At 43.1% G+C, this 576,716-nt stretch overlaps 2 protein-coding genes across 2 annotated transcripts; both read right to left on the bottom strand.

Annotated features, from left to right (window-relative positions):
* Window positions 1-16,937: 16,937 nt before the first annotated feature.
* On the bottom strand, window positions 16,938-18,470 carry NOG (noggin). Its single transcript, XM_024573455.3, has one exon. It carries the CDS (start codon window positions 17,889-17,891, stop codon window positions 17,193-17,195), a length of 699 nt encoding a protein of 232 aa, XP_024429223.1. The 5' UTR covers window positions 17,892-18,470; the 3' UTR covers window positions 16,938-17,192.
* A 62,570-nt stretch (window positions 18,471-81,040) lies between these two features.
* Window positions 81,041-378,625, bottom strand: ANKFN1 (ankyrin repeat and fibronectin type III domain containing 1). Its single transcript, XM_024573255.3, has 20 exons — window positions 378,586-378,625; window positions 291,443-291,483; window positions 223,485-223,619; window positions 208,908-209,109; window positions 205,864-206,074; window positions 192,365-192,559; window positions 190,518-190,631; window positions 149,886-149,983; window positions 147,444-147,534; window positions 142,063-142,170; window positions 134,653-134,752; window positions 133,811-133,943; window positions 133,225-133,341; window positions 125,733-125,948; window positions 116,436-116,602; window positions 113,665-113,815; window positions 111,938-112,106; window positions 102,184-102,350; window positions 95,144-95,357; window positions 81,041-81,837 (listed from the first exon to the last, which is right to left on the bottom strand). The coding sequence occupies exons 4-20, from the start codon at window positions 209,091-209,093 to the stop codon at window positions 81,041-81,043; spliced, it is 3,234 nt and encodes a 1,077-aa protein (XP_024429023.2). The 5' UTR covers window positions 209,094-209,109; window positions 223,485-223,619; window positions 291,443-291,483; window positions 378,586-378,625.
* Window positions 378,626-576,716: the final 198,091 nt, after the last annotated feature.

A 576,716-nucleotide genomic window follows, 5' to 3' on the forward strand; every position in this document is an offset into this window, starting at 1 on the left:
AGAACTTTTGCAAACATGGCCGTATGGGATTTGCTCAGATGCCCAATGAGTTGCAAGGGAGAGATTTTTATCTCCCTTCCATAGATGAGGAACGTGAGTGGAGAGGGAAAGAGGGGTGATGGGAGCTCTTTTACATTCTTCCTTTATTTAACAAACATCAGCGCAGCCACTGCTGTGTTCCAACATCACATTATCTTGAGGGGTACAAGGATTGTCTCTGTTTTCCTGGATGAGGAACTGAGGCTCACAGAAACCCTGTAACTTGCTCCTGGTTACAGAACAAATCATAAGCAGTGCTAGCATTCAAATCAGTATGTGTGGACCCCAGACGTGCCCATGGTAGAGTGATTTACTCCAGGGTCACCAGGCACAGCCAAGGAAGCCTGCAACCCTAGTTTTCCAGGTCCAGATCCAGTTCTCTTTCACCCAACGTGTGAGTTAGGCCTTCACATAATAAGCTGGATTCCAAACTCTAAGCAAGCAATGACTTATGCAGAAGGTTAAAGTCAGACAACCTCAGAGCCAGGAAATACCACCTTCCTTGATTAAACGTGGGAAATCTTCCCATTATAACACTTGCTGTCTATAGGAAACCTTCCCAGACAGAAACGGATCCTATCTCCTAGCCAAAGTGATTGGGAATTGGCTTAACGAAGAAAGGTAATCAATGGAAAGAGATCGCTGACTGGCAAGTGCAGTCAGTCTACCAGGAGAGTCTGTGAGACCGACGGGTGTGGTCGCGTGATAAGTGCGGTCAGAAGGTCTGTTTGGGTTTTGCAAAAGAGACGCTGACCCGAAGCCGGAGGCCTGGGATTCAGGTCTTGGTTTCTCCACTGTTGGCTGAGTCACTCAGCCCCTTTGTGTCTGGCCTCCTTCCCCTATCAAATGGCGGCAACAGCGCCTTTTTTTTTTTTATTGCCACCACAGGATTGCTTGAGACTCTAAAGACATAAAAGGATGATTAAACTGTATGGTACAATGTATCTGATATTTTTTAAAAAGAAGAAGTCATGGAGAATAGTAAAATGAACCGGTGAGTGAAAAATATGTTTCTGTACCACCAGAGAATGTAATCCAGAGGAGAGAAGTACAGAATCTGGTGGGTATGGACCACCTGGTCATTAGAAATTTCAGTGAATGCTGCTTGCGATGTATTTCACTAGGTTCTACCTTATGAACACGACGACGACGATGATGATGATGATATCAATAATAACAATAAAGTATGCTGCTATTTATAACTCACTCCCACACACGGCTCTCATTTTCGATTCTCTGAGCTGATCACGCATGCTCTACCTTCTGACCCTTGCACGACGTCGTTACTGTTGCCTGGAACAACTCTCCTCTCTTTTTTCAGATCAGCTATTTAACCTTCTATATCAATTTAAGTATCTTGTTCTCAGGAAAACAGTTCCTGCCCTACTCTACTCCCAACCGAGGTGAAGAGCCTTTCTGAGTGTTTTCTGATTCTATTTAACTCTTGTAACTGCCTGCTATTTGCATCTTCCTGTCCCTTTTTCATAAGAGCTAGTGTTAGCTCTTGTTTATCTTTGGACTCCCAGAGCCTAGAACAGGGCTAAGCCCATTGACTGTGCTCAGTGGGTATTGCTGTATGTATGAATGATGAATGAATTTGGCTTTCATGATAATTGCATGAGGAAAATAGATAGGGCTGGAAGACACCTGAGGGATGGTCCAAACCAACTCTCCCCCTCAGATGAAGGAATCAAAGGTCCCAAATTAAGTAACAGGCCTGAAGTCACCCCACCTATTGGTGGCAGATTCACACTGGACACGGCCCTCTGACTGGTTCAAGACTGTTCTTTCTATTTGTTCCGAGTCTGTGGTCTCCAAGTAACCTCAGGATGATGTTCCATATTTAGGTACACTGGTCTTAGGCTGGGAATGCTCCAGACAGTAGTCGAGGCTACCTGATGGAAAGGACACTGGGGCTATCCCGACTCCTCCCCTCTCTTTACTCTCTATGTCCAATCAATCACCGAGACCCATCAGTTTCACCTCCCAAGGAGTTCTTGCATCAGTTCCCTCTTCTCCATCTCTAATTCTTCCATGATGGAAGACCACTCAATTTGGAGCACAGGCATTGCAAAATTTCTAACTGATCTCTTTTTCTGATCTATTCTCTATATGATATACAACACCCTTCAGTGGCTTTGTGTGAACCCTGCAATGATTTTACATAAGAGTCCTGTCCAGACAAACCCTTCAATAGCCCCCAATGACCTTGGTGATAGAGTCTAAATTCCCGAATGCCAATGATGAGGCCCTCCTCGCATGGCCCTGAACTTCAACCATAGTTTTTATTTTCCCACCATCCTCAGACTCATGCTCTATGTCACAGGAACCCTGAACTGCAAAGAGTTCCCAGTTCACACCAGGCTATTTCAGACCTCCATGCTTGTGGTCATACCATCCCCCCTACCAGGAATGCCTCTGCTCCTCTCCTCTGCCTCCCCATTTTTCCTGACTCACTTTTACTCATCCTTCAGCTTGTCGAAGCTCCCAGGCTGGACCAAGAGTTCACATAGCAACACTCACCCACTTCGAGGTCAGTTCTACGGCATCTGTGTAGTTCCAGCACTCGGCTTAGCGGGTGTTTAGCAGATGTGTGTTGAATTAGACTCTACAAGAGGTTACGATAGGAGTCTTCGTCCTACCCTGTGACTAGCTGTGTCTCGAGCAGATCACTGCCCCTTTCGGACTCCAATAGATGTATATTGTGTAACTACTATGTGGCTACATGACATAAGGTTCAATTCATTTTACAATGGAGGACGATGGAGAATTACTTTACATAATCTTTCAGGTCCCCTCATATTCTAAGTGACACAGTTCCCAAATCAGTTCCACTGGCATAGTATTGCCCCATGGTGATATGGTGTTATAGGCAAACGGTGGCTTTGGGGAAGGATCAAGTGTAGCATGGGAGTCAAGAAATCAGACTTTACCTCATGAAGAGGTTGGGAATAACTGATTGGGTTTTCTCAGAGACTCAGTTTCCTTGCATCAAAAAAAAATGGCGGTAATAATAAGGGTTGATGGGACGCCCACACGAGATGCTGTGTGTGATGTGGTGTGGGCACCCTCGTGCTCAGGGTGACTGTGGAGAATGGCTATTGGTGGCCTGTCTCATAGGAGAGGGATGCATGTGAGCTGTGAGGTGTGGCATCTGATAGGTGATGCACAGTATGGGGTCTGTGACTCCAGAGTGATGGGAACCAGGCTTGACTTTTCCATCCAGGGAGGGAGGCCCACCAGTCAAATAGGCTGGAAGTAGCCAGCTGCCCTTGTCACAGTATACCGCAGGGGCTGAAGTCCCAAGCCAGCCTCGCCAGTGCCCATGCCTAAGAAAGGCTCGTCTGGCACACCCAGAGACTGCAGTTCTTTTACTCTGTCACCATCCTAAACAGGGAGTTGTTTTGTTTGCCTGTTTTTAACTGGAGTTTCTTGACCCTCTTCCCTTTTGGCTCCCTTTCTGGGGAAAATGTCTCCTGGACAAGGCCGGCCTGACCCTCAGAGTGATACCTCAGAGTTAGAGGGACAGTCTTGATTGGCAAGGCAAGGTGCTGGGAAAATGGCACCTATGCTACCTCACTATGGCTGGGATGTGTTGCCATGGCTACTCCATGAAGGGAAGCAAAAGAAGCAGAAGGAAAAGAAAAGCCTCAGTATGTGTATATCGATGTGTCCGTGTGTATGAGAGCTAGCGAAGGAGGGGCGATGGTGGTTTCTCAGAGGCTGACATGGTAACAATAAGATTGAAATTGTCCAAGGTGACATTTCCATTCATTATATTAGGTGACTCTCTACATGGTGCTGGATGGTCAGAACAGACCCCAGAAGCTGGCCCCTGTCCCTTTCCTTCTTGTTCCTTACTATTTGCCTCAGTCCCATGGGTAACAGAGAATATTTTTATTTTTTTAAAATCCTCACCCAAGCACATGCTTATTGACTTTTAGAGAGAGAGAAGAAACATCAATGTGAGAGAGAAACATCAATCAGTTGCTTCTCCTACATGCCCCCACAATGGCCAAACCCACAATCTAGGCATGTACCCTGACTGGGAATCGAACCCGCAGCCTTTTGGTTTACAGGACGATGCCCAACCAACTGAGCCACACTGGCCAGGGTGAGAATACTTTTCTTAAGTGCTCACTGTGGCAGGCATTGTGCTCACCTGCTCTCATCCCTGCAATAATAACTGTGCAGGGTAGATACTGCTACCTTTATTGCACAGATGGAGGGGGGTGTTGTGCTAAGGAGGTTAAAGGTACAGGCGGCGAAGTCTCAATGCCTGCGTGAATCCCAGAGCTGCCATTTCCTAGCTGTGCAGCCTCAGTCAGTTTCCTGTAAATAGTAGTGCCACCTCCCAGCATTGTGAGGGGCGAGTTGAGACACACTGAATGCTTGCTACAGTGCCTGGCATGTGCAAAGTGCCCAAGAAACAATCACCGCTATCACTGACCTTCCCCAGGGATGAACAGTGGGAAAGGATGAGTTCATAATTCATGGTCACTGCATAGGACCTGCCACGGGGTACGAGCTCAAGCCACGTGTGGAAGGGCACGATTACCGTGGTCTGGCCACTGTCAGGAACTGAGAAGGACTGGCGGGATTATGGTGAGGTTCTTAGAGGGGGCTGCCAGTCCAGGTCTTTCTGCTCTAAAACTTGAGGTCTTCTTACTGGCCCTTTTCACCTGACTTTTCCAGCCTGAGGGAGGTCACATCCCTGGAAAAGTTTCGGGGTAGGATTGGTGGTGGCTTGTCTCTGAGAGCCTGGCGGGGAGGAGCTGGCCAGGCTGGGAATGTGCGCAGGGCACTCACTGGTCCTTCCCTGATGCCTGGCCCCCTCTCCTGCACCTCTTCCATAGGGCTTCGGAGACTGTGGCAGTGACACTGTGGGATAATAGGTCTAACTGGGCACGTTCTTTAAATAAGTGCTGCACTGAGGGACAGACAGAAAAGAAAATCCCATCGAGTAGGTTTAAAAAGTGATTTTACTCTTGAGGAGATGGTGACCTGGTATTTCGTGGGTGTTGCTAGGATCTAGTCCCAGCTCCAGTGCTCACCAGCTTTGTTACTTTGGGCAAGTCTCTGCTCCCCTCTGGGCTTTGATTTCCTCACCTGTAATGTGAGAGGGCAGGAAAAAAAATAGCCATCACGTTGCTCTAATGTCCCTACTATGCTGGTCTTCTCTGAATCCGCCCCCAATTCCTCTTGGTTTAAATAGGCCACAATCCCTCACTGTCCCGCCCTTTGTCCAACCTGCTCCTCACAGGACAGCAGTATCCACAGACGAGCGTCCCTCCCTGCTGTTCACTGCTCTCACCGGCAAGACTGCAGTGATCTGCAGTTTTCTCTCTCTGTTTCCCCCTCTGTCTGGGTGGGGAGGGCCTGGGTGTTGTTTGGAGGAGTCCATGTTATTAATAACAGTGACTCCTGTTTGTGCAGGGTTTTGGAGCTTACAAAGGCATTAATATTATCAGTCACACAGCTGGAATGGGGTAAAGCAAAGAGCTCAGGTTCAACTTCAAAGTCTATACTTTTAACAGCCCCACATTACCTATGTCTTCAAAAGGTCTCCTTAAATTGAAGTTGGAATTAACGGATGTTCATGAAACAAAACAACAAATTCTTTTGGATTTGGTTTTAAAAAAAAAACCTAGTCACACAGTCACTCATGCGCCACATATTTATTAAATGCCTACTAGGTATTAGGCACTATTTTGAATAATATGACAGGAAATCAGAATCAAATACAGTAGTTGCCCTCAAGGGGCTTTGAAATTCAGAAACAGGCAGACATGGGTTCATACAAATTTAGCTCAATGTCGTAAGTGCTGGACCAGGGTGCAGTACACAAGATTGGAAAGAGTGTGGGGGTTTGCTGGAGGAGTGTGCTCCTGAAACCTGTATTATTTTGTTAACCAGTGTCACCCCAATACATTCAGTAAATAGGAAACAAAGAGTGTAGGCTTTGGAATTTGAACCCTGTTTTTGAGTTCTGGTTTTGCCACTAAGAGCCCTTGGGTAAGTCACCAAATCTCTCTGAACCTACTGCATAGCAGTTGTAGTACCACATGGGTTCCTGTTGGAGTTGAAATGATATAATGCTCCTAAAGTACCCGGGACAGTGCCTGTCACATATGGGCAGTTAAAATCTATCATTTATTATTGTTATTATTATTATTTATCAGCACTGTGGGAGGACAAATATGGCTTAATTAATTCCACCCTGGCCAAGGGCTAAGGGGGTACCATGCGAACTGGACCCTGAAGTACGAGTAGGTTGACCCCAGGTAGAATCTGATTTGGGGTATTGGGGCAAGGGTGGGGTGGGGGGCATTTCAGGTAGAGCAAATGTGTAAGCAAAAGCTCCAAAGGGCTGGCAAGTTTAGGCAGCCGTGAGCAAGCTGTGGTGGCTGGTTGGTGGGGGTGGGGTGGAGCACAGTGTTGGCAGATTATAGCGGGAGGTCAGCTGGGGTCATAGATGATGAAGGACCCTGGGAGCCATGCTGAGGAGGTTAGTCATGGTTCTGTGGTAAAGGGGGGACAGTGGAAGTTTGGAGTATGTGCTGGGGACATGGGAATGCAAGTGGTGAAGATGGGACAAGGCTAGAGGTGAAGAAACTGCCCCTGAGGCTATTCTCAGGCCAAGGCAAGAGCTGACAATGGCCTGAGCTGCGTAGCACATGGTCATGATGGGGCAGAGGGATGAACTGACAGTTAATTGAGGAGGTGTGGGTAGCTACTTTGTTAGTAAGGAGAGGATGCTCCCAAGAGGTAAACCAGATATTTTGGGGGGGGGGGGTCTATATACCTCGGTGAATGGTCGGGCCATTACTTACGAATGAGAAAACAGAAAACAGTCAGATTAGAATGTTTAGGAATAGGGTTAGGATTCAACTTTGAACTTGTGTTTGGTGTGGTGAAGTCCAGGAGGCAGTTGGCTCTGCAGGTAGGGAGCTCAGGACAGACGTCTGGCCCAGGGCAAAGACCTGGGTGCTCACTATTCAGGCATGATAGCTCCCACTGTGGGGGTCCCAGAGTGTCCCCTCAGGCAGAGGACGTGACATAAAAAGAGGAGAGCTGACCAGAATCCTGTGGAGCATCAACCTCCAAGCGTCCAGCAGAAAGAGGAATCACACTGAACATGTCCCCAAGGGTCTGAGTGGACAGGAGACACAGCACAGGGTCTACCCATGGTGCTTGCTTTTGAAGGCAAGAAGGAAGACAGTAGCAGAGGCCTGGGCACTCAGGCAACCTGCCTTGGAATGTGGCTTTGGAGGAAGCTGTTCAGCTTTGGGGTGAGAAGCACTTGAGGCCACAGGTTAGTTAGCAGCAGCCCTATACTGTCATCAAAATTTCTATATTAGTCTTGGCCTCTCACTTGAGGTTTGACACTGCCCAGGTCACTTCACCTCTCTGGGCCTCAGTTTTCTCATTTTTCATGGGGGTGGCCTGGGGTAGATAGAGGCCCTCCAGAGCTCTCCATTGCCGATGGTGCGTGTTGGAACTCATGGGGGCCTGAGACAGTCCTCGACGGGACTGTCTCTCTCATAACCAGGTCTCTGCCCCTGATGTGATCAGAGTGACACCAGTCCAGGCTGTTTCTGGGAGGTAGTCACTTCTGGGTGATTCCTGCTAATGGACCGACAACTAGAAATGAGAAATTTCTAGAATTAGAACAAACTGGGGCTAATTCCTTGGGCCAGATTCCAGCCTCCGTTCACATAGAACAAACTCCCTGGTTTCCCAGTTTCTCTCCATCCTGACTGAACCTTTTTCCTCTCAGCTTTGCCTTTGGTTATTCGTTTTCCCACTCTCATCCATTTTTGGGCCTATAATTTAAACAGTAGCAACAATAACTCCCCCCCCCAAAAAAAAACCCCAACAAAAACAACTGGCACTAAATACAAAAAACCCCCTTTGTCAGGAAGACCATCACAATATCAAACTCCATTCTGCGGTAGAAAGGTTTTTGTCTCCAGAGCAAATTATTCTTCAAGCCTCAGTTTCCTTATCTTATCTTTAAAATGGTCTTCAAAATTTGGGCTATGGGCTCTTGTGTGGGTTTGAAAGAGATAATGGATGTGAAAGTGGTTTGAGATTATAGAGCATTAGGCCTGAGTTAGTCATTGTTTAATTTTATTATTCCCTGGACAGGAAAGATCACGTCTTAACTGTTCAGCAGATAAGATGTCTCCTATTTTTTAAGGGTTTCAGGGGTGGGAAAGGAGAATCTTTCACACACACGTGGGATGTCTTCTCAGAATTTTCTCCGTGGGTTTATTCAATGCTGTCTAGCTTTTGATGGAAAACCTTCTCTAGGTGGTCAATTCCCTCCCTTGATTTGCTAAAAGAGTTAATCTCAGTTTAAATCAGTCACCGCCTGCCCCCTTTCCCCCACTCAAGCAGACAGGCACCTTCGAAGTCAGTAACCCAAAAGTCACTGTAATCCCCAGAGCTGATAGAGTCACTTTAGGGTCATCTCAGCAGCCCTGGCTCTGTGTGCTGTGTCACATATTTGGGCACATTCCTAAATTTCCCCTGGATCACTGTTTAACAGGAGCTGGACTCTGAACTCCTGCCATCCTCTGAGCCCAAGAGAGAACCTGGTTGATCCTGGAAAGGTGATCAATTAATATGTCTTCATTTATGCAGTCACCTCTCATGTATACTGAGTGTCTACATGTGCCCCAAACTGTACCAGTGCCCAGGGATACCATGGTGAGCAAAACGGAGGGAGGTGACCATTCATTGGAAGAGACAGAGAACAGAAATAATGGAAAATTATAATTACCAGCTACAAACTGTAATACATCCTGGGAAGAAAGGTCCTGAGAGCCAAGAGAGCATCAATCAGAGAGGGCCTGACCTGCTTTTCCTAGGAGCCATATCTACCAGATGGGAAGGCATGGAGGGGTGCTTGGTGGCAGAAAAAATATTCCAGCCTGAAGGTGCAGACGTGCAAAGGCCCTGAGGCAAGGAGAGGAAGCTCAGTGTGTGAGGGAACCTTAACTTGAATCTGCCGTATGCTTGCCTGGGTGTGGCTTGAACCCAGAGGCAGGCGGAGAGGGGCCTCAGTCTGGTAAGGATTCCGGCCTTTATCCTCAGAGCTATGGGAAGCCATTGAGAAGTGTCATGCAGAGGAGTGACAAGACCACATGTGTGTCTTAAGGTCACTCAGGCTATAGCGTGGAGAATGGATTGGAGCTGGGGCGAGCACGGAATCGAGGAGGCTGGCTGGGATTATACATTCAGGGAGCACTCAACCCTCCTGCTTTTCCCAGCAATTCTACTGGGCTCTTCTGCTGTCCCTACCATCCGTCTATCCATCCATCCATCCATCCATCTCAATGATAAACTGAAATCTTCTCCAGACCTTTTTGAATCTTGTCTCCACCACCAATTAGCTGTGAGGTCTTGGGTAAATCACTTACGCTTTCTATTTCCACATCTGTAACATGGGGGAAGAATTGTTTACCTACCCTGACTAATTCCCCCCCCCCCCCCCTTAATTCAATAAATTGAACACCATTCAGGAGTCCTATGCAACATGGGCTGGGAAGAGGCTGCCAAAACCAGCAACTGTAAGGCCTACGTCACTTGGCTGATGCGGACTACCACTATTTTCCTCATTCTTATTCCATTGACCCACTGAGCAGTCTCTGGGTGTGTGGTGGGTTCCCTGAGTCCAGTTCTGACCCTAGAGAAATAATAGCAACTGGATTTGTCATTACTGATGGCACCAGCCACTCCTGCCTCCAGTGCCTGGAATGAGCTCTGTGACATTGTCCTTAATTCAACTTCTGTGAGCTTCAGTTTTCCTAGCTGTGAAACATACCTACATACCCTTCTTCTTCTAGTTGATATTTGTTAAGTGCTCCTAAGGGTCAGACACTGTGCTAGTCTCTGGGGACATAAGACTGACCTATTTCCTTCCCTTGGGAGTTTTCACATCTCATTGCATATAAAATTATGTTCATGAAGTGGTTTTTAAATTTTAACACTGCTTATGCTTATTCCAAATGTAAATGGGGGCTGGGCAAAGTTTGAACTGAAAACCTGGAAATGTTACTTTTGGTGCCATTTCTGTTCCAAAGTAACTAGAACTGAGACAAGTCATTTGACCTTGACAAGCCTTAGTTTCTGCAGTGAAACGTGAAGAGCTTTAAGGCCATCCCTGTTTAAATGTTGTAATTCTATCATCTTTCCCTCAAAATCAGCATCCCCTTACCAAATTCTGTACATGGTTTCCCTTAGGACTTCCTTTTTTTCTCATTTTAAAGAATCAAAAGTTGCTGTTTACTTTCAGTCCCCTCCTTATATCTAATCCCAGGGTTCCAACTGCAAATGCCTGGAAGGTAATATAATGAGTGAGGCGTGCAACAGTGAGAGGTGGGGCGGCGGCAGAAGAAAGGGGGGCATGTTTGACTTAAAGGAGACAGCTTCTTCTCAGCTCCAGCAAGGGATTGCTTTACACAAGAGTGCAGGCTGGATGTGAGTTCTGTTTTCCTTTGAAACATCTCTTAGTTGTGTCCTTCTCTCTCCCTTCTCCCTGACCACACTGTTCTTTGGAACTGGGTGACAGTTACAGTCTTTTTCTTATGTGGCCTTCCAGCCTGCAGTTTTACCATTCTGATTTCTTTTTCTTTTTTTTTACACAAATCCAATCCAGAAGAATCTTCCCGCCTCATCCCTTCCTCAAGAACCAACAGTGGCTCCCTGCGGACCTCCAAGTCGCTTCACTTCCCTGAACCTCGCTCGCATTTACTGAACAATGACCGTGTCAAGCATTATACTGTGTGCTGTGAAGACTTCCAAAGGAGTGACCATAAATGACTCTGTCACTTAAAAACTCTTGCAGCCTAGGACAGGGGTTAACCTTTGTGTTCCAGACCTTAGAATCTGATGAGTACGGCAGACTCTCTTCCCAGGAAAAAAGCCCATGCCAATACATTTTATACACACTCTGCAGAACCAGCCTTGACACCCCCGTCTAAGTGCTGCAGGTTAAGAATTCCCTTCCTAGAGCAAGTGCAACCCACAGAGGGCTTGGTGTGATGAGGGAGCACAGAGAAGGCAGGTGATTCATCCCTGGTTATGGAGCAGGTCTGATGTAACTTGGACATCCCACAGGCCTGGGTCTGAATCCAGGTGCCTCGACGTACCCGATGTATGTCCTTAGGTTAGTCACTTGACCTCTCTGGGCCTCATTTTCCTCATCTGTACAAGGGTGACGGGGCTCCTCATTTTACAGTGTGGTCACAAACATGAAGCACCAGGTTGGTAGCATCACCCAGGCAGCGTCAGCACCTTTCTTTGCCCCTCGGCCTCTCCCACGTTCCCCTGCGCTGCTTTCTTCAGACCCTCCCCATGCAAGTACAGCGGGGCCGTCAGGATCCGTCCATGCTGCTGGGGAAAGTCTTACTGCTCCCCAAGCTCAGGGTGCTTGATTATCCCCGTCCCTACCTTCTTTTGCTGTCCCTGCCATGCATCCATCCGTCTGTCCATCCATCCATCCATCTATCCAACTCAATTATAAACTAAAATCATCTTCAGGATTCTCAGATTCCTCCCTCTTCTGGACAAGCCTAGATCCTCTGTGAGTGTGTGTGTGTGTGTGTGCATGTGCACATGTCTGTCAGGAAGGGGTGGTGGGTGGTGAAGGGAGCTCTTTTTTATGGGATTCCTCTTCTGTGCATGGTCCCTTGCAGGCCCAAAACCTCAGGGGCCTTTCTGACCTCTCCCTCCGCCCCCACGTCCAATCAGCCACCAAGTCCTTTCTAGTTTTCTGGCAAATGATCTTTGTGTCCCTCAAATGTCCACTCTTACTCTTTCTGGATATCCTTACCTAATATTCCCTGCAGCCACTATCCTGCTTCCAGTCCATCCTGGACACTGGCACCAGACTAAAGTTGAAAAAGACTCTATCTTCTCATTTTTGTGTCCTGGGCATAAGATACAGAGTCTGGCCTATAGACAGTGCTTGTGGTCGATTAGAGATGACCCCTGATTCATGGCTCCTGCTCCTATTGAGAGGTGATGCCTAATTCCCTCCCCTTGAGTCTGGACTGTCTTAGAGATTTGTTTAACCCATAGACTTCAGTGGAGACAATATTTGGGACTTCTGAATCAATGTCACAAGAAGCCTTGCAGTTTCCACCCAGGTCTCTTGGAACGCTTTTGCTCAGAGTCATTAGCTGCCATTAGGAAGTCCGGCTATTCTGAAGCCACAAGACCACGAGAAAACCCAAGCCACGTGGGGAAGTCACTTGAAAGGGGTTCTAGTCAACAGGTCAGCTGGGCTCTTAAAATGGCTAGAAACCATTTTGGAAGCGGATCCTTCAGCCCTTACCTGATACCATGAGTATCAGAGATGGATTGTCCAGCTGAGTCCTTCCCAATTCCTGACCCACAGAATCATGAAGAAAATGAAATGGTTGCTTTGAGATAGCTTGTTTGGGTGTAGCTCGGTGCACAATAAGAGAGAGCAGAACAGTGCTCAAAACCTGGGGAGTGCATGATTTCCTTGCGTAGTGCTCCAATGGTGCTCCCGCCCTACCAGGAGCTCTCAGCGGCTCCCTATGGCCTGAGATATAGACGTTAGAGCCCTGAGTTAGCATTCACGGCCCTCCACAACGGGGCTTCAGCCTGCTTTTCAGGCCTTATCACCTGCTGTCCTCCGCACGGATCCACCCTATGCTAAGGTTTGTTTGAGCGGTTTCCCACGCACTTGTAGTGTTTTCCAACAGCAAGTCTTTATTTCTATACACTGCCTTTTCCATCTAAATGCCCTTACCTCTATACCATTTTCACCTCAGTAGGCTGACATTCAACTTGTCCTTTGAGACTTTAGTCAAATGCTTTCCCTGGCTGCCCCGTCCAACAGTGAGCCCTCCACTGTCTGGCCCAGGTTTGCTTGATGGTTTGTTTATTTCCTCTTTCATCACTTAATCTGTTCTTCATTTCTTACCTCCTCTATTGGATCATAAGCTGCTGTGTGTGTGTGTGTGTGTGTGTGTGTGTGGCAGGGGGTGGGGGAGTCAGAGGGAAATGAGGGAGAGGGGTCCTGGCACATACTGGAGTATACAAAAATGTCCTGTGTGGCTTACCAGGCACGAATCCCTACAGAAGAAGCATAGGCTTTAGCATCAGCTCAGATTTTAAACCATAGCTGTATCAGTTACTGTGTGGCTTCAGGTAAGATGCTTAAACTCTCTGAGCTCCAGTTTCCTTATGTGGAAACTGGAGACCTTGGATGAGAATGCATGTAAAGGGCCTACCTCAGTGCTTGACGTGCCATTAATATCTGGCTTGTGAATAGATATAGCAGAATGATTGATCAGCTTTCTGAATCGGTGTGATCTTCAGCACGTCCCTGCTTCGGTCTCAGTATTCTCATCTGTAAATTGAGTGGTGGGCATTGGAATCTAAGCTCCCTTCCAGCTCTGACATTCCAAAAGCATTAAAGAAAAAGGATGAATCACTCCTTCAAAATACCAATAGGGGCTGGGCCCTCCCCCTGCTGTCCCCATCCAGCAGAGCTAAGAGCTCTTAATACACAGCCACCCCCCTCCTGCAGCTGCCACCAAACTTCAACCCCCTTTCCCAGGAGTCTCTCCAGCAAGACTGATAATGGACCCCCTGGCCTCCTCCATCTCAACAGGGAACCAGATCCCATTCCCAGACTCCCCTCCCCCGAGGGGGCTGGCCTTCCGTGGACATTTGGCCTCAGTATGCTCGGGCATGAAGTGAGGCGTGTGTTGGAAGAACCGAAGGAAGGAGCAGAAAGCAGCGTCGATGAGTGAATTCTTGCAATCACGGCGGGAGGGCAGGGAAGATAGAAGCCTTGCCGTTCTCTTCCAGGATTTTGAAAAAGTTGGTGTGTCTGTCTCAGCCATAGTTATAAATCTCCATCCTGAGGAGGTGTGGTCCTCAGCAGCTGTGCACATTCATAGACACAGGCTGTGAAAGCCTCAGAAGACACCAAGATCCGTTTTCCTCCTTACAGGAGACAGGCACTCGGTGACCGCAAAGGACGCTTCTCTTGCTTCTCTGCCCAGCGCTCTCCACTCCTTTCCGTGTTGATGCTATTATTAGTATTATCAACATTAATAATAATAGAGACGTAGCCCGCCTTGCATTAGTCACAATGCTCCCGGAGCCAGCACCTCCTTCGCTCTCTTCTGGGACTGCCCGGGCCCCGCGGGGTCCTCTCTCCGCGTCCGGAGGGGCTCGGGTCCTGCCCTTTCAGCCTGTCTGTCTGGCGGTCTGTCTACTGCAGGTCACCTCTGCCGCCGGTCCTCCTAGCTCACCCCGGCTCCCGCTCTGAAAGCCGAGAAGCTGGCCGGCTGCGAGCGGGTTTTCCAAGTGGGCAGGGGTGGGGAGGAGGGGCGCGGGCGGGCGCGCGGGCGGAGGGAGGAGGGGGCGTCGCGGAGGGGAAGACCTCGCATTGTAATCCAATGACATTGCCGACGTGGGGGTGGGGGCGCTGGCCTCGGCGCGCTCTCCGAGTTTTGGCTGCCCGCCCAGCTGGGAATAACTCTCTTCGCATAATTCGCGTGTTTACCAGGCATGAAAATTCTTGCTTTCGGGGGGCCCCCCCACCCCCCACTCCAAGCCCCCTCCCACTCCCCCTCCTCACCACCTCCGCCTCTCGCAAGTGAAACTCTGTCTAAAAAAATATTGGCCCGGGGCACAGAAAGTTTTGCATAAATTCATAAGTGATGAATGGCTGATTTTAACGTTATTTGGGTATTTGTCAGACCTTAACAAATATACATGGGGACGGCGGTTCATAAACTTAAACATCTCAATATCCCCTTTCTTCTGGAAATAAATTACGTTTGTTTGCCCGGCTTGGAGTCTTAAGGTAGCCGACATTAGGAATATTTTAAAAGCCATCATCCATCGAGCATGTCTCCCAGGCGCCAGGAAGATTAAATGAAAGAATCATAAGATGGAGGTCTTTAACTTTTAATCCTTTTACAATGAAGCCTCAGATAGTCGCGGGGGCAGGGTGCCCTCTCTGGGGGGAATAATGCCGTTATTCCTCGGCTCTCAGTTAATGAATACCCTAACGTCTGTCCCACGGCGGACGGAGGCAGCGCCGGGGAGGGGGCTCGGGCTCCCGGGCCAGGCTATTGAAATGAGGAGCCACCGAGGCTGCGTCGGGAGGGAAGAAAGCGCCCGGCTGGAGGGACGGGGAGGGCGGGGCCGGGGGCATTGAAACTGCGCCGGGTCCCGGGCGCAGGTTTGAAATAATTAGCATAGATTCGCCGAGACTCCGCACGGGTGGGGGGGAGCGGGGTGGTGGGAACGACGCCGGGAGGGAGGTGCGGGGAGGTGGCAGGGGGGCGGGGAGGTAGCCGAGGAGAGCGACTTCGCGAGTCCAAGATAAATAAAGGGAGCGCGGAGCAGTGTCAGGAAGCGGGCCCACGTGGAGCCGCGCGGAGGGGCGCCACCGCGGACGCGCGCGGAGGGACGCGCGCCAGTCCAGCGCCCGCCCCGAGAAGTTGGCTTTTTAAGGGGGGGGGGGGGTGATGTTTTGCACGTCCCTTTAAGGGCTATAACATGTCTTTTGCCTGTAACTCAAATACACAAAGATCTGGATTCTGGTTTCTCCTCCTTCCCCACCCCCAAGTGGAATAAGTGTCGGCGGGGGGCGATGGGGGGGGCGCACCCGGTTCCCAATGGCAGACCCTAGTGGCGGCACTTTTCAACCCGATTCGGACCCCTCCAAACTCTGACCCTCAGAGTCCTCCTTAGGTCTTGAGGGAGGAGGGAGGTGAGTGTCAAATCCCCCAGCTATCCCGGGCTTTACGGCCGAGGCACTGGGATTTCGGGGGCTCGGACTGGTGAGGTCCCGGAGGCTGTGAGTCTTGGTTCCAGGAGATCCCCTCAGCTCGCACCATCGCAGCCTCCGGGCGTGCAAAGGGTTAACGCGAGCTGGATATTGAGGTGGTGAGGGCGGCGAGGCGGGAGGGGTAGCGGGATCTGGGTGGGCGCGCTCTGACCACCCCCCCATTCCTCGGGGGTCAAGTTTCAGCGGCACTCCGCCCCCAGGGTAGGTGTGAAAGACACGTGTCCCCATTGTGAAGGGCCTGTCAGGCAGGACAAAGCGGCCGCCCACCCCACCCCCCCCCCACCTCGCCCCTCGGCCCGGCCTGGGGTCAGCTCCAGGGGGCCGGCTGGGTGTTGAGGTCTGGACCGGCCAAGCTCTGGTGACATAGGGAGAAAGAGCTGGGAGACTGGGCGGAGGCCACGTGATGCTCCAATGAAGGGGTTGAGAACAGCCCCCCACCATGAAAAAACTGAGTGGTCACCTCCATCACGCCAGAAGAGGGGATGAGCCCGAGCCCCTTCTCCCAACAGGCTAGTAAGCACGGCGTCAAACCCTGCTCCCCCCGCCCTCCCTCCGTCCCCCCACCGCCACCCCTCCCATCAATCACCAACACAGAATCGCAGTGTCGAGCGCAGTTGATTTTAGTGGTTTTCTTTAATCCTGCTCTGCACTTCTTTCTCATTTTGCTACACGGGATATTATAAAGAATAAATAGCAGATACTCTTAATTTACAATGATTAGTCATTCCATTTGTTCTCTATATTTACAATAACTGTAAAATAACATTGAACTCTATAGCTTCTTCGAGGTCCAAGGAAAATCAAAACACTTTCCGCAGAATGGAAAATAGCTTTTTAAAAGTCGCTCTACAAAAGATCTCCCCTCTCTTTGTACTTTAAGAAAAAATAACTTTTCCCCCTTGCTTCCCCATGCGAAGGGCACTGGAATATAAATAGCAGGTTAACATTATTAGCAACAACCAGAATAAGTATCTCTTTTCTCTGTTCTTTTTTTTTTCTTTTTCCTTATTTTTTTTTTTTAAATACAGTAGAAGCCGGTAACTTTTAACATAGATTACGGACCTTTTAATAAGTAAATTAAAACTGGGACCGATTAGACACACAGATATAGATTCCTACACAGTGCATTACATGAACCAGAAAGCTAGATCTCCGTAGCCCAAAAAAAAAAAAAAAAAAAAAGTTCATTGAATCTTCAATCCCGTCGCGAGAGGGTGGTGGAACTGATTGGAGACGGTGCAGGGGAGTCGGTGAGGATCGATCAAGTGTCCGGGTGCGGGCAGGGGGTTCCCGAGGTCTAGCAGGAGCACTTGCACTCGGAAATGATGGGGTACTGGATGGGAATCCAGCCGCAGCGCTGGCCCCCGCGCCGCTGACAGCGCCACCGCAGCACGGTGAGGTGCACAGACTTGGACGGCTTGCACACCATGCCCTCCGGCACGGAGCACGAGCGTTTGCTGAAGCAGCTGCCCACCTTCACGTAGCGCGGCCAAAAGCGGCTGCCCAGGTCGTTCCAAGCGTAGAGCACCGGGCAGAAGGTCTGCGACCACAGCCACATCTGTAACTTCCTCCGCAGCTTCTTGCTCAGGCGTTGCTTCTTGCCCGGCGCCAAGCCCTCGGAGAACTCCAGCCCTTTGATCTCGCTCGGCATGGCCCCCGACGGCCGCTGCCGCAGCAGCTGGTCCAGCTCCGCCAGATCCTCTGCGCTGCCGGCCGATCCTCCGCCTCCGCCGGGCCGGTCCTCAGGGGGAGAGGTAGCCATGAAGCCCGGGTCGTAGTGGCCTCCAAGCAGCGAGCGCAGCAGCGTCTCGTTCAGATCCTTCTCCTTGGGGTCAAAGATAGGGTCCGGGTGTTCGATGAGGTCCACCAGGGGCAGGTTGTCGCTGGGGGCCGGGCGGATGTGGAGATAGTGCTGGCCTCCGGCCGGTGCAGCTCGCAGCCCCAGGACCACCACCAGGGCGTAGAGGGTGACCCCCAGACTGGGGCAGCGATCCATGCCTTCCGTGCGCGCCCCGGACTGCTGCTTCGTTCCGCGTCCCGCAGGAGAACACGCCGAGCCCGCCGCGCTGCCGCACTCCTCCGGCTCTTCGGCTGCTCACCCGAGGCTGGGCAGGCGCAGGGCCGGCAGCATGTGTCGCCGGGAGAGCCCTTGCGCAGCGCCGGCTCCCACCGGGGCAGAGAGAAGGCACACAAAGTTGTCCGCAACTCCTCTCGCGGATCTGTTCGGGAAGGCGGTTGCGGAGGGGTATCCGAAATTACTCCAGAGCGACCGCAGGCGCGGGGGACGCCGGCTCCTCGCTGCCTTCCCCGGCTGGTGGCGGCGCAGGGCGCGTGGACGAGCCGCTCTCCCCTCCTCCTCTGCTCGCAGCTCTTAGTCCTGCTGCTCTGTGCTGCTCCGCGGGCCGAGCGGGTCCTGGGGGTGCTTTCCTCCGGCTGCTCGGGCTCCGCGGCCGGCTCTGTCCGCAGGACTCCAGCAGCGGTAGTGGCGTCCGCGCACGTTGGCACCGGTTTGTCTGTCTCGCAAGGTCCAAGCCTTTAAATTTCCTGCACTTTCAGCTCCATCACCATGGAAACCACTGACTCTCTCAGCGTTGCCCCCTCCCCTTTCCCCCCCCCAACAACAACCCCACCCCCCACTTCTCCACCCCCAAAGATCTGGAGCGGGGAACAGGCTCCGGGGGAAGCCGCCTGCACTCGCCGTGGAGGCGGCAGCGGCGGCTCCGCAGAGCCCAGGGCTGTGCCCAGCCGGACCCAGATGCCCCGGGAAGCCGACAGTCCGGCTGCCCGCCGGAGCTCACAGGCGGCGGCGGCGGCGGTGGTGGCGGCGGCGGTGGCGCTTGGCAGGTCTCAGCGTAATTTTCTCTCTTCCCCACCACCCACCCCCCTTCTCCTCCTCCAGCAAAATGCACCGCCCCCCTCCTTTCTCCTGGAGCAATGCAACTGGGGCTCTAGGCGCCCCGCCAGGGCCAGTCCTAGGGAAAGCTTGCGGCCGCGATGGAGCCGGGTTGGAGGGTGCAGGGTCGTTTTAGCGGGCGATCTCGAGGTGCTGCTGGGAGGGTTCTCACTAGCTGGGTGCTTTGGGCTGGGAGGGGAGGTGCTGGGCACTCGTTTCTCCTTGCAATTAGGCGCAAGGAATTTCTCCATGTGCATGGAGCTTTTTACACGGGCGCGTCTCTCCTCTCTCCAGGGCTCAGTCTAAGTCCCCTCCCCCAGCACACACACACACCGGGCACACACACTTTGCGCTGGAGGAGTCTGGGAGCCGCAGCGTTGCGCAGCGTGATGTAATTCCTAGGAAAGCACTCTTGCCCGTCTGCTACCCGGGCCCACGAGGGGGGTCCGCTCCCCACCCTCCTCCTCTTCCCCCTTGGCCGGGTCCTGCACCCTGAATGGCCGAGCTGCGGGGGCGCGTCCCGCTCGCCTGCAGCTCCCCTAGCCCGCGGGGCTCAGCACGGTCGCGGCTCGGCTCCCTAGGGGCGGCGCGCCCTCTGCTGGCTCGCCGCAAGTCCTGCACCTGGCGCTGGCGGCGGCGGCCCTGCCAGGTGGGTTTGTCCGCTGGCTGTCCACTCTGACCAGCTCAGTTTCTGCTTCTGTGTCCGTGTCAGTGCGCGCGCGCGTCGTGACGGGTCCATCCTAGTTGCGTCTGTTCACTCTAAGCTCTCCAGTCCCTCAGGGTAAACAAACTTTCTGAGATCCCTCCGGGAGCCCCTCAAATGTCCCAAGAATAGAACTGCACCTTCTGCCTCCACATAAATCGGCCTCAGTGGACAAGAGTGTGAGCCAGAAACTTAAAAGATGAACGGGTAGTAAGGGCGCCCGAGTCCTGGCTGGGCTGCGCCCTGATACAACTCTGTTAACCTTGGGCAGGTCACTTTTGTGGCATCATATACTTTACTTTCTGCATTAGTGACATAACTGCATTGCTCTAATCAGCCTGCCTTTCTGTAATTCTAAATAAACCTGCATGATGCTTTCCCTTCCTGCCGTAGTTTCTCTCCGATGGGAGATGAATAGTGAAATGGCACTTCTGGTTAATTTCCCTTGGATGAAGAACTGAATCTAAGTTTCAAAACGCAAACTCAGTTTTCTTTGTGGTGGATGTGACTGGAGTCTGGAAAAAGCTAGAGAAGAGAGATTTGGAAAATCTCTCAAAAGTATTCACCAGCATTCCATGGGGTGGAGTTAGGAGTTCTGATTGTGACAGCCCAAATCACTCTACTTTCTTTCTCCCAAGATGTAGGTTTTCCTTTCAACCTGTGCTGCCCTCCACCGTCCAGAAGTGTATCATCCAGTCTGTGGAAGAAAACACATTGTTTCACCGTCTTTCTGCAAAACCTCAGCAGTTGGGAGGTCTCACCAGTTTCTGCTGAAAACATTCCCTTAAACTTTCGAGTCTAGACAATATCTAGAATTAGGCTAGGAAGGCACTGCCTAAAAGGTAATCTTGCTTTGGTGAAAAAAAGAACAACCCATTATTGGTGGTCTGAATTGAGTTGATTCTGAAATAACATACGACTGCAACCTGGGACATAGTAGGCTCCTTACACAATACTCCTTTCTTTTTGATGTGCTTTAGGGGGCCGGACACTCGTTTGTTTTCGCAGCAAGATTAAATGTTCCAGAGCAATTTTGTCACTGCTGTGAATTAACTAAAGAAAATAATTTTTCAGTGAAGAGTTCAAAGGCTGAATTCTAGCCCAGCCCTGGTGAGATGGTAGGTTCCAATTAGGGATGTTTTATTGTTGTTCTCTGTTCTATCAAGCCCCTCTCTCCTCCTTCAAATCATCTATTTTTGTGTGAAAACCAACCCACGTCCTTCAGCCCTTTATTTAGGCTGGGTAGATTTGACTGACCAGCCAGAAAGGTCCCTGGGGAGTGAAAAACAAACCGTGTTAGACGACAGCTTGGGTGACCTGTTTATAGAGTGTCCACTGGGTGAAGACCACAGAGAAGACACAGAGGAGAAAGAACGCAGCGTCAATCACCACCCACCGCGACTTTTTTGGTCTAGTCAAGGGGGGTAGGACACTCATATGAAGGAAACATTTTAAAAAGGGCAAAGAAACACTGTAAATTCCCATAACAGGGTAGACGAGTGTTTCACAACCTTTAAAAACCCAAGCCCATTTTTGATGAATATTACAGTTTCGTGCTATGCTTTGAATGTGGCTCAGAATTTTGTAAAACATTATGATGAGCCCCCAAAGTCAAAATAATTATAATACAAACTATACTGTTTTCAAACCACACTTACCCTTCTTCACTGTGGGGTTCTGAAATAGCCCACTTGGGGAGCTTGCAGCCAGCCCCCCACTCTACGCCCATACACTTAGTTACCGAGTGAATCTGGGGGTGCTATTTGCAGAGACTAAGCAATACTAATTCTGATATTACTAATACTAGTAGTAATACTCATGGTAGAGCTGAACTTTGGCTGGGCTTAAAGAAAAGGATGTATTTATCTGAGTAGGGAGAGCAGGAGATTTGAGACATACAATTTAGCCTGCACAAAGAGGGGAAGCCCACTGTGTCAAGGACAACCAGAAGATCTGGAGGAAACGTCATACACAGGAAAACTCAACAAAGACGATCTCCGGATCAGGCGGGGCCCCCTGGGAACTCTGGCCCTGCCACTCACCAGCTGGGTTCCCTTTTAGCACCTTAACGCCAAACTTCCGTGTTCTCATCTGTACAATGAGAAGGACATACACGTCTCCTATAAATTGTGCTGTTTATAAAGGAGCTAGGGAATGTGTGGCTTAGCACAGTACTCAGAACGGTGTACAGAGTGGGCAACAAAAGTTAGTTCTTCAGGAGACCCTGCTGCCCTCAACTGGCCAACCCTCTCAGCTTTGGGCCAGAGAGGCTTGAAGGGGCTGGGATGCTGCTGAAATCAACTCCAACACCTTTGGGCCTGCTTTCCGTCCACTCAGCACGTGCAACCGAGCCATTCTCCACTGCTCTTGGCCCTCGGAGTTTGGGGGAGGGGCACTGGAATTTCTTGGGGCCTCAACAGCCAACCCATTTCAATGCTTCTGCGGCTCTCTTGAAGAGGGAGCTTGACAAGTAGGACAAAGAGGGTTGTATTTTTTCAAAAGGAAACCATGGGGTGGAGACGGGCCATGGGGAGGATGGCTATCTGCTCAGCGTTCTGATGGGGCCCCCTCTGTGGGGGGTGATGCACTTTAGCGGAGATGGCCTAGGGGTGTGGACCTTGGCAGCCTACGCAGGAAGAGTCTAGTGAACCAGGTGAGTGCGGGTCCAACCATGGCTGCTCACATCCCAGGGCTTTTGTCCCTGCAAAATGCTCTGGGCGAGGGGAACTGAAGCACTCCTCTGAACAACTGCTTTGGCAGCTCCAGGTCCAGGCAAGAGGGCTCTGAAAGTGCTTTTATACATCTTTTCTTATCTCCAGCTGATATTAAGGACAATTTACCACGCTTGCTTCCCCCCCCCCCCCCCCCCGGAAATGTAAACCTGAGGCAGCTGTGGGTGCTGTACGGAGGGCATGAGGCTTGATGTTGGAAAACCTGCATCCTACGAGCTGTGTGACCTTGGGCGAGTCACTTTACCTCTCTGGTGTTCCCCTGACACCGAGAGATCAGGGGACCTTGAAGCACCATAACAGAGAAGACGGGGCAGCTGCCATTTGTTAGGCCAGGCATCAACCCAGGCCTCTCATCACCCTCTCATGCCGACTGTCTCTTGGGTCTCATAAATGTCAAATTTGATGATTTTTTTCGTAGTGAGACCCAAAATAGCATTTTTGGACTTGACCTAACTTACCAAAGTGAGGAAAAGTCAGCCACCAGTCTTGTCACTTTCCTCTCCTGACGGGTGGAAGAAGGGGAGACTGGGGGTGACTCCCAAGGCCAGACAGAGGGTGGTGGATGCGCTGCCTGCTAGGGGGTGGGGGCAGGGGGCCTAGAACCCTGGCTGGGTCAGGGCTCACAGCCAGGCTGACACCCAGTTTGGTTTCACAATTCATTCTAATTTTGTGCACGCGTGTGTCCCGTTGGTGATGAGTTTCTAGTTATAACACTGACGTTATTATAAGTAGCATAGGCATTTGGGGTGGGGGGTGGACTGAAGGAGAGAAAGAGGGGAGAAAGGGAGGCCGATCACTCCAAATCTTGGGCTGGGGTGGGAAAATGGGGAAATAAATGTGAAATGCATTTCCAGGAACAGAGACAAAGCTAAAGGCCAAAGGAGGCAGGGGGCTGGTTCCAGCTCGGCAGCCCCTTCCCTTCCCCAGTCTGGCTCCCGCTCTGCCTGTGGGCCCCCTCCCCGCCCGGCTCCACGCTGGGGAAGGGGAGACGACTCTGGAGCCCAGTGGCTCATTCATCTCCTGATAAACTGTTTATCTGAGTTTTAACGAGGGCGCCTCTCTTCCAGCCCTGGAGACAGAAGCCTCCTCGTGTTTAGCCTGCCCTAATGTGGGGGGCCTGGGGATGGGGGGGGCGACGCCAGTGGGCCCAGCGGCTGCCCTTGCTGAGTTGCACACCCTGCCTCTGCGCTTTGCCCTCTGCTCCTCTGGCCGCACGTGGTGTTTCTTCCACAGGAGTCTGGGGCTGGGATGGACTCAAGGTTTTCCTCTGGAAAGGAAACCTTTCTCAGTCCCTTTCTCTCCAGCCACTGTACACACACACACGCACACGCACACACACACAGAGGGATTTTAAAGAAATTTAAAAATCAAACAAATCTTCGTTCCGGGTTGTGGACTGTGTGACCCAGGATTTCAAGAGGAAAACGAACATAACGATGCGGCTACAGCGTTGCTGGCCTGGGGAAAGGTTCTCCCAAAGGATGGTGGGGGTGTTTAGTGAAAAGACAACTGTCACCAAATAAATAGAGATGGAAACTCTAGGGGCTCCAGGACCTGCGTCCTACCTCCCCTTCCTCACCCTCACGGATCCACACGAGCAAGCACCCACTTGCACAGACACTGATGACTTTGTTGAAGGGCCTAGCTTCCTCCCACCCACACACATACACCAGCACCGTGCACACTCCCTATGCTCCCCTCCCGCCCCCCATGGGTTGCCCTTCTGCCCCTCCCTTTGTCACCTGGGCTATGCAAGTTTCTGGAGACAGTCCCCCTTGGCTACTTGCCATGAGGAATTACTCACAGCCTCCCACCCCCAAATACCCAAGCACCCATCTCAACCTAGGCTCACATTTCCCCCACATCCTCTCATCCTGTTGCCTCAGATAGATGTTTATTGAGATCACACGGTCTAGTCTCCTTTATCCTCTCCAAGACGCAAGATAACACGGAGATAGGAGCTCAGTGGAGTGAAAAATAAAGTGAAAAACCGCCCCGACTTCAAGTGGTTGGGGCGGTTAACAGGCTCCAGCCACTGGATCCTCCTCATGCTGCATTCTTCCCTCGCTGGGTTTTTTCCCAGTTCCTGTCTCCCCACCACCCGACTATCGGTGCAGGCTGGGGAATTATACACTGTGACCACCTGCTGTCATCCGTGAGTCTTACTCACCCATCTATTCACCAGGCAGGTACCCTGACTCCCGATACTCTGCTTGCTAAGGAATACAGGAAGTCCTTTCTCTCTTTGAGGGGCTCAAAAACCACTGGGGAAAACAGGGGGGCATAAAGATTACAATTCAGGAGGGCAGTTGCCATGATAAAGCTACGTATGAATGTTGGGGTGGGGTGGAGGATCCCAGAAGGCTCCCCAGGGAGTTAGATGTCCAGGTTGGGTTTTGAAAGATTACTAGGATGTCACTGGGTAGAGGGGGGCGGAGGGCTGGGTCACATCTTGGGCAGTGAAGGGGGCTGGCCACACAATCCAAACCCTAGGGACAAGTTGGCAATGCTAAGTGTTGGGGCCAGAGGACAAGAGCCTGGAACACCAGGGCCCTTGTCTGGGGAGCCATCGAGAGCTTAAGCAGTTCAAAATCCAATTCAAATTTAGACTCGAGTTTAGAAATACTTGAAAGAAACCTTGGAAACTGTATTAATATGGTGATTATAGGTCTTAAATATTTTATGACGGCCACTATTAAAAAACAAAAACAAACTTGATTTTGATTGAAATCTCGGCTGCTCAGTCCTGGAACACTTGCTTCCGATCTCTATGCAAGGATTATCTTATGCATGCAGAAGAATCCCTGAAAATATGTTGATAAATTATTCCTTGTAACAATTACCCCTGAGAAACGGGATAAGTGAGTGGGGTGAGGAAGGGAGAGAAACTCACGTTTCTCTTTATATTTTTATATAAATATGCTCTTTAAAAAGAGAGGGTGTGTGATCATTACTTTTTTGTTTAAGGAAAAATTGACAAAAGATTAAAGTCTGTGAATTTAGAGAAAATACCTTGCCCCAAAGTAACTATCAGGCATTCGTAAAGCTGGGAGTGGTATTTAAAATCTATGTGTCGAAAGAGTTTTGAAGCCAGCCCTAGGCTGCGGGGCAGGGTCAACTGGTATTCTTGGATGATCTCTGTTTCAGGCTTAAATGGGTCAGTGCCGGTGCCTGATGGTGAAGTGAGGGAGGAGCCTGTTCCAGGAGCTTCTGTGTGCAGGGGTGTGCATTTGTGCCCGTGCATGTGACAGAATGCCTCAGAATGTGGCAGACACTGTCCCGTCTCCGTCATCAACAGTGTAGTCAGATTGCTTTCAAAACACAGGGGTACCTCCATCAAAAGCCACCACTGGGCTGACAAACAAAACAAAACTAAAATGCACCAAGAACCAATCTCATGCTTGATCAAAACTCTGCCGTCTGGCTCCAGTTTGGGGTTGGGGGCTGGATACCAAGAGTCAGTCACTGAAGCTGAGGTCTCCCTCTCCCAGTTGCCAGTCTCAGAAACAAGAACACAAGTCTACCACTTAGGATTTACCACCTGCCCTACAAACATCTTCTCCACATCATACAGGAGGAACTCCTGGAGCAGGGGCAGCTGTCTCCCCATTTGATAGACGGGGAACTTGAGGCCCAGAGAGGTGAGGGAGCTTCCCACAGCCGTAGCACACTTTGCTTCAAAGATCGTCTCAGGAGGCAGGGCAAGGGTTCTTACCCCAGAGGGCTTCCTAAGGCACTGATCTCTCTTGGCCGAATCCACATTTGCCTCCGTCTAGGGAGACTTACTTTGGCAACCTGGTCAAGTCAGGGCGGGGGTTCATTTCATCGTCCCCGCCCCCAGCCGGCCCGGGTCCCACCCCCCATAATGGAGCACGACTGTAGTGAAACGGAGCTTTTGATCAAGCTTCTGCACGTCACTTTCAAGGCAAACAATGTCTCTGAAACCCCCAACTGCTTTTATTTTTCTTGTATATAAGGTTTCACCTTACTGCCTTTACTCAGCTTCATTAAAAAAATGCCCTCAATTAGGAAAAAAAAAATCATGGCATTTCATTACGGTAATTCACAAAACAAACCTACAGGAAGTGAAAGAGAGGCTTCAAAGTTATATAAACCTCCTTAAATTTCTAAAAAGAGAGCCACGGACGAAAAAAATTTCATTGGTTTCTATATAGAAAAAAAATCTTTACAATGAACAAAGGCTATTTATCCTGTATGAAAAATAAATAAATAAACAAATAAATAAACAAACAAATAAATAAAAGGGGTTCCTATTGCCTCTCTCACTCATCGGGCATCCTCCACCTACCACACAGTTGTCCAATCTTTCTCTAGCCTAGTAAATTAAGATCCTAAGTAACTGTATTAGTTAAGATACAAATAAAAGTAAATAAAGCAGCGACTTCTTCTTCACCAGCAGGAGTTATGGGTACACTCATGTGTCAACACAGGATTCTTTCCAAGATATGATTCCTTATATATAGGATTTTGGAAAAAACACAGTGTTATAAATTATTTGTGTACACATAAATTAAAAAAACCCCACCTGTTTTCCCCCCTATGGTAGAGAGAATGAGGTTAGAGAAGAGTCCACTGTTGGAGCCCGTTGGTCTAGTCGGCACAAAATGAATCCAGTAGACTACAGTTTCAGACAAGTGATTCTTTCCTCGCACAAAGGCGTAACCATGTTAACTAGTTAATGTAAAGCTTGATTAAACTCACAGAGATAAGCCCTAAAATGCCGGGAGAAGAGCCTTGAAGTGCCTGGAGGTGGCAGGGAGGGGGTGAGCCGGGCCTGAGGCGAGGCTGTGGTCCCAACCTCGTTGTCACTGTGCACTGTTTCAAACGTGAATTACTGCAGCGGTTCAGCAAAATACATTGAGAAAAACGCAAAGCCGCTTGCCTCGCCTCCTTGAGGATTGGAGTCACTGCAGATGAGCCTTTACGTGTAGTAAGAGGCATCGTAATTATCACGCCACAGGGGTAAGAAAATCATGGTGGATCACATCTTATAGAACTTTGCTCTCCTTTCAGGCCCTGGCCCAGGAGGATGGGCAGCTCCATTGGAGACCATATATTTATGGCTCAGGCTTCCTCAACAGCAGGACCGTTCACTTCTGGGGTCGTCCTGTTGTCGTGTGTGATTTCAAAATGCTTCTAGATATTCTCACAGGCAGGGAAGCCTTGGGGGACTTGTCCTCTCTTAGGGACTACAGGGTCACGACAGCTTGTGGGGTGGGGGTTTGGGGAGGTCTCGGATTTGCCCCTGATAGCAGCTCATTTTCATCCTGCAGCTATTAGGGCCCTGAGAGAGGTCCTCATATCTCATCAACATCTCTCTCAGTTCACCACTGAGCAGTAGGGCTTGCAGACAGTACGAGCCTGCCCAAGGCAAGCCAGCTTCCTGCTGAACACGCTGAGGTGCCCCTCTCATTTCCCCCAAAGCCTTGGTATTCCTGAAGGAGAAACAGGCTCAAATACACTCATATGTAGAAAGAGAATTCCTTATGATTGTTCCCAAACCTCTAAGGACTCTCCTGGTTGCTCTCAAGACAAGATTACAACATTGGATGCCTTTTCCAATCTGACCGCAATGTACCTTTCCACCATCACCTCTTTCCGCTCTGCTGTTCACCTTATACTTAGCTCGTCTGGAATCCTGGGGGGGTCTCTACACATAGTCTGTGTTCCTCACTGTTCTACGCCTGTCTACTCACTCTCTCCCTTGTGCAACATCATCTGCAGCCTTCTAGATTCCACTTAAACATCGTTTCCTCCATTCTTGGTTCCCTCTGGGTGAAATTAGTCACGCCCTCCCCTCAGACCCTACACCATTCTACCTACACCGTCCGCTAGTTTACTGATGACCAGTTTGCATGCTCGGAGGGTGCCTGTCTTGCCTGCTAGACAGGGAGCTCTTTACATGGGAGTTCATCTCTGTAGCTCCACTACCCAGCATTGTGTTTGCTATAGAGTAGGTGCCTAGGGAATGAATGAATCTCTGCACTTGTTTAATTGCTTTTGGGGATGATCATGGATCCTGATAGTGGGTGGAAGGAACTCACTGTGGAGAAAACTATGCCCATTTCTCAGTTAATGCAGCAAATCCAGACAGTGACAGCTTATGATGTTCGATCGTTTCTTAGAAATCAAATCCCTTCTAGGTCTCTGGAAGATAAAAAGACCAATCTGGCTAAAACAGATGCGTTGCTGTTTAACTGGTACACACCAATGACTTGCCCAAGCTGAACTGGACACGGCCTGGTTGTTGTACTAATGCTCTTGGCAGCCTGAATGCTCACACATTAGCAGCTCTGAATCCTGAAGTTCACTGCCTTTGGCAGCAGAAGCAAGCCAGGGCCGGGGGGGGGGGGGTGAGGAGTGGTTGGCTCTGTCCCAGGGAGCTGCAGCTTGGGGTGGGGGTCGGAGAGCAGTTGAATGATCCCAGCTCATTCTGGGGAGGCACAGCTGCTGTGACATGTCAGGCTAAACACAGCCCACGTCTTTGGAAAGAAAGATGATGGAGTCCCCACCCCCATCCCTGAGACCCCAGGACCCAGTCCTTGTTGTGATCTCTTTTCTCTCCCTTCCACTCTGCTGCTCCCAGTCCCTGCTGTCTTCCTGGAGAGGTGGCTTCAGAAACTGCTTCCAAAGGGCCGAAGACAACTAATCTTTCTGAAGACGAGGCTCCTCTTGGTGTCCGATTCCTCTTCATGTAGCCAAAGAGCCTTGCACGTGTCACGTGGCACAGTCAGCACTCACTGGGGGTGACTGATCAATGGTTAGGTTCACTGTCAACACCGACGAGGTGCAGCTCCCTAAACATCCTTTAGGTCCTCTGGGCTGTCATTCTGTAGCTGCAACTGTCCAGATAACCAGGTCAAAGGTGCCCCTCTGGGTATTCTTTTCCCAGCCGGAATGACGCAGCCCAATGCAAGAGCTTCTCAGGGGCAGCGAGACATCACCGGGGTTCTGTCCACCTGGCACGAATGGCAACGCTTTGAAGAAGAAATGGATTAAGGTATTGGATTACAGTTTCTGTAGCCAGGCTCAGGGCCTGAGCTGCCTGTCCTCCCCCGAGTAGGGTGACTTGGCGGAACAGTTCAGGCATCCTTCCATCCTTCCTCACTGTCTTCCACTCTCCACATCCCTCTGGGCTGGGGGCGGGCGGTATAACGGGGACCCTCTCTCCCCGTGATCCAAATCAACATTTTAGTAAAGAGTAAATGGGGCCACATGTCTATCTTATGTTTCTGCACATGTTCTGTGCTACCCCGAGGGGACGGGAAGATGTGGGCAAAGAAGTGAGTGGGTATTATGAGCGAGTGACAGCTGGGTGGTGGCAACAGCTCAGCAAGAAAATTGATGTTAATCTCTTTCTTCTCTTCCTCTTCCTTCCTACCAATTACTGAGTTCTTGCTATGTGACTAGTCTAGTGCATTATGTTTGTCATCTCATTCAGATGCTTGGAGCAAAACATCTCGGTTTGTAAGTGAGGACACTAAAGTTCAGGGAGGTCAAGGGACTTGGCCAAGGTCACCCACATAGAAAGTGGCATAGCTGTGGCTGAACTCTCTGCCTAACTTCAAAGCTGTGGTCTCTTCTTGTTGGCCTCTTTTTGTCTCATCTGGGATTCTGCTTCTGGTGTTCCTTATACAACTAACAAACACAGAAGGTGGGCGTGGGAGAGGCACGAAAGTGGACCCCAGTGTGACTTACCAAACGAGAGTATAAATTATTAATAGATGTAAATGTATGTGGTAAAGCTTATAATGAGTGGGAATCACACACACTCATTTGGATACTGTGATTATCTCTGGACAGAGGGGGTGAAATGCTTGGTGGGCATTTATGTGTATTTATAACATTTTTTAAAAAGAAAAAGAACTACCAAAGCAAACACGAAACAAAAATCTTTGGCATCCAAAACCACAAAGAGGTACCGCTTCACACCCATCAGGATGGCGATAGGTATGGAAAATAAGTGTTGACAAGAACGCGGAGAAGTCGGAACCCTCGTGCACTGCCGGTGGGGACGTTGCTATACGAACCAGTACAGCATGACAGTTTCTTAAAAAACTAAAAAATAAAATTCCCATATGATCCAGCCATTTCATCTCTGGCTATCTACCCAACGGATGGAAAGCAGGGACTCACGCTGATCTTCGCACACCCACGTCGTGGCAGCACTACTCACAGCAGCCAGAAGGCGGAAACGCTGGAAGTGTTCACTGGCAGGGGAGTGGATGGGTGGGCAGAATGCACCCACGGGAATGCGATTCAGGCTTAAAAAGCAGGGAAATCCAGGCACATGTCACAGCATGGATGGACCTTGAGAACATCTGCGAAGTGAAATGAGCCAGATACAGAAGGACAAATACTGTATGGTTCTACATACACGAGGTACCCAAAGTGATTGAATTCACAGAGACGAGAAGTGGGGTCGTGGTTGCCATGGGGGAGGCGGAGGGGGAATGGGGAGTTGGTGCTCACGGAGGACGGAATTTGGGTTGGGGAAGATGAAGCATTTTGGAGATGGATGTTGCTGCTGGTGGTATAACAATGGAAATGCATTAATGACTCTGGTTAAAGTGGTAAATTTTACACTATGTATATTTTACCACACACACAAGCCCTTTGGTGTCCAGTGAGGAGCAGTCCCCCTCATGTGCCCCTCATCTTTCCGGGGCTTGGTCCCCATCAGGGCCATCAGACACAGAGTGAAGGGAGAGGCTCCCCTCCCCTGGGCATGCTCGGCTGGCAGCTCTCCTGACTCAGGTGGGGCCGTGGCTCCGTGCAAAGCGCATTCCTCCGTCCTTTCTGCTGTCGCTCAGCCAAGCACTGCATGCTTTCAGGCTCCCACGAAGTTCATCTGAAAATCAAAGCAGGCCTTCAAGGCGCTACACGGATGGAAAGACTCTCTCCTGGTCGGCTCTGAGGCAGAAGCCTGACTGCGGCCAGCCCCTTGGGTATAGTAACAGCCCTGTCAGCCAAGGCCAATCTGGCGACCTCAGAATCCCAAATTAGCACCTGGCCCTTGATAGGGCAACGCTGGTTTAAAGTTTAAGTGAAACCTTGACAGGCCGAGGGACTGGAGGGGAGCCCCGGGCCGCGCTCATAGGATGCTCTTTCTTCAGAGGAATGCCATGGTGTGTGCAGTGTGGTGTCTGCAGTCAAATCCTGCAACTGCAATTAGGGCCTTTCAATGGAGGTGTCAGCCACATTCAGAGTCTGAACGGTCTCACCCATGACATTCATAATGGGATAAAAGTTCCATTCCGGGACCCACGACTTCAAATGGAATTTGGTGTAATCTTTTATTTATTTACAGGGTTGTGGGAGTGGGGGTGGGGGTTGTAAAAATCCCATCTCACCGGGCCCTCCCCCTACCCCCCTCCTCCGACCAAGCTTCCAAGGATAAAAATGAGGGTTGGGATTACATTTGGAGGGAAGCAAGGCTATATTTAAATATGCTTTGGAAAGTGTGGCTCCCTGTCGGAGGCCGTCAGTTCAGAGCGACAGCTTCATGCAGCCCGGGCCTGGGACATTCCAAAGAATCATAGTGAGACCTTGTGCTAATTGCTTCCAATTTATCAGTTCCAATTTCTCATGTAGCAGGGCCAGGTCTGAGTTCTTGCTGCTCACTCTCAGAGAGAAGCAACACCCTGGATTTACTCCAGCAGCCAAAGAAACCTTCCACACTTTGCCTGGTTTTCACTGATGACGATGGCTGTTTAATTAATTCTCAAATGACCCTTCCTTTTAACCTGAGCTTACCCAAGTCATTATTTCATTAGCTGCCTCTGGTAGGTCTTTCAGTAAGTTCAGTTCATCTTATTTGCACAAAAGCAGAGGCTTTTTTTTTTTTTTCATGGTATTAAGGGAGCCAGGAGAATCAGGGGGTGGAGGTAGGGGGCAGGGGGACGGATTTATTTGTAATTACAGTAGGGTTCTCGCTCCCAACTGGTCCCACTGTTCTGTCCATTCACAGGCTCTGGCCAGAGCTGGCGCCAAGATCTCCGAGTTGCCCTGTGTTTATGTCATTGAGACGAGGACAATATTTCAGTGTGGAGCCAAGCCACAGGGATCCACTCTATAAAACCCTCACTAAAAATAGACGCTCCAACCCCTGCCCAGCCCCCTCCCCGCCTCCACGACTCCCCCATGCCTGCCCCCAGCGCTCCAGCACCCAACTTCAATTCGCAGGGAGACAGGCATGCCAAATCGGCCGGACTCTCCCAGCTCTGGGGGCCTGGCGAGCTCCTTTCTTCCCCAGGAGTTTTAAAGCAGAATAAAAGGCGTCAATTAGCAGCCTTTAGAGCTGACAGGGCAATTAAAGCTAAATTGCAAGACAGAGGGAGAGCTAGAAAAAGAAGAGAGGGAAAGAGAGAGAGAGGGAGAGAGAGAGAAAGAGATTTCAAATGTATTTTTGGTGACAGCTGCATTTTTGAGGAGGGTGAGCCTCTCAAACTACAACTGGCTGTTTGGATATACTTTCACTTGTGAAGTGATATTTTCAGTGAACACTGATATGCTCAGTTTATTGCACTTTTCATGTTCGATCTGAGCTCCTTGGGAAAATTAAAACAAACACGAGGCCAAAAGCTCTCGCTTTTGCAAACTCTCCCCACTGGCCTGGGTCCCAACACACCCGTTTCTTTGCAGGGTAAGTTACATGCAACCTGCAATTGTAAATGTGGATGCATTGTGGGGGAGGGGGAGCACTGCAACAGTCGATGATGAATCCGGTTTGGGGGTTGCCTCCCAGAGCTTAGAGATGGTGACTTGGTCATAACACCTCTGTGTACTTCCTGTTGTCAGCCCAGGACCCCAAACTTATAAAACTATTGGGACGGAGTTGTTGTGGGTTTTTGTTTTTTTTTTTCCTTTCCTCCCCAGTGACCTCCCTTCACAGTCAGGCTTTGGTTGGGGATTTGGGAGGGCCTGAAGCTGTCTTATGCCAATGGGACTTGTAACAAGGGCGGTATTGATTTTGATTCACTGTTGCAACACACCCAGTTCAGCGGAATAGATTCGAGAGGTGCTGTGCACCCGGATGGGCACAAGAGAGAACTACAACATAATCAGAGAAGTCAGCCTGGGGAAGCTCAGAGCTTCGTGGACACCTTCACAGGCATCTTGCCCTCCCCTGGCCCCCAACCGGTGGAGAAAATAGTAAGTACAGTTCCTGAGAGAGAGCTCTCAAAATCACCCTTGCTTTGCTGAACCTCAAATGTCAGTCGCCTGTCCTATCACTATAATCCTTTCCTCTTTATCCTCCCTCACTCACGAGTAAGAGTGACCATTTCTACCACACCTACCTTGCTCCTGCTCCTGGCATTGTGTTAAGGGACTCCTGTGCAGCCAAAGTGAGGTAAGTGCTATTATTGTGCCCATTTCATGTAAGAGGAAACTGAGGCTGAGAGCGCTTCAGTAACTTGTTCAAGGTCATCCAGCTGGTGAGTGGTGAAGCTGGCATTGGAACCTGGTCTAAGTCTAAAGACGGAGGAGCTCTTAATCCTTGTGATATATGACTTCTGTGCAGGGCTCCCATGAATCTTTGGGGAAACTTGTTAACTTGGGACCAGGGCTCAACTTTGAAGCCCTGAGTCATGGAGACTTGCTCTTGTCAGGACATTGGTGACACTTTAAGGACAAAGTTCAACATGCTTAGAATGGCAGTTTTCAGCAGAAGGGAACTGGGAGCGGCATTTAGTGGCGGGTGTCTCAAACTAGGCTCCGGGACTCCTGGGTCTGTGTGAGCCTGGTCTCAGCAGCTACAGATATTATTTGTTTGAGGCAGTATCGAGCTCGAGTCCAGCCCCACTCCTTAATATTCAGCCAGGTGAGAGGCCACGGAAGGTCACACAGTTATGGCAGGTGAAGTCAGAACCAGAATTCCATCTCCACGCAGGACTCTTTCTGCTAACCAGTAGAATTTTCTAGCACGAGATTTATAGGTCTACTTGCCCAGCGTGATGGCAGCCCCTTAGGGCAAGGATGGATTGTAGGGGCTTTCATAAATATTTGATGTGTGAATATGTAAAACCAATGTGGGAGTGGTTACAGGTGAGTGAACACTTGATATGCTAATTACAGGCCGGTGTTACCTGCACTCAGAGGGTTAATATTTGGCCATACAGTGCGGTCTGCTAATCTCAACTGCTTAAATCAGATAAAATTGCCTTTCTGTGTATATCCTGAGTTCTTCTCTATTCACTCCACATTCAGGGATTTTTTTTTTTATGGAGTATGGGCTAGGCACAGCTCCAGATTGTAAACAAACAGACTAGTTCCCCACCCCTCTCCGCTAACCTGCTCTGTCTCTATGCCATATTGCTCTGTAATTGGGGTTTGGTTTGGTGACGTTTGGCTGGTGAGAGGCCCACTTTCGTTTGTTCGATTTGGAGGCAATTACTGCATCTAACTGTATTTTTTTCTTTTCCTTATTTTCTTCTAGGATGCCTAAATAAATGTTTTCACCTTAAAATTTTTATTCTATTTAAAAACGACAAAATAATACACTGTAAAACAATTCAGCGATGTGGAAATATCAAAAGTAAAAACACGAGTGTCCCCCATCTCTCCCTGGAGTGACCAGTGTTAACGGTTTGATGTATATACATCCCCCCCCCTGAATGTGTACACAATAGCCATATAATGTGTAATGTGTACTTACGTATACAAAGTGGGGAGCGCAGGGCTGGGGCAATGCAGTCGGGGAGGCAGGGCAGCCATACTTGTAATTTTGCAATCTGCGCTGGCAGCATCTCTGATAGGCCTCACAGAATACCATTATGAATAGATATTTCAAAACAGAATTTTCATAACCTGCAGAAAAGAGGAGCCAAGAGCAGCACCTCACAGCCTTCTCTCCTTGCCTCTCACCTTCCCTGAAATCATAGGCCCAGAACAGCCTGGGCCTCCGTGGGAGTTATGGTTTTTTACTATTCTTTTCCCTTTTCTGTTTTTTCAAACACAAGTGTCTGATCCCAGCATATGCATTATTGTGCAACTTTATTTACCAATGTGGGTAGGGTCCACAGCGCTACAAACAGAATAGGTTATTCTTTGCAGTTGCTGCTGTTTCAGAGCATCAAGGTCTGATTTTTTAAAAAACTTTTATTAGTGAGGGGCATTTTGGTTTTCTCCACTTTTTTTTTTGTTTTCACAGACAGACAAAGCTACAGTGAAATAGCTTTGTACATGGCATCCGCTCAGTCACGTGAATATTTCTTTAAGATAGTTTCCTAGAAATGTATTGTTGGTTCTAAGGGTTTGTTTGGTTATAATTGTGATACTGCCGATTTTCCTTGAAAAGTGTTCCAATTTGCACACCAGCCAGAAGGGTTCCATCTACCCACCCATATGACGATAACATATTTTGCTCTTCATGAAGCTAATGGTAGAAGTTAACCAGTGGAATGGGATCACTGGCGGATCCACCAGGGGTGTAGGAGAGACAAATCAAGACATCCTAAGAATTCAGCTCTTGTTAGGTCTCCCTTAAACCATTGCCAACACAAGTAGAGCTGAGCTCATAATGTGACATGTGTTGATTTCTCAACCTTTATGGAGATGCTTCAAAGCGAGAAGGTGTCCTTGGCCTTTGACAGGTAGCCTACTTCAGGAGAAAGGGCACTGGACTGAGAAGGAGGGATGAGAAGACGAGATCCCACCTGGTCTTTGCCACTCACTAGCTGTATCACACTGGAGCAGGTCCCTACCTAGAAGTCCACGAACACCAGTTCCCTAACCTGCCGAGCAGGATAACACTGCATACTCTTCAAACCTGACGGGGTTGCTGTGATGATAACGTGCCCCAGAGTAGTATGGGAAAGTGTTCTGTAAAAGGTGTGTTGCTTTGACAATTGCACATTCAATGGATCTCTATGGGGAGGACTACTGCTTCGATAACAGAGAGCAGCTTGGACAGGACTGAACTCTATACATGTTGTTAAATGATAACAGAAAGAAACCCTGCTGTCTGGGATACAGTGCCGTGGCATAGAGGGTCTTGGGTTGAGTATCTAAATCATGCTTCTTTGGGCTTCAGAGAAGATTTTGAGGACTGTGATGGGTAGTGAGGAGCTTCTGGGGTTGCTTTGTAATATGGTGAGGCAGATGGGGGCAGGATGGCAGAATGGTGTACAATCACCCAAGATCGTTAGGTTAACTTTTGTATCTGCTGGACTTGATACATAGTAGGAGCTTTAGATATATAGAGAGAATGCAGGGATAGTGCTCACACATACAACCCAACAGATAGAGTGTCCTCTTTGACTTTGAGTTGGAGACCCCATGCCAGCTCCTTCCAGGCTGCTCTGTGATTTAATGACATGATGCATGCTAATGCTTGCTGCTGTGTTCTTGATGTATGGGAGGTGCACCGTTAATGCTTCTGCTTTGCTCCCTCCACCCTTGGTGTCCTGACCCTCCTTTCATGGCACAGGTCATTCCCCGCCCTTCTCCCTTACTTTTTAAAGAACTTTGCATAAGGGATAATTATATGTGTTTGTAGCACAATTGTGTTCCAATTTCAATTTGGCCATGTGCTGGTTGTACGATATTGGACAAAGTGCTCAACCTAGCTTCACTTTCCCCATCTGTAGAACAGAGGTACTAGTAACTGTCTCAGAACTCTCATGAGGTTCAGGTGAAATGATGGTGCAGGGTGCTATTCCAATGTTTGTGGCCCAACAGAAAGAGGTACCTTACATTATTTTAGTTGAGCATTGATGACAATAACAACTAACGTTCTGGTGTGTTCCCACTTCCATGCCCCTGTAATCTCTTACTTGCATTCCATTCTTACGTCAGAAAACTGTCTTAGAGGGGGGAGGTGGCTTCCCCAATGTCCTGCCCTGGAAATGCTGGAGCTGAGTTCCTAGACCAGGCTGAATCCTTCAGGCTAAGTCCATCCTGCTTTTCTGACATGGCTCCAGCCTCAGAGACCCATGGGCATTTGTCAAGTTCTGAAGCAAACAGAACCTCTCACCGGGGTTGGTATAAGAAGACCTGTCTTCCTTGCTGGCCCTATTCCTGCTGACCTCTACCTGGATTTTTTTCCTGAGAACTCTAGGAAGACCAGGAAGCCAGAAGGGTGTGAAGCCTTTAAGTCAACAAAGAAGAGTGAGCCTATCTTTTTGAAGTCTGTGATGGGAGATGTTCTCATGGGGGACCAGGTCCCTGGGGGAGAGTGAGGTCAAAGAAAGCCAGACGAGGAATGACCTCTGGACACTGGCCTCTCCCTTCTGGCCTCCATCCATCACTTCTCCTCTCTCTCCCGGCGTCTCCAGTCTCCTGGGGGATGGCTGTCTCCTCTCTTTTTTCTTTAGCATCAGGGAAGATGACTCAAACACTGCCTTAGGGCACCAAAACATCCACAAATTGGTCCCAATCCCAGCTAATGAGGAAGGCAAGCCAGGAGACGGGCAGGCTTTGGGCTGGGAGAGGCTGAGAGAAGGCAACAGCTAGGCCCTCCTCTGACCCCACACAGCTCCGAGGCCCAAGGCCTCCTGCCCCAGGCATGTGCATCAGGCTTTTCTAAAAAATTCTTCTGTTCCCAGCCAATGAATGAACAGATCTCTCTCCAGCCTCTCTTCCTCTTTTCTGTACACACACTTTCTCACATTAGATCAAGCAGTGTAGTGGAGAGGTTAGGAATAAATCCTTTAGGGCTTCAGAGATACTATTTTCCATCCCAGCTTGTCTACATAGAACTGTGGGACCTGGGATAAACCACTTGACGTCCCTATGCTTCAGTTTTCTCACCTGTGCAATGGACAGAGTTACATTCATTTTGGAGAGCTGTGACAAGGAGGTGAGTTCAGACGTATGAATTGCCAGGAACTGAGTCCTTCTGGAAGTGATGTCTTTTATTATTTAAAAAAAGCCCTTCTCCTGACTACTCCCCCTTCAAACCTCCCACCAGCAACATACACATCTGAGAGAAGGCAACCACAGCAATGATGTAAACCCAATATCCATTTTGTAAAATCACTTCCTTTTTTTATAAATAAAAAATTGATCCTTACATGACTTCTCTCAGTGTGGGAATCCTGCCCGAATTGCAAGGTTAGCATCACTCGCTGATTAAATGCGTAGTGTCAAATTGGCTCAGCCCTTTCCCGCCAATTACACGGGTGGGGGGGGGGGGAGGGGGAAATCCACGCCAAGTGATGGCCAAGAGTGTCGCGAAGCCTTCTCAGTGAACCCCTTTCCCCGCCACCATGTAATCTCTTCTAATTTAAGGTGGTTTCCTGGGTTGATAAACTCAGCTGACTTCCTTTTCTTTCACGCCTGGCTTGAAGTCGGAAATTATATTGGTAGGACTCACGATGGTGGATGTTATTAATGTGCTTGATGGGCACTCAAGGCAGTTTAAAGATCTTAGCCTTTGCACCGCGCCTTTATCCCACCCTGGGGGTAAATAATGGAGATGCTGACACAGTCTGTGAAGGGGAGAGAGCAGAGGTGGCCTGCCTGCTTCACAGGGGCAGGATGCTTTGATGGCCTGTCTGCAGGCGGGGTGATGAAATCAGCTTTCCTCGTTTTTACACCCCTTTCAAAAGGCCAATTCTCCCAACACAATGCACATTTCCAAGTCATTTTTAATTTGGCATGAAAATGTCTCCTTTACCCTAGACCAGAGCCAGCAGTGTTAATGGGAAACACACATCTGGGCAGCTGTGCTCTCCCAAGTGGGGGCAGGTGCGTGGGGAGGGATTAAAGATAGCGTCTCTCAGCCCCCAGCAGCCTATGGGGATTTAACCCATCACACTGGAATTGTAAGTTTTCAGCCCTATCTATGGCTCTTGTAAGTGGCCCTAGGCTCCCTCCTTTCCTCCTTGGAGGTAAGGTATGGGGTGGTGAGGGTGTCAGTTGACCTTTTGGTGGTCCTTAGTACCTGGTCCCAGGTAAGTGGCGGGAGAGGGCATTGTCTTTGTTTTCTCTTCTGAGTCCAAACTATTTCTGGCTTGTCCCTCTTCTGCTATAGACATCCTCCATGCCTGACCCTCCGCATGAGTGTGGAGGATGGGGCATTTGGCAGAGGATAATGGAGTAAACTTTGAGCGCAATTATGCCAAACTTTCAGGATTCTTTGTGGCTTGTTTTCATTCCCTCCCCTGTCCAGATTCTTGGTGTGTGAATTCATATTGGGAAGGAATTTGTATCTACGACCAGGACATAATGGCCCTGATAGACAAATGTATGTCAATAGTGACTTTGTCTCTGAATGCCTAGGGTCCCAGAGGAGGGCTTCCCTACTTAAGCTCATCCCATCTTTACTTTGGCCTCATGTTTTAGGCATATTTTTACCATACTGTAGTTTGTATAGTATTCTTTTTAATTGCTCTTCCAGGTCAAGATGTGTAACCTGAAGAAACCTGGGGTCTGTGAATTTCTTGGAATTGTCTGCAAAAAAAGTGTATGCCTATGGCTTTCATCAGATTCTAAAATGGCTCTCCAAGGCTAAACCTAGGGTGATCATAGAGCCCAATTTCCCTGGGACAGCTCCAGCTTATACCAGTTGTCCCTGTGTAATTGTTAATAGCAGCTCTTTCCGCTCTTAGTGTGGATGATAAATACAGTGGATCCTCATTAAATGTAGACTCCGCATTTGCAATTTGTCTACTTGCTTACATTTATTTGTAACTCCCAAATCTATATGCGTGTCACATTCGTGGTCATTTGTGGCCATGCACAGTGGCAAATGACTGAGTCACCTGACATGCCCGTTTTAGCTGAGGTCAAACAAGAGGACACTTTGCTTTTTTGTTTCGGCTCTCATGTTGTATTCTTTCCATGGTCCATTTAGTGCCACATTTTTTGCATCTGTGCCTTTTCTTGTGATTTCACTGTTTAAAATGGCCCCCAAGCACATTGCTGAAATGCTATCTAGTGTTGCCAAGTGCAAGAAGGCTGTGATGTGCCTTGTAGGAAAAATAACCTGTATTAGATAAGCCTTGTCCACGTAGGAGTTAGAGTGCGGTTGGGCGTGAGGTCAATGTTAATTAGTCGACACATATTGAATAAGATGTCTTAAGCAGAAACATGCAGAAAACAGGGTTATGGATTAATTGGTTGACAGAAAACAGGCTCGAGGAACCTAACTCGAGGAGCAACGGTTCTGTCTTCCATAATTCAGGTTTCTTCCGTAACTGCTGTGAATAATGAGAATCCCCTGCATTTGGTCGCCCTCACTGAAGTTCGTTGTTTTACAAGAAGATAGCCAGACAGGCAACGGGTGAGACTTGGTTCCAAAACCCTGCTGTGCTTCTTACCAGCTGTGATGCCTTGAGTAGCCACTTCCCCTTGGCAGGCTTTCTCTCAGTAGGATGAGAATGGTGCTTGGGGTGCCCTTCTCCCTTTACCTTTAGTTGAGGAGCCTGTCACCTCCTTAGAGAAGCAGCCCCTCTGTGGAAGGCGGTTCCAGATGATAGTGGCAGGTACCTTCCTGTGTCTGGGACAGACTGACCTTTCTGCTGAGGACCCTTGTGATAATCACTGGAGTGAGCCTCTCCTAGGGCCCCTTTGTTGGGGAGCGGGACAGTCACTGCACAGCACAGTGGGACCCACCCCCTTCTCCACGGCTGCCTCCTTTCAAGGACCCTCCACCAACTCGGAGATGTTCTCAGTCCCAAGGAGCCCGACAAATAGTCCTTCTATCCTGGGAACTTCCTGTTTTACAGGTACACCATAAAGCCAAGTAAGGAGCACCTAAATGAGACAGTAAAACCCAGAAAAGACAGAGGGGTGGGAACTAGCGTGCACTGAGTGCCCACAAAGAGTTGGGCATTGTACTATATATGGCGACTTCAATCAGTTATCCTATTTCCCACGGCCGTGTTGCTGGTTAGATGTCTTCTTGAAAACAGATGTGGGAACTGAAGTTAAGAACGGCAAGACATATATTTGAGGACACTCAGTAAGTAGAGTGTGAACAATTCAAACTCGAGTCTTTCAAATCCCGCCATTTCTACTTCTCCATGGTATTTTCCAGTAAAGCCTGCTTTTGGAGGGTAGGGGCACACTGTCAAAATTTCAGGATCTCTGACTCCCCAGAGAATTTTAAGAAGGAAAGCAGAGCATATTGTATCATGGAAACTGCAACAGTTGACCCTTCATCAATGGGGTTTGAACTATGCTGCCCACTTCTACATGGGTTTGTTTTCAATAACTACTGTAAATATATTTTCACTTCCTTATGATTTTCTCAATAATGTTTTCTTTTCTCTAGCTTAATTTACTGAAAGAATACAGTATATAATACATATAACAATCAAAATATGTGTTACTTTATGTTATCCATCCATAGTAGTCTATTAATAGTTAAGTTTTGGGGGGAGTCAAAAGTTTTATGTGGATTTCTGCCTGCACAGAAGGTTGGTGCCTGTAACCCCTGTGTTGTTCAAGAGTGAACTGTAATTTCTCAGGAACCCTGTTTTCCAGCAGCCCCCCTGCAGGTCCCCTGCTCCTGTAGCAGCAGCAGTGACCCCCCCATGTGAGCTGTTTCCTTGCCGGGACCGTGGCCCGTTGGCCGTTGTCTGGCGAAGGTCATCCGCTTAGGCTTGCTTGCTTTTTACTGCTTTCGAGCACCCTTTTTCGGAACAGGAGCTCAGTTGCAACTCTCTCTTTTGCTTGGCCCCGGGACAATTTTTCCACTGTCACCGCCCTGTAGCCTCAGCTGGCACAGAAATTCCAAAATAAATGAACGTGTTGTAAATCGGGAGAAAATATTGTGTCCTTGCGGTGTTGATGTTGATTGCACCTCGGCGGCTCAGGCAGCAGATGACCACAGCTCAAGCTGCATATTTCTTTACCCAAACACGCAGCGGGCCCGCCGAGGCCAGGGGCTCTGCAGACGACTCCATTCAGTATGCACTTTAGCTTCTAGAATGTGTGCCTGCTGGGGCTGACAAAGTGCTGTTCATCCGCAGCCCCAAGCCAGGCCAGGGGCCCAGCCCATCAAAGCTGGGCTGAGACCAGTCTTCCAGACACCACGTCTGATGATAATACTTTGGCAGGAGACAGCCCACTGTAGCAGTGTGGTGCTGGCCCTCAGAAGGCCCTCACGCCTGGGTTTGACAGGGGCTGGCATAGCACAGCCTGTAGCTTACCGAAACCTTGTGGTAAAAGGCCTCTTGGGCTGAGGATGGGGCCTGGGCTTGCTTGTTGGGGTCTGGCTGCAGACTCTGAGGGGGGCTTGAAAATGTGACTACCCAGTGTCATTTTGATAGGGACATGAATAAGAGGGAAACAAAATTTCCTTTGAAGGAAGCTACTGGCAGGCGGAAGGAGAAAGTGATTTGTTAAAAGGATTTATTTTTTCCCCTTTGTCCAGAGATTGGGCTTGAATATTCCAGGGAACAGCGGGGATTCTTGTGCGGGTCACTTGGCAGAGATTTTTGGAGAAGACATCTGTTAACTTTTCCATGTCTGTCCAGAACCCCCCCCCCCCCCCCCCCCCCCCCCCGCCTCCCTTAAGACATTGCTTCCACTTCCTGATCATGTGATTTGGTGGTATAGCCTATCACAGGTCCCTGGATGCAGGGGCAGGGCGTAGTCTTGATTTACCAATCGCAGAACTCCATTTCCTTTCAGAAATGGATATTTGACCCGAGCTGGGCCCATCAGAATCCTTCTCTGGGACTCTTCTTTTCTCCCTAGGGCTTCGGATTCGGAGGAGATGGTGGCCTGCCTTTAGGTCAGAGAGCTAAAAGCATATGAACTGAGGGTGACTGGCAGGCATCTTCTTTACAATTTGGGAACATCTGTGGGGAGAATGGGAGCGACTGAGACAGTGCACAGAAAGTGTCAGAACCAGGGATGGGGGAGAGACAGAGGATCTTGAGGTCCATGTTTGAGTTCCTGGGTCTAGGTATGTTGGAAGCTTCTTAGATTTCTGGTTAAATGGGGCAACATAGTCCACTGGTCCCTTCTTTATTAATCCTAAGCTAGTTTAACTTTTTACTCAAAGAGTCCTGTCTAAAACAAAGGTAGTGGCTTGTGGCCCAGCCTTGGACAAATAGAAATCTATTTCTGAGGGGGAGTGGACAGGAGTTGGGAAAGAAATGATGGACAATCACTTTGTGAAAATCATGCATGAGAGTGGTCTTCAGTCCTCTATTAATTCCCGTTTATTTGTTCAACATACATTTATTGCATGTCCTCTATGTGCCAGGCTTGTGCCAGGGCTGAGACTATTAAAATGAATAAGGTGAAATCTCTGCCCTCAAGGAGCTTACAGTCTAGTTGCAAAAACAAACAGACAATGATGACACATGTACCTGCACTTTGTCAGCTGGCTATATTTGTAGTCTCTCTTGATATTTAGCGGTGACTTCCTTTTTGCGTCATTTTTATCTCTGAATATAGTTCCCAGTGTCATGTATAGATTGTGATTGCCATATCTGGGAGAGAGGGCATCACCAGCAAAGCTCCAGATCCTGTCAGACTCACAAAGAGATAAGACCATCCCTGTCTCACACATGCCCAAGCCTGGGTCTGATCTGTAGCCCCTGCTCTGGGTCCAGCTCTCCCTGGGGATTCTCAGTCCCAGGGCTTTTCTCCTCCTCAGGGTGCTGACCATGCACAGAGGTCTTTCTGTGATACTCAGCCAGTGAACCCAGTCCATCTTTTCTTACCAGTCCCCAGCCCCTCCATCTTGCTTTTGCATTGACGGAATTCTTTGGAATCCATGAAATTCCAACCTCACTTGGAGTTTAGCCTTTGATCCATCTCTGTCTTAGAACCTGGGAGCTGTATTCTTGTCCCCTCTCTGCAGAGTGACTTTCTTAGGCTCATAACACTTCACTTAGATTTGGTTTGGGCCAAGGTAGGTCGTTCGGGACCAGGTCCTTGGATTGTTGGTTCTTCCTTGAGGGAGTGGCAGCTTGTTCTCTACAAGGAGTCTTTGTCAACTCCTCTTGCCCCAGGTTCCCTTCCACCCCTACCCCAAAGCAAGTCTGACTGGGCAGGCTTTACTTCCTCCTTGAAATAAAAATCAGTTAAGTCACTGTATCAGTTACATATTGCCACAATGATGCTGTGTAAAAAGCCACCCTGAAACTTAGTGGCTTGAAAGAATAAATATTTATTATTGCTCAAGAATCTAGGGTTTACCAGATAGTTCTTATGGCCTCAGCTGGATTCACTCCTATTTTGCAGGCAGCTGTGGGTCTGGTCAGTGGGGTCGCTGATCTTGGTCAAACATTTTCATATGTTTGGGGTTGGATGGGTATAGGCTGGTCCAGGATGCCTTGGCTGGGAAGGCTGGACCCTCCTTACAATCCTCCAGCAGGCTGACCCAGTCTTGTTGTGGGCTCTCACCATCTCAGCTAAAAAAAAAAGTTCTGTCCCAGTGGTACAGCTAAAGTTAGAATGACCTGCGTGATATACACACTCAGATCCACACTCTGCCCGGCTCTGTGCTCAGGGGGGCTGACCTTTAGGGCCAATCTTCTGGGCTTTTTCACTGGCTGGCTTCAGGTTGGGTTTGGCCATTGGGAGGCACCCAGAGGCAGTAAGAGTTTGGAGGTCAGGGGGAGAGAGAGAGAAAAAAAAAAAGAGAAAGAGAGAGAGGGAGATAGAGATAGAGATAGATAGATAGATAGATAGATAGATAGATAGATAGATAGATAGATGGAGAGAGAGAGAGAGAGAGAGAGAGAGAGAGAGAAGAGAGAGAAGAGATATTTCTTCAGTTCCCTACCTCAGCACTGTTTCTGCCAGTAACTGCATTCCCTCACAACTACAGCTTCTAGCAAGTCACTGCCTTTCTGGTATTCCAGCTGAGACTTCAGCAACTGCTTGATGAGGAGAGGGTTTAGCTTATTGTTCAGTTGACTACATTAATAGTCAGTTAATGACCTCCTGATGTCAAACTTCATAGTCCCCTCCCACGCTGACACTGGTCTTGGCTATGTATTTTGCTTTGACCAATGGGAAAGAAAAAGCGTTAATTTTTTTTTTTTTTAAGCACTCTCTCTCTAAACTCCAACGCCTACTACTGCTTCCCAATGTGTATCAAGCAGGTCATTCTAACTTTAGCTGTACCACTGGGACAGAACTGAAAAACCTCCCTCGCAATTCCAAGCTGAAAAATTTTGGTGGGCTTGTTCCAAACTTAACCACACTCAGCATCCTGCCCCACCTCTCTCATTTCTTCCCTCCATGTATTGGTTAGGTTCACTGAGATGTAGATGCTAAGATGGTTTAGACTGATAGGAAGAAATAACCATAAAGAAAAAAAGACAGGGGACCAGAGGATGTTGGAAGAGCTGTTAGATCGTGATGCAGGCTGACACCTGTGAAAAAAGAGGAAGGACGGTTAGGTAAAGTCTCAGACTGTAGTGCCGTTCTAAAAGAGTTTTGGCCAGGCCAGTGCAGGGTCCTTGAGCCATAGTTCACATCAAAGGATTCCTACGTTTTGCAGGAACTGTCTGCCTTTGTACCCCAGCCACGCTCACTCTTTGGCTGAGGGTGGCCGTGGGATGCATGGTCTCAGTGCACACGCAGTGATGCATTCAGAATTCAGCAGCTGGAGCCATCAGTCAATTATGCCCTTAGTAGCAGGAGATCTGAGAGGCATACTTCATAGTTTCTGCCGTTCTTCCCTCCTTCTCTTTCTCCCTTCCTTCCTTCTTTTCTTCCTTCAGATAAGAAGAAGTGCTGTTCAGGTTCCAGTCTAGGTGCCAGGTACTGGTGATATGAATGAATAAGACTAACACTATCTCTGCTCTTATGAAGCTTCATTTTTCATTCTTCTTTATGCTCTTTTTTATATGGTTCTGTTAAATGAACTCAGCTGAGAACTCTTCCGAGTGGAGGGAGGGAGACTAATTTAGCTCTATTCCCCCTCACCTACGCTCTCAACCCACAGAGCTGAGCCAATTGTCTGACACACCATTAAGATAACTCTATTTCTTTAGCCGCAAACCAGACCATTATTATTTGTGAATTTATTTACAGAAAATCATTAAAAAAACTGTGAAAGTTAAATCACATTTCTTTATAGTTTTAATGAATCCCATTTCAAGAAGGAGGGCAAATTCATGAAATTAGACTGGTTCCAGGAAATCCAGGGCATACGTTAAATAGGGCAAGCAAGTTGACTTAATCAGATTTGTTTGGTTGCAAAAACAGAGATTCATTCAAATTATTCATAGGATCGTCATAAGATTACATGTGTCTGGGAACTCAGGAAAAGCTATTCAGTGGACCTGGGGAAGGTCAAGGACTCCAGCAGAATTTGGACCACACAGAGGCTGAAAGTGGAATTGTAAGGTCATCTGGAATCCTGGGAGGTTCCAGGAGGGTTGGACTCAGGAGGCTGTGGATTGTGACTCTGGTGTTCCACCATTTTCGTGACTCATCTCTTCTTCACGGCTTGTTCTCCTTGTCCTACAGACGGATTACCTCAATCTCGTCTTTTATATTTGCTTCACTTCTTAGTTTCTGACCCTCATAACTGCTCCCTGACCATGCATCATAGTCCCTCTGGTTTATTTCTGTCTCATGATTTGTCTGCTGCTGCTAGATACTTCATTCTCCTGGTAGTTCTCAGTTCAAATTCTGGAAAGAAAAATCCGGTTGGCCCAGGTGTTGTTCTATGGCAGTCTGTGGTCATCAGTACTGAATTTGGGATCTTTGTCCAGAAGTCTAGCTGTGTTCCAATCCACTGGGAAGATTGGGTTGAGTTTCATATGACATCACACTTGCTGCCCGAGGCTGTCTCTTCTCCCAGGGCAGTTGGCATTCCAGTTTCCCTTCGAAAAGAGCCATGACTTTATTGTTGAAGATATGCCATTTTGAAAATCTTATATTGGTCTGTACCACAGTCGTGATGACTGAAATAATGTTATTATATGCCTGCCACATTCCAGTCTTTTTCAAATAAACTAATTCACTCTTCCTATTTCCCAGACTGATGAAGAAGGGATGGATGTAAGGTTGATCAAGTCCACACCATATGCTAAGAATTCTGGTATGTGTTCTGTATTCATTACTTAACTTGATGTTGACAATAACCTTAGGAGGTAAATACTGTATACATTTTACAGATGGCAAAACTGAGACTCAGAGAGGGTAAGTAACTTGCCAGAATTAGCAAGTAGCTGACCCAGGATTCAAACCTAAGTGTTTGACTTCAAGTCTGTACTATTTCTTCTTCAACATCCCACTTTTGTGGCCTCCCAGAGCTCAACTATGTCCAGCTCAGACAGCACTCAAAACTTCCCTTTCTGCCCTCCGTGGCCTGGACACACATGGTCCAGAGAGCATGCATGTGGCTTACCTTTGCTCTTTACTTAGTTCAGAATCCCTGTGACTCTTTAGTTCATGAAGATGATAACCACGGGCAGTCTGCTCCCTTTTTCATGTTGCCCTGGCGCTCTACTGCCCATCTCCCTCTGCAGTGGTAAAAATAATTTTGGATTAGAGGCTGTCAGAAGACCTGAGTTTAAGCTTTTGCTCTGCTACCATTGAGGTGGGTGATTTGGGGCCAAGTTTTTCAGCTGGCAAATATTTAGGCTTCTTTCAGTCTCAATAGTTCATGCCCCAAAAGACATCTTTCAGCTTATCTCTACTTCTGAAAGCTCACTGGCGTGGGCTCAGGATCCCTCTGCAGACTCAGTCCTTCAAGGTGGGTCCAGGCTCTTCCACAGCCTCCTGATGGTGGGAGCCACCATATATGGTATTTGGAAAACTGGAGGATGCTGGGCTCCAGCTCAAAAGGGCTTGAAGTTTGAGTAAATGTTACTTTCCATCTGATTCAGGACCTGATTCAGTGGGAGGAATCTGAACTATAATCGAGTGGGAGTGAATAATTCTCCATAGTCTGAATTCATTTTCTCCATCTGTTTCCCAGGACAATGCTTTTGATTCACCAAAGCCCCACAGTTTGGCACATATCATCCTAGCCTTCCTGGAGCCCCAGTCCTGAGTGCAAAAGTCTACCCAATGGGGAGTCCCTCACCATTGCTTTAGTTTATTAAACACTGAGTGCCACCTTATAGTTCTGGATGCCAGGTCTATAATAATGAACAAAACAGATATGACCCCTTCTTGCCTATTGCTTACAATCTGGAAGAAAAGGTAATCAATAAACAAGTGATAAATAGATGATTCTAACTTCTCAGGCAGCTCTTTAGAAATCTCATAGGGAGTAAAACAAATGGGGCTAGTATCATTTTAAAAAGCTGCCTTTTAGTGTTGTGCATTACAAATAAGATCTCATTGGGGAGAATTCCTCCCTATGTCTCAATGGATTTACATAGTCAAATTCAGTTACAGTGAGAGCTAAAATATTTGGCACATAGTAGGTGTTCATTAAATATCGATTTTCATTCTTTTCAATAAGAGTGAATAAGTAAGTGACAAGATGGATCCTGAATGGACAGTGGAAGAGGAAACCGATATACAGACAGTTTGGAACTAAGCCTGTTGCTCCATTCAATTATCAGATAATTTTTGCATTTATTCCCATTATTCATGAAATACTTAATAAAGACTTACTATGTGCCAGGGCGACGAGGGGTGCTAGGCTATGAAAGTTCAGTGGTAATCAGGACAACCATAGTCCTTGCTCCCATGGAGCTGTTTTTAACTTTTTCTTTTTCTTTTTAAAAAATATTTTATTTTATTTTATTTTAATTTTTATTGTTATTCAATTACAGTTGTCTGCATTTTCTCCCCATTCCTCCACCCCATCCCTGCCAATCCCACCTCCTTCCCCCACCTCCACCCTCCCCCTTGATTTTGTCCATGTGTCCTTTATAGTAGCTCCTGTAAACCCCTCTCCCCACTGTCCTCTCCCCACTCCCCTCTGGCTATTGTTACATTGTTCTTAATTTCAATGTCTCTCATTATATTTTGCTTGCTTTTTTCTTATGTTGATTATGTTCTAGTTAAAGGTGAGATCATATGGTATTTGTCCCTCACTGCCTGGCTTATTTCACTTAGCATAATCTCTCCAGTTCCATCCATGCTGTTTTTAAGTTTTTCTTTGCCTTTCCTTCCTCCCTCCCTTCTTTCTGTCCTCCCTCCCTTCTTTCCTCTGTTTCTGCCCCCCCGCCCACCAGTGGGCTTTTCATATGGGATCATGCTTTAATAAGCATCATTAAGATGATGTTTGAAATGGTACAGAAAGTAATAAACAGAGACAGAAAATCATGGCAAAATTATGGGGGGGGCAGTTTTCCTTTCTTGACCCTTTTTTACGAGTATGATGAAGAACCCATGATTCGAATTCTGTTGTCAGAGTGACTCTTACACAGAAAGGATCAAGGGAGAGTGCTTGCTGTATTGGAGCATTAATTGCAGCCATGTGGGCCAACAGCCTGTCATGGAAATAACTCTGTTATTTACGTAGCTCTTTAGTGCAGTGGGATGTGCCATCCTGGAAGCTGACCTGCTTCACTTTCTGCAGGGATGCAGGCCAGTGGCTGTTTACAAGTCTATATATTCTATGGCTGCTCTAAACAACTGGTAACCGAGGCGATGAAGGGGCCGGGGCTTTGCATAAATAGAAAAGCAAATGTATATTTGTCAGTATTGCTCTCCTCTCCTTTGTTTTATCCTCTTTCCAAAAATAAAGCACATTGTTCCCAGGGAGTGGAATTTGAAGTGGCAGCTGTCTGCCTGGCTGACTCCTTCCCAAAGAGCAGAGCCCAAGGAAGTAACTAGGGTTAACTTGAGTTTGTTCTGTCCTCTGCGGACAGCGGGATTCAAGCTGCCAAAATAGCTGCATTCACGGGTGTGTCATTCTGAGCCAAAAACCCCCGTTGCTCACACATTTACAAGTGACGCACAAGCTTTGTGAGGACCTGTGTCCTTGGGCTCTATGCAAGAGTAGCTCATCGGAAAGCTTCCCCCCAAATAGTGCCATTTATAAAGAATAGTATGGCATTCCCTCTGTCCACTGTTGTCTCAATGGCCAAATGGGAACTGAACATCACTTCACTGGGTCTGGGTCAACGACAATTCAAATGAGGTTTGATTCTGATTGTGCTGTTGTTTGCAGGCCCGTGCACTTGTGGGGCCAGCCCCCGTTAGGAAGGTGGACATGAATGCTGTCCTATGCTGGAGGGCTGGCTTTAAGAATAACTTACAATTCTCTAGATGACAGCCCATGGGTAGTGACCTAAAGCTCTTTGTGCAGGAGAAAGGACATGATATTCAGGAAAATTGTGTGGGCAAAATTTAGGTGTGAAATTCTGGTATTGAGTTATATTGATATGACCCTATTCAACAAGCATCAATTAAGCCCTTTGATGTTGTTAATATACCAAGAGATCGTTGTGAAATAACCTGTCCTTTCTTCAAACGGCTGGTTCAGTGTTTTATACGAGCAGGGATGCATTAGAGGGATAGTACGCCTGCAAGCTCAGGAACATCAGCCTTGGGTGGTGGGAAAAATGTTCCTTAGAGATGGCACTACAGCATGGGAGAAACCGTTCCCAGCCACATTCTGCGAACAGGCACTAACGAAATGTGCTAGGGGCCGTGGATATTGGGGTGAAATGGCAACAAGATATGTCTCTACTACAAAAGGCACTTACTGGGTTGAATGGCAACCTCCCAAAAGATATAGATACGTCCTAATCCTTAGAACCTGTGAACGTGACCTCATTTGGAGGAAGTATCTCTGCATATGTAGTTAAGGATCTCAAGATGAGATCATTCTGGATTATCCGAGTGGGCCCTAAATCCAATGACAGGTGTCCTTAGAAGAGACACACGAGGGGGGCACACACAGAGAGAAGAGAAAGGGCATATGAAGATGGAGGCAGAAGTAAGAGCTTTCCAGCCACAAACCAAGGAATGCCTGGAGCCACCAGAAGCTGGAAGAAGCCGGGAGAAACTCTTCTAGAGCTTTTGGAGGCGGGCCCTGCCAACCTGTTGATTTTAGACTGCAGGCCTCCAGAACTGTGAAGATTACATTTCTGTAGATTTAAGCCACTAAGTTTGTAATAATTTGTTACATTGGTCCTAGAGAACGACTATAGGGAATAAGCTAATAATTTATTCTGAAAAAGCCTGGTTGGAAGCTAGCTCTTTCTGAACTGTCTGAGGCTTTTGAAATTCATTCATTCATTCCGTCTACAAACACACAACTCAGGGCTACTACTATGTGCTGGGCACTGTTCTTGGTGCTGAGTAAACAAAGACAAGTAAGGCTCAGTGTGGCCCTTCAGGGAGCTCAGGGTTATAAGCAAAGCCTTCAGAGGTGTGCACCTTGGGAGACAAAACAAAGCTGGGCATCTCTGTGTTTTTGCAGGGAGATGGGTAGTTTTCAAAACAGTGGCACATGCCCTAAGGTATGGATGTGTTCAAAACCAGGGGACATCTGCCTTCACAGAAAGCACTCATGTGGGGTGAGCTAAGATTTCTTTACCCTAACCTTAGACTCAGTTAAAAAAAAAAAAAGACGGTGGCTCATAATTTATGGGGCCCATGGGGAAGAAAACAAAAGGGTCCTTTCTTGAGTAGGCTGATGTGTGTGAAGTTTATGTACACAGTTCCCTCTGGTGTTGCCAGCCTTGGTTTTGAATCCTTTCGAGCTGGAGCTGGGAAGTGTTGGTGGTGGACGGGTGGGGAGGACAGGGTGGAGCAGAGGGATGGGGAGTTCTGCCAGAGGAAAGACATCCCCATCAAAAACTGGGCCCGAGCTAGATGTGTAGTGAAATTTCCCGGAGATGTTGTTTTGTCTCTCAGACTTTTTCAAATACAGTCACTCATTCATTCATTTATGGAACACTGATTTACTCTTGTGAGATTAACAAGGTAGTTCTGTGCTAGGGGTCAAGATGGGATGGTACTTGTTGGAAGGCAAGAAAATTCTATCAGGAGCTGATTAGTCACATTGGTTCTTGACACTGAGAACCAATGTTAGAGCAGGGTTAGCCCCAAATGCAAACTATATAGACAGACACAGTAATGCTATAGGATGGTTAGAAAAAGGAGGTCATTATGGGCCAGTATGATCAAGAAAGGCTTTCTGGAGAACAAGTGGCTCAAGGTGGGTGTTGAAATATGGGTGAGATTTAGCCAGATAAGAGCAGATGGAAGTTAGATACATCTTCCTCTTTCCCTTCCTGCTTTCCTCCCTTCCTTAGCCCCAGTGGAGGAAAAGGATTGCATGCTCAAATGTCTGCCATCAACAAGGATTGTCCTTTGGGACAGAGGGCAAACCATGTGTTAGCTGGGATGTCAAATTCTGGTTGCAATAAATCTTGGGAAACCAAAAAAAATTATGTAATTTTATTAAAAGTGGAAAATGTGGTTTATGGCCAGATTGAGTACCTACTAAGGTGTTTGTCATCCTAAAAGCAATTGAGCCATTGCTTTTGTTTTTGTTTTTCCTTTTTAAGGAGGTAAAATCTATTTCCATCCTAAAGTAATGATGCTCATTACCAGAAGTAGAAAAACGAGGGAAGAGAAGAAAAATAAATCACCAGTAACCCTCCCTTAAAGAAATGATTACTATCAGTATTTTTCCTGCATGTAATTTTTAAATAGTTGTGGAAATCACATACAGACTATTTTGTATCCTGCTTTTAATCCTACCATTATAACACAAGCATTTCCTGATGTTATTTTAGTTCTTAGGAACATGGTTTTCAGTGCGCGCATCTAGGAGATATACATTAATTTACTTAATCTTCCCCCTATGGTTGAATAGTTGATTTACTAGCGTTTTTCATTATTGTAAATCATGCTGGGATGAGCTTCTTTGTGTAATAATCTTCTTCCATATTTATGATTATTTCCTTTGGCTAGATCCCTAGATGGGGAATCACTGAATCAAAAGGCATGAACATCTTTAAGGTTCTTTGAACATTCTGCCAAATTGCTTCCTTGGGGGTTGTTGAGCTTTGGAAGTACATGATGAAAGATGAGTCTCATAGCTGAGGACAGGCAGGGCCAGGCCAGAGAGAAAGAGCATTCCAAACATTCTAGCAGGAAGAGACATTCCAGAGTCACCGAAGCCGAAGCCCCTGGTGATAGGCTGTCCTGATATGAAAGCATTGCTGGTGGCCCTGCCATTTTTAGAAAGCCAGTTTTCAGTTCTTCCCTACAAGGACAGTTGTGCTCCAGACACCCTGGCCATTTCTTCAGTTCCTAGAGCCCACCAAGCTCACTTCTACCACAGGGCTTTTGCATTTGCTCTGCTCCTGTCCTGGAAAAGCTTCTCCCTCAGAACTTGTCATGACAGGGGCCTTCTTATCCTTTATGTCTCAGTTCAAATGTCGAATGCTCAGAGAGGCCATCTCTGATGATCTGCTGTAAAGAAGCAAAGGTCCTCTGCCTGTAGCCGCTTCTATCCAGAAGACTTTATTCATAGCACTTATTACCTGCCCAGTGTCGATATGCAGCAGCTTTCTGTAGAATGACTGAATTAAGTCACTCACTTGTTCATTTCACCTACAAATATTCTCTGCAGATGAAATATTTTGAAAGATTTGGGGGCCGTTTGAAATACTTCCATTGCTCTAAGAGCACTATATTTAACATAAGCTATGGAAGGGTTTCTGAACTGGTCCCTACCTAGTCTCTCCTGTCTTATCTCGACCCACACCCTGCTTTAGTCTCTGCACTTCTGCCAAACTCGCTTTCCTTATGGACTCGAATGTGTTGCACTTCTTACTGCCTCAGAGCCTTTGCACACACTGTTCCTTCTGCCTAGAGGTCGTTTGTCAGATTTCAGATCAATGGCACGTCCTTAGAAACCTTCCCTGACCCCTCGTACTAGGTCAGATTCTTCTATTACACACTCTTTGTGGGAGCTAGACTGCAAAGATGACCCCCAATGAATCACACCTCTTAGCATTCCTTCATTTTGCAGTTCTCTCTCTTTGAGTTTACTCAGGCCTTGTGACTCATTTTTTGATTAAAGGAATATGGCAGAAGTAACATGTGCAGTTTCTAAGGTGAGGTCATAAGGGGCCTTGCGTCTTCTACCTGGGCCTCTTGGGCTTCTTGCTCTTTAAATACTACTCCCTCTCAGAATCCAGCCACCATGCTCTGAGAAGCCCAAGCCACACGGAGAGGCCATGGCTAGGTGCTCTTGTCATAAGACCCAGCTGAGAGCCAGCATCAACTGACAGCCATGGGAATGAGCCATCTTGGACACCTAGCCCAGCTGAGCCTTCCTATGACTTCACCTCCAGCTGCCACCTGACAGTGACTGTATGATTGAGCCCAAGTCAGAACCACCCAGCTGAGCCCGGTCAGGCCACAGAACCACGAGAGACAAAAATAAATGTTTGTGTCGAGCCATCAAGTTTTGGGGTTGTTTGTTACATAGAAATGGACAACTGAAACGCACTTACAGCATTATAGGCCTTGGAGCATGTCAACCTCCCCTTCAGTGTGCTCATCGCAGCTGTGACTGTGTTTCCTGCTTGGTTATTTATTAATGATTCCCTTTTTTACTTGTCTGTAAGCTTTATGAGGGCTAAGGCCATGCTGACCATGTATTTTTTGTTTGTTTTGTCTTTTTGACTCATCATTTCTTGGCCACCAAGAAATGTTTGGGGAACCTGCCAGGGTGTGACTTTCAGGAGAGGCAGAGTTTTGTCTCCCAGCAAGAAAGCTGGAAAGTCAGATACTCCCTGTTTGCTCCCTGACAGCCAGGGCACAGTACATGCCCTGGGCCCCGCCAACTGGATGCTTTTGCTGGGTCTTTGGAGCTAGTGATGCAGAGCAGCAAAGCAGGAGGGTATAGGATTTCCTTCTAGTGGCCCTGGTAGTAGCACCTGGTGTCCAGTGGCGGCAGTCTTGAGATCGTCACTATTTCTGAGCCACAAGTGGCTATGCTTTGGCTGGCTGCCTGGTTTCCCTTAGTCCCAGCCCATCCATTTTACAAGTTGGTTCTCCAAACTTGCTGGTTATCTTCTGGGCTACTTGATATCCCTCCAGAAAATTCCTTTCTGGGTAAGTGAGCTAGCAATGTTGCTGTGTACATGGAGGGTGCTGAGTAGTTACACAGTACCCAGCACCGTTTAAGGAAGGCATGAAAAGTGTTTAATAAGCATTGTTAAAGGAATGAATATGTGTCAGGGACCCGAGTGGACATCAGGGATTCCAGGGTAAATAAAATTCTAATTCAGAGATGTTTATATTTTACTAAGTTATACCTAAGCACAAACAGTAATTACAGGTAAGTGCTGCAAGAGTGATAGGCACAAAATGATGAGAACAAATTATGTCCAGAAGGGGGAGAAGGAGGGAAATCTCCTTGACTTATATCAGTAACTATAATTAAATGAACAGTAAATATTTCTTTATTGATTGAATGGATGAATAAATAAATGTAATGTTGAAGTAATGTATATGAAAAAGCATTGCCCGTCATAATGGGCTACATAAATGGAAATTACTATTCTTAGACTAATGCTTAATTTCTGTATTAGTTAATACTGTTAATGTTGCAAATATCAGAAATCTCAAGCCAAAATGTCTTAAGTAAAATGACAATTGATTGGCGCATCTAACAGAAAAGTTCAGGGAGTATAATAACTTCAGGGGTTCAAGTGTTGTTATTAAGACATCCTTCTCCTCTTTGATCATATCTGCATGCCTTCATTCTCAGGTTCCCCCAACCTGGTGGTACCCAGAATTCAAGGCCTCCCTATCTCAGGTTCATGCTTAGAAGAAACAAACAGACAAGGAGCTATTTCTGGTTGTTCAAGGGTAACTCCTTGGGTTTGCATAGATTGAACAAGATTGGCCTAGCTTGGCTGATATGCCCCTTTCTAAGTCAATCACTGATGGAGGGGGGTATATGAAATGCTGGGGTTGGCCAGACCTCGTTCATGGCCCTGTCCCTGGAACTGGGGTGGAGGTCAGCCCTGCTGCAGCTGATAGGAGCATGGCACTCGAGGCAGACTACCTGGTTTTGTAAATTTTGCTTCTACCACTTAAGGGCAAAGTTCGTATTTATTTCTATTTGAGTGGACACATCTCTGACATGGAGATAATAATAGTACTGACATCACAGAGTTGGTATAAGGATTAAATGAGTTAATATATGCAAAATGCTTAGACCAGTCCCTGGCACATAGTGAGAGCTTACTGCCCGCTAGTTACCATTCTTAGCTGTTATTGCATGGACCAAGAATAGGGAAGGAATGGCTCTCAGAGGAAATTTATGGCACCGTTACCAGAAGAGGGTATGAATGAATGCTCGAAAGGCAAAAACAACAAACGTCCATTACAGGTCATCCCCAAGCTCTAACCAACAAACCACTAGAGGGGAGCAGCCAATTAGCTCTCGGTGTCAGTCCTGTCCCCCCACAAGAAGTTCCAAAGCACAATCCTGCTACCTGATCAGCACCCCAGCAGCGTTGAATGTCTCCCTGGACACAGTCCTCGTTTTTTTTTTTTTTTTTTCCAGGCTTTACCTTTGGGACAGTCTTAGAAAATCCATGTCCTTGCCAGCCCGAGTGCATATTAAACCATTTCAAAATGTTGGAAGAGGAAGTCTGCTTGCTTAATGTGTAATTCAGCTGAAAGAACTGGAACAACTTGCATTTTGGTATGTTCCTCATTTTGCAAATGAATGTTATTTTCGTAATGGGCCATAATGGCTCCCTCAGAGTTATTCTCGTCTGTCATATTAATGTGGATGGTGGTGCTGTAATAAGAGTTGACTTTCGACTCTTTGGGTGCACATGATGGTCCCTTGGCTGCTCATACACGGAACATCAGTCATTCTTCTTCTTGTGAATTGATATTTCTTAGTTCACTACTTCATGGGATGAGCAAGAACATGAATAATACATCAACAAGCCCAAAGCTATGTCAATGGCTTGAAGTGACAAAAGACTGGTTTTTAAATCCTTACAACATTCCAGTTGAGGAAGCATAGTGTCCGTATTGTCTAATTTTGTCTGAGGTCTCTATGTCTCCATCATTTTTCACATTTCTCTGGAGACAGACTGGAGAGATGGTCCAATTTTCCCCCAATTCAACTTGTTTCAAGATGGAGGTGTTCACACCGTAAAAAAAACTGGGTAAGAAGGACATTCACAGGCAGGAATTCCTGGAGAGCACTTGTGGCAGAGAAGTGGCTTTGAGCTAGGTTCCTGGAGAGAAAATACAAATCCTTTTAAAAAGCTTCTTATAAGAATGCTGGGAAATCTGCAGACCCCTCTGTGCTTAGAGTCAAACACCACTGCCTGGGGACACCTGGGTGGCAGCTGTGGCAATCTATAGCTATAAGGCTCCTGTCACATATCCTTGCTTCTGCCTGGAACACAGCAAAACCTGAGGCTTCCTTCGATCTCTTTGTGCTGCATTCCATGAGTTCTAGGCTCACTTCTAGAGGGTAACCACTAGCTCCCTGTCTCCCCAGTACCCAGTTCTCCTTCCTCGCATTCTCCAATGAGTCATGCTTCCCTAATATTTCTCATCATCCCCTGCCAGTCCTGTTACCTCCCACCTCAGTTTAATCTTCCCATAGGAAGCCACTTATTGTGCATATTCTAAGGGAGACCCCATATCAGATGTTACATAGCTGTGTTATAATACGTGTCAAGCTCTGTATTTATTTTTGGTCTGGAATACATGGTCATATGATCCTCCCCTCCTCAACCTAGCTACTCAACAGTCCTCAGTTGCTGCTCCATGATTCCCATCTGAGCCTGACTATTTCACTACCTGTGCATTTCGGGTGGGTTACTTCACCTCTCTGAGCCTCAGTGTCCTTGTCTGTAAAATGGGCACAATCATATATATTCCAGAGAACTTTCCAGGAAAAGTAAATGAGACATTGTCAGTAACACACCCAGCACAGTGTTTGGCACCCAACACTCTCAGTAAATGGTTGCTCTTGTCGGGTTAGAAATCATTCTGTCTGTGAAGGACACTGGGCCTATTCTCTTCTCCTCCTTCTCTAAGCTCCCTTGGCCCCTCCCCTGTCTCCTTTTTTCCCTCTTCATTTCTCCTCAGCCTCTGGTCTCCTCCGCCTTTTTCAATCCCACCCACAACTCTGAGAGGATGGAAGAGGACAGAGTTGTTTATTTTGAGACTAAATTCAACATTGACCCTCAGAAAAAACAACCCCTGCAATACGCTCTATTACCACATAAGCGCCACATTTAAACAAAGCCTTTCGGCCTGAACTGAAAATTACCATCCCGCTGGGAGGCATAAACCGGAGGGGCTGCCTGTGCGGGAGAGGGACGCGCAGCAGCTGGCAGGGCCGGGTCTGCAGCAAGAAGAAGCCGAGCTCCTGGCTGTATGCATTGATTTCACTCGGAAAGTTGTGCCCCCCTTTTCCTTGCACAGACAGGGGAAACAATAGCAATCTGTTAAAATGTTGGAGGGCAGGAAACAACGACTATTATAGATTGAAATCAATAAGAGCCCCATTCAGTGACCAGCTAGAGAATTCTACTGGGGCTCGGATGATAGAGCCTGAAAATGGCATGTGGATATGATGGCAGCCCCCCCACCCCCAAAACCAAGCTAACCAACCAAACAAAAACCCAAACAACAGTGGAGCTGAGGAATTTCCCTTTGACTGGGTAATGATAACATGAATACTGAGAGGAGCAGACATTGATTGAACACTTATTATGTGCTAGGCACAGAGCTCAGTGGGCGCTTTCCAAATGCAAATTCATTTAATCCTCATGGCCAGCCTGGGAGGTAGGTGCTCTATTTATTTACTTACGGTGTTTTAAAGGAGTAGTTTCAGGTTCACAGAAAAATTGAGGGGAACATCCAGAGATAGCCCATATACCCTCTGCTCCCACACAGTCACAGCCTCTCCCCTTATCAATACAATACCCTCCACCAGAGTGGGTAGATACTATTTTTATCTTTGTTTTTACAAATGTGGAAACTGAGGCACACAGAGGTTAAGTAACTTCTTTAAAGTCATCCAGTTGGTGGATTGAACCCCAGTATTCTGGCTCCTGAGCCCACGCACTTAACACCCACCTTGTACTGTCGCGTGATACTGCCGATGACATTGAATGCACCTTTGAAACTGCATGGATCTTTCCAACGGACCTGCCACTATGTTCCCTTGGGTGTGTGATGGTTATCTGCATGCCTGTCTAGTCATCCCCTGAGAAACGGTGGGATCCTTGAGGATGTTTTCATTTCAGTGCCTCTTTCGGGCCTGCCCACTGTGCCTGGCACGTAGAAGGGACTCATTAAAGGCTTGCTGTGTTCCACGCAGGTCGGTGCTCACCGAGTTAACACTGACTGCAAATGTGAATGAGACATGCAGCAAAGATGGAGATCAGAGAGGGCTGGTGAGGCTGCAGAAAGCTCTGTGGAAGAGACAGGTAGTGAGGTAGGCCTTGAAAGTTTGAATAGCGAGGAGGTTGAAGAACGGGTGCTCAGAGTGGGGAAACCACATGGGCAAAATGCACAAGTGGGAAGGAGGATGGCATGGCAGATACTGATAGGGAGAGCTGGTCAACCAGAGTGAGCACTTGAACTTGGCACAGCTGGCCACCACATGGGTTGGCAGTGGTTCTTGAGTCAGGGGGAACGTGAACAGGGCTTTCAGAAGCATGGCGGGGGGCAGTAGGGACCAGTGATTCAGTGCTTGGAGTCTTGAGGGCAAAGCCAAACTCAGCCGTTGTTCAGTGGTGGGACTTTGTGCAAGTCTCCAGGTATATGCACCTTTGGAGGTGCTGAAAGGATTAAATGACGGAAGGTGTGGACAGTACCTGATGTTCCAGAGTCAATAGTATCAACCGTCATCATCTATCAGAAGCCTCGAGACGGAGGATGAACTGGATAGAGAATGAGCCAGGTGAGAGTTTGAAGACTGTGATAAACTCTGATACTCACGGAACTTCACACTCAGGCTCCTCGTCACGTAATAACCCAGGGAGACGAGCAATGTTTGTGTGATTGCGCAGGAGTGATCACCTGCTTTGGGTTCCCAAGCACTCTGGCTTCCAGGTCGATGGACTCTCCTTCACCATATCCTATTGATTTTGATCAAGATGCGAAGAAGGAGGGGATTTTCCTGGGGGAAACATCCCTGGGCTGCAAATGGGCAACGTCAGGTAAGGGCCCTGAATTTCTGGAGGCCTCTTGTAATTTCTTCTGCCATTTGAGAAACACGTAAGTCTCCCCGAGCCCCTACTTCCACGAGATTCTGCCAAGGCCACCCACCCTTTTCTCTCTAGAATCCCATCTTCTCTTTATCTTCCTTAACTGAGAAGTTTAACTTTCTGTGGCTTGTTTTATATTTTGTTGCTGTTTCCAGGCAGGTTTATTACATGGAGTTTTCCTTAAGTTCTAGGGCCAGAAGATGAGCTCCACGAGGCTCGGGGCTTTGACTTGTTCACCACTTACCCTCTTTACCTAGAATAATGTCTGGCATGTAGTAGGGGCTCAATAAACATTTGTTGAATGAATGGATATATTTCTCACTCCACACATCCCTGGGAATTCTGTATCCCTGGCATATATCCAGAAATGGGTAGCTGGTGTTATTATCATTGTAAGCTTGCTTATTTTCTCAATTCCACATTCTATGGCCTTTGTTCAACAGCCAGGCTGTCCATTCTAAAAGCCAGTGTCCTGGGCTTTTTCGACTCTTTCATATCTCCTTTCTGAGTTTGTCCAGGGCGTCGTTTGGAGTTGGTGCTCAGTCCGTGTTGAGAGACTGACTTGTTGGTGTGGTGTGCATGTCCTTGTGTGTATGTGCCTGCAGGTGGACATGGGTGTGGTCTCCATACCAGCCCTCCTTCCATGGAGCCGGGGGATGTTTGCTGAAGTTAGTCAGAGTGGCTGGGACTCAGGACTCCTGGGTTCTCTATGATTCATGGGCATGCTAAGGCAGTCTGTGAAGCCCTTAAACTGTGGTGAAAGCTGGTACTTAAAAAAAGAGGATGACTTCGTTTCTTATTTTCTTTTGTATATTTTTCCACCAGCACACAGGCTCCTCCAGGAAATTTTGGATCTTTAACCACCTTTAGAGCAAGTCATTATTAGTATTTATTTTGGCTATTTCTTTTGTATAAGCTGGCTACTAACTAGGCATTTGTTCATAATATTTCATTCATTCATTCATTCATTCATCCATCCATCTATCTATCCATCCATCCATTCATTGTTTTAACTCCACTTACTCTGCCCCTACTATGTGCCAGGCACTGGCTAGCACTACAGAGATGAGACACACCTGTGCCCCTGAGGGGCTCCTGGGGTGAGGAGACTGATAGGGGCCTGGGAGCAGAGATCTGGTCGAGAGGTGTGTGCTGGTAGGGGAGGAAGAAGGTAGGGGTTCAGGGAAGATTTCCAGAGTCAGGAATCCTCTCTGAATGGGGGCTCATTAGGTGCCAAGAATCATGCTAAGCGTGTTGCAGACATTATTTCATTCACTCCTCACTGATCTATGAGGTAAGTGCTATTATTCCTATTTTTGTGTGATCTTGGATGAATTACTTAATGTCTCCAAGTCTCAGTTTCCTCATCTGTATAATGGAATCTGTAAATTCGCAGAGAGTTGCGGTGAGAAATACATGTTTACAAACACGTAAGGTACTTGGCAACATGCTGAGTTGGAGTTACTGGGTGGACTCTCTAATGTTGTAATAGTAACAACGAGGAGACAAGGCCTAGAGGGTACGAATGACTTGCCCAAGTTCCCATAGGGAGTATTAGAAGCAGGATTTGGATCCTGTGTTCTTAAGGACAGGCCACACTGCCTTGCATATCTGCTTGGGAGCTTGGAATGGGTTTGGAGTTTTTCCTGGGTGGATACTGATATTATTGAAAGATTTTCATCGGGAGGAAGGCACATCGTATTTCTACTCCATAACCCCATTCGTAGTAAATATGCTAGTTACCACCTCTGAAATGGACATGGGTACCGCCTTCCTTTGTTTCCAAGCAATGTAGCTCTTGCAGTAGAGTCTCCCCTTTCTTTTGAATTATCAGGGAATTACCTAGAATGGAAACCACGATGCCAGTTGAGGACCAAGGATTCTCACTGCAGAGCTCTTGGGTGGCAATAAACAAAGAAGTAATTCCTAGGGAAAGAGGAGGGGAGGGAAAGAAAAGAGGAGAAAAGAAAAATAAAAGCCAGTCCGTTCTGGCTCTGATGTTGTTCACTGAAATAATTTTTTATCCTCTGTTCAGAGTCACCACCCAGCTCTTCTTGGAGCCACCTCCCGGGGAAGTTGTAAGAAGCCCTGATAAAGATTTATGTGGTTTGTTTTCTTTCTCCAAGCCTTTGAAGATCAACAGAGGAGGTAATGTTTATGGTTGGTTGGTTAACCCTACGGCTCTCTAGAGTCTCCTTCTGCGACCCCCGGGCTGATTCTCTAAGCAGGAGGCAGCAGGCCACGGCTGCCCCATCTGGGGAACTGGCTGACTGAAGGCCAGGGTTGGACAGAATTTCAGACCCAATAGTTCTGGAGGCTTCGCTCACCACAACGGCGTCATCACAGCAGACTTCTCCCACCATCTTTGGAATAGAACCAATTTATCCCACAGGGGAGGGAACTCTAGCAAAACCAGTGTCAAGAGCAAAATAAAAAGTCAGGAGTGATGCTTGTGAGGTTGGGTTAAGCAAGGCATGAATAGATTTGGCTCTGAAATTGTTAATGCGGGTCAGGTGAAGACGGAATTGTCCAGGGTTCTTTGGTGTGAGAGATATTATAGGAAGATATGTATATACTAAACAAAATAAATGAATCTCTGCTTTATTCTCAAACTCTAATATTTTCCTGGCACTGCTGGTTAGAATTACTTGCTGGGTGTCTTGAACTCCATTTCTGAGACCCAGCTGAAAACTGTGGACAGCTGGTGGGAAGTAGACACCTTGGAGATTCGAAATATTTGGTATGCCTTTCTGACCTTATTAAGAAATGAATCCATTTGCTTTTTTTCACATGTTCCTCCACCTCCGAGGATAGCTACTGAAAGAACATTGGAAAAACATGTCTTGTTGGAGTCACGTTGGTCAGTAGTTCAGGGAGGAGAGGGCTTCAGCTCTTTGCCTCATACGGGGAGCTCTGTGGGTTTACGCCATCCTGGTTCAGGAACCGAGGAACTAGCAGGACCCTTTAGATTCCTCCTCTGAGTAACAGTGGGGTTCATTTGAGAAATGAAGCTCGCCATAGATGTTTATCCATATATTGGTTCACTCTTTTACTTATGGTCAACAGACTGACCACAAGCTACTCCATAAATTTGCAAGTCGTCTCTAAGATCTCAGCTGACTGTATTAAGGGTGTTCATCTCCCACTTTTCATGGCTGAGAAAACGGAGGCAGGGTGAGTGTGAAAAATTGGACGACGCAGCATTTCTGATTTACTTCTCTAGTTGCTTTCCCCAGGACCTATGGTGGAATAATCTGAAACTTTAGCCAGAAAGAGCTAAGATCAAATCCTGTGTCTTCTACTTTCTTCAGGAGAGGCCCTAGGCAAGTTATTTAATTTCATCAGGCCCCTCAGTTTGTTCATCTGTATAATGGAGATCCAAACAACAATAACAACTTGCAGGGTTCTAGGGAGGGTAAAATCAGACAAGGTGTTCAGAGCCCTGTATGCATAGGTTCTCCAAATGTAGCATCAGTTTTGACATTAGTAGGTCAAAGGCGTGATCCTTTGCTCTGGTCCTGAGGCCTGAAAGAAGTGCTGCAAGTTCGCAGAGGAGCCTAAGTGGCCTTTCAAAGGTTTAGACCCTGCCTGGAGTGCCGTGCTCTCTGCGTTGGGCAGAGGTGGTCTTGAGAGCAGTCAGCTTTGGTTTCTCTACCAGGAGGTAGAAATATTTCACATAACAAGGTGACCTCACCAGGGGCATACCAGATGCTATCATCCATAAACAGCCATTTATTCAGGCCGAGCAGGCCCCACAGGCCACAGGTAAGCTAGGGAAAGAGAGATTGAATTGTTCAGTTCTGCAGGAGTGGAGGTTGAACAGAGAAGCAACACAACCCTTACTCATAACTTCCAATTGCTGCAAGTGGTTTTTTTTTTTTTTTTTTAAAGCAGGTTAAACAGGTTTTCCATGGAAAGGTGCTGAACAGACCCAAAGCAGGACAATGACAAAATTTTCTTTTGCATAGAATCATCCTCCTCCTTTCTGTCCCCAAACTCTCTCCTCATCCCCACCTACCCTTCCCCTCCCCCCACATTTCAGCAACCGTCGCTGCTTTTGCTTCCCATCCCTGAAGAAACGTGTAAGGCACAAATTAGGCAGACTTAACCGCATAAAGGCACACTCTTCCCAAATGAGCGAAAATATTCCCACTTAAAAATGTATATAAAATGTTTATGAAATGAGGGAGATTTAGAAGTTATTGTAGGAGCTGCCAAATGTATGTTGGAGCACCTCTGATGGTTTTCTTTGCAATTGCCATTTAAAATATGTAGACATGTTCTTGCTCCCTCCCTGGAAGGCCCCCCACTCCCCACCCCCAGGCCCAGCTGCACATGCACACAAGAACCCACATATATATGCACGCACGCTCTGACTGAGGAATCCAGCAAAACACGGGCTGTTCTTTATAGGCTGGGGAGCTTGTTGTTTTAGTCCGTTGTTTTCATTTCGGTGCACCTGCACCCCTTGCTTAAGCCCCCGCCACACTGCCCCTGCCTCGGCCAACAACACGGAGATGTGTGTTTCTGAATAAGCCATACATTATTCAATTTGGCTTCCTCAGGAATTTGGTAGGAAAACTCTGGATCCCAGTGAATTGAGCTTAATTGGATCCTTCAGGTCCTGAGCATGTTTCACCTGCCTTGGGTTTGTTCTCTGGGACTTCCCAGTCCCCATCAGTCCCCCTCACCCCAACCCCTTCCCCAAGAGCTGCACGCATGATTTGGCTGAAACCTCTACTCTTAGCGGGAGCAGGTCAATGAGCTGGGTCTGTGGGTGGTAAGAACAACTTGGGCTGCTCGATATCCTGGTGGCTAAAAAGTGGGCAGAGGGGGTGGGCTTCAAGCTCCAGGTTGAGGAAGAGCTGCTCCATGTGTCTGATGTCCAGCCACTGCAGAACCCTATTTGCAAATGCTAAGTGAACTTGTCAATGTGGTAGAAATTATTAATAGAAGCAGGGGGAATGTTGACTGCTGCAACTTGGGCTTTGAAGGGATTACTGTGCCCTTGGTGCAATCCAGGGCCAATGGTGTCTTAAATCCAATTTCCATTTGGTGGGTCTTTAATTCCTGGCAGAGATGCCATTGCAAAAACAAAGCAATGGCTTCTTCCTGGGGGGGAGGGGGCAGTGGTTAAGCAATCTAGACCCAAATAAGACTCAGAAGAAAATCATCCCATGGTTGTCTGGCCTTAGTATGGAGCTAACCTTCCTTTCTTAGCCAGAGGAAGGAGTGAAGGTCAGGAAATCAACAGTGGCTGGTCGAGCATGGAGAGCTCACTGCTTCAGCTTCAGGTGGCACCACTCATTCTACAGGTAGGCAACTGTGATCATCTGAATTTGTTTTCTGCTATGATTACATTGATCTATTTGCCAGACCCATGTTTTGGTCGTTATGTTAGTTATTTATTGCTGCAGAACATATTGTTTCAAAATTTAGCAGCTCCAAGATAACACACACGTTTATAATCTCAAAGAGTTTCTGAGGGTCAAGAATTCAGGAGAAGCTCAGCGGATTGGTTCTGGCTCAGAGTAGTTCATGCAGCTGCAGTCAAGTCCGCAGCCAGGGCTGCATCATCTGGGTTTTGACAGGGAAGGTTGGAAGGTCTGCTTGCGAGATGGATTGTTCACATCCTTATTGAGAGACGGCCTCAGGTCATTATTAGTGGTTGGCAGCAGTTTTCAGTTCCTTACCTGGCAGACCTTCTCACAGGGCTGCTTGAGTGTTCTCACAGCATGGCAGCTGGCTCCCACCAGAGCAAGTGATCCAAGAGATAGAGCAAGATGGGATCCATAATGCCTTCTCGGACCTAGACTTGGAAGTCACACATTGTCACTTTTGCCACATCTCATTAGTTAGAAGTGAGTCACTCAGTCCAGCCCACTATCGAGGTGAGAGAAATTAGGCTCCACCGTTTGAAGGGCAGGGTATAGAAGACCTTGTGGACACATTTTAAAACGACTGCAGAAATAGTTCTCCTAAATGTTACTATAGGAAATAAATCTACTTATTTTCTGTATTGCACTAGTCCTCCAGATAATTGATTGCAGCTACAGTATCTTACCACGTCTGGCTAAATATCCTCAATTCCTTTGACTATGCCATGTATAACTTGGTATATATCCCACTGCCATCCTTGCACCATCATTGGTGTGCCAATGAAGCTGAAACAGCTACTGTAGATTGAGCATGGGACTGAAAATATGAAGTACAGAAGACTATGAAATCGTTAGGGTTCATTAACCCATGCTTAGTACAGTGCCTGGAACATAATAGGCATTCTGCTAATATTTGCTATTGACAGAATGTATAAATGAATAAGTGGGTGGACTTACTTCTATCAAAATACCTAGAGACTGCTTTAGTTTACTAGTTTGGTCTTTTTTTTTTAGTGCTTTTTATAGCTTTACTTAATTCTAGCTTATCAAATTAAATGTCTAAATTATCTAATTAGACTTTCTTCCTTTCCTTTCCTTTCCTTTCCTTTCCTTTCCTTTCCTTTCCTTTCCTTTCCTTTCCTTTCCTTTCCTCCCTTTTCCTTCCCTCCTTTCATTATTACAATCCCTTGTTCACCTAAGATTCTTCCATTTTGTACTTGGATTTTTTTAACCTAAATGTGGAATTTGAATCTCTACTAGATGACATCTGCTGCTCAGGATCATTCTGTATCATGAGCTATCATCTAGCATAAACTATCTCTCTTAGATCCACATTGTCCAAAATTCTAACCTGGGAGTTGTACAGAGTAATTGATTAGATATTGCTTCGTCAGGCTACCAAGTTATTTCATCTCTATATATTTTCTCTGCCACAAGCAAGACCTCCTGATTTCCTGTCTCTCTCTCTCACTGGGCTCTGCATGTAATTAGTACTCCCCCAAATGGCAAACCATCCATAACTAACTCGCTCTAACTGCCCCTAAATCTAAGCCATTCTCCACGGATGTGGCTCTCTCTTCATGAAGACCTTTAGAAAGGGAGATTCTTCTGCCTCCCACAGTCACCCATGTTCAGAGTCTACCATCTGGAGGTTAGGGAGAAAAGAGTGGGGAGAATAATGTATTGTCAGAATAATTGGGGTGGAGAGGATTTATTCTGGGCCTTTTTAGAAGGGACCAAAATCTTTTTTCGATATGAGTGGGTGGAGGGAAATGTGGGAGTGGGGAGGATGATTCTCTACTAAAGTCTTAACATCCAGCTGAGAAAACCATCTTGAAAACCAGTGTCGAGAGTAGAGTGGAGCTTTCCCTTACACACAGATGCCCGTGTCTGGTGCCAGTTAAGAGAGTGTGTTTGGATGAACTCAAAGACATCATGGGAGGAATCTGAGTTTTCTGTGCTCAAAGCAGACTTGGAAAAACTCTGGTCTCAATTTATTTTTATCTTGACCTACTTTGTTATGGTTTTAAATTACAAAAATAATATGTGTTCTTTTTATCAAGTCAGGTAGTCCTCTCCTGGGCCAAACTCTGAAGTTATAGCTTATGTTTATTTCCATATTTATTTCCATGTACATACATAGAAATGTGCATACACAGAAATAAATGTAGATGCATACAACATGCATAGCGTTTATGCAATAGAATTTTAAAAATCATCTATAGCAGGCTGGATCGTAAAATACATTTTACTGTCTCACCCTCCTTCCCTTCCTTTCTTCCCTCCTTGTCAACCCATTGTGGCTCTTTCCAGGTCAATATAAATGGCTCTTACTCATTCTTTATAATAGTACTATAGGGGTGCAGCATAATTTGTCAACTATTCCTCCTTTTTTGGACACTCAGGTTGTTTCCAGTTAATTTTGCCACAACCAGCAAAGCTGCAATAAGCATCTTGCACAGATACCCTTATCTACTGGTGCTTTTATCTCTATTGGGTAGATTTCCCAAAGTGGGATTTTGGTAGCATGTTTTACATTCTTTTATGCTGGTTAATGGTGTAATAAATGATGTACTTAAAACAACTCTCTAAGCTATTATTCTATTTGGCTCAGGCTGATTTCCCAAAGCAGCCACATGGCTGAAGCAAAACCCAGGAAAATGCATCTATTCACTGTTTGGGTGGGGGTGTAGGGTGAGTTAATTTATATGGGCCCAGTTTTAAAGTCAGTCTGTGTGTGTCGGTGAGTGTGTATATGTGTGTACATGTGTGTCTGTGTGTGTTTTAAGCGACTCAGCTGAAATGCAGGGAGTAACCATGTCCTAGTGTCACTCCATGTTAAATAAAATAAGTGAAATGTAATACCGAGGTGTGATATAGTAGAGAGAGCATAGGATTTAAAGTCAGAAGACCCGAGTTGGAATTATCCGGTTCTCCACCTAGTGCCTATATTCTCTTAGAGTGGGGACCTTCGTAAGAGAAACGGGCAACATCGCTGTGCCACCCTGACAGGTGGTGAGCATTAAAAGAGAGATCACATTGTAAGCCATACGATTCTCCATATGTGGTTTAAATTTATTTAATGCAAGCAAAACACTCCAGAGGAAGATGTTGTTCTTCCGAACCAACAACAAATAAACACATAAAGCCGCCGGGAGGGCGCCAGGAACCCAGGAAGGCGGATCCTGATAGCACCCAGAGACGAGAGAAGGGCTGACTGGGCTGAGTGGCAGCCACCAGTCTTGCAACCAAGAGTGCATTTTCAACAGCCGCGCACACAAAAACGGCCCCAGCATTTTCTGTATTTGAGGACTGAACTGTCACCTGGCTGACCAGGATTACTGTCTTTTGGAGAGCTGTTTGGTTTTCGTATTGGGTGTGAAGATGGTTTTCGTTGACTGAAGCTGTCGGCTGCAGCTCTGGGCTGAGCAGCCCATGGATGCTTCTTAGGTGTTTTCTCCTTTCCCTGAGACTATCATTTCAGCAGTGCGCCTGGGACTGTTTAAAATGGAGAGTCCAGTGTCCTCAATCTTGGGCACATTGGGTGGCCCTGCTCTCTCTTGGATCACTTGCTTTGGGGGGAAACCAGCCACCATTCTGTGAGGACACTCAGCAGCCCTGTGGAGAAATCGACCTGGTGAGGAGCCAAGGCCTCCTATGTCTTGATCTTTATCCCTGGATGACTAAAACTGTTCAAAGAAAAAAAGTGTCATGACTGGAAGTCGCCCTCCATCCCTCATTGCCTGGGGGTCCTTCTGGATTCTTTAAGGCTGCACTTCTCAAACTGAGATTTCATGGAATGTTGATGTTCTGTGACTTGAAAAGAGGGTATTTTTCCATTAATATTGAATAACAATTACTTTTCCCAATTAGCAGAGAAGGAAAAATTAAAATGGCATAGAATTTTACCAATTTTCAGTCTTTCATCCAAATATGACTTATCACTTACCTACAGTCTTAAGATTTTTAAATATATATGACAATGATATTTTAAATTAAAATGCTATGTATGGATATCACAGTGTATCCTAGAAAGCCATGACTGCCAATGGACTTCATGATCTAGAGTAAACTTTAGGGTCATTTTAAGGAGAATTATCTTGGTAGCATGTTATATAGGGACCCTTCAGAAAATTCTAGAGAAGAGGAATTATATGTCCAAGTTTTCTAAGGATAGTTCCTGGTAAGCCAGTGTCCCACCAACTGTCCAGGTAGTGCCCACTCTCACTATCAAAAGTCTTCTAGTTTGAGTGACAGATCATATTTTCATCTCAGTTATGAGGGACCTGGTAGGATGGATATTTTCTTTTCTTGCTAACATTTGCTAGATACATGTCAGGCATTGATTTGGCTATTTTCTACGCATTTTCTCTTTTAACCTTATGACCATTATTAGGTGCTATTAGATATAAAGATCCCAAGTCCCAGAAAGATTAAATACTTTTCCCACATTCAAAGTTACTAAGTGGCTGAGTCAGGATTAGAACCCGTGTCTGGCAAACTCCAGAGCCTGTGTGCTTAGCCCCACACATACTCATCTTCATCCTTCTGTATTAGCAAGTGGTCTGAGGTGTTGAACTTGAGTCCCAGCTGTCTGAAATCCTCAAGAATTCCAAGCAAGCAGATGTAGCCTCTAGTGGCCAGTGGGCTTCCTTCTGGGGAAGCTGTGTTCCTTGGGTAGGGAAAATGAGGTATCTGTACTCATCTGAGGATTTCAGGTAACCCCAAGGGAGGCTCTGTCTGTCCCTCATTAGTAGAACTGCCTGTTTACAGGCTTGCTGAGATTTTTTTCCAATTAAAGTATAACGAATTCGCTAAGCCTTCGTCCTGCATCACCCTGCCAGTTGGGTGTTTTGGGGTAGGTAGACTGAAGTGTGAGTCCAGCAGCCTGCCCTGGGGTGAGAAGAGAAAAGAGCAGATCTGTGTGCGTCCTAGCAGCCGGCAGCAATCCCTCTGCTGTGGCCTGTTCTGGGACTGTGGGCCAAAGGAGCCTTGGAATTGCTTAGACCTGCCTCTGTGCCTTTAGCTGTCCGGGTAAAAACATCACCTCTCTGGAGGCCTGTGCTGGAGCACAAACCCACGTATTGTCTGGCCCCTGGCAGGCTGGTCTGTGGAGGGGACACTCTAAGAGCTCTATTTTAATCTTTTGGAGCTGGGCCAGGGTAGGAATTCAGCTGCCAGCACCAGGCTCCCCACCCCCATGCTCTCTCCCCAGCTCCCATACCGCTGCCCCTCCTCCTGGTTTCATTCGCTCTGACCTCCCATCATGAGAGGTGCTGGTGTTCTTTTTTTCTCCCTTTCTCTTTTTTAAACTACCAGGGCTCTTTCATTGATTTGACCTCCCAAAGTGAGGCAGACCAGGGCTCCTCAGTGGGCTACTTGGGGCTCAGAGCTGGCATGAGGCCAACCCTTGAATCCTGAGTTTTACCTCCAGATGTGTGTGCCTCTGTGCTTGTGTGGATGGGTGTTGTGTGTGTGTGTGTGTGTGTGTGTGGTGGGGGAGGACTGAGTGTGTTGGTGCATGTATGTGTGGTTTTTTGTATCTCTCTAACTTTTCTCTCCATGAGGAAAAAATGATGGGGTGGGGAAATTGAGGGGATACAAGGAAAAGGAAGGGGTGACTCAAGTCCATAAACCTCTGTTGTCTCTGCCAACAATACTCCCCCAGCCCGAGTTAGATAATTTCAGTTGTCTCCCCTCATGGATCTTCCTATGCCTCCCATGAGTCACTTGAGTTTGTTTCTCTGGGTGAGAATGAGGCTTATAGGGAGGCCCCATGGTATAATGAGCACGGGACTCCTTCAATTCTAATCTCAGCTCTCTCTGCTACTTTCTGGCTGTGTGATATCGGGCATGTGATTTTTCTTCCTTTGAGTCTCAGTTTCTCAATCTGTAAAAGGTGGATGATAGTGCTACCAACTTTCACAAAAAGTACAAAGTAGAAGATTAACTGGCTCTCAAAAGATGACCCATCATGTTAGCTCCTTTCCTGCCTACCTGTCCTTTCCTGGGAACAAGCCCAAAGGCAGCAGTGGGGCTGGGTCTCTGATCCCACTGAAGAAGTCCGCAGCTGGGAAGGAGGGGTTGTGTTCTTCCTGAAGGGGTGGGAGCGGGAGAGAGTGTGAAGCTCCCTCTCCTACCGTGAATCTCCCATCTTCTCTCACCCCCATCCTTCTGGCCTCTGCCCGTGATGTGCATTTTCCCAAACTGACTCATTACCTCGACAGGGTAGCAACTTCCAAAACAAAACTTTTTCAACCAAGGAAAATATAACTATGGGGAGGAAAACATTTCAATATCAGGGCCTCCTGGGACCCGAGGAAATGTACTGAATATTTGTCAGAGAATGATGCTGTCCTGACTTCAGGTTTTCGCTGAGGGCAGGAGGAGAACAATGCCTGGCACTTGGCTCTAGCCAAGTCAGAATGGCCCATGGGAGGTCCACACTGGTGCTTAAGTTGCCCCACACTTGGGAGAATCAAAGGTGTGCCCAACATTGTGTGTCAAAGCAGGCCCCATGGTGATATGATAAATGTCCTACATGAAGGGGGGCCTGTGCTCTCTCTCATGTCAATCTCTCATCTTCCCTTTCACCCCAGAGAAGATGCCCATTGCAGGCTTGCTGTCTGGCAAAGGGCTTGCTTGCTTCACTCCTGAATTCTGGGAAATGGCCAGTGGAGCACATTCCCCACTTGTGGTAATTATAGTGCCCCCCGGAGTAGTGCAATGCTTTGACCCATTCTGGGACAGTCCAGGGAAGGGATCCTAGGGTAGAGATTGGGCAGGATCTAAGAGAACAGCTGGTGGGAGATGCCAACACCCCCAAGTCAGGACAGCAGGGAAGGTCCAAGGGATATGCCAGATCTCATCTACTGTGATTCCACAATGGCCTGGATAGCCACGGATTGGGGAACTGAAGTAAATGGAACTGTGTTCTGAGAGAGACTGGCATCATGGTGAGGCAGAAGGAGGCAATTTTTTTTGGGGGGGGTGCAGAATATTGGGAAAGGATGCTGAACTTGGATTTGTCAGATATTTTTCTGCTTCACTCTACCTGCTGTCGACTGAACATCATCTCCTACTTCTCTTCTACCACCTACTTCCTGCAACAAGACTGATGACAGCACAAAACATCTCCACGGTCAGTACTCAACGCGAGTATTTTAGAGTCCTAGAGCTTCAAAGCCGAAAAAGATCCTGCATGTTTGATGATGTCTTTATCTGGAAGTTTAGAGAGGGAAAGTGTCTCTCTTGCCGTCTCAGAGTGCCAACCTGAGCTAGAACGTGGGCCTAATGGGAAAGTGTCTGTGCACTTTGTTGTCTTGCTTGGCTTCATATGTGGTTGTTATCTGTGGGTATAAAAATGTCTTTTGCGTGTCTGTCTATGCAGGGAGTCTGTTCAGACAGCTTCAGATGACCAATCTGGTCATTGCTTTTTTGTTCTCATAGGACCTAAGTCAATGGCACGTGGCACACTGCAAAGTCCTGTGCCCTAGACTTCACGTTACTGAGCCTCAAGCTCCTTATTTGTAAAACGGAGCTAAAAGCTCTTGCTTTGACCACAGGCTTGCTTGTCAAGCTCAGACAGGGTGGTGCTTGTGAAAGTGTTTTATAAACATATAGGAGACTGAGTTATCAACAGCCTGATGAGGAAAATGGTGTGGACAAAAGTGGCCTTATTGGGCCCTGGGACAAGACATCTGCAGATTTTCTGGACACTCAGAGGATGCAGCAGGGGCAGGTGATTTGCATATCAATCTCCATGGTACTCGACCACTGGATGTGATGTCGTGACTCTCAGATCACCCCTGGCTGTCTGGAAAAATGTCCTACAGCCTACAAAGGAGCAGGCTTCTCCCCAGGCCCTTTGCTTCCTTCTCGGGGGCTGGTCTCAGTCGAAGCATTCTGGAGATGGAGTGTGGGTGGATGGTGGAACTTTTCGCAAAGTCCCATAGGAAATACTTCGAAGTACACTGACAGGCCAAACTGAGCGCCACCTGAGCTATTTTAGAGAGCCTTCGGCTGGAAAGCATTTCGAAAGTCCTTTGAGTCCATTTCTTCATGGGGAAGGTAGGCAATTTATGGGAGTTAACCTAACTTTGAGTGACCCCTTTAATAGTTTATCACTCATTTGACAGGTATCTGTTACAGGAGCTATGACATATCTTGGGAAGATGATGGCCAAAACACCCCAGGCAGCTGCTTTGGACTTAGAGCATCTGGCCTAGTTTAGTGACTACCTGGTGCCTGGCTTCCTCTAATTCCAGTTCCTTCCGTGACCTACAGCTTAATGCAACGATTGACAGAATGCGCTTTATGACAGAGCCAGCATTATTATTATTATCGCTAATGAACAGGCTGCATTATGCAGATGTGAGAATGCTCTATCCTACCTGGGGAGAAAATACATGTTCACATCCAAGAAATCATTGCAAAGAGCTAACTTACTTGACAGATAATATTGGGCAAGAGAATTTCCTTGAGGTTTTTTTCCCCCCTGCCTGGTAGTTACCATAAATTGATAAGAAACGCCTCATTTAAACTTGCTTAATTTCCTAACATTGTTGTCATCATCATCATCATCATCATTATTAAAAAGAAAAAATTATTTCTTATTAGCATATGGAAATGCTGGTTATTACTCAGTATACCTTATCAATGGCTAAGCATTCAATAAAAGCATATTTCTTACTTAGCAGCTTGAATTTGAAAGGTCTCCTCTTCCTTTATACCCCATTCTGTCCCTCCCCTAATCCCTCCCCTGGAGGGTTCGTAGAAGAAGGGGGATATTAAAGAGCAATGTCATCTGTTTGGTTTGAAAAAGAAGGTAAACTTTTATTTAAAGACAGAGTTAGGAAAAGAAAGTAATGGTTTACTTAGAAAGATGACAATTTACACAAGGAAAACAGCACTTTTGGGCAGGACAACAAAACAGCCCTCTGAGACTGTCAGGAAAGCCGACCACAAACATGCCAATAAGGAGTTGAATTCTTGCATGTGTGTGCATTTAAAAGAATTCCGTAAAACAGCATAAGACAAATACAGGGTCGAAAGCAGCATATTTCCTGTCCTTGGGAATTTAGGGCAATCTGTGGACAGGTTCACGGGATTGAAGTAATCTCTTTGTAGTGGTCGCAAACACAGAAGAAATCTCAATTCTCAGCCAGAGGGTAGGGGTAAGGGAGGGGCTTGGTGGGTGTGGAATTAAAAGGGTAGAGAAGTAGAGATAGGGCAGCACATGCAGAAATGCACTGGAGACATTTAAACATGCAAGCTGTGGAGGAAGAGGCGAGGTTAAGATGTCCAAGCTCCTGGCTGCAACTTGGTGAGAGTGTTTGCCATTGCAGCCTGCTGCTGTATTTTCAACACTTGACAATGACCCATTAATATGCGAGAGAAATAACCCGAATGCCATTGATCTATCAAGGGCCAATTGGTCAGGCTGTTCTGATAACTGTCAAAACAATGCCCCAAATAATAACTCTTCCAAAGTATCAGAGAGAAGATTTTAAAAGTTCAGGCTGAAAAGTGTCTGTTTTATTGAGACTTGGAAAAACCATCCGGTAAGCCAAGTACTGACAATTGTGTTACCTCAATAGTTCATTATTTAATTGACATTTTCCACACTGAAGACAAAGGGCTTAGAAATTGTCCTTTAGGCAGCAAAAGATCTTACGAAGAATCAAAAATATTTTTGACTTCTTTACCCTTGAACTAGATTTCAACAACATCAGGTTAGACATAAAGTATATTAGTATTACTTAATGCTTATGAAACAAAGTCATCCCCTCTGATAGCTAAGATTTCTTCTGTCGACAATTTTTCTTTCAAATACAATGATGCGGGTAAGAAATTATCAAAAATACTTGCCATTAGAAAAATTTTCTTAATTCCTGTTAACCTCTGACCTCTTGGAGAGGCGTGCATTTTTACCAGTGTTGTTTTTGATGGAGGGTACTGGCCATTTACAATATCCTTTTAAAATTTCCAAATAGTTTGCAAAAGTACATACTACAAAATATCATTGTGTCAAGAGTGAAAGTCACATTTAACACACATACAGGATTCATCGGTACATTTACAGAGGTTTAAAGCACACAAAATTGTGCAGATAACATACCGAAATCTAAACTTTTACATACACTCAGTTGCATTCATAGCAACAAGATACAATAGATTCTGAACAAATAACCAATAATCAGCAAAATTACTATGTACACACTAGGCAGGAAACAATGAAACACTGCCTAATAGAATGTCACTTAAATTACTTTTTCTATGAAATATCCCTCTCCTACTACATACACACGCACACACACACTTCTTTAATTCTTTTTCCATCACAAGCATTACACTGATGCTTGTGACCACATACGCGGGAAATCCTCAAACATCTGGTTTGTTACAGGGCAAGAAGGAACACAGCAACTCAGAGTGACTTAACACAGTAATTCGCTAAAATTGGTTTTTCTAAATCAGCTACTGGACGGGTGGTTACTGTGAAAGCATATTCAGACTTTCATGTCATGTGCTGAAGGAAGAGGAGCAGAGATTATTAACATTTGCCACTAAGTTAAATATTGGCTTTTGTTAAAATGAAAACTGTATGTATCTGGAGAGGAAAGACCCTAAGATAATATTTAAAACAACAACAAGCCTCCTACTTTCTTTATCAAAATAGCATATTTTCACAGTCTACCTATCTGATTGTTAAATAAAACCAACTATCCTTTTGAATAACCATTTTATAAGTTCATTATTAATGGGAATAAAAGAAATCATTGAAAAAACTCTCAAATATAACTACCGTGTGCAGATGTAGTGGAAAAACCAGAGACCCGAAATATGGCAAAATCAGTGCTTCATAAACAGTCAATGGATTTTTCTAAAAATACTTTTTGCTAATGGCAAAGTTCAACACCTCAGAAAAACTCTGAATTAAGATCTTGGAATAAGTTTCCAAACTGTACAACATGGTTTCAAATACACTACCCTTGTTGTTTGTAAGGCTGCATTGAAGTTTAGCTTAACAGTCATGAGCCACGTGTTTGAACATCTTATGAGAGGCGACCTGCAAAGAAACAAGTTTTTTCCTTGTTCACCTTGCTACCTGTGAAGAGGTACCATTGCTTTCCAAATAGCTCCTTTAAAATTTTCCTTAAAGGTATGAGCAGGAAAAAAGTTCAGGTTTGCTTTATTGAATCATCTGAAAAAATATTTAGACTTTATAAAGTGAAAATGTAGCACTTTCAATTCTCTGAGAATGTTCTCTTGTTAACCTATAACTACCCTCTCTAATGGGTATGTTATAGTCCAATAAACAACTATTCCAAGGGATGCATACTCCCTGCTGTAGCTCTGCTGCACACAAAGTTGAGAAAGCTGTAGAATAATAGCATCATCTTTCTAACAAGTATCAATGTTAAGAAGCCAGTGAATTCGGTATGCTGTTGACATAACTAGGGAAATTAAACGCACTGCAGACCCCTTCATATCTTGAGTTGATAGTTCTCCAAAAGACAGTGAGTAGATCTTGGGTGGAGTTTGAAGAACAAGAGAAGGCCAAGGAGTTTGGATGTTCCGGTGTGCCTCCTTGTCTAAAATTGTCTTCGAGTGTAGAGCTCAGCGCTCACCGGGGCGCAGTTTGTGTGGCAGGATAACAATGAATGAGAGGCCAGTCTTCTTTTCCACTTGTCTGGCACGATCTCCTGGCAAGCACGGGGTAGGTGTTTGCCAGGTGGCTCCCGGACAAGGTCTTTTTAGGGGAGTACAACAAGGCTTCAGTCATTGCTTTTCATAAAGTGCTTTGGGATCCTTTAGGAATGGGGGCTGGAGGAATATTATTACTAATTGGCTTCGACTTTCAAACCAAGTGGAACCATTTTCTCCAGGGTAATTATTGCTTTGAGCATCAGTGAATGTTCTTACAATGAAAGGGGTCTCATCTTTAAGTACCCACTTTTTAAAATACTCATTCCCCAGAGTGAACGTTTTTAATTACTGTCTCCCAGATAGCCTCACCAATTAAGAGGATGTGACAGCCCTTTAAATGGTTGCAAGCATATCCATTGAAGACTTGCATTTTCCAGGCTGTCCTCCTTATGAATGGACAGCAAGAGTGAAATCAAAGCTGTCTGGCCCAACATGTGCTACACTGGCCTGGCTGAGGACACAGCCTCCCTGCCTCTTCTGAGACATTGGTGAGAAGATGTATAATGATGATGGTGGCACCCATATTGGATTGTGAGCTCCTGGTGGCCTGGCAACGCGTTTTGTACTTGATTCTTTTGTTCTCCAGGGGACTTAGAATAGAGACAGATGTACACGCAAGGGTCTCAGTCAATGATTTTTGAGGTTTTTAACAAATGATGAGAGCTGGCTAATAAAGATGAGGACTAAGCATTTTAGAAAAACCATGGCAAAGAAGACCTGGGGTAGAAAAGTTTCCTTCAGTGGCTCCCAGGTTCAACTTAAAAAGAATGAAAGACAAATGCCCATCATATCACAGATCAAACTAATAAGACAAAACAAAACAAACACACGCACAGGTCCTCATACATTGAAAAGTTTCCATAATGAGAAGACTGGCCAAATGAATAAAGGACTGTGAATTAGAGAGCACAATTTTTGCTCACAAGAATGATTTAATTTAAAATAGGTTCACAAAATGTAGTGAAGTGGAGGTATGGGTGTAGGGAACCTGCCTGAATAGACAGTTAACTACTGAAGATATGACATCCACTTTTACATAGGAATAGTGCTAGGAAAATGCATTTTCAAGTTGATTAAGTATGCCCATTGAAACCTAATGTGCATTATTCACTTCATGGGTATGCAGTTCTTTTCCTCATAGAAGGTGAAGAAATAACCCCGTGTCCTCAGTATAAATTAGTGGGTTTGGTTTTAATGCAGTTTTACTTCATGAGTCATTATTTGGTCCAGTGTGCCAGAGCTCGCTGACCAAATGAGGGGCCCAAGGGTGGGTCAGTCTCTGCTTCTGCTGCCTGTCAAATGCCTTCCATCTAATTCACAGTCACAAACTTTCTTCCATGCCACCAGAAAGGTCATGATCGGAGAATCATTTGGTTTATTATTTCTTGACAATTCCAGCATCTCATCTCATGCTTATTCAACATATATAACCTGCCTTATAATTAGGAATAATTAGGCGCTGACTGCAGATGACTGTCATTTTTGTTATTAAGGAGGAGTCATATGGTATGTAATCTTAAATGACATTTCTCCCAAATTTGCTTTATAATTAATGAGCTTAGATGTTTATTATTTGAAATTTGAATTTCCTGGCAACAGGGAGCACAGTGATATTGGAAATCTGTTAGGGAAATGTTAAGCAAAAGAGTTGCATTTGGAATTAGAAGTAGATGATCTGAAAACTAGAGAAGTTACCTACAGACGAGAGTTGACGAGGTGCGTGTCAATTCCCAACAGGAGAGCCTGCTATAAAACACTGGTTCTGGGTTCGCCTCTAACTCTGAGGCTAAACTAGCTCTTTGACCTTGAGCAAGTCACTTGACCACCCTGGGCCTTAATTGCATCATCTGTAAACACGAGGACTTAGATTAACTTTATGGTCCCTACTAGCTCTAACACTCCACACACATAGAATTCACTCAGAAAGAAGAAAACGGCCTTCTAAAATCCTCCCAGGCAGGCGTGGAAAAGGAGCTGCAGTGACTCTGATCCGATTCTTCGGGAGGTTCATTGAGTATAAAATCTCTTAAAAAAATAAAGACTGAGCTCTGGACTTTAGTTTTCTAATGACCATAGGCCATGAGCCAAATCTGTACCTTTTCACCAGGGTAATTATTTATGTTTAAATCAAATGTTTTGAAAATGGAAGGGATCGGAATAACATTGTGAACAGGGGACTTTGTATGAACTCCCATGAGGACGGAGGGTAGAGCTGTGAGGATAGGAGTAGAACCATAAAGAGCAATATTTAACCAAAACGCCTATGAAGCAGAAAAGGACCATTTAGAATATCAGTGAACTGAATGGGCTTTGGCTCCAGTACATGAAGGAAGGCTCCTGCCTTTTTGAATATGCAGTGTGATTTCTCTTTGACTTGGGTTTCTCCTTTGTGAGAAAGGCAGGTGGGAGGCAATGAGACCAAAGCAGGATTTGCAGGTGTCTTGGAGCACAACCTTGGGACCCCTGGCAGGGACTTCTAAGGAAAGGTTTTCTTTGAGGTTAATGGGCCAGCTGATTTGGGGGTAAAATCCACTGCCTTTGGAAGGGATGGACCAAAAAGGAGAAGGCAGCAACCAAGCTCTGGACAATCTGACCTGTGACCTGTGATGTGATGTGGGGGTGAGTAGATGTGTCTGGGGTGACTGTAAGGACTCCATCACTGCCATGTCTGGAGGGCACTTTTTTGTTCAATGACAATTCTGTTGCCTAAGAAATCTGGAGCAGATCCATTATTATTTTCAGAGACACAGCCCCCATGGACTTATTTTAGGACTGTAAAGTAAACACATTCTGCTCATGTCTGTCTCCCTCCCCTTGTCTTATCTGTAATCCAGGCTTTCACAGAACCCTCTCCTTGCACCCTGGCATAATACACACCCCTTTTTGATGCTTGAATGGGAGTTGAGTGTGCAGGAAGGGCCGCTTCCTGCCCTATTGTATCTTTGCAAGTCAGAGCTAGAAGAGAAGCATCCTCTACTTTTGTTTCTGGTGGTTTCATCATCAAGTGAAGAAAAGGCCTGTCCAAGGCCTCCTTAATAAGATCGGTGCTGATGGACAAATTGGAATTGGTGAGCCACTGAGAACCCTGCACTTTGGAACAACTTGATTTCACTGAGGGGAACCTGGGACAAGTCCACTTCACCTTGTGCCCTAGAGCTACAACCTGGGCTTCTTTTCCCCAAACTCTTCCAAAAGTTTAGCATGGAGAGAAAAACAATGCTAATCATATTTTCATCTATAGAACGTCTCCTATCAATGCAAAATCCATCAAAGAGCCCTAAACCCAGGGGTCACATTACAAAGTCAGCTGCAGAACTGAGGGTGGCTCTTTGGGCTGCTACATGGGTCACAGGTGCCACTAACAGGGAGACATGTTCCAACTGTTATGTCCAGGACTCTAGGTTGACACAAATGCCCCTCTGTGCCTTCTGTAGGCTGAACTGGGAATGACACTGGCAACTCTTGCCTCTACCCCAACTCTACTCTTAAAAAACAGAGAGCCTTGAACCTGGAACCTGTGGATTTTTTTAACATTCAAACTATTTGAAAACGGGTGGGGACATGGTGGGGGAAGGCTGGGTAATAGAAAGTGCAGGGTCTTGCAGTGGAACGACAGCCAGCCGATCGTGTCTCCCTAAAGCATGCTGCTGAGTATTTCTGACACCGGAGACGCGGTGGGGGCCTCCGGGCTCATCTCTGGGCGGGTGGGGCTGGGCAGGCCAGAGGGACCTCCAGGCGGTGGGCTCAGGCTGGCCCAGGGCTTTGTGTCCCCCAGGGACTCGCGGTAAGGCTCCACGTAGATGCGGCGGACAGCGGGCCTCGGGTCCTGGAGGATACTCTTCCCCCCCTCTGGGAGGCTCACAGCGTGGGTCAGAGCCAGGCTGCGGGGCCCGTCGGGGGCAGATCCCAGCCGCTGTGCCTCCCCGGGGTGCTGGGCCAGGTCGCAGGCCCTGGACAGGTGCTGTGTGTACACGCCCTCGGACAGCGATAGGGACTGCGTCTCGCTGTACATGCGCAGCCAGCGGTGGTGGCGGCTGAAGCCGACGTAGTGCTGGTGCTTGGGCGGCTTCCGCTTTCCCAGGAAGCCCAGCGGCGCGCGCGCGCCCGGCGCCATCTTGGCGTGGTTCTTGGGCGCGAGGCCCGTGAGCGTCAGGCTGTGGAGGAAGTCGGCGCAGGTGTGGTCTGGGTCCGGCCCGGGCACCTGGCCCTGGGCGTCCTGGCCAGGCCCCAGGGGAGACTTCATGTCGTGCACCTGCAGGACGTCGGGCGCGCTGCCGCTGAGGCCGCTGAGAGACTGCTGGGCGATGTCGTGCGAGGACAGGTAGACCAGGTCCAGGTCTCGGGGGCTCAGGGCGTCGCTGGAGTCGTAGTCACTGTCGGTGGGGAGGAAGACTTCCGAGCAGCCTTCTTCATCAGAGCAGGGCTGTGAATCTGCAAAGGCGGACATTGGGTTAGGAGAAAGAAGAACTCTTAGCTGAGGGTGCTTCGTGGGCGTAGAATCCACGTAGCTGAGCACACCCCCAACCTTCACCCCCGACCCCGCGCCTGGATGGACCCTGTGCTTCGTTAAGTGGTTTGTTCACACCTTTGAGCCTGTGAATACATTTTGAACGAGGGGTCCCACATTTCCGTTTTGCATAGGGCTCTCTCTGGAAGATGTGTAGTGGGCCTTGTTCTTAGCTAAAGGGGAAGAGGGGAGAGGGACTCTGCCAGGGCCACTGGGCCAGTGGCGGGGGGAGAACGTGTCCTCATTCCCCGCGTACGAGTTTATTCCTCCCTGGGCACGTGTGGAGAGGATGCAACCGGAGACAAAACTGGATGTTACTCGCTTATCATTCCCTGGTCTTCAGATACGGTGTTTGCATTTGATACAGTAGCAGGGGTTTGGAAGGGGGAAGGAAGCAGAGGAGGCGCTATGGTGGCTGAAGTCAGGGGCACCTGGTTTCATTTGAAACCTAGGCATCCTCCACTTCACTTGCTCTGTGATCTTGGGAAAGTTACTTAGCTTCTCTGAGCTTTCGTTTTCTTACCTGTGACATGAGGATGGTAATAGAACTTACTAAGGGTGACCGTAAAACAAATCGATTATGTGTATAAACCCCACGTTGTCAGGAGCTTAAAAAAAATAAGGCCGAAGAAGAAACAAAAGACAGGAGTAAAATCAGAGGCAAAAACAAACCTCTTAAGTGTATTCTATAATGACTGTAAGTGAACTACAAGTTTAGTTCTGTAGACATTTGTGATTTAATATACTAGTTATTTATATACTTTCCTCCATTTAGGTTGAATGTTTCTGTGGGGCAAGGACTGTCTTAAAATCCTTTGAATTTCCCACAGAACTCAGCCCATAGTAGGAACTTGATAAATATATACTAATTTTGAAAACATGGCAAGTGCCCTTAAAAAGTAGAACTCGCTCATCTACAAATCTGAGACAATCCCAATAAAAAAGTTTCCATAAAATTAAAAAATAGAATTTAGTCAATTGATTTTTTAAATTCACGTGGAGGAGAAAATTTATGAGAACAGCCAAACTTTTCTTTTCTTTTTTTTTTTTTAGACACAACAGGGAGGGGCCTGAATTACCAGATATCAGAACATACTATAGAGCCTTGTTAATTAAAACTTTGTACTGTTGGTGTATAAAGGGACAGGTGTATCTGTGGAATAGAAAAATAAAGTCCAGAAACAGTCTTAATTCTGTGTGATTATTTAAAATATGGTAAAATATGGTAAAACATTTCAAAGTAGGGGGCTGGATAGGTTATTCAGTACATAGTGTTAGGAAAATAGTTTATCCCTTTAGTGAAAATAATTAGAGAAAGTCCTACCTCGTACTGTGTATCAAAACAAATTTCATGTAGTTTATGTACTTGTATAACAAGCAAGCCCTACAAGTATTGGAAGACACTATATTTATAATTTTGCGGTGGGAAGGTCTTTCTAAGCAAGACATACCCCAGAAGTCAGAAAAGAAGTGATTGCTAAATTTGATTACATTGAAGCTTAATACTTTGTAGAACAGTTGATACCACAAACAAAAAAAGATAAGTGATTGATTGGAAGAAAATAGTAATAGTGTGCATAATAAAAGATTAATGTCCAGAACATATAAAAATTCCTATAAATCAGTAAGAAGACAGTTCAAATGGGCAAAAAATAACACACTTCAAAGAATAATTGATACAAGTGGCCAATAAACCTGCAGATGTTCAACCTAGATAGACTATAATTACTAACTAGAAAGTAATTAGGAAAATGCAAGTTGAAACAACCGTGAGGCATTCCTGACTCCATCAGATTTGCCGAAAACAAAGAGAGTGACAATCTCATGTGTTGGTGGTGGGGGGAAATCAGGGACCTCATATTATGATGGTGGAGATACAAACTGGTACAGCTGTCAGGATAGCGACTAGGTAGAATACATTGAAACTGTGCATATTGTTTGTCTCAGCAGGACTTTTTTTAGATATTTGGGTTTGAGAAATTGTCGCTATGCATACACGGAAGCATTTACAGTTGTGTACTGCAGTGCGATTTATAATAATGAAAAACTGGAAATAACTGTGGCTGAGACTGCTGTGAAAGGAAGACTTGGAGGCACAGAGACATTAAGAAAAGAAAAATAGTTCAGGAGGAGAAAAATAGTTTACTTGCAAAGCTCTGCAGAGGAGTCCAAATTCAGGATTGGCTTTCTGATTTAAGAACACAACAGGTATTTAGAAAGTAAAACCCCACAGGGTTATAGGGTAATAGTTAGTCTGTTCATGGTAGAAAGTAAGGCATGATTATCATAAGAATATTGCAAACTTTAGGGAAAAACTTTGTTTTATTAGGGATTCAGAGCTTTTCACAACTGCGATTAGGGTTTCTTCTATTCTGGTGACTAGAAACAGATGTACTACTTTCATTTTTTGCTTGTTTGTTTATTTCAGGGCCAGGGTGTGAAGTACTTCCCCCTATCCCCTTCTTTTTCTGACTATAGAAGATAATGTGTTTGCTTATTCATTGGCAGGGCAGGATTTTTGTTCTCTCACTGCTGGCAGCTACCCAATGTTCATTCTCTGTTTTTAGTTACAGAATCTTAAAGTTTGTTTGATAGGGCAATGCACTCATATAAGATCACATTTCTTCAGCTTCCCTTGCAGCTAGGCATAGCCAGACAACTAAGTTTGGGCCAGTGAGATAGAGCCGAAAGTACTGTATGAAACTTCTGGGAGGCTGCATAAAGGGCGTTGGCCTAGCTGGGACATAGGCCATTTTGTTTTTCGTCTTCCCTCCCAGTTGCTTGTAACAAGACGACTGAACTCATGGGCAACTTTGGAAAAAGAAGTCGTGGGCTGGGATGGTGGAGCTAAGAAAATGGAGTGTGGACTGTGGAGTCCCCATACCAACCCTGAATTGTCTACCTCTGGGCTGCTTTTACTTTTTACTTTTTATTATTTATGTATTTATTTAGATTTTATTTATTCATTTTTAGAGGGGAAAGGAGGGAGAAAGAGAGGGAGAGAAACATCAATGTGTGAGAGAAACATGGATCAATATTTGGCTGCCTCTCACAGGCCCCAAACTGTGGAACTGGCCAGCAACCTAGGCATGCACCCTGACCAGGAATCGAACTGGTGACCTTTTGGTTTGTGGGACAATGCCCAACCCAGTGAGCCACACCAGTAAGGGTTGGGCTGCTTTTATACAGGAGAGAAATAAAGTATCTTGTGTTTATGACAGCCTTATGTAACATGGACCCAAACTTAATTCTAAGTGATACAAACCTAAATGCCCATTATTAGCAAATGGTTTAAAAATTTGGGTGCATCTATACCATTGGGATGTTATCTAGCAGCAAGAAAGAATGAGATCACCCCATATGTTGTTCTTTAAATAATGAGTACCAAAAAGGACTCTCTTTCTACTTTTTTTTTTGTTCTACTAATCTTTTCAAGGTTTCTTTCAAACATAGCCTTCTTTAGGAAGCATGACCCAGCTGTCCCAGAAAGTATGCTCACTTGTCTGCACATCGGTAACACTTTTTGCTTCTATTACCCTTTGGCATTTAGCCTGTATTAGTTATCTTTTTTAGTGCAAATATACCATACTGGTTTCCTGGTTAGACCAGAACGCTCTTAGGGCGGACATTCCATTCATCCATTCATTCAACAATGGAGATTCTCTTTTGCTTGAGCTCCCATTCTGACAGAAACTCTGGGCTGTGCTTGGCGCCTGAATAAATTTAAAACTAGTAAGAAATGATGCGTCTCGAGGGATTTTACTGTTTTAATGGAGGTTTAGGGGGCATATGCATCTTTGAGACTGTGGAAGAACATGCACTTTATAAGAGAAGTTTGGCAAATATGATGTGGGTTTATAGGAAAGAGATCACATTTTACTGGGACAGTGTTGATAAAATGCGCTATCATCTCTTATTTATTTTTCCTTCCATTCATCTCTGTTCTCTGTCTATATTAGTTTATTTCATCTGCTTTCAAAAAGTGATCTGAAGCAGCTTTTAATAATACATGTGCAAATGATGATGAGGATTAGAAACCAGAGAGGAAGAGGAAACAGAATAAGCAGTCCTGTTCCACTATCACATGGGAACAGGAATAGCATTTTTGGGAAATGAGGCTATAAATAGAAGATAACCAGCCATTGCACTTTTGGAAATTTATCCTGAAAATCAAAGCTAATTTTTATGGAGGCACTCATACATGAATGTTCAAAGCATTTTTTATTCATGTTAACCCCAAGCTGGGAACTACCCAAATGTCCTGCAGTGGATGAGTGATTAAATAAACTGTGGTATTGTACATTACACTATGGAATATTACTCACCAATAAAATGAAAAAATTCCACTTATGTAAACTTACTGAATAATTGTAGAGGTGAAGAGCAGATTAGTAGTAGCCAGGGAAGGATCGGGGAGATGGGTAAGACTATGAAAGGGTGACAGAGGGAGTTTAGTGTTGATGGCACAGTTGCATGTTTGATGACGGTGGTGATTGCCACAGGCCATACATAGGCAGTTGCCTAGGACTGTACAAGCAAGCCCATGTGCGTACACACACATGCACATTCATGTATACGCACACACAGTGTATGTATAACTGGTGGAATCTGGATAAGCTCTGTGGGTTGTACCATCTTGTTGGATTTGATATTGTAGAAGAGCTGTGTTAAGGTGAACATTGGGGAGGGGCAGGGGGGAAGGTACCTGGGAATTCTTGCGTATTTCAAAATAAATGGCTAGCTTACTGTTTCTATAATTATTTCAAAATAAATGGTTAAAAGAGTGAATTTAATTTTTTTAAAGGTTGGGTGGAGCCATAGGAGAGTAGTGAATACCTAGATAAAGAGTTTGTACCTAATTTTGTAGTCAGTGAAAGTCATTGAAAAATTTTGAGGAAGTAATTGACATGATAAGCTGTGATTTAGGATTATTATATATCAGGTAGGATGTAAGATGAACTGGATAAGGAGGAAACAGACAGCAGGGAGGCCAGCTCACAGGCTGTGGTCCAAGCTACGTTTCTGTTAAATATCTTTTTCAGGTTGTGGGGCTGAGCAAGAGCAGAGGTTATGTGGAGGAAAATAGAAGTCCAGGAAAGTCATTCATTCAAAGATGTGTACTGAGCACCTATTTTGTGCTAGACAGACATGGTCTCTGCTTTCAAGCAGCTCATAAAGAATTAGACAACAAATAAGCCAGAAAATACATAAGATTAATTCTAGATTATGCAAAGTTCTGTGAAGAAAATGAAGTTGGGTTTCTGGTAAAGAGACTTGGGAGGAAGGTTCTTTTGAGAAGATAGCCAGGGGAAGAATCTGTGTAGAAAATGGAGTCTAGGTGAATCTCAGTGATTAGAACGAACTACTATGTGGAAGTTCTAGGGAAGAGTGTTCCAGACTCCTTGGAGAAGCAAGTGCAAAGAAAGGTCCTGAAATGACCGGTAGGTTTCAAGCCTCAGTGGCTGAAAGATAGGAGTAATGTTAGATCAGGGGAGTTAGACTGCAGCAGTTCTGGGCAGTGGAGGAGATGGTAGGTTTACTTGGGGACAGGCTGAGCTTGAGATGGAAAGGGAGCCTGGTGCGGGAGGGTGTTTGTGGGTGGAGAAGGGCAGTTGGAGAGCGAACTGGTGAAGCTGTGAGAATGTCAGGTTGATGGATGTGACGGGGGTGATCACTTTCGAGCACCAGTGCTGGCCTGGTCCGCAGTGACGGGGTGGAAGGACATGTGGTTAGGGAAGGAGACACATATGAAGAGGTTTTTAACTTACCAGCAGGTAGAGAATGTGATGAAGGCTTGAGCTGAGTGACTTAGATATTCTTAAAACAAGTCTAGATCCTACTTTCCCTGATTTTTAGTGGAAGACATGGGCACTTCAAGTGACAGTGGCTCAGAACTGTCAGTTGGCTTTGGTAATGGCAGGGATAGGTGCCATGGGGTGATGAGGAAGAGAGGCTGACTGAAGATTTGAAATTGGTCTGGAAATAAGAGCCACACAAAGAACTGGTAATTGACTTCAGTTGAACTTCTCTGTTTATCTGCCCTGTGTTACTCAGCAGTCCACGTATATTCTTTTGTGTCCATGTTCTAGGTGTTTTATCTTATTTGATGCTTATAACAATTCCCATTTTGCAGATAAGAATACTGAAGCTTGGGCTTATTAAAATTTCCAACTCATGTAGTTGGTTAAATGGCAAAATAGGAACCCACATGCAGATTTGTCTCACTCCATGGAGCTGCTATACTGCCACACCCCTCAGTATTTCCATGGCTTTCCATGGAATCTTCCTTAGGGCTGGCACCTGGTTCGTCTAATCCACTTTGTTCAGTACCCAGACAAAGTTATGTTAATTAAGTTTCTAGTAAGGGCTTCTTGACATTACTGCTGCTAGAGAATCATGTTAGGTCTTGTCTTAGTTTCCTGGGGCTGCTGTAACAAATTATCATACACTGGGTGGCTTACAACAATAGAAATGGATCCTCTCCCAGCTCTGGAGGCCAGAAGGCTGAAGTCCAGGTGTCAGCAGGGCTGCACCTGGGAGGCTGAAGGGGAGAGTACTTCCTTGTCTCTCCCAGCTTCTGATGGCATTCCTTGTGGCTGCATCATTCCAGTCTCCACTTCTGTCTTCATGTGGACTCTCTTCTGTTTCTTGTAAGGACATTTGTCATTGGATTTAGGGTCCACCTGGGTAATCCAGGATGATCTCATCTCAAGATCCTTGATTACATCTTCAAAGACCCTTTTTTCCAAATAAGGTCATGTCACAGGTTCTGAGGGTTAGGATAGGAACATAGCTTTTTGGGGGCCATCATTCATCCCACTAGAAGTCTGATAAGAAAAATTGTAGCTAGAAGCAACTGCTGAGGCGTTTGTGACACTTTTTTTCCTATTTCTAGCCCGTAGTCAGATCAAGCACTGTGAAAGAGCAGTTTGCACTTTTGCCTCTCAGCACACGAACAGCGACCATTTATTGTTTGCAGGAGGCTAAGGAGGAAAGGAAGGTGTGCTTTAGAGGGCCGTCATTTCTCATGCTTCAACAGATCATTGTATTTTAAGACTTGGTCTCTCAGGATGTGCCAGTGCTGATTTTCCCAGGTCTAGTTAGTTGCTCAGTTCTCTTGGCTTTATAGCATTTTAATATAGTTGCTGTAGCAAATTATCATGCACTGTTACTGCATTTATTAAGGTTTATTATAAATTATTCATTTGCATGTTTATCTACCTCAGTGAATTATGAACTCTAGAGAGCATGCATTATGTCTTACTCATCTCTGCTTGGTAGATGTTGAAGTCAGTCATTGAAGGAATAGACTAAAGAAGGAGTTAAGCAAAGGGACTTGCAGAATCTTGTGTATTTCTCAGATCATCTAGTCTGGAGTCGGACATATGAGCAGACTGTGAGGAACTCCTGAGTAGACTGTGACTGAATCATCACTGTATTATTAGCCTCTTGTGCTGTATCTGATACATACAAAGCTCTCAGGAAGGTATGTTGAGTTGAATTGAAACTGAAACAAATATTGAAATCTGGGAGCGTAAAGTCGTAAAATTTGAGTGCCTCTTAAAAAACAATACTGAAAGCAGCCTGATCTAATTTACTTATGCCATAGCAATCCCTGAAAACATCACCCAAATCATTTTGCTTTATATTTGACTTGGTGAGTCAGCCCAATTATAGCAGAAAGAACAATTGTCTTAAAATTAGACAAACCTGGGCCAAAGTCCTGTCTTACTCCTTGCTGTGTGTATGATCTAGAGAGCAAATCACTTAGTTCCTCTGAGCCTTTCTTCATCTGCAACATGTGCAGAATTATGTTGCCTACCTTCCATAGGTGCTGTGAGGGTTAAATTCGTTTGTTAAAAATGCTTTAAATGCCTTACAAACAGAAGGTGTCAATATTATTGAGATCCTTTTCAACATTAGAGAATGACTAGAAAGCATTATAAAGAGGCAACATTAAAATGCCAGTAATCAGATAAACTTCCATATTTTGCTGTGAGGATGCTGTTAATAATAAGCAAGAACAACAGTCTCTTTATGGTGTTTTGTGTTGGTGGTGACCTACTCCAGTACTGTATTTCTCAGCTTAGATTTAGCAGCGACTTAGCAAATGATGTAACTCCTTTAGTGTAGCTCCAAGGAGCAAGGGAGATAGGAGATAAATCAAAAGAAGAGCAAGCTATGACTGTCGTAACCCAGGAAGGGGAAGGGGGCTTGGGTATGGAGTGATGAATACTATCTTACAGGTTCGTGGACTCACACATTGCTCTAGTGGGAATCTAAATATTTGACTTCCGTGGTGGTTGTATAGTTTGTTATACGACTTAGTGGAAGCTTTTGCTTAGAGTAGAATACCCCTCCCAGAACAAGCTGGGAAAACCTCCAGGATGCCAGCCAGGGCACTGAGGAGAGTTTCCAGGGACTTAGGCCACTGCCACTCCCTCCCTTCCTGGAAAAGCGTGCAAAGTGCAGCTTCCATCCCCAGATCCAGCCATATGCTCCATTAAGCATCGGAGGCGCCTTGCCCAGTTGTTATTTTAGTAAACCTGGTTGTGCTCCCCAATTTCCCTCAGAGGACCCAGTGGGCAGGCCAGCACTGGTAGAACCTTGGTTTCCCTCCGGTTGACCCGGGAGCTGTTTGATGAGAGTCCTGCCCATAGCATTAGGGCTGGCTTAGGAAGCTTGGCTTTCTTCTCATTGTAGTGGGTGTTGCAACTCCTGGTTTCTGTGAATTAGGCCAACAACAGCAGAGTCGAGTTGATGTGGATTTTGAGGGTGTTATGGAGAGATGACATTTCAGAAAAGAAAAATTGATTTAAAAGCAATTGCTTTTCTCTTAAAAGTAGGGGGCATGGCAAGATAAAAAGAAAGGAATAATAAGCAGTTATTTGTTCAAAAAATACATCTTCACATCTTTAATGTATCTCTGTCTACATTTGTATTTCCTTTTGTGCTTCATTGAATCTGTTTCCACTGTGTTTAAGTAGAACTTAAATAATTTATGCATAAAGAATTTTAATAAATCTCTCATCAGGCCTGGGGTAGACCTCAGGCGTTTGTTCACCTTCTGATTTCCCAGGAGGTACAACATCTTCAGAGTTCTGTTGAGTTTTCCAAGCCGTTTAGTTTATGCCGTAGTGTTCTTAACGTCATCTGAGAGAAGGCTGCCAGGGAGATTTACATTTGGAAGCTCAGGATAATCTTCAAATGCATCTGAAGGAAACAATGCCCCTTCCCCTCCGTTGCCTCATCCATGTGTTACTAGGAGAAATAGAAGTATCAGGAAAAAAATTACTGCTGCCTGTGGCCACTATACCCACAGAAAAGGAGTGGGAAAGAAAATACCCATGTGATGAACCAAATCGTTCCACCCCCTGCCTTGAGCTGCCTTTTCTAGGAGCCAGCTTTTTCCCTTGGGCCCTTGGGAGATGCTTAATTTTAATTGACTCAGAGGAGTTCTACTTCATGTTTGAAAACCACGAAGAAATGGGAAGTAAGTTAAAGAGTTTCACTCCCCCCCATCACCCCCTGCAACGCACACAAACAAACCCAAGGTACTCAACAACTTTAAAACAGTATCTTGGGCTGGCACCAGAGGCTAAGCTTGTGATAGGCTCTGTAGTTCCAGCAGGTTCCTCAGAAGTTAGGTGACCCCTACCCACTCAGAGTGGGATTGTGTTGCAAACTTTGCCCTTTGAACACCCCAGCAGGGATGTTCCTCTAAATTGGATTTTCTCCGTAAATGGTTTCCAAACAATTAAAAGTTGTTGCACTAGTGGAGATGACAGAGTTTGCAGGAGGAGATTTCATTGCTCTGCAATGCTTTTGTTTTTGGGAGCGGATAGGAGGCTAAATGTTTCTCTGAGCAGCTAACAGTTTCCTTGTCAGGGGTTCCATTTTTTATTTGCTGCCCTCCATGTCTTTGTTTTCACAGCCCACGGAATCTCGGCTGCAGAGAAATAAATGGATCCCAGAGAGGGAGTTACATTTTAAGGAACAGAATGATGATCGCTCCCATTTTAAGTTAATACTAAAATCTGAATGTAATTGGCCAGATCCTTCCAGCAGGGAGTGTGCGTAACCCCTCATCTGGCCAACGTGAGAGTTTGGCACTTCTATGGCATAGGCAAGGCCACCCTCATACAGCCAGGGGGAACCACTCAAGGGCTGTGCAGGGGGAAGTAGAAGTGAAGAGTTATTTGTAGAATTATGTGAATTGTGGAATGGCAGAGGGTATTTCTATCCTGCCTTTAAAAAAATGCCTTTTCAACCCTCTACCTCTCTAGCTACTGCCTTCCCTCCCTCTTCTCTTTCACAGCCAAGATTTTGAAAAGAGTGCATTCTTACCGGTCCCACTCCTTTACCTCCCACTCTCTCCCTGATCTACTTCTGTTTAGTTTCTATCCTTCCCTTCACAGACTGCTACCATGAAGATTACCGATGGCTTCCTTGTTCAAAATAAAACAAAACAATAGAAGGTTTTTAGTTTTGTTTAACTTCTGACTGTCATTTGACATGCTTTACTTTCTATGACACTACTCTTTCTCTCTCTCTTTTTAATCATCTTCCTCTGGTTGTCCCTTCTTAGTCTGAGATGTTTTGCTGTTCCTTCAGTAGTCTCCTCTTCTTACTATACCTACTTCCTGTAGGGAATCCCCAGCATTTTTGTAGCTACATTGTTCATATGTCAATGATTCTTAAATCCGCATTAGTCCTGCTCTAGACCCCCTATATCCTGTTTTCTCCTGAATGTTTCTTTTTATGTGGAATGTCCCAAAACTAACTCAAATTCAGCATGTCCAGCCACCTAAGCTTGTTTCTCCTCCTTTTTTTTTTTTTTTAATAAATTAGATCATGATATCCTGAGGCAGTCAAGCCAGAAAACTTGGTATCCCCTTTGTTAATAGCTTCCTTATTGATCTCCTTGCTTCCAGTAGTGTTCTCCTACACACATAATAGCCAGATTTGATTTTGAAGAATAATTCAGATTATGTCAATCCTTGCTGAAAAGTTTCCAATGACTTTTCATCACAAGTAGAATAAAATCCAAACCTCTTACTATGGCCCTCCCTGATTTGGCCCTGCCCTTCTGTCTACCCTCTCTCTCACCCCTTTGTTCTACCCCCCTCTACTCCCTTGTTCACTCTGCTCCAATGACTTTGGCCATCTTTCCATCCTGCACCCACCTCAGAGCCCTTTGCTGTTTTGTTGCCTACAATATTCCAACTCCAGATCTTTGCCGCATTGGCTCCTTTGTCTGTGGTTGGTTCCAATGTGACCTTCACAGATAGTACTCAGCTGATCATCCCAGTAAATTCAACACTCTCCCTGGCCACCCTGATTGCTATTTTGTATTATACATTGGATTTTTCAGTATCTGAAATTATCTTGTTTATGTTTTCATTATTGTCACTGTGTTTATAATGTAAGCTCTATGGGAACAGAGACTTTGTTTTGTTTATTACTATATCCCTGTTACCTCAAAGAGTGCCCGGGACATGGTGGGTAACCCAAAAAATATTTTTTTAAGTGGAAAAAAAGAGAGAACAATGTACTTGGATCCTGAGATCAGCCAGACTGCTTGCAGTTCTCTGAATTACAACATAGTTGCACATTCTGCTTCCTCTGCCAATAATGCTCTCCTCCTTCCTCTTTTTTCATTCAAGTCCTGCTTATGCTTCAGTAGTTGACTTTGTCAGCTCCTTCAGGAAGCTCTCTTTGATCCTTATGAGTTTAACACCTTGTTCAGCAGACTTCATAGCACCCTGTACATACCCTTTTCAGAGTACATATGCAATTATCATGACATTTTTTGTTAATGCATTAGATTAAATTCTGCCAGGGATGGTGTTTTAGCCCAGTAGGAATCTGTAAAAATACACTTGAAAAACTCTATTGAAAGGATTCTTTTGTTGCATTATTTGGTAAATCATAGAATCCTTTGGTAATGTAAATTGGCTCTCTCTCAAGTTCTTCCACTTGTTCGGTGTTGCATTTTAGACATTGAGGTTTTTTAAAACATGGGAGCATACACAAACGTACATATAGAAAAGGCTCGCATCCCCACTAAAGTTTTCTATAAGAGGAGTAATAACATTGAATATGCTACCTACAATTTATTGTCTGTTATACACCATGCATCTCTGATATAGATCGCCTTATTCACAAGTAACTTTTCAGGCATAAATATTATTCTCATTTTATATATGCGAAAATTGAGACTCCTATATAGTAATCTGTCCAAGCTCATACAGCTAGTAAAATAAAGCTGGGATTTGAATTCAGGTCTCTGGTTTCAAAGCCTAAGCTCTTTCTACGACACCATGCTGCCCCCTATGGGACAAGCCCACATTTCAGTACTGTTTATTAAAAATGCCAATTATTGTAAAGCTTACAAAATTGGAACTCATAAGCTATAGCAGCGATTTTCAACTGGTAATAGTTAGGTATTGCATGTTTTAAAAATTCTTGTGGCACACTGGTTGAAAATTGCTGAGCTGTGGAATCAAGGATGCTTTGAGTGCCATTATTTTAATTGAGTAGAAAAATGGCACTAGTCCCAACATATCCTAGGCAAGAACATTAGATTGACTTTGACTAGTATGCTTTCTCTCTGTTCATAAGCTTAAAGGTGTTTTATAGAAATTTATGTTAACTGACCCATGTTTTTTGTGGTTAGCGTTTACCATGTAAATTCAAACTTGATTCCCAAGAATGGAGATGACTTGCTAGATATCTCCTCCAGCTTCTCTGTAAGTTGTCCACTGCTGTTGTATCCATGATGATGCCAACTTACTTATTTGGTCTTAGGCTCCAGATTCTAGTTTATCCAAGGCTTCTCCCTTTCCCACCTCCCACCCCAGGACACTGGTGCTGTGTGGATGGGAAGTTTGCCCTGAACTCTTTCTTACTCAGGTGGGATCTGCTTCCTGCCTCATTCCTGTCAGCCTCACCCCTGCTCTGTGTCCTTTTGTATCTTGGAAGCTTGGGATAGAAAGGGACTGAATCTTTCCTGCCCCTAAATGGAATTGACCTCAGGTTACTGCCTTGGTTTCCTGCCCCTCCACAGCTCCAATTTATTCTCTCTGTGTTATAGACTGTTAGTTACCACTGAGCAGTGTTTCCTATTACTTTTGGGGACCAGTGCCTCAGCACAAAAAAACATCATCGGTGGACGTAAGACCAAGAATCTGGTGATTGAAATGTATAACTTTAGATTGTATTGCTTACCACTCACTGCCTTTCTTCTGTGCATCTCTGGGGACGGGGATGGTGATGGAAGACAATCTATATGTGATGATGTCGAGCTGATCTTCTTCAGGTTCTGCTCATCTGAGGCATCTATCAGCTTAGTGATGGGTAAGCCAGAAATCGGTTGTTTGTATCTCGCACACTGTAGAGCATCCATGATCCATCTCATTTCGCGCCAGACTTCATCTATTTGCTTTGAAATAAAATGGTAAAAGACATTAAGTCATTAAACCAGTGTTGAAAAAGAGTAAGTTTCCCTGACAGTCCAGGATGATTCATTTTCCAGTGTCAGTTTTGACCAAGAGTTAAATATTTCTCACATAGGTTTAAGTCAGAAAATACATATTCTTTATAATTACTCGTGTCTTGTGTACCTGAGAGGCTATATCACTTAGTGCAATTGCAGAAGTCCTGGATTCCGGGTGGGACTCACCACTTACTAGCTCTGTAGTAACCTTGACAAGTCACTTGACCTCTTTGAGACTTTGTTACTTATTTGTGAAATGAGGACAAAACATGTCTCCTTTTGTACGTCACAAGACCGCTAAGATGTTAGGGTGAGATGATGGGTTTGAAAGTGCCTGTAAAAACTACAGGGTACATTTCTCACACATATGAAGTGTTATTCATTCTCAGCATATAATGAAATATGCCTCATTAGGATATTATGGGGAAGGCATATGATGATGTCTGAATTTCAGAAAATGTACTTGAGGAAAACATGTAGTTTTAGTTCTATGTGAACTAGAAGAACAAAGCATTACTGGAATATTTTGCTAAGCAGAGGTTCTTGGACCTATTTTAATAGAAAATAAATAACTTGATATATTAAACTTATTATTTTCTTACAAATAAAATAAATTCTTCTAAAGTACAAACAACAGTTTATTCTTGAGTAATTTAAATGTTCTTACATTTTTAAGGTAGTCCATTTTAGACTGGTACCATTTTGATTTCTGGGTTACCAAGGTGATTTTAACATTTTCATTATGAAGTATAGTCATTTCTCTAAAGCCGATTAATGTAGAAGTCACTCATAGTTTTGTGTCTCCCTCTGTAGGTGATAGGTATTCTCCCAGATCTTAATAGACAGCGGCCAGGAACGTTCTGGTTATCCTGACTTCCCCCAAGGAGGGGCTGCTAGTAACACATTTTTTTCATGGGACCCTGGGGCTGGTGATGGGCTTTGTATCTAATTCATTGGGTCCCTTGGGCAAGCCACTAACTTCTTCAGGCACATGTACCCTACTGTAAAAAGAGGAGGTTGGACTAGATGATGTCTCAGGTCCCTTCAGTCTCTGATGCTTTATGATTTATTTTTGAAGAACATTTGGAAAGTTGGTGTTACTCACCTTTCAGGTAGAAGGTGCTCATTGTATGAATACTGCAAGGGTAAGATCTCTCTGACTGTAGAAGCTTAAAAGATAAGGGACTATCCAGTGTTCTATTTTATTTTCAACATTCCTTCTCAGGGCTTTAATCTATACTTAAAGAATACACTTTAAAGAATATCTACAAACCTGGTGCTCCCAGTAGAGTAGTCTGAAACCGTGGCAGTTGGCCACATTCAGAGTGACAGACAAGCTAGAGTGAACTAGTGAATGGCACTGCATGGCCGCTAGCCATTTTCCCTTGCTTTCCAGTTCTGTCCTGTCCTGCAGTGACAGGGCTTGGCAGAGTATTCGGGGCTGGTAATGAAAGCATAGGTTTGAGGTTCATGCAAACTTACTGTTAGGCAGTGAGTTGGGCAAGAGGTCCAACTGTGGGCAGGCCCACAAGGAGGCACTGAGCATTGTAAAGGGAGAAATCTGAATGAAGTTCAGCTGGGTGGGAATCCCAGACAAGACTCAGACCACTGATCTCGATGGGATTGTTGCTTTCTCATCTGGCTGTCATTGATTCTACCTTATGTAACATACTCTTGTCTCAGTGTTATGTTGATGGCACCATGTGACTATGGGCAGCTTTTAGAAGGCCTGCCAAGGCAGGGACTGTGCTAGTGTATCTTTCACTCTTGGCTGTGCAGAGGGTACTCAGTGAAGGATTGCTCAAAGAATAAATGGATGAATTAATGAATGCATGAAATTAGTGGTTACCTAAAGATCTCTACCCTCAAAAGGAGTTATTATGAGGATTAAGTAAGATAATGTAGATGAGTGCACTTTATAAACTGTACATTGTTATAAAATTGTTGGTTGTTGCAATGACAATCATAATTATTGTAGTGGGCTGAATGTGGCCTTCCAAAAGATATGAGGGGGGACCCAAAAAACCCTGGAATTATCTTCTGGAATACAACCTTGTAGTACAGGCTTTCCCCACTAGGTGAGTGTTCTAGGAACCCATCTGTATCAGTGTACACCAGCTGGCGTTGTTGTGAGAGGCTGCATTTGGCTTCAGTGAATTTTCTTTGAAGGCTCTTTCAACATGTTTATGCATTTCATGATGGGTGATTTACAAGCACACCTGTCCACACCACTCTGCATGTTCGGCAGTTTTTGACCAAAAATGGCATGACCGCCGTGTCCCACCCTCCCTATTCACCCAGTCTCACCCCAAGTGAATTTTTTTTATTGCCCTGAATGAAAAAAGTTGTCAAAGGGAAACATTTTGCCGATATGGAAGAGGTGAAACAAAAAATGGCAGAAGCATTAAAAGACATCAAAATTGACAAGTTTAAAAACTGTTTTGAGCAGTGGAAACAATGTCTTGATAGGTGTATTGCATCAAATGGAGAGTACTTTGACGGTTACCGAAGCTTAACCGTGTAAGAATAAATACACAATTTTTTAATAAGTAGATTGTATTTTTTGCCCTCCCCCCCATATGTCCATGTCCTAATCCCTGGAATTTGTGAATATAACATTATATGTTAAAAGAGTAAGTATCACCTTATATAGCAAAAGATGTGATTAAGCTAAGGATTTCGAGAGGAGGAGTTTGTTGTGGATTTTCTGAGTGAGTCCTAATTCTAATGATAAATGTCCTCGTAAAGACGTTCTCGTAAGAGTGAGGCAGAGGGAGGTTTGGCAGAAGAGGTGGAGGCACTGTGACCGCGGAAGCCGAGATTGAAGCGAAGTGGCCGTAAGTCAAGAAGCTGGAAGCAGCAGAGTGCAGATTCTCCTCTAGAGCCTCCAGAGGGAGTGTGGCCCTGCTGACACCTTGATTTCAGACTTCTGGCCTCCAGAACTGTGACGATGAATTTCTGTTGTTGTTTTAAGCCACTCAGTTTGTGGGAATTTGTTATAGCAGCCACAGGAAACTAAGACAATTATTAATGGTAACTACTTGTTCTGTTTGGATAAAATTTGTTTCAGCCTTATAGCTATGGATGAATAGTGAGGTTTAGTATAGAAAATGTTTAAAATTATGTGTAGAAACAATGTTTACGTCTTAATTTTTCTCAGTGATGAAGTGAATAGGTATTAACTGGGGAGAAATTAAAAGCATAGGTAGAGAGAAGCCTGTGGACTGAGTTTAACGGATTTAGCTAAGTAGCTCTACAAGAAGTACAATTTTCACCCATTTTACCTTATACTGTTGATCTAAAAATAACTGACAACATAATCCCCCTGATTTTAAGGTCCAAATTCAGCTTCCAAAGACTTGCTGACACATTTTTAAAAAGAAAGACCATGAGCTCCCTAGGTCTGTTGGTTAAAAGTTCTGCATCCATTTCTCACCCTGGCCTTTAAGAATTTTGGTTTTCATCCCATAAATTACACTCCTTTCTCTGTACTCCGGCAAGATAATGTTTTTATTAAAATGTAAAGGTGATTGGTTTTCTCAGAGCACAGTTACAAGGTGCTTGAGGGGATGATAGATCGGCTATATTTAATGAGCTGTGTTTCTCCTACAGCTTAGGAGCATTTGAAGCACTACAGTACATAAATTACAGCCTAATTGCCCTCTAGGCTTTAGCAGCTCAAAATACGCCGTGCTGCAAGTCTCTGCTCTTGGACATTTCTGCTGTGTGGGCTGTCCATAAAGCCTGCATACCTTATCTATGATTTTCTACACCTCTCCTGGCCCAGCCCTCCCCCTTTCTGGCTGCACTCCTTGGCTGCTTTCCTCACTGTATTTACACAGACTCCCTTGCTCTTTACAATGTTTGGTTTGTGTAGTAACTTCAACACTGTCTTAGATCTGGAGTCATACAAATGCTCTCGCGGCTGGTGGTTGCAGGCAGGTTATGGTGTGTGGTGGGCTGAGCTGTGAATGCCAGTGGGTGAGTGGCTACAGCTGGTTTTCATTCTGAGTGAGAGATTGAGAAGCCCCAGATAGATAAGGGGATAGGTGCTATCACATTGTCTTCAGTCGGTGAAGTTATCCATGTTGTATGGAACGGGGCATTCCCCTGAAGTCTGTGGGTGCAGAGAGGTGGTCTGGTTTTATCCTGGCCAAGAAGTTACTTTTTTGGAACCCTTTGGGAATTGGCTTTTTTCCAAGTCTACGTGTACCTGGCAAGGTGGAAGGAGAGTATGTAGAGGTGTTCTCCAGTTACCTGCCTTGGGAGACCAAAGTGGGCTAGAACGTGGAGGAATTCCTGGCCTGGCCCACATAACGGTGTGGTGCAGGGAAAGAGAAAAAGAGAGCGGAGCCCTAGGCTGGGTGGAAAAGAAGAGAGCAAGGGAGTACGGGTGCAGCCAGGAACTCCTGGAGGGGTTGAGACTGACAGGCTGGAGAACTCAGCCTTCTTGTTGGATGAGTGTACTGGATTGAGGGAGGCTTAAGTGAAATAAAGCAGAAACAGAACCTGAAGCATGGTTAAAAACGTGCTTCTCTAAAAATATTTATGGTTGTTAAAAAAGTCATGAAGTGTTAGAGTCACCGAGGCCCTTAGAAGTCATCTAGTACAATCCTTTCATTTTACATGTGAGGAAATTGAGGCCCCTGGGAACCAAATGAATTGTTCAGTACTCCAAGGTTTATTATAGAAGCTTCTGGACTAAAAATGTATGCTAATTGTCTTCTGGTCATTATTATTCTTAATATGCCCCACCGTCCCATATACTGGGTTCAAAAGTTAAGATAGTCCTTCATATTCTCCCTAATGCCTCTTCTTCCTTTTCCCATCCTTCACCCCTATCTGTGTTCCTGGAAATAAAATAAATGATGTAAATGTTTTGAATTTTTAAATGCTACATTCTCAGCTCAAGAGAGGAAGTAACTTTCTAAAAGATTTGTTTCTTTAGTTTGAAAGTCACCTAAGATGCCTCATTCACAGGGTGAGAGAAGTAGGGTGGGATTTGTCTGCTCACCCTTTGCAAATGTATTACCGTGTCTTCTTCCTGAGGACTCAGTAAACCCCAAGTCTTGCATATTCATGTTTCAAAGCATTTTCCCTTCTTAGTAACAAATGAATGGATGAATGACTGCATGAATATATAATTTATTACATATTTATGTGCAGACATTTTGCTGAGTGCCTTACATGCATTACGTTATTGAATTCTCTCTGTAACACCAGGAGCTAAGTGCTGTTATCATCATTCCTATTTTACAGACGAGGAGGCTGGGGGTTAGAGAAATTTATTTGTCCACTTCTTAGGTCATCATTACTTCTCGCCACATACAATAGCTTTGTATGTGGTTTCCCTGCATTTAACCTTCTTCTCCTTAAATCTAGGATTAATATGCAAGTTATATAGTAAGCATGACCATTGAGAAAGAGCCCCTACTATAAATAACCAGTACGGCTACACCGGTGTGCATGGGGGGGCTGTCCTGCCCTGCCGAATCTGTCCTAAATGGCTATGAGAACCTAAAGTTTACCTTCTCCAACACTTTGGCCAGGGCCCTGTTGTCTACAGAATAAGGTGCAGATTTCTTACCCTGGCCTTTATTGAAGCCCCTGTCATCTGGTCTCATTGCTGCTTTCAGTCTTTCTCGATTCTTACTGCTGCCCTTCACTCAATTTCTGCCCCTACCAATCTTGACTACTCATTATTCTGCAAATACTATTTTTTCTGCTGTTTCTGCCGTGTCTGTTTACACTTTTTCTCTGGATTCCCCGCAGTCTCTTTCTCCTTACAAGCATCTGTCTCTCTCTGCCCTGCTCAGATCTCAGATACCAGTTACTTTCTTTATGGCAACGTTTCTCATACTCACAAATGTACGTTGATTTTAACTTCTTTGTGTTGATATGAAATTGATTTTACTTTTAGCACCTAACTCACTTTACAGATTGTATTTATACACATTTCTCACTTCCTCTAGTGAATTTTAAAATCTTTAGGGTTAGGGACCATGTCTAGTTCAATATTGTATCTCCCTTACAGTGCCTGACAGCTGGGTGTTCAATAAGTATTTGTCAAATTGAACTGAATGTATATCATAGTGACATTTCTCACGGGGCTGTTGCTATTGTACTCATCTTGTGAATGGGTGACCATAGGTAGAAAGATCCTAAGACTTGTCCAGGGGATTTAGAGGCAATGTCAAATCCACATTCTCTTGATGACTAGTCAGTACCCCTGCCACAAGACCCTGAGGTGGTCACTGTAAGTACGGCCTTTCCAGCGACCACGGATAGGGAACACATTTTTCTGACCTCTGCAGCTACACATTAAAGTGTCATCTCTGCCAGGAAGAAGTTCAAAGCATGAGCAGTCTGAAGTCCAGCTTGATTTGGGTTAACACAAACTAGTGGATTATTTTCTTCCCTTTTCCTCTGGGGTTATGAGTTAATTAATACAATGTTTCTGTTGGATTTGTCAGTGGTAAGAATAATGTCAGGTAAGAATAATGTTCTGATCACTCCTCCTTATGGCAGTGATTTTTCTCTCCATATGGGAAACTACTGCTACCTGCCACAGCGGCTGATGCAGCACTTAGTGACGGTGATTTATCTGTAGTTTTTTCTTAAGCCTTTGTTTAAAAACTCACATTTCCTGGAGTTCTTGCACACTGTGGTCTTTAAATTAGCCCAGATTACTGTTCTTTCTCATGCTTGCTTCTTATCACTTCCACCCTGCCTTTTCTTCCTTCCTTTCACCTTGGAAGAAACAAACTGTTACCTGAATGAAATCTAGAACTTGTTGGTGTCTTTGTTTGGCAGCTGCAACCTCGCTGTCTGAGATCGCTTCCCGCAGGGACTGCTGCGTGTTCAGAGAATCCAACTCCACAACAGCAGAAAGGCGGCAATACAGACTAATAAATTTCTCCCTGTAGCTGCAAAAGTGAACTGGAAAATGGACAAGCAAAATAAAACATGTTAAGATCTGGTATCAAAATAGAGAAATTCATACCTCAGAGAAAACAAGTTGAATGAAAACATGATTTATTAATCCTATCAGTGGAAAATATTAAGCCATAAATAAATTATAAATGTGCTCTTAAGGAGCCAGTTGTCTGGCTGTAGTCAGACAGTATTCCCTTTTAAGGTTTCCCAAGTCCTGGAAAGGTATGGGGAAGTGGGGTTGGCTCTAGCTGCAGTTCATGATGTTTAGCCCCTAAAGATGGGGCTGCATGTGCATGCATATCACACATATATGCATATATGTGTACACACAAACTTATATACGTACACACATATATACATATACATATAATTTATTTACATACTGGGAAAATTAGTTTGCTTATCACTTTAAAGAAAAAAAGCCAAGTAAAAATTTGGAACTTAGTTTTGATTTCCATGTCTGATTTCCAGTATGTATTTTGTGTGCTTCTTTCCAAAGCCAGAAGTCCCAGAAGATACAAGAAATGCTTTTCTCAGGTGTCTTTTTGTCTGACTGGAAAACTTCCTTAAGAACCTGTTGTGATGGGTTTTGATCCTCCTCCTCCTGCCTCTCTGCTCTTCAGCCCTTGTGGAAGGACGATAGAGCTGATGCCTTGACAGACTACTTTTGTCTTTAGCAGACTTGGCCTTCCTCCCTCAAAAGATAATGGGCCAGAGGCCAGGGTCAACTCTCTAACCTTCATCTTCATCATGGGAGAGGGAGAGAGGAGTGGGACTCAGCCTGCTGCAGAAGGCCGAGTTGGTCAGATTCTCCATACTTCTCTGATGGGCTGGGATCGTGTGCTGTGACTTTAGATTCTGGTGGGATAAGGAAAGCATCCAGACTCAGACTCCTGCAGTACTAGTGTCTTCCTGGCCATTGCTGAGTTTGGAGACTTACTCTCTAGGAGCCTCACTCTGTGCACTTCTGACCCACACCAGTGCATTCCAACCTTTGGAAATATGGCTGTAGTTATGCAATAGATATGTGGAAATGTCTTCATTCTGGCATTTTGGTGAGAAAGTTTAGGAAGAATATCTAGGTACTTTCCTTGGGCCTCCTTGCTGTTGATTCCTGAGACCTAGACCTGGCCATTAAAGGAAGCTAAAAACCACAAAACCTTAAATGGGGCATCTGGTCATCTCTCCACTTCAGTGAGGAAGCCCCACTTCTCTACACATTGAGAAATTTCTGTGACCCTGCAATTCCCATCTTACCACACCCGCTTCTTGCTTGATTTCCTCGTAGGGTGAATCTCAGGTGGGTGGGTGTTAGGATAACCTGCTCTGTTTGTATTTCCTCAGGTGCAAGTGGAAGAGAAGAATGGGGTGAATCAGGAGGGCCTCAGTGGCTCCTTTTCACTCCAGCTGTGCACCATTTCAAGGAGGTATTTCTTAATTTGGGTAGTCTCAGTTCTGGGGTTTTTTTCCCCCTCTAGTGTCAAATCCTTCCTTTGTACTTCCTCTACTCTAGTACTTCCTTGCCTGACTATAGAAGCACTGATTTCATCGAGCCTCTTAGTAAATGGCAAGCTATTGAGCTTCTCCCAGATGATCTCCATTTCCCTGCTCAAAGACCACAGAGTTCCTTCTTGATTTCAGGATAAAATCTGAACATCTAATCACCACCAGGAAAGTTCCTTGCAATCTAGGGTTTGAATATATCTTCAATTGTTACCTTCTCTTATGCAGTCACCCTCCATCCTCTACCTCCGCTGGCATTGACCCTCAGCTTTGGTCAAGCTGAACTTATTACAAGTCTTTTTGTACTTATATGCTTTTAAACATGCCTTTCCTTGTCTTCGAAGACCTTTCTCTACCAGTACCCCTAGGTCAGCTTTATCCGATACTTAAATGTCTTCTCAATGAAATCTTCACTGATATCTCTTCCCTTCCAGGCAGAATTAGTTTCTCTCTTTTGTGCTCCTAGAGCATTAGTGTCTTAATGTTTCAAGACACTTATCCTGTTTATTATTGTTTACTTGACTGCCTAGGTATTAGACTGATTGCTTTGAGGGCAAAAACCATGCCTCCTATTTTTATTTCCTCAAAAATTGGAACATTGTAGCTTCCCAATTAATATTTATTGATTGAACAACAACAAAATGCACGCCCTGATCTGAATGAAGAGGGCAGACCTATCCTCCACAGTCTCCTTTTCCCCCTCTGTCCTCTGTCTTCTCACTGTGCTCTGGGTTTTCCTGTTTTGAAAGGTGTATTCCAGGTCTGTGATGTTTACTGGCAGTCTGCAGGAAAGAGTCACCATTACTTTGTAGCTTGCTCTTGACACTTGTACCCTGAATGTCTCTTTATACCTTTCAAGGAGGGATTATCTCCTCTTAGTACTTGACAGATGCCCTCTCTTGGCTGGAGAGTGAAGAGTGAAGTGTCTCTTTAAGCCTGCCTTTCCAAACCAAGTTGTTAAAAAAAAAAAATCTCTTTTCCATTCTTTTTAAAATATGACTTCGAAGATAGGGAGAGGGACTGAAGAATTTCTTTGAAAGAAGCACTATCAGCCTCATCGAAATTCTAAAATACCAGGGTGTCCAGAACTTTCTCTTGTTGTGTCTCGTTGTGGTAGGAGCTTTGGATCAGTGGGTGGTCTCACAGCGCCCACACCACCCGTGCCACTCACCACAGTGACCTATGAGGACCTTTCAACTCCAGCGCTTCACTTTCCCGCTCTAGTGGTTTTTATCCAGAGCCTTTAATGTTACTTTAACAAATGTTACTTTAACGTAGTCTTTTGTGGTTTAGCAATGATACATTTGGTAGCCATCACTGAGGAGGGGAGGATAGACTGGAAGCTTCTAATTCTTTTCTAATGGGAATCACATGCCTTCCACAGACAAAATGTTATAAGGGTACAATAATGCATTATTTGGACCACATTACTAATTTGTTAGTAATTTACAAACTCAGACTAATTTTTCTGTGGTGGTTTCTCCGTCTTTTTTTTGATAGAAGATAGAAGATGATTAAAATATCTTCTGGCACCGACAGTAGAAGCCAGATTAGAAGTATGGCAGAGTGGAAAGATTCAGGCTTAGGTATCTGAAGGACTGGGTTTGAATCACAGTTCTGCCACTTACTGCCTGCATGATAGAGGGCATGTAACTTCTAGGAGCCTCTGTTCTTTCATATCTAAGTCAGGGATGATAATGAATGCCTACCTAGGATTAAATAATATATAAAGTGCCCAGCACAGCATGTGCCACACATCAGATACAAACTAAATGTTTGTTCACAACCCTATGCCATTCCCCCAGAAGGAATGAAACATCTAGTAGTGAGAATATTAGAACAGGATTGAGATTAGAATATTCTCCCTAAAGCTCCCTAACTCAATAAAACCCTAATCAGTCTGGGTCACGTAGTCTAGTTTGGAGGCTAAGGAATCAACAAGATTACCACCTGGGGTCAGTTTTAGTTCCAGGATTCTTTGCCAAGGTGTTGGAAAGAACCTGGACGCAAGATGCCCCTCTAAAGAGTCTCGGTAGTAAATGAGTTGACAGTTGGAATTCAGGAATGGTATTTTAAATCATGAAAAATGGGCATCAGGAATGAGGGTTGAGACTGTGCCATTTCTTGTAAGTCTGTGGCCTGGATTCCATTAGGCTCAATGCCTGGATATCCCACAGGCACCTCAAAACTCATCATTTGTCAAACTGAACTCATCATCTCTCCCCTCCCCCAAACCTGTTCCTCTCCTTGTAATTCCCATTTTTGTAGATGGCAACATTATCCATCTCAGCACCCTGTTCAGACTCTCTGGCTCCTCCATCTTGCTCTTCAACCACATTAAATCAATCACAAAGTCCTATTGATTTTAACTCCTAAATTCCTCCTGCCTCTGCTTTCTCTTCTGTACCCCTGCTGTGGCTAGGGCCTTTTCATTGGTTCTTTTCATTGTCCACCTGGACCACTCTCTTAGCTGTCTCATTGTCTATAGTGTTTTTTATTTCTTTTCCTCTTCTGCACCTTTCCTCTATAAAACTGCTAAATAACAATAAGACCATATTATTCCTTTTCTTAAGTCTTTTAATGACTCCCCACTGCCTACCTGATAAAGTCTAACCTCTTTAGGATGGCATAAGTAGCTCTTGGTGATGTTAGCCTTTTTAGTTTTCAGTTTCATCTGTCATTGTTCCTCAGATGCCTTAAGCATCTGTCACAATGAGCTACTAGGAATGTACTTAATTGGGCTCCATTTTCCCAGATCTCCAAGCCTTTGTGCATGCTCTTCCTTCTGCTTAAAATGATTTTCTTTTCCTTCTCTGCCTTTTCTTTCCTTTTCTGAATATTTATTTATCTGTCAAGGCCTAGTTCAAACATTATCTCCGTAAGAAAGGATTAGGTGTCTTTCCTTTGAAATTCAACAGCCTACGTCTTACAACAATGCTTCCACTGTATTGGGACTGTTGGTATAGATGTCTGTATCCTCTACTGGATTCTAGGCTTCTGGTGGGCAGATTGTGTCTTACTATTGTCCTGTTGTCCAGCCCCAGCATAGTACTTGGCATCGTGGAAACTCAGTAAATGTTTGTTGATTGAAGGATGTAGCCAAGCACCGAAGTACGAAATATATACCAGGCTTCAAACTTAAAATATTCCTCAATTTTTAAGTCTTGCTAGTCCAGCTTTTAAGTCTTGCTAGTCAGTCAGTAGACCCAAGGAAATCAGTAAGAATTAGCTTTTCCCATCGTAGAGCTGCTGTCAATTTTAACTGCTCACAGGGTCAAGGCAGGGCCACCTCCTCAGCACAGGCTAGGCAGATTCTCAAGGGGCCACATCCCTGGACGGAGTTTCTAAGGGCTCACGATACTGCTTTTCCTTTTGTTTCTGCAACAGTATAAGTAGTGACCCTTGTCAGCCCCCAGGCACATGCTTTATTACTGTAAAAGAGTGTTACCCTGCCTTTATCCCAAGGATGGGGGAGTGCCAGCCCTCAAGCTGTGGAGGGGGAGTAGGCTCTGAATTGTATCTCTTTGCCTCAGCTGGACCCCTGCTCCTAGAGATCTCACAACATCCTCCCCTGCGACAGTCTCTGTCCCCGTAAGTAACTTCCCGAAGAAACACCTTGTGGGTCTGCCCCAGCCTGGTCTTTGTTCCAGGACACAAAGGGCTAAGCTCTTTATCATTTTGTCCTTGCTAGATCTATTCAGTGCTGGAATAGGCCCAAATGCAGTTTTCCATAGCTGGTTAGCAGGTTATTTATGATTCACTCAGGCCACTGGCAGGAACATGTTCAGTTTGCCAAATCTCAAATACTTCCATTGGGACAGGGATGACTTATACAAGTCAGACTGAAATACAGTGTAATACTTTATTCTATTATATTTTACATATTCCCATAATTTGCACCTTTTCAAACTTTATTAGAATTTCCCACGTCGTTAATACAATTTTCTGAGTTCCAACTGAATTTCCAACAGCCTTCTTTTTCTCAGAAATGCTTAGTGTATGTGTTGACCTTTTACTCTGGACCTATCTATGGAAGAAAGAAGTCCCTACTCATAAGAAACAAGTAAAAACTGCCTAGCATTTTTCTTAGAGGGGCTTAAGCCCACTATAGCAATTTCTTAGAAGTTCCTGTAGGTTTTATTAAATGCTTAGTGGGCTATGATAATCTTTCTCTTGCAAAAACTCCGATTACTTGGGGATAATATTCTAGCTAAGGTTCAGCAATATTATAAAAATTGTTGCGGGTGGTGCTGAAGTACAATAAGCATTGTACTAGAGTGTATTAAGTTCTTGCTACTGCCAACATTTTCTCCTGATCCCTAGAAAAGACTAATTGAAGTGTGAATGCCAATGGAACCAGGCCCAACCAAGTGGTCTTTTCTGGAATTTTACATGGTCTTCGTTAATTAGCTGGATCACCATTGATGTGGTAACAAAGGAGGACCAGGAGGATAAGAAGGTATGTTTTACTCTAGGAAGAAACATCTTAAAATTAGGAACTATTGAGACCCAGGCTTTGACCTATGACCTGGTTTTCTAGTATCTGATGGTCTTACACTGCATTTAGAATTAAGAAGTGTAAGCAGGTGAAAGAGCTAAGCACTGCCTGATTCTGTTACTATGCTAACAACATCTCTAGTTCTGTAAGTTCCTACAGTGTCTTTCTCTGTGTCCTAGGCAGTACTGCTTCAGGTGTGAACCTTGGGTTGTCAGCATCAGTATCAGCTGAGGCCTTGTTGGAAATGCAAATTATCCAGTCCCCTTCCCAGACCTCCTGACTTAGCCTCTCTGGGTAGGGCTCCAGGAATCTATTTTATTAGAAAGCTCTTCAAGTGATTCTTACGCACATTCAAGTTTGAAAAGCACTGTTCTAGGGTATCATACCCTAAAGTATGTTTTCTGTGATTTTTTAATAGGTGCCATGCCCAAAGTGGTCCCAGTCATTGTCAAATGAATTTGGAAAATGCTGGGTTAAACAAAGTTAAGCTTTGAATTCCCCCCCCCCCCTTGGGGGAGGGCAACTGGATTTTGCAGAACTTTTAATTTGTTACTCTACTGCTCACAATTCTCCATTGGATTCCCAGCACTCTTAAAGAAAATCCAAAATCCTTATCATGGCCTATGAGGTCCTGCTGGATCTGGCCCCTGTTTACTCTCTAATCTCATTTCCTGTCTCTGTAGCTCTTACTCATTACAAATACGCCACCTACAATGATGTCTTAGCTGAGCAACTCTTGAGTTAAGGCCTTTGCACTTACTGCCCCCTTTGTATGGAATCTCAGATCTCTGCTCAAATGTATTTTCTGCAGAGAGGCCTTCCCAGATCACCCAATACAAGATTGGAGCTCCTGTCACTTCACCCAAGTCCCTTACCCTGATTTATTTTTCTCCATAGCCCTCACTACTGTCTGACATTACAATATTATTTTTTGTTGATTGGTTTGCTATTTGTCTACCTCACTGGAATGTAAACTTCATGAAAAGTTTGTTCATTGCGTATTCTTCAGTACTTAGAATAGTGTCTGGCACATAGTAGATTATTTAATAAATATTTATTGATGAATTAACGGACAAATGAGCAGAGAGAGAAAATTGTGGAATAGAAAGGAACAACACTGGGACTAAGTGTGCCTGCCCAAGACAAGTACGTGAGCCTCTCGGAAAGCAGAAGAGAGAGGAAATGTGCAGGGCTTGGTTATCCAAAGCCTTAGGAGTCATATGCCATTATGATTGATGCTAAATCATGGACTGTTCCCACCAAAGCCACTGCAGCATGGGGAAGTGAATGTCATGTGTTTTTCATGTAGTTATGGAACAGTAATGACCATCCCACACAGAATGGACTCCTGGTTAGCTCTCCAATGAAGTGTTTTTCCTAGTGCTTTTCCCTGTTAATTGTCAATTATTTGTCCTTGGGAAATCATTCACTTTCTTGGCTTCAGATGTTATCGATAGACGCCGGTCAAATTTCTGTGTTTAGTACCCGACTTTCTCTCCTGTGTTGCTACTGGCAATTGGACTTGTCCACTCAGATGTCGAATTAGTACCTTGAAACTCAAGATATGCAGAGCTAAAAATACCACTTTTTCCCCAAACTGTTTTCTTCTCTGATTTCCATAGTTCTTGTGATGACAGCAATAATCTTACAGTCTTTGAGGCTGAAAACCATGGGGGTTCTCTAGAAGTCTCTAGATTCTACCTTTTGTCATTCTAACAGTTGCCCTGTCTTGCTGATTACTCCCAGTGTTTTTTACATCAGTACATAAAATATATTTTTGGTTTTGTTTCTATTCTAACACTGGGCTATTAATAAACTCTGAACTATTCCCCCACCCCTGCTTTTAATCCATCTAAAACAGGTTCTTCAGCTTGACTCCTAACGATACTGATTAATATGGTCACAACTTGTCCATATATCTTTAATGTCCCCTATTTCCTCACGTCTCTTCTCTGGTCTAGCCAAGCTGGACCATTTATTCTTTTCCTGACTGTTTCTGAGTTCTTATATTCTCATGTCTTCACTTACTCTCCTCCACCAGACAAGAAAGCTTTTCTTACTATCTCTGTTTATTAATATCCCGTCCATCCTTTAACACTGACATCAAATATCCTCTCCTCCAAGGCAGCTGATATCTTCTTTGAGAAAATGTGCATTCTTTTCTTATTTTAATATCACTTAATACTAATGATTTTGGCACATTCTACCTCATTCAATAATAATTTATATTCTTATTTTACTCCTACCTCTGTATTGAAAGCCCCATGAGGGCAGAGCCTTTGTTTTACTAATCTCTGCATTTCCACATTAGGCATCCGGTGTATATACTTAGTAACTTGAATTGAAATACCTTGATCCAAACTATATTTTGTAAGAGCAATACAGTTATATCATGGACTAATAATGTTCTTTGGGTGGGGAACTCATAAAATGGTCATATTCACATCCAGGCCTCTTGGGAGTGGTATGGCCAATCATTTGATACAGAAAAAGTACGGAAAGTGTAAGTGATTGCCACTGCCAAACAATAAGTGACTCAGGACTCTTCAAGTCCCATTCTGAAAGTCTGATTCAGACTTCTCTTAATAACTCTCCCTCCTCCGGAAAGTAACGATTGCTGTTCATCAGGTTTTGGGCATCTGAACCACTTGGAGCAGGGGAAACTGAGAGGCTCAACCCATTTATCCTCAAAGGAGAAATGCAGAACCAGATGCTCAAGTCTCAGAAGTGAGGCATTAGGCATTTGCCTCATCTGCTTCTAAATCTGGTGGCTGGGGAGCAATCCAAAGAGAGTCACTATCCCACCCACCTACTCACTCACTGTCCCACCAGTTTATCTGAACTGATGAAACTCTTGCTAATTGCCTCCTGTTGGCTTGTTACAAGACGAAACATGGGGGAGAGACAAAGTCTCCTTATTCACATTCTCAGTGGGCAACAGGGGTCTCTGCAAAAATAGGCAAGCTGGGGCCCAAGCCATTCATTTCTGAAAATCAGGACAAGATCTTTCACCATTCAGAATTCCGCTTTATAATCACAACATTGCATCCTGGGAGACCCTGTCAGCTTTTCAAACGGTATGCTAGAATTTTAGAGTCTATTTCATATCAGAGTCTTTTTGATAAATCGGCATGTTTTTTTCTCCAAAGTGACACACGTCTACATTTGAATTTCAGTATTTTTTTTCCCAGTTGGAGTGGGGGCAGGGAGGGAGGGGAGTTGGGGGAGAGAGAAAGAGAAAGAGAGAGAGGGAGAGAGGGAGATGCTTTTCCTGAAAACCTCAGTTCTTACATTTATGTTTTAAGAAAGCAAAGGGGAGGCAAGAAGTGCAGCCTGGTAACTGAACTTTCTGTTTAGAATTCCCTCCTCTCCATTGGGCCTTAGCTAGGTTTCAATAATTATTGCTCAGGCACATAGTCTTGGAGCTTTGCTTTCTCTCAGACTTGTACACAGTTCTAGGAAGGGTTGTTGCCAAAGCCATCATGTGATTTATTGACCCTCCACTGGGACAAGGGGGAACAGATATAACTTTGTGATTTTATTATAAGGAGGCTGGGTTAATATTTCTAGGTGAAACAAGCTACTATACCAAGTTCAAACATCTGAAGAGGGAGGTTAAGAAACCCTGAGTGTGGGGTGTAAGGATTATTCTGTCCTGGGGCTGTACAGACGTCGTCTGAGGCAGGGAGCAGGAGAAGAAAGGACACATTGTGACCCATTTCCAACACCTCCTGTGTGTAGAGGCGGAAGTTCCTTGCCTGCAGAGGGACACGCGCGGAGGAAAAATAGGAGAGTTACAACATGGCACTTACATAAACAACACCAAACTGGCATAAAACATCTAACAAAATTACACGACTTCAAGCTTGGAATTTTTATACAACATAAATATTAGGGTTCAGCCCATTTAATAATGCTATATAAAATCAAGATTTAAGGCAGTAATGTTCCACATAAACTCTGAAAACAACATTTATACTTCTTATAAAAGCAGAAAATGATTGCATTCTGTGGGCTTTTCAAAATGATGAATATAATTACATGAAGCAACAAAAATGGATTGAATTAAAAATCCACTAGTTTCAATTTAAGTTGGTTAAGGGGGAAAAATGTAGTTTCTGGCCAAGGACTGAGAAAATTTTACAAGAATAAAAAAAAATGTTGTATGCACTCTTAGGCAGTTAGGCAGCCTTCTCCCAACATGTATATGTAGCCCAAGAGTCACCAATGAAATATGAGCTGCTTCAAACCTGCTAAGCGCAAGAAACCCTTTAATAGTACCTACTGTCACAAGTAGACCTGGAGTTTTTTTTTTTCTCCTCCTGAGTACACAGCCAACCCTGGAATAGCTCAGTTGCTCCCATGGTGTCTTTATGGCATTTTGTGCAATTTAAATCTGTGTCGGTGCTGGCTGTTTGGACTAGCCTTGCAGTGTTAACTTAGAATCAGAGCAATAACCCAATGGAAGGACACTCTTGGAGCGTCTACTCTATCCCCCTGCCTCCATGGGTCAGGGGCCTATTCATGGTTGACTTTTAAAAAGAGAGAGTTACTCCTGTAACAGTCTTCCTGTTTATAGGCTAACCTTAGTTAATGTTATGTGTGTGTACAGAGATGGTACATATGTTGTCTGTGTTCCTGTGTGTGTGCTGAATGGGAGTAGAAGGTAACAGTAGGCAAAAAAAAAAAAAAAAAAAAAAAAAAGTAAAGAATTCAAGCTAATGTTACATCATGTTAACTTACTGGACAGAGCTAATTCAACTTTTACTATTTTCCATGCCAACAGCTTTTCTTGAAACTGCTTATTAGTGGAGGTTAGAGTTGTACTTTTTGATTTAGATAAGACATTAATTTTTACAGTAAATTCTCTGTGGAAAAATAGCACAGTATAACCTTGACCATTGGTATAAATTGTACTACCACCAGTCTTCTGTTCTTAGATACGTTACTTATACACCTAACTATACATTTATTTATTGATTCACTTATTTTCCTTGCTTCATGCTATCCTGAAGCTGAGACTTGGTATCTTTCCAGTGATTGGACTAGCCAATGATTTTTCCTTGCTTGACCGGATCACAGTAAAGTGGGGTCTAGGAACCTTGGAAGAAGTCACCACAGAGGAGCTAGAGAACAGGGGCAGAAGTGCTGTCTGTGTCTACCTGTAGGCATCAAATTCAAAATGTGCTTGTATGTGCAAAGTGTAATTTAAATATATGAAAATGAAATATATACATATATCTCCTCTTGTGCTTTATGTTACAATGCAGTTTCCATTAGCCATAAAAAGAAGATAAAAATGGTAAAGACTAGTACCTGGTGTAGAGGTATATTGATCTGCTTAAGGAGAGCTTTCACTGCCATCTGGAGCTCGTAGAAGAACAATTGCATGGGGCAGTCAGAAGTATGATCCACACTTTCCGTAGATTCAGAGCCAGAAAGCTTTTGGACCCATTCCCACTCCTCTCTGTATGTTGAGTCAAGTTAAAATTAGAATTATAACAAAAGTTCAGAACACAGCTCAGAACATTTTTATTGTATATGTCCAGAACCTGGATAACCAATTTTTGGTGGTTAAAACTAGATGCAATTTATGATGGTGGAACTTTTAGCCACCCAAATGGAGTTTTAAATGAGCTTTTTCTAATTTAAGCTTAGTTCACCTATCAAACCACCCAGACTTCAGGACAGCAGGCCTAGTTGGTATCAGTTTTCTTGATTTTTTGAGATTGGGGCTTTTAGATATTTAGTAATTATTTCCTGTCTTCATTTTTCTTTCCCTGAAGATCCTCTAAGTCCTAAGACCCTACATTTTACCACATGGGCATTTGCTGATTAATTCAACAATTAATTAACCACAGGATTCTTGTCCAACTCAGGCAACAAAACACATGGCACATTTCAACCCTGGCCTGTTGTAATGCCGGAGTCTGTTTTGGTTCCTTCCCCCTTCCAAAAGCTTGAGGAGAATCACAAACAGGAAAACCAGGCAATTCCAAAAAAAAGAAAAAAAGGACCCGGGGATACATATCATTGAATCCTTCCTCCTTTCAAACCAGTCATGCACGTCTTTATTCTGCATGCTCTAGAATCCTTCCTAATGACCTTTTCTGAATGTCACGCAGAAGGGAAGGGGAAAAAGGGTGGTGGGAAGAAAGCACATCTGGTTTATCCCCCAAAGGTTGCTCTTCAAAGGGGGCTTGAAAAGATCAAGGTAAATGCCTCTTGGGTGACATTGTTTCCGCAGGTATTTTAATAGGAGTCTCTAAACATATTCAGTTGGCCTGGTTTCTCCTCCTTCTAACTCTTCAGGGAACAGCAATATGCTCTCAGGAGCAGGCTAGAGAGGAAAGGAAAGCCCTCTCTGGGGATGGAAAGAGAGGAGGTGCTAACATATGTTCCCACTCTCATGAAACCCTCTGAGGGCTCTTCCCAAAGGGTTATCCCGCCTGGGCTCCGATCTGGGGTCAGAAAATGAAACTGGTTGTGACATGAGCTTTCCATCAGATACACTCTCTCTTAACCAACTGCCCTCTTAGGGAAGTTTCTCTTTTCAAGATATCTGTTTCATTTCAATTCCCACACTGGAAAAGACTGGAAAATTTACCCTTTGTCCCAATAAAAGAAAAATAAAAATTAAGTCCTACTTCAATCTGGGCTTGTATTAGCTTCATACATAATCGAAATCTTTGGGAACCTGCTTGGGAACTACTTTTCTCGCATCACTGGTACTGAATGAATGAGGGAGTTTTCACTAGCACAAGTGCACACCAAACCTGAAGGAGAGCACTGCTCAAATTGCGTATTTCAATTTAGAAAATAAATTACCAGTAGGAATGCCATGAAATATCTGCCACTAACTAATCAGTTTACTCTCCAAGGATGAGGGATATGGAACTGGCAGAGTGAAGGATACTGGAATCTCTTGTAAAAGTGAAACTTGGATCCTTGACAGGGGGAGATTAGATGGTATAATCACTAAAAGATAGGGTCTAAACCTTTAAGACACAAATCTAGAAAATGGATGAAAGTAACCATTGCTGAGTCAAACCACAAATGAGCCTTGTAACCTCTTGGGAAGGACCGATCACTTATGTTGATTGTAGAAGTGACCACCAGATGGCAGACTTAAAGTCTAGGTGTAGTTGATAAGTGGAAGAGAATATGGCAGCTAGTGAGTTCTTTGAAGAGAACATCGTCATCATCTCCTTCATTGTGATTAATTAGTATTTAATAAACATTGTGAGACACTGTAGTTAATAAACTTGCCAAAGTATTAAATGACTAAATAAGAGTCCCCTTTGGTTAAATAAATCCATAGATCTAACTAGAATTTGGGGATCTAATTTGTTCTCTGAAGCCCAAAAAACTCTGGGGAGTTCTTTTTCTTATCTATTCTTTCCTTTCCCTTAAAAAAAAGAAAACCTTCATGTTAACCACAATTTAGTAGACTTTCAGAGGCCTGCTAGAGGGCTAGATGTAGAGCTGAATCAGATTACCAAGATTGGGCAACTTTCCCAAAGCTAACAGAGTAATTCACCATAATGCCAAAGCATAGAGCAGTTTCCAGAAGCTCAGGCCTTGTTACTTCTCCTCTGCCCTAAAGAATCATAAAGAGTACAGAAAATATGAAAAGTCCCCAGGCCAGAGGGTTAGGGGTAGGTGGAGGTCCTTTAAGATTAAGGGGAAATCAATGTTCTACTAGAACCCATTTCCATAGTGATATTTTTAAAAAATGACTTATTAGGTTGTAAAGAAAAGATACTGGAAATAGCAATGTCGAAAGGAAAGGGCACCTATCCACTAACCAGTTGGGCACCAGTGGCTGAACCATGAAGAATATAGAGAGGGAAGTGAAAGGATAGTGCCCCCTTTAAATGGGCTCACTTCTTTCAGCCACACCATAAGCCCTCCTTATCCTAAAGTTCAACAGAGCTCTGCCTCTGCCCCAGTGTGCTGGCTCCTCAACTCGTCTCGCCACAGAAACTGTCCTGGAAAGTACGACTTCATTTTCCTCCCGACACATCACACCCATCACTCACGCCATTGTTTCATCACAAGGAAAATCCAAACTCCCCACAACTTACTTGGAAATGTTATTGTTTTCACGGACCTTCACATGGCAGAGAATGTTGGGTAACTTTTGGGTAACGAGAACTTTGATCTGATCCACAGAGCTACACAGCTTTAGATAGCCCAGGTACAATCCAGGAGGGAGACGTTGATAACTCCTTTTGTGGTAGGAGAGAATATCCTGTAGGGCGAAAACAAAACAAAACAAAACCCAAAAAACTCCTTGAAATGCAATCTCAAAACCTTTTTCTCGCTTAGGTGCGACATGTCACGAATTAAAGGAGCTGTAGAAGTAATTGGGTGAGACACCTTGGATGCCACCATGAAGACTGAGGACAGCCCGTCTTACCTTTAGGAGAATTGTCCTCCAAGACAGGTAATCTGTCATTAAAATATTCCGCATGCCTATTTTCCTCAGACTTCTGAGCTGCGGTAGATGTGTGTGCTGTGATTGGGAATGGAATAGTGGTGGAGAGAGATACTAAAGAAAAATAGAATTTAAAATCTCTGTCCTTGGAGGGCTTATTGTGTAGCTGGGGAGAAACAAATTTACAAGTGTAAAAGCTGACAAAGCAGTACTTGAAGCCTTATTACTTCAGGGTAATCGGTATCAGGAAGGGTCTGTTTTAAATGATACCACTTAAAATAGGATCAAAATTTTACAGTAAGTAGAAAAAAGATTTAATTGATTCTTTGTCTTGAATTGTCATATCAGTAGATTTATGTATTTTATTAATGTTTAAGTTGTAGTTATTTACTGATTCTCAAAATGAAGAGAGAATCAAGATTGATTCTTGTTTTGGCATAATTTTTTTTTGGCTGCATTGTTTGATAGCTGAAATGCTGTCTCTTGCATTTGACTTTCACAATGAAGAGGCTACTTTTTGCAAGAGTTTGTGAGTTTCATATATTTTTCCTAGAATTTAAAAAATTCTTGATATTCAAGACTTTCTCTTATAAAATCCTTGGTTTTTTACTTTCTTCACTTGTGAACTGGTCTGCTACTTAATTGTGATTAGCTTTGCATGTGATTTGATTAGGTCTCTCCATCATTATCATGAGCTTCACAAAATTCTGTATCTTTTACAAGATTTTAAAATTTACCTTGTGATAGATTTGCATTTATTGTCACATCGTAATATTCCACAGGCAGCAGAGACTGAATGAAGTTGATGTAACAGCCAGTGCCAGCCTAGTTAAGCCCAGAGGGATGTGTGCGTAGAATCTTGTTTTACATGTGGTCAGTTCTCTAGTGGACTATTTAGGTTGTGACTTTAGCTCCCCTATGTGACTGCAGTAACTCAGATAACAAATAATTGTAAATACAGTCCCCCCACCATTTCAGTACGTATGACTTTTTCAACATTTGGGCAGTGTAGGGGGTGAAACACAGTTAAGAGTGATGAGTCAAGTGACTGACTGTAGGGGAGGATTCCTTATTTTCAAAGGGGATAAGAAAACTGGGAATCAACTCTACCACTAAATGCAGGGAAGGAGAAGAAGAAAACAAACATTATACTTGTGTGGAATTCTATATGGAACAGAGAGATACTGAAGCCTCCCTTGGCCACTACGCTCTGAAGGAGTAATCCCGCCTCTGCAGAACTAATGATCTGCAACGTCTATCGAATGTGTGCTATTGGGCGTCGTCTCCTTTGGCCCGTCCTCTACCAAGCATATTGAATCCCAAGCACTCCGGGAGACTTCAGGGCTTCAGGTGTCCTTACACGATTACTGCTTCTCAAGAGGTCAAGAAGATCAGCAGATAAATGACCACAATACACTGCAATCGGTTTTATAATAGAGACAGCGTAGGCATACAGAGGTAGGAGCACTTACGTTTCTCTTTTTTTATGGTCTTTTTTGGGACTAGACTATGAAGTTAATGGTGTTGCTGTGTTTTTTATTGTTTTGTGTCCTTGGTGTACCAAGTGCTAATTCTGTATATAACAGGTACACACCATGTGGAAATCAGGGCACTTCCCTGAAACAGAACATATGAGAATAGCAGAGAAGGGACAAAATAAGAATGGCCACAGTTGGGGTCACAAATGGTCACTAACTAGTATGTACAGAAAAGCAAAGGCTAAGTAACTTTTAAGATATTTGGTGAAAAAGAAATAGACTAGAAAAAAATCTGATTTCATGTTTTGATCAATAGTAAGGAATTCTTATTAATATCAGGAGATTGATACAGCATAACTTTTAATGTCTTTTATCCTCCCTCAGAACAGATCACAGGTGAGCAGTTGACTAGAGGAGCTTTAGTCAAGGTGAAATTTTGAGAAATGAACAGGTAACTGAAGAGAGACATGGTTAATGAGAGAGGAAAAATGGAAATATTCAGATGAGCAGAATTTGATGATGTGCACCCCAGGGGTAGTTGCCGTACCAGCAGATGTGTCCACAAACCCGCAGGTCATTATTTCTGAGAAGTGATGAAGGACTAGAAAGTCCCCAAAGACTAGAAAAGGGCAAATGTGCCTATCTTTGGAGTAGGAAAGGGAGGAGCACGGGATGAGCCTAGTAATTAAAGACTGCCAACTTATTGATCTGCGGGAAAAATGAGAAAGAACCATTGAACTAACAATTTGCAATCGCTCCGGAAATCCTGGGGCACTAAATAGGAGTCAGCATCATTTTGCGAAGGGCAAGTCATACAGACAATTTTAATTGATAATGGTAAAGAACAGGATCCACGGACTGGGGAGAAGCCTCCAGTATAATCTGTTTACTAGATAATCTGGAAAAGTAGAATCTTTACCATGTCACTTTAATAAGCTGACTACCTGGGTTGAAGATTTGCGAATACTGGAAATGGTGTGGGAATAGTACACATATTGAGTGACGACTCAGTAAGGACTAGTCCTGGGGGGCAGGCTTTTCAGCTTATTTATTGACATTCTAAACAAATAAATGAAAAAATGTGTATCAAATTTGTGGGTCCAAAATTTGGTGCGGTTTTGATTTTTTTGGAAAATAATGATAAAGCTTTGAATGACTATGCATTGGAAAAATAAGCCTATCATAATTAGGGTTGGAACTTAATAAGAAAATGTGCTTGTAAAGACCCAAACCTAAGTACAAATATAGGATGGGTGTAAGTATGAGAAAAAACATGTGGCGGTGAGCATTGACCGCAAATAGAATGTGAGCTGGGAACATACTGTGGTTATGTAAAAACCGACACCATTCTGGGATGGAGTAATTTACTCTTTCATTCATTTTTTTTTTAAAAAAGACCGTTGCTGAGCATCTACTATGTGTTTTCCTGTCTTTACATAGTCATTTAATCCTTCATTAGTAAGACTGTTTTGGGGCCTGAGAAATGCATGGGAAGAGAAAGAGGCTGTCCCATTCACATAACCTGGGGTACACTAGAAAGGCCCCCTAAACCAAGTCAAATGCCTGTGGGTTTATATATTGCCTCATTTGACCACTAAACAACATTTCTAGTCTGCTTCCTCTATGGCTCCTTTTCATCTCTTATCTCCAGCCAGGATGGAGCCCCTTTTCACTCCCCACGTACGCCCTAATCTCTTTTTTAATTTTTTTTGTTGGTTTATAAATTCACTCATTCTACCAACTTTTATTGAGCACCTACTACATAATCAGGCATTGTGCTAGGATATTAATGACATGAAGATGAATAAGACATGGTCCTACCTTTCATGGAACTCACACTTCAGTATATGAGAGCTACGTGTAAGCAAGTTTTCCTAACCCGGGGTGATGAAGGCCATGAGAAAAATGTGTAAAGTTTGTTGTGTACCCAAGAGAGGGTGAAATCTACTTTTCTAGCTTCTGCCTCATTTCTTTTTACCATGCCCTGTATTTAATTCTGTTTAACTCCTTCCTTTCCTCCCTCCTCCTTTCTTCCTTGCTTCCTCCCTCCTTCCCACTCTCCTCCTCCTCCTCCACATTTTCTTTTCCTCTCCTTCCTCCATCTGTCCCTCCCCCATCTCTTTCTCTCTCTTTTTTCTCCACTTGGTGAACTTAACTCACCTTTCATGCCTCAGCCAAATGTCACCTCTTCTACAATGCCTTCCCTGATATTTCCAGGTAGAATTAATAGCTGCTTTGTCTATGTTTCCATAGTACGCTGTTTATGCTGCTATCAGGCTCTGGTTTAATTCTGCCTTGTATTACCTTGATTTGTTTACAAGTCTGTCTCCCTCCCTTGACTGAACTCCTTGAGACCAGGGACCTTGACTTACTCATTTGTTTTTCCTATAGCATCTAGAAGAGTTCCTGGCACCTACTTGGTGCTGAAAAAGATGTTTATTAAATGTGAAGTCAGAGGCCCAGAGGGAGTGGGGTCTGGTGCTGGGCCTCTGGGAGAGAACATGCTGTGCTGGTGCAGTAAGCAGGAAGGATATATCCCACCGCTCTTCACTGGTCAGAGATCTGCCTAAGAGCTTGTTAGAAGAAGGATACATACTGTAGTTGCTTTTCCAGTAACTACAGGGGTTTTGTTTTTGCTGGGTAGGGGATGGAAGCTGAATTGTCCAGGGATAGCAGAGGTGACAAAACGGTGGCTGGTGGCCTTTGTGGGCCAGCCCACCATCACTGGACTGCAAAGAATTTAAATTTTCTGAATTACTTTTTAACTTTTAAAAATAAAAAAATTTTATGCAAGACTCTGGACTTTCAGCTTTTCTTTAAACACTGGAAAATAGTTTAGCATTGGGACTACTTCATTCTACTGCAATTAGCTGAGGTTGAATAGGGCTATTATTTAAATGAGACAAGTGATCTCCAGATTACTGTAGTTTCTGCTACTTCTACTATTTTTTATTCACATACCATAAAATTTGCCTTCCTAATGTGTGAAATTTAGTGGTTTTTACTATATTCACAAAGTTGTGCAGCTATCACTAATATCTAATTCCAGACCATTTTTATCACCCTCCCCCATAAAAAAAAATCTTTGCACTCATTAGCTAATCATTCCCAATCCCTTCTCTACCCATTTGTGAAACCACTGACATACTTTCTGTCTCTAGGGATTTACCTGTTCTGGACATTTCATATAAATGGAATTGTGCAGTATGTGGCATTTTGTGTCTGCTTCTTTCACTGAGCACAATGTTTCCAAGGTTCATTCCTGTCATAGCATAGATCAGTAGCTCATTAATTTGTATGGCTAAATAATAGCCCGTTATATGGATATACCTCTTTTGTTTATTCATTCATCAGTTGTGGACGTTTGGGTGTTTCCATTCTGGCTACTGTGAATAATTCTGCTATGAAAATCAGTGAACAAGTTTATTGTGAAACCAATTGTTTCTTATATCCAGTCTACTTGGCTCATTTCATTAGTCTTCCTGATTCCAGTAGTGTTTGAACCCCATGTTAGAGGCTGCTTGGAAGTAAAGGAAAAGGAATGTGCTAGGAAAAAAACAGAAAAGGGTAGACAACATCGTAGGTCCTGGACAACTCAGGTGTGAGAAGACCCTGGGTCCTTGGAAGTGCCAAAGAATGCCTAAGGAGAAGAGGAGGAGAGCAAAGATGGGAGGAGATAGAAGATGAGCTTCACCATAGCTTCTCTAGGATCAAACTTTTAAAAAAGGACCCAGAGAGAAGGAGGAGGAGGATGTGTAAGCAGCATGGTAGAATGGGAAGAGCACCAGGCTAGTAGGAGTCAGAAGACTTTGGTCTTTGTCCCTCCTGTGCTGGTTTTTGGCCAGTTAATTTGCTGAAATCCATACCTTTGTTTATGAATTGGTCACAGTTAAATTACCCACTCAACCTCACTGGGTTTTGGATCAAATGATACCATAGATCTGACAAAGTGTTATAAACTTGAAAGTATAATAAAAATGAGAGATTAATATTCAGAGAAATCTTCATCTGTGAGGCTTCCAGTTGTTATTATTTTTAATCCTCACCCAAAGATATACCTACTGATGTTTTAGAGAGAGGGGAAAGAAGGGAGGGAGAGAAGGAGAGAACCATTGATGTGAGAAACATCGATTGGTTGCTTCTCGCATGTGCCTGCCTAGACTAGGACCGAACCTGCAACCTAGGCATGTGCCCTGCCTGGAAATCGAACGCATGACTTTTAGGTTTACCTTGGACAATGCTCCAACCCACGGAGCCACACCAGCCAGCGTGAGGCTTCCAGTTATTGAAGTGACTCCTGAAGATCATTGTCACAGTAACTCAGAACCCTAGAGGAACCTCCCTATTAGAAATACTCTGACTGCCAGTTAGTTTGCTCAGAGGGACACTAACTTGTCCATAATAACTGTCTTTTCCTTTTCTCCTTTCTTGACAAGTGTGGGAAAGATTTCTCTCTCTCTTCCAAATATGTGAGAGAGGCATGATATGAAAGGTCTGGGACTTGAGAGGATTAGGAATTTGTGAGAGTTAGTCTCTGGAGTTTCCGTGGGGCCCTAGGGATTAGTAGATTAATTATGGGCCCAAATTTTGTTAAAACTGTATCTGTTTTGAAAACCCCACTGTGGATAATTAAGTTTTTATACAACTTTTCCTTCGTTCTTAAGAATAGATAGAGGAAGTCCTTAAGAGGAAGGGAGGAAATGCCCTGAGGGATGATTGAGCCCCTACCAGGCCATTCCTGGGAGAGGAGGGATGAAGAGGAAGAGATGAACTGGGTGTGCCCTAGGGGGGCCTAGCGTTGCTTGGGTTTTTCTGAGTGGAGAAATATAAGAATCACTAACATTTATTGAACATCCACTTTATGCTACTCTTCTAATGTTTCACATGCTAACTCACTCTTTGTCAGAAACCTATGAAGTAGGTTTTTTTTTCTGCTTGTTTGTTTTGCAGAGGAGGAACTATAAGAGGTGAGAAATTACTGTATTTTTGGTTATAAGACGCACCCCCAACAAATTTGGGAGGGAAATGGGGGTGCGTCTTATAGGATGAATGTAGTTTAACTGGCTCACAGGGTTGGGGGGGTGAGGGCAGCGGCGGTGGAGCAGGGTTTTTTTCCCCTATTTTCCTCTTACTCTAAAACCTAGGTGTATCTTATGGTCCGGTGTGTCTTACAGTCTGAAAAAAACAGTAAGTCACTTGCCCTAGTCATGTAACTAATAAAGATGGAATCAGGAATCCTACCCAGTCATCCTGATTCCAAAGTGTGATCTCAGAAGGGCATGCGATGTAGCGGGAAGAAGCCTGGGCTTCCAATCAGAAGACATGGTGGTCATCAGTGTACTGAGCCTGAGAAAAGATGGTGGTTTGCGGCCCGGGTTGTGGGAACTACCCAGCCGGCTCTGGGCAACCACCATGACCTGTCTCTACTTTCTCGGTGAGTTGGGGGGCCAACCAGCTCCTGACAGATTCAGTCTTCAGTCTTGGAGAGACTGGATACCAGCCCTAGTAGTTTTACCCCCGTTCCCTCTCCAGTGTAAGGCCTACTTGGGAAGGGGGTGAGAGGGAAAGAATAGGAGGAGGAGAAAGGGGAGTGGGGGGGGTGGGAATGACATCAAGCAGGAATGTGCCGGTCAGCGGGGGTAAATTTTCCACTTGGATCTGTGTGGAAACCTGATCTCGCCTCTATTTTTGGTCTCCTTCTCTAACAACCTTTTGCCAGATTGGAATTTTTCTGCACCTGTAACACATTTTTAATGCAATAGGTCTAGGAGAAACCAGGTATTATATCACGCTGGGGCCTGTGCTGTGTTTCTAGGAGGGCAGGTAGCCCAGACCCCAGTTTATCCCTATAGGGGATTAGTGTATTAGTCACCCTGTAAAAACTCAATTTATTATGATTTTTTAAATGTTTCTTTTAGCACTTGGTTATAAAAGGTGAAGAGGGGAGCCCCAAATGTGTCTGTGTTCCCTGCCCCCACCTTTTCCACACGCACACACCCTCTATCAATTCTCATACGAACTCAAATTCCATAACATCAAATCTAGAGGTTTTGACAAATTAGCTTACCTTTGCTACATTGAAATTTGTCCTGGTTTAGGCTGGTGTAACTAATGGGAAGGTGAGATTACTGTACTAGCCACCCCTAAGTAGGGAATGGATGGATATAAGTGTGCTAGTGGCTTAGCTATGTAGGGTGGTCATAGGAGACTACTGGGCCAAGGTTTGGATTTGGCTTGTTAGTGTGAGGTTGAGCCCCCTTTCCCCCCATTGCTACGGATTGACTGTCTTGTGAGTATATGCATGGGTTGCACAGGGCTCAGGGTTGATGTTGCTGCCGGCTTTGCCATCTAACTGGGCAGTTTTATAGAACTCATCCCTATCACTAGGTTTAGAAAAGAAAAAAAAAAGCAAGAGCAAGGAACAGCCCGAAGCTCACATTCACACAAGAGCACACGAGGCAGTGTGATAGCACGGAGAGAGCGCTGTGCTCACGTCCAGATGTGGGATTGTGTCCTGCACCCGCCATCTAGGATAAAAGTCTGCATCTAAGCTGCCTGAGTTTGATTTTTGGTGGTATTCAGTTCTCAGGCAAGGCTTTTGCCCTTTATTTTATCTCCCATTCCCCTCTCACTGAAATCCTCAGTCCTTCTCTGAAGTATAATGCAATATAGCAGAAGGAGGCCTGCTTCTAATCAGATCTGAGTTCAAGTTTTGGCTCTGCTGTTTTCTAGCCGTGTGCTCAGTGGCAAATCCAAGTTTGGTGGGGCCTGAAGCTAATGCAATTTTGGGTTCTTTTCTTAAGGTAAAGAATACACATTTGGGAATAAATGTGAAATTGTTAGGCTTCTTGCCAGGACCTTGCAAGGGGCTTGTGCAAGTGAAGAGCTGAGTGATACCCAGCCTTCATTCGCTTCACTAAATCTGCTTCCGTATGTGGTCACATGTCACATGAGCCCCAGTTACTTTATTCTTAAAATGGATTTAATCATGTGTGTCTGTCTCAAGGGAGTATTTTAAGGAACAAGCAAGAGTAAATACGTATGAGTTTTTTGTTCAAAGTGATACTTACACGTACAAAGTGATACATACACATGCAAATGCAAATATATACACAGATACTTGTATACAGTCTAGAAATGTATTATTAGTGTAGCCCATTCAGGTATTGGTATTTTGATTGTACTATCTTTGGATCCCTACTCAAACATTTGTCTCAATGTTTCTCATTGGTTCATTGGTCAGGGGCATTTTCAAGGTGCCCATTACTTGAATTCCAGTTTGGGAGAGTGATGAATAAAACTAAGCTTCCGAATCTCCCCAACATGTGGAATACAAACATGACATGCCTCAGGACCCTCTCCACTCCATCACTGCATATGTAAGTGGCTTTTGGTATATTTCGCTAGAACCTCAATAAGTGTGTTTGGAACTTTAAATATATTAGGAAATTGAAAAGACTTCATACCTGGATGGTTATCAGTAAAATGTCTAAGGCTGTTGGCTCCTCGGGTGTTGACAGAGACTTCCTCTGGCTTTGCAGCTTTGAGATCTGCATCCATTTGCCATTAAAAAATGAGTAGAGCATCTCCACTTCTCTGATGGTGACTATGAGGATGTTTCCGTGCCGGTCTTTAATGGGCTCATAGTAAACTCTTCCCAAGTTGTGTGTTCCAAGTAAATTCTAGAAACAGATAGATTTCTGGTAGCTTAGGTGATGTACCAGCAAAGCAATATAACTGTAACAAATGACACTATATAATTATCTGATCCTTCTGAGGAGCTGTTTTTTTTGTTGTTTTGTTTTTTAGCAGACTTAAACCTAGAATATGTGGCATCATAGAAATGTACTTAACAGAAGCTCAAATAAAATATCTTCACCATAAGCCTGCAAAGATTATAGCAAGAGGCACAAAAATTATGTTTTTTTAAGCAAATTCAATATCTGTAAATATCTCTTACCCACATAGACACACCAGCACATAAACCTCAGTTACCAGCTCTTGAAGAGAATCCCAGATGTTTTAAAGAAAAATGCCTGATATTTCAAGTATGCTACTTGCGGAATTTTCAAGAGATCTACAGTACACTGGTATGAAGTGGGGTTGTTTAAAATGAAGAAGTGAATTGACAATGTAGCACATTGTACAGGTCCCCAAATGACTGCCCATTCCCTTCAAGATAGTTTAATTGGGAGATTGGCCTGGTTTGACTTATCTGCATGTCAGGGAGTCCTGTTTATTTAAAACTTTGTTAAAATTGTTTGTGAGCTAGGTCAACTGAGGCAGACAATGCTTTTAGAAAGGGAGGTCTGGAAGTGCGCCACATTAAATGTGGAGAGGCCCAGGTAGATGTTATTAAAATAAACAGTTTCACAAACATGAGGGTTTGAAGAGCATGTACAGGAATAGGATAGAATACCCTTTTACTTTGAATATCTGTGGTTCTTAAAAATTATAAATCGTCTTGGAGCTTCTAGTTGTTATTTTTGTGAGCTTACAGAAATGCTGATGAGATAAGCTGTTAGCAGGATAAGCTGTTAGTGGAATTTATGAAAGTAACAAGGATGACCTAAAACTAAATGCGCCAGCTATTCAGTATCCACATCCACAAAACACTGCAGTGTTCCCTCTGGTAGGGACTGTATCTTAAACCTTCTTTTTCTTTTTAAATTCATAAGGATGGGACACATAAGGAATATATTTTATTAATAATTATTGACATATAAAAATTCATTTGGCAGGATTACTATTTTTAGCAATGGCCTAATCACTCAGTCAGATTATTCCTTTTCAATAATTGACTTCTCAATCACAGAGGACTAATTGGGTAAGGCTTTTAAGCCACCTATCTGTAGTACTACAGTTTTATATAAAGTAGATTGCTGCAAAGTAATACTGGCCAACAGAAGTGGTATGCAGGCAAACTGGCTATAAAATTTTTTTTTTGATTTATAGGATATGCCAATTTCTGTGGTGTAAATACTCCCACCATAAGCCTATTTCAAGCTACTGAGGGTTTGACAACAGGCTTTCAGAATTCCTGAATATTTAACCATTGGCTTTCCTAAGCCAGTACAAGTTGGTTCCAGCATACCACTGCTGTTAAGTTATACTGGTGTTGAATTTCAGGGCTGGCTGTTGTTCATTAATTCTTAGACTTCTGAAAAATTATTTACTCTCTTGGGCCCTGTGTTTCATACTCTAAAATCAAGGGTCCTTACAATTCAGATATTCCTTATTCGAATCCTTTCCTTATAGAGTTTTGTGGGGGTGGGGGTGGGGTAAGTCAAGCGATGCTTGAGAAACTAGTAAATTCTCAAGTTTGATGTAAGTAGGGTCTGGGCTTTCTTTACGGCTCTAATTGGAATTCCACCCTGGTTCACACGTATTCATTTTCAAGGCTCAGCCCAGGTTTCACCGTCTCTGGGAAGACTTCCCCAACTCTCTCAGGTAGAATAATTTACCATCTTCTCTTTTGTCCCCTACTGTTTCCTGTATAAACTCACATTGTAGCGTGACTGGGGCCTTCCTGCATATTGACAGGCATGTCGTGAGACCATGGTTGTTTCATCTCTGTGTCTCAGGGTTCATTACACGGTGCCTGGCACATAGTAAGAGCTCAATAACCTTTTGTTGACTGAGCTACATATTATTGTTAGGATATTAAAAATATGATTTATTTTGAACCAAACCTGATGGGTAGATATTTGAATGAGGTGGTCATTTTTTAAGCCATTATTATTAGTGGTTCACTGTTATATTTTGATAGAACTAATGGGCTAAACAAGAACACACTTAAAAGTTTCCCAGAAATTCTTTATTGACATTAAATTGGATTGGATAGCCAGCTCTGGGGAGCACCCACTTTAAAAGCAGAATATCCTTGTGAGAATAAATTGCAACTATGGTCCAAGGGAGCAAATTTGAGGTTCTTTAGGGACTATATGAAAATCAGAGCATGCTAACAGCTGTCATGCTGTGCAATCATTAGGAGATGTGGGAACCCCAAGGATCCTACAAGATAAAGAGGAATAAAAGCTACATCATGGCTCAAAGGAATGTATCTGCTTCATAACCAGAACAAGTCACAGGACTGTCAATAAGCCCTAGGTAAACGCACAGTATTTGGAGACCTTTACTCAGTTTGGGGTGACATGGAAAGTTGAAGGAAATCCAGAGTAGGGAGAGGAAGGCCTGAAAAAGAAGAGTAAAGGTTCAGGGAATCTTCCTCCAGCTTGAAAAATGAAAAAGACAGAGTGTTCATAGGTTGTTACTTGGCTTTTACTCACTAACACTCATTTCTGAAAAGCTGTGGATGAGGAAAGTTTAATGTAACCCGACCTACACCATCAGATTATTATTGTACTTTGAGGGTAGGTATTTGGACACCTCTTAATGTAAGAGCAATATACAACTCTTGGGGCCTCTGTCATTTTCCTAAAAGTGGGAAAAGCAATGTGGGGTCTTAGCCACTTTTAGGATTTGTCATCTTTTTCAATCCAAATAACTGGCAGATACCTGTCTCTCTTCTTGCCTAGGTAATATTAATCAAATTAAGGCCACTTCTAAATAAGCTCCAAATGATGCTGACTAGAATTCTACTTTGAAAAAACTATAATGTGGATAATTTTTTCTATTTAAAATTGTTGTCTGCTTTTGTGAATGAACACATAATAAGATAATGAAGTATTGGAAAGAATGTAGGCTTTGGAGTTACACAGATCTGGATTTGCATCCAGACTCTACTATCCTATTTGCGTGACCTTGGGCAAGTTATGTAATCTTTCCAGTCCTCGGTTTTACCATCTGTTAAATTATATCAACAACAGTACTTTCTCCTCAGGGTGTGGTGAAGATTAAATGAGGTATAGTTTATAAAGCACTTAGCACAGTGCCTGGCACCTATTCTGTTAAATAAATGCTATTGTTTCATGATTATTATTTATCATTATGTATTAAGGATCGCACTGCAGAGCAGAAAGTGGAAAGTAAGGCACAGCATGCACAGTGGTGGGCATGCACTGTGATGAAGGTAAGTCAGGGTGCTGTGGAGACAGGTGGGTGAGAATGATGGTGAGGAAGGCCGTTGTGTGTCGGTAAAATGGGCCACTCTTGAAAGAGTGTGAGGAAGGGAATGACATGTCAGACTCTTTTACTGGCTACTCTGGCAGACGTGTGGAGAATGGATTGGAGGGTGTTAAGACTGGAAGCAGGAGGATGACTATGGAGGCTTTCGATGTAACTGGGGTCATCAGGCAATGTAGTGTTGCTGGAAAGGGGAGGAGGGTAAAATGAGATACAGCAGAAATAAGCCAACAGACTGTATCTATGGCTAATGCCAATCAATCTGTTTAGTAGGTGCTGGTAACCATGCAGGGCTGGAGAGCTATCTGGGTGGTAACTGTGGTGTGAAGTACATTTCTGTGACCCTTTTTCCCTTTGTCTATTTAGAACACCCTCAAGTGTGATCTTTGGGGCACAGGGGTTGGATTGACTAACGCATTTATTTATCCAAGCAGTAGTTATTGAGGATCTGCTACATGCACGCATGGATGGTGTAGCGGTAACTGAGACACAGATACATTTCTTGAGCACAGGGCCTCACAGTCCAAGTGGGGGCACTAACCAAATAAGGAGACAAATAATTAACTAATGGGTTTATGATCACCATTCTGAATGAAGAATACAAGGTACTATGAGAGTGATTCACTTATCAGGCGATCAGAGAAAGGCTCTCTGAGAAAGTATAAAAATTAAAGATACCTGAAGAATATGTAGAAATTAGCAAGGCAAAGAAGCAGCAGAAGAAGATTCTAAGCAGAGGAAACAGCATGTGAGATAACAAAGGAGACTGAGAAAGACAGGCCACGAAGGTGGAAAAATCTGGAAATTATGGAGTCCTGGAAGCCAAGGGATGTGACAGTTTAAAGAAGGAGAGTGGGACCAAGTGTATCAAACACTGCCAAGACGTCAGTTGCGAAGAGGATTTAAAAGTGTCCATTGGATTTAGAGAAATCAAAGTCATTGGCACGGATGGATCCAGGTTTTGTAGGGGCCTGCACCATATAATTTTAGGGCCTTTAAGATGAAGAATACAAAATTATAAGTACAAAAATTATGCATAAATGTAAATATTTATTTAGACTCAAAAGGCAGTCTTCCCAAATACCAGAGTATTAGGAATTTGTGGTCCCCTTGCCTGCTGAAATTTCTTCAGTCAGTTTACCAGAAATGCTCCCTGATTATAACCCAACTTCCCTTCCCCACCTAAAACACTCCATGACTCCTCCACTCACAGGTGCTCATGCAAGCCAGGGACCCTGAAGCTCAAGCTTTATGAGCATCAATCTGCCTGTAATTACCCGGAGTCCTGAGAGGGCACTTTGGTAGGTATGGAAGTAGAGAGTCAGGGAAAAGGCTGAGAACTGAATGAGAAGGGAGGAAGAAAGTGGACAAGGGGAACATCAGCAACTCTTAGAGGTTTGGCTCTAAGAAGGAGAAGAGAGAGAGTTTGGTAGCTAAAGGGGGGTTGAGGAAAGGAAATGGGAGGAGGTTAAACTGGAGACACTTGAGTATGTTCAAATAAGATAGACAGGAAGAACTGGGACTCACAGCACATGTGGAGAGAGAAGCCATTGGTAGGAGGAGTGAGACTTCGTTGGACTAGGAGGGAAAACATAGAAAGTAGGGCCAGTGCAAGGAGGCTCTTGTATTTGGTGATGCAAAATAATTAATTCCCATTTATTTTCTTAGTGAATTATACAGTGAAGTCATTAGCTGATGTGGGGAAGGGAAAGAGATGTGGGAGAATGGAGAAGGTTTTAAATAGTAGCCTTATAGTTTGGGAAAGTGGATTTAGTAGAGAAATAGAATGTAATCACTAGGTAACATTACATGTGGGAATTGTAGTAATGAATTTAACATAAAACCAGAAACCCCCCACCCCCCTTTTTTTGTGATTTTTCTATAGCAGTGTGCACCTACTCTGGTGTAGACATGTTGGATTCATCCAGACTTGGGATTTTTCCAAATAAATAATATGGAAGGAGACAGTGGCCAGAGACTTAGAATATTACGATGGGCCAAGGAATCTAAGCTAGACAAGGAGGGAAATGACCTCAGAAGGCAGCTGATGCATTATGAAACATGGTAGGGCCACAGAAATCCAAGAGCTTTTGCAGTGGGAGTGGCTGAGTAGGGAACACTGACCATTGCAGCTTCCCTCTAGCCCACAGGTGGCAAACACAAGGCCCACGGGCCGAGTCCGGCCCTCCACCTTGTTTTATCTGGCCCAGCACCTTGTTTCTACCCAGCGGCAGTGCCAAGCTCTCGCTTAACTGTTACGGAGTAGTTACATTTATACAGTCCTAAAATTACATTCGGCCCTTTGAAGGTAACTGAGAGGCTGATGTGGCCCCCAGTGAAAATGAGTTTGACACCCCTGCTCTTGCCCCTCAGCATCTTAACTGCACTGGCTGTGAGAGTCTGATTCTTCTTGTGTTACTGAGAGCAGATGAAAGTGTTTTAGGAAGCTTCCCATAAACATACAATCAGGAGCCCCTTTTGGAACCCTAAGTTTGTTCTGTCTGTGATCCAAGCATGCCTGGGCTCTATCGTGGGTTAATGAGAGAGTCTAATAAGGGATCTGAGCCTCCTGGGAAAGAACTTTATCCTAATGAAGGAGCAGTTTGAGGTACAGTGGATTGGTCTAATTCAAGCTGATCAGTGATGAAAGGAAGGGGTGCTTTGCATTCAACACAGTCATCGTGGCCCAGCTCCAAGAACTTTTTCTTGAGCTGAAGGGGAAGATTCTGCGATCAAGTGTGAGCTGAAATGGAGAGCACCGCTTACTAAAATATCTGAGGCCAGTGAGGGCACAAGGCAGCAAACCACTTATGCGATGGAGTACAGCACAGAAGGGGTAAGAGTTCTCTTTCAGAATTGCTTATAATAGCAACACGAACATTATTATTACTGCGGGAAATCAAATTACTGTATGGGTCAAGAAATGAAGTTCCTATAATTGCAGGTGGGGGTGGAGTCATAGAAATATTTTTTTTGTTATTATGACCCTATTTTTATGCCTTGACTGGGATAGCCTGGCCAAACACAGCTTACATAGATTCCTGTTACGCATGTTTCTGGGGTTGATGTAACTGATAGCTTGGTAAGTAGAATATCCATTACTGTTAAAAGCTCAGAGATCTCTTAAAGACCCCAGTTCCACGTAGCAGATGTTTTTCTGTGTTAAGAACCACAAATTCAGGGAGTAGCAGAAAACAATGAGAGGAAAACCCCGAAGAGCTTGGTTGGAATTCAGTGTCATTTCTAGGAAGGACTCTGTAACCTACGAAAATTCTTGTAAGGATTAGGCACTTGATCTAATTTGGTTAATGTACAGAAAGATGAATAAATTCATAATTATAAGTAAGCTTTTAAGACGTTTTATTTGTTCTGTTTTAAGTTAGCAAAAGCATATGCAAATGCCCACATTTTACCCAAAGCAGCAAGCCAAAAACACCTCAAAATATCTGTTTGTTCTCTCTTCATCTCCATACACTCTTAAACGCTCAGGATGCCAGAGCAGCAAGGGTTCTTAAGTGATCTAGTCAGACTCCTCTTATTTTACATGTGCTAAGACTGAGTCCCAGAAAGGAGAAATGAGTTGACTTCTTATTATCAAATCTAGAACTCAAGTCTTCTTACTCCTTGTTTGGGGGCCACTCCCAGGCCGCTCAGGAGAGATCCCCGCGTCTCTTCCAGGAGACTGCTGAAGGCACAGATTCCCTGCCTAAGCAGATGTGCAATAGCTCAAACTGTCCCGGAACCCTTTATAGGCCTCACAGGGCTCCGAAAGAGAAGGGAGCCCACCCTTTCCTTTCCATGTGGGATTGAAACTGAGCTGACCGAGTTTGCCTCAAATTTGTGTGGAGGTCTGGGTTGAAACCTGGCTCTCACCTGTAGCTGGGCTGTTGCTGCAAGCATCTTCTGCCGAGTTTGCAGGACTGTGGATGAGGACATGGAGATAGGTACGCTTTGCCTCAGCCACCTTATATCTTCCCACATACAAGACAGCTGCAAAAGAAGTCACACGGTCATATCATCAGCCAGCCAGTACATGATTTAGGTTGTGGCATCAAAGCACAGCAGGGAGAAGGAAACCTGACCCTTGATGTTTGTTCTCTAGTCCATTTTCAGATACACGCGAAACAACTTTTTGATCTCTGTCCAATTGGAAAAAGATCTGAATGTTAATGAAACAGTCTGATCCACATTTTAGTCTTTGCCAAATGATCCCATAACTCAGAATAGTGGAGACGCAATCTGACAGGATGCAAGCTTCTTTGCTTTGAAAATGTAGTGTAGACAGTCTTTTGGCATTTTGTATGACATAGGGCATATCAGAACTGAAAGAGACCTTTGAGATAATTTACTCCCACCCTAATACTTTGATCACTGGAGACCCCTCAACTAAGGTTTCAGAGATTTATGTGCAGTAACATTGATGCAAAGTGGGAGAAAATAGAACCAGGACTCGGTATACCTTCGTGAACCACAGAAAATCTTGTGTGATGGAACTGGCGTGAGAGTCGTCTATTTCAACGATCGGTATTTGATCTTCATTGGTGACTAACATACTGTCTTTGTAATAAAATATAACAGCTATGTAGAGTCCCCTAAAAAGAAAAAGCAAATAAAAATTGTCCTCCACCATCTTCCTCTACCAAGCCTGAATCATGGAAAAATATTTTTGGACATGAAATAGATAATTGAAAATATATGTATGAGCGTATTCTTGCTAAGTATCACAAGTTCACTGACTAGAACTCAGAGAAAGTACTATCTTGTCCAAATTCTCAGAAGAAAAGTGAACTTCATATTCTTTTAAAAATGTGTTATGTTTGTTTATTAAAAAATTAAAATATAGTTAACATGCAATATATGAGTTTCAGGTGTATGCATTACACTTGATATACACTTGCATACAATCGTTACTCAACGTTTATATAACTTGTGAAGTGATCACCATGATAAAAAAGAAATCTTGCCATTTTTGACAACATAGATGGACCTAGAGGGTGTTATGTTAAGTGATATAAGTCAGGCAGAGAAGGACAAATACCGAATGATTTCACCTATGTGTGGAATCCAATAAAGAAAAACGAACAAAAAAACCAGCAACAGACTCGTAGAAACAGAAATCAAACTGATGGTTGCTAGAGGGGCTGGGGAGTGGAGGGTGGGTGAAAAAGTGAAGGGAAAGAAGGGATACAAACTTCATGGTCTCTTAATAACAAAAGAAATTTCTACCAAGTTTCCCCTCACAATCAAAAAGCAGCTGATTCCTGAGAAGCTAAGACTTCCTGGGAACACTCTAGGACCCACCGTTTCAAGGTCTTCACAAACTTGTTTGAGGAGTGAAATAGGTGTTTCAGGCTCCTTGAGACTGACTGCTTGCGGCCCGTGGTTTGTAATTTTGAACTTTCTGGAACACAGAAAGAATACAGTGTAAATTCTATTGGCAGAAAACATCCCCACCTTCTTGCCTTCTACTCCCCTGTCCCTTTGGTATCACTTATGCTCAGTTTCTTACAGGGATTCAGCTCATTCATTCCTATAAGAAACTTTTGTATCTTGAGGTGCCAGCAGGTAACTCAATAAACAGATCCTCAAAAATGCTGGCAGTGAGTAACATAACTGCAGAGGAAACCACTTAGGTGTTTTGTTTATCCTTTCTGTATCACTGGTTTATTATATGGTGGGATATTCCATTTTAATTTTTTTCATTATAAAATTAATAGAGGTACATTACAGAAAATCTGGAGAATAGGAAAAAAACGAACAAAATCCCACCCATATCGTCCTGCCACTTTACTACAACCACTGCTAGCATTCTGGGAGAGTTTTTTCCAGTGCATGTGTTGTCTCACAAAAATAGTTGTAGTCATGGGCATGGTTACTATCCTTATTATTCAGGAGAAAAAAGTTGAGACAAAAATGTTAAGTGGACCATCCAAGATAAAAAAAGTCAGTGCCTGGAAAAACTGAGACATTCATTTACTGAAAAGTATTTATTGGGCCACTACTATGCGCAAGGTTTTGTGGCTACAGTGGTGAGAAAATTATCCTTTGCATGTGTTCAGTTCTTCTATTCACAACCTGGAGCTCTCCCTGATAAAAGCAGTAGACTTCCTGTAACAGTCTTTGCACACAGTGCTCTCTGGAGCTGAAAGAGATGATTACTGATTCTAGTTTGCATCTGACTGTAATGAAGGGAAACTGAGGTTGTCGAGTCTCCTGACAGATTTGTCACTGGGGATGAGAACATGGTCCATATTGGTGCTGTTAGGCGTGGAATCCTGGCCAGTGGCCCATGGCTAAGGCCCAGTGTGGTTCTGCCTGTGACCCTATAGGAGCAGTTGGGAATGAGCTGACTGACACAAGTAGTCATACCAGCTTCAAGCTTGTGCTAACAGCTATTCCTGGCAGAACCAAGCAAGAGCCTCTTTTTTCTGACTTGAATATGAATTTGCCTGGTCATATCCTGCTTGAAAATGATGCTGCTGGGACTTACGGTTAAAGGCAGCATACTGAACATATTTATTACATACCACTCTCTCCCAAAACATCACTAAAAGCAAAGCAAAAACATTTAAAAGACCTATAAAGACAAAGACATAAATCTATAAAGACGAAGAGATGGGACAGGAGACAAAAGCAAGTGAACTTTGGTAGCTAGAAAGCAGATGGACAGATGGAGCTGGCAGACTTGAGAAAGCTGAGAAGTAACCTGACTCACCCCGTGGGCACCATACACTGCTGGAAGAGGGGAGTGAATGTGCAGCTGAAGTCAGGGGGATATGTGTATGTCTGTTTAAAAAGGAGTTAGACTTCTAGATATCCGCTGCTACTTTGTATACGTGGATAAATACCCCTTCCCCCCTTTAGAAGAAAGCTAGAGGTGTCTTCTGTTCTCTGAAAAGAATAAAAAGAGGTCTCTAGAGTGAGAGACACAGGGTACAGTAAAAAAGGGGGGGGGAAAGGTGTTATATACTCAAAAGAGGTGGATTAAATGAAAGTTTCCTTACAGAATGTGTTCCCACTGGGCTCTGGGGACATTGGAACTCAGACTTACATCCTCCAGGCAGGACACTGAAAGAAGCTTTTTTGGAGCCTCTAACTGGCCTAAGAGAAGGCAGCTAAAGACCCTGACAGTGGCTTCAGTGCTTTGCTGAACACAAGGCTGTGCCAGGTCTCCTTACAGTGAAGCCTATAAAGAGCCCTCTCCATGTGCTCAGAGTCTTTTACATCTGAGCAGATGTCAAAGGATCACCAGGTAGGTGCAAAAAAAAAACACATCATAGGAAAGTCGGAGGCCAAAAACAAAGAAAAAAGAGAGCAATTTAGAGGAGAGATTATGCTGAAAAAAAGATAATAGCCCGAGAGATAAGAAAAGATACAGCATCATTAAAAAATGATAGGAATCTGTAGGAGAAACGTTTAGAGAATGAAACAGAATTAGAAGTTAAAATATATTATCAAAGTCTGAAAGACACAATAGAAATCCCAAGAAATAAAGCTGGGGAAATCTCCAAGAAGGCACAGCAAAAGCACATGGGGATGGAAAGCAGGAGGTTGGGGGGGGAGGGGAATAAAAGGTAGTCTGTGAGATTCCACATCTGAATAAGAGTTCTTCAGGAGAGAATGGAGAAAAAGGAGGGAAAGAAATAATTAAAGAAATAATTTAAGAAAATACCTCATAATTGGAGGTGCCTTCCATACTGCAAGAGCTTGCCAAGGGTGTAGCACAACAGGCAACACTAGAGCCACACAAAGGCATGTAACAGTGAAATTGAAGGCAACTGAGGTTCAAAAGAAAACTTAAACCTTTGAGGGTAGAGAGTAATAGGTTTCATATAAAAATTCTGGAATCAGACTTCCCAGTACTGAAAGCTAGAAAATAATGAAGCAATGTTGCCTTTGAAGTCTGAAAGAAAATTATTTCAATGGAGAATTCAATACTTATGCAAACCCTTAAATAAATGTTAAGTGGAATAAAGTTTTAGCCATTCAGTGTATTCCAATGTTAGCTCCCTGGTATCATCTTAGGAAGCTACTGGAGGAAAGGCCCCACCAAACGAGTGACTAACCCAAGAAAACGGAAGACGTGATGAAAAGGAAGAAATCTGATACTGGAGAGTGGCAAGAAGAGAGATCTCAGGGTGACAGCGGTGCACCAGACCTGGGCAGCCAGGAGCCAGTCTAGAGCGGAGGTTGGAGGGCTCCATGAGCAGTTTCTTTAAGAAGAAGCAGTTGAAACAATTCTAATGTCATCTGATTGTGTTGAGAGAAAATCGATGCAGCTGGAGAATAGCTTGCACATGAATTAGTTATAACCACACAGAAAAATAAGAAAACAATAAAAGGTGATTATCAACTACAGGGAAGACAAAAAAGTTTTCCAGGAAAGAAAAATAATCATAGACTTTTCATGATCATTGTAATGTAAGCAACAAATACTGATTTTGCTAAAATTATAACTCTATTAGGAGGATAAGAGAATAGGAATTGTATGTACATATAAGAAGGTAGAGGGGTAAAAAAGGGAGAAATCATCACCTTCCTTAGTGAGACAATGCCTACAATTGGAAAAAATCAAGAATTTGCAATAAAAACATGTTTGTAGAGATATAGAGAAAATATCAAAAGAATTGGCCAAAAGAATTGAGCCTTTGGGGAATAGAAAATAGAGAGTGGGAGAAATTACTTTTTTTAAATAACAAAGCATTTTTCAGTGCTTTACTTACGTCATTTAATCCTTAAACAATGGCTGACAGGTGCATATTCTTACCTGCATTTTATAAATGAGCAAAGTGAGGTATAGAGAGGGTAGGAAGCTTGCTTAAGGTCACACAGCTAGTAAACATCCAGCCTGGATTTGAACCCAGTTAGTCTAGCTTCAGAATAATCCCATATAACGTAAGTGAAAATGAAGATTGAACTAAACAAATTGGACATAAAGAGAAAAATGAGAAATGCTGCTACCATTTGGAAAAGGGGTCCATGCAAATGTTAAATATTCCAGGTGTCCTTCTTTTGGGGCACATGGTAGAATTGGACTTCTTGTAGCCTTTGTGGTTGGGTGGGGCCATGTGACCATTTTTGGCCAATGAGTTTTGAGTAGAAGTGATACACATAAAGTCTTCCCCAGGTATTAGACCTTGAAGAGTTTCTTCTCCCTTTGCTGTGGATGCTGGAAATGTTTCTAGAAAGAGGATGATGGCAACACAGAAGGCAGCTCCCAGCCGACCAATGGTAGACATACAGCATGTGGGAGCAACACATATTTTGGGGGTCATTTGATTACTGCAGCATGATGTGGCCCATTTCAACTGATATAAGACCTAAACTCACATTTCTGTTAAGCACTGTGGCTTCTGTTCAGTGTGTGCTTGGTTATGGGCTCTTGATCATTTGTTAGTTGTCCGGACTCTAAATACAGTAGGTCTTTAGCTTGTAAGTACTTGGAGCAGGGGGAGTTTATTTTATTATACTGGTATGTCTAACTCCTGACACATAGTGGGCAGTGCTTTAATTAGTGTTTGCCAGCTGAAAAATTGGATGATAATTGGAGTTCACTCCTGGAGGGCGCTGCTGTGGTGAATGCAGTTAGTTTCTTTATGACTCATTGTGTGTGTCAGGGCTTTAACCTTATGGGTAAAAAGGCTGCTCAACACCTCCATCGACCGTCTGTCCCAGTATTGAACATGCAGTTAGCTGTGGCCAGTTCTTTAGCCAAAATACAGAAATTAATGTGTTTATTTTGATCCCTCCCATGTAGGGGTTGATAGGAAAAGGGATGTTTTATTATTACTTCTGCATTTGGAATGTGCTGTGTATTTATTGAGTACACCAGCCTCATTATAATGGAGTCAGTGATTACACTTTGATTCTAGGACATATCAGTAAAGCTCCAATAATGGAGAACACCTCTTCACCTGGAAGAATATGGAAGACAATCAAATTAGAGTTTGCAAAGTGCCTACACTCTGCCAGTTGGGTTTAATCCATTCCCTACTTTAATCCTCATAATGAACCCTGATAGATATTACTATGTTGTTGTTTTTTTTCTGATAGGGACACTATGGCTCGGAGAGAGTAAACGCTTTCCTCTAGGACACAGCTAGTTAGTGATAGAACTGGGATTTAAAATAATTATTTTTATAATTACAAAATTTGTAAAGGTTTATTCCTTCAATAAACCATATAGTATCTCAATGTAATTGTGTATTTTAAATAACAGTTGTCCAGGTTTCTGTATGCAGTACCTAATTATCCTTCATTCATCATTTTAGAAGTAGAGAGATTTATGTTAAATTATCTCAGAATCATTTGGTTTTTGGTGTGAGTTCACTTCTTTTATCCTGGCATATTGTTGGTCAGCATCTACCACAGTCTGTGCCTCAGGACACTAATTGCCTGACAAAGGTTTTACAGTGGCCAGATAGTTTGGAAACTGCTTGTTTAACTAAATTCAAGATGTCTCTTTATTAAAATCTTCAATATGTTAATGTCTGTTTTACATTTCCAAAGAAGGAATGTATAATGCAACATTTTCTAAACTTACTTGACCAGAGACCTTTTTCAGCTTTGCATCCAATAGGACTACTGTTCTTTGGAACCCACTTTGTGTACTGTTTAACGGTCCAGAGTGTATTTCTTTTTTTTAAAGATTTTATTTATTTCTAGAGAGAGGGGAAGGGAGGGAGAAAGAGAGAGAGAGAGATACCAATGTGTGGTTGCCTCTTGTGTGCTCCAGCTGGTGAATTGACCTGCAACCCTGGCATGTGCCCTGCCTAGGAATCGAACCCATGACCCTTTGGTTTGCAGGCTGGCACTCAATCCACTGAGCCACACCGGCCAGGGCCAGAGCCTATTTCAATATGAAAAATAATCCTCCTTTTTGAGAAGTGCTGCCTTATGTCTTAATCAGTCTTTCCTGATAGTGTGTGTGTATTTACATAGAAGCATGCACAGATAAAAGTTGATGGAAACCATAGAAGTAATTGTGCTGTCTAGACAATCATCTCTTGATCATTGGATAGTAATTTAATAGCAATGTGGGAAGGGCATTTAAGTCCTTAGACAATATAAAAACTATTCCCTCATTCTCAAATAGTTTTAGCTTTCCCCCTCTGATAAAGGCCAAACAAAAGGTGGCTTTTGAATCACAAAGAATTATCTATCCAATTGCTTTATTATTCTTGCCTGCCATACAGGAACCAGTGGGCAGGGAAATGATGAAGAGGCAGGAAGGGAGAAAGGCAGTGAGGTAAGAAATCTATGGTTGAAACTAAGAGATGCTAGCTGAGCTTTACGTAGGTGTTAAAATTATCATATTTAGCATTAGCAAAAAGTTGTTTCCAATTGCTATGTGACTGACAGTAAAGCCCTTTGAAAATTTTGACTACAGCTAGAAATGAAGACATACTGTTCTTCTAGTTAAACGGACCCTGGACAAGTGGGAATTGAGTGCACAGTGAGGAATGTTGAAGGTCCTGGTCTGGGTAAAGTTTTCCTAGAGATCTGGGAAAGAAATCCCGCTTGGGTTTCCTTCTCAAGCCTCTTCCATGCATATTTACCTCTCCTAATGAGCCATTCATTAGAAGAATATTATTTTTTTTGCAAACGCTTGTCCTCATTTCTAGCTATAGCCAAAATTTCTGGAGGGCTTTATTGTCATAGTTTTATAGTAATCAGGAACAACTTTTTGCTGTGCTAAGTGAGATAGTTATGTTTACCCCTAGTCAAAACACAGCTAGCATCTCTTTAAGTTTCAACCATAGATTTCTTAACCTCGCTGGTCCTGCAGTGCCCTGTATCTAGAGAGTGCCGTGTGGTTGGTGATCGGATGGGTGAAGGAGCATGGAAAATGAAAACTTTATGGAGGCTTTAATTCTCCAAATAAAACCAAGTGCCTGTTCCACGAATCATTACACAGATCAGAAACCTGACCCTGTCCCATTTGAACGGCCCAAGTAGAAGAGAAGCTTTCAAAAGCTCAGATTTTCTGGGTGTAGTTGGCTAGGTCTGTAGAAGGTATACTCCACTTTCTCTTAGCAGTAATACAGGGGAAGATTAAAATTCAGGGTGAGATTAAAGTCCAGGGCCTAGTCCTGATGTAAGGATGGGAGATAAAAATGAGTTATGGCAAGAAGACTGGACTTGGAGACAGAAAAGCAAGGTTGGTATCTTAACTCTGTTTCTTCCTAGCATTGCGACCTTGGTCAGGCCACTCAGCCTCAATGATAACTGCCCAAGTGTGGAGGGAAAGGGGTAGTGGATGTGAAGTTGCACATAAACTTTACTGTAAGTATACACAAAGGTTTACTATTATTGTCGCTATCGCAGTGGTTGAGCTTCCCCAGGGATGCCCACAAAATTTTCCTTGGAGGTGGAACTTTTTAGGGTGAATATCCCAAAGACCCAGAACACTGAGGAGTTTTGTGAAGGGACATTTCAAAGGGAAAGGGACTAATAGCAGCTGCTGTTTCTTTTGTGCTTCTTTTCAAACTGTTCCTATAAAGAGAGAGTGAGAGAGAAAGGCAGAAAGGAGAGGAAGTCTCTTCTGAAGGGTTAAAGCAAGATAGTGCTGTAAAGTGATTCCAGATGTACAAATATTAATATCTCTCTCTGCCTGATGAATGAGAAGGTATGACCCAGTTAGGAAACTGCTAAAATTACCGGCGCCACCGAGACCTCAGTCCATGGCCCAGTGCAGATTTTTATCCTTACCCCGGCAACTATAATGCTGATGAAGGGCTCGGACCTGCTGCAGCAGACCTTCCAAAACTTCACTCTGTCCCTTGTGTCTGGGCTCTCTGTCGTCATAGTCTTTCCAGTCTATTGAACAAAAGAAACAAACAGAGTGAAATTTTAAAGCAGGGGAGGCCTCTCCCCTGCCCTGCCTCAGGAGCCGAGTTTTGCCCTTGCTACCCACAGACTCTGTGGATAAGCACCCAGCACTCACGCAGCTAGCAAGCAGTGCCAAGGGTTTGGAAGCTGCCATTGTTCAGGGCCCTGTGCAAAACAGTAATTGTGGTTGGTTTCTTGTCTTGGGCAGTTTCAGGGCAAGAGAAAATGGTAATGGAAAGCCAAAAGAAAATGCGGAATTTGGGAGTCCAACTTCCCCTCCCCCAGCTCTTCATTCTTGTCGGCACCCAGTGTCCTAATCAGTCCCCTGCCACCTCTCCACTCAGCACCCCAAGTCTCAGCTGGATTTCCACAGTAGGAAAGAAGGGGGTGGGAATGTGCAGACTAGATGAAATCCACAGTCCCAATGCTTTTATTGTAGGTTTCACACTTTTGGCCAAATTGACATTTCTTTCCAAGGAAAGAGCCCATGTCAGATGCCAAGAAATGGAAATCTACATTCTGCTCTAATGAATGTCTGCTTGGTTAGCTGGCACGGCAGCTCCTGCACACGCTCCGAGCCACCAACCACCCTGTCTGCTCAGTCTCTAAATATACAGTATTAGCTTACATGGCAAATTTAAATTGCAATACCCACTGAGATTTTTCTCCCCTTCTATTTTCATTCCACTTGGCAATAATGATATCAAGAGTAATAACCCGTATGGGACTAATGTCAAGACTGTAATTGTGCTGTCTCCAACTCTGGATTTTTTTTTTTTTAAGCAGGTCAGTCAGTCATTTCAGAGTCCATCCTTTCTTCCCTCTATTTTATTTTCCCCAGTTTTACATTCTGAACCTTTCAAAAGCAACAACTGAAGGCACTTCTTGGTTAAAATGCTTTTTCTAAAAATGCTAGACATTTTTTTCCTACAAAAGTCCATTCGTTCATGAGTGTATCAGAGGCTTAAATTCTAGTTGAGTGATTCTCAAATTCCTGCCTCCCAGATTTATTTTAAAATGTGGAATCTTCCTTATTTAGATGGCATGACTGTTAAAGTTAGGTAAAAGTCTCCTACACCCGCCCATCCAAGGCCAAGGAGTACAACACAGTTAGAAAGAGCACACCCAGGTCCCGGAGGGAGGCAGATAAACCTGGGTGTGAATCCTCGCTTTTCCCATACCTCGCTTAGTGACTGTAAGTAAAGCAAGTTACACGACAGGGTCTCTACCCTGTAATATGAGAAAGGAACAGTGTCTACCTTGCAGTATTTTTGTGAGGATTAAATGAGAGGACTATTAGGTATCCAACACAATGTTACATGGAAGGCATTGTGTAAGTAATAACCTAAAAAGAAGGGTGCTCATTGTTGCGAAGTTAACTGCCTGAGTAGCGAGTATGGAAATGTCATTCCTTATCCATATCAATGACTCCCCATGAAGAAGGAGGCCTCAGAGATTTTCTAATTCATCCTCCTTCAATCCCTCCCCATGCACCCTTCTTCATTTCACCTCTCAGGAGGCTGAGACCCCGAGACACCCATTCCTGTTCTCTGTTGCTCAGCTTGTTAGTGGCATGGCCAGGACTCTCACATAGTCTAACGACCTTCCATATCATGCTCGTTTCCTTATACCGCGGACGTGTTTGTTTTTTCTTTCGGGAAGGAGGGTCAGAGCTTAGTTGGCGTCTGTGTGGTGTGGGTTAGTTGTGGTCAACTCTGGAGACAGGGAATTGGCATAAGTGCCTTCTGTAGACTCTGATTTTTGCAGGCAGGAATGGTGACTTAATTTCTCTTTGCCTCAGGTTTGTTCACTCTAAAGTGAGTTTTTGAATCTCTTTCTAGGTTATCTGAGGTTCCAAAGAAATAATGTAAGTAAAGCACCATTCTGGGTACCTAGGAGACACTCACTGTGCTGGTGGGGCACTGTGACTGCAGTATGATGGTGTTCAGGGAGGGCGGACTAGGAAAGGGCTTCTATTGGGAAATTCAGAAATGTTAGAGGAAATGAACTCCAAGTGGACCATCTGTAGTATAGCTGGTGTCTGGGCACAGTGAGTATGAACATTGTTCTCATGGATTCCCAAAGGCCCTAGTTGGATACCTATATCTGAGGTATTCGTGGTAAGATGAGCAACATTGCTTGAGTACGATTCCTGGGTGGCTGAATTACTACCTGGCCCTGAACATGCTAATACATTCTAATGAGTGTTAATACTGCCGTCGGTGCAAGGGGAGATGAAGTGGACCTGGCTCTTTCAGCTGAGCCCTATTACATCAGAGGCGAGCTCAAGCTGATGACTTTATGATACATTAGAAAATTGCTAATGCTAAATTGCAGCCTGAGTGAATGCTGGACATGATGCCAAGGTTTTTGGAAAGAATGAGTTTTTCTCATAGATGTTTGGAAGGTTCTGACGACTACATAAAATAGGAGACTTTAGGGATGAGGGAGAAAATTGAAAATATATTAAGAAATCAGGAACCTGACAGGAATAAACTTAGTGTGGTAGGAAAAGAGCAGACTGTGCCACGTAACACAGTTCACCGTTCTGGTAATGAGACACTTTGGTTGCAACACAATGCAGAGCTTACATTCGCTGGCGATATCAGGGCTTTCCTGATCGTAACTCAGACAAGCCTGTCTGGGTCCTTTTCTCTTATTATGTACCATACCATATAACATAAGTCTATAAAAACACATTAAGGCCTTTTGTAAAAATGTAAAAAAAAGTTTTATAGCTTACTGGAACATATTACCCAATTTCCAATTACTCTGTCATGTTAGAATACATTGTCTTCTAGTAAATATTTGAATACTGATATATGTTATATCACAATGTCATACTCTGTTTATAAATGGAACCAGAGTGTTTTTATATTGTTCTTTCCAAGTGATACGGCATGTCTGCAGCAACTATAACAACATGTTTGCATTTCAGTCCTTTGCCAGATACCCCTACTAATCCATTGTGCTGTTACAGAAAGCGTCATTTTGCTATGTTAATTATCGACTAATAAGTGGCTCTTGCCAGTCTTGCACAACGGTTCTTGTCATTTTGGAGAGAGCTCTTCAAATGGGCTGTGAGGGAGACTGTCTGAATAGGAGTTGTTTTTTGAACCAGAACATCTGATGTTTATAAGTAAATGCATCCATATGCAGATCAGACTTTGCATGGGTGTGCCTTTGGAGTGGATTTCCCACTGCCCTACCTTTGGGGGAGCTGAGGTTAGCCTTTTTTTTTTTTTTTCCTTTTCTGTCTCTCCTATCCCTCAATCTCCAGTAATACATGCCCTTTTTCTTTTCTTCCTGGAAAGAGATTTGTTCCCTTAGTATCTTTATATTGTAATATTCCCAGTTTGTGCTTCTGCCAAGTCTTCAATAAGAAAGATGTCCAAATAAGACTGGAATAATTAAATCATTAAATGCTAGGGTATTCAGGAGCCCCAGAGATCTCTGGTATCAGTGGCCTAAGGCTCTGCATGACCTGGTTTAGCGCCACAGGTAAGGGTGAGTAATGATTAGCCGGCTCTTTGTCTGCTTTTGTGCCTGATAGTGGGGCACTGGTTACCCCAGGTCTAGATAGTGGGTCTTGAGCAGTTTGGCCTTGAATCCTGGCTTAGCCACATACCAGAATTGTAACCTTGGCAAGGCAACATCCTCTCTGAGTCCCAATTTCCTTATTATTAGAGGAGGAAGAGGGTTTACTAGCCTGGTGATGGCCTCTGTGTATGTATGTGCCTCCATGTTAATAGTTCTCTCATCAGTAAAATGGGTCTAAGAATAAAATTCACCTCAATAGGTTCGTTATGAAGATTAAATGAGTCAATCCATGAAAAGTTCTTAGATTGACGTGCAGCATTTAATGAGTCTTACAAATGTTAGCTCTGATGTTGATAGTGAGGTTGATGGTGATGCTTATCCACAAGGTGGGAGCAGTGGTGGCTGACTGTTGTGAGGGTTCAGTGAGAGGCTGAACACGAAAGCCCACAGTGCACCCCCGATTTGTGATTGATCCTGGGGAAAGGGTGGTTACAATACTTGAAAAATACATAAATATTAAAAAGGGAACACAGAACCCAGTATCTCCTATTAAGTTTGGATAGTTATGTGCAGATATGTTTATCTAATTATAGTCAAATTCACAGTTTAAATGTTCTATAAAAAGTTTGTGTTTTTTACATAAAGTTTATACTGTATGAATTTCTTCTACACAATGAATGGTTTTTTAAAACACCATTTTTAGTGGTTACAGTTTGTTCTATAGTACAGGTACTATATCATGCCTTATTTAACCATTAAGTTGGTATCCCATATTTGTTCTCCTTACCACATGTGATATTTCATTATATCGCTGCACTGCATTTCTTTGTCCATACTTGTTTGTCTGCATCTGTTTTCTTAGGTTAGATTCCTAGATGTGTAATTATGGGATAGAAAGAAATGCATGTTCTTATGGTAGTTGACATAGATGGCAAGTTGTGTTCCAAAAAGGATGTAGCAGTTCGCACTCACAAGAAGCATATTATGCCATTTTTAACCATCACATTAGTGAAGATCTAAAAATAACTACAATACAACTGAGAGCAATAGGCTTACTATGCAGGAAAAAGGCCTATCATGATGTGTTTGGAAATTTTTTTTCTGGTCAATTAAATTTTTCTGGTTAATAGAGAGTTACAAATATACCGGGGCATAAATTATTAATCTTCAAATAATTAGAAGAGGCTTTTGCTGGGTTTTTCAGCTACCACTGCAGATATTATAGGCTATATTTGTGGCAGAGTGCCTGTTAGTAAGACAGCTTTTCTTCTGACAGAATGGAAGATTTGCTAGGTTCCCATTGAGGAATGGGTGATAAGAACTAAAGTGCACTGTATGTCCTCTGGGCCAGCCAGTCGCGCTGTGTCATGTGACTACATCCCCATGAAAGCCCTGCGGAAGGGTAAGATCAGACCTATTCTACAGATGTTGAGTTGAGACTCAGAGAGTTTAAGTAACTTTTGAAGACCATACAACTAATAAAAGGTATAATGGGTATCAAATTGGATCTTGCTGGTTACAAATTCTCTCTCCTTTCATTCCACCGAGTTGCCTCCCAGGGGAATATTTCTGCAGAGGAATCATTCATTCTGTGGCCCAGATGCTACCCGGCATTAGTCCCGAACAGTAGGGAGAGGGAATGAATGGCATTGGCTTCCCGAGGATGGAGTTGGAGTTGGAGCCCATTGCCAGGCTTGAGGAAGTTCACAGCCACCACCTACTAGAAGGAGAGGCACATGCTGGTGTCGTGGTCTGAGCAGGTCCCCATCCTTTCATGTTATAAGCCGAGACTTGAACAAAATACTGTTGGCCCTGCAAAGTATTGAAATAGAGAGAAGAATGCATTGGGAATTTATTCAGTCAGTTTTACCCTTGAAGTAGGTTCCCGTGTCTGATGAACTCATTCATCCCTTGGGAACCAACTACCCCACCACCCGTACTGTAGCTTTCTAGCTTTTCTTGACTATTATGTTTATCTATGATAATACATAGTTTTGGGATGCCCATTTTGGTTTCTTTGTGCTTTCTTATTTTCCAAAAAATAGAATATTATAATTTCTTTTTCTGGCCCCTCCCAAACACATATACACCAATTTTTTAAAGTCATAGTTCTATAAGGTTTGCCAAGAAGAGCAGTTTCTCACCCTCATCTCTTCTTATCTGTCCCTCTCCAGAGACACCCACCATCACCGTTTTAGCTGATCAGCTTTATGAAATTAACGAGTTATAATGAACATCTTTTCAGGTTAGTAATTAAAGGCCTACTTCATTCTTTTAGTGGCTGCATAGTACCTCACTGTGGGGCAAGTACAGTCAGGTATTTAACCCGCCCTCACGGGCACACATGTAGATGCCCCCACACTGTAGGCCACAGTACATACCACTGCAGAAACATTCTCTACTCAGCTGTTGAACCTTACAAAAATTAGTTCTTTAATGTTACTTTCATTTTAAAACTGTTACTAAAACAATGGCTTATAGTCTGTACCGTCTGATGGCACTATGAATCAAGGAGTTATTTTTGTTTGCTTATAATCTTTTAAAATGTTTTGTACATTTTATCCTCCCCGGTGAACCTAAAGGGCTATTTTAGAAGCCAACATTTGATAAAACATTGCTTGCAAGAGCTATAAAATGGTGTTTCACGCTAAAAAAATAGCAATCTTTGTAGAGCTTTTCCTAGAGGTTTAATAATACTGGCCTTACCATATTACAAAGTTAAAATTTTGTTAACATTAAAAACGGGTTTCTATAAGAAAATGGGTTTCCCTGTACCTCGAGGTTATGGAGATTCTATAGAAGTGTAAATCTACTTCTAGGCTTTTATGTGATTAAGATACTGTCTGCGTTGTTCTTATTCGACGACCAAGTGGAAAAACTTAATTCCTATAAAAATTAGTTCAAATATTAGAGAAACTCTCTACGGAGAGTTTTCCATTTTTATCACCATATCACTGTTTCTTTTCAAGCAATGGAAATTCCCGGGGGCTCTCTTATGGCCCTCTTCCATCATGTGAGCTTATAGGGTTGGGGATCAGTCTTCTACCGATAGCATCTCTGGGGGCCACCCACTCAGGGGTTTGTTTGTTCTGGTAATCCCCAGTTTTGGTCTCTGGTGTAGATGGGTGATTAGAACTAAAAGTCAAGATTCTGTGGTGGTGACCCAACCACCAAGAATTCTATTAGAATAAACTGGTTCAAACTTGAAGGGCTGCGGCCTAGTGCGGCTTTTTAATGCTGGGTTTCAGGGTTATACTTTACATATAACGGTTTTAATTGACTAACCTTTTAGAAAAACAATAATGACATCAAAATTCTCCCTCTACCTCTCACATGCGAAGGTCCTAAGATATTATTTGAATTGGACCCCAAAATATACAGGTTGATTGAAGTTTACTTAAAAATGTTTTTTTTTTCATAAAAAAAGATTTTGATGGTCCAGTTTTGTTGCATTTTAACTGTTTGAGCAAATATACATAGGGTTTGTTTCAGTCTGAACTGATTTGCTGGGTATTTTTATATTTTGCATGTTGTATGCTTATATGGTTTGTAGTTCTAGAAGTAATTAACATTTAAGTTTAGATTGGTTAGACAAATAAGCATAGTTTGTCCCAGTTTTTCATTCACAGTTTAAATTGGTTCAGGTTACTGAGAAATGTAGCGCCACTATATATAGTTTCTTCTTCGTGAAGGCAGATTTAGACAGATTTTTTTTTTTTAATCAAGGGAAAAGGATTTCTCTCAGGAAATTGTGTGACTCCAATTGATGACTGATCTCAACCAGGCTGTGGGGGTGAGGGTTAGATGAGGCTGTTATTTTTACCATCAGACAGGGAGTCAAAATTGGATCTCTCAGAGCCTTTGATCCCCCCGAAGATTAGACTGTGATCCAGAAAGCAGCAGCTTTCAAGGCTTGCATGAGGCCAGTCTTTTTCTGATCTCCGTAGAACATGGCAGCTTACAAAGTGCTTCATGCTGTCTGCTCACTCCTTTGTGGGGTTCGGATTATGGATACCAGACATATCACGCTTAACGAGTGGCAGTTGTTGCCAGAGGACTGGGTGTTGGCTGTTGCTTCCAGAGTAGGCATTTGCTACCAAAATCCCAGCACAAACATCAGGGGCAGGGGAATGGGAAGTCTAAGCGGAGGACTTGGCATTTACCGTTGTAAGCCCTGTAATTGTGCATCTCAGGGTCTGCAGATTTTCCATGATGATTTCTCCAGCCAAAGGACAAAAGTCTTTAGATATGCTCCACTCCACTGGGAGGGGGAGGGGGAGAGAGAAGGAGAGGGAGAGAATGAATGAAATTGTCACCAAGAAGCATCATAAACACTCTAGCACATAATCTCTCTCAAAAATAGTAAGTTTACCCTTTTTTTCCTATATCGACACATCTAACATTCTTCTCAACATGTCAGTTCCCAGTTCACAATTATTTTTTAAAACAAGAGCAAAGAAGTAATTATTCAGCAGTGATTAATATGCCTTAAATATTTGTGAGTATGTAGAAAATACGCATGCTCAGGCACATTACATACAAAAGATCATTGTATATAGAAGATAAAGTATGTATTACACATAGAAGTGAAAGGTTCATTAGGACATTACATTCTATTTATTCCCTAAGTCTGCTTTCTGCTTCACTGTTCTACTGAAAATGCTATTTCAAGGTCCCAGTGACATTCTCATTCAAAATAAAGAAGCCTCCTTTCATTTCCTTCCACAAAATTTGGCACCTTCTTCTTCTGGAATTATTCTCTTCCTTCAGTGTCTCATTTGCCACTCCCTGGCTCTCCTTCTACTTCCTGTTATCTCCCAGGCTTTTTATGTTGGCTTCTCTTCAGCCCAAGGATTTGGAATTTGTGGCTGACCTCTTCAATGCTCCCTCCACACCTGACATGCCCCAAGTGGGTGTTCATTCAAAGTTAAACCTAACACCCAAATTCTAACACCCCATTTTACTGTGAAACCATGTAACATTTTCCATTGGTTGAAAAACCCATGATCAGGAAAGATAAATTTTACATCATCGGTGAAAAGTGTCTTAAGTGGCAGTTTACATATGGCAGGATTTAAGGCAATTCTCAATGAAGCAGGAGCTTAAGTCATATGGAAGACAAGGTCTGCATGTTTCTAACCCTCATGATGACAAGCTATAGACCTTAAGATTTAAATTTTATTCTCTGTGACACTTAAATACTTTAAAATTAAGCCAAGCCATCCCTAAATTCTGCTGCTCCCCTGGAGTCACAGAATCCTTCTGCTTTAGAGTTGCAGCCCTTGCATCCTCTGGTTCTTTTCATTGTTCTCCTGGGAATCTGGCTTGCTCTCTCCACTCTCTCAAAATTGCTGTCCTAAAATTCTTAACGTTCTGATCATCCGCAAAACCTCTTCTCAGGAAATCCTGCCACATTGGCCTCCCTTATTTTTTGCAAACTTTTTTTCCCATTGGTTTTAGTTATACCCTCTCTTCTTCTCCTACCTTCTGGCCCCCTTTCCAGGCTCTTGCTGGTTCCTCCTTTTCTTCTTCCTTGATATATTTGGCTCTTCTTTTTTACTCCTCATGCTTGCCACATGTAGTGACTTTAAACCACTTTTATGGCTCCAACTATGACTCTTGAAACTGTAATTCTAGTTACAGCCTTTTTCTGGAGCTTTAACTCCACCCCCCCCCCCCCCCCCCCCCCGGTAAATCTTCTCCTGAGTATCCTCTAAGTACTTGTCCTTGCCAAAATATGCTTCTCCTCTTGTTTTCTCAATTTTAGCTCATGGTATTGACACATAGTCAGTCACCCAACCCCAAATCTCTGAGCAGCCTTGCCTCCTCTTTTCCCCCGATTTCTTACAATGAGTCAATTACTAAGCCCAGTAGGTTCTAGTTTTTAAATGTCTCTCACAAGTTTTCCTGTCCCACTCACACTGAAATTACTCTTGAACAGGCCTTTATAATCGTGAGTATCAATACTGCAATAGATTTTTATAGGTATGGTAGATCAATTGGTCAGCTCTCCTCCTTTATTCTTCTGTGCATCTGCCTATCCTCATATATAATCCTCGCACTATAGCCCGAATTAGAGTTTAAAAATGCATATCTATTTACTTCATTCCTCCACTTAAAATCTTCTATAGTACTTTCAGAATAAAGTGAATTTTTACCAAGGCTTTTAAGGACCTTCATAATCTGGTGCCATCCTTATTCTGTTGTCTTCACCTTCCATTTCCCAAAGCACAGTCCTTGTTATGTAAGTCCCATTACCTGATTATTGTGTGTGCTTTTATGCCCCTGTGTCTTACGCTCATCTTGCAACTTTTGCTTGGTAAAAACCCTGCTAATCCTTTAAGGCTTGGCAAAGCCAACTTTTAATTCCTCAGGAATAATTAAGTAAACACACGGTTTCTGTGCTCCCAAAGCTCTTTATTCATATAAAAACAAGGTTTATTAAACACATGTTATGCTTCATCGTATGTGTCTCTTGGTCTTAGTAGATTGTGAGAAAGTTGAGAATAGGAAAGGTGTTATTTTCTTCTCTGTAGTATGTGGATCTGTGTGTGTGGTGCACAGAAGCTATTTACTAAATATTTTACAAATACACACACACATACATGCCTACATGGAGATATTTTTTCCAACGTGGAGATATTTTCTTCCGTGTGCATTTTCTTCTCCAGTCTCTTGCCCTTTGAAGCTCTCAGACATATTGTAATTAAAATCAAATGATTATGGTTACAGGTTAGCTCTCAAATTGAGACTCTACCTTCTTATAAATAGGTATTCTAAAACATATACACACATGTATTTTAATTCATATCATATATGTATGCGTGTATAATTCTTTTCAAATGTTTTATTCTGCTTATTATGAGCTACTAGCTCTTGAAGAAGTTGTCTCTGAAAGTCAAACTGAAGAAGGTTTGTAATCAGAGAGTAATCTTGCACATAATTTTAATTAAAGAATAAAAGGAATCATCGAAGGAGTTATCACAAACAAAACAAAATGAAAATCAGTAGCAAATGTGTGAAGACATCTAAAAAGAACAAAGAAAATTTTGGAAACAAAAGTATCCCCGATTGCCACTGAGACATGCATGACTGATTGATGTGGTGGAGTTCCAAGTTGAAGGCTGAGCATGAAGAGCTTCTAAGTCCAGGCTAAGAATTCAGGGTAACATCCCAAAAGAAGAGTTAGGGATTAGGGAGGAACAATACTAGATTATTTGGCAAGTGATTAATTAAAAGTTTCTCCAATATCCAATGTTTAGAAGTTCTAAATACAATTTATTTTTGAGTAAGAACTGTTCATGTTCTGTTGAAATATGTTTTACAAAGCATGTTTCAGGTAGAAAAGAGGGCCCGGCTTCTTGAAAAGCAAAACAAAAACATAGAAGCAGGTTTGTAAGGAGGTGTAGTCCTGCCCTGATAGTTGATAGAATGTTTTAAGCATTTAAGTCTAATTAGATCTTAGAACACATGTGGGTTTCAAAGGAGGAAGGGACTAGGAGAAGAGAAGGTTCACATGGAAGGAGAAAACTTCATGTTGGAACGGCCAACTTATTCTGGGGCAACTGATAGTCTTTTTCCTGGAGGTATTTTCCTGGGTTGGGGGACTCTTCTGACCTGTAAAAAGGAGCTTCTGGTAATTTAAGGAACAAGAGAGGAAAATGGAGTAAGCAGGAGTCACTTTGAGAGCCAACTGTGAATTCTAAGAAGGCAAGTTAGCATGGTCTCTCTGGAAAGTTACGTGTAGGTGGTTTAAAAACTTAATACTAAAGCCGTGAGAAAATCACATGTAAGTCTGCTCTAAATCCCTGAAGGGCTGGAGCCATGTATATGAAGTTTAAAACTATATAAGACTTATAATTTTAAGATAAAGATCAGGCAACTGGTTCTACTTAGGACTGGGAATTAGAAGTGGGATGTAATCATGCAGTGGCTCCTAGCAGTTGGACGTTAGCAAGAAAGGTACCAGACGGAACCTAGGTGTCAGTATTTCGTAAAATTGGCTCTGGCTCAAACTGTGATTCAGTATATTTAAATCAAATAACTATGAATATTTTAAATGTGCCACTTTGTTATTTTAGCAAGTATTTCATTTTTATCTAAGCTTTAGAAATGTAGCATCATTTGGGCAGGAGAGTTCTAGCTGAACGCGACCATTTTTCTGATGGCACTATTTAAAGCAAAGGCCACAAGCATGAGAGGGTAAAGAACTCCTGAAGATCTGGCCTTGCTATCGGAAATTGTAATGTGAGGGAAAATGTCACAGAATCAGTGAGAAAGGCAGAAAATTCATGACCAGAAGTGTTAGAATGCACAAGCTGAGAACTTAGTCTAAAGCACCGGTGAATAGCAAGCCCCACATTGTGGACTGTGTGATAAATACACCCTGCTTTAGCTAGGAACGCTTTTAAGTTTCAGGCCAGCTTTTCTGAGATGCGAAAGCTATGTATACTAAAGGCATGAAGAAATAACATTGCAGCAATGTCCAGTTAACTTCATCTGATTAAAAAATAGACCCCAAGCCTGTTATCGTCCAGGTTCTCTCTAAAGTCTCTACTGCCCCAAAGCCCAGATTTGTTTTATCCTGTTCACACTTCAGGAAGTGTACTGTAAAAGTTACCCTCTTGCCCCTTGCCCAGGACCCAGCCACACCCTCCACTCTAGCCTCACCAGTCCCTTAACCTCAGACCCATTGCTTATGCTGTTTTCTCTTTCTGTACACTTTCCTCTGTCCCCAAGTCTTCCTCTTCATTCAGACAGGCCTGATTCAAGGACCTTTCCTTTCCATAGCTTTTCCTGGGTTTCCAAGGGAATCTCTTTGCCAATTTTCCCACAGCAATTTTAATATGTCTTACATTGCTCTTGCTTTATTATTTTGTATTTATTTGTTAAGACATCTGTCTCCTCTGTAGTCTATAAACGCTTTGAGGACAAGGACCACATCAAATTAACAGCAGTTTCCAAAGCACCTATCGTAGCACCTAGCCCAGGATATGTGGCTCAGTAAATGCTGGGCGAATTGAATGGTTGATTCTTAACTTTCAAATGTTTAAAGCCTAAGGTAGACAAAACAATCTGATGCTCATACATAAAGAATAAGAAAACAGTGTCAGAATAGAAAAAATGTAGTCAAAGGAGAACAGAAGTTGCTTGAGCTGCCCAGTAAGTGGTTGAGGTAGAGATTATCCTGGCTTCCAGTTTCCCAGCATCCCAGACTCCTCACTTGCACATACTGTCTCTCAGGAACCAAAAAAATAAAAGTTTATTTCCTGTTCCCTATCAGCACTTCTATGGAACCAAAACAGCATTCTTACTGGCCACACTCACCCCGGCGCCTTAGCTAATGAACGGAATTTGGCTAGACTGCCTAGCCCAGCACCAGAGCATTATGAAATCTTCCCCTGATCCTTCTAATTGTGCAGTTTCTAACCTTTCGGGCCAACCATAGTACAAGGGGAAGAAAGAGGGAGAGAGGGATGTGCTGAGAAACCCAGGGAAAGATCAAATGCAGTCATTTCTAGAGATGAGAAGATGTGTCTTGCTGAAGCATGAACCTCTCAACACTTGTGGGTTTTAAATTGGGAACTGACGTGAAAACTCTGGATCTGGGAATTCTGTTTAGCGAAATATGAGGTCGGAGCCACTTGCATTTTTTATTTTAAATTCCCATGAAAATCCTAGGAGCAGGGGCATGCATTACATTCAAACAAGAATCTTTATTGTTTGCATAGCACACAGTCTTCTAGATAATTAGAAAAACATTTTTTCCCCCAAATTAAATTTCCCTAGAAAAACAATGATTTAAATTAAGGGAAAAGCCATTTTTTTCCCGACACTAGTAAAGCCTTCCCGCACCCACGACTTCTAGAAGATTAAAAGCATAGTTGGACATGGGAAGGCTATATTCATTTATCTGTCGCCAGGTTCTGCCATCCACACGGACAGTGCGGCCTGTCTGTACACATTGTGCACTGGGTTAGTGCTGTCTGCCGCGTGCTAGGGTGACGCACGGATACAGACAGCAAGCAGAGGGAATGTTCCCATTTCAGAGCCTCAGAAAAAGTCAGCTCTGCAGTCTGATGCATTTGCTTCTTTTTTTAAAAAAGATTTTATTTAGTTATTTTTAGAGAGAGGGGAAAGGAGCGAGAGAAACATCAGTGTGTGCTTTCCTCTAAAGCACCCCCTACTGGGGACCTGGCCCACAGCCCAGGCACGTGCCCTGACTGGGAATCAAAGTGGTGACCCTTTGGTGTGCATGTCAGCACTCAGTCCACTGAGCCACACCAGCCAGGGCTCCATTTGCTTCTTTACTTGCTTCCTAATAGTTCATCGTATGACTCTTCCCTAAAATTATTCTTTCTCTTGATTCTGTTGGCTTTTTAAATGAAAAGTATTATCATTTTCATGATTTTTACCACTAGTAGTAGGACTTTCTCTCTTGCCATGCCTAGCGTAAAATGCTTGTTGAATGAATGAATAGCAGTCTTCAGAGGCCCACTTGCTGCCAGCCTAATGTCTCCAGTGAGGTTCATGGAGCCTCACCTCTCGTGTGCTATCTGGTCAGTTCACTAAGAGTGCCTTCAAACAAGATTTCTTTCGGCAATGTCTGTAGTTTGGGGATGAGAGAGTGAGTAATCTGCACCAGTGGAGTCATTAGAAGCATAAATAACCTGCAAGCCCCAGGTCATATGGAAGTAACTGTTTTCTTACACTTATAAGATGTCTTTCCTTAGAAGATTCACCTGCTGCTTTTACTAGCACATTAAACTAAGAGTTGGGAAGGTGTCAGATTTATCCCAAAGCAGAGTACAAAATCTACTTCTTATGTCACATCTGGGACTAAGTGGTATGATAGGGTGGCTTTTAGAGGCAGCACAAGTAGGGAGAAGTCAGAGCGTGGCTCCAACCCCCATTTAGCTGGGATGAAGGCAACAGGGTGTTGGACTTGACCCATATGGCTCACAAGGGCTGAATGTTAAAGTTTCAGAATTCTGCTGGCTGGTGGTTAACACAGCCATCATTAAAAATTAAATTGTATAAACTTAAAGAAATTGCATCGAAGACAAAGACAGTAAATACTCAACTCATCTCTGTTTTTACTGAATTTTATTACTAATTATGCTCTTGGTGTTATTGATACCAATTGTATCTGTATGGCATAAGTATATAATAATTCACTACTGCATTTCTCTTCCCAATCTATTTAGTGACGTCACATTTGTAGCTTGAAATTAGCCATGGTGGGAATATTTGCATCATAGAACTCAGCAAAGACTGTAAACCAGGGCTTGATTTTTCACTTTGTTGACTGTCCAGACCAGGTGTCAGCAAATTGCAGTTCTGCGAGGCAGGTCTGGCCTGAGGTTTGGTGTGGCCCAGGAGCTGAGGCTGGCTTGGGGTCTCACATTTTTAAAGTGTTGTGGAAAAAAGAGGCACACATGCACACACACAATGAGAACTATGTGACAGAGACTATATCTAGCCCACAAAGCCTAATGTATTTACTCTCTGGCTCCTTCCAGGAGAAATCTGCTGACCACCGGTCTAGACTTAAGAAAGTGATGGAGAAAATGTTGATAATGAAGATTAAAGTTAAAAGTTTCTGTGACTGTTACGTTATGAGTACCACAAAAAATTGAAGGAATATTCTTCTAGTACTTGAAAACTATTACGTGATTCAACAAAGAATGTCACTGACAAACGAGTGAAGTTCCAACAGAAGTCTTCGTTGTTTCACTTTTTGTTTTAGTTTTTTAAGGTAAAAGAAAACAACATTTACATTGGAACTACACTCATTCTTACTTGTAGCTATAGGATGGCTACAGATTCAAGAGTTTGAGAAAAATGATCATTTTGGGAGAATCAACAGGCATTTACAAAAAAAGAGTAGTATATATTTTATTACTATTATATTGTGTTCTACCTATCTTTTCTGTCAGTAAAATTTATAAAACAACTTGTGTGTGTATATATATACTGTGTGCATATGTATATATATACTGTGTGCATATGTATACACACACACACACACAGACGTTTCTCCCCCAGAGAGCCGACTGTTAAGCAGTTACCATCACACCAATGCTTGGTGACGTACTCAGATGGACTCTAAGGGTAGACTCTGACCACAGGGTATAGTGTCCGAGGAGTGGAGATTTCTCAGCATAGTTCAAGCAACATTCTGTTTTCAGGACACAAGAATGAGGTATGTAAACCCCCTTAGGAGGCAGAAGTGGGACAGTGAGGGAATCTGGGGCGGAAGTTCAGTATCAAGTCCTCACCATCTGCCCAGTTGCCATGCCCCAGGCATGGATAGTACAGGTGCCCAGGCTCCCTGCATCAGTCAGTTTTTTGCCTAAGTCAGGGCTGGCCCAGAACCTGGCGTAGCACACAGCCTGCAGGGTGGGAATCTGTGCACTTCACTGCGAACAAGGGTGACAGAATCAGAAGCTGACCAACAGAAACCTGAGTGTTGACTGTGTGCATGGCAGAGCATACCAGTCCCTCCCCCAGATGACCTGAAAGGGCTCCACACCTGAACAAGATTATCTGTGCTTTGTTATTATCATATTCTCTATTATATTCCATTGTACATTATTATTACATTTAATTTCTTGATTATCTAGGCTTTCTGAATGGGTACTTTTAGGACACTGTAGACTGAAAATAGAGACTTTAATCGTTAATTCAGAAAACTTCTTAATTTTCCTTTTCCTTGGAACACTGCCATATCCTTGGGCTATAAGGTATCCAGATAGATTTTCATTTGCTTTAGACTACTTTTGAAAAGAAACTGTCCAGATAATATTTTTTTTTCATTAAAGAAGTGTAAGCTCTTTAAAAGCTGCAGCGGATAAAGCTGAACAATAGCACGGGCTCCAACCAAGTGACAGAAAGATCTGAAGGCTGGGACTCCCACCCCACCACTCCTCCAAGAATAAGCAGCGTCTGACACCTCTGCAGTGGCATGAGAGCTCCTCTCCTGGCAGAGCTTCCTGGGATGCGGAGATTTTTGTTTTGTTTTGTTTTGTTTTGTTTTGTTTCCAGCAGACTGGTGCCCTTCTTGCCTGCAGGGAAAGAGCTCCAGCGAGCTATCTTATATTTCTAAAGAATACCAGGCAGGGAAGCCCAGGATCAGCTGTCTGATTCATATATACAAGATCCAAGATATGTGGCCAATTCACAGCTGTCTGAATCCTATTGGGCCCTCATGGAATTAAAATAACCAGTCACAGGGGAAAAAGCAAAAACATCCCAATTTTGCTGCCAGATGACAAGCCTTCATTCAGAGAAAGGCACTCTTTAACTATTTTGGCATTCTCCTACTATACCCATTTTTTAACATACCACTTTCCTCCTTATAATTTTAACAAAGTAAATTCCTTGCGGACAGGACCCATGCCATATCGACCTTTTGGACACTGACCCCTTTCTCTCTTGTAGAAGTAGGGAGGAGGGGCTAGATTGAGTGGGTTTGATTTATGTGTGCCTGTTGATAGGCGGGGGACAATCCTCATCCATTTTGCTCCCTGTGATCTACAAAATAGGATTCCTTAGCTGGGCCTTTAACCTGGTTTCTGAGCGTTATTTCCCATGACTGTCTGCATTTACCCTGTGCTTAGCCAAAGGGAAACTAACACTTAATGTAAACCAACCGGGTTCTTTTACAGATAACTTCCTTGTTTACTTCTCACAATATTCCTGTACGATAAGCTAAGTCATTCATTCAATAATTCTACCAAATTAACAAGTTGATGAACTGGGAATTAAAGCCAGGTCTGTGTGAACCCAAAACTCACCTATAACTTCTTCTTGAGCTTGAGATAAAAATCCTCCATCATTATCCCGACCAACAATGCTCTAGGTGATCTGGGCCTTATCTACCTTCTGGCTTCAGTTCATAGTTCCCACTTGTTCTTTTTTTATAGGAGACCATTCAGCGTGGCATGGGCCCAGCTGCTACTCTGAAAGGCCAGAGGAAAGCGAGGTCTGGCACACAGGACCCACACCCATGGATAGCTTCTCCCGTGGAGAATCAGGCCTGCATTGTACCTAGGCTGCTTTGAGACTTGCTTTTGCTAAAACTCCCTCACCCTGAATTGAGGTAGCAAACGTTTACTGAGTATCTTTAAAGTAGCTTCCTAAAATCTGTGCTAAACCTCCCAAGGATGAGTGTAACCAGTTCAACCACTTTTCACTTTACATTTGCAAATATCCTTCTTTTTTTGATGTAATTAGCAACATCCTCTCCTTTGTTTTCTCTAAAAGGTAACCACCTAAAGCGAACCTGTGCATAGTAAATGAGGACCATCCTCAATGTAATGTGCCCAGAAAAGCAATAAAAGCCCATCAAGGCAAGGGTCAGGACTCTCCCCTTGAGAGAGTGGCTGTGCAGTCCCTTTTCCTCCACAGGACTGGGTAGTCCTGTGAATTTGTCTCTTCTCAGCCACAAAGCTGTGGACACTGCAGGCTGGTGACTGCATCACTTTTTCTGTATCTGATTTTTAGATCCTTGAACATGTCAGACTCCTTCCTCTCTCACGCATAATATTTGTTTTGCCGGAAATATTCTTTCTCCTTCTTTCTGGCTTTTATTCCATTAATTATCCCTTCTCTTTCCTACAGCAATCAGTGTAAATGTCACTTTAGTACATCATCCTTCTCTGATTCCGGAATAACACTAAGTCCTTGTTATAGCTCTCGGAGCACCAAATACTGATCCTTTGTAGCACAGTAATTCACTATTAGTGAATTATCTCTTTAATCCTGTAAGATCTACAGGGACAGTGAATACTTATATAGATTTCCCAACAGCATATGCCATAGCACACAGTAGGCCAATACATACTCGTTGAGTTGGTGTTAGATTACTGATCAGCTAGGCTCTGAGGATGTGGAGAAGCAAGTGATGTGGTCCCTGGCCTCAAGTAGCTTACAGATTAACGTTATGGTCCATTTTACAGGTGAGACATGAGGACAGGAGATTTGGAGAGGTCAAGTCTATCTCAGACTAAAGTTCTTTCCCCATTATCATGCAAACTTTTAGAAAATATATCATCTTTCCAACCGAAAACCTCAACTGTCTTGTCAAAAACCTACTCAAGTGAAAGGCTCAGCTTCCTTCAACTCCAGGTCATTCTCTCTGACTTCCCAGAGTAATTTTATCTGTCATTCTTTCTGGCATTGATACTCTCTGTTTTGTATTGTAATGATTCATCATGTGTATTTTCAACTCTACCTGCACAATATATTACAAATTGGTTTCCTTTTAATTAAAAAAAAAAACCACCTCCATTTAATAACACCCTTGTCCAAGGTACCATTGTTAACACATTGTACTCCCAAAGTAGTTTCAGAGCTAATCTATTCTCTCTGACTCTGTTCATACCCTCACAGACCCACTGAAGCTAGACCGATCTCCTCAAAGTCCAAACTCCTTACCATAGTGCACAAAAGGGGTTGGCAAACTAAGACCTGTTGCCCAAGTCCAGCCTACCTTCTGTTTCTGTACAGCCTGTGAGCTGAGTGGTTTTTACATTGAAAAAAGAAAAACTATTTGGTACCATGAAAATTGTATGACATTCACATTTCATTGTCCTTAGATAAATTTTATTGGAATACAACCTCACTTATTCTTTTACATATTGTCTCAATGGCAGAACAGAATAGTTGCAATAGAGACCATCTGGCCCAGAAAGCCTAAAATACAGGGTCTGGCAGAAGTAACACTTGCTTGAGTGTGGTTGGAAGGGTAATAATATGGGTGTAATAATTTATAGTTTTAACTTGAAAGTTTCACCTACAATGTCATATGGTGTGCTTGAGTGTGATACTGTTATGTTACTGAATTTCATACTTATGATTTTGTAATAAAAGATTTTGTAATGAAAAAGAGGCGTTATTTGTGCTGGACCCTCTATTTATTATCTGACCCTTTATGGAAAGAGTTTACAGACCCCTAGTCTATAAGGAGTCACGATCTGGCTCCTGCCTACCTCTTTGCAAGCTCCTGTCCTATTCTACACATTTTGCTTGATCTGCACTTTCTGCGGCTCTTCGGTAGCAAGTTACTGGTACCAAATGCATCCTTTTTCTCACTCTAATACATTATTCTATTATTTTATTTTTATCATTATCTGAAACTACCTTGTTTGCTTATTAGTTAACCTGTTTATCCAAGAAAACATAAGTTCCTTGAGTTTGTCTATCCCCGGCCCCCCCCCGCCCAATTCCCAGGGCCTAGAGGAACATCTGCACATTGTTAGACATTAAAAAAAGAAATCTGTATTAAATGAGTATTTTATCTTCCCTGTAAGTTCTTCAGGGCAGACACTGTGTCTGACTCATTTTTGTATCCCCTACAGTGAGTGGGCCAAGATCATGCCTTGCATGGAGTAATAGTTCCAAAAATAAATGTTGAATGAATATAATGCCAGTTACTTCCTCTTCCTCCTGAGATACTTACTGTCAGCTGGACCCCAAGAAGCAGTAGTGTGTTTTCTCACCTCATCTACACTCCATTGTTTAAGAGCACATACTAAACTGTAGTGGCCGGGAATAGTGGCTGTGGTACCTCAAGTGCCCCGGTAAAGAGTATTTGTAATCCACGCAGAGTTAAGCCAGGTGTTTTCTGATAATAGGAAAGAACTATTGGCAAAGGGTGGGGTTGGTAGTTTTTCCTAAGAAAATTGCTCTGGTTATTTTTAAAAGATTACAGATTACCTTTTAAAATGTGACAACAAAAAAGGATAAAAAAGAAAACCCTGAATTAAACAAAAACAGATAATGGCTTAAAGAAAATTAATACTTAGTGATCTTTGGAGGACACTAAGAAAATATCTATTATATTTACTGGGTACTGTGCTTTACTTCCAAATATTTCACTATATCCTCATAACAATCCTGTAGGGTAGGTAATATTTTTCTCATTTAACAGATGAGGAAACTGAGGCTCAAAACTTTTAAATAACTAGCTCAAGGCTACATAGCTTATGGATGCAGAATCTGGATTTGAACCCCTATGTGTTCTGTCTGCCTCCCAAGCCCATATGAGAAAAAGTAGTAAATGGACTGATAGCCCAGAGAAAGCTCCAACTGTGAAAAGCTTGCAGAAAGTGTTTACAATATTTGAGTTCTACTGAAGGGACCTAAGTCAGGACTCCTGGTTGGAACCTCTGTCCCCTTTCCCCAAGCACCAGAGTTGTCTCCAGTACTGTGATTTCCTTATTGTGGTTTCAAAAGGCAGAGAAGGTTGGGGACAGTGACCCCTGGGCAAGACAGAGGATTGCACTGATGCTGGGGGACTGTGAGTCTCAACTGTGTTCTATGCTTTCACATCAGTGACATGGGGCTCTGGTGGCCAAGATACGTACTGACTTAAAAAAAAATAAACAGCAATGTAAACAGTTACAGAAGACTTGTGTAAATTGCTGGCATGTAATTTGAGTCTGGTTCATGTTATGTAAATAACTTCACTGGTGCTCAGTTTTACTCCCTGCCTTCCCATCCAATAGCCTACTCTGAGCGTTCCCCAGTCCTGAATGAGGCTCATATCTATTTTTCCCACCTGTTTCTCTCTCCTCTGGCTAGGGATGTTTAAGCTGAGGTGAGAGATAGGATGGATGCCCTGGGAACAAGCCAACTCCGAAGCAGGAGTAGTTCCCCAGGATCCAAAGAAATTTGTGGGAGAAAAGAAGGAAAGGAAGGAAAGAAAGAAAGAAGGCAGGCAGGCAGGCATGAGCAGGAAGGAGACCACCTTGGGAGCAGCCAGCCACAGATCTCCTCCCTTTGTGTCTCACCAAAGGGAATATTCTTTTTGGGGTGCTTCCCTTCTGTATTTGCTTTCACATTCTACTGTAAATTACTCAGCAAGGTGCCTTGTTCCTGGAGACGAAGAACCCTGTCTCCTCCTCCCAGGCTCAGCTTCTGCTTCTGTGTGGATGACCAAAGTGGCCGATGTAGAAAGCACAAGCCCCAGTAGGCTCACACGGAGGTTCTTTACTTGGGGGCCCAGAAATCCCAACTGAGCTTTAGGGGATCAAAGAAAGCCCTTCATATTGGAAGCAACATTCATGTATTTTTTTTTTTTTTGAGATCTCCATGAAAGGTTACACATCATAGTGTACAATGCATATCATAGCTGGGACTATTTGAAGGGTCTGATTACTTTTCTTGGGAGGGTGCTGAAGTTCTCTCTATTTTGTTTGTTGCCTTCGGTATCTACTTATATGTGATGTCTCGATATTTGCAATATTCATAAAACACATTGGAATCAGTAGCTTGACCTGAAATGTATAACGTTGAGCATTTTCAGCTTTTCTGCTCAAACTGGCAGATCACCCCATGCCTTTTATCTTGGTCCATGTGAGCAACCGGCACATAGTAGGTGTCCAATGCAGATGTCTTCAGTGAGTGAATGGAGTAATTCATTCAATAAAGAAGACTTTGTCAATTCACAGTTAAAAGGAAAAAAACAGGCTGCTTTAAAAAAAAATTTAAAGAGTTAATTTGAGCCAAACTGACGACATACGCTGGGAACACGATCTCAGGTGCTCTTACCAGGCTGCTACCTTTCAGACATTCTGAAGAGGTCACCCACTGTGGGGAGGGTAGAGGAAAGGGGCTCTTCAGATTTTAAAAAGTCTTTTTTTATCTATTCTAAGATAACAAGGTAGAGCAAGAAAGTCATTCATAATGTTTAAATCTTGAGAGTAAGGTACTTGGCCCATACACAGTAAGAAAAAGAATTATGTGGATTTATTGGAGGCAAATATATATGATAGGTTCTCAATAAATAAAGATAGTTGAATTTATTGAGTTTTGTATCTATTGGTCCAATAACCAACTCCAAGCTAATTGCTGGTATATTTGGGATAAGAAATCAAATTCAACTTTCATTCTAGTACTAATTGGCTGATGGATTTTTCAGACTTTTCACTTACATCCTACTAGGGACTAGACACTGTAAACTCTGGGATGCAAGAATGAATAAAGCCTGATCCTAGCCCTGTAGACAGCTACAGTCTACTTGGGGAGACAGACAAGTCAATACAAGGTTATAATGCAATATGGTTAGTGCTATGATAGGGGCAGGCTCGGAGCTGGAGCACCCTGAGCAGCTTGGGGAGAAGGTGGTCAGGGACAGTTTTCTGGACAAGCTGGCTTTTGGCAGAGTCCTGAAGGATGCATAGGTCTGCCAAGGGGAGAGCGTGGTCAAAGGCATTCCAGACAGATTGTGCAAAGGGACATATTCATGGTGTGGTCAGGGGATTGCAAGGCAATTATGGGGACAGGAGAAGAGGCGAAGTGAGATGTGAAAGTGACTTTAATCATGGATGAGATTTAATAGGGAGGCAGGAGCTCAGTGTCCTGCTAACAAGGGTCAACATTTTGAAGTCATTTTGGAGCTATTCAAAGATCAGGCCATTATATATGATCAGATTTGCATTTTAGAAAGACTAGTCTGATACCTTGTGGGAGAAAAACGAGACAGGGCCAAGGCTGTTGTCAGGGAGACCAGGGAGATGTTGGTGCAGTGACCCATGGGAGATGGGCTACCAGGGCAGGGGTGGCGTTATCTTCGCCCTTTGTGAGTAGGAGGAGACTGCCTGAGTTCCTATTACCCACTGAGAGACAGCTTTTCCTATTCCCTGAGGCATTTGTGAGCCAAATTTTTATGTAAACGCAAATATTTGGCAACTCAAGCGATCGTAGGAAATGGTGAATACTGGAGTTCAACTACTTTTTTTTTTTTTAAACTAAGAGCTATTAGCAACACTGTATACTTAAAATTTTCCAAATCAAATATCGTGGTCATATCAAAAACCATGCTTTCTCTCCAGGTGTATGTAACTGGTCTCAGCTTTACTCCAAGTTCAATTGCAAACAGTAATAAAAACATTGACATCTCATTGCTCATTTAATATTTATGTAGCTGTCGCCATCTCAGTTTTACACATGCAAAACCTCAGAGTTGGTTGGATTTGAGGTGAGCTGAAATCCCCTTTGACAGTAGGTTTTTGGGGGGATGCTTTCATCCTTAAGTAACTTTCAAAACAACACTCAGATAGTGGCAAGAGATCAAAGAAATGCTCGGTTACCACAGGGGCTGCTGAAACTGTTATTCCACCCCCTCCCCCCACCCCAAATTCTCCCTTTGCAGAGAAGAACGTAGATCAGCCTTATTAGGGATTGGAGCCTCTATGCAAAAGGAGACCCAAGCCAGTCAGCTATGCATTCATACTGTGGTTCCTCTGCAGGGGAGCCCAGGACAGAGAAATGGGGAAGAAGTAATAAGAAGGCAAGACTGTGGCTGGTACTTGTCTACTCCTCATTATGGGAATAACATCTTACAGTTTTATAACATTTTTAGTTTGCAAACCTTCCACATGTTCTTATTTGATATTCATAACAACCCTGTTACGCATTTTTCTTATTTTTAGAGGTGAGGTCACTGGCTCTGTAAGACTGAGTGCGCTGTCCAAGGCCACACACTGGGAATGAATGAGAGGGTCATATTTCAAATCCACGTCTGTCTGGGCACAAAATAGTGCCTCTTTTCCTCATACTTAAATGACACTGCAGCATGTACTGAAAGGTGAGGAAAACGGTAGCTGCAGACAAGTAATCACAGAGGTACACAGCTTTATAAGTTTTGATTTTGAGAAAGTCTGACATGATTCTTCCAAAAATTCAGTCGCCATCATATGAAGGTACAGTTCCATGGGCCGGCTCTGACCCCACAATGAGGGGTAGGCTGTTATGCCTTGTAACTCCAAGGGGCTCACCCCCTGGTATATCCACCCTTTCCCCTGCAGGGCACTGGAAAAATATGTAGCATCTAGATTTACAAAGGTTCGGAGACTCATTCCTTCAAATGGAAAACCCTGGTACCAAATTCTTGTTGCTCAGGTTCTTCACCTTTAGTGACAGAAATTATTGTACTACATTTTAATGAGACTTCCCAGTTTAAAAACACCTTCATGTAGTTCCATTTCCACCTATGAGCCAATACTTTTTTGAGCATCTTTAAGATTAAGAAGGCAGTGCTGGGTGATGGGAGCATAAAAGCGAGTAAGACATCATCTTTGCCCGAAGACTCACAGACCAGCGGGCAGATGGATAAAGATGCAGGCAATTACAGGAGGATGTGATGCTCCCTATAGCAGACAGGTGAGCAAAGTGTTGTTGAAGTTCCAAGGGCCAAGAAAATTAGGAGGGACAGGATAAGGGAAAGGTCTGGGTTTTAGAGATTGAGTAGGATTTTATCATACAGAGAGGGCTTTCTGGGGGAGAGTGAGGGTTGAAAGAGTTGGGCATAATAAAGTAAAGGTCAGATGCTTTCAGTAGAGGCAAGCAGGATGGGAGGCTGAGGGATGGGCTGGTATGTGAAAGTCCTTGAATGCGATGCTAAGGAGTTTTATCTTGGGGGAGCCAGTGAAGGTTTATGAGCAGGAGAATGACATGGTCAGTTCATGTTTTAATGTTATGAGTGTGACATTATTGGTGTAAGGAGGGTCATAGGAGACATTGAAATCTCACTAGCTCTGCTAGATTAGTTCTTATTCTTATATTTCAGGAAAGAGACTGACTCCTAGAGTATTTTAGTGACTTCCCAATAGCTAATAGGTATCATAATTCAGCTGTATACCTCCTGACTTCAATTTCTGTAGACATTAGCTGCCTTCGTGACACGTGATGCAAAAGCTCTTTGTTTTCTGGAGAGCCTATGGTTTATAATATGTGGTCTGCCTAGCTCATTCACCACCAACACTGTACCAGATAACTTAGATTCCCCATGAGGGTCTGGCATACCTGAGAACAGTGACCCTTCTACCCTTCCTTCCTCCCTTCCTTTCCCTTCCATTCTCTTCCGGTCCCTTCCCTTCCTTCCCTGCCTCCCTTCTTTTCTTTTCCTCAACCAGTCACCAAAATGAATCTCCTGAGTAATTGCTGGGTGGTGTTGACAAATCCTTGAATCACATCTTCTGACTGCTGATAGCAGGCCCCAGAGAACTCTGCTGCATGGACCCACTGTTGCTTTAACTCTCCTAGAACAGGGGAACCTGGGCAACTGCAGTTCTAGACTTGGCACATGGTCTCTTTCATTGCAGAAAACCTGGTAGAGGACTCTCCTTGAAGTTCATCTGCTATTGAGCTCTAGCAGTAAATGAAAGCAAAAGCTAGAGTCCAAGCAGAAGTTAAAATAATTACATTGCTTTGGCTATCCCCTTTAGGGAATAGACTCTTCTAATAGAAACTGAAAACAAAACAAACAAAACAAAGCCCCAACTGGAGCTGGGTCATGGCTGAAATTGAGCATTTCCAGCATCTTAATTGGCATCACTTAATGATTTCTTTCAAATTGTTTTTTCTCACATGAAGGTGCTCATCATCCTCACTGTTTACAAATGTCCCCACCATTTTTTATTTCTTTACGCCTCAAAATAAAAAAGTAATGAACATCTCAGGCTTCAGAGTTTTGATTTTTAAAACAACATGTACAAACATTAATACTGATTATTTAGTTATCCAAAATTTTACTAACATACAAAGAGGAGAAATAGTTGAGAATGAGTGTGTATATGGAGTTAAGGAGGTTTGGCTAAATTCTGCCTGGGACTGGAGAATGAAAAAGTAAAAGTTTATTTATTTTAGTATTTACTATATCAAAAAACCTGGCATGAAACCACACAGTCCAATAATTCTGCTGAAAACTAATTTGCAAGTTAAAAACCAAAGAGTACCAATAAGACATTTAATTGTTACAAATATAAATACCATATATTAGCAAGATGCAATCTCATTATGTTGCAAAGAAATTTACTTTTAAAATGTATAATTTACCCATAAATTATCTGACTGGCTTTAGGAAATAAATGATTTTAAAAGGATATATGTACTTATATAGAAAGTTTTCATTTTTCATAAGACATTGGAAATATCTGATTTTTCTAAGTGCACCCATTATTTTACCCATTGAAAGGTTTAAAAGTAGCAGATCTGATATCTTTCTTTTTAAAAATGTAAGTAACGTGACATATGGAAAATATACAAACACTACAAAAGATTATGTTCCCCCTTAGCTTACTTCCCAGAGGCATCCACTGATACCATATATTTTCCATATACATAAAAGTAGAGAATATATTCTGACATTGTTTCCTGGTGAGTAAGATAAGAGGGTACCTGACTGATTGGGTTTTTAGATGACATAATGGCATGAAAAATACTTGACAGACTTTGGGATGATCAGTAAGTATTAACTGAACATGGAGTCCTTAACCTAGAGTTTATGGGCCTGTACAAAATCTAAGACTTGGTTTCAGAGTGTCTATGAAAGTCTGGAAATTGTAGGTAAAATATACTGGGTATGTGCATAAATGCATTCTTTGGTTTGTTTTGTTGTGTGTTTTTCCTGGGCAGGCAGAGCCATTGTGGGCATGAGCTGTTCAAAAGGAGAATGATACCAAAGTGGTTAGAACCAAAGTTCCAGAGCCTGAATTCCATTTTCCTGGGGTGGTGTCCTATCCATTGAAGGTGCATCAAATGAATGAATGAATGAATGAAGACTGTGAAGCAGTTAAGAGTTGTCCTTAGGACCTTGTAACTCCTTTTTTCTGGGTCTCTCTTTCCTGTTCTGGCCTTCACGCAGAGTAGGGCGAAGTCACCTCTTTTCTCTAAATAAACCTACTTCCTTGCACCATTGTGCTAAGTTTCCAAAATTATCTCCCTGCCTTCTTCCATTATCAAAACTCTGAACGCAGCCGTTACTGAGGAAAGTTAAACTTCTAATTAAAAATTAAAAATGCATCTAATGATAAATTATGTCAATGTATGAATGATAGCTAATTGCATAAAGACATGCCCCGAGACTGTTTATTTCCATTTATGTATTTAAATCAATTATTTGTTTTTTCCCCTAAGCTGTTTTCATTATAATTGAAAAAGTCAGAAGATGCAACATAGGATATTAGTTTCTCCTACAGAGTTTCCAAGCTCGTTTCCTTTACTGCAAACATAATAGGTTATTGGTTCCCGGATATTTGCACTCCCACTGGTGCTTGCAGGGTCATGCACAATTACCTACACCCTAGGTATAATCTCAGCTCTTTTGTACTCAAAAAAAGTATATCAGAATGCAAGTGAGTGGGACTAATATTATATAGATAACCTTGAGCTCCCCATAACATTAAATAATGGATTTTTTGTCAACTTCACGACTCCAGGTTCAGTATCATAATCATTAGACTATTTGCTATATACTTGGAAGCTGATAATCACAACTTTAATGTAGTCCAACAGGGAAGATGAGTCTGCTCAGATAGTAGAGGCTGAATTTTAATTCTTTCGATGGGAGCTGGAGCTACTTAAGGATAGTAGGTTTTTCTAGTACTCTTCAAATTACAGTGTTTGTTCATTCCCTCACTCATTCTCCAACATGCGCATAGGCATGAAGTCATGAGATTATGTAAATCCAAGGTAAGGTGAACATTCAGTGGTTTTAGCCTGAGAATGCAAGATGGCAAGAGGTGGTAGATAAAGCTGATAGGGCATGTTAGAGCCAGTAAGTGAAAGATTACCTGCTTGTTAAGGAGTATAGACCCTTGTATTCATCACCACATAAATCTGGTTATGCTTAAAGGAAATCCACATGAAGAACAAAGTCAGACTTTTGAATTTATTTTTCTTAAAATCATGACTAGAGTTCTGGAGAGGGAGGGACAATGGGCTACTCCCATGCGCTGATTGTTGGTTCCCATGGTCCGCCTCAGTCAGAAATGCAGGGATCTGAGAGCTGAGGTGTGAACCTCTGATGTCAGCAGAAGTAGCAAGGGTCTAAAAGCCCTCAGCATGTTACTCTAATCCCAGGGAGATCAGAGTTGAACAAGCTTCTCTTGTTGAGAATTCTCAACTTCTGCAAACTCAAGAAATCTCACCTCAGTTCTACAAATTGCTCAGATTATGGGCTAGGTGCATTAACCCCTGGAGTTCCTGGCCTAAGAAAGCAGAGAGACCTAGGCTTTAGGTCTCTGTGGTTTCTGGGGATTTTTGCTGGGGGAGTAGTATGCTACCAGGGAAACAGTGGTGAATTGGGGCTGGGAATCTATGATTTTTATCTTGGCTCTGCCCAATAGTTTCGTGACATTGAGCAAGTCCCTTCACCGGTCTGGGTCTCAGTTTCCTCAGTTTTAAAAGAATAGGTTGAGCCAGATGACCTTTGCTTTCTTTGGTTGTTATATTCTAGAATCCTGGGGTTTTCTTTTATTAATTATACATATTTTATATGACTCTTAGTGTTTTATATATTTTTCTTGCTTTTAAGATCTCTCCACATCACCATTTTAAATAAAACTCTTTTCTAAAATTGATTTTATATATTTTTAAAAATACTAAGATTTTAAAAAGGTATAATTTTTAAGAGTTTTACCCTTTTTATCACTCTATTTTACTCTTAATATTTTAAAACGGTCATCCCTTAAGACCATTAAAAAAAATCCCAATTCTTTTGATAATTTTTATTGGGATTTGATTTTTCATAATTAGATCAGACAATATGAACAAAAGATCCAGAAAGCCAAATTTTTATCCCCTGATCTCGAAAGAACATCAAACCAACACAAACAGATTCCTTAGTTTTGTTAATTCCATACCAAGTAACAAAGAATTTACCACCTTAGTGTGAAGTAGATTTGACTGTTTAAACATGAAAGAATAAAATTATCAGAAAAGAAAGGTAGCTATCATTTAAAACGATACTTCTAGAAACCATTTAATGATAAATAAATGGGAAGTCCTGGGGAAGTTTTGGCAAACTATTTCTATTGGGTAGTTAGAAGATCCAACTGAAAACCACCCAGACGTAACTTATAAGAAATTGGATTCCCTGTCTCTAACAAAGCAAGCAGAGTCCAGGGGTGTATTTTGATTCAGTGAAACAATCATGTAGGTAAGATGAAGTCTCGAGGAAGTACTCATGCTTCTGCAGGGCTAATGCTATCTTAAGCCCTACCCCCTGGAGAAAGAAATAACATGGACTTTGGAGAATTCTAGCAGTTTCCCAGTTTTAACAGGGAGATGTGTCAGGGCAAAGAAAATGGAGTCTCCTTTGGGGCTTCAACTCTCAAAACTGGCCTGGGGAGGAGAAGCTTTTGTTTTGTATCAATTTACCTCCACAGATTGTGCTATGCCAGTCTTTTTTTAAAGTATATTTTATTGATGGTGTTATTACAGTTGTCCCAATTTTTCCCCCTTTGCCCGCCTCTGCTCCCTTTCCCTCCAGCAGTCCCCCTACTTAGCTCATGTCCATGGGTCATGCATATAAGTTCTTTGGCTTCTCCATTTCCTGTACTATTCTTAACACCCCCCTGTCTATTTTGTACCTACCAATTATGCTTTTAAATCCCTGCACCTTTTCCCTCTCCCCTATAAACCAATTTGAGGATAGTGCTTTGTTCAAAATGCCTTGTTTGGTAGACAGTTTTTATAAGATACGATTTTCTTTAATAAAATAATTAAACCCTTTCCAGATTTTGTGCCCATGTCCAGGTTTGAAGGCAGATACTATTAGATACCTTTAACCCATCAAATGTTTATTTTTGAAACTCTTGAACTACCGAATCATCCACATTTCCTCCCCCTTTTTTCCCTTGCCATATTTATTTGGAAACTTCTTGGGGGTAAATTCAAATTAGCATCCATTACAGTGCGATCTAGAAAAAGTTGGTTTATTGTCAGGCAGATACATGAACCTTGGCAGTTTCAGAAACCAGAGCTAAAGTGATCTTATAAAGTTGCAGTTAAATCAACATAGTGATGTGCTAGTCTTATGATGACTTTCATGAAATTACCTCTGAAATGCTAAGCATTTTCCCACTCAGAACCTCATTTTAACTCTACAACTTACACCAAAGATCACACTGTACCTACTCTTAGCCATATAAGTCTTACAAAAGCCCTTGGCCAAAAGCAATAAAATTTGACCTGACCTAATCCTAGAGTGGCAATGGATAATGTGTGTATTTTTCATTCAATAATTTAATGTGGAAATTAACTGCATGTGTCACATATTCCCCATCTCAAAGAGAGAGCTTTTATGGTTCTAGTGTTACACAGAAATTAAATATGTAAACACTCTTGTCATTTAAGACTCTTCACTTTGCTGATAGCTTAAGTAAGCACTACAAAAGACTCCTTTGGAGAAATTTATTTCATATAGTATGGGAGCCTGCCCCATGAAATTCACCCTCTGTGGTCCCAGAAAGGATAGCAACAGACATTTTTTTCTTTCTCCCTGAAAGATTTGAAATAATGTTCCCACTTTAGTTTACTATGTTATTCTCTCTTGTTGGTCAATACAGGGAAAACACTGGAAATTTACAGATAAATTTGTCCTTTTTCTCTCTTCTTTCAGATGGACTCTTAAGCATTTTCTACTCCTGGGCATGGGGTGAAAAGTGTCTCTGCTCTTGGCCTTGTTTTTTCTGTAAAGGCTATTCCTTCATGGTATTTTTCAGTCTGTTAGGTCTTCTTCCATTGTCTTTCCTTCTCTTGACTCATTCTGTTTGCTCTGTATCCCATGAACTGTTTCCTACTGACTCATCTATAGAGGGTATGCTAAAACTTTGGGATTTTTGCCATTCTGAAAGGTGAAAAGTGATATCTCAGGTTAGTTTTAAATTGTATTTTTTTAAATGAAAGATGTTGAGCTTCTTTCTCTACAAATACCCTTCCCTCATTTTTTCTTATAGATTTCAAAAGCTGAAGGGGAAGGGTTGTCAAATGATCATGTGTAAAGAACCCATTGACAAAGACAGCAGGGGTGGGGGGATTGCAGATGGGAGGTGGGGGGTGGGTAGGGCAGGGGAGAGTAATGGGGGATAAATGGAGACAACTGTAATTGAACAACATAAAAAAGAAAGATGAACCTATGCCTATTATATGAAATTTTATCTTTTTTTTATAGCTCATAGTTGTTTCTGCTGAAGATACATATATTAAGTGAGGTTGAGTTTATTCTAGATTTTTGAGTCATGGTTATAAAAGTCTTTCTCCCATGTTTTCTTCTACAACTTTAATTATTTTATTTTATTTTATTTTTACATTGAAATCTCTAATCCCTTTATAATTTATCTTGGAATAAGCTGTGAGACATCAATCCAATTACATTTTATTTTTCTATAAGTAGTATTCTTACTGAATTGTACATCTTTTTCTGATGTACAAAAGATATCACTGATTTGTGATACCACTTTTATACTAAATTCCTGCATTTAGAGTTATAGGTTTTCCCTTTTAATCCACTTGCCTATTGTGATATGTTAATATTATGAACTTTATGTTAACCAAATCATAATAATGATAGCATCACCTTACATATATATAGCATTATAATTTACAAAGCATTTTTACTTACGTTACCTCTTTACTGAAGCTCAGAGGAGATGCAATGTTTGCCCAAGATCACAAACAAAGCTAGTCGTTGGTAGAATGATGACTTTCCTTTTAGTTCCATTTTTGCCAAGTTCATGATTACCTCTGTTAGAATTATTCTCTGAATATCTCTCTCTACTAGATAGTGCATTCATTCCTACAGAATTCTAAGTCCATGAAGTGTCTTTAGCTTTATCTAACAGTTTTTGGATTCAGAAGGGAAAAAAATCACTGAAATTGTGGAACTTTAGAGCATAAGGATATCTGAGAGATCATAGATTAACCTAGTCATGTTATAAAAAAGGAAACCAAAACTCAGAAGAGTTGTGACCTCTGTTTCCAAGGTTATACCATTTCTAAGAAGTCAAGGCCAAGTCAGAACTCACAGATAGTTCTTTTCATTTGGTTTAATAATGAGAAGGAGGAAAACATTGTGTATACTTTATTGAAACTAGTCATCCCCAAATTTACAAGAACCTCCAGGGTTGGAAATGAGAGGTGTGAATTCATACATTCATTCATTCATTCATTCATTCAACAAATAATCATGTACCATGTCTCAGGCACTGTGCTTGTCATTGGATGTGGTGGGGTACTAAATGATGGGGTACTGTCCCTGCCTTTATGGAGAATATAGTCTAGAAAGAGAAACAGATGTCAAGGAAATAATGTATGGATAAAGATGTGATCACAACCTGGGGAAACTCAGGTAAGGGAAACTCACATGATGCTATGAAGGAAAAAGAGGGAGACCTAGTTCTTTAGACTGTAGCATCTGGGAGACCTCCCACTGCTCCCCCTACCCCACTCTTGCCCTGCCACGTGGTCGCTGAGGCATCTCTGTGGAAGCCTAAGATTCCATGGATCAGTTTGAAAACTGTTGATCTAGTGCTACTTCCTCATTTATTTAGAGGAGAGAACTGAGACTGAATTATCCTGGGTGGTCACCTAGCTAGTTAAAGTAGAACCAAGACTAGGGTAGCAGCCTCCTGACTTTCCATCTGAGGCTCTTGACACCGTATGATGCCCCCTTTGCACAGACCTATGCTCTGCCACCACAGTTTGCAACGTGGCATTTTGATTTAACTTATACCATGCTGTAATCAACATGCTGCATAGAACAAACTGATCAAGATTTTGGAAAACACTTGTCAATGAAGCTAGGACATTTTTAGAAAATAGTTCATCTTATTTTTCTTGAGTGGCTCATGAATTATTGTACTGAAGAATGGGATGAACTTCCCCACACCTAATGCACAATTTAAGAATTCAATATACTGTGTAGAAGGGCCTAAATCCTTCCTTTGTCCGTGGACAACTTTGCTTTGGCAGTGAACAGTTAGACCTAAGTTCTCCTGATGAATTGTTTGTATTCGTTAGTGTGGTCCTTCACCCACACTTGATCAGAAGTGGAAATGGTTAATTAGAAGAGGTACAGCCCATTGGTTTAGATCTGTTTAATGTGCATGTAGCACTTCGTTGTGCCCTGTGCTTATCCTTCATGGATACGTTCCAGTTTAACCCTGGGCAGTGAGTCGGACCAGGCAGGGGGTGATGGATCTTCAAGCTATTTAGATGCCATTTCTCATTAAAATTATCACTCCTCGAGCTCATTTTGTTTTATCCCACTTTTCTAATTTTATTTTTCTTTTTTGAGGGGGTGGAGTGGAGTGATAGAATTGGAGAATTTTAATATTATTTCCCATGTTCACATTTAGCTGTTTACAACTATGTGATTCGAAATGATAGAAAAATCAAGACTGATTTTAAAATGAGGGGAAAACTAGTGGAATTCTCCTTTAAAGAAATATTGCAAAATGCAGGAAAAAGTCTCAATAGTGAGATGTTCATGGCAGCAGCATTTATTATAGTAAAAAATTAAAAGCGACTTGAATAGGCAACAATCAAGAAAGAGTAAAATGCATATTGTTATATCCCATGTAATACTATGTATGGATTGAAACAGTGCTTCAGAACAAAAGTCAAAACATGGGGATATAAAGTGGAAAAGGAGGTAGTACAGTGTAGCCATTAAGAATAGAGGCTGTGGGATCAAAGCCTGATCCTCATGGCCATAGTAAGTTCTTCTTGTTGCCTTAGATTCCTTTCCTGCGGAGAGGATAACACTCTACCTGTTCCATAGGGCTGCGTGAGCTTTAGAAGCAGCAATGCTGTAAAGCCTTGACCTAACGCCTGGCACATGGTATGGGCTTAATAATGGTCACCATTATTTTAAATATATGCTCTCACCTTGATTATGGAGATGTCAAAAAACAGCACAGGTTCCTTCAAGAAGTGGATTTCTTTGGGATGTAGGACTAAGTGAGTGATTTGTTTCTTTGTTTAAAATTTCTGTTCTTCACAATGTTCTATAATTATTATGCTAGTTTTATTTTATCCCTCTCTCCTCTTTTCACCTCAGAAAATTTTTTGACCTTTGCTGTCCTGCTCTTTGTCTCCAGGAGGCCCCTGTGGACTGCATCATTCAGGGCCAGTTGCCCTTGGGCTTCTAGTTGTGTTTAGCCAGTGCCTCTGTGGGGTGGCGGGTGTGTCCTTTCACACAGCAACTCCTGATGGGTTCCCTGGCCCCCGCTTTTACCCCTCTTCCTTTCAAGCTTCCTTCCCCAAGTTGCTAGGCCTGTGTGCTTTGCTATCCCTTGCCATTCACGAACTCTGCTTACCAATCTGTAAATAATCCTTTTATTACATTTTTTTGAAAATTCAAGCTGAGTGTGCTTTTGTTTTCTTCTGGGACCCTGGCTGATACAGGAGCATACATTACTTTTATAATTGGAAAATTTTTATTTAAGAATCACAAAGGACCACCAGGGCCTCCCACCTTCCAAAAGGAAGCACTCCTCACAGCATGGAGAGGCCCCTCAGCTTCCAGACTTGAGGGTGATTATTTTTGTTTCATTTTCGAGCCCTCACATGAAATTAGGTTTCAGGCTAGAACACCTATTTCTTAGAAAAACACACTTTCTCCTGGAGAGAAATTCTAGAAAGCAGTCGCGGGCTATTGACAAACTATAATGCTGCAAAGGGTTCTGGCCAAAAAAGGCATCGAGAAAATCTCTGAGGGAGAAGGTGGCCCAGAAAGTGTGCATCATCCACAGTCCCAGCCGTGTGCCGGGCAGGCAGGCACAGACAGGCTGGGCCTTGAGTGGAGGGAGACCTGCCTCTGTGGCCACTGGAAACTCACCAGCCCCTGTGGCGTCTGGGCTCAGCAACTGCCAGTCTCCCAGGGGGTAAGTGATACAGTTTGTTCAGTCCGGGGGTGGGATGGCGGTGTGAGGTGGTGATGGGGATGGTTAGGGGGGGCGGTGAGAGGGGGAGCTTGGCATGTCACCATGCACTGCTCCACTGTTAAATCTCGATTGGCAGGCTGACTTTTCCCCAGGAGGAAGTGTGGGGAGGAATCTCACAGTTGCATGGCAATAAAGAGCTGCCTGGTGGGCCTCCCTCTCCGCCAAGAGGCTTCATGGCTCCAAAGTTCCGGAGGGGTGTGTGAGGGGGAGGAGGAAGAAATAAGCCGCTCTACTCAGCACTGATGTGATCACCTTTGCAGAAACTTTCCAGTGGCAAGTGTGCTAAAGACAGCGAGCTTGGAGGAGCCAGCACAGTGCCGAAGGATGAAACTGAAGACGAGGGGAGGGGCTGGGAAGAGAACCGTGGACTGCTTATACAGGAAAGGGATGAGAGGTGAGAGTCAATGAAGGAGGCTGTTGGACAAAGCCCGTGAAAAACTCCATCCTCAACCCTTTGAGTCAATGACAGGCCGTATTTTCTTTACGCTGTGAAGTGAATTTTATGTTGGTGAGCTTTAAGTTCCTACTAACCTCTAAGTCCCATAAACAAGGGGACCGTGTTGATTGTGTTTATGGTGACGCACAATGAATTAATGGAGTACTTACTATGTATATATTTGAGCCCTATGCCGCGTACTAGGGATACAAAGGTGAACAAAAAGTCCCTGCTCACCTGAGACTTACAGTCTGATGGGAGCGACAGCTACTAAAAACATGACAGCACATGCACAGCCTAGTTTTGTGTTGGGTCCCCTAGTCCTTCCTGAAAGTTTTCTGTGTCTGGGTCCCTACCCTGCAGAGACTCAGGTTCGATTGGTCTTGGAAGGGACTGTAGCAAGGTCAATCTCATATGCATCTTAGCTTGAGAATGTCTACTTTAAATCTTCTCAGGGTTCCACAAAACATTATTCCCACGAAGCATCCAGGGGTGATCCAATTTAATTTGAGAAATAACTTATTGGGTATATTAGATATTAAAGACTAAGAAGTTCTGTAATAAAGTTTTTCAACTTAAAGAACTATATCATAGAAATAGATTTCTGCAAATTGTGAAAATTACTTTGAAGAGAAGTTGAAAGGCATGATAGAACTTGCAACAGGCTTGATTGATATTAAATACTTAGAAAATGCTTCTTTGAAGAAATGACTTCAGTAGAGACTTGGGCAATCTGTGGGCAGGGCGTGGGAGAGGCAGTGTTCCAGGCAGAGGGATCGCCACGTGCAAAGGCCCTGCGATGGGAACGTGTTTTAAGAACAGAAAGACCACCAGTGCTCCTGGGATATAGGAGGTGAGGTGAAAAAGGAAAAGGCAAGATTTCTGCCATCAAAGAACTCATACCTTAGGGAAAAACTCACATATTCCAAAAACGTATTGCTTTGTGAAATTTCCAAATATAACAGGAAGAAGACGAAATCAGTGTCAGGAATAATCCTTCACCAGCTGATACAAAAACCCAGTTTTATGTTTGTCCCTAGGTGACTGACATAATTTTTTGAGACAGCAGATATGCTTTCATAAGTATGTTGGCTGAGGCTAATATTAGCACTAGGTCATGTTTACTGAGCATACTGTTTGGGGAAAAAGGAGAAGTGACTTGGAGATTGGATCAAGATGCTAAACTGACACATATGCGTGCCTACCCATTTCCTCTCCAAATCCTTTAAAAAGTAAACAGAGTATTTTAAAATACATCCACTAGCTAGAAAACAAAAAAATGAGCCATAAATACCCATTTCCCTCTTCATTGGTGACCATTAATCTGTTCTCTATTTCTATGTAATTTTGTTATCCCAGGAGTGTTGTATCAATGGAATAACACACTGTGCAGCCTTTCTGGATTGGCTTTTTCACTCAGCATGACTCACTGGAGATTCATCCAAGTTGTTATGCGGATCAATAATTTGTTCCTTTTTATTGCTCAGTAGTAGTCAGTAGTCTGTGGTGTGAATATGCCCAGTTTGTTTAATTATTCACCAATTCACGGACATCTGAATTGCTTCCAGATTTTGGTTATTATAAATAAAGCTGCTATCAATAATTGTATTCAGGTTTTTATATGAACATAAGGTTTTATTTTGCTAGAATAAAAATACTCATTAGTGTAATTGGTAGGAAGTATGATAACTGCAAGTTTACTTTTTAAATAAATTGTCAGACTTTTTTAAGAACCCGTATTACTTTACACTTCCACCAGCAATGTATGAATGATCTGATTTCTCTGCATCCTTACTGCTGTTGTCACTATTTAACATTTTTTTCCTATTGTGATAAGCATGTAGTAATATTGCATTGTAGTTTTAACTTGTATTTCCCTAATGCAGCCTAATGGGTTATTGTTATGCAGTGAACATGAATGGAGAGTACTCTGCGAGGGAAAATATGTGCTACTTTTGGAAAAACAGGTACTACTCTGAACGTATTTGAAAAAAATTTTGAATACGATAATGACAAGTAGGATGTGAAAGATAAAAAGGTAGGTAGGGATTTGAGGAAAATGTATAGGAAAGGAAACACAATCAATTATAGTACACCATATTTGACTTTGCAATATCAAAAACTTACACAGTCTGTACAGACATTGTTAACTAAAAAAGGCGATATAATTATGTGAGAGAGTAAGGGAGTGCAGGTGAGTATCGCGTGATGAGAGAGTTAAATTCTTTTCTGTTGTAGTTATAACTGCATACATGAGACCTGCGACTGATAATCAAGAAGTAGCCATAGAGACATATTAATTAACGTGGACAGGCACCTATGAGGACTAGGGGACTTGGAAGTGGCCGACTCTGCGAAGAGGAAGGGTAGGAGGAATAAAGCAAGTAACTGTTGGTTTTTTCAGTATAAACCTCTCAGTGCAGATTGGTTTTTAAAGCCCACTCTTGTGTCACTTTGCACAAACAAAATTTAAAATTGTACATAAAAAGAGACAGACTTTCAGATTGAGTAAATTAATTTAACTCTATAGTCTTTACAAGAGATAAATGCATTTCAAATGTCATGGAAAGGATGCGAATAAAAGGATAGAAAAGGCAGCAGACAAATGGAAACAGATAGCAATATTAATTACAACCAAAATTAGGAACTGAGGCAAGTAGTATTAAGCAAGACAAATAAAGCAGCTGCTCAGAGATCAAAGATCAAAGGGGCGCTGCTTTAGAAAAGAACAGGGATTTAAACAACACACAGTCACACTTTTTACCCAACAGACTTTATACACTCTTTCAAACACCCAGTACAGGGCCTATCCAGCTGGTTCATTGGTTAGCCACAAGTAAGAATGGGAAAACATCCCAACAGGATACAGTTCACATTTAAAATTTTTCTTATTACAATAAAATTAGAAATTAACGAAGATATGGCCAAAAACTATGGCCACTTAGAAGTTTAAAATGAGTCATCTCAAGACTCTGGTTAAAGTGGAAATGAAACAAATTATAAATTGTTTATAAACAAATAATTATAGCACTGCTCTTTATCCTTTTTAGATATGTACAAAATAGTCGGGGGAAAATTTATGGCCTTAAATCCATGGATTATAATACAGTAAAAATAAAGGAACAAGTAAATTAAGTTTGTAAATCAAAAAACAAAGAGAGAAGCAATAAACTCATAGCAAGTAGTAAGATTGGCAAAGCTAAAGCCAGAAATTAATAAAATAGAAAATAAGCAGAAATAGGTTTAATAAATCAAGATTCAAACAAACCAATCAAATAGACAAATGTATAGTAATTGTAAAAGAAAGGGCCTGCCCTGGCTGGTGTGACTGCCGACCTGCGAACCGAAGGGTCACCAGTTTGATTCCTAGTCTAGGGCACATGCCTGGGTTGTGGGCCAGGGGCAACCCCCCATGGATGTTTCTCTCCCTCTCTCCTTCCCTTCTCCTCTCTAAAAATAAGCAAATCTTAAAAAAATTGTGTTTTAAAAAAATAAATAAAAGGGCCTAATACATGACTTTTGAAATACTGAAAGGGTTATTTATAATTACAGAGATTTCAAAATTGTGTTCAATACTGTATCAATAATCATAATCCAAACAAAACTCCCTTAATTTGGTAAAGGGCATCTACCAGAAATATACAGTAGACATCATACTAACTAGTGAAACATTAGATGCATATTGACAAAGGCGGGTAAGAGAGACGGATACCTACTATCCCAGTTACTATTCACAATGTAGAGGAGACTAGAATTCACATTGGTTCTAGTTAATGAAGCGCGATATGGAAAAGAAAGAAAAACATTAGAAAGGAAGGGACAAAATGACCCATACTTGAGAATAATATGACAAAAAAATTTTATGAGATGCAAAGACAACCTACTGGAACAGAAAAAGCTACCACTAGAAGGGTCAGTAAAGCAGTCAACTGAAGATTTAAAAAGAAAAAATAGCAGTAGTTTTTCTGTCCCATAATAGCCAATGAGAGAAGATCTTAAAAAGAAAGTTCATTCATAACAGTCTCAAAAACTGCAAAATATGTCCGTCATGAAACTTAATAGGAAATATATAAGACCCATATTATAAGGAAAATTATTAAACTTTCTTGACTATGTAATATTTAACTTGGTTAGGAAGACATGATGAATGGGGAGTCTCACCAAATTAATTTAGGAATAGTATGCCAGCTCAGTAAGATTTTCACAATTAAACGTGACAAGCCAATTCTAAAATTCATTTAGAAAAGAAGGTGTGTGCAAATAACAGACATTTTGAAAAAGCCTACCATGGGGAGGAAGTTGCCATAACAGACGTTAAAATACACTATAAAGTTATTATATGGGATTATCACAGGTGTAGACAGATCAGTGAGACAGAGTGTGGAGAACACACAAATCTTTCCGCTTCTAGTTAACAATCCCAGAAAAACACATGAAAAGTATTTTAGGGTTGTTAACTAGAAGCAGAAAGATCCGTGCATTCACACAGAGAGGCACACAGCATACCTTATTTTATGGCGCTTTGCAGATAATGTGTTTTTTATAGATTGAAGGTTCGTGGAAATTCTGCACTGAGCAAGCTTATTGGTGCCAGGTTTCCAACAGCATGTACTTGCTTCGTGCCTCTGTGTCACATTTTGGTAATTCCTGCAGTATTTCAAGCTTTTATCATTATTATTGTAATGGTTATGGCAATCAGTTATCAGTGATTTTTGATGTTACTCCTGTGTTTGTTTTGGGGCACCAAGAACTGCCCTTTTATAAGACTGTGTGTTGTGAATGATCCATGGACTTGCCATTCCCCCGTCTTTTTCCCTTTCCTGGAGCCACCCGATTCCCCAAGACACTGTGTGGAAATTAGGCCAACCCTACAATGGCCTTGAAGTGTTCAAGTGAATGGAAGAGTCACGTCTCTTACTTTAAATCAAAAGGTAGGGGTGATTAAGCTTAGTGAGGAAGGCATGTTGAAAGCCGAGACAGGCCAAAAGCTGGGCCTTTTGCGCCAGTTAGCCAAATTGTGAATGCAGAGGAAAAGCTCTCGAAGGAAATTAAAAGTGCTACGCCAGTGAACACACGAATTTTTAGACAGCGATACAGCCGTATTGCTGATCGGAAGAAAGTTTTAGTGCTCTGGATACAAGATCAGACCAGCTACAACATTCCCTGAAGCCGGCAATTTTCAACCGGTGTGTCACAAGATTTTTAAAACATGCAATACCTGATTTTTTAGTCAGGGGCACTGACCTCTTTTCCCTTAGACTGTCAAATAAAAAAAATGACAACAGCCAGCACAACAATAGCTGTCAGGTTGAATGAATCAAAATTATACCTATTTTTAAAATCAGGTTAGCAAAAGTATATATTTTTTGGTGTGCCGCAGATTTTTTAAATATATTTTATTGAATTTGCTACTATAGTTGTCCCATTTTTTTCTCCCCTTGATTTCCCTCCTCCCTGTACCCCGCCTCTCACCATCATTCCCCCCCTTAGTTCATGTCCATGGGTTGTACATATAAGTTCTTTGGCTTCTCCACTTCCTATACTATTTTTTAACCTCACCCTGTCTATTTTGTACCTGCTGTTTATGCTTATTCCCTGTACCTTTTCCCCCATTTCCCCCCGCCCCCCGCTTCCCTGCTGATAACCCTCCCATGTGATTTCTATTTCTGTGAATCTCTTCCTGTTCTAGTTGTTTGCTTATGTTTTTTAGGTTCAGTTGTTCATAGTTATGAATTTGTTGTCATTTTAGTGTTCATATTTTTGATCTTCTTTTTCTTAGATAAATCCCTTTAACGTTTCATATAATAAGGACTTGGTGATGATGAACTCCTTTAACTTGACCTTACCTGGGAAACATTTTATCTGCCCTTCCATTCTAAATGATAGCTTTGCTGGATAGAGTAATCTTGGATGGAGGTTCTTGCCTTTCACAACTTTGAATACTTCTTTCCAGTCTCTTCATGCCACAGAATTTGAGTTGATTAGTTTATGTGTGCCATGAGATGATAAAGGTTGAAAATCACTTCCTTAAGCCAAAGCCTAATGCAGAGCAAGGCCATATCTCTCTTTAATTCCTTGAAGGCCAAGGGAGGTGAGGAAGCTGCAGATGAAAAACTTGAAGCTAGCAGAAAGGTTGGTTCATAAGGTTTAAGGAAAAAAGCCGTTTTCACAACATAAAAGTTCAAGGTGAAGCAGCAAGTGATGATATAGAAGTTTCATCAAGTTATCCAGATGATCTAGCTGAAATAATGAAGTTGGCTGTACTAAACAACAGATTTTCAATGAAACAAAACCACCTTACATTGGAAGAAGATGCTATCTAGGACTTTAATAGCTAGACAGGAGAAGTCAAGGCCTGGCTTCAAAGTGGTAAAGGACAAGCTGGCTCTCTTGTTAGGGACTAATACAGCTGTTTAAGTTGAAACCAATGCTCATTTACCATTCCAAGAATCTTAGGGCCCTTTAGAATTGTGCGAAATCTACTCTGCCTGTGCTTTATAAATGGAACAGTGCCCGGATGATAGCATGTCCATTCACAACATGGTTTACTGACTATTTTAAGCCCACTGTTGAGACCTACTGCTCAGAATAAAAGATTTCATTCAAAATATTACTGGTCATTGACAATGTGCCTGGACGCTCAAAGGCTCTAATGGAGATGTGCAACAAGATTAATGTCCTGTTCATGCCCGCTGGCAAAACATCTATTCTGCAGCTCACGGGTAAGGAGTAATTATGACTTTCAAGTCTTGTTCCTTAAGTAATACATTTGTAAGGCTGCTGTAGATAGTGCTTCCTCTGATGGATCTGGGCAAAATAAATTGAAAACCTATGGAAAGTATTCACCATTCTAGATGGCATTAAAGCATTCTTGTTTCATGGGAAGAGATCAAAATGTCCACATTAACAGGAGCTTGGATGATTTGAGGGGTTCAGGACTTCAGTGGAGGAAGTAACTGCAGATGTGGTAGAAGTAGCAGGGGAAATGGAATTAGAAGTGGAGCCCGGAGACATGACTGAATGGTGGCAGCAGCATGCTGACATTTTGATGGGTGAAGAGTTGCTTCTTGTAGATGAGCAAAGAATGGTTTCTGGAGATGGAATCTACTCCTGGTGAAGATGCTGTGAAGGTTATTGAAATGGCAACAAAGGATTGAGAAAATTCCACGAGCTTAGTTGAAAAAGCAGTGGTAGGATTTGAGACGATTGACTCCAGTTTCAGAAGAAGTGCTGCTGTGGCTAACATGCTATCGAACAGTGTTGTATGCTTGCTGCAGAGAAGCTGTCTGTGAAAGGAAGAGTCAATCGATGTGTCTTGTCTTAAGAGATTGCCACCGCCACCCCATCCTTCAGCAGCCACAACTGTGATCCGTCAGCAGCCGTCGGCATTGAGGCAAGACCTTCCGCCAGCAAAAAGAATACGACGCTAAGAAGGCTCAGATGATGGCTAGCACTTTTTAGCAATGCAGTATTTTTAAATTAGGATATGTACATTTTTTAGACTTCATGTTGTTTCACACTTAATAGATTATAGTGTAGTGTAAACATAACTTTTATATGCACTGGGAGACCAAAAATATTGCGTGACTTGCTCTATTGTGATATTTGCTTTATTGCAGTGGTCTGGAACCAAACTGTAATATCTCCAAGGTATGCCCCTACAAGGATTGAAGTGTTATTTCATAGGAAAAAAGTGAAAAAACCTCTGTCCATGAGTAGGAGAATAATGGCACCTCTATCTATGGAATAGGAATACTATATAACTATTAAAAGGAGTGAAGATTAAACACACTGACATAGAAAGATGTATATGATGTATATGATATGTTGTTGAGTTGGAAAAAAATCTAGTTATAGGATTAGACAAATAGGGTGATGATATTTATATCAGAGTTCTGTATGCATATACATATATGTGTACATGCATCAAGAAAGGATTTGTAAGCAAATGTGTCAGAGATGAACTTGGTGGTTGGGGATGTGACGTCGAGGGAAGGGTAAATCCCAAGTTTTTCTCTTACATAACTCTGTGCAACCTATCTTATTGGTGGAAGGTTTTAAGGTGAGGTGGGTGGGGCCACACGGTGTTTGAAGAGTAAACTGGTTGGATTCTGACATCTCAGCAACCAGCGGATGTGCTGAGGAGGAGTAAGGACACACAAAGGCTGCTGTAGCTCGGAGGAAATGACCGGAGTGATGTTGCCACTCGGCCTCCTGTTTATCCCCACCATACACTTAGTTACATTTTTACTTGCAAGCAAAAAAATACTACTCCACTGAGTTTCATGTCCTCTGGATAAAACCCTCTGCCTCTCCTTGTTGATCTCACCTGCAAACATTTGGCTTTACGCCTTCCCAACGGGCTAAATCAAGTTATAAATCTTTTTGCTTTATAGAATGATATTACTTCAGTCTAGTCATGAGGGTAGATAGCCACATCGTGCTTATGATCAGATTAATTCTTTAATTAATTAGACTTGGAAAATAGTTATATTCTCTAATGCAATACATTTTTCTTGGTAGACAAGTACCTTTTTGACTGTGAGAGGCAGGAGGAAAAGAATAGACGGCATTAAAATAATTTAAATTACTTCACAACGTGCCCCCAAACCCCATGAAGTCAAGTTTTTCTCAACTCTGGTGAAAAGATGGCCCAAGTGATCACGTCGTGATCGAGTTTACACTGTCATTGTAAATGGTCAACCCTGAGGGTTTCAATGGGCAAATCGTGTACTCTTCCTCCTAGAAGCTGCAATGCTACTGGACATCTCCCCCTGGAATTCTTTGGCTGCTGCTTCTGAGAAAGAGGCTGGAGGTGGTGGCTGGTAGAGGCAACCACTGGGTCTTTGCAGAAGCAGATACCTCTTGAAAGGTCCTGGCAATCTCTACAAGGAGGAATGCATTTCAATTTTTAAAAAATGCCACCAAATGACGAACAGTTAGGTAATTTGCTATGACAGGCCTTTGTAGGGAGGAACCTAGAGTGCTGGTTTCTAATCAGGGAACAAGGTAGGAAGAGAGATGGGGACAGGTGCCATTCAAACAGGGTGCTCACATTTACTGGAGCACCTACAGATGCATCTCACAACTGGCAGACCCCAAAGTGTGACTGCTTCAAGGCACACTTGTAAAAACTAGAAAATAATTCATCCTATGGACGGAAAACAGATGCTGTACTGCACCTGTTACAGGATACCTTCTTATCCACCCCAAACCCTGCAAAGAACAGTAAAATCACTTATAAAAATGTTTTCTACTTTGGACCTGCGGAGAAATGACATATCCTGTGCAATGAGAGCGTCAGGCAGGTCACCCAAGGCAGTGAGGAGAGAAGGCAGCACCAAGTCCTGGCGATCTGCCAAAGCATCGAAGCATCAGGAGTAGCTCTAGCTGTGCTCTGTCAACTGTGAAAATTGGTGAGATGGGACCAAAAGATGCCAGGGCTCTTTATGGAGGAAACTCCTAGAAACAGACAGTAGCCGTTTTGGCCTCATTTCCCTGCATCCAGGGGAGCTGCAGGCAGAAAAATCCAGTGGGTCTCCCTCAAAAGTGTTTCCTGGGTTGGAAGCTGAAATTGACACCTTTCATCCCTAAGTTGTGATGGCATTTGGCTTGGTGTGTGGCCCTTGGGCCTGAGGAAGGCTTATAAAGAGGTGCTCTTAGAAAGATTTCTGGGTATCAACAAAATTTTTAAAAAAACCAACATGTTGATGAGTTAAATGTAAATAAGTGAGAAACAGAGGATTCAGATTTTCTTTCAAACACTGGCTTAAGCACAAATGGGGAAAACATCCAGTTGTCAAAACAGGCTTGAGGTTTTGCTGAACCCAGAAATTCTGGAGAGCAGTGTGAGATGTTTTTGCCAAGCCCTAAACACTGCAGGGTCAATTAGATCATTGCCATTTCTTTCTGTGGAGGTCTCATTGTTTCTTCTTTTTCTAAAGCAAACAAAAAATTAGCCCTGTCTCAGGGTAATTTTGCTAGTATTTTCAAAATTAATTAATTCATTTCAACCCTGAATTAAAAACTGTCCTGTCTCTGGGTACAGTAGGCCAGCAGCTGTTTTAAATAATCCTTGAGAGTAGTCAGGTTAAGGACTCAATTTATGACTTTACAAATTAACATAAGGAAAACTACTCCATAATGCAACAGACAATTCTATTTATAAGGCTTAATTAATCTCCTCCAGTTACTAACAGAACCCACTTGTGACCTTTCAGTTCGACCTCACCCAAGTGCAAGTCTCCTGAGATGAGACTCGTTGATATGCGAATGCGGATAGAATTTGCTGGCTTTGTGGCCAGGTATTAAGTAGCTGACAGTCTGGATAAATTAGCTCCTTGTAACTCAGTAATCAAATGTAAGAAGCAAATGTCAAGTTGGGCAGCACTGATGAAACCCTTCATCAAAATCCTGAGCAGGAAAGAGATAGAAAGAGAGAAAAATGCCCATGTCTGACACTGTCGACCAAGAACTTGCTCTGAATTTCAGAAAGTCTTGGCAGATGAGACAAGTGAGGAAAGTATCGGAGTTGCATCAGAGGACGGCTGTGGGAGTTCATTCTGGGCGGCTTCATTTATCTGTTGTTGCTAGTACCCTCAGGCTACCTTCTCTTAGAACAGCGATTTCCAACTGGCGTGCCTTGGCACACCGATGTGCTACAAGAATTTAGCTGCAAGAATTTTTAAAACGTGTAATACCTGACTGTTTAGTCAGGGGCAATGATCTCCTTTCCCTTAGATTGTCAAATAAACATAGGACAACAGCCAGCACAACAATAGCCATCTGGTGTGAATGAATCAAAATTATACCTATTTTTTTTTGTCAGATCTGCAGAAAATATAACATTTTTTTGGTGTGCCACAGGATTTTCGTAGTTTATGTATGCCATGAGCTGAAAAAGGTGGCAAATCACTTTAGATTGATACAGGAAACCCAAAGCGGTAACCAATTCAGTGCTGTCTTCCTAAGGTGTTACAAACAAGAGAGGGGAGTGGTCTGGCAGTTTTCCAGAAAGCTGTGGTGTGGGGAGAGTACTGTTTGCAGACATGTGAACAGGGCTTGGGAAAGAGAAAGGAAATGCATATACTACCTGGACATATTTGTGGCCCAAAGAGAGGAGCAGTGACCTGAACACAGAAATCCTACTCAGTGGCCTGGCATCTTGGAATATGTGTAGAAGACTTTATCAGGTTTTAAAACTGCTCATGGTATTTCCACAAGTCTTCTTTAATCAGGGAAATAGATTTCTTTTTGTCTACCACATTCAAGTGTCAACATAATGAGATACTTCTGGCTCTGCTGGGAGTCTTAGGCAAATTCCTTAACCTCATTGCCTCAGTTTTCTCATCTGCAAAGTGGGAATCTTACCAGGACCTACCTCATAGGGTTGTTGTGAAGTCTAAATAGAGTTAATGCATATAAAGGCTTGGGGTGTCCAAACCAGGGCCGCATGTGACCCAGGATGGCTATGAATGTGGCCCAACACAAAATTGTAAATTTACTTAAAACCTTCCTTTTTGTTCATCAGTTTTCAATAGTGTTTGTGTATTTAATGTGTAGCCCAGGACAACTCTTCTTCTTCCAGTGTGGCCTAGAGATGCCAAAAGGCTGGACACTGCTGGGCGCTATGTAAGCCGTGGCGGTTATCATCATAACAACAGTATTATCCTCCTCCTCTGGGCTCGCTCTCCTGTCCTGGTGTTGCTATAGCAGCAGGGTCAGGCTGTCGTGACCTCTTTCCTGAGTAGCTTCCTAATTTATTTTCTTATTCTAAATCTGTATCTCTTCCAATATTGTCTTTATTTTATACAGTGGTCTGCAGACTTTATCAAAGTGTCTAAACTTCTTAATCTTGATTTCAAGACTCATCCCACCCTTACCTCCTGACACTAGTTTGACTCTCTGATGTTACATTTCACTGTACCTCGTCATGATCCTTCCCCTCCCCTGGAGCTGTGCTATTTTCTATTCCTTCAGTATATTCCCTTATTTTCCTTACTTGTCCTACCATTTTCTTGCTTTCATACCTGTTCGCACTGTTCTCTCCACTTGGGAGTTTATCTTTGGTTCAAATCCTAGCCATCCTTGACAGCCAGGCCCAAATGCCACCTCCACCCGGGGGCCTTCCTAAGCCTGTCATTTCCTCATCTCTCTTTCTTTTCTGAGCTCCAATGCACTTTGTCATTGTTGGGTTTTTCAGTCCTCAACCTAGTTACCTGCCATTGCAGCTATCAATTTATAATATACGCCCCCCCCTCCCCATTTAGTGTGTTCCATTGCCAAGCCTCTGAGGTCCTTGGAGACAGGCTGATTCTTCAGTGCGTCCTCCTCAGTCCTGTCCCCAGTCCTATCCTATGCACAGAGCAGGTCCTCTGCAAACAGGTTGGAAAATTAATGTTAACTGAGGAGCTTGGAATGACAGTCCAGTCTTGTGGTTCATCTCTTCTGTGACTTACTCTGTCACCTTACTGCTCTATATGTAGGAATATCTCAGCTCCACATGGAATGAAACAACAGGCTACCAGCAGGAAGCAAATATACAAAATGCACAACCGGTCCCCAAACAATGGATTGTTTTTTAAGAAGGAGCGATGAAAAAGCCATCTAGAGCGCAGTACCTTTATATCTGGTTACTACAGCGGCGTTGACACTCAGAGGCTCTTGGAAGCTGACGGTGAGCGATGTGCTGCTGCTCACCAGGAGACAGACATTGGTTGGCACCTCGGGGGCTCCTGAGACAGAAGGAAAAACACAGGATCTTAACAAAGCAAGTCCTTTTCAAACAGTGTTCCTGCATCTTCAAAGGATACCCTGAAACACACACTGTAGAAACATTTGTTTGTAGAGCCTAATAGCTTTGCTTTTGAACATTTTCATTAGAAGTCTCAATGGCCTTTATTTGTTGCCATCTTGGTCTTATTTGATCATTAGAACATCTTCTGAAGGGGTAAATAGTACCAGTTAAACCTCCCCAAAGTATCCCAGAAACACAATAGGAGGTTGGCTGGACCAGCAGAGAGAAGGCTACAAAGTGTTAGCAGGAACCATTACATTTTATAAAGTACTTTTGTGTAAATCATTTCATGGGAGACTTTTTGCAACCCTGTTGTAGAAAGGGCAAGTAACAGCATCCCCTCTTTCAGGATAAGGAAGCTGTAGCCCTAAGAGGCTAAATGACCTGTTCAAGGACACAATGAAGACACAGCTAGGATGAAAGCCCATGACTTTGGATGCCCAGTACTGGGCTCTTCCCAGTGTGGAAAGTTAACTTGCCTTGCTCCCATGCTGCCTCCTATTACACAGTGATATTTTTCTAAGAAAGAATTACATGGGCAAATGTCATGTCTACTAGCAGATTTCTGATGGCATTCATTATGTATTCCTTAACACTAAAAGGTATTTTGTAACTTAGAAAATTAAAAATTGATATCAAGTCTAAAAATGACTTCTAATATTAATTTGTCCTGATTGAAGCACAATAACAAATGCACTCACTAAAACGATCACCGATTTTTTTCTTTTTTTACTAAAAGAGCAAACGTATCAGCGTTGCTTCAGAGATTGTTAATATTAAAAGCAACCTTTCATTAATGTTGGTTAAGTCATTTGCTTCAACAGAAAGCCTAGTTTTGGAACTTAGTTTACAGTAATATTTCGGAAAACAAGATTTTCACTGCCTGTGGTCTTGTCACAGCTAAGGTCACCAGAGCAGAGGCAGATAATTTCCAAACTAATGAACTGCCCTTTCTCTCACATTTAAAATTTCAATATATTCCTAATTTTTTCTGCTGTTTAAGTAAGTTTCCTTTTGGAATAAAAGTTTAATATTTCACAACTGTTTGAATTTTCTATATATTTTTATATCAGAGGCTGCACTAAGCAGTACCTTCCAGTGCTGGTATTACCCAGAAACAAGACTCCCAAACTAACAAAAAGAATCAGTAAAAGAGAATGGAAGTAGACACAAAAGCATAATTCATGGACTGATCGACTGTCCTTTACAGCCCGTACTAACTGGAGGTCAGTTTACATAAGTTCTATATAAAAAATGCAGTAGAGAGTTGAAAACAACTTAAACTTGAGCTTGAAGCAGAAACTGGACAAATAGGCAAACAAATATTTTTCCACCTCCACATCCCAAAATATAGCCACTTAGGGCATCAGACCATCCAGGTCATTAGGCATTAGGGCGTAACGGGTGGAAAGTGCTAGATGAGTGTGACACGGTGGAGGGAGGCCAGCAGCACTGAAGCCTCATGGCTGTGGCCAGAGAACCTATCAGGAGCCAGAAAATCAAGCAAGACAAAAGATCCTTTTACAGCCTCTCACAGCCCTTGCTCCAGACAGGCTGACAACGGCCATCCATGACCCTGTAGTGTTACCAAAAACTCGGTCAAAGAAGGCCTGGCTGTCTCAAAGCAAGGTTTGGTCTAGTTAAACGTAGAAGTCCTTTGCTTATACTCACTGGCATGTTCGAAGCCTGTTTTCATGCGTCTGTAGAGCCGATACCTCCACTCCCAAGCTTTTAGCTGTTTCTCTTTCTCTGTGTTGTCCAGACTGAATCCTTCATTCTCCACTTGAGCAGACAGTTCGCTCACCCTCTCCTGCGCTTCTTGTACCAGTGTGTTGAGGTGCATTGCTCGGCTTTCCAGGCTGACAACTAAACAGAAAGAAATGGGTGACTCCTTTTTCTTTCTGGGGAAGTGCTGCCTGGCTGGCAAGAGACCTGAGCCCACTATGGGTTTTAAAAAATGCCTGGAGAAAGTGGGATCTATGTTCATTGTTAACGTCTTATTAGGATAAGGTCTAATTAGTGACATTCACAACTAAACTAAATGGTAAATCCATCCATTTAAGATATTCCCATCGCCCTCTGACCCTTTTGTGACAGGCACTGCATGTTAGCTGCTTAGCCGTCAGTTAGAATTCCGCTATCAAGTGCCCATGAGGACCACTTCTAATCCAGATGGCACACATTTGTTTCCACGATCTTCAGAGGGACAAGCACTTAGGGGCTAAAGCTCAGTAGGGCAAGGAAGGCACTGGGAAAAGTCGTCGATGAGGCAAGCTGCATTCTGCCAAAGTTGTTTGTTCTTTTTTTATTTTTTATTTTGGTAGAACCTGATTCAAATTTTCTGGTCTTAATCACTTTCTGCCCAGCTCATACACATTTTCATTTGTGTATCTTAGTGGTATAATTCTATTGATATCAGTCAATGTATTAACTGCTAACAGAGTGTTCCGTTACTACAAGAAATAAAAATAACACAGAACAAAGTGTTCTACTACAGCTGCCACAGTGGGTCTAGAGAGTTCTGAGAGTTGGGTGACCTGGGTGTGACCAGACATGGATCTTTGATTGCGGTCTCCTTGTTGGAATGGTCTCCGCAGGTGCCCTTGCCTGAGGGAGCAAGTTCTACTAGCTTCTCTTGCTGAGAGAGGTCACACAGTGTGGAACTTCTGTTTTACTCAACGCATGGCAGTCTTTGTTTGATTCACATCATACTGTGTACCCAACCTGCCCTTGTGCGAATGAATGCTCCTGTCAAGGGTATTTCACCTTCTGTGCCAGGCTAGGGGGCTGCTTCTTGTGGTGGCTCTCACTGCAAGAAGTGGCCAAGGTGGTCACGTGGTCACTTCAGAGGAGCCCTTGCTGGTCAATGATAATGGAAGACAGCCTCAGCATGGGCATGTGGTAGGGGACCAAATGATGACACAGATCAGAATCAAGTTCTGCAGATCTGTCACCAGCACTCTCTGTGACCAAAACGATATTTCCCCCTGGTGGGTGGGAGAGAACCCAACCATTTCATTATTCTAATGAAGGGGGAAAATATTATGGAGATAACTCAAGTGAAAATTTGTTAGGTGTATTTTGAAATGGAAATTAGGTGGTTATATATTCATATTCTCTGTGTTCATAGGCATGTTTGCATTAATTACAGGAAATGAATACTAATTTATTATTGCCCCTGCTCACCATCAGTCTAAATTTATTTACCGATGAGGTCAATGAAAAATTAGTTGAGTCTTTTTTTCTTTCTCTTTCTTTCTTTCTTCTTTCTTTTTAAAGTTGCTGTTCAGAACACTCAGGACTGTGTTTTGCTGCAGATTTGTCATGGTTAATGAATGTTGCTGTAGCAGTCAATCATGTACTCTAAATACTGTCACACTTTTTTTTAAAGCCTCAGTCATGAGCCATGACAGAAAAATAAACAAATAAATATAAAGCTAAAAAACTCTTTCACTGAGCAGCTACACTATGCAGAATCCCCCGGGAAGGCTAAAGGAGGCCAGAATAAATGATAATATAAGTGCTGTGGACGTAGGGAAGCAATGATGGTGTATGAACACGGAGGTTTTGGAGAAAAAAAATACACACACACACACGCGGGCGCATACTCCAGTGGAAAAATTGGCAATATTAGTAGCCTCAAGGTGCAATTTCCTGGAGCAGTGAGATTGACAAGTCAGTACTAAATGCTGTTAATTTAACTAACTTCAGATTAATGGTGGAGTCTGCTATGACTGAAGCCCTCAAACACAGTCTCATTATAGCCTTGCTGGGAAGGTCCTAAATATAGGCATTGACAGTTTAAAACAAATTCGTATACATTTGTGTATTTTTAGACATAGGTTAGGCGTCAGAGTTTGTGTCACAGTTTTCAGGTTGATTAATTGACCCAGTAACTGCACCCTCTACCCACTGCCCCCTCCTCCTTCCACCCCAAATTGTAGAGAAAATGGGGGGATTGTCCTTGCTAAGTCATTCAGTGAGCTTTTCATTGTGAGCCTGGTGTTTGAATTGCATGCGCGCGTCAACACTGGGGTGATAGACACATGATTTATAAAAATAAATTTCTCTAATACTATAAAATCCCCCCTATTAATTTTTATATTCACAACAGTTATTACTGGTGTGAATTCCAGGTGGCATTTCAGATGGACAGCTTCTCTAGAGCTCTGCTTGGCTCCCCCTGAAATTTTTCCTTCTTTCCCTAGCATAACATGTTTTATTTCTAGACTTTCGCTTTCCTCCTAGGCTGGAGACATGATGCCTTTGGAGTTGTAGGGGTAAATGGATTCATCACCTTAAAGCATTTTTGCCTTTTCATAGACAAATAAGGGAGATCCACAGAATTTTATGGACAGGTAAACTTTGCAAGGTCAGCTGGATCCCTGTACTTCTCAAACTGGATCCCTAAACCACCACATAATACGACACGTGCTGGTGCTGGTGGGGTGCAGTGGGCGTCTCCACAGCCACGGAATGAATAGGTACATCTTCCCGGAGCACCAAATTTCTCACGCAGGTTTGGGTGAAAGCACGTTATTTAGATATTAAAACGAACACTTCTGTTATGGAGGAGAATGGAAAATTTCCCCACAAATTGAAGATTTTTTAAAAAAGGCAAACTTTATAGAAATTTCTTTTCTTCCCCTCAGGCCTAGTCTCCAGGTGCCCCTGGGAATGTGCTCACTTGCCTCTGTTGTTAGCAGTAATTCCATGTGGAGTTGGAGAGGCACTGACTGAGCCAGTGGTTTCCAGCCAGTTCACCAAATTAATAGCTTAATAAAACACTCTCTTTTGAAAGATTTTCTTTATTGACTACCGAATCAGCTGACTCATAAATTAATCATTTTCTCCCTATTATGAATGACCTATATAACTTCAACAGAAGCATCTGTTCAGTATGAGATAATCAACCTAACAAGCTTGGTTAATATATTTTAAGCAAAAGCAAGTACAAATGATGATTATGTTAGATTGTGTATGTGTAGTTTTATCTTGAATAATAGCGTGATAGTTTAGGCGTTTGACCCCTCTGGGAGCCCCATTGCTGTTTGTGCCACCCCGGGATGAGAACCTTTTCATCCCCCTTATTTAAGATAATCATCCCACCTCCCGGAGCCCAGGGAGGTGGGATGATTATTCGAGGTTTTCTTAAAAACCTTAAAAAACTCAGTGAACTTCCTCTACACCGAATGGAATACAGATTAACCTGTTATTTATTATTGCAGTTTTCCAATTGTTACCTATTTGTCATGAGATTGGTGAATTCGTTTTGGTTGGTTGGTTGGACATAGAAACTAGAAAGGCCATGGCTATTTTATGATTGATTTTCCTGCCCATCCACCTCTTGTATTCTTGGATCCATTCCCCTTTCACTTCCACCCTCTGAATACTTCCCCCTTGAGTCCAGAGCTCCTGGACCTGTTTGCAAGGTTTGGCCTTTTCTCTGACTGCAGTCGATCCCTTCTCCAGCCAAGCAGCCATCCCTCTGCACAGCCACAGCCAGCACAATAGAGGGTCTGTGAGTGTGTGGTGAGCCGTCCGGCGGGGGCAAGGCCGCTCGGCGGCTCCTGAAATAGGCTCCTTGCTATTGTGGTGTTTAATTATCAACAGCATTTCTACCACCCAGTGTTTCTGAGTGGGTATTTGTTATAAGACCTGCCCAGCTAATTAACTACTGGGTGGGAGTTGGGGGAGGGGCAGGCACTTGGTGTTCAAAGAATACAATTAGGGTTACTGTTTAAATCCTGAGATAAATAATGATCAGACTGAGTGGATTTTCTTCACCATCAAAACCTAAACTACAGATCACCAACTACTTATTTGCCTTACCAGTTCTTAATTTCACCTTTGCCCTGCAATTGGTAAATTTGGGCCTGGTTGATAATTTGCTTAAAAGCTTGAAAATATAATGAGGGTAAAACATAAACTACTTTTATTTAATTTTTGAGTATGAAGGTGAATATTTTTTAATTTAAAAAATTTTAAAAATTGCCATTGACATTCAGTATTATTTTGTATTAGTTTCAGGTGTGTAGCGCAGTGGTTGGAGGCAGTCATGCACTTTTACAACATGGTCTCCCCCATATTTCCAGGACCTACCAGGCACCGTGCATAGTTACTATAATATCGACAACATTCCCTATGCTGTCCTTTGCATCCCCATGACACCTTTGTGACTCCCAGTTTGTACTTCTTGATCCCTCCACCGTTTTCTCCCAGCCCTCCAAATCCTCTACTCATCTGGCAACCGTCCGTGTGTTCTCTATCTGAGTCTGTTTCTGTATTGTTTGTTTGCTTATTTTATTCTTTAGACTCCACATGTAAGTAAAATCATAAAGTGTTCATCTTTCTCTGCCTGGCTTATTTTACTTAGTATAATACCCTCAAGGTTCATTCAGTTGTCACAAGAGATAAGATTTCATTCTTTTTTATGGCAGAGTAATACTCCATTGTATATATGTGCCACATTTTCTTTATCCAGTCTTCTATTATTTATTATAGTGTTACTTATAATAACCAAGATGTGGAAGCAACCTAAATTCCCACTAACTTTAATTTTCTAATTGAGTCTTTTAGGGAACAGTTGCTTGAAAAAAATGAATGCATTTGCCCATTAATAATGATATACCGTTTTTCAATTTAGCAGTAATTGTTCTATTGTTATTAGCATTTTCCTTGGTTTCACTGATGGAAAAACTGGCGCTGAGACAAGCGTTCAATCTAGTGTTCAAAGGGAGCCTTACAAACCAGCCTTGGGGACCCTTTCCTGTAGTGCCCTTGGCCCTGTATGACTTCCTTCACTTCACTTTTAATTTTGACTTAAAGAGTTTAATTTTAAAAAGTTTCCTTATCTTGAGCTGAAATCTGCTTTCTTATTATTTCCAAAGTGGAGGTAAGGTGGTAAAAGGGCTTTAGGGTCCTTATAGTGGCTTATGAATGTGTGACCCTAACCAGTTACACTGACATCTTGAGCTGAAGTGTCTCATCGCTATGTACCCATCTCACAAGCTGTCCTAAGTTAGTGATAATCTTTACAGAGAAGGCTCTGTATTAGTGGAGGCTTGTATTGTTGGTACACCCATTGTTCTGTATAAATAAATAAAATACTTGTTTTTATAAAATAGCTCTATGTTCTTGCATTAAAAACAAAACAAAACAAAACTTCTTGCCCTGGCTGGATGGCTCAGTGGACTGAGCTGAGCACCAGCCTGCAAACCAAAAGATCGCCAGTTTGATTCCTGGTCAGGGCACATGCCTGGGTTGTGGGCCAGGTGCCAGGTAGGGGGCGTGTGAGAGGCACGTTGTTACATTGATGTTTCTCCTGCACATCGATGTTTCTCTCCCTCACTTTCTCTCTCCCTTCCCTTCTCTCTAAAAACAAACAAACAAACAAACAAACAAACCCTCTTTCCCCAGATAAAAATTTTCCGTTCCAGCTATCATTCAGAAGTGTTATGTACTAAGTGGTGTCAATTTCAACCTATCTGTTATTTCAAAGGAGTAAACAAGATCATGTAGGTATAAACCTCACATTGTAAGCCAATGTCCTCTGGGCAACGAAGATACTAGTTAATAAAATTTATCTTTGCTGATCATTAGTGACAACCTCCTAACAACCTCACAACTGACTTGTTTTCAGGTAGGGACATCAAAAGAAATAATGCAGAGGTGTTCCAATAACTGAATGTTCTTTAATTCAAACACTCTCATATCAGAAAAACTCAAACTGTAAGTTTTGGTTCACCCATATTGCTAAGGTTTAGGACTCAGAATTCACTTTGGTCACTTATTTTCAGGTTTTCCAAGGACTTGGAGAGAGTGGTTCCAAAAATGTTTTAGAGATTTGGAGATTAAATCTTTCAGTTTAATTACTGTGGAACTTTCTTCTCTTAGAACTCATTACCCCCTGGACACGGGGCTCTGGAATGTTTTTCTCTGCTAACTTTCCAGCAGAGCGTGGATTCACAAAGTCCACATTATATCGTTTAGGTTGCAATTGTGATTCTTTAAGAAGCCAGAGCCAGTGACACAGAGAGGGACTTCCTGCCCAGGTCTCCCAAACTGCAAGGGGCAAATGGACATTTTCTCTAAAACAAACACATAAAACACTGGGAGAAATTATTTAGGAACTGCAAAGCAGATTACCCAGTGATGTTTCTAGGGAGTTTAAGTATGAAAGAGGATAACCATATCTTCTGCTAATGTTTTTACTACTTCCTGGTAGAAATATAGTGTGAGCCACAGCATTTAAAATTTCCTAGTATTCACATTAAAAATGAAAAAAATAGGTGAAATTAATACTAATAATATATTTTATTTAACTCAGTAGATCTAAAATATTATTTCCACATGTAATCAGTATAAAATTATTAATGTGATATATATTCAGTGTAAATTTTATTTAGAATGTATTCGGATCAGACACATTGGAAGTACTCAAGAGTTATTTGTGGCTAGCGGCTCCTGTGTTGGACAGTGAAGTTTTAGCACATAAAATTCTATAAACTTTAAAAATTGCTTGTATTGGGCAGTGTCTTCATAACACAAACTGTATAACAGATGGATAAAACATTTAAATTCTTTACTAGAAACTCTCGGGTTTTATTTTGTTTTCGAAAGTTACACTAGCTACCAACTTTTTTGACCATTTATAATGTGCCAGGGAAATGTTTTAAAGCTATTGTTACATTTAATTCTCATCAATCCTAGGTAGGTAGTGGGGGACCCAGTTTTCAGGTGGCCTCAGTGGCCGCTCTCTCTGGGAATCCACACCCTCCTCCTCCACTGCACTGATGCTGGTCTGTGTGATCAACAAGATTCGGGAGAAACAGTAGTTTATCACTTCTGAGACTGGGTTATAAAAGACACTGTTGTTTTTATCTTGGTTGTGCTCTCTCTTTCTCTCTCTCCAATCATGTGCTCTGGGAAAGCCAGCTGCCCTGTCAGGGAGCAGCTCTGTGGAGAGGCTCGTGCAGAAAGGAACATGAGTCTCCTGTCAACAGTCACTGTAAGCAGGCTTGGAAGTGTGCGCTCTGGATCTGTCGGGCCTCGGGAAGCCAGGGTGGGGGCCTAGACTACGGGTGTGTGCACATGCACACCCATGTGTTGAGCGGGCTGTCAGAGGTATCTTTTAACTTTGTCTGTAAAGTTGTGTTTTTTTGACCAGGAGAATGCATTGTGTGTTCTGTGTATATTTAAAAATCAAAACCAAAAGAATGAAAAGACAATTATCAACTTTTTAGGAGCAGGTAACTGTAACTTAGGATGTGGCCACTTGACATCTAAATAATTATTTGGAAACACAAAAAAAGATCAGTTCACTTGATATTTAGTAAAATCATTGCCTTCAAGATACATAATATAGTCATACCCTTAAGTAGGAGTAGCCTTGGGATTCATTCAATTATTTAACACATTTATTGAGCATCTACTGATTGCTAGGGATTTTGTGATAAATGAGACAGTTAACTTCTGCTTATGTGGAGTCTACTTTCTAATACAGGGGAGACAGAAAATAAGTGAATAAAAATATTCAGAAAAATGCCATATAGTGATAAATGCTATAAGGAAAATTAAAATAAAATGCTGCAATTAAATTAAACTGAAATAAAGTGACTTTAGCCTTTGGACTTGGTGGCCAGAGAAAGCCTCTCATGAAGCTGAAATGTTAAGAAGGAGTTGACCATGTAACAGTCGAGATTTAAAGCCTTCCAAATACAGGAAATAGCACATCTGAAGGCCCTCTGGGTAAGACAGTGTGGCACATTGAAGGGGCGGCATGGAGGCTGGTGGAGCTGGTATATCATGGGTGAGGGGTGAGCAGCAGGGGTTGAGGTTCCAGGAGCAGGTTTTTAAGCCTGGGTGAGGATTTGTCCCCCTATTTTAATGATGCAGATCAAAACTACCTGGAAACTCATTCTACAAACCTGTCCAAGGCTCGTTCTTTACATATTCTTAATGGTTGCAAATCTTTGTCCTTTGAGGGTGGATTTGATTTCAGAAACCCTCTCTAAATCACGTCTGGTGAACATGGAGGGTGATGACGCTGGGCAGTGCTGTTTTGGAACAAAAATCAGGTGTGACTCTAAGCAGCGAGTCAGATTTTCTCATAAACTGGCTCCGAGGACAAATCCGAAAGTGTTTAGAGCAATGGCAGCACTGTTGGAGCAAGTGCGGGCTCTCCCAGGAGGACCGTGTTAAAGGAGAGCATTCGCGTGGACTGCAGACTTGCCGCTGTGTTCGTTTACATAGAGCCGGCCTCATTAGTTTATAGTCACACCTCTTAGACGTGCCCTGAACCAGTCCCAGCCCCAGCCCCAGCCCTCGACTACCGCAGAAACGAGGGGTGCATCCTGACGAGTCTGCCAGAGTTGTGACACTGGTGTCTGTGCCATGCCCGGGCGACACTCCGCAGTTGCATTTTATGAAGTAACTGAACATAACTCATTCCGGGTGACATTTCCTAGTTCCATAGGCAGTATCCAAGAGAGAGTGAGAGACAGGGGTGCACCCAGAAATGCAGTGAGCCAGGAGAGGGGCTGGGGAGAAGGGAGACGCTGCTCCAGGAAAGGGCTGAAAGACGAGAGTGAGGAGGGTTCCACCATCCTTCCCTCCATGTTACTAAGCAATGTAAAGATAAAGACCATCAGGCTACACCTACAACCAAATTCTACAACAGAACCCGGAAAACAACAACAACAACAACAACAACAAAAGGTACCCCAAAGTATAAATTGCTGGAAGCCTTAGAGGTTTTTCCCCATATATTGTATGAGCCCTGCACACAAAATGTGTCTGTGTGTATGAGCTAAAATTTGACACTTGCAATTCCCAGCAGCACGAGACAGGGCTTAAAATTACAACTGGACATTTCTGAGTCACTACTATGTGCTGGGTTCTGGGATCAAAAGATGAGACAAAATCCATGTGAGTGATAGGATTTGCACATAGTAGGTATCCAAAAAGAATGGGCTTCTTTATGATTACTATTTACAGAGCCTAAATGGTGCCAAATAAAAGCAGCCTCAGAAAGGCAAAGACCTCATTGATGATTCAGCAAATTCCTCTGGAGACTGTTGAAGTGTGATTTGAGGGTGGGAGCAGGGTATGAGTTAGTCAGGATAAGGGAGGGGTTTATGACTGGGGACTTTCCCACATGCGGACAAGTCTTTCTCAGATAGCAGCTGTTCAATTGAGCATGAGTCCTGGCGACTGGATACTGAATGGAGGGAGCAAGCAAAGGCGCAGCCCCAGGGGTCACGAGGTGCCTCTGTACTTCAGTTCTTCTGCTCCAAGCCTTTCAGAGTCTGTGCCTGTTTCCTGAGCTCAGGGCTCCCATCCGAGAGGAAGTACTTGGGATTCTATTTTAATAGTGACTGATGTTTTCTCCTAGAAGGAATGAGTATTACTTTGTGCTGCTTGCCTAAAGGTGGAGGAACAGGAAAAAGTCGCTGAATAAAGACAGTCGACTCATCTAATGGGCAGGCGGGGGTTCTGAACGTATTTAACCTTGAGGCAATGTACGAGTTTGGGTGTCCACTTGTGGGACTTTCCTATGATATGGAAGTGCACATGCTTGGGTTTCAAGCCCTCTTTATGAAGAACACCTGCATACAGTTCTGTGATTGAGGAGCTAAAGACTGAAGACAGGCTTGGGAGTTAAGTCCCTAAACTCATCTGTGTTTTTGTGATTCTTATGAAATGGGGAGAATTACAGAGCACTTTCTTCTGCGTTGTGCTGGATTCTTGGTCGACATAGTGGGAGCACATTGGGCTAGTTTTCAGAAGGGAACGCCCAGGGGAAGGGAGGACAGACAACTAACCCTGTTGGAAACCCTGCACTGTGCTTTGAGATGCTTGACAGTCATTGAAGAGGAGCAAGTGGAGGATCAGGGGAGGAAGGAATCGAGCCTCTGTGGTGTGGTAGTAAGTGTGTTAGTGCTTTTCCACAAACACCAAAGCACTGAACACCGAAGATCTGGGTTCAAACCCAGATGTGTGCCTCCACCACTTACTTGTTTTGTAGAATTATTTAACTAACTCCCAGCTCTCAAGCCAGCAAAGGCATTTTTGAAATGTGTAAAACACTCTAGGAACTTAAGACCTCATTGTTATTTTTCTTCTCTTTAACCTTCTCTCAGCAGCTTTGGGGAAACAATTTGTAGCAGGTGTTTACTTATTTGGCTCTGACTGGCAACCGTGGTTTTTCTCACGAGCTAGCTCATACTCATGCACAGGAGCAATTCTCTTTCTTTTGTACTTGATATGTAAAGTGACTTAAAACTCCCTGAAGACAGATTGTGTCCTGTTGTCCCACCCATCTCCAATAGGAATGGCAACTTAGTGCACAGAACAGAATAAAGAAATACACCATAGGATGTTAGCAAACAGCACACAGGGAAAGATGCAGGGCCCATCTCTCCCTGCATCTGGCCACACCCTCCTTATTGGTTCTTTGGGAAGGCAGTAAGTTTGCATAGAAGGATCGCAGGCATGGGTGTCCCACAGACTTGGGCTTGCATTTTTGACATCCCTATTCCTTTTTGATAGATATGTGACCTTTGGTTAGCCATTTAGCCTCTCAGGATAAAAAAATTCCTCTTTAAGAGGAGTTAATAACATTCCCCTCTACCTACCCCAAAGGGCCAGTGTGAAAATTGGAGATAATGTAAGTGGAGACTTAACAGACAGTCAAGGTCCCTTTGCCATTTTTACACACGTGGGAGTCTATACATCACACCATGTCTTTGAGTTGTGGGGTGGCCAAGGTGACTTAGGTGTCCTGTTTCCCAGAGGCTAAAACCCGGGTTTATCTCTCACTGTCATTTACAACTTAGTGATGATGCTTATGGTTATCATTCTTGAGGGAATGAGAAAAACCAGAGATCTTTGAACAAATTTGCTTGGGTTCTTTTATAGAGATTTAATTATGCACAAAGGGGCTTGGGGAGCATGGGGGTCTTACTGGTTTCAAGAAAACGGAGAATTCTTTGTAGCGTCTCAGGTAAGTAGGACTAATGTTTCATCCAGCCCCGTGCAGGCAACATCTGCATGAATGGTCTCCTTGTTCCCATAGAATGGGGCTCAGTCTGCATTCTCTCTGCTCAGACCTTTGCTTCTCTGCCACTGCTCTCTCACTGGGTCTTCGGGACAGGCATTATTGCACAGAGATTGGAAGGTAGCAAATAAGCCTTTTCAATTTCTTCCGGCCTTATGTGCCCCTCCCTGAAAATCCTCCAGTCCACTAAAAGGAAGCAGCACTTTGATGACGAAGCCCTCGTGGAAGAGCCCCGATCCTGCTCAACGCAAACCCTCATTCTCTGTGACATGGATGTGGTGAGCTTAGCATTTCTCAAATAATGAGTTTTCTGATACAAGGGTCTGCCTCTGTACCTAGTCTTTGGGTGGCAGGGGTTGATGAAATTTAGAACCAGAGATGTGACCTCTAATTATATATTTGCTTGCGTCTCTTTCAGCCTTCTGGGTCTCACCACTTGGAAGTAAGTGAATCAGTATTAGTGAAACTAACAGTTTGGTGAGTTTACTTTTTTCTTTTAGGAAACATAAAAACTGTGGCTCAGAGCCACTGTGGTCATTGGGTCAGAGAGTTTGCACCGAGGGGAATGTGAGTGCCTGCCTCAGAATGTGGCTGTGAGGATTAAAGGCGTGAATACACGTAAAGTGCTCAGAATAGTGCCTGGCACAGGCTGAGGGCTGTGTGATTTTGTCCCGTCCGCTCCTGGGCAGGTCTGCCGTCGGCCCCACAGCAGCTCCCTTTGGCTGGTAATCTCAGCTCGACTTCAAAACATATCCAGAAAGAAGCCATTCACAAAGACCACATATTACATGATTCCATTTATGTAGAATGTCCAGAATAGGCAAATCTATGGGAACTGAAAGTAGATTAGTGGTTGCCCAGGGCAGAGGGCAGTGCGAGGTCAGGGGTTGGGTGTTCTGGGGAGGCGATGACAGTGGTCTAAAGTTGATAGTGATGACAGTGTCACAATTCTGTACATATGCTACAAACCACTGAATTGTCCACATTACGTGGGTGAATTGTACGGCACGTGGGTTACAGCTCAATCACACTGTTAAGAAATACATCCAGAATTCCACCGCCACCCGCCATCAATGCCATTAGCGTGCTAGTCCAGGCCACTCTTCGTGTCTCGTGGACCACTGCAGCAGACTCCTCGCTGCCCCCCCAGGCTCACCACCGCCCTCCACCGTCTGCTCTCCAGAGCACTGTCGTGCCCTTTGGAAATGTGAAGCAGAGCATGCCATTCACCTGCTTCAGCAGCTCCCCTGTATCCCCAGCGCACTACAGTTCAAGGGGACTGCCTGCCCCTGGCCTGAATGACCTGCTCCCTCAGCAATCAGTCTCTCCTTTGTTCAGTTTGCTTTAGCCACGCCAGCCTTCTCGCTCTTCAGCTATGGCGATCTCATTCCCATCTGCCTCAGCACACCTTTCTACTCGACGTCCAGTCTGCCTAGAATTTGACCCCACGCCTCATGGCTTATTCTTTGACGTTATACAGGACTGGGCTCAAACGTCACCCCATCAGAGAGGCACTCCGCTCCATCCGCAGAGTTCCCACTCCATCAACCTCTAGCCGCTCATTCATTTTATTCATAGTATTTATCACTATTTCAGTTTATATTTTGATTTATCTACTTACTTGCTTATGGGAAGTCCCCTCCATAGTTATGTAATTTCTGTGAGAACAGGGATTTTCTCTTGCTCACTACTGCATTCTTAGTACCTAGAACAATGCCCTATCCTCAGTGTTTGTTGAATGAATGAATGAATGAATGAAGCCACCATATTGATTATGGACAGGAAGACAATATCACACACATACTTAATTTTTTCTATGTATACTTCCTGTTCCATAGCCTCACTTAGAGTATTTCACAGTTAGTTGTATTCTTAGGAGTGTATTCCTTCGGGGTTCCTTTTCAATACCATTCAGTATAGTCTGTTTAGAAAGTAACTCAATGCTTAGACTGATAAACCCTATCGCTGGTTGCATGGAAGTCCATGAAAACATGTAACAGATTTCAGAATCTATGCTTAGTCAGTCATCATGCTCCTAAGGTCATCATGGCTGTTTCAGTGACAGAAAGCTGAGGTCTAACCCTCCTCTGTTATCCTCAGGTTTACTCACAGTGTGGACTCTCTCTGGCCCCTGTCCTCAGGAGGGTCTTAGCAATGGGCACGTTGTTGGTCATGATGGCGATATCCAGAGGCGTCAAGCCCTCACTGTTGGGCGTGTTGAGGTCCAGTTCCTCTGCGGTGTACTGATACAAAAGGATCTGCACGGCGTCCATGTCCTGCTGTTCGACTGCTTCAAACATGGCTTCGTTGCCCTGGAAGTTCTGGAGAACAGAAGCAGGTTAGCACGATGGCATAGACTAGCATGTCTTTGTGGCTTAGCTGTGGAACTTAACAGACTGCTTCCATGACTGCATTCCCAATTACAAGGGATACAACTTGAATTTTAGCCCAAGGTCTCCAAAGTAAACACTGCGTTGGACCCTCCCTGTATCGTTTCTGTTGTCCACTGAACAGATATGTACATTTAGATGCACTGGGACAATACAGTTGAGCATGGTTAGTCTATAGATGGGAGCAAACATCAACTTTCTCAAGCCGGTCTCTGGTGCAATACTGTGCGGTTAGGTCTTTGAAAGGTGTTCCGTGAAGAAAGTAACACGTGGTCAAATAAATTTGGCAAACAGTGGATTAAGGCAAATTACTGCATTATTTTACTCTTAAGACCTGTCAGGGCCTTTCATAATTTTTAACACGCAATTGTGACTCTCTAGTAGGTGGGAAATACTCCGACCTGCTTCAAGCATTTGGTCGGAGAATGAATTTTTAATTGTGTTTGTTTGAACTCCCACTGGAATCACGTTCTAGAGAAGACCATCGGGGAAATGCTGGCAGAGAGACTGTAGCACAGGTAGTTTAAATTCTGGCTGGCTTGGAACCGAGAGCACTCTTTCTCTGTCTCACACTCATCCCCTCTCTCTCCCACTCCTGTGTCTCTGCTGTTGCTCAGACCATTATCATCCCTTGCCTGGGCCGTGGCAATGACCTGTCTATTGCTAGTCTTAGTCTCCTCCAGTCCGTGCTGCACACTGAATCAAGAGTAATCTTTCCAAAATTTACATTACATGCCCCTCCCTTATTTATAAATCTCTAAGAGCTCCATACTGCCTGTGGGCTGATTCCCCAACTCATGCACTCCTTTACACTAACCTCTACCCTCTCTCAACCCAGAGCCCCAACCACAGAACACCTAGCATTTCTGAGCCCTCAGGGAGGGTTTCCGTGGCTGGGTGGCAGATTGTTTGGGGCCATAGAGGCCCCAAACAATTAATATTCATAATGACAATGCGTGTAAAGACAATATGATTCCTTTGGAAAGTTCTTTCAGAGGATTAATAGCAAACAAAGGAGAAAAGCTATGGAATTCTCTCAAACATATTTCTGTAGCTCATGGGAGAAAAAGAACACATACACTTTTACACATCTATCTGGTATCTTCTCCTAGAGTTGCTTGGTTTTTAAAATTTTGAAATACCATTGGTCCTGACCTAGCACAGGAGTCACCTAATTAAAATACATAAGGTCTTCAGTGACCAAATATTGAGATTGGCAGGTTTTATTTCTAGTCGCATCAAAAATCCATCCTCCCTATCAAAGCCTGCATGCAAGTGGGTTTAGCTGAGCACATAGCACACGATTGAAATTAGAAGAAAATACAAAGCTATTATGCAAATGCTTGTTTTGACAACGTGCACCCCGGGAATAGAGTTCTTTTGGTGTGCCGCTCTCAGGACAATCTGCTGAATGGAAAAGTGTTCTGTCGACCAACTGCCAAACTGGGGAGCCTCTGATGCTTTGGCCGTAACTCAGCTACAGCCAAGCCCTTCCAGAAGATGAGTTTGAAATGAGAAAACGAACGAGTGTAAAGTTAAAATGCTGCCCTGTCCACAGTTGTGTATTTATGATTCTTAGTATGTCTGATTTCTCGTGTGCCATGCTTGCTCTCACTCTTAAGTCATTTCCTCCTCCATGCTTCTGTCTGGAGAGGCTAGGGCTCATGTCTGTTTTTTAGGCTCGAACAAATGGTGCCATTACCCCTGCAGAAATACCCTTGCTGAGCGTCCTCTCCCTTGTTGATATCCCCCAGCTTTTACCGAGGGCCAGTGTAAGAACCTGCTACTGAGAATGTCTGTAACGTCACCAATATTAATTTTTGTCCTCCATTACATAATTCATTATGATAGCTTATAAAGGCTAGAGGACTTAGCAACAAAAAATATTAATGTCTCCTTATAGAGCAACATACTTCCAACTATGAGCTAATGGGATGCTATAACCAATTGTTTCCCTTTTTGTTTTGACTGTAGAGGAACTCAGAGACAAATGCAAGGATAAAATTTAGGTACCATATTTGCCTAGGTTTTTGGTATATTCATTTCTATTTCCATCCCCACTATTTTCTTTTCTAATTTTTTCTTTTTTCTTACTTCCTTCTTTCCTTCCTTTTTTCCTTCCTTCCTTCCTTCCAACCTTGTCCCTCCCTCTCTTCCTTCTTCTCCCACTCCTCCATCTTTCCCCTCTCCCTTTTTCTCTTTCTTTTCTTTTAATTTCTTCCTTTTCTCCTCCCTCCCTTCCTCCCTCCCTCCCTCCTTCCCTTCCTTCCTTCCTTCCTTCTTTCCCACTCACCATCTCCCTCTATGTCTGTCTCTTTATCTCCCATTATATAATACATATGTATTTTTTTTTTTACTTGGATTCTGTCTTGAATGCCTTTGGAAAGCATATAGAGTATACATTATAAATAAAAAATATTGTTTATCGATCATTCAATACTTGAATGAACAATGAAGGTCTCAGAGGCCTATTTAATCTCATACTCCATATTTGCTATTTTTGTTTCTTTGGTCTATTAAAGAATGAAAAACTAAGGGAAAAGAAGGGGAAAGAAATTAAGAAAGGGAATGGGGAACTCTCCCGATCACTCAGACGTCAGCTAACCACAGAGGTATGCGCAGTTTCTGTCTTCCCTGCCTTCCAGCATTTATAAAACGGCAAACGTCAGGTTCTGAAGTAAACCCAGATCATCTAAGACTCTTCTTAAGTCCAAACACAACTGCACAAATCAAACCGAGATAAGAATTAAAAGGGTTTTTTTACCACTGAGGTCTTTCTGAGACTCATGCGGTCAGTTCTTGTTCTGAAATAGGCCTCATCAAACGAAGAGTGGCTCCCCTTCAGCTTCTCAGAGAGGTTCCTGTACAGGCGTTTGGCAGCATTGGGGGATGAGGGGGCACTGTGTTTTTTTGACTGAGAAAGATGTAAATTCTGCATTTGTTGGGTCATTTTCACACAACAGTTCCTAAAAGGAGGAAAGTAGGATATATTATCATTTACACAGCATAATTATAATTCGACACAATTTGATCATCTCCAGTAACCATCTGGAATCCTAATAAAATATTATAACGGGAAGGGAGCTTAGAAGTCATCAGATCCGGCCTTTTCATGTTATAGATGAGAAAGCTGAAACTCAGGGAGAGGAAGCAGCTTGTTTATGGCCACATAGCTAATTAGTGGAAGAAATGAAATGACCACCTACATTTACTATATAAACATCTACATCCAAATACATGTATGACATGGGCCGCTGAGGACTGAGAGTCTTTTTGTCTCAGTCTCACTGGGAGGAAGCATCTCAATTCTATAACCAAGGGAATCTGTCTGGTTCCTCTTGGATATTTGTAGTTGCTGTCTTTCTACTTACCTCCTTCTAGATGCTGCTCTCTGTTGGGTGCGTAAGAGAATGTGGTTACTCCTGCAGATCCCCCTTCTATCTAGGTGTTAAATTGTGCCTCACAATTTTTTGAGATTTGGTGAACCAGCTCAGTTCCCAGAGGTTTCAGGGACTTAGACCCACAGGCCCAACCTTGCTGACGCCAGATGCTCCAGATAGCGTCCTCTGGGGCACTCACTGCTGGTGTTTTCCTGGCAGGACTTGACTGCTGTTCCGCACCTCTGTACACAAGTCCCAAAGTCATACCTGGTGTCAGTGTCCAGACACGAGCCATGCCATCTCAAAAGCCGCTTACCATTCTGTTGGCGACGACTATTGAAATACCAGTACTACCGAGGCTGTGGCTGCTGGCATGCACGGTTGTATCGGATGAACAAATGCATGAGTGGCACAACTGGCCACCACAGTTATGTGTAAGGTGTCTCCACCCCTGCATCAGCCTCTGGGCACTGGGCCCAGGTCTCTCTAGCACGCTGCTGCCATACTACCACCTCCCCTCAAATCTCCAGCGAAGTCTTCCATTTGTAATGCTGCCACTACTACTTAGCCACGACCCTGAGGTCATCTCCAGCCCTTGAATTTTTATAGCCTTATGGACCTCATGATATAATAGCACAGAGAACCTCTTTTATTGACCAAACTCTTCACAGGACTGACTTCAGTGATTCCCTAATTCCTAAGGCATAAAATCTGAATTCTTTAGTCTCACATACAGTGCTTACCTTCCCAGCCTCATCTTCTACTGTATGTCTGCATTTTTTCATTCAGTCTTTCTGAATGACCTCCTTAGGGTTTCCTAAATAGTTCAACCTTTTTCCTGCTTCTGGGTCTTTGCAGGTGCTGCTTTGTGTGTATTGGAATTCCACCTGTGTCCTTGTCACCTGAGAAACCTCGGCTGACCCGTAAAGTCTACGCTCAAGTGGTCTCCACCATCCTCAGGCAAAATTAGGTGATTCTTTACTTGTTCAGTAGTACATGTATACTTCTTGCAATACGTATTTTATTGTATTGCAACTGTTTTTTGGCTTCCTGTCTCCCAGCTAGTCTATATGCATCTCAAGAACAAGGATTGCCAAATATTAATTTTTACAGCCCCAGCACCTAAAAAATGCCTTCCTTAGGGTGAAAGATATACAACACAGATTTGAATATGAATTACTACTCTTCTACTTTGTGATGTTGGGCAAGTTACATAACATGTCTGAATCTCATTTTTCTCATTATAAAGTAAGAATAATAATAACATCTACAATATTACAGTTGTGAGGATTTGGTGAGATAATGTGAAGAGCTTAAAGTATAGGATAGCTCATGGCAGCTGTCACTTTTCTTATGGAAGACACTCATACCTTAGAATAAGTTAATGCACATATGAGACTCTGTTACATATAATATATGAAGGGGCTACCCAGAAAGCTGATTTTCTCCTCATGTCTCTGAATTGGGTTCCGTGTCTACTAACACCAACTAACCTCGGTTAACTTAGGTTTTCACAAATGGAGATCTATCTTCATTACATTGTTGAATGTCTTCAGGCACATGTTAAGCAAGCAATTTTCTCCAACACAAAAAGACTTTCTCATGCCTTCTAAGGTGGTCAGACCTGTTCAGAATTAGTCATGTCCTTTAAGCCCTACCCAGTCTTACCTAGACAGTCATATTTAAATTGGGAGGGTGATGTAAAGGACTGTCTGTAGTGTGCAGGGAGGTGTAGAGGGGCTTTCATGAATCTTTAATAATCTTTTACACAAGAGCAGAAATGGAAAGAGTAGGTATTTGACATATTTTTCTTTCCTTCTACAAATCCTTTATTTCTGATCTAACAGCAACTGCAGTGATTCCTCTGTATCTTTTTAGTCCCACAAAAATTTCAGATTGATACGCAAGCTGGCCGACATGGGGGTTGCCTTAAACTCTTTGTTTCTGCCTTCTGCCTGCAGCCTTTTCCGTCAGAAGCAATGCCCCAGTTAGTGCCATCTGTCTTGTCTGCATCATTATCATTCCCCAAATAACTCTACATTCTTTCGTATCTGCCCCAGTGCCCAGGAGTCCAGTGAATAAATTCCTGTCGATTGATCAGGTTCTGGTTACTTGCCCTACAAGTGATGACACCTACCTACCCACTGGCTCCTTTTGTCTTGCTCCTGTCCCATCTGTTCTCTTCAGTCAAAACACATCGGCTTTCTCTGTCTCTTTGACTTCCTTAGCATACTTCCCAGCTGTCCCTTCCTTCCAGGCTATCCTTCAGCATAGCTATTCCTCCAGATTTCATCCATCATTATATATTTTTCCCTTCCTCTATATTTATAATTTTATCTGATTGGAAATACTAAGAAAGACCACTTTCCATTATCTGTTCTCATAAACATGCATGCCTCTTCCAACTAACTGTATTCTTAAATTTTTACCCTTGTGGAAAAGGACAAGCATTTGAGAAGCAGTGTAGCTGTGTCTCTGGTATGGCCCAATCTTGAATCATGATATTGCTACCTATAATATATGTTACTCTTGACAGTCACGTAAAAATTTAAATTTTCCGAGTTTGTTTAATTGTATATAAAAAGAGTTCTTACACAGTTGTGAAGATTAAATGAATTGACAACCAAAAGGTATGTATCCTGTTTGAGTAGCACAGTAACCACTCAATAAATAGCAACAATTATTAAGGTTACCTTAAATCTTCTACCCAACCAGGGACACCAGAATACACTGCAACAATTTAAATAGCTTTCTTGTTTGTTTTAAAACCTTGTTTTGATATCTGAGTTTATGTATTTATTATGATATTTAGTTTTTATTTTGATAGAAAATATGTAAGTGTAGATATTTTAATAATGTGTTTTCAGGAACATAGTAAAACAGGAAAGCAAGTAGAACTTCAAACTACTTAAGAGAGGAGTAAAGATAAAAATTGAAAACTAAAGAAGAAACAAAATAAGAAAACATACTAAGTACACATGTAAAGTGAAGTAGTAGGGCCAAGATTAAATATATCTGTGAGAACAATACCTTCAAATGGCTTCCTTTTCCTAATAAAAGACAGAAATATCCAACTGAGATTTTTAAAAAGCCATTTACAGGTTGTACACCTAAGTAAACATTTCACAGAAAGATTATAAAAAGAAAAATAGCATGACAGTGGGAATGACAAAGTAAGGCCTCTACAAATTCTCCATACCAGCAATGAGAACACTAGAAAAAAACCTCAGAATTAACTTTTTCAGAACCCTAGAAATTAACCCAAGGTTTGCAGCAAATCAGGAAGTGTCTATTCAAGAAGGGTGGAGGAATTCAGTAAGAACAGTGAGCTTAATGGCATCTTTAACTTGCTTAATCCCCATCTGCCCAGCTCTCTGGTAGCCTCGAAGACCATCGGTCAGCACTCATGGTAAGGCGGCGACGATGACAACTGCAGCAACGAAACCGCAGTCTGGTGGCCACTGGTGGTGCAGAGTGGCGATGGCACGTCTTCACAGCCACATTTTGCTAGAATTGTCATTATTTGACTTGTTTGGTGGTTCCCTGGAAGGCCCCACTCACAAGGCTTTTCTTTATTTGATCTGACTTGGAGCTGACCAAGTGCAAACAACCTTTTCCTCTGGGGCATTTGTCAGACACAAACATCAGCAACTGTTTAACAGCACAGCTGCCTGCGGTGGTTATAAGAGTGGGGCAAACAGTAGACTCACCAAAACGCTTAAAGGAAAAGCTAGGTAATGCAATGCACACAAAGACTTTGAAAATCTCTGACACATTCCTGGGGCTCTCTAAGACCACATGCATGCCTAAGGCTGGGAGTATTCTTATGAAATACCTGAAAAGTCCTAAGATCTCATCTCTGTCTGACTTTGAGGCTCTGTGCAAGCAGGAAGTGAAGGCTAAGGCAGAGCTTCAAAAACCTGATGAGACTGAAGGTGTGCCCCCAAATGCACACAGAGCCCCTCTGAGAAGACTGGGAGACTTAGTGGTTCCAGGCACTCAAGGATGTTTTTGTTCAATCATCAGCTGACCACTAAGCTAACCAAGAAGAGTCTTAGTTGCCATATGTAACAATACACGCAGACTTTATAGATTTAATTATGAAAAGTATTAAACAGTAAACCCTGTGGAAGGGGGTTGCCACATTGTCATGTAAGATGTCTCGTTTTCATCAACAGCTAGAACAACAACAACAAAGTGAGACACAAGAAGAAACAAAATTATCTCCAATTCACGGGAAATAAAGCATAAGCATTGCCCCCGAAGAAGTCCAAATACTGGATTTATTAGACAAAGACTTTAAATTTGATATCTTAAATATTTTCAAGGGACTAAAGGAAACCATGTCTAAAGAAATAAAGGAAATGATGAGAATAATGTCTCACCAAACAGAGAATATCAGTAAAGAGGTAAATTTTATAAAACAAAGCCAAAACCAAATAGAAATTTTAGAGAATAACTTAAGGAAAAAATTCACTAGAAGGGCTCAGCAGCAGAAGGAAAGATTTTCAAATTGGAAAATAGGTCCAGTTTTAGGAGCAAAAAGAAAAATGAAGTAAAATGAACAGAGCCTCAGAGATACGTGGAACACCATCAAGTATATCAACATAACACATAATAGAAGTCCAAGGAGGAGAAGGAGGAGGGGGAGAAAGAATATTTAAAGAAATAATGGCCCCAAACTTCCCAAAATTGATGAAAAACAACCTGCACATCCAAGAATCTCAATAAACTCAAAGAATATCAATAAATTCACCCAAAATGATAAATTAAAAGAGATTCACACTTAGATGTGTCATAATTAAACTGCCAACAGCTACATACAAAGACAAAATCTTGAAAACAACAAGTGAGAAATAACACATTCATAAAAAGAATCCTCAAATAAGTGTACAGCATATTTTTTAGCAGAAAACCACAGAAGCCAGAGGATATGAATGACATATTCAAAATGCTGAAAGAAAATTATTGTCAGATAAGAATTTCTCTGTCCAGCAAAACTACCCTTCGGAAATGAAGGGCAAATTAAGACATTCACAGATAAAAACTGGGAGAATTTGATAGCAGACCTTGCCCCCAAGAAATATTAAAGGGAGTCCTTCAGGTGGAAACGAAGGGTACTAGACAGTGACTCAAATCTGCATGAAAGAAAGAGCATTGGAGAGGGAATTACGTCGGTTAGTAGAAGAGGTAGTATAGTTCTGAGATAGTGCAAGGCTTTCCATAACTCCTCTCCTTTCTGAGTTAAGACAGATTTAAAATGAAAATGCCATTAAGAAAACAAAACCACTTCAAATAGCATGGCATTAAAATGATGATACTTAGGAGTAAATTTAACAAAAGAAATGTGAAACTTATTAACCTTTCCTCAGTTACTTTGTTTGAATGTGGCGTGTGATTCTTGCTGGGAACTTTGTTAATACCTCATGTAATCATATAGCACCCATAAGAGTGTCTTGAAAATGATAGACATCTCTACATCTTTGCATCTTTACATCTCTCTACATCTTTGCATTGAATTGACTGGGAAAAAAAGAGACTCAAATGTGGAATGAAGTACCTGACGGTTGAGAGGTCCTGGAGCACCGTCAGGGAAACTGTTCATGTTGCATTGAGTCTGTGATATCACTCTTCAGAGCGCATTCCTTGTTAGTCAGTTTGACCGAAAAACTCAACAGGTTGAGGTCTGTACTGACATTTTCTTCTCTTCTTCAACCTCAAGATAATCATGGTGGTTTTAAGGCCAGTATTAGAAGCAGGGACTTCGATATCAGGCTGATGTGATTTTGGGTTTTGGCTTTTACCCTGATTAACTGGATGACATTGGACAAACTATTTAGCTTCCCTCAGGTCCACTTTCTTCACCATTAACAGTGGTCCTCATCTCAATTATAGTAGTCATGTCTAAAAAGGATATTAGAATTTTAAATGAGATAATATATCGATCGTTGCAGTGGTGGTAGAAGCTCCTAGTCTTATAGGAGAGTCTGTTGGAGAGGACCAGTGGGATCCTAGAACGTGCACAAGCCCACCCACTGGGGAATCAGTTCCTGAAATGGCGCAATCCACTCGTGAGAAGTGAGGAATGTGACAAAGTTGGGCAAGAGCCAAGCAAGCTAGCAAGCGACATTGTTCCCTCTTTGACCCCTCCTCCACATACAGTGCCACAAGGCAGTGAGGTGAGTTACCCCCAACCACCTGCGAATACCTAAGGCTCCGCCCTTTACATGTAACAGGTGTATGAGACAAAGAAATATGGCCCAAACGAAAGAACAGACCAAAACTCCAGAGAAAGAGCTAAGTGATGAGGAGATGGACAACCTATCAGGTGCAGAGTTCAAAACACTGGTGATTGGGATGCTCACAGAAGTGACTGAGGACAGCCTCAACACAAAGGAAGACATGAAGGCTACTCGAAGTGAGATAAAGAAAAATACACAATGAACTAGAAGTCTTGTCTCGCTCACCGTTGTTCCTCCCGGCTTATCTGCATGCAAGTGTGGGAAATCCCGTCTGCCAGCCACCTCTTGGCCTGCCCAGGTCTGCCAGCCACCACCTTGCCTCACGTCCTCTCTTCCCCTCCTACCAGTCTGGGTGAATGTTTCTTCTTTAACTCCTTGGTTGTCGGACTTCCATACAGTTTGATTTTCTGGCAGTTCTGGTTGTTTTTTGTTTTTAAATTGCTTGTTATCATTAAAAGTGAAGGGAAGGAAACTGGGATTCAAATCAATGATTTGGAACAAAAGGAATAAATAAACATCCAATTGGAACAGAATGAAGAAGCAAGAATTCAAAAAAATGAGGAGAGACTGGGGAACCTCTGGGACAACTTTAAACATTCCAACATCCGAATCATAGGGGTGCCAGAAGGAGAAGAGGAAGACCAAGAAATTTAAAACTTATTTCAACAAATAATGAAGGAAAACTTCCCCAATCTGGAGAAGGAAATAGACTTCCAGGAAGTCCAGGAAGCTCAGAGTCCCAAAGAAGTTGCACCCAAGAAGGCACATCATAATTACATTACCCAAGATTAAAGAGAGATTAAGGAGAGAATCTTAAAAGCAGCAAGAGAAAATGATACAGTTACCTACAAAAGAGTTTCCATTAGACTATCAGCTGATTTCTCAAAAGAAACCTTGCAGGCAAGAAGGGACTGGAAAGAAGTATTTGAAGTCCTGAAAGGCAAGGACCTACATCCAAGATTACTCTGTCCATCAAAGCTATCATTTAGAATGGAAGGGCAGATAAAGGGCTTCCCAGATAAGGTAAAGTTAAAGGAGTTCATCATCACCAAGCCCTTATTACACGAAATGTTAAAGGGACTTACCTAAGAAAAATAAGATAAAAAATATGAACAGTAAAATGACAACAAATTCACAATTATCAACAACTGAACCTAAAAAACAAAAAACCTAAGCAAACAACTAGAAAAGGAACAGAATCACAGAAATGGAGATTACATGGAGGGTTATCAGTGGGGAGGCGGAGGGGTGAATGGAGGAAAAAGGTACAGGGAATGAGAAGCATAAATAGTAGGCGTAAAATAATGGGGTGTGTGTGTATGTGGTAAGAATATTATAGGAAATGGAGAAGCCAAAAAACTTAAAGGCACAACCGATGGACATGAAGTAAGGGCGTGGAATGCTGGAGGTTGGTGGGGGGGTGCAGAGTGGAGTGGGGGATAAATGGGAGAAAAAAATGGGACAACTGTAATAGCATAATCAATACAATATACTTAAAGATAAAAATAAAAGCAATGATAGAATTACAAAAATACATACAACAAGAATAATATGTCATGATAAGGAAGGTTCACTCCAGGAAAGCAAGGTTAGCTTAGTATTCAGCCACCCATCAGTGTAATTCACATTAACACAATAAAGGAAAAAAACATGGTCATCTTAATATATGCAGAAAAAGCAGCATTGAACAATGTTTGACACCTAATTATGATTTAGAAAAAACTTTCAGAAATGAAGAGGATTTCCTCAGTCTGATCAAGAGAATCTATAAAAATTTATAACCAACATTATATTTATGATTAAAGACCCAGTGCTTCATTACAGGATCAGATTCAAGACCAAAATGCTTCCTTCTACCTTTTCTATTGTACTGGGCATCCAAGCCAGTGAAATAAGGCAAGCAAAATAAAGGAGTATAGATTGGAAAGAAAAAAGCAAGACAGTCTTCATTTCCAGATGACATGAAAGTTTCGTAGAATAATCAAATAAATCCACTTAGGAATAAATACAACAAAATATATGCACACCATGTACACTTAAAACTATGAGACATTAATGAGTGAACTTAAGGAAGACCTAAACACATAGAGATATACCTTGTTCATGCGTTAGGTCAGAAGAATTGGTATTGTTAATGTGTCTTCCAGATTGGGCTCTAGACCCGATGCAATTCCAATACAAATTTTAGCAGGATTTTTTGAGATTGACAGGTGATTCTGAAGTTTTTATAAAAATGGAATGGTCTAAATATTTTAGCCAAAATGACTTTGAAACGCAAGAACAAAGTTGGAAGACTTACACTACCTAATTTCAAGAACTGCCGTAAAGATGTAGGAATCAAGACGTGTGATATATTGGTGCAAAGATTGCTATACATGCAGGTGAATGAGACAGAAAAAAGAGCCCAGAGGTGGCCTGCACATATGTAATCAATTGATTTTTGACAGAGGTGTGAAGGTATTCAATAGGGAAAAGGAATTTTTTTTTCAACAAATAGTGCTGGAACAATGGGAAATCTATATACAACCTCCCCCAGCCTCTACTTTTACATCGTATAAAAAATTAATTTGAAATGAAATAACTGCAAAGCTAAAACTATAAAATGTAGAAAAAATAGAGTATCTTTGTGAACTTGAATGAGTTCTCCGAGGAGGCACAAAAAGCATAAACCATCAAATAAATCGCTCAGTTGGACATTATGAAAATTGAAACCTTTTGTTCTCTGACATGCTACCACCTGGTCTCAGCGACACTGTTGGAGGGCCCGTGAGCACACCGAGAGCCCAGCTGTGAGGAAGGAGTGACAGTGGCCTGCAGAATCCAGGTCTAAAATGGCCAGGGTAACAACTGTGCAGAGTGGAGCCTCCTCAGTTCCCCGGCTTCAGCTGTTCTCTCAAGTGCAGTAGAGAGCAAGCCTCGACTGCCGCCATCATCCTTTCTCCTAACACCCCAGCCTTCTCAAGTGAAGGGTGGCTTCTGCCATGGCTTCCATCGCGATTGCTGGGACAGTCGCTACAGCACCTCCCCTTCACTCACGGCCACCCCGAGGGCTGCCTGATATGATCTGGAAATGGGAAAAGCTGGGCCAAGGAGAGACAGGAGACTGGAAGCAGACAGCAGGTAATTTCCTCTTCATTCCGCTTCCCTGGACTGTTTGGAGGGCTTCTTGGAAACAGTCACATACAAAAACCCAGACGGGTTTTGTTGCGAAGCCTTGCTACTTCCATTTCCACCTAGAGTTGTTTTCCCTGCTTGCTTGACTCATTCCCCTCTTTCCATCCTCTTGATGCCCCGAGGTTGTGTCTCCCAGCACCCAGTAGAACCTTTACAGTTGGCTTTGCCTCAGGCTTTGTTTTCACAGGCTTGGACAAAATGTAATAAAACCCTTTGAGAAAATCAGTACTATTATTGTATTCTCATTTTACAAACAAGAAACAGGCCCAGGGAAATGAGGTGATTTGTCCAAGATCCTAGAGCTGGTAAATGGGAGGAGGCGGGATTTGAACTCTGACTTTGAAGCCCATGCTCTTAGCAACTCTGCTGTTATTCTGCCCGAGGGAGCTTGGCCTGGCTGCCTGTCATCTTCCCCTTTCTAGACCTCGATTCTAAAGGCAAGATCTTGCCTCATAATGTGGTGCGGCCCGTCCAGAGTCTGTTTCATAGGAGACTGCTTGTGGGACTTTCTCATCACTCTGTTTGTACTGTGGAAAAAGAGCCGAGCCCATTTGGACGAGGAGCAGCTGCTAGACAAAGCATACAGACATGGGAGCTCTAGTCATTTTTGACAGCTGGGTAGACAGATACATTCAGTGAAGGCAACATTTCTGACTGGGACAAGATTGCTCTCCAGGCTGTGACGTGAACCAGGGACCTTCAGACTTCGACCTGCCTGTCGCTAGACAGAAAAGAAAACGTGGCCCCCCTTCCTGTTCCCACTGGCTGTTAACATGACAAGTAGGTCTTTGGTTGCTAAAGGGTGGCGGATTCTATTACACTGATGATATGTAACTAGGCGGGGGGAGGGCATCCTTTCCAGTGCCCGTGCATTTTTTAAAAATAACATATTCAGTTATTCAGTGATCAGTTTTGAAAAGTCATCTGTAACTTCACAGCAAGAAGACGACTGATATTTTGAACTTTGAAGGCATGTTCATGAGGAAGAAGGTAGAAAGACAATCAATACTGATTTCACAGTTCAACAAACCCTTATGGATGGCCTGCTTTGTAACTTAGGTATCCAGCGATAGACCCTGGGGACTCAAAGGTTAGTGAGATAGCGTTCCTCAGACTGTCTTGGTTTGCCTGGGTCTGAAGAGCTTCCCAGGATGCAGGACTTTGCTACAACTCGGGCAGTCCTCAGCAAATTGAAACAAATTGATTACCCTACCTTGCTCCAAGGAACTCATTGGCTAAAAAGGAAAACAGCTATTCAAGTGTAGCTATGAAATAGTGTGATATGTAAAATTATGGAATAATAGTAATAGCTTTTACTTATATGGCACTCTCTGTGGGCCAAGAACTATTTAGAATAAAACCTATATCTGTATCAATTCACTGAATCCCGTTACAGCCCTGGGAAGGAAGAACTACTGGTGTCCTCATGTTACCTAGTCAGAAAGTGAGGCCCTCCTGGAGGCCAGATCTGGGACTCAAACCCAGGAAACAGGGGTCTAGGTCTGCAAGCTTAACTTCTGAACACTGCTCTCAGATGCCTAAGGCAGAGAAGTAGCCTGGAGGGATGAGTGATAACTTCATTTATGACAGAAGTGGTCATGGGAGAAGGGGTGTGGGGAAATGGGTTAGCGAATGTGGTCCCTGAGTAGGATTTTGCACAGTGAGTGAGGAATCAACTAGCGGGAAAGACAGAAAAGGGCAGCCAGGTACAATTTCTTAGGTTAGGGCACGGAGATGTCAGATGCTGCTCTGTTGCTGGTGGGTCCCTGCCCACATGGTTCATTTTGTCTACCATTCCAGGACCCTGGGAAAGGAGCCTGGAGAGGTATCAGGGCCAGGCCATCGGGGGCTTCGTATGCCTTGATGGATACAGGCTTCCACCAGTTTACAAAATGGAAGCACCAGAGAACTTTAAGGAAAATCCAAGCTCCTTATTCTCAGAGAATTACTCTAATAGCATTGCGAAGGTGATTTGAAGGGGAGGTGGGTATGGTGGAGCCAGTGACAGGGCGCAACCAAGTGTGAAGCTCTTGAAAAAGTCCCTGTGGTTCCAACTATGGCATAAGACAATGGGGATAGAGAGGGCTGAACAGATTTAAAAAATAAACGAAGTAAAAAGGACCAGACTTTGTGAGTGATCATATGGGGCAGAGGTGTGGCTTATCAGGAATCAGGAAATCCGAGGATAACTTCTGTGAGCTTTGCTTGGTTGACAGGTGCATGATGCTCCACCAATAATTGAAGGGAAGGAAAAAGGGAATTCAGGAGGAAGAGTGGAGTAGGGGGGAGAGAGAGCGTCCAGCTTTCCCTACCGTGACTCTCAAGGGCCTATAGGAAGTCCGGATGCTATTGTCTAACCCAAGCATTCCTGAAACAGAAGGAAATAGCTCGTCCTAAAGGCTACTTTGTTTCCTGATTAAGAGTGAAATAATAATTACGAGGGCAGTTCTTGAAGAAACGTATGAAATAAATTGAAAGCAATAGAATTAATATAATACTAATGCGACATCCTTTGGGTTTTCCAAGATGGAAAACATTTTAATATATTTATATATGGTAAGGCATCAGCAACTTAATTATTCTTTCTTCTAAGAGTATTTGTACTTTATAAAAGACAGCAATACTTAACTGAATCCCTGATGAAAGAATTTCAGGTGCTTTAATCTTAGAGATGGGACAATGTTTTTTTTAAGCAAATGAGCCCTCTAGAACTCCTCAAATTAGAGCACATCTGTATCTGCTAATTCCATGTACATGGGTATGGGGGTAATTTGAACAACACAAAGTAGTCATGAATTCCATACATGAGTTCTGCTCATTCTTGAACTAACTGCCCCCAGATAGTTGCATGTTTGTCTGTTTCAAAACATTTAAGATTTCCATATCTTGGCCCAGGAGGATAGAAAATCAGTTACTACCGATCAGTACTGAAAAGTTATTTACACGACCCGTTTATATTTTCCAGCTCTGTCCCCCACTCTGATCCCTCAAGTGTGGTCATGCTCCCTTCAGAGTGCTGCGTGTCCCCACATACACGTGTGTCTGCGGGTTTCTGACATGTGGTCTCTGGATTGACGCGTGTGAACAATGGTCTCGATTACCTGTTGGGCCCTTTTACAAGATGTATCTCGTGGACATATTAGTTGAGCTTAGCATGTCTCCTTTGAAACAATTAGGAATGGGAGGGATGGAGGAATGGGGATGGGAGTGTGTAAGGCAATTTCCCAAAGACAGAGGCTTAGTCTGGGAAGCAGCAAAAGTGCGCTGCTATGCTGACATCTCTAACCACTAGGGAACCCTGTCTCCTTCCTGTCCCGCTGTCAACTCCTGGGAGAATGACCCTGCTCTTTTGATTGAGTGGTCTGGGGATACTTTCTACTAGGCAAGAACGTCACCCATCTCTCAGATGTTCCAACTTTGGTTTTCATTTAAAAAACCAAAGAGAGAAGCATGCTGCTCACTGTTCCAACATCATCCATCTTTGTCAGCACCCAAGGCCACAACTTCACCCGAATGGTCAGGGACACACTGCAGATGGAGTACACCAAAGACATGACACTATGCACGACATGGATGTGGACTCTGAGCCCGCCGGGGATGGACTAACGCTGCCACAAAGTCTTGCAGTAACCAGGCAAACAAAACCAAGGTGGCATGGTGGTGGTGGCAGCAAAAGCAGCAGCTTGCTCCCTTCACTTTCCCCTTCTATGGAGGTGGGCTTCCGTCTGGTTTAGGAAAGGAAGAAATCAAATGAGAATGGGGACTTGGGGGCCCAACATAGGAAACAACAGCCTTGATTACCAGTGGTACCTCTAGCATCCCTGGCTGGGCTAGTGACCAGCACGGCAATAGGACACTTAGAACATCCCCCTTGCAACCTCGTGCACACTAGCAGCCATGGAATAAAGAAAGGATTTAAGGAACATGGGTACAAAAGTGGCAGTGGATTGAGCAGGGGCTTGCAAGCAGCATGCCCACTGTGTCCCTTGGCAGGTATCCTCAACATCACAGCCATGTCATTTATGGGCACATCGACCCAGGTTGGACAGAAGGCTGCCTTCTACTCTGCATGGCCAAGCTACAAACTGGGTTAAAGGCAGCAATATATCTGAGTTTGTATTCAGGATTATCAGCATGATGGGATCCATCCTTACCTGATCCAACAGGTATTTTGTAGGTACCCGGGAACCAGATTAGAACAATCTTACACGACAAAAGAATCACTGCTTTTTCATAGCTAATACTAATCAGTTATGCAAGCACATAATGTCCTGAAGCTTGCTGCAAACAAGAAGCTCAGTGATCAGAAACAGGGCTTCCCCTCCCCCACCCTGCCTCCCCACAGGGGCGTGTGTGGTGCTGTGGACCCAAGACTGTGTGTGTGCTTATATGCATTCCCCACGGACCCCCTGCAGCTAAGTTTGGAAGATGCAGGATTTTTAATATTATTTAAACTACAGCAACACATGCACACTTGAAAAATAATCAAGTGACTAAGAAAGCCCCGCATTCACGTGAAGAAAGACAAGGACAAATCTGACTTACCAGTTTCGGCTGTTCGAGGCAGCAGAGGAACAGGTTGTCGGTAATTGTCCAGTGCTTTCATTCAATAAATCACATTGGCTTTGCTTTCGCCTGTGGCTCAGCCTCTGCGCAAAGCAAGCGAACCTCCTTCCTATTCTGTGTAAGGAATAAAATGCGAACAGGATCACTAGAGGCAAGAGCTGAAGTCCATGATCACTAAGCTACTCGTAACACAAAATAAAAGAGCAAATGATGTACAGGGAGAGAAGGGGAGAGGGAGACAGCTGGGCTCAGGAACTAAATGTATTTTGGGAGTGCAGCCCCGGGAAGGCGTGATTTCCCGGGCTCTCGTGCATGTAGTAAAAGGATGCCATGCCTTCAGCCTGCCTTTAGCCTATTGTATCTGTGAGGTCCATTAGAAACAGAATGCAGGGACAAGGAGCCTCCCGGCAGACAAGACTGAGTCGGAACCCGCTGTCACACTCACAGAGGAGGAGAGGGGCAGCAAGGCAGCCAGCTAGCTTTGCACCACATCAACCGCAGGAAACAAACACCGCCTGGCATCCAAGAGCCCACCCAGCAGTCTGTGACTACAAATGACCTACAGCTGTCTGGGGCCACTCACCACCCCCTTACTCCCACAGCTGCCTGGGACTAGAAGCATACAGGTGGCAGCTGCACTCTCACCTCAGGGCACCTGTGCAGTCCTTGACAGGCTCCCAGCAGGAGCAAGGGACACCTTAAGAAAGCTCCCAGTCCAGTGGGGCCACTCAACCAGCGCTCTGCTTTCTGTCCGAGCAGGTTCTGCAGACCCAGGACTTGGCACTCCGAGGCTCTGTCTCAGGAGGAAAATTCCAGCACCTCCTCCATGTGAGCCTCATTTGGGGGCACCTGGCCCCTTTCATGGGGCTATGCTTTACAGGACTAAAACACACAGAATGGATTTCCTAGAAAGCCGCTTGTGTAGGCATTTTTCGTGTTTCCCTCTGACATAAAAGGGCAATTGCCCTTCACAGGCTGCTTGTTGTGTTAGGGAGACGTTGCTGATGGAGCGCACAAATGAATACAGCCCTAGCAACAGCTCTAAGAATATTTCTAAAGCTTTATTCAGATCGTCTTTCTCTGCCAAATGAAAGCTTAGCTGCTGGGACGACTTCAGAAATAATTTTGGACCCTTCGACTAGGCACTACACCTGGAGCTGAATCAACTCCCCAATTTTGAATGACTCTAGCAAATCAGGAGAAAGTCTCTTGGTTGTAAACATGAGGGTGGAGTGTTCATCTTTGTCCTGGTAATTAATTAGAATCCTGGGAATGGCATCCTGTATTCCTGAAAATCTTGCCCCTTTGTAGAGGCAGCCCCTCACCTGGCAGCTCACTGGTTCCCGACAGGTGTGGTGCTGGAGGTGGGGTCCGAGGCAAGGCCCAGGGACTCATAAAACCTGGACTCAGAGGAGGAGCTCCGTTCAGCTTTTCACAATTGTCTTTTTCTTTCTTCGAAGGGCAAAACTTCTCTATGCAATATTTATTTTTTTTTTCCTCTCTCTTTCTCTCCTTGGACTCATTTGTCCAGGGAAGCTTTGCTACAAGTAATCTAATTTGGGAATATTCATGCCCTTGAGGTTCAGAAGACTATGTTTTTCATCAAGAATTAAGGAGGAGTCAGGCTACACTTAGCTTTAGCCTAAATGATTGCCAGGTAAAACTTTATCCTTATCTGCAGAAAAACTTAGACTTTAATGCAGATTTACTCAAACGCCACCTGCTGGGTTAAGCCAGGTGACTTAGTAACTTTTCTAAGATTCAGGGCTGCGTCACACAATCAATATGCAAACCTAAGGGGTTGCTTCCCATAATAGGGGCATTGCTTCTTGGGGGAAAGGCTCAGGTCTGACTCATTTCATAACCCCTCATCCCATGCAAAGCATATCCACTCATTCACCCATTCATCCATCAATCCACTCTCCAACAGGCATTTATTAGGCACTTACTAGGTTAGATATACTGGGCCAGATACTTTAATGTTACCAAAAGCCTATTGGTGAGATACAACCTCTTTGACATACTTTAGCAAAATTCTTCACAATCTGGCTCCATGTACCTCTTGCCTAATTTCGTGCCACCTTCTTACCTACCGTCCATGCTCTTTTTGAATGCCTCTCAGTTCCTTGGGCATGCCATACCCTCATGACTCTGGAATTCTACATATGAGATTCTTCTGCCTGAATGCCCAGTCCCTTTTGTCTGACTAACTCGTGGGTAGCCTTGGAGCAGGGGTGTCAAGCTCATTTTCACCAGGGGTCACATCAGCCTCGCGGTTGCCTTCAAAGGGACAAAAGTAATTTTAGGACTGCATAAGTGTAACTACTCCTTAACTAGGGGAAAGGAGTTCGGCGCTGCTGCCGGGTAGAAACAAGGTGCTGGGCCGGATAAAACAAGAAGGAGGGCTGGATTCAGCCTGCAGGCCTTGTGTCTGCCACCTGTGCCTTGGAGTCTTGGCTTCAACATCACCTCTTGGGGATGTCTTTCTAGTCTTTGGGCTGCGAGGCTCCCTGCTTTGTGGTCCCGGAGCGCCTTGGACCCTTCCGTCACGGCTTTGCTGCGCTCACTTGTTTAACATCAGTCATCCGCGTTATAGTGTAAGAATTTACGTGCAACGTCTCTTCCTCAGCTGCTCTATTCCCAGTGCCTCGCAGAGTTCCTGGCACATAGAAGGCGTTCAATAAATACTTAATGAATGTTTTATTGAAGTGCTTAGCGTGTATTTATTGAATAAATGAGTAAACCATCTCAAAGACTAAATGAGGTCTGAGAATTGAAAGGAACCTTGAAGTTCACTTAGTACATCTGATTTTTCTCGCCAAGTGGCCATCCATTGAAGGCTTGCTTATCTGATTATTCCTTCTTGATGAGCCACAGTGATTACACACTTCTGGTCCCCTCCTCCCAACACTTCGACAGTGTATTCTTGCTTTTTGTTCTCCAGCTGCTTCCTGGAGTTTGTCTCATCTCTATAAACTGATATCCTCCATAATTCCTAGCATAAGCCTGCTATTATCTGATGCTTGATTCATTCAACAGCAAACATTTGAACAGGGAGTTAAATGACCTGAGCAAATCTTGCTTTAGGAAGATTACTCTGGTATTAGGGGAAAGGTGGGTTGGATCGGCCAGACCTACACAGGACTCTCAATAATGACCACAGCACAGAGACAGGATTTAACAACAGCCTTGCCTTTTCTTCCCCTCCGCTCCTCCCCCAGTGCCCCGCCCTCCATATCGTAACACTAGCGATCTTGTTGGGAACACTGAGAGTGTTCCGCACTTGCGCTCCACCCAATTCCACCCCCACACTTAGTTCACGTGCTTGGGTTATTCATGAACACGTCTCACCGATTAAAGCTCTTTGGAAGAGAAGGACTGCATTTTAATTATTTTGCATCTTCCTCCTCCTGCCCTTACAGTTTGTATCTTGCAGGTAGTAAGTGCTCAGTAAATATTAAGAAAGAAAAAGCACCTACTATATGCAAGCATTTGATGAAGCACAGTGGTGAGGAGGGGGCACAAAGATGAACCAGGCATCTTTTCAAAAAAGAGCTGTTTAGTGAAAGAGGTGCAGCTTATTATGATACAGGGCAGGATTAAATAAGGTGCCATAAAAAAGTACGAGCAACATGCTGAGGGAGGACAAAATAATTATTTCTTCCTTCTGGGACGGTCAGGAAAGATTCACATGGCTGGTTGCATTTGAACTGGATGTGGAGGAAGGAAGACCTCTAGGGGTTGAAGAGAAGAGGATGGAGTCACTGCAGAGAGTTCTTGGAACATTTGGCAAATGGTGATGGGGCATCTACCGGGATTTAGATTCCAAAAGTAGGCAAGGATTAGCCTGGGGAGTGTGGAATATTAGATTAAAGAGTTTGGACTTTATCCTGCAGGTGACAGGGACTTTAGCAGGAGAATGTCAGCGGAGCTGATTAAGATCCCTCTGGCCTAGCCACTGTGGACCGTGGACCGAAGCAGGGAGAACCTGGAAGCAGGACGACGACCCTGATGGGGAGGGCCTGTGAAGTGTGAATTAGGAGATGAACAAGGGAGGGAGGTAGTCAGTGGTACAGGTGAGCGAGCAGGGGAGGAAATGAGAGCGAGTGAGAAAGAAGCTGACTTGTAAAATTTGAACCTGCATGATGGCAGGTGATGGTGTCACTCGTCGACCCCAGCACACAGACACAGAGGCAGTTCGGGCGTTCACGTCATGCTCTACGCGCCTTTTGAAGACAGAGAAAAGAGCAGGAGACTGAGGCCTTGGAGACATAAGAATGTGCCTAATCATGTTGGAAGAAGCCATTTAGTAGCCGCCAGCGGTCATTCCAGGTGTGACAGATGAACCCCCTCAGGCGGCGTGCAGGGCAGCTTGCAGGGGAATGGGCGCAGTGTCCTTGGAAAGGGGACTCCTGGGTGAGACGTGAGGTTTGCAGTTTCTCCTCAGAGTCGTTTAGCTCAGTGGAAAGAACCCCAGTTTGCCGTGGAGGGGGGCGGTTTGAGCGAGTCCTCAAGTGGCTCCTCCCCAGCTGGGTGATCTTGGGCAAGTTACTTTCTCTCACGAGGCCTCAGTTCTCCCACTTCTAAAACGAAGGATTCGGGCTAAATTCAAAGGTTCCTTTTATTTTACTGTACCCCGATCTGTGAAGTGCGACATTTAGAATTTCAGAATAGTCACGAAATTAGGCCAAAGCCCACCAACGTGAGAAGCTACTAATGTTCACTCTCTCCTGCAAAATCATGCCTGTATTTTGAGCCTGTCCATATATCATTGCAAATGTGTGTCTGCCCTGTGGTTAGTTCCATGTGGTTTGTTTGTAAGACATAAATTTAAATTGATCACTTTTTGATGACCATTTTCTAACAATTTTTCACTCTTTTTTTTTTTCCCAGCAAATTTTTTTTTAGAGGCACCTTTTCATTGGAGCCTCAAAATTAAATTATGGGAAGAAAGCGGCAGTCCCTTACTGTGGTCAGCGGCGTCTGGCCAGCCTACTTCCGCTCGCTAATCTCCTGACCTTCCTTAGGGTGCGGCTGCTCAATACCCGCTCCGATTCTTTTTTCAAAAATAAAATGTGCTACTTATCGAAAGCTGCTAAAAAGGAGACAAAAAAATAGGAAAAGAAAACTAACACCCCAGGGTGTATCTGAACATGCTTATTATGTGCGAAGTTGTTAGTAATGAATGTGGAACTCTTCCTCCTCCTCCCTCTCCGTTTCTAAGCCCTAAAGAGAAAAAGCAAAAGGGGTGGGGGACGGCGTTGGCTATTCAATCCAAAGGCAGAGCTTTTCAAAAGGTGCAGACTGTTCGTAGGCATGGCATTTCTTGATTATTTTGTTTAAAGCACCAGTTGACCTTTCAAACTAAAAGTAAAGGTCCCAAAATAACCTGAGAAACTCTCTTTTGGGTTGTTTTTTTTTTTTTTTTCCCCCTTCTCTCAGTCTTGGAGACTGGACTCAGGACACTCAAAAAGACTCTTCAGAAAGATAGGGTTTGCATGACTTCCAGTCTGAGTCGATGACAGAGTGTTTATCCGAATGAATCATGTGAGATTTTCCAGTGTTGCATTTTTGAGAAATGGAATTCTCTTAAGGAGGTTACAAACACCCCACTGACGGCTTTCCAAGAACGGCCTCACACCGCCTCTCAGCAGCCTCTCGCCGGGCTGCAGCACCGATGTGATAATCAGGGTCCCCGTTTCTGAAAAGTCTTCTTGTTCTGCCTGCCACCTTCCTTTCAGTCGTCATGAGAGTTCCCCAGCTATGAATCCCCTATTGTCTGGGTGAGCCCGGGGTCCCCCACACCATGCCGAGGAAGGAATGTGAACCTCCTAGGTCTGGCTCTAAGTCTCAACCTTATCCAGCAGGTCACAAAGCCCCATTTATCCACAGCGCCGAAGTTTTATCATAATTCTTTATCTGCTCAGCCCCACATATCCTCTGGGGCAGTCAGGAGACATTTGGTAATGAAGCCCATTTATCCTCATTTTCTCAATTGGCACACTTAAAGTTCTAATATTTATGTTCACACCGTCCTAATGTGGGGTGTCAAAGCGACTGTACGAGACAAGTAGTATTGCTGAGGGGTAACTGAACAGCAATGACCAGCGCAGAACAGTTCCCCAGAGTCCAATAGTGATGTGCAGTGGGGAACAGCTCACCAGTCCGACAGTGCTGTGGTTTGTCACATTACCGCCAGTCCTCACGTCACAGATAGGTACTTTTAATAGCATTGTGGAAAAATAGTAACAAATGTTGCTGCTGCTTAAACACCTCCTGCGTGTCGAGCAGCAACATCGCTCACCCCTCACACCCCACAGAGAGGGTTATCCACCTTCTGTCGCCGAGGGAACTAAGGTGCAGAGAGATTCATTAACTTGTTGTAGGTGCCCTGAAGGGCTGAGCTGGGACTCGAACCCAGATCTCTTGTCTGCACAGCTCATGGCATTTGTAGATCGCTCCTTTGCCTGTTACCAGAAATACAGTTTGTGAGTTGTTAAAATTGGTATAACATTTATTTTTCATTACAAACATAGGAAGAACTAGGAACTTAGGGCTGTTAAAATGTTTCGGCCAACACAGTAATGAGATCTCTGATAAGCATTAGCACAATGTCAGGTCCAAGTAGGAATTTGTGGCATATACTTCACCTATCAATAGGTGGCAGTATTCACCTAAATCTCTCCAAGAGGAATTAGCACAGGTCACTTCTTACAGCCACCCCAAGGCCATCTGCATTCTTTGGTGTGCTGGAGTTTCCCGTGAAGAATAATAGCTTTCAGAATACATGGGTGGCTAACTTGATCTTGACCGTGCCTCTGTGTAGCGAGAATGGGACCGAGCGAGGGGGTCGTGGGGCAGGATGATGAGCCATCACAGAGATGTCGGAGCCCTCTGCATCTGCGGCACCCCTTTTGGCCGTTTTCCCAGGGAGGTCTCTGGTTTGCAGCTCAAAGCCCAAGCAGACCTTCGCATCTTCACTTTAAGGAAGTTCGTCAGAATTCTTAAATAACTGCAACAGGAGATTGCGCGTGTCCTGGGATTTGAGAATTCATAGGTGCGCGATTGAGAGAAAGGGCTTACTCAGATCAGGGCAGACCGCATGGCTTCAGCAGAGTGTCAGACCCTGTGTGCACACAGCCGTCAAACCGCGGTAACCTGCACCTTCCCGCTTCACAGGAAGCACGGCAGCTGAAGGCCATGCGGTAAGCAAGCATCCAGTTCACAAGTCAGAGTGCTCCTCTGGTGAATCACAACACCGAGGGTGAATGACTGCTGAATGTTGGGCAGACTCTTCCTTCTCTTCCTCCGTATTCTCTTCCTCCTCCTCTTTATTTGTAAAGGAAATTTTAATATAAAAAATATCTGTAGTCAAACATGTTAGCCCAGAATCTGTCTCTGTTTTCTAGTTGCCAATAAGAAAGAGTCTGTCTAGTAAGATCTGCTTTTATACGATCAGGAAAACAGATGCAGTGGGAGAGAAAAGGATAAACTGAGAGATTCTGAGACCTATCTTAATGTCGACCTCCCTTTTCACTTGGGATGCTTGGTACTTGGAACTGATGCTTTCCACTGATGACCGAGAAGCACGCAGAGTCGGGTGAGGCAGGGAGTCCTGCTTCTAAGAACTAAGCAGTGGACTCAGGTGAGATCCTTAGGAGACTAGATTCTCTCACGAGAATTCACATTGGCTGGTGGGTGAAGGAGGCTGGCTTCGGAGATTGCGTATTAACAGTCTGTCTTATGCTCCCAGACAGGAAGAGTGTCTTCTCTCCCTCTAGTGTTTGTAACTATGTCAGTGCTCTCAGCCCGGCCTGGCTTCCGTAGAGTTGCTCAGGGCTCTACTCTCCTTGCTGCGCTGAGATGGTGGGAGGGCAGGGCTCAGGTCTCACTCGCCTTTGACTTTGCCTCACAGCTCAGGGACCAGGGTCTTCGCATGGTGGATGATGTTCGATACATACACACTTTAAATTAGTGTAACTATTTACTTGTCATACGTATGGGAATTAAAGAGAACTCAGCGGAATGTATCTGTTTCTTTTGTTTCCAGGTTTAAAGAACACTTGCAGCTCGGATGTCGGGCACTACACATGTGTCGCACTTCTTGTTTCTCATCTAGTTCTCCCATTTCAGGACAGCGTTGCCAAAGTCCACCCCTCCCCTGGAACCGTTAATTAACTATTTTATACGCTTGGAAAGGCCAGCTTATTTTGTGGAATGCCTTGGCCATATGAAGGTTAAATGCAGAGGCAGGCAAAAACGCCGTTCCAAGGGACATTAAGTGACCCACGTCTAGAGTGTCACTGCAATTACTAATGTTTCCTGCCTTTGTGGTTTGGAGACCCAACCTGCGCCCAAAAGTCAAGCACTACAATGCTGTTTCCTAATGGTAGCTGTCATTGTTTCCCATATTAGGGCAAAGCTAAGCACAAGGGGGGACGTTCATCTTCAAAAGCTTACAAAGTCACATTCAACCCGCTAGGCATATCAGGAGAGACTGCCGTGCTCGGGATGTGAGTTCCCCAGCGGAATGTCACAGGACTAATGACGTCAACAGCAGCAGTGCAAATGTAGATCGTCTAATTATGTGTTGACTGTACTGGCCACTCAGGGACACACCAGGAAGGAAACTTGTCACACTGTTTACCATGCTCTCAGTCCCGTCCTCAGCCTTGGTGATACACCGGGTACCCGGAGAAGCACATGGAAAACAAGAGTAACAATGCACCAGAAAGGGCCGCCTCTTATTCCTGGCATGGCTGGAGTCCCTCCCCTGCTGCGGCTCAAGTCTGTCATCTTAGAAAAAAAAGTGACCGTGACAAGCAGGGGGCGTTTAGATTCTGGTCCTCCAAACAAACATCTCACAATGGGCTTCCTTGGCCTTTGATGACTTCCAAATAAGCAGCCATTCAGCAAGAAAGCTGTAGCTCCATGGGTGGGATTTACACCTTTCCTGAGTCAAAGACAAGGCGCTCTGAGTCGATCCTTTCTGCCAGAAGGGTCTGAGCAGGTGACGTAGTCTCTGTTGACATCAACTGGAATCTTCTCAAAATTCTACCGGCTTTAAAAGAAAAAGCACTCTTAGCTTTCTCTCCTGTTAACGGAGGGCGTCAAACTAGTTCTTGAAGGCCACTTCTGGCTCTGACACGTGCCATCAGAAGGCTGGTAGAGCACTGAGCTCAGACAAGGGTGTATCTGCCACTAAGACAAAATGCCTTATTTCTCCCCACCTGCTTGGCTTACTTTGGAAATGTCTGATACTGCAGAACCAATCTGTGCGACCTTTCTTTCCCTAGAGTGCCCTGAAATCTGCTTTAAACGTGTGCTGTTTATCAGGGATGTTTGCTTTGAAAGAAAAAAAAAAATAACGTAGACATGCCTCACTCACTAATAGACTCCAGCATCTATTTGAGTTTTCTTTGGATAAAGCCAACAAGATGTTTCTGTTGGTGGGACTGGTGCTTTTTACACACTTAGCGTATTGCTCGGAGGGAGTGCTGCTCTCCAATTACCCGAGTAGCCCCGCTGGGTGGGCAGTGAGTGATTTGCATGAGTGACCTGGGTGGTTTTGGTGAACAGTCAAGCCGTGGAGAAAATTCTCCTCCTTCCGTCCTCATTTACCTTTTTGTCTGGAGCGCCAGCCCAGTTGAATTTTCATAGTCTTTGAGGAAGATTTCTGTTTGGAGTTTGAGTGCAGGTATAAGCTAAGTTTTAGGCCCCAAGACCAAATTTCAGGAAGGGTTCTGTTATCATCGGTTAACCGATAAACACATACATCTCTAAAGAGGTCTTCCTTCTTTGTCAGGTTTTCTTTTTCCACTCACATGGCAGCTCAAGAATTCCTTAGACGGCATTTGTGTGGCTGGCTCGGGATCTGGGTCTGGTTTCCTGCCAAATTGCTCCCCTTCCCACCCCCATGAGAAATACCTCCCCAATTTGACCAATGGTTCATCTCCATAACATCCCGTCTTAGGACAGAAGCGAGAATTCCTTGTAATGAATCAGTGAGAATTCAGTACACTCAGGCAGAGGGCGGGCGAGGAAGCTACTTGTGTTTGCACATTCAAACCCAATAGCGGAGACCAGTAGCCGTGTGACAGGACCCGTAAAGGCCGTCTCCACTGCCACTTAAACACTAACCTGTAAATGCCACTTTACCCATTAGAACTACCCTCGACTGAAAGTAAACACTTCTTCCCCTTCCTCCTAAAAGTGCCAGATCAAGTTTGCCATACAAATGTCAGGGGCGTCTGACCTTCAGCGCCCATCAGCGCAAGGCATTTAATGAATCGGAGAAGAAAGAAAAACGGAGAGAGAAAACGAAAGTTAAAGAAGTTGTAATACTGCTCAAGGAGCCTTTAAAGGCCCATCCTGTTGAATCCGAGCCTCGTCCCTATTATTCCCTTCTCCCTCTTGCAGACGTTGGCACGGCTCTTTTATTTCGGGCCCAGCTCTTCTGTCCCCAGACTTCTGCCCCACTTCCCTTTCTTCACTCTGCCCCAGACGCCGAGCTCCCGTGAAAGCAGGCCCAGGAGGGGCTGAATGGGGTGCTCTGGCCACTTTGTAAGACTGCTCAGCAGAGCTTTTTCAAGAACCGCATATGCCAAGTACTCAGTGTAATTCTTCCACAGCATTGTCAGACTACCGGATGCACCTCGCAGGAGAGCACAAGCATTGAATGGAATTAGAAGCTCAATGGCTTATTCACTTAATTCATTATTTGAGGGTGGAGGGGGCTGATCCAATACTTTGCTCAGAGAGGATTAAAAGGAATGCAACAGGCGCCTTCCGTCTGGGCTGCCCGTCCAGCGAGGATAGGCTCCCCTTGATTTGAAAGGGAGATCACACATTTCACTTGGGTCTCAGATTCTCAACACGCAAACTCTGTGCATCACACACAGCCAGAGCTGGTTCTTCATTCCCACTCACTGCTCTGTCAGTGATTTACCTTCGGCATCAAGGAAAAGTAGGGATTTTCCATGACAGTCCAACTCCAAAGTACATTTACTTCTCAAACTTGGGTGGGGGGGGGGAATCACCAAACACATACTACATATTCATCATCTCTTCCAGATATATGAGAGAAAATCCAGCACTTAGGAGCATTTACACTTCATCAACCAAATATTAATTTAGTGCAATGTGGCATATGGACAGGAGAAATTGTGGTTATTTTAACTGATTGAATTAAAACCAAATAGGCTGAAGGGAGTTACACGTAGTCCAGAGAAACACATTGCCCTTGAACAAGAAGAGTTTATTTTGAGCTTGGCAGCGCTGAGTCGCTGAGAGTGAGAGTGGATTCCTGTCTGAGATGGCACCGGGCATCACACAAGGACCCCAGAGTTAGAGTGAAATGGTTTTGAGCTCTGTTTGAAAAAGAATCCCTGATGTTTTCAGCGAACCTAAAACCGTTACCAACCTCCTTTCTCCGCATGTATAGTTTGTGGCCTCACCCTTGTCTGGTAGGCCAGGAGGTTCAGGGTCCTATAGAATGTTACCGATAAGGAAGCTGAAGTTGGGGTCCATTGTAAGAAAGAGTCCAGGGTCTCGGAAATGCAAAACCAGTCGGAGTGAGGAGACGTGAATAAAAGACTTGGGTTTACTACTTGGTAGCTTTGAATCTTTGGCAAATCACTTGACTTCTGAGTCTCAATTTCCTTATCTATAAAATGGGATTAGTAGTAGTCACCCTACAAAAGACTGGAATAAACTCGTCTCGACAGAAGATACATAAATGGCCATCCAGCACATTAGAAGGTGCTCCACTTGATTAGTCTTCAGAGAATTGCAGAGTAAAACCGCAACGAGATGCCAGTTCACACCCACTGGAGAGGCTAATGCCAAATGCTGGCGGGCGTGCAGGGCGACAGCACGTAGGTCGTTGATGGTGTAAAACGGTGCAATCGCTTTGGAGAGCCTTTGGCAGTATCTTACAAAATTAAATATAACGTACCTTCTGACTCAGAATTCTACCTCAGGTTTCACCCAAAAGAGAGGAATATTTATAGCAGCTTTGGTCACAAAGGCCAATCTGGAAACAATCCAGATGTCACCACTGGGCACCAGATCAATAACTTACGATATATTCGTTCAATGGAACATTACTCAACAAGAAAAAGAAATGAGCTGTGGAGACACATACCAGTGTGACTGAGTCACCCTCAGCAGTCTCGTGCTGAGCGGCAGATGGATTTTGTGCCGGCCATTTGCTCCAGTGGCCTGGAGGTAGGCCCCGACTTACCCTGCTTAACCAGGGCCTAGTGCAGAGCTTTTCACAACCGCAAAAATCAGTCTGTAGGTACTCAGTGTTACACTGAAGAAAAAGACACTTTCAGAAATCGGCTATCTGTTCTGCCTTAGCGTTGGACTGTGTTGGTCGTTCCTCAAGTCTAATGAAATTGTTGGCTCTCGGATTCCCTGGTAATGAAGTCCAACGGAAAGACAAAGCCACTTGTCTCAAAATTGGTATTCAACTTACTTAGAAATTAAAGGAACAAGAAAGCCAAAGAAGGTCTAAGGAAGCATCTTATATAGTAGACATAGCGTGGGTTGTATATTATTTTGCCCAACACACCCATTCCTAGGATATTCTCCTGTGGTTACCCATCCACAAATGAGCAATTGCATCTGGACAAAGAGTGCACATCTCATCTCACTAGTGTTTCAGTTGACAAAAGTTGGGATTAGTCACACTATTCAATAGATTTGAATAAACCGTAACAGTCCTTATAATGAAGTACTATGCAGCTATTACAAAGGACCTGGTAGATACGAATAATTGATATAGAAAGATACTCAAGACATTTTAAAAGCAAGTTCTAGAACAATTTTAATTTTTTGTGTGTAGAAATAAACAACCATCACTAGGTTTGGTAGTAGATACATAGAAAAGATAGAAATACATGTATTCTATGCTATTTACATTAGGTATTGGGAGGGGGTGGGATTATGGGGGACTGTAACTCAGTATTCTATTTCTGGGTGTTTGACTAGCTCACTACTAGTCTGAATAATTTTTGAAAAGCAACAAAGATGCTTTTCTTTTACAGGAAGAGCACGGCTTTGGAGTGCGACAGATTGGTGTTTGGATTCCAGCACTTCGTGAACTGTGCAAGCATGGACATTAAGTTACTTGATGTCCCAGTCAGTGACTTTAGGTGCCCCAGCTTCGTCATCTGTAAAATGGGGCTAATGCACTTAGCTTATAAAATTATCATGTGAATGCAGTAAGGTGACACACATTTGATCCAGGGCCTGGCTCAAGCAGTTGATATGTCGAGCACATTTCTCCACCATCGCCCCTGCCCAGACTGTTGAAGGGTACACTCGCCTACGACTTATCATGCTAATCCCTGGTGTCCATCAGGCCCTGTGGACGCACTGAATTTCCAAGACTGGCCACTCTATCCTCATCCAAGACTCAAAATAAAAGCAGTCTCTCCTCCCTGGTTTGACGTTCATGTTCTACAGAAGTGCCCGTTTTTGGTCCTTCGTTCAGCCGTCCAGGTCCAGAATTTCACCGTTTCATTTCTACCATATGCTCAGTGATAGAAGCCCTTCAAAGCCCCGAGTCTTCGTCATCCAGTGAGTCCAGCTCTTCCGTACAGTCCCCAATGCAGAATGGCGGAGCCATCAGCGCATCCTTTGATTGGACTTGTTTATGCAGCTTCGTTTGGGGAGATGAAGGCTTTTTGGTCCCTCCAGTGGAGAAAGCCTCGGCGCAGGCTATGTTACAGAGTTCTAATGCCGTTTAGTGGAAATGGGATGGGATAAGCCGACCAAATGACTTTAAATCACTTCGGATTAAACGGAGCCATTCTGATTGATCTGACTCAAACTATTTATTATATGCCACACACTGTGAGACTCTGTGACCCTTCATGTCCAGAAAGACCCAATTCAATGTGGCAGCGGGCATGCTGCCAGCAAGGCGTCTGGCCGGAGCTGAACTCCAGTTGGTGGTAGAAGAGGTGGCATGGCCACCAGCCTGGGTCTGATATTCCCTCCTCTGAGATGTAGTACAGACGCATGGACTGCATCTGCCGGTGCTGTGGGTGTCTGGGGTTTGTGTGAATCCTTCCCGAGACAGCAAACTCACTACTTTGGGAAGAATGCCATTTTTACAAAGCATCGCAAGAACACTTTCTATGGCAGTTAACACAGGCTTGCTGACTCCCCTTCTGTTTTTCCTCCGCGGATGATGACGAAAACTAGATTAGAGAACCGTTCCTGTATTTTAGAATTTAAACTTCTTGTGTGCTTGACCTTTTGGTGCTGAATGTCAGGATTTGACTAAGGTGGAGGGACCCAAATTCTAAGGAGCAGACCTCCCAATACGGAAGCTCAGAGGGGAGGCTGTCAGCCTAGGGGGCAGACAATCACCCGCCTGAGGGCTCTACCACAACGCACTGCCATCTGCCTGCAGGGGACATCCACCTCGCTCCTACCCTCGCAGCCCTGCAGGAGCGGGGAGCCCTGCAGGAGCGGCCGTGGAAGGTGCCCTTGTTGTCGCCGACACACAGCTCCTTGAGCTCACACGTCTGACCCATTGATACTGACCTTCAGACTTTTGGTTTGATTCATTTTCTTAAAAAAAAAAAAAAAAAACACCACAATTTCCTGTGTCTAAGGGAGGGTAGAAAGGTTAAAAAATACCATTATAAAGGCTCCAAAGATTTTCGGGACATCAAATTGCTCTGACAAACCATTTTTATGAGTTAAGTGTAAAGGAAACAGAAACATACGGATTAAATTTCCCTTAAAATACACATGGGCTTAAAAATTAAGGGGGAAAGAAGGACTTGGCAATGTGGGTTTCAGGCTTTGCCAAACCCCAACTCCTGAGAAATAACTTGAGATGCTTGACAAACCCAAAAAGCAGCTGGTTTTGCCCTGTGCCCTCACCGAGCGACAGCTACGGCACGTTGCGATCGGAGGCGTGGGAGTGGAGTATGCTAATCTGCGAGCCCCTGCCCTCATCCTTCAGGTTACCCCTCATAGGCCCCGCTTATAAAATTCCTCCCTAAAGGCCTCCCCCTCCCTGAGTTCCGGGAGCCAGGCAGAACCACAGCTCAGCACTCTGATTCCCGGCCTCGGGCAAAAAGATGGAGCTCGAAGAGGTCTAAACTACATGGTTGGTGGCGGCTTCCTCAAGACAGGAAATTTACCCGTCTGTACCCCACACCCGCCTTGAGAATAAAAGAGAATCATTGATTCATTACGTTCTCTGATAGGTTCATAGACGGCAAGTATAATCCCCCTATCGAGCACTGCGAATTCAGAAGGGCGTTTATGAACTTAACCATAGTGTCAATCCAATAGATGAGTGCTTATGGAGCACAAATGCACTCCAGTGGAGCATAAAAAAAAAAAAGGAGCTAACGTTCGTTGGGGTTCAGTGTTTTGTGCCAGCCCCTTACCATGCAGCCGCTCACTTAGTGCTGACTTGAATTCGCAGAGGTTGGTACTATGACTGTCTCCATTTTACAGAGCACGAGGGAGGCATGGAGGGATTTAGAATTTACCTAAGATTGGCTAGAAAGGGCAGGTCTAGGACTCAAAGTCACGACCCAGGTTAAAGACACTTGGAGACTGCCTTCAGGAACCCTGGAGTCTCTGGAGCAAGCTAAGGCGTATTCAAATGTAAACATAATAAAGAGTGATAAATGTCCCAGAGACATTCAGAAGCGTGGAGGGATTAGTTTCTACTGAGATTAGAAAGGCTTTGTGTAGGGAGGCAGCTTTTGCAGAAGGTTTTAAAGGATAAGTAAGATCTGAATGCCAAGGGAGAGGGCAGAGTCCTTCCTGCCTGGAGAACGTCCCAGGTTGGTGGTGGTGGTGGGGGGGGTACCATGAGAGAGGGCGCCGTGGACACAGCAGCAGGTGCAGCAGAGGTGCAGAGGAGTCGCCCCAAACACACACGCCCTGCGAATCAGGCAGACGCAATTATGCCATATCAACCAAAGCAAAGAAAACGAACCCCCCAAATAATCTCAGTAGTTCAGGCAATTTCATCTGTATTTTCCAACCTTTTGTCGTGTCTGGGCCACAATGGAAGAATAAGAGTTGTCTTGGGCCACACATTAAAAACGTTGCGACCCATAATCACACACAAAAAATCCCATAATGTTTTAAGTAAATTTATGATTTTGTGTTGGGCTGCATTCACAGCCATTCTGGGCTGCATGCGGCCCAGAGGCCGCAGGTTGAACACCCCTGGAGGAATCTGTTATTCTCTTTGCTGGTTCTGACTTAGAACCTCTTACAGTTGTAAGTGATTCTAACGATGCAAGGTGTACATCTTCTGGCCGAACTGTGTCAGCTAGCAGTCGGGCAGCCTGCTCTGCGGCTGGAGGAGGAACAGCAGACTATGCCGACGTTACTGAGATGGACTAATTCTGAACGTACGTGACGTTTACCTTATTAGGTGATTTTAGAACTTAACCCTCCCGTATAAATGCAAATCCACTATCTCTGCTTACGTTGTAAATGAATCCTTGAAATTAGAAGGGTCAAGTTGTTAAAAATGCTTTAAGTCGATGTAGTAAAAAATAAATCCAAACAAAATGTAAGTTGTGCATGAAAATATATGCAGAAGCTAAAATTGTTACGAATGCATGAAAATATGTTGACATCTAAATATATCCAAAAGGAAATGCTGTGCTTTCAAAAAAACTCAACTACTCATTCACTTACGACAAACCAAACATAGAGACTTTTGACAGTTTCCCGAATTCTATTATTAACAGCAGGGGCTTCCAGACTGGACGGTGGGAGTCAGTAAAGAAGCCGTGAGGCTGAGGAGACCTGTCAGAGAAAATACGGGGAGGTCGACGTGTAGGAATAAAACACTGGAGCACATTAAATGTGCGTGAAGAATGAAGTCTTCAAGAAAATGTCCATAGGATAGGAATTGACACGCTACTCGTGTATCAGAGACGTGGAGTAACACTAAATAGCATAGCAAGCTATGCTCACTTTAGCAAGAGGAGATTATATAAAACACACAAGAGATAAACAAGGAAGAGCAAAAAACCATCCATAATCCTATCGCAGGGAGCACTACTTTATCCTTTTCGTGTGATTTTTCCCGTATGCATGTCATTTACATATTTACATCGATTTATGCTCTATACCACTGATGAACGGGTCTGGCGCAGTGGGCCCGGGTGGGGCAGCGGGGCTGGCTGGGGGCTGGGACTGGCATTTCCACCAAGCTAACAGGTAATGAGGAATGATGCCACTGCTGGTCCAGCGGCCACGCTCACAGGTCCGCCGCTTTCTACAAGGTTTTGATTCTTGCAGTTTCACTCTGCTTTGCATCACGAGTATCAAAATTATTTGAAAATATCTCTTTTCGTGGCTGCAAACTATTTTATTACATGGTTTGTTAGCCATGGCTTCACTCTTGAACAGTTTTCCCACACCCATTCATTGGGGGATGCCGTATTTCATTTAGAAAACACTGCTGAGTGAGATGCACCCCCAGCCTTCAGACAGAAGCAAGCGCCCCTAAGGGACTGTTCACATGCTAATGGTTGCTTTGGGTTCTAGAGGGTCACAGTGTCACACCACATAGGAGTGGTCCTGGGGAAACCATTCTGGGTGAGCAGCAAGGACCCAGTAAGCCTCAGGCCGCTGTCTCTCCCACCAGCCAGTTATGGTTTCTGCAATGGGCCAAATGGTTCTTTTAAAATACTTGGAGCGAACCAAGTCAAGAGCCTAGGCAACTGATGTTTGGATACGCAACCAGCTAAAACCCTTGTTTCAGAAGCCGCTTGATAAGTTTATGGGTCCAAAGAAACCTTTGACGCTCTTGGTGAGCAGGGTCTTACCACAAACAGAATGGCAACATGGAACGTTCTGGCCATCCTGCCTTTTTCTCATCCTGGGCAGAGAGCAACAGAAACAGTTAAACTGCCAGCAGCTCCCAAACAGCGGTTTCCGCCCTCAGCGACTGCCAGCCCCTGCAGGCTCACCACACACAGCCTCAGAGGTCTGGCTCCGCAGCTCCTCTCTGCCCAGACGCCATAACAATGGGCAAGGAAAACTGCGGCCACCGCACAGCGTCAGAGGCCAGCGTGCACAGCAGCCTCCACCCTGCCGTCCAGTTCCCCTCACCCACGCCTGTGCCTTGCTCCTCATCCCTTACCTTTCCCGAAACAGTCACAAAAATCTAGCGTTCTCTTTCTCACTCATTGTCTCACACTGAACCTGAAAAATTCCAGACAGATCCTGTGAAGCTTCATTTCGTAGCGAGGAAATCTCAGGACACTTCGGTACTGTTCACGGTGGGCGAGCCCAGTAAAATAACAGAATCAACGAGCTGTAATGTTGCTTGAACAATTGATATTTACCAAGCATCCTATAGATGTGTCTTATCTAATTCAATCCTCACATTAGCCGTAGGAGCTCGGTACTCTCATCCTTCCCATTTTACCTACCGAACAAATAAATGGAGGACCAGAAAAGTTAAACTGCTTTGCCCAATATCACTCAGCTGGCAAGCCGTGCAGATGGACTTAAACGCACATCTGACCCCAAAGCCCATGTTCCTTACCTCTGTTTTAACCAGCTTCTTTAAGAAGATAGCTAATCCTTGTTTCATCTTCTGTTCATCAAACTCATCTAAATGCCCAAGAAGCCATTACCAAGAATATGTATCTATATCTCTATTGAGAGGGAGTTTAATTTCTTTTCATATCACAGTGGGACCCAGATTTCTTTTCTTTTAAAATTTATTTTAGAGAGAGAGGAATGGAAAGAGAGAGAAAAACATCCATTTGTTGTCCCACTTATTTGTGTATTCACTGGTTGATTCTTGTGTGTGCCCTGACCTGGGAACGAACCCGCAACCTTGGAGTATAAGGTTGCCACTCTATCCAGCTGAGCTACCTGGCTGGAACTGGGACCCGGATTTCTTAATGGAGTGTGGAGTATTGATTCTCAGATGTTAGTGTGCACCGGGCACCTGGAGGGTTGGTTAAAACACAGACTGCGGGGCCCCACATCCAGTGTTTCTGATTCAGTAGGTCCTGGACAGGACCCGAGAATCTGCTTTTCCAATGAGTTCCCCGGTGATGCTGATACTGCCGGTGTGGGGAGCACTTCTGAGACTTGAGTGGAGGAGAGACTCCGCCAGAGCTGCACCCTACAGAGGAGGAAGCCTTTGCCACCGTATTTTTCAGGAGACTGCCTTTCTTCCTTGAATTTGTGCCACATTGATTGAATTCGTGCTGAAACGATGCATTTGTGGTGTGACCAGAGAGGACGGACGATCACCTGGAGAACTGGGCCCAATTCAAACTGAGTCTTCTGCACCGTGACACGGGGGGGTGGGGGGGTTGGTTCCCAAGGAACGGTGGGGCTGTGGCACGGGAAGTCCCAGGGGCGGTCATTAACAGGTATACACCAGAGGAAGGGATGTTTTCCCATAGTTTCCTCTCCATCAACAACGGGAAAAGATGCTGGCTTCTTTGTTACTGGGTGTATTTTAGAGATGGTTGCAGACAAGCTTAGTCATTTTCTGTAGCCTACGAGGGACTGGGCTTTCTTCCTGCTACTGGAAAGATCCTGCTCTCCTGCTAACACTGCAGTCGCTTTCCAGATTCGCCCACAAACTGATATGTTCCCTGGCCCCCTGATGGCTCGGGCCTCATCCTGTGTGCCTGCTTTCTGGAAGTTTCTGGGCATATCAGAGTAGGGGGAGTTGGGAATCTGTGTTCACACAGCAATATTTTCATCCAAATTAATGGGTTGAGGTCTGTGGCAGAAAATTTCTTCTATTTCTGCCAGGCGTGGGCTGTCCCTGAATGACACAGCCAGGAAGAAGTCGGACAAGCCCTCCCTCCAGTGTGACAATCCCTGTGTCCTGAGCTGTTGTGCTGGAGGGAGACAGCCTGCACAGCCCTGCACCAGGCCTTGCTTTCTGTGCTATCACAGAATCAAATTCTCCTCTTCTACTCTCCCTCCTGGGGGTGGGGGGCGGGGAAGGCAGGCCGCCAGCCTAACTTCCTGCCTTGCATCCTGACAGTGAACCAGAGGGCCGTGAAATGTCAGTCTGTTTTCTTGTTTGATAATCTTCTTTGGCAAAGTGTGATGCCCTGAATGAATTACGTGTGGCCTCTGGCCCCGGGATCCTGCCTTTGGCTCTGACTTCCCCGCTGCTAGCCTCTCTCCAGGCGGTGGCGTCCGGCCCGCAGTGCCACGGTGACCGCTCGGCTGCCGTGGCCACTCCGCTTCCAGTGGTAATCACACATTCTCGTTATGGTTAGGGTGCGGTGGGGTAACAGAGCTAATCCCCAAGCCAATCGTACTGTTTGCTTTGGGAAAGCATTATTCAGTTTCTCCGTATAGCTATTTTGCCTTTCTAGATGATAGCAAAACAAATTTTTGTTCCCTGCATGCATAAGGCCTTGCGGTGGGGGAGGTGGACCAGCAATTTGCTAATTAGAGAGGAAATCAAAGCCTGGAGTTTAAGGAGAAGACTACAGAAGATGCCTTTAAGGGATGCTCCCCTTGCCGAGGGAAACTGCCAGGTGGCTTCCTGCACAGAGGAGGTGTTTCTGCCTAGAAGGTTGAAAGGAGGCGTGGAGAGCCTCTAGGACAAGGGCCTTCAGACAGTTCCCTGGAGCTCCACAAAGGGATGGAGGCCCTGGGACCACCAGAGACGAAGAAGGCCTAGCTTTTCCCCTGCAGGAGCCCAAGTTCCAACAAACGGCTTAAAGCCTGTCCGATCATTCATCTGACAAGTGTTTCTGGAACACTTAGAAAGTGCAGGGAGATTGTTTTGCTAATCAGGTCATGGAGCAGAAAGAGACTTGAAATCAGGGATCGGAAGTGCCGGGAGCAGCATCTCTTCCGTGCTGTCCTCGGCAGGTCAGTGCCTGACCTCTGGGCACCTGTGTGCCGCCTCAGCTTCCTGTTGCTGCACAGCAGTCACGGCGCGAAGGGTCACTGTGTACTGGCCTCTGTTGTCTGCTGCCTTAGATCTCGCTCTGAATGAAGCTAATGTCTGCTGGCAGGAATACTGACTCAGTAACCCTGCCCACCAGCCTGAAGCCCACGCTCTTCTCCACCTAAAATAATCACACAAAGACACACACGCAAAACCCAAAAAGTTGTTGGCTTTGTTTTTGGTTCTGTGCTTGGCAGTGGTGGTGGTATATGTGCAAAATGCTGAGTTAAGAAGGTAAAGAAGGTGGGATGAAGGTGTTTGGCCCAGTGCCTAACATGTAGCTCCTGGCACACAGTAGGGCTTCAGCAAATACTTGTCAAAGCAATGTGATTGGATGAGTGACTAGACTATGCATCACTAACCGGACTATCGATTTTTCGTGTTATGAACTATATCTCATATACCTAGTACCGACGACAGTCCTCAGCCCATTGTAGGTGTTCAAAACTAAATTCATTCCACACAAATGGATGAGTGCACAGCATTGAAAACCACTGACATATAAGCGGGTAATGAAGAAATGTTTGGGTCAGAACAAATAAGTGAACAAATGTGGAAGCCAAGGAGTGATGCTTCACAAGGGACAATTACTCTGCTTCAGCTGGAGGGACATCAAGGTGATGGTGGGTAGGTGAGAAAAGCCTGACTCGATTTAATGGGGCCCTCGGTTGCCTGCTCAGCGTGAGACGCTCTTTCCTACTGTTGACTCAGCAGCCCAGGCAGCATGCCTGATCCTGCGGTCTTTTCTAACACGCTGGGGTTAGCTAGGTGAGATGGCAGCGTTTTGTTATGCTTTTTAATTAAACTCTGCTTTGACTAGAGATTCTACATTTACTTGGTTTGCTTTCCAGTTGCTCATGGGAATACAGATGTTAACTAGAAATGGTTACAGATGCGGACAGAGAAGCCGTCTGATGTGGTAACATAGAAAAGAAAGGTCTGGAGAAAAGGAACACCACAGACTGATGTCTGCACTCTTGACCTCCCACAACAGCCCGGAGACCCATCGCTGACACGGAAGAAGAGTGGATACTCCATTTCTCCCAAGAGGTCTCCTTTTGGACCTGGCACACTCCAGCAGCGCAAGTCTGTTTCCCCCAGGCATGGTCCTTAGCTTTTCACAGGCAACTGTGAAAATGAGACCACATGTTGCTTTTTATCACATCACCTCCGTTCCCTGGAAAGCATCCATAAGGTGATACAGGATCAAGAGTACTGAAATTTGGTTTGGTTTTCCTCCTGCAACTGTTAGATCCTCAGCTTCTGTGTCAGTCCGGTTGTACTGCCCAGGAACCAAGTTTTACTTTGTCCTAGGAGGAATCGGACTCAGCCTCTGCCTCTTTGGAAGGCACTGTGATTTCCCAGCCAGTGATGAAAAAGAACACGGAGAAGGTACAGGTGATGCCCACTACTTAACAATGTACGTTCTCAGCAACATGCTCCAAGATGCCACCTCATAGGCTCTCCTTCGCTCTACTAAGATGAAGAACAAAATATTGGCAGCAGCTCTCAAGGAGATAAAAAATTTGCCACAAACTGTAGGGGAATTCCGTAGCTTATTGGATTAAGTGGCCTCTTAAGCTAATGAGCTCCTGGTTCTTTGTTAAATTCGGGTCATTTGTCAATTTTTAAGGCAAGTATTTGGCACTAAAAAGATACTTTAAGAAAAAGGTGAACAGACGAGGGAGGTTCAGCAGATGCCTCTGGGCCAAGTGTCAGAAGTCGTAGCCATTCATTGCTTCAAAGGAACACAAGAGAATTTCTTAACGGCCCCAGGGAAGAGCCAGGAGCATGCTGGGTGGCCAGACCATCTGCTGGCCCCCGCTATTAAGTTCCAAGACCTCCAGCAAAAGATTCTAGGCCAAATTGGGCAAGAAGTGAAGGCTACCCAAGGCTGCTATAACAGGCAGCTGTCCAGTGCTCAGGTCAGCCCGGCTAGGTGAAGCCAAGGGTAAGTTAGCTGGAATAAAATCAAGAACAGAACAATTAGGCCCTTCAGTGTGCTCTGGGCTGTTACCTATCTAGGCATGAGGAGGTCAGTTCTATCCAGTAGATAGCCCATGTCCATCGACATGGTCCCGATCTGAGTGGATTTGCCCTCCTGGGACATTACTGGCCACTTCAAGCAGGCACTTCCTCATCATATGACTTTCCTGAGAGTGAGCCCACTCAAAATAGAAAATCCTATATATTCACTCAGTTAACGAATTAAGGCACCGTTCAAGGCCTTCACAGAGGGGAAATCAGACAAACGATTCAGGGAGACCTAGAACAGATTCTGAAGAGATGTGGGAATGGGACCGAGATACACAGAGACCCCTGAAATGACCCAGTGACGTTCTTCTACAAACATTTGCCCGGAACTCTTTACTGGCAGTCTCATCAGGGTTCTCGGTTCTGGTCAGTTCTCAGGATGGAATGGGCTGAGAAGATCTGGACTCTTATTTACAAACTGGAACAGCAGTTTTTCAGAATCGAGGGTCATGGTTTTGAGATACTGCCTTTCCACGCTTCTCTAAATTAGATTGGAGGTATTTCAGTCCTCATGTTGAGTCAATGTTCTCGAAGCATCAGAACCCTGGAGACTGGAGACAGGCACTCATAAAAACTTGTCTTCACGTCATTAATTTTCACAGGAGGGGAAATGAGATCAGGCACCATTCAGAGAGTAATTTTTGATATTTAGATATTCCTCCAAACATCTGCAAATCAATAGAAACTGAGGGAGAGGGGCGATTCGAAGGCAATGGTGCAATGATTAATGAGGCGAGTTACCATCTGCCTAAGCTGGACTGCAAATAGGAAATAGAATGGCTCCGCTTTGAATTGCTAAGATATCTTTACTTAGAGGCCAGATAGACTCAACTCTTTCCTGGAGCCTTTGAATATTTAGTTCATATGTCTCTCCAAGTAGAAAGGATGGTGTGGGGAGAAAGCTCCAGGTTTGACTGAAACTCAAATGCTCCAATTGGATATAGTTCTGAATTCTAAAAAGAGAAAGTAAAAATTGCTACATCCAGGCGCACATAAATTGATCTAAAAATACAGGTTGTATGTAGCTCCTAAATCAATAGTTCTTTGGACACCACTGGCTTTTAAGGATCCTTCCAACACTGTTATCTTGTGGTTATCCTTGCAGCATCCTTATTTCATAGATGCAGAAGATGAGCCTCAGAGAAGTGAAAAGATTTTCCCTGAGAGCTGTTCAAGTTCCTGTTTAAATGGCTGGGTTAACGGTGAAGTTGGTGCTGTAATCCCTACAGTGTTGTGCTCCTGCCTGAAAGTCTTGTTGAAACAAGAGAGTTGAGGAAATAGCCCAGAGGAAAAGATTGAGAGAGAAGAAGGAAGAAAAAAGGGAGAGATGAGAATTGGGGAGGAAGAGAGGAGTCAAAGGGGGAATGGAAAAGGGAAATGAGCAGAAAAGGGGGAAAGGAAGAGGAGGTAAAACACTCAGCCATGGTGGGGAAGCTGCCACGGGCTGGGAGGTCAGGCACGGGCTCCACAACTCACCAGCAGCACAACGAAGCTGTCCGAACCCCAGTCTTCTCATCTGCACGATGGGACTGGGTTCATCGGCTCTTCCTGCCTCACAGGGTTTGCCAGACCACAGGAGACCAAGTGTGTGAAGGAGTTGTGGACAACAGAGCGCTCTTCAACTCGAAGGCAGTACGACAGAAAGGCAGTTACTCCTCCAGGGAGCTCAGGGTTTTGGTTACCTGGAGGGTGACTTAAAGTGTTTGAACTCCCCATTGCTATGGAGTGAGGACTGCCACACGTTACAACGGGGCCAATGTGGGTTGGTTTATAAACAGTGAGGATTCCAAAGCAATCCCGAAGGAGGGAGGGTGAGCTGCCCGGATGCGGGGCTCCAGGCGCCAGAAGAAATGGAGCTGTCTCCCTGCTTTTAGATGCCAAGACATCCACACTTAAAGCAGCCACAGCGCGAGTTTGATCCGGAACCAGCAAAGCAGAGAAAGAACTCAACTGAGGTGCCCTGCCCGGTAGGCAGGCTTCCTGCTGACACCAGTGAGAACGCACGCTGGTCTGAACTGAAGACAGGTCGTAAATTTTCAGCGTCCCTTGCGCTTTCTTATGAGTGAATCTGCTGTCCTTTCGGCCACGGAAGCAGAGTTGAGGCTCGATAGCCAGGCCCAAGTGATGCAGCGGGAGAAACAGGAAAATTATTTCTGAACTCTAACAAAACATCTTTTCTCCAGGCACCTTCTAGGTCTATAATGTGAGCCCCTGCCCTCTCTCCATGGCATAATTCTCAGATACTGTAAACACTGATTAATTCAGCTCCTTCACTTGTCTCTCATTAACGACAAATAACCTATCCAGGAGCCTTTGCCAGCAGAACACTGTGTTCTCTTGAAACAATGAAAACAAAATGCAGGGCCTTTGAATGACTCGGGGTCCACCTTTGCAGAAACGGATATAATACAGTAACTTGCCGAGAACCTCAGTTGTGTTAACCTTGTGCTCTGCCCAGACATGGAAGGTTGGCCAACTCCGAGATCCTCTCCCGGCAACGCTGAGCCTGCTCCGCATAACAAAGAAACTCTCCTATCACTACTAGCAGCCTTTTGAGCTGGAGTTACTTCACTGGCCTGTATTCCATTCAGTAATGTTTGCCGAGGGGAGTCCAAGAACTGGCTGCCCTTCGTAAGGCTTCTTCTTCAAGCCGGTGAGCAGTGTTTCTCTATGGGAGAAATCCAAGATCACTGGCTCATGGGTGTGATTTGAGGACAGGAAGCATCTACACCTGGATGCAAAGCTTCTGCTCTCGGTGGTGGTTAGACATAGCATTGCTTTCTTAAAGGGCAGGCAGTAAGCAAGTGTGTGACCTGTTAGGTCACATGTCATTACTCAAATTAACTGCTTAGCTTCTGCTTGGGTGCCAAAGACGAGTCAGGCACTGTTGCGGGCACTTGATAAGCATTCATTCCATGGCAGGAACTGCCTACGAGGTAGGTTTTTTTGCCTTTATTCTAGGAGTGAGAAAATGGGAACTCAGGGAGGGCAAGCTCTTTCTCTGTCCCAAGCCACCACGCCACAGAATCGGGATTCGAATTCAGGCTTGTCTGGTCCAAAGCCGGGGCTCAGACCCCAGTGCGGAGGTGCTTTCCCGTTAGCAGAAGCTACTTGGCGATGGAAAGAAAACTGATTTCACATCAGACTGAGCATGCTGAGTGCCAGCTCCTTGACTTTAGGTAAATGATTTACCTGGCTGTGCTTCCTCTCTCTTTTGTAAAAAGGGGAGAGTGAGGCCTGCCTTATCTGCCTCATAGGACTGTGAGGGTCAAATGCAAAGATTTCACTTCTGGGTCTGTATCTGAAGAAATCCAGAACGTTAATGACATACGCACCCCTAGGTTCATTGCAGCATTATTTACAATAGCCAAGATATGGAAGCAGCCCAAGTGCTCGTTAATAGATGCGTGGATAAAGAAGATGTGATATGTATGTATATATATATATCTTTTTGGATGATTCAGAAGGCCACAGCTATGGGCAACTGGTGATTGGCAGCTTCATCACGACAACACGCCTGCTCATGCATCATGTCTTGTGCAGAATTTGTTGGCAAAACATCAAATCACCCAGGTAACTCAGCCCCGCTACAGCCCAGATTTGGCGCCCTGTGACTTCTGGCTTTTCCCAAAACTAAAATCAGCTTTGAAAGGGAAGAAATTTCTCATTGTCAAAGAGATTCAGGAAAATACATTGGGGCAGTTGATGGTGATGGGAGAACTGTGTGAGGTCCCAAGGTGCCTACTTTGAAGGGGACTAAGGCACCATTGTCCTATGTACAACGTTTCTTGTGTCTTTATATATATATATAAAACTCAACCATAAAAAAAGAATGAAATCTTACCATTTGTGACAACATGGATAGACCTAGAGGATATTATGCTAGATGAAATAAATCCAGCAGAGAAAGACAAATACCATGTGATTTCACTTATATGTGGAATCTAAAGAACAATATAAATGAACAAACAAAACAGAAACAGACTTATAGATAAAGGGGACAAACTGATGGTTGCCAGATGGGAGGGAGGTTGGGGAGCGGGGCAAAAAAGGTGAAGGGATTAAGAAGTACAAATTGGTAGTTACAGAATAATCATGAAGACATAAAATATACCATGGGGAATAGAGTCAATGATATTGTAATAAGTATGTATGGTGCCTGGTAGGTACTAGACTCATCAGGGGGAGCATTTTGTAAATTATATAAATGTCTAACCACTATGCTGTAGGCCTTAAACAAATATAAAATAATACTAAATGCCAACTGTAATTGAAAAAAAAAACAAAAAAGAGAAAAAATTATCATAATATCAAGGGGCTTATTCTTGGGAAATTTTGACAAAGAGAGGTAGCGAGGATGATGACATCTTGCCTATGGTTGGTGGGCTGCTTGGAGGAGGTGGCTGGTGATATTGGGTATAGGTCTGTATCTCCCCCACCCCACGTTATCTGACAATGTGACTATACTTCTCCCACTGAGGGGTGGGGTGGGGTCTAATGATTTTTCACTTGCATCTTGGTAGTTCCTTACACATTCCTTATCAATGGAATATAGTGGTGGTATGCTACCTGACTTGCTGTTCAGTGAGCCCAGGTCATGGAAAGGGTCAGCTTGCACCTGGCTCGGTACTTGTCCTTGGAACTCTGCCACCCTGTGGGGAGGAAGCCCCGGTCACATGGGGAGAGGCCATGTGTGAGTGTTCCAGGCAACAGACACAACTAGGCCTCAACTGACAGCCAGCATCAATCTCCAGATGAGTGAGCAAATGTGTCTTCAGATCATTCCAGCCCTCCAACTTTCAATCTTCCCGCTGAGGCTCCAGGCATCACGGAGCAGTGACAAGCTGCCCCCAATATGTCCCGTCTGAATTCCTGAACCATGGAAACTGTGCTGGATAATAAATGATTATCATTCTTTTAAGTCACTAAGTTTTCAAGATGATGCTAGGAGATGGGAGAGGCTGAGTGTGGGCCAACCTGGAGCTGCAGACCTAAGGGATGGGCCCTGCTTCAGGCCACAGGAACATGGCTATCCAAGCAGGCTGGGTGGGGTGCTGGTGCTGTGCAGGTGACTTTTCACACTAGAATGCTTTTGAAAGTGAAAGAGTAACTAGAAGTTATTCTGGGACAACAGGTACAGATGGGATGTCCTGGGTAAACTATTTAGAGTCCAGGCTGACTGGGGAGAGATCAGTGAGAGCCGGTGAGGATTCTGACCGGCTGGCTGACCACAGCAGGGGGACTTTTGGGAAGAACAATCTGGAGACCTGGAGAGGGAAGTCTGTTTGTGGCAGTTACACATGAGGTCACAAGGCAGGGTGCAGAGGCTGGATTCACATCCCGGGTGGGGAGAGGGAGGCTCAGTCTTAATGACAGGAAAGCTAAAGAAGGAAAGCGCATCAGCATCATATCGCTCCGACTGTGAGACGTCGCTTAACCGAGAAGGTGAATTTCAACTAACCATTTTTTAAATAAACTCCTTAATGAGGATGGAGAGAGGCATCTGGGGAAATAAGAAAGGGGGCAGAAGGAAGTTCTGGGGGGAGACTATTTCGGAGCAGGCCTGGGATGGGGTGCTGCTCTTGACCTAGGGACCCCAAAGATTACATTGAAGGTGGGATGCCACCTCCAGTCCAGCAGCCTGTCCAGCCTCTGCTTCATACTTTTTAAAGAATAGCAATTTGTCTGGAGGGGAAAGACCACACACAGTCCCCAGCCACACCCCTGCTGTCACCCTACATGACATTGGCGTGGCTCAATTAAAATTTTGTGAGAAGGGAACAGGTCGTCAGGCCTTCGTAGCTGCAGATTTCTCCATGAGATGACTTAGTGAAGTAGTCAAAGATTCCTTTCTATCAAAGAATAGTGCAATGTTTGTATAGTCACAGCGTAAATAGAACCCTGGCTCATGCTTTATATTTTACATAGCTCATTCCAGGTCACTCGGGCCCTTTCTGACAAGCTTCTGACAATTACGGCAATTGTCCCTCTGCTGGGAAGCCGAGGGGGATTCGTCTGCCCCCTCCCTCGTCTCACTAAGCTTGTCTCAGCGAACTAAATGAAGTCGCTCTCTCGGCTGCCTGGGAATTAATTCCCTGTTTGTCTCTGAACCTTTCTCACCTCTACATACACCAGGGTGCCTAAAGCCCTGTCCTTGCGCCGGATCTGGGCTTTCTCGCCTCCATTGTTGCCTGGGCATTTTGTGCTGTTACCATCAGGCCTCTTCGACCACAGCTTACGTGAAGGAACGCTTTTTACATTGTGACCCAGGCAACACACACGTCACTTACATAAAACTGAAACCCAAATTTCGCAAAATGTTATTAATGCGCACTGATCACCCTGCTCTGTACTCCAGTGGCTTCCACCCCCTTCTATTCTAGGCTGTGCTTTCCCATGCTGGGCTCTTCTATTAGATTAAATGCAATTCAATCAAGATAAACTGGAAATCATTAGCGCTAATTGGATAGATTTTAGATTTAAGAAGGTTAACTGAGGGTTTATTGGTGAAGAAAAAGAGGGGAAAATGAAAGATCTTATGAGTATTTTTGACATTGTACCTTCTAAGACAACTTCAAACACTGAGTTATAATTGGAAATTTTCTAATACTTTGTAGTGTTTTAGAAATGGAGTTTGAGTCCCTTGCTGGAATTTCACAAATCAATTTCTCTTTTTCATACACACACACACACACACACACACAACTTCCAGATCTCTCTGGGAACTCTTATCAAATACTAGGGTACAGGGTATTTAGTTCCCTGATTGGAAATGTCAAGAAGTCCGTTGCTGGCTGAGGAAACACATAAGCCATAACATAGTCATGTGAAGTCATATCAGTTCTTTGATTGCTACAAATAATGTCGTGTTATTTTCTGTTTTTGAAAGGGTTGGGTTGTGGTGATTAAAACAAATAAGATCTAGTCATTTAGTAAGAAGAAACAGTTCTCTGAAGGGAAACTCTGTGTAAAAAGAAAGGGAATGGAGCTGAAGTTCAACCCGGGCATCAGGTGCTCAGCCACCCCTTCGAATATACTCCCGTTGCTTCCTTTAATCATTACAATAACACGGTGAGATCGGCATGCATTCATTCAGCCACGTGGTCTACCAAATGCACGTGGCACCTCCTGTGTTTTAGGTACCGAGATTAACAGTGAGCAGAGTCCTTAATGAGCTGGGTGTTTTGAAGGAGAGACTCCTTGTGTTGCGCATGAGACCATCCAATCGGTGGACTTGAATCTAGGTTGCGCTTCCCTGACAGAACGATTTTGGGGATGGCAAGGAGTATGTGGGTGCACTCTAGGCTGGACGTCTAGCACAGCTGACATCCTCATGCCTACATTCAAAGCTCTTAAAGAAGGCCGGTGTTGGTGGAATAGCCCTCTCAGCTCCACAACCTTGTCCAGAGTACCCCTTCACACCCGATGCTGAGTGTGGCTGGAAAGCAGGGCGAAGAAGGATTTTCACCTGGGTACTTGTACCTGTGCAGGAGCACTGCTCTTGGGACCCGTCACACAAACTAATGATGCTCTGGGTGCTTTATGGAAGGGGTGTGTGTCTGTGTGTGTGTGTGTGTGTGAGAGAGAGAGAGAGAGGGAGGGAGAGAGAGAGGGAAGGAGGAAAGGGGAATGTTCTCAGAGAAAGTCTTAATTGAGATTTTGTTGTAAAAGAATACACTTTAATCAGTTTTCACCTGTGTAGCTTCATTCAGATGTTTTTATATTGTTGTGTGGTTACTAATTGACTTACAGAATGTGATTTCTATGTCCCACGTCTTAAGCTTCTATTTTTCCTACATCGATTCAAAGATGCCTTGCTAAAGTTACCAGCAACCGAAATACAGAAAGTGAATGTGGCAACACTTTGTCAAGACCCAAGAGTCTATCTATTTATTTATACATCATTCTTGGTACCAGCATTTTTCCTCTTCCTTTTCTTTCTTACTGCTAGCCAGACTGGTTAGAAGGCTCTGCACTCACTTTTGAAGTTATAAAGCAAACTCATACTGGAACCAATCCCATCGAATATCCAGATGAAATGCAATTCTCTTAGTGCCATATGATTACTCAGTGTCAGTTCAACAGTATCTCAAACACATCTTTCCCTTAGAAGGCTTTAAATATACTTCCTAGTAGTTGTATACCACTTTATAGTTTATAAAAATGTGTTTTGAAATTTTTAAGGTATAACTTACAGACAGATCTGAAATGTATAGTCTGATGAGCTTCAGCAAATGCTTGGCAACCATGTACACCCACGTAGCCCACGCTGCAATCAGGACAACACACTGTCCGCGCCCGAGAGTTCTAGTCTGTCGCACGCCCCCCCCTCAGACACGCACACCACCACCGTTCTGTTTTCATCATTATAAACGCAATCATACTGTATATATTCTTCTGTGTCTGGCTTCTTTCACTCAACGTGGTTCTGAGATTCATTCACGCTGTCGTTTGTATCAGTGGTTCACTCCCTTTTACGGGTGAATATGCATATTCCACGATTGGTTTATCCATGCATTTATTGATAGACTTTGGGTTATTTACAGTTTGGGGCTATTATGAATAAGGCTCCTACAGATATTTGTATACACATTTTTATACGGCCGTGTGTTTTCGTTTCTCTGAGGTAAATAGGAGTGGAATTGTTGGGTCGCAGGATAGATACATGTGTAACTTCATAAGCCAGTTTCCGATGTAATCACCCTGCTTTGTACTCCCGTAAGCAATTCCCGCTGCTCTACATCCTTGCCTGCATTTGGTGCCATTGGTCTTCTTAATTTCAGCCATCTGAGTGTGTGTGAGAAGTTTTCATTTCACTTTCATCGTGAGTTCCATCTGTACTTCCTTGATGTCGAGTTGGAGGAATTTTTTTGTGCTTACTGGTTATTTTTGTATCTTAAGTGTTTGTTCGAGTACTTTGCACACTTTTAAATTGGGTTGTTTGTCTCTGTGTTGTTGTGTTTTTGGAGTGCTTCATACATTCTGAACACAATGCCTAAACCACATGCATCTTTTCGCCAGTCTGTGACTTTCCTATTTATATTTTTTAAAATAGGGTCTTTTGAATTTTTTATTTACTTTTTTAGTGGTTAGTACTTTTGGTGTCTTGTTTGGAAGGTATTTACAATACTTTATATTTTCTTTAAGACACTTTATAGTTTTAACTTGCACGTTTAGGTCTGGGGTCCATATAAAATAAATTTTGTATTTGGTGTGATGTAGGGGTTGAGATTCACTTTTTTCCAAATGATTATCTGGTTGTTGCTGTGGTTTTCATTGGAAGTATTTCCATTTTCTGATTGAATGATTTTGGCGTCCTTGTTGAAAACAGATTGAGTTTTTCAAGAGAGGGTCAAGTGTTAGACTGTCTATTTCGATCCGTTGATCTATTTTACACTATTAGCATACATCTGGATTACTGTAGTTTGATAATCTCGAGGCATTCAATTTTGTTCTTTTTGTAAGATTACTCTGACCACTGTAAATCCTTTACTTTTTCACAAAAATATTAGAATCAGTTTGTCAACTTCCACACCGAAGCCCGCTGGGATCTTGACTGAGATTGCATCGAAGCTATAGATCAGTCGTCAACAGCTTGAGCCTCATCACAGAGATGGGCCGACTGAGGCTCTGAGAGCCATGGTATTCGGGATACGAACGCCGACAAGGACGGTGGGTAAACCCAGGTTTGCCGCAGTGGCTCTTTAGCATCGATGCACATAGGAATCACCTGGGATTCTTTCAACAACAAATAGGTGGCTTCCACCCTGAGATATTCTGATTTATTCGTTTGACGTGCCACCTGGGCATCAAGATTTTTAAAAGCTCTTCTGGTGATTCTAATGCACAGCCCACTTCGGGGACCACTGACTTAGTGCTCGAGTTTATAGATGCGGAAATTGAGGCCCAGAAATTATACGTGAGCGGCCTAAGTTTACAAAACTTACAAATTGACTCACTCTAAACCCACCGCTGTTCACACAATGTCATACGGATGTTCAAAAACAGTTACGTAAGCCTTACAAGACAGCCGCCACCGCAGCTCCCGACCAAAGCTACATAGCTGCCCCTTCCCTGCCAGCAGAGAATGTTGTCTAGCTCTTTGTGTCCTTCTGAAGAAAGTTCAAAGTGCGGATCTCCTCAGGGAAGTAACAAAGAGAGGGAACAGCGAGAGGAGGCAAATTACCAGTAGGCGAAACTCCACAGACGTCAGGGCCGGTGTGTTATTTCCACCCCCCCCAGCTGCCACATCAGTAGCTGTCTTTGTGTTGCCCATTGTCAAGGCTCTAAAGACAGGAGCCGATTTGGAGAAACACGCCAAAGCCTGAAGTTCTATTGTTTCTTGGGTTCAAAACACAGACTATCTGATCGTATTGCTAATTTCAATACTAGTCATTTCTATTTAAATTTCATTTAAAGAAAATTGCTTTTATAACACCACAGGAAGAAGAACAGTGCTTGGCATGCACATTTTTTTTCTCTCTCTGTGGGATCCAACATCGTTTCGTTTGGAAAGTAGAAATTATAGGACAATAGGTAGAAAAACTGATGTTGTGCCATTATTACTTTTTTAAAGTGAGAATATTGGAATTAGTAGTGCTTTTTTTTAAAGGCTCCCTGAGGACAGAAATCATGCTTCCCTTATTGGGTGCACTCACATTAACATTTGGCACCTGGGGGGCTGTCGATGACTGTGAAATTGAACTGTCCCGCTGAAGAAGAAAAACGAAGGGTCCCATGAAACCATGTCTAACGGAAGTCCCAAAGCTTTTCCTTTAACAATCAGACACTGTTCATTTCCAAGCTTTGAAAAAACCCCCACTAAATAGATCTTTCACCTTTAAGCTTCTTGTTAAACATCTTTCAAAATAAACGTAGAGTTTCACAGTGTTTCTCATTTCAAAGCCATTCAAGACAAAAGAAGACTGTTCAAAGTGCCTATTTGGTTAGGAGATTTAGGCTTTTTATAAATTATTTTTTGATTATCTGTGTTTTGTCATAAAGCATCTTTCAAGCTGCCTATTCGTCGTTAACTGAGAATTACTGTTGCCAGCGAATAACCCATCCTCTAGGTTTTGAAATGGAACCGGTTTTAAAAATACTGGTGATGTTCCAGACGCAGATTGAGAATCACTCTGCAAAGCAATAAAGCTTTTTCTGCGCTGGAGCGGTCTGTGGGGTCCACCCTGAAAGCTGTCCTGTTTGGACTGGGCCAAATGAAGAAAGAGGAGGCATGAGATCAGCGACATTCTGAAGTTTACTTTTGGGACGGAACAGGATAAAATGAGACTGCAGACGTTTCTGTTATTTTTATCTCCCAGATTAGAAGAGAAAATCAGGATGAAATAAACATGTACTTAATACCTAATTTGGGGATTTGGGAAAAGTGAGATGCAAGGGGGAAGGGGGTGCCTGCCTGAGGGGGCCGGGACAGCAGGGAAGGGAGGTTCCTGGGGAGCCATCTTGCTGAACTTGAACTGTATTTTGCTGTGGTTATCTTCAAGAATGCTAGAGAGGTTGGCAAAGAAGCACTGAGATGAGATAAGGCGTCCGCATGAGACTGAAGCTGCTTTGATCGTTTTGATGTTGCTGTAGGCGGGTAATTCAAAGTAGCTTTTATTTGGAATTACTTTAAAAAAGTTATTGATTCCTAATAAAGAGCCAGTTTATCTCTTGCTGTTTGCTTCAGAAATGATTACTTTCTTAGGGAATCATGGGTTTTTCCAACCCCCTTATTGGAGGGCTGACACACACAGAGCGGGGCCACCCCTTGCTCTTACTGGGAGAGGGACCTTGCCCAGTGGGAGGGTGCCGCTGATATGACGCCATTGTCTCATGTTATTGAAAACACTGCGGAGCATATGATTCAGTATTTTCGTCTATAGAAATTTACCTACTCTGCTACCTTTCAGGTTTTAATCAACTAACTCTGTCACTTCCTCGGATCTACCATTGGGCTGAAAATACGATGCTACGGCGGCGAGCCAGACTTTCAAACTCAACCCCCGAGGACTGGCAGACGCAGTCCTAAAGCAGCGCAGGCTTTGGAGTTAGCTGTGCTGGGGTTTGATTCTCATCCTCCTCCTTGGTATCATGGAACTTGGGGCACGGCTCTTTGAAGTTTAATGTCATCCTTTGTAAAATGGAGATATGAATTCTTACTTCTTAGGCTGACTGTGAGGATTACATAAGAAAATGTAGATCTAGCACTCAGGACCGTGCCTGGCACATAGTAGGCACTCAATACATGAAAGCTACTACTATTATTTTTATATTATCATTATCACATTATTGTCCTACTACCACAGAACGCTGGTAGGTCAATTAATGAGCAAGAATTAGTCTTAAATGAAAACAAAGAACTTAAAAGAGTCATATTTTGCTAGCTAAACCTGTAGAGTTTGGGAATTATAAATTCCTATACTTCTTTTTGCCAAAGTTTGTCTAAGAAGTGCCTTGTTATCGTCACTTAAGAATGAGATGGCAGCTACTTTATCAACATGCAGTCCAACAGGTATTTTATTACTGAATATTGTATGACCATGTTGAGTTAAATATCGTATGACAATCAGGCTGAAGTGAAAAATGTGATTTTTTGATTTTTAGAAATAAAAAATCATGGAATTCACTCCTCTATTTAGATTTGTTCCTGGAGAATTTCAAGAAGAGAATTTGCAGTTGTTTGTAAGTCAATCTTTAAACAACAACTGGACATCCCAAACAGCCACCAGTGGTGGTCATTCCCTGATGGGCAGTAGAGTTGGGCCTGAGTGGCTCCTAGAGTCCCAATCATTTCTACAGCTGGAATTTTAGGAGTTTAGGTGTGATGGCTAATTTTATGTGTCAACTTGGCTGGCCTAAGGAATGCCCAGAGAGCTGGTAAAACATTATTTCCGGTGTGTCTGTGCGGATGTTTCTGGAAGAGATTAGCATTTGAATCAGCAGCCTGGGGAGAGAAGATTGCCCTCTCCAACGCAAGTGGCATCAGTCACCAGACCTGTTGAGTGCTGGGAGAGAACACAGTCTGGAGGAAGAGCGAATTTGCTCTCCGCTTTAATTGGCACAGAGATCCCCTCTTGTCCTAGCACGTTGGTGCTCCTTGTTCTTGGGCTTTTGGACTCAAACTGACTCCAGTGGCTCCCCCGGTTCTCAGGCCTTTGGGTTTGGATTAGAATTATGCCACCAGCCTTCTTGGGCCTCCAATTTACAAAGAGAAAACTTTGGGACTTCTCAGACTATATAATCACATGAGTTAATTTAACATAATATGAGGTCTGTCTGGAAAAAGTCCAGCCATTGTTAATATAACGAGAATGGTTTGCATACCATGATGTAACCTAGCAGCCAAGGAGAGTGGACGGGAATGCACACGTGTGGACAATGTTGACTTCACTGTACTAGTCAGTAGGGGTGGTAGACACCACTGAGTGAGCATGTGTACTGTGTGGCTGTCGCATTCAAAATGACTGAGCCAATAGAGCAACAAATCTGCATCAAATTTTGCATTAAGCTTGAACGTCCCTCCACGGATTCAATGATTCAGAAGGCTGCAACTATGAGCAAGTGATGATTGGCAGCTTCATCATGACAATGTGCCCACTCACATATCACATCTCATGCAGAGTTTTCCTGTGAAACATCAAATCACCCAGGTGACTCAGCTCCGCTACAGCCCAGATTTGGTGCCCTGTGATGTCTGGCTTTTCCCAAAATTCAAATCAACTCTGAAAGGGAAAAGATTTCAGACTGTCGATGAGATTCAGGAAAATACGACAAGGCAGCTGATGGCAATTGGGAGAACTACTTTGAAGGGAACTGAGGCATCATTGTCCTTTGTACAATGTTTCTTGTGTCTTGTATCTTCTTTAATAAGTGTCTCTACTTGTCATAGCACATGGCTGGATACCTTCTGGACAGACCTTGCATATCTCTGTCTGTATCTCCGTATCTGTCCTGTGGGTCCCGGTTCTCTGCAGAACCCTAATCGAGGGGTAGCTCACAGACATCGCTGCCATGGTGCACAGAGAGCACATTTTTGTGAGAAGCTTCCCATCCCTCAAATAAACCTTGAAAGTGAACTTGCTAAAATTCAAGAACAATGGAGGAATCTGTGGTCCTCTCAGCAAAAAAACTGCCTCATCCGAAGCACATAAACAGAGCTTCTAATAAGTCAAAATACAGGGTCCAGCAAAAGTAAGAACTGTTTGAGGGTGGGTGGTAGTGTAATAACATGGGTGTAATCACTTATCGTTTTTATTTGAACATTTCACTGAAATGGCATATGGCGTACTTGAGTGTGATATTGTTATGCTACGGAATTACATGCTTATGATTTTGTAATAAAAGATTTTGTCATAAAAAAGAGGAGCTATTTTCGCTAGATCTTGCATATCATGAATAAGAAAGCATTCAGAAGGGGAGATGAGCTGTTAAAGGGAATAAAAATTGTGTGCGTTAAGAAATAACAGTAAACTCTTTTTTATAACATTTGCTTCCTTGATAACCAGCAGGAAATTTCAATTTGGAGGAGAGTTCAGTCCTCTGCTGTGATCTTTCTTACTGTAGCTGTCGCGCTGTCACACACTCCAGTCACCTCTAGATATTATATTTGTGATTGTGAGCAGCCATTCCTGGAGGGGACGGGAGTGGCAATGCCCTTTCATGCTCCATGATGGCCCATCACCATTGGGTACCAGGGAGTGACAGACAGGGCTCTTAGCAGGTTTCATAGGTTTCATCCATTCGGGCACTTAATTCTTATGAAAGCTACGTGAAATTCAGGCGAAGATTTATGCATCACGATATTGTTAAGAATAGTAAAAAATTGGAAAGAAAGCCTAAGTATCGAACAACAGAGGGATGGCTAAGAAAAACACGAACCAGTCATAGAACTGAACATTACATACCCATTAAATAGAGATATGCATGAAGAGCTGTTCATCACAAAGAAAACGAACATGCGTAATGTGAAGTGAAAAGGGATACTGAGATGTACACATGTGAATAACTTGGTCAGATACACTACTTTATGTATATTGTATTATGTAAACACAGAGGCAAAATGAAGGAAAACACCAGGGCGTTTGTCAGAGATTCAGAATGCCAGACACGTGTCCTGTAGGAGTTCGAGTTTGCTGTCTCTGTGTCATAGTGACGACTCCGGCTGTTAAGATGTATTAACAGCTCTATCTAGAAAAAACACTTGGCTGTTGAACCAGGGGCCCAGTCCAGGCATCGTCTATCAGTTTTCCCTGGCAGGGAATTAAAGGAAACAGACTGAAGAACATTTTCCCAGACAGGCGGGGTGAAGTGTGGAATTAATATTCCTCTCCGTGGTATTCCACTCACCCCTTGCATTTCCCTCCTTCGGCCTGCATTTAAAGACGTAACTGTTGGGTTGATGGGTGGAGACATTTCCCGGGTCCCTCCAGTCTGGGGAAGTACCTGTCCAATATGGTAACAAAGCCAGGTTTCTCTGGTTCATCCTCAGAATTCTCGTACATCTACTCTTCCCAGTAACAACCGCTACCATTTATCAAATACTCTTTTTATGCCACACCCGGTGTTTGGTACTTCATCCATTGTATAGAGTTCAACATACTCTGAGTTAGATATTATTATTCTCACTTTACAAAAGAGACAGATTCAGGGAGGGCAAATGACGTGCCCAAAGCACTTGGCCCGTGCGTGTCAGAGGCGGGTTGCAGGCTCGGACATATCTTGGCTGTGGCTGCATCTCCACGAGCCACCCTCTCTTGCAGGTACCAAGTCCCAACCTGTCTCTGCAGCATCAAGTCTTCCAGCACTCCAGAGGAATGGCTCAGATGTCCCTTCTGTAAGTCATCTGTTTGAAGCTCCCCTGCTTTTCCTGGTCCCTGTCACAGCATTTACCGCAAGAGACAGATGCTTGAGAGCAAAGGATTTTTATCATCTTACCCAAGACAGAAGCAAGGCTCATCTAGGTCTGCTTGCTCCTACTGCTCAGGAACCGGGAGGCATTCCTGGCTCCTTGAGGTTGTCTGTGACTCTGGGTTGAAATAGTTGTCAAGGGTACTCATTCATTCATTCATTCACTCATTCACTCAACAGATATTTACTGAGATATACCCTGTATCAGGTACTATTCTGGGCACTGGAGACTCAGAGGTGAATAAGGAAAAATGGTCCCTGACCTCCTGGAACTGATGCTTTGGTTGGGGCCAAAAGGCACAATTAAGACAATTTTAAGAAGTGGTACATGCTAAGAAAAAAATTAAATATTAAAGGTTACTTTAATATTTACTGAAATATTTACAGAAGAATATTTACAGAAGCTTTACTGTAGCAGGAGAGATAAGGAGATGTTTGAAAGAAGGAATGAATAATGAGCAGGGGTCAGCCGTATGACTATGTGAAGGAAGAACAGGCCAGGCTGAGGGAGCAGCCAGTGCAAAGATGCTGAAGCTGAAATAAACTGGACACGCTCAAGTCAGAGAACAACAGCTGTTTGGCTGGCATGGGTGAATGAGGACCAACAGTAGGGGCTGAGGTCAGAGAGGCAGGTGAGCTGTAGTCATCAAGGATATTTTGGCCATGGCAAGGAATTTGAATTTTATTCGAAGTGTTTCAGGAAGGCATTGGCAGTTTCTAAGCCAAGGACGGGCAAGCTCTAATTTCGGTTTTAAGTGCTTACTCTGGTTTCTTAAGAGTGAAATCTGGGCTGTCAGGGTTCCAGAGTGGAAGCAGAGTCATGGGCCGGGGGGCTGTTGCCGGGGTCCAGGGAAGTGGTGATGGTGGTGAGGACTGCCTGGGGAGACCATCTCCTTCTGAGCCAGCAACATTCACAGTTTTCCTCTCCCTGTTGTATCTCTGGAGACTGGGCAGGACTCAGAAAATCCTCTACCTCAAGCCCACAGCCCTGTCTGCTTCCTGCTGGTCCTCATGCAAATTCCATGGGGCTAGAGCTGGGCAAACTGTCCTGTCTCAAGCTTCTCTGGGGCCCCTTCATGGAGCCCCACTGCCATGAAGCCCAGGACATTCTGCTAAGCAAAGATGACCCTCTAGGTCCCTCAGCAGATTGGGGCCTGCATGCCCACCAGGCTCTTTGGGTGCCTTAGTATGTTTACATGCACTCAACTCAAGCTTGGGCATGCTGGTTAAAAAAAAAGTTCAATGGCTTATTAAAGGGTGTGTGTGGGGGGGGAGGGGATGCTCCAAAAGATTTTTGGACACCAGATAGCTCTCCCTAAACAGAGCTTGATGAGTTAAGCATAAATGAATCAGAAACATGTGCATCGGATTTCTCTTTGCAGGCACTTTGGTTTAAAAATGAAAGGCCGGGGTTAGCAGGATGAGGGAAGGCATGGCTGAGCTTTGCAAAGACCTGAAGGAGGGCTTCACAGAACGGAGGGCCCCAAACATGGTGAGGTCCCCCTCCAATTTCTTTCATCCCAGGCTGTGAGAGCTGCTTAATATATGTGACATTCTGCCGCATTTTCCTTGCAGACACTATGTTCCTGCTATTCCTTGTTTCCTTGCCAGAGGCCTTATTATGCTGCGGGTTAAAACTATGCTCCACCAAAGGCCTTTTGACTTAAACATCCTAGGAAGTTCCCATGTTCTCACAGGATCCAGGCTTTTGATGGTGAGAACTGACTCTATCTTTTCGGCTGTGCTGCAGCCTCATGGAGTTGAGAGAGGACCCTGTCTTGGAACCATTCAGAAACCACACCAGCTCTGTGACTTAGAGCTGCTGTTTACATCGCAGCCTTAGCTTTCTTTTCTGTAAAATGGGACAATTTATTTTATTCTGCTTCCTACAGTTGTCTGGGAGACAGTGTAAATCACAGAACCCATTTAAACAAAATGGTTGATTGTTACGAATGTTCTGCGAGGGCACGGGCATACTGTTTTAAAATGGTAAGTCCAGTTTATCTGGATGTGGTATGGGGTAGAAGGGGCAGTGAAATAAAACTGCGGGAACTCTCTTCTTATCTCTTCTAACAAGAGGGGGGAAGATGTAATCTAAGTGGAAGGAGATAATTAGGGGCCAGTTCAAAAACAGCATCTCTTCCTGCCCATATTTTAGGGCTGCCCATGACTTCAAACCCTAGAATGTTAGAGCTCAGAGAGCTTCTTGTTAATCTGTTCCACATTTGAGGAATCTGAGGCCCCGGGGGGAAATGACAGGCCCAAGTTCACATAATTACCTTGCTAAAAATGCGTGGATCCCTATGGCTGAGAGAATAAAGTCCATTCTTAGCAGCTGGAACATCACGAGGAAGGGGGTCCAGTTATTTGCAAAGCATTTCCTGAGCATCTTGTATTTTTAATTAAATAAAAATCTCCAGAGCTTAGACAGTTTCTGGCATGCAACAAATATTCAGTAAAATTTTGTAGAAGGAGTAAATGAGTGAAGAGTAGGAGGCAGAAGAGGGAGGAATAGAAAGTCAAAAGGAAGCATGACGCCTGCCCTGGACGACCTCATAGTCCAGCTGTGGGGACAAGGTGTAAGTGAAAAAAATCTTCAAGCATTGCAACTGGGAGCAAAGTATTTCGATGCAAGTAATTCTAGGTAGATTAAAACAAAGCTTTTTTTTTTTTTTAAGAAAGATCTTTTTGACTAAACAGGATAATTCATATCTCCAAAGTAAGTAGACATGTGCTGGTATTCCTGTGGTAAAGCCGCAGCTTTTCCCTGTCATTAAACCCCCCTGAGTAAGTGAGCCCAGGCTCTCGGGCACACTCTGATTTCAGCGCTGGTACAAGGAAGGACATGGGACTTTGGAAACAGGGTCATTCCCGGAGTTTCCATGTTTTTTGGGGTATGAACAACAGAGAGAGGGGGTCTTTCTTCCTTTTGGCTTGTGAGTCTGCAGCACGTCCGTGAGGAGTAGTCAGTGGCCTTTCTTCTCAGCATGCAGAGAGATGCTAAGAAGGATGTCAATGGGCAGTCGGAAACGGAGCCCAGAGAAAGAGGAGGGAACAGACGTGACCCAATGGCAGCCTCTGGATTCATCCATGCCTTAAGTCCACCCTTGCACTGACCTCCAGTTACACGAGCCAATAAATCCTTCTTCTCCGAAAGGATTCCTGTCACTTTCATTTTAAAGGGTTGAACACAGTTGATAAGGAGCTCTGTAGGCTTGGTAAAGCTGAGTTGGTGAAGATGAATGGATCGTTTGTGGAAGGCAGTGATATCTGGAAGACCTCGACATCTGGAGGAGGAGTGTAGGGTTGAGTGCTAAGTCATGCAGGAGAGTGGGCAGTTACCTCTGCTCTCATCTGGGAAAAAGGAAAGGCCACCCCTTCTCCTCCATGCTGATCCAATCTCACCTCCGCTGCTTGCCTCAGTACCTGAACGCCCCACCATGGAAATCCACGAATGGAGTAAGCAGAAGTTCTCAAAGTGTGTTCTTCTGAATAACACATGTAAAAGGACTATGTTTAAATACATTTATTTTCTTTACTTTGGAACTTTTTAGACATAAGTTATTATAATGTTCTCAGAGAATCTCTAAGAGGAAGTTGGAGTACATAATGTTTCCTAATCTATCTTTTTTGTTCAAAGAACTCGTTTTTTTTCCTTTTGTTTGGAGGAGCATCTTATAAGACATCCATTGATAACACCTGGGTTAAAGCAGCATCTTCCCAGAAAGGGACATGTTATTTTAACCTCTCTTCCTTCCACAAAGCACTGGAGATACAGAGGTGAGAAGAGTGGGAACACACGGCTGAGAGACCAAGGACGGAGCAGAGAGAGGAGGGGAAGGAAAGAAGCGCTGGACCGGTTCTGAAAGTAAGATAAGGGAGGCGCTGATGATGGAGTTGCAGACCAGGCCCTGCATGTCCTGGGGACCCAGGCAGAGAAGAGAAGAGATCATGATGAGTCTCTTTCCTAAATCAAGGAATTACTCCTCTAATACTCTCAAGTTCACAAGTTTTGTGGCTCTAATTACCTCTTAAAAGCAAGCAAAAGAGTTCATTGGGAGAGTCAAAGAACTTTTTTTTTTCCTTTTTAGCACTAAACCCTAAGACAAAATTGATCCCGTTTAAGAGGTATTGAATAACACAACGATGGTCTTCAACAGCAAACTTACAGAACACACGGGGACATCCTTCAGCGGCTGTTTCATCCACTAACATTCATCACCAACCAAGTACATGGCATATAATCCCCGCTCTTTGCAGGAGCATCTACAATGAATAAGCTCGTGTGGCCTGGCACATCACCCAGGCGACCTTGATTCCTACAGGGATAGACAGATAGGGCAGCTAAGACGTTCACCCACCAAGTATGCACAGAGTGGATTATTACCTTAGTCAACCGTCAGTGAAGAAGGCTGAGCACAGGGTCCTGAGTGAAAGGTATGTAGGGCAGGGTCATTTTGAAAGTAGGGGGAGAAAGTAGTAGGGAGGGGGGGTGAAGGGAAGGCAGGGTGGACGGGCCCAGGAGAAACGAGCATTCAGACATTTCAGACTTGTGGTTCAGCAAGGACGCGTCTTGGAGGCCATAGGATTAGACTCAAAGGAGGGTAAAGTTCTCACCAAGCAGATGGCCTAAGTGAGTGCTGGTGCGATGAGCCCTCGCTCTGAGGCCCCATATCAGAGACTGAAGAAATACAGAGGCCAGGGCTCAGAATGATTGTGTTTCCAAATGGAAGAGAAACCCCCAATGCCCAGCTGTAAACAGTGTTATTTATAAATGACTCATTAAAAACTGTCAAGAAAACCAAACTACTGTTCACTAATTAAAAAAGTTCTATACCCTGGTTGTTCCAGAGACGAACCAATAACGTGACACTCCTTTCGGTAACACCCACTGTGGTGTGTGTCTGCCCCGTCACGTGCTGTGCCGTCGGACTGGTTACTTTGTATGCACAGTGCTGCACTTGGCCTCTAGGCTGTGACGGTCCTCCTCAGGTTCCCAAATCCCTGGCTACAGCCTTGAAACTCGGGTTTTATTGAGCATTACACCATGTGTTCAAATCTCAGGTTTCTTCTCAGAATATCAGGGAATCCTTTCATTCCCATAAAACCTATGAGCTGTATCAACGTTTAAAGAAATAACGTTAAACTAACATGGGAAGGAAGATGTGGAACAGGAGAGAGGCAATAGAAGTTGCTCAGGGTGGCCATGGCTTAGATGGGGCTATCATAGAAAAATGCCAGAAGTATCTGATGACAGGGCCAGAGCTGGAGGGCTGGGGGGAGGGTAATGCTGTTTACTCCCGAAAACGAAGTGTTTGGAGAGGAGAGAGGAGAGGTTATATGGGTCTCAAAGGAGAGAGGAACAGTAGAGGATAGACTGGGAGTCATGCAAACGAGTTTTGAGGCCATCTCGTTAACTGCCCAGAGTAGTCACTTACAAATGAGAAAACCGCAGCCCAAGTGGACTGTCATTTCTCCAAGATCAGAGAGCGGCAGACCTCAGGTTAGAGTCGAACTCTCTGAACTCCCACTTCAGTGCTCTACTTGCCACACTGAGCTGAAGGGCACCAGGCTGGAGAGAGCTGCCTCAATATCCTGAGAACCGGGCTGACTTTGAGGAAGTCAGAGCGCAGGGGACATTGGGACATCTCCCCACCTCAACAGAAAGAGAAGGGAGGAGTGCGTATGGAGACTGTGGACGGTCTGAAATTTGCTTCCAGCATCCTAATGAGCTCCTGAAAACCGGAAAATCCCGAGGAGCCTCCGTTCAGGAGGTCTACGAGGCAGAGCAGGCTCAAGACGCATGAACGAACGCCGATGCCAGGCCAGGCAGGGCGGGCGTGCAGCCAGCTGACCGGCTGTTCACGTTTCAGGAGGAGGACAAGGCTATCGATGGAACCCTTCTGCAGAGGAAAAGCGGCTCCGCATATTGAATAAGTTACCCTATTTAGCTTCTTTCCAGACAACACAGATGTGCTGTGGTCACTTGACCTCACTCTGTGGCTTTCTCCTCGTGCATATGCCCCACATGTCACCCACCCTCTCACAGAGGAGAGGCTGTTTTCCCACAGTGCCCCAGCCCCTTTCGATCACCATCCTTTGTGGGCAGCTCCCGTGGGAACCGGGGTCCCTGCCACCGCCTCTAGGGAGATTCCAGTATCGTCTGGCCAGATGGGAGAAAAAGTGCCCCAAGACACTTTCCCTCCTCTTTTCCTTGCTCTCTTTGATCTTTTACAAAATGCAATGTCACACAGTGGTAGCCTCAGAGGTCGGACCCCCAGGAGTCCTCGGAGGTCGGTCCCTCCAAGGAGTCTTAAAGTCGACAACCGCTGGAAACCCGTTGGGATGGCGGCTAAGGTACAAGAGCAGGTATCGGAGGGACTGTGACAAATGAGAATGGTGTCAAGAGAGCCTGTTCAAATAAACAGTAGGATGCTGGGAAGTGCAGCCCGAAGACCCCAGATCTTTCTCTCCTCTGTTTTTTTTTTTCCCCCTCCCAAAACAGAAGATTAAGTTTGCTGTGAACATGAGCTGATGAAAAGAATTCAAATAGTGCTTTGAATAGGACTCCGGTCAGACCCACAGGAGAGCTACAAATTGCTTTTGGAGACACCAGTCTCCCTTTATAGAAAGTTAGCATAAAGCCCACATATCTTCTTTCTATAAGGTACTAACTTGTAAATTAACCTTTAATGGTGTATAAATGATGTTCTGAAAGAACTGCTTATGCAGCTATATTTATGATCTAGAAAATTGCAAATATTTACAAGATTATAGGTGTTAATGGTCTGTCAAAAATGTTTGTATATTGTACATACATTAAACCCCGGTTTCAGACCACCCTGGTATAAAAGACCACCACTCTCTAGTCCCTTATAGTGTTTCACTTTGATTCCATATATGCCAATCCCTATAATTAGCCTGTTCCCTAATATAGATCAAGTCCACTTTATAGGGAATTCTCCCGATAGTTTTCATTTCGTTTAAATCTAGTACCCAGGCCACCTATGTAAACTGTTTGCTGAATGGCGCAGGATGGCCAATCGATCTTATGTCAGCCCTTTGGAGGCTCCTGGGCAGTGTGGCCTGTGAACTTGTCTGTTTTGGTTCCGAGCGGGCCTCACTGGAGGACCAAAGTGCCCCAGGTCTGATTGCTTTCCTGAAATAAAATGAAGCATCGATGCTTGCTCCGTGACGCTGCCTCTCTGCTGAGGTCTGGTTGCTCGCGCCCTCAATGTACCTGCGCCACAGACGTAATTCATTTCAGGGAGCAGCTTACTGTTACAACAGCACCTTAACTGCGGCGCTCGACAGCAGGAAAGGACAGGGAGCAAAAGGGGGCGATCTCCTTTCTCCTGTAATTGTTAATCCTACTGTGGCTCCTTTCTCGGAAAGATCGGTGTGACTGTCCCACGACGGGGTGCGGCCGGAAGAAAATGAAAAGGGTCGCAGGTTGTTTTGCAATGGTTTTCCCACCCTCGTTTAGTATCTCATTTGCACATTTTCATTATCGTCACACTGTTTCCAGGGCTGTCTCAAGGGGATCTGTCTCCTGAGGCATCGGCCAGAGCTCTGTCTGCTTCGCAGCAATTGAGAGGGAGAGTTTAGTTTCCAATGTTACCAAAGGACCTACCTTCCCACTGATGCCGATGGAAACACGCAGGAATATGTTTGCCAGAGTCCTGATGTGAAAAGATTAACTTTTGAATTTTTTTTTGATTTTTATTTTTTTCCCTCTAATTTTATTGTTGTGTAGGGACAATTATAAAGGACACATGGACAATAACAGGGGAGTGGTGGTGGAAACTTTTGAATTTTTATATAGATTTTCAAATAATCACTCCCTCCTACTCCACACCCCCACCCCACTCTCAAAACCAGCAGGGAAATCGTAAACTCAATTTTCCCTTAAGCCCTTCAACGAGGTCTGACGACACACTTAATTTTCTTGCAAGTAAAATAGGTGTCTGGGTGGCTGCAATGGACTGAAGCCATTTAAGTCTCTGCAGAGCCCTTACATAGAGCTGGCGGGGTGGCTTCAGGTCCCACGGGAGGAGAGCGAAGGGCACAAGCTGGCGGCCCCTCTCCCTAGAGTGGGAATTGGAAACTCCATTTTGGGGAGAGAGTGGCCCCATTATTACCCTTCAGCCTCTCTGTGAGATGATTCTCAGAGCTACCAGGTCTTCGATCTGCCTGGTATTCGGCAAAGACTTATTTAAATGATATTCGGATTGATTCTTGGAGAGCTGAGACCTAGAGATTCCATTGGAGTTGCTCTGGAAATCTCTCCACCTTGAAATGCGTGTCAGACCCATTAGGCTAACGATCGGGGACCCTGGCCCTTTGGGGGCCCGTGCAGGAAGAAAAATGGGCTTCAGATATTCTCAATATTCTGTAACACTCACAAGTTACAAAACTAACTGGACTCAGACTGCAAAGGACAGCTAAAACACATTTCTTTTAGCTCAAATTCTATCAACTCAATGTGTTTATGCTGGTTTTCTTACAATGGCAGTTTTTTGTTAATAACAAAATGAGGAAATTATTCTTAATAATTGCATCTGGTGTATAGATCATATGCTTCAAAATGTGGAATCTGAGAGGAGAGCAAGATAATGGGGTCCATGGAGGTGAAAAGTGGGGAACCACTGGTTTAGGGGGGCTCCATGCTGGCTACGGAGCACCAAGCCACTACTGGGGCATTCAGGTGCTGAATGAGAAAATAAAAAATAACCACGATACGCAGACCCCAGTTTGGGACAGATTCCCATCTCTGTTCACTGCCTTTTATGTTTGTCTAGAAACATAAATGGCTGAAGAGCTAAACGCACTATGTTTACTTGTTTGTAAAACAGGGGAATAAGTTAGCTTTCTCTCCTACTCAGGAAGTGATCCTTTGTAAGATAGAAGCTTAAAATAAGGAAGCAGCTTGGGCAACAGGCAGGAGAGGCTGGGCCCTGGCTGTTCAGTAGTGTTAAGGGGCGGGGCAGGGGTGGCTGGCAGCGTCCCAGAAGCCACCATGTGTCTCCTCCCCCTGGTGAGGCTGGCAGGGCCTGAGAGGATTCATCAATTGTTTTACCCCCCCCCCCCTTTTTAATGTTATGGGTTTGGCAAAACCCCAAACATACTTTACCAAGTGCTTTTTTCCTTCATTTTTTAATCCCATGTGTATTCCAAATGCAATCCGTATGTTACTGATTCATTTACACTTAACTCATCAAAAATGCTGGTTGGGATGAATTAGTCGATGCCCAAGGAGAAGTATGGTCCTCTTTTAAAGAAGATGTTAGAAACCTTTTCCCCACTCCACCCCCATTTGCAAAATGCAGTTCAAAGTGATTCAGCACCCCCACGCCCCACCCCCCCCACCAATATTTAATAACGTGAGAAAAGGCAATTCCAAGGAGAACTAAATTTGGGGAAATTCTTCATTCTGCTCTCTCTCATTTAAAAATCCTTGTGTATTTTAAGGGAAATCTAATCCATATGCCTGTGATTCATTTACACTTAAGTCATTAAAATGTTGTTTTGAACAAGCCACTTGGTGAACAGAGATGACTGAGTCTTCTTTTATTATTATTTCTCGAAGTTCTTTTCTGAAAAACAGGAAGTTACACTGGGAAAATTGAGTACCCAAAAGTTTAAATTTGGTATGATAATTCTTAGGCCACCACGGTGTAGATAAATCTATTTTTGGCTCTTCTCAGATGAAACTCAGAGCAGTGCTCTGCTCGGGTGGCAGGCGTATGCTCCTAATTGCACGTAATCAGCTAAATTGCATCTGTAAGTCGCTTCCTATAAGTAATTTGAACAGAGTGTGTGTGCGCGCGATACTAAATCTTTTGGACACAGAATATACCTGGAAAGATGGGACTGAAAAAGGAATTGTGTGCTGAGAAACAGGAGAGGACCGGCCTGCAATGGTTTGTGTATTTGCCACAAGATTTAATGGGAAGCACCTGGAATAAAGTCTTCTTCGACTAGTCCTGGTTAAAGACTAGTCAAGATCTTTGACCTGGTATCATCGAGCTCACTGCCCAACGAGAAGAGCCCGTTGGTACCATTTCCCTTCTCTCTCTTCTCCAGGATAGTAGATGCCAGTGGACTCCCCTCTTATTTTTAAAACCCTTTCTGTCTCTTCCCTGAATCTCACGGCAAAAATTTCTCTGGAAACACTTACCTACTCCAACCTGTTCATTTTACAGAGACGAAAACAGGAGTTCCAGGGTTTGTGACAAAACTCCAACTAGAAAATTTGTCTCCTGAACTCAAACTGTAGCCTGGTAGTTAAAGATGAGGATTCAAGTGTCAGAAAGCTCACTTCGCCATTCACTAGTTGGTGCTCTAGGCCTGTTACGTAACCTTGCTGTGTCCCTGGGCCCTCAAAACTGGGAATAATCATAGCACCTACACTACCACTGAGTCGCGGTGAAGGTTACAGAAGATACTCCACATCACAGTGTCTAAATAAAACAAGCACTCGGCAAACGAGAGCCGATACGCTTTCATCGGGGCTAAGGGACACGCCTACCATCCTCTGAATGAGGAGACCAGTGGCAGCTGCAGGAGACCAGATTGTTTGTTCTGAAGTCTGTTTCCCCCCAGCCCTTTATTCTGAATCCTGCCCAGTGGGGGACAGGCTCCCTGAGCAACCAGCTCTGCAGCAGGAAGCACATGGGGTCAGTGCCTTCTGACGTGGAACTCTGAACAAAACCCTCACAGCCTGTGGGAACATGAAAGCAAAGTGGAGACAATTCAGAGGGAAAGAAAATAACACTGGATAATCACGTATTAGTGTTGTTGTTATTTGCACATGTACAGCTCCGTGTTGTCTTTAAAATATGATTTTTAAGGCATAGTAGGGCATTCTTATTTTTTGTTTGGACTGTGGGTTGTGAAAATTCCTAAAGGTTCACCTACCAGGTAGAGTCATCTGAATCCCATTGAAACTGTGGGATGGATATTTCATGGCAAATAAAAATACTTTTAGTAATATCATCATGTGCAAGTGAACACAGAGGCCAAAAAAGAGTTAATTTGTAAGCCCTTACCCAGCTCTTCTCACTCTGGCTAAAATTCTAACCTCCCAGAAGAAATTCAGAAGTAAACCTTCTATGGCCTAGTCTCAATCTGCTACAGTAGCTACTGTTAGTATCCGACAGTTCTGCTACCTCAGGTTGAAGAGCTGCAGCGAGGTTTCCAGGGCAGCATTTGAATAGGGGCAGGGTGAGCACTGACAAAGTGCCCTTGGGAGGGAGGGTGGGTGGGGAGCAAGGAGCAGGCAGGTAAGATAACCTGTGGGTTCCCCCTTTCAGTCCCAAATCCCCTCCTGGAGCTCCAACTGCTGTCCGAGAAAACCTATGGCAATCTGTTTTCTAGATCCAGGGTGACACATCCCTTAGTGTGAATGTCTTAAATTGTCCAAAGGAAATTGTGGCTCTGTCTGTTTCCACAGTGCCAAACATCTGGATGAAGGGTGGCGGGAACGAGTCCCCTGAATAGTCCCCGTGTCCTCATTTGCTTGTGGCCTGGAGGGTCGGCGACTGTGAGTAAACTGGCAAGGTTTCTGAAGAGGCCATCGTCCTGGGAGAGAAGCTGCGAGTCCAAGTGGAGGGTTTTACACGCGGCTGGAAAATGCTCCCACTGTGTCATCTGGGTGTCTGCCGGCCCTGAGCCTGTGGGGCTTACTCTCTTTTTCCAGAGGCAGGAGCAAGAGAGAGACTGTTAGTGTTTAAGGGCCAGTGAATAAATCAGTCCTGTAGCACGGCGCATTAGTGTGGCTCTGTTCTTGGCTGCTCCATCTGCAGCCAGAGGCAAGGGACAGATAAACCCTGAAGGCCCTTATCAGCTCCAGGTTTCCAAGGTCTCTGACTGTTCTCAAAGCCTTCTGGTGCCAGCGTTTCTTAGTAGAGAAATGATCTCTCTCCCCTGGGACCCTTGCTGCTGTGTCATCATCATCATCACCACCACCACGACTATCAACATAAAGCCACAGAGTGCTTGCTACATCCAGCCACCAAACCAGGGGCTTGAGGTTATCATTTCCTTATTCTACCATAACTCTTTGAAATCAGGACCACCCCAATCTCCTATTTATAAATCAGGAACCCAAGGCTGAGTGAGTCCACTGGTCACCAAGATAGCAAATAACAGATTTAGTACATGACCTCGAAGCCTCTGACCAGTACGCCGTTAGGTAATGCTGGCCAGACTTGAGTGAATGAATACGTAAGTAATGACAAAGGCCCATTCTGACTTGGCACACTTCGCTGACTCTTGACAGTCTTGGAGGACAGTTTTAGTTGGCAAAAGAGCTAGACTTAGGTTGGAATCCCAGTCTTGTCACTTTCTGGATGTGTGGCCTGGGACAGGTGTTATTTCTCAGCTTAATCTTGTATCTGTAAGATAGGGATAATGTTAACCACTGTGTAGAGTTGCTATTAAAGTTCCATGTATAATATATAACATGCCTGGTTCACAGTTGGTCCATAATATGTGTTACATACTATTTTTAGATATTTTAAACATGCATATTAACTGATAATGGCATGTAGACTGAAACTATCCTCCAAGAAAAGAAAACTATGGGACAGGTGACGATCAGGGGAAGCTGGCTACGTGTTCTGCCCTCTGACCCCCTCTTTCTTAGACCTCCGGAGTGTGACTCCTCTCTTCCACCCTACTCCAAGTCCTGAGCCTCAAATTCTTCTCCCCCACGAAGAAGGGAGACTGCACGAATTCCAGCCTCCTTTCATAAGGCGAGAGAACCAGGAGAGGGAAGCCTTTGGTCTGCCAGGAGGAAAATGCCCAGGCTCTGAGAGACTAGAGAAATATTACATTGTGCTTATCTTCTAAGTTGCAAATCATTATTGCCTTCCCAGCTCACAGATAATAGGTTGCCATCAGTACTCCTCTACTGCCCAATAAAATGGCTTGACTTGCATCTTTGAGAACATTTTCATTAATCTTTTCTGACTCCTCCCAGGCTATTTGGAGACTAACTCTAGCGCTGGCCGTTGACACTGCTGGACAGCGAAGGGATTTGGAGTGGAAGCAGCCACCCTACGGGCAGGTCTCAGCTCCCAGGACATTCTTTCTTGAGGCAGAGTTAGTACATACTAATTTTTTCAGTTTCTTTCATTAATTCCTATTATTAAAACATGGAAGTTTAACCAGGAACAAGGAAATAAAACCAAGACACCCAAACATTTCAGACTTGGTTGTCTTGCAAGTCTAAAATGTAACAGGTTTGTGTAAAAGCTGTGTGGTATACAATAGCCCAGTGAAAAGGTGATGACCCACTTACAAAGCATGATTGGGTTACACTTACCCCACTGACGTTCTTGCTGTGTAAACAGGCTACTTTTTCCACTGGGGTAACATATAGATCGACTTTCCATTAAAAAATTAACCACTTCTAAGTTTATACAGTTAATTTTGACTTATCGGGGGGACCGAGGAAAAGGTAGAAATGTACCCTTCTCTTTTTACAAGTCCGTTTCTCACAAGGAATATCCCGTTCCGCACTGCCGGAGCCTAAGGGGCGGAGTGAGGGTCCTTTTCTGGGGCAAAGGCTGATGCTTGGCGGATGGCATTGGCAGGTAGAGCTGAATCCCACATCCCAGGTGTTTGGAGCTACAACCCCAAAGCAGGAAGCCTGGGAAAAGCTGGACTTACTTCCCACCTTCTCTACCTACCCTCTCTGTACCCTAAGCACCAATGTTCTTTCTAGTGTGTTCTATAGCTCCAACCACGCTGAATGCCTGGACTTCTTTCCAGGTACCTCCGCTGTCCTGGCACTGTGTTACCTGGCCTCCATGGAGAACGGCTCACAGACCGGCCTATCGAAACTTATTGTTCAATTAATGGCAGCAATACATTTTCTGAAGACCCCCCCAGGAAAAATTTCATTGAGTCCTTAAGGTCAGAAGAAGCTGTATTTCTCCTGAGAACCTAGATTTTTTTTAATTATAAAAGCTTTAATTTTTTAAGACCTATTTTAGGTTCATAGCAAAATCGAGAGGAAGATACAGAGATTCCTCATACCCCACCCCCACCTGCACCTGCATAGACCCCCCTCCAACCGTTACCAACAGGCCCCACCGAAGAGGCGTGTTTGTCGCAACTGATGAACTGACATTGACAGGTCATTGGCCAAGTTCACAGTTTATGTCGGGGTTCATCCTTGGCTTGCACATTCCGTGGGTTTGGATGAATGTGTAATGACGTTGAGTATCATACAGAGTATTTTCCCTGCCCTAAGAATCCTCGGTGCTTCAACAGTTCATCAGGTCTTCCCTCCCCACCCCTGGCAATCACTGATCTTTGGCCTGTCCCCTAGTTCTGCCTTTTCCAGAGGGCCGTATAGTCGGAATCACGCAGCGTGTGGCCTTCTCAGGTGCTGGATTGCTTCTGTCTGACGCCTACCACGAATTTTGTTTCTGCCCTTACTTGGCTGTGAGACGCAGAGCACTACTTGGGGGCCCACTTTTAGGAACCAGGTAGAGCCTCACAGGTGCATTCAATTAGGTTACTAAAGTGACCTCGTTTTTTGCCTCATTGTTCTCACTTCCTCTTTCTCACCCCGGATTCCCTCAAACATTCTTCTTATCTTATTACACTGCAGGTACTTCAAATTTATAAAATAACCTTTGAAGACACAGGAGGGAAGTACACATGCCAACAAATAAAGGCAGTTGGCCTAGGATTGCATTTAAATAGTTCCTTTGCGGATTTACCACCCGCATTTTTTTTTTCTGTAGTGAAAAGAACCTAATAGCAGGAGTTCCAGTCTCCGTGTTGTCAGTGGTTAGCTGTGCAACTTTGGAGAAGCCTTTTTACCTCACGGGCCTTCTGCTTCTCTGCCAAGAAGTGAAAATATATGATTTTTAAGGTCCCTTTCAGTGGCAACAAGCTTGAATGTATAAAGGAGTTTGTATTCTCTAAGCATCTATCAGCAACCCATAAAGATGCTGAATGCCAGATGGGAGCCAGCTCGTGAGCCTGAGCTCTCTGATTGTGCCTCAGAGCCGGCCAATCACAATGGAACACCTGACAACTAATTGCCTTGAGCCAACTTGGTATTGTACCTTCCCCCGAAGAGTTTATAATCGAAGGGATATTTCTGAAATTCATCCTAAACATCCCAAGGAGTGGGCATGTAATAAGCATTCAATAAATATTTGTTGAGTAAATAAGTGGAGGGATGAATGAATGAATCAATACATTTTTGAATGGCTTCTCAAATTTTAGATTTTTTTCCTTGTAAATAAACTTTATTTCTCAAAACAACATAAAAATTGCTACACACCTATGAGTTATTATTTATTCAATATGCAAATAAATCTTGATGTCCAAATGGATTCCCATTCCCCTTCCTATAACTCTGTGGTCCATTTTTCTCTCATCCCCAACCCCAGAAGTAGGGAAGTACCTCTAAATATATTTCCAGTTATTTTTATTAGCACCTAACAACTATCTATTCATGTTATTAAAATTAAATTGTTATAAAAACTTTATGGTATAAAAATCCTGTTATTTTTATTAATAGCAATTTTTTTGAAATAATAATTATTATTTGTTTCTCAGGGAAAGCTTCAGATCTTTTATTATATCTTCAGAAGAGCTTATAAGTCAATACAAAAAGGTACAGGCTACTGATTTAGAGACGGGTGTATAACTCAAATCCGGCCTCGTTGTAGGACTTTTTTGGCATTCATTTTATAAGCTCTCTTCACCCATTGCTCCCTTTTTCAATTTTAGTTTCTTACTGTTCATGTTCCAGGAATCTTTTGTATAGACCCACAAGATCTCTTCCTACAGAAGTTAAGAATACCAGTCACTTTAAAAACATTTAGTTCTCCTGGTAGAACATGCATTTGCATGTTAGCTTTGAAGCCCATTTGAGTCGGAGTTAAAACAAACGGGGTGAGGTCCATGGCTGACCTGCAGCATCAAAACCAGAAAGTGGAATGAAAACTGTACAGTTCTGACTCAGGCGCCTAATCCAAAAATTTGGGTACTGGAGAGAAGCATCTCTGGGGCAGCAAAAGATTTACGCCCTCTGCTAATTGCAGAACAAAAGTCTTTGCTGATACCAACGTAACTTAGTCAAACGTTGGCTTGACTTGAATTAAAAACTGCCCTAGAAAACAGAGGCTTCCATTTTTGAAAAACACCTACATACACTTTCGTATGATTTCATTTCTTGCTGCCTTCCCCGAGTAACAGATCATGCTTTTAGGAGTGCCTCCTATAAGTTACAGTCAAAACATTATTTTATACCATTGCAAAGCTATGCAAAGTTCCCTTATTAAAGGAGGCCAATGAATGAAATACTGGGTCAACAAATTTGGCTTTATTTGGAAAAAATGACTAATTTTTTATTAACAAGACTATCTTCTTTTATTAATGAGATTGTATATGGCTCTTGTAAGCAGCTCTATTTTTTTTTGACAGAGATGGTGTATGAATACACTCAGTAAATAACATGATGTGTCAGGTTTAGTTTGCCCTCCAATGTGCCTGAATGAAACAAACTGTTCATTTTGCTCAAGAGTAATAAACTTTCAGGTGATAATCAATGATGGCTGTAGTATGTTAAACACATGATCATACATAATTGTCTATTGTATTTAGAAGGGGAACCCTGGGCTGCATATCATATTTCCTAATCAACTGGTGGCTTGCTGAAGCCAAATCGCTTAACTCTTGAGGGTTTGCATTCCCCTGTCGCTTAAGAAGAGCTGTATGGAATGTGAGGTCCAGTTTGTGGGGCATATTCCAACCAGATGCTTTAAGGAAAAATACTCTGTGGGCAGAACTGGTATTGATTCACTATTTTGAATAATAATACCAAGCTATCCAGATCAATGACATAAAAATGTACACTTCCAGACAGAAACAGGTCAGACTGCAGAACGATCAATTCTTGGCAAGCATGCTGTCACTTTACTGTGCCCACAGCACGCGGTCCTGGTCGATTCTGCCTTTCTGTTGCGTGAGTTGGACCTTGACTTCAAGGGCTTCTGAACTACTGTTTCTACCGGCTGCCATTCACGGGTGAGATGAACTCACTCGGCACGCGTTCTGAAGCAGGCGAAATAGAGGGTTCGTGGGCTGTTGGAAGTGGGTGTGCCCCAGCCCCACCTGGACTTCAAGTACGGAGTACAACTGGGTTTCTGAAGGCTACATTTTCAAAGGATACAGAGAATGGAGAATTCTTGGGTTATATTGTCTTTTCAGATCTACTTTTATGAGAAAGTGGGCCTTTTGTTCCTATGGAGATGCTGGGGGAAGGGGAGCGGAGCAAGTGGGGCTCCAACGTCCTCATCCGTGTTTCCATCACTGTATGAACGTGTACAGTAAAACCATGTCATGGAATTGTTTTCCTTAGAAGAGATGCTGAAATGGTGCGGCAGAAAATCCAGAAGCACTGGAAGCAGCCCCAGTGATTAAATCTCAGTAAGTGCTGTGGGACTATTGGCTTTCCATATGGAAAAAATAGAATTCCTCTTCTCATTTATCTTCCTATGAAAGGCCAACAGACCCACAGCTCTTATTGGACAAGCCACACTTCCCCATCCAGGCCTCGCTAGGCCCCCTCCCTTCATTCACCAGGGATCTCATGGGCCCCTTTTGGGAATCCCTATCCTATCCACGTGACAATACATAGTGTGCTCATGACGCCACTTTATAAGTCTATCTGTTCACAGCAAGTGTGCCCGACCTTTGTCCTTCTCAGAATTGTCTTGGGTATGTGGGGCTTTTGTTCTTCCCTATGGCTTTTAGAATCAGTTTGCCAAGTTCTGGTACCAACCCTGCTGGTATTTTGATAGGACACAACTTACATTTTCATAATGTTGAGACTTTCTGCGCATGAACACTACCTATCTGGCCACTCATTATGTCTATTCTTTCTTTTTTAAAGATTTTATTCATTTTTAGACAGAGGGGAAGAGAAGGAGGAAGAGAGGGAGAGAAACATCAGTGTGTGGTTGCCTCTTGAGTGCTGTGTACTGGGGACCTGGCCCGCAGCCCAGGCCTGTGCCCTGACTGGGAATTGAACTGGCAACCTTTTGGCTCACAGCCCGTGCTCAATCCACTGAGCCACACCAGTCAGGCACATCTATTCTTATGCCTTTCAGAAACCTTCCCTTGTGAAAATCTCAAAGGTTAGGAGGACCTCAGCTACAGGTGAGTTATTTGCTTAATGATTACCCCGAGCCATTCTTGGGGATAGCTCCATTCCCAAGAACTTGGGAATTTTCTGCTCCATTCCATGCTGTTCCCCCAGGGGAGTGCTCTGCCTGCCTCCCTTGGTCCTAGTCTCCCCAGTGGGATTAAGTCCCACGGGCCGCAGTGTTAACCTGCTCGTGGCTCCCTTTCTCACTCTCTCGCTCATGTTCCCTGTGATTGCCTCCTTATAAACCCTGAGTACTGTCATCCTTGCCCCAGGGTCTGCTTCTGGGAAATCCTTGACAAGTATTAACTATACTTCCATGCCAAATGTAAGAAACAGCTAATTCTCAGAACTGAAAAGAAAAAAAATTAAACAAAACAAAACTCTCCCCATGGTAACCCCCAGGTAGGCTCCTTTGGGGAAAGAGCTTGGGCTTTGGGGCCTGATAGATGCTTGAATTCCAGCCTCCCAAAGTTTTCACTGTGGGGCCTCTATAAACCTGTCTTCCACTTACGTGAACATAGCAATGTAAGCCTTATAACATTGTTCTGATCATTAAATGATGTGCTAAGTATTACATTCATTCAACAGATATTTATTTCTCCAGGCCTCACTCATGCAAGGAACATAATTAAGTGACTGACACCCACTGGTCTGCAATAAATGGAAACTGTGGTTGCTGGACACAGGCGAATGGGAAGCAGGCCATATCTCAGAGGCCTTGGGACAAACGGTGACATTGGGCACCTGGTAGGTGTTGAACAGCAGGGCTGTCCATGCTCTGGGCCACGGGGTAAGTCTTTGAAGGCAGACAGATCCGGGTTCAAATTCCCCATGTGTTGGCTAAGTGACCAGGTAAACTTCCCTGGGGCTCTCTGTGCAACAGGGATCATGATGTCCACCCAGAGGACAGTGGTGAGGAGCCCATGAGGCAATGGCCAGGAAGGCCAGGCCTTCAGCATGTTCCTGGGAGGAGGAACAGGGGGGATGAATGGTGATGGAAGGGGACTTGACTTGGGGTGGTGAACACAAAATACAGTGTGCAGATGATGTGTTGTAAAATCGTGCACCTGAAACCTGTGTACTTTTGTTAACCTGTGTCCACCCCCCCATTATATTCAATAAAAAGGAAAAAAAAAAGGGAAAAAAATCTCCCTTCCTGAAAATCTCCTGGTTGCTGCCTACTGGGTACATTTCATCCCCTTCTGTGGACGTAACCTATCTCATCCAAAGGTATTTATACAGAAAAGTCTGATTGGTAGACACGGTTCTGTCCAGGTCTCCAGGATTAACAGTAGTTAACCCAGACACTGCGTTCATACATTTAACGTAAGATCTTGCTATCCATTCTCTGAGGAGCTCTCTAGAATGTAGCTTTAAACACTCTGAGGCCAAGTTGGACGGCTGGGGCATAGGCCAGGTCTTCCAGTCTTAAGCAATCTGAAGAAGAGGACAATTAAGTACGGAAGAGAGACTGTGGGTTTTAGCATCAGATGGACCTATTTTAACTCCAGTTCTCTCATTTTCCAATTACCTGTGATCTTGGGCAGAATGCTTCATAACCAACCTTCAGGTTTTTCAGTAAAATACTGAAACAATACAATTTTGCCATGTTATCAATAAGATTAAATCAGGTAATTAGGAAGATATATGTGTATAAAATGCCCCGTTTAGTGCCTGGCTCACAATCAATACTCAATAACAGTAAATGGTAATAATTGCTATTACATAGCTAGTACATAACTCCGAAGTATTTACTTCAGCCTCTTCTTACCTGAGCTTGCTAGTCTAAGGTAGGGAACAGTTGTGGGAAATCTCTGTCTTACTTCCAATACCTGTGATGCTCAACTTTTATAAGTTGAACTTTCCAGGGACCCGCATTTTTGTAAATTATATATTCAAATCCATAAGTTTCCTTTCCTGTACCAAATTCCAACTTGTGCCTCAGCTTACCCCAGAGCCTCGCCAGCTGTTTGCCTGTTGAGGCGGTGCTGCCTGCCCAGGAGTTGCAGCAGCGGCGGCACCGGTGATGCAGACCAGGCTACCTTAACCATTTACCTGAGCAGCTGGCTGTATTTCCTCTTGGTGTTTGAAAAACATAAATAGAAAATGGAAAAAAAAGAGATACGATCCTAGTGATGAACGTAGATTTAAAGAGGAAACCATTCTGCATTCTGAGAGCAGCAGATCTTTAACCGTGGTCTGGCGTTCTGTTGACTTGGGCCGTTGAACTGTGTGCTCTAGGTGAAAATTAAACAGAACTCTGGAATGAAGGATTGACCCTTGATGCTTGTGGGCTATTCTTTAAGTTCTTGAAGTGGAAGCTCCCTTATACTAGATCCGCTTACCCTTTAACACTCCTGTGTTAGGCTTTAGTGTAACTCTTAGTGACGTAGTGTATATACCAATCGGAAACTGCCTACATTTCTCGAAAGTCTACCTGAAAACAGGAAGTTTCTTTGTTTTGTTATGGAATTATAGCAACTCATGTGGTAACACGGATCATGTCAGCTAAATCAAGGTTCTGATTGGCAATTTCCCATTGTGATTCATAAATATACAAAAGGAGTTTGTGTGTAAAGAAAATAACAAGAAAAGTTTGGACGCCAAATGGGTCCAAGGAACACAGCTGGGCAGCTTTGTAACTTGAGCCGCAGCCATTAACTTGAGCGACAGAGATGGGTCAGGGCTGACCGAGGTAATTATGTCTCTGTCGGAATTTGATCTCTTTGAGATTGGTTTCTCTGAGGTGAAATAGACACAAGGTTTCAGTTCAGTCCGAGGTGGAATAGATACAAGGTCTCAGTTCAGACCGCACTGAAGCCTCTGCCCAGGATGCTGTGAATGAAGCAGGTTTGCTCCAAACACACAAAGTAGGAAGCAGACCCCTCTCTGGGTAGCCTACATGCCAAGTTGTATTTCCAATGCAGTTTGGAATCACCGTGCAGGTAGTACTGACTTCTTCCCTCATCTGATCAGAGGTGGGGGTGGTGTGGAAGGCAGAAAGGAGCAACACTGATTACAGATGCCTCTTTTTGGATGAACAGTAGCAATATATTCTTCCACAAAGTGAGCCTATCTTGACAGGTGCAACCATTTTAACCTGATTCAGGGTAAGAGACCCATCTGCTTTTTCCTCTCTGACCTTTAGTAGGTAGATGCCTGTCTTCTCTTTCAATAAATTGCAACACAGTTCCTCTGTCAAAAGAATGCATAAAACATGACTTTGTGCTTAGCAAAACTACAAAAACCAGTTGACTAGCACGGCCCTAGCAGTTTTGTATTAAAATTTCAGAATAAAAGTAGGATTCTCCAGTTTCCTTAGAGATGCTTTTTTTCTTGATAGTATCTCTTAGCCCCCACTTGTATTCAGTCTTCATTTTAAAAACATAATTAAGTGGGCCCTGGAGGTATTCTTTAAAACACTGCAAATAAAATGATTTATCTTGTATAATGACAAAATAGTATTTTTTCAGTGTTTGCTGTCAGCTTTGAATTGTTGCTGACTAAATGTGTAAAAATTACCAGTTGTCAAAGTTACCCATGAAAATTCACTGTGCACTATGGGCCTGACCGTCTTATAAGAAATCCAAAACCACCAGTGTAGCAAGGAAGGTCACTGCTGAGCACCAAGTAAAGTAGTTATCTTGTGTTTAGGGGCCGTGATGTCAAAACAAAAACAAAAAACCATCTGTAACTACTAGAATTACTCTCCACGTGGTGAGACCTTCACCCGTGAGAGTCCTAAAGCGCATGAAATAAATTTTAACTTGGGAAAAACATTAACTTGTAAATATTCACAGCTGTAGCCCAATCTCTTCCTCCCACTCTTCCTCCCCCGCCCCTCCCCCCCACCCCTGCCAGCTGACAATGAAGAAGCAGGGCTGTACTAAAGATAGCTTGTGCCTTTTGCGAGGGGCAACCGTTAGGTTTTCAGGAATTTGTTGACTGTTTGTTATACACAGCCGTTCTTAAGAGTTGAATTATATAAATTTACAATGAAATAATTTGTACTAAAAACAGAGGAAACAAAACTCAGAACTCATCACTTCTTGTTTGTATTAAGACATCTTACTATCACCTGTGCCCCTGAGGTCATTTGCATCCCTTGTATCTGTATGTGGAAACACCGTATAAAATTACTGCCCATCCCTTCCTAACTCCATGTGCCGTGATGGCATTTGGTTACTTGAAAGTGGCCAGGATAGGAGTGATTACATCAGAAATCCATAAATACCACAAATTAAGTCTTGATTTCTCATCTTATTGATTGTTTTGATTTTTTAGAGGTGATGTAGAAAATATTAAGAATGCATATTAATCAAAAAGGAGTGTTGTATCTATAGCTGTTATATTGTAAGTAGTACAGCTACTTGAAAAAGTATTCCATGAATTAAAAAACTATTATCCGACTTAGTGAAGAAGTCCCTCATGTTACTGATGAGCAAGTGGATCTGTACCACACATCTTTGTAGCTTCACTTTGTCTTACTCATTAACATAAATAAAAATATCAACCACATCCACGTGTGTGCTACATTTATTCATCAACTGTGGCCATAAGTTGGTTTCAGGTCCAAGAGTTCAGCAATAATCCAGGAAAGCATTCCGTGAGAATCAGTTGGCCAAATGGAATTTACAAGAAAGGGTATTATATATTTTATTCTTATTAATTACATATTTCATTAGTATTCATATTTTATCATTGGTAAATTGTATGCTATACAGCTATTACATCGATAAAATTTATAAGTATATTATATATGTAATTATTTTTCCAGAAGAAGCCTGGAAGGGCCACATTGAAATTACATAGGAAATGAAATTTTTGGAGACAGAAAATAACAGTCTAGTAATTTATTAATCCTGGAAAATTGGGCATGATTAGAAGAGAAGAGGTCAGTGAAGAAAAAAGCCGCACAAGCTAGGGTTTTGTGCTATAACAGAGGGGAGAGACAGAGGCAAGACTTTTGTGCAGCTACCATGAGAAATTTGGATAAAGAAAAATCTTTATATGTTTTGCTACGACATGTAATATGTTTCCCCTTTATGGGACTTCAGTAAAAATTTACATTGCTTTTATCTGTTTAGATATTTGTCTTTCTTTTGAACGTATACCTAAACTTAGATGGGCCACGGAGCAGTTGAATTGTTTGTAGGTGACACCAGCATTCTGATCAGAACGTAATTATTTGGAGTCGATATGGGTTCACTACAAACAAATTATGCCGAACTTGCCTTTGTTTCTCTGAGAATAGGAGAGTTACACTAGTCTGCCTTGAGAATAACAACAAAAGCAACAATAATACAACTATTACTACTAATAAATATTGTTTTTATATTCTTGGTAGCTGTTCTATATTCTTTACATGGGTTAATTTACTTAACCATCACAACAACTTTATGAGGCAGATAGAAATAATATGTCTTCATTTTATATATTAGAAAACAGACCCAGACAAGTGGAGTAACTCACTCCAAAGCACATAGCTAGCCAAGTCCAGTAAGATCAGAATTAAGGCGATCTAGCGCTAAAGGCAGCCCATTAGTGAGTTAACAGGGCTAATGCTACAAAATCAGCAAGCCTTAGCTTCTAAGAACTAACATCACTGTAACGATAGCTCTCTGTCGGGGTGTTGGAAAGCTGCCTATATCTGATTTCACTGACTAATTTCACAAAAGCATTCATGGAGCTTCTGCTTGTTTAACAGAATGGCCCAGATGTTTCAGGAGAGACAAGTATGACTAAAACATGATTCCACCTTTGAGGAGCTTAAAATACAGATATTCACTTAAAATACAGATAGTCACTGTTTTTGTCAATCTTTTAAATGAAGTCAAGCAGTGAATCAAAATGTCATAAAACTAGGACAGGATTTAAATTAGTTCAAATTCAAAAAGCTCCTAAGTAGTTTTCACTAAGATTCTGAAACTAAGAAGTGTCACAAGGATAAATATAAAGGTTTGTTAGCATAAATACATGACTGGAAAAAGATCTGCTTTTATAGCAGCATTTCTATAATATACCTCGAGGTTTTAGGATTAACCTCGGGACTAAAGTGCCATTGAAATGTGTGAGGTACTCGTAGGTGACAGTAACAGAAGTAATATGACCAGAATGGAAATGAGAGCCTTTTTTTTTCCTTGATTTTTTTTCCTTGGAGCTTTGCTATGGTCAGCCACTTCGGTGATACTCTTCCGTTCACGCCGTAACATTTTAAGAGGGACACTGAAAAAAGTGACTGGGACAAATGAAAAAGGATAACTCAACCAAGTCCTATGAAGAAAGATGGCTGAAGGAGTTGGGATGGTCAGCCTGGACAAGGAAGCCTCAGAGAGTACGTGGGATCAGATTCCAGTGGAGGATCATCATGTGGAACCAGTCAACGCCTGAGCTGCTCCGGAAGGCAAAACCAACCAACCCCCCCAAAGGTCATCTCAGGTTAGCAAAAGGAAGTTTGCAGGGTAGAGCTTTTAAAAAATGCATTGGGCTTCCTTGGGCTACCAAAAGAGCTCCTAGAGAGGGTGTTGTGAGGAGGATGGCTTAGGGTGGGTTGTTAAACTGCCTCATGTTGGAAGCATCTTCTATCATTAAGTCCCACGATTTATAATGGCATGACACAAACAATTCCCTAAAGCTTTAGAACACACACACACACACACACACACAGCAAAACGATCATAATTTCCCAAATATGCAAAAACTACACAATTAACATGAATAGTAATTACCATTGTATTTCTCTTAGAAGCAAAAGAAACAGTGACATTTAGGTCACAAAAAGAGAAGAGATAAGAGGCCAGGGGGCTTGCCTCTGTGCACAGAAAGCCTAGGACCTGAGGACATAAGTCCCGGGAATCTACTGCGTGGAGAAGTGAACAGAGAAGGAACACAGGGTTTCCGCCCAATGCAACTTTAAATCCTTCAGCCCAATGTCCAGAAGCCACAAAAACAAAACAAAACTAAACAAAAAACCAAACACGAGTTGGCAAAGCCTTCCCAGAGCTGAAGACTCAAAGCAGAACAAATTACTCTTGCCTAGATAAACGCTACATCGCTACATCGGTGCACTCTCTCCGGAGTGCGGGCCACAGACCTCCCTCTGCAAAGAGCATTCAGCCTCTAGAAGAAGAAAATGCAACCAGAACCAGGGCGAGAATTCTGGCACATGGATCTTCAGGTAATGCACACAAACCAACTGAATGTAATTGGTGAGCAGAGTCCTCGAGGTGGCGTAGTTAGAGAGAATGCCACCAAGGCCAGAAGCAGCCAAAGGGAGCCAATTGAAGAGATTGCTCCAGCCTTGCTGAATTCGGGGGGAAAAGAGGGGACTGAGACTGCAGTGCAGACAGAGCTCAGTGGAGAGTCAAGAAGAGTTAAGGGGAACAGACCTTGGCCTAGCCGATGAAAGCCCAGATAAAATCCCAACAGCGCCGCGCAATTTATTACAAGTTGTTTCTTCCCCACTAACCAACCAGCTTCCACTAGTCGCAAGCATTCTTTCTGACTTTTTCCATTAACATTTCCTTCTTTTGCTGGAGTGGTCAGAGCCCCAGGGAACCTCTTCCCCGTCCCCCTCCCCCCAACCAGTGGGACATTGAATGAGAGCCAGAGTGTTGTCTGTGTAAAGAGAAATTGCAAAACCACAAATTGCAGAAAATCGTTACTGCCAAAAATCGAAAGGAACACACAATATCACCATGCCTCTTAAAAAGCAATTGCGCATTTTACAGGCCTCCGGATAATTCAGGTTTGTTTGGCAGCTTTCTCACCCTTACCACCCAGAAGACAATTCTCTTCCACCAGAGGCAGAGGTCCCCCAAAATACGTGTGGTTGAAAATAAACAAAAAATGTGGGTTCAAGTCTTTCCCAGGGCCCAATGTGTCCCAGTGCGGCTCTGTTCTCTTCTGCCATGTAGCATTAATTTTAAGGCACAAAGTTTGTCCCCAGAGCCGTAGAGACACCCACTAAAACAGAGGGAGCCTCCAGTAATCTAATAAAAATCCCTTAAAGAAACAAAACTTTTTTTGATGGTAAAATCTTTCTGAAACATTATCTTCTGGGATCATCACAATAATCCTTTGATGGAACCAGGAAAAACGTTTGCCTTTCTCCCCCTCCCACCCATAATAAAGATTCTTAGAAACTGTGGAGTTAACTAACATTCCCAAAATCATACCGTGTCTGGTGGGATTGATTTGGGTGGGACTCAGACCAGAGCCTTCTGATTTTTAGTTTTGACTTTCCTCCCATCCCCCGCCCCTTTTCTCCTTGGGGGCATATCTATATCTTCTTGATTTGGCTAAGGCTGTCCTCCATCGGTGGCCTCAGGATTTTTTGTGGCCCATACACATTTCCAGGTCCTTCACTTGGACAGCTTGCTGCCACTCACTACAGAGCAAGGCTTGTCTGAATGGAGTGCTGATTAGGTTGGTTTCCAGGTGCATTGGTTGTATAATGCAATCATCATTAGGACACAATGTCAGCTCCGGAGGGCCTGATCCAGTCCGGCTGCCAAAATGAACCCAAGTCACAATTGCCTGGTGATTTTAATGTGTTTCCAGGACTCCATGGGTCAGACCGACTTTCCACCAGTTGCCTGGAGATCATATGAGGAGGCGTAGAGACCTGTTTTGTCTGGATAGTGAAAACTCCTAGTTTACATTTTCTTCCCAGAATATTTACTAATAAAATAGGTTGCCAACCACTTTGTATTTGAGAAAAAATGTGAAAATAAAGAGATCACAAGTAGCTGTTCTTCCCCTACTCCCCTCTTTCAATGGAAATCGTGACAGAGATCTTGAGGTGATTGTCATATATGTGTTTCTAGTTGAATATTTGCTGCAATAATTTAAAATTCTGCCTTAAATTGCCATTCATCTAGTTCTCACCAGGACCACACAGCAACTGTCTTTTAGTATTTAAAATTCAATCATTTAAAGCCGTGATAAACGTAAATAAGCAAAAACAGTGTGATGGACAGCTACGAAATATGAATCCACAAGAGGGTAAACACAGGCAGCTTCTCCTGAACATTTTCTATGTTCAAAAGAAAGAATACAAAAGAACCTGTGCGCCCCAATGTTCATAGCAGCACAATTTACAATGGCCAAGTGCTGGAAGCAACCTAAGTGCCCATCAGCAAATGAGTGGATCAAAAAAATATGGTACATTTACACAATGGAATTCTACGCAGCAGAAAGAAAGAAGGAGGTTATACCCTTTGCAATAGCATGGATGGAACTGGAGAGCATTATGCTAAGTGAAATAAGCCAGGCGGTGAGGGACAAATACCATATGATCTCACCTTTAACTGGAACATAATCAACAAAAGAAAAAAGCAAACAAAATATAACCAGAGACATTGAAGTTTAAGAACACTCTAACAATAGCCAGAGGGGAGTGGGGAGGGGACAGTGGGGAGAGGGGATTACAGGAACTACTATAAAGGATACATGGACAAAATCAAGGGGGAGGGTGGAGGTGGGGGAGGGAGGTAGGTTTGGCTGGGGTGGGGTGGAGGGATGGGGAGAAAATGCAGACAATTGTAATTGAATAACAATAAAAATTAAAAAAAAGAATACAGTCAAAGGTCAACATTTGTACAAATGAAATACTCATGGTAGCGCTGCTCACAAAAATCTAACACGGCTTTATTGGTAAAAGCTACTTAACATATTCATAACCTACAGGTTATGAATATTCTTTCTATTGTATTCTTTTCTTTGTATTTGTATTCTTTCTTTTGAACCTGCAGGTGAATGGATAATGCAACAAAGACCAAAGCAATATCATACGGAGACTGACATTTTAAGATATTTCAGTGAATGCATAATACTTTGATATAATATTTGAATGGTTTTAAGGGTGATTCTTGTGCTGATATTTGAGTATTTGGTGTGTAACAGGGGATCAATTTATACTAGAGAGAATATAAACTTTATCTTATTAAAAATAAAAAGAGGCCCTGGCGGGTGTAGCTCAGTGGATTGAGTGCCAGCCTGAAAACCAAAAGGTCACCAGTTCGATTCCCAGTCAGGGCACATGCCTGGGTTGCTGGCCAGATCCCCAGCTGGGGACATGTGAGAGGTAACTGATTGAAGTATGTCTCACACATTGATGTTTCTCTCCCTCTCTTTCTCCCTCCCTTCCCCTCTCTCTCCAAGTAAATAAAAATAAAAGTAAATTAAAAAAAAAGAAAGAAACATTTTCATCCTAATTTCCAGTTATTCCCCGTCACTGAGGCCAAACCGTAAAGTACTCCAGACTCCCAGTTCCAACCTGGTGTAGTTTTAGTTGGCCTTTAGAGAGAGGGAGTTGCTTTGGGTGTGGACACTGGGAGAAGCAAGAGTAAAGAAACATCACACATGAGAGATTCGTTCTAGGAAGATCGCTGGTTGGCAGTGGGGCCTTGGCGCACTACACAGGGGAAGGAATGATCAAGATAAACACAACACTGTTAAACGGGAAGCAGTCTGTGCCTTGACGGCCAGCTGGGCAAAGAGTGATAAATGAGCCATCTGAGAGAACCTGAATATTCCAACGTCTGGTGTCAGATGGCCATCCTGCCTAAAAGAATATTGTCTAATTTTTTCCTCTGCACTTTTTTCTAGCTTTTGAGATGCCGTATAGTCGCAGACACAATCAAATTCAATCTGCTTCTCAAATGGGTTATAAAACGCTCCACAGCGCTGCAGAACTCAGGAGAGGGACAGGTGGGCTTAGACCGCGGCTGCCTTTGTCCAGCCAGACTTTAAAAGCGGAACAACGCGAGATGGGAGCCTTGAGGATTAGGAGGTTTCAGAAGTTATAGCTGAGAAGTAGACACCATTCTAAGGAGGAAATGTACTCACATTTTGCTGCAGGTGAAATGCCTGTCTTTAAAGGGCAGCCTCTGAAACAGAGAGAGAAAAAAAAAAGTGTATTAAAAACTTGTATAGTAACCGATTCAAAATGAAAAAGACATTGAATTGCCTTTGAAGATACAGCCAGTCACTGACTGAGAAAGGTGAGAAGTCTAGAGATGAAAACATATTTGTTGGGAAACTTCTTAGAGGCACAAGGAGCTTTCTCCCAGAAAGCGAACATGTGAGTGAACCGCCTTATCTGACCGCGGGCTCTGCTCCCTGCCCCGGAGCGTCCTGGAAATCGAGATCAGTTGGTGCTCGTGTTCTCTCCCAGGTCTGATCCTGCTGAGAGGAAATCCGAGGGGTCAAGAGCCCAGTCCATTGGCTTTGATTCACCATTCTCTCGCTTCTGGTTCATTCTGACATTATACCTTGTCCACAAAGGCCCAGTTCTGACACATTGTTCCATGAAATGAACTCCCCCTAAAAATGATGATTTTCCTCAATTCATGCTTATTGGGATAAGTGGACAAGTGTCTTTTCTGAGAAACAAAGAGTGTTTCTGGGGAGCAGTTGGGAGAGGGGATCTGAAATCAGTGCCCGGTTTCTCTGAATTCAAGAAGGCAGTGAAAAGAGAGAGACGATGAGACTGAGCCTGCGCTTGGAAGGAGTTTGCCAGTAGGGCTGGCAATTGCTGGTGTGGCAGCCCACCCAACGACGCAGCTTGCTTCCCAATCACTGTTTTTCCTTTTGGACCCACCACGGTTCTATCCAAAGGAGTACTTTTCAGGGTGGTGGGTTTAACTGGGGATGTCAGGGAAGTCTCCATGACTGATGTGAACCCTCTGCATTCTGAGATTTGATTGGTTCTGGGTCATCCACAAGACTAAATGCTCGAGTCACGGTGTCCTCAGACCTAGAAAAGGGTCTTGTCCTGCTGCCCACACAGGCCCAGGTAAGTCAGCTTGGCCACTGTAGTGAGCAATATTTTTCCAAACGGCCATTTTTAGGCATGGTGTGTCTTTGGCAAATCGACAGAAATAATAATAGTGGCTATATCAAAGAATGGTGGGAAGGGTTAAAGAAGATAATGCCTGTCAAGTGGTAGCATAAGTCTGACTTACAGTGGGGACTCGATGAATGCATCTGGTGCTGTTACTATTGCTGTTGTTATTATCAGAAGGCCAGTTTGGAAAACCAAATAAAAAGATACGATGAGTCTATGAAATTGGAGCTAGGAAGGTAGCTATGGGTCTGGTCTTGCCTGGGTAGACATCTTTACTCCTGGCAGTTGAAGCCATACTATTGTCCTGAATTTCTCTCCCAGATTGCCTTTCTCTAATCTTCATTCCTCCAACTAATGAGGGTAACTGAGTTAGAGCAACATTCCATGTTGGAGAAGTCCCTAAGTGTTTTGGTAAGCCACCTGGCTCCTCATTTACTGTCCATGGGGACGGTTGGGGGTGGGGCTCCTAGATTTACAAACTGCTAAATTATTGAATAGGAAGGAAAGAGATACTTTTCCTTTCAAAGTGCTTAACACAAGCTCTTTACTCGCACACATCTTTATCGAGCTCACTTTTTTAGGAAAGTCCTATGGTGTGATTTAGCAAGACGTCACGGGCGTCACACACTGGGGGAAGTTGGGAACATCGCTCTGACCACCATCTGACAGACATCTTTCCCTCCGGCTCTCAGCCTTCCAAACACGACACGTGCATTGAAAACTCCTCTGAAACTCTGTACCCTCCAGCTCCTCTGAGGAACTTGTTGCCAAGGAACAAACTGGGAACACTCTCACCTCCTAGGAAAAGTTTTTACTGCTGCCTCAGACAGCAGGTTCTTCCTCAGCCATGAAAGCACAAACGAAGAAAACTATTATTGATGAACTTGATGGGCAAGGGCTCTTCCCCTGGGCAACAGCAGCACAGCAATGTCATTGATTACTTAGAAAACTATCCAGAGCTGTCCTTGAGATTGCATTATGCAGGGACCTAATGCAGTGGTACCGATCATCTTTCGTGGGGTACCAAATAAATAAAGCCATTAAGGACAATGGGTGGTGAGGTTTTACAGACCACAGAAGAACATAAGAACTCACCTTTGCTTTGCTAAACTTATTTCTACAGTAGAAAAAGAAAAACCTGAGGCAGAAAGAAAGTCTTTAAAATTATGAACTCATTTGCTAACTGTTTATTGAGTGCCTGGTATGTGCAGGACATGGAGCTAGGCCCCAATAATGCACTCCTTGTCTTCACGACAGTACCTGTCTGCCTGGGGAGACAACTAGAAGGGAGCGTGTGGTGACTTAATGCAAAATCACAAGGTGGTCAGGGAGGAGGGAAGGTGGTCTTTGATGTTCCAATCTAGAAAAAGAAATCAGGGAAGTCTAATTGGGGAAGAGTTTGGAAAATGTTTGAAGAAAAATTCATATTTAGCAATAAGAGCCGATGACATTGGTGAGTGCTTTTAATGCATCAGCAGCTGTCCTGTGTGATTTTACATGCACTCATTCACTTGTTACTCGTAATGACCCTGGAGAGGTCCTATTCTAACCCCAGGCTAGGAGCTAAGAAGGCAAAAGGGGAGTGTGGCGCACACCAGGTGAAGGGACATCGTCAAGGGCATGTGTCCCAGGCAGGAGGAACTGACTGCTTTGTTCCATTTGCCTTACTTTGCACATACGGGTCCTTCAGCTGAGTCTATTCTTGAACCATGTAGGAGATTTTATGGGATCTTGGATGGGGCTCTTCTGATATCAATCCTGGATAACATTAGTGAAGGAAGCCTAGCCTCTCTGCTCCCACCACGGGGAAATGCATGGTACCTCTTGGCTCTCTGCCCTGTACCACACACACCTAATACCTCTGAGCCACCCTCTGAAGATGGGCAAGGCCAGCAGGCTACCATTCTTGGGTCATGGTAGCACCTGGGCCTAATTCCGTAGCCAGGCCCACGTGGAATAGACCTTGTCCAAAGTCCCTAAACACCTCCTTCGGTCTCCTTGTTAGGAATCCAGTCTGCTGTGCTCCGATGATCCCTGGAATCTGTGATGGTCTTGGAGCAGCTGATCTCTGGGCCAGAGTGTTCCACTAGGGGACTGTCCGTGCTACCCGTTGATCTCAACGTCTCCCCCGGTTCCTGCAGCTGATCCCCTCTGGTTATCATCTGTAACCTACAACTGATGCTCATTTAAAAATAGACTATTTCATAATTTTTGAATGTTCTATACTGATTGCAATATCTGGCTTAAGTCGTCAACTATTTGAAATTTTTACAATGGGCCAAAAATTGCATCAATGCCAGTATAATTGTTTGAATAATGTCACACATGGAGTCAAATCTCTTACATCCCTACATCTCTCTCTGTAATCCGCAATAAGTGAGTTTCTACAAGTCCAAGGTGATACATTTTGAGATGAAGTGCCTGCTACTTTCTCATTCTGAATATTGAATAATTTCTATTTTACTTATTGGATTATTGCTATGGTAGGAAAACTTATTCTCTACTCCACACAGTCCCAGGGGTGCTGGGAACCAATGATCTCTTAGATTACCTGGGAAACTCATCTAAGAACGAACTGGTGCCGTGTTAAATGAAGTAGAATACGCCAGCTATTGGGTCATACTATAATACGTTGTGGCTGGTGGATCTCCTCTTCACTTGGATCACGTGTTCTTTAAGACCCGGGACCATGTGATGCAGGCCCTGGGACCCAATGTTGAGAGCAGGGGGCCTCTGCCCAGCGCTCCTCCACTGGGGCAGAGGCAACGGGGTCAGAGGGCCAGGAGTCTGCCTGCACCCAGTTCTCCCACTGACCTCCCTTGTGACCTTGAGCCGGTTATCTAACCTCATGTTTTTTATGCTTATGAAAGCTCACATTTATATTTAACCTTTATATATCTCAATGTCTTTGTCTGTAAATTGCCAATAAAAGTAGCACATGTACCTCTCCTAAGATTTTTGAACTTCTTGGAAGAAAAGTGCACATGAGGAGCTTGGCCGAGACCTTGCCCATTTTAATTGCTTAACATAAGACGGTTGTAGTTGTCTTTATGGAATCCAAACTGAAAAAATGCTGTACCAAGAGCTGCAATTTCCACTGGATTCAGAATACTCTGCATGCCTTCTTTAAGTGGCTGCAGAACACGCCATCTCCAACCTCTCTGACCTCGGGCCTCGATTTGGCCCGAAGTGGGCTCTTCTTTTTTTAATAAAAACTTATAGTAGAGTGTTTTTCACAATTTTTAATAATTTTGCTTACAGTAGTTTTTCAATTTTTTTTTGGCTGCTAGGATTTAAGAATTTTATAAACACTTCCAACAGCTTCTCTTACGGTGTTAGAACTTCACTGTTTTTCCTTTTTGCTGGTCGTGACTCTACGCCTTTGCCAGCACCTCAGCGAACCCTTGCGTTGCTGTGTCTTGTTGGCTTATAAATGGCTTCTTGTGTTTTGATTTCTTTCTAGCTTTTAAACAGTTAAAAAATTTAATTAAATAAACAGTTTTTATTCCAGAAACTTTGGAAAATACAAAAGAGCATTAAGATGAAGTAAAAGAGTGCGCAAGCTCACAGGCTGATTTTGAAGCATATAAAGAAGTGAGTATCTCACCCAACCCCCCAGCCCTGCTTCCCAGAGGTAATTGCTGTCCATAGTGTGTGAGGGTAACATTCTAAATTGTTCTTTATGCTTATGGAAACAGACAGACATGCATACACATTTATACGTATGTGCATATATTAAAACTTTTCCACAAAAACAAGGTTGTGCTATATCATTTTCTATAATATACTCTTATTCTTTTCATATTTTTGTGCCCATACATTCCAAAGTGGTCTATATAGATCTCCTCTTTCTGTCAGGGCTAAATAGAAAGCCATTTGTGGATGTGCCCGAATTTATTTAACCCATGCCATGTTGGTGAACATTTAGGCTGCTGTGATTTTTTGCTATTACAGTGCGCTCGCAGAAAGCATTTTGAACATTTGTTTTTAGACTCATTCTCTTATACGGTAGGGTAGTTCTTAGAATTATGAGTACTTTATAATAGGATATATTCTGCTTAACATTAGATGGAGAGTCGAAATTACTCTTTAAGAAGGTTGAAACTTATTTACCCTCTAACAATAGAATGTATCTTCCATATCTATCTTTCACTTTACACTCATAATTTCTATTTCTTGGAGGTTTTCCTCTATATATGATAATTCTTCCATGTACGCTTCAAGATACTTAATTCAGTTTTCAACAATGCTTTTGAGTTCCAAGAACCCTTTCTTTTCCTCAGATTGCTCCTTTGCAATAGCTTCTCTAGCCTCCCTAGGAACTTCTATTATTTTCTTTTAGAGTTCTTTTTCTTTCTGCCTTTAAAAATACTCACAAGAGTCATCCGTTCTGATTATGTTGCTTTTACCTCCTTCAGTCTGCTGAATCACCTTTGATGTTTTGTGCCTTTTCCTCCCCGCTGTTCCTTATCTGCACACATCCAGATTCCCTGACCCATAAGAGAGGAGGGGTCCTCGGCTTATATGCAGTAAGCTGTGGGGTCTCCTATTAACAGTGGGTCTGCACGTGGTGAGAGGGAAAGCAAGAAGCTTTTCTTGGTCAGTGGGCTGACAGGCTAGGGCCCTTCAACTGAGTGGGGTGGAGGATGCCTCCAAGTTTTCAGGATCCTCCTGGCAGGTGCAGAGTGTAGTGTATCCCTTCAAGCTATACACAGTCGATGTGTTCTTTAGTTACGGCCTTCTCAGAAACAGAACGCAAAGCAACAGCAACAAACCCAAGTACAGCTCCCAAAACAAGGAAGACATGCCCACGTGGAAGCCAAGCTGATGTGCGGGACCAAGCCTAAACTGTCATCTTTAGGCCACGGACATTCAGAAATCCACTGAGGCTTGGCGCCCTCAGAAAGCATGTCAATAATACTATGAATCAAATTTTGTCGTATGGGGATATTTTGACAAAATAATTTTATTGCACACGCTATTCAAATAATACATGTTAATTATCAATAGTAATAAAGTAGATGGTACTTTTTGGCCAGTAATGTATTTATTTATCAAATATATATCATATTTAATGTAAAATAATCATGGCAATTATTTTATCACCAAGATGTGTTCAGTCTGTCTATGGCATGAGAGACTTATTCTCTTCATAGCATTTTCAGAACGTGAGTCCGCAATCACCGTGACATGTGGCAAGTTCTTTGATACTGCTACACCTGGGATGATATCACAGGAGAAATGGAGGTTCTCTCTAAATCAGATTAAGTTACATTTTTCCAAAGAAGGTTGATAATGACTTTGTGAAGGAAAAAAGTTACATTTCAAGTAAGTTTGTAAAACACTAGATTAAAGATAGTTAAGTTGGTCTTTTTCTTGCAATAGTTTTCAGAGCTTTTCATGTTCTAATATTTATTAACACCCCAAATTTGTGAGCAACAAATGCATCTTGTGAAACATTTTGAGGGACACACTTGTAGAACAATGGCCCAGGGGTTCAGGGCAGCTCTCCTAGGGAAGCAGCATTGGAGCTGAGGTTCCGAGATGAACAGAGTGAGCTGGAAGGGTGGGAAAGGGCATTCTTGGCAGAGGAACAGCATGCGCAAAGGCAGAGAGACAGGGCATGAGCCCAGGTAACACGTAGATGCTCAAAATAGCTAAACCTAAGAATTCCACGTGAAAAAGTAACCAGAGGTGGGGAGAGAGATAAGCAAAAGTTAGTCAGATCATTCCATCCAGTAAAGGGTTGAATTATACCCTGAAAGGTAGAAAGAGTATTTAAAGGGTTCTCAAATAAGGGAGAGGTATAAATAGATTTGTTCTGTCAAAAATAGCATCCTGGTAACAGTACAGCTGTGGATAGCAGTGAGGTCAGCCTGGAGAAAGGATGAATAGTTAGGAAGATTTATTCAGTGAATCCAGGTAACAATGTCAAGGGATGGGGCTAGAGGCAGAAGATAGACACATAGATAGGAGATGGGCTAAGGAAAGTCTGCAGGACCAGGTCTCCTACTGGATGTGGGTGAGTGAAAGGTAAGGATTAAGTAGGATGTTGGGGACTAGGTGGGTGATACAGTCATTTAGAGAGATGGGAATAAGGGAGGAGAAGCAGGTTTGGACTGAACCTAATGAGTCACTAGGAGGTAAAATTCAGGCAAGAAGGAATGAAGGCCTAACCCAAAGCCGTAGCCAACATTTAGACATTGAATTTGAAGAGCTGTTAAAACATATAACTGTTAAGATCCTAACACCAAATCCATTAGAGATAATAGCAGTGATTATCTGCTATTGTAGAGATAATTATTCCTCAGGAAATACAGGTCCTATTTGGAAGTTCTATACCCAGACCACTTCAACTGACAAAGATAGGTTTGAATCAATTTTAAACAAACAAAACATGGTGAAAAAAACATTATTTAAAACCCAAACTGACTAGCCCCTTCTGCCTTCCACAGGGGGATGAACTCACTTATATTAGTGGAACAATAAATCTCTGCATCAAGGTTCCTCAGTCTTGGCCCCATTAATATTTGGGGTCAGATTATTACTTGTTGCACAGATGGCCCTGAGCATTCTAGGGTGTTGAGCAGCATCCCTGGCCACTAGATCCCTGGTGTCAACTAGTGGGTGCACAGGGATGCACCCACCCCCCACTACCCAGTGGAGTGGTAACAACCAAAATATCTCCAAACATCCCATTGCCCTGAGGTGCACAATTGCCCTCGCCTCACCCCCCAACCCCCGCCTCCCCCATCCAGAATCACTGCTCTGTGGTTTCCTTTTGACATAATGTGGTGGAATTTGGAGTAACTCTACTAATTCCTTTGTGCACTAATGGGTGGAACCCAGAGGAGATGGCCTTTTGTTTGGCAGGGTAGATTAATGAGTATTTGGAGATGCAAAGATGGGCTAGACGGTGCGTAGGTGGTGAGGGAGAAATTCTGCTGGGAAGAAAGTGAGAGGAAGTGCGTTCCTAAAGGAAACTAAAGGCAGCTTGATGAGCCTAGGAAGGCTGATCTCCTCCGGAAAGGAGAGCAGTGAGAAATTCCTGATGGCTAGGAGGAGGCGGGGCCTGTGGTTACAGGAATGCTTCCTTTATAATCCTAAACTATCTCCTGGTGGGGTAGAAGACTCTCCATTGTCCATTGTCCTCACGTCCTAAAGCAGGGCCTCCTGCCAGATGTCACTGTGCGAGTGTCATCTGCCAGGATTTTGCAGAGATTTTAAAGCGTCATTACTGTCTTCACCATTGTCATTGTCATCTATTCTTCCCCCTTATATTTCCCTTTTTCTTCCTTTCCTTTCACTTCCTGCAGTAAGAACTTTTTTTTTTTTTTTTTTGAGGTTAATTTCTAGGATCCGAATGACAAGTAAACTTAACTTCCTTGTGGGATGCTGAATGTCAGTTGTAAGAGGCCAGAGTTGCCCGTGGGGCTGGGCTGGGTGGAGTTCAGCACAGAGAGTGACATCGTGAACGACATGGGATCTTCTCACCTGACGTCTCTGTTTACAGAAGGGTAAACTGAGGATGCGAGGGCCACAGGGTTTTGTTTTAGGAACGGAGTTACATCTTTTGGCTCTCGGTTTGGTGCTTTTCTGGCAGAGGAATCATAGAGAGAGGTGATTTCCTCTCTCTCTGATAATCTGACACTGGTGCTTAGAAAGGTCTCTGATTTCTGTGCTAGCAGATTTCAGGAAATAATCCTGCTGGAATTAAAAAAGAAAAAACGAGAAAAAAACAGAGTAAAAGCTACTGAACTGAGGCTTCACTCGGAGGATATATTGACGCTCCACTTACACTCAAATCTTCCCTCAGTGACGTCATGAAAATTTCATCCGGCTCAGAATAGTTTCTCCTTTCAAATGTTTCTTTTCAAATTTCTATCTCCTCCCAGCTGACAATAGACTCATAAAACCCTTTCATGTTTCATAGGCTACTGTCCAAAGCTTGTAATTAAATCACAGATTTCTAAGAATTAATTATTGAAATGTCAAAGCGGTGGGTTTTGGCGAGGAACAAAGTATCTTTCAAATCAGCTGTAGGCAGATAATGTGAAAGATGACGAATGGCCAGTGTTTACACATCTAGCCATCACATTTAATGAAATGTTTTTTGAAGTCACAATGAAGTCTGTATACATTAAGTCTGAAAATCACACTCTAAAGTTCTGTCTCACTAAAGGTGACATCCACTGGTGTTGCTCTAAAACTCTCCCAACAGAAGAACAATGGCTCCAACTCTTTACCAATCAGAGTATGAACTCAGGCAACTTCTCATTCACCTTTTCATCTTCTGCAATGTCTAGCAGAATATTCAGTACATAGTGGCTCTTCAATAGATGGCAGTTAAAGAGATGGACCTCCAGGCTTTTTCAGCAACGAGATTCTGTTTGCCCAGCAGCCTCCCACACTGCCAATGCCTCTGTCATCCATTCCTGTGTCTAGGAACAGCTGTGAAATTTGTGGGGCACAGTGCACAATGGACAGGTGAGGCCTCTTGCTCCAAAATTATGGAGAACTTCAAGACAGTGACAACACAGCATGAAACTAGCACAGGGTCCTGGGCAACGGCGTCAGGTGCCTGCCCACGGACTGGTCCCATCTGTGCCCAGCCAGCTTTCTAGACCTCTGGCTCCCTGATGCTAATTATGCCTGTGCCAATGGAACACCCATTCTTCGGCTGCCCTTAGCCGCTTCTTTCCTGTCTCAATCAGAGCCCTCCTTCTTGGGTCCGTGCCCTTCCATCCTCTCTGTCTTTGTCCCTTTCATTGTGCTTTCTGGACCCCTGTTCTAAGGCAAGAGAGCTCATCTCTGTCTCTCACCTGAATGGAAATGAGGCTTTCCTAACTGCACAGTCCTCACCAGCATCATCCATTGTTGTTTCACTTCCAAAATACAACTGCAGAAAGGGGCAGGGTCTCTCTGCCCTTGAGCCCTAGGACCCTACAAGACCATTCATTATATTGCTCTTGCCCACATACTTGCTTGCACCTCCTTTTCCACATCCACTGCTCACCATGGCCCTCTTCTGCCTCCCTTCTGCCTGCAGCATGCAGATGACCCATCTGGCTCTCTGACCTCTCAGCTCAGTGATTTCCACAAAATCTCTGATCTTTGTTTCCATTCATTCCAGTCACTCACTGGCACACTTCAAACTGCACTATTACCCGAAACTATTCCACTTACAAGATGTGTATTCTAACCACCGGACAGCTTGAAAAATATAAAAAGCAACAACAAACAACCAAATCAGCCAACCAAAAAAAAGAACCCCCACAGTTCTCTCCCAGTTTTAACCATCAACCCCAGCCTTTTTTCCATGCATAGAAAGTTGAAACTGTAAGAGCTGGTGATGTGTCCTGGCCACGAGTATAGAGGGCATTGATTTTTATCTGGAGTACCGGGGTGAAGCTGTTTGCAGAGAAAGCTATTTAAGCTGAAATCTGAAAGCTGGGATGCAGCAGCTCATTGAAGCAGAGAGGTAAGATCATTGTGGGCAGAAGGCATGGCTTGTGAAAAGGTCCCGAGGTCGGGAAGAGCATGTCTTGTTTGAGGGCTCAAAAAAAAGCCGTAGTGTAAGGACACGATTAGATGAATTACCTGGGTTCAAATCCTAATTTATTTACTCCAGCCTGAATTTCCTCTGCTGTAAACTGGTGATTATGCAATCTTCCCATAGGGTTGCTGGGAAGATTAAATGTGTTTCTATGGAAAGCCCTTAAAATAGCACCAGGTGCATGGTACAGCTTTCTTAAAACAGGGAAAAGGTATAGGTAATTTACACAGTCAAGGTGGAGGAGACAAACGTCTCCTCTGCCTCTCCATGTTTTCCTGGCGGAGGAGACTCCTCCACCCACACCTATGAGTGACAGATATTAGAGAGGGCACATCTGTCTCTCTCTAATCTCTTCCCTCCCTTACTTTCTCCTCTGTCCAGGAAGAGATTGACTTCCTAGACTGTGGAAGGCAGAAATCCACTGGGCCATGTGTCCATAGTGGGTAAGTTTCCTGGTTTTCGGCCACTGCTCTTGTTCATACAGATTTCTGGGTCCTTATGTTAATGCTGTGAGTCAGGTGTCTGCTCTTTAGGTTCAGCTGTTTCTGGACTGGTGAGTCACATGAATCGGACACCAGACTCTGGTGTCCTCAATTCACAAGAGGGTAGTGGGAAGCCCTTGCTTGGCTTCTCCAGTGAGGTTTCCCAGTTGTCCTGTATTTTGGATTTATTGGATGCTCCCCAGCTACCAATCAGGTTGGTACTTTGACACCCATTGAGCGAAGAAGAGGAGGTAAAGAGTTAAAAATCCCTACCCCCAACAAGTTAGTGCACTATCTGGAAACTTTAGGATTAAATACAAACTGTTGGAGAGCAGAGCCCTCAGACGTGGGACTGCAGAACCCGGTACAGCTTGTGACCGCCTTTAGCAGGAACGGGCAGTACCAGTCTTTGTTTCTGACGCACTTTGGTGGCGTTGGCATGCAATAAATGGGCTGCTTAGCCAATATTGGATAATTTGAGCTTTAAGTAGCCAAAAAAAAAAAAAAATCCAGCTACATTCCATGCAGAGTAGAGTGTATGAAAGTGAGTGGTTTTGGCCATCAGGTTTAATGCTAAGCACTGGGAACCCTAGTTTAGCTGACCCAACTTGGGATTCTTATCTTGTTTGGAATGTCACAGGCCCAAGGAAGGGCTGTGGAAAGATGAGATTCCTGATTCCTATAGCTTGCCCTACAGGTTTGGGGCTCCCTGCCAATGGTCTCAAATTGGCTTCCCCTCCCCCCCCATAGAGCTTATTTGTTAAATAAGATTTAATTTCTTATATCCATGTCTATTTGTGAGATGGATTTAAGGGACCTTGACTCAGATAAAAGTGAAAGAGGAGTGGGTTCATTATCTCCAAGCATTGGGCTAGGAGAAGGAAAGGATTTATTTCTTTCAGAGAAATGTTGATATTTTAGAGATTTTAAGTTGGGCAGATAGGAACCTAAACTGTTTTGAATGCTCTTGAAGTTGAAGTTAGAAAAGAGGCATGATTGAGGCTTAAAAAAACCCAACAAAAAATTAAAGGAAGAAAACTGAGGAGACTAATGCCCCAGAGGATGCCCAGATGTGGGGGAGTGTCCCCTGAATGGAGGGGTGGGAGAGCCATATGGGATGGTTACATGACATTCCGGTAGGAGTCTGAGGGATGGCTAGGAAGCTTGGGGTAGAATCCTTCAGGGGTTGTTTCACTAGAGCCAAAATAACACAGTTATGGCAGCTGTACAGCAGGTTCAGGGGTCTGCCACAAGGGACGGTGTATGTTAGTCCTCGACAGACAACCTAAGTGAATTGTACTCCAACCCCCAGAGGATCACCTGGCAATGGTCTGGCAACAGTTTTGGTTATCATGATTTGGGGAGGAGGTGCTACTGGTTGCTGAACATCCTGCAATGCACAGGCCAGTCCCCACAACAAAGATTATCCAGTCCAAAATGTCAATAGTGCTGAGACTGAGAAACTGCCTTCAGGAAAAGTCAGGCTGGGCTACAACATTGGAGTCCAGATGGAGAGTTACCCAACTTGGACAACTAGACATGGACAAGAGCTGTTTGAACTATGGATAGTTTGGCAGGTTGTGAAATTGCTGACTTCACATCTCTTATTAAGGAGGGTCTCAAAGGACCCAACCTGGAACCATATCACGAGGAAAACAAATGAATTGGGACTGAAAGCAAAGAGAAACAGAAAGGAAGTCTCTGTGATCCCGCCAAAGGTATTAGCACCCACATATGAAAAAGGTGGGGAGCCAAGTGCGGAAGCAGATCGTATTTTTAAAAACAGCTGAGTTAGCTGGCACAGAGTGGAGAAGGAGAGAGGGAAAGGAAACGCCAGAGGCATTTGCTACTGCAGTAGGGATGAAGGTGGCAGAGAGGAGTGTTCTTGCCACCAGTGAGGTAGCAAAATTCACTCAAGGTCTGGAGATTTAAGCATCAAGCAAGGCAAGTTTGGGTGGAGAAGGGCACGTGGTAAAGATGTATTTCCCATCTCAGCGTTCAAGCTGCAGCTGAAAGGTCAAGAACTTTAGTGAGAGGATCTGTTGAGAACAAGCACCCGCTGAAATAAATGTGCCAGCAAAGGAGCTACGTCATTCAGAGATAAGACAGCAGCTGTGCTTCTCAAACTCACAGGCGTTAATTAGACCCACCCCGAGAGCTTGTCAAAACTCAGATTCCTGGGTCCCACCCCCCGAGTTTCCGATACAATAGGTCTGGGTGGAGTTTGAGAATCTGCATTTCTAATAAGCTCCCAGAGGGTGTGCTGCCCCTTTTAGAGGATCGCTCTGGTCTACAGAATTCCAGTGCAGGAAGCAGAGGCAGTCCACACTGCCTCCTGGGATCCTGCGGCAGGTGGGGAAATACAAAAGTACAGCAAGACAGAGAGACTCTGGGGAAGGCACGAGCGTGAACCTTGTTTAGAGGTGCCTCTCCCTTGCAGGGTGTCCCTCACAAGGCGTCCAGCCCACTGTCTATGAGCTTCAAGCAGGTCAGGATGGCTATGAACGTGGCCCAACACAAAATCGTAAATTTACTTAACACTGTTATTTTGCTCATCAGTTTTCATTAGTGTTTGTGTTTCAATGTGTGTCCCAAGACAACTCTTCTTCCAGTGTTGTCAAAAGGTCAGACACCCCTACCCTAGGACACCCTAGTCTAAGTGGGAGAGGAAGCTGAGTCATTCATTGCAAGGGCCAGGATTCAGCTTTGGGGAGAAGGGTAACATGTCAGGCTCAGACCTGGAATGGGAAGGACAAAGATGAGAATATGCTGTGTAGAAATGAGCCACGAGAAGGTCTGCAGATGAGGACCAACACTGACATTTCTGAGTTTTGTAAGAACAGGAGTGTCTCAAATGCCCGTCTCTGAGACAGGAAACAGGAAGCACGGGCAGATTCCCGAACGATATGGGAAGCGCAGGGTTACGATGAACCTCACGTCTCTCGGCACGAAATTTCTACACTCAATTGTTTATACTCCCAGGTCATAGATTCTAATATCAGCTGAAGCCAAGAATGTTTTACGTTTTTCTTCAACTTTTTCTGTTAACCTTTCTCCCCAGGCGACACTCCACACTCTGCTGTGATCCGTGGCTGGTAACGATGTGGGTTCAGGGCTTTGCCTCACATCTGCCTCTTTATTGTTCCCTATGCATAGTTTTCATCAGGAGGAAAAGGAATTGAATAGTCAGATTCGGACACCAAACTCCATCCTATGCTTCTCACATCCAGTAAAAGTAATACATCTACCTACTAAGGCACTATCATGTAACCATTAAAAAAACTTTATGAAGAGTTGTAATTACATGGAAGAAATGCTTATGGTATAATAGTAAGTGAAAATAGAACAATAATATTGACTACACAGATAGTATCACAATTACATGAACACATAAAAGCAAATGAAATACTACGCACAGAGGAAATGGTCGATGGAGATGCATTAAAATGTTCACTGGGGCTATTCTTAAGTAGTGGGGATTTGCTCCAAAGGTTTTCACTACTAACTTGAATATCATGTACAACAGGAATAACAAGCTATCAATTTTAAGTATTTTAATGCAACTGTCACCACAGCAAAGTCATGGAGACCCTTATTTCTAAAAGACAAGAAAGGAAAGATAGGTAAACAAATTTAGACGTGGCGATGGGTGGAGGTGTGCTTTGAGATGGCTTAGAGGCTTGTGACTGGGGAGAGGCTTTGCGACGAGGAGAGGGGTTATTAACCAAGAGACTCTGAAATTTTTTGGCATTTTGAAACTAGCATAGATTTGATGTACAGTAATAAAAAAAGATGTCAAGCAAAGCTGTGTTGATATTGCTAACCAATGGCAGCAGTGTGAAAGAAAAGTTTGAACACTCTATAGGTAAAATGAAAATCTACCAAGCTGGGAATTGCTTTAATGAATACCACATGGGAAAACAGAATGAATCAACTATAAAAAAAATCAGAAATCTCCCTTTGAAAGGATGGCTACAGTATCACTTTCCATTAAAATGAGGAATATAAACATTGTCAAAAATACACAATGTCAAATGAATTTGAACAAAAATATTTTAGCTTTCTGTCAGCTGACTAGAATAAGTTTAGGTTTTAATTTAAGCATCAAGAGAAAGGATCTAGTGGTTTCTGAGCAGTGCTGCAGAAAGCAGAAGTGATAAAAATTGCAAACAGATGATATGTAAATAAATATTTGCATCGACTGGTATAAATATTTAAAAGTGCTGACAACTCCCAGTTATTTTGTTTTAATTGGTTCACACAGAAACTAATTGTTGACAATTGTTCTTGGCCAATGAACACTTCAGTAGCTCAGCTAAGGTCTTTAATCTTAAGACTGTTGTCGGGGATAAGTCTCCAGGTAGTCTCCCCTTTGTACCTTGGAGAAATAAGCTCTTTATTCAGTAATGAAAATCCAGTGGTTTATGGGAGTCTCCTTCAGCAGCCAAGGACATCTTGGTCCAGGAGAATGGAGCCAGAAAGGATGTGATATTAAATTGTCACAGCAAGTGGTGGTAGGATAGTGTGTAGGGAGGAGGGAGATGGACAAAGCTCACAGGGAGCACTGGACATTGGCTTTGAAATGTTCATGTCATGACGGTGATTTCCAATAAGTCACGTATGACCATAAACAGTGCTTGGTTTTCTGAGAGGGACAAATGAGGTATCATTTCAGAGAAAAATCAGGCAGTATTAAAGCTCACTCATTTCTTGGCTTTCTCCTTCCCCATTTATATTTATCAGGTTCCTTTGGTAGTGATACACTTTTATTAAAAAAAATAGATATCCCTGGCTAGATTGTACCTATCCGGTATTCTAAACCAATATCCAATTTTTATTGTGCCCCATGGTACAGACTCATGCGCTTTGTCAAATATTTCTCACTCTCTGCTGCTAAGCATGTGGCGGACTGCCTTCCTGGCTGATTGGTGGATGCATGAGGTCATGTGACTAGTTCTAGTCTCAGCAGTTTTATCCCTTTGAAAACAGTTCCATTTATTCAATACTCTGTGTTAAAAATCCTATAGTAGTTTCCCCCCACCACTCCCGGCTTGTATGAATAAAACATCAAGACACAACTATTAGAAATGTATAGAAAAGTATATGCCCTGATTAGTTAAATTTTTGTTTTCCATAGATAACTTTTGATTAACCAAAGCACTCATACAGTCTTAACTCTTGTGCAAATTTTGGTAAATTTGTAAATAAATATAGTATAAAAATATAGTATAGTATAGTAAAAAAAAAGTATATCTTTCCCTGGTTTATTAGTGATCTAACCTACAAATATTTATTAAAAGTATATTATATGTCTGGCATTCCGCTGGACCCAGACCTTCACACGGTGTTTGCAGTTTGGTAAGCAAGGCAGATGTTGATCAAATAATCACAGGCACAGACGGGGATTTGCAGTGACAATGAGCGATGAAGAGGAGGACGTGGAAGTCTACGACGCTCATGAAGGCGGGGTCTCCTTAGAGCTGAGGAAGCAGAAGTCTGAAAGATGGGCAGGCGTTGACTAGGAAAAGAGGAAAGGAAAAGTTTCCCGGGCAGAGCAATGACGTGTGTAAAGGCCTGATGATGGGAGGAAGGGTGTGGTTTGAGGAGCAGGGAGAATGCTGGTCTGCAGGATGTGGTGGGCTTCACTGAGGCTTGTTTACCTTATACTAAGAGCTTTGGGAAGTCATTGAAGGCAATTAGGCAATGGTAGTGGAGGGAAGGCTGGACTGTGTGTGACATGACCAGGTGTGCATTTAGGGAGGGTTGCTGTTGGGGGGGGGAACTGGATTGTGGGGCCCCCGTGGTGGATGCAGAGGGAGACCTGTTAGAGGTGACTGCCAATAGTCCCTTTCACAGAGTGGAGCTACTATGAAGAGGCGCAAAGGGAAGTACGGCACATACCCCAGAAGTTAATCTTTCGGGGAGTGCTTCAGAATCTCCTCATGATGCCAGATCTCCACTGTGGCCCCCTATCCTCATTAGATGAGACTGTAGCTACAGAAGACTGGGATGGTTTCAGATTAGCAGTTTTCTTCCTTTTCATCAAAGGAGAATATGGAAATCGGGCATGAGCTTCCTGCAAGTTTTCTTTATATACATTCTGAGGTAGTCTGTATCTGGATGCTATACTACAGTAACGCATACATATAATGTTAAAGCAGGATGGGACCTTGGCCTTGACGTCTGTCTAGCCTAGTGGTATTCAGTGTTGTGCAGAGTTCCTTAAGGGGCCACTCAGAGGGGCAAGGAGAAATTGAATTGAGGGATACTGGACCCACTGACCTTCGACCACAATAGTTCTCACTTTATCTGTATTGGATATTGGGGTTCTGTGCAATGCAGTTCATTTTAAAATGACTTGATAACTAAACAATGTTTGACAGCCACCTCTGTTCCAACGGTGTCATTTTACAGATGAAGAAACTGAGGCCCAGGAAAGTGCAGTGACTTGCCGCTGGTCAAGCGGCCAATTTGTGAGAGTTGGCATGAGACCCAGGGTCTCCTGACCCCACCTCAGTACTCCTGGCTCTTCCTAATAACAAAAGGAAAGTGGTAAATTCGCCTATCTTCTGGAGCAAAAAATTTCCACTTCTGAAAATGTGGCGTAGTGACTGTTCTTCTCTCTTTTCCCTGGGTGCTTTAGCACGGAATAGAACCACACACCTGTTTGTTCCTTCATTTAAATTCAAAACTCGCTTCAGTTCATGCTCAAGAAATGTTTGATGATCTGCTAGTTATTATGTGGTTTTTAAGAAGTTCATTTACACAACATCTATTCAATGCCTAGGATATGTCAGCCACTGCTAGGTTCTGGGAATATGAAGTACCTTGCGAACACATAATTATCACAGAATATTAAAGAACATACATATATAGAGCTGTGGGATCACAGAGGTGAACTCGGCTTACCTGGTTTAGTAATTGGAACTGGCACCAGAGTTGTAAGATTTATTGTATAAAAACACAGGGCGCCCTGTTAAATCTGAATTTCGGATAAACAACAAATATATGTGTCTCAAATATTCCACGTGACATACGTGTACCAAAAATGCATTTGTTGTTTATCTGAAATTCAAATGTAATTGGCGTCCTGTATTTGATTTGGCCACCCCAGCTGGTACACTGGGTTGACGGTGGGTGAAGTTCCATGGGGTCAGTATGGGAAAGTTACCAAGACACCAAGAGATGTTAGAATTCATTAAGATTTGAGTGAGAAAAATGCCAGAAAAAGTGAGGGTATTTGGGGGTGGGGGTGGGAAGAGAGGTGCATCAAAGTTGGGGAATCAAAATTGAATTTGCAATTTCACTTCTTCCTGGGAGTTAAAGCCAATATAATGAGAACCAGAACAGAAATGAGGAGGATGATCTTTGCCTATTGGAAAAGAGATAAAAATTAGCATTTTCAGGAAATATCTTTTTAAAAGGCTCTTGTGAATCAGCCAAAAAAATATTGGAATCGATGAGAGTTCAGTAAGATCATTAAGTATGAAGTGAACGTTAAAAAGTTGGTAGCCTCCATCTGTAGCAACAATAACCAGCTAGAAAATATAATGGGAAAAGATTGCCTTTGGAGTCTCATCAAAAAAATGGAGTGACGACAAAACCATGAATGCACTAGACTTATACAGAAAACAAATTTAATACTACAAAGACATAAAAGCAGATTTTTATATAGGGGACTATATATGGCATGAAAGATGGGGACTCCTGCCATATTCCTATATGAGAAGACCAAATATTATAAGGATGTAAATTTTCTCAAGATTTATTTATAGGGCTAATAAAATAGGAACCCAGATCTCTGCAGGATATACATAGAACTTCCAAAATGATGCTAACATTCATGTGGAAGAATAAACTAATAAGAACAGCTAGAGAAATTGGAGAGAAAGTATTAACAAAGGGGATAGCTAACCCTACCTGACATTAAAACATTCCAAAAGCTGCATTCCTTCCATCACAGTGGCTTTGGGAAGGACTAAGCAGAGAAGACAGCAGAACAGAGCTGCCTGCCCAGACACCGAGCCTGGTGTCGTAAACACCTACTTGCAGGATGTGAGAGAAAACGCAGATCAGAGGGAAAGAGAAGGGTCCCTCAAGAAAAGGTGCTAGAGGGCTGGATATCTATTTGGAAAAAAAATTAATTTTCGCCTCATAGGAAAAACACTAATTTCCAGATGCATGAAAGAGTTACATGTGAAAATTAAACCAAACAGAAGAAAATAAGGTCAAATATTTATCTGATCTTTGGGCTTATATTATTTCCTCCTTGTGGTTTCAAGAACTTTAAGTCACATAAAATCCAGCCAATCAGAAGACTTCAGGGTTTTTTAATGTAGATTGTCCTTGGTAGCGTGTTTGCTAACTGAGGAGGAAGGAGCGCCTGGAGGCTAGTTAGACCATTGGAGTAATCCAGACCTGAGATTTTAGGAGTCTACGGAAAGCTTGGCAGTGGGGAGAGATTGCAGAATGATATGGAAATGAACAGTAGCCTCCCTGGGAATGTGCTCTGCTTACTATGCGTCTAGACGCAAAGGAGCGTGCTAGGGATATCTCTGTCGGATGGTTTGTAAAAGGGCAGTTTTTTTAGTAAAACCTATTTTTATTATTCCCACATACAAGACCTCCCCACAATTCAGGTCTTTTAAACCCCGTGCCTACCATAAGCACATTCACTGTTTCCCACTTTCTATGTTTTCTTTGCTCAGTGTCTGGAAATACGATATAACCAAGTTTCACTGTAATCGATAAAATATTGTACAGTGTGTGTGCAATCAGATATGTCTGTGTTTTTATAAATGCACATTAGAGAGGGACAGGAACGGGACAGAACAAGGCGGACTTGTTCATGCTTTTTAATATAGATAGGCTGGACGAAACAGCGTGATCTGTCATAAAACGAAACCTAATATTTGAAAATGAGATTGCAGCCTCTGCCTGCTTAAATGGTTTTCCTGGGAGACAAATCTTCTTTCATTTGGACAAACACACACAAATGTTCCTTATGGAGGACTAAGAACTACCCAGCAGTAAAGCTGTGCTCGTGAAGGAAGAACAGCTGGTCAACCGCTTGCAGAACTTCCACCAACACAATTCTAGCCCAGCCACACTTGGACCCACTCGCAACCTAACTTCAAAGCGCCCGATTAGAAAGGGGGATTTGCATGACACAATGTGCATGGCCCGCCGATTGGCCACAGCTTCTTCCCTAAGTATTTAATATTCTATTAGGCACCACAACAGCATTGGTGGCTCAAAATGAAAACGGGCGTCCTGACTCTCTGCATCTCAGAACTGAAAGGCACTTGGTCCAATAAGACTGGATCTGACTTGGATGAAACCTTAAGGTCCCACACCTCACTCCCTAGAACAATTTCTTGATTGACTATATCAAGGAGGATATAATCACGCCCCCTAAACAGAGTCACAATTCCAAACTTGGGATGCTCTACTCAATCCCACATTTTCTTGTGAAGCATCCACTTTTATTTCGTTAAGAGGTAGTGTTAAGATATTGAAGGAGAAATTAATTAAAATCTCATGTGATATATCCACATACTTTTTTGTAGGCAACATCTGAGCATGTTTTTGTTTCTTCTCTTTATTTTAGTAAGCTATGCATGGAAACACCTACCAACAGAGATATATGCTCTGCTGTGGGATGGAAGCTGGAAAGCTACAGGCACTCCCAGAGCAAAGAGCCTGATAGGCTGAGTCTGGCTGCTGTCACAAACCCTATAGTCTACTTGATGGAGAGAAGGAAATGGGCTCGCAATTATTCTTTTTGCTTTGAATGTAGTAGCCTCTGCTTCCTTCTGGGTTTTCACGCAGAGCCAGTGTTCATCCAGAGCCAGCTGTTTTAAGTAAAGACTTGGTGTTTGACAGGATGCAAAGGGTTGTAGATAATGAAACAGCTGAAATTTAGAGATGGAAGCCCAGGAAGGGGAGGCAGGAGAAACTGAATTTTCCTCTGGTACCATGAATATGTCAAATGAAGTCCTCTAAAACACATGCACCCCCGCTCCCCAAACATTTATCAAGGGCTTATCTACAGGAGCTAGGTAGATCCTTGAATATACAGAGATGAACTAGAATCAGCCTTTCAGGAGCAGAGTCTAGGGAGGGAGAAAAACCTGATTTCCAAATTACAAGTCAGTTTTTAACATTCAAAGGGATAAGCACTGCATTCGTGTGGTGAGCAAAGTGCATGGGAGCAATCTTTTGTGCAAAATACTGGCACTCTCGGGGCAAGCGGTTGAAATGTGCTGATGAAATATTCTTTCTAATACAAAAAGAGAGGCTAAGAGATGTAACACGAGTGCCTGCCTCTGAGCTTCTAAGTTGTCTTCTGTCTCTCCCCTCTCTCTCATGATGAAGTGTCGTCAGCTGCCTGCACGATGCTTCTTCCCAGAGGGCAAACATGGCCCGTGGGAAAGAGGGGAAAGATGCCCAGTTTAGACTGCTGAGATTTGTCATTCTCTTTATGAATGGTAGCAGGGAAACTACAAATTCGGTCTCAGCTTTCGTTAATCCCAGCTGCGGTTGGCTGAAGAATGGCTCCCCCAATGTGTCCAGGCTCGAATCCTGGAACCTGTGAATATGTTATGTTCCATTGTAAAAAGGTAAATGTACACGGTCAAAAGATGTGATTAAGTTAAAGACCTTGAGATGGCAAGGCCATGCTGGGTTGGGCAGGTGGGCCCAATGTAATCACACAGGTCCTTATAAGAGACAGGCAGGAGGAAATAGTAGGAGATGTGATCCTGGAAGTAAGAGGTTGGAGGGGTGCAGGAAGGGACCACAAGCCGAGGGAGGCAGGTGCCTCCAGGAGCTGGACAAGGCAGCCCCCAGAAGGAACATAGCCCTGCTGTCACCTTGATTATAGACTTCTGATCTCCAGGATAGTAAAAGAATAAATTTTTGTTTAAGTCACTCACCTTGGGGTAATTTGTGACAGCCACAATAGGAAACTGATACACCAGGCTCCTCATTCTAATGGGCTGAAAAAAATGGCCTCGAAGTCAGTGTGTTCTCAGAAAGTCTCAGAAGGCACAGTCACTGACACCAGTTTCAGATGATGTTTAAGGACACTTCCAGAAGGAGATGCCACATAGGAGTTTCCCATTTTGCATGTGCCTTGAGGGGACGCCCAGCTAAGGCTGCATTAGGACTGGGTTATATCCTGGTGTAGACCATTTTTCTGCTGTCTAGGGAACCAGGTTACAAGTCCATTTCCAGTGTCAACTATTTTCCTTGTACATAGTGGCCTTAGAGATGTTTGCTCCAATTCATAGCACCGATCCTGTGAGTCAGAGTGGACAAAGCCTAATGCTGTGGAGCCAGAACATTGCTGGAAGTGCTGACGGGCTCCTAGTAGCTCCACAGTTTGGACAAACCACTTAACCTCTCCTGAACTGTAAAATGGGATAATAACACAGATCATTCCTGACTCACCAGGTTGTTGAGGATCAAACGTATAATATATGTGAAAGGGCTTTATAAATTCTATAACGCTATTCAGATGTGAAGAATTATTACTTTTATACGCTCAGAAAGGCTGGCACAGCCCCTCTCCCAGGTGACTAAAAAGCATATGTGATTTTATTTGCTCCAATAATTTTATTCTTATTAGTACTTGCTCAGTATACTGTGTGGGTACGTACAATGCACAAAGCATTTATTCTTCTTCTGGCTACAGTAACTACACACCCCTCTCCCTCCAAACTTACCCTTGTAAAAACAAATAAGACTCGTAAAACAAAACAAAAGCAAAAGAGGGGGTTGGCGGGTGGCATCGGTCACGAGAACCGTGTGTTATGGAAAGCACTCACCTGTCACTTTGCGAATGAGTGGCTTTATAGAGAGGACAGTTAATTCTTTTAACCAAACAACTTGCTACACACACATCTATTGGTCTTTCTTCTCTTTTTTTTTTTTCACTTTAATTTTTAACGTGGTTCCCTAAGCCTCCACTTCAAGAGGTAAATACAATTCTGGCAGAGTCCTGGTCTAATTTAGTTTATTAGGGCTTTTACTACAAGTTTTTAAGCACTCGCTGATTTTCAAAAACATATTAAAATGGCCATGGCCAATCTCGTAGATTGGTACAAGTCCACATTTCCCAAACGACTTAATAGTCTGCAACTTGTGCCAGACAGAGAATGATTTCACCATTCTCTTTCCCACAACCTAAAGGCTGGACATTGTTTTTTAACTCTGTGGCGGGAGGAAGCAGTTAGATTTGCCATGCTGGTCTCCTCCCGAGGACGCCCTCCTGGAGGTTTTATAGGTTCCACTGTCCTGGAGGGCACAGTGAGTCCCCAAAGAACTCCTTTGTAGGCCCTTTCTGGGTCTACCAGCCCTTCCCTGGCCCATTCTGGGAAGGTGGAGCTCCTGAGAATTTTTCCAAAGATTGATATTTGGGACAGGGGATCAGAAAGGCCATGGAGACCCTGTCCTATGACACAATAATTAAAACTGGCATTTATGTCTCTACATCTTTCTCCTTTCTTCTTCCTCCGTATCTTTTTCAATTGCCAATGGCGAACTCCGCAAACACTTATGCAGAACAAATAAATGAAGGGGTAAGTATTTGGGCACCTTCACATGCCAGCTCTGGGGCGAAAACTGGATTAAGAGGTGAACTCACAGTCTCGAGGGGAAGGCACATCCCTGTGTGGAGTGTAGAAGACCCTGGGGTGACAGCTGGGATTACAGTCTGGGTCAGGTCCCCAGGTGGCACAAGGGAGACATACTCACTGCATGGACAGAGACTGAGGGAACACAAGGTGGTTGATTCCTCAAAGAGGACCCCCCCCCCCCCGCCCCCCGCATGAAGCTCTGTTCAACACACACCGCACCTGAGATCCACGTCCATTTGTTACCTGACAATTGTTACTGGTAGTAAACTCACCTGGGCTGGGTCGTTTCATTGCTAAACTGAGAGAAAGAACACAGGATGTACAAGCCTTTCGGGCCATGATCTGGTGAGATGGTGAGAACACTTTGTGGGAAAATGTTTGAAAATTTCTAAAATGACATTGAAACACAAAGGAACATGTGTATACCCCAGAAGTGATGATAGCTACAAATCCAGTGAAGTGGTTTAGAATACCCAGATCGAAGTTACATTTTACGTGCTTTCACGTAGTATATATGAAAGTATGTATTTCATGTATGCACATAGATACGTACATATATACAGAATATATATATGCACATGTAACAGAAAGGAAGCGATGAGAAAGAAGCAGGCAATGGCCTGAGCTCTGGGAGTTCCATCTGATGTGTCTGCAGCTGTAATGGATGGTGAGGAATTCACTCTCGGGAGCCAGACCGCCTGAGCTACCACTTACAGCTCTGTGATCCTGGGTAAGTCACTTCACCTCCCCGCCTAAGCCTTGATGGCATTATCTGAGAAATAGAGACATATTGAATAGTGCCTGCCTCATCCGGGTGCTACAAAGAGGAAATGACAGAATACATATATATACACTATATATGTGTACTTTTAATAAAGGACTTTGTAAAGGGTCTGACACCCAGCAGCTGCCCAATAACTGGTAGCTATACAATTAGGATGGGATTTTTTTTTAACTTTGAGAAGAATCCCCCAATTTCAGAGACCAGGATATGAAAAGAACACTGAAAAGATGTAGGCATGAAGTCAACAACTTTCCAGATAAAAAGATATTCATGTAGAAAAGATGAAAATTCTTTGCAGTGTGATGCTATAGATGTTATTGACATGATACAGAATTGGCATCAATTTTTTAATAACAACAAAAAAGTATCACTCATTCCCTAGACTAAAATAACCAACCAGGCTCTGGGGAAAGGCATATATTATGTTAGCAAATTGGAATAGAAACTCCTTTGAAAGCCGCTCAAACAACAGCCCTTAATGTACTATATATAATGTAGGGCAACGTATTTTGTAGTTAATGAACCTAGAAGCTAGAGCCAATGGCGTGGCTTAAAAATCGGTGCTCGTGCCTTGATGCTACAAGGTAAATTAGCATCAAGTCCTCTGTCGTGAAACTTTCAATAAAGAACCGATTATATGAGGCATTAAGCCTTTCTCTAATTACAGCTATAAATATAGATAATCAAGTCGTTTTGAGTACTAAAATCAATTTCACTGTTTACGCTCTTGCCATGCTATGTATTTAGCTGTTGACTTTTAACTTGAAGACATAAGCAGCTGGTGAAAAATATCCTTAGAATACTAATTATGTTGTCATGGGGGATACGGATGAATGTTGCCTGTAGGAGAGTTAATAAGGATTGAAAACAGTATAATTGTTTTACCAACTAAAACACTATATACGGGGAGAACCTATGATTTCATTTCATAAATTAAATGCTAACTACTTTTCTCTGGCTAGTTTCAAAAGTGTCATCTCTATAATAAAGTTCTCTTTAAGTGCTGAGTTGCGAGTGCAGGCCTGGGGCTCAGGTCGAGGGTTTCACCGGGAATCGTGGGGTTTGCATGCAGGGAAGAGATATGAAGGAGGTTACAGAGGAGACTTTGAGTCCCCTTAGCCAGTCGCAAGTATGGATGAGGACCACAGACAAGCTCACTCACCTCGTCGCAAGCCGTACCAACAGGGTAGTCCTGCTAATTTAGCTCTTCTATTCCACTTACATGCCAGAGACAGGAAGGGACCCTGCCCCCGCCAAAAATGTGGTCCAACAGCTATCAAAGGGACCACCCTTCTTCTCTTGTGGAAAGTGAAATAAGGGATAGTGAGGCCAAAAAAATTCCCACCAACACTCCATATGTGAGAAGAATTGGAGACTAATGGATCATCCTCTATTAATCATTTCTTCCTCTGTGTATCTATGGTTCTCTCTCTTTTTAAAAAAATTCATATACAACTATTCATATAGAAATATTTATTTATTGAACACCTTCTCTGGTCAGGCATCAAGCTATGGGATGAGCTCAGTCTACTGGTTCTCGCGATAAGAGCGCACAGTGAATGCTTCTGGAGTTGGAGTCCGGTTAAGGGAAGTTGCTGTCATCCCCCGATATAGGGGACAAAGGAAGGAGCATTTTATCCAGCTTACTAAGTCTCCACTAAGCACTGGACTCTGAATGGGGTATCTTACAAATGTGATTTCATTTACTTCTCAGAGAATTTTACGGTTGATTTTACAGATAAAGCAACTGAGATTTCAACTGGTTCAGTGACTTGCCCAAGGTCACAGATTATTAAAATCCAAGTCTCAGAGGGCCTTTCTTCTTCATATCTAGCTCCTTTCAGATTTCTGTGTTTTCCCAAGCTGGTCTAGTGGCAGAAGAACCAAAACTCATTCTACTGTCCTCACAAATGTCTGTTGTGTCAATTTTTGCCTGTCCCCGCCACCGCTCCCCTCCCCCCCTTTGGAAAACGCGTTCTCTCCTTCAGGTTGTCAGGACGACTGAAAACAGAATTTCAACTAGACCGGGACTCCGCAGCCAGCACCCTGGGGGCAAGGGCGACTTGCACAAGCCTGTCCTGTTGCCCTGGTTAAGGAAACACAACGGGGTTTGCTTTCCACTCCCCTGCGTTACTGAAAGCTCCGAAACTGCTGGGTTACACCTCCCCTCCCCCCACGATTCACGGTACTCATCAGCATACAAAAGGCTCTCTGAAGTTCTGCAGCAAAGAACAAATAAAACACATTATCTTTCTTTAACCCGACTAAACCATTTGCCGCTGGGGTTTCTTTCCCACCTACGCTGAGGGTAAAAGCCTACTCTACCTTCAAGGTCAGGTTTTAAAAATAGATAGTTCTCCAGTCCCACTCTCAGCAAGTCTGATGTGGGAGAAGTCCAGAAAATTTCAAGCACCTTTTTACGTATATATTTCAAGCAATTTGTAGGTAATTCCAATAACCAACTGCTGAATTAAGAGACAAACCTCAAATCTGAACCTAGGTTAGCACCCTATTCAGGAATCCAGGGGCTAAAATGCGTTCGCACCAGCAAAATTGGCCTATGCTGTCAGTTACTGATATCGATAATTTTATATACTCAGTGATACAGTTTACAGTGGGCTTGTTTCAATGAATGTCCTCCAAACAATAACTTCCTTCTAAAGTTTCGAAGATGTTCTGTTGGGTCTCTTGGTGCCCCCAATATTCACAGGACGTCTGAGGCAGCCCCACTGTGGAAGCCACTGGGCCTTGGCAGGAGGGACCAGGCCCAGTTTACCTAAGTCTGCATCATTCCCTTTGAAAACACCTAAAATCTTTTTGGATCTTTTAACATGGTTACAACAAAGTGGGTGAGGACCTGCAGGGGACGATGACATCCTGCCGCCCTCAACAGGCCAGTGGTCAACTAATATGAAGGGCTCGTTGCACTGACCTATAGGACAAAATTTGTAAATAGGAATGTCTTTCATAGTTGTTCCGTGGTTATAATCCATTCCACTGTGACTTCCCTTAAGCGACAATGAAATCCCAACTAAATCATGAACCTGACTGGGAAATTCTGCCTTGGAAACAACTGAAATAATAATAACATACTGAAAAAATTCCCAACAGCTTAACAACAAAAGCAAGAACAAAAACTAAACTGGCCACTATGGTAAAATTAGGAGCTTAAGAAATTTTTAAAAATAACACCAATATTGTAGAAAATAATATTTTCACATTTTTATTCCTGTTCCTGCAAACACCATGCGCTGCTGCCTATAAAAGGCATGTGTTTTTAAACAAATGTGATATTGGACTTTCATCTCGTGAGGCAGCTCCTGATTGTAGCAAATAAGTCCAGACAGGACGATGGAACCACCCAACGCGGGGTTGAGCACCAGCTGAAAGAGACAAATTAATTGTAGGCAGATTGTGAAAAACACCCCTGTGTAATCTCCTTTTTCAGGGCAGATGGCCCTGGAATTGCCAGCTTATTGTTGGCTGTTGCTTCTGAGAGGCCTGGTCAGGCCCAGGGTGAGACGGTTTTCCATGTCACACATAAGCACCATGAGAAGAGGGACACTCGCTCCCGTGCCGGAGTGGCGCAGCAGCAGAGTGAACAGTGACCCGCGGCCACGCTCCCCTGAACGTGGGCTCCATCGAGGTGATGGAGCTCTGGCACAGACTGTGGTTGATGGGGATCCCTTTGGGGAAACCAAAGTACTGAGTGGGATCCAGGGTAGCCAGTCAGTCATTGCTCTGCTAGTCATTCTGGAATGGACGTTGTCCTGTACCAAGGAGAAAAGGGCAGGTGGGTCAGTTCGCCTGGGGGCTGTGGGTGAAGCTGTACTTTTCTACAGTCAAAGAAGGCAAGCCTGGCCTGAATTCCTGGAAGCTCCCATCTGGTCTTCTTGGAATTGCTTGGCTTGCTCGTTTTCCACAAGGTATAGTAGGGTTGGGGCGGTATTCCTTAGGGGGACTGACTATCAAGTGTTCCAACCTGGGCAAAAGGCAGGTACTGGGAAAACCCCTATTTCAAAGATAGCATATATATAATATGAGATTATATTGTATTGGTATATAAAGTCACAGCTGCCAGTAACCTTACAGGCAAATAGGACATGAGCTTGAACACACAGGTGTTTCCAGCTCTATGCCCCACCTCCACATTGTGCTGAGATTTCCTACTCTCTCCTCCAAAGTATGCTCCTACATATAAGGCAGGTGATCCAGTTCATGGCTTCATTCACGCACAAGTCTTGAGAAAGTCCTTTGGGTACCTTGGGCCAACCTCCCCTCTTGTTCATGTCATCTGATGTCTTCTGATGTCTTCTGAGGGCCAGCGATGTTCGAAATATGGGATGGAGCACAGATTTTGACACAGTGACCACAAAGCACGTTAAGACATTTTGCTTTGACAGAGAAAGACATATACCATATGATTTCATGTGTATGTGGAGTCTAAAACACAAAACAAATGAGTAAGCAAAACAGAAACAAACTCATAGATACAAAGTTGCCAGATGGGTGGAGGCTGAGGGAAGGGATTAAAATGTACAAATTGCCAGTCATAAAAACAGTCACAGGGATGTAAAATCCAGCACAGGGAACATAGGCAACAGTATTGTAATGACTCTGTTCGGTGTCAGATGGGTCCTAGATTGAGCGGGACGATCACTTTGTAAGTTACGTAAATATCGAATTACCATGTTGTACACCTGAGACGAATATTGATGTCAGTGGTAATTAAAAAAATTTAAAACAATTTTATCATATGTTAAAAAGAAAGACATTCTGCTTTGCTATAAATGGAGTCCTCTTAACTCCTTGTGCATGTTGAATGGGTTCCAACATACACCAAACACTTCAGTCCCATGCATTCCCAAGCGCATATCCATCAAATCCAAACTTTAAACTTGAATAAATATATCTGTCTTACAAAGTCCAAGGTATTTATTACAGGGATCACCCACTTCAGGAATTTAAACAATGTTCAGACCAAGGGAAAATGTCTTACCAGGGGTTTTAAACTCCATTCCCCCTCTCTGCAGCTGGCTAGCAGAGCCTGGCAGGAAAGCAAGTGAACCTAGCAATCCCCACTCTTCCTTCCCTCAGTCCCACTCCCTGCTCTCTTTAACCCCTCCCTGCCCAGCCACATGGATTTGCATCATTTATAGAAAAAAACGTGGTGGGTGGGTTGGTGCCAAGCTGGCTGGAGTCCCCCAGGGGACTCACAGCAGAGTGGTAAGAACCCCCCACCCCCCTGCTACCCACACACCCACCATGCACTCTCCCCATCCCTGGTCACATCACGCCCTGCAAAAATCACATAAATGGATTTAAATAAGAAGATCATCAAAAGGTATTTCCTTGTCTCTCCTTCTCCTGGCTCCCCACCCCCTCCCCCACATGCTATCTAATAATAGGCTATTAATTCCAGCCATTTCAGACTGTCTGAAGTGTGGTGTGTGAGCTGTGGCTGCATCAATCAGAGTTGTGTGTCTAGTTATTTCAAGCATTCCCTGTTGGCATAAAGAAAGGCTGGTTTGTCCGCTCCAGCCCAACTGCAGCTGAGATCTCCAGTGATTGATAACTGAACACGTGAGCTGGAAACTTCTACAGCTGGGGCAGCAGGACCAGGCCTAGCAGAGTGACTGGAGGAGGGAGGGAGAGGCCGGGGCTGGTGTTGGGAGGGTGGGGGACAGTGGAAATGGATAGTAGCAGAGCGCTTTATCCCTTGATGCTGTGTGCGGACCTGGGCTGCACTGTCTCTGACCCGAGGCTGCTGGTCTGGCTGTCTCTGACTTCATGGGCTGAGTTGCCTGTCCTTCATAGTGACCCACAGCGATGTCTGTGGTGAATGCCCCAGACAAATCACCTCACCGCTGCATGGCACCACAGTCCCAGAGGCATTATCTCCTTGACACCAGGGAGTTTGGGCAGGGAATTTAAATACACAAATTGTTGTCAGTGGCATTGTCTTAACTCCCAACAAGCTATATCCAGGCTTTTTTTTTTTTTTTAACCTCCCTCCTTGTAAAAGGAAAAAAAAAATTTAATTGACTAGAACTAAAGTTCCTATCCTATCGTATCTTTAGCACCTTTTGCAGACTTAAAATGACAATAGGGAAGATGAAAAAATATGGAACACTTATTTTGATATCATTCTTTGTGTAGCCAGAATCCTGCAGACATCAGGAGCCTCTAGTTTTTCTGAGAGAATAATGATAGAAAGTAGTCTGGGCCCTAAAATCTAGAAAATACTTGTTCAATAGAAATGTGATACAGATTTTCTTTCTGTCATTACTCTTCACGTTGAGAGGTTGGTGGGGGTGTCAGGGCACAGGAGAGGAAATTATGGCGCACAGGGAGACACTTGAATCCCTCCCACTTTACAGTGACAATAAAGAAGGTCCACTTGAGCTTATGTGCCATATAGACTTACTTCAACCTGTAAAATGCTCTCCTGCCACCGCCTGCTAAGTCCCCGGGGTTCAGCTTGGCTTTCACATGGGGACACTCAGCCTAGGGGGAGGGAAGGGGGTCCATCTTTGTTAATCCTTGTTCTCTGACTCGGGAGTAAATGAACAGACTTGAGAGGGGACAGGCAGGCAGGGGTCTGAGATCCCCCGGAGGCTTCCTTGGGCAAAATCTAAGGCAGGAGCTGCAGGTCTTGGGCTCTGTCTAATTATAGGACTCTTAATAGGAATGAACAGCTGATCCATGTGGCAGAAAGCAACCATGAATCACCACAGATGATGGGGAGAAGACGCAGAGGCCGTCCCAAGGGTAGAGCCACACACAAGGAGGGGAAATGCAAACAAGGGCATCGGGTCTAGCCAAAGAGGCATCAAGCGATGCACTAAAAAGCTCACTCGATTTGGAGGGTTGGAAGCCAACCTCAGCCTCTCCTCTTTTCTCTAACCCCGCTGTCCCAGATGGAACTGCCTGTGCACCTGCTGGGGATTCCAAGTGGCATCAGCTCCCTTGTCCCCTGGCTGAGCTACCAGAAGGCTCTGCAGATGAGTGTCCCTGGAGGGCTGAGGGGGCATTCAAGCCTTGGAAGGGCTGCTGCCCTGGGGGCACCTGACAGGAAGGCAAAGAGAGGACAGCCTCTAGGAGAAGAATGCAGTTCCTCCCCTCCCAAAGGCACTGCCCACAATGTCAGCCTGACCCAAGAATTCTTGGAAGGCAGCAAGTGAACCAGAGAGCGCAGGGAGCACAGAGAACCTGGCAGGTGGCACGGAGAAATTGTGGCTTACCAACTCTTCCCCAGGACTCGGTGTGTAAGGGAAGGGAGGGAGGAAGGAGGCCATTTTGGTGAAGGAGCATTTGGGACAGGTTGTGGAGAATGTCAGCCAGGTAATCAATATTTGGGATAAGAACCTCTGTAGTGAGTCCCAGAAAGCTGTATGTCTACATTTCCCAGGTGGTCCTTACATAGTCATTGATTCATCAAATATTTATTGAGTATCTTCTCTGTGCTAGGCATTGTCCTGGGTGCTGGAGATAGAGCGGTAAGGAAAATAGACAAAAATCCTAGCTCTCCTGGGATTTAAAATCTAGTGGGAAGACGGAGTGAAGTGTATGGCAAGGTGGCAAGTACTGAGTTTTATTGGGAAATACAAAAGCCTGGGAGGTGCAGATATCTGAGCAGTATAAGATACAGGGGTAGGAAGGTCAAAGAAAGCCACATCGACAAGAGGATCGTTATGCAGACTTACAAATGGTGAGGAAGTGAGCCGTATCTGGGGACATATATTCTGCGCACAGGGAGTAAATAGAGCAAAGGCCAAAGGCAGGAGTGAGCGTGAGTAACAGCCAGGTGGCCATATGGCAGAGTCCAGGAGCCCTGGGGAAGGGCCGCAGGCGAGAAGGTGGCAGCAGAGGGCCGGATTTACAGGCACACTAACATTTGAAGACACTTTTCTAAAACTGAGTTCTTAGAGCTAGTTGATAAAACATTGACGAACTTCTAGCCTGTTCTGGTGAAGAACCTGTTTCACTGATTTTATCCGGGGTTAGGTAGAGGCATAGGGAAATGGGTGAAGTAAGCTGATCCACATCTGTCATTGGAATTCCTGTTCTAGGACAGGCTCTGGGCTAGATGCTGGTTATATAAACCCTGACGAGGCAGCTCCTGCCCCCTGAGGACCTTTTATCACAGCGGCAGGGGCTAAGAGCTAACCACACAGTGCAGTGTTTGCCAAGAGCTGATTGTGTGGTGCAGACAACAGATGCTGTAAAGCGCTCAGAGGAAGGAGCTGTCCCTCTCCGTTGGCCTGGCTATAGCCAACTTCCTGAAATGGGCCTTGCCTGACTGGTAGCATCAGGTGTCAGGCAGTGCCTTTAAGACAGCACGGGATAGGGGCCAGCTGAGAAAGTGCTCCCTCTCACACACTCCCTGGAAACCCCACCCAGCCAAACAGTTTGTCCCAGCGAATGGGCCCCATGGTCCTGTGTCCCATTCCTTGGCAGCAACCTAGTTCCTAATCCTGGGCTCGGCCTCTGGACTCCGAGCTGGCCCCTGCCCTGCCCTGCTCTTGAGTTCTCACAGCCACCAACTCACATTGACCTTGGAGGCTTGCAGGGCCCTGCCTTGTATAGCAGACTGTGTTTGTCACGTGTTTCTGTTTCCTGGTCCTGAATTTGCTGGATACCGTTGCTCCTCCAGCACCAGGGTCTTGACGTGAAAATTAAGATGATAATTAAGACTCAGATAAGGGAAAGGGAGGGAGGAAGACACCACTTGCCATCAAGGATGCAGAGGATGGAAGCTCCGGGACTTTGCAGGAGAATGAGGAGTGCACCATTCTCCCTACAGTTAGAAAGTACATGAGGGAACGGTCTGTGCAGAAGGGCACGTTCTCTCATCAGGCAGACTTGGCTTTGAAACCAAGTTCTGCTATGTTTGGGTGCCTGATCGGGGGCTAAGGGTCTGTAATCACATTAAAAGCTATTTTTCTCACTTGTAAAATAAAGACAATAAAGATTATGCTTCAGAATAGTGGAGAGTAGAGACAAAATACATAATATAAACCCTCATGGATGTTACAGAAACATAATAAGCATGCAGTTAAAACCAGAGTCATTTTTGGTTTTGCTACTGCTGTGGACTGAGTATTCCATGTGTCCCCTCAGATTCATGTGTCAAATCCTGACAGCCAGTGTGATGGTATTTGGAGGCTGGGGTTTTGGTGTTTGGGTCATGAGGGCAGAGCCCTTATGAACGGAATCAGTTCTTTCATAAGAGAGACCCTAGAGAGCTGTCTTGTCCCCCTTCGGCCACCTGAGGACACAGTGAAAATATTGCTAGCTTGGAACCAGAAAGTGGGTCTTCACCAGTCACCAGATCTGCTGGTACCTTGATCTTGGACTTCCCAGCCTCCAGAACTGTGAGAAACAAATTTCTAGTGCTTATAAGCCACCAAGCCTATGATGCTCTATTACAGCAGCACAGATGGACTAAGACAACTATTGTTATCACTGTTCCTGGTAATAACAAATGAGAAAGAATGCTGGGGGTAAAACTCTGGAAGGTCTACATCAAGGAGGTTAAATCTAAGAAGAACAAATAGCAAAGCCAGAGCTGAGACCGTCTCCTTGGTTCCTTTGCTAGCTCTGCCTCCTAGGAGTTCTCTCCTTAAGACTTCAGTCTGGGTGCACTTTGCACGTCAACCTCAGGCTCCCTCACTGTTTCCTGTCTTCTCTTCGGTGCTGATATCTGGGCCTGAACCATCTTAGTGGAGGCCCAGAGTCAGGGTGATGTGACCCAGCTGTCAACAACCTCTTGTTTCAAAGATTTGGTCTCTTCTCCAGAGATGCCAAAATGAAGAAAATAACTTTTCCTTGGCAGTTTCCACAAAGAGAAATGCCAGTCCCCAGCCTTTGGATGTTTTCCCCCTCTGTTCACCCGAGCTGTTTATGGAAAATGAATCATGCAACTCATTTACACACAAATGGAGAGTTAGCACGGGGATAAACAACACAGCTTCCTGGAATGCCCTGGCTGCTCTGCCATTGTTGCAGACAGCTGGTTTGCAGAGAGCCTACTAGGGTAGAAGGTGCGGCTTAGGTCAGAGGGAAAGACAGGCTCCTGACGCATCCACTGGGCTCAGTAATGCTGGAGACCAGATTCCGTCTGCACATTGCTGTTTCCTTGGCCTGAATCAAAACCACTCACTCCAGTCTCTCTCACTCTAGTCTCTCTTCTCCATTGGAAGAGAGAAAGTCCAAAGGCCAGGGGAGAGAACATAATACATCAGGGTATTGCTACTTTCCTATGGTATTAGGTCTCACAGTGAAGTCCCAGAGGCCATTTCTCTTCAAGCACATTTCCTGGTGACAATCTTGCTTCCTTCAAGGACTCACACTGAGTTTCTTACTCCTCAAAATCTCTTTTTGGGGGGTCTCACAATACTTAGTTCTCAGGAACCTCTCCTGCTCTCCATTCCCTTCCAGAAGCAGAAGATAAATTGAGTTACACCAATGTGAAGAAACAGGGATGTGTGTGTGGTGGTAGAAAGGGTAAGCAGCTAACTATGGGGGCATTATCATGTTTTAGGACATTTCAGCAACACTGGCCTTATACAAACCCCTACAGCTCTTAATGACCTACCCAGCTCAAATATCCTCTCTGCCTCCTGCAGACTTTGTTGCTCCATGTTCTTACAGCTCTTACAACTCCTCCTGTATTTGCACTGGTGATTATTTGCTGATGTATCTCTCATCTGCTCTGGGCAGGTAGCCCTATAGGAGCAGGGAGATCACCTTATTCCTATTGGAATCGTTGGCAGCACCTGGAAGGTAGCAGGAGGCCCATAAATGTCAGTGAATGAATGAATAAGTGCTCTCACTGAACTATTTTCTTTGCATTGCAAGATTATTTTTTGAAGAGACCTCCATTTTTGTTTTTCAAATTGGAGCAGGGAAGGGGCATGAATCCCAGAGTCTCAGAACAGGAGCCAACTTTCAGGACCCACATTAGGGGCCTGAAAGGTTGTGTCTCTTCAGTATGGCTGATCTATATGGGTGTTTTAGATTGGCCTGATCAGGGACTCTCTCCCATTAACGCAGTTTCTGCAGTCTAAGCTTCCTCGTAGATCATCAGATTGACCCAAATCAATGAGCTGACTCTGTTAGAATGACTGAGGGTGGTCTCATGGATCGCCCCTGCTGCCTCCCCTGTAAGCATCTTCGGGGTTCACCACCGAGGCTGCCAACAGGGCACACGCTTGCCACCAGCGCGGGCACACAGGGCAGCTCTCCTTACCATCGACGTGTTACCGTCACCCTCCACGCATTGTGGGGCTCTCAGCACGGCTCGGCGATATCCGCAGGGATGTCCAGGAAGCTGGCTCTGCCACTCTGGTCAGTGGTCATTTACTTTTCTGCTCTGCTCAGATCTCCCACTCATCCCTCAACCCCCCACCCATGTCCTCCTCACTCTCGGTGGATGCACTGTGTCGTCCTTCATAAAGAAATGAAAAACTCCCAAACAGAAGCTCTTTTCTTCTGCCAGGTCCACAAACCTCCCAACCTCGACGCTTTGCCTCTGCTCCTTCCCTTCTGTTTCAGAGGCAAGCACGGCCCTTCTCTGCTGCCCCGCCAGGACCTTGCAGAGATTCTGGGTGTTGTTCCTTTGCCTCCTATCAGGAGCCATTGCTTAGGCCCATTTTCCTTTGCATTCTCCTCTTTCTCCTGAATCATTCCCCGTAATTTCCAAGCAGGCTTTGTTGTTACTCTATTAAAACTGAAACCAAATAAGACTCCCTTGAGACCACCATTCCACAAAAGTAACCATCTATTTGTTTTTCTTCACAGCTAAAATTCTAGAAACCGTGGTCCACATACAGTCTGCTATCTCCACTTAGCCATTTACCCCTCAAGCTCTCCAACAGGCCTCCACCCCCACTAAAGGAGTAACTCTGGCTAGTGTGACAGACAATGATCACTTCTACACAAATGGAGAAGTATTGGGTTGGCCAAAAGTTCGTGTGATTTTCTCTGTAAAACGAAAGACACATTTTTCATGTTCACCAATAACTGTATTGGTTTGGATATTTTGAGTATGTCGTCTATCTCCCGAGTGGTATAATATTGATTGGTCTCAAGTAATGTCTCGATTTGATCGCTATCAACTTCAACTGGCCTACCTGACCGTGGAGCATCATCCGGCGAGAAATCTACAGAGAAATCTACAAATCTTTTTTTTTTTTTTGCATTTCAGTTGCATTTTTACGTTTCTTGAAATAATAAAGCAGAATATGCCAAAAATGTGTATTTTCTTCCATTTTCAGTATTAAAATAGTACACAAAAATTCACCAATTTTGATAAGTGTTTTTTAAATGTACACTGATATGACAGGTATCACAATACAATCTAACAAAATTGTTTTGAATGAAGTTAAAGACAATTAAGTGCTACTAGAGCCATCTTACGGAAAAAACCAAATGACCTTTTTGGGCAACTCAATAGTTCGCAGTTAACCGTTGGAGAAATGACAGTCGCTTGCACCAGGAGAGCTACGCAGAGAGAACACAGGGAAGGATGAACTCCAAATATATTTTGAGGGTGTGGCCGACCGCCTGTTGAAAGACTGGATAAATACTGTAAGACCAAAAGGAGTGCAAGAGGACTCCAAGGCTTCCAAGGCTTTCAAGTGGGAGACGGCGCTGTCGTTTATGGAAATAAGGCAGTTTGCAGAGGGCTAACGTTTGGAGAATGATGCGCCCTCTTTCTGTACTTGAGTCTCCACGAGGGCAGCTGCTGTTCCTCACATTTTCACCCCTGTGTCCCAAATACCTTGCCCAGTGGGCTCTCAGTACTTTCGGTTTAGTGAATGAGTAAATCTTACTGTGTAATGAGATTAGTTTTAGCTAGAATATTGTCTGCTGGAAGTTATTAAAAACATTGACTCAAATTAGCTTAAAAATTAAGCAGTTTATCAAGTCGCTAGACAGGGAGAGCAAGCTCCCAGCCTGACTGGTCTTCACATATCTCTGCTCCTCAGCCCCAAGTCACATCCAACCAAGTCATAGGAAAAATAGGCAGCAACTCTCTCAAGAGTGAGAAAATCTTCCCCACAAGCCACCCAGCACATTTTCCCTCTTGTTTCATAGGGCAGATTTGGGCACAGACTTGTTCCAGAGCCAGTCAGGGGAAAGGAAGCATCTTCAAATCACTCAGGCCCTCCTCTGGGGCTGGGGCGGAGACAGATTGCCCCAGTTACTCGGTTACAAGGTTGTGAGGAAGATACCAGAACTACGTCTAGATTTTGTTGGAAAGGAAGAAGAGAGAAATTGACGCTGGTGTAAAACCAACATCATCATGCGAACAAGATGCCTTATAATCATAGTGATGAAATATAAGCTTATGAGTAAGTCTTATGAATTCTGAAAGTGTTTGTGAAGAAACAAAAAACCAAACCAAACCAAAACAAGAAAAAACAAAAGCAAGTGCTTTGATGCCTATGGATAATCTAGATAGATATCACAATTATCCCAAAATGTTAAATTAGTCTTACAATTGGTTATCACTCTATAACCATAAAAATACATTTCCTATGAACTTAAGATAGCTTATAAAATCATTGCAAATTTCTTATTAAGGTTATTTAGTAAATATTTCTTGAGTACTATACGACATGAGGATGAACTGGTTGTCCCAGTTCATCAGGAGGAAGAGGGAAAAGGCACCCACAATTGCTGAAGGCCTGCCCTCTATGCTTGGTGAGGCTATTACATTTAATTCTCCCAAGCATCCTGCAAAGTAGTCATTATTATTCTCACCAGACATGTCTAATGGTCACCAGTGTCTGGATCAGCTCTCCTTCTGAGTTCATGGGAAGCTGCACTTCCCAGATCCATGGACCTGGGGCCTATGGCTATAGGTCAGTTCCGTGTTGGGCATTAATTGGTGGTGTAAGAGCTCCCAGTCTCTTCCCCTGCTATTGCACTGGGAATTCCATGTGCTCCAGATGACATGGCTAGAGGATGATGAAGCCTGCATCCCCCCAGTCTCTGAATGACTGTGTGGAGCAGAGCTTCCTGCTTATTTGCAATGGATACGTAGCCCGAGTGAGAAGCTTTGTCGTGTTAAACCACTGAGGGATTTTGGAGTTATTACTACACCATAAGCAGTTTATGCTACTCCAGAAAAAGAAGGTGCAGGAGTTAGGTGCTCACCCAAAGTCACCAAAAGTGAAAGAGCACTGCTTTACAACAATATGCCAGCTTCCAAACTATGTGATGTTCTTGTCACAAACTGGTACTCAATAAATGTTTTATCTATTATTACTGATAATGATAACTTACATGTATTTATCACATTTTTGTATTTGAGCCAAGGTTTTCAAATGTATATGTGTGTGTATATGTTTGTGTATGTGAATATATATTCTCAGTTAAGCTCATTAATTCACTAAGCTTATTTGGTAGGTCTGTGTAAATTTCTCTGTATATATATGTTTCTTCCTTTCTTCCTTCTGTTAAATAATTATTGATTTTTCCAGGAGGTGCCAGGCACTGTGTTAGTTGCTGTTATACTGTGGAGGCTTCCCAAGAACATTAGATTCAATGACTTGTCTATGGACTCACAACACCTAACTAGAAGAACTAGAATTTGAACAAGTTGTCTGTTTTTAAATTATAGGAATTTATATTGTAGTAGAGAACTTAAGAGAGTTACACAAATATCATTAAAGACAGCAGTCAAAAAGGTCAGAGAGGTGGTATGGAGTTTGTCTTTAATATATTCTTATAATTGAATGAAAAACTATTATGGGGATTTGAGAGTGGAGGGCATGATCACTTCCAGCTGGGGTTGCTGGCAAAGGTTCCTTGGGAGAGTGGAGCTCACTTGAGTTTTGTAGGATGGGCAGGATTTTGACTGGAGGCTGTGACGTGAAAGGGCGTTCCAGTGGCTTAAAATGTTCCAAATGCATTTGAAGGAAATGTTTAAAATGCTGTCAGCCACAGTGTGGGCTCTGTGTTGAGAACAGTAGATGGGTAAACTGGAAAGAAAACTGTAGAACTATGGATTGTTAGAGCAGAGAGCGGTCTCAGAGATCCTCCCATCCAGAGAGGTCAAAGGGCTTTGATCTCAAGGGTTAACTCTGGTGGGCTGGGAGTGATTGCATGGATGTTTCTGAAGCTCATTAGCACTCAGTGGGGGAAAAGTCAAGGATTAATGAAAAAGAATTCCAAGGGCACTATAGGAGAGAAATAGTGCCAGCGTGCCACTCACCTGGCATCTCTGATCTTGACCAATCACTTCACTTTATGTGCAAGGGAACTACGATCCAGGGAGGGCAAGCAAATCTCCCAAGGTCAATCGGCTCCATCCTAGCACAATGAGAACTACAACAAAGGCCACCCAATTCCTTTTCTTGTGCTTTGTTTCCTACATACTATGCATTAGATCCAGGAAGACATATAATGTAGGTGAACTATTGTGTAGGTGAAAGAGTAGTTCTGCAAAGTTTTCAGCAGAGAGATTGCATTCGAATGAGTGTGAGAGTGTGCTAGGCAGATTGACATGTGGAAGGCAGAGGCAGGGAAAGGGTTAGGTGAATGCCAAAGCAGAATTAGGAATCGTATAACAGGACCCGAATTAGGGTAACAGGTGGGGAAAGCGTGGGCGAGTGGGAGACAGAGGAGAAAGAATTCTGGGCCGTTATTAACAATACTGACAATGCTGTGCATAAACAGGATCAGACACTGTTCTAGAAAGTGATGTTGAAAAGAACATTTTCCCCGAGAAAGCCCGGACTAATCCCATGTTTAAACAATCCTTGGATGCTGTATTCCAGGCTGAAGTTAGCTGTTTCTCTGAGTGCCAAATACCCATATAAAAATTAAAAAATAAATGAGTCCAACATCTGAATGTTTGGGCTCCGTGACGCCAAGCGTCACACACAGCTGATTCAGAGGCGACCGAAGGACACGCGCTGAGTGCAGGCACGGGCATCATGCAGATTCTGGCAGGGCTCGGAAAAGTTTGGGCACTTAGAACACGTTACCCGGACATCATCTGTATCTTTTTGGCAAATCGACTTCCCCTGACAAGGAGATGAGACATAGGCCACACCCTAATTCCTTGAAATAAAATCCTGCTTAGCATAGTGAATGGTCTATGTAACAGTGTCTATATAATGCAGAGTAACAGTGTATGTGATGGCAAAGCCCGTATCATGGAGTACTCACTCTCTGGGGAATTTGGAAATATTTTCTAAAAAATATTTATACTGGTTAAGCCAGAAACTGGAGAATGATGGTATGTGATGGAATAGACAGAAACAGACACCATGTGACTTTGGGGGAATCTGCCTTTGGGTTTACTCACCTTTTAAAATGCTTAAACAAAATAGCAGGCACGTAGTAGGTGCTCAAGCCATGTAAATTTTCATCCCACCATATTGACATAGAAATTAAAGTTCAGAAGGCAGTTTGAGTGAACCCCATTTCACCTGATGACAATGAAGTTGGGTGAGCTCTAAAACTAGCTGCCCAGTGCCACCCAACTAGCACACAGTGAGGACTGGGTTTGAACCTATGCCTTTTGGCTCTAAGTCCAGCGTATTTTTCACTATGCCATCATAATGAACATATTATGTATATTGCCATTTCTTCTTAGCAGGGTATAATTTTGGCAGTCTACACTGAATTTTATTTTCCACTGTGGCTTGTGCAAGAGCTACCACCACTGAGTATTTTTAACTGACAGAACAGATTTTTATTGAAAAACAAATTGATGCATTATCCTAAGAAATGGGCTATACTTTGTAATATCTGGCCCCAAGAATAACTTGGGGATCAAAGACTATTTTGAATTTATTATCTAGGGGGCATTTGTCCATATTAAAGGGATTCTGGTGTACTTTTAAATAAAGAGGCTTTCAGAACTTCCAGATTGTGGATATTAGAAAGCTCTGTCTCCAATTATTTGTAGTTTAAACAAATTTAATTAACTAACTAATTAATTCATCTGCTATTAAACCTTTATCATGTGCCAGATACTGTGCTAGGGGCAGGGACTATGTATAGTTTCCACCCTGAAGGAGCTCACAGTTTGGGTAGAAACAGAGAAACAAACAATTCATTATGAATTATGATGCAGCATAAAAACAGATAAAGTATAGATGAGCAGGGGACTGTGGGATGTTGAGGAGGGGCATTTGAATGAGACCAAGAAGCAGAGCAGTGGGCAGGCAAGGACTTCCAGAGGGTCTGCTGTCTGGGCTGAGATGCAAATGTTTAGATATTATCAGGATTCGGAAGTGGGTGAGGCTCCATGGAGGTCTTTTCAAGGAGAGGAGGCAGCAGAGGCAAGGTGCGGAAGGGCGGGAAAGCATGGTGAGTGGAGCGCGTAGACACCGTGGAGGGGAATACAGAGATGTTGGCAGGGACAGATTATGAGAAGCCTTGGCATCCAATTTCTTTGCTTCGCAGGCTGGTGTGCTCAATCCACTGAGCTACACCAGCCAGGACCAATTTCTTACTATTTGACACCCATGGAGGAATCCTTCTACCCCAAAGTCACTCTGGCTGCTGCTGACGAAGATTATGTGATTAAACTCATGAACATGAACACATCTACACCCACGTACACACCCTGCAAAACAGCACCTTAAGCCTCTATGTACCGTGTCAACACACACAGTCAACAAAAGCTGTTTTAAATTTCTAGATGACTTCTTCTTCAGCTTATTTGTTTGCTTGGCTTGCCTGCTAAGTCCAGTGGATTCATATTTACAGGCATTGGAAGCAAAGGAAGGCAGACACTATTAGGCAAAGCAAGTTGAACAAAGCACCATCGATATCCTGGCCTCCTGGTACTGCAGTGCCTTCTCACCCCTACAGAGATGTAAATAGTGCAAACTACCTCTAAACGTTCAGGAACAAACCACCTCTTAGTTCCTTGGTCAGTGTAGTGCATCTTTCCAAGGAAACACAGGTATGGAGGATGAGTCTAGCAAAAGTGGGCACTGGTCATGGAGGAAGACCACAAGTGTGTGGGTTGAGAAAATGTGAATCATAGGACCGTAAACCCTGAGAACTGAGAGTTTTAGGAAGCCAGTGAAATAGGTTCGGATCCGGCCAGGGCTTTCTGCATCACCTCATGGATTTTATTTACTTTGTATATTGTTCAAGGTTGGACAGTGTCAGGTCAGAGTGAAAGAGAGAATCTGTATGTGGAGTAGAGGTAATATTGAGTCACTTCCACTTGGCTTCACTCTCAGAAAAATCTCTGAAAATTTTTATGGGCAAAATTGGCATCTCAGATACAAAGTGGTTACCTGTTCTCGTTTGTCAAAATGCTAATGTGTTTTTATTTTAATTTATTCTTCTAAATGTAGAAAGCTAATCTTTGTTATTGCTGCTTATAATCTTTTCCCAAAGAAATATGTATGATATTACAATAGTACCTAGTAGCAACTGTACAGTTAAGGATCAAATATGTTGTTAAAAGAGAAATAATGGGGTGGAGTGGGGAGCAAACCTGTTAACCTCTGTTCTGATTAGCTCAACCAGCAAACTTGGAACATCAAAGATCTCTGCAGAGTTTGCTGAATATAATGAAACTTGATTTTTACTAAAAAATGCTATAGACAGAATGGGTCTTTGTCCATTGATATTTCTACTCAATTGATTAATTCAACAAATTAGTGTGTTTATAGCATGTAGTTAGGAGCTGAATTGTGTCACCCCACCCCACCAAATGCATATGTTGAAGTTCTAACTCCCTAACCCCCTGTAATTGTATTTGGAGATAGAGGCTTTAGAGGTAATTAGATTAAAACGAGGTTAGTAGGATGGGCCCTCATCCAAGATGACTAGTGGCCTTATAAGAGGAGGAAATGTGGACATAGACATGTGCAAAGGGAAGACAATGTGAAGGTATGGGAGAAGACAGCCATCTACAAACCTAGGAGAGAGCACTGGAACAGGTCCTTCTCTCAAGGTCCGCAGCAGGAGTTTACCCTTCCAGGACCTTCATCTTGGACTTCTAGCCTCCAGAACTGTGAGACCATACATTTCTGTTGAAGCCATTCGGTCTATGGTACTCTGTTGTGGCAGCCCTCGGAACTAATGCAACAGGCATATTTATTATATGTAGATACTAGTAAATTTACCACATGAACATTTATTTTCTGTCATCTCTTACAGATTCCTGATTTCTGTTAGAATGACTGCTCCTTCTAGGTATTCTTGATGGGACTGCAGATAAGAGCCCCACCCTACACCTGGAGGGGGGGTGAACATGTGACCAAGATAGGCCAGTGGGACTCTCTCCTGGGACTTTGACTCTTAGGTGGAGCTAGGATGAAAATAATGATAGAAGCTCATTCACGGTGCTGACCAGTGAGGCTGCTAAATAGCGTCTGCTACACGGAACAGTGTTCTGCCTGCATCATGCTGTTCTAAGGGTTGCCTAGCATTCTCGTGGATTCTGAGAACTGCCCTAATCTTCTAATAAATTGTTTATCTTAACTTAGGAAGACACATTTTCTATAGTTGGCAAGTAATTATTTTTCTAATTCAGTTCATGTAATTTTTTATGTTAAAAGATAAAATTTAATAAACTTTTTACTTAAACCTCTTCCCCTGCTTATTTCTCCTTTACTCACCTATGTCAGTTTTGTGCATTCATTCAATAAATGTTTCCTAAGCACATAGTACGTGTCACATATTGCATTAGGTGATTTCATCAGGCCAGAAGCTAGAGGGTGTTCTGTGTAATGTGGGGAATTACTCAACATCTATGCATTAGATATTTCATAGATTATTAAATTGCATCTATTCAGAGTCTATATACAGCCACATCAGCAGCTCAAATTAAGTGGAAAACTCCATGTAAACACAAGGAATTTTAAATCAGAAAGTGTTTATTTAGTTCCTACTGTGCATAAAGGTTCATGTCAAATACAGCTGGCAGTTAACAAATAAGAACAAGCTCCATATTGAATCCCAAACCTTAAGAAAATGAGAAAAGTTATCCTGAATCCTCTTAATCCTGACAATGCCACCAAAGAGAACTTATCGTGTTTACACTGTGTGACACAGTCATGCCTGATATCATTTAATCCTCACAGCAAACGTCAGAGGTGGCTGCTATTATCATCCTCACTTTACAGAGATGGAAACTGAGGTTGAAAAACTTTCCCAAAGCACCTTGGCGTCCTTTCCAGTCCTTCAAGTGGTGCACAAATCCCTCTAATTCCATTTGCCCTTTGCCACCACTAATATCTCATCCATTCGAGGCCAGAAGAGCCCTCTTATCCTCTCAAAATAGCTAATGAAACAGAATGACCTCACACCCCAAGATGCCAGGAGCTGCAGTCAGAACGAGCATGCCATATGCCACTGTGTCCTGTTCTCCCCTTTAGAAGTTTGTTTTATTTGAGAATTCCTTCCTCACATCCAAGACACCATAACTGTCTCATGTCAAAGCCTGGGGATGTGCTACCAAAACTTTGGTAGCACACTACCATGACTAGAATTTCAGAATAAATCAATACGCACCTTCTATGGAATTCATTGCCATGGGATTTTACACTTATCATTACTTGGCTCCTAGACTCACTGAACGGAGGCCAATCGGCAGCTCCCATCTCTTATAAAAGTTTCCAGTAGACAAAACATGAGAGCTCTGTTCCATTTTTTCCTGGGATTCTATATCTCATATAAGCATCAGTAATCAAAGTGGCATTTACTAGCTTGGCAAATGAATAAACCCTTACTTTCCCACAAGTTCAGTTGTAGGCATCGAGCTCTCATAAAGTTTCCATAGCAAAGAGGCAGCTGCTTGTGAGAAAGAAAGAGAAAGAAAGAAAGAAAGAAAGAAAGAAAGAAAGAAAGAAAGAAAGAAAGAAAGAAAGAAAGAAAGAAAAGGAAAGAGAAAGGAAGAGAAAGAAAGAGAGGGAAAAGAGCACAAGGACCACACTGATCCTACGTTAGTCTCCTAGCGACTTGCAGAGTTTGTGATTTTTATCATTTACCTTTCTCTCCACTACACCAATTCCTAGGGGAGGGTTCATTTTTTATTCATTCTGAAAGTTTACCATCAATCATCCTCTTAAAGAGCTTGCCAGAAACTTGGACAGAGCCTCATAATAAAATTGCAGAGACAGAGGACTAATTGATTTCTATAAATAATGTTTAGCTGTAAAGATATGAAAGGTGGTTAGAACCACATGTATTAATCTCCTTTTTTGCTCCATCTGTGTCTGCAAAAGCAGACTGTACCTTGACAAAGTACCCTGACTATTTTGCCTTGCAAACACACAGCAGGAGATTAACACCAGATGGCCCACCCCTCCCATCTCCCTGCCCTCCCCTCCTACCCTGCCCCCGCCTCCTCTGGCCAAATCCTCTAATTACTCCTCCCCCCTCCCGCCTCAGTTTATATCCCATAATTTAAAAATTTTATTTCCATTACCATCTCCGCTCTGCCAACATGCAGAGAAGTTGACAGCCCCCCATTTCTCTCTGAGCTTCCCACCTTTCTGTACAACAAACAAAACTCCAACCCCAACCCCAAATGCGAAAGCTTTTCATCAGACTGCAAGACTGACAATGTTCAAGAAAAACAGTAACTACTGGTGCTAAAGTATTATTAATGTGTGTATCTTGGAAAGAGGGAGGTTAGGGAGAACTTGCTCTGAGGGACGCTCTCACGCACTGCTAGCTTTAATCACGCTGTATAGAAACACCCAGCGGTTACTACCTGTCAGCATCATATAAAAGGAGAACAAAATTATATCTGGGGGAATACATGCTGGCTGGACAAAGATAATGCTATAAATCTCATATTTATTTAAGAGTTGTTGAAGAAATGTTGAGAACTCGCAGAAGCACCATCTGCTTGGGCCAACTGTGATAGGCTGAAATAAAAAAGCGAACTGGAGGCAAGGCAGGGCTGTGATATAGGTGCCTGATTCTAAATTATGAAGATTAGGTTATTACATCTCAAAGGCTGATTCCTAAGGGCACCCTCTCAAGATGGTTCAGTCAATCAGCTGGTTCTAATTCCAACTAAACTCCACACAAAATGTCATACTTAGCACTGAATACCATTTTTCTGGCTATAGATTAAATACAAAATGAATGATTACTTTCACTTGGGAGATGGGAAAATTGTCACACTAGACAGAATTCAACAAAATTGGCTCATTTCTTCTTCTTTTTCCTTTTTTGGGGACTAGACAGCTCCTAGATGATGGTGGATAGACATTTTCCATAAAAGAGAGTGCTAGGAAATCTTTTAATAGGGCAATGCAAATGATGCGAAGTTGATCTAAATAAAGTGATTCCACATCAGTTGACTTCTGATCACATTAAATATTCCTGATGATTATCATACTTGAAATGTGATCATAATTTTAAGAGCCTTCCACAGATACTTTCCTATTACTTCTGTGCGAGGCAGATCAAACCTTCTCAAAGCTTTTATTTTAGGGGGAAAAACACATGCTGTGTTTTATAATTTTAAGTCTCAGTAAAGTTAACCACACTTGTTAAAAAATCATTTATTATTAGTGTGGGCTCCTTCTGTAACATTCCTGTCCCCTCCATGTGTTTAGTTGTCTGTCTTTACCCCCCTTGAATTGGCTTTCTCAATTCATGGCAGTGGTTTCTTATTTCAATGGTAAGCCCCAAGAAGGTAGGAGCTCTGATTCCACTTTGCCAGAGCCCCAGAGGCTTATGAATGAAGGCTACTAGCTCTGTACCAGCCACCAGTGTTTTAGATTTGCTGGGCTTTGTTACAGTTTCATGAACAATTTCTGTAATGGCCCTAAGGTCATCTAAGCACCAATGAGGAAGAAGACAGAGGGAAGACAATAGTTGATTAAACCTAAGAAAGTTTTCTTTTTTCTCTTTCTCTTTTAAAAGGTCTTGGGTGGGGAAGGCAAGTCCAGGCTGAAGTTGAGCTATCATGTTATTTGATATGACAGTTATTTAAAATGCTTCTAGGAATTAAGCAAGGTAACCCTTGAGGTGAGTTAGTAAGGGTGTCAGGGTACTACATGGTTGATCCAACGCTGAGTCCATGGTGTTCAAATGGCTGAAGCATTTCAAGTGAGTGAAAAATGAGCACATCTGTTCATTGGATCAGTGGAAGGAGCCTACCGAGCTCTGAAACACCATGGCCGATGGGTCTGGTGAATTATTCAGCATTCCAGAAAGCTGGGGTGTTCTCTGTGTAGGCTGGTTGGAAAGTTAAGAGTGCCAAGAAATACATGGTACTGTATTTATATTACCTGGAGTTGAAGAACTGTGTAACCCAGTTTCCACTGCTTAGAGCAACAGACTGAAGTCTGGATCCGGGAGCCCAGAGGAACACCTAAGGATAAAGCTCAAGCTCGGATACCACATGTCCAATCAAGTGAAGCTGCCATTGCTTTCTGACCTATAGGGTTACACCTATAAATGTACCCTCAAACACTAGATTAAAATCTTGAAGTAGGTCAATGGTTACGTGTTGGGATTGAATGCATCAGTAGGTTTACTGCAGCAATTAGTAGAAGGATCTGCTTAAGTACATCAGTGCAAACTTAGAGATCAAAGAGAACGAAGCTAATCTGTGATCTTCCTGAGTGCCAGACCAAGAAATTGTCCCTAGCAAGACACCACCACAATGCCTACAACTCCTGAAGTCTCGAGAGAGGAGGGAGGAACCTCCAGGAAGGCCCATAAGAATTTGAGCTGTGGTAGGTACGAAGAAGGGAGCTCTGTTTCTCGGTGTGCTGGTGATGGTCATCCAAGTTGTAAGGTGATAGGGCCTGGCTGCTCCCTGACTGATAGACGTGTCTCAGACAGACCCAGTCATCAGTGCCCATCAAGCTGAGTTCATCAGATAAGGCTGCTGCATCTGCCTGTTTCCTGAGCCTGAGCATTTCCTCCTCACTTCACTTTTAGAAATAGTTGAGGCCAAAGATTTAGTGTTTCTTTTCTCTCCATCCATGCCCCTTTGGCCAGAGTCCTTATCCTCTCCCTTTTCTGTCCTCCTGAGGTGACCAGTGCTCCTCTGCTGGTTTCCAGAAGCCTAAGGATCACTCCTCCCAAGAATATCTCTCAGTCCTGTGGACATCCCTCTGTTTCATTTACCCTGGTCCAGCCCCAGGCACCTTGCTTTGCCTTATACATGTTAAGCAGAGGTCCACGTCAAGATTTTTGAACTTGTGGTTCTCCAGCCTGGGACGCTATTCTCAGCATTGGAACAGCTCCTGCCCTCCCTTAATTGATGCCTCATCTTAAATGTCACCTTCTCAAACAGAACTTTCCCAATCACTCTTACCCAAACAACACTACCCACCCACCACTCATTGTATCCTCACGTGACCTTAGTTTTCTTTGTAGCACACATCACACTAGGCAATAATCATATTTATCTGTCTTTTTTTCTTATTATTTTTTCTTAAATTGTGAGGGAAAAGAATTAGTCTTGCTCATAAATGGTGCTTAACATGGTAGTCTTTCAATAAGTATCTGTCGATTGTTGAATAAGTGAAAGATTATATTGGCATGAGGCAACAGAGTGTGACTGGCCTAGGATCAGTGGCTCACCACTCTCAGGGCTGTGACTCAAATCTACCAGCAGTGAGCTGCCTTGTCCCCTAGTCCCCTTGTAGGAAAAATAGCTTGCTTGCCTCTGTCAGGAGAAATTGGGGTACTACTTTGTCTCATCCTTAGAAAGCACCCAATACAGGAGAAGTGGTACCAAACTGGGAGAGATTAGTCTCACGACTTTGAAAATCAGGGGTCACATAGTGTCCCAAGTTTTCCAGCTTCCAGTCTCTGAGCCACTTCCTGCTGTTTCCTCCACTGTCTGTATCATCCTTCTCTGCAGGGGCTGTTTCTGCCAAGACTGTAACCCCCTTTCTGCCCCCCAATCCTTTTCTCCTCAGACTTGAGGGCAGCATGAAAAAGATTTCATGGAAGTACTTTTAGTGGAGAAACACTATTGCCATCCAGACCCTGTCATGTCACTTGATGGATTAAGAAACACAGGGCCAGAGAACTGCAATAGCTCGGCCAAGGTCCCACTGCTAGTGAACGTCATAGCCCAGCCTACAGCACAAGCCTCCTGATGACAAAACTGGTCCCAGCTCTACACTCCGTGCTACAAGCAGTAAACAGCCAATAACACCCCGGACTGCTCATCCAAGAATCAATTCAGTTTTACAAACATTGATTGAGTGCCCCAAATGTCCCTGGCCTCGTAACTGGTTAGAATCTGGGGTGCAACTATAAAAACATTGGAGTCTCTGTACCCAAAGAGTTTGCTGGAAGTTTGAATACAGAATGAAAAAAAATAGTACATATATTTTTGGCATTGAAATATTGGCTAATGGGTAATTAATGCAGTAATCAGTTTAAATTCAAAGAGAGCCTTAAAGCACCTTCTCAGAGACTTCTCCAATGCTATGCTTAGGCCTCATTCTAGGTATGATTTGGGGGGATGGGAGAAGAAGAAGGAAGAGGAGGAGGAGGAGCAGAAGGGAAGGGAAGGGAAGGGAAGGGAAGGGAAAGAAAATAAAGTAAAGTAAAGTAAAGTAAAGTAAAGGGAAATTGAATGGTGCTCTGGCTTCTTCCTTTATCCCTTACTTGCACATATCTGTGTTTCTTTCAAAGACCTTGAGCTGAAGGGTCCCTCTCCAGAAGCTTTACAGCATGGTTCTCACTTACTCTGAAGTCCTGGGGTGAAACGAAGGAGCTGAATTATTTCTACCACACAGCATCCCCTACCCGACGCTCTACCCAGACGGCAATGTGACCCTTCTGCACTACTGCAGAAACTTTTGATTACTTCGAATCCAGTCAATAATAAACATTCCCTTCGTTAACCAAAGGCACATTTGGGGTCTTCCGAGCAAACCTGGGTCAGTTATAGAGACTCAAATGCCCACACAATCAGCTGGGGGACATGCCAGTCAGTCCCCACGGTGCCTAATCCTTTGTCAGCCGTTCAGAGATGACCTCCTACAAGAAAAGCTCACTCTGGACTCTATAAATCTTTCTTTACCATTATCACAGCAATAAATAATGAAGGGGGTGAGGAGAGAGACAGACAGACAGACAGACAGACATTGGGTAAGTGCACTGGCAGAACTATTAAGAATTGACATTAACATGGAAACAAGCAATTCCTGATTTCCTTATATTTATATAAGTAAAAAGCCAAGGATATGGAAAAAAACCCATAAAACAAGATAAAAACGTGTTTGTAGAAACTTCTTTCCTTCTATTTTTTCCCATTCTCCCACCTCCCCAAAGATAAAGATACACTTTGCAGCCCCAAACTACTAAGATCAAGACTTGCCTGGGTACAAAAATGAAACCTGCTTCCCCTCCGCCTGAGCCGGGATGCTACCAGCTCGAGCCCCGGTTCACTCACCCACTCTCCCCACATTTTCCTGCCTGTTGCATGCAAAACAATTGTCTCCAAACACCAATTACTGATACTCAGAACTGTTTTCCTACCCTGGTTTGAGACGCCTCCATGAGAGACCCGGGGGGTTAGGCTCCTCAGTTGAAAGAGAACCTGGGGGGTAGAGGGAAACCCCTTCTCCAGACCTCCACACAGCTCCCGTTGCCAAGGGAACCCTTGCTTTGTCCAGGGAGGCCAAGAATGGCCGCCTCTCCCATGGCTTGGCTCCAGGAGTGGCCAAATTGCAGTGCAGGGTCCAGAGCAGAGGGAGGGGAAGTACCACACACATGCTTCAAACAAAGAAATCACTTTCAAAGAACGAAATGGTAAAAAATAAGGTCTTAAAGATGCATGGTGGGAAGGAAGAAAGCTTATGGATGCTGCTGCTGTGATCAGATTTGAGTTGGCTTTTGTGCCTGAAAAGGAGTGGGATTCAAACCTATACCTCAGGGACAGTGTGGGAAGGACAGAGACAGGGAGACAGAGGGGAAGATCCAAAGGGATGTGTCTCAGCCTCCTTCAGCACAGGCTGTACATTAACCACGTAAGCAATTATTTAGTTAAGATGCTTACTTGAAGCTTTGGACAGGACTGTTTGGGCTGCTGGGTTGGTTGAAGAGCTGTCTATTTCCTAGAAGTCTGGTGGAGTCTGGTGGGGAGATAAGAGTGTCATTTTGCTGGTCAAGCACATTCTCATTTGCCCTGCGTTTTAGGGGTACGGGTTAATTTTCCCTTTCAGAATAAATCCTCTGAGACACATGGTGTGCATGCTTGTTTTCAAACCCATTTGTCAAAGGTAGACCAGGTTGAACAGTGGTTTGGAAACTTCAGATGAACCTCAGTTCCTAGCTTACCACCTGACACATTGTAGGTGTTCAACGAAACATTTGCTGTCTAAGTGGTTGCAGAAGGACAACCTGTATTCAGTGTTTTGTCCTTCCAGCAAGGCAGGAGGATGGATCCGTGACAGGTAGAGCAGCTGAGGCTCAGGATGTGGTTCACCTGTGGACCCATGACTGAATGGCTGCAGGGGAGAGGCTCCAGCCCAGGGCCCATTACTTTCTACCATGATTTCGAATTGCTTTTCTTTTTTAAAAAGAGGACTCAGTAGAACTCTCTAGCAAAATGTTATGCACAATAGGAGAAAATAGCAAATAAAGAGAAACAGTAACTGGCCCCCTCTATATCTGGTCTGGGTGGTACGTGAGGTGAGGCCAGTCACACTGAATTGTAGTTAAGTACGGTGAGAAAAATTTAGACACACACACACTTCCCCGCAGGATGGTGCAATTCTTACACTAGTCATCTTCCAAGGCTCAACTCTGACATCAGTTGCTCCAGTAACTTCCCATCACTATCTCCAAGCTGAGCTTCCACGACACGTTTTAAAGATCCTTCTCATAGTAAGTATTACGCTGATTTAGTCATTGAGCCTGTATGTATGACCATAGGGACGGTCCCCACCAGCACACAATCGCTGTGAGGGAAGGCACCATGCTTCATTCCTTCTCTTTTTTTGTCTCATAAACACCTAATAAGATGCCTATCACATAGCACAGGGGTGTCAAACTCATTTTCACAGGGGGCCACATCAGCCTCGCGGTTGCCCTCAAAAAGCTGAATATAATTTTAGGATTGTATAAATGTAACTACTTCTTAACAGCTGAGTGAGAGCTTGGAGCTGCCACCGGGTAGAAACAAGGTGCCGGGCCGGATAAAATAAGGTGGAGGGCCGGACTCGGCCCACGGGCCTTGTGTTTGCCCCCTGTGACATGGTAGGTGCATGATACATATACTCGAGAACTGAAGAGCGATGAGTCCATTTGCAAGTGTTTTATTGAGCACCAGCCCTGTTCAGCCCCAGGGAGGGTTCAAGAGCTGTTGAAGGTATGGAATCTGACTGCTTTGAGAAGTTTAAAATCTATCTAAGGTAAAGGACTTGGTCCTTAAATATTACCTAAGCCTATCACAGTAAGTGTAGTTGAGAGTAATAGAAGTAATAGAAGCATTTATTTTATGGACAAAAGCCAGCTCCCTTGGTGGTTTTGTCTATCAGATTGTGGCTGTGAAATTCTAGGCTCCCTGAGCTTCAAACAGGCCCAGGAAGGGTCCACACTTATTTCTTTTGTTAATACCCTTGGTCTTCCCAGCCTGTCTCCTCTGAAGAAACCCTCGTTAAGTGCACATCACCTAGTGGTAGCTCCATGAGGCCACTTTCCCTAATCTATGGATGCTACTTCTCCTTTACGAAAACACTAACCTAAATCCATCAAAACCCACTATTAAGATGTATAGCTGATGCACAACCAGCAAAACAGCATTTTGGACATTCCTATCCGTTTGAGGAACTGGGCCCGGGGCTCCTTCTTGTTCTCTTTAAGGGATGCTGACACTATACATACTTTGCTTGCCTGCCTGCACCAACCAGTCCACAGGGGGAAGGTTCCTACTGAGAGAGCAGGGTCCTGTCCTCACTGCACCTTCATGATGGAAACAACAGGTGCAAAGTGCTAGGTGCCAAAGAGAAAAGTAGAAGACTCCAGGTCACTGAAGGTCACAGACGGAGACGGGCCCAGAGTGGCACACTGAACGAGCAGAGATGGACTAGACTCTAAACCCAGAGACACCCAACCATACCTTCCCGCATGGTCTGCCGACCTCAGGTCCTTCTCTCCCCTGGTTTGCCTCCCACCATGCCGCAGTGACCTCTGCAGCCTGATCATCCCACCTGGTTGTGTCACTCTTCAGCATCAGATGCTGCCACATCTGTCCACTGCTCTAAGAACAAGCCCAGTTTCACAGGCTTTCTGTGACCTGCTCTTCCCAGCTTCGCCTCAGAGACTTCATTCACTTCCCCAGTATCTCCCCTGTTCTCCCAAAATACTCAGAGAAGTTATTTCATTTCACCCCATTCTTTCTCTTGTATTTTCTTCTGCTGAAATGTGACTCAAGTGGCGGCAATGTCACTGATATTGCCCCAAATGACTTTCGAGGCCTCTCTGCTTGGGAGCTATGTAATGCATCATGGACTGAGGGTTTTGGTGGAAGGAGGGGTTATGTTATGCTACAATGGAAGGAAGAGGTGACAGTCTTGATGCTTAGCATTCATCATTAGGCGCTGTGCACGTTGGGGAGAATGTAATTAGGAGAACACATAAAGGAAGGGAGAAGGAATCAGGTTTCATCTGTACCTACCACTCAAGTGCATTCATGCTTTCTGGGCATCCACTAACTTCTCTTTGAGTGGATATTGTTACCCTACTTTGGGGTCTCCAAGTCAAAGGGGTCAGATAAAAGAGGTAAATGAGGCTAAATTGCCTGTGTCTGTGTCAGGCAATAGGGAGTGGTACAGACTGTGCTGAAACAGAGACCAAATGCTGCGTCTGAAGGGAACAGTAGTAACTCAGCCCTAGCTGCTTACTGCCATGTGCGCTTGCAGCTCAGGATTTCCAGAGTTCTCTTTTTAAAGAGAACCCTGGAAATATGGAAAATTTCCCAATGTAAAAATGTTGATTTAAAATGTTAACAAACATCGTGCAAACAAAATACAGCGGTGAGCCATATGCAGTGCATGGGCTGCGACTCTGTGACCTCTGCCCCAGACGGCACCTTTCAGAGTGTGTGCGTCGGCATCGGCAGGCAGGGGCATATAGCTGTCACCGATAATCCAGACCACAGAACTTATGTGAAACCATCCACAGGGCAACGGGGCAGAGCCGTAAATGATCTCAACGTGCTACTCAGTGAAATAGAAGGTGCCGTAGTGATTGGATAGAAAAGAATGGAAAACAAAATAACGGAAGACCTTGTTCCTTCTCGGGAGGTGTGGTTTTGTTTGAAGGGGTGATGGGGTTGACCTGTGCTCTCGTCCAATTCTGAGAGCTGGACAGCTCCAGAGGTGATCCTCCTTAGTCCTCCCACAAAGCAGGGAGGCTGGGCTTGTGGAGGTGTGGAAAGGAGGGGGTGCCACCATGGGAAGCAGGATGCCGTGCCAGGTGTAGACACAAGCATGACTCAACACAGGTTCTTTTCTCACTCGACTCAAGCATATGTACTTTCCCCAGCTCCTAGCCAGAATAAATTCCAAGTTTCACATTGGGGAGGGGCTGGCGAGGGTGAGATACCCGTCTCTGAGGAAGACCTTTTTTTCACTCAGGAACACCCGTAGAGGCGCTGGTGTGACCGCATGTTCACAGGGCAGCTGTTCACTATGGCTGCCCTGCCAATACCTCTGTCTACTGAACCCTGAGAAGAAACCACTCCCACCTTTCAAATCCCTTGTCATCCTCACCAATCCCCTTCTCTCTCATGGCTATGATACAATGACCGTACCTCCCAAGAATTTGCCTTTTATGCCCTTTTCCGTTGTTCCCTTCCCTTAGGTTATGATTCAGATCTCACCAATTACTTTTCAACAAAGTCCACTGGTCCTGAGATGCTATTTTGTGTTTCCACGGCCACCATCCTCATCTAGGATTCCTATTGCTATGGCCTCCGAAGGAGGTTTTTCTTGCTTCCAGTTTCTCCCCACCTGCCCCAATATCCATCAGGTCATTCCCTTCCTTATTATTTATTATCTTATATTAAAATATGCAAACATGACCTTAAAAGACTTTTTTTTTTCACTGCCTCCATGCAGCGCCTATCCGGTTACCTCCAGGCAATGGAAGGAGAATGAATTTTGGAATCACACAGAGCTGAGTTCACATTTTGGCTTTGCCATTTGCTCTCTGTGTGATCTGAACAAATTATATGACCTCTCTCGACTTCAGTTACCTCATCTTAACATTGGGATAAATAATATCTACCTTGCACAGTTATCGAGAGAATTATATAAGCTAATATAGGCTATCTCATTGTAAGCACTCAAAAAATGGTAGTGGTCATTCATATTACTCTCCATAAATGTAGCATTGAGGGGGCAGGGGAGATGAATAGGGTGATTACATCAGTCAGCCAGATGACAGATATGTCAAAATAATTTAAAGCAAGCTAAATAAGTTACATTAATTTGTACAGGTCTATGTGTTCTGCTATAGTGCAAAAGGAAGTTTAAAAAAGTTATCAAGAGAGAAAGTGAAAACTTATGGCTACTAAGTTCCAGCAATTTTGTCCCCTGAACGTGGTAGCTGTTACCTATGTTCTCTGACACAGACACGTGGCTTCGATCAGAGACAGTCCCTTTAAGGCCCCTGTAAACAACTGGATCTCCACATTATAGATCGCACGTGCTGCGCGGACCTTCCCAGTGCTGTTCAGCACAGTGGAGTAGGGATGGGCGGGTCCTCTGAGGTCAAACAAAGCTGGATGTGAATCGTAATTAACTTCATCAGGTCTTACCTGTGGGACTGGGAGCAGGATACCCAATCTCTCCAAGTCTCAGCCCCTTACGTGTAAAATTAGGAGAGCCGTGCCATCCGGGTAGGGAGTGTTAGATTAGTTGCTCTTCTAAAGAACCTCCCCTATTGAAATTGTGCAATAGACGTTTCCTCTCATTCTCTTCCCATTTCTCAAGTGGACTCAAGGTTCACATCTTCTAGGAAAATTCCTTGATCAAGTCCTTCTGCTACTAAATACTGCTTTATTCTGTATCTTCTCAGTAAATGGAATCTTAGAATTTCTAACCTAGAGTTAACAGAGTTTTTGAGTTAGAATTGGTTTTGAAATCTGGTTTCAATACTAACTAGCTTGTTACCTAGCCAAGTCTCAGTTTCTTTACTATAAGAGAGGGATAATAACAGCCCTTCTTTTAAGCCATTTTTGTGAGGATTCAATGAGATAACCTAGGCAAAGTGTTTAGAATGGGGCCTGGCCAAGAGAAAGGATCCAAGAGAAGTTAGCCGCTCTTACTACGGTGGAGAGTCCTAGAAGTGGGAACAGCAGGATGGGATGTGGGTCCCACCCTGCCACAAGTAAGTTGGATGATCTCAGTCCATTTCCATAACCAGAAAGTGAAAGTCCTATCACCTTCCTTATGTCCCAGGAATTTCATGAAGATAAACTAACAGTATGGATGTGAAGGTCCTTTGAAAATGAGAAGCACAGGTTTTGCACATCTGCTGGCATAAATGTTGTTTTTGACTCCATGTGTGTGTGCATGCGTGTGTGCGTGCATGTGATGTCTGGAACCTCCTGTGAGGCAAGGAGGAATCCTTCAATCTCTTCTGCGCCCATTCCATGGTTTCTAATTTCATTCTATTTCCCACTCAGGAGACCTTGTGTGCTTGTCCCACACCCATACCTGCCCTGTGGAAGAGGAAAGAACCCACCCCTTACGTGTGGGCAGCGTTTCTGCCAAGGCAAAGATTCAGCTCCTGGGTCCCAGGGCCTGAGCTGCCCCAACGAGAGGGGAAAGATGAAGCATGTGTAATAAATGTTCTCCAGGCGGTGAGGGAAAAATCACCTAACACTCTTGTGGCTTTTAGAAAAAAAAAAAAAAAAAGGAGTAAGAGAGAAGAAGGAGGAAAAAGAAAACTCTGAGCTTTAAACAAGTGGCTGGGCTGTTTGTCATCTGTAAAGTGAGGCGATGGAAAAGCACGAAAGGGCAGTGGTCACCGGGTCTGCTTCAGGGATCCGTGCCTCAGACGTCGGCTCCAACGCTCCCCGGCCGTCTACCTACAAGTTCTTTTCCTTTAACCAAAACAGAGAACTCTCACTGGGCTGAAGTTTCCCACCTGGCTCAGGAGTTTTCAGAACCTGGCCTAGGTGGTCTCTAAGTAAATATTTTCATCCTCACTCACTCACCTCCTCCTGAGGAAAAAAAAAATCATCTCGTTGCTCAGCTAGAGAAGAAAGCACCCAAACCAAACAACAGATTATTTGCACCATTGGAACCCTCATTCCAGGGACTCCCAGGAGGGCGTGTGGTTTAAATCGGAGTGTCCAGGCTGCTTGTCCATCTTCTAGATGAGTCTGGTTAACATGGACCTGGAGAGAAAGTTGGGATGCCTGCCAAAGCACTCAGTGCCCGTGCCGATTGGCACGGAGGCTCTTGCTACCATCCGGTAGTTCTACAAATCCACCTGCAGGCAAAAATTTAAAAGTTCTCTAACCTGAAGTGCAAACTATACTGCACCCTTGATTCTTTGCATGCAGACTGAGCCATTCGCGATCTTTCCACAGCTAGTGATTCAGTACAAATCCTTGTGCTGTGGAGCTAAATTTGGGGGCTTGTTCTTTCTGCATTCAGGTGGTTTGGGCTCAGCAGTTGTTTTCAGAAGACGTTTCTGTGTTTCTCCGTGTGTGCCAGGCACTGTGCTAGCTTGGCAGCAATGTCAAGATGAACACAACCTCTGCCCCCAGGAGCTCACAGCTCTTATGATGAAGATTAAAAATCCAGATATGCAATTATAAAAATATTTGTTTCCTAGCATTGCTGTAGCAAATTGTTACAAAGCTGAGTGACTTAAAACAACAGAAATTTGTTTTCTCCCAGTTCTGGGGGCCAGAAGTCTGAAATCCAGGTGTCAGCAATGTTGGTTCCTCCCGGGTGCTCTGATGGAGAATCCAGTCCTTGCCTCTCTCCCAGCTCCTGGTGGCTGCTGGCCATCCATGGTGTCCCTTGGCTTCTAGCTGCATCACTCCTTTCTCTGCTCCCATCTCCACCTGACCTTCCTGCTGTGTCTGTGTCAAGTCTCTTCTCCTTTCTAAATCTGCTGGATTTTGGCTCATGCAACATCCAGCATGACCTCATCTCAAGATTCTCAACTTGCTTTCATCTGCAAGACTCTTCTGCTGAATAAGGTCATGTTCATAGGTATTGTGAGTTAGGACTTGGACATCTTTTTGGGGATATAATTCAATCTACAAAGACCAAACGTGGTAAGCGCTATAAAAATAGAGTCAAGCACAGGATACCTCTGCAATAGAGAGGAGGATGGTCTAATGAAGCTGGGGTGACAGGGAAATTTTTTAAAACAGGTGATTGGTTCCCAAGAGGCATTTCAGAGGACAAGTTGGAATCGGCCTACAAATGTGAGGCCTTCCAGGGGTATCCAAACTTTTCACGTCTCTGGGCCACACTGGAAGAAGAAGAGTTGTCTTGGGCCACACATTACATACACTGTGACATGTAATCACACACAAAAAATCTCATAATGTTTTAAGTAAGTTTACAATTTTGTGTTGGGCCACATTCATAGCCATCCTGGGCTGCAGGCAGCCCATGGGCCGCAGGTTGGACAACTGTGCTTAGAGGTTTCAAAGTGTCTTAAAGGGGACAACTCCATCTTTGGCACTGGAATGTTGATAGCCCTGGATCCCCTCCATGCTCATCCCTCCTCATAGCCACTACGTGTGAGACCCAATGAGAAACACCAGCATGCAGAGGCACACTTGCTGGAATTTGATTTACAGGCCGGCACTCAGGCCACTGAGCCACACCAGCCAGGGCTGGCTGGAATTTGAAATAGCACACCTTGTAGCCCACTGTGCAGGGAGATGCCTAGGATATAGATGCCCACATCTTAATCACACACACACACAAAGCCCCAAGCCACCCCACACCTCACCCTCCTTTGCTTTTTCTTCTCATCACTGGACTCCTGTGTGTCCCCATCTTTTCCTGTGAATTCCAGCTTGTTGTACCAAATACGAGTTCACTCAGTTTCATTAGTGAGTGTCATCTGTCTCTACAATCAAATGCATTCCAAAGCAGGTGGTCAGAGCCTGCCCGTGGGCAGACTGATCAAACAGAAGAAATGGTGGAACTGGGGAATCACAAGGACTTTGTGCGAATGGGGTGTGTGGCATGTGAGTCTTGCTCTGGACAGAAGACAGAACACGGAGAACCTGCACATGCAGCCATGCCACAGTGCAATACAAAGTGGATAAGGCAGGACAGAGAGAAATAGCCCTCACCCATCTGAACAAATGGGCAAGAACATGCTGTTTGGGGGCCACTGGGGTTCTCAAGGTGTTAAGCCTTCGGCATCAGGAAATACAGGCAAAGATGGATGGACAACCGGAAAGCCTAAAGGACAGAGAGCCTTCCTGGCATGTGGTTGGCTGTATTTAGAGCTAGAATTTTCTAGGGTCTGAATTTCGTTCTGGAAACCTGTCTGCAGGTGGGTTCACCCCTCAGACATAAGGCAAATATGAGTAAAGTTCCTATGCAATTCCCTTTGAGGCTATTACTGGTTTATAAAGGTTACGTGCTTCCAAAAGTATCTTCTGTAGGGCCAGAGGAATGATTTACTTTTCATGAAGTGGGCTTGGCCAGTAGCTCACCTTGATATGAGCTTTGGGGGTCAACCTGGTAAGGATATTTTCAACTTGTCAAATCTACCCAGTCGATGAAATTATTTCAGCAGCATCATTGCGGCTTCTTCTTTGACTCCCTTGAAACTGCCTAGATCATAAAATAAGAGCTGGGTTATAAAGAATGGGGGAGTGTGACATGCGGTTGTTAACCCTTTTTCTATAATGATACCAGAGCTTTTTTTCACATGAAGCAGTTCATGCATTTGTGGCCATTACATCCCAACAAAGATCACAGTATAGGGATGGGGAATTTGTGTGGAAATACAAACTGTACTGGAATCATTTATTCCAAGAAAGCTTTTCCTCCACCACGCCCTGATAAATGTGTTTCAAATGGTCCTTTATCCGACATAGCCCACCACTCCAACACTATATGGCTGACTCACAAGGCCACATCCCATGCATTCTTGTTGCCATTCCAAACTCATTATTTATGTGTGGCTTTGGATGATCTTCAGGAGATTTGTTGAAGCATTCACACCAATCCAATGCAAAACTTCACTCTTTCGCTGGACCATTCTTTATGTGACAGCCTTGGCATCCCAAGTCATTTGAGTCAAATGTCAGCACATGACCCGCCCCCCCGCCCCCTCCAAGAAAAAAATGGAAGGAAAACAGCCAGCGGCCCTAGTCCTCAACTACTCCTTCTGAAAGGCCCTATGGTATTCCATATTAGAGGCTTGGAAAACAACCACACGACTGTCAGCAAACTGCAGGAATTGTACTGGCAAGATTGGCTTGCGGTGGCTCTGTCTACAGATTGTGTTTCTTGTCTGCCTGCCAAGACCCACTGTCCCTGAGAAATGCAGCACTGAGAGATGGCCAATAAGAGAGGTGGATTGTACCACACAAACCAACCCTCTGCAGAAGACCAGTGAGGCCAGATCTAGAAAGAAAGCAAAGATGGTGGATTGAGACTTAGAGAATCCAGAGGGTCCCTTTTGGAAAATCAGGAGTATATCAGTGCATAATTATCACTCGCTCATCCCCAATAGGTAAGGCCACTACTGGGGATTATGGGGATAGAAAGAGATACATGGAATGGATTTTGCCCTCCATCAACCTTCGGTCTATGTGGCTAACAGATGTCCTATGTGGGAACATAAAGTGACAACATAATTTAAAAAATGGAGTAGATGCAGGGTTATATCTGTAACATATTAATATAGCCAGCATAAAGAAAGAGATAACTTCTGATTTGGAATAGCTAGAGGATATACAAATTTTTATTTATTTACTGTCTTACATAGTTCTGAGTGCCCTGATACTAACTCCTTAAATTCTTTTCACAGTCCTATGATGTAGTGACAGTTAGCATACTTATTTTTTTAGATGAAGAAACAAACAGGAAGGTGAAGCAGTCTGCCCAAGGCCACATAGCTAGTAAGTAGCAGAGCTGGCATTCAAAACTTCATGGGAGGAAAAAGAATTTAGGTTGGACTTTGAGGTAGCTTAACATTTAAAAGGGATGAAGAAGGCCTTTCAGCTGGTGGAATGGCAGGCCTTTGGTGAGGAAGGGAGTGGCATGATGAGAGATTCACCCTTTTCACTTCTTGGTGGTTAATCTCGTGGTAAAACACAGGGACATTGGACAGGGAGGCAGAGAAACAAGTTGAAAGACTGCAGTGAATTAGCCAACACCTGGCTTAGGTCTTGGCTATGAAAAGGGAAATGAATGAACAAATTCAAAAGAACCTGTAAAGGAGGGACTGACACAAACTGATGACTTAAGTGGACACGAGAGAAAAGGATATGGGAAGTCAAAGATTTTGGCCTAAAAAATGTTGGTGCCACTGACAGAGTTAGGGAAGATAAGATGGAACATGGGTTTTGACACTTTAGACCTTTTGAGTTTGAGATGTTTGCAGGAGTTATAAATACATGTGTCCAACCAGCAATCGCTTATGTGGGACCTGAGCTTGGGAAAGTGGTCAGGCATGGATTACAGACGTAGGAAGCATAGGGCAGATGTGAGTGGACACAAGTACTCCAAGGGAAGAGGTAGAGAAGAGCAGAGGTTAAGGACTGAAATTTGTCCCGATCTATTTGCCAGAGGAAGTGAGTTAGCTATTAATGAAGTAGAGAAAGGGGAACACGGAAAGGGGATACAAAGGTGGAAAACTAGAGAAGTGTCCCGCCGTGGAAATCAAAGGGAGATGCTATCAAAAGGAAGGGAATATAGTTGGTGATGTGCGGTGCTGCAATGAGCTAATGGAGAATGGGGAGTGAGACAAACCAAACCAAATCAAAACAAATCATGGTGACTTCTGAGCTCTCCAGGACGCATGGGGTGGCCCTTTTTGCACTTCTCCAGGTTGAGTATTGGCAGTTCTGTCAACATTTCCTGTTAGAGGATGGATTTAAAACTTTCATCTTCCCATCCTCCCACCCCCTCTGTCTGTAGGCAACACAGCCCAATGAGAAGAAGATAGCATAGACTCAAATTCAAAGGCTCTGCCAATAGAAAACAAAGCTGGCAACCACCAGAGCAGGTGGTAGACAAGGGTAGAGCCCAGCATCCTCCAGGAGGTCACAGTCTTTGAGCACCCTTATTCAACCAGTTGTGAACCCACTTGGGAGACTTTGTTGACTGTCGAGTTGAAATTAGTAAGTACTGTGTTTTGAGGCAGTCTGTTAATTTGTCAACACGGTAACTTTTAGCTCAAAGGCAAAGGAAGTTACCATGCCGTGATTTGTTCTTAATGAACAACGTGGGTCCTTGATGATTACTTTACCTTTTCAAAAGCTTTTGGACCTAGAATGAATAATTTTTTTCTATAATTTTGCCAACACTTTTAATAATATTTAAGCAATGAATTAAATTTCAGTAAATTTGGATACCTTCTGATCACTAGTCCTCTGGGAACTCTCCCATTCACTGTGCCATCTCAAAGTAAGCAAAAAGACTAAGAGGAAAATATATGGGTATATATTTTCAACATTAAAACTTTTCAAGGGCTAAAAACTTGAACTCATAGGTGTCTAATTGTTCTTTCTCAATCTTGACTCGAATTCCCTTTTTTATATTGTTTATTCTTATTCTCTTGGATATAAGGATAATTTTTGCTAGAAAGTCTGAAAGCCTAGTAGAAGTTGAACGTCCTTTCTTCTCTATTATTCAGCAATGCAGTTCAGTTTGACAACTGTTTATTAAATACCTGCTACCTGTGGGCGCTGTGACAGGCTTCAGTGACATGAGTTTTCAGCTTTCACAGCAGCCAGAAAATAAATGGCACTAATCTTGTATTTTCTGAATCAAATTCCTTTTTAAAAAATGGATTCTTTTGAGAAAGTACCCTCCCTCCCACTCCTGTCATGTATCCCCATGATGCCCAACCTTTTTTGTTCTCATTGGGATTTTTTTTTTCAACTGAAAAACCAGAATACTAACTGTTGGCATTCCTCAAACTTAGAATTTCCCATTCATTTGTAAGTCTTCTAGATACAGGTTTGTTTCTATCTTCAAAATTTGTTGAGACCTTGGGTACATGCTCATTAAGTCCCCACTGTATCTTCAACCTCTCTGAGGTGGTTCTCTCACCTCATTGAGGTGTTAATTCAATGTCACTTTGAAGGCCAATATTAAGTATAAGGGTAATTCCTTTATTTTTTTCTATACTTTCTAAAAGATGAAATTGGCAGTGAGGCCAAAGATTGTGAGATACTCTAGTTTTAATGGAATCAGACTTCTGGTAGATTTAGGAAGAAATAAAGTTCCTCATCATACTGAGATCACCTTGCATTTTTAAGTACAAGTTTGTATTAGAAAATAATTGGAAATATTCTGTGTTAAGCACATAGCATTCTCTAACACTATCTGGCCACACAACCTGCAGTATAACTCCACCAAAATATGTTTGCATTCTCTTTTCCTTTATTGCAATTGAAATGGTTTTTACTTCACTTCTTTTCTTAGATTTATATGTTTTTTGTACAGGTGTATTATTCCATTCTATAGAATCCTAAATGCCTCTTCTTTTTCTGTCCTTGATAGGCAATATGCCAGCCAGTTTCTCCAATCAGGATAAAAAAAAATTTACATCAGGTGAGCAGGACTAGCTATCTACAAGCCAGCATCAAGAAAGGCTTGAAATGGGTAGGTTGGATGTTTTTAGAAGGGTTCATCAAGGCCATAGTAATGGAAGGGAACCCCTGAAAGGCATATGCCTCATGAGAAACTTCTTCGGCTGTCTGAATTGATTATCTGTAGCATATAGTCACCTATGTTTTTAAGGGTACGTGTCTTACAGAGTCGAATCCCCTAAAGGAATAAATTCAGCCACACAATTCCACAGGCTGTACCCAAATGGAGGGGCATATCGTTTGCTGGAAAACCCATTCCCTCTCAACCTTCCAAGATTTTTGTTTATATTGTGATGATACCTACAAATACATCCAGCCTGCTGGATTTTAAACATTTCATTTTCACATCTCTCTTCCCTACCCGGTTGTAACCTTCTGGAGGGCAGAGACCATGTCAGATTCATCTGTACATTTCCACAACCCCCCACATGGATGACGTTTCTTGAATAAATGGTCTGGTTTCCTTTGTGGGCACAGCTGCGGTGGATCCCAGGTAAGAATGTCTGAATTTAAGGGTGATTCTACTCTTTCAAAGCAACAGAATTCTTATGTGACTTAACCAGGGCAATAATTCTGGCCACAGAGATCTGACATTTAAATATATTTATTTGGATGGGGTTAATATTTTTCTTTTTCTTTTTCTCCAAAGGTCAATTTATTGTTTATTCTAGCCATAGGCTTCATCATGAAGGTAGAAAAATATCTAGGAGATTGCATATGTCTTTCATGTATCTCAGATCTCCAGTTCAGTGGCTTATCCCCTCTATTCTGTAGGTTTGGCATATAAATGCCACTTTTTTATTGCCTAAGATATACTAGGAACCACCATAGTGCACTGTTGGTGGGAATGCAGACTGGAGCAGCCATTGTGGACAACAGTATGGAATTTCCTCAGAAAACTATAAATGGAACTGCCTTTTGATCCAGTGATTCCACTGCTGGGATTATATCCTAAGAACCCTGAAACACTAATTCAAAAGAATCTATGCGCCCCTATGTTCATAGCAGCATTATTTACAGTAGCCAAGTACTGGAAACAGCCTAAGTGCTCATCAGTAAATAAGTGCATCAAAAAACTGCGGTACATTTATACAATGCAATACTATGCCGCAGAGAGAAAGAAGGAGCTCCTACCCTTCGTGACAGCATGGATGGAACTGGAGAGCATTATGCTAAGTGAAATAAGCCAGTTGGTGAAAGACAAATACCATGTGCTCTCACCTATAAGTAGAACCTAATCAACAAAACAAACAAACCAGCAAAATAGAATCAGAGACAAATAAAGAACAAACTGACGGTGACCAGAAGGGGTTAATGGTGGAAAGAGGGGGAAGAGTCAAGTCAAGAAACAGATATAGAGGACCCATGGGCATGGACAACGGGTTGGAAATTGACTGTGGGGGCGCAGGGAAGAGCAAGCGGAAAAATTTGGGACAACTATAATTGAACAACAATATGAAAGTAAAAGAAAAAGAAAGAAATCGAGGAAGCCCTGCCCTTGCTCTGTTGCTTCTTGCCACGTCAGACACGGCAGTCTTTCATATAATTCTGTTTTGCAGTTTATTTGGATTTATGTTCTCCTCTCTCTGACAAAAGTCCTATTTCAACTCTGTTGATCAGCTCAGAATTATCCGCCAAATATATCCTTCCAAGTCTCTGTGAAGTGTACCCAGACCCCAGCCAAGGCCCTTTGTTCTGGTATCACAGGCCACAGTCCAGGAAACTAATGTCTCCTCTTCAATGCCATCCTCAGCCATCACATGCCATATCCTCCTTTTCCAAATGCATGACCTTCAGAGGAAGAAGAGATGGACACATCGTCTATGCCTGAAGAGTCCCTCTACAATTTTCCATTGAGAACCTGAAGGTCTTTGGGGACCTACCCCACCATTCATTTTCATAGGAATGAGAAGGAAGAGGCAGTGAATTGTGGGGTTCAGGAGTCTTATCTGGCATATTGCCAAATGCCCTCCCCTGTGCTGTCACTATGCAGGTGCCTCTGGAGGGCACTGTCCAAACTCTACCCAACTGATCATTTCCTCTGAGAGTGGCCATGGGCTTCTTCTACATGATGATTCCTGCAACTCTCTCCTCTCGTTGGTGCTTTTCTTTCTTCATCAGAATGTCTTATAAAATGCTCCACTGCAAGAATCTCTTTGTGGAGTTTCCCCTTTTCTTTTCATTCATATATCTTTGACATCTGTTTCCATTCACGACTTCAGCATATTTTTCAATATGTTTGCTTTTTCCCTGAATTATTTTTCTACTCCCTATTACATTAATTGTTGAATAAACTAGAATAGAACGAGGTGATCCCTCAAATTTTTCCTTCATTTTATGCAGTCACCGAAGCTTGAATATAGAGCAAACAAGCTTTAATCAACAGCCTCGGCGGAAAGAGAGAAATAGATTCTGAAGGTCAGGAAGTTCTAGTCACTGTGAATCGTTTCCTGAGCCTCAAGAAGAAAGAGCATCTGTCTATCTCTGGATCATAGGGAACAATTGTTTTCAAGCCCTGATGATTAAAACAAGTTCATCTCTTCATTCATTGTCTCTTTAAAATACCATATTTTGCTGTGTATAATGCCCATCCACATTTTTGTGTGCAGTATACATGAATTATTATACCCATGTATAATAATACGCATACCCTTTACAGGGGTATGTCATCACTATACCCATGTATAATGTGCATCCTTATTTTTTCCTCAAAAATTTGGGCAAAAAAGTGAGCATTATACACGACAAAATACAGTAATCTATGCATTTGAGAATCTTTGTGTAGCTTCTCAAAAGCTGGTATTGAAATATTAAGACCAATGATAAGCTTTGTGATGTTGTAGAAAGAACAGCAGGCAAACAATCTAGAGAACTGGGCTCTAATTCGATGGTGGCATTGTGTGTGGTTCAGGCTGTTCTTTCAACTCTGAACCTCATTTCCTGATCTATTAAACTGAGGCAGAAAACAGTTCCTGCTTCTCCCTGGGTATTTGCAAGGGTCAGATATACACTCATACACATAGACATGTATGTATATATGAGTAAGCACATGTACATACTTTACAAACTGTGGAATGATTCACAAATTATCATAGCATTTTGAAGCTGGTCTGGCATCCTAGGATCCTTATAAAAAGAATAAGCTAGAATGAACGCACCTAGATTATGATTGTCATAGCAAAGCTGGTTATATAATATCGAGCGGGTCATTCATCCTGTTTTAGAAATTCCCCCTTATGTGAAATAGGGATGGTGATTCATGCCTGGCCTTCCTCCAGAAAGTTCTGCTCTCTGGCCTGAGGCTCCGCCTCTTCTGCTAATGAATGACACCAGCACCCTACTCACTTTTCAGCTTGCAACTTACCCTAAGGTTCCATCTAGACAACACATCAGAAGGGTGCTGTCACACCAATATCTAGGCAAAACATGTCCTACATACTAGTTGACTGAGATGGAAGTAAGAGGAATCGGCATTTCATCACACTGGGGCATGTTACCCTAGGGCAAAAATTTTGTATTCTAGTATTTTATTATAGGGTATAAAATAACTTGAAGTAGAGTCTGGTGTCCTCTCAGCTTATAGTTCTAGACAGCCATACCATCATTTATTAATCGATTCCCTACCTACAATTCTTTTATTTCACAGTTTGGCCAGCGCTGCAGATTCAGTCACGATTCACACTGATGGTGCTTGAGAGTCAAGCGGAAAGAATGTTCGTTGTTGGATATAGATTCGGGTCCGTGACATTGGACACAGAGGATTGCTGTGGAACCTGGAGCCGAAATCTGTGAGCATGAAGGAGGAGGTGCAGATATGTGTACACGCTCATGCATGTGTGCACATAGGTACACCCCCCCCCCGCCCCAAACGGCATCGTGGCTGAGAACAAATACACTTCGCTATTTAATCTTTAATGCTGTCGGTTCTCAGTAGACCAGAACAAAGGAAAACTCATGAGGAGAGGAAAGTACAGTGATGCATTTGTTGCTTCTGTTTGAAGTCAGCCACGGTGAAGTGGATTTTCATTTAAATGTGGGGTTAGTTACTTTTGGGGGTCAGAGAGCACATGCAAGGCAGGACACTGAGCAATTAACCTTCCCCCACGTAAAGATCTATGAGCTCGTGTACTTGGAGAAAGGCTGTTTTGTTAGTTTTTCACCTGAAAGAAATTTACCAGGCCACTCAAGGATACACAGACTTAATAACAATGACAAAAATGAGCAGGTAATTTTCTTTATGTACTTCCCCCAGCAGATGTCATGGAGGGTTTTGCTTCTCGGGGCTGATATCTAGAGAGGTAAGTCCAAATGACTCTTTTCTAATGGTCTCTCACAGGGAAATAGAACTTATTTTCCTGCTTTGCGCCTGCCCTGGCACCGACGTAGTGATTTTAAGGGAAGCAATTCCAAACCCACATCCTCACGGCCTTTCGCAATGACTTCCTTCACCTATGGTATATTGATGTGTTCTGAGTTTAGGAAATCCCACTGGAGAGAGGCCTTGCTTTATAAAATAATTGAAAACTTAAGAGTATATATCAATAGATTGCATCTTTTCCGAAATGCACTTCAAAACTCATTCCAGCAGAGCCTTCGCAGTTGTGAGAGCTATGAGCAGGTGGCTGCACAGGTGAGTGCTGCCCAAGCCAGGACACGCCCTCAAGCGGCCCACATGAGTGGGGCAGGGCGGCAGCCCAGCCGGAGAGCCCCAGGAAGCCCTCAAGTTGCTTTAATGACGTGTTTTATCAAATGCGGGAAGGACGCGTTTCCTCACCAAGTTGAAAGGGTTCAAAGATATCTTTATGTTAACTGAGAACGAGAAAACTGGACGGAGGCACAGGTTGTCATTTGCACGCAGCTTCTGCACATTTTCCCCACAGCTCGGAGACTCCAACCGCAAAGCAAGGACAAACCACCAATCACGGGTCACTTGAGAAGGGCTCCAACGCTCGGTGGCAAATGAAGCCATGAAACTCTTCCATCCAAAGGGACCCATGGTTCTGCTTTTTCGCAGAGGGGGGAGGGGTCACGTAATTGGATTCTTAAAGTGAAGATACACATTTGTAGATTTGAGGATAATAATTTGCATCATCAGAGGAGTCTTTACGTGACCAAAGATTCACCAGAGTGTTTCCTAAATAGTGAGTTTCCCATCTCATTTTCCTGCTCTTTAAATCATCTCACTTGGTAGAACCACCACTGCAGTGAACTCTGGTTACATTCCTATTCTCGAGCAACAAACTATTGATCATATAATGAGGGTACTTTAGACTCTTTGACAATTAATGCCCTTGGACCAGGTCCAAGATTAGAGGCCACTGAAGCAGGTCCAGCTCTAAGGAGAGATTAGTACACTGTATAAAAAGAGATATATACCTATAGTCAGAGATTAAGATTTTTTTTTTCTAACCAAAGCAATGAAAGTAGCTTCAGAGACTTCTAATTTGGGGCCATATGGGTTCTTTGCACCTTTATTTGGACAGTCCTCAGACCTTTGGGACATCCCAAATGTAGTAACAAACTATTTCCAAAGCTACTTGCAGAAACCGCCTGAAAAGTCTGCTCTGATGCATGTCAAGGCTATAGAGATGCTGTTAATTTCCAGACATGGGGCATGAAATAACAAATGGCATTGTGCATGGGGAACTGGGACTCGCTGTCTTATGCTCTAGCTACCAACGCCGACAATACTCAACCGCAAAGTGAAGACTTCCTTCTGCTCTTTATCTGTCTGAACATTTTTGACAGTTCCCTCCACAGACTCCTCAGGCTCTTCAGTGTCACAAAGGTTTCATTTTTACAGAACAGAACTGGGTTCCTTTTAACCTCTCCTCTCTCTGTCTCAGACGTCCCCATTGAATTTGAGATGTGTGCCTTTCTGCTTTTGCAAAACTGTAGTCTTTTAAGTGGAAAAAGAAAAAAAAAAATTGAGTTGGAAGTCTGACCAACATCCAGATCAGCTAGGCTCACCAGATTCAGTCCAAGGTTTGACAAGCTGCTATACAGAAAAAGCAGTCTTTCGGAGGCAAAACTGCTTGCCAGAGTGCACATCAGCCCTGGCAGAGGGCAAAGCACCAGCTGCCTGAACACTCTCTCAGACTGCATCTCCAAGGGCAAAAAGGACTCTTCAGTTTCAGCAAGGTGAACCCTTCCCCCCTAGCCCGCTAATCAAAATGCTACTTGGTTGGCCTATTGAAATACCCCCCCACCCAGTAAGCCTGCACAACTTTACCCAGCTAACCTCTGCCCAGGGAGACGTCAATAAAGGAACAAAATGCAAATAAATTAGCATTCATCACTGCTGATCTAGTATAAATATTTATAAGGGAAAGATGCGGCGATTTTGAGTGATACCATGATCCCGGCCCCACATAAACAGTTAAAAACAGCCATACTTGCGAGATTGCACTTTGCATTTTTTTTTTCCATTTCACATCACCATAATCACCTAATAAATATTTAAATGGACCCATTTGCTGTAACTATAAAAGAACCGTGTAAACTTGTTGTCATCTAGACACATTAGCCGTGGTGGAGTCAATGAATTTCAACAGTCACTTAATATTGCAGCCACTAGCTACCTTAAAACTGCCAGCCACGGCCTGCCAGGAAGCTACTGTAACAGCCCGGCTCCCTACCTCCCGAGCAAGACACGAGCTTCATTATGAATGCGAGCATTGCCGCTCTAATTAGGCCTGGGAGAAGTTTAACAACCATCCTACAGTCTTGCTGCTGACAAATATAAAAATAAAGCCTTGTTCGAATTAGCAACGTGAAGTGAGAAGGTCTAGAAGCACCAACTGTCTGACCGGCGCTGGAACAGCTCTAATCTATAGTGAGGTTATTTTGGTTCATAAACTGCTAGTATGTTACCTGCAGGAGGTCCCCCCTGTAAAATGAATTATAGTAAGCTATATGTGATAATTAACCATGCATTAGCAAATATCTTGAAACAGGGAGGCTCTGTTTTCTCTGTATTTTGACTAATAAAAGCATGAATTTGTTCAACAAATGATCATTTAGGTTGTGGAATTCTAACCATATTGGAAGGACACAGTGAGTAATACAACATTGTGCTGGTCTAAGGGTTTCCTTACCCAAACAGGCTGCTTAATAGGCTGGCTCCATACTATGATGCTATTCACAGACCTAAAAACCACAGCGTTGAGAAGACAAATACAATATACATTTAAAATAATATGAACCTTGTGCTCTTATTTACTTAAAAATCACCCTATATGTGACAATTAAAAAAAAACCACGAGTAAAGTTCTATTTCAGAAAACAGCCTTATATTTCGTTTAAAATAATTTAAAAACTGCCACAACTTGGCAACAATTAAAAATATATAACTGTGCTTTTTTTTTTTTTTTACAGAGTGGGTTTCTAAGAATTTTCTTTAGAAGCTTCCAATGTTCTGCAAATAAAAATTAAATCACAACACTGATAAAAACACTGTATTTTCTGAATTATTTAAGTCATCATCCAAAAATGACACAAGGGGCACAGCTGATGGGAATCAGTGGCTTGGGACTAAGTGTTTTGGGTGCTGGATTGAAGGCGGTGGCGGGCCTCTGGGAGGTTGGCGGGAAGGGGTGTCCTCTCCCGTTGCCAGGGCATTCGGTGAGAACAGGAGTCCAGGTGTCTCCACCATTAGAGGAAGCTGTGAACAGAAGTGGCCAGCGAGAGGAGATGGAGATAATGCCTTAAAATGTGCAGGCTTTCCCCTTGTCCCACATGACACCCATTGCTTTTTCATAAAAGAGAATATTTCTTCCTTTTTTTTTCTTGTCTTCTAACCTCGCAGTTAAAAATGCATATTTATCTGTACTATATGTAAACACGCACACACATACTTACACAGATCTAAAAATAATCCAGACAGACCACTAAGGCAGATTTTATCCCAAATATGTGACCAATAGTTTTGCTTTAAATAGTCTCTCCAAATCCATCAATAAGTTGAGGTTATCCCTTCTAAGCAGTTTCAAGAGTTTATATGTTTATACCTAAACTGCTTCCATGAGATATTAATAGACGCTATGCTAAAAGGGGTCTGTGGTCAGATATACACGAGAACCTCTGGGTTAAGTAGAGCGACAGGTCTCTTTACTCCGGGACCTCTCAGAGCCTTTACTACCCACCGCTGTGGGGAATACTGGCCCGGGGTACACACGAGGTGCACATAGCCAGTTCTCACTGGAAAGAGTGGCCAGTTTTATGAAGAGTTGCCCAATGTTGCAAAGAGATGAAAACAGGTGTTGATTTTGAAGCCCTTGAAGGACCAGGTGGGTTGAGGGCTAGTCATCAGTAAATTTTCCAGGATGGAATTTCCTCTACCCAGTGAGAGCACCCACTCCTCCAGCGGGGCTGAGGGCTTCCTTAGTTTGCCGAAGGGGCTATCCTCTTGACAATCACAGCATCCCTCTGTTGCAAGTCATTCACCCAACTCCAGGTTCTCAGGGAAAGTCACAGGCAGACATAGTTTGTCCTGTCAGCAAAGAATCCCTTCTTTCCTTTCCATGTTAAGTCGAAGCATTTCTACTCTTCATCACTGAACACCTAGCAGGAAGGGGCAGGTGGGGGGTCATTAACTTCTGTGAGGGTGGTGAAAACACCCCCGGACTCTACACAGTCTTTCGGGCTCAGACTACCCTTGGATCCAGGTGTGCTGTGTAAGGACTGTCTCTTGGACTGTGAGGTCTCTCTGTTTACCTCCCAATATGCTGAGTGGTTAGAACAAAGATGATAAACTCCTACAAAAGCGGAAATCTGCAAATGCAGTGAAAATCTTGGGCAGGAAAATCAAAGAACACTGGTGTTAAAACAAACTGCAGACTTTGTCCAGTGAATTTGGGGGCTTGGCAGTTGGTGTAGGAGCCCCCGGAGAGACTCGCCGCATGGAGTGAACAGGGACCCTCTGAGCACCGACAAATAGCCTCTCTGGAGGCTGGTGGCACAGGAATTATCCCCGTTGCCTAATTCCTCAGCTCTGCTCTTCACACAAACACACCTTGCTGAAAAATTTAAGAATTTTAGTTTGGGTCCTTGAATAAGAGTGGAATTCTATCTACAGGCGAGTGGGAATTCTCAGCACTGGCTTCAAGGTGTTTCTGAAGTGTTTGTGAGAGTCTGAGACCACGTCAGCAAAACAATGTGTTTCTCAAAGTTGGTCCTGAGTTGTGTTTCCTCATCTAATGGTTAGAAGCGCAGGCTTAGAATTAACCAGATAGACCTGGGTTTGATCTGGCCTCTGTGCGTATCCTGTTTAGACACCCTGAGCCTCAAGTTTCTACCACATCGTGATAACAAGATAATGTATGCAGAGTACTGGGCACACAGAAGGAGTTGAGTAAATAATGGTTATCCCTCATGCCTTGTCTACTGCCACCCGAAAGAGACACATTCCACAATTGCAGCCTTGTGTTATAACCCAGTCTGGACCTAGACTGTGTGCCCCTATTAAGAGGTAGGAAAATCTAAGAGTGTTTGCTTAAATAATAGCTGCTTTTTCTGAGCATCTGTCGTAGACGTGCCAAGGCTTTGTGCAAAGCAATTTTTCGTGGGTGCATTTATCCTATTTAATCTTAACAACTTGGCTATGATTTGGAGATTCTATTTCTAGTAAACTGTAGTCAAAGATAGAAAAAAAAAATGAATCCCTGATGATAGAGTGGTTTCTTTCACCCCATTCCCCTGCTGTCAGGACTGATCTTACAGCCCTGTGCTGTGTCTGCACTATTTATTCATCAGCGTGGTATTACTGATTGGGCTTGGGAGCGAGTGCTAAGAGTGCCCCCTTTTGGTCCTCGAAAGCCTTACAGCCCATGTGGGAGAATTAAGTGTGAAGCCTCGGAAGGCTCTTTGCAAGCACATTCAGGGTTATTTGTGTCTTGTACTGTTGTGTCCCCTGGTCGGTCTGTATGTGGCTTTTACATTCCTTAATAAAGTAATAGACATGAAAGAATTCTGTGGCTGACGCCAGCAGCCACAGAGAACACCAAGTCTAAAGTCAGCTAAAGGTAAACATATGGAGCCATCCAAGGAATGTAGCAATAAAAATTGGAACATATGACGGAGCCTCCCCTCCCCCCTCTATTTTTCTGGGATAATTGTGTCAAGGAGTGGGTAAGAAGCAGCTCTTCGCAGACAGCAAGCCTTCATTGTGATCTGCTGTCCTCTGGCAGGGGGAGCCAGTCAAAGAATCTTTCAAGAAATAGTTAGCTTCTTTTTTTTTTTTCCCCCTGAGTGTTCAACTACCAAAAACCTCTCAAATCAAATCCAAAGACAATTATTTATTTTCCAGACTTAATTTAATAGCAAAAACACCCCTGGAGGACTGAATGTGGTATTTGACTTTTATTTGGGCCACTCTGGGCATCACCAGCGGCTATATTCTCCAAAGTGTGACTTTGCAGTGAGCACCGCGGCCCACAGAGCTATCCAGGGGCGCTGGCTGGGATCCTCACTGTCCCGGCAACAGCGGCCCGGGGCCCAGCCAGAGACAGCACATAAATAATGCTTCTCAGTGCGGCATCGACTCGGTGTTTCTCCTCCATGGCTCTTACTTTTCATTCTTATGGAGGGAAAACATGACCCCAGTCTGTCCCCAGACCACCTTCCCAGCCTTGTCTGACACCAAGGTGGCCCCACCATAGGCCCTGTCTGTCCCTGGCCCGTGGAATGAATTGATGCTTCCCTATCTCGTCCTGCTGTTGCTCCTTGCCATCCCCATTGCCTGAAGCATCCCTGTCTCTACAGAGAGCATTAGATTTTAAAGCAACTACTATAGAGGCCAAGTGATGGATTCAAATCCTGACTCCAAGACTTATTATCTATATGTTCCGAAGAAAGGGAGCTGGCTTCTCTGTGCCTTTCTGTGTGTTTCTTGATCTGCAAGATGGAAACTATATAGGACCGACTTATTTTATAGGGCTATGATGGGGATGAAATGAGCACTGGTTTAGCCAGTATCTGGCACATGGTAAGCCCTCAATAACTTTCAGTTATTATTAGAATCATTATTACTCCCACTATGGAAATTCTACTCACCTTTCAAGAGACACATAAGTCTCATTTCTTCCATGAGGACTACAGGGAGCCACCCCCTGCCTTACCAGCCTTCTTTTTATTCAATTACTCAATTGTTCTCCACCTCTTAGGTCTTCAATCACTTATTTTGCTGTTTATTAGTCTCACTTGAAATAATTTCATTCAGTGAATAGCCAATTATGAAGCACACACAATGTGTAAAGCACATTGCTGGATATAGAACAATGGACCCAACATAGGAGCTCCTGCCATGGAGCCAAAGATAGAAGGGAAATTATGGTCAAGGGAAACCATGGTCAAGGGTGACCATCATGTGAGGTTGAGAATGTTAAATGCTAAAGACAGATGCAAAAAAGATGTCCTTGGGTAGAGAGGAGTACAGAGGACAGAGAGGTCTGTGGAAGTCGAGGAGATCAGGAAATGCTTTATAGAAAAGATGGTGTTTGCTGGGTCCTTCAATAGGCTTTGAGTACTTAAAGACGGGGAAAGGGGTAAGGAAGGTCAAAGGTGGAGAGATAAGTGACTGGCTATTGGCACCTGTCACTACAACTATGATGTTAGCCCCAGGAAGCCAAAGACCACTTCAGAAACCGTGTTACCTTGCCTTTAGGCGTGTGAAGCAGTCATAGCCAGGACAGGACAGGAAACCAAGAGCAGTGTGGAGGAAAGGCCAGGGAGACTGACAAAATGGGGAGAAAAATAGATAGCCCCTCGAGAATGGGCCTGGTAAGGGCAAGCCATTCATCCTAGAGGAGGGCTTGCTACTCTAAAACATTACAGGTAGTATTCTAAGCCATGGAGTCCAATCCAAGGGGCAAGGTGAGTGCATGTTCTTCAGTGGTAGTCTAGCAGGAGTGCAGGGAATTTTCATGAGCCTCTAACTAGAACAATAGAAGGAGGGCTCTGCCCTGGGTCAGGAGCTGGATGAAAGGGTGGATTTAGAACTCCAGTCTCAGCATGCACCAGCTCAAGGGACTTTGAATGAGAGTGGGCTGAGTAAAGCAGTACTTCAAGGGCAAGGATGCTTGGAGCTCTGCTGTGCTCCAGTGCCAGGAGTCATATCTGTAGGCCACCCTACTGAGTGTCTGGGAGGCTGCAGCTTGAATGTGCCTGTGGACTAGAGTGTGCATAATAGAAGCAGCATGGGTTTTGCAGTCATCAGAACTTGACTGAGCTCATTAGCTCTGTGACTGAGCAAATCAGTATCCCTCAGCCTCAGTGCATTCATTTGTCAAATGCGGCAGATCACACACATTATATTAGTTACAAAAGACATGATTATGTAACGGGCCTAGACTATGGTTCACCGACCAGCATTATTGACACCACCTGGGCACCTGTTAGAAATGCGTTCTCAGGTCCCACTCCAGATGTGCTGAATCAGAATCTGAATTTTAACTAGACCCCCAAGTGATTCATAGGCATCTTAGAGTTTGTTAAACACAGGACTAGGATAGCATGTGACTGAAGTAGGTGCACTTGCTGTTACTTCCATTGCTCTGTGGACCCCTGCTCTGTGATGATTGATTCCAGCCTGGATTCAGAGCAGAAGAGATGCACTCAGAGGGGCTCTTCCTGGTCCAGAGTCTGAGTGCAACCAACTGCCAGGGAATGCTTCTCATCAATTCGTGTAGACTTGCAGTGACTTGCAGAGTGCCCTATGTACCAATCATACACTCACACATGTCATGCCCCCTGGGCTTTCCAGAAAAGTTGAACTTGAATTTGTTAATCCATGAGCAGCAAGGTCTCTCTCTTTGAGCCCAATGACTCCTAGCCTCTGGCCTCATTCCTTTGGTTTCTGACTTAGCAACACCTTGTGACTTCACACTTTAAAATTTGCTGTCTACTCAATGTGTCAGTAGCTGTCTTCATTCTCATTGGATAAAGGCCCACATCTCTTGCTGTCATGAAAATCCTCAGTGTGTTGTTGGGAAACAGAGGAGAGGTTCTGCTCCAAACTAGCAGAACACGGGACACTGAGTCCCCTCCTTCCTTTTCTGCTCTGGCCTACAGAATAGCTCTGGCATATCACCTCCCAAACCCTCGCCTCCCAGTCATCCTCAAACCCATCCATTCAAAGCCCATTTTGTGTAGTAGGAACTTCAGTCCCCCTGTGGTGCTGAAGGTGGGAGGTGGGCTGAATTCCCAGGGTTCCCTGGTCGAGGATGCAGCCACCCTGGAACATGTAGTAGAGGTGGAAAGAGTTAAGCACGGGCTTTGACTGCAACTAGTCGATTCAGTAGCAGTTAAATCTTGGACCACAAATTTAGCCACTTATTGTGTGACCATGAGTAAGTTACTTATTGTGTCCAAGCCTCAGTTTCCCTGCCTATAAAGTGGGGAAATAACTGCACAGGATTCAATGATGCATTCCAAGGAAAACGCTCAGTATAGCCCCTGGCACACAATGAGTACTCAATAAATGTTTGCTATTAATATTAGGCTCACCTTATACAAAGAGGTTACTCTCTGCCCTCCTTTTCCCATTTAATAAGCAAACAGACAGCTCAGACTTGGACTGGAGTTCTGGTGAGCTCCACCCAAGTGGAAGCCAAGTGGTGCCTCATAATCCCTGAAAAAACAACAGGTAACCTCCAAACTACACACCCAAAGGAGCCAAGACCAATGCTTTAGTGCCCATTAGTCCCGGCTGGCTTTCTATAGGAAATATGACCTCTTTTTTTCAGTGACTGTAATTTGTGGATTAATTAGACTATTTGACTTTCTTTCTCTTTCTTTCTGATGGCCAGAGGCCTCATTAGCACCTCCATTAGCATTTGATCATAGAAGGAGGAAGCAGCCGAGAGTTCCAATAGTCTGAAGCAGGAGAAAGGAGGAGAGGGTGAAGGAAGTGTTCTCTCTGGGATCCTGAGTCTGAGATGTGGCTGGGGATAAGCTACGGACTCATTCACATATCACATGTTTACCGAACCTCTGGTGTGCTCATGGTCTGCTCCCAGTCATCCCAGGGGGGAGGAGATGCCAACTTCACGTGGGGAACAACAACAAAGAGACATAGAACAACAAATCCACGATGTGGGAGTGAAATGGCAATAACAAGGCAGGGCTCACTCATGTTTCCTCCCTGAGTTTTAGTTTGCTCATCTACAACATGAAGAATGTAGGCCATAGGAGAAGGGTTACAGACTTACCAGGCTGGAAGCGACCACCGAGGTCTTCTATGCCAATAGTATTTTCTGTCGGAAAATACTGGACTGTTGGAACATGACCCACCTCCAGAAACAGGGCTCTAACTAGCTCAAGCGGTAGCTCCTAATTGTATGACAATTGTATTTTACTGAAAAGCTATCTCCCTGTAAGTTCTTTATGTTGGTATTTACTTCTGAAAGCTGGCCAATTCTCAGAAAGCCAGTGCTCACAATGGCCAATTTTCCTGGTGGTAGATTCTATCGAAGCCAGTTTGTGGAAAACCAATCTGCTAAACGACCAAGCCTGACCTTCAGCTGGTAGGTCCAGTAAGGCAGTGTCAATCATCCAGTTAAAGCACTTTCTGTGCCTTTTCTGTATCAGTGGAAGACGAACACTGTCTGCAGAGTCCCCACTACTACCCCAATATCCTGGCAACTTCCCAGAAAACCTCCTTAACCTTCCCATGATCCAGAAACCAAGGGTGTAATGCCTAGTACAGAGAGAAGGTCCTCCAGGGCTCTCTGCCAGCCCTACAGCTAATATCCCTTCTGATTGGTCCTGGCTTGTACTGTCCTATTGCTAATATCTTCATATCATCCCAGTGAATGGTTTGTTTACTCTCCGGGCCAAATAGACTAAACCTCAGTATCTTCCTATGAGCATTAGGAGACAACTGTTGAATCCACTAACTCTGAATATTCACATTCTCAGGTTCTGCCCCCCTCTTTTTTTCCCTGGCACTCTTCCTCTAAATGTTTTCATGTGGCCACTATCCCTCTTTGCTGTGACTTTCCTGGTGGAGGCGGGACTGCACAGAATGGAGCAGAAGTCCCCTTGCCCTTAGGATGGATACTTTCCTCTAGCAATAGAGCCACAGATAATGTCAACTTGAAGCGGCTTATCAGAGCTAAAATTCTAAGAAACCAAAGACGACCTAACACAAGGCATTACATGACTCATGTCCAGTTCAGGGCTATGCTACTAAGTGCTCTTAGCTCACAGGAGAGGAGATCATTAGCAGCCAGGTGCTGACTCTCTGGAGGTTGCTCAACTTGACAGCTGGAGGAGGAGCAGAGAAAAATGCTTGTAGGTGGGTGAAAGCACATGAGCAGGGGAGAGAAAGCAAGAACATCCCCAGGGTGACCTGGGGGGGGGGAAAGTAAGCAGAACACGCCATTTAGAATAAGACCTTTAGAGGAAGTGGGGAAGAAATTGAAAAGGTAAAGGGTGGGGTGGGAGTGGGAATCTCAAAACTGTTTCGCAAGTAATGTGGAGTCACAGAGCTTTTTAGCTGGGTAGGAATATGGTCAAAGGGCAGCTCTGAGAAGAACAATCAGTGTGTGCTCTTACAAAGAAACTAGCTGGGCAAGGATACAGGTTAAAATGTCAGGAAAATGGGAAAGAAAAAGATAAATTCAAAAGCATTAAAAAGTTGGAACAAATGTGGATGGATCACCAAAAGAATGGTAGAGAAGGGCGTGGAAGAGGCTAAGGCTGCAGGAACAAAGGAACCACTACAATTTTGATGAGAGGGGACCAGAAGAATAAGTAGCATGCTGAGAGAAACAGGACATTCAGGAAAGGGAGCCCGGTTGTGGCAAGTGAATACACAAACCTCCCGAATTCAAAGTGATGCTCTAATCTTCTTGAGAGGTGTCAAGAAGGTAGTTGAAATGGTGAAAAAAGTAGTACATTCTAGGAAGTTCTGTATCAGAGTAAATTACTCATTTTTATCAGTTGTCTTTCTGATCTTTTCTTTCCATGCCGGCCCAAGTGTTACCTGACAGGGCTGATGTAAGCGGGTGGGAGTATTTCCTGAGGTTGGGTTCAATTGGAAATGACTATTCTATTGTAACAGGAATCAAGGTCAGCACCAGGAAGAAAATGTCATGAGTCAAGACCCCCCAAAAAAAATGATGACAGGGTGGGAAAATTTGGCTTGTGGAAGAGTGGAATGGAGAGAGACATAGAAATAGGTTAAATCAAGCAGCATAACTCAAGACTGTGAATGGCAGGTTGATGCTGGGGAACTCCTTTTGATGGACTGGTAATGACAGTGATGAAAACAGTAGGTGATTAAAAATACAGCTGAGTGCTGTGAAAGAGAGGGTGAACCTGTGTTGAAAGAATGAATACCTTTGATGATGGAAGAATGCAGCACCATTTGAGAATTAGTTTGAGGGACAGGAAACCTAGGTGGCTATTTGAAGCTGAAATTAGTGGATACAACATCCCTGTCACCAGTGAAAATGTAAGAAAGAAGGATTTGACCAATACAAGTCACACAACTGTGCGGAGTGAAACTGTAAGTGCTACCCCGTCCGGGGAGCTACGTGCCAGGTGTGATGAGGATGGGTTTCATGTTATTTCTCATTGTTGTGACAACCCTGAAAAGATGAGGAAACCGAAGCTGAACGTGATGAAGTAACTCAATCTAAAAGTGGCAGATCCAGAACATAGTTCGTGCTTTTCTGTTTACTCCATACTTAGTAAAGCTTGCAACATTTGCTCAAATTTATGCACGAAGGGTACAGGCAAAATTGTTAAAGCATGGTTGAACTTACAGCCCAGGTCGTTACTCTCGTGTTTTACTGAATTCATGCCAACAGCATTTAGATATGCTTTAGCTTCTTCTATCAAAGACCAACTAAATATGGAAAACATGTGCTTTCCTTGCTTGTTACTCCCCTACTTAGGATTCTTGTCTAACAAGCTTCTTAAAAGAACTGTGACCTTTCTGCCTCCATTTCATCATTTTCTACTGGCCTGGTTTACCACCCTCCCCCACCGCCACCCCACACCACTGTACCACAGTGCTTTCTGGAGGATCAGTGGTGATGACCATGACTCAGTCCAAAGCACCTTCACCCTCTATGACCTCCGAGTGACATTCAGAACTGTTGACAGCTCCCTTACAATGCACCTTTCTTTTGGCTTCAGGAATTTTAGAAACTCCTGGCTTTCTTCTTACTTACTTGGATGCTTTTTTGCTGTCTCCTCTCTCTTTATCTTGCTTTTAAATGTCAAAGTTTATCAAAGTGCAGTCCTAGCAGGTCTTATCACTTTTTTTTTTTTAACTCTTTCCCTAGGCACCTATGCTCATGATTTCAATTACAAACTTTGCGACTCCCAAATGTATACGTCTAGTTCAGATCTCTGTTCTGAACTCCAGATCAATATAGCCAAATGTTTACTACATGTCTTACAGACCCCCGTGGGTCAGCATGTTTAAAAGATGAAATCATCTTTCTAATATCTTTTTCTCTACCTCTTCCACCTCCCCAAACCTCCACGGTTCTTATCTCAGGAAATGCCATTACTGTCTTCCAGTTGCCAACACTTGAAACCTTCTACTGAATCATTTTCTGTATTAAGTTATTAAATCAATAAGGTGTCTTGATTTTATTTTTCAAATATCCCTCACATCAATAGATGATAAGTTCCTTGAGGACACTTCATTCCTTGAGGAAACGAAATCTCTGTTGCTCAGATCAGTAAACTCAGTGCATCACATGTAGCCCAGCAAATAGTGAATGCTTAATAAACAAAATGAATAAATGGTAAGTGAGGTCTGTCCAGAAAGCTTCCAGCCATGTGCTATGAAAAATAGAGACATGTATTGAAGAAGATGCAAGATGCAAGAAACTTTGTACATAGGACAATGATGCCTCGGTCCCCTACAAAGTAGGCTCATTGGGACCTCACACAATTCTCCCAGTTGCCATTAGCTGCCCTATTGTATTTTCCTGAATCTCATCAATGATCTGAAATCTTTTCCCTTTCAAAGGTAAGTTTGGTTTTGGGAGAAGCCAGAAGTTACAGGGCATGAAATCTGGGCTGTAGAGGGGCTGAGTCACACATTTGATGTTTTGCCAAAAAACTCTGCAGGAGATGTAATGCATGAGTGGATGCATTGTCATTAAGCTGCCAATCACCAGTTGCCCATAGCTGTGGCCTTCTGAATCATCCGAATAGTTTCTGCAGAGGAATGTTCAAGCTTAACACAAAATCTGATGCAGACTTGTTGCTCTACTTGCTCATTTTGAATGTGATGGCCACACAGTGCACATACTCATTCAACGGCATCTACCACCCCCACTGACTAGTACAGTGAGGTTGTCATTGTTCATGCATACACATTCCAGTCCACTCTCCTTGGCTGCCAGGTCACATCAATGTTGTGCAAACCGTTCTCATTATATTAACAGTGGCTGGACTTTTTCTGGACAGACCTCATAATCTATTCACTTCTTACCATTTCCACTATTGCTCTTCTAGTACATGTTACCATTATTTCTCAGCTGAGCTACCCATCTCAGAGGGTTGCTGGGAATTAAATGTGTGTTAATACATGGAAACAGTTGAACAATGTGTGGCACATTGTAAGTCCTCAACAAATGCTAGCTGTCATCATTACTAGCCATAGCAACAATAGTAGTAGTATGAATACTGATAAGGGACATAAGTAAACATGTTGTCACAGATTCTAAGGTATAAATGTACCTATTTGATTTTATAACAGGTATTTCCATGCAAATCAGGCATTACAGAAAAATTTTAAAAATGAAAGGACTTTGTGGAAAAACTGAAACCCTCATACCTTACTGGTGGGGATCTACACTGATGTGGCCAGTTTGGGAACAGCTTGGCAAACATTTCCTCAAAAGGTTAAACACAGAGTTACCAAATAACTCAGCAATTCCATTCCTAGGTAGATATCCAAGAGAAATGAAAACATATGGCTTCATAAAGCCATATGTACATGAGTGTTCATCATAGCATTATTCACAATAGCCAAAAAGTGAAAGCGATCTGAATGTTCACCGATTGATAGATTAAAACAGTGGTATGTCCATACAATGGAATATTATTCAACAATAAAAAGTCCTGGAACGTGCAACATCATGAATGAATCTTGAAAACATGCTGGATAAAATGAGCCAGTGACAAAAGACCACACATGGTGTGATTTCATTTACAGGAAATGTGCAGGATAGACAAAGCACTAGAGACAGAAAATAGATGAGCCAGGTTGCCAGAGGGAATGGGTAGAAATGGAAAGTAATTGCCAATGGGTAGGGGGTACATGTGGGGGGTGATGAAAATATTTTAAAATTGATTGTGGTGGTGGTCGTACAACTTTGTGAACATAATAAGAACATTGGATAGTGTACTTTAAATGGGTGGGTTGTATGGTATAGGAAATACATGTGACCCCACCAAAATAAATAGTTGAACAACCACAAATGAGGGAAGAGGTATTCAGCCCAGAGCTATTCATTTGGCTTTCCAAATGTGTATATTAATTATGCAGCCCTCACATAATATATCAGAGTACCAGTTCCTTCACATCCTCACCAACGTTGGTGTTATCATGCTTTTAAATTCTTGTCAATCTTGTACACTCCTGGCCCATAGCAGCCACTCAAAAGTTCTTTAGGACTGAGTGCATGAATACTGTTAAGTTGTACTTCCCCATTACTAGCCAAGTTGAGCATATTTTCACAGGTGCAGCAGCTATTTGTACTTCCTTTTCTGTCTGTTACCTATTCTTCATTTGTGCCTGTTTTTCCTTTGAGGTATCGTTTTCAACAATGTGCAGGGTTTCTTAATTGGGTTGTTTTTTAAGTCATCATCCAAAATCAGAAATAAGGAGTTGTTTCTACAGGCCCATTTCTCATTATTTTTTTTATCTGTTCAACTAAAAGGTGGAGAAGAATGCAGAAAATATGAATATGGAGGCTGCACGCACCTGCAGTTGAAAGTGCAGGTCCTGGGCTTGACTCTCTTGCTTGGACCACTTCTCTTCCAGTTGTTTCTCATCCAAACAATGAGATTTTTGTATCTCTATTGTAACTCCATAATCTCTAAGACCCCTTCGTGTTCTGACAGCCAATTAGTCTGCAATTAGGAAATAATTCATCATGTCTGTCTGGTTAACTGGATCCTGCTCTGCAAGGGGTCAACAAGCTTCCCACCACATCTCTCCCATGCAGGTATCCATCTGACCTGCTCAGATGCCACTTAGTCACTACTCAGAGCCTCTGTCTTTCCCTGGAGGTATGTGACTCTCTCTCTTTAGCTTATGATAACAATAGTAACTGCTGCCATTACTATTACTTTGGCTAACATTTACAGAGCCCAACATTTATTTCCTAGGCACTGTGCCCCAAATGAGATGTGTACTGTCTCATTACAACAGTTCTAAAAGGAGGGTAACATCAGGGTTCTTGTTTCACAGATGAGAGTGTGGAGACACACAGAGGCTGTGTAACTTGTCCAAAGTCCTACAGTAGGTATCTTGCACTTGCACAAGTACAAATACATGCACTTGAGGCTTGTGCAGCCTGGTTCCACCTGCTTGATTTCTACATAGTGTGTGCCAAGCTCTCCAGAACCCATTCCATGTTTTTATCTTGCTTTCTGTTAACAGAACGAGCACTGCCTCATTAAAGAAGTCAACCTGGGGCTTCTTTTATTGTGTGTGCAGTTCTGAGCTCAAATTATCTTGTTTTCTTTTGTTTTGAGGGTTTGGCACAGTTTTCACTTATATACTTGGCTTAGACTGAAGACTCATTATGCAAAATGCCTAATGATAAGGTTAGATCTACCTCACTCCCAACCAGGGAAATGCAAATGAAATCAGCCATGGCATGTAATTTTCTGCCTACAAGACTGGCAAAAATGAAATGATGAATCCAGTGGCGACGAAGGTGTGATGAAGAGGGCGTTGTTACAGATACCATTACTCAATACAACACTTACTGAGGACAAGGTGACAATGTCTTTGACAGCATCAAAGTTTAAATTGCACATGTAGTTTGTCTGGATTAATTCCTCTTGGGGAATACATCCTACAGAAATGCCACAGAATGCACTTACCCATATATATGCATGTGTGTATAATATGTATGTAATGTACTTGTTATTATACACACACCACACATTGGGGCATGCACTCATATAGGTATGCACCTGAAACATGATTATAATAGTGAGAAAATCTAAACTCTAGCAATAGGCAAAAAGAAAGAAAAAAATGATAGTAATTATAGAATGAAACACTATGCAATAGCTTGAAAGAATGAGGAGCATCTATACATACTAGCATAAAAAGAACCACACAACAAATTCTTAAACAAAAAAAGCTAGTTGCAGACCAAAATACATAGTGTGATTCTATTTACAAGTTTAAAATAATCCATGCTGTTATGTGCACTTATTTTTTATATAATTGGTGTGAATATTCATGTACATTTTTAGAAAAAAGTTATCTGCAGGATATACATCAATTAATGGTAGTTATTTCTTGAAAGAAAAGGGAATGGATTTGGCTTGGGGGTCTGGGTTAAAATTTCACCTTTTGCTCTGTGTATATTTGTTCTGCTTGGATATATTATAACCATGTATTACTTTAGTAATTAAAACAAATAATAATGGGAGAAAAAAAGAGCCAGAGGCTGTAGAAAATTGATTTTCCTAGAAACTAGACCAGCTCCTCATATTAATGACTCACATAAACAGTAAATCAGGTTAAAGCGGCAACCACAGCTAGACTTCTGTCTTCCCTGCTCCAGAGGGAGGTCATCTTTGAGGAAGTGAACCCCCCTCGGGGATGAGCCTGCAATGTTCATAAGCCCACGAACAAGCTCTAGAATTATGTAACATACAAGTTTTCCTGGATTGGTAAAAATTCTTGCTGTAATAAAGATGCTAGCCTGCATTGTAATAGCAATTGCCCTAAATGTCTGTGTAATTTATGTAACACAAGAACCATTTTTTTGTCCATAAAACCCTGCATGAATGGATTCAATCTATGAGGCAAAGACGATTTCATCTGCAGTTAGCCACTTGAGGGTTTTGCTACGCACTTAAGTCAAAATATATAGCCCATATGCCATATCCTTGACTCAGACCATAGACTCCCCCTCTGATTACCATTTTTATCCTTGGTTCAGTGAGCTGCGTTGTTGGAGCAAAAGCCATTTGGCTCATAATGATTTCAAGAACTTTCCAGATATAATGGTGTAAATTAATGGATTATGCCACCAGAGCTTTGCCATCTTTTCAATCTAATGGGCTCTTCATGCCACATCCAGAGCAGAACTGAAGGTGTTTCTCTATTTTGTTAGAGGTGGCTATTTCTTTATCTTCCTCTTGACCTATTTTTCTTTGCTTGTCGGTTTTAGTTTTCCTCCTGTATATATCTGTATCGAAGGATTTGCTCCTAATAATCCAGCTTTTCAGCAACAAATCTTTTTTTGCAAATGACAAGTTCTGTTTTAAATATTTACCTTTGTTACTTTTGGGTATGCCCTGCATGGCCTCAGCAAAAGGTAGTACGATCGTATTTCAAACAGTCAAGGAGGTACACAGATACGCAGGAGAGGCTATGAGCTGCAACCAAATGGTGTTTGAGCAGGTCCGATGGGTCCATGCCTGGCAGAGACTCGGGGAGCCGCTCACAAAGTCTTTGTAGACCAGGGTCCAGTTAATCAGAGAGAAACCACGGAGAGGTGGAGAAGGTGGGGTGGGAATGGGCAATGAGCCAGAAGTACAGAGGTTTGGATTTTCTCCAAGTCAAAGGAAGGAAGAAAATGGATTCTCATTTAAGTTCAAAAGGCCAGTGGCCAGGCTACCAAGGGCCAGGGGTGTGGGCTCAGATGAATGAGACCAAGAGCTAACCCCAAATCCTGAGGAGTAAGGCAGACTTACCACAGGTAGCTCAGGGGTGGTCCAGCGGGGTCCCACGGCCTCCAGGCTGCTCCCCTAGGCTCCAGCTTGAGGCTGCCTAGGTCTGTTTAGATTCCTCACCATGGTTCCCAACCAGGAACCAGGAGGCTCTGTGCTTTCTCTGCAAACACAGTCCCCAAAGTGGCAGGCCAGGTTGAGCCACTCAGTTACTGTGTGTGCAGGTGACATACCTTCTGCTAGGAGTGTCCTGACAGGAGGTGAGGAATCTGACATTTTAGGCTGGGATTTCTTCCTCTTCCTTTCGTGGGGAATGTACTGGGGCCAGTACTCTGTGGCCTGAAGCATAGTTTGAAGGAAAGAGTTCAAAGCAGGTGTCATTGGGCCCAGATTTTAGTCTTGACATTCATTTGTTCATTGATTCATTCATTCAATCATTCATTCATTCAACATATATTTGTTGCATACCTATGATATACCAGGCAGTGGGCCCTGGGGTTTTAAGGAAAGCTAAAGAGAGAAAGTCACACCTGAATTTGCAACCCAGTAGGGGAGACAGACATTAATCAACTAGTCCTATAAGTAAATTTATAATCACAAATTGTGATGTGTGATGAAAGAAAGACCTCAGGGTGATGAGCACTTATTAGAACAGGGGTGGAGGAGGGGATACTTAGTCTAAGAAGTCAGGAAAGCTTTCCTGGAAAGTAAAAAACCAATAAGAATTAACTAGATGAATAGAAAGGGAGCATTCTAGACAGAAGGAAGAACAAGCGCAAAGATTCTGCGGCAGGAAAGATGGCATGGGATGTTCAGGGAAGAAGGCTCAAGTGACTAGATCAGAAGGGTAAGAGGCAGACTAGCTTAACTTGAGGTTGAAGCTCTCTAGACAGGGGCCAACCAGGCATTTAAAAAAAAACATAGGAAAGTTCAATTGGCTAATAATGTTGTTAATAAGAGCTTTCCTTGCAAACGAGCACCACAAGCAAACCAATCTCTACAGGCCTTTAGGAAAGGAAAATTCAAACCAGTGAGGTAGAAATTCTGTATTCCTATAAAGGGGCCATTGGTAGAGCTATTTTAACCTGTAAGTCTTTATTCTCTGTAGGGTAACCAGCCCTGAATTTTTATCCTAATATTAATAGTCTCCAAGCACTGTCACCAACACTTTATATATACATTATTTCTTTTACCCCCCTCAGTACGCCAGATGGTTGTTCATTAGGACTGCTCACAGATATCCCACGCTCTCCCTTCATGTGGACTAAATAGACACGATAGGATTGTACTTCCTACCTCCTTGAGGTTAGGTATGGCCACGTACCTGGCTTTAGTCAATCAAGCATAAGGGACATTGAGTATGATATTTTCATGTAGAGGCATTTAATTGCTGGTATTCAAGTTCAACCTTTCTTTTTCTTCTGATGATGGAAGTGCATTTTTAGATCAGTGGTTCTCAACTGGGGATAATTTTGCTCCACCTCCTCCACCCAGGGACCGTGTGCAAATGTATGCAGATAATTTTGGTTGTTACGATGGAGGGGGAAGGGGTGTGTTACTAACATAGAGTTAGTAGAGGCTGGGGATATTGCTAAATATCCTGCAATGCACAGGACAACCCCCACAACAAAAATTTATCCAGCCCCAAACGTCAATGGTGTTGAGATGAAGAAAGCTTGGTGTGGATGGAGCCTCCATCAGCCTGCGTCTCTGAGTAACCACAATGAGCAAATCCCTTTGCTGGTGGGCATTGAACATAAGCTTGAGTGAAAAACACAGCTTTGTTGTACTGAGTCACATAAATGCAAGATGCTTGGTATTCCACCTTAGGTTCCTGACTTCAGCATCTAGTGGCAGATACAATGATGACTCCTGTTTTATAAACTAGGAGTCTGAGACTCAGAGATGCCAAGTAAGTTCTTCAAGGCCACACAGCTAGGCTTTTACACAAATCATTTGGATTTCAAAGTCTATATATTAACCACGCTATTCATGATAAACCAAATGTTAATCATTAAGGATCCTGTTCACAGACCCCAGAAGAAAATGGGATTATAACCAAGAGCCACTAAACCTCTCCCAGAAGAAGAAGGTGGCCTACAAAATTGCTATTATTTGGCTGATACTTTATTTGCTGAGGAAATTCGGAAAGATGTTGAGAAACAGGTTTAGCTTATAAAGGAAGATAATATCTCAAAACTTTAATATTTTGCTTTTGTTCCCCATACTTTCTTCCACAGATATGAACTTTTCCCTAGTCTTAATTGTATTACCTGAGAGACATACCATTATCTCCAGAAAAATTAGAATTGTGAGACACTGTTCATTTGCCAAGATTCTAGACTTTGGGTTTGAATGCTAGCTCTGCCCTACATTAGCTGGGTTATTAAGCTACTTACCCCTCCATCAGTCAGTTTGCTCATTTGTAAAAGACGGAGTAGTAATAGTAGTATTTTCATAGGGTTGTTGAGGGAATTGTACCATCTTATATTTGCAGTGATTGGCACTTAGCAAACATGATATAAACACTTAGTAGACAAATGAAGTGTTTTGGTGAAGAAATAGAATGAGAAAGGAAGAGCTAAAAGACTAGGCTAGAAGCACTCAGTGGTAGGAGCATGTAATCAGAGTGCTATGGGAACAGAGTTGCAGTCGGTCTGTTTGAGGTGGTTGGGGAAGTCAGAGAAAACTAGTCAGGTGGGCACAGTACCATGGCACATTTGGGCAACATGGAGTGATTCCTGGGGTGGCTAGCTCAGATGTGTGATAAGAGACACTAGTAAGCTCTTTTGGGATGTGATAATAAAGCATTTTGTCTGAAGCTTGGAAGTTTACCAACAGATTCCTTAAACACAGCCCCTTAAAAACAGGGAATGCAAAGCCAGGCACTGAAGCTGTGGAGCACAGGAGCAGGCAATGAGTCACGGGCTCACTCGGATACAACCTTCCGTGACCGCCCTTGCAAAAGTGATTGCTGTGACTCTTTAAGGACCAAAAGGGTCTTTAAAAATTGGTGGTTAGCAATTCACCTTCCTTTGCTTTTTTTGGTAACATTTTTTTCATTTTACTTTATTTTTATTGTTGATACTATTACAGATGTCCCCATTTCCCACCCCCCTTTTCCCACCTCCACCCAGCCCCTACCTCCCTTTCCATCTGCTAATCACCACACTGTTGTCTATGTCTACAGGTCATGCATATATGATCTTTGGCTAATCCCATCACCTTCTTTCATCCATTCCCCCACTCCTCCCCTCTGACAGTTGTCAGTCCATTCCATGTATCTGTGCCTCCATTTCTATTTTGTTCCTCGGTGTATGTTGTTCATTAGATTCCACATATAAGTGAGATCATATAGTATTTTTCTCTCTGTGGCTTATTCCACTTAGTATAATAATCTTTAGGTCCATCCATACTGTCACAAAAGGTAAGATTTCCTTCTTTTTTATGGCTGAGTGTTATCTGAGTACTCTTCCATTGTGTGTATGTACCACAGCATTTGTATCCACTCCACCACTTTCCTTGGGGAATATGGATGGAGCTTTTCTGACAAGCCAGAGGGGCGGAATCCTCGGTCTCCACATATTCCTTATGTTCTTGGACTTCAGGTGACTCAGGGCCAGGACCTCAGGTAACGCAAGGCCAACCCTCCAAGCCTGGCTTTCTGGGTCTGTGTGCCCAGCACGGCCAGCGCCCAGGCTCCAGGGTTTTTTCTCAGCAGCAGAGCTGCCCTCTGCCAAGGCTTCTGAAGTGTGAGGAAACGAACGGCTCCCAAATTGGACCCAGAAATGAGGTACTTGATCCCTGACATTGAAGAAAAAGAGAACTTCACCCCTGGATTTTATTTTGGTTCTTTTCTTTGGAACAGAGCCTGAGGCACATGCAAAATCAGTTTCATGTGACGCCCTTGGGGACAGCCCGAGAATGAAGTGGTATTTTAATGGTAAAAATCTCTCAGCTTCCTCTCTCTCTCCAGTGTATTCCTGAGAAAATGCCCACCGCTTGTTACCCAAGTAGGACCTCAGTAATAACTATTGTTGTACTAAATATAAATCAACATTTACATTTCACTTTATACTTCTCCAGTGTTCTCCCTCGAACTTCCTATCTATCTACTCTTCACCAAAATCCAGAGAGTGGAGATGGTAGGACTACATGGCCTTCAAGATGAGATTTTTGAGGAGAGGAAAAGCCACTATTATTAGTCTTGAGTGAGAAGATAGGGAAACTGAGGCACAAAACATGGAAATATGTCCTGTGATTAAATTATGATCGTTCTGGAATCAAAAATTGGGATTTGAGATTCGAGTCATCCATGTAAGCTGCTAAAAGAAAATGAGCTCAGTGATTAATTTGGTGTTGTTACCTAGCAGTTAAATCATGCCTGCACAGCATATGTCATCAGGAAATTGCAAATTAAAATGAGATACCATTACATATCTATTAGAGTGGCCAATATCCAAAACACTGACCCTATCAAATGCTGGTGAGGACATGGGGCACTAGGAGGGAATCTTAGCCTTGCTGGAGGGAATGCACAATGATACAGCTGCTTTGGAAGACATTTAACAGTAAATGCACTTTTACCTGCAACGTGCTCCTTGGTATGTACCAAATGGGTTGCAAACTTGTATATACAAAAAACCTGCACAAGGATGTTTATAGCAGCTTTATTGCTGGGTGGTCTCCACCCAAGGAGTAAAGCAGGCCTGACCCTGCTTAGCTTCCAAGATCAGACGAGATCGGGCATGTTCAGAGTGGGATGGATGTAGACTATGGCAGCTTTGTTCACAATTACCAAAACTTGGAAGCAACCAAGAGGTCTGTCCTTCAGTAGGTGAATGGATAAATGAACTTTGGTACATCCAGACAATGGAATATTATTCAATGCTAAAAACGAGCTATCAAGTCAAAAAAAGACATGGGGGAATCACAAATGCATACAATTAAGTAAAAGAATTCAATCTGAAAAGGCTCCATACTGTATGATTCCAACAATAGGACGTTCTGGAAAAGCTAAAACTCTAGAGAGAGGTAAAATGTCATTGGCTGCCAGGAGTGAGAGTGGAGGGAGGGGTGAATAGGGAGGGCACAGAGGATTTTTAGGGCAATGAAACTACTCTATATGACACTATAATGATGGATATATATCATTACACATTTGTGAAAACTCATGAAATGTACACCACCAAGAGTGAACCATAACGTAAACTATAGATTTTGGGCAATAATGATGTGTCAGTGTCGATTCATCAGTTTTAACCAATGTAACACTCTGCTGGGAGATGTTGACACTGGGCAAGGCTATGCATGTGTTGGGGCAGGGGGAATGGGGAATCTCTGTATTTTCCACTCAGTACGGACTTTATTCTTGTATTATTAACAATAATTATTGTATCATTTGTTTGTATTACAACTATAAGCCTACTTTTGCTCACCCCTGTATTTCTGTGAGCCTAACATTGCCTTAAAAAACATAAAGCTTATTAAAAAGGAGGAAATACAATAGAAAAGAAACCACTGCAATGCCTTGTGCTCCGTAAAAGCAAGTGCATCTTTGAGGCATGTTGCATCCTATGTGATTGTGTATAAAATCCATACCTTAGGATGGGTTGCAGGTAAGTTTAAACAATATCAGGTTATGTGATTTCTAAATTGTCTTTCAACTCCAGCCCTTTTCATTGCACTAATGAGCCAGGAAGAAGAGAGAGAGGTATCCTCAGAACACATAGGCTCCCATCGGTGGCTCTCAATGGCCTATTCTGTGCACAGCTTATTTTATATTAGAGCTATGGCACAGGATATTTACACTTTCTCAACAGCTGATCTATTTTCTGTGCCAAGAGCATCCCTCCTTTCCTCCCCATCTCCTGGTCCCCTTTGTGTACCTGGTGAATTCTTATACATCCGTGAAGACTTGTTTCAAATATGACTTTCTGCAAATTTCCCTGTGGACCCAGGCAGAATGAGCTGCTATTTCCTGGGTACGCCCCACAAGTATGTGAATACCCCTCCACAAGCTCTTCTGGTTTTATTTTAGGCAGCTGTTTACACACCCCCTTCTCCCTCCAGGCCGTGAACTCTCTGGGAGCAGACGCTGATTATTTCATTTGCATATCATCAGCCTGGGACACAGGGTTTGGAACACTGCGGACACTTGATTATGTAGCTTGTATTAAACTGGATTCTCGTTTCAGCATATTGTATATATGCTGGGCAGTTCAGAAAAAGATATCACTTTCATCTCATGGAAGGACCAATCCTTGCCATGGGACGGGGCTGAGCCTTGTCACCTGTCTCTCAGTGAGTCCCTGGGCTGTCACTGCTGAGGACAAGCTGCAGGCTGCTCTCCAGTCTTCTGCCAGCAGATGTTCTCCAGGGAAGCTGCTCTGTTCCACTTCCCTGCATTGCCTTCATGACATAGTGGAACAGTGCCTTTGGCTCCAGCCTCTTCCCGACTTAATAACTAGAAGCTGCCACTGACTGGGTCCTGCGCCTTTGATCTCTCTCAGCTCGCTCCTCCCCACACTGCCAGGGATGCGGCCTGTGGAATTCAGGGCGCACGACTCCATGCAAAGACGTGCAGGGTGGCGGGATGGCGACAATCAAGATTCTTGTTCATGCCACACATTTCCTGAATTGCTTCGCTCTCGCCTTCAGTGTTGATTGGCTTCACAAAGGCTACCGAAATTGGCGTGTTTGCTTGTTTTACAGATCCCCAGATGCACACGGTTTCCAGGATCATCAACAAAGCAGCCCTCTTAAAAGGCCCACAGTATTAACTGCTAAAGAGCAGATGCTCATTTACATATTTTGCTGTGCACTAGTTATGCAATACTTAATTCTCAAACAGATGCTTTCCCCAGAGCTTTCATTTACCTCCACCGTCACCCAGTTCTCTCCTTTGGACTTCCCTGCTCAGGTTATGGTATTACAGCTACAGTACCATTAAATCAGTGATTTCCAAATTCCGCCTGCACACCCAAATCGTACGTAGGAGGGGAAAAGGCAGATTCCTGGGACCTCAATTCCCAAGTGCCCTTGGATGGCTGGGACTGGCTCAGGAATCTGTATTTTTCAGAAGTTCCGCAGGGCAGTCGGATGCTTGCCCAGGTTTGAGAGCCACCACTTTCTGTGACTCTCCATCAGGGAAGAAGGTATTCCAGATTCATGAACTCATCAGAGGAATAAAATTTACAAAGTCAAAAATCTAAATAGTTTACCCATCTATTCATCCTCCCCACACTGTTCTCAAATTTGATTTATTAAATATAAGCAGAAGGTAGTAAACAGAATTAGCCTTTATGTTTATGATAGAAGATATCTTACATATTAAGTTCTATTCTATAGTTTAGTGATGTGCTCAGGTGTTAACTGACTGTGTAATTCCTCGTTTGCCCCTTTACCGAATGGCCCCAGATGTCTTGCTTCTCATACCTTTTCAGTGTTTTTTCTTCTCAGTTTATGTCCCATAGAACTGATGTTGAAAGCAGTAGGATCTCCAGGTTTGGTGTGGGGGTGGGGAAGGGGAGCACATTACTATGTGTTAATATGTACAGATTAATTTAATTTGTTTCTCTGATGTGAATTCACTGGGATGCGGAGTTCGATGCATTCTTCAAGGGTGGGAGGTAGACTCCAGGGGCACTCCTTAGTGACAAATGCAATCTGCTCCTAAGGACAGCACTTGGCCTTCAAGGGAACATAAATGGCTGACGTGGGTGTAGAAATCTTTCAAAATTATATTCTAATCAGCATGCTTAGCTGCTAAATGTTTGCAGTGCTTCTCAAACTCTAGAATGAAGGAATAATGAGGTTGCTTGTGGGAAATACAGATTTCCAGTCCCACCACCGGAGAGTCTGACCCATTAGATCCCAGGGAAGGGCCCAGAAACTGCATTTTTAACTGGTGCTCTAAGTATTCTGATGCAAGCGGCTGATCAGTGCTTTTCAAACTGTTTTTGGTAAGTGACCAGTTTTATTTTCATACCCCAGTCTTCTATGGACCAATACCTGGTCCCTCAGCTCAGGAGATAGGCAATCCACCACACAGATTGGCCTCTGTTCAAACTGGTTTATGTCTTCCTCCGTGAGAAATATCTATGAATCACGTTGGAGGTTGTGGTATATTGAACTGGGTTTAATCTAACTTTGCATCCTGAGTTTATCACCAGGTGGCATAGCACAAGTAGACACTGAATCCACACTTGTTGAACAGCATCAGAAGCATCGCAAAGGAACTATGAGCCAGACTGATGGGTCAAGAAGAAGGGATCTCAAACAAGAGAAAGCTAAAGGAGCTCAGCATCACCAAACCAGTATTATACAAAATGTTAAAGGGGCTTCTTTAAGAAGAAAAAGGAGATCAAAATTATGTATGATAAAATGGCAGTAACTATATTCCTATCAATAATTACTTTAAATGTAAATGAATTAAATGCTCCAATCAAAAGACGTAGGGTAGCTGAATTAATAAGAAAACAAGGCCCATCTGTATGTTGCCTATATGAGACCCACTTCAGAGTGAAAGCCGCATGCACACTGAAAGTAAAAGGAAGGAAAAAAATTTCATACAAATTGGAATAAAAATAGCTGAGGTAGCAATACATATATCAGACAAAATAGACTTTAATACAAAGGCTATAGTAGGAGACAAAGAACTCAGCAATTCTACTTCTTGGTATTTATCTAAAGAAGCCAAAAACACTAAGTTGAAAAGGCATATGCATCCCTATGTTAATAGCAGCATTACTTACAATACCTAAGATATGGTAGCAACGCAAGTGCCTATCCATAGATGAATGGGTGAAGAAGATCTGATATACACATTTTCATTCAATATACATGATGAAATATTACTCAGCCATCAGAAAGAATGAAATCTTGCCATTTGTGACAGCATAGGTGGATGTCCCTAGGGGTGTTATGCTGAGTGAAATAAGTCAGAGAAAGACAAATGCCTTGCGATTCCACATACATGTAACACAGACACAAACTCATACAGAACATTTTGATGGTTTAGAGATGGGAGGGGGTGAGGGGATGGGTTAAAAAGGGGAAGGGATTAAGATGTGCTAATTGCCAGTTATAAAAAGAGTCAGGGGAAGGTACAGGTACAGGATAAAGGATATAGTCAGTAATATTGTAATAACTATGCATGATTTCAGATGGGTCCTAGACATCAGAGTGATTATTTTGTAGTTTATATGAGTATCTAATCACTATGTTGTACACTTGAAACTAATAAAATATTGTATGTCAACTGTCATTGAAAAATTAAAAAATATTAAAAAATAGAAAGAAAAGAAAGAAAAGACAGGAGGCTTGAAATTTCATATATTACCAACTTTTCCCAATATAAAATCACTATCTGCTTGAGATTTTCAAAATGTGCTAAAGGAAACATTGGTGAAGGAATAAAGCCCGAAAATTAAGCACTTAAGTAATTCGTGATCTGGTCTATCACTCTTTTCCCATGTTCTTCAAGTGAAAGGCTCAGTGGTGTCCTGTGTGGCTAATAAGCCTCAGCGTTTAAATGGAAACCACTTTCCCCCCACTTAATCCACTGCTCATAAAGGTGTCTGGGGTAGAAAATTGGTGAGCAGAAAAATAGCATGCCACTTTTGAATTGTGACAAGGTAAGACTATCCATCCATTACAGCTCCTTTTTCAAACCTGCTGGGCAAATTGCAAAATGGCAAAGAACATCTTGGCAGGTGTGGACAGGCTGGGAAGCAGCGGCTCTCTTTCCTGTTAACCTCAGGGGCGTGTGAGCTTGGCGCTGTTTCATGCAGATGCAACAGGAAAGACACTTTGTCCTTCTTTTGCCTCCATCCATCACCCAACACCCATATGCACACCCTCCTTCGACTGGCAGAGATTTTCTCTCCACAGCAGTAGAAGAAATATACTTACTGCTACTTTTCTTGATTATAGAGATGTGGTGAAGTTGGGGGTTTGCCATGAGTTGTTAAAAAATTCTAATTTTAAAGTTCCTGCTTGTTCTTTGTGCACTTAAAGATGAAACTCTTCACTTGTTTATTCCGTAAGTATTTAGAGGGCTTTCATGTTGGGCCAGGTACTTTTCTAGGCTCTGGCAACACATCAGTTAAAAATACAGAGACGCTGCCCTCAGGGAGCTTGCATGATAGAGTAGGAGACCGACAACAAATAATTAACTGGAATGTGTATCATGTCAGAAAGTAACACATGCTATGAAGGACAATAAAGCTGGCTGGTGGTCATAGGACATCTCTGAGTACATGAAATTTGAGCAGAGACTGTTTTGCTTTCCTGTGCCTGCTCTAACAAATTGCCACCAACTGTGTGGCTTAAAACAGTAGAAATTTATTGTCTCACAGTTCTGGTAGCCAGATGGCCAGAAATCAAGGTTTTGATAGGACCATCTTCCCTCCCAAAGGCTCTAGGGAAGAATCCATTCTTTCCCGGTTCTCGGTGTCTGTCCCCATTCTTGTGGCCATGTTAGTCCAGTCTCAGTCCCCATGGACATATCACTTTCTGTCTGTGTGTGTGTGTCTAATTTCCTTCTGCCTCTCTGTTGTAAGGGTAGTTGTGATGTGTTCAGGGCCCACACAGATAATCCACCATAATTCCTCTTTTCAATATCATTAACAAAACACACCTTTTTCCGTATCAGGTAACAGCCACAGATTCTGGATATTAGACCATGAACACATCTTTCTTGGGGGCCATGCTTTATTTTACTATAGAGACCCAAATAGTATGAGGAAGAAATAGGAAATCTGGGGGAAGAGTGTTTCAGGCAGAGAACAGCAAGTGCAAGGGCTCTGAGCGCAGAACGTGCCCACCCTGCTGAAGGAAGGGCAGGAAAGCCAGTGTGGCTGGACCCGAGAGACTGGGGGTGAGAAGGTGCACGATGAGCCTGAGATGTGCAGCAGTGAAGGTTGTGTGGAGCGGGAAAGGACTTTTGCCTTATGCTGGGATGAAAAGTCACTGACTCTGAGTGCAGAATAATATGATCTGACTTGTGTTTCCTATGAGGACACTGCTTAGATTGTAGGGGCTGAGAGGGGCTTCAATTTAACAGACCACTGATAGAGTTTTGGAGGTGCACAGATGTGCGTAGAACCAGCTTTTGGTGGGCATGGGATGTGACACATTAAAATTCTCTAGTAAGAAAGAAACAGGCATTTGGACAAACTGATGTCAGCAGAGGGGAAATAGAAGGTGGGTAGACAACAGAGAGAAGTGGAGTAAGAGGAAGGCAAGCTGATATCTAAGGGAGGGTGGAGGGTGGGGTATGTGGCCAGCTAGAAATTCTTTGTGACAGGTAAAGACCAATGGATTTTTGTGGCAGGGATAGCTCATCTTCAATTTTAAGGTTCTCCTATGCTGTTTCTATAACCCCCTTCCTTTGTCCCAAAGATCTGCTACCAAACATACCAACCTTGGGGCAGGGTTCCTCTGCATAAAAGCAGACCTGACTGTTCAAAGTACTTTAGACTATTGTTTGGAATCTGAACCAAAGTCAGATCAATTTGAATTCAAATTTCAGTTCCAGGGCCATCTGGGGTGGGCACTGGAGGGCAGAAGACACTGAGAAATGAGTTATGCATGAGAGAATGGTAACCAACAGAGCACGAGGTAGTGAAGTCCCAGGCATAGGTCAGCCCCTTGCCTTGGATGACCACCCCCACTTCCAGCTGGCGTAGGAAGAGCTGTGACTGTTGGAAAAGTTACTCATGGTAGCTGGGAAGAAGGGACAAATGTGGATCTATCTTTTATTGGGCATTTAGCATGGGACAGGCTCTTACCACATTTCCTTTAATTTAGTGCTACCTGCAACCTTAGAAGCAAACTGTTGTTATGGCCATCTATCTACAGGCAAGGAAACTGAGTAAACTCCCCAAGGTCACATATCTAATAGGCAGCGGGGTTGGGATTGGCATTGGGCCTTTCTGATTTCAAAGAGCCCAAGTTCTTTCATTGACGTCAGGCTGAAATCCTGGGTCCTGGCTGGGAAACTCTGGGCCAAAGATGTCTTATGTCTCTGGGCATCTAGTCATATATGCCAGACATTGTGCAGAGCCAGCATTTTGGATTCTCACCTCCACCATGGACACGCCTGTGGTTCATAAACTATCTCAGATGCCAGCCCATCCTGGTGCCCTCCCCTGGCTATCATAAAGGACACAGCATCCTTTGTAGTCAGGGTATAGGTCCTTCTTTCCAATGCAAAGCCTGGCTTTTTTCTCTCTGGTCTTGCTAGTTCTCTAGGACACCTGTCAAAAGAAAGGAGTTCAGCAACCAGCTGGGCATATTGAGAAATTAGTCCACTCTGATCTCTGGACTTGTTCTGATGAGGTTGAAAATAGCAACACTGCTGTTAAAAGAAAGGGCTATTTCTCCAAATAAGCAACATTCCTTATTAATATCCAGATTTGGTAAGCGATTGAGGAGACCCCTGTATGTAGCATTGTGCATTTTCTCTTTTACATATTCCATGGATCTCTCTAAAGAGTCAGTTTCTGTAAGTCTGTAATACAGTGTTCCATCACCTAAATCTTTTACATTCTGCATTTGGAGCTTGGACCATCACTTAAACCTCACCACTGGTGTTTACACTTGTTCCAAAGTTAAGTTTTGAACTAGACTAATGATAGTAGTGATAGCTTGCATTTCGGGGTGTTTAATTCATTCTGAACACTACATGCACTGTCTCACATAGTCCTCGTGATAATTACATGAAGATCCACTTAACAGGGGAGAAAACAGATTGCATTTAACTACAGTCACTTCTGCTATAATGTCTCATATGTTCTATGATGCTAAAAATTAAAATTTTCTATGCAAAATTGTGCAATCAAAACCATGGGGCTTATGAGAAGATTTTGGTTAGGGTATGTATTAGTTTCCTAGAGTCTCCATAACAAAGTACTACAAACTGAGTCTCACAGTCCTGGAGGCTGGAAGTCAGAAATCAAGGTGTCGGCAGGGTTGGTTCCTTCGAAACGCTGTGTGGTACTTCCCCATGTCTCTTTGGGTGGTCTGCTGGCGACCTTTGGCAGTTTTTGGCTTGCAGATGCTTCGCCCTGATCTCTGTCTTCATGTTCACATGGCCTTCTCCCTGTATGTCTTCACATCGTCTTCACTCTGGGCATGTCTGTCTGTGTCCAAATTTCACCTTTGCATATTTAAATTTTTTTAATATTTTAATTTTTTCCTTTTTATTGAATTTATTGGGGTGACACTGGCAAACAAAATTATACAGGCTTCAGGTGCACAATTCTACAACACATCATCTGTGTACTGTGCTGTGTGTTCACCATCCCAAGTCAAGTCTCCTTCCATCACCATTTATCCCCCCATACCCTTCTCCACCTCCCTCCACCTCTTCTTTGGGGCACAGTTTCCCTTTTTATAAGGACACTAGTCATGTGGGATGAGGGCTCACTCTAATGACCTCACTTTAACTTGATTATCCCTACAAATATCTTATTTCCAAGTAAGGTCATATTCTGAGATACTAATGATTAGGACAGCAGACACAATTGAACCCATACCAGGAGCCAGCACTTACAAGCTTTGTCAGTGACTCATTAAAATAAAGGTAGGAAACTAATCAAACAGTTGCATAGTTTTGGGCACATTAAATGGTTAAGAAATGCATAAATACTTCAATAAATATGGTACTTAACCTTGGAAAAGGCATGATGCTGACTTTTGGCAGTGGGCACCGGAAGGGCTGTGGCTTGCGCAGGGGTGGAAGGAGGGTTATCTGAAATGGGAAGAAGAGTTGAAACACTGCTTGGATGGGTGTGGCTCATAACACACGCAGCGCACTGGCTGAGGCAGTTGTTCGCAATGGGCGCATTTCGAGTATTCCTACATAGCAGTTTTTATTCCTGGGTGCAGTTTGCTGGATTCATCTAGAGCTTGTTGAGGAGGAAATTGTGAATAGGCAAATGCAAAATTTCCATTATGCTTAAAATTTCCCCCAGTATATCAATGACCTTGGAATAGTCTGCATGTTCAAAACAAGCATGCTACCACCAGAAGGGACTTTAACTTGCCCAAGGTCACAGCCACAGGTGAAGAGCCAGATTTTAAGCCCAAGTTGACTGATAGCCAAGCCTGAGTCCTTAGCCACTAAGCTGTCAAACTGTGCTAAAACAAAGTAAGAAAAATAAGTGACAATATCATGCCATTGTGACATGACTCGGTATAATCATGCTTCTCTAGGTGGGCAGAATCCTAGGACCACCCCCCACCTCCACCTCAAGATTTCCCACACTGACTGTTGGATCCATGAACAAGGCAAGATGTCACACCCACGATTATGTTAACTTATGTGGCAAAGGGGATTTTGCAGGTGTGAATAGAATGCTAATTGGCTGACTTTCAATGAATCAAAAGAGATATTCTTGCTATTCAGGTAGACCTATTTTAATCACAGGAGCTCTTTAAAGGCAGCGCTTTCTCTGACTAGAAGGAGAGAGATTCAAAGCATGAGAAGATATGAAGCTCTTTTGCCGGCTTTGAAGATGGAGGGGCCACATGCCCAGGAGAACAGTGGCCTCTGGGAAATCAGCGCCCCTGCCCAAATAGTCAGGTGTTCCATGTTTTAAAAGTTATTGGAGCACACTGGTTGAACATTGGTGCCATATAATATCGATGATATGTTAAATATGGCAACATACAATTCACTAACAACTGAAAAATGAATGGATATGAATGAATAAAGAAGTCCATGGAGACTTTTTCACCAAGCATTAAACGTAACTGTGGTTAGAGGTTTGTAAACGAAATGACAGCGTTCCAAGTAGTAACATAGACTACACATGATGTGTTGCGTTAAGCTCCGACACTAAAACTGTATCTGGTCTTAGGCTAAGAAAACATGTTTTCAGCATTTAAGCTGTCACAACAGAGGCAAATTATATTTTGTGTTGACTACTAAGGATTTTTTTGTTCCTTTGGGTATGCGCAATTATTTAGAAAAAGTATTTTAAATCTGTTCAAATTGCCATTTATATTAAAGGTAGGCCTCCAAGTTCTTGAATGTTTTCGAAAAGATGGGAAAAGTTTACAAATAGCTGCTATTTTAGAAAACAATTCACAGCCAACACCCAGCAAAGCAATGAGGTCTTCAGTCCTATGACAACATGGACTGAATTCTACCAACAACCTCCAGACTCTCCAGACAAGACACCGTCCAGCCAAATCCTTGACTTTCACTTTGAAACCTTACACAGAGAAGCCATTCAACTCCCTCCCCCCAACCCCCACCCCGGCTTCTGACCTACAGAAGTGTGAGGCAATAAATAGGTATGGTTTGAATCTGTTAAATTCATGGTTATTTGTTACACAGCTTACAAAACCAACACACTGCCTTACTCTCTGGGGCATATGCTGTGAGGCCGACAAGGAAAAGGAAAGGAAAGAGGGAAGCCCTTACTGCTTCCTCTGAGCAGGGCAGAGGAAGAGCGCAGAACATTTCCAGGGCCCATCCACCCTTGCTCTGAGGCAGACTGAGGCAGTTGTCTCTTGTAAACATGTTCTTTATGATAATATTTCCTTTAGTCTTCTTTTATTCTTTTTTGTATCTTGCTGCAAACTTTCAAGGTAAGTGCAGTTTTTGGAAATGTTATCAAAGTTGGGTGCCATCAATGACATTTTAATTTTAGTTCTATACATTATCTAAGGGGAGGGCTACCCTTTCCACATACCTGCATGAAATTTACATGTGCATTTGCACAAGAATTATTTACCAATTAAAGTAATTAATGCATTGACCTCTGGAGCCCTGGCTGAAGTCATAATCCTCTCAGATAAGTGGTTTTCTTTGGGAAATTAACCACATATACTCTGGCTGCTTTGAGTTAGGCTGAGGCTGTGAATCTCTCTCTTTGGCTGAAGTAATTCAAATCTGGATGCTATCAACATGGAGAAATGAGCTTGCTCCCAATTTGCTGTAAAAGGAAGACAGTGCTTTGAACATAGTGTTCAGTTCCCTTCAGGGAACAACATCTTTTGATAAGTGGAAATATTTTTTCAATAAAGAACCTGCTGCTCCAGATTTGTTAAAACTGGTTCAACAATCTGTTTTCATTCCTGTGTCAAATGTTGGGGGTCAAAGAATGTTGAGTGTTATGAGTAATTTGTGTCAAGTTAGTGAGTGAAAGTGTGTGTGTGTGTTTCATTTGTTTGGAGGCAAATGTGGTGTGTGAAAACTACATTTGAATTGATAACTAAAACCTGTTTATTTAAAATATATTTTTGCAACATTAGTTGCACAACTTTACTCAGGGACTTTGCAGTTTCATACTTAGTTTCATTTTGTTTTGCAATTCTGATGATCACATTTTTATTGTGTCTGTCACTTCTGTGGATTCATTTGCTGGCCTCTTTGTTGGGCTGGTGTAGAACGTTAATTACTTCTCCTCTTTGGGGTGCTACCATTATCTACAGAGTCGAGTATTTTATTTACTTCCCTAAACATTGTTTGAGGAGCTTCTACAGTCTAAGCTCTGAACCAGCTGTCAGGGAGACAGGGATAAAGAATTCAGACTCTGCCTTGAAGATGCTCATAGTTTATCATGAAAATTCTCCAGTGTGCCCCAGGGATGGAGGCCAGAATTCCTCGTGCCCATTGCAAATATCACCAAGTACTGATGTAGTGCATTTTAAAATAAAGCAAACACGATAAAAGTTTATGGTAAACCAGATATGATGCTATAGTACAGTCTAGTGTAGACAAGTGCTTGTGGGTACCAAAGACTTAAGAAAGAAGGTGTGTGTGTGTGGTTTGGGGGAAGGATAGGAGAAAACTTGAGCACAGGGCCTAATTTTTTTCTGTAAATTGAAAAAGGATCATTGCTATTTTAGTTTATTGTGGTTTTGGGTCACTTATATTAAAAGAAGTTAATATGTAGACAAATTGAATATGGCGCATTACAAGCCCTTACAAACTTTGCCTTTCAAGTGAAACACTTTTCTCTGCCTATATTTTCCTATGCCTCCAAAATTTTTGGTTCCTCTTTTTTCAGATGGGTTGGAAACTAACCTACCTACTCTAGCCTGGTACCGAGCCCTCCATACCCTGGCCTACACCCTACGTAGTCGCCCACTTCTCTCCCCCACCTTCTCTCCTCCAGCTGCTTTGAACTGCATCCTGTCCCCATTCCCACTCCCAACATGCCAGATGCTCCCCTCCTCCATGCCTTTTCCCATGACGGTCCTTCCCTGGAGCCCCATCTTACCAAGATGCAAACCCAACTCAAATCCAAGAACCTTTCCCAGATATCCTTTCCTTTCAACAACCAGAGTTAATCGCTTTATTCCTGTTTTTCTACCTTCATTTCTTTCTAAGCCATGCCAGAAGCAGCCAGAACTGCCCTACTACCAACAGCCATTTGCTTCCCTTGTCTCCTCCTCCAGGCAGGTTAAGAAGTGTCATTAAGAAAGGTGTCTCTTGCAGTCGTGGTAGCAGGTGCCATTTGTTAGCCAGCATGTCTCAAGCACAGCCCTACTGTCACACTCCTATTGGGATGAGGAGACAGGCTCAGGGAGGTGCTGCTGGAGGTGACCTGGATGGCTATGGCAAGGCCACAGTTGGACTCCCTGTCTGTCTGCCTCCAAGGACGGTGTTGTACTCCAGAGCCTCCCTTCCGCCCTCATTTTCATGGGCATACGGGCAGAGATATGTCTTTACCTTCTCAGTGCGCCTCATCCTGGCAGCTACACAAAATACATCGATTGAACTGAATTGAATTTCCATTAGAGGAAAGAGAAAAGACAATACCATTTTCCCCAGCTGTTACTAGCAAAGTTTAAAACGATTGATACTATTCAATATTGGTGAGTAGATGAAAGAAAAATAAAATCTCTTTTAATTCATTGCTAATGGGAGTGCTAATTAACACTCTAACCTTAGGACCGTGTATCAGAATAAAATGTGCATGCTCTGACATGCAATTCCACTTTGAGAAACCTTTTCCGGGGAAATAATTACAAGTGCAAGGATGTGTGCATGAGTCCATGTGCCACCGAATCACTCCCGGTAGTGAAAGCTTACAGGCAATCTAAGTGTCCATCACCAGGAAAATGGGTAGATATGTTAGAGGGTGAGGAGGATGGGCCGTTATGTAGACATTAAAGAGGTTAACAGGGGGCTCCAGTCAAGATGGCAGAGCAGGTAAATGCAGCGCTCGAATCTCCCCACAACCACATCAAACGGGACAACCATCACTCAGAACCACCTGAAATCTAGCTGACAAAAGTCCTACAACTAAGGATAGAAAGAAGAAGCCACATGGAGACTTGCAGAAGTGGCCAGAAGCAGAACAGGCTGGTCCTACACACACATGCAGCAGATAAAAATTGGGAGCAACACCTTGGATGCAGAGAAGCATCCCGAGGAATAGGGGTCCCAGCCTCACACCAGGCCACTGTTTCCACCTGGCAGCTTCTCTCCTTCCTGCTACCTGCCTGTGGACCCTGGAATTTGGATCCTCTTCTTTTCGTCAGCTGATATTGAATCAGTAAGGTTTCACCTAAGTATGCCATGGGCATTGCTGTCAGATGACTATTCAAGACTAGGCAATGATGTCCGTGCCTAACTACAGTCAAACCTTCCCTGCTGACCTCCACCAGCTGCAGTTCTATCTAATTTCTAATGCAGTCAAGTTTGAATGCTAGACTGGATGTTCCTTTAGCAACCCACTGCTCTGAGTTCCCATAATGCCAGAGGTTGCCGCTCCCTGGCTGCCTATTTCCTCCTACTCCTGGACAGCTCCACTTTCACACTTTGTTTCAAGTCAGAATATGGGGATCTAAAAATATCCCAGTCATCACTGCCTTGACATAATGCTTCCATTGTTCCAAGAGCAGATTCTCTGTCAAAAGAATAGTGTCAAGAGCTAGTCATGTTTAAGTTCAGAAACCACATGTGAAATGACTTTGAGCTTTTGTTCCCTCCTGGACACAGAAGCACTTTTAAAAATGATCTGGTTATGGCAGAAGAGTAGCAGGTGGACCACAATTCAGCCTGGAATTATAAAGCTTGGTTTGGCTTAACATGTGCAAAGGCATCAGTGTCTGACATAGAGCAGGTGTTCCAAATATATTGGAGCGAAGACCGAGAAGCAGTCAGCTACCCAGTGTACGGGCTTCGGTTTCTCCATTTTGTTCTCTTGCACTTGATTGAATACCTACAATGTGTAAAGCACCTTCCTGGGCTCACCTGAGGTTCTTCCACTCACTTACTGCATTTATTCATTCCCTCAGGGCCTACTTTGCTTTCCTGCAGTTCCCATTTATATGCGTGATTTCAGCTTCCTGATTGTCAGCTCCTAATCCTCGTAATTTCATCACTCATCCAAATATTCTTCAAGAGCGAAGTGCTTCTCTTGTCATTAGCAGTAATCACAATGTCATTGATATCTAAATGTGACAGAAAATCTCCTAATTCTCTTTTCACACGGTATAATATGGACTCTCTGCAATCACCCAGGGAAGAAAACTCTCCAGTAGCTTTCTCTATAGGCTAGACTGATTCACATCCTCTCAAATTTACTAAGCCCTGGAGAGCTCTCTGTGACAGGCACAATGGCAGGCTGTCCTCTGGACCAAGTTCACTGAACGGCACTGTCCGACACCCAGAGAGTAGTTCACCAATCAGTACGTTGTCGGCCCGTTCACCTCCCAACAGTGTAATACTTGCCATGTAATAGGAACTCAATGAACTTTTCATGAATGAATGAATGAATGCACAGAGAATGAATGAACTGGGTGCCAATTTGACAAGTAAAATGAAGACCTGAAAATTACTGGGCTCTTGTTCTAACCACTAAATCAATCTCCTTCTCATCAGCAAATCATTCTCTTTCTCAATGACCTAAATGCACAGCTCTTTTATTTTGCTTTTATATAATACATTTGGAACTCTGACAAGGTTCAGTGCCTCCCATTCTCTGGGGCAGGGATTTGAGAGAAAACACAGCAGAATCCCTTCACCCTCTGACAACAAAGCCCATGGAGACTCAAAAATACCAAATCGTCAAGACAAAATTTGGAGAAGCAAGAGGGAAAAATTTTTTGTTGTTGTATCAGGAGGGAAAGCCCAAGCACAGTGGAAAGCATTTTATTTTTCAGGTAGGAAACCTGAAAAATAAATGATCCTGATTTTTTCTTTTCTGGACACAAATATGCAAGTCACATTCTAGGGACCCGATATTGTTCTCTGTTGGCCCTGGGATCACAGCCGCACTTGTTAATTTTATGTTATTAGGCTTTAATTGGTTTTGCAGAAATTCATACATGTAATACATGTTCATGGAAGGAAATTCACACAAAGTATAATTATATCTTAAGTGGAAGTCCCTGTCTCTCCCCTTCCCTCCACCCTTCACCTTCCACCTCCCTATGGAACAGAGTCTGAGGTGGAGGTTAGCCTGCACAAGGTGACTAGGAAGTGCTCTTGGTCACCAGAGCTGTGGAGGAGTGAAGGAAGCAGGATTGAGCACAGGGAGAAGTTCAGCTGATTCACAGTGGGACTTGGGTGCTGGGAGGGACCGTCAGCATTGTCCAAAAAGGAAACAAGGGCCTTTGTACACCACCCCTTCCACCATTCACTAGGCGTGAGTTGTCCCTCAACCCCTTCAGAAGAGGATGTAAACTTGGAGTCAGTGGTTCCCTTTGGCCAAGAGTGTTCCCTGGGGAGGGGAGGGACTGAGCTATGAGCCACCAGCAGCTAACACTCCCAGCACATGGGAGAATACATGCCTTGTTTCTCAAGGGAGAATTGGGTGGCACACCACAGAAATACATTGTATAATTATTTTCCCAAAGCCCATACACTTTCTATGTCTCTAAGAACACATAAAACACATATGTGCACACACATGTGGGGCAGTATAGCACCATAATAAGGACATGAATTTCGGAGCCAACCTTAGACATTTACATAGTTCCTCTGAGCTTCAGCTACCCCCTTGGTTAAAGTGGGGGATGGCGACACTGGTACCAATCTTAGAGGATTAAATGGGTGAATTGATATGAAGTTCTCAGAATGAAACTTGATACATAGAAAGGCTTATTTAGGTATTTGACTGTGCCACTCAACTATCATCCTGGATAAGCTTCTGTTATTCATACAGATGTATTTCATTCCTTTTAGAATCTGAATAGTATTCTTGAATATTGAGTCCTGAAACTGAATGGTGTGGGTTTGCCACAATTTCTTTAATGATTTCCTTTTGTTGGGCATTTAGGTCATCTTTGATTTTTCGCAATTGTTAGTCATGTAGCAAAGAACCTCCTTGTACCTAGTGTTGTAAACTTGAAAGCTGTCTCTAAGATAGACTCCTGAAAATGTAATGGATTGTCAAAGAGCAAGCATATTCAAATTTTGACAGGTGCTGTTAAGTGGCCTCTGAAAAGACTGTATAATTCTAACTGGGACCTCAGCATCCTGAGATAAGAATGTTCTTCTCCCCCTCCTCCATGTCCCCATCCACCACACACCAACACTGGGTATTAATAATCATTTATATTTTCACCTGTCTAATGGGTGAAGTAATGTATTACCTTGTTTTAATTGGCATCCAATCAATCCTTGAAAAGTAAAGACTTTTTGTTTCTTAGTTATGCATATAGATACTCCTCGATTGATGATGGGGTTATGTCCTGGTAAACCCATCATAAATTAAAAAACTTGTTAAGTCAAAAAATGCTTTTAATACACTTGACCTACCAAACATCATAGCTTAGTCCAGCTGACCTTAAATGTGCTCATAACACTCACATCAGCGTACAATTGGGCAGAGTCATCTAACACAAAGTTGATTTTATTTTAAAAAGTGTTGGTTATCTCATGTAATTTATTATGCATATTGCTTTCACACCATCATAAAGTAAAAAAAAAAACCCATAGTCAAATTATCGTAGGCTGGGGACCATCTGTATCTGCATGTATGACCTGCCTAACTGTCCTTTTCCTCTGGATTATCTTTAATGGCATATTTTTGAATTTACAGATTGTAAATAGGTTGTACAGTTTTCCCACTTGTCTTTGCCCCTTTTGAGACCTCTTTCAATTTACAGAAGTTAAATTTCCATGTACTCAAATCTGCCAGTCCTCTCTACAGCACCTAGATTTGGAGTTCTGTGCGTGTAGGAGGCGTAAAAGAAGAGCCGTCACAAGGTCAGGTTCAGATGACTAGCCCACTTTATCCTCAGAACAGCAGGTTCCTTTATTGGGCCCAAACTTTCCATCCGCTTGCAGAAGGCAGCTTCTTTTTGCATCAGTCCTGCTTTTCTTTTTCTTTTTTTGAGTGCAATCCTGATTATTACAATTGTAGACAATGTGTAGTCTATAATCTCATTCTTACAGCATCTTTGGCATTGACCTTTCCCCTTCTCTTCTTTCTGGTTGTACTTCTTCTTTTCACTTTTTTTTTTTTTTTTTTTTTGGACAAAGCTAAGGTTAGGGGGATAACTGAGGCAGAGGTCCACCTCCAGGAGTGACAGTTTCTTGTGGCATCATCTGGTTTGGGGTCACTTTTCTGGTGGCTCCCACTGCAGTGTCACCCCTGTCTGGGTCTGGCACTAATGATAATGGCTACGTTGCTTTGTGTGTTGCGGACGCCAGGCCAATGAGGAAGCAGAAGAAAGTGCTCCTATTTTCAAACTGGCACAGTGAATTGTGACAGGCCCACGCTGGTGTGGAGACACCTGAGGAGTGCCTGGTTGTCAAGCAGCATCAGTTTCTGCTGTCCTCTGGCATGGAGGACCTCCCTGGGAGCAGTCACATCTCCTTTTGGCCTTTGCTAGGGGTACACACTGCATTCCTTATAGGAAGCGTGCCTTGTGGCTCCTGTCCCTTATAATAAATGTCAACCTTTATTGGCAAGGAGTATAAGAATGAGGTGGCCCTCGTGTGTGACCCCCTAAGAGTCACAGGGAACTTGAACAGGGGTGCTTCTGCCACCTCCGTCACTCTAAAACACAGTTCCATCACACCCTACTGATGTGGTATGCAATGTGAGAGCCGTTTTCTATGTATCCTCTGAGGGACATGTGGGTGGGGGTGAAATAATGCCTTGCCAGCTGTGCTCTACTCAAGGAAATGGCTCTTCCTCCTTCCCCCACGTGTATATCTGGACTTGGAGAGGTTGATGTCCCACAGGGTCCTGGAGAGACCACTACTTTGTAAATTTTGCACAGGGATGCAAACTACTTTCCAAAGATCTACCTTGGCTCCTTTTGTCTCTTAGCTCGACAATGCCTGCCCAGGACACCTATGATTTTGTGACTCAGTAAGAGAAGACTGATGATGAGAATAATGATAAAGATAGTAGTTACTAATAGTAGCTGTTGAACATTTTCTGTATTTCTGCTTTTACTATGACAGAGTAAGTGCCCAGCAGTCCAATCTTCACAAACAACATCTATAAACTTTGAGCAAAATATAAAAAAGACAAAAATACCCAAAGGCTCAATGTTTGCAAAGTATCTGGCATGCAGCTAATGGATGAGTCATAACCTGTATCTCCTGGAATCTGGAGGAGGTACCACAGGAAATACCACTAAGAGGCTACCAAACATAGTAAATGCTCTAAGTTGGAACAGAAAGCACATCTATTATTATCCATGCATTTAGGCTCTAGAATCCTAGGAGTGGGGGAGAGGTGTAACTTGAGAGACAAATCAGCATTCAAGTTATTGTCAAAGTTGCCAGTGAGTTAAGCAAAGAAGGGGAGGAAACAATTTTTTAAAGAAAGTGTACAAAATAAGCCAAATATGGAAACAACTAGAACTAGAAGGCCAGTCTAATACTAGAAAGGTAAAAAATCAAGTACATGTACATGACAGAGCTAGAATAAAGACAACGGAAGGGCTGACTGCGAGGAAGCAGACTAGGGTCAAGGATTTGGGAGATTTGGAAGACAGGTTTGGGTCAGGTTCACAGGTTGCAAGTCCACAGGTTACCCTGTGATGATGTGGTACATTTTGCCTGTTTATGAAGAGTCTCCTAGCCATGCGATCCCACATTCTTTATTTCTTTATCCTTTTAAGGGGAAAGCACTGAAGAGGCTGATTCAAGAACTATGATTCTTCTCAATGGGTAAAATGGGAAAATCCAATGGTTGGTCAATAGAGTGGGGTTGCCTTGGTCCAATTCAGCACCAAGGCCAGCACAAGGCAACGTTTAACCTCTCTCCAATATGATTTACCCAGGTTAAACAACAAAGATTGATACATTTTGGTCTGCGAGGATGAATCTCCTTGTCTGGCTACTCTTAATCAGTGTTAGATAAATGGTTTATTTCCATCTTGGGAAACAAAACAGATGACGCATGAATGCAGGATCTTAGCAGAGGTCATTTTGTCTCCATTGATGGCAACATCATAATCTTAGAGGTATCCCCCAAATCAAATCTCTCACTTGGGATAATGAATTCTTCTTCATGTAGTGATAGGTTGGTGACAGACTGGACAAAAATGATATCTGATGATGTTTATGCAACAGGATTTTATCTTTTTCTTATCCCCCTTCTCTCTCCTACCAAATGAATTATCTTGCATAATTGAGCAGGGATATGACTTTGAGATGTGACATTGACTAAAAATGGCCCAGGTATCCTTATTGTTATAAGACTGAGAAGAAAATTCTACATCAGATTAACTCTCACTAGACTCAAACCAAAGAGACTGTTTTTCTAAGCCAAGGGGATCTTGTTTGTTTGCCTTGCATGGCCCCTTTTAAATAAGCAAGACTCCAGATGCCAAAGGTAACCAAACAAGTTACTTCTCAGCAGTATGCTCTGACTGTCTGGAGCTGCCCATTCCACTCTGCCTCATGCTTTGGTCTCTAATGCCCATTTATCTCAGCTTCAGAGTTTGACCTGTCTTCTACTTTATATCCTTGTTTTCCAGAAGGGGCCCTTTATACTGCTTCTCTAGCTTGATCTCTGGTTCCCTCCTTGACTGTAATTGCTTCTCACCACAGTGACTGTTGTGGCTTTGGTGATGCCAATTGAAAAATTCTCATCTCATCCAGTCTAGTCCAGCCCCTAGGATCTTCCACGGACCACAGGCCTTCAAGGCCATGCTGTCTCCACAATGAATGTGGTAGGATATGGAGAGACTGATCTTTTAAAACATATCTCTGAGGTTATATTTCTTTTCCTTAGAGTGGTAACTGAATAAGTGCATTAGGAGTGGGGGGGAATCTTTTTGAATCCCTTCACCAGAGTCCTTGCACATTTAGGAAAAGACTGTTCTTTTGGAAGTTGTGACTCTCCAGCCATAGGAAGGATGGGATGGTGTAATATGTTGTAGACATGCTCCTTTCTGAAGGAGGAGGAATGAGAAGGCTCTGCCTTATTATTGTATTACAACATAGAGTGAAGAAGGAAGAGGACTGTGCCATACCCTGAGCATCATCTCCAGGCCCTCCATGGTTGGCGTACTGGTTTCATTATCAGCACACAGCTGGCTTTGCAGAAAAGGAGGATGTACATGGAGCAAGACCAACCTGAGTTTCAATTTACCCTCTCCTGAGACTTTGGGACTCAGCTGCCTCGTGTGTAAAACGGGCACATTGCCCAGAATACATGCATGTGTGTATGCGTATGCACACACATGTGTGCATGTGCACATGCGTGTGCATCATTATTATTACATTGTGCCAAGTACTATTCCAATCACATTATAAACGTTGCTTTAATTAGTCTGTATAACAATACTATGAGGCAGGCACCATTGTTACCATTTCATTCTACAGACAGAATAACTGAAGCACAAGGAAATCGGGCTGCTTCTGAAGGAGACACAGCTAGAAAGCCACGAAATCAGGATCCAAATGTGGAATGTGGCTCCATCATTGGTGCTCTTAACCACTGCCCTCTGCTGTCCCCACGTGGTCCCCCCACCCATACCCCACCCATTGTCAATATGGTACTCAGCAAATTAGGGCAATTATAACAATAATAGCGGTTATATCCTCACCACATACTGAAGGCAATTCTATAATGCATTGTCAATTTATTCATTCAACCAGCAAATTATGCAAACGTGTCAAGCGCTTGTACAATGCAAATGTGCTTACAAAATGTGAAAAATAAATCATTATTTCTCCATGTACTTCTGCCATATCTCTCCCCAATGTAGCAGCAGCACTTGGTGCCCCAAGGGGACTGAGCAAATGATTATTAATTTGTGTCTCATGTTGTCTGGTCATAGAACATAATGATATAAATATTGCCATTAATATTACAATTATTGCAAGTGACAATTCCATAGTAAAGAACAAATGCTATTGGAACATGAGTGTACAAAGGTCCAGCCTGTCCAACCCTACCAAAGTCTGGTAAACTCCAAATTCCACAGCTGACATACGGCAGTCAGATCTGTTCTGTCCTACCGTGGGCCCCAGGGGTAATTTCTATCTTGGGGAGCAGCATTTTCTGTAAAATTTGACAAGATATTTCTGCCTCTCAGTCTTGTTCACAAGTCTGCCCGATTCAGAAATTTGACAAGGGAATGAGAAGCCACCACTTCCCCCATGCCAGCCATTGACACTTGATAAGGTCAGCCTGCAGGATCTGGGTTAACCTTTGTCAGAGGAGGCTTGCAGAACTAGGGCCAATACAATCACTAATGCACAGTGTACCAGGCTGCAGTGTTCCCGCTCCCTCTCCCCTTTCACGTTAAATTCACTGTCTTAACCGAGTGGCCCTTTGCGAAGCCAGCCTTGTGACTTACGGGCCTTTGGTCAGGTTTTGCTTCCTGACAGCTCTACATATAAATGAAAGTTTATCCCAGTGAAGTAATGAACATGGATCCTTCCTATCCTCTGACTTCAGAGTGCCCTCATCTCAAGGCACCCCCATTGTTCTTTTTTCCCTTTTTAATGACTTTATTGAGGTGACACAGGTTAACAAAATTCTACAGGTTTCAGGTGCCCAATTCTATAACTCATCATCTGTGTACTCGTTATGTTTACCCCCCGCCACCCCATTCTTATGTCAAGGATAATATCCTCTCATTTGGAACATTCTGCTTAGGGGCTAGAGCAGGCACAGTTTAGGACACTTTGGAGAAGAATAGCAAGGGCTGAAGACATGGTGGGGACACGCTTTTCTAGTATCTGCTAACATGCTCCAGTTGCAATAGTTGGCCTTTCTCCTGCTTTCTCCAGCTAGCAGAGCAGGCAGGGGCAGTGTGCACACATGCAAAAAAAAAAAAAACCAACAAAAAAATCCCCCCCAAAAAACCCTACAATTTTTTTAAGCACCTGCAATTGCTATTATATAAAGTACTCCACACGCATTATTTCATTTACCTTCACATTCCTCTTATAAGTATCATTGGCTCCTTTGTCCAAAGGAGGAAAATGAAGGAAATGAGGCCCAGGACCTAAGTAAGTGACCAGCCCAGACCAGGTTCTATGTGACTCCAAAGTTTTATTTCCCCAATGCCTTGGATCATCACTATCTTTTTCTCATACACTAGAACTAGGACTGGGTTTGAGCTCTGGGTCAGTTTCCAGCCAGCTCTACTGTCTTGAATAAGTTGCATATCCTTTCTGATCTTGAGCCCTTTATCTGCCAATCGAGATCTTCCAGCATCTGCTCTGCTCACCTGACCAAATTTTGTGAATGGGATTTGTGCGTGACAATGTGCTTCACATGTGTGGTGAATTACTGACATGTGTATACACAGCCTCTGTGATTCTGTTGCAGTCTCTGGGCGTCCCCCTGACTTTTCCTGACTCCAAAAGCAACAGTACGGTCTGCTTTGCCAATAACAGCTTTGTTTTCACTATTAGGGATAATTCTCTCTTGAAGTGGGAATAGAAATGGCTGTCAAACGTGCTGTCAAGGAATTTCAAAGATTTCATTTTTCTTGGGCAAAGAAGAAATAGGAGCCAATGCAACAGCAATTAAAGCCATAGTTTAAAAACAAATGCTACTAAGGCACAGATGATATGATGCAATAGTTGGCCTTTCTCCTGCTTTCTCCAGCTAGCAGAGCAGGCAGGGGCAGACCTCTGAAATCTCACAGCAGCTGTCAGCTTCTGTTCCTGGCATTGCCACTCCTTTGTGTCTGTTTGGCAAATTCCTCCCCCACCCAAATCCATTGTACTTAACTCCTAGCCTAACCCAGAAAACCAGGAGGGCACCTGGTGCTGCTGTAGCCATCCAGGGTTCACGTGGTAGCAAGTAGGTCTTGCCCCACGAGGCAGTTTCCTGGAATGGCAACTCACTGATCACACAACAGGAACTATTAAATGAACAGATTATCCATCCAGCCCCTCCAATCAAAGGTGGGTTGACACACCCTACAGGGGACAAAAGAAATTTGCAGCCTTCCTAATCAGCATCTCCTGTCACATGCCACAAAATCCCAGTGTCTATTATCCAGAAAGGAGGCTAACCAGGGGTATCAGACTGGGGCTCCATCACTGCTAACAGCTGGCTATGGAGGTACAACATCTAATCTCAAGGCAAGTATGCTCATCTTGAGCAAGGGATTTCCTGGGGCATAAAAACCTACTGCCATACCAGGAAGAAAGTTTGGTGGTTCAATGAAAAGTAAACATAGAATTGCCATAAGGACTCCAGCAATTCCCTTCCTAGGTATATACCCCCCAAACTGAAAACAAGTACTGAAACAAAACATAAATGTTCAATTACACACTAGTGAAAATTGTGTGAAAACAACACAAATAGCCAGCAATGGATGAATGGATATACAAAATGTGGTACACTCATACAATGGAATATCATTCGGCCATAAAAAGAAAGGAAGTACTTGTATGTGTTACACTGTGGAGGAATTTTTAAAACATTATGTTAAGTGAAAGAAGTCAGACACAAAAAGGTCATATATTGCATGATTCTGTTTACATGAAATATGCTGAATAGGTAAGTCCATAGGAACAGACAGCAGATTGGTTATCACCAGGGTTGGGAAGAAGAAGAAATGTGGAGTAATTGCTCAGTTGGTAAGGGGCTTTATTTTGGAGTAATAAAAATGTTTTGAAACTAGATATATGTGGTGGTTGTACAACATTACAAATGTACTAAATGCCACTGAATTATTCAGTTTAAAGTGGTCAATTTTATGTTATATGAATGTCATCTAAATTCTTTTTTAAAAATCTACTACTAAGGCATGCAACTTCCTCTCAAATGCATTAAAAAATACAGCCAGATCGATGAAGGGACAGACATAACTATGTGATAAAGCATGAAAAGTAAAATGTTAATTATAGAATCCAGGTGGTGAGTAGATGGGTATTCATTGTAAAATATAATTTTTCACTAGGTTTCACAATTTCTTTAATGAAATGTTACAAAAATCATACAATGTGGTTCTTATCATCTTATCAGACAGTTGGGAAGTAGGTACCCAAAATCCTGTTCTCCAACATGGATGTGCCAGGCTTAGTCCTGACCAGGACACATTTGGGAACTTGTCAGGCTACATTAGTTGAGCTTACCCACTGTACGCGTTCCTCACTGCTCCTTCTTACTCTACTTCACCCATCTGTGGTAATGTTATCTTTTGATGATAATAACTGCCACTCACATGCATCTGCTACAGCCAGAACCTGTACCAGGTGACTTACATTGATTGTCTCCAACACTGGTAACACTTCAAGTAGGTTACCAACAAGAAATCTTCCATAATAAAAAGTAAAACCAGGCACAAAAAGTACATATGTTTTATATAATTCCATTGTATTGGAAGTAGAAAAAGCAACAGGCAAACGAATCTATGCTGTTGAGAGGGAGGATAATGCTGTCCTTGAAAGGTGGTTGACTGGAAGGGTGGTTGATTGGAAGGGCTCCTGGGGGTGCTCCTGGGCTGCTGTGCTGGGGCCCTTTGATTCCTGGATCCAGTGTTGATCCCATAAAGCACTCACATTGTGAAAACCCACTGAACTGAACTATGTGCTCCTTATATGTATAATGTATATCAATAAAATTTTAATGAAATGAAATCAATGAAATAGTTAAGCAGAATTAATCAGCAAAAACCAAAAGCTGGTCTGTTGAAAAGATTAATTTGAAAAGAAAAAGAGTAAGGGATTAAGAAGTACAAATTGCCAGTTATAAAAACAGTTACAGGGAAGTAAAGTACAGCCTCGGGAATACAGTCAGTAGTGTTGTAATAATGATGCACAATGTCAGATGTGCACTACACTTATCGGTGTGATCACTTTGTAAGTTACATAAATGTCTAATCAGTGTGTTGTACACCTGAAACGAATATAATATTGTATGTCAACTGAGATTGAAAATTTGTAATTAAAAAAAGAACACATAATTTTTTCATTAAAAAATTCTAGTTAAGTGATTTATAAATGACAGGGTGTGGCCTTAAAAATGGAGAAAATAATAATATTAGTAATAAGAAGAAACATAACTGCCAATTTAGAGACAGTTACAATTTTCTGGTACATCCCTGTATACAGACTTATTCCAATCAGGAATTTTAAGGCCTTGAAAACCTTGATAAAATGGATGCTTTTCTAAGATGACAACTAAAACTAAGACTATAGGAGAGCAGCAGCCAATCAGAGACTCTGCTGCTGTCTGGAGTCTAAACAATAGCTGAATTCATAATCCCTCTTCTCTCGCTAGCATCTGGAGGGGCCACAGCCACACACACAGCCAGACCAATTAGCGAATGGCCAGGGGCCACTGTGAATTGTAGGCTCCTTGTTCTGCAGAAACTATAAAACCTGCCACAGAAGGAAGGTGGTGGGAGTCACTGTGGTCAGAGTCTAAATCCATTTCTTATGAAACTGCAGGGCACTGGGCTAAGTCCTTGCTTTCTGGAGGCAGAGATTGGAATTCCGTAGCCCCAGACCAAGGGCCACTTACAGCCACCAGAGACTGGGAGAGGCAAGGAAGTATTCCCACCTGGAGCCTTCAGAGGGAGCATGGCCCTGCCAGCACCTTCATTCCAGGATTCTGGCCTCCAGAAAACAGAGAGAATCAATTTCTGTTAATTTAAGCCATCCAGTTTGTGGTAATTTGTTATGGCAGCCACAGGAAGGTAATGCAACCTCCAAAGTGCAGGTTAAACACAGACCCAGTAGAGTGAGCAAACCCAAGGTCCACCAACATACTTCAGAGAAGTGTCCTCACTCCCTGGTTTGGTCAGGAGGCCAGTCAGCCTGGTAAAACCTTGTCCCTGGAACAATCATGGTTGTGTCAAACTTGGCCTCAAGTGTGCTTTTGTAGTCAATGTACAGTCTCCATGAGCCATTGGCCTTGTGCTGTCCCTTGACTTGGATGGCATTTCTTATATATATTTACATATATGTAATTTCTTTCTCTCTCTCTCCCCTCCCTCCCTCCTTCCTTCTTTTTCTTTCCTTCTGCTGCCTGGTTCAATTCAAACAACTGCTTGTTTTCTCCTGGGAACCTACACAAACACTTATTTTCATGGTTGGTCCAACTGCTGACTCCCACCACTTAAGTCCAAGTTCCTCATTTTCTCAAAACTTAGTGTGCTACCAATTACAGCATGATGAGTCACTGAGAATCATGTATTCAAAACTTTTTAGCTCCCTAGCTGGGATTCAAGGAAGGAGGATATTAATCCTATATATTTCAATTCATTGGGAAATTTCCAATCTAGAATCATTATAGATCATCCAGTTTCTAAAGGGGGCCTTAGGGGGGAAATGTGATAGAGGAATACATTCATTCACTCTGTATTTAGTTAGTACCTACTTGCTACCAAGTACTGTGCTCGGTGTTAGAAATATATGTATGAAAGGAAGGAATGAGCCTGACCTTCAAAGAGCTCACTGTCTCATGTATAGATGAGAAGAAGACACTGAGTTGAACAACTCAAGTACAATATGAAAAGCATTATCCTGCAGCATAAACAGGACTGCTTAGGTATCTTGGGAAGGGGGGTGCTTCTGGAGATGGACTAGGGGCTTATGTCAATAGCTCCCTTTGTGCCTCTAGATACCTCCTCCCCTTTTTCACACCTGCCCTGTGCTCTTGGAGGTGTCCTCTATGAACTGCATCCTCTGGGCATTCATGCCTCTGGCTTCCAGATGGGTTCTATCAATGGGAGGACATCAAATACTAGAGGAGAGAGTTCCTTCCCTGTCACACCACAGGTGAGCAGGGGCTGCACTTTCTAGGAGATGCCCCAGCTTCTATCTGGAGGCCCCTTTTATGAGTCTGGCCATATCCCAGTAACTACTTCCTCCTTCCTATTTTCATCCCATCTTGGTTTCCCTTAATCTTGCCTTCACCTTTGTAAATAATCTCATCATGCAGCACCCTTTACCTACTCATTGTAATGTGCCATCTATTTCTGGCTGGGACCCTGATGGACACTGGGGATGCCTCACAGATGGGTGACCTTTGAATTGTGATCTGAAGAATGAGCAAGATTTTACCAAGAGCATACAGGTTGGGTGGGGTCTTCCAGGCTGAACTTCATCAAGGCTGACAGGCATGGGAGCCCACTGTACATTTGGATACTGATAACTAATGCTTACTTTCTTATAGATAGCCATGTGTGGAGTGGTGGGAAAGGAAATTGGAAAGCTGAAAGGCTTTGGGTGCTGTACTAAGGCTTTTGAGTTCTATCCTGTGAAGGATGCAAAATTCAAAAGGCACTGACAACATTTGATTGTCTTGAATTTCCAGATACCCAAGACTTTCTGCAAAACCCATACTTCATAAATTTGAGGCTGGTATTGATCTGTGCTCAGAATTTATGCTTTATTGGTTTTGTACTCTTTCTTGCTTGATGGCTAATAAAATTCATGCTCAGACTATGAGCGGAGGAAAGCTGTTGACTTTTAAAAACATCAAATCCCTATAAAAGCATTTTTTTTCTCAGTCCCAACTTATTGGGCCTTCTCCCTATGCATTAAAGAAAAAGGGAATAGTATTCACAGTTTCCTTCACTGCACATGAGTCTTTCATAGATCCTTACCAAAAGAATGCTTGATCAGAAGTAAGATTCTCAGCTCAGGTCTTCGGGAGAGAAGAGGGAGGTCAGACTAATAGCTGGTGAAGGGAAGCAGAGGTCTTGTAGATGGAGGTGAGAAGGAAGAGACATCAAGGAAGAGAAAAAGATTCAGAGCAGGTGCTGTCCAACAGAAATGTAACATAAGCCACAAATGCAAGGCACATATGCAACTTTTAAATGTTGTAGAAGCCATAGGGAAAAAAAAAAGTAAAAAGATATGGAAGCAACCTAAGTTGCCATTGACAGATGAATGTACAAAGTGGTATATACATACAATGGAATATTATTCTGGTAAAGAGGAAGGAAATTCTGACATATGGGACAATGTGGATAAACCTTGAGGGTATTATGCTAAGTAAAATACTGTGCCAGTCATGAAAGATAAATACTGTGTGATTCCACTTATATAAGATATGTAGAGTAGACACATTCATAGAGGCAGAATGTAAGAAGGGTGGTTAATGGAGAGGAAGGCAGGGAAGAAATGGGGAATGATTTCATGGTACAGCATATCAATTTCACAAGAAAAAGAATTCCAGGGATTGGTGGCACAACAATGCACTTAACACCACTGCACTGCACACTTAAAGATGGCTAAGATGGTATATTTAACGTCATGTTTATTTTATTACAGTTTTTCAGAAATGTAAAAAGAAGGATTAACTTTAAGAATATGTCAAAGGTGTTACCATTTCACTATGTTAATCAATACAAACTTATTGAGATAGTCTACATTTTTAAATACGAAGCCGTTGAGATCTGGTGTGTACTTCACACTACGGCACACCTCAGTTGGAACCAGCTACATGTCACGTGCTCACTAGCCGCACACGGCTAATGGCTGCCTTGGTGGGCAGTGTGGGTCTGGGGCACAGAACCAAGTAGGCGGCTCAGCTGGGATTCTTGTCTTTTCCTTACAAGTGCATCAGTGACTGGCCCCATGGTGATATTTTTTCAGAAACTTTTTCCTTTAGGAACTTGCCTTTGAGGCAGGACCAGGCATGGGCTAAAACTTAACTTTTTTGTGCAGCATCCCGGGAGGATGGCTCTAAAATCCATTCAGAACCCTATGTCAGAAGAGATCAGAAGAAACCACTGAGCCCACTTCCACTTTCCCAGGAAACACTTTGTGGGGACTACCCTGTCCCCCGATCTGGCGCTAACTTGGTACATCACTGAGGCATGGTCATAGACAACAGACATTAGAGTCAGGCTCACTAGTTCTGTGACCTTGGGCAAGTTGCATTGTACAACATCTCAGATCCTGGGTTTCTTCAGTGGTGAACTAGAGATAAGGATGGTAGCCATCTTGCAAGGCTGTTGTGAAAATTAACTCAAAATGCATGCACAACATTCCAGTCAAAAGGGACTGGTGCATAGTAAATAGTGTTAGTCATTTTGTTATAAAAATCATCACCATCATCATCATCATCATTATTATTACTATGGCGCATTTTAGCTGCCCAGCAGTTTTTAAACATTCTCTTGGACTTTCAGCCGTTCCCTAGCCAATGTTCAATGAGATGATGGTGCCGTGATGAAGAACACAGACTTGGAGTTAGACTGCTTGAGCTCAGACTGAGGTCCTGACACTTTCGAGTGGCATGAGACTCTTTTCTCAGTGCCTCCTCCTTCTTATGCCCTGGCTCCCATCCAAGGCTCCATCGACCCTGCAGCATCACCTCCTTGTGTCTCAATTTTTAAGTCAGTAAAATGGGAACAATAATAGTAAACATGGTAGAAAATTGTGGTGAGGATTAGAGGCACTAATGCAGATGGAAGACGAAATATGTGCCAGCACCTGGCAAACCTTAGGCAAGTGGAAGCTATTACTACTGGGCAAAAAACTGGGGGTGTGGCAATAAACACAGCAGAAACTCAACTCTGCTCGCCCAGAGAATAACCTTGCGGGAAAGCTAGACCTTAAACCCATAATACAGTGAAGATTGAAGAGTGTTATCATGGGGGAAGCCCCTACTAATGCCTCCCTTACACTCGTGTGCTACCATTTAAAAGCCTCTTGTGCTGTCCTTAGCAGACAAAAGCTCTCTTCTCCAGCAGATGGTGAGCACACCTGTACCTGGTCTGTCCTTCTGAAGCAGCACAGCCGCCGTTCCATCTCCGACCACCGCCCCATCACCTCCACTTGAGTTCAGACGCACACTGGCCCATCAGTTTGTGAGGCAGTGTCTCTAGCAGGCCCTCGCACACTGACGGAGTCAATAACACTCCTAAAAACCCCTCCGAGTTTCTCCAACCTGCTTCCTAGGGGCGGGAAAGTCTTGCTCCCAAGACACCGTCATTGTCCACCTGCGTAGGTCAGGGTGGGCAAATGCATACTGGGTTCCTGTGTGGCACCCACTGGGTACTCTTGGCTTTTACCCAAATAGTTATGGAATTTAAAAAAAGAGATTAGCACTGAAGCAATTTATGATGAGCTACACAGGAGGTCAGAACAGCACAGTTTAATCTCCAAATTGACGAGATACCAGAGGAGAGGATATAAAAGAAAAAATAAATTGTTGATAAAAATTGTCCTGCTAGGAGGTAGGAACAGAAAACGAAGCTTTCTACAGCTCGTATTTGATAAGAGTTGGCAGGCAGTCCTGGCTGAGCTCCAGCATGAAAGTCCATGCCACTGGGGGAGGTACACACAGCGGGGGAGACCTGCAACATTTCTATTTTTCTCCCAGCAAACTTAGCTAGGCCTCATCTTCCCAAGAAACCACCGCAGTCCCTGCCCCCTGCCCACCTGTCAGGCCTCAGCCATGAATACTGCCCCAGGAGGGAGTTCACGCCCCTGCTGGCTCTGTCTGGGTTGGGGAGGAACAGGAAAGGGCTTGGAGACAATTCTAGGCTGGGTTTCCCTCCCGTGGACCCTGCTCATCTCTGCGGGTTGACCTGGTACAGGATGGAGAGCTTCTGCCCCCTCCCTGTTTCACCTCTTACAGAGATGGAACAGGGAGGCTGCTGAACTTCGGTCCCCATGTGAGACATTGACAAAATGAAGGGACCTGGGGGGTCAGGCTTGTCCTAGGGAGAATGGTATTGCCTGGCTTACTTGGACTCAAAAGCCAGCTTTAAAAAAAAGTGACAAGTGCCTTTTTATAACTCCTAATTTGGGGGAGGGGGTATTCTAAAGTGCATAAGGCTCTAGATAAAAATAATATCAAAATAAACTGATATTTATCCAGGCCATATCACTTACCATTTTGGACAATGGGAATAGTTTGATGTTAGGTAGGAAAAGACACAAAAAATGTTCATATTTTTAACCTAGCTAAATATCAATGTTGAAAATTCATCCCACATTCTTCTTCTTTTTTTTAAAGAAAGGGAAGTAAAACTGCTTTTGTACAGATATATTCACAGTGGTATCACCATTATGGAAAAACTAGAAGCAATTTAAATAGCTAACAATTGCTAAACACATTATGGCATATCAATTTAAGGAATTAATCCATTTAATTCAGCCGCAAACTTAACCATCTGTGTGGAAGTAGTGCTGGAAGATGAGAAAGTATTTATGGAATAATACTGGGGAAGGGAGCAGGGTGAAGGAATATATCTAGACTGTGGTTTAAATTGTGTCAAAAAGGCTCGCTTGGACAATGACTAAGAGAGAGCAAAGAGAAGAACCAGGGCTAAGATTAGGAGAAAGTCTTTAAAAAACACTTCGTAATGTTTGCACAACGCATTATTACTAGTAATGGCAAAAATAAACAATAACAAAGCCTAGGTATCAGATTACCCATCTTGACTCATTTCTTTGGTTTTCTTTGGGCTGCTTAAGTTAGATCCTCCCAACATGTATGCCAAGACCCCCTGCTGTGCAATGGATGAGTTCCAGATAGTGTGACGCCCCAAATATTGAACACTTCCCGCTGGGTTGGCCATTTGATCCCCCCGGTCACTCAGCCCCAGCTTGGAGCAGCCTCATCTGTGTACCTGGAGTGCCAGCACATGAGACCGGTTGGAAGGCACTGCCTCAGTGCGAAGATTTCCGTGAAGCCCATCCCCTGGTTCCTATTTCATGCATGCCCCCATATCAACTTGGGAGCCAGGGCCCTGACCCTCTAGCATAACAGCATTCGGTCTGCATCTAAGCATCAGCTGATTGCTTTCCTCCTAGCCAAGCCCCAGCATGAAGCGTCTCAGACAACCCCGCGGTCATTACGCACAGCTGCTCAAAGCCTGCTCTTAGAATAAGCAAAGTGTCCTTCCCTGGCTCCCTTCTTCTCCCCCTTCGCCCCCTCCCCCTGGAGAAGATGAACCTGTATGTATTTTCCACAGACCTTTAGACACCTAAGCATTCAGCATGACATGCTCAGCCCTCTCCAAGCTTCTGAAGAGAAAAGGAAGGGTAGGAAAACAAACAACGAATAAACAACCCTCTCTTCTGATAAGCAGAATTCAAGTAAGTTTATGAGCAGGTGGGCTTGTGCTCTGTGCATTATTTAGCGTCGGCAACAAAAACCCAAAGGCATCAGCCAGCTCCCTGGCTGTGCTGAGACAACCTGCAGCCAGCTGCATGGGTACTTTAAAGCAAAAATGCTCTCTTCTGCCCTTTCTTGGCTTCAGTCCTATCAGATGTTCATAGTAAATTCCAGGCTTGATTTAAAAAACAATAAAACAAAACAAAATCTTACAAATCATTCCTAAAGTTCAAGATGGCATCAACCCTGGCAGCCCTGAGAGACCTGCTGCTTTGCCCTGGGAGGAGGCTTAAACACTGTCCGGGCTTTTCCATGCCTGGGCTGTGCTTATTGAACCCTTACTAACTGAGAGGTTAAACTGCATTGCATTTGGTCCTGTTAACTACAGACAACTCGAGCTGAGAACCAGAGATACAAAAGTCATGCTTGCCCCTTTGTGGCTAGCAGCATGCAAATGCCCCCTGCAAAAGAGCAGCCAGATGGCAAAGGAATGGGGACCTACACATCTGCAAAAGAAAGTTGGGAAAGAAGCCTTCTGGAGGAGCCCTTGTGCTCGGGAAAGCGCTCTGAATCTGAGGTGTCTTTCTGCCACACCGCCCTCTTTCAAGGATGGAGAAGAAGAAGAAGAAGAAAGAAAATATTGCCCACCTGCTGCTCACATCTATTACGATCAGTGCAGAACATGTAAGTGCTCGTGGGCACACTCTTGCACCTCTTTTGGAAGAAGAGGGCAGATACCAAATGCACTTGTTAATTGTGCAAAACGCCCCTCCCACCCAGCCACAAAGCCCCAGCCCACACATGCATGGCCCCCTCACAGCTGAGCCCCCTCCCCAGCATTCCTTTCCCAGCTGCAGAGAAATCTTCAGATGCTACTCACATGTGGCAGCTTCAGCCTCCCTTTACCTCTTGTCAGCCTGTGCACGGGCTCTGCTCTCTGCTGCTGCTGCTGCTGCTGCTGCTTTTCCTGTTGCAAGTGAAACAAACCTTCATCGACAGAGATGGTTTTCCTCTGGGCTGCTTTGTCTGAGATTCCCCAGATGAATGCCGACTCGTTTATGTCATTATCCGAGTTCGATAGCTCCCCTAGCTCAGGCAGGGCTTTGGGGCTGTCATCTTCCACTGGCCGGGCTTCTGGTGAAAGAAACGACAGACCTGAAACTGACAACTGATCAACTGATCACATGAAAACACTCCAGGGGACGGCAACCCAAGACTAGGAGGTAACACATCAGCTTGCAGAGATACCATGCACAGCCGTAGATCATCTGTCTTCCACTGTGAGCCTAACCAGGCTGAAGAGACATTATTTATGAACTTACAGCTTCCAGAATGACTCCAGGTGAAGCCATATGGGCATCATAAAGCACAGTGTCCCAGCAGGATTCTGCCACTCTCAGACACGTTCCATATTATAGAAATCAACAAGGTGGGGGGCAAAGGGGTAATATCATTTGGTGATTAAAAGTTCGAACTCTTAGACAGACCAGGTTTATATACATTTAAGTGAAGTCAGGTTCAAATATGAGCTCCAACATCTATTAGCTGTGTGATTTGGGCAAAGTCCTTATCCTCTCGGAGTCTCATTTTCACATTAGGGATAAAAACACTTACCCTATAGGAGAGCTGCAAGAAGTAAGTGAGATGGTGTAAGCAAACCACCGAGCCCTATGCGTTTCACATAGTAGGCACTCCAACAGAGAAACCAAGGTCCCTCACCCTGCGGTGGTGTTTGTTCACTTTGGGGACTTTGCATCTCTTAACAAAGAGCCTTCTGATTGTACTATAAAATATCACGGCCATTCCAATGGCCTGTGTAGTGAACTGTTTCCTCAGAGGAAACAGATGACAATGTTACAGGGCTGGGTAACCTGGGTTTTCAGGTCTCGAGCATGTCACGATGCTGGGGTGTCCATTTTTCAGATAAGGGAAACGGAGCCATCCATTTAGCAAAGCCACTCCATCAAAGCAAGGAGAAGTCACTCCCTTAGAGACAGACTCATGAGAGCAGCATGGAAATCTGCGTTCACGAAAGCTTCTGCTTAGGAGAGTTGAGGTTTCTCACAACGGACAGATTTTGACAAAGGGATCCTCAGTAAAGAAATCTGTATTTGTTTGAACCAGTGAAAGAGAGTGTGCCCCAGGTGGTGAGAAAATCCAGGCTGTTACTGCTGTGATAGACCTCTGAGGCACCGAGTCCTAACGTCTCCTTTCCCCATCGAGATCATGAATGTTTGGGGGCTGGTCATTACCGACTCACCTCCTATCCCCCCTACCCCCAAAGCAGAAGAAGAAAGCTTGAACAAATGCCAGTTGCTGTTTGGTGGAATCTCTACCATGATGAGGTAGTTTCAGTGAGGCCAACAGAAACTAGACCCAGGGTTGGCAAATGGTTTAGCCCAGTCTACCATGCTCCACCTTACCCCGCAGAGGATGTTCGATGGAAAATCTGCTTGTAGGGCCCAAGCACACACGACTGCTGTCTGGGTGAATCAGGGTGAAACACAAATGTTAAAATCCTGGACCTGAGAAATTACTGATAAAGTCTTCTGCCATGGGCCTGACGACCAGTCAAAATATGAAGGGAATACTAGGAAGACAAATAAGTAACCAGAGAGTCAACCACATCCCAAACAGCTTCCTTCTATGAGCTTAGAAAGTTTCAGAAAGATCCCATACACATGGAAAGACTATTTACTGAGGAGTGTGTACTTTTAAATACTTGACACTGTGTCTGCTTCTTTGTAAATGATCAGTGAATGTTAGTAATTAATAATAATCATGGTCAATAAGAAGGGGGATAAAGGAGCGCTCTGATTTGAACTCATAAATTGTACCAGATGACGCTAACATTCTATGTATGTCATCTCATTCAGTTCCCAACAGGCATTCTGTCAGCAGATGGCTCGACCTTTAAATATAGCCAGAATTTGACCACCTCTCACTGTCTCCATGGCTACTCACCTAGCCCGAGACACCACAGTCTCTTCATGGATCATTTCAACAGCCTCTTAGACTGTTCTGCATGCTTTCACCCTCTCCCTCCCGAACTCAACTGTCAACCCAGTGTGACCTTGAAAATCGTGAGCCAGACTGTACCACTCCTCTGCTCAAAGCTTTCCAAAGCTTCCCACCTCACTTAGAAAACAAGGCCAATGTCCTTATTGGCCTACAAGGTCCTATAAGACCTGGCCCTCTGCCTCCCCTCTTCTTATACCTCTTTGAGCTCATCTCCCGTTACTCCCCCCATTACTCCTAATGCCATAGACATACAGCCTACTTACCGCTCTTTGAACACACCAGGTGACCCACCCCTGAGCCTTTGACCTTGCCATTTTCTGTGCCTGGAGGACTCTATCCCTATGTACCTACTTGATTTATCTCTTCATTCTTTTAACTCTCTTTCCAATGTCACTTTCTCAGTGCCACTTTTCTATGTCTATCAAAATGTTCTGCAAACTGTTACAGAATTCCTGTCCACTAAAGCAATGTTTTAATTTCTAGTGTCTTTTGGCTCTTGCACTACGTTCCAGTGGCACCAGGCTATGTGTCTGCCCTTGCGTGCTAACATTTCTATCAACAAAATATTCTGTGAGCTTATATCCAAGTGTATTCTACCAAAGGGAAGAACAGCCATTTTATTTCTTTGAATAGATTTGTTGAAACCAATGTTCTGGCTGAAATGAAAATTTTTCTTTATGTCAGATGTCCTTGATTGTCCATTCTGAGATCAGAAGCAATCTCTAACACTTTTTAAAATTTCTTCTGTGCACCAAATTATCTGAGAAGAAATAAACAATGCCTTGAAGTAATTGAATTTTTGAAATATATTTTAGAAGTGGTGGTTGAGGGACAAGAGACTTGGTGAATTGTTTTCAGCCATATGTGGGAAGATGAATTCACTTTTCATTTGTAACTTTCACTTGTTACTTTGAGGATTCGTTAATGGAGATCAATCTCTCCATCAGGAAGATGTTCTGTCCTCATGGGGAAGTACTAAGAGACCCTTCTTTGTGGCAGAATGCTTGTGAAGTGGCAGAGATCTCTGGCTTAGGGGTCAGAAATTCGAAGTTCCACTCTCAGTTCTGTCCCTGAACATCTAGGCAACTTTGGAGAAAGCTCTTTAATCTATTTTGTCTTCATTTCTTTATCTTTGTAAAGAGGTTGGACTTGCTTATTTCTGTTCTCTCTTCTAAAATTACACTTTTGTTAGACCATGAGTTCTGTCTGCAGTTGTGAGGTGGACATGCTCCGTATTGCAATCAAATGATGGATAACTAAGCTTAAGCAGGTAGACTCTGCTTACAAGCAGACTACCTGGTCTATGCCAGAATGTATTCATTCATTTGTTCATTTATTCATTCACTCATTCACTTACCCACTACTTATTATACATCGCTACTCTGTTACATGTTTGAGCATGCAAAGAGGAGTAAAACACAGTGTTTGTATTAAATTTGTTCCTAACCTAGTACAGAAAACCCACAGATAGTTATGATGCTCTCATGGTGGAGAAAACAGAGCAAGATCACTTGATTAAGTCTGGGACTTAGGGATGGAGTTTTGGAGGAAGTGACCCTTGAGCTGAATCTTGGAGAATGAGTTGTTCAGGAGGAGAAAGGTAAAAAGAAATGAAATGGGTAATCCAGATGGAGAAAACATCACCTGTAAAGGTGAAAAATTTGTCAGAAGTTGACTGTGTTTTACCAATTGAGATTTTAGGGTGGAAACATGACTCTATACCTTGTTTCTCTTGCTCTTCACTGAAAGTTCTTATCTTCATTCACACGAGGATAGAACAAGATATATTTGTGTGTCAATAGTATTGTATACAAAAGAAGGCAAAGGAAGTGACTAAAAGTGTGATTTGGCAATTATCCTTCCATGTCTTTGTGAATGTTGTCTCCGTGTCCTGCTGTCTTTTATCTCCCACCCCTGATCCTCCCTGTTCTGCTGAATAAGGTACATAGGTGTACACAACCATTCAGGATGCATTAACATTCATCAAGCAAAGATGTAATGTGGCTGAATCAATCTTGCAGGAGGAAATGTTTTATCATGAGGATTAGGGAGACTGGTATCAGCCATCCAGGGCATGAATCCTGGCTCAGATTCACTTTCTTCATCTGTAAAGGGGAAGATAATAATGGGACTTACTTCAGAGGTTTGTGAAATAATTGAGATAATCCATATAAAGCCCTTAGTCCAATGCATCGCATGGGGGAAGAGCCTGGTAAATTCTCACAGATTAATTCAGGCATCTGCACTTTCTCAGAAATCCTAAAGTAATTTAGTGTTGGGTCAGTTAGTTAAATGTACTCCCCATATTAAACTATGGAAACTGGAATTAAATTGTTAGGCTTTAACTATATTGCAAGAATCAGTGCTCACGCAATTTTAAAGCATTCCTCTCAAATCTCAACATGCCAGTAATCAGTTACTGAGTGACTGGCAGCCAAGACTAGGACACAGGTTTAGCCCATGGGTTCATGAGGTACAACTAGAGATAGATCTGCCAAGGATGCTTCCTTTCTCAATGTCACTTGATGTTTGCCCACCCTTTTCCATTTGAGCCTCTTAGAATCAGGAGTTAGGGATAAGTCTTCAACTCTGTATCCCTAGTGCGTAGAAGTGTGTGTGGCCCTCACGGGCACTCTGGAAAGCCTTGCACTGGGCTGCCACGACGTCTCCCACTTGGACCTTGTAGATAACCAATTGCACATGTTCTCTGACTGTTCATCATTGCAGAGGTTCAGGAAAACTCTGTATCTGTGACCCCAGTTGCCATTAGAGAATGTGTGGCCAGTGTAGTACGATGGCACCTAGATGCATACCCAGACATTGGACCTTGAACCCAGATGGATCAAGGAGATAAGGCTCTCAGAGGTAGTTTTTGCAACTGCTAGGGAATCTTGTTGACATTGGGGGTTTAAGGGACTTGGTAATCCTAACTTGGGCTTTTCCCTGGCAGACGAAAATCCCACTGCCTGATCTGAATGCATTCTTCATAAGGAACACGGGAGACTTAAAGCCACACTCGCCGAACAGCCCCCAGACCAATCTCTTCCCACATGCACCCCAGAAAAAAATCCTTTCAGTCAATTCCTGTTACATATGACTTCCATAAGATATATATGTCAGATTGCGCATTGTCATCAAACTTGTAACCTAGTGCTCTACTGGGCAACTTCAGACACTCAGTACATTTCCATGGAATAATTAAAAGCGTGTGTGAAAGAATGGTTTCGTCCCTGTGATTAAATAGGGGTCGTTTTCTTTCTGTCTCCTCAAGAAAGAGAATTTGTTCAACAAAGCAGAGGCCACTTGCTGATGCGTTTTGGACAGGAGGGGCCATGGGCTCTCAGATTTCAGGGCTGCTGTGTGGCGCCTCTGGTTTCATCAGGATGTCACATTCTCAGTGACAGCATCCACTGTGCTTCTACCAAACACCCAGTGACAAGCACAGAGCCTCTGCTCTCCCCAGGACCTGCAGAGGACAGAGGGGCCCCAGCTGGAAGAGACAGAACAAGCACATATTTCATAACAATTACTCTGGATATCAGGAAAGGTGGCAAGAAAAACTATTAACCCGTTGGTGAAAAGATTTATGGCTTGGAAGCTCAAAGGTGTGACAGGTTTCTCCTCTGATGAAAAATCACTCCTTTGGAGGTGAGAAAAGGGCAGACACCCTGCTCAGCAGCTGGGAATCCATCAAGTTAGCTTTGCTTTTGAGCAACCCTTAGTTTCAATCTAAAAATGTCCTTTCTGCTGCCTAGGACAAATAATTTCTTATTCCTCCCAAGGAATACTTTAGGATCCACAAAGTTTAGCATACCACCCTGTTGATATCTCATCAATACTCAGTCCTCATTTGAACTATCAATGACAGTTGACATTGATGAATTACCTGTTCCTTCTTGAACCATTTCCTTCGCTTTTAGGATTTTACTCTGTTTTGATTCTCCTAGTACCTCACAAGCTACTCTTTCCCAGTTTACTGTGTGGATTCCTGGTTTCTGCCCAGACTTGTACACTGGGGGCTCTCTAGTTCTCACTTTTCCATCCACATCCACTCCCTTAGCACACTCCTCCAACCCTGGGCTGTCAACCATCTGAGTCCTAAGGAGTTCACTCTTGACTTGAGCGTAGACCTCTCCGCAGAGCCCTAGACCCATTTGTCTAATTGCCTACTCACTATTTCCATGTGGATGTTGGACACGCATCTCCAACATAACACGGCTAAGCCAGATGTTAACCCAGCCCTGCTTCGCCTGCCGAGCCGACTTCCTGGGTCATCACATCTTGGATTTGTGAGATTCTGAATCCTGCAGTCATCTCAGTTTTCTCATTTCTTTCCATCCCACATCTAGCCCATCATTTAAAATGTGATTGGCTCTACTTTAAAAATCCATCCAGTACCTTGCCATAATCCCACCACCCTCCCCTGTCCCCTTCCCTGGTCTAATTAAGTCTCTTAGTTGTCTCCTACCTGGGATGTTGAATGAGCCCCTTAATTGGGTTCTCTGCTCATGCCTTGGTGCCTACACAGCAAGAGGGGGGATTCTAAAAAGGTGATTCTCATTCTTAACACAAAGTCAGAGTGATCCTTTTAATATTTAAGTTCCGACTCGTGAATCACTCAGAATAAAAGGCACAGTCCTGAGCTTGACCTCAAGGCCACGTCAAATCTGGCCCCTCTGACCCCATTGCCCATCACTCCTCTCCTCTGTGCTTCACCCAGCCATGCTGACCACATTTCTCTTCCTTAAAAACTTGAAGCGGGCTTCCACCTTAAGTCCAGGCACCTGCTCTCTCCTCGGCTTAGAATATCTTTCCTACCTGTATTCATGGCTCACTCCCTTGCTCTCTTCAGATTTATCTCCCAATGTTCCCCACTCAGGGGGCCCTATTTCAATAGCCTCCCTTCTCCTACAGCAGAAGAACCCAACTTCTGCTTTTCTTCCATGTGGAAAGAACTGAATATGAGTGGATGGGAGGGAGAGGAAGAGCAGGAAAAACACAGACAGGGGAAGGGATATACCATACTGCAAAATGTCATCCAATCACAATAGAAACCAGGCAATGATGAGGGAGAGGGGCCAATTTCATGATGGGTTGGGGGTGCCCTGAGTGTGGGGGCCAGGCAGGGCTCCAAAGTGGAAATCTCCAGTGGTTGGTTATTTTACAAAGTAAAATTCTGCCGATCCCTATGGCACAAAGGACAACTGGAGAGGCAGACTGGACCTGAAGGATTTGGGAGGGCAGAGCTGTGATTGCGGTGCTGAGGATGATGTGAATCTGAAAGGCAGAACGAGCACAATTTCATCACTGCGAGCCCCGGTGTGCATACAGCTCTTTAGAGTTTGCAGTTTGCTTTCCTACATGTGACCTCGTGTGACCTTCACCACCCTGTGGGTTCATCTGGGCAAGCAGCACCCATCTACATCACAGAGGAGGAGCTACTTTTCGTGCTAGCCCACAAGAAGGGGAAAGGGCAGGGGACAGCTGTCAGGAGTGCCATCCTCAAATGTTCTTATAAATGCTCTTGGACGCTTTCTCTCTCATCCATTATTTTAGGATGCATAGCCATGGGCTTAGAGAGTCCAGAACCCTCTAAAGTTGTAGGAAATATTGGATGTGTCTGTACATATACATTATAGTTTTACCTTGATCGAAATTTCCATAGCTTCTATAAGATTCTTAGGTGGTCTGTAACCCCCAAATGATTAAGATCTCAGCAACAGAACACTGTTTCTGAAAGTGTTCTACCTGGGTCACCCATACAAACAACAACCACAAACACCATCACCAGTAATATTTGTTTTAAAAAAATACAGTCATGCTTCTTGGACCTCACCCCAAATTATTTAATTGGGACTCTTTGGGTATAGGCAGGAATCTGCATGATTAGCAAATGCCCCAGGGAATTCTTAGGAATGCTAATCATTGTCAAACAACCTCCTTTATTGTTGTCTACCATTGACATAAAGTGAATTTGCAAGTACCATTTTAAACTCAGATTCCCAAGGCTGTGAGTTACGGAGATCCAGCCGCTGTCAGTAGGGAGATGGTCCAGCCACAAAGCAGTTTTCCCACCAGGAGGACTAGAGCGTGGTTGAGCAACCTCCTGAGACCATGGGGCCCAGCTGTCCTTCCCTGGTCTGCTTCCTTGGGAGCCGTGAACATGGGGCAATCCAGGAAGGCCATGTGCAGCCCTGATCTCCCAGGGGTTTCATGTCTGCCAGCTATTTCACAACCCAGAGCATCCATTCCTGTGGACAGGTCCTGTGGCCCCAGGCACCTGTCAGACTTAAAGACTGGCACTGGTTAGCAGTGTTAGCAGGAAGAGGACCCCTCTTGGGCTCTTCTGGAATCTGTCTGGCTCTTGAATAAACTGGAACAAGGGTCAGCAAACTTGTTCTATAAAGAGTAATTACATTTAGGCTGAGTGGGCCAACTGGTCTCCGTTGCTACTACTCCGCTCAGCCATAGTGTAGCTCAAAAGCAGCCATAGATTAATAAGTAAATGAGTGGGTGGGTTATGTTCTGATGAAACTTGACTCCCCACAACTGGCAGTGGACTGGATTGGGCCCACAAGCCCCACTTTGACAGCCCCTGTACTGGAGTCAAAATACATGCCTGATCTTCCTGATTCTCTGTACTGGTAACGGGGATCAGGGGTGTGAATAAAGTCAATGAGAAATGTCCCTAAATCCCAACATTCCACTCACTCGAACTATGGCTTTGGAAAGCATTCCACTCTTCGTGTGGCTGCTGATTTAGCTTTCTAATTATGTTTTGTTCAGGATGATATTGAGATGGGCTTACACTCTCTGAGCAGATCCCACCTGGGGCTTAGGAGGAGGCCAAGGGTGGAGGTGGAGAGCAAAGACAGCAGAGCTGCCCTTGTATTAAAATTAGCTCCAGATAATTGAGAAAAAACTGTTTATAACCTGCCAGTGGGAATGAGAGATGCCCCTGTGAGTGGCTGTAGGTTTATTAAATTTGAAAATGGCACCTCCTACTTTCATTCACCTGGCTCTCAGAGGCCTGTGTTGGAGCAGGTGGAATTCACTAGGGCAGGGAGCCCCACCCTGAGCTAGAAGGTTTCCTGACTCGCACGCTCCAGGGCAGGGGAACGTGGAGTGCTGGGAGTATTAGCACTGTGTCTGTGACGGATCAGGCACAGAGTGAGATGCTTTACAAATAATAATAATAACGGCTAATATTTATTCAGAACTTGCTCGTTACTAATTATTTTACATCAGTTTTATCATTTAAATGAACCCCCCAATGACCTTGAGTTCAATACTATTATGATACCCTGTTTATAGAGACTTAGTTAAATAACATTCTCAATAGGACTTTCTCTCAGTCACAGAGCTACTGAAAACAGGCAGTCTGACTCAACAGGGCGTGCGTTTAGACATCTTCCTAAACTGCCGCAAGTTGTCTATTTCACAGAAAACCTGCTCTTAGGGTGGTATTGAAGCAGGGTGCAGCCAAGAGGAGGGCCCCAAGAAGGGATTTGTAATGGGGTCCAGGACTCGGGGTGTCCAGGAAATATTAGAAAAATGTATATAGGATGTCCTCACCTCCACAGGCCTGAGCCAGGGGGGATGGGACACATGGAACAGGGCCCTTCAGAGCTGTTTTGGGTAGCAAGAGCTTTGCAGCTAACCCCTGGCAGTCATTTAACATATCTATAACCTTTAACTGGTTTCATGGATATGTTAAATAGCTGTGGCCCTGCTTTGAGCCAGGGAGATGGGAGTGACTTCCACCCAAGGTGGGACTGGGAAGCAACTCCCCCTGATTACAGTGCCTGCAGTGAGAGCTTGGAGATGATTGGCTCCATACCATGGGGCCACACCTGCCCAGACTTACTATGGCAGCCCAGTAAAGCTGGAAGAATACAAGGATGCTGGCAGGTGTAACTGACTGTAGGAGGAGTCAGAAATGGGGCTGCAAAGGAAGATGGGCACTGGGATTTAAACCTAGGCGCGGCAGCCATAGAAGGGAAGAGGACCACAAGGTTTTTGGGGAGAAAGGAGGAGACCATGTGGCTCCAAAGTAAATGGGGAGGAGACCATGCGGCTCTGAAGGAAGGAGTAGACCACGCGGCTCTGAAGTAAATGGGAGAACCACGAGGCTCTGAAGCAAGTAGATAGATAGAGGTCCATGTGGTTCTGAAGTAAAAGAGGAGAGTGCCACGCGGTTCTGAGGGGAAAGAAAGAGGGCCAGGATCAGGCAGCTTTGGTGAAGTAAAGAGAGGACTCTTGCTGGTGGGCCATGAGAAGGTGCCACATGGTTTTGGATTAACTGGAGATTGCAGCAGCCACCCAGCTGATGGTGCCGGGAGCCTGAATCACGGACTTCTACTTCTTTTCCTGAGATACGGTACCCCGGACTGGGCACAGGGAGAGGGAAGGACTGTGCATCTGTGGGTATTCTAAAGGACTTTAGTATCTTATTGAAGACATTAGGTCATTACTCTTAAGTTTGTGTAACTTTTAAATAAACAATTCCTTTCCTTTTCACCAGTCTCTGGCATTGAGAGACGTCTTTCCTCTGGCGGCGGGCATTGCGAACCTAGCAGGTGGGCGTGGGGGAAGGAACCTCCAGAGACAGAAAGGGGGAATCCTTTCTGTAATAATTTATCGTGAAGGAACCCCCCCCCCCGCTCTGTAACAGTATAATCAGTTGCATTTTACAGGGGAGGGCCCGAAGAGCATGAATGACTTTCCCACAGATACATGCAAAGTCAAGGGCAGTCCCAGATCCAGGTGTGTCTGACCCCAAAGTCCCTATTCCTTGCATCATCAACCTGGGGGTCTAGGCAGAGTCCTTCGCCTAGCTAAGCCTCCCTGTCCTCTCCTGCTGGTGTTTATCTTGTCTGCCTCCCAGGCCTGAGAGGGAGCTCAAGTAACCCCACACTTTCAAAATGACGTACTTTAAAAATGATAAGATGCTAAATAATTGTAGCTTATGGACTAGAGATAATGAACTTTGGAGTCTGATAAATCTGGATTCAGGTCTTGAATCTGTCTCATGCCAGCTGGGCGACCTTGGACAAGTTCCTGAGTCTCTCCGGTTTTAAGGGTTTTTATCTGTAGAGTGGGTATTATGATGATAATACCTATTCCACAGGACTGTTGTGAGGCTAGAAAGAGATACTGTTAGAGCTCGACACCTAGAGACCCAAACTGTGTCATTCCTTCTTAATTTTATATTGGTTAGAGAAGTTGAAGACTGCAGAGGTATTTAGAATAAGGGATTAAGGACTCATGGAATATAACCGCAACAGAAACATAAACAGCTCAAAGAAAGACATGTGAAATAGGGGTCATGTCACAACCTGGCCTCCTGATTGGATTGCTCCTTTTTTCCTGTTCTAGATGTACCCACAACTGTGGTCTTACGGATATGTTGGCAGATTCTATCAGATCTACTTGCATGGATTTATAAAAGTATATAGCCAAAAAAAACAAAACAAAACCCCACTAGAGATAGCACTTGTAACAGGCTGAGGAGTGAGCAGGGAAACCCTGAATTCTGTTTCCTGATGCTGGGGGAAAAAAAGAGGCTAGAGATCCAAGTCCCTTCTAGCCAGCTGGCAGCCCACCAGGACTTGAAAGAACAGAGTGGGGATTCCCGTTGACTTACACCGCCTCTGTTGGAGGTGAAGTAATTAGTCCAAAGATGGAGACCCAGACCTGCTCAGCGTGTTCCAAAGCCTCCTTGCAAATCATTTCACTGGAATTTATGACACACTCCAGTGTGATAGAAATGAGAGGGTGGTTTGCTTCCCAGGCCAGCTCTCACATGGCCCAACTGAGGAGCGGTGGCCCTGGAGCTGTAAACGCATCATTCAGACTAATGCTAGAGTTTCAGCCTTTGTTTCCACACGGAAATGCATTTCATACCAGGCAGTGAGACGGGCGCATGAAGGCCCAGGGAAGAGCTGAGTCACCCAACTGCAGCAACGGCAGCCACTCGGCGCCATGCTTCAGGGAGGCAGGGCAATCTGAGGCTCGGAAACCTGAGATAACACTTAAGAAAGCACTAAACAGATGCAAGGCACTTTTCTTACTGCTGTCGCGTGGTGATGAAGATGGAGATCATTGGTGATAAGGGCCATGACTTTGACTTCCCACTGACACTGTGGGAGTCATTTGCCACCCTGCGCGTTTTGAGAGGAGGGGAGGAGGATAGTAATGCGGGATATCCTTCTCCATTTTGAAGTATTCCCTCTATATAGACCTTTCCACAGCACTGCTGTTGGGAGCTTAGCACGCTTCTTAAAGCAGACCACAGTCATAATGGCCCCCTTTGTTGAGTGCGGGCTGTGTGCTGGGCATTGTGGTCTACACTTACTGTTTTAAGTACTTATAATAACTCTGGAAGGTAGGTATTACCGCTACCATTGCACTGATGGTGAAAGTTAGACTGCATCAAGGTTTACTAAGTAGCCCCAGGCCACCTAAGTAGTAAGTGACTGGGTTGGTATCAGAGCCCAGGTCTTTTTGACTTTAATACTACCTTTTTTCCTACTACATTATAACCTCCTGTTTCCTTAGCCTTTATTATATTTTCTCTCCATCCAGGTCAGTTGGAAGAGCCATTGGCCCTGTGCTGAATTTAGATGCCACTGAGTAAGGCCTGGTTCTGTCTTTCTGACCAATTGTCAAATGTCATTATCTGGCCCCCACACTCTCTTCTGTCTCAGACTTTCGGGAAAGGGTTGCAACTTGAGTGTGCTTTATGATGGTCCCTGGTGAAATTAGTGGCCTCGGGTAAGGTTTCAGGATAATTCTTTAGGCCATTGTTCTATACCCTCTTCCTTTACCAGCTGTCAACGTAGTTCAGATCAAGTTCTTCTTAATGGGAGGATCCATTTCTACCTCCACCTTGCCCCCGCCAATTACACACACACACACACACACACACACATTTGCACACTGCTTTCAGATGACTGCTTATCAGTTAGCCCTTTTAGGTCCCCTTATGACAGAAGAGAAAGAAAGCCACACATGGAAAGTTAAAGAGATGTAATTTATAACATAAGGACTATGAGCTTCTGCCTCTGTCTTTGCAATGCATGCCCCCTGGTTTTGGAAATTCACAGAAAAAAAATTAATCCATCAAGTAATCAATAAAATGGATGCCTCATTTTCTCCTGCCCAGAATCCTGCCGTTGCTAAACTTATTTTCCTCTGTATGAAGGGAAGTAGACATGTCTCTCTCTATGAGTATTTGCATAACCAGTGTAGCTTCTGCAGCTGTTACCCCAGCACTGCCCCAATTTAGCCCATTTTTCTACAGAGGAAACACGTTCTGTTCAGAGTCGGGTTCTGGTCTGCCTGGAGGCACATGGTGTCAGCTTTGCCCAGAATAGCTGCCATTTTAGCCTCAGCTTAACGGAGCTCTCTGTTTCTTGTGTTCTTATGTTCTTACCCACCATGCTTTGTATTGAAATATTTTTGTTTGTTTTTGTTTGGTTTGGTTTTAGTGTGGTGCATTTGTTACAAGTGATGAGCCAATAATAATAATGCATTACTATTAACTAAATTTCAGAGTTCACATTTGGGTCCTCTCTTTGTGTTGTTCCTGTTACGGGTTGTGACAGATGTTTAATGATGTGTGTGTACTATTACAATAGTGTAGGGAACAGTGTCACCGCTCTAGAAACCTCCTGTACTCCAGCTGTTCATCTCTCCCTCCCTCACCCCCAAGCTCTGGCAACCAACCAGCCTTCCATCCCCGCCACAGGTTTGCCCTTTCCAGAACGTCATATAGGTGGAATCATAGATTAGGCAGCCTTTTCAGACTGGCTTTAAAACTGTATTTTAACTTTTAAAATTCAGCAAAACTAGCCCTCCAGTTCACGAGGAGGTGTCTACCGGTTTTCACTCATGCTGCGAGCTTTCTGAACAGGGCAGGGGAGAACTGAGCGTGTTGCTGCTGCCAGTTCCTGGGTTGGTGCAGGCACGTTCTGAAAGGTGAAATGGTGTGGCGTGGAGAGCCGAGTGAACCATTTCCCCATCTCCACAATCACTGGCTCCTTCAAGGCCTCTCTTTCCTGCTTGTGTGATGTTTCAGATTCATCTATCCGTCCATCCATCCAGCCATCCATCTACTCATCCATCCATAGCATTCCATTCTAATCCCATTGCACTATCCAATCTCATCATCCTAATGTGTAAGGGACATGAGTTTCTCAATTTTATGTTTCCCTGTAAAATGTAGTGCTTTTGCCATTGTATGAATGTTTTACATTTACTTGAATGGCACTGGGCCAAAGGCCTCATTTTGTTTTTACATTCTCTAGCTGTTACTGCTAACCAACTTAGTGTGTTGCTCCTTTTGCTAAACATTATCCAGATAGACTCGCCAGTTCCTCGGTGATGGGCACCCAGTCTCTTTCCCCACCAGCTATGCAAACATTTGCACGTTGTCTGAGCACAGAAACCCTTAGCAGTCATTGTTCCTGCCTTCAGACCAACTGGAAGGAGCATCCAGCACGGTCCTTTAACAAATTCAAGATATACATTCAAGCCCATGGGGATTAAGGAAAAAGCTAATTATTTCCCTGAGGATTGTGTGGAAAGGCAAAGATGACAATGAGCCACGCATCCTGTATTCTTTGCCTGTCCCTCTCTCCTAAGGTCCCCTCACTAACACTACCTTGGTTTCTCTCCTGTAGGCTTTACAATTATGTCCCTTTTGTCTCTTTTCAAATGAAAAATGATTTGGGCTCCCCCAATAAGCCTCTTCACATTCCTTCCCCTGACCAGCAAATAAAAGACCCTCTTGTTGGAAGCCTTCTCCTTTCCAGTATGTGTGTTGGGGGTGGGATTACACATGAAATTAACTGTGACTTTTACATGCTCTATGCTTTAGCTTACTTTCTTGCAATAATAAAAAATACACTAAAATTTTTAAATGCAATAAGCATACAATTAGTAGGCATCCGTAATTATAATTTATATTAATTTAAAATAAATTAGCATAGATTCTTCTCTAATCAGCCTAAAGAGGAAAATGACATTAATTTCATCGTGTGTGTGCATTCATTTATAAGAATTTATGATGTGCCCAGCACTTTTAGGTTCTGTGATTTGCATATTGACGCTCATTTAATCCATAGAAGAATGCTTTGACAATTTTTAAAGCCCCATTTTGCAAATGAGGAGCCACAGGCCCAGACAGGTGACACGCTTTCTCGGTCATGGAGGTGCTTACCCAAAGGAGGTCAGTCTGCAGACTTGCCTGGCCCTTCGTTACCACTTACTGGTTGAACAGTTTTAAGTAGAATAATCCACTCATCAATGAGAGAAAGCATTCCATCTCGCTTGATACGCAGTCGAATTTGGAATCAGGCACACACAGGTTTCGAGAGCCAGAGCGTGTGTTCACCTTATACCAGTGGGGTGTTACAGATCATCTGGGCAAGAAAGTTTTCCCTTGGGCAACACTGTCTCAAGCATCACTTGATGTGTAGCATCCCCGGAAGCCGCCCACCAAATGCTAATAAGACTCTTCATTTATTGTGACATCTCAAAATATCCTTCACAGTTCCCATCTGCAGCTTGCTCATATTTACTGAGGCGACTGAGGCCCAGGAAATTGCTTACTTTTGGTGGTTTATTGATGGAATACAGCCCTTAGGTCTGCAAACTCAGTCTTAAATGTTCATGGAGGCTAGAAGGGAGAAGTAGGCATGAAATGATCTCTGTGGGTGTGAGGGGCGAAGCGGGAAGTCCCTCAGCATGAATCACCTTGGATGTTACAACCAATCCCAGTGGGAGAGGGGATTCAGTGAGCTGCCCTAAAAGAAGGAAGAGTCCTCGACACCCATCTGGATGGAGCTGCTTTGTGGAGGACACAGCCGGGTAGCACAGAAGCCAGACCACCCTTCAAGCCTTGGCTCTGTAGCTTCCTGACTGTGCAATCTTAGGTATGTTACCTAAACTCTCAGAGTTTCCTATTTTTTTTTTTGGTGGAAATAAAGCAGCCTGTAATGCAGTATTATTGTGGGAATAAAATCAGACAATGTGTGGAGTGTTTCTGGCCCAGAGAAAATGCCTACCACACATTGGTTCCCTTCCTTCAAATGCTTCTCTGAAGCTGTTCTCCTCTTGCTCTCACCACCACGCGCTCCCTCTACCCTCGCTCCTTCCCCAGCCACCCCGGAGGCTTGAGAACAGAGTGGAGTTAAAGCACACCACGTTGGACTAACAAATGTACAGGTACTGAAGTGGCTTAGGAGAACTGATACAGCGTTAATGAGACTCTCCTGGATACCAAGAGGAAAAAGACAGGGATAAAAAAATTTACATAACTTATAAAAGCAATTTTGTTTAAAAAGAAAAAAAAAGGTAGTGTATGTGGGTTTTTTTTTTTTTCTTATTTAACTCAGCAAGTCATTTCACTGCCAGTTTCCAGCTGGGCCTGCTCTGTGCAATATTATGGGATGTAGTCTGGAGAGAATGAAGAAGAAGAATTTCAGACTTCAGCTCAGGAGGCTAAGCAAAAGTCCCAGACGAGGCTACCACTTCGGGAAACTCGAAGTATGACATTGCCCAGGCCTCTGGGAGTTGGGGGATGGGGTGTAAATTTTAAATTCAAGTACAGCCTGAAACTGGGTTTCATGAGGCTCAAGGCAATAGCACGTGATTGCAGTGTGAATCCCTGGTATTCAGTTTCCAAGTCCCTTTCTCCTGGAATATCTCGTGTGATCCTCAGATAGTTCTAGGAAGACAGAGACTACCGTCTTCCTGTTACAGACGGAGACGCTGGCACTGCAAGAAGTCACACTTACGCGCCCTGAGCCGCGGAGGACTACCAAGTGACTTCAGATTTGACGTTCAAATCTGAGATGGCTGACTACTTCCTACTTCTAACATCCCCATTTCCGAGAGCTTTATAAAACCGCGTGAAAAATGTGCAGACCCTAGTAGCGCTCCTCAATATTTTCCCTTTCTCTTCTGAAAACACAGGAAAATCCTTCTCTGGCTCCTGAAGGCATGGTCATGTGACTTCCAGTAGCAAATAAAATGTGAACATGGGTCATGTTCCGGCAAAAGCATTTAATTGCCAGTGAAAGACTCTAGATGAGGAATTGAGAAACAATAGCCTGCAGGTCAAATCCAGCCCACTGCTTGTTTTTGTAAATTAAATTTTGTTGAAGCCCAGTCATACTCATCTGTTTATACGTTATCCACAGCTTTTTTCATGCCTCACCTCAGCAGAGCCGAGCAGTTGCCTCAAAGATCTCCTGGCCTGCGATGTCAGAAGCATTTACTATCTGGCCCTTCACTTGTATTTCTTTTTCAGATTTTATTTACTTACTTTTAGATTGAGAGGAAGAGAAGGAGAAAGAGAGGGAGAGAAACGTGGATGTGAGAGACAAACACTGACTGAGTGGTTGCCTCTCGCATGCACCTGCTGCACACCTCGCATGGGCCTCAGCCGGGGACCGAACCTGCAACCCAGGCGTGTGCCCTGACCAGGAATCAAACCAGTGGCCTTTCGCTTTGTGGAATGATGCCCAATCAACTGAGCCACACAGGCCAGGGCACTATCTGACCTTTTAAGGAAAAGTGTACCAAGCCCAGTTCTAGACAGTTCTTTTGTGCCAGGTGTGCTGAGGAGTCTGAGCGCCCCAATGATGCAGGTGGAAGGTGGTAGAGGCACCTTCTTACTGGATTGGTTAGCTGCTGCAGGAAGAACAGCTGGCCTAGAGAGTGGTTCAGACCTGTTGTAGACTTTGAATGAGTTAAAAATAAGTCTTTGTTGTCTTAAGCAATACGTTTCGGGCTTCTTTTTTAGTGTGACGTCATCTGGCCTCTCCTGACTGATAGATGAGTTGAGTTAGAAAATGCTGAGGATAAAGGGCTAATACACTGACTAGAGTCTGTGAGGGTCAGGACGCATTGATGAAATTGGGTGCCGGGTGATGGAAAAGGACACAGAAGGAGCGGATGGGTGTTGGTGCTTTGGGGAGTGGCACATCTGTAATTCCAAAATACATAGAAAGTTCTGGGCCAGAGATTGTGGGCAAGTTTGCATTGTGGACAACTCTGCCCACCGGGTTTAAGGTGAAGGGGATTTCCAGGTATAACTCACAGGTTAGAAATAGCCGTGTTTCTTTAAAAATGTTTTTTGTTGAATTGACTTTCTGCATAAAAAATTGAGTGCTGGTATATTTGGGATAAACTGGTCTCCCAGTTCTGAGATGTCATATAACTTAATTCTGCAGGAATGTTCTGCTTCTCAGGATCGACTGTTTAACTTCCTGTAATGTCTGATGCTGGATATTGCGCAGCAGGCGAACCCAGGTGTTGCTGAGGCTGATGTATCTTTGTTGGAAGACTGACTCCACCACACCAGGTTTAGCTGGTGTTCGCACATGATTCTCAGTTACGGAGCCACATAAGGGCTGCTTTAATGCTTTTGGAATTCTTGCAAATGAATAAAAAGGCTCGCTCAACAAAGAAATGAACATCTCTTTGACATTTAAGTGTAGCAAATCTCCAACTCATTGAAATTTCTGTCAAGATTCTAGAAGTGATTTCTATACAGGTTGGAGTCAATTCAGCAGCTTTCCAGGGACACAGAGCATCTGGATAGAGGAATAATCTTGTTAATAATGTATTCTGTCCTATTACACGTAACACACCTAGACCAAAAGGGCAAAGGAAAAGGTGATCGCTTGAATGAGGACTGACCTATGAAAGACCTTAGCTGTATTCAATGACAGTAGGAATGGGCACCTGGTTCTTAGAGGCATGGATTACTCAGCAGATAAAACAAAAATGTGTCTGACGGAATTGATAGTGGCCCTCCTGGGACATTCAACTTACTAGATTCATAATGCCTACCTTCTTGTACAAATACTCCTAGCCATTGCCCTGCCTCTAAAGTTGGTCCCAGGAACTTCTGGTATAAGCCAGTGCAGAATAGTTAAGAGGAGGGAGAGGATATGAGTAAAGTCACTGTATAAGGCTTAGATTGGGGTGTGACAGCCAGTAGAAGGAATAAAGTTAGCTCTGGGTGGGTTTGAAAGAAAGGTTGCTTTTGCCCAGTAGAAACAGCGGTGATAGGGGCCCTGAACAATATTACCGGGAACCCCCTGGCAACCTCCCTTCCCTACCTCCACTGGTTTTTAAAGAGCAGAACTGATCCTTAATCCCTACCTTCCTAAGAAAAGAAATTAGAGGTTAATTCTTCCATACCATGAGCATGGTGTATGCTTCCGTTTATTTGTATCTTCCTCAATTTCTTTCTTTAGCGTTCTATAGTTTTCTGAGTACAGGCCTTTTACCTCCTTGGTTAAATTTTCTGTTAGATACTTTATTTTGCTTGTTGTTATATCAAATGGGATGTTTTTTCTTAGTTTCTCTTTCTGATAGTTATTGTTGGTGTACAAAAATGCCATCAATTTCTGAATAGTGACCAAATTCATGGGAGAACATGTTTGCCAATGATACCTCGGACAAGTGTTCAATCTCCAAAATATATAAAGAACTCATATGACTCCATGCTAGGAAGACAAACAATCCAATTAAAAAATGGTAGAAGGACCTGCACAGACATTTCTCCGAAGAGGACATACAGAGGGCCCAGAGGTATATGAAATTACGCTCAATATCACTAGCCATCGGAGAGACAGAAATTAAAACCATAATGAGATACCCCCTCACACCTGTCAGAATGGCCACCATAAACAAACCAACAAAAAACAAGTGTTGGCGAGGATGTGGAGCAAAGGGAACCCTAGTGCGCTGTTGGTGGGAATCCAGACAGACTAGTGAAGGCACTGTGGAAAACAGCATGGAATTTCCTTAAAAACCTAAAAATGGAACTGCCCTTTGACCCAACGATTCCACTGCTGGGCATATACCCTAAGAACCCTAAAATACCAATTCAAAAGAACTTATGCACCTCAATGTTCATAGCAGTGCTATTTACAATAGTCAAGTGCTGGAAACAGCCTAACTGCCCACAGTAGATGAGTATATCAAAAAACTGTGGTATTTATACAATGGAATACTATGCAGCAGGAAGAAAGAAGGAGCTCCTACCTTTTGCAACAGCATGGTTGGAACTGAAGACTATTAAGCTAAGTGAAATAAGCCAGTCGGTGAAAGACAAATACCACATGATCTCATCTATAAGAGGAAACTAATGAACAAAATAAACTAATGAGCAAAAGAGAACTAGAGACATGGAAACATGGAGCAGACTGACAGTAGCCAGAGGGGAGGGGGGCTAATGGTGCAAATAAAGGGAAGGGACTAGTCAAAGAACATGCAGAATGACCCATGGACATGGACAACAGGGTAAGGATTGACATGGGAGTGGGGGATGTGCTGGGTGGAGGAGGGCAAAGTGGGAAAAATTGGGACAATTGTAACAGAATAACAATAAAATAAATAAAAAATAAATAAAAGTACAAAAATGAGAAAATGGCTCATTAAATACATTTTTATATCATACATACATATTTATAATGTATCTTAGTCTTAACAACTAGAGCAGATGAGAATCAATTAACTGCCTTGTGTCCTGAAAAGAACTTCTCCACAGAAAAAAAATCATTACTAAACATTTCAGAAGACATGGAGGAGTACGATTCAGCTGCTACCTGGGAGTATAACCGGAAACCCAAATTCTTGTCAAGAGAACAATTGAGATATCTTGCAAGTCCGGTGGCCTCATTAACACTCTATTAAACTTAGTTTGATAGCAACGGGGCTGCTTTTCTTTTTTTCCAATTAGGGTTATCTTCCTAATTATAATAGCACATTATAAGTATCCTGTTTTGGTCAACAAAATGTTCTGCCCAGGTTTTAAATATTTTATTAATCTACTCTCCTCTTCTGTGCCTGATCTGAGATTCCAAAAATAGCACATGCATTTGAACCTGGAGATTGCTGGTATCAAACTGTAAGTGCTGAAGCCCAGTGGGGAGCAGCCTCAGGACAGTGGACCGGGGAGACCAGAACTTCCCACGGCACCCACTTGTCTCACGATGCACAAGACAACTCTTGAGCTGCTTTGGTATGGAAGGGGCAGGGCCATGTGGGCGGGAGTGTGCACACTTCACTGCATGTCTAATTTCATTAAAAAATGGGAAACCAAACACACAGCAAGGGGGATGAGAGCGAGGAGGAAAGATCCTGTTTCTATGACAACTGGGAGAGCACACACATCGCAGTGAGAGGTCTGAACTGGGGCAGGAGGGCTGGCAGCTTCACCTAAGGCCTGTTACCAGGTTTCACCTTGCCCTGATGCCTTGATCAGTCACCCTCCACCTCCCTAAAGTCCTGGAATGAATGGGAACCATGTACCCCCCTGCTGACAAACAGAGAGGGCCTGCCAATGTCAGTCGGCTTTTACTATTGCAGAGGGACATAAAAGATATGAGTCTCTTCAAATTATTTACCAACTCAAGCATCTGGATCAGAGTCCCAGGCTGTCACTTCTGGGACCCTGGGGTTTTTTCTTTTCTCACTCTCACTTCTTAAACACACACACACACACACACACACACACACACACACACATACTGACTCTCCACTAGGGTTTCTGCTACTGTACACTATGGACAACTGCGCCCCAGTGCATCACGCCAATATGCATGTCTTCCCATGTCCTTCACAGGTCATGCTCAGTTCCTCACAGGGAAAGCTGCTCAGATTTCAGCCCATCACACCATGAAATCACCTTTCTGCAGCCCTCTACCCAGGCTGCATGATAAAATCATGTGTCCTCATTTTTAAAAATGTTATGATGCACCCTGGCTGGGTGCTCAGTTGGTTGGAGCGTCATCCCATACACCAAAATGTTGTGAGTCTGATCCCCAGCCAGGGAGCATATGGGAGGCAGGTGATAGATGTTTCTCTCACACATCGATGTTTCTCCCTCTCTAGCTCTCTCTTGCTCGCTCACTCTCTCTCTCTCCCTTCCTCTCACTCTAAAATCAATAAACATATCCTTGGGTGGGGATTAAAAAAAAAGTTCTGATGCCCATGTACCCCCCATCTCTAAATTTGATTTGGGGTGGTGCCTAAGCATCAGTATTTTTAAATGCACATTCCCCCAGTGTGACTCTAATGTGTGACCATAGTTCAGTACATTAGAGTAATTCACTCGGCATCTGTGTTCTTATTGCTGTTCGTGTGCTGGGCACTGGGCTAGATCTCAGAGATCTGAAGGTGACTAAGGCTCCCCATCTCCTGGTGGAAGACAGATGTGTAGACAAGTGCACGAAGTATCTCCCAGGCCCAGACTGGCCTGTGTGAGTTAAGCACGGTGGTCCGAGTGCTTGCTCTCCTTTGTGTAGGGCAAAGAAAAACGTTATGGAAAACGGAATGAAGCTGGACATCTATATGAAAAGATGGGTATTTTATAGATGGCTGAAAGCAAAAAGATCATTCTAGATAGAAGGGCAGTGTGCCAAGAGACAAACAGGGCACGGCATGGGAACTGGACAGGTTGATACCACTGACATGTAGGTTTGCATGGCCTTTTGTAGTGAGAGATGAATCTGGATTAGTGAAATGTGGGACAGATCAGAGGAAAAGCGCGGACAGAGAAGAGAATAAAAACTAAAAACAAGAAGAAGATGAACAGCACAGAGGTTCATGGACGTGGCTAAAAGGTCTAACACAAGGGTAACTGGAACCCCAAACAGAGAAGATAGAGAATAGGAAAGAAGCCATCGGTAGAGAGACAATGGCTGAGATTTCTGAAATTGACAAAAAATATCGAGCCACAGATTTACCACATAAAAATTTTGAAATAGAATAAATACACATAAAGTAAAATAAATCTAGACCTATTGCAGGAAACTGTTGAAAGCTCAAAACCAGGAAAACAATTTAGAAACAGCCAGAGATAAAAGCAATACTACCTTTAAATGGGTAAAAATAAAACTGGCATTCGACTCAACAGAAAACAACAACAATAACAAATAAAACACAGAAGCCTAAAGATTACAAAGTGATATGTGCCAGGAGTTAAAAGAAAATAACTGTCTGGCCCTGGGCATCAGCAGACCCCACTGAAGGAAATAATAAAGTTCTTCGGAGAGAAGGAAAATGACTCCAATAGAGGCAAAGAAACACGCAAAGTAGGATGAGCAACAGAACAGGCAAGTATGTGAGTGAAACTAACTGCGTAAAATGACAGTAACACATATTACAGAGTTTTAAACATAATAGAATCAAAACACATGGTAATAAAAGCATTTTGGTTGAAAGGGGCTAGGGTAAAAGGGGTTAATTCATTTCAAGTCCCTGTATTGTCTAGAAGCAGTACTAATTTATATTAGATATTAACAAATTAAGGCTGTATGCTGCCCCTTAAACTAAACACTAAAAGAATAGTGAAAGAAGGAACAGCTTGCAAGCTAAAGTGGAGAGCAGATGAAATAAAAATTTAAAAATAAATAAATCCATGAGTAGGCTAGAAAGGAGAAAAAAATAGACAAGGTGGAACAAATAGAAAGATGATACATTTAAACTCATTATGTCTGTAACCACACTAATTTTGAACTAAGTTTTCCAATTAAAAGATCAATATGACCAGATTGAATAAAGACATAGAACTGCTTTTATATGGCTTTTAAGAGAAACATCTTAAACATAAGGACAGAAAAGTTTTGAAGTAAAAGGTGTTATTAGACTTTGGGGTATTTATCTATGGAAAACAGAAATGTATATTTATAAAAAGACTTGCCCAAGGATGTCCAGAAATGCCTTATTCATAATAGCACCAAACTTAAAACAGTTGTCCATTTGGTAAGAGAAGCAATGGAGAACGATGCATGCAGGGCAGCATTCTTCTCAGCAATGAAAGGCATCACACCACTGACATGCATAACACACACACACACACACACACAATGAATGAATCTCCCAAACATTACGTTAAAGAAAACAGACATAAAAGAATAGAAGAATAACAGAGAAATAAATATATGATAGCTTCAGTAGATGCAAAAATACTCAATGAAATTCAACACCTATTCATGATAAAACATTTAGCAGACTAAAAATAAAGGGAAACCTCTTTAATTTGATGAGGAACATCTATAATAACCCACTACATAGTTAAAGGAGATATGATGAAAACTTTCCCTCTGATATGCTGGGTAAGACAAAGTTATTTACTCTGTTATTCAAAACATTACTGCACTTTCTAGATAGCTAAAAAAAAGGCTAGAGAATAAATGTTACTAGACTCAGAGAATAACAAATGAAATAGTCATCATTTGCAGATGGCCTAATTATGTATACAGAACATAGAGAAGAATCACAGCTACCAGAATAAAGTAATAAATTTCGGAAGGCTTTTAGATACATTGTCAACATACAATAATGCATTGTGTTTTTATATAACAGCAACAAGCAATCAGAAAATGAAGTCCAAAACATTTCATTATTTATGATAGTATTAACAAGATCAAATCCTAGCAATAAATCTAGCAATAGCTGAATAGGAACTCTGTACAGACTACCAAACATTTTTCTGGAGAGAAAACAAAGGAGACACAAATAGAGGAGGGATATACATTGTCATGAATTGAAATATTCAATATTGTAATGACATCCATTTTCCACCAATTGGTCTACAAACTCAGTGCAATCTCAATCGAAATCCCAAGAGGTGTTGTTGTTATTTGTTTGTTTGTTTTGGATAAGCTTATCCTAAAAATTCTCTTAGAAATACAAAGGGCCAGGAACAGCCAAGACAATCTTGAAGAATAACAATAAGAAGAATGTAAGAAGAGTCACTGTATCTGATAGCAAGATTTATAGTGGAACCACAGCAATTGGGAGAACACATATTAGTGCAAGGACCCACAAGTGTACCAGCAGAATAACACGCAGACTACACAAATAGAACCACACGTACATCAGTACTGGATTTGTGACAAAAATGGCACTGCAGAGCAGTAGGACAAAGAGATTTTTTCAGTAAATGATGCAATGTCCATTGGATACCCATAGGAGAAAAAAAGTGAATTTTAGCCCCTTTCTCGTACCCAACATAGATCCCAGATAATTGCAGATCTAACCATGTATTTAATGGTTAGATCTGCAATTTACCTGGGATCTGTTTTGGGTAAGTCTAGAAACTTAAAACAATGAAGTTTCTAGAAGAGAAAATAGAATATTTTCATGACCTTGGACAGAGTAGATTTCTAAAGATTGATATCAAACCATGTTAAAATTATGAGCTTCTAGGATTGTTACTGAAGATTTCACAGTTAAGATAATAGAGAAAAATGATGGGGAACCAAGCAAAACAGTGTCTACCACACTCTTTCAGTGTTTTCAATTTGACTTTTTAACACCATCTATTTTGGATTTGTAGGTACATATGAACTACAAGCACAATGACGCAGTTGATCTGTGGTGGGCTCAGGAATTGACATGTCTCGTCACGCTGCTGTGGTGGTGACCTCACTTGGAGAACCACCACTCACATTGAACCTTAAAGTCATCTTTATATTTATTCCCCCCCAGACTGGTGTGGGGCAGCTGCTACGTGATTTCTTTCCAAACTTGCAGATAGTAAACGAGGTTATGTTCTCTCTCCCCAACTCTTCCTGTCCTTGGCCTTCTTCCTGCAGTCTCTTGGGGTCAGATAGGCTGGTTTTGGTTAGTGGTGATGGGTTTTTTGTTTGTTTTGTTTTTCTTTTCTTATCTATTTGTGGTTTCTGCAAGTATCACTAAAGCCAGAAGATACTGGCCTTGGGTTTTCCTTCTTTTTCTCCTACAGCACATCTCCAACTTGCAGGAAAGCATTAGTGGCGGATGACATTCGGGGACAGAGATTAGCTTAGTGAGAAGAAACATAAATTAGTATTTTGAAACCTACACATTTTAAAAATCCTAACCTGAGGATATGTTTATTGATTTTAGAGAGACAGGAAGGAAGGAGGGAGAAAGGGAGTGGGGAGAGAGAAGCATTGATGTGAGACAGAAACATCGATCTGTTGCCTCTGGTATTCTCCCCAAATGGGGATCAAACCCACGACCTAGGTATGTGCCCTGACTGGGAATGGACCCTGCAACCTTTTAGGTGTATGGGATGATGTTCCAACCAACTGAGCCACCTCACTAGGGCTGAAACCCACACATTTTAATAACAAAGTTATTTATGGCAATACTGAAGGTCTATGAAAATCATTTTTCTTTTAAATGGATCTGAACAATTCTCAAGTTTGAAAAACACAAAAGAATAAAAGAAAGACCAAGCCTAGAAGGAGGCAAGAGCTGATGGGAATGTAGCGAAGCAGGAGCAAAGCAGGTACAAAGCTCTATCCTGCTTCTCCAGGAGAGGGGCCGGTCATTCAACACCACATCTGAACAGCGGCACAGCAGATTCTGTTATGGGCCAATGAGCACTGGGGATCCAAAGGGATTGCCGTCCTGTGGGGGCACTGTCCTAGCAGAGACACAGTCTTCTAATCCTCCTAATCTCCTATAGTGCTTAGCACCCAGAGAATAGGAGCAGGACTCTGCACCCCAGAAACCTGGGGTCTGTCACTAGCCAAATGTAGAGCAAACACCAGGCAGCTGGCATGTGTTGAAGGTATTAGATGGGACTCCCTTTGAGGGCCAGTGCCCAGAAGGTGGGGGTAGGAGAATGCCCAGTGCCTGTGACCCTGAAAAAGGGCAACTGAGCTACCTGACAAAGTATTCCGATGGAGTTGTCCCTCTATTGTAGCAGCAGGTGGCCCATCTGCCTCCCTTCCTTTCTGGGAAGGGCTGACCAAATTCCATCTATGGGAGTGAAACCTAGCAGCCCGCTGCAATGGGGCAAAGATGAGGATGAATTTGTGTGGAAGCCAGAGGGCCAAGAATTGATTTCAACAGTTCCATCGGACATTCCAGACCAGCGAGGGAGCTCCATAGCTCAGAGAGGCAAAATATGAAATGGCATGCCTCCTCCACAGCCAGCCCCTCACTCCTGCTGTGGCTATCATGTGGTAGCTGATTCCTTCCCCAGGTCACGGGGCTGCCATACGTATTTAAATGAAGTGACACAGGTGACAGTGCTCCCTAACCTGCTATGTGAATGTAAAGTGTGAGATGCTGGAAACTATCATGTTTATACTGTATGCCAGCTTTAATCCTTTGGTTCAAATAAATATGAGAACAGAAAAACCAGAGTGCTCAGGGCTTTTCAACTGAAACCCACACTAGCGCCCCCAGCGAGGCCTCCCACAGTCCTGCATTCAACTTCCTCTTGAGTCAGATCCACCTCAAGTCATTTCCTCTTTTCAAATGAGAGAACAAGTTAATAATAGTGTTTTGGACTGAGGCATAGAAACCTGCTCATATTCAGCTTTCGGAGAGTGGTGGAGGTAACACAACCCGCCGAGCTTTTGTTTTAGCACTGTGTGTGGCTGTTCCCATAGAGTGAGATGCTGAGACTGGAGTCAAAGTTAGCTGACAGAGGAAAGCATTGGGAGGGAGTTACTGTGTTTCAGCATCAATCCCTGGGTTGGTACTGCACAAGGAGAGAACTATGGATGTGGAAACAGAGTGCCTGCTGTTTGACCCTGGCCCCTGGTCTTAAAACTGGCAGACCCTCCCCTCCACCATGTCACTGGAACTCCACAAAATCATCTCTTTGCTATTCTCTAAAAATTTTCTGGATTCTACCATTTCAATTCTGCCTCTGCTGCTCACCCTCCTCCTGTTCACGTCTGGCTCTTGTTTTTGGCTTTGTCACCTGCCTTATTTCTGTACACATTCTTTGAACTTGATGGCGGATAGGCTTCACTGGTACATTTAGTCCTTGCTACCCTGCTTCTAGCCATGTACTCTTTCTAGCTCTGCCACCTGGGACCCAGCCATGGCATGAGCCTGCTTTGCTGTTGCTGCAAGAGGCCTGTCTCCGTCTCCCACAGTGGGTCTCCTACCCTGAGGAACCACTCAATCTAAGGTCAAAAGGAGAGGATCTAGACTGTAAGATGAATACTGCCAATGTATCATATATCAAGCAAGAACTGTGGTAGAGGGAGTTCCATTCATTCATTTGTCCACTGTTTAAACCTCACTCTTACTCAACACCTCCCCCACCCACCCAGTTACTCCTCAGCAACTGATAGACCATGGAGAGCTATTTCCAGTTTGGCTCTTCAACTGGAGAACTTCCAGGAAGTATCAATGTTCAAGATTTCAAAAATCCCAACAGGAATGAAATTTTTATCCAAGATGGGCCTTCCCAGGCAAACTGGAACTCAAGTTTATTTGCTTTTGATAGGGGAGATGTTAGTTATTGCTGATGAGCAGTTACGGGGTTAACAGATAAAATGGAAACGCGAATGACTTATACTTAGCAAATATCATTTGAGAGCCAAAATGTCTCAAACGAGGAGACCATGGCAATTATGGTGGGGAGTCCTTTGGAATGAAAAGGCAGCAATCTGCTGGCTAAATATCATGAGCAATATAGACAGTCGGGTCTCTTGTGTGCAGCCGCCAGAGTACTTGGGCCGTGTACGTGATGGATGGCTACGGACACAGGGAACTTCAGACCCAGTGGTCAGAATGGGAGGTGAGTGTTCCGTAAACTCCGCCAACAGCGTTTTAGGGAGCCCTGCAAGAAATCCCCTAGAATGCTCTTTCCATCCCAAGAAGGCTCCAAAACGCTTCCCTCAAGCAGCATGGTTGATTAATTTTTTAAATAATCAATGAGCTTATTCCTTCTAATTTATATGTCGTTTTGACCCAACTTTGAGAAAGAACAGATATGGAGATTTCTTACCTATGAATGGTATGCACTCAACTACCAGATCTTTTCACGTAAGTGATTTTATTCGAAACCACTGCTGTGTTGTGGTAAGTTTTATCAGGTTCATTGTGGAAATGAGAGTGTTAAAGGTGCAAGCAACAAAGTGGCTGCTTACATCAAGGAGGGGCATAACTATTTCCTATTAAGCAGAAGACATTTTTAGCTTAAAGACACCTTAGAATTTTCCCCCTGACAGTAAATCTGGGCATTTCAGAGTGACTTAAAGCTCTAATGATTTTGTTGAGGTGGCTAGAAAGATAGTTACTAAATACAACTCAAGCTCATGTATATTTTTTAAAAAGCAAGTAAAGAAAACACATAAGAACCTAAGTCTCTTCAAAAGATAGGAATCAAGTTTTAATTCCAGTATTTTCTAAACTAAGCCTCAGGAACATTAGTGGTCCATGGTATGTTAATTGCTATTCTGGGAAAGAGAAAAATTTTGAAGTGCAGTAAGTTTTGAAAATGCTACTTACGATATCTTTTTATTAAAGGTTAATGCAGTAAAAGCTCACTTCTGCAGTAAAGAAATCCATTCCACTTTGTTTATCAAGACTTTCCAAATTTATCTGACCATTGAAAGACTTTTTGTCATGGAATTTCTGTTACCAAACTGTGACATTTACAGGTTCTAGCATAAGGGTTGAGCATAGTGGTTTAGCCTAATAAAGAGTGGAAATTTGCCTTGGATTTATAAAAAATAACAAGGCTTGGAGGAAAAAGTAGCAGCCATGATTTTTTTTTAATGGCAGCTCTTAGCAAATTAATATAATTACTATCTCTAAATTAACATCTCTAGGCTACAGTGATTTCCAATTATTAGGTGGGGAACAACCTCTCTGAAGAAGGTATATTGGAGAATTTTCTGCCAGTATGGTTGAATGGAAGGTCCCCAAGACCAGCCCCAGGTTTGACGATTCACTAGAAAGACTCACAGGACTCAGCATTCAGTCATGTTTATAGCTAAGATCTATTACAGGAAAGAGAAAGCTGCATGAGGCAAAGTCCAGAGGAAACCAGGAATAAGCTTCTAAGAGTCTTCTCCCACTGGAGTGACAAAGGATGCACTTAGTTCTTGCAACAATGTAATGACAACACCTGCAAAATGCTGTCTACCCGGGAAGCTCCCTAGAGACCCAGTGCCCAGAGGTTTTATGGGAGACTGATCACGCAGGCTCTGTCTGCCTCGTGTGGACCAAAATTCCAGACTCCCAGAAGGAAAACAGGTGTTCAGCATAAATCACATTGCTTGTACAACAGTTTTAGGCACAGAGAATCAATGTTATCAGTTCTAGAAATGGTGGGTCGCTACCAGACGCCAGCCCTTTGTCCATCTTGTATTGACAAATAAGATTTTGAAAGCATGGCCGTCTCCGGTTTGCTATAACTTCTCTGCATGATGGTAGATGATTAAAACAACTAAAATGCTGAATACAATATATTTTTTAAAAAACACCTTGTAAAGTATGTCATGGGTATGGAACTATAAGAAGAAGTGTGCAGAGATGAACAATCAAGGGGGAGTTGGTACCTGGAAGGTGAAGGAGAAACAAAGGCAGCCTTTGCGCTGAAGGGTTCTGTTGGGCCCAGGAGAACGAGAGCTTTCGCTCTGACAACTGTGCACAGAGGGCAGGGAGCAGGAGATAAAACCCAGGGCCCACTCCAGGTGGACTGATTAGTAGAATAACGCTGTGAAACGTTAGCACCTGAAAAGACTACATCTTCCTTGTTAAGATAAGTGAGGGGAAAAAAAACCCATGCAGGTCTCATCCTTAGCATTAGATGGAAAAATCTCTCTTAGAATTTGAAACCACAAGCCAGAACTTAGACATGCCTTGGCCCAAATTCAAGCTATCTATATGATATAGAAACCTTCAAGTATATAATTGCATTTAGAGCTGGTACAGGTTGGTAGCGCTGCCAGGCAAGTAACTAAAACACATATAAATTCTCTCTGGAGAAACATGATTTCAATCTAGTCTTTAAAGTTAAATATCCCCAGATTAGTTCCAAGGAAAGGGAACAACCTTAGCCAACTATCACAAAAGGCACATAAAAAGACAGCATTATGGAATGTCAGCAGACACAATCACAGTTGAATCAGACTCACAAATATTTCAGACACTGGAATTGTCAGATGCAAAATAGAAATTTTATATTTAAAGGAATAAAGAAAAAGTTTGAAATAAGAAGAAATAAAAGACAAAAAAATATGACTTAATATAATGGAAAGCCAAATAGAACTTTCAGAAATGAAAACAATGACAAGTACAACTAAGACCTCAACAGAGAATTAGGCGTAGCCAACAGGAAATTTAGTGAATAAAAAGACACAAAGAAATTATCCAAAATAACAACACTGAGGAACAAATGCTTGGAAGGTATGACTCTAACATGAACAGAAATGTTAGATAAAGAAAGAAGTTAAATAAATATTTCAATTAGAAATCCAGAATAAAAGCCATTCCAGAAAGAATTCCAGAAAGAGAATTGGATAAAGACAGTATTTCAAGAGAAAGTAATGAGTTGAATTTTTCCAGAATTGTTTAAAGACATCGAGCTTCAGACTCAGGAATTTCAGTAAGTCTCCAGCAGGATAACCTTCAGAAAACGTAATGGAATGGCAGACACCAAAAGAAGAAGAGAGTTTACAAAAAAGCAAAACTCCAACATGAAAATAAAAATACAATATCAAAAATTATGTGCTGCAGCAAAAGCAGTGTTTAGAGGTAAATCGATAACATTGAATACACATATTGGAAAAAATACACTTTTAATAATCAGTAGTAAATAAATTTTTCTAAATTACCAAAGATTCAACATGCTAGAAGAGAAGCTCAATTATACCTGCTATTCTCATTATTTAAAAAAATATTGTAAAAATCATTGTCATAGGAAGAAGTGATCGAAGAATATCCTGCCAAAAAGGAAGGAGCAATTGTACAGATATATCAGACACTTGATCAGGACAAATTTTAAGTTATCATTCTGCCATGTTTGCCAGAGTTTTGAAGTTGTAATTTGTTATCATTTCTGAGTAAATATTGAGTTGCCTACTTGATTTTGCACTCACAGTTCTGTATTATTTTTCTTAAAACATTCCTATGCCCTCAAATTATATGAACTTCAGCTTCTTCAAAGCCTGAACCCACCCTTGACTAACACAAGGGTCCTTCTGTAAAAATTACACACACTTGTGTTTGGTACCAATGGTCACATTAATGAGAGGCCACCAGGAGGTCAGGCTGGCAAGCTGTGTCTCTACTGAACAGTCTACAATAGAAGAAACACCTTGGAGAGTGTACTGTGGGTTAGCAGCTGATTCATCACCCTACAGGCTCAGATGTGATTTTGTTAGTACATCATGAACAGATTCATCTCTCAAATTCATCTCCCATTAGTGGCGCTCATGTGACTCACATATATAATTGAGGTGGCCAATTATTTACAGGGTGAGATTACTGCCATAGGGGTGAGAAATACATGAAGTCCATCTGTTTAGTACTTTCTTTCTGTAGAGAACTGCGTTAGAAGCCAGTGTATTAATTTTTAATGAGAGATCTCTGATAGAAGGGCTATAAATACATGAAACTGTTGGGAGGGTGTGTTCTTTCCCTGAAGGCAGACTTGGGTGGAAAACCAAATTCTAATCAGAAATTTACTTGATGCCCATGGAATCGAAAGAGAGAGCTAGAAGAATTGAATTTTTAATATCAGACTAACATTCTGATGTTGATGTATTATGAATGTTTTGTCATTGGGATTTGCATATTCAAAGACCACTTGGCTGCAAACTCCTCTATCCATTTCCACTTTAGAGATGGCCTGTTATTTCGGAGGACTGAAACTACTCAAAGTCTTACTGTTGAGGATACCTCCTTCACCAGCGGTTCTTAGATGTGACTTTGCTTTTCTCTAAGCTTCTATAGCTGGCTCCTTTCCATTGATAAATGCTGCCTGTCGTCTGTAAGCTGGTCACACATCTATAGTCAGATCTGTTATCCATCGTGGTGTTTCACTCTCAGAAAAGCATGGTTTGGTCTAAATATGCCGGGAATAGTTCTTTAGGAAATATCGCTCGCAGCATTATTTATTAGCCTGCACTTTAGAAATGGCTTCATGTATGACTATAAGAACATGGCCGAGAACATCCTGGCTTACTTCCTCAATTCACAGTTAATAGGAGTTAACATGCTAGAAACAATATTGCCAAACATAGAATACTTATGTGAAATGTTAAGTGAAAAGAAAAAGGCACAATACATTTCCCTAGGGAAAATGATTACGCAGTCTTTAGAATTGGAATCGCATATGGACAAGGAATGAACAGAAAGATTGTCTTCTTTTATCAAGAGTTCTAGTAATATAGTTATCATGCTATTTTGAAGTCTATGCATCCCAACCATTTTCTCAAATCGCTACCTCTAACACTTCTTTATTTGGTATGACACAGTGGTTATCTAAATTTCAAAGGCATGAAACATAGTGAACATAGTGAACTTGAGTGAAACCGGCCCAAGTATTTGGAAACCGGGTTTTCACTGATACCCATTCATGTTTTGTATTAAATACATTTAGTGAAGACCTGCTATGAGTCTGGCACAGTTTCAGACTCGTATCTTGCAGGTGAAAGAATGGACATTCTACTGTAGTAGTAAAGGGCAGATTTATTTAGTCCCAGAGGCAACTGATTGGAACAGAAAATTGTCAAGGTGGGGAAGTAAGATAAAGGACTTTGAAATGTGGCCATCAAGTGGTTAAACTTTATTATTGCATCTGAAGATGTTCTAAGAAGGTGGATCTGGAATAAATGGACAATCCAAGCCCCCAAAACCACAAATAAAAATTCTGACTGAAAATAATCCCTCCAAAATTGGGGAGACTGTGATATAATTGCAAAGAACCTGAGCTAACAAACTAGTTGATTTGTTTAAAAAAAAAAAAAACCCTGTTAAATGCAGAATCTGCATTTTTCAATATAGGTCAGTTCAGCCTTAACTGATAGTTAATGAGAAAATGTGGAGGCTTCACTCTGATCACCAGGAAACAACTTGACTGATCCTAAAACATCACGTCCTTACCTCTGCATCCAATCAATCACAGGTTCCATAGCTCCTTAAGCATGCCTGGAATCTTGTGTTTATGCATGCCCAGAGCCACCCTTGTCTTTTCCCAGTATTGCTTCTTCAGCCTCCTGCCTACACCCCTGCCTCCAGTTTTACACTCAGACCCTTTTCCACCTAGCTATAAGAGCAAGTCCTATAAAGTGGTTTCCTCTGTCCTTAGGATAAGAGAAGCTGTAAACAGCCTGCCTTGCTGGGTTCTTTGTGAACTGACCTGTCCTATTCATCCCTTTGGCAGTGCCCTGCTCATTCTTTCCCTTGTGTCTTTGAACCTGTTCTTTGCTAGTCAGGCACCCTCTGGTACCTCATCTGTCTATAATACCTGGCTTTTCCTACGGCTCAGCATCAGTTACGTGGTATGTTATTAATCCCTTCCCTTGACTGTATATCCCCCTAGTCCATGACTCTGGTCAGGACCAAAGCCCTCTCAGCAACCACTGTATCCCCTACATCAGTGCTGTACCTTACACAGACTTGAAACTTAATAAACATTTGTTGAAAGAATGAAGGAAGGAATGAATGAATGAACTCATTCAATATAGTATGTTTCTAGCACACAGAAAGAAGGAACTACCATTTTCTGGGCATCTGTTTTGTGTTGTATCTCATACCAGGGATCTTCCAGACATGATTTTTATTAATTCTGAATACTATACTGTGTGATGATAATATTCACCATTCATTGAAGCCCTCCAATGTGCTGGGTCCTGTATATATAGTTTTATAAACATCGCCCAACAAAAGCTTTCATTTGCCTCCTTTTTCAAAAGACAAAATTGAAGTGTAGAAAGGGCTCCTTAACAAACATTTATTTATTTATTGTTATTGTTATTCAAGGGCTCCTTAACAAACAAACATTTAAACAAAGTTGTCTGAAAGTACAAAGCTGGGTTCTCTTCGAGTTTCACCCCCTTGCCTGTAGTTCTTACGTTAACAGTGCTGCGGGGCTATCAGCATCGTCTCTGCCTCCTTGACCCTTCAGAACCACAGTGGTTCCCTCCACCACATCAGGCTTTATGACCACGGCGTTCTGACAGAATTCTAGACCCAGAATTCTAGATGAGCTGGAAAGGATCTGGGAGAGCAGGAAAACCAACTCTCTCACGACAGGTGTGGAGAACCCTGAAGTCAGAACAGAGAAGTCATTTTCCCAAAGCCTCCAAGTTTCATCTTAGTTGATCAAGGAAAGATCTTCCTACATATAGCATTTGTTAGAGGGACACGTTTAAATTTTCAGTAACAATACTGGTGGTAGCTAATATTTTCATAATACTTGCAGGGTTTTCAATGTTTATGCCATGAAATTTACATCAGGAGGTTATTAAAAAATGTGGATAATGATCCCTTAGTTTTGGGGTATGGCTCCAGAATGGTGTTCTATGAACTGGCAGCTTTGGGGATTCTGACCTGGGGGGCAGAAGGACCGCAGTTTGCAAACCAGTGTTTTAACCACCCTGCTTTGTGGTGCTTGTGGGATTTATTCAAATCAGCCAGCTGCTGTATTCCTACCAGGCTGTGGCCCTCCTCAGGGAGGCAGGCCAAGGTCTGGGTAAATCCTTCTGGGCCGGTCCTGGGTGGGCTTCAGGGGTCAGGCGTTCTGACGCTAGGTGAAAACAAAGGCCATCCTAGGGCTGAGCCGGGGATCTGGCTTCCACAGAAACAGAGCCTGGGGGGGCGGAGGGGAGGTGGAGCCGCAGGTTACCGGCAGAGCCTCCTGGAAGCAGGAGTGAGAACAGAACGGGTGCTAAGGGGGATCTGTCCAAAGTTCATGGTGGGACAGTTAGCGTAACTGAGACTTTATTGCCTTTGAAACCCATGTTGCCTGTGAGAGACAAGAGAGAGAAAGTAAAGGTGTGTTTGTTTCCCATCCCTCTAGTGACTGCTGAGGACCTGGGCTGCACGGGGTGGCCAGCCCAAAGCTCTGCACACAGCAGGCCTTGCGCCTAATGTGTCCCCTCCCTCCCTTTTCAGTGCTAGTGGCACAGGTTATGAACAAACGAGAACACAAAGCAGCGAAGGGGGCCAACAGGTAACCAGGATCAGAGGCGCAAGGAGAAAAACGTCAGCAGAGGACCCATCTGAAAGAGGCTCTGTCCCTGTGTCCCCTGAGGAATGTGGATGGGAGCAGCAGGGCTGCTCCCCTGACAGCCTCCAGCTGGGGCTTTGTCTGTCCCTAGGATGTTTGGGACAGAGCTCCTTGTCTCCCTTGGGCAGGACAGAAGGCAGTTCCTTCCCAAAGCTGCTGGGAGCTGTCGGGTCATCTCTCTGGTAGGCACACTGAGGGGCCTGAGCCAGGGGAAAGTCGCAGCAGCTAGGAGGGCCTATCGATAATCTGGTGACAGGAGGCTCGCCCCTTCTGTCCCTTTCCTTTCCCCCATCACCTCGGAGACAGCTGGACAGGCCAGACCTTCCAAGAAGTTCCTTCGCTCCTCCGCCAGGTTACCCCGCTCCAGGGAAAACAGCCCAGCGTCAGGGACACACAGCTACTTGGCACCACCGTTCTTCCTGGCTTCACTTGGGAGCCACCCTTATCCTTGCCTGACGGAGCTCATCACCCATATACCTGCTCACAGAGGGAGGCTGCTGCAGCCCCCTGGGCGCAGAGTGTGTGGAAGGAACATCGTGATGCTCCTGAGGGCTCCAGGGAGACCGCTGTCCTTTGAGAGCGGGGCAAGGCAGAGGAAGAACCGTGCCCTCTGGCCCTGGACGGCCTGCCTATCAAGGGCACTCACACTGGCTGTGAGTGATCTGAGGGCTGGGACCCAAGCCTCCTTCTTTCACTCAAACTCCAGAGTCTTCTGGGCTTATATACTAGGTTTTTAAATTATTGTTGGCTGAAAATATTAGTTTATGAAGACAATGAAATGACATGAAAAAAACCCCACACATTTGGAAATTCCTGACAGCAAATGCCACACCAGGCACTGTGCTTCTCTCTTTCCTTGAATTATCTGATTTAGTGCCACCAGGACCATCCACTGAGGAAACACCTTTCCGGTAACATTCTCCTAGTCTGCTGTTAAACGGTCAGTAACTAAGGTGCAGAAGCAGAACCTAAGCAGCCCCGGGTCAGAGCCCTCCCCTCGGAAGAACTGTGCTAAACCACCCAGTCACGTCACAGGCCCCATGGCTTAATAATGCCTGAATAAATAAGTACAAGTTCAAATGTTACCCCAATTTAAAACTTGTTTTCCTGGGGGCTGTGTGTGGGGGAGTCCAAGCTGTTTCTCAGAAGTTTTCCTGCCAAAGGAAAATGTCCTCTGCAAAATTCCCATTGAAACGATGTTTGAATTCATGGGGATGAGTGAGGAGCTAGAACAGAACATTTAGGAGGAGGCAGGGTTACCAAAGTTGCCTCAGTGCTCTAAGGGACAGCTGTTTGGGAACTTGAAATTTTTAAAAACTAAAGGAGAGGGGCCCTGGCTGGGTAGCTCAGTTAGTTAGAATACTGTCCAATATGACGAGGTTGTGGGTTCTATCCCCGATGGGGCACATACAGGAAACAACCAATGAATGCATATGTAAGTAGAACAACAAAGCGCTCTCCCTCCCTTTCTCTTTCTCAAATCAGTAAATGAAAAGAAAAGAAGGGGCACTCAAGCCACATCCCTGACTTACTAAGACTTTTATGCACAGAGTGCTTCCCTTGCCAGAGAAGATGGGGTCTTGGCGTTCCCTCCCTGTCAATGCTGCCCTCAGAGAACATGGCTGCGCTTCTCCTTTATCTTTCTTTATGTAAATGAGAGAGGGGAAGGGACAAAAATGAGGTTTATTTTAAAAGTTCATGTAAACAAATTTTGATCCCTGAGCTGGGTGAGGGCAGGAGGCAACCAATCGATGTTTCTCTCTCTTTCTCTCTTCCTTTCTCTAAAAGCAATGAAAATCTATCCTTTGGTGAGGATGAAAAAAATACTTCATGTAAACCAAAATATCTCTATAGCAAAAGCCACCCCTCGCCCTTGCTGTGTGCTCGGCACTTCTGTCCAGCTTTTGTCAGACTGATTTTAACTCATGACAGACCCAGTGAAGTCCGACCCAGCACTTCCACTAGCTCAGCCTGAATGTCCTCAGAGCTGCAGGTGAATGAAGGAAACTCCCCTAAATGCAGCCCTGGGAAAATCAGCTTGATGCCGCTCTTCATTTTCTGGGAAAGTTGGGGAATGAAAATGAGAAACCCTTGAAACCTGCTAAAATTACTACAAAAATACCCTGTGAGTCCTTCCTTCTGGAGGGGGGGGATAGTCCACATTGCACAGCAAATGGAGCCATCTATTTGTGAATTCAGTGTGAGATTTTCTGTGGAGGGGATGCTAAGTGATAAGGACACCTGTCCTGGTTCCTCTGCCTTAGAACTTGCCTAGCAACAGCCTGCTGCATCTCCAGCTGAACTATCTGTAGAGGAATTTGGAGTTTAACAAAGAGTGGAATGGCTTGGACTAGGCCAGACGTTGGTTAGAGTCTTAGCATTCTCTCTGTGACTTTGGCTGATTATTTGGGACAATGCTTTTCTCCTAGAGAGACAGGAAAGCCAACAGACTTCCACTGAAGTGTAAGATGGCTTTAGTATCTTCAATTTGGCCCACAGGAAGGGAGACAGCCCTCTCTGTGTCGCATCTTAAGCTAGGTCTTCCCCATACTTCTTCCCCCGGGCTCCTTTTGATGCAGCCACCGTACCTTCCAGTACCTCAAGCTCTGCTGGCATTCCACGATGCCCTGCACACTCTCCTCTGTCTGAGGACCAGACATGCCACTTTCAACTCCTACTCCCAAAGGCTGCCTGCTGAACTCCTCACCCCCCTGTGGAAGTCTTCCCCATCTATGGGCCATGCTTGCGATAGGCTCTCTTATATAGCATCATAGACCTTTTCTTTGCAGTATGTTCCACAGCTGTGATTTCATACTTAGTTATAAAATTCTATGACTGTAAGCTCCACGAAGACAGAGATGTAGTCTCTGTTTTGATGCTACTCAATCCTCAGTTATGGCATTTAGCAAACACCCAATAACTAGTAGCTGAATCACCAAGTGACCTTTACTGAGCCTTGATTTCCTCTTTTGTAAAACTGTAATAATAATACCTGGCTCACAAGGTTGTACCAAGGTTAAATATGGTAAATTCAAGTCTGTAATGCATCTAACATCATCACCTTCCATTCATTTGCTAATTCCAAGCTGGTTTCCAGCCTCATTCACCCAGTGAATCTGCTCTTTTTATTTATTGATTTTTTTTACTTTATTTTTTGTTTACACTATTAAAAATGTCCCCATTTTCCCCCCTTTGCCCACCTCTCCCCCACCCTGACCCTCTCCCCTTCCCTCAGGCCATCACAACACAGTTGTCTGTGTGTACAGGTTATGCATATATGTTCTTTGGCTAATCCCATTTAAAATCACCAATGGTCTGCTGATGGATAAATCCAGTAGTTACCTCTTTGTCCTTATGGCAGAGACCATAACCCTCACAAATCCAATATTTCATTGTGTCCACTACCTTTTCTTAGTTTCCTTCTAAGTAGACAGGGTTATGTAACTATATTATCTCTTCTGCATCACTTAGAATTCTTAGGCACACCATCTATTTTTCAGTTATTTATACCTTCAGCTTCTGGAAGGAGACTCTGTTCTGATTGTCCTCCTTCTCAGACATTGTCTCAATAGCCTTTAAGTTCTCCTCTTTATCCACCTACGTTTCTTCAAGAGAGAGTTCCCCAGGGTTCTTTCTATGGTTTCTATTTTCTCTTACTCTCCATTCTTGTCATGACTTATTTTATCCAGGCCCATAGCTGTAACAATCAACTTTATCCTGACTGACAGTAAATATATATCACTAGGCTCTCTCTCTCTCTCTCTCTCTCTCTGCTGGATACAAGGCTCCTCTGCTTAACTGTCCCTTAGACATCTTTACTGGGTGTTCTCATAAACATCTCAAATTTAGCATGCCCAAGAGTGAATATTTTACTCTTTTTTTCATATAGTTTTTATTAATCTAAAATAAACATCAGAATGTGCTTTCTAATACTCTTTTTTCCCCTTTAATTGCCATAAATCCATGTAATAACTAGGATGTCTAGGGGACGGAGCTGGCTCCAAACACTCCAGCAACCCAAATGTTGTCCCTGTATCTGGAACTTTCCATGCCTAGATCTCTCATCTCTCTCTCTCTCTTTGTTATGTTTCTTTCTGTTACTTTGATTCTCTTCCTCCTTTGTGTTAGGGAAAGTGGGGGATGTGGGGGAAGTGGGGACAAAAGGGCGTGGAAAGGTCACTAACTCTTTTAGCTTAAAAATCCCAATGCAAGAAGGAAGCTACTTTCTCTTGGTATCTGCATATAAAATACCAGGGAGGAACCCTGACTGTTCCTTGGCAAATCACTGTGTGAAAGGGTTTGGTGAAATAAGATGGTCAGAAACACATCATAAACTCTCCACTGGAGCCAGAAGTCCTGGGTACTGTAATTGGCAGGGGCTACACAAAGACCAAAAGGAGTGGAGCATTTTCTTCATTCATCATCCACTCACTCATTTAACAAATATTTATGGAGCCTATCCTAAATTCAATCCCTGAGGCAAGGAGCCCAAGAACTGACAGTTAAGAAGACTGACAGAGTCCCTGCCATTCTGCAGCTTGCAGTTTAGTAGAAAAGACAGGCATCAAACAAATGAATCTGGAGATATAAGTAAATGTCACTGTGATGAGTGCTTTAGAAGAGACTGGGAAGACTAAAAAGAAGACAGGAAGCGATGTCGAGCTATGACCTGAGGATGAGAAGGTCAGTACAAAAGATGAGTAAGAGTAGTCAAAGCAGAAGAAACAGAACTTGCAGATGCTCTGAGGCTGGATGGAAAATGTGTTTAGAGGAAGTAAAAAAAGAGAAAGAAAAAAAAAAAAGAAAGACTTGTCCCAGAGCCTTTATCCTGAGGCTGTCTGGGAAGCAAAAGAACTTGGGGAGGAGAGCAGAGAGCAGATTGACAAGGCCTTGTAGGTATTGTTAAGAAGTCTTGAGTTTTCCCTATGAAAATGGCAAACCATGAAGACACTTTAATCTCTGGCACTGAAGAACAGAATTGGAAGCTTTTTGTGTGTGTACCTGTGCTGGGGGACTTGGGAAGACTCCTTCCTCATTCCTGTCCGTCTGCACATTCAGAGAGAGACATTCAGCAGGAAAACATTCATTTTGATAAACCTCGACAATCCCTAACAGTAGCTGCCTTTATTAATGCCATGGAGTTTTTTTCTACATTTTGATTGGTGGAAGCACGCCATTCCAATCATGCTACAGGTATTAATTTTTTAGACAAAACACATGGTTAGTGTTTCAAATTACTGACTACTCCCTTTAGGGCCTGTCATGTCACACTAAATGGTCTGGTGTGGTCATTCACCAAACTAATAATTAAATGCTGGAATTTTGCTAAAACAAGTTACGAGCAAAAGATATTGGTCTTCAGCCTATACCCAGAAATGGGTATTTGGAAACTATACACTTTATCCTTTGGAAAAGTTGACTTGTCCTTAATCTGCCCTAACTGCTTTTATTTATTGAATTTCTCAGTCCAGGGGGCTCTCATGTTTTCTGTAAAAAGGGTACTTTCTTTGCATTTAATTCACAACGACAACAACAAGAAGATATCTTTCATAAGGGGTTTCAATGGACTCTGACAAAATTAATGTCATTCTGATGTAAACTGCTTTAAATTACTGAGTAGAGAGAGCCTTTGTGGTAAAGAATAACACACTGGTTGTGCCAAGAGAGAAGTAAGAGTTTAAAAATGGGTTTTTAGAATGGAATTAAAGGAAGATGGGGTGGGGTATTTGCTGGAAGAACTAAGGTCAATAATGGCTCTCCAGTGTTCAGTTGGAAGAGGGGTTGGGACAGCCAGAATTAGAATGCACCTAAAGTTTTAGCCAGCTCTTCCTTTATTATTGCACCTTCAAACTTCTCATTCAGACATACTACTCAGTGATGTCCTGGGAGGCAGGACATTGAGACCTCATGACCACGAGCCTCATGAAAGAATATTTGCCTGAAAGAGTTCATCCATTAACATAGTTAAGACAACAACACTAGAACTGATTGCTGTCCTCCTCTACTTGATTATTAGGACCAATCTCATAATGCCTCACATCCTATTTTGCCTCATTCACCATCAGAAGTCTAAGTCTCCCCTATTAGCTGTAAACTATCATCCAAAACTTCATCGTCTGTTCTGTAAATCTCATGATTTGAATCTGGTGGACATGCCCCAAGATGACCTCCTGGTGATTCATGTCTTTGTGTAATCCCTTCCTACACTGAACAGAGCTGATTTGTAAAACCAATAGGGTGTAGCAAACATGAAATAAGTTGTAACTTCCATGTTGGATTTAAAAGACATTAAAACTTTCATCTTGCTCTCTTGGATTACTTGCTTTCAGAGGAAGTGAGCTGTCACGTGAGGATGTGTAAGCAGCTCTGTGGAGAGGCACAGAAGGCAAGGACTAAGGCCTTCTGCCAATAGCCAAGCAAATGAGTGATTTTGGAAGGAAATCCCCCAGCCCCAGTCAAGCCTTCAGATGACTACAGCCCTAGCGAGCATCTTGACTGAAACCAGATGAGAAGCCCTTCGCCAGAACCACCCAGGCAAGTCACTCCTGAATTTCTGGACCACAGACATTGTAAGATAATAAATGTTTAATGTTTAAGCCATTATATTTTGGAGTACTTTGTTACATAGCAATATAGAGCTAATATACAAAACTGGTGCTCACCTTCCCATTCTTCTCAAAGACGACCCCATGCTTCCTCAAGCTCCTGATCTATGATCAGTAATTTCCAAAATCCTCAATTTATCCTTTAGGCATTTACGCAGGTCTTTGTCTCAGTTGCAACTTGGCTGTCTCCAGATAGCATTTTTTTCCATAACAGCTCTAAAAGAGTTAAAACACTTCCTCTCCAAATAGAAGAATGACTCATAGTGGCTTACACAATAAAGACATTGAAAAGCTTAGAGGAGTTGTTTTTAAGTTTAGGGCAACATCTCAAAGATGCCCAGCCTTTTTCTATCTTTTCACTGCATTAATCTTAGCATATTGACATTTTATCCTCATGCTTATTGCCCCACAGACACACAATGGTTGCTAGAGTCTCAGGCATTATATCCCCATTCAGAGCAAAATAAGGAGAAAGGAGAGATGAGAATGAACTCACCTATCACAATCATCCTTTTGATAAGACAATAAAAATTTCTCCAGAACCTCCCAGAAGATTTCTACTTACATCTGATAAACATTTTTTTTTAATACAGCAACTCCCTGGTACACTCTGTCTTCTTCTGAGTCTTTTTTTAAGTACTTAATACTATCCGAATATGTATATATTTGTTCCTTGTCTGCCTCCCCTCATAGGAATGTAAGCTCCATAAGAGCATGGCTTTGTGTGTTTTGTTTCGTTCACAACTATATCCTCAGCACGTAGAACCCTGGTGGTACAAATATAAGTGCTAAAAATACACATTGTTCCATTGTGTAAATGTACCATAGCTTTTTGATCCACTCATTTGCTGATGGGCACTTAGGTTGCTTCCAGTACTTGGCTACTGTAAATTGTGCTGCTATGAACATTGGGGTGCATAGGTTCTTTTGGATTGATATTTCAGGATTCTTAGGGTATAATCCCAGCAGCAGAATTGCTGGGTCAAAGGGCAGTTCCATTTTTAGTTTTCTGAGGAAATTCCATACTGTTTTCTACAGTGGCCGCACCAGTGTGCATTCCCACCAACAATGTAATGGAATTCTACGCAGCAGAGAGAAAGAAGGAGCTTATACCCTTTGCGACAGCATGGATGGAACTGGAGAGCATTATGCTAAGTGAAATAAGCCAGGTGGTGAGGGACAGATACCATATGATCTCACCTTTAACATAAGGTGAGCTGGAACATAATCAACAAAAGAAAAAAGCAAACAAAATATAAGCAGAGACATTGAAGTTAAGAGCAATCTAACAATAGCCAGAGGGGAGTGAGGAGGGGATAGTGGGGACAGGGGTTTTCAGGAACTACTATAAAGGACACATGGACAAAACCAAGGGGGAGGGTGGAGGCAGGGGAAGGAGGTGGGTTTGGTGGGGGTGGGGTGGAGGGGTGGGGAGAAAATGCAGACAACTCTAATTGAACAACATTAAAAAAAATACACATTGCTGATTGAACATCCTTTGGCCATGACTATATCATAGCTACCCTTAGCTACAAAGAAGGGTATACAAAAGAGTATTGGCCTTTGCCCATTTTTTAATTGGGTTATTTGTTTTTTGGGTGTTGAGTTTTATAAGTTCTTTATAAATTTTGGATATTAACCCCTTATTAGATGTATCGGCCAGTATGTTCTCCCATTCTGTCGGTTGTCTTTTTATTTTGTTGATGTTTTCCATTGCTGTGAATAAATTTTAATCTGATGTAGTCCCATTTGTTTATCTATTATTTCCCTTTCCTGGGGAGATATATCCAATAAAATATTTCTACAAGCAATGTCCAAGATTTTGCTGCCTATGTTTCCTTCTGTGATTTTTATGGTTTTGGGTCTAAATTTAAGTCTTTAAACCACTCTGAATGTATTCTTGTGTGTGGTGTAAGAAGGTGGTCTGGTTTCATTTTTCTGCATGTATCTATCTGTCCCTACTTCAGTCACATACAGACCAGAGTTGGACTCTAGGGTCTTTTACTTATGGGGTTGACTCTGAATGAATTCCTTTGTTTTTTGGAAGTTGGGTTTGTGCATCTATCATGGGGATGATAGTATCTACTTTTAAGGTTATTATTACGATTGAGTGAGAAGAATATCATAGCCTGCTTACCACAGTGTCTGGAAAACACTTCCATATATTTAGATGTAATTTGCTCCTCTGCCCCCTCATAACTGTAAGGATGGGAGTAGAGATTAACTGTGACAATTGTCCACTGCAAGTTGGCAGTACATGCTCTGAAGAGTGACAGTGGATGAACCTTCAGACTCACAAGTCACTACATCAGCCAAATGAAGGAAAAATAATAATACTCCCTTTTGTTCTCCACATTTCTCTCAAAGTATAAATAAGAACTTCTGAACTAATACTTAACTTGTAATTTCACAAACTCCCAGTCAATTCGTGTTGTTAACCCAAGTTGTATGTACCTGCATTTTCCTGAATTCAGTGAATTTGCTACCACTGCAACTGCTGGTAAAAATGACCAAACTCTTGCCTTCATGCTCCAAATTTAGCAATAGATCATGACACTTAGATATTTCTTCAGGGAGTATTAATTGTAGGGGGTAAAGTGATGGCATCTTATTTAGGTTGTCTGGAAAGTCAAAGAAAGATTATAATTTATAGTTACTATGGTAGCTAATTATACCTTAAAGGATATGCCAGTTGCTGGTTTTTTTTTTTTTTTTTTTTTTTTTAATGCTTTGATCATAGATGAGACCCTTTGGGGGAATCAAAGAAAATAAGAAATTGGAATTTGCAAATTTTCTATCTTGAAAGATGCCTGGATACTGAGACTGAATTTTCGCCTGGACGAAAAGTCCACTTAGGTGGGTTTCTCCAAGGTGTTAATGTTTATATCAAGGTCCTACTAGCCTGGAGATAATACTGTAAAATGCTAACCTTTGTGTTTTCATGTGTCCTATTTACTCTGTGGGCCTCTTTTATTCAGGGAGGTGCACATTATACAGCAAATTTATGGCTTGTAAGCTCAGAAGGCTTGCTCCAGTTTGTACTAGGACAAAACAGATCTAGAAGAACATGCCATTAGATGGAACTAGTTTTCCTGCAAAACACTTTTGCAGAAGTCAAGATAAAGGTCTTCTGAGCTCCGGAGGTAAGGAGGGTAGAAGGAGAAGAGAGAAACTTGGAAATGGATCTGGAGGGCTCTGCAGCATCTTATCTCTTTGCATTGAGTCCAAATCCTGAGGAGGGTCAATGAGAGAAGGGATTTGTATTTGCTTCTTTATTGGGGCCTGGGAAAATTAGCAAGGTCTAGGAAGGCCTAAGCTAGGTCCCCAAGCCTTGTATGGCCCCAGAATGGTGGGAAAGCTTTTGAAAACTCTCCTGACAGGAGAGCAAAAGGCTAAAGGAGTGGTGTAAAGAGCCAGATGGACTGAGAATGGTGTAGTTTATGAATAATGGCTGGAGAATATTGCAGGGATGGACAGGTACCAATGGCCAGTGATCAGATATGACCTCTTACTTCCCCACCCGTCACTTCCTGTTTTAAAAGCTCTCTTCCCCCACCCCAGATTTAGACACACCCAAAGTGGGAGTAAATTCTAAATTCTAACTTGAATGAATTTAAAGTTAAATGCCTATAAAAACTCATTAAGACTACATTTTCTGTCATACAGGAATTAAGTAGCATTCAAGAAAAATAAAAAAGGTACCTTGTTTTTTACACACCTGGATTCATAGACACTAAGAGTAAAGATCAATTCCAGTGGTTCCTTTATATCCATTGAGAAAAGAAAATGCAATTTCAAATTCATAGCCCAAAGCCCCAGTGTTCACCACATTACTACAAAAAATGTACAGGGGATCCAGGCAGCTCATACTAATCCTTATTATTTATCCAGAGGTGCTTCCATCCTCACATCATATCCTATCTAGTATCTCTGCTGTGGGGACACATGGTCTATAGAACGAAAACTAGACTCCTTAGTATGTCATCCAAGATTCTCAAAACTCAAACCCCATCCTACCTGTCCAGCCTTGCAGGAAATCCCCCAGAGTGGTCTAAAGTGCAAACACAATGGAAGTGTGCCATCCCGCCCCTGTAATTTCACTCTCCTATGTCTTTCCTGGTTGTTTTCCTTTGCATTGTTGCCTCCACCCAACTCTACCTTAGTATTTAAAAGCATGGACTTTGGAATCTAACAGGCATGGATTCAAAGGTTCCAATTTTGATTCTTCCAGTGATTAGCAAGGCAATTCTGCACAAATTTCCTCTCATGGAATCTTATATTAGACGCTAATGTATGGAGTGATTCTGAATTATAATTAGATAATGAGTTGAAAATTAGTGAATGAATGGTACCTAGCACATGGTAATGCTTTAAAAAGGGAGGGAGTAGTGTTCAAATTAACAGTCCAAAACAAATCTTTCCTTCTTTTTTTTTTAAGATTTTATTTTATTTATTTTTAGAGAGAGGGGAAGGGAAGGAGAAGAGAGGGAGAGAAACATCAGTGTGTGGTTGCCCCTTGTGCACCCCCTACCAGGGGCCTGGCCTACAACCCAGGCTTGTGCCCTGACTGGGAATTGAACCAGCAACCCTTTGGTTTGTAGACCGGCACTCAATCCACTCAGCCACACCAGCCAGGGCCAAAACAAATCTTTCTTATTTTATTGTATAATAATTATTGATTTATCTGGCTCACCAAGTAAGTCATGAGTTCTCTGGTGGCAAGAAGGTTGTCAAAATCTACACTGTCTCACTTACCAGGCATTCAGTAAGTAGCAATGGAATGATTATTAAGATTAATATTCAAAGCTCAGTATAAACTATCTGAGTTTTAAAATATCTGACAAGTGCTCTCTGGTACCCCAGGCAGAATGAACAACGCCTTCTGCTAGGAGCTGCGAATGCTTCCATGTGCCTTGTATTTCAATTTCCCTTGTTAGATGTTGTTTACAAGCTATTTTTCCAAGTATTTACTTGTCATTTATTTAAACTTCCCTCAAGAAAATGTTAGGTAAATTCTCAAAAATGTATTTTCATCATCTTGTTAGGTCAACTATCCTTTCCTCAACTTAAAACTATCCATAAACTTAAAAACAGATCCCGGGACATAATAGATGCTCACTCAATAGTTGCTAAATTATGCTGAAAACTTCAAATCACTTTTCCTACTTGCAGTGAGTCAATAACATCATGTCTGTACTTGAAGGGCAAAGCAGGGTGGGGACAGGGGAATGGAAGATTACTGGGCACAGCTGAGCAGAGTTGTTCTTGACCCCACAGGACAGCTGGGCTCAACATGAGAAGAGAGCTTTTACTTTTGATCTTCAAGACAACAATTTAAAATATAAAGCAAGAAGAATTTGAGATAATGTGCATGCTTTCTGTTTGAACATGCCATTATGTAATCTGAGGCCCTTGGATTAAGAATCACTAGACCTACTTACTAAATAAAGACAGACAGGCTCCCAGAGAGCCAACGAGATAGATACAGAGCATGGATAAGAGTAAAACTTACTCCAGCAGAAAGTAGCAGGAATTAGCTCAGGAGTCCCATCCTCTTTCCCCCAGCAGGCCAACTAACTTCTATTTTCATCTTGCTTCCTGCACCATGACCAAGTATTAATTGTCCCAACTCGCGGATGAAGCAGATGGGGGGGGGGAGGGGTAGGATTATAGTAGCAACCCCATTTGAACGAGGATTTGTGATTTCCAGGGCCACCTACTCATGCTGGCAGGTAGCCAGCTGAGATGGGGGTTCAGTTGGGTTGTTCTAGGTCCTAGTAGAGAGTGCACAGCATGAGTTAGCTGTGCAGAATGAGAAGGAAAAACAAACCTGTATTCCATTGTGTCTGGGGTTGTAAGTGTTCTCTCAGTGGGACTTCCATAAGTTCCTTCAAGTTCAGGAAGGATTTGGTAGATATATCAATGTTTATCCTCTCTCATCTTTCTAAACCACAATCATCTCTCTGAACACTCAACCTGATTCTTTGGCACAAATTCTTATCCCAAAACTGAGCCACAAGATTAGATTATTTTAGGATACAGATGAAAGCAATGAAGACAGGAACCTATGATGCCTGCCAGGATGAGGAGGTGTTTTTCTCCAGAATCTGTTTCCTCAATCCTCAGCACTTCCCATAGGGGCAATAAAACTAGGAAGGGTGCAGGGGACGAAAACTGCAGGGCCACATGCATCCCAAAAGCCTAAACACTCTCTGATAAAAGATAGTTGTGCAGATCACGTGTATGTCTTTGGGAAGAGACATGATTAGCTCAGTCACATCAACTTTTTAAAAAAGATTTTATTTTTTATTTTAGAAAGAGGGGAAGGGAGGTAGAAAGAGAGAGGGAGAAAGAGCATGTGAGAAACATAGATTAGTTGCCTTCCGTATGCACCTTCTGTATGCAGGATGGAACCGGCAACCCAGGCAGATGCACCACCAGGGAATCAAACGGTGACCCTTCAGTTCACGGATGATGCTCACCAGCCAGGGTATTGACTTGTTTTTAAGATTATGTTAGCCCTGGCGTAGGGCTCAGTTGGTTGGCACGTTGTCCCACACACCAAAAGGTTGTGGGTTTGATTCCTGGTCAGGGAGCATATGGGAGGCAACCAAATTGTTGCTTCTTTTTTACATGTATCTATCTCTCTCCCTCTCCCTCTCTCTCTCTCTTTCTCTCTCGCCCCCAACCCTTCCTCCCTTCCTTGCTCCCTTTCTCTCTAAAATCAATAAGCATATTTTTAAATAAAAAAAATACTGCGTTAAAGTTTCTAATTCTGGGCAGATATCAGCATACAGCCTAAATATATAAGTCTCCATCACTAATCTCAAATCAGCACAAATTGTGTGAGCTTGTGTGTAAAAAGGTTATCAAGGGCCCCCCTGTGTTTCATCTGAGCCTCAGTTTCTCTACCACTATGGCTGGAGACACTTTTGTTGGGCAGCATAGGAAAAGGAAGACCAAAAAAGTTTTAAGGTTTCACCTGAAGCCCATAAAAATGTTGAGAGAGGAAGTAGAAAAGGAATCAAAATGTCAGGAGGAAAGAAGGCGGAAGGAGAGACAGATGTATAAAATCAGCTCATTAATCCTTTCCTCTTATTGATCACAGTGGGTGGGTATGATTAAACATATATGTTGTCTGGAAACTCACCCGTCTATGTGAGCACAGGGCTTACTGCATTGGGAGAGGAGGTTCATATAAAAAGTATCTGAGATGGGGGAAGGGACAGTTCAGGAGCTCAATATCCTCTTGCTCTTTGTGTTTAAGTATATCCAAGTCCCACTAGGCAGCTAAGTTCTAACAGGTGATGTGACCACAAAGAATAAGGTGAAGTTTGACTCTAAAAGGACTTGAGTTAGGAAGGCAGCAACCCGAACTTTCAGGGGTTGCCAGTTTTCAGCTCACTCTCTGTCCACTCCTGACCATCAGCCATGCCCACAAGGGCAGCCAAAGAGAACATGTGCTAACTGGATCTAGGAAAATGACTTGCGATAATAAAAGCAAGGCCATAAATTGTAAGAACTTGAATAGACCTTAGATATCACTGAGTGCCTGCCCCTACTCATTTGTAGTGTGAGCACGAACTCGGATGGCCTGGGATAGCTCCCGTATATACCAGTTGCTCTGGTATAATTACAAATAGCATCTCTTCTCACTTTCAGAAGTGTCCTGGTTTAGTCAACAAATTATCCAGTCAACTGTTTAGTTGGCAAATTGGAAAGCTGAGGCCCAAAGAGAATTAGTGGCAATGGGTATAGACTTGGAATAAGTTATGGGTTGGTTTGCTATGGCCAACAAGAAAAGAAATAAAACAAACACACACAACCCAATCTCCACCACCCATGATATTAAAATCACCTGTCTGTCTATCTACCTCTTTGACTAGATTATAAATTCTTCAAGGTCAAGGTCTGTGTCTTCATGTCTTATTTCTCAATACAAAGCACATCTCAGGCACTTCGTAAGTACTGTATTTTCTTGGAACATAAGACACACCTAGGTTTTAGAGGAGGAAAATAGGGGGAAAATTTTGAAGCAAAAAATGTGGTAAAATATTTAATATCATAAATAACATAATATTTCACCAATGTAAATGTGAGCTGCATTCGGACTATAAGGCGCACCTCCATTTTCCTCCCAAATTTGGGGGGGGGGGGCGAAGTGCATCTTATAGTCTAAAAATATGGTATTAGTTTGACTGCTACATTTATTTATATACTTTCATGTAGAGTATCCCACTTGATTCTCCATTAGCCCTACATGGTGGATGAGACTGAATAAAGACGAGAAAACTGAAAGTCTGGGATGTTAAACACTGAGGGTGTTAAGAGCAAAACCACGAAAACCCAGGTCTTCAATGCTTCTTTCCATTACATTATAGTCAGTGTTAGAAGGAGTCTAATGTAGAGGGAATGTTTGCTTAGAGGGATGGAGCCCAGAAGAGCCCAGGAAAATGTGGTAGGCAGCGAAGCATCTCTGTGGGCTCAGAGACTGACTATTGGGCCAGCAAAGTTGTTTTTCGGGGGCCCTGTATTTATTCCAATATGGCTGCTCTTTTGAAAAAAGGAAGCAGCACATCATGCGCCTGTGGCGGGTGGGAGGCGGAGGTTTGGATGTAGCCTGGGATGCCGCAAGGGCAGAGGTTCAAAGTGGACGGGCCAGAGCAGGACTGAATGGCCCTATAGTGCAGCCGTCAGCTTGGGTCAAGCTAACAAGGGTTTTCCCCTCATGAGGACTTCCGTAACATGGATCCAGGGCCCCATTTAAGAAAGGATCAAGCCTGGCATTTTCCTGGTTGTTTACTTAAAAAAAAAATTAAAGCTTAGCATTTTGAAAAAATGTATTTCTTGGAGACAGATATATTTTGGCCCAACCCACATCCCACTAGAATTCACCACACAAAGTTTCCAGTTCCATCCCCAGGCCACAGCGCCACTGTGCCACGAGGGTGATATTTTATTTATTTAATTTCTATTTTTTAAAATCCTCTCGTTCTAGCTCCTTCAGCAACACGTTGTTTTGTACTCTTTTGTCTGGGCGTCCTCTCTTTTCCAGGCAGCCAGTCGGCGCACTGTTTGCTTACTTCCTGGAAACCTTTGTTGCTTTCAACAGTGAAATAGCGCTTACCTGGCCTGGAGCTGTAAATGCCCCCAGGGATCACTGGGAGCCTCCTTGACTTCCTCCTGGCCCAAATGCCATCACTATTCAGTCGACCATAGGGCACCCTAGGAAAGAAAAAGTACACACTCTTGTCCAGGCGGGAGGTAACCAAAGTGCAGAGAAGCAGCCTTCCCCCTGACTCAAAAGTGTCCTGTGTGAATTGTGGTTTCTCTCTCCTCCCTGCCCTCCAATAACTTTCTGGCAATCCAGTATAGAATCATTAGGAGGAACAAGAAAAGAATTCCATGAAAATCTCACACCATGGCTCAAATTCCAATCTTCCACAATGAGTAGAAAGACTTTTCCATCTCCTTGAATGGGACTAAGAACAGGAAATCTGTGGTGTCCTCCTGGGCAGTAGAGGGCACTGTGGGCACACACTTGAGGAAGGCCTCTTTGGACCTCCGGAGTCTGACCGCAGGTAATAGGAATGTACTGTGTGGTTGCTGTCCCCACAAGTGCATCTTTCGTGCCAATGGTCCTCATGGCTCATCCTGCTGCCATGACTCCATCGAGGCAACAACCAGGACAACAATAAACACTGGTTGGTCTTTCTTTTATTTTCTTTTTTAAAAAGCAGTCTGCTTGGGTGGAGAGGGATTTTGGAAACATGCAGACTGTCTCGCATGTCCTGAGTTGGCTACTTGCTGATTGTGTGGCCTCGTGAGCTAACTTCTCCGAGTCTAGGTTTCCTCATTTGAAAAGTGGAAGTTGCAATACTTATTGCTTGGGTTGCTGTGAAGACAAGTGAGATGATGCTGATGGGTGCCTTCGGCATGTAAACATCGATCCATGGTGGCTGGTGTCACTATGCTAGCTTCACAGTGTGCCCAGGTGTGTGGGTGGCCAGGCCTAAGCCCGAACTCTTGTGGGTTCTCATAGCTTTCTCCTATTTAACACTTTGTCTACACAAGTCCCACAAGGGTAGGAACCTTCCCATGAGTGGGGAAGGTGAGGTGACACATGGCAGAGATGGCACCTCAGCACGGAAGGCAATGATAATTCAGCTGACCCCTCAGGATTATTTTGAGAGGGCGGGAATAAGCCAAGCAGAGGTAGCCTCATTCTCGTAATAGGCTCAGAGTTAGCACGTAAGTATGTGGTGTCTCACTAGGGATGTCATGCATGACGTGTCCCTCGCTAGGAATGTCGTGCATGGTTGCGAGACATGGTAGTCTACAGAAAACTACAGTCAGAGTGTCAAATCCGACCCGCTGCTGTCTTTATGAATAAGTTTTTGTTGGAATACAGCCATGTCCACCCATCTCTCTATTGCCTATGACTACTTTTGTACTACAGCATTGGAGCTGCATAGTTGCTCTCGAAGCCTAATATATTTGGTATCTGGCTTTTATAGAAAAAGTTGACAGACTCCTGAGCTTAGCCTTTGGATCTAATACCTTGTACATAATAGATGCCCAATTATAGGTGCTCATGTTGAGTGGATATTATAAATTAATGAGTAAATAAAGGCTCAAATACTCACTCAAAATAGCCAAGCATTATTCTTAAGGAAATTGGAATGCAGAAGATTTAAAAAAAAGAAAACCCTGAAATGGGAGGCTTAGGGTTCAGCTCCTACTCTGCCCTTGATGAGTTTGTGTGGCCTGTCAATCAATCATCTCCCATCTCTGTTTCTCAGTTTCCCCATCTTTGAAATGGGAACCCTTAGCCTGTTTTACCAGGGAAGTCATGAAGAATAAAATGAAATCACAAAGGTAAAAACATCTTGCCCATAATAGAAGAAAAAGCAAGAATGACAAGACACCTTTTGCTTCTGAATAAAGTCTCTGCCCTGCCACTGAGAAGTAAACAGAATAATTCATACATTTAATTGGCAGATGTCACGGAAAAAAGCTTCAAGGAGCATTCTACACAAAGACTCCCAGGCTAGCTTGTGTTCAAACAAACCAGACAGCCAGCCCACAGCCTGAGCCAGGAGCCAAATATTTCAGACACCATCGGGGCTGGTCCACATGTGGCTGGAGCCAGGCCACAGGAAGTCCTTGGTGTCAACCCTCTAGAACCCAGTGAGGCTGCTGCGTGTTTTCTTGACCCTCTGTGCAGACCACTGCTCCAATAAGGGACACGGAGAGAAAAAAGGGGGGTCTCTCTGTATCAAGGCTGCTGCTGTCCCAGCTAAACAAGAACATACGGCTGTGTGAGGGCTGCCAGAAGTCAAGTATGCAGACCAGCATGCCTTTTGTTTCCATTTTCTTCTGGGGTGGGTCTGGGGGTGGGGAGTCTCTCATAATGTTGACCTTGGGGGATGCTGTGCCACATCTCCACCCAGATCTCATTTTATGGTGTGTGGAGTTTTATGGACCAATTTAACATGGGAGAGGAGACGAGAAGGCTGATGTGTGAACTGAATTGAAGGGTCATAAATTCAAAGGAAAATTATTCCAGAATTATAAGCCCCACTTACCAGTGTCCAAGGGTAATAGCCACTGTGCAGTGGCAGGGGTTGGACTTCCAAAGTTATTTAAGGGGCCATTTGTAGGACAAACACCTTTTCATTTCATTTGGATGGGCAAATATTTTTAAATGGGGTCTCCTAAAAATGCTGGGATTTGGCCAAAGTCCCCAAATTGTGGAAACCCTGAACACCCAAGTACTCTTTTCCCAGGATAGTTCATTCAGGAAGTCTAAAATCTGACAGAAAATGATTTACAGTTTATCTGCACAAAATACAACCAGACTCACAGTGTGGCTCGAACTTGGGACTTAGGGAGATTTCTGAAAACCTTTTGATTATGAGGCATTGGCTAGGACAGAACAAAGCCAAATTTCAATGTTCCCACAGGCTATACAGCAGAAAAAAATATGTTTTGATGGAGACCTGCAACCTTGTCTTGCACATTTCTCTGTCTGTAACAATAGCTCGGGGACCCTTATGGATGTTTTTGTCCAGAATTACAGAAAGGCCAGCAAACGAAAGGGCTGGATGAGACAGAACTGATCCGGCCTTTAGCGTATACAGCACATCTCTCCTCATGTTTCTAAACAATTGGAAAGAGAAATACCTAAGGCCTGCGAGGATCACAGTGAGAAAATGGAAAACCAGTCTGAAGTTCCCCCAAACATCACCCCGACACACCCCCTCCCCAGAATACCTGTTGCCTGTGACCGTGTACCGCTGACTTTTCCAGGGTCCCTTCTTGTAGGCATCTGCTTTCCGTGGATTTTTCAATAATAGTCCCACCAGTTTCTCTAAACATAACATCCCTCAAATTTCCCACTCAAAATACATCATAATTAATATTTTCAGAAGCTAGGACAAGCCCCCTCCCTTCACATCTGTGGGCTGCTGCCTGACAGTGTCTGGTGGCCCTCATTCAAAATGAACAGTGGAGCTACTGAAAATCTAGACAGTAAGAAGACTCTTGCCTGTGTCACTGTAGCCTCAGGCCTTGGAAAGCCCTCTGCCAAGGCCCTTTCTTTCCTAAATTCTTAGTTTTAGATTTTTGTTCAAGAGCTCTGAAGACTATTTTGCCATTATCAGAGGTATTGGCATATGCAGGCACGATGTAATCTTTTTTTTAAAAAAAAATATCAGCATCTATCTTCCTGAATTCATGAATTTTTCATCCAAAGCCATGTGAAATGTTCTTCTGTTTGCCAGTGTTTAAGTTACAGGTTGGAAAACATTCAAAGAGCTTGAAATTCAAGCTGATGGGATAGATGAGAGGAAAGGGAATGTAGGTGGTCATTGGCAGTCATTCAAAAGGGGATGTTCTTCTCTGAATGAGGTGTGGAGGCCCATCAACAAACTGTGGGAAAAATTGTTGGACTCCACAACATTAGGAGAGAGGCTCATAAGTAAATGTAAGTTTTGGGTAATGACCTAGTTTCAGGCTCTCTGGTTAACTCACGGTTGCTCTGTATTTTAGAGATAAATACATAAAGTAACAAGGGCCCTGCATAGACCAATAATGATAGAGTGCCATGAAACCATGAATATTAACCCAACTTACATTAACTATATTTTCTTGATGTTCTGGCATTTGGAGTCTTGATTCTGGAGAGACTGTTCTCACCAGGCCTAGCTAATTCCTAGAGATAACAAATGACTCCCTTACGAGCATGCCTTTGCTATACAAGCCAGCCAACCCAGATTCCCCATTTCCGACTACCTCCTCTTATCAAACTCTCACATACCAAGCCAGTATGCCTCCTGCCCTAAATCACCCCAAGGCCAGATACCACACAACTAGTGACCATCCATATAACTAGCTCATAGCCCTCTGAAATCATTCAAACTAATACTAAACTGATTCAGCCTACCTACCCTGCCTTGCCCATTCCCTCCCATGGAACCTCAGTAAAGGCTCTTGGCTATATTTTTCCCATCTCTTCTGTCTCTTGGCTGACTTGGCTGTTTTCCCATGTGACCTTGCATAGCCCACTGTGTCTCCTGTTTCTAAGGATCTGTGAGTATAAACTTCTTTCACAACAATAATTTTCATGTGTGTGTATCTTACCATACTTAATTAAAACAAATCCCAGGTATGTTTTTAGAATACAACTTTGTGCAGTGGAGATGCAATTAAAGAAAAACCAAGAGTAGAATAAGAAGGAAGGGAAGACCATTGAGTATCTAGAGCACTAAGGGCTAGATAATAAGTTGTAAGGAGGCATCTGTAATGCAAAAGAGAGAAAAAGCAGTTGAGCCAAAAGAAGCCATGCTTCTGAAAGTTGCAGTGCATGTGGAGAAGGGGAAAAAAAGACTAGAAAGAAAGGTGGGTAGAAGAGGATGTGTCCTTCAGTGTGAACATTGAAAGGCTTCCCAACCTGAGCCATTGAGTCTTTGAAGTGGGAAGAGCTGAAGGAGGAGGGGGAGTATTACATAAATGGAGTGCCATACAAGTCTCCCATCTCAGGCACACTTCTGGTTAGTGGCACGGCTTCAGCACACAGTAGGGGTGCTTTGGAAGGCAGAACATGGTTGCCTGGGTGATCTCTGAGCTTTCTGCCCAACTCTAATGTGGCGTTCTCTTTGCAATTAATCTGATATCTACAGATGGACTCAACAGGCCCCAGTAAAATGCTTGGTTGATTCGAAACTAACCATGAGATACCATCATCAAAGCACACCCACTCTTGACTTCACGAACACTTGTTAAACACTTCCCTGCAGTTTGAAAAAGAGGTGGGTGGAAAAATTTATTTACCCTTGCATTTTCTTTCCCTGTATTTCTTTTTAATTCAAGTATACCAGCCCAGGGGCAATTCCAGCATGGTACCTCAGTTCCAGTTCTCTTTTTGTTGCTTCTGAACCCGTCAACCGCAAGGACCTCTGTGGAGTGTCCAATGGGAAGTTTGAAGAAATAATAAAGGCTTGTTAAGAAATCAGTCTCCTTAATGAACACTAAGCATTTTTGGAACACAAACCAATGCTTTAGAGAAATGTGGTTGAACTTGAACCCATTATGTAACAATAAAAGGAGATAAGGTCATGCTTTTGGCACGGTTAAGGGGTAAGGATGCAACTTTTGAGAGAATGTATGTAACTCTTAATTTTTCTTGTAATTCAATTTCTATTTTTGAGTCCAAATTCAAATAAAGTGGTAGAAAGTCAGTCTCAGTCAGCTCAGGAATGTAGTCCCCAACCTCCTGCCTTTCACAGAGGGGGTCTGAGTTCCTGGGAGGGTTCCGCAGGGCTAAGGCGATGGCTGCTGCCTATGCTAGTCTCCTTGGAGATGCCCATGACCCTTCTGCTGGTCATTTGCAAGTTTATCTCCACCCTGTCTACTGGGTCCCTTCTGTTCTGGTTCTCTCTCTACTGCTTCTGGGTCCCTTTCAGGTGGATTTTTCCATTGCATCTAAGTCACATTACACATCGAGAAACTCCAGGAGCTATCTAAAGTTCTATAAGCCTAGACACACCACACCTTTGTGGGGTGCTTACTGCCTTCCAGAAATGTACTCTGGAAGTAAGACTTAGGAACCCTCTGCTCTCACATGCAACACATTTTTTGCTCAACTCAGGTTGGGCCCAAGAAGGCCACCTCTGAGCTCCTTTCACTCTGGGAATGACCAGTGTCTTTGGACTGGCTCCACCTTCCCTCACTTTTCTTCTCCCCATTCTGAGTGCTCTACTCCTCAGATGTTCTTTAAAATCTACTTCTCCATGCACAAGTCCTTTCTATTTTCCTGAGTATCTAGGCTTTGGAAACTCAAAAAACCAGCAGAAAAAGGTGAGAAAGCGTATGTGCCAACCAGGAGAGAGAAAGAGTTGGTGGGTGAGAGACTGGAGGGAACAGTAACTAATGGTGTAAAGCTTCCTGGAAAACCTAATACCACCAGTGTAACTCCAGCTGCCCTCAGGGATGAGAACGGGGCCTGCAGAAAGCCACGTCAGAATGTACCTTGTTCTCAGGTTCTAAGAAGTTCAGAACTGTTTCTTGAACTTTTGATTCATAGGACTAGAATGAAGAGACTGAGGTTAAGATCTAGATTGGTTTTTCTGTTAGACGTGTCAATTCTTAACCCAAGCAAAGGCTGCTACATAGGCTCCCAAAACAAACATCCTTCATGTCATCAGTTTCTTTCTCTTTCAGTCTCCTCCACTCCTCCACAGCCACACACACACACCAGGTGGCAAAGTAAACAAACAGGGCCGATTTCACCACCTCTTCTTTAGCCATCTGACCATAGACACACCTCCCCTACTTGGTAGTAAAGGCATATTTTCCACTTGTTCCAAAGCTGTGAGACACTCTAAAAGTAAAAACGATGGAACAGATTGGCACATCGTCAAGGGAATTGAATGAGATGACCTCAAAGGTTGCTTTCCTACTCTGTTCATCATTCATATGAGAGAAAATGCCATTTCAGGAGAATATACTGTGGGCTGCTCTCAGTGGTCATGGACATGAATTTTCCTAGTAGATTTTTCCATCTCGATGAGATGAGCTCAGAGAAGGCTTTGCAGCCCCGAGTAACTTTCCTACCACTGCCCTGAAAAGTTCTGGGGGGCTGGGTGTCTCTCGTCTGTTTCTCTCCATCATTCACTGTACAGGACACATCCCTGATGCCTACTGCCATTCGGCTAGACACCTTCAAGATTCCTGCTCGAATGTTACGATTTTCCTTTTATTTTAGTAATCAGAAATGTATCAACACATATTTAAATCCCACCCAATTCCATTTTGAAATGTAATTGTGTTATCAGTGAACATATATTCTTTTAAAATATTTTGTGCTTATATAAACACACACACACACACACACACACGGTCCAGTGGAAGTAACACCTGCTTGAGTGTGGTTGGTAGGGTAATAATATGGGTGTAATAATTTATAGTTTTAATTTGGACATTCCATCTAAGATGTCATATGGTGTGCTTGAGTGTGATAGTGTTATATTACAGAATTACATGCTTATGATTTTGTAATAAAAAGGAGCATTATTCATGCAAGACCCAGTGTTTTAGAGAGCCTATTTTTTCCCCACACAAATGAAAGCATAGCATGTTACTATTTCTTATAAAAATTAACAATTTTATACATAGTAAATTGTATTTTATTATGTAGATGTGTATTATAAAATCATTAATAAGGTTGATATGTCTTCATGCCTGTCATGGACATGTCCTCACTGCCCCTTTGCCTGTGTGAGTTGCCTGTTCATAACTTTCGCCCTCTTCCCTACATGCTATCTGTCTTCAGTATTGCATCACGGCCTCTGGAGGTCACTGCTGCACTTACTCTAAAGAATGTCTGGGCAACACCAAATCTGGAAGATGACTCTCCTGTAAACAGGTTTAAAACAGGTGGTTGTGTTCATCCGAACTGAATATTTGCCAGTGTCAATTATATATGCTGTAAATATTTTCTTCTTGTAGCTTTTCTGTCGAAGAGTTTCACTAGACAGAAGTTTCACAGTTTTATGTATAAACAAATCTGTCTGTTATGCTTCTCTGCTTGGAGGTACCTTTAGAAAACCCTTCCCTATGGCAAGATTCTAATAAAGTTTTCCTTTATTTGTCTTCTCTCGTTCCTTTCTATGTTTTGATTTTCTTTTATTCGACACTTAACAAATATCTACTGAGTGCTTAACACGTGCCAGGCGCTGTAAAAACAGTGAAGAATAACAAAAGTGTCAACTCTCATGGAGCTTTCCTTTCACTGGAGAGACACAGATAACAAGCCCTTAAGCAGATAAATAGCATCTCAGAAAGTGACCATTTCTATGCAAGAAGGAGAACAGGGAATGAGAAAGATGAGTTTCTCTATGGGCACTCTCACTAGGAATCTCAGGAAATGCCTCTAGAAGAATGGAGGGTTGAAAAGACTCAACAGTGAGAAGAGTTGGACTTCTAATGACAAGAGGGAAATGGGACCCAGAGAGGTGACAACCAGGGGTCAGGCCTTGAGGCAAAAATGAATTACTCAAGCTCAGGAAACAGGGAGAGGGTCACTGCCGCAGAAGAGGAGTGACAGAGGGACAGGTCAGTCCCTGATGGTGTCAGAAAAGCCTGCTGCTGGTCACTCTAGTTTGGATTTCATGGTGATTGTGCTGGAAACATTTAAGAAGAATAGTAATGTGAAGTGGATCACTTAAAACTATATACGAGGGACTTCCACTTCCAAGGAGGATGAGGTAGGCCACAGCAGACCACTGACTCCAATGCGGTAGAAAAAAATGATAAATTATATTTGGGATCACATATTTAAGACATTATAGAGATGTGGAAAAATGACTAGATAACCTAAACTTACACAAAAAGGATACCCCAGGGGTGAATAAGCCTATATAGTGGTTCTTAGCATCAGTATTCATCACAAAAGTGTAAGTACAGTGTTGGTGATGACAATTATTAATATGGTAGCAGAAAAGGGATGAATGTGGGAGTAATAAACTCTCATATAGAATAAGGTAAAAGGAAACTCAGTAAGTAGTCAAATGCATAAAAGATAATAAATATCAGTGAAATCATAATTTTTGATGTAAAGGTAGTTTTTCTGCTTGTAGTACATGTATCACTTTTTTACCTCGAATGATCATATGAAAAAACTCATTGTTTTTGGTCAAGTGCTACAGTAAACAAACAAACAAACCAACCAGAAATCTTTAGAAAGTAGGTAATTTCTTATTTGAAGAAAGCAAAGCAGAAGATCACAATGTGTGATTTTTTTGTTAAAAAGAATACCATCTAAGGTACCTGAGAGAAGGGCTCAGAGGGTGGATAAACAGGTCAGCGTGTCACGAGGGTTACTGGTTACCAGTTTTGGGGGCATTAAAAGTGACTACTGCTATTTGGAACCAGTTCTGTCTGTTAAGAGCCATACGTCCAAGATGATGCCCAAAAAGAAAAAGTAAAATAAACTATTTGAGAGAAACATCATGTTCACTGAGGGGAGTCAATTTACTGGTGTGTGATTTCTTACCAAAAAATGGAAACGTAAATAATTCAACTGGTTAAAACAGTATGTAAGAGCCTAATGTGTTGCACTGATGCAGGACCACCCTTCCAAGCGTCTTTACTAACTCAGCAGTTGTCTCGTAATAGTGATGGCTATGTCTTTTGTTTTCTGCCTGTACTACAACAAGACTTTAGAAAGGCTTTTTTAGGGGTTGGGCCACTCAGGCTGAGACTGGGAGAAAACCAAACCTTAGGTGGGCGGTGATGTACAGGCATGAACCGCGGGCAGGCCTGAGATGCTGACATGCTCACTGCTTCCTCTCACAGGGGCCTCGAGGAAGGCTCTGGGCTCGTTCTGCACTCGTGACTGGTGTCTCATGAGTGGGCAGGAGTGTGAGCAGGGTTGGGGAGGAAACATGTAAAATTCTCTGAGCAAAAGTAAGCTCTTTCAGGCCTGGTGGGATCCTCAGTCAGTGCAAGGCGGTAGCATCAGCCAGGGGACATCTTCAGGGGGGACACTGGAAAATGGGTGGAGCCTGTGGCTTCATCAGGAGACAAGCTGTGTTGTCTCATATTTGCTGTCTCATATTTTGTATAAAAAAGCTCCAAGTAAATAGTTTTCTTACCTTTTGCCATTAAAAACACTACATCCATTCGTGTCATATCGAAGACTTGGAGCAAAAATGTGCAGAGCCGCACACATTTTGCCTTGGTGAATGATTTATATTCTACTTCATTTTTAACTGACTATTGTTGGGTATAATTAAGCATGTATCATGTAAGTACATAAATGTATATAAGTATATGATAGTTTAATATGCAGCTGATTACTATATAATGTATATATGGATTCTAGATAAACATGCATGATAATTTCATATATGATTATATAGACACAATATATACTGTATATTGTATATATATTAACTTATATATGTATGCATATACATATGTCTATATGTATATATCAACATAATATATATTGTATATATATTAACTTACATAGTATATCTATGTATACACACGTATAATATGGAATCCAGATGCTTACTAAAGTATTTTACATTTTGATAAATTTTAAATAAACTCTCTTAAACTTTTAGATCTATGGTAGTACAAAATTGGAGATCTTCTCTTTTCTGTAATATTTAACATTTTATTGTCTTTTTGTATATTATAGCATTGGCTAGACTATTGAGAACACTTCGGAAAGAGGTGAGTGAGTTTCTCATGAATTTATTAATAACAGGAAGTGCTTACATTTTTAAACATAATGTGTTAGCTACCATGTTTAGCATTTTTCTTGAATCTAGTTCAATATACACAATTTTAACAGCATGAGGTAGGTATTATTTTACAGATGAGGAAACTAAGAGGTTAAGTAACTTCCCAAAGGTTCTGAAAATGGAACATTTATGATTTAAGCTCAGAATTCTAGGCACTTACCTAATATTTGGCAGAATCTGACTCAGACTAAGTTAGGGCAATGACATCTATATTTTTATAAAAAAATATATAGTAACCTGGATCTTAAAGGCTATTTTTTTTTTATTTTTTCCACCCAATATTTTAAAGTATATTTACTTATCCTTTTCCTATATCAGAAAAATAAAGGAATGATGACTATTATAATCCCTTAATATGATGGGTATCACTCAAGACATAATGTCTTAATGAACCCAGATTCTTTAGTTTATGGAAACACTGATTAACAGTATTTAAAACAATTCCTAGATTCCTAACACTCCTGGGAAAAGAATCATTTCATTGAAATTCTAACCATACCTGGAAGTCTTTAGAGTGTTGAAAGCACTGTGAATATTTGACAAAGGAAGAGAAGAACTTCACAAATATATGAGAAACTTGAAGAAAGAAAGGGTGATGAACCTGGGCCAGCCAACTTCATCCAAATCCTAGAAAATTGGGTTTCAGAGAAATTCAAGTAACATTAAATACAAAATCGCACTGATACTACAGTGTTGTGAAAAAGTGCTTGATGTAACTGAGTATTCACTAGTTAATAGTGTAGCTCTGCTATTGGTTCATAACCCAAGAACGTCACAATCACAAATGAGAGAGGAGCAGAGATCACATTGTAAATAACCCAATTGCTACTTGCTCACGCACCCATTGAGTTCCAAATGAATGGAAGAAATGATCTCAGCCCAGGTGGCACTGGGCTCTGGGGAATGGCTCTTCCTCTCTATTGCACTAGCTTTTCCCAGGGGGGACCCCCAAGACGCCAGAATTTATTTAGAAAAACTTGTGTATTTCTTCTTACATGTTTAAACTTTAGTCCCCTTCAAAGGACTCTCCATTTGATACAATACTCCTGTTGAGACCTCTTGTCCACTGCTCAACACATTTTTTAACTTGTCGATTTTGATGCCTTTCAGTGATTCTGCTGTTTTTTGTTTCACCTCTTCCACATCAGCAAAATATTTCCCTTTGAGGACTTTTTTCATCCGGGGAAACAAACAAACAAAAAAGTCACTTGGGACAAGATGGGGAGAATAGGGAGGGTGGGGCACAGGGGTTTTGTTGTTTTTGTCAAAAGCAGTCTTACCAAAAACTGCTGAACACTCAGCACCATACGGGCAGGTGTGTTCGTAAATCAGCCGTCATGAAATGGGAAGATGCATCAAAAGAGTCTTAAAAAAAGCTCACTGAAGCCTAATGCAGCCTCTGACATCACCAGCTGGTGCACTGATACAGAGGGGTTCCTAGAACACTCATCCATTGGGAAAGACTGTACTACAAGGGGCCTACCCTTCAGAAGATAATTCTGTTTTTTTGCCCCTGCCCCCACTTGTATGTCTTGTTCTCCCAGTGACTCTGACCCCACCCTCTTCTCAGAATCCTACTTCTCTCTGCACTGTTTCTTTGTCAGTTTTTTTTTTCACTCTTCTCTATGGGATGGCTTTGGGGCATGTTTCTTACTCTAGGCCAGTCTCAAAAACAAAAGCTATCTTACTGCAAAATGTATTTTAACAAAAGACCTTTCCTAAAGGAGGCTGGTCATTTCCATATTCTAGAGGAAAACGTGTTGTTATGACATTGGAGTGCTGAAGGACACGTAGGTGGAGAGAGATGGTAAAAAGGGACACTCTAGTGAGAAAGACACAGACCACAGTTCTGCCAATGCCTGGTCTGTGGCACAGGACCAGTATTCTAAGCTCTTTGAGCCCCGGTTCACTTATATACACAATGGAAATAATAGTATTAGATACATACCTCATATTGTTATTTCAAGGTTTACAGAAAGTAAATATTGCCATGGATACGCCAAGTAGTTGTGGTGTCTTCTATGTGCTATGCCCTGTACTGGGCTCTGGAATTGCAAGAATGCATAAAAACAGGCATTCTGTGGAGTTGTTTATTGTCTAGCAAATAATGAAATACGAAGTGGCCTAGCAGAGACTACGGCATGCAGCAGAGACTGGATTGGAACTCTCTGATTCTGGATGCGAGGATTTCTTGTGAAGATTTTGTAAAATGGGACAGCTAATTCAGGGGCATTGGATTGATTCAAGATGCAGAAACTGGGCTTTTAGGGCAATTTTAAACGTTTTTTCACTCTGCTTCTCTTAGTAAAGCTATTCTTATCTCAGGCTTCACACGAAAAGACCTTTATTTGTGATTCAAAATTATATCCAGAAGACGAGTTCAAATACAGGCTTACTTTATCAATGCCAATGAGTTATTCTCTACCTAAGACAGTGATGCAGGCTATCTATTCTTAGAGGATGATCAACTTTGCATTCCTGAAAAATGAGTTGGGTCAAGTCAGGTAGCCACTTATCCGTCCCACCTCAGGACTGACAGGTAACAGAATCTACATTGCAGAATTCCAGGACCATCGCATAGTAGACCTGGGAGGCACTTTGGTGACACCAGGTCCCACTGCCTTGTTTTCAAGTGTGGCAACTGAGACCCACAGAGGGTAACCGAATCATCCTACACGCCACTACTGGTGCTCATATCTCTGCTTAAGCAGAATCCAAAGAGGGGGATGAAGGTGAAAGGCACAACTCCTAGTTCACTAGTACCATGTCACAATTGAGTTTCAGCACTCAGGGGGAACAGGAGGCTTCTGTAATGTCTACAGAATAGAAGGAAACTGGGGAAAAAATCACAGTAATATATCTTAAGGATGCCAAGCTTTTGGAAACCTCTGGATATGTGTTTATTTGTAAATAGACCCAGGACAAGTATAATTTCCTTCCCTAATTGCCTGTCCAAAATCAATTATTTTTCAAAAACCACTTCAAAGCAGCTTAAGCACTTCCTAGCTTTGTATATATTTGCCTGGGAGTCATGGCCAAACCCACATCCCACAGTCTTCAAGCCCAATACGCACAAATGCTTTCCTTCCCTCCCCTCCCTACTCCTGAGTATCTCGCATCTACTTGGGGATGTTTCGTGATATGACCGGAGGAAAGCTACATTTCATGTGATTTCAAGGAGTCCAGTTTGAATCATCTACACCCATACATACTCTTGCCAAAATCACTGGTAAGAAAATTGAGATGCATAGACGTATCATGTAAGGGGCCTGCTGGGCATCAATTTCTGTGTACTTTCTGGGTTCTATTCCTCTATCCTCTTTAGGACCAGGAAGCTGTGTGCCTGGACCAAGGTAGTCCATAATTTAAGTACCTAATTCATGCCTCCTGCTTTCCCAACCATGGCAATTTTTAAACATTCTTTATTTATTTGATTGTATTTCATTGCATCTGTATACCTGAACAGTCACTTTCCTTCTAGACTGCCCCTCCAGCCTGGTAGATTCAAAGTTTCTGAATGTCCCTGATGCCTACAATCTTTATCTCCCCTGCATTTTAGCCACCCCTTCCCATGGGGTAGCAATCAGACACCTTTCTGGCTGCAAGTATAAAACCAAAGACATACACACACATGGCCGTTCTGTGGCTTGCAGAAATAAGGTTTAGTTTTTTCTCATAATAAGCAATATTTAACTATGCGGTCAAGGGCTGGAGCAATTTGTCACCAAGGACCTAATGTCCTTCAGCATACATTTGAGAGTATTATCAGTAGCCTCATTTTTCAGGTGAGAAAACTGAGATAGTAATGTTAGTCACTTGTCCGAGGTTAACCTAGGACGGTGTGGGTAACCCAACTAGGCGTGGATTTTGAACCCAGGTCCATCTGGCTTTCAAGTCTGTGTTTTTTGACTACATTCTTCTGCCTCTATGGCATAGACCTCGCATCCAGGAAATGGAAATAATTTAAATGGTGCCTGGAAGAAGCAACTATTAAGACGATCATTGCAGATCCGGAATCGAACATGTATCAAGGATGGCTGTCGATGTCATGAATCTTAGCAATAATGCAATAATGATAAAAAGAGAAGGGAGGCTTGACTTTGCCACCGTGCTTGTCTTTCACATGCTGAGTCCTGGTCTTTGCTAACCTATTAGCTGCATTCCGCTCAGCTGATCGTGCCTTCCTGCACTGCTCTTGGAACACTCTCGTTATTTGTTTTCCAGACAATCTCTCTCCATTGTTTTCCCACCTCTCCACTCTGAGCAGTGAATGAGACCTGGTTCGGTCCTCATTCCTCTTCTTGGCGTTATCAAAATGCCATCTACAGGATGATGACTTTCACACACGTGCCTCTGGTCCTGGCACCTTTGCTGAAGTCTGGCTGGTGGATCTCCATGATCTGAGATCTCTTGGTGCAGATGTGCTTGGGAGTACATTTTTAGATTTTACAACGTATATGCATGTGGTGTGTATTATACAACATCCCCCCCAGCAAGATTTGGGGTGGCACCTGAGAGTCAAATGCACTAATACTTCTACAGTAAAACATAACAATTCACACCAAATTAAATGAACAACCACTATCAATAACCTCATATCAATGAAATCAAGTTTGCAGTTGAATGAGAAGTAAAATCCCCTCTCCATTTTTTTCTCCATCCTCACCCTGCTTCATTTTGCTCCACAGTGCTTCCACCCCTTCATGTGTTAGTGTTTGTTCATTTGCTTAAGGAACCGCAGTGTAAATTCCACGAGAACAAGGCCTTCTCTACACCAGTCAATGGCACGTAGCTGGTGCTCAGTAATTACTTCATGGAGGAATAAATGAAACCAGAAATTCAGAAAGAGATCATCGAACAAAACACTTTCCTTTTGCCCGATTCCGCTGGAGTATCGCTGAATGCCTGACCCTCGCAGGTTTAACGTCACAGTCAGCAATAGCCACCACCCTCTCTTGCCACCTCCATGGCTTTCAGAAACGGTGGGTGACCATTGGTCAGAACTCCAGGCTCCTTGGATGTTTGCTAACGGTATCCCTAGGCTCACTTTAGAAATGAGGAATGCGAAGCCCAGACACATTAAAGAACTGGTTCCTGGTTACCAGAGACCAACCTCTAGCAGAATTAAGGGCTGAACCCAGACTCAAGAGATCTTTCCTCTCATTTCCCTCAAACCTCCACAGATATATAAAGTATCCATGGAATGTTGAGTGGCTCTGAAACTTTAATAACCTGGCTTATTGGACTGTTATAAGAAACCTGTAACCTTTTTGTCACTAAGTAATTTTGTTTTCACAAGAAATATGGAACTTAATTCTTTTAGACCATAAAATGTCCTTTCCATTTCTTCCTAGGGTAGGGCATTTTAATCTGCAAAATGTTCTGAAGGAAATGTATAGTGATAAGACATGGATGGTATTGTTGTAATTCAAGTTCATGCATTTGTCTTTAAATGTTATTTCCAAGTCATTTATTATTATTATTATTATTATTATTATTTAAACATTATATACATACTTAAATATTTATTATTATAATGTACCCCAGTACTGTACATATCAGACCCTACACATCACTATATATAGTATATACTCTATAATAATACAGCATGTTATATGTAGTAATACATAGTAATATATGTTACTATGTATTATATGCCATAAAAATAAATATATATATAACCAAGATGCAGACATTCTTACTCCCTCACTTACCAACTACATGAGCTTTAAAAAGTCCCTTCTTTCCTGTATCTCAATTTTATTATGGGAGAAATAATGATATTAACAATAGCTGTGGTATTTAGCCCACTTATCTCAATGGCTTCTTACACATTAAAAATAGAATAATAATTCTCGTTTTGCACAAAGAGATGTAGTTTAGTAAATCGAACATAAGTATTAAATGTAAGCCTTACAGAGGCAGACTGTCCAGCTGAAATCCTGGCTCTGCCCATTTACTAGTTGTGTGACCTGGGCAGTCTGCTGCACCTCTCTGAGGCTTATTTTCCTCATCTATAAAACAGGGATTATAATAGTAGCTACCCTTATGGTTGTCTGAGGTTTGAATCTATCAATGTATGTAAAATACTTAGAACGACGGCTGATAACTCATCAGTGCTCCGTGTTAGCCGCCACTGTAATGCAGTTAAGAAACCATGATTAAAGCTAGCAGGTATAGATACACAGCTAAATAGGCATGCATATTCATACATGTTGAGCTATCTGAGTGCTGCATTTGTGTGGTTATATATAGATGTAGGAAAGGATTCATAGCTACATAGCCGGTGAACTCAGTAGCTCTGTTATTTTTATTGCTTCTTAGCGGAATGTACTTCTTCCACAGAAGTACACGGGGAACTTGAGAGTGTGGTTCCAGCAACCTACTAGAGTTAAGTTCATATTGCAAATCCCTTAAGTATCACTAACTTTCCATATTGTTAGAATTGAGTCCTTGCAAACCCAGCCGCTGCTCGGGGAGAATGCAGCAGCTGCCCAACAGGTGTTGAGAAATATGAGACATCGGGGGGAAACCATAATTCCCAGAGGGAATGGACTCTCTTTTAACACTTTATTGAGAAAAAAGAGGCAAAGTAGCATAGAGCAAGTAGTACTGTGCCGAAAAATGAGAGTCATGCATTAGAAATGGGGGTAAAACAAAAGATTTACCCCTTCCTGTGAGCTGACCATTTCCAAGTTGCTGCAGACTAATGGGAAATTCGCCTCATTCTCAGCATTGTCTTGGATGGGATGTTTACAATCTCCCTGGCCTTTACTATAAAGCATCAGAGCAGGAAGCTCTGCATTTGCTGTGAATCCCTCCTGCTGTGAGTCAATACAATGTCTGTGCTTGCTTATTTCAGACACAGCAGAGATGCGAGCCTCCTCCCCATGCTCAGAAATCATCTTTCCTTCCCTCGGAGAAGCATTATTTGATGTCCTGTCCAATTCAATTGGACACCTGTCTTTAGTTATTGTGTTTTAGGATTTCCCTGTAGACCATTAGCCAGTCATTTTGCCCCCCAGAGCTCTATTCATAAAGTATATTTAATGACTGATCATTCATTTAATCTATAACATTTTGGATTCTGTGTGGCCAGCATTGAGCTAGTTACTCTTGAGACTGTAAAATAAATATATAGCTCTCATGGTATATGAAACTTTGGCAGAGATTTATGCACATTAAAATATTCAAGAGCAAAATAAGAAAGTATATAATAGACAGCTTGACAAGTTGCCTGTCTGTCTTGCCAGAATTCATGCTATATTCTTGTTCAGTATTATATCCTAGTGAACACCTAGCAAGATACCTGTAACATAGGAGGCACTCAAATATTTTTAAAGTAAATGAACAGGTGACGGAATGTGATTTAATATATAGTAACTATAAAAGCATTATTAATTTTAAACTAAAATTACTGGCCTAATAAGCACTATAAAATAAACAAAGCAATCGTGGCAGAGATTGGCTAGATGCTCTTTAAACCTACTTCCTCTCCTTCATGGGTTCATAACAGTACTGCCTCTCCCAGCATCCCTTGCAATTAGGTGAAGTCATGTGACTGAGTTTTGGCCAATGATATATGTGCATAAATTTTATATACTACTTTCAGGCAGACCCCCAAAACCATCTTTGAATGGTTTGTTGCTTCCTTCATCTGCCTGCTGGATGCTGAGGATCCTCTGGAGGCCTCTGAGGTCCTAGAAGATGGCAGAACCACCAGATGGAAGAAGCCTGGGTCCCTAAGTAAACTGTGTGGAGCACACATGTTAACATTAGGCTGTGACATGAGTAAGAAGACTTTTATTTTTTAATCCATTACAACATTGTTTCTGTTTTGCTTACACAATTGCCCATACAATTGTATAAGCAAAGATGCAGAGAGCAGAATTATTCATAATAATGAAAAATCAGAAGCAACTTAAATGTTCAACTACCCTGGCTGGTGTGGCTCAGTGGATTGAGTACGGACCTGTGAACCAAAGGGTCGCTGGTTTGATTCCCAGTCAGGGCACATGCCTGGGTTGTGGACCAGGTCCCCTGTAGGGGGTGTGTGAGAGGCAACCACACATTGATGTTTCTCTCCCTCTCTTTCTCCTTCCCTTCCCCTCTCTCTAAAAATAAATAAATAAATAAATAAATAAATAAATAAAATCTTTTAAAAAATAAATGTTAATCTATAAAAGAGAGTTTAAGAGCAACAACTTACTCATGATATAACCTGTCCATGAAAAGTGGTGGCCGTGAACATCGTGTTGCAGTGTATGAAAATCCTCACATTTCAATATAAAAACCAGACTGCAATGGGGGAGGCTAAAGGTAGGGTTACAGTTGTTCATATGAAAATCACACAACAATTAATCAGTAATAATGTAACAAGAAACTCTATTTCACATACTCACTGTAAACCTACTTTTCCCTCACCCCGTGTATAAAATCTTACATGATTATTTCTTATACATAACTTAAAAATACTCAAGAAATTAAGCCACTGGAAGTTAATATATCACAATGTCAAAGACAGTTGCATTAAAACCTGGATTTATGTTTGGTTTTTCTACTCTTAACATGTTTAATGGCATTGTGGTAACTTTGCTTTATAACTTAAAAACAATACAAAAAAATGTTATTTTAAAAGTTGAAGTTAATTCTCAGATGGTAACTGTACAAATCATAGGTGCTTCCTTGGCTTTGACACGGAGGCATCAACTTTAGCCAGAAGGTCAGAGAAAGCCTCGCAGGGAGGATGCAGCTAGCACGAGGCGCAGCGGGACGAGAGGACTGACCTGACAGAGGGAAGCTAAGCGTGTCCCAGTCAGATGGAGGAGTGTGCCGAGAAGGGGACGAAGCTCTTGGGGACGTGAAGAGATTCTGAGACTGCCTGAAAATCTCAAGATCTGGACGGGGCAGCCTTCGGGGGCATGCTGAGAGCAGTCTTTCTGTCTTCATGTGCCCGTGGTCCACCCTGTCTGCAACATCCTGATTCTTTCCACCAGCAAGTCAGGTGTTAGGCCCGCTCTCCTAGGAGCGGAGAAGAACTTCTGTGGGTTGCATTAATCTGTCGAGCTCCCCTTGTAGGGTCTGAGTGACGTTAGAGGCTAAGCAAGAGTACTAGCTCACCTGGGATTTTGCCTCAGACCACAAAAGCTGGCTGAACGGCATCTTTGGATCCAGTTCTCTTGCTCATTTTGCTTATGCGCTGGCTGTCCAGACTTTGAACTGAAATTGCATGTGTCAGACTGAGTCTGGCTCCTCAAAGTTGACAACTTCACGAGAATGGGATGAAGATGGAAAGTTAAGGAAAATACCATGAACTTGAACCTTCATTCTATGGCATGGATGAGCTGAGAGATTTTGCCAAAGTCTCACAACAGCCTTTTACAACAGGCATTGTCACTCTGTCTTATAGATCAGACAACTGAGGCTCAGAGAGGCTAAGTGATTTTTCTAAGGTCACACAGTAAGAAGGAAGCAACAGAGATTGGAATGAAATCCAAGTCAGTCTAATTTCATTATCTGGGAAGTTCTGGTAGAGGCCAAATATAGCTGGTGATAGTTGAAGAAAAGGGGTGAGATGGGCTATTGTGGAAGCTCAAAAGACACTTCAAAGGTGGGACTGGTAGCAGGATGTAAAACAAAGGGACAGCACTTTTTGTTGTTGTTTTAAATAGATGGGTGTTTGGGGCAGAGTCTTAGTTTCAAAGCAGAGCCCTTGGTTTGTGGGTTACTTGCGGAGGGCTTAGGGGCAGCTGCCCGGCATTAGTTGGAAATAGGCCAGCCAGGCTTGGGTGATCCTCAAGCCTCCTCTTTCTATTTGCAAAGGCCGGTGTGCCTTTGAAACTCAGCCTTCTAAAGCCCTTTCTCTGCACACTTGGAAATAAGATTCTGAGAGGCAGACAGTCAAGATGTGTTTCGCTACCTACCTCTTCACAAGCAAGCATTATAAAAGGTGCTTCTAATCCATTCAGGCCTCTCCTAATTGACAGAAGCCTGCACATTACCATAGTTACCAAATCAGCCATCACAGTCTCCATCCATTTCCTCTTTGCTTACAGAACACCAAAGGAGAGCATGCAGCACAGCAGGTGACTCTAAAGCCTTTCCCTACTCCACTCCCAACCCTGACCCAGCTCTCTCTTCTATTAGGACCATAAAGTCATCTGTTTATAGAGACAAAAATAAATCCATAAATTACCTAGAAAAACAGGACTGTGATCTCAAAACATAGGGCACAGCCTCAACAATCAACCAGTAGAAGGGTCAGTTGAGCTGAAGACCAGCCCTTGTGCAGTCATTTATGTGATCTTTCAGAAACAAAGGCCTAATTGTGCCCCCCCACTGCACCCAGATACGCACTGATTCCCATCTGTACTACCAAATTAAGTCTGAACTCCTTAGTTTGACGTAAGCACTCAGTAATTGGTCCACAGCCCACCCTTCTAACCTCATCACTTTTTCAACTATAAGACTTATCTCAAGTGTTCCCTCCTCCAGGAAGTCTTCCCAGCTCCATCAGATCATTTCCTTGAGCTCACTTTTAATACATTTCAGTTTGCTGTAATTATCTTTTGTTTGTCTCTTCTATCTATAAACAACTAACAGACGGGAGCAAAAGGCTGCATCTCACTCATTTTTAAAATTGTTTATAGTGATTAGCACCCCACATGGTACATGGTAGACATGCAATAAAGTTTCAATGAAGTGTGAGGGTATCTCTCACCACTACCCATTCCAGCATTTCCAGCTATTCTGGACCATTCCTAGAAGCTGTTCTACAGACTAAGACCTCTGTGCTTTCTGGATTCTTTTCCCTATGCCTGAAATACCTTCCATCCCCAGCCTCTTCTCGGACAATGATCTGCCTGAAGAAATTGTAGCCATCCCGCTCTTCTGCTTAAGCCTGAGACCTGATTGTCCTCAATCTCGGATCCCAAATTCTTTTAGGGGCTCTGGTTGGCCAAATGTGTCTGTCTCACCCATCGGTTGCAGGCTCCTTCAAGGCAGGACCCAAGTCTTGCCCATCTTTGTGCTCTGCGTCTGCCATTCCATGTGGAGATAAATAAAATGACCAGCAGTCCCTCAAAATAAGCTTCAAATGACCTTTCTTCTGGTTTTCCACAGAAATGCTTGACTCTTCCTCCCACCTCACTGAGCACCATTTTGTTTTTTAATTTTATTTTTATTTTTAATTTTAGAGAGAAGGGAAAGGCTGGAGAAGGAGAGGGAGAGAAATATCGATATGAGAGAGAATAGCAATTGGCTACCTTCTGTACGTGACCTGACCAGGGAATAAACATGCAACCCAGCCATTTACCCTGACCGGGAATTGAACCCTCAACCTAACTGGGAATCAAACCGGAAACCTCCCGGACTGCAGGATGATGCCCAACCAACTGAGCCACACCGGCCAGAGCGAGACCCTGTTTTGACAGCTCATTTCTCACACTGAGCCGCAAACTGCAAGTGTGGTGAGTGATGTTTTCTCCATGCAGGAGAGAGGCAGGACAGGTTTTTAAACGGCTGCCATTTGGAGCAGCGACCTAAGATCGTTCAGACCCTTGCTCTTGCCAGGCTGTGAGCGGAGTTTTTCTTTCCCATCCGCCTGTGAGAAAAACACAAGTCTCCCCTTAAGATCTAACATTACACTAACATGATTGAAAGGGGGGTAAGAAGGAAAGAAAAAGGGAAAGGTAGGAAAATTTAACAAAATGGTAGGGAAAAAATACATTCCTCCAAATCTTTAGTTTGACGAGCACACTGAAGCAGAGTGTTAGACTCAGTCACGCCTGTTCTTTAATTACTACTAAGCCACCACATGATCTTGGGAATATTACTTTATCTTCCTAAGCTGCTGCTTCTTTATTTACAAAGGATTGGATTGGGGATTAAATGAGATGATGCAGGTTTTAAATAAAAAGCGCTGAACAGTGTCTAAGAAGATGCTCAGTTAAGTATGTATTTTTGTAATCATCAAGTTGCCAGGAGGAAGAAATTACACCAGTGTATCATATTGTATTTGTGACTTAAGTCGGGCTCCCTGGAAACAGGCTCCAAGTCAAGATTTGCTCCCAGGAGGAACCAGTGAGGGACTGCAGAGGCAGGATGCTGGCAAAGAGGCCAAACCAGCGTGCAATTTTAGGCAAAGTCTCGCCTCAGCTTTCGAGGGGACCTTGGAGCTGAGAGGATGTCCCACTCTGTACAAGGGAGTGGCGCTTTCTACTTTCTTACCTGCGGTCATTGACTAGAGTCACCCAAACAGGGCACACTTCCAGGCACTCAGGTTCTTGAACCCTGAGCAAAGCAGCCCAGAGAGTGAGAGGCACGGGGCCTCCAAAAGCAAAGCCCACACCAGCCAGCGGAGGGGCCCCTGGAAACACTAAGAGGGATCTGAGGACGGAGGGGTGGGTCACTGTCTGTGTCCACCCACCACACTTGGAACGAGGCAGTTTCTAAGCACTTTCTCACTCAGCACCCACTTCATCCCACTGCAGCCCTGGTAGGAGCTCCCAGGGGACGAAGCTAAGCTGGAGCGGCTTTGAGATGGGCATCTGGGCAGGGCTTTGTTGTCCATCCCTGTCCTTGCTCCCAGAGTGGCTTCAGCCGCTTCTGCCACAACTATGCTGGGAGGACTCTGCCCTCCTCCAATTTCAAGGAAGTCAACGAGAAAAAGCCAGCACAGAACCTAACAGTCCTGACAAACTTTTTACTTCCTCAGAGGACTTTCATTTATTTTATTATTGTACTTAACATTGCATTTTAAACTGTTCTGGAAGACTGTTTAAAATACAATATTTTGTATTTTGATAGCAACAGTGTCAACAGGGAGAGTGAAATGGGTTAAAAGAGCTCAGGCAAGCCAAACCCTGGACTCTAGCTCAGGGCTTCACAACTCAGGCCGCACATTAGCACCCACTGAGAAGGTGTCCAAGTCCCCATCACGCCCAGGCTGCAACCAGAACAATTCAGTGAGGACATCTGGGGTGGAACCTTGGTGTCAGGAACTGTTAAAGCTCCCAGTGATTCCAATGTGCTGACAGGGGCGGAAATCTCTGAGCCAGAGGGAGCTAACAACCAGCCAAAGTGTCCCTAGCTGCTTTGTAAGGACGGGGACGGGCTTGTGAAAAAGGACTGCCAACACTTGCAGTCCCCTCTGTCCGAAGTTGCAGGAGGGATGTACACATTTGTATCTCCAGTGTGTTCACCGTGGAGGGGTGAGATCTACTGCCAGAATTTGGGGAGGGAGGGGGTGTGCTCAGGAAGTCTTCACATTACGAACAAAAGAAAAGCTAGAGCTGCATCTCAAAGATAAGAAGGGACTTGAGAAGTGAATGATAAGGAAATCCCGTGTATTTGCCATGAAGGAAGAATAAAAAACAATGAGTGCCAGGATATGTAAAGGACTTCTTGGTATGGCGATTCCAGGATATGGGAGCGTACTGGGAAATGAGGCTGAGGTTCAGACATTTTTGCTTTAAAAGTCCTTTGGCTGAGCCTCCACAGAGAATTCTTGCTGTTCTCATTTATCTAAAGTTGCAGACTCCTGCTCTGTAGTTCAGACCCCAACCTGCCACACACACACACACACACACACACACACACTTCTATGCATGCTCATCCTAATTCCCTAACTTAATTATGCAGAACAGTTCAGTTGTTCTGAATGCTCTACCCTCTATTGGACTCTACACTTATTTTTAAAAATACCACCTCATTAAAGTGCCCACTAAAATAAAGGTTCACCTACCCAGAGACTCATCCTTTGTTAGCACAGAAGAAATGGAACGCATTGAAATTTCTGTCTTTCCTCTCTCCTCCCACTGGAAGGAGAGAGTACAGAAACTTTATTTCCCCACTGATTAAAGTGATGATACCTCACTTATTTGAAGGCAGTGCTACTACAGTTTTTATTTTAAATAACTTTTCTTTCGATTCCATTCAATAACAAATGTTGTTGTCCATAGAGAGGTTCAGTGACTTGAGCACAAGTCTAATACCAAAAAAGGAAAGAGAGCATATGTTGAGCACCTACTAAGTGCTAAGCATCCCATATAGATTAATTTGTTTCACCCAAGTTTTAAAAATTATTATGAAATGAATGAGGAAACAAAGAGATTTAAATTACTTTCTCAGAGTTGTCTAACTAGCAGGCCATAGCCATATGTTTTAATCTGTTCAGTTTTCTTCTAATTCTTTATATAGAAGTTGAATGCAAATATCAATGTTTCTCATTCACTCACCAGGCATTCAACAAAGTTGCCAGGATAGCATAAAGAGTCCTATATATCCCAACCCAATTTTCCATATCATTAATATCATGTCAGTATGCATGTTTATCACAACTAATGAGTCAACATTGATACGTTATGAATTTTAAAAATCCATGCTTTATTCAGATTTTCCTTCATTTTTACCTATGTCCTTTTTTCTGTCCCTGGATCCCATCCAGAATACATTAATTTAGATGTCATGACCCTTTATGCTTCTCTGCACTGTGAATGTTTCTCAGGCTTTGATTGTGTTTTGATGATCTTGAGAATTTTGAGGAATACTGGTCAGCCTTTTTTTTTTTTAGAATGTCCTGCAAGTTGGGTTTTTCTGGTATTTTTCTTATGGTTCCCAGGGGTTATGGGTTTGGGAGAAGAGAAATAAAGCTCCATTCTCATTGTATCACATCAAAAGTACACAGCTCATCAACACAATTTATCACTGTTGCTGTTAGCCTTGATCACCTGGCTGAAGCACAGTTTGCCAGGCTTTTCCACTGCAAAATTACTCCCCTCCCCTGTCCAAACTGTACCCTCTGGAAGTCCAAGGAAGTACATTTAGATGAGGACTGTAATAAACATTAAAAAATAACACATGGACCTTTGAGTTAATGCAAATCTAACTTGAATAAATCACACATGCACACACACAGAGCTTATATTACAAGAATAATTATTTAGTAGATAAGGAGTGTGAAACACTAAATCTTTACATCACATTCCATCATCACATCTACACTGGTAGACATGAAATTCTTCTGGTCATAGAGGAAATGAAATTTATTGCATCCCTCTTTCAGGGGGGTGTTTTGATAGGATAGAAAGCTATATCTTTGGCAATAGAGATTCCTTTAAGAAGTGAAACCTTTAATGACCTTGAGATCTGACCCAACAAACATTTCCTGAGTGCCTCTCCTGTGCAAGATACTGAAGCACCTGGTACCAAGGTGAGAGCTGGGGGACAGCTTTCTCCCAGACAGAAAGGTAGACAGTATCCCTTTTCTAAACCCTCGCCCAATAGAGTCACAGAACCAGCAGGCTGGTGCCATTTCTGAGACTCCATCAACCTGGCTAACACTATGTGCTCTGCCCTGGAGATCCCCATAAACTCTCTCCCACCCAACTTACTGGTGAACCCAAGCTGCCTTTCCATTTGAATGGCTGGTTTTGGCTCATGCTTCAGAACTTCCTAAATCCTCTCAAACAAGCAACAGCCAGCCTCAGTGAGCCACCAGACCCCATAGTTTTGCTAAATGGACCTAGGCCTGGAACTAGCAGCAACCAGCCTAGGTTCATAGCTTGGCTTCACCTGCAACTATCCAAGCCCAGTACAAGTAGCAGCCATAACAGATTGCTTTATAGCTCAGGTAGGGTGGCCCTGGGCAAACCACAGGGGGGGTTGACCTTGGCCTGCATCATCCCAGAGCCTGCACACCCAGTGGACAGCTACAGACCATGTCAGAGCACCACCACCCTGCCCCTGCATAGCTAATCCTCCACAGAGGTCAGATTGGTGATCAGTGGTCATGGCCAGTCCTTGCAGCTGACTGGCCTGGGTAAGTCCCTCCCATTGACCTGCCAACAGCAATCAAGGCTCAACCACAGGAGGAGGGTTTACTCAGCCCACATGAAGGGCACACCTTGAGTACCCAGCTTGGCTGCTAGGGGAGGCTGTGCCAGTGGACCCTATAGGACACCTACTACATTAGGTCACACTACCAAGACACAGAGTCAAAGCAGCTAATTCACAGAAACAAACACAAGGAGGCTGCCAAAAAGAGGCAACAAAGAAAAATGCTCCAAATGAAAGAACAGATCAAAACTCCAGAAAAAGAGCTAAAAGAAATGGAGATAAGCAATCTATCAGATGCAGAGTTCAAAACACTGGTTATAAGGATGCTCAAGGAACTTAGTGAGGACCTCAACAGCATAAAAAAGACCTGGTCAGAAACAAAGGATACACTATTGAAATAAAGAACAATTTACAGGGAACCAACAGTAGAGTGGATGCAGCCGAGAATCAAATCAATGATTTGGAACATAAGGAAGCAAAAAACAACCAATCAGAACAAGAAGAAGAAAAAAGAATCTAGAAAAATGATGATAGTGTAAGTAGCCTCTGGGACCACTTCAAGAGATCCAACATTTGCATCATATGGGTGCCAGTAGGAGAAGAGAAAGAGCAAGAAATAGGAAATCTATCTGAAAAAGTAATTTTAAAAAAATCCCTAACTTGGTGAAGGAAATAGACATGCAAGTCCAATAAGTACAGAGTTCTAAACAAGAAAGATGCAGAGAGACCCACTCCAAGACACGTCACAATTAAAATGCCAAAGGTTAAAGATAAAGAGAGAATCTTAAAAGCAGCAAGAGAAAAGAAGTTACTTACCTACAGGGGAGTTCCCATAAGACTGTCAGCTGATTTCTCAAAAGAAACTTTGCAGGCTAGACAGGATTGGCAAGAAATATTCAAAATCATGTAAAGTTGGGACCTACAGCCACAATTGCTCTAACCAGAAAAAATATCATTTAGAATCGAAGGGCAGATGAAGAGCTTCCCAGACAAGAAAAAACTAAAAAAAAGTTCATCATCACAAAACCATATTATATGAAATGTTAAAGGGACTTACCTAAGAGAAAGATTACTACTATGAACAATAAAATGGCAATAAATATATATCTATCAACAGTTGAATCTAAAAACAAACTAATCAAACAAGAGGAACAGAGACAGAATCATGGATATGGAGAGCATTTTGATGGTTGCCAGATGGGAGGGAGGTATGGGGGAATGGGTGAAAAAGTCAGGTGATTAAGAAGTACAAACAGATAGTTACAGAATAGCCATAGAGATGTAAAGCACAATGCAGGAAATGGAGTAACCACAGAACCTGTGCATGACCCATGGACATGAACAATCATGTGGGGATTGCCTGAGGGACTGTGGGTGCTGGGTGGAAGGGGAACAGGGGGAAATTTTGGAGCAACTGTAATAGCATAATCAATAAAATATAATTTTAAAAAGAGTGGAACATTCATAAAGAGATAGTGACAGGCCTTGAATGCCTCACTGGTAGGTTTGGACTTTATTCTCTAGGTCACAGGAAACATTGCTAAGTATGGGAGGGGTCTGGCAAGCATTCCATTTTAGGAGAAGTAGCCTGGAGTATGTTCTAATGACAATTGTTGGGGTGGGATGGAAGAGATAGCAGCAAGAATATTTAGAAGACCATCCGTTAGTACGATTAAGTGTTTGTAGATACTAGAGGTAGTACAAAAAATAAGTTAAAAAATAAGTCGTTTACCTAAGAGAGGTAACCAGTACATAGTATAATGAATTTTGGGTCATTCCCACTTTTTCGTAGTAAGAGTCAACATAATCTCTTATCTCTTTTGTAGTTTTATCCTTCATAACAACTTCTTGAGGGAGATCTTATCCATCTGCATTTTCCAGATTGAAAAGAAAAAATGAGGCTCAGAAAAGCTGAATATCATGTGTAAGGCCACACGGCTAGCAAGTAATGAAGCCTGGGTTTGAGCTGTCAATCCAGAGTGACTCAAGAGTCTGACCTCTCAGGACATTCTGCGTCAGAGCTAAATTTATAGATGGTCTCATATGTCCATGTGTGAACCATCTATTTATGGGTCACCCAGAGAAAATGTGTAATATCAGGCTGACTTCACCCTGCCACCCAGCACGTTCCTGGAGTACCTCCCAGCTGGTGTCTACTCAGGGAACAAAAGCTCACTTCAATATTAGCCCAAGTCAAACCTAATTAGAAAGGCAAATCCACTCTCAGCCTTCCCAGCCCCAAATTGGTGGTACATGCCAAGCAGTAACTTTCCTGTGTTTTCTGCTACTTTGGTTTCTCAGTTCTAGTTCTGATCACCCTGGGTGATGCTCTGTCTAAAAATGGACCCATTTTCCTCTTTTGCTTCAAGGTGAAAAACCTCCACGAATTATCAGATAATAGTTGTATCTTTTACCTTGCACTGGAGCTACTGCATCAGAAAATTCAATGCACTGAATTCAAAGACATTTAGTGAATGCATAATTTGTGTCAAGCTACAGGGAATAGAGGTGATGAAAGCAGGCTCCCTACACTCCAGGAGGTACAATCTAGAAGGTAACATATGATTTGTATTGTAATAACTGAGAAATTTTGTTATCCCTGATACTAATTCAGGCCATCTGAAGTCTACTTGATGTTAAGTCTTGCCAAAGTACCTGGTGTAGACCAGGGTTTTACAGCCTTGGCTCTGTTGATATTTGGGGTTGGACAGTTCTGCGTAGTGGAGGGCCATCTGGTGCATTGTGGAATGTTTAGTAGCCTCCCCAATCTCCACCCAGTAGCAGCACAACCCTTCCCCCCAAGTTGTGACAACCAAAAGTATCTCCAGACATTGTCAAATGTCCCCATGGGGCCCCCATTGAAAAGTATGGGTTCGTGTATGCAATCCTTGTCCTCAGGGGCTACCATCACTATCATCTCGGCTGACATCATATGACACTGACCTCCTTAAATGCAGCCAGCCATCTTACTCTGGAAAGAAGGCAGCTGATAACTGATAACCGGCAACTGATGAGGGCCAGGCACACCTGGTCAACTTTGCATATGCAATACCAGATTTAATCCTCATTAAAAACCACAGCTGTATTCCCATTTTCCTGGTTAGGAACCTGAGGTTCAAACATATGAAGTGACTTTCTCCCCACAAGGTCCCAGTGCTCATACAAGGTGGAGTCTACATTCAAACCTCAGTCTGTCTGGCTTCAGAGGAAAGACATGTCCCTACTTCTCATAAGTCTCTCCACCCCGCACTCACGGAAGGTTCAACCTATAGTTTCATCCTGAGTAAACCTGCAACATGGGTTCTTTGGGCCAAGTATCCACAGCTCTGCCTTGAGCATCCTCCACTTCACTCCCCCTCCCAGACCCTGCCCCAGCTTCCACGACTCTTCCAGCCCATTGAAGGGGGTCAGTTCTCTGTTTCAACAGCCTCCTGGGCTCTGCATACCCCATTCCAACCCAAATAAGTATGTGGGTGTTTGGTGAGTGTTTTTTCTCACTGGGAGGCCCCGCACATCAGAGTGTGGATTTTGGTTTCAAGTCTTTCCTACCTTTTGGCCAACTCTTCTCTCACCTACTGCACTGGGCAGTCCCGCCTCCCTCCAGCCTCACTCTTTGCCAAACCCTGACTCTGGCTGGGAAACAGAAGGCTGCATGCTGCCCTCCTTGGATGTCGCCCTCTTTGGGTTCCATGAATAAGCCAGCAGGAATGCTTCAAGAAAGCAAAGCCATCATTTTTCCACCAAAGGGGAAAAAAATACACTTTCATGGTTGTGCCGAGTGAAAACACCCCAGGCCTCCTGCGTGGTTTGGTCCCTGGGCTCAAAATGAGCACCAAATAGGACTTCAGAGGTGAAATCATTCTGTCTTTCAATTCCTCTGTGTTTACCACTGGGACACTGGGGAAGAAGGCCGGACTCAGATGCAAAAGTGGTTTTTAACCAACAGTCATCACCCACATCAATGGGAATTAAATGCACATAAAAATGAATAAAAAGGCAGCAAGTGGCCTTAATAAGAAAGAGACAAGTCTTCTCACCACAAAGTCCTTGTCATTTAATTACAAATGAGAGTCCATTAGGGGCTCTGCTTCCTGTCTGGGCCTGAGGGCTAAGAGGTCCAGGAAATCAGCCTGTGTTGCTGTCAACACATCTCCTGACCCTTTGATTGATTCTTCAAGCACAAAAGCTCCTGAGGACAGTGTGGAATCTTTGAACAACCAAAGGGAAGCGAGGGAGTGTGTACATGTGGACACTGGCCCTCCTGCCGAAACCGGCATATTTGCGAACACCCCACGCCACACCATCAAAGTGGAAGACAGGGTGTGACCAGACTCAGAGGAAAACTTGATTGAGTATTCAAAATCACTGAAGCAGGTTATAAAATACACATTGTCCTAAGCTTTAAAAAAATATGAGTTAAAAACAGTTCAGGAGCCGAGGAGTATAATAGAAAGAACATTGACTTGAAAAATCAGTAAAACTAATTAGCATGCCTCACTAATCGCCACTTGACTAAACAGTGGTCTATAATTGAAGAAAGCAGTTAGAAAAGTTTATTCAGAATACAGGAGATTTAAAAGCTATTTAACTGAAAATGGTCTTGGTAGCTCCAAAATTTTAATTACTTTTTGAAATACTGAATTATGGTGTTATAAGCACTTGAGCAAATCTTACCTGGTGAATTTAAGGCATCCTAGCCCAAACCACAGGGCCATCCTCTGCAAAAGATAAAACTGAGGTGCAGAAGAACTTATTTACCCAAGAGCACCCTAAGAAGTGGCAAACTGAGCATTTCAACCCCACTCTCTGTCTGACCTTTGCTCTTTCCTCACTGTCAGGTGAGGAAGAGTATACAGTGTTCGTCATTCCTTTGGGAACTGGGAAGACTCACCTAGGCAGTGCCAATTCTAATACTGAGTGTGGTCTGCAAGTTCATTACTCAAACGAGAATGCTAAATGTCACTTCGGTTTGCCATTCTCAGTTGAGTGCTCAGATGGTTTTATAGAAGACTGTAATTACCCCTTTCCTTCTTGAATTTATCAGAAGCAAATGGCATCAAGCTGGAAGTTCATCTTTTTTGTGTGAACCAGAAAAATCCCCGAACTCAGGTTGAAAACTAGGCTCAGCTCTTGACTCTCACTACCTGCTGGGCAGCCACCAGAGCCACAGCTAGGCACGGCCCCAGGGTGACCATTCCCTTCCTATTCCGTGTCCAGGAGCCCAGATCCGGCGAATTTCATTTGTATGGACTACAGTTGGAATGGTTGTGCAATGCAGAATCCCAAGTTACTCCAAGCAAGTCAGCAAACCTTTGTAAGTCTGGGTTTCCTCCTTGAGGGCAAGAATGGTCTTGTCTACTTTGTGACTATTAAATGAGAAAATGAGTATAAACTTCCTAGCATAAAGTTGTCCGTCTATATAATGCCTGACCCAGCACCTGGACCTTTGCTGCTTTATGGATATAAACTTGATTTGAATCAAATTGAAATAATGCATCATTCTTTAAAAATAAATAAACTATCACTCTAGTATACAACCTCTTTCTTGTGGGCTCTCGAGGTACTAGGACAAAGGCGTGGGAATAATTGCACGGTTGGGATGCTGCGGTGGCTGGCTTTGGAAGCTAAAGCACAGAATGAGAGCTCTATCTTTTTGGACGGAAAGTAAGGGTGTGGCAGGTGAAGGGGGTGAGAAGTACTAAACAGGTAGTTAGGGTTGGGGTGGAATATGAAGTTTCAGTTCTTCTCAAAGCCTTCTCTAGAGCTTGAGCTAGAAGGACCTTTAAGGAAAAATCTACCCCATTGGTCTTTTCATGAAAATGAGACCTTACCCCAAGGCTGGCTGTTAGTGTTGTTGGGATGAGTGTCCTCTAACATACTCACATTCCCGGAACATGCTTGACCTTACCCCACACGCAAGCTGATTGCTAAGCTGATTGCTCCTTATGGAGCTAAGAAGCCAGCTCCAAGAAGTGAGAAGGCGGGCTGGAGATTAAAATGGATCTTTACAAAGGCTATGACTCATCTGGGGCTGGTAATTTGGGAGATGGCCCCTGGGGAGGACAAAACCCTATTAGATGGCAGAAGTTAAGGCTAAAGAGGAATCAAAGCAAGCAAGATGCCTTTTGTGTCACAAGAGGAAGACAAGTGGGTTCTCCACTGAGTCCTAATTGAAGCCTTCCTTTAACCAGCCCTTTAATGCATGAAGAAGGCCCAGGGCCCCCACCCTGCAGCAACTGCCCAGCCTGCTGTGTCTCAAGGCATCTCCCTGTCTTTTTTACTAAGCACCCTAAAATGAGTCCTATCGCTTACTTTGGCAACTGCCCCTGTGATATAGCATTATCTTTTATTTGTACACCAATTGGAAGTTTACAATGAGTTTTCACACGATGGATGAAGAAAAGCTAGAGGGGAAGCAGCTAGCACATGCTGCATTACTGCTGTGTGCAGGGGCTATATTAGAGGACTTGCAGATGTCTCATTTGACCCACATCCCTCTGGGGGGAAGTATCATTATGACTCTCATTTTGGAGATGCAGAATATGAGTAACAGAGTTTAGTAAGTTGCCCTGATTCACATGGCTTTTTAGAAGGAGATTCTGGATTGGAACTCCGGTCTTTTTCCTACTCCAGCACACTGCTGTCCATCTGTAGTATCATTAAATCCTTTGGTGGCCTTACAAAGTAGAGCTTATTAGCTGTATTTGTCAATTGAGAAAGCTAAGACCCAGACAGCTCTCCCAGGTCACACTGCAGGTAAGAAGCCTAGCACTTGAATCCAGGTTTTCTGATGCCAAGTATTATGCTCATTTCACTCCACTGCAGCTGTTCTGACATAGTACAAGACACCTTGGTGAAGAGCAGAGAGTTCCCCAATACTACCTGCATGAATGCTTGTACGTACATTCACATACACACTCACACACACAGGAAGGAACATCCTACTTTGAGACACCCAGAAGAAAAGACACTACCAGTAAAACTGATGGCTAGACTCCAGAATTTTTGGAAATTTTTGGAATCTTTTGAAATCATAGGTTAGCAGGGCCATTCCCCAAAATGAAGTCAAGCTGGTAGAGCTCTTGTCCAATTAACTTCCTTCCTTCTCATGAAAGAAGCTTTCCACTTGACTCAGTGGCTTGCACCACTAGCTGCAGGCAGAGGAGGTGGAAGTCAGGCATGGGCCAGCCCCTCTGTGAGCCAGCACCAGGACCCCAGTGATAAGCTCAGCATGCAGAGATCCCTTGGCCATGCTCCTGGAAGGGGAGCCAGGCACAAGGAAGGTGATCAGTGGCCAGAGAACTCCCAGATGTCACTCTCCACATCATTCTTCTGTCCACCGCAGAGAGGACAGTCCATTCTGTGCTGCCATCTCCCTGTTGGGGAAGCTGTTGCCCCATATTCTGTCAGTCCACACATGGGACTTCTCTAAGTGGAGGGTATATTTTAAAGCCTCTCGAGTAATACAGTGTTGAAGAAAGAAGTGGGAGCAAATCTTCGTCATTGTAAACAGCCCCGATTTTGTTGTTGGAGAGGCCTGCATTCAGACCCCTTCTTTCTCCTCCTTTATGCTGTGCAGGTACAACCTCAGGCAAATAAATGTACCTCCCCTAGCCACAGAAACTTTTCCTTAGAACTGAGATGCTATTTTAGAACCTATAGTGTTGCAAAAATTATTTTGAAATAATATTTAAGAGACCCGATAATAGGGGCTTAAAACAGTCTCCTTTGTGATTGTTTCATGGCAACTCTGCCAAGCAGATGTGACTATGCTGATTTCAGAGATGAGGATCAACACCGAGATACTGTTCACTTTTAAGACTGGACATCCAGAAAGTGTCACTTAAGGGCCATGCATGGCTGCTCATGGGAGATGGTGTTGGTGACAAGGCCATGGGAGGCAAAAGGAAGAAGTCAGTAGACATGGGAAAGAAAAGGCGGCCTGAAACATACTGCGAGTTGTCTATAGTCCCAATATTGGCCAGAGGCAGAGCTGCTAAAGGAGAGTTGTTATAATTAATATTTATTTATCAAGGTGACTTAAGACCAAATCTGAGTGTGAAAGAGACACTGGCCAGGTGCTTGGGGATGGAGAGGCAGGAAGGAGAGAGTGCAGAACAAATATTCATTGAGTATTTACTATAGAAGTCCCTATGGTAGGAACGTTAGTTTCATTATCATATTTAATTCTATAAGGGTAACAAGAGTACTCATTGCTCTCCTTATTATTCATATTCCCTCTGCAGCTTACTGTTGCCATATGACCAAGTTCTGCCACAAGGAATATGAACTTAACTTATATTTGCAAGTCTTTCATCCCCATCTTAAAAGGAAATGGCTTGCCTTTCACATTTTCTTCTTCCTCCATCCCATGAACTGCAACGTGGATATGGTATTGGTGCCCCGGCTTTGACTATGGGAAAAAAGGCCACACCCTTAGGCAGAGGATCTCAACCAGGCATGATTTTGTCCACCCCAGAAGTCATTGGCAGTGTCCAGAGACACTTTGAGTTGTCACAACTAGGGAGAGGATGCTATTGGCATCTCGTAAGTAGAGACCAGGGATGCTGCTAAACATCCTACAAATCATGAGAACATCTCCCCACCCCCATTCTGCCTCCTCTATCACAGTGTATCTACTCTGTGTGCAAATAGCATCTTCCCACTCAGACATGCTCTCTGAAGCCTGCTATCTGTCTGGCTCATCTTTCCCTTCATAGTGAGGAGTTCTAAGTATGCAGGGTTAACATACAATTTCCAGACTGACAGCGATGTGTGTCACTGCCTTTAGAGGAACAGTGTCAGCCCACGGTTTCCTTTTCACCTCCTGTAACTTACATGTCATCACAGGAAGTGGGATGATTAACGTTGAGCAGGGTAGGGTCTCCCACTCAGTGGGTGTGACCATTAGAGTCTCGAGGTAACATAAAACCTACAGAATCACAGAGCTCTTGGCCGGCCCCATGATGCCAACCTTCATCACATAGCACAGTGTGGGGTCTAGGAATGATTTTACATGAGGCAGTTCTCACAGGGTTTCTGTCGCTTTAGTAACATACAAAGCAATATCTTTCATAATCCTTTCCTCACATAGCTCCATTCTGTCTTTGACCACCCACCTCTAAAAATAGGCAGTGGGATATTACCCATAGTACCGAAAGAAGCCAGCCTATAAATTTATCTTTCAATCAGAGATTTCATCCACTGACCTGATCTTCACTGGGGCTCCTAATATCTTGCGATGTGTGACACCTTCCATTAACAGTCCCCAGGGGTGTAAGTCACCCGTCATCTCAGCTCTAAGATATCACTCAGATTTGCATGGGCCCTGCCCAAGGCCCACACACTAACACTACATACATTCTAAGAATCTGAATCAGACTATTGAATTCAACCACAATAGGAATCATCTAAATGCTCTAAAATAAAATAGGAAATCAGGATGCCACAAGATTGCAATTGAAGCAAGCCAAAGCCATCTTTTAAGGGACAAAGAAGGAAAGAGCACAAACAAGGTGTGGAGGACACCCACAGCATGTGTTGGGGGCTCCCAGAGGAGTGCTTGCAGAAGGGCAGAAGGAGCAAAGGAAGAGAGAAGATCCTCTCTGTCTCAGAGGAACTTATAGCCTAATACAGCAGAATGAAATTACAGTAAGACTGTATAATGCTAATGATTTATAATTTTAGGGTTTATAAAATCTTTCACATTCCTGATCTCAATTAATCTTCATAACAAGCATATGAGGTAGGCATTCTTGTGATCCCCATTTTTAATGGTATAAGTGAGAAGATAAATGTTATGTAGTGGGTGATCACTAGGCACCATTAGCATAATGCAGATTCAGCCAGTGTGCCGTGGAGGTCCCTTCGAGATGGGGAGTGTCCAGTGTTCTGCACAGGGCCTGCTTCTCTGTGCCACTCCCGGCTTGGGTCTCAGCTGCCCTACTCTTAGGTTACCACCTGGAACTCCAGAAACGACTTCTTTTATCTATGACACTTGTAACAATTGTTTGCACACCCTGATGAAAAACAGGCAGAGAGAGTGGCACTACATGTGGAACAGGTCACCACTCTTTACTTCCAGGTCCTTTAACACACAAGGCTATACGGGGCCTATTAGGCTTTGCTGAAGGTTTGGGGAAACAGCCCATCTTGCATTATTTTTAACCATCACATATGAATATTAGCCATGTTTTTTTCTCCTGAAAGTTCTTCAAAACACAGTCATGAGAAATTTCTCATTGGTTACTTTTCCTCACTGGTTCAAGACTCCCCAGTGTATTGTCTGGCCTCTTTCTTATGCTCTCATCTCTGTACCACACTGGGGACAACCCACATGGATACCTGGAAAACCTACCCACAGGCTATTGCAGTTTCCCATCGCACAAAGAGTTCTAACAAACGATACAGAGATGCAGAGTAGATGGGTGGTCCCAGGCAATAGTGTTAATGGAGAAAACGAGTTGGGGACCCAAAGCTTAAAACTACCCAAGAGGTATTAGCAACTCCTGATGCTATATCAGGCATCACTCGTTTTTCCCAGCTTAGGTAAAAATACTAAAGTGACTGAAAAATGAGAAAACTTCGTGGGGAGTGAAGACTCCACGAAGCCTGTGTAGACAGCCAGGATCCACATAGAAGCAAAGGGCAGCCTGTCATCTCTCTTCTTGTCAAGATGCCTTTCGTTCGTGGGGATGTTTGTGCATCTTTGTCAAGCTCTGCTAAGATTGTTGGTAAATAAAACTGTTGGATCGTATCTCTCAGAAATCATTTTGGGAAATGAGAAAAATTTAACCAATACTCTGAAAAGTAAACTTAATCTTCCTACTTTTGTTAAAGTAAGAAAAATAGTAGGCGAGATAAAATCAATTTAATAAGTTAGCAATAATAATGCATAATTTGAACTCAAGCCTGTTTTATTCAAAATCTCACTGATACTCCTTCCTGATTCTCAAGGATGTGCCATAAAACTCTGTACCTACTTTGGCATCTGAGATATCTCTATATCATTGGCCCAGAAATAACACTGTAGGGGAAAGGTTTCTTGAACCAACTGTTATTAGAAGTTGGAAAAAATATTTGACCAGTTTAGGGCATATTCAAACCACTGCAAATCTGTGTTTTAAATTCTTACGATTTTGTGTTGGTTGACTTCTGGCAAAATGAACCTTTTTGTTCTAAGACTAAAGATGTGTGTCATTATGCACATGCATGTGTGCACATATGTACACGTACCTTAAAGAACATCTTAGGCATCAAAATATTTTTATCTGCTACATACAGATTAATTGGAAGCACATAGAATCAATTTCTAGGCAATAGGTTCAGGAAGCAGGATCAGAGCTCAGGCATTCCAAACAGTAGCCTTGCACACAACCGTTCACTTTTCTGGAAACCTTTTTGCCTGAGTGCATCCAAGTCATTTTTTACTGTTGAATCATTAAATCAGTATAAATTCCCAAGTATTTGTTCATAGACACATGGTGAGTAATTAACAAGTAGCATTGGGGTTGTGGTTTGTTGATTCAATTGCTATCCACATTATAAAGTTGTTGACAAAGGCTGCCAAAATATTAAACTGTGCCTTTCTAAGGCTAATTGTTTATTTTTAACAACCCCTTGAAAATGATAATGACTAACACTTATTGAGTATGTATTTTGTCAGGTACTATATTAAGGACTTTAGATAAATTGTCCTATCCCATAACAACTTTGTGAATTAGCAAGGAGAAATTTCTTGTGACTGGGTGATAAAGAACTTTCAGGGGAAAAAAACCATGGCTAGTATTCACAAATTTTCCCATTTTAATGATGAGAAGACAGAAGCATGGTGTATATACCTGTAGGTGGTAAAGTTGGGAGACCTTCTGCTTAACCAATAACTTGATGAGTTAAGAATTTTAAGGAGGGCCTTTATATTTCAGACAATTCAGGTTAAGAACAGAGAATCAATACAAATCCAAAGGTACACTCTCACGGTTTTCTGAGTGGCGAAAGTACTGAATTAAACTTCATGGAAATTGTGTTCCTCTTGCTGTATTGATGAATGTTTTGACTTAGCAGAAATGTTTGGGAAGACTATCCCTAGAGATTATCCAAAGAGTTCCTGGTGAGAAATATAAATACCGTGCATCTACTGAGGAACACCCCAATTTTTTCTCAACCCCAGATCTCTTCCTCTGTGTTCCTAACATGTGCATCATCCAACTTTCAACTTGGCATTTCTACTTGGATGCCTAATTGGGACATCAAATTTAGTTTGTCCAAAATAAAATTTGTGTTTCCCTCCACAACTGGTTTCCTCCCTCCCTCCCTCCCTCCCTTCCTTCCTTTCTCAAACATTCAATACCACCACTTAGGTGGTCACCCCCAAACTTGCAGTTATCCTTAATACCTCTCTCTTCTTTATGCTTTCACATCCAATTCATATGTCATGCAGGTCCTAATCTTAAAATTATTACAAAACTGTCCATTTGTCTCCCTATCATTCCAAAACAATTTCATCCTTCTCATAAACTATGCAACAGTTGCCTCCCTGGTCTCCCTCATTCCCTACCAATCAGTGCGGGGATTAAATAAAAGCAAAGCTCAGAATATTACTGCTAATGAATTTTCCCCATAGGAAGTTCCTCGCAGGTTTAAATGAAGAGAGAAGATCCATAGAATAGTGAATCTAACCCTGGAGAGTACGAAGAAAAATCCCAAGATGACTACCGCTCATCAAACCTGGAGAGAAATAAATCATGATGGGACTGAGCAGGGTGAATCTGGGAGGGATGGAACTAGAACCAAGGGATACTTGGGAGATTTGATGGAATCCTGGAACTAGAGGTCAAAGTACTTTAGGGTTACAACAAAGGTACATAATAGAAGATGGGGCGGGGCGGGGGAGGGGGGAGATTAGAAAAAGATGAAGGGCAAATGGTTATAAAAGGAAAGGTGATCACGGCACATTACTTGGCTCTTCAGTAAATGGCATTTAGATGGTTGAAACAATGAGAACAATGATGACATTTAAATGTTAGAATCAATATATAGAGAAGGCCTGGAAGGATCATTATAGTTACAGAACAGAATGAAAATAGGGTCAGTTGGCCATTTTAAAAGTAAGTTTAGAGAGGAAACACCTGGGATGAGGAAGGAGCGTATAAGAGAATGCAGAGGAGACTGGAAACAAATGAGTGAGGACTTCCTAATCTTATAAGGTAAGGGTCTAGTGATAAAAGCTGTATCTGATACAACAAAGCAGTAAACATATAGCCTCCAGTACAAATAATGCCCTTATTTATTACAAAATCATGTGCATCTAATTCTGTAACATAACAATGCTATACTCAAGCACATACCACATGGCATTTTAGGTGAAATGTTCAAATTAAAACTATAAATTGTTATACCCATATTATTACCCTAACAACCATATTTGAGCAGGCCTTACTTCTGCTGGCCCCTGTATTATTAAAACTTAAAAGTTAACTGTTAGAAGGGCTACATATAGTGGTTAAATATTTTAGAGTTTTGGATGGCATTGGGCCTAGTATAAGTAAGCTGAGTCCTCATTTATTATAGCAAGAGTTTAATAGATGACATCTGCATTTAATAATTCAAAAGACAGTGTTATAAGCCTGTTATTTAAAGACACAGATGTAACTGCAAGAGCTACAAACTAAAAACAAAAGAGATAAAAAGTGTTGCCATGGAGAAATAGACTTAGGGCTAGAGAGAATAGTCAGAAAACTATAGCATTTCAATAGAGGCTCTTCTATAGTTTGTGAAGAGACAAACCTGGAAATCTGAGGCAGAGAAGGTGGGTTAACTCATCGACTTCAAGACACACCAGAAATGTGTACCACAAATGAGATAAAACATAGATATGTTCCATAGAGAGAAAACAAACACTGGACAGACTTCTCACTTAGGAACAGAAGGGGAAACAGGAAAGGAGCAGGTGTCCTCGATTAGCTGTAATTTAGAACCAGCACGAAGAGCTCTGGGATAGAAATGAAGGTGTTCTCCATCATGGTCACATGGGTCCTAGCCCTCGTGCAGAACTTAGAAGGGTTGGTGAAAAAGCCAAACATGGCACAGATGGTATGGTGGCATGATGGGAGAGCTGTGCCCTTTAGCTTCAGACCAGGGTTTTAATCACATCTCTCCCTCTTACTGGCTCTGTGACCTTGGACACCTGCTTACCCCAATCATCTTGAGTCTCACTTTCATTTCTAAAACAGTGGACATTGTGCACATTTTAGAGAGGTGTTTGGAGATTAAATAAAGTAGACAACATAGAGAACCCAATAACTGCCCACAGGTAAATGTTCCTATTCCTTTCGTCTTCTCCCTTCTTATAAAAGATTGCTAAGTTATTGTGACGTAATAAACTAGTAAAACATCTGTCCTGAAAACCAAATAAACCCAAAGTATGAATCAAGATGGGTACAAAAGACATGTAACCAGGTAATGCCAAGCAAGGTAAAAGAGGGGATTATAAATCAGTTCAAGATGATATGAAGTCAAAGGAAGAAGCTTAACATCAGATGGAGATTGAAGACCACAGCCTACAGGGGTAGGACAATGGCTGGAAAGAAGCAAATCATATCCTGAGGACCCCCACACCTGGGAGTAAAACCGGATTTTAGGAGGAAACTGGCGCTCCTTGAAAACCACATAGCACATCATGGAAATGACTAGGAAGAGGAAGAAGGGGAGACATGGAGGCCATGGTATCTTACAAATGTCAGTGTTTCACATGGATAGGCACCTGGATGAAGGACTTGGCCGAAAATGAGAGGCATCTGTAATGACTACAAGAGCCAGAGGGCAGTGTGGGTGGGGGGAGGGAGGGGCTACAGAGTCAACAATGCTGTTGGGCCAAAAATGAATGAGTCACAGGGTCATCAGGAGGAGGATGCTCACAGAATGCTCAGTGTTGGGTCTAGGCTAGTATACTCCCAAGGAGCAGCTGCTGGGTGGGCATGCTTGTGAAAGTCAGGCAAAGTTATAGGGAAAAATGAATCCCATTCACATCCAACTGTAGTGTGAGAAAATGAATCGCCTTGCCCCATTGTCACTATTGTCATCACTACCCCGGATGAATTACAGCAGGAAATTGTGTCCTTGAGAGAGAATCATGCTTCTGTGAAGGGCAATAGCCTTTAAAGAGGCTGAGGATATGGGATTAGTTTGAACCAAGAAGTGAAGATTAAAAAGAGCACTGTGGGAAAGTTCAAGCTTGCATCTCAAACAGGAAAAAGGGAAGTTATGCTCAATTTTCAAATGTCTCCTCGAAGACGAAGACGGCAGGAGAACGGGATTCAGAGGATACGAAGGGAAGAGACAGGCCTCACAGTAGGCTGCCAGTACACTGGGTGCACTGTCTTTCTGAGGGCGGGAGAGGAATTCCCATCTCACTGCAGAATCAAGTGCGGTATGGGCGAGTTAGTGGTGATAGAGGCCTAACCATCTTTGTGAAGTTTTATTCTTAACTCAGGCTTCACATTCTTAGGAAAACCAATCCTGATCCCACAATCTGGGTAAGTTTCTGTCCCAGGAGAACCTAGGAGCTGCAAGAGAGGTCTCGGCACCAATTAAGTGAAACATTTCATTCTTTCCCCTCAGGAGGCACTGATCAGAGTCAACCACCGAAGGCTCTGGACTCCAAAGTGAAAGCGTTGTCTCTGCAGACACAAAACTGCTCTCCTTTGATGACGGAAGGAGAGATAGCCACACAGATTTCCCCACAAAAGATAGAACAGAGGGGAGGCCTGTAATTACTCTTCCCGGAAGGTGGAATATTCTGATGGTTAAATTATGCTGTCTGGGATATTTTTGAATTCCTCAGTTAAAAGGCCTTTTTTAGTTAACCGTGCCATTCTGGAAGGACGTAGAGAGGAGGTCACAAACCAGACAGACAGACAGGTCTTCTTCTCTGGGATTCATCAAGCATCACGAAGGAGTTGACTTTAGTACTAAGAGAATATCCTGTTGCTAAGTAGGTCTTGGCCCCTTCATAATTAAGAAAGGGATATTATGCAGAGTTGATGATCCAGGAACGTGGCTGGGGCTAGAGCTATATTTGTTTGTATGACTCAATATATCAAACATGTCTTAGCTAGGCCCATCCAAAAGAAGAAAGGAAATACACACACACACACACACACACACATACATACCACACCACACACACATACCCATCTCAAGAGGCCACCCACAGGCAGTGATGAATTTCCAAGGCCTAAACTAACTGCCTTGGAATTCAATTAAAATGCTCTTTATTGGTAAAAGCTTGGGATGTGTGAATTGGGCGTCACTCTGCTTCCCAGTGTTATTGAGAGAGAAGGATATTCCCAAGGACCAAGGGTGCTCAGCCAAGTCTGGAAAAGGCACAGGCTGGTTATTGAAAGAAAAGTTGTGTTATTCAGAAGTGGCTGCCTCTCAATCAGACTGGGATGCTCCCTAGAACAGTGAAAATATCCAAGATCTTTTGAGGTGTTGGGAATTGAGACGTATAAAAGACATCAAAGTGATAGAAAAGACATTACATACAAAAATTGAAAGGCATTGGGTTGGCCCAAAAGTTTGTTTAGTTTTTTCCATACAATGGTTCTAGTAGTGCTTAGTTGTCTTTAACTTCATTCAAAACAATTTGTTAGATTGCATTATGACAACTGTCTTATCAGCATGCATTTAAAAAAAACATCAAAATTGGTGAATTTTTGTACAACCACATTAATATTGAAGATGGTAGGATACACACAACATTTTTGGCATATTATGCTTTATTATTTCAAGGAAGGTAAAAATGCAACTGAAATGCAAACAAAGATTTGTGCAGTGTATGGAGAAGGTGCTGTGACTGATCGAACATGTCAAAAATGGTTTGCAAAGTTTCTTGGTACTACTGACATTTTGGCCAAATAATTCTTTGCTCTGAGACTGTCTTATGCACTGGAAGATGTTTAGCAGCACCCCTGGCTTCTACCCACTAAACGCCAATAGTGGGAGATAGCAGACATACTCAAAATATCCAAATCAATAAAATGATTGGTGAAAATGAAATGTGTGCCTTTTATTCTATAGGAAAAAACTAAACAAAATTTTGGCCAACTCAATATTAAAATTATTCACAAAAATAGTAATAGACAATAATTACTGACTTCAAATATTTAAAAGGCTTATGAGAGTTGGAGGCTGAGTTATATGGCTGAGGTTCAAATCATGGACACCCTGGACCCAGAAGACTAAAGTTAAGAGACACCTTAAGCATTGGGCAAAGGTGAAGAGTCAAAACACGGGAGAGCAGGCAGGAATCTTACTTGGAGCTCACAAACATGTGAACCCAAAAATGAAACCCAAAGGATGAGGTCAGTGGCCCCCATTGCAAAGGGGAGTCAGGGACGAAGTTCAGTATATTTGTTGGGTGGTCATAAATCCCAGTTTCCCAAAGACCATCACATTTTCTCCCTACTGTTGCAACTCAGTTCAGCATTTGTTTTGGAGTTTTCATTTTTAACCAAGTGTTATTGTTAATATTTGCATTAAAATAAGTTGGGATGGATTTGCAGAACTATACTAATGCTTCCAGCTTCTGTGAGGTTCTCATTTGTAAATGTTATGGGGTGTATGGGCACCAAACATAGTCACAAATTAACTCACAATTATGTCTGAAAAACAACCAATAATAACCTATCTCTCTTTTCCAGATTTTTGTTTGTTTGTTTCCCCAAAAGAAGATCCTGAGGAAATGATTCACATGCATGTAGCTACTTTGGAGGTGAAGGAAAACACAAGTAGAGGAGTAGGAATGTGAAATAAGAGAGGGGAAGCAGCAAATAAAGGCTGCAGAATCAAAACAGCTGCCTCTGAGCAAACGAAGCTTAATCGAGCTGGACAAACTCCAGGAGCCAGTGTAAAAGGCTTGTCTCCCTGTTTTCCCACGTGTGGTGTGGGATAGCTGAGACGTTTATACTTTGATTTGTCATTGGTTGAGGACTTCTTCCAAAGAGCCTTAATTCCCTAACATAGTACTTGTGTGCTGCAATGCAGACATTAAACCAAGCTTTGGTGATTAAAAAAAAAGAAAGAGAGACCTTCAAGAAGAGTAGTGCAGGTAAGTGCTTCTGTGTATCAAAGTGATAGAGGCAAAGGCTTATGGATTGGGCACCAACAGTATTTTATGTAGTCCTCTTCTTGTACAACTTATAACCAAATGATACTCATTGTGTTTACCTTATAAAGCTGCTTTAAAATTCTTTCTATCCTGAGCCAGAAATTCTGCTTCAGTCTAGGTTGTTTGCCTAGACTGAGATGGCTGGACTCCTGGTTCTACCTTGAACATGGCTGTTCCAGGATACAAGTATGGTTTCCTGGGATCCACAGGGTATCCCAATGAATCCCCTGACTTCCAGATATTGCCCTCCCTGGCCCTGTTGTGTAGTAACAACCCAATATTGTCAGGATAAGCAGGGCCAATTATCTCTGGCAGTACAGTAGCTCATTATTTGCTTGCTGGTCTTTTGACACGAAGAGTCCAAGACCACCAAATAAGAGCTGTGGCTTTAGTATTAGTGAAATGCTGACTATGTTCCCTTGTAGAAGCATCCACTCAATGGAAACTAGGAGCTTTAGGCCAGTGGCATCTAAAATTATGGAGTCAGGGAGCACAATTTATCCAAATGAGTCACTAGGAGTGATGTGGAGAGGAGTAACCCCTCCCATTACCCTTTGGTTTCCAGACCCAAACTATAAGGTGCTCAGCACCATAAAATGACTATTGGTTCAACATAAACACCACATCTTGAAGGACACCCCAACTCTGATGCCTTTAGGAAAAAAATTCCAGGATTTTATCAGGCCAGTAGCTTCTGAGTCATACAGTTTATGGTAGGCTGAATGGGTCTCAGGATCATATGCCCTTGTGGGTCTCTTGATCAAAGTCATAAAGTTTGATCGGAGATCATTAAACTAGAGTGGCCCCTGGCCCTGTTTGCATGTGGCCTACAAGTGGAGAATTGTTTTTTAAGGATTGTAAAAACAAACAAACAAAAAAAGATGAACATGTGACAGAGACCACATGTGGTCCAAAGGTTTAGAATATTTACTTTCGGGCTTAAAAAAAAAAAATTTTTTTGCCAGCTCCTGAACTGGACCACTAATTGCTCATTTTGGTTTAAGAAAAAGGCAGAAAAATTCTAATTTCTACTAAATTAAATCTCATATGGAACCAATTCAAATATAAAACAAAAAGGTAGAAACTGCTCTTGTTGAAGGGATAAGCGATTTTAGTGGCTGGCTTAGCACCCGGGTCTCTCAGCTTCCCTCCCATTCTCCTGATGCCTAAGTACTTCCGCAGAACCTTTGGGCTCAACAGAACATGGTAGAAAACATGGAATGTAGAAGGCCTCTAAACTCTTCCAATGTTAATATTCTGATACTGTTTTTCACAGTGGCCAAGGCTGCTAGAGAACACTCTGGCCTCCCAAGAGCTGAATTTCGTTCAGTAATCTAGTCCAGTAATCATTAACGTGTCCCGAGGGCATGAACAACCACAGAGCTCCAACAGAGTCACAGAACTGTGAGCAAGGCAATTAGATCTTTGCCCTCTTCCCCCCTAAGTTTCTACCAGCTTCCTGAGAGTGACCATTTCACCCCTCAAATCAGCCTTCCTGAAGCTGAAACTAACCCCCAGGTGGGAATGCCAACCCCTTGTCAGAGGCAGGGTTGGCTTTGGACTAGTCTTTTCAGTTTGGAAAGGTTTCTTTTTTAATATGAGAAATAAGATTGTGCTTATTGCTTTTCTGAAGAATTTGAAAACACAGAAATTAAGTCAAATGAGCAATTCTTCCTGGGCTGTGTGACATTTCATTCCTTGCCAAAGCCAGAGACAAACATCAATTCCCAGTGTAACCGGGGCCCTCCTTTTTCACTCTAAGGGGATAAGTTGTGCAACCTCTGAGGGTTATATGAAGGTTTGCTTCACTGTCTTTCTGGCATATATTGTTTACCGAATGTGCCCCCGAGGTAATGGCCTATATCTCAAAGCCATAATATGCCCAATGAGCCAAAGCCTCTTCTTTCCTGATATCTAGAAGGGAATGGGGTGGAACTGATCCTTCTTTCCCAGGACTATTCCACATCCTGGAGATTCTAAATCTCTCCCAAGATTCCACAAATTCCCAAAGGGACTCGCATTTTCATGATTACCTATGGCTCTGATATCCTATCTCTATTCAACTCTCATTGTCTACTCTGCCCCTGCACATTGTCAAAAACAGGAGAGCCAGAAGCCTGAGAATAGTGTGGCCAAACATGGGTTTCTCTGTTTCTCCTTTCAGTTCTCTCCGTGTTTGCTTTATGCATTTTGAAGCTCTGCGGTTAGGTGCATACAAATGTAGGACTTCTGTGCTTTCACTACCTATTTTTTTATCCCTGATAATATTTCTTGCTCTGAATTCTACTTTGTATATTTTTATTAATATAGTTATTCCACCCTTATTTGTTAGTGTCTGCATGGTATATCCTTTTCCAGCTTTTTATTTTCAATCAGTTTCCATCGTTATATTTAAATTGAAGTCTTGCCGACAAGCATAGGATTGCTGTCTTATTCTTACTCACTCTGACAATTGGTGTATTGTAGTTGGTGTGTTTAGAGAATTTACATTTAATATGATATAAATGTGGCTGGGGTTAAATATACCATCTTGTCAGTTATTTTCCATTTAGTTTATCTGTGTTGTATTTTTTCTTTCTGCTTCCCTATTTTTATGGTTTATCTTGGATCTATGGAGTTTTATAATGATTTGATTCTATCTACTCTCTTGGCTTATTATTTCTACCTTTTCACTCAAAATATTTTGTGGTTACTCTAGGGTTGACAGCAGATCACTTTCATCCAAGTCTACAAAAATGTCAAGTTATGTGTAGCTTAAAGAATATAGGATATTCTATATTCCTTCTTTACATTGTTGTTCTATTGATATCATGATTTCACTTTTACATTTGCTGTAAACATAATACATTGCTTTAGATGGTTAACTGACAGAGCAATTAAATATTAGAAAAAATAAATTCCATTTTCTCTTCATTGATTTTATTTTCAGGGCTCTTTATTTCTTTGATCCAAGTTTTTGCTTCATATCATATTTCTGTCTGGAGAAAAGTTTCCTTAGAATTTTTTTTTGGAGCAAATCTGTTGGTAATAAATTCTGTTTTTGTTTGTCTGGTTAAGTCTCTACATCTATTTGAAGTCTTGGTTCTGACAACTAGTCTGTTGTAATGCTTATCTTTTTTATCTGTATGTAATGTATTTGCCTCTGGCTATCTTCAAGATTTTCTCTTTGTGTTCAGTGAATTGAATATGATATGAAAGACTAGAGGGGTGTGTGTGTGTGTGTGTGTGTGTGTGTGTGTGTTCACTACTTACCCTATTTGGGTAATTCTGAATTCTGAGCTTCTTGAGTTTTTGGTTTGGTGTCTGCTATTCATTTTGAAGGGTTATAATTAGAAATACTGGGTTTGATGTTGCTATGTTCATGCTCAGTGTGCCACAGGCTTACAGACTTCAAATTCCTCTAGTGACCTTTTGTTCGGTGTTTGTGTTGGTTTGCAAAAGGCTTTCTCCCAGCATCTGCTCTACCATCAGTTTTGTACCCTGTCTCAGAAAAGATCTGCACTCTTGTGTTCCTGCTCTGTCTTTCTCCCAGCAGTATTCCATTGTTACTTCTTACCTGATGCTTGTGAGCCTGGTATTGGTGGTAGAAGGGTACTCTCTGCATTTCTGATTAAGACTCAGTCTTTTAAGAGGTACCATATCCCAGGGTCTCAGAGATGTGACCTCCTCCCCCTCTAGCCATAGCCTATATCCTATACTATTCCCGCTTTTCCTTCAGGTATAGTTTTCTTTCTGTTCTCTTCCCCCAGTTGCTGTGGATTTCACCAGTGCCCTAATGGCAATAACCTTGGTGGTCCTTCCCCCAACAGAGTTAGGGTTTTGCTCTGTAGTGAGGGGAGAGAAGGGTCTCAGTAGAATACAGTGTCCCTCCATCACTGGCTGCTCTTCCCTGCCCCCACACCTGTACCTTAAAGGACCCTTGCACGGACTCTCTTCAGCCTTTTCTGTGAGCAGGCAGTGGAGTTGGTGGACAAAATCCCTGAAGGAAATGCAGCATCCCTGAGTTTCTGCAGCTCTTCAGGGGCTTCACAATCTCCTCCTGGTGTCCAGTTGCATCTTCCCTAAGTAAGCCAGCGCTACCATCCGGCTGTCACTGCTGACCTGTCTCCCTTTGTACTTTGGGCCAGTTGGTTGTCCAAAACTGCCGTGCTCCTGCAGTGTCAAGAACAGTCATGAACTTCTTTGGCTATGTTTATGGTTCGGCTGAGAGCGATTTTCTTTTCAACTCTCTCAATTCTCTGTAAAAAACATGAAGTCAACTACATGTAATGCTTATCTATAAATTAATTCTTTGAGGTACGGAATAGTTCTCCCATTTTGCAGTTACAGAAATGGAAGCAGAATAGACCTGTGTATCGGTAGACTGGTGTGGGTGGGGGATGTAAGGAAGCAGGAGAAAGCAGAGGCAGGGTGGAACCTTCCAATGTGTTGTGCTCAATTCAGTGCAGATCCACTTAGCTGAGCAGAAATAATGATGATGAAGATGATAATGATGGTGGTTATTAATGATAATGATATAAAATAAGACATTGAGGTATTAAATTATGTCTTTATGTTCTACATTTTTTATTCTCTATTACAGTTTTACTTTTCCCCTCACTGGACAAAGGTATTCAATGCCTTAAGGACAGAATGCAACTTTTTAAATCATCATATTTGGGGCCTTTGAATTTTATAAGCCAGAACAAGGATAAGGAAAAGATTTGGAGTAAGTAAAACCAATTTTTTCGATTCCTGAAATGAAATCAAATTAGCCTGGTCTACTGGAGGACGCTGACTCAGAAGAGGGGACAAGAGAACCGAGATGCAGGTATTCACAGAAATGAGCCCTGTCCCTCGCTTCCCTCAGTCAGGCTTTCAACCTGCTCTCAAAGTGGACAGAAACTCCAAGAGTCTTTGTGATTTCAAAACTGAGGCAGCTGGTTCCTGCCTTTCTGGGTGGGGTCTGGAAAAGCAGTGGGGCCTTAGCATACCCCCTTGCCCCCCACATTCCAGCAAGGCCCAGGGGAAGCAGGATGGGAATGGCACCGTGCAGATTCCCAGAGTTCTCATACACCTCAGCGAGAATCTGGAAGCCCTGCACCAGTTCCCTATGTTCCCTAGGAAACGACAGACGAAGGCTCTCAGACAAATCCGGTACATTTCCTCGGCTCAGAGTAATTCGGGACAGCAGCTGAATTTCCCCTGAGACCCCTAGTGTGGCAAGGAAGCAGATGACATCGAGTAGACTTGAAGTAATCTTTGAAATGATATAAATGATACAGCAGTGACCTGCTTCAGTTCAAGACTAAAGGCCAGTCCCAACATCCTTCTGGGTGGAATCCAGTGTACACCAGTTAATGACCTAGAATTAATAAGGTGTCCCCCAACACCATCCAAAAGCACCACACAAGTACCTACAAATCAAATGCACCCTGAAGAAAAGGGGGTTGAATGGCACCTGAATTGACTTGATATCTCTTTTGTCAAGTGCTGGAATATGTGCTCTTATGAGAAACTGAGTCATATAAAAATAGATAAATTGCAGTTCTTGACAACTGATTCCCTCCACTAAGATTCTTACCTGTTCAACTTTTAATGGCATTTTTATTGCACTTCAACTATATTTCAGGTATTTAGCTAAGCACATTATATATATTGTGCTGTTTAATCCTCTCAGCAAACCTAGGTAGATCCCATTACCATTTGCATTTCAACGATGAAGAGACTGTGGCTTAGTAAGGTTAAATGAGTTGCCCAAGATTGCACAGCCAGTAAGTGGCAGGGCTGGAACTCAGGGTAGGTCATTGCAAGCACAAAGCTTGTGTTCTTAGCCACTAGAACTATACAGGACCAGAATTTGATTTCCTTTTTCTTTCTGAGGTCTGTGTTCCCTGAGATACTATATATCCTTCTATAACATTGCTCTAACTTCTCTGGTCTGCTTGGAAATAAAATGTGTCACTTCAAATAGTATACTTTTGGATAAAATTATTGAGTTATAAACAAATGCCTTGCAGGGGGTTATAATACTCAATGTCTTTTGTACCATAGCTAAAATAAAATTTTATATCATATAGCTCGGAGGTTCTCTGAACCAGCAGCATCGACATCATCCAGGAAACGGATAGGAATTCAAATCTCCCGGCCTAACTCCTGACCTACTGAGTCATAAACTCTAGAAATGGAAGCCATCATTCTGTTCTTTAACCAGCTCTCTGGATGATTCTGATGTACAATAAAGGTTGAGGACCACTTTTCTACCTCAATATTGTGCATCCAACATTTGACATCTACTATGCACCAGAATCAGTATGTGTCAAGGAGTGAACTTGGAAAGACTGGTAGCAGCTGGATCGATCAAGTTGAAGGATTTGAGTTTTAACCTGTACATAAGGGTTGGGGAGGGTGTTGGGGGGTTAAGACTTTAAGCAGAAAAAGGCATAATTTGAATTGCATTTAATTATTCATTAAATGTACTCTTCTATTCACTCATCCACCAAATATTTATTGAGCACTTACAAGGTGTGAGGCTCTGAGCTGTGCACCTAAGATATCACTCTGTCACTGGTTGGGTGGGCAACAAAACTGCACTAGAGGCTAATAAGAAGGCTCTTATAATAGATTGGAAGATGACAAGAGCCCAAAGGACATGGAGGTGGGGGAATAACTGACTTAGAGATTCTTAGGACATTCCATGTATTTTTATAAAACTTCATTGGTACCCTGTTTTGTATGAGAAGGTGGATTAGGGCTAAGATGACTCCTAAAATCACCAGTTTTGGCAAACGGGTAGAGTATGGTGATACTATTAGCTAGATTGGAAAAATGGAAGGAGAAACACACGGGATGAGGAGGTGACCACACACTGTGTGGTATGGGAGTTCCATCAACCCAGTTGCAATGGCATCTTCTCTAACGGGGCCCTATAGTGGCTTGAGTCAGTGCAGAAGGTAATTAGATCCATTGAAACTATTTTTAATGCCTAGAAAAATTGACCTTTGCATTAAACTGAAATACAGACTGTCTGTAGCTTCTACTCACTGGTCTTATTTTGACTAGCCACTCAGGACAAATCTAATTTGGAGATTCCCTGTAGCTGAACTGCCAAAGAAATGTGTGTAAACAGTGTTTATACATCCAATCCTGTTGATTTCCACAATCATTTGTCTTTATTTCGGAGCATCTGCAATTTGGCTATGATTCTTCATACCCCAACTGTCACCATTTCCATTTAGCTCTTCTTGACAGTCTTAATAGTTAAAAAGTAAACATTTCTATGTATCAGTAAAGCTTGCTGTTAAGAAAATCTAGAACCATCTTTTGGAAAAGTGAGTCATCACCCCCTCCTGTAGCCATGTCCTAAACATCTCTTTCTGATCAGGGCTGCAATTAACAAACAACCACACAAAACCTGTACGCTGGCCCTCAGTGATTGGTAGGCTATTTCTTCATTGTTCCGTTCCCTAACATACCTTTCTCCTACATTTTTATTCACACCCAGAGGTCCATGCCTTACTGACTCAAAATGCCATTGCCACACATTTCTCTTGCAAGACAGCACAGAGCGGACCTCAAGGCACCAATTATCCTTCTAGCCCCAGCATCATTTTTACTGCGCTGGTCCTCTCTCAGCTAGAGTAAAATCAACAGTTAAAGGTCTGCCCTTCCTTTTGTCTCTCAGATCTATGGGCTATTCTAAGTTTAAAGGTCAAGTTTGCTGTCTCATTGTTTGGGGGAGGCTACCGATATGATCCATGGGGAAGGGCAAATCACCTCTGAAGCATCCTTCTCAGTCACGCACGGCTTTGATCTAATCATGGGGAAATGTCAGACAAACCCAAATTAGGGAACATTCTAGGAAATGACGGTTGAGTGCTCCACAGAAGTGTCAAGGTCACAAAGGATAAGGGAAGCTGAGGAACTGTCACATGTTGGAGAAGACTAAGGAGATGTGACAACTACATGCAATGTGGGCCCTGGCTGGTGTGGCTCAGTTAGTTGGAGCATGGCCCAGTACACCAGAAGGTTGCAGGTTCGATCCCTGGTCAGGGCATGTATGGGAAGCAACCAATAGATGTTTCTTTCTCTCTCTTCCTTCCCCTTTCTCTGATCAACGAACACATTTTTAAAAAATTAAAAAATAAATAAAGAAATGTAATGTGTGATCCTGAATTAGCAAAAGGACATTAGTAGAAAATACTGGTGAAATCTGAATACATTCTGAAAGTTTACTCAATAGTTTTATTGCAAGTTTGACTTAGTAGTTTTGGTAATTGTCCTGTGGCTATGTAAGAGGAAACTGGGTGAAGGCTACATATAAAAACTGTCATTGGATTTAGGGTCCTCCCTAATCTACGATGATCTTATCTCAATCTTTACCCTAATTAGATCTGCAAAGACCCCACCTTCCCAATAAGATTGCCCTTTGAGGTTCTGGGTGGACGTGAATTCATAGGGGAGTATTGTTCAACCCAAGACACAGGGGTTTTATTTTCTTAACCATAGTCCAAGTGCTTAGGAGTGTGTCTGGCAAATATGTGCTAAATATTGCGGGGAGGAACTTATTTGGAGCTGAGTGTTGGCTGCTCCCCATGCAGGGCAGTCCATCTATGGGCCTCCTCATATGGCCTGCGTCATTTGTTCATGTCATCTGCTGGGCCTTATAGGCTATGCGTTTAGGATGCCACTTATTAGGGTTGAAGTCCTGCTCATGTTTTTCCCCAGTAAAACAGGGAGGAAGAATGAAGGGTAGCAGTGAGGGAGGAGTGCATCTGAGAACACAGGAGGGGCAGTGTAATGCCAGCCAGTCAGCCTGGAATCAAAGCCTGACTCTGCCACTAATTCATTGTGGGTCCCATCACCTCAGTGTCTCCATCTGTAAATGGGGGTAATAGTGCCGGGCGCTTTGGTGTGAGGACTAAAGGAGTTGACACACACAAAGTGCATAGGGCAGAGCCACATGCCACCAAAGTGTTAGCTATTATCCAAATGTCTTGGTGCCCAAGGTCAAAAGTTCTTCACACCCCCACCTCCAGGAACACAGTAGATTTTGTTTTCTGACTAGACTTCGAGACATAATCTCACCTGCTTCAGCCAACAATTGCATTTTAAATGAAGGCTACACTGGCCTGGTTTCTTGTAATAACCTCCAAATGAGAAATAAATTTTCTTTTTTAGCTAAATATTTAATCATATTATGATCATATTTTAATTACCCAGGAATAGGTTTTTATACAAAGATGCCAAAGCCTGAATTGCTTGGCTAATGTATTTGCACCTCCAGCTTGAGATCTTCTCATGTTACATATTCCAGCATTGCATACCCCCCTTTTTTATCTCACACTCCCAATTTGCTAATTATTCACCTTAAAAGCAATGTGGTAGAGGCTGAAATTTTGGAAGTAGAAGAGGGTAACATTTGAGTTTCAGGAATTCTGTTAAACAATTTACTAACATTTTTCATTTGATGCTATAAAATGTAGATTATTCTCATTTGACAAATGAACAAAAACTTAAAGATGCTCTGAGACATAACTTGCATGAAGTTATTCAGATAGTATGTAATGAAACTGTTCTTTGATATAGCCTGACTCCAAAATCTCTATGTTCACGATACAGTGCAATATCCAGTGGTTATGATATAGTGTTATAGGCACAATTACACACACACACACACACACACACTCTCACACACAGACCATCATGCATTTTTCCCTGGTACTTTGGCCCATTTGAATGCAACTCCTGTTTTTAAGCTGACTCCAACCAGTTGCCTTATAGTTAAAGAAGATAAGGAAATACAGGAAAGGTTAGAATGATAGCTTTGGCAATATTTATTTTGCAAGGAAGATATTGCTCATGTGGGACTAGTGCTTTTTCTCACATGAGAAACTAAGTTACGTCTCATGTTTCAAAAGCCTTGTCACATAAGCAGATTAATTTTAATAGGGCATATTGGCACATATTGTTACTATTATGCAAATATGTTTGAATCACCACTTGAAAAAATTTTAATTTTCTTCTCCCTACCCTTCTTTTTAATTTTCTCCATCCTGGAAACAAATGAGCTAATATTGAATATATGAAGGAGTCAGAAAGCATAGGAAACTAGAATTGTGCCTTTTTAACTTTCCAATTAGAAGAACCAAACTACGGGGCCAAAAATAAGCAAACAAATACAATAAACATAAAGTAGCTAAAGACTTACCAGTGATGGGTAAGTCATATCCTCTGGAAAAGTGGCTTATATTTAATACCTGAGACCTGTCAAAGAGGACAGACTGGGGATACTAGGTGAGCATTACTGGGATTCAGATTCCTTATTATTGATATGTGTACATTTGAATTAATGAAAGTACCTATTTAATGAAAATGCCTTCCTGCAGCAAACGGGCTGCCTTAGGAAGTTCCAATGTCCTGTCAAGGAAGGTATTCAAACAGGGTCAACCCTACTTGGTTGGGAATGTCCTGGAGGGGAAACAAATACTCTGTGAAAGTTATTCAAGGCCAGAAAGGTGTCTGAAATCTCTTCCAACCCTACGATTTTGTAATTCACACATCTGTGAGCTAACAGCCATCCATGCCAGCTTTTATTTTATCACTCCATTTTCAACATGCGCCTGCTGTCCCCAGTTATTTGATCTCCTCCTCTCTTTCATCTCTCTACCAGGGACCTGCAAACTACAGCTCACATGTCCAATCTTGCCAGCCACCTGTTTTGGTACAGCCTATTAGCCAAGAATGATTTTTACATTTGCCAATAATCAGAGGAAAATCAAAAGAAGACTGTGTTGCAGCATGTGAAAATTACGTGAAATTTAATGTCCAGTGCTCACAAGGAAGTTCCACTGGTACACGGCCAGACTCATTTGTTTATGTGTTGTTTATGGCTGCTCTCCCGTTACAACAGAAGAGTCACCTAGTTGTGACATACTTGATAGCCCGCAAAGCTGAAAACATTTATTATCTAAGCCTTTACAAAAAATGTTTGCTCACCCTTTCTTTAGAACATAAACTTCTGAGAGCAAGAGCTGCGGTCTTTGCTGTTTATCTCGGTAGCCCCAATATTGGACATATAATGGTTTCTGTGTTGTGGTTGTTGAACGAATAAATGAATGAAGGATGACTATGTTCAAAATTAAGAAAAAGTCATCAGATCTGTTTATAAATAATTTCTTCTTCTAGAGACCAACAGAGATCTCTATCCTTCCTTCCAAACAAAGTAGAGGTATTATATCATAGGTGAATAAGAGACCCAGCTAGGGCTATATGGAGGCATAATGTAACTGCACAGCATAAAGCTAACCTTCTCCTCTGATTGGTCATACCTTACCAGTCATTAACAGTTCTGGAAACCACCCTGGGACACACTACAGGTTATCACCTTAGAAACTTATGACTTATTTAGACTTTGCCGAATTCCCAAAACACCTCGAGAAACTTTGTCTTTTCTTGTCTTAATCAGTTGGCAAATTGAATGCTCCCTAGTGGAATAATTGAGGAGAATTATTCTCTCCTGTCAACACAGAGAAAAAGCCAGCTCAGCAATTCAATGACATTTTCTGTGGGTTTGATGAATGTCGACACCTTGCTCCTCCTTCTACACAAAGAGAACATTAATACACTAAGTCACATTTAAAAAAGAAATCTCTCAAACATTTCATCGGCAACACTTTGGAAACCCGTTTTAGAATGTCAATGTTTGTTAAAGATGCTCGTGCTGATTCCCACTCCCCAATCCCACTGTTTTTAACTATTAGCCACACAGCACTGATGATCCAGCTGGCACGCAGCAGAAAGTTCCCAAGTTGCCTCCCCAATTTGAAGCCGACAGGGGAAAGGCTGCAGACTTGCATTTCCTCCTACAGCTTCGTGCCCTAATTAAAGCAATAAATACAGTTCCCTCCCAGGGAGAAGTAGGCAGGAAGGAAAAACTCTCTTCTGAGCCAATAGTCCCACAATGTAGTGGTAGGATTTAAATCCCAAATCAAGTAGGACAGTGAAAGAACCCTGCACACAGACAGAAGAGGGAAAAGAGGCAGCCAGTGGGGAGAGAGGGAGGGGAGCGTCCTATTAATGAAGCCAGAGCAGAAGGTCGATGGGGTGCTTTCTGAGGGGCAGGGACACATTCCATTTCTCATTAGTGGGGACCAGCCTGATAGGGTTTAGAATTACAAAAACCTCAATAATCATTTGGGTTACAATTTAGCTTATGTAATAAATCCACATTGTTATTTATGTGTTTGTTTCATAATCAGTATATTTTGATTTTGAAGAAGAAAAATAGTGAACAAAGTTCTTGTACAGTTTCTACATGATCATTATAGATCCTTTTAGCCACAGAGAACAGTACACAGAAGAAAGCGCCTATGCCATCTTGTCTTCCGCCAAGAAACAGCCATCATTATTAGGGGAATATTAATTCAGGTACCATTTTTGTATGTAAAAAGTAGATTGGGAATCTTATAAAATAGAAACATGCAGGGGTACTTTTGCATAAAAACCTTCACTTAAACTTGACTTTAATAGAAAGGGGGAAAGTGCAAAGTGACCTTATTTCTTATTTTCCTAAAATAGCTCTGTAAGGCTGATGAAATACATCATGAAAACTATTTAGCAGTTGGAGTCATTAGGTCATTTTTTTAAAATAAATTTCAATTTTTACCCTATTAACTGATTCTATCAAAGGACATCTCAGACCTCCTCTAAGTGCTTCTTTAATTGTTAAAATAATTTTATTATCTGTATCATTATTTTTATTACATTTTGTCACATGAGTAATCTATTCCATAAACATGATTGACATATTAGTTTTAGATTTAAAAGGATTCAGCATATAATACTAATATTTTTACAGTGGTTTCTTCAGTTCTGATTTAATTTTTTTCCTTCTGCTTTTTTTTAGCTGAATTTCCAAGTATATGTGTGTGTCTGTGATAAGAAGGGCTGTTGGGTATTAAAATGCTTCATGTTTGAATCTATCTAATTGCTGTCTTTATATTTGAAATACATCTTGACTTCCTTCATTATTTTTGGTCATAGCCCCAGACCTTTGTAGATGACTTTTGCAGCTGAGTGTTTTTCTGGGAAAGAGTATAATGTCAACCTGATTTCCTTCTTGGCCCCTGAAGGCATTTGAGTTTATGACACCTGACTTCTTCCTTAAAAGAAAAATACTGAAGCTAAATAATTTCAAGATAGATCTCCACCAGTGGTGTATAAAGATACTTAATCTTTGCCATTCTGATAAATAAAAAAATCATATAACACTATTGGTTTAACTTGCATGTCTTTAATTTCTAAGATGAGTTAAACACCTTTTACTAGCTTAAGAACTGACTGTATTGGTTTTTACAACCAATAAAACATAGAATTACTATGGTCTATATATTTATCTTACATAGCAGGAGATCTGTCATACACGCATAGATATGATTCTTTGAAGTAACAAAGACTATCAGATATGTAAATTAATATGATAATAATAATGTAACTGGGTCAGTTTAATGAAGACACTGTATGAAGGTTAGGGTGTCATGTTAATCTCAAAAGGTCATTGTGACCCTTGCAAGATGACTTTGGATTTTGCTGGTAACAAAATGCATATAATACAGTAATGACATTTCAAAATTGAAAGGACTACAGGATATTCTAATTCAATGTTTTGTTAAACAGAAAAAGTCTTTTTTGAAAAAATTATATTAAAACCTAATGAATAACACACAAAAAAATGAATCTGCTCTAAATAAAGTGAACTAGGGCAAGGAGAAGATAGTTTCAACCTGCTTTTACTCTTTGACTTCCACATGACTTGGAGAACCACTAGATCCTATGGCTCACAGTGTGAGAAACAACAGAGATGGCTTGATGGTTTCATTCTCTGAACCTCTCCTCTGCTTGGAACACAGAACAAGGATAGATACATCACTCAGATCATATTCTCTGACCACAGTGGAATGAAGCAAAAACTTAAAAACAAAGAGATCACTGGAATATTTCTACTCTCTAATAAATAAGCAATAATAATATCTAAATAATCCAAATATCAAAGAAGAAATAACGAAGAATATTAGAAAGCATTTTCAACTGAGTAATGATGAAAGTATAGCCATGAAGGCTATTATCAATACAGCAACAAAAAACAAATGTTGACAAAGACACGGAACTGCCTTATGACCCAGTGATTCTCCTTCTGGGTGTATATCCACAGAAACCCAAAACACGAATTTGAAAGGATATATGCAACCCCATGTTCACTGCAGCATTATTTACAATATTCAACATATGGAAGCAACCTAAATGCCCATCAATAGATGAGTGGATGAGAAAGCTGTGGTACATATAGACACTGGAATATTACTTGGCCATTCAAAAGAATATCTTATCATTTGTGACCTAAAATTTTACCATCGATGGACCTAAAGGGTATTGTGGTGAGTGAAATAAGTCAGATAGAAAAAAACAGATACCATATGATTTCACTTATATGTGGAATCTAAAGAACAATATAAGCAAACAAAACAGAAACAGACTCATAGACAGAGAACAGGATAGAGGGGAGGAGGGCTGGGAGCCTGAGTGAAAAAGGTGAAGGGATTGAGAAGTACAAATTGGTAGTTACAAAACAGTCACGGGGATGTAAACAACAGCATAAGGGAATATATTCAATAATATAGTAATAACTAGGTATGGTGTCAGGTGGGTACTGGAAATACCAGGGGGAACACTTTATAAGGTATACAATTATCTAACCACTATGCTGTACATCTGAAGCTAATACAAAATAATATTGAATGCCAACTGTAATTGAAAAGTAAAAAAAGAAAGCATAGCCATCAAAATGCAAAATACAGCTAATGTGGAGCAAAGGGTGAAATATGTAGTCTTAAAGTACATATATTAGAAAAATATGACAGGCCAAATATCAGTTACCTAAGTATCAAACCCAAGAAGCTAAAGAAAAAAATTAAACCCAAGAAAGTGAAGAAAAGGAAATCATAAAATTAATGTAAATAAATTGATAAAACAAAATAAATATATTAATACAAAAATAAGAAAACAAAAAGTGGTTCTTAGAAGAGACTTAGACAATTAATAGACATCTAGTGGAGCTGACCAATAAAGAAACATGTGGAAAATTCCCAAATATAAGAGATTAAAATGACATCACTACAGATATTATGGATATTAATAGATAATAAAAAAAACACTGTTAACAACTGCATGTGAAAATTTTTGAGAATTTCAGTCAAATTGACACATTTCTAGAAATCTCTAATTACCAAAACTGAACCAAGGAAAAATATAAGATACAAATAATCCCATATGTATTAACTAAATTGAATCTAGAATTTAAACCCTTTCCACTGTATGATCTCAATGCGTAGAAGTCTTTTCCAATGAATTCTTCCTAACATTTCAGGAAGAGTAACAGCAATTTCTTAAATTCTCATCCAGAGCTTGGGGAGGAAAGTGCTTGGGTGTGGGGGTGAAGGGGAAAATTCTCATCTCAGTGTATGAGGCCAGATAACTTACTATTAAAACTTGATAATATAAAAGGGGGAGGAATTTAAAAACCAACATTTCTAATAAGCATGGGTGCAAATATCTTAACCTAAATATTAGCAACTTTAATTCAGCAATATATAAAAGCACAATATAACCAAGGGGGGGTTACTTCAAGAATGCAAGTGTCCCAGTTATGTATTCAGATGATAATGATGTGTAACAGGCCATCCTAACGCTCAATGGCTCAAAACAATAAGCATTTGTTTAGCTCACAAGTCTTCCAGTGGACTTTGTAGTTTTATTCTTGGCTGGCTTCCTCAAATGTCTCTAACAACTGCTAGTGGGAGTGTAGATTGGGAAAAAGACTGAAAAAACTGTTTGAAAATATCGCCTAATGCTGAACACATGCATGGCCTATGAACAAGCAATTCCACACAAGTATATATCAGAAGGAGATGATGTATATGTTCGCAAAAAAATGTACAAGATTGTTCATTGCCATATTCCCCATAATATTTACAACATGGAATTTATCAATATACCCATTAAATGTAGATGAATACATAAATTGTGGGATATTCATACAAGAGAATTCTATTTAACAATAAAAGAATTGTTATAAGCAATGTACCTATTGTTGAACAAGGAAGCCAGACCTTCTCCCACTCAAAAAAAAAAAAGGAAAAGAAGTATCGTTTCATTTATGTTAAGTTCCAAAAAAATGTAAAACTACTCTATGGATTTGGCAGTCAGGTTAGTGGTTACCCTGCAGAAGACAGTAATTGGAAGGGGATGTAAAGGAGACTTGTGATTTACCCATCATGTTCTGTTTCTTTACCTGGGGTCTGGTTACATGGATGTGTTCATTGTGTGGGCACTTGACTTGTGTGCTTCCTTGTGCTTCTCTGCAGGTATGTTATGCTCAATTTTCAAAAGATAATTTTATATGGTTCAAAATATATAGAAAATACAGAACATAGAAATATATAGAAAATGTAGAAAAAGGTGTCATTAAGAGTTGAATTGGCAAAGCACCAGGTGAGGGAAAACATTAATAAATCTCAAATGTATACAGCTCTTAAAGGATGTCTAAATAACCCTTATTTGTCTCTATGTACCTGAAATACATAAGTAACTCCCACAAATAAATAAGAAAAGATAGACAAGTCCTCCTTCCAAGGGGCCCAAAACTTAAACAGACCCTTCACAAAGGAAAAAATCCTAATCCAATAAATATAATTTAAAAGTTCAACTTGGGTATCATCAGGAAAATGCATATTAAAACCACCATGAGATTCGACTACATAGACACACCAGTATAGCTGAAAAAAAAACCATCGTCCGTGCAAAATGGCAGCAAGTTGTGGAGCAACAGGAACTTTTATGCATTGCTGGTGGGAGTGTAAATTGGCACAGAGGTTTGGAAAGCTGTGTAGTACTATCTAGATTATATTTGCATACCTTAAAGTCAGCAATTCCACTCAAAGGCATGTGTCAATCAGAACTATTCTGTTGTCCTATGTTCTCCAAAATCATATACAAGAATGTTCATAGGAAAACTACTTGGATTAACAAAACACAGGCCTATTAATAATAAAATGGATAAATCATCTGTGGTATATTTAACTAATAAAATATATAGTGATGAGAAGGAGCAAACTATTGCTTCAAGCAAAAACACAGGAACATTTCACTTACAGGACACCGTGCAAAGGAAGCCAAAGGGAAATAAGACAGTCTGCCTTATTTCATTTACATGAAGTTCAGGCCACAGACACAACTCATTCCCAGGGCCAGGAGTGTGAATGGCGGTTACCTTCGAGGGAAGGTCATGACCACGGGGAGATGATGAGGCCTCTGGGGGGCTGTCTCCATCGGTGTCTTCATCAGGCTGTGTATGCCTTCCTGCACATACACTGTATTTCAGCAAGTGTTTTCTGAAAGGTAAATACTCATGTAAGACAAAAAAATAATAAACAAAACCAAAAGAACCTCACAATTAAAGGACAAGCTGTGACCTGAGAGAGAATATTAATACATACAGTTGACTATAGCTTAATAACGACCGCATGAAGAATTCTTCCAATTAGTAAGAAAAAGACAAGTAGTCCCTAAAAAAGTGCCAACTGCGTAAACAGTTAATTCACAGACGTTAATCAAAGGGGCCAAAAAACCATATTAAAGAATATTAAATCTCCCTGGCTTATCAAGGAAATGTAGATTAATACCTAATTAGGGACCTTTTCATACTCAGTAGATTGGCAGCCATCTAACAATGCCAGATGAACGCTGAATGAAAACACGGGGCAAAGAGAAGTTTCGTAAATTGCCAGTGTCTTAATCAGCTCGGGGTGCTATAACGAAATACCCCGGGTGGGGTGGCTTAAACAACGCTCATTTATTTTGCACAGGTTTGGAGGCAACCAACAGTTCTCATGCCCTCTTATAAGGGTGCTATTCCTTCCTGAGGGCTGTGGCTTCATGACCTCATCTAAACCTAATTACCTCCCAAAGGCCCTACCTCCAAATACTATTACATTGGGAGTTTGGGCTTCAACTCATGAATTTAGTAGGGCGGGGGCACAAACATTCAGCTGATAACAATAGGTTGGAGAATAAATCGGCACAACCACTTACAGAAGAGCAATTTGGCAATGCCTAGCAAAGCTGAAGACATGCGGCCCCTTCTGTTCATTCAGCAGCTCCACTCTTAGACGAATAGTCTAGGGCAGCAATTTTAGCCATTTTCATCTCATGGCACACGAAAACTAATTACTGAAACTCTGTGGCACACCAAAAAATATGTCCCCCCCCCCCCCCCGATGAAAAGAAAAGGCATAGTTTTGATTCAGTTACATTGGGTGGCTCCTTGTGTTGGCTGTTGTCTTTTTTTTTTTTTTTTAACAATCTAACAGAAAAGAGGTCAGTGCCTCTAGTCACATACTGCATGTTTTAAAAAATTCTTGCAGCACACCGGCTGAAAATCGCTGCTCGGGAGAAATACTTACACATGGGTAGAAGAACACATATAATGATGTTACATAGACTAGGAATGAATTATGGAAACATCCAAAATGTTCATTAGTAGGAGAACAGATACATTTATTGTGGTCTAGTAAAATCGCTCTATCTCACAATAAATGGATTCCAAATATTTACCAGGTAAAAGGAAGGGCTAAGCTATGAGGTCTACCAGTTCCTGAGATCACTGTCTAATTTGGCAGAGCTTTTTAAAAATAAGTTCTCCAAGAAATTCTGATATAGAAGGGTCAGGGATAGTGATATGCATCAAAAAACCCCAAAAACAAAAAACAAAAACAAAAACCCACAACAACCTCTTTTCTAGCAAGGTTTTAGAATCACTAAATTAGCATTGATGCTAATCAGGCTAGCTTATGTTCCTGATCCACTAGGGTCAATGAACTTCACAGAGGCAAAACCTTCTGACCAATGGTAACAAACTGTATTCTTAAAAGCTTTTTTTAATCATAAAATTAAGGTGTATGAATATAATTCATTACTCCTATTGAAAAAGCACCTCAAACCTGTCCCACCGAAGGTATGCAACAGAATCACATCCCACAAAAAGCTCACAAGACTCAAATCTTTGTCAGATCTTTCATAAATGCTAGAATAAGAATTGGCATGCAGAGTATAACTGTAGCTTTTAAACCTTTATTTCAGGATTCTGATAGAACTTCTGCAAAAATGAGACAGAATCTTCAAAAATGCACAATATTCTGTAATGAAAAGATCCTAAACCAATTTCACTGATGACTAAAGAACACAGAACAGAGTATCTATGCAAAGTATACAGTATGTCATTTGCATGCATTTTAAAAGCAGCTACCATTTACTGGGCGCTCGTTGTACAACAGGCAGCATGATAAGCACGTATGTCCGTGAATTTGTTTAATCCTCCGAAAGCCATACTCCTATGAGACCAACACTATAACTGTCTCCTCTTTTGTAGATGGGAAAACAGACCATGATATTAAAGTGATATAACTTGATCAAGATTACCAACTAGTTATGACCCATATAATTCCGGAGCAAGGTAGCACTATGACAAGGCCCTAGGTACTTGTACCTTTGGAGTGCCACCCTGAACAGAACATTAAAGCGTATGTTTTACAACTGCATTTGGTATAAAGATGAATGGGATCCAGGCCAGATTATAGTCATCTTTTTTCTTGTGATAAATCTCTAGCCAAACTGGCTAAGAAATAAAAAGAGAGAATAAATACATCACAAGTATCAGGAAAGAAAGAGAGAAATTACTACAGATATTACAGAAATTAAAAAAGAATAATAAAGAAGTATAACAAATAACTCTATGCCCATAAATCCAACAGTGTACATCATGGAGGCCAATTCCTTGAAATCACTCAAGAAAAATACATATGGCCTCTAGAGCCCCATATCTAGCAAGAAAAATAACTTACAGTTTAAAATCCTCCAGCAAAAAGAGCTTTAGCCCCAGATGATTGCACAGGTTCATTCAATCAAAGTTTTAAGGAAGAAACAGAATGAGCTTTATAAAATCTCTTCCAGAAAATAAAAGAGGAAGGAAAACTTCCAAAATCATTTAGTGAGTTCAGAATTAGTTACCCTGAGACCCAAATCAGACAAAGACATTACAAGAAAGAAAAACTATAAATCATTCCCTCTCAGGAACATAGACACAATAATTCTTAAAATATTAACAGATCAAATCAAAATACTTGCTTTATATGGTACAGGCCTCATATATTGTCTTATTTTCAAGTCAAATATATTTTAAAGAAGCAACAAAAATGAACAAATAGTAGTCTTCTATATTTACCTACTTCCATTTCTGGTACTTCTCAATTCTTCCTTTAGATTCAAGTTTCCAACTTGTTCCATTTTACTTCTACCTGAGAAACGTTCTTTGGTATGTCTTGTAGTACGTATTCTTTCAGCTTTTATTTGTTAGAAAGTGTCTTTATGTTACTTTCATTTTTGAAGTCGATTTCCACTAGATGTGAATTGTAAATTGACAGTTGCTTTTCATGTATTTTTTGTTACAGCAATTTGAAGATGTCATTGTATTTTGGCTTGAATTGTTTCTGAGAAGAATTAGCTATTATTCTATTGTTCACCCATAATTCAGTAAGTCTCACCATACTCCCACTCTGAGTCATTTAGAATTTTCTCTTTATTTTTCTTTTTTGGATTTTTCTCTTTGTTTTTCAGCCATTTAAATGTGCTGTGCACATGTGTTTTTGAGTATATTTACCTTGCTTATGATTTGCTAGCTTTTAATATTTATGATTTGTTATTTTGCATCAGATTTGGAATTGCATTATGTAACAAATTTCATATGCTATTTTTTCCAGACATTATTCTACCTCATTTTTTTTTCTGGAACTCTGATTACACGTACATTATGCTGTTTGATATTTTCTGGGAGTCTGGTCATTTGTATACCATACTTATTTGAAATTTTCTCACAAAGCAATGTTCTGTTATATTTCTGTTCCAGTCTTTTCTCTCTGTGTTTTACTTTGGGCATTTTTGTAATTGAAATGCCGTGCCATTCACCGATCCTTTCTTGTGCAGTGTTCACTCTGCTTTGTAGTCCACTAATGTTGTTATAGTTTAACATTTTATGTTTTGATTCATGTCCCTTTGAAGTTAATTTTTGTATAAGGTGCAAGTTATTGGTAAGGTTTATGTTTCTTGTCTACGTGGAATTGTTTCAACATAACGTTTTCCCCATTGAGCTGTTTTTGCAACTTTGTCAAAAATTGGTTGGCCGTATTTGTGTGAGTCTATTTCTAGACTCTGTCCTGTTCTGTCTTTCTAGGTGTCTGTCCCTTCACCAAAACGATACTGTCTTGATTACTATAACTACATAGTAAGTGTTAAAATCAGATAGTAGATTCTTCCAACTTTATTCTTGTTTTTAAATTCTAGTTCCCTTTGATATAATATACACATTTTAGAACCAGCTTGTGTGTATCTCCAAACATCTTGCTGAAATTTTTATAGGATTGTTTATAAACTGGGGAAAATTGACATCTTTACTGTGTTTTTTCATCCATAATCTCAGTATGTTCCTCTATTTATTTACATTTTCTTTACTTCCTCATTTAGTGTTTTGCAGTTTTTAGCATCTATATTCTCTACACATTTTATATGTATGTATTTTATGTGGTCAGGGCTATTGTAAATCATATTGTATTTTAAATTTTGATTTTATTTTGTTAAATGCTAGTATATAGAACTATATGAAAAGAAAATTAGGAAAACAATCCCATTTACAATAGCACCAAACAGAATAAAATACTTAGGGATAAGTTTACAAAAAAGATTAAATACTTGTACAATAAAAACCATAAAATATTGATGGAAGTTATTAAAGAAGACACAAATAGAAAGGCATTCCATGTTCATGGATTAGAAGACTTAATGGACATTGTTAAAATTGTCACCTTACCCAAAATGATCCGCAAATTTAATACAGTTCCAATTACAATACCAATGGCGTTTTTTTTTTTTTTTTACAGAAATAGCAGCACTGTTCACAGTAGCCAAGATGTGGAAACAACCTTAATGTCCATCAACAGATAAGTGAATAAAGAAGATGTAGTATATACATACATTGTAATACTCCTCAGCCTTTAAAGAGAAGGAAATTCTGCAATATGTAACAACATAGTTGAAACTTGAGGACATTACATTGAAATAGCCAGCCATAAAAAGACAAATGCTGTGATTCCACTTTTATGGAGAATCTAAGTAATCAAATTCATAGAATCAAGGAGCAGAATGGTGGTTGTCAGGGGCTGTGGGGCTAGAGGGGAATGTGGAATGACTGATCAATGGCATAAATTTTCAGCTAAGCAAGGTGAGTAAGTTCTAGAGGTTTTGTATAAAACAGTGTATCTACAGCCAACAATACAACACTGTATTGTACACTTAAAATTTATCATAGTAAATCTCATGTTAAGTGTTTTCACCACAATATAATAAATTGTTTTTAAAAGCTAAATTGGAATCTATCTATTGTCAGTGCAGAGTGGGATTTTGTGGTAAATTTTATTAATTGAAGGACAAGTTTTTTTTCTAAATCTATGTTTGAGATTTGTGTTAATGTTGTATCCCCAACCTTGTTAAACTTACTTATTAGCTCTGGGACTAGAACTTTGTTTTGGTAGATTCTTTGGGATTTTTTAAATGTAGACACTATGTAACTTGTAAATTAGAACATAATTTATTTCTCCCTTTCCAATTGGTTTGCCTTTTATTTATTTTTCATACCTTATTGCACTGGCTAAGACTTCCAGTATCATATTGAAAAAAAGTGGTGAGTGCAAATATCCTTTCCTTTTCCCAGCCTTGTGGGGGAAGTAGTCAGTTTTTTATCATTGAGAATAATATCAGATGTAGCTTTTTTGTAGATGTCCTTTAGCAGTTTAAGGAAGTTCCCTTTTATTCCTAGCTTGCTGAGAGTTCTTATCCTGAATGAGTGTTGAATTTTGTTGTTCTGGGTTTCTTTTTGCATCAATTGATCTGATCATGTGCTCTTTCCAATTTAAACTGTTAACATATATAAACTAATGACTATAGGCTCTATTTACCATAAACCAACATACAACTGTAATATGTTAAATTATAGTCATAGATTTTTAAAAAATTCTGAACCAGACTTACATTCCTGGAATAAACTCTTCTTGGTTAGTATATATTTTTATTTATGGTTTTAATTTACTAATTTTTTGGGAGAATTTTTGTATCTATGTTAATGAGGGATAGTTGTCTGTGCTGGTTTTTAGTTAGTTATTTTGTCTGGTACTATTTAGGTCATGTTTTATTGTTAGGGTAATGCTAGTCCCATACAATGAGTTATTCCTCCTCTTAATTATCTGGAGGATACTATATAAAATTAGTGTGATTTCTTCTTTAAATGTTTGGTGGAATTGTCAGTAAAACCATCTGGACATGGAGATGTCCTTAACAGTCATTCAAAGTTCATTTTCAAATATTTTAACTACTGTGTTATCCAGCTCTAGAATTTATATTTTGGCTATTTTGTTTACAGTTCCCAAATCTCTCCTGAGGTTCTTTGCCCATTCATTTACTTTCTTCACTTTTTTTATACATCCTCAAATAGGATTACAATGATATATAAAGTCTTTGTCTGTTTGTTGCAACATCTGGTTCATCTATGGGTGAGTTTCTGTTGAAATTTTTTATAATAAATATTGTCTAGCTTCTTTACATGTGTCATAATATTTCACTATATGAAATTGTATATGGAATTACAGTGGAAATTAAGTTATAGTCTTGTTTGGTTTGTCCCAGGGAGTATAAACTCTTTTCTATATGTGATAGCTAAAGTTGAGAAAGTGATCACTTACAGTTTACCATGTGATAAATTGATCTGGGAATGATCCCCAACATAGAAAGGTGAACGCATTTCTTGTGAGCTCAACTCCCAACTTCCAATTCTGCTATTGCAGGTTCTACTAATCAGGAATCAGTCTCTTCTTATCAATGTTTGATCCTAAATCTGGGGATGGTTGGGCTGCAGTCTCCAGTGGATTGAACTGTCTCAGGCTGACTTCAAAGGCTGAAAGAGTGCTTGAAAAGGTGCAAGTTCTTCTTTGTTTTTGGCCCTGCCTTCACTGCCATTTTTTGCAGCAAAACTAGGGGTAGTTATGGGAATCATTATTTCAAGCAAATTGTTAGTGCATGTGGAATTTTCTGATTCCTTTCTGTCTCATCTGCTCCCATCATTACCATTAATTCCACGGGTTCTTCTGGATCCAGTAAAGGTAAAGCTTTCTTCTCCTTCTGCTTGAACCCTGACCCAACAACTTACCCTCCTCCCAGAAGCTGCCATTTATGGGGTACCTGCTTCTCATTTATGGGGTACATACTCTGTCTTTCTATAAGTTAGTTCAAGGCTTTCTTCCATACATTCCTCCTTGATAGTCTTATAGGTAATGTCATGGTTACTTTTACGGGTCAGCTTGACTGGGCCACAGGGTATTCACATACTTGGTCAGACACGATTCTGGGTATGACTGAGAGGGTATTTTTGGATGAGATTAACATTTGAATCTGCAGACTGAGTAAAGCAAATTACCCTTCATAGAACAAAAATGCTGACTCTCCCTCAAGAAAGAAGAAACCACTTCTGCTTCACTACTTTGAGCTGGGACATCAGTGTTTTCTGGCCTTCAGCCTCCGATAGAAACTTGGCTTTTCTTGGGTCTCAGGACTACTGAGTTTCAGACTGGGCCCATACATCAGCTCTCCTGTGTCTCCCCAGCTGGCCAACTGAAAGTCTTGGGCCTTCTCAGGCACCAAAATCATATGAGCCAATTCCATATATATAATTATATATGATGAAGGATTAAAGGGAGAAACATACCTACATTTCAAAAAAGAGAAATGAAAGAGATAATAACATAAGAAAGATTCCTATTTGGTTGAACTTCCACACTGGATCCCAATTAGTGATCAAAACTCTGAGAGCAGTTCCAAAACCATTGTTAGGGGGATTAACAAAGAAAATAACTGGAAAATGGAGCTTGTGCTTTGTTGTTTTAGAGAGCAGGACAAGAGCCAGTGAGCCAAAATTTAGGGAGGGCTATTTGAACCTCAACTGATTCGTTCAACAAATCTGCTTTGAGCAGCTAGTATGTGGGAGGAACTGTTCTTGACTTTGAGATATGTCAATGAACAAAGAAAACTAAATCTTTCCCCTGGTCTAGCAAGATAAATCTAAGTAAGGGGAAATCTGAAACATGAATGGAAGGAAAAAGCTGAACTGTCAAACGTGGGAAAAGCGACCCTTAAGTGACTGAATCCCATGGCAGAATCTTGATCGTTGCTTGGCATATTTTTGAGGGGTTTTAAATATGAAGACAGTTGAACCAGATGACTTTGGAAATTTCTTCTCACTGTAGGATGCCTTGAAATCTTTTGCCAATTCAAATGATATGTAAGGAATATCAAGACTTCACTACAGCATTTGCTGAGAATTAGAATGGATTCCTTGGATGTCAAAAAATGAGGTCACTGCTACCAATAACTTGGTTTCAATCTCTAGTTGTGCATTTCCCCATGGTCTCTCTGTCTTAGCTAAAATTCACTTCTTCGTTCCTTGACCTCTACTTCTAAATGAGGTCCTTTTTCTACTTTATCTTCTTTACCTTTTACTTTTCCTGCACAGCACTCATCTCAATTTGCAATTACACTCTCTCTGTGTGTGATTATTTGTGTAATGTCTATTCCCCCAGTAGTCCCCAAGCTTCCTGAGAGTAGGAACTGTGTCTATTTTCTTCACCACTCTGTACAAAGGACCTCTCTCAGTCTGTGACACATGATAAAGTGCCATAAATATTTATTTGGTGGTGAATGACAAGTTAATTGAGTAGGATACCTGGAGAACAAGAAGTGTTAATCTCCAAGTTATCGAGAGTGTTGAGTGACTGGCTTAGTTGGGAGAAGCCACAGAGAAAGGAGGAATTTCCCCAGAGCTGGGTCTTTTCTTACATTTGTCTATATTCTTGAATACCTAGAACGCTGGAATGCCAGAGCTGGGAACTTATCTAAAGCCTCATTGGACAGAGAAGAAACCTTGAATGTGTGAGGAGGAACAGGCTATGAATATGCATAAACCTGTGGATACACAGGGAACATTTTAAGAGCTATTTTCAGAAATATTTTGGAAAACACAGACACAAACAAACAAAAACCACCCTCTCTGTCCAGCTTAAGTTTGAAATTCATGCTCAGTTGTTGATCCAAGAGTGGATGGAGATGGGAGAGTATTGGGGCGGGGAGGAGGGGCAGGGGGCGCCGAGCCAGTGACCTCCGCTGGAGGCCCAGCCCCCAACACGTACAGAGTGCCCCCTGCCCACGTGCACGGGGTCCCCTGGGGCCGGGGTGCTGAAGGGGACTGTGGGGCGCGCTGATGCAGCGCTGAAATGCTGACAGCCCGTGATTGCAGCGGTCACCACAGTAACTTTCCAAAACCTCCCACGGTGGGGGGTGGGGGAGGGGAAACCCAAAATCCCAAGTATAATTTAATTTCCAGAGTAAACACTTTCCTGTAAAACTGGCCAAGGCTTTCCTCGAGGCGAAGCGACTTTCTTCGGCATTCCCACACTGCCCCCTTGAGTATTCTGCGGAAAGCCTGCGCCGGCTGGCTCGGCCACACTGAGCCTCAGAAGAGAACGTCCAGGAGCCGGGAGACAGACCCAGGACCTTCACGAGCTAGGAGCACAAACGGGAGGGAACAGGCTTAAGTGGCTTCTGCCTCTCAAGTGGGCTGAATGCAAATAACCCAAACACCCTCTGTTAGGAATGTTCCGTCGACCTTGAAAGACCGATGAGCAAAGTGCAGTGTGAGTGGTCAAAATCACAGGTACCCACCAGCCGTCTGTCTAAGAGCTAAAAGAGGAGCCTGCTCTGAGCCCCAGCCTGGCATGACCGTGGAAAAGCTGGTCAGCATTCCTCGTTTACTACCTGCCAGTGGCTGTGCTAAGTCTACTATCTATATATGTTTTTAATTCATCATAACAATCATCGGGGGAAGGTACCATTTCCTCGATTTTTCAGAGAGAACAAGACAGAGATTCTGCAAGTTTAACTGTCCCATGACCATGTGATCAGTAAATGAGACAACGTTAGCGGAGGAATGTGGGGCAGTGCCGCGAGGGCAGGGCGAGCCCAGGGGCTAGTTCTGCCTCTGTGAGAGCCAGGACTTCAGGCTCATGCCTTCCCTTCTCTAGACTGCCCATTTCTCCTCTGCAAAGCGAAGGGATTGCATTAGACCACCTCTCAGGGTGAAAGCTCTGAGCTTCTATGAAGCCAGGGCATTGACAGCTTACCAAGAATTGGTTTAATAAAGACTTCCAAGTCCGTTAAAAGCATTGGAAGGAGACCCGAGATAGGAACATTCTCGTGGGCAGCGGTGTAGGGATGGAGGTTGGCTTTGCACAGGACACAGGGATGGGGAACCCAGAGGCTGGGAAATCAGGGGTGGATGGAGGCCTCGAGAGAGGAGCCCCGTTCAGACGTGTGTCCTACATTCAGACTCTCCCTGCTTCCTCATTCTGACACCAAGTGGCCTTGCACAGGAAGGGCTGGTAGCTGGTCCATCTTAGATCAAAAAGAAAATATTTGGCCATGTGATAATTTGATCAGTTTCATTTGTAGAACAGCATCCATTCTGATGAGAGCTCATTTGGAGACAGTGGGGATGCAGCACTGGAAAACTATGGAAGTGCATGAAAGCAGAAAGCTGTTGTCTCTTCCCCCTCAAATCTGTCTCCTGTAGAGTTGTGGAGAAGACAGCAGGGCAAAGTAACTGCTTATAATGAACCGCTGAGCTTGGAAAATTGCTTCTTATAATAACAATAGTTAGAACTTATGGAGCCCCATCTCTGTAACAACATTAGTTTAATGACTGCCCAGAAGTTGCCAAGTTCTTACTCCTCTTCTAGTGGACATTGGAATATTTGATACCTTCAGTGCTTTGAGTCTCTCTCTCTCTCTCTCTCTCTCTCTCTCTCTCCTCTCTCACACACACACACACACACAGATCCACTATATCTACTCTAGAATCTGGGGTATGAGTTCATTTCAACTTGCTTTCAAAAAATTCTTAGTCTATAGCATAAGAAAACAAAAAGGGCAATGATTATGTTACAAGCTGGTAAGGGCCATGAAAGAGCTATGCAGGTTGCTATGAGGCTTACCACCCAACTCGGCCTGAACGAAAAAGAAAGGTTAGGAAAACTATTCAGAGGAAGTGACAGATCCAATAGAGGAGGTGAGAGTGGGAAGGATGTTTTAGGCAAAGGAACTGTAATGAGCAAAGACACTGCTGCGTGGAACAGTGTGATTATTTGGGGAACTGCAAAAAGATGTTCTGACAGCCAGAAGGATGCCTGTGGCAGAGTAAGAGAAGACAAGTTTGGAGAGATAGACAGGGGGCAGATCGAAATGACTTTGCCGCATTTCATACGCCATTAATTTCAACCTAAAGGAATTTTATTCTAAAAGAATGTGGAAGCCACTGAAGGATTTTATGCAATGCAATCAAACTTAAAATCAGAAGACAGTTTCAAAGGCCTCCATGCCCAATACCTGAAAGAAACAAGACCGAGACCAAAAGAAGTAAGACAAGATGACAACGAGAATCGGTACAATGAGAATTAAGAGTTTTCTTCGGTGGTTGACAGTGTCTAGGTTTGACCATTGCAGGATGGCACATGCCATCGAATCTGGACTTGATTTATAATGTGTTTACGGTGTGATGAAAGCACCTAGGAGTCAGCTTCTTGAGTGTAGAACTCTCTTACAAGCCGTAAAAAGTTCCATCTTCTTCGTGTCTTCTCCACTTTGGCAGTTCATGGTCACACCACACGCACTTTCCGGGGCCCCCCTCAGGTATGTTTCCCTCTTTGCAGTTAGCTGGGTGATGGTCAAAACCATTTTTCCCAGAATTACAGAGTAAGCCCCCCTTTTACCCACCCTTTCTAAGAAATTCCAGTATCATTCTCCAGTTTTTGCATGGAAACAAAAGCCAGTAAAAAATACCTCTGAAGAGTCTGAAGTCCATCAAAAGCAGAGCAACATAAACTGAAAATAGAACCGGAAAACTTATTCGCTCTTCCCCTTGAGCTCTTCTGCAGACGAGGAATTATGATGCAGCCTCACTGCCGACCGTAAATTGTCCAATTTCTTCACGCCTCCAAGCTGACGCCAATCTGTCATCAGGATCTGGTCTTGATCTTTCCAGTCTGGTTCTTCACTTTTTAAACTGAGGCCTGACTCTTTAGAGTCTTTTTCTGATTAACTTAGGATCTGGCTTTTCTCAGTCAAACTTCTGCCCATTCAAGAACTGATCTGACAACACAGGGTTTCCTGGGACTTCCAGCAACTCAATGAAAATCAGGTGATGGGAAAAACCACCTAACTTAAACCCAGCAGTTTCCATTTGCTCTGAGGCTCAGGAGCCAGTCCTTGGTAATATACGCTTGTGCTTACTGAAATATCACTTCACTGGGGACTCTCCTGACCACTTTATCTACAAATGTACCCTGTCCCCGTTCCACTTGTTCCACCGTAATTCTTGTGTGCCTTATTATTCCAACTTTTTATGTATGTATGTATGTATGTGTGTGTGTGTGTATTTATTTAACCCTCACCCAAGGACATGCTTATTGACTTTAGAGACTGGGGAAGGGAGGGAGAGAAAGGGGGAGAGAGAAACATTGACGTGAGAGAAACACATAGACCAATTACCTCTTATTTGTGCCTTGACTGGGGACCAAACCAGCAACCTAGGCATGTGCCCTCACCAGGAATCGAACCCGCAACCTTTCAGTTTACAGAACAATGCTCTAACCAACTAAGCCACAGTGGCCAGGGCTGTAACTTATTTATTTTAGTTATTGTTTATTGTCAGACCCCCCATATATGTAAACATGTATATAGAAAGAGATGTATAATCAGTACATACACACACACTTATTCGTGCCTGTATTTTAATAAAGAGAACTAGCTAGATAGGTAAATAGAGATGAAGACATGGGTAGGCAGGTAGGTAGGTACATAAGTAAGTAGAGACACATTTGTGTTTATATGGGTGTATTGAAAGAGATATAGTAAGAAATTGAAAACATTAAAACAGAATCAGCCAGAATGAGAATCCCATAGTGGATGCCTCTAGATACAATGTTTTCAAATATTAAGTGTATTCAATCGAACAGTTACTGTGTAGTCACCGAAGAGTGTTTGTCATTCAGAGTCTTCCAGGCAATCAGAGATGGTCTCTTGTGCCCATTCTTTAGACCTCCCTTTGGGTATCGAGCTGACATCCAGAACCACAGACCTCGCCATCAGCCTCACCTGGGGAGGCGAGATGGAAACTTGGAGGGTGCTCCTCAGTGGTGCTACCAAGAGGTGGTGCAGGGAGTCTTATCACATGCCCCGCCACCCCTACCCCACCCCAACCCCGCCACGAAGACTAACCCAGTACAAATATATTCTCAGTAAAAACTCTGGTGAGACTTCAAATATCCTGTGACAACTCCATGGTGACCCAGCCCCACCCCCAACCTTCTCACCTACTGGCCAGCGCAAACCCTCCATGGAAATTTGAGAGCCACGAGGCTCTTCTTCTTTTCCTGAATCATCGGCAATCTACAGTGTAGACTTCACTCTGGCAGCCTTGGGACTATCAGTGGCTCGAGTGCTTCAACCTTCAGGGCACTTTGGAAGCTTTAATCCTGAAAAGAGGCAGCTATTTAAATGGATTTGCCTCCAGCGATCTCCTTATACTGGGACTTCAAATGTCTCTCTGTCTCTTCTTTTTTTGTATTGTCCACACACACACACAGAGAACTGGAATTACACAAGCTTCTTTCCTCTTGCTAGTAAAGCTGCACAAAGGTAGAGTTTATTCCATTTCCCCCTAGGGAACCTACGTATTCCTGTTGTGTGCAATGGCTATGTTGCTATGGTAATGGTTATGGCTTTATATTAAGTAGCAAGAAGATGAGCAGCAAGAAAACTGGCTTCATTTACCATCCGGTCCTGTGCCCTCGCTCCCTCCAGAGTACAGTCCCGGTACGCTGGAGTCTGCCAGAATTCTTTGCTGCCGATGTAACTTCACCATGACCCCGACCTGAGTGGCCACTCTTGGCAACTGTGGGCAATGCAGAATAGACCAGAGCCTGTGAAGTCACTGCGCCCACTCTTACTAGGATCATACAATAATAGGGAACAAACACAGCCGAAAGAGGTTTCATTTCCCTTTCTGCTCTGTTGGAGATGCTCTTGCGAATTGATGTGTCTCTTTTTTTAAGCCATGAGCCTCAGCGTCGTCCTTGGCAGGATGACAGCATTAGACCAAATGCTTTCCAGATTCCCTCCAGCCGTAACATTCTGTATGCCAGCCTCCAGGCCGTGGACCGGTAAGCGTCCCCAACCTCCAGGCCGCAGACTAGTAAGGGTCCGAGCCTGTTAGGACCGGCGCCACACAGCGAGGTGAGCTTGAATGAAATGCGCTTGAATCATCCCCAAACCACCTCCCACTCCCCAGTCCGTGGAAAAATTGTCTTCCATGAAAACAATCCCTGGCACCAAAAAGGTTGGGGGCTGCTGCTGTACGCTGTCATTGAAACGGCACAGACTTCAGGAACAGACCTGGATTTTAATCCTACATGGACACCGTGTATAAACTCTGAGAAGTCACTTCTCTGAGCTGATGTTTTCCTTATCTTTAAGTTTTTGTTTAAATTGCTAGCTGCTTTCCAGCTTGTGATAAAATCTGGGAGAATGCATGCAAAGAGCCTGGTCCACATTAGATATTTAACAAAGAGTGCTGTTGGGCGTGTGTCTGGTTGGCCACCTGTCGTTCCACAAATGCCACTGAGGGCCTGTGAGGCTCTGGGCTACACCAGGGAGCAGAAAACAGAGCTAAGCGTTTCCTCGTGGAGCTTGCAATGTCGTGAGGGAAAGGGAAATCCAAGACAAATCCAGCATTGCAATGGTAGCATGCACTAGTATGGGCCTGCGGTAAGAGCTCACACTCACCTGAGATGCGGTAAGAGGGTGTGACCCGGTCAGAGAAGCCGGAAGAGGCTCCCTGAGGCATTGACCTCGGGACAGAGAAGTGAAGTAGGAACATAAGTTAGCTGAGTGGACAGAGGAGGGCAGGATGTTCTAAGCAAAGTGGGCAGCAAGGACAAAGCCCTCTGGCAGGAAGGAGGACGATGCAGTCAGTGGTCTCTGAGAATTCACTGTGAATGGAACAGGGAGGCTTCAAACCACCAGCTTCAAAAGGTTTCCGTTGTGAATAAGCTATCAGCACATGATAAATACACTCTCTCAAAACCTAGACTTAAAGAGGGTGCCGATAAGGTGGTACATATGGATACATGAAGGATTTGAAGGTTCAGACTATTTTACACTCCAGAATGACCTAGAGCTCTAAGTCTTAATCCAAAAACATAAATCTAAAGAGTGAAAGTTTCAGGCAACAGCAGGCAGGAGGCAGGGTCTTTTGGAGGCCAGGGAATTTTCTAAGTCCTTCTAAAATCCCCTCGTGTAAGGAGAGTCCGAAATTGTTCAGTGGTTCTCAAGCATGGGCATGCAGTAGAGCTGCGCTTGTAAATAATAGAGAGACCTGAGGGCCCGCCGCTAAGTCTGGGGTCTGGTAGGTCTGCGTGTGGGCGTGAGAGTTTGTTTTTCTAATGGTGTCCCAGGTGATGTCGATGCTGCTGATCGGGGGGTGAGGAGGCCACACTTTGAGAACCGCTAATTCTGGAGTCCGACCTGACCTCGGCAAGCCGTGCCAGATGGCGTATCAGAATGAAGGGGCCTCTGGCAGCCCGAAGCCTTTTTCTCAGTGTGGGAGGGCGCTGCAGGTCAGCTGCTCAGGGTTTTAAAGAATGTGGAGAAGTTTAGAGGAAGTATGTGGAAGGCATGATCGAAGTTTCTTCTCAGATTGTTCTCATAGAAATAAAAATCCTGGAGGTACTGGCTCCCGAGTTTGTATGTACATCTTCGGGTCTCAGGTGCCTTATCTACCAAATGACAGTGTTGAATTATTTTACCTTCTAGTCTCTCTTGGCTTTAACATCTTCAGACCCATGATTTTTGCTCAGCCTTTGCTTCTGAAACTCTCATGAGTGACTTTTCCTAACAGACCATCTATACACCATCTCCAACTGCCTCATCCCCACCCCACTGAGGGGCCAAGGGGCAGTCAGTGTGAAGTGTGCAGTACCATCACCATTCTCTGGGGAACACATAGCATGAGGGAGAAGCAGGGGCTTCCCAGAGGGGAACAACTGTCTCATTCAACCAGTCACTCTGAATTGTGGGATGATGTAGAGCCCCCACCCCCAAATGCTCAGCTTATCTGGTGGCCCGGATCCAAACATGTGAGCCATTGTAAATCACGTTCCGATGTCCTGGACCTACCAGGACATGGCAATAATTGATACCTCGCAGAAGTTTGTTAGCCCACCAAACATGTCAATAACGGAATATTCCCTTGTGCCCAGATGGCTCAGGAAAGACATTATTTGACAGAGTGTGAATTAGCCATATTCTTAGGAATGACACACAGCAGTCCTCAAAGGCCTAAGAGCATAATGCATCATATAAGTTTAGAAAACACACTCAGGTTTAGTCCATAGACAATCATTCAGCCAGGCAATCTTGCCTTTGGAAGAACTGGAAGCAAAGAGACAACACAATGTGCTTCGGGAAAGAGGCTTTTAAGAACTGGGCTGGTCCTGGCTGGTGTGGCTCAGTGGACTGAGTGCTGGCCTACAAACCAAAGGGTCACAGGTTCGATTCCCTGTCTAGGGCACATGTCCAGGTTGTGGGTCAGATCTCCAGTAGGGGGGGCGTGTGAGAGGCAACCACGCATTGATGTTTCTCTCTCTCTCTCTCTCTCCCTCCCCCTCTCTAAAAATAAATAAATAAAATCTTAAAAAACAAAACTGGGGCTGGGGCAAAAGAGAGAACAATTTGCTATATTCTTAATTCCAAGCCTTCCTGGCCTAGAAGTTTCTGTTCTTCTTTCCCTCTTCAAGTGTGCTGAGGCAGTAACCACTTTAGAAGAAGAATGAGTCTGGACGTTGAAAATAAATACAATATAATGAATAATAATAATGTATTTGGGGCTAACCAGTATCCTAAACACTAGAGAACCACAGACAATTGAGACCCAGTCTTTGCCCTCGAGGATCTCGTACCCTCATCTGAGAAAGACGTTGAAAAATAAGATTCCAATAGCATAATGACAGAAGGATTACAGTGTGTAATAAATGCAGAGAGGAAAGAGAGCGCCCTAACCTCACTGACATTCAGTGATTCAATGGCAAATGTCTGATTAAAAAGGGTTAAAAGTTGAAAATACTTAATCACAAAGATCCATGCACCCTGTATCATTGCGGCATCGTGCACAGTGGACAAGACATGGGAACAACGGAAGTGTCCTTAGAAGGATGATTGGATAAAGAAGATGCGGTACATACACACAATGGAGTGCTACGCGGCCCTAAACGAGATGAAATACTGCCATTTCATCTCTTTCTGCCATTCAAGACCCATACAACACGATGGGTCTTGAGAACTTCATGTTCTGCAGAACCAATCAGACAAAGTCAAGAACTGTGATGTCACTCATTTGTGGGACATGAAACGGAAAGCAACAAATGAACAAACAGGACAAACACACAAAAACTCATCGACACGGACAACAGTATTGTGGTTACCAGAAGGGCAGTGGGGGGGACAGAAAAGGGGGTCAAGTGTCTGGTGACAGAAGGACACTTGACTCTGGGTGGCGGGCACACAATGCAACAGGCAGATGACGTGTCATAGAATTGCACACTTGGAACCTCCGTAATTGTGTTAAGCAATGTCGCCCCAATCAATTTCATTTAAAGAAGGGTTACAATATTCCTTTTGCAATGGAGGTCAGCCCGCTGGCTGCAGGAAAGGCAGGGATGCCCAGTAACTGGTCTCAGGCTGAAGCTGTGTGTTGCCGGAGGCACGTTTCTGGGAAGGCAGGCTGCCCCAGAATCTCCGGAGCATTTGTTAGTAACTTGGAATTTTGGACGTCTCCTTTAATCCAAAGAATCGAAATGTCCAGGAGCGTGAATGCTTACAAAAATGTGAGAGGTAGAAGGGGGAGCAGAAGGATCACAAGCAACCCTCTCCACCAACCCCTCGGCCGCTTCCTCAGAATCAAGGAGTCAGCCTGCAATGCAGTGTGGGGATGAGAATTTACAGTATTTAAAAGATACACATTTTCCTTGTAATATAGAATACATACACACAGCTAGACGGCAAAGAGTAAATATGCACCATTTTCCACGCTGACTTTTAATAGCCTGAGAGTTTCAAGTATGAAATGTCTAGAAATAGGCCACATAAGGTACAGACCTCTGCATAGAGTCAACCTCATTACATTGGAAACGTTCTAGGGAAAATAGTTTTATGTGTATTGCGAATACCCACGAGGCTGGGGATCAGTCACATTCAGTTGCAGTTAACAAAATAACTCTTGTCACTTTAATGAGCAAGGGACTTGATACAGGGAGTTGGGAGCGTACAGAGCTGCCAGAGCACTAGCAAAGCAAGCTCCTCGCTAGGTCTACAGGGAAGATGCTCAGAGCCAAGGCAGAGGACTGGCGTGCTGAGGGAACCCAGCCACAATCAGGAAGCCAGGCTTCAGGAAGTGGCCATCGGAACCGTACCATGTCAGTTAAAGGGATGTCTCCCGCCTGCCTAACTCAGCTCCCAATTCACCTTTTGTGTATAAACGCACCTTACTGTAACCCTAAGGAGTCTGGGAAATGCAGTGCTCAGGTAGTGAACGAGAAGTCCGTTGGATCAGACAGTGAGGCAGGACTGATACACAGCACTTCCTGAAGTTATTTAAGGCCACAGAACCATTTTTTTAAGAAGCATCTGGAGAGATAGTGTTCCGGAGGACATGCTTTTAGAAATGCTGACCCAGTTCTGCCTCCTCATTGATGAGGGGGGAAAAAAACCCCAGATACCCAAAGGGGTTGGCTGCTTGGCTGACACCACCCCATGAATCAGCAGCAGAGCAGGGATGGGGCCAGGGCTCCACAGTGACGGCTGTCCAGCCTTCCTGCCTGCAGCCCTCTCTGCAGCCCTTCTCTCCATCCCAAAGGCTCCTGCCAAAACGGACCTTTTGGAAAGTGGTCCTTTGGAACCAAAAGCAAAGAAAAGGCTCTTAAGGAAGCTTGCACTGAACTCCTGAATTATGCAACAATAGAGCAAGCTAATAAGCTCTTCTGAACCTCCAATTAAGTACAAGGATAATCATACCCTGGAGGGAGGACAGCAGCTGAGTCTGGGAGCATTACGGGAACTGTCAGTAGCTGAGTTCCTTTTTAAACCTGGCATTTCATCCTTGCTCCTTCTGGGGGAAGAAGTGGAGGAGGCGGAGGAGGAGGAGGAGAAAGCCATTTGGTCTCAGCTGTCTTTGGACAGCCTGCCATAGATTAAGAGAACTCTTCTCTTGTTGTGGCAGAAGGGAAGAAGCCCAGTGTGCCTGCCCTGCACACCAGACTGTAAGACAAGGCGCTCAGGGCTAGCAAGGGCTTCCTGCCTTTGCACAGTTTTGACCTCAGGCTTTTACCAACTTCTTTCCAAAGTCGGATGTTTCTCCTGAGAGGCAGCCCACTGTTGAGAGCCATTTGTTCTCCCAGAAACCTTTTCTCACGGCAACTGCCATCTCCTGCCATCCTTACCCCTGAACCCCCATTATTGGTATTCTTGGTCTTTCTCTGCTCAGCACTTGCAGACCTGTGCTGCATGGCTTCCTTTATTCTGATTTAATTACATCGCGTGTTACCCTCCAGTGCAGTGGCAGTCCTCCTAAGATAGCTCAGATTATTAAAAAATAAAAGCAATTGTTTCCGTGGTGGAAAGGAAAGCCTCTGTTAAATTCGCAGTAACGATGTTATCTTTCCCGTGGGAATTTGGAATTTCATCAACCAGGTTTCGTGTTTAAGATGACTTGTGCAATTTCATGCTGCAGGCTGAAAATGATAAACTGATCAAAATTGACAAAAACAAAGCTAAAAAAAAAATCACCGAGCAGCCAGAAAATCAGACCCAAATCAACATGCTCCTAGTCTACCCACAAAAGCTGCATTGCAGGTAACGGTCAGAGGGAAACAAAAAGCAAAACGAGGTAAGTAACGAGGGAGCAGTCGACCATGGGGGACCAGCAGTGGGACTTTGCACCCCGACTCTCAGCCACGGCACAACCAAACCTCGGGCAGATCTGAGAACCCTGGTGCCCTGGTTGAAGCCCAGATCAATTAACTGGGGGCCTCTGGGGTGAGGCCTAGACATCAATATTTTTAGAGTGTTCCAGGGATTTCCCAATAGTCATCTGGGACCCTGCCACATCGGGACCACAAATTATTATCAATAGCCATTCGAGTCGTGCCAATTTTACACTTCATTCAACACGTTACATCTATTTGGGATTATAGAAACACAGACAGTAGGAGACATGCCTGAAATACTTCACAAGCACAAAACACTCTACAAAATAAAAAGCAATTTCACATCTCATTTAATCTTCCCATTAGCCCCATGACTCCTGGCCCTGTTTGTAGATGAGAAAGCGGAAGCTCAGAAAAGCCGAGTGCTTTGGGGAAAACCTCTCATCTTTTCTCAGAGGGGCAGAATTGAGTAAATTCTTATCAAGAACACAAAATGCTTCCTCTAAACTTCTAACTCCTGATCCCAGAGTTGTGGCTTCTAACGCAGAAACTCCAGATGTTGAAGCAGGGCCAGGGTTCTGCCACCTCCTGAGGAAGTCTGGCTGGAGCATGTCTAGTAGATCTCTTTAAAACGTAGGTGTGTCCGTTAGCTAGTGCCATATTAACAAGCCACCCTAAAATTCAGGACCTTAAAATAATAATTATTTATGAATGCACAGAAGGCCATCAGCTGGGCATTTTTGCTGCCCTGCGCCGGGTTTCACTGAATTCAGCTGAGCTTACTCGTGCTTCTGCAATCAGCCAGTGGGTGGGCAAAGGGCTGGCTGAATGCTGAACTGGGATGGTCTCATTCACAAATCTGGTGTTGGCTGGGGCGACTGAACCTCACGTCTCTCATTATTCAGCAGGCTGGGGCTTGTTGTCATGGTAGCTGGGCAAGATTCTACGAGAGTCACAGAAGCATACAAAGCCTCTGAAGGCTTAGACTCCACGGTGGTGCGCTGTCATTATTTAATTGAGCATTCTAAAAGAAGTTACCATTTAACTCAGGTTCGAGAGGTAGAGAAATAGACTTTGTCTCTTCAGTGAGAGAAAGTACAGAAGCCTGATACATGGAGTGATGAAGAACCTTAATTTTTTTTTTTTTTTGCCATCTCCCATAGAAGAAATGTTTCAGATCTATTGTTGTGTATCAGTCAGGCTAATTCATACTGAATACTGTAACAAACAACCCACAAATCTCAGTGGCTTTTTTTCTTGTTCACCACCCGGTCCAATAAAGGCTGGTGTTTTGGAAAGAGAAGAATCTCTGGTCCAAGGAATTTTTCAAGGCCCCATCTTTGATTCTATCTTCTTCTAAACCCTCAGAGTTTCCCTTTGACTGTTTCATGTGTAACCGTCGGGTGAGACAGAGTGCACGAAGGGCCATGCAGGAGACTTCAGACATCAGGCATACGTTGTTTCCATTGGCCTGAGCTTGGCTCAGATTTCACTGACCATCTCACTGCAAAGGGAAGCTTTTGGTGCCAAGGAAGAAAATAAAATAAGTTTGTCTTCATTGCCTTTATTTTTGAGGCTTCAGCCCCAAATCCAAGGCAACAGAAGTTCCATTCCATACCCTATTCAGCAAATTCAGTGATGGTTTCCCTCTATACAGCAAAGGAACTGCTAATGCTGTGCTCAGTTATTTTTTTCTCGTCTTCTTTTCCTGCTTTTTAAAAACCCTCTGGAGATGGTTACCTTCATGAGACATTCAGTTCTTCAGATGGGGAAATGTAAGGGGACGCAATAAATGCCCCCAGTGTCCCTATCTGTTTCTGGCAGATCTACTCTAGGTATGGACTTGTTTTTGCATCGAAAATGTCCAACGCTTTACACTTAATGGATTTCTGTGCCTTCCTTGAATTGGTGTGTGTGCCAGAGGAGACCACGTGAGGCTGCACTTGGACATGGCTCCTTCTTGATCCTTCCTGACACTGTATTATCACTCTGCTGACCAAGCCACAAAATACTCAGACCAGACACACTGGGTTGTGTCTCCAGCTCTGCCCCTTGTAGTTAACTGTGTGACCTCTGGCCAACTGTCCAAACTTTCTGAACCTCAGTTTTGTCATCTTTCACATTGGGACAATCTCTCCTGATGGGGTTATAATAATGAGGGCTTTTGTGACTGTAAAAGCACCTTGTGAGGGGTAGGCAATCAGTCCTTGTATCCCTCTTCTTCCTTCTCCACCCTGGCATTGGTCAGAGCTTTATTAAGTGATGCTTCTGGGAAGAGATGAGGCTTGTGGACAAACACAGGGAGAGCTGCTACAGAACCTGGTCTCTGGGGATATATGCAAACACGTGTTCGAAAAGGTGGAGTTGTATTTTTTTAAAATGCCCATATATTTCTTTTTCATTGTTTCAGTGAACTGGTAAAAACAAAAGTGGTTCAGGATTTAACAGGAGGACACGCATTGTTCTCACAGTTGGAAAGAGTAGATTTTTTTCCACCATAGGACCTTTCTCCAGTAGTGCAGAAGCCTGTCCAGGTGTCGCCTTCATTCCAGAACCTACGAACCTTCATTCCAGCTAGGAATCTTCATCCCTATGCTGCCAGGGGATGCCCGGTCTGGGTAGCCAAAAGAGGATGCGCCCTCCCCTGCAGCCAGGTGTGAAATCATCACTAGATGGCAGTAACATCTAACACTTCATTCTCTGTGAGCTCATCAAGCCATTTCCCCTTTGTTTTTTCCTTTTGCCTCTCTGTGTCGAGCAAACATTTATTCAGCATAAAATAGAAGCAGCCTGACGTTTGCCTCGTCCATATTTTGCACTTGAATTGGAGAGTCACAAAATCTTCAAAAGAAGGGAATGGCCATTCTTCAAGCTACAGGGAGCAGGCTTCTCAATGGGCTCTCAGAGCTCAAACCAAGAGACGTCAACCCTGCCCTGGACAAAAATGCACATACTTGCACCCATTATTCTTTTTCTTAAACATGAAAAAAGGACATTAAAAAGGGAAAAGTACGCCCTTGGAGAGGATATAGCCTGCTCTCTGAGGTGACAGCCATCTGGTTCTCTAACAAGCTTCTTCCTAATTTCACTTTCTGTCCCCGATCCAAATTCATCTGCACTTCCAAATTCATCTGTGCACCCAATGTTGACTTTTTATTTTCCCAAGAAACAGAATAGGGATGACAGAAAAATGTAAAAGCATCGAAAGGGGCTGGTGATGCTATGAAATCTATGCTATGCTGTGGGCCCACCAAAGAATCTGAGGCTGTGGATCCCAGGATGTCTCAAGAGGGAGTTGAATGGGGCCTTGGTCCCCTACAAGGCACTGGGGTAAATATAAAGCCTAGGTCAGCCTATCTATGTGATCAGAAACCAAGTGACTTAAAGAATATCTAACAGCTAATCAATGTTGACACCAAAACTTCCCTCTCATCCATGAAGTAGCTCCAGTTACAGATTATCGTGGCTTGAGACTTGGGCCTTAGAACCCTTGCATTGATGCCTGCTGTATTGTCAGGTGAGGTGTGAGTGGAGCAGGAGTTAGCTGGAGGCATGCACACTGAGGTGGGACAAGGAGTAGTTCCAGAGGTGCTTAGGTCCGGTGATGCCCAGTGTGTTGGGCGATGCCTGTCTCCATCTTCATATTGGAAATAGCCATACTAAAAGTTACATCCAGTAAGTGGAGCTTAATGTCAGCCTGGTAGACACCATCTGGACTAACAGGCCAGGTAGACACACACTCCAAACTCTTATTCTAAGCCAGAAGACCCATGTCGGTAATAGGTCCCTAGAGTGAGAATCTCCAGATTCTGGACTGGTGAACTGGACAAGTCAGCTAGTTGGACTAAGGAGAGGGCATTGAGTCTGCAGGTCTATCCTGCGGACTGGGTGAATAGAGGGGAAGCAGCAGAAGGAGGAGGCTGCCACCCAAACTTAACCAACCCTTCATGGTGATCAATATTGCCAGGAGATCTCAGATCTAATCAGTAGTAGGCAATTGGGAGCCCTTCAGTCATCTGGGGTCACCGAGTCTTGGGTCTGAGCATAGCATAATACCAACCATGCTACACGATTTACCCCCATCAGAAGCAGAGCCTGCAGCTGGAGAGCATCGGCAGAACCAGCTGTGACCTGCTGGGACTCAGGAGCTGTGAAAGCAAAGGTAGGGCTCATACAGTGCTGAAACCCTTGGGCCTCTTAACATACCCACAGAAGCCCTCTTGATAATAGTCTGGGCTGGAATCCACTAAAAATGATGTTTCCTACCATGAAATATTAACATACAATACTGACATGCAGACATGGAGGGAAGGGAAGACTGGGACCATCTTTTTGCAAAGCTCCAAGGCTGCTGGTTATTTCTTACATAAGCTTCTATTTAATCTTTAGTTTCCATTTTTGCTTCCCCCGTGAATAACAATCATCTGGCGATGAGAAGACAAGAAGGAAAAGAAGTATGCACAGAGGAACCTTTAGCTCCATAGTGATATAAGCACTCCCCAATCTTTATTTTTCAGTCATCTGGGGAAAAACATTTCTAAATGATGAATTTGTTTCTCCTTATAATTTAGCTTTGGGCATTAGATATCACTTTAATGGTAAAGACAACATATTCCATCAGGAGTAACAATGGAGGTTAATCTTAAAATTTATAAGCAAAACAGAATAAATATTTGTGGTCCTAGGGTAGAAATTCTAATAAGATTATAGCTACTTAGAGGAGAAAACATTGCATTACACCCCTCTGACCAACTCGGCAATTGACTTCTGAAAATTTAAGTAATAAAACATTCTATCCTCAAAATATCAATGGTATTTGCATTAGGATGTGAACCCCAGGAGGGCAGGGAATTTTGTCTGTTCTGTTTATTGCTGTCTTTCTAGGGCATGGAACATAGTGAGCATTCAGTAAACACTGTGAATAAATGAATTAATTCAGGGCTTATGAGAGAAACCAGTTTGAAAGCATTATATCTGCTTACCTACAGCTTTATTCCCATTTCAGTACTTCAGCAAGGCCTGTGTGTGTGTGTGTGTGTGTTTCTTTCTATTCTTGGTTTATCACAAGGAAAGCACACAGATTAAAATCAGCCAGGGGAAGATTCCAGAAGAGGCCCAGATAGGAGGATGTAATTCATACTGTCCCTGACTCCCTGGGAAGAAAGTGACTGGAAGCTCTACCTCTGGGCCTCTCCAGCAAGGGCTTGGCTCCATCATCGCCTTCCTTTTCCCTCGATCCAATCAATCGTGGAGGGTTTGGTTTTACTGAACACAGAAGAAGGGCTCTCTGATTCAGAGCATCCCATTTGATGCTGCAGTGATGCTAAAACTCCGACGGAAAAACCAAAGGATGAGAGGGAGGCCACAAAAATTCCTGGGAATACCTCACAGGGCACCGAACAAGGCACTGGGGACAGTCGTGGAAGGATGTAATTCCCCTTCCAGCCTCTATCCTTCACATCACAAAATGTGGAATGGAAGGATACATTGCTTCTCTTTCAGACTTGAATTCTGTTATTTTAGTTGATTTTCACACTCTTTCTCAAAGACCTTGTTATACCCATGTTCAGGAGTTAATACCTCCGTCGAAATGTCCCCACTGACAAAGGGTGCCATTGTGCCACTTCCCACAAAAGGGTAATTATGACTGTGGCTTCTTTGGGACTTGGACCGCTGTAGGTTGTTCAGTCACCTTTGTCCAAGATGGAAGGGGCACCGGCAAGGTACTGATTCTGCCAAACTCAGTCAATCCTACTGAAATGTTTTCCAACATTTAGAATTTGACAAGATCCCAAGCACATTTGGCTTTGGTTTCCCTTAATTGCTGAGCCCAAACAGAAAATGTAATCCATCTGCTTCAGAGTCGTTTTCCCAAAACTCATCCAAATTTGCCTTGGTGAGAGCTATTTGACGTCTTTGTCTTCGTGGGCCTAACACCTTCCTTCTCACGTTTTACTTCTTGGAGCTGGGAAGTAAACAGAGCCAAGAGTAACAGGACTCGGTTTCAAACACGACCTAATCTGTAAAATCAGTTGCTGGGGGGTGGAGGTCAAGAGTCTCACTCCCAGAATTACGGCTGTGACACATCTGAGGGGGAAATTAAGGAAGTCTCTAGAACAAAAGTGTCCTTAGAAGGCCAGAGTGCACAGCTAACTGAGGATCGATTCCTCTCCACCTCATGTTCAGCAGAAACTGGGAGCCAACACCTCACCTCCGTTCCAAGGTGAGAGAGCTGGAAGCCAAGATTCCACTAACTCCAGCTGTTTGGTGGTTGGTCACATTGTGAACGCTGGACTTGGAACACAAGAAGGCTCACAAAATTCCTGACGACCATAAAACCCTGAAACTCAAAAGGTGGCCGAAAGGAGTCAAAGGCCTAACTCCATACTAGGATGGTACTTACCAGTTTTGTGACCTTAGGCAAGTTCCTTAATATCTCTGAACTTATTCTTTTCCATTGTAAATGAAGATGACAAAACCTTCCTGGTATAATGATTGTGAGACTTAGGTGAGGTTACAGAGCTTAGCACAGTGCTGGCATTCGGAAAGCACTCAGTTAATGACGGCTATTTGTATTGGTGGTGTTATTGTTTTATAACAGCCTTATTGAGATAGAAACCACATACCAAACAGGTTACATATTTCAAGTGTACACTTCAATGACTTTTGGCATATTCACAGAGTTGTTCAACCAGGCCCACAATCAATTTTAGAACGTTTTATCACCCCCAAACTTCCTGCCCATCAGCAATCCCTCCCCACTACCACCTCAACCTATGCCACCACTAATCTACTCTTCGTCTTTCTATGGATTTGTCTATTCTGGACATTTCATATAGATGGAAGGGTATCCTGTATGGTCCCCTGTGACTGGCTTCTTTCACCTGACATGTTTTTAAGGTTCATTTGTGCTACAGCATGTATCAATACCTCATTTCTCTCTATTGCTAAACAACATTCCATTGTATGGACATACTACATTGTATTGATTTGTTTATCGATGATCAGAAATTGGTTTTTTTCCCATTATTTGGCTATTGTAAATAATGCTGCTATGAACATTCATGTACACGTGTGTGTGGACCTATCTCTTGGGTATATACCGAGGAGTGAATTTCTGGGTCATATGTTACCTCTGTGTTTTATCTTTTGAGGAGCCGCCAGGTATTTCCCAAAGTGGCTACACTATTTTACACTCTCTTCAGCAGTGTGCGAGGCCTCTACCTTTCCTAGATGCTCACCAACACTTGCATTGTCTATCTCTGTCATTATAACCATTCTGTGGGTATGAAGTGGTATCTAATCTAATTGTGTTTTGAATTTGCGTGTCCCTGATGGTTAATGATGTTGAGCCTTTTATGTGCTAATTGACCACTTGTATATCTTCTTTGGATAAATGGCTATTCAGATTTTATTCTATTTTCTAATTGGCTTTTTGTCTTATTATTATTGATTTGTAATTATTCTTTATGTAGCTTAGATGCAAGCTGCTTACCAGATATATGACTTGGAAATATTTCCCCCTGTTCTGTGGGCTGCCTTTTCGCTTTCTTGACGGTGTTCTTAAAAGCAGGAAAGTTATTAATCTCAATAATATCCAGTTTAACTATTTTTTGTTATTGTTGCTTGTGCTCTTGGTGTCATATCTAAGAAATCATTGTCAAATTCGTGTCATGAAGATTTTCCCCTACTTTCTTCTAAGCATTTTACAGTTGCAGCTCTTACATTTAAGTCTTTGATCCATTTTGAGTTAATTTTTGTATATGGTGTGAATAGTATATGGTTTGTATAGGCATCCAGCTTCATTCTTTTGCATGTGGAGAGCCAATTTTCCCAGCATTCTTTGTGGAAAAAATTATACTTCCCCCTTGAATTTTTTGATACCACATGTGGAAAAACAATTGGTTGTTAATGAGAAGCTTTATTTCTGACTCTCGGTTCTAATGCATTTATCTATATGTTTACCCTCATGCCAGCAACACTGTCTTGATTAATATAGATTTGTAGTGAGTTTTGAAATCAGAGATTGTGCATTTTCCGACTTTTTTCTTCATTTTCAAGACTGTTTTTCTATCTGCAAGATTATGTCATCTGCACATAGAGATAGTTTTACTTCTTCCTTTCCAGAGTAGATGCCTTTTATTTCTATTTCTTTCCTAATTGCCCTGGTCAGAACAGCCAGTACAATTTTTTAATAGACATGGCAAGAGCAGACAACCTTCTTTTGTTCTCAATCTTAGAGGGAAAGCTTTCAATATTTTACCATGAAGGATGATGTTATTCGTAGGTTGTTCGTGGATGCTCTTTATCAGGCTGAGGAAGTTCCCTTCTGTTCCTAATTTGTTGAGCTTTTTCTTTTTTTTAAATCAGGAAAGGGTGTTATTGTTATCATACAAAAATGCAGCTGTTCTCTTTTTTTCCCTTTTCTTCCTCTCTTCTTTCCCTTTTTTGATTTCTTTCCAGAGCTTGGTAGGACACAAGGACGGCATGAGGAAAGAGGAAGCCCCAGGTGCTGTGCATCCGCTCCCCAAAGTGCCCTATGAGCAAGCATCTGCCACCTCCTCCCTCCTGTCTGCACTTCTGACCTAGTGGTACCCTTGTTGTTCTGGCACAAGTTGCATCCCTCCCACTTTGATCTGCCTTGCTGGCCGACTGTCTCCTGGTCCTGGATCCCTGGCTTTCTGTCACTCTTTTTCAGGGTTCAGATCCCTTTTCTACCTCTTTCCAGGTGTCCTAGACGGCTTTGGCAGCTACTGATGTTTGGAAAGTGAACGGCTGTTTTCCAGGCAGTAGAGTTTCCTTTTCACTCCTCTACCCAGCTTGATTTCACAAATATTTCATGAGAACTTGTTAATGCCAGGCATTATGCTTATTTAACCATGATAATACTTATAATAACCTTATGATGTTGCTCTTAGTTTGGTCCCACTTTATAGACAAGAAAACAGAGGCTCCACATGGCTAATTGGTCTGAAGTTGCATACAGAGAAGCGGCAAAGCTAAAATATGATTACAGATCTGTCTGTTTGAAACAAAAGAGAAGGCTGTGCATACAGTAATTGCTAAGATAGAACTCAGAGCATCAGTGGCCATGGTGGAATATCCAGGAAGAGCTAGGAAACTGGTGTATCTCAGTTCAAATATAAGGCTTCCATTGCTCTGGCCTTTATCAACTTGTCCAGCCCCATCTTCCTGAAAACACATGCTCTCCCACCTAAAACATGCCAAGCCACATCGTACTATCTGTGGTGCTGCGCATTTTCATAGGATGGTATCTCTGCTTAAAAAAAAAAACCTGTCTTGTCTAGTCAACTCCCAACTTCTAGATGCCTGACCAACTCCTATTCAAGACCCAATATAGAAATCACTTCCTCCGGTTTCTGACCCACACCAGGCTGTGCTCCATTATACCCCATACATGCCTGTGTCATATTATTCATCACATTTGTGCTCTCCCCCCTCTCCCACACAACCAATCACAAATAAATCATGAATGCCTTCAAGGTAGGGGCTATGGTTAGTTCTCCCCTGTCTCCCAGGACTCAGGATATTTTGTGACCCAATGCTTCTTGAACAAGTAATGGAACCTTTAGAGTGAGCTCCTATAGACAATGCCCTTTCTGGTAGGGGATTTAAACCACCTTTCTCCCCAGATAGATTAACAGCTGGGACAATGTCTTGTTACCTTCCATGGTGAAGAATCTGAATCCTAAACCAAGGGGTTTAAGGCTGTAAAATTTAAACTTCAAACAGTGAAACCACCTTTTCACTCTGAAAAACACTCCTCACCAGGCCGCCATGAGGCAGACCTCAGGAAAGATGGTAACCCAAAGGAGGTCATCCTCTTAAATAAAGGGCCAGAGTACCTTCATGTTCTTAGGCATTTCTTAACATCAGGACCCACTCTCAGTACTAGAGACCACATTTAGGTTAAAAAGCATGAGCCAGCCATCTCTTTAGCTATTAAACAAAATGATAATTTCACGTCTGTCTCAATTCCAGCTCAGTAAAAACTGCCAGTTGCAAGAAGAGGAGCTTTCTGGACTCTTGGTGGCAACTCTGAGAGCAAAGCTTTAACAGAACCACCTTTGCTTTCTCCTCCAAGAGGGGGCTGTGAGGTCAGACCCAGGATGACCTTGCTTAACAGCCCCCCACAGGCTCTTGGTATTAATCCTTGCCAGTTTTGCTCCAAGCCCTGGCGCAGTTTGGGCTGAAGGCACACATGTTATTTTCATCGAAGCATGAATGCTGACCACTGAGGGTTTTTTTTTTCTGGGCTTTCTGTTAACTCTGTCTACAAAATGTGGTTTTAAGAAATATTACTCCTGGTTGCTTATCTAACAGACCATACCGTCATCTGTAAGCTCCACCCTTCTTGCAGCTTTCACATTCTATTAAAATGGTATCTTTTACCAGGAAATTTACTCAGACAGGGGAGTTCATTTGAGGTTGAAACTGTAAAGTGGCCAATTATCTCCCAGCCATTGGTTGCATATGATCTTTACCCCAAGCTTTGGAAATAAAGACAACATTTAGCAAACGTTCTGCTCCAAAGCTAATGTTTTGGAAAGAATAACAGCATGTTGGGAATAAATTACATGGTCTTTAGTGCATTTTAGTGTTATTGCCCGTTAACACGCAGAGTGGTGTGCCAACTCATGAGAGAACTCCAGTCTTCTTAGGAATCGGTTTCTGGATTGTTGAGCTGATGGCGTCCGTGTCGTACCGCTGAACCGACTGTAGTACAGGGGGCCGTGTCCGTGGGAGCTGGTCTAGGGGAAACTGTGATTCATAGGTTGTCCTTCCATTCTGACAATATCCAGACCATTAGCTCACGCTGGGTGATGGCATTTGAGGCTTTTCATCTAGGACTATCCAGTGTCCATCTTCATGGGTTATACTGATCCTAAGACTGAACAATCTCATATACCTCAGACAAGTAACTCATTTAACCTTACTCGAAGGTACAGGGTCTTTTGCCAGGCACTTTGGAGGAATAGTAGGATGCTTTAAAAAAAAACAGAAACACCTTGATTCCATTTCTATGAAATGTCAGAATAGGCAAATTCATAGAAACATAAAGTGGGTTAGTACTTTCTCAGAGCTGGGAGGATGGAGGGATTCAGGAGTGTTGGCTTAAAGGATGTGGAGTTTCCTAGGGGTGGGGGTGGGGTGAAAATGTTCTAAAATTGATTGTGGTGAGGGTTGCACGGCTCTGTGAATATATAAAACGCCCTTGAAGTGCACACGCTATGTGAATTTTATCTCAACAAAGCCATTTAAAAAAAAAAAACCAACAACAACCTTGCCTTCACGAAGAAAGAAAAGATGTTAATAATCTCAAGTGGAAAACATGAAGAACTAAAGACATGCACCACAGAATGCCAAGGGAATCCCAACAGTTTCACTTCCTTCCAGCTTCGTAGGATTTTCTTTCTCTTGACATGATCATAATCTCTCATAGCACATGTTTAGGTCCTGCAAGGTAGGAATGAGGGATGTTTCAGGAGCAGGAAGAGAGCTTCTAATACCTGAATGAAAATGAAACCCATGGGAAGATGGCAAAAGATACCGTGGAAACAGAAATATCAGACTTGGGCTTCTTGGTGGGGTCCCAGTACAGAGCTGGTCACAAGCAAGGTGTTTTATTTAAAGGGCAAAAATGGGAAGGGTGATAGTCCTTCTGGCTGAGGGGGGTAGCTCCTGTTACTGTAACCTTTCCATTCCATTCCAAAGCCAAGTTCACCAGAAGGGCGGCATCCCCACCCGAGTCAGCCTCCCATGCTTCTGGGACTAAGGGCTCTGGGACCAGGGTTACTCTCAAAGTAAATCAACAGGAACTAGCCCTATAGCACTTTGTAAGCCTAAATATTGCCCCAGGCATAAACAACAGCAACCTATTTCTCAAGCCAAGCAGGCTACCAAGAAATTCTTCAGGCAGAAGAAGAAATTTCATGGTTAAATGATTTATCTTTTATTGAGCTGGACTTACTTTATTTAAAAAGATCCATCACCACCTTCACCTTCACAGCACCTCCTCCCTGCCACCATTTTTTATTTGTTCTCCCAATTTTCAATATTGGGTTCAAAGTAAAATGATCAGGTGTATTTAATATAAATAATTCCAAATTATTTTAAATGTGATAATACTTTTGAAACTATTAACTTAAATGGTAAATTGCTTTTGTAGGCCATAGTAAACTTTCAAGCAGCACAGCATACATAAGAATTTTTTTTAAATGTTTAAATGAGATCTTTTCAAGGATTATTCTACCAGAGGGTAGCCCTGAGTCCATGGTTTGGCGTCCTGACTCCGACAACAAGGACCTGCCTCTATCTTGTGCTGCTCTCAGTCTCTGCATTTCTTGTCATTGCAACAAAAGCTGGGCCAAGGGATGAGTTCAAGAGATGGTGGAGTGTGGGGCAGTGAGCCCCATCTTGCCCCTCCTCCTGGAAATGCCTCTGATCGGCCAATAGTTTTGCCAGTTCCATCCTGGAGGTCTTTGAGGCTTGTGGGTCCAGCTAAGCTGAGCGATGTGGTGCCCCTCTTGCTCCTCTGACCTCTATTTCCTGGGAGGAACCAGAGAGAAGAGCTCCCTTTTCCAGTGCACGTGGCCATCCAGCTTCCATGACAATGCAGGCACCGGCTTTGGGAGGCAGCCAGATTTCTGGTGTGGGACTTGAACCCTTGGCCTCCCAGGCAAAGGTAATGGTGCTACCAGCTGAGTGACACAGACCTATTTCCTGAGTCAATGACTAAACAGACGCAAAGGAATGTGAGGCATTTCTCCCCCCCCCATCTTGCCTGGCCTGGCATGGCTGCTGGCACAGACCGAGGTGCCTCCCCACCCTGCCCTGGGAGCAGCTGCGGGCCGCCCCCAAGCCTCCACAGTGCAGAGCTCTTGGTCGGCTGGTTACTGCATTTCTTCGCCCTTGGTTTTCCTGATTTGAAAATAACTAGAACAGAACTCACTTTAATGGATGCTTTTGATCCTCTTTTTTTTTCCCCCTTTTCCCTTCTCCTCTCTAACAGCTGTTATATTTTATTTTATTTTTTAATGGGAGCCACGGACATAGGACAGAGTAGGCCAATTTACATTTCCCTCAGTTCTCAGGCCTTCCTCACCCTCTAGAAAGGATATGAATAAGCTCACACTCAAGAATAAAGGTAAAAAGACCAGGATATCAATGAAAAGAAGACAGGAAAAAGGATTATATCCAGCTCATCCATACATTGAGTTCTCTTCTCATAAATGTTTTAGAGCAAATAGGACAACATAGGAAACACTCTCATCTATAATTAGTCACAGAAAAATGGACACTCTGTGAGCAAGGACCATAAAAACCTGAAGCAGAATGTGAGTGTTGGATAAACTTTTGCTAATGTCATTAGAGTATTGTTTAAATAGTGACCATTTTTTAAAGAGAGGGGAAAGAAAAACTGAGTAGCAAGTAACACACACACACACACACACAAAGTCACACTGCTTTTCAGCTTGGTGTGTTAAAAACTGGATATAAAACAAATCCTCCATCTGCCGTTCCTTTTCTTTCTCCCTTTCTCCCTTGCCAGGCGTGACTCTGTTCTCCTTCACTCTGGGGGTAGCTTCCACTCCCAGCGTTCACTCTACCCACTCCCGTTGTGGGGAGCGGTGATAACTACCATGGCTACAACAGGCACATGGCTCACTGTCCTCCAGAAGGGGTGTCTGAGAACACTTTGTAGCCAAAAGGTCCTTCTCATATGTCAACGAAAGGGTTGTGAATTCCCGAAGGCTTGGCCAGACACCCACATTTCCTCCCCAGCTTACTCCCACTCAGATGCGATGAGAAGGGCTTAACTGACACAGGTAACTGGCCTGGACATCCTGACCTCCAGGCCAGGTAAGGCTGCCGCTCCATAACTCCACCGTCTGCCACAGAGTCTGCCATTTTCCTACACCAGCCAGAGAACACAGAGGTAACAGTTGAGAACTGTGACTTTGGCTGGATGGGTCCCAAGGACAATGTGGACTGTCTGAACTTGCCCTTGGTGCCCTCCCTGAAGATGCAGGGCAGGGGAAGAATCCATGCCAGTACTCCCACACTGTAGTGTTTCACCATCCTGACAGGCTACAGCGACGAAAGGCCTGGGCTCCCATCTTGGTGCTCTCGTCTGTTAGCGTGGACTAATCAGCCAGCATCTCTGAGCATCGTTTTCCTTCTCTGAAACACGAGAGAACTGGTAGTGCCTATTTCATATGGTTGTTGTGAGGATGAGATGAAATGATGCTTGTGGAGTGCTCCCATGGCAGCTGGCACACGATGGGAACTCATGAAATGTTAGTAGAGAGGTTTGTGAGTATTATCCATTTATTACGTGTCCCCTCCATGTTTCACTTTGTTCGCCTCAAGGGGAGCTAAAAGCACCTCGAGTAGCAGCAGGGGAAGGGACTAGCTTCCCCTTGAGAGGGGAGGCTAGAATCAGATCTCTTCCATTCTATTCGCTTTGCAGATCTGAAGTGACTTCGGCATCTGTGCAATGCAGGTAGTGACACCCCACAGGCCTCCTGGGAAGATCCAATGTAAGAAGATACAGGTATATGCCTGAGGCCTGGTTGAATCAGGACTTCAGTTTGGGTCATTTTAGCCAGCTTGTCTTTTTTTTAGCTTTTAGCTTAGGTTTGCAACTACAGGAGAAGGCATACCACCCTCTTTTAGGCTGCTTCCAGCAAAGAGCAGCAGGACAGGGAGCCAAGCCATTAGCGAGCTCTTGGCAGGCGCTGGACAAGGAGTGTGATCACAAGACCACCGTGTAGGACTCTGACAACTGAATGTGCAAATTATGCTATTCAAGCTGGAATATCACCCGAGCGTGTTTTGGAACTGCAGTGACCACATCCAGCTGGACTGGGGAAGCAAAGCTGTCCAGCCAAAGGTTTTATTATTTTTATTTAAAAGTGTGAATCATCAGACAAGCAACCCTTGCCAGCCAGGTGCTGTATTCAGATTCCACGTAACATCTACTTCTTTGGCACTGAGCAAGGCAAAGTTGTCCATGAGACGTTGTTTTGGGGCCTGCAGAGGCCTCAGGGGTCATCTCAGTAGTTTAAGCAAGGAGCCCTTGGAATACCACTTACACCCTCTAGGACTCGGTTTCCTCATATGCAAAAGAGGACAGTAAGAAAATACTGCATAGGTGGTTGTCAGGATGAAACAAGATGTGTGAAAAGTGCCTGGAAGACAGCGTGATTCGGAAGAAGGGCTGAACGCGTGTCTGCCGTGCTGGTAGCGATTACTGCACCGGGGCCTTGGAGATTTTCAAACGGCCTCACATTCTCACCTCTTCCCGAATCGAATCAGCTTACATTCTTTTTGAAGACTTTCTAGATAACAAATGAAATGATGGTGCAGCACTGTTTGGAAAGCGTAACAACTAAGCAAGGTCCCTATTGTCTTAGTGGCTACAAAGAATTCTATGCTAGAGGAAATATTAGAGCTAAGTTACAGGAAACTGAAGAACTGAAATAATGAGTAGAAGGGAAAGGGCATTATATGGAGGGTGACCAGCTAGGCAGAAACTACCCAGCCTGTCCTGGCAATGCCTGGCTTTCCTGTGGCAGCTTGGTTGTAACTACACACACACACACACACACACACACACACACCCCCCAGATTTTCAGATTTTGTTTAAACTGCCTGATGTCACCTGCTGTGTGCCTCAGTTCTTGTTTTCCTCCTCCTGACCTCTCTTGGCCACTAACTCTCACAGCCTCGTTACTGTTTCATGTCAGCCTTGCCCCATTAAGTCAACACGTGCTTTGGTCTTTATGTTTTTGACCCCAATTTCCCCCCTGACCAGGGTTGCCTCTAGTTGCCTCTCAGGGAAGCACCCCAGCAGGTTCATCTGTGTTCCTGGAACCCCTTTTCCAAATGCTACATGTACAAGGAGCCCCTACAAGTCTCATGAGCAGGATGTGGGTAAGCTGTCACAGGCCCTGGCATGTTTTAGGGACAATGACTAGATCCAGTTCACTCCTCCGCTCAAGGCAGTAGAGGGTAGTAAAAGCTCAGTAGAGTCACACTCGATGAAGGAAACCATTTGGTGGGACAGGGCCCCTACCCCTGGCTGGGCCAGGGGGTGGGTAAACCAGAGCTCTGGATTTTACAGAAGGGTGGATTCTCATTTATTTCCAGAAATCTTCCCTGATGACTCTCACGCAACTTCTATTATGGGTTTGCTCAGTCTTCCCAGCACTTAATGGCAACAACTTTGCTTTCTGTATTGGGCAATGCTGGCCACATGTGAGCCAGAAGGTAACTTTCCAGGTAGTAACAGTGTCATTGTTTTTGGTTTTTTCTATGTCTCTACAAAAGTAAGCTCTGTACTTGAGGTATATGGAGAAAACACACTTACACACACCATACACAATATAACATAACAACAAATGCAAAAACAAAAACATTTGGAGGATACAAATGTTTTGTAAAAACAACCTGAAGTCAGAAGTTGTAGGTTCTTGTCCTGTCTCTACAACTTGCTAGCTGAGACATCTAGGTATACCACAACAGTGTCTAAACTCCCTCCCCTTCTATCCAATAGAGATTATGACACTAACCCAGTTTATCCTAAGGAGAATCATCGCATCAAGAGATAACAGATATAAAATCCTATCTAGAGAAACTTTTCAAATAAAGGAAAAATAAGACTGAACTCAATCTCAATTTAAGGAGCCTCTGTTTATTTGTTGTAAGAGGGAAAAGACTTTTATGGGAGGAGGAGAAAAAAATGAAAAGGATAGCCATTATTTTTAAGCAGGTAAGAGGATTTTAAATATTATTTTCTACATTGGAATTCTATTTTCTTGTTTGGAGACAGAGAAGACAAAAAGGTAGAGCATTATTTTCTCGTCTTTTTTAACTCAGGGTCGGGGGAGACTGGTGATGTAACAACACTGAGCATTGGTTGCCAGGCTTTTGCTGTCTTTGCAGCGTCTCCCTGTTTCTTGGACACCACTCCTCCCCAGGTGTCGAAGGGAAAAGCATGGGAGCAGTTGCCCAGTGTTGCATTGGCCCAAGTCTATTAGTCCTAGCTGACCTCTTAGACACGATACATTAGACGTGCCCGAGGGAGAAAGCACAGTCCTTTGTTCGCTTTGAGGAAGTGTAAGCCTTGGCTGTTTCTAGGACTGACCTCCCAGGTTCTTCGTTTTTCCCTTCTCTTCAGGCACTTCCTATAGGACATTTTCTTCCCCACTACTGATGGCAGGATTCAGACCCCGTGCAATACTAGGAAGAGCTTTGGGCAGAGAGAAAAGAGCACAGCTTGCTGGCTCATATGAGTGATTTGGAATAATGGGCTGGCATCTAAAGGCTCTGAGCCTTGGGTTAACAAGACTCTCTTTTTGTCACTGGTACTCCTCGTAATTAGGACAAAGCATAAGGGTCTAGCAGCCAGTGCAGAAAAATGAACCACGTTCTCCTGAGTTCTAGCTACTTGCCAGACTTTTCCAGGCCTTTTAGGTTAACCCATTTGATCTTTACAGCAACTCCTGAGACAAGTTCTGTTACTTCCTTTTTATGAATGAGTAAACTTGTGTTAAATAATTTGCCTAAAACCATGTGGCTGATAAGTGGCAGGGAATGCTTCTCAGAAGAGGTCAAGTCAGTCCAAGTTCTGACAGAGGTGAGATGTATCACCTAAGGAGTAGGAAGGGCATTTTGTACGGCACATTTGGCAATCCACAGATGAGAGAGCCTGGGCCAGGAGACCAAAGACTTAGAATCCAAAATGTGTTTTAATCTTATGGGCTGTGTGACGTTGGGAAAATCACCGCCTCTGAAGATTGTTGGAAAAGTTAAATGATATAATTATGTGAAGAAGCTATCACAAGACCCATAAGGAAGCACTTAATAAATTATAGTTACTGTCACCACCACCATTTTTAAAGCCATTACTTTCACCAACAGTGCAATTATCATTAACACTAATGTGTACCTCGTTTACTCTCGGCATTTTAGGACAATACTATATAGGAAGATAATGACTGTGAAAATGCTTTGTACCAAAGATACTAGAAGTCATTATAAAGTGTTGCAATTTATTTTAAATTCGAGGGAGTCTGAGATTTACTGTCTTACAAGTGACAGGGTTCTCTTAAATCTGTAAAGAGGGAGAAAAAACCCTGATAAAGATTCCAGGATTCTCTTTGTGTCCAGGGGATGACGAGGGGGGGAAGAGAGTCCAGCTTGAACTGTAATGATACACATGGTTCTGATCCAGGCCAGTTCACGGAGCCCCAGGTGAGCATGGAATAGAGGCCAAGGCACCGCAGAATGCTGATGACTATTTTCAGCCAGCAGAAATCTATGAGTCAATCAGCTCTATAGACACTTCTGAGAGCTCAGCCCCTAGCGAACACAGCTGCTGTAGACATGGGGGTTCTGAGTGGCAGTCCCAGCAAGGAGGCTGCGTGATGCGGAATCGCCACAGTCCACCACCACGCTTTTGTTGCCCGAGGATTGGATGGTCATTCGCAATTCATTTCTGTAGACTCTTACGGCCCAACTCCTACATCAAAGGAAATTTCTGGAAATCAAGAAGAGACCCCTACCATCAAAATCACTGCCCCCCTATAGCTCTTTTTCACCTGTTATGATATACTTGGTTTTCCTAGGCATGTGTATAAATTTCATTTTAAATACAGGGGAAAGTGCACCAGATGGGTCCTGAGTCATTAACAGAGTAACATTCATCCATAATCCGTGTGGGACTCAGGAGTAGGAAGGGTCAGTACTTCTCAGCACTCAGTAGAGGAATCCCTGTCTCTCCCACAAGCCTATTTTTTATAATAAAGCTGACAGCATTTGCCTGTTCTCTAAAATATATTAAATGGAAGGGACTCTTTGACATTACTTCTACAAACACAAACACTGTAATCCATATTCTCATCCCAAACTCAGGGCGTAATGACACGTTCCTGCCCAGCTCCCGGGTTTAGGTAGCAGGCTTCCTTCCTCCATCCTCACTGCCCTCATTAGGTGTACAGAGGTCCACTTAAGACTTGACACAGCTCTTAAGTACTGAGGAGAGTCGTCTTCACAGGGTAGGGTGCTGTGTCCTACCTTTTGTAGAATATAATAATAGATTGGAGTCCACTGTGGGTACAGGTAGAATGATATTTCCAGGTACATAACAACTGGCTACATTATGACTGAGATGCAGAAGTAGAGTCGGGTTCACCAATGGGTTGTATCACCAATGGGTTGTATCTCCAATAGGTAACCTACCCAGGCAAACTGTTATGTGATGGTGGGGGATGGAGGGGGGCTGGAGTTCTTTTCCTGGTCCTGTATAGTTCCTGGGCTTTCTCAGGCAGTGGTATACAGGTAAATGTGTATCAACTAGCTCCCCCGCCCTCCAAGAAATCCTGACCTGTAGCATGGACCAATTTCTGTGGTGTAAATATTCCTACCACAGATGATGTGAAGGCACCAATGAGATGTTACTGAACGTAGGTTGGGAAGAAATGCACACAAAAAGCTCTTGAGAGATAGTGTGTGTAATACTTGCTTGTTTTTCTGTGTGTGTTTGTGATTTTGAAAAGTAGAGGGGCAATTTCACATTTTTTTCAAATTGTAAATATTCTTTGTGGATATTTTCAGTCACACACGTGGATCTTTTTTTTTTCTTCTGTCCATTATTTGAATGTTGGTGTTCCTCAGGCTTTCTCCATGCAGGGCTTTTGAATGCTGCCCTTATTCCGATGAATCCCAAGTCTACATCTCCATCCTAGAACTGGGCTTCAGCCCATATTTCAAACACTTGGTAGAACACCTCTCTGCTGATACCACCTGTGCTCCCAGAACTTAACATGCTCAGTACTGAAATCATCTTCCTTTTTTCCTCCTTACCTCTATCACCTTACTTTTCTCCTCCTATTCTCTTTCTTAATTAACAGTGGTTGCTTACTTGGGTTCCTATCCTAAGCTACAAACTATTCTTCTGTCTTAAACCTCTCATAATTCATCAATCCTATAATGCAGGGATGTTTATAATATTTTCTAGATAGCATGTTTAATCTATTTAGTATATAATATTTAAACATACTTCATTATCTCCCGTTTACACATGATGATTGCCCAAATTTAGGACTTAGGATTTCTCACCTAGACTTCCACAGCATCCTATTAATTCAGGGATGGTAAATGCTTAGCTCACGTCTGCTGCCACTTGCTCTTCTTTCCCCTCTTGCATGCATGGCAGACATCACTTCTTCATTATTGGAGACTCTCCTGATGAGTCCAGATGCAGTTTTAAAATTCTCCTCAAAGCAGGACTCCATAAAGACACTGCTAAAGTCGATAAGCAGATTGAAACCCATTTGTCATCTTCTCTCTCTTTCCCCACCAGATGGCATATGAATAGTACAGGTTGTGCCTCTGGAGACAGATTGCCAAGGGAAATCTAATTATGTCACCTCCATGTTTATAAAACCTACGAGAGTCCACCTCTCGCTTACAAAATAAAGTAACAGATCACTGGTGGCGTGTATAAGACCTTTTACAATCCAATTAAAAACTTCACATTTATTTACCGTTATTGACAGAAATACCCTGATCGCTTATGGCCACCCGTCTACTCCATTCCTGCAGCCGGAAGGTCTCTCATGCTTCCTTTGCTCATGCCATTGCTTCTCCCTAAAATTCCCTTCCCCAATCACCATCAACCTAGTTAACAGCTATTTACTCTTATCCTTTCCTAAAATTCTCTGGGAAGAATTAGTTGATCCTTTCTCTGGATCTCCAGAACACTGTTTTCTTAAACCTTTCATAGATCATAAAGCTCTTTTCATTAATAGGCTTTTCATTGTTCACACATCTGTCTGGGAGATCATTCTAGGTAATAGCCAGGTCCTTCAACACATAATGCCTAGCAGGTGTTCAATGAATATAAGTTAAAGGAATAAATACAGTGGGCAACTCTCCTTTCTCCTTGGAATGTTTGCTTACTTCCCTTTAGCCATTACTTCGACAAGTCCATTTTTCCATATCTACTATGTATTAGTCATTAAGCAACATCGATGACAGAAATCTGCAACTTCTGCCAGAGCATCCCACTGTGTCTAAAGCAACAGGAACCAAGTGAGAGCCACTTAAAGTAACTTTTACACAAACATTTCAACGTCATGCTCCCTGCCATGGGTGAAGGAGCTGTAAATGAAGTATTTGGTTTTCAGGGAGTTATGGCACAATTTTGGCTCACTTTGATAAATATTGATCTTGTATAAATTACTCAAGAGAGGCAGCCGATGGTTCTCTGAGCAACACACACAACCCCCCACTCTGCTTTATGCAAAGACATAAATCATTTATGAATAGAGCCCCACATGCTCTATGAATAAGTCCCTTGGATTCCAAGATGACTGATACTCAAGTATTTTTCTCATTTGAGTGCAGACCTAAATTTAAGCGAGCAGTCGGACTGCATGAAGGTACAATGCCCTTTTGTTCGCTTGAAGGTGAGAGATGCATAATGGACTTTCAAGGGTAAACATAGCATGTTTCAAAATAAACACCATTAAATGCGACTGCACATTTGTGCCTTTAATAAAGCTGATAGTAAGGGAATAGCTCTTGAGAAACGTTTCATGTCCTGTTCATTGAATTTTAAGTTTTAGCCACTGGTGGAAAGAGGAGAGTTGATGCATGCGGGTGTGTGGGATTGTGGAGAATTCATTTTCTTTGACTACAGTTGAATCAAGGCTTTGGTTTCATCTGGCAAGTTGTGAATAGCACAATACGGGGTCTGTGTGTGGTGAGGACTCATTAAAATAAAGAACCAAAGGGCAGCAAACATTGGTTTTCAGGGATTCTTGTGGTCAGATTAATAATGAGAGTGTTTAACCTCTGGGGACTTCATCACTGAAGGGACAGGCAGGAGGATAAAGGGACATTCTGACAAATTGCTTTGTGGCCTCTTGGCAGGAGTTGGAATTTGTCATTAGGGCTCACACAAAGGTTCAAAATGCTGAAACTTCTTGGGAAAAATAAAGGAATGTGACTTAGGCTTTCTGGTACCTTTATTGATGTGACTTCCCCCACCTTGAATGTTTTTTGGGTTTTTTTTTTTTTTTTTTGCTCTCCAGTTCCAACTTTTTCACATTCTGTGCATTTTTTTCTCAGTTTCTTTCACAATTGAAGGTGCATTATTACCCATGACACAAAAAATCCTGTGTTTAGGAATTGATGGACAGAAAATATTTAATGAGAGTTCTGAGACATATGAACAAGGAGAATTAGGGCAGAATTATTTATTAAAGAGAAAATGGAAAACCACCAAAATGCCCACATTAGGAGACTGGTTAAACAAATTATGGAACATGTCTACAAAGGAATGAAATGCAAGCAGGTAAAAATGTGGTAGGTAAAAATAAATACGCCAGGTAGAAGGTTGTCCAAGTGGTACTGAGGTTTTTAAAAAAAAAAAGGGCAGGGAGACTGCAGAAAAGTATTTATAGCATGATTCATTTAAAAAGAAATAAAACAAAACCATCATATCATGTGTATATACACAGCTATGTTTACGATGGTTATGTCTTGGTAATATAATTAGAGCAAAAGAGGGAGTGAACTTTTACTTCTTACATTAAACATGTCTATAATAGTTGAATTTATTATACTGCATAAGGGTTACTGTTTGTTTGGGTTATAGTAATTAAAAATATTTTAATGAAAAGCTTATTTGTTTTTCGGGTCCAAGCCCAAACATCATCTCATCCAGGAGTGAATTCTCCCATTTCTGCAATGCTTTAGAATTTTGCACCAATTTTGTAACATTTACTGCATCTAGTCGCAACATTATATAGAGAGCACTTAATTTGACATGAGAAGGCTAGAGATCAAATCCAATTCTGCCACTCTCTAGCTCTACAGTAGTCTTGAGAAATGATCTAACTTCTAAGCCTAAATTTTTCTTTCTGCAAAATGGAAGAAATAATGCTATCTGTACAGGATCCTTGGGAGTTGAAAAATAAGATGCATTACTACACTGGTTAGTTGCGTGCTTATCTTGTGCATCCTATAACAATCCCCGGGAGAGCAAGGACTACGGTACTCATGAATTCATTCAATAGATACAGTTTGAGCAACTATTAGGTGTTAGGCACTGTGCTACAACAGTGAACAAGAAGTATAACATCTTCTTTCACATGAAACTTATAATAAAAGTGAAGAAATCACATGCATAATCAGACAATCACCAAAAAGTATAGTGTTATAAAAACAGAATCAGGAAACTCTTTTAGTATGAAGTGATATTTTCAGCTGAGATCTGGAGGATGCGTAAGCTTTAGCAGGCAAACAAGACAGAGAAAACTGGGAGGGTGTGTCAAGCACAGGGAAAAGGGATGTGTGAGTGAAGAGCATTGAGAATATTAAATTCAGCATGGCTGGAACTTCAAGGGCGAGGAGAGAGGGGTAAATGTGGGATGTCTTACACCCCCCTGACATGCCTTCTCATGCACCCTGAGTGTTGCTGACCCTCCTGAATAATCAACGGGGGCTCACAATATCATAGAAGGTTAGAATTTAAATGTCTTCCAGGCAATCCTAACTCAGTAGCTTCTGGAGGATAAGTGGGTTGGAGACTCAGAGAGACAGCATCTTCCTAATACTTATCCAGAGACCCAGCAGGCTCCAGGATACAGGAATCCATTCACCCCCCTTCAGAGCTGGGACACAGAACAGAGAAATGCTCTAAACTAGGTAATCCGGGAGATGAGGTGGGCTGGAAGGGTGAAGGAGATGGGGAGACGCATTTATGTTTCCTTAGCATGGGGAATATGTTGGCACTGGTTACATACATTGACTGAGCCATATCCTTGGTACAATCAAGGGCAAAGAGTCAGAGAGAGGGGATGTACAGGAACCCAAATCCCAGTTGCTTAAAACTCAAGAAGGTTTTGACCATATGGAAGGCTCTGGCATTAAGACAAATATGTGAAATTTTTTAAAAAGTATAAAGTATGTGAGCAACATGACATAAAGCTTAAGAATCACAGCATTTCGTGCTCAGACAGGCTTTTGAAGCTGCCAGGCCACCTTTCTTATTTCACAGAGAAAGAACTGATACCCAGGGGCCATGAACTCTATCATTGGTCCACGCAGGCATCCATAAATTATCTCTAACAAGTGTCTATGGGGCGTTCCCGGTCCTACACACTGAGACTAGAAAGCTTCTCTCAGGCTACATGGTGCTTACCACCAAGTAGTAAACTCTGTGAGAAATTTTAACTATTTAACACATTTATGACACAATACAGTGGAAACATCATGAGTAAAACCTGGAGGAAGGGATTCAGGAATCTTTCACTGGAGGACCTAGCATCGAACTTGTTCTCACAAGAAGTGCGGACCTTCTGCAGGTTCAAAGGGAGAAGAGAACACCGTGGACAGAGTAATCGGGACGCACAGACAATGGCATTAACGCACTAAATCAAGACAGGAATTGGCCAGAAAGCATTTACAAAGCAGCCGCAATTCCAGACCACCCGGTCAGGATGTGAATGGCGCTTTCGTAACCTCAATTCCACACCTGAACAGAAGGGACACTCGAAGGTGACAGATGAACTCATTTCTTGTGACACCATATTTGCTGAACGAAAGCCTCTAGTACTATGTTGTGGATTTGAGTTTCTAAGAATTTTATTTTTCAAAGAGTAATTTAAGGAAAAAAAGCACGATCAGATATTAAATTAATTTATTGTATTTTATGTAGATTTACAGAGAAGGAAATAACGATATGCCAGGTAGAAGAGTGGATAAAGTACTGCAAGTGGGGCAGATGCATTCTAAATATGCTGAGCAATTGTGTACGTAGTTTTATTTAGTTTTCATGACAACCTGGGTTGTGAATAGGATCACCCTCATTTTAGGGATGAGAAATATCGAGGTTCAGTAACATTAACCAGCTTGCTGTGAGCACAGAGCCAGTGGGTGACAGGCTCAGTGACTGAGTCCCAGTCCACCTCCAGTAAGAGTGTTCTTTGTATTACATGACCATTTCTTCCAGGATCCCTGGGAGAAAGAGGCCGTGGTATCCTGAAGTGCATGAAAAGCAAGGATAGTCGTCCAAAGAGTATAAAAGAGGGATGTGTACAAATCCACGGCTGAAGGCTATAAAAGATACGTAGCTTCTGAAGGATAGGCAGATTCCCCCCAATATTGTATCGTAAAAATTCTCACATACACAGAAAAGTTGGAAGAACTATGTAGTGAACACGCTTCTACGGCATGAACGGATGACATAATCCCCAGGAGTGAAAATGGGCTTCAGCTGAAGAAGCTAATATAGTGGTCTCTCTGATAAGTGAATAGTAGAAGAGGAAGTGTTCTGCAGATGGAAGGACACACCAGTCACCAAGGATCAATATATCAGAGGTTTGCCAGTTTGGTAAAGACAGCCATAAACCAAAGCTAGTCTTTCTGCCTGTGCTGACACATACTCCAAAGTGGCTCGGAGAAGCTAAACTCCCTAGAGATTAGTGTAAATTCTCTCATTTTGGCTAGTGATCAATTATATGTGTAGAGGATGGGAGAGCTGTTGGTGGGTGGAGTTTGCATATTTAAATTTTGAAAGTGGGGTGGAAAGGAAATTGATTATTATGAGCCAGCAGTATAAACACGTGGTTTGAAAAATGTGAAGCAGACTCACAACACAGCCTTAACAGAAGAACTATACGTTACAAGAAGTAATAGTCCCCCAGCAGTCTCAGTATCCCTCTCAACGCTGGGAGCCACAACACTGCTAGAGCATAAACTGGGATGTGTCTGCAGGATACAGCAGGGAGTTTTGGGCGGTGAGGGGTTAGACAGTTTTTGTAGGTCAGAATCACCGAGGGAACTGGGGCTGCAAGGCGCAGCACGGTGACCACAGCCAACACTGCTGAGTGACGTGTAGCAGGCTTGTTGGGAGAGTGGGTCCCAGGAGTCC

This window comes from Desmodus rotundus, chromosome 9 (assembly GCF_022682495.2).
Source record: "Desmodus rotundus isolate HL8 chromosome 9, HLdesRot8A.1, whole genome shotgun sequence".
NCBI lineage: Eukaryota > Metazoa > Chordata > Mammalia > Chiroptera > Phyllostomidae > Desmodus > Desmodus rotundus.

Bases quoted from the DNA above. Each gene is read 5' to 3' on its own strand.
- ANKFN1 (XM_024573255.3), bottom strand. From the start codon at position 209,093: ATGACCCAACAAATGCAGAATTTACATCTTTCTCAGTCAAAAAAACAC. The intron at 112,107-113,664 runs GTACTAGTCTTT...GTCCCTCTGCAG, and splicing joins TCAATATACCTCTACACCAG to GCAAGGAACTTCCGCCTCTA. The intron at 95,358-102,183 runs GTAACAGTTTGT...TTTATTTCAAAG, and splicing joins AAGTTCTAGATTTCATTCAG to CAAATAGATGAAGTCTGGCG.
- NOG (XM_024573455.3), bottom strand. From the start codon at position 17,891: ATGGATCGCTGCCCCAGTCTGGGGGTCACCCTCTACGCCCTGGTGGTG.